Here is a 540,955-nt window from a genome sequence, read left to right as displayed (position 1 = left end):
CAGTTTTGAGCGAGTGAAATAGAAAAGCTGGCACTGAGGAACTCCGAAGCATTTTGAGACAAAACAGACGACAGCGTTATTGAGATCTTCAACAACTCATAACAAGGAAGTCATTCCACAGAGATTTAAAGCACTCGGTGAATGAAGTGAGTTCAGCCACAAAACGGTAAGTTTAATCTCTTGTTTTGCTACAGTACTTAGCAAAGGCTACTTAGCTAATGTTAGCTTGTTAGTTATCTTGCTTGGTTAGAAAAGCTATTTTTCAGTTACTTAAAGAAGCTTTACTCTATTAACTGTAATTTTCCTTACTCCACAGAAGGAAATGATTGTTTAACTGGTTCTTTTTAATTTATGTTGATGTGATTTGTATGCATACATAAAAAGGCACCATCCAAAACTGTATCATGTGTAGGGATGGGAATCGAAAACCGGTTCCTGTTCAGAACCGGTTCCGTATTTTTCGATTCCATGGCATCGTTTGGCAGCTCGCTGAATTATTCTTTTTTCGATTCCCGCAGCACCAGAGCCGAGAGCGCCGGCTCTGGGGAGCACGACTTACGTTACGTTTTTTACGTAAGTTACGCAACTTACGCAAGTTACGCAAGTTACGCAAGTTGGAAGAACTATTCGAGGAGGAAGACAACGTGCTGCGGTCACTTTGTGAATCAAAGCCCCGTCTTTCCTTAGCCCAGAGGGTAGATCAGGAAATCCAGCTCTATAAAAGCTTGCCCTCCATCCCCTGCAGGGATAGCGCCACACTGTGGTGGTGGAACAAGCAAGATACGCTGCCCTTGCTATCTGGACTGGCTGAAAACTACCTCTGTGTGCAGGCTTCCTCCACCCCATCTGAGAGGGTGTTCTCCACGGCTGGAGACACCATAAGCGCTGAAAGATCCCGTATCCTTCCAGAAAAAGCAGATATGCTCATCTTTCTGCAAAAGAACTGTTAATTTTCCCTACTACTGTTTTATAATTAGTATTTTTTGTTATTTAAAATAGGTTATTATCCCATCATTTGTTATTAGACATTGTTGGTTATTAAGTTTGTTCTTGTATTCATTTTTCATTTAAACACAGATGTTACTCCAGTTTCACATTTCCTGTGGACATCTTGATCTTTTTGAGTTTGTAAGATTGTGCAATAGTTAAGTAAACAAAGTTGATTCTGATAATCAAACTGTTTGTTCTCCTTTTCCCCCCAAATTGGAATCGAAAAAAGAATCGATTAAGAATCGAATCGTTTCATAGAATCGAAAAGGGAATCGGAATCGTGAAAATCTTTTCAATTCCCAACCCTAATCATGTGCCTCTTATCATTTTTTAACTCCTTTTGCACTAATTTCTGAACTAGGCAGGGGGTGAACTCTATACAGGGCTGCATAACAGTAAAGGCTGTTGACTGCAAGATGTTAACAAAGTCATGTACTGTTATTTCTTTCAGGACAATGATGAAGAAAGTTTGCACAACAATGTTCCTGTGGGGGTCCTCCGCAATGAACAAGAAAATATAACTCCACACAAGCAGTCCATTCACCATAATGTATCCTCAGTGGGAATTATCCTGGAGGGAAATGTAGTGATGGAAGTTGAGAGCCTTCCGCAGGCCATGTACACGGTCTTTGGACTTACCTATGCACTCCATCTCAGCTACCCAAAGTACATGAAGAACACCTTTGATTTTTTTCAGCAGGTACTTCTTAACTTGGGTAAGACAGATCTGAGGCCTAAACTTCAAACACTTAAAAATCAGCTTGCCATGTAAGATCCAAGATCTGCTCATTTAAAATCTTTTGGGCTTTGAATTTTCTTTTGTTGATACAAATAAAATGTTCAATGAAAACAATAAAAAGTTGAAGTGAAATGTATTTTGTACAGCTCTATTAATTTAACACGTTTTGAGTTTTGTGAACTAAAAAATATAAGTTTGGTCAATTTGAATACACAATTGAATTGAACTAAAATGCAGTAATGCCTACTTAACAAGCTAAGTTTAATTGACAGGTGTTAAGCTGTTGCTCCAACTACATATCGTCAGTTACTACAACTTGATTACCAGTAAATACAACTTAAATATTCTATTCCAATCCATTAGGTGCTCAAGTACATTTAACATAGTTTACTGCACTCATACAACTAATACCACATTACTTAAATTTTTTAAGGCAACGAGTTACCTTGATTTTTTTAAGTACATTCTACTTATCCGGGTTTACAGTGTACGTTTGAAAGAAAGATCATCTAGCAGAGTCTCGGAGCCCTTTGACTGAGGACTGGATGTACTCAGTGCCCTTCCACTGAGGTATCCTTCAACCTGTCACTGTCCCCTTTTCTTCTGCCATACTTTTCTTCCTCGTGGACCATTCTTCTCTGTGTTTAGATAGAGAGCAGAGCGGGAAAGACAAAGAAAACGACAAAAAGGAACAGCTCCCAAATGAACATATATAGATTCCTTGTTGCTGCTGATGGGACCCATGAGGACAGTCACTAATTGCACTGCTTTTCCATTATTGTGTTAATGTGGGAGAAGCTCTCACTTCTGGGACAGAAGCCCAACCAAACCATCGGAAACACCCCCTGCTGATATGATCATTTTAAATCTTGTTGGAGTAAAATGATTATTACACTCATTAGTAAGCAGGTTTGTCTGAATTGCTCTTAGCACAGAGCAGATAGAGCTAATGAAAGCATCTCTGTGTATAAAACAAAGGGAAAAAGTGGGAACTATAAACTTCCATTGATATCAGTAGATTATCAGGGGATGTCATGTTTCTAACCACTCAGAAATTTGAAATAATAGTGTTGTGGCATTTATAAATAACTCCACAGAGTTTAGAGGATGAAAAATTTGTCCAGTCTGCTTTGGAAAATAGGTTTAGTTAATTCAGAATGAACCGGGAACATGAATTCATGCCTTTCCACAGATTCCTAATTAAATTTGACAATGCCATTCTAACAAAGGAATATACTTTGATCTGAACCCGGCTACTATTTCCCAGCTGTTTAAGGTTTTTGACCTGATGGAAGGTGAACTTTTGTTCTAGTGTCGATTTTTTATTTTTTTTTTTGCTCTAAAGGTTTCTCCCAGGATAGCCCTGTACTACTATAGCTCCAGCCACCATTTTCTACCCCCACATTAGGTGGTGGGAATGTTGCATTTTTGGAAATATGCATCATTACCTTCCTATTACACTAAAAGCATATTGCATGTGAAAAAAAACAAACAAAAAAAAACAGCCTTGATCTCATCTTACTAGTGCCGCATTTCGTCCATAATTTTAATTACATTTAGTTTATTTATATAAAGTGAATTCACAACACATTTCATCTGAAGTCGCTTTACAGAGTGAATGCAGTGGGTTCATATAGATGGATTGGTTTAAAGTTTTTTTATCTAGAAAAAAAAGCTACATTAGGTTATTAACTTTGCAGGATTTGCTCCTCCTGAATACATACAGTAGTCATTTGATTGAATTTAATATTTCACAACTGCAAACAAGACTGCAAACAACCCCTTTACGATTTTTGCTGTAAGGTTAACTGGCTTTAAATTCTCCTTAGGTGTGAGGATGTGCGTGAATGGTTGTTTGTCTCTGTGTTGCCCTGTGATAGACTGGTGACCTGTCCAGGGTGGAACCAGCCTCTCGCCTGCAGACAGCTGGAGATAGGCACCTGCACCCCACACGACCCCAGCAGGGATAAGCATGACAGAAAATGATGGATGGATGCAAACAATACTTTTTTTCAACTCCTTTAAGATTTTTACTGTGCAGGACTAATAGCTGGTTAGACATCGTGTTTTCCCCACCTAACCTGAGAATCTCTGCAGCTCCTTCAGAGCAACCATTGGCTTTCTGGGTCCATTTAGTAAAAAAAAAAAAACTTCCTCCAACTCCTGGTAATTTAGATTTGTTTTTGCAGGTCTGTAGGATTTAATGCGGAGATGTTAAAAGTTTAAAAGTGTTTTTATAACATTACCAGGCTCTTAACTTATCTAGAACTTTGTACTTTACATGTTTGCTGTATTCCTTCGTCTTTATGTTTTTTCACTTATGCTCCCTTAGCTTTGGAGGTCGCTGATATTTTAAGAGCAGATAGATTAATCCAGAGATTAAATTACACACAGGTAGACTCTGTTAAGCCAAGGCACCAATAGTAACAATCCGTGTTCAAACTAACCAAAAACAGAAAACATTTATTTTAATTCGCAAATCTACATATTTGTTTTTTTAATGTTAATGATGAATGACAGTTATGTGTATTTATCACCATACTTCATCAAATTCAAGAAACATCCCTTTACTTTTCCCCCAACGTGACACTAACACTGGACAATTAAAACGACAAACGTAAGTGAGTTATACCCTGAGCAAAAACATGAACCTCAAAACAGTGTTGATGGGGGATGGGATGGATTACAGCGAGAAGGAAGCAGGAGTCAACTCAAGGCTCTAATTCGAAACATGCACACCACATAACAAGAGAATGAACTAGAAAATGAGAAAGGAAAGTTTTTGTTTAGAGAAGTGGAAACAGGCTTCCTCACCTTTTTTTGTAAATGTTACAGAAATTCACAGATCCCAAATTCCAACATTTGTAGTCTGATCTGCCCTTTTTAGAGACGATTTAAAAAATGAAATCTCTAGGATGCAGATATATTGAAATAATTGAAGGTAGGGAGAAAGGACATAAGGAAATATGAAAGGAATTAATAATACAAGGAGGATAAAAGAAAGGAAGGGTACAGGAAAGGAGGAAAAGAAAATAGGAAGAACTTTCAAAAGAATAAAAAAATGAATTAATGAAAGACTAAAAAAGAGAAGCACACAAAAGTGATAAAAAGGACAGAAGGAGAGAAGAAAAGGCAAGAACAGGTGGAGAAAGACAGATAGAGACAGAGGAAATACAACAGGGAAGGCACAATGTGGAGGAAAAAGACAGATGGCTAGAAGAAAGAAGGGAAAACTAAATATAAGGAACAAAGGAATAGAAGTGAGATGATCAAGAAATCAAGAAAGATGATTTGGGATGAAAAAGGAAAAAAAAAGAAAGACAGAAAGTTTGGAAGGAATGGCACAAGGAAGGAAGGTTTCGAGGAATGGAAGGAGGGCGGAAGAACTCGAGGAAGGAACAAAGCATAGAACTAAAAAAAGGAAAGACACAACCTTTGGACGAAGGATGAGAGAAGGAATTATGGTAACAAAATCAGTTTTCCATGTTCAATTTTTGTTTTTAAACTCCTCCAGACCTGGGAAAGTCTAAAATAAAATGTCATGCTTTTTCAAACTTTTCCAGGTCGTGTAGTAATATTGGTGATAGAAATAATCAGAAGAAATACTCTGAAAAATTAACAACAACTTGAGTTTAGCTCTTAATTCTGCACTCTCCCACCTCTGCTTTTACCTCCAGGGACAACATCTCTTTAGCATGGCTATCCTGCTGCCACTACTGACAAACTGTAATAACCTCATCTGCACGCCTAGGCCTCAGCTGTCTTCTCCTCCCCCCCAGCAGGTAACAGAGGGCAGAGATAGAGGGGGAGTGGAGGCTCAATCATCCAGATTCCTCTCATGTTTCCACATCGGTGCTCTGGAGTGTTTGAAATAGCTGGGATGCCTGCAGATTGAGCTGCAGAGAAGCTCAGCTGAAAGGCGGACATCAGGATAACTGGGGTGGGGTAGCATGAAATTGTGTCTAGTTGTCTCAACTTCTTAAAGCTGCGAAATGAACAAAATAAAAAGCTGCACATGAGGCAGAAACTTGCTTTCCTTTTGCTCCCTCCCACCTGAATGGCACCCATTAACCCCAATAAAACTTTGTCTACTTTTTTCCACAGAAAACCTCAGAAAAATTCTGACTGAAACTGAAAACTTTATTCCTCCTCATAAAGTGAAAAATGAGCACTGATTATTTTTCCTGGCTTTTCAACACTGATAAGAACTTTCTACCTCCTTTTCCCCTTTGTCCCCAAATCTCTCTTTTATTTCCTCCTTCCTCTCTCCCATTTATCCGAGGCTCAGCAGTCTGACAGCACACGAACGTCCGCATTATGTGCACACACACATAAATACAAACACATTTCACAGCTCATTTGGTTCAAAGAACAGGTCACTTTAGTCATTCCACTGGTGACGCATCACTTTCTAAGCAAGGACTTCAGACTGTGCAGAGTGCATGGAAGTTTAGTTTGTTTTTCACCCCAAAATGACAGTACTTTAAAAAGTTTAACTACAGCTGCTGTTAAATAAAGTCGTTTCTTTTTTTTTTTTGCTGTGCCTCAAAACTTCCAAAGTATTTTTTTTCTGTCTTTCAACAAGGCAAAGGGAAGACAAAAGGCCACATGCAATTTAACCTATTAAAAATAAAGAGATGCATTTATGAAATATCCTAAAACGGATTCAAAAATTGCTCATTAATCTCCAAAACCAGCTAAGTCAAAAGCAGCACACCTGTTTATCAAATTCCTAGGTTAATATTGACTGATGCAACCTTTGGTTTAACCAGTGCCGTCACTAAGGGAGAGGCAGGGTCCATTCCTACAACTTTGCCGGCCCCTGCGCCCCACCCTGCTCAAACATATATGCATGTGTTTTGTTTTCTTTCATAAATCTGAGCTTAAGACGGGAGAGAAAAGGCTTCTAGTGCAACATTTATTTTCATTTTAATGATTAACTTATACTTTGTATGCACTTTATCTGGGTTATGATCTGCCTATCCCTTTTAAAGGTTTCTGGATGTGCTCCTGCGGTTTCATCCTCTTCAATTTCTTGAAAAATAATGCCTTATGTTGAGTAAACCAAAGAACACCTTCTAAAGATAGGCAATAAACTTTTGTCCTTTTTAATAGAAAAATTAATAAAAAAAAAACAGATCTTTCTGAAGCTACACATCATATTTTATCATCATCTTATAACAAACCCTGGCTGTTAACAGCATTTACTCAACTGTTATGTTAAGTCCAGTGTGAGACACTCTGGAAACTCATTCAAGCACTCGCTTATTAATTTATTTAGCTTCTTCAGTTGGAGCAGATAACTGTGGTGCCTTTGTAGCAGAATGAGGTCCATCAGAAGGAGTAACTACAGAAGGTGGGAGGTTGCTTATATTTTATTAATTTTTAATTTAAAATAGAGCACAATAAAAGGGCACCAGTCAGGGATGTATATTATTGCTCCTACTTATGTTATACTGTTTACACTGTTGTAGTGCTTTCCTTATCAATTGCCACCCTAGGCAGCAGTCTATGTGTGTTTATGTGTTTGATTTGGTAAGATCCCCAATAGGTAATGTTAAAACTGTTGCATTTCCTTTTGTATTCGTGACTTTATTAAAACATATTGCATCAATGCTCAGCAACACAAGAAAACAGGATGTACTTACATAATTTGTATTGACACAATGCAAAACATGCTTTCAGCAATAAAACCCAAAAAGTTTAATAGACAAAAACAGGTGTTATCTTCCAAACTGAATTAATAAGGTTTAGAGGTGTGGATTGATAGATTTGGATTCCTTTAGGCAAGCAAGCTGTTAAGCCAGGTTTCCAGTATTTAATGCTTAAAAAAACAAGAGAGAAAGAAATCGCAGGCCGTGACTTAAATATGGAGTGGTTGTTTGTCCTGTTTGTCTCCATGTTGCCCTGCGATGGACTGGCGACCTGTCCAGGGTGTACCCCGCCTCTTGCCCATTGACAGCTGGAGATAGGCACCAGCAACCCTTGCGACCGCGCTTGGGATTAAGCGTGTTAGAAGATGTAAGTATATATATATATATATGTGTGTGTGTGTGTATACTATATATGAAAAAAATGCTTTCACTCACGCACACACTCACACCTAAGGAGAATTTAGAGGAGCCAATTAACCTAACAGTCATGTTTTTTGGACTGTGGGAGGAAGCCGGAGTACCCGGAGAGAACCCATGCATGCTCAGGGAGAATATGCAAACTCCTGGGAGCTTGAGGGTTCCTTGCTGTATCTTTGCTGGAACCACTTCTCCAGTTTGGGGGTCACTGCCCCGAGGGCCCCAATGATTAAAAAATAACTTATTCAAGAGACCAAAATCTGCACAATCTAAAGAGACCAGGTCAATTTATATGTGCTTTTTTACTGAGTTTATCGACTGTCTAATTCTATTAATACAGTATGAGGGTTGAATAAGCAGATTACCTCCATATTTAAGTCACAGCCTACAATTTTTTTCTCACTTGTTTTTTTAAGCATTAAATACTGGAAACCTGGCTTAACAGCTTGCCGGCCTAAAGGAATCCAAATCTATCAATCCACACCTCTAAACCTTACTAATATTTTTTTTTGACAGAGCTTTGAAGGCTCACAGAGCTTTAAGTTTAAAAAATATTCCGCTGATGTTGGCAATTATTCCTTTCAAGCATCAATGTGCTAGTTGGCATATTTTCCTGCAGCCTTATTGTTGAATTTAATGGATAAGGCTGCAGTGATCCTTACAGTTCCTCCGACCAGCACAGCAGGAAGTCAGGTTAAACATTACACCGAGCACTGAACCAAGAGCAGCTCTGACGGACGACTCACAGGATGTGTGCTTTGTAGTTCCCACAAGCTGCTGCTCTTTTCAAGCAACTCTATCCGCAGCGGTGAAGAGAACTGATTCTATCTTTAATGGTGTCTTCAAGAACTCCCTTTAGAGGGAAAGCAGCATCTGAAAGACTTTCACTGCAGGTGTTTTCTATTGTGAATCTTTTCATGTTACGCAGGTGAACCCAGCCTCTATGAGTGACTTTCAGTAAAAGCCCTTTTTTGCCCCAGATGGTGGTAAGCTAAATGCTAAAGTGGGCCAAAGAAAGAGTAAGAAAACAACTCATATAGGACTTTCTTTGGATTGCCCACTTTGGAAAGAGCCATGCATTGTCAGCATAGACATAGCTTTCATTGTGTTTATAGATCGAAGGAGGCCCAAGGAATAAATCACAGGGTCACTGAATGGGCTGTCTGACCTTTGACCTTCAGGCTGAGAAAAGACTCTGCTCTATGTCCTGATGTCATCAGCAAGTCATTACCGTCAAGGCTCTCAACACCTACCATTCTACCCCACTGCACTCCTCTAACGTGCGTTTTGAATATCCCCCTGGCTGTGGCACTTAAATCAATCATTTGGTGGCAGTTATAAACTTGACCTTGGCTTGATGCTGCTTTCTGTATCTTGCTCTTCTGACATCCAGCAATGTTTATTGTTTCTCCTGGCCCTTTTTTTTTTTGCCCAATAGAGCAGCGGGGTTGCAAAATGCTCACAGAATTGGGAGCAATACACCAATCCAGACAAACATGCTTTATGTGGTCCAGGTGTTTACTAACTGTGATTTTTTTTTTCTGCTCCTGGTTATTCTCACAATACACCCACTGACATTTCCAGCTCAGATTTGTGTGCTAATGTGGGCGTTTGAAAGCAGCAGCTCATCCAGAAGATGTTTAGACATGTGTCAGTGGTCCCTCCAAAAGAAGAATGTTTTCGCTCTTGTGTGGGTGACAGAGTTTGTTAGAACGAGACAGAGGCACTGAGGCCAAGCTTGCGTTTTCTTAAGAAACAGCGAGTTGAACTGAGGTTAAACATTTTGACCGTGAACGCCAATCGAAGACCTAATTTGAGCTGAGAGGTCTCCTGAGGAGTAACCTTCCTTACCAGGACCCTGACCTTCAAACCCCCCAGGCAGCTTCTGCACTACATCCAGATAAACAGATGCAAGACAGGAGAAAGTTCCAGAAATACCTGTCTTATTAAACATTTTAAACCACAAACAGCAAGTTCAGTTCAATTCAGTTTATTTATATATTGCCAATTTCCAGCACATGTCATGTCAAGGCACTTTACAGAGAAAATTCAACCAGATCATACAGTCAGATTGGTTTGCACTTGGTTATTTAAATGGTTACGATTATTTAAATATAAAACGTTAACCGGGATAAAGACATAATGCAGTTTTTCAATAGTAACTTTATCCAGATTCCTGCTGAACTGCTGAAATTTCCTTTAGATTGCTGGACAATATTATTAGTTTTTAAGATGTTTGATCTACTTCATGCTGTTTAGAAGGTTCTCTTTAAGGCTTTTTTTTTTTCTACAGGTCTAGCAACAAATACATTTAGGATATGGGTAATGAAAGAGAACAAAAAGACATTTAACTGTGATTAATTTATGATTTAGAAAGAGAATAAGTGATCTTTCCATAATTGAGGCATGGTGGTATGGACAGCTTTTCTTAATTATTGAAAAACACTGCATGAAAAAAAGTTTATTTTCCTTATTTTTTGATGATCTGAAAAGTGTGTGTCTGAAAAAAGTTAAAGTGGCTAAATATGTTTTAGCGACCAAGTACCTATAAAACTAGAATTGCTCCAACCTTTCTGCTTTTTCTTTACTTCGCAAAGTTTCCATGCTGTTTACATAGTTTCCTATGCCTGGTAACAGAGAAGCAGGAATGAGTCAAGGCTTCATGTTGCTGCATGCCCACCTCCGGAGCTCAGACTGACAGATTTATAGCACCGTCTACCACGTCGTTCTGCACTTGCAACTTTTAATCATGCTGTTGAGCAATGGCATTCCCTGAAAATCCCATCTCTCAGCATCTACAAGTTTCATTTTTGCCCGCCCTCTTGCCCACAGCAATTGCAGAAAGCTTGAGGTGTGCAGAGCAAAGCAGGTTAAAATCTCCTGGTGGGCTCATAAAATAACCAACTATTCATGAGGGCACCTGGATTGACTCCCCTTCAGAAGTGAAAGCACCTCAGCACAAAAGAGCTTTTGACTGATCTATAAACATTGGAGGTTATGTATACATCTACCAGGAGAGGCTGGCCAAGAGAGCCCACTACAATTATAGCTTCATTTGAACTGTGGTGTGTGTGTGCCCGTCGGCTGATGCGCTAATTCAGTCGCATTCCTTCAAAGCTTAAATCAGGCCCCCAGTTGGTGCATATAGTTAATTCCATTTTCATAACCAAATCCCAGCGGATAAAAAAATGAAATAAGGCCAAGGCAGAAATATATATTCCAACAAATACTGTTGTGTTTTATTTTTGCCAAAATCTATGCAAACCTTATTCTAAAAGAAACACTGACAACAGAAATGCAAACTCAATATTTGATTAGACTTTTGTTTTCAGTTCAGTTTAGTTTTGAGGTTCACTTCAATTAGTTTTTTCACTTATTTGTTTAGCTTTGTTTTTCTCTAAACTCCCTTTCAATTTATTCAATGTTTTCTTTATTTTACTGTATTATTTTGTTATATTTTATTACTTTTTTGGTTAACATTTATTTTTTGTTTAGTTCAGTTCAGCTTAACTAAAGAGTTTAATTTACAGGTTTGTACATACATATATATTTTTGTTTTATTTATTTTTCATCTGTTTGTTCCCCCTTTGCTTGAATTGTTTGCATAGATGTAAAGAGAGCAATAGCAGAAGGGAATACTGGGGTGTGGACCAAGACAGCTGTCCAACGCCGTACTAAACAAACTCTAGAGCTGTTGTTTATGGTGTGAATATGATCAGACATTAAACCAACCCGGAAACAAACTAATGGAAAAAGATCCAGTGGGTTTTTTTTCCTTCTTTTTTTCATCAAACCATAAAACCAGATGTAACCAATAACATCAAATTATCTTTTTAAAATCCATTTGGTACACATCATCTGCTCTCAGACACCACCTAATATACAGACTGAACATTATTACTTGGTTTGTAGGGAGAGGCTCTGTTTGGTTCTTTGTGAATAAAAAAAAATATATAAATTATCAAGCTGTCGGAAAAAGTTCATGTTAGCACAATAATCAACTGATGCAACCAAAGTAAACAAACTTTGTGTGAAATCACCCTTAGTTCAGTTTTTTCATTTTAATTCCAGTTTAGCTGGTCATAGTTTAACAAAAATGGACTTTATATTGTTTTTGTTGAATACTCTACAGTTTGTGGTGAATCAAAGCCCAAGTATTTTTTAGAGTCACAACAAAAGGAGCACAACCGCGCCTAAAAAACACAGATAACGTTATGAAAAATGCATAATAAAGAGACACAAATTCTGTTTATTCATATAGAGCCAAGTCACAACAACTCATCTTAAGTCCCCTTAGTGAGTTTAATCAAATCTTAATATCGGTTAGAAAGATTTCTATTTAATGAAACCCAGCAGACTGCGGTTCTTGACATTGCAGAATTAACTCCTTCTAAATGAGCATGTAGAGACAGTGAACAATCGCTTGCATTGTGTTGACGACTGGAGCGATAACTCAAACCTATTGGCGAAATTTCCTGCCAAAATTCACAAGCAGACATTTCCAGTTAAGAACTGGATTTCCTGATTCAAATTCAAATATACCAAATCTTGCTTTTAATTTTCTCTTTCTGTTAATTTCCTCGCTATGCAAACTCGCTCTTTGCACACATCAAAACTGGCTTGCAATCTTATCTTCTGTGCTTGTTGTTTTTGTTCGGGTCACAAAAATGGGCTTGTATGATCGACTAGAAACCATTACAGCCTGTAGGAAGATAGTCTGCAGCTATGAGGCTGTACTCTCTGTTGTTCGACATCTCAGCAGATGTAGCTCCTTTAGTGGCTTTATCTAGGAGAGAAGCACAGCTAAACAGATCATTAAAGTCTCCATTTAGCCTCAACCACACAATATGCTCTGAATTGTGGGATTAAGTAAAGTGTCTCACAGAAATTGATAAAGAAGTGCTTGTTCCACTTAGAAACACGAAAGCCTTGTAATGATATAGGAACCATCCTGCTGTGAGGAAAACATGCTAAACTCATCGCCAGCATGCCACTTTGGTCCACCTGGCTAATTTTAATGCAATACTGCAAATCAAAGGTAAAAGTGATAAATGTGCTGACATCTACAACTTGTTTAGGGGATGATCTTTGCAATAATGCAAGCACCATTTTATCTTTCTTTAGTACCACACCTACTGAGGGGAAGGCGGATAAAATTAGAACACAAATATATGCTATAAATACAGACAAAACTATCATAACGTTGTGAACCTGCTGTGACTCGTCAGGCTGGTAAGCCACAAATAATTAATCCCTCTCTGGAGTGTTTGGTGTAATTAAAAGTACAGAAGCTGCAGAGCAACAATGTGGGAAAACTGTGGACGGTAATTACTGTAAAAGCGAAAGTCAAGAAGACGCACCTTTGTAAGATGACTCCTGAGAACTCAGATGCTCACACTGGAGGCTCCTCCCCTCTTCGTCTGGCACCATGGTTAGGTTTTGGATTTTTTTTTTTTTTAAAACACCCCCCAGCAAACAAAAACACAGAGACAAAATGAGATCCTCACAAAACCCATTTCTGCTCCAGTGGGGCCTTGTTCCAGTGCTGCCCAGCATGAGCTCTTACCCTTTCAAGATGACACCATAATGAGCACCCTACATCTTCCTTAAGTACTGGGATCCCTTGTTGTGATGGCTTGTAATTAAATAAAACATTAACTTTTTTTGTCTTTAACTAAATACACACCTTCATTTCATATGTTAACATATGTTCTTCTGTAAACTGGTGCACTGCAAAAAAATAAAGTAATTCTGATTCTCATTAAAAGGAGAATTGAGGCAAACTCTCTCTAGATAAAGGAATAAAACACAGAGGGGTAGTTTTAATTAAATGCTGCTAAACTGTGGTTGAATTTTCAATTCAATTTCGCAGATCTTTGACATATGAGTGATAAAGAGATTAAATAAAATGAAACAGATGACTTCCGGTTTGCCATGCGGACAGGGTAGACGTAGCAACGAACTGCTCCAGAACAATTCAACCTTTTAACTAAATTCGCCCCACGGAAAGTTAATTTTGCGTCTCCCAGCGATACCAAAACATCTTGAACTGTGCTTTTGTTCAATTATTCACTAGTAATGGCCAGCAAAAGCGCGAAAGGAGGGAGGAAAGAGGATGCTAGCTTAACGCTGGAGGCTATCACCGCACTGCTTCAGCAGCATAGGGAGGATCTGAAATCCGAGTTCAAATCTTCTGCCAACATGCTTAGCTCCAAGCTAGACCAGATGCGGCAGACCCTGGAGGAACAAGCAGAGCGAATCTCCTCCTTAGAACTCGCTACAGAGGATCTGAGCCAGCGAGTGGCTAACCTCGAAGACTCGTGTGCTGCTCTCCGTGAAGACAACGCCAAGTTAAAAGACAAAGTCACTGACCTGGAGAGCCGCAGTAGACGACAGAACATCCGCATCCTCGGTCTCCCTGAAGACACTGAAAGTGGGCGCCCTACTCTTTTCTTTTCCAACCTTCTCTGCGAACTGCTCGGGAAAGAGGCGCTCCCGACCCCACCGGAGCTCGATAGGGCGCACCGTTCCCTGGCAGCTAAGCGACCCGCGGGACGTCCACCTCGGCCGGTTATCCTTCGCCTGCACCGATACCAGACCAAGGACCTCATTATCCGGGAAGCCAGGAGGAGAGGAACGCTGGACTACAAAGGTGCATCTGTTCGTATTGTGGAAGACTACAGCCCAGACGTCCTGGCCCGACGCGCGGAATATAAGGACGCAATGGCGGAACTCTACAGGCGGGGGTTGAAGCCGGCTCTTCTCTTCCCGGCCCGTCTTCGTATTACGCAATACGGCGGTGCCAAAAAGTTTCTGGGCTCGGTGGAGGAGGCGCAGCAGTTCATCAAGAGGCTCCCGAAACCACCAGAAGACCAATAAAGGAGCAACGCTGTACTGAGAGTTCACTACATAAAAACAGGCGGGCTGGTTTTCTTCAGGGCGCAGTAGGTACTGTAAATACAGCCTGTTAACTTAACATATTATTATTTTTTTTTTTTTTTACAAATTGACCTATTCTGGCCATCCCTTTTGTTGGTATTGGACTTTATGAATGAAGGAGCAGCTCTAATAACACCGGTTTGTTCTGTCCCAATAGTGTCGGGAGCCTCCTTTTATCTGGTGTGGTAGCTTAATTTTTTTTTATTATATTTTTGCCACATTACTATTTTCCCTTGGTGTGCTCGGTGGCCAGTAAAGTACAAGATAAATATTTACGTTGGGGTGGGGGGGTTTTCTATTTCATGCCCACTAGGAGCAGTTGTTGGTTTTATATTGACAGCTGTTTTTTCTTTTTTCTGCTAATCTGAGGTTGTTGATTACTGGAAGATTCGATTTTTGAGAATGTTAATTTTGAAGAGCTTGCTGCCATGTTGTTGTTTGTTTGTTTTTTGTTCGGCAGCTGTTTACGTTTGGAGGGGGGGCTTAGGGGGGAGGCTAAGGTCACAGCCGGGGGTTTCGCATAGTGCTGTAACTGTTCTTTACATCTTTTATTTTTTTTTTTTCTCAATCTCTGCCTGCCATACTGTTATTATACCTATCAAAGTAAAATAGCACCTAAACTTTGAGACCATGAGTCGGTATTTAAATTTTCTAAGTTGGAATGTTAAAGGTTTAAACCACCCAGTGAAGAGAAGGAAGGTTTTCTCTCATATTAAACGATTTAATATAGATGTGGCATTTCTTCAAGAAACTCACATCAGGAGCTCGGACGGAGGTCGTCTTCTGACATGCTGGAGGGGACAATGTTTTCATTCCCATTTTCAGGTTAAGTCACGAGGGGTCTCCATACTTATCAGCCAGAATACTCCGTTTGAGGCCGATAATGTGGTGGCTGATAAACACGGCCGATTTATAATGGTGAGTGGGAAGCTGCACGACACTCTGGTTGCTTTGGTCAATGTTTATGCTCCCAACATCGATGATGAGAACTTTTTTAAGCAACTATTCTCTTCATTACCAGACCTCAATAAATACTCACTGGTCCTCGGGGGTGATTTCAATTGTTGGCTGGACCCAGCTTTGGATCGCTCATCCCTTAAAAGCAATGCCATAAGCAAGTCTGCATCAGTTATACAATCCTTTCTATCTGAGTATGGGCTATGTGATGTGTGGCGAACTCTAAATCCCAATAAGAGGGACTACTCATTCTTTTCACATGTACACAAAACATATTCAAGAATTGACTACTTTATCATGGATGCAAAATGGCTACAGCAGATACGTTCCTGTGACTACCAAAGCATAATTATTTCAGACCACGCCCCACTCACTATGTCCCTGTCCCTTCCCCATCTTCCCCTAAGAACTGGACAATGGCGTTTTAATTCAACTCTGCTGTCAGATGAAAACTTTGTAAAGTTTATTCAAGGCGAGATACGTTTCTTTTTTGCTACCAACTCCTCCCACGAAACCTCCAGCCTCGTGGTATGGGATGCCTTTAAGGCCTACATCAGAGGCCAGATTATTGCTTATTCAGCAAAAATTAAAAAACAAGCCACCTATGAACAGAAAAACCTAACGCAGCAAATCAAAGAGATTGACATAAAATATGCTTTGAATCAATGTCCAGAACTGTTTAAAAGACGGGTTGAACTTAAAACAAGGCTCGACCTATTGACAGCACACTCAGCCGAATGCCTGCTTTTACATAACAAATCTAAATTTTATGTGCATGGTGACAAACCTGATAAACTGTTAGCAAACATGCTCAAGGGTTCTAGGGCAAGGCAAACTATCTCCAGAATTTGAAAACAAGACGGTAATGTAGTCACAGACCATTGTCAAATTAATGATGCATTCAGGGACTTTTATGAGGAGCTTTACAGCTCACAATTACAAACCAATTCTAACATGACTGATGATTTTTTAGCTAAGCTTCACATTCCTGTAATCTTACCAGAATTTAAAAATAGGCTGGATGAACCTATTTCTCTTGAAGAAGTATCCCTAGCAATAGCCTCAATGCAACCTGGCAAATGCCCAGGACCGGATGGTTTCCCTGCAGAATTTTTCAAAAAATTTTCAGATTTACTCTCTGTGCAGCTCAGCTCTACTTTTAGTGACTGTTTTAAACATGGATCCCTTCCCCAATCCTTCTACGAAGCTTGTATCACACTTATAAAAAAAAAGGCAAAGATCCAGTGGAATGCACCTCTTACAGACCTATCTCCCTCTTAAATACCGATGTGAAAATTCTGGCCAAAATTCTTTCCCGTAGACTTGAAGCGGTTTTACCCTCAATTATTTCCAATGACCAAACAGGCTTCATTAAAGGTCGGCACTCATATTTTAATATTAGAAGACTGCTCAATATCGTTTATTCTAGTGCCACGGATTCGGCTGAGTGTGTGGTCTCTCTGGATGCCGAAAAAGCCTTTGACCGGGTTGAGTTCGACTATCTATTTGCGGTCCTTAACAGATTTGGCTTCGGAGGAAACTTCATTTCATGGATTAAATTATTATACCAGCAACCGTCTGCCACAGTTCGTACCAACCTTCAGATCTCAAAACCATTTAAATTACAAAGAGGCACCCGTCAGGGATGCCCTCTTAGTCCCCTGCTTTTCGATCTGGCCATAGAGCCCCTTGCCATTGCACTTAAAACCAGTAAACAGATATCCGGCATTTGGAGGAATGACATGGAACACAAAGTGTCGCTTTATGCAGATGACCTTCTACTTTTTATTTCCAAACCATCAACTTCATTGCCTTCTGCTCTCAATATATTTAGCCAATTCAGTCAGATTTCAGGGTATAAGTTGAACCTTACCAAAAGTGAGCTTTTCCCCATAGGTAATGAAGTTAGCATGTCAGACTTTGCTAACCTGCCATTTAGAATTGAAAGACAAAAATTTACATACCTTGGTATCACAGTGACAAAAAAGCATAAAAATTTGTTTAACGAGAATTTGATTAAGCTGTTGAACCAAGTGAAGGAATCCCTCACAAAGTGGACACCCCTCTCCATGTCCCTTGTGGGACGTATCAACTCAATTAAAATGAATATACTGCCCAAATTTTTATACCTTTTTCAGGCATTACCCATTTGTATTCCTAACACTCTTTTTCATGAGCTAGACTCAATTTTTTCATCTTTCATCTGGCAGGGTAAACGCCCAAGGCTTAATAAATTACAACTCCAAAAACCAAAGCCACAAGGGGGGTTTACCTTCCCCAATTTTCAGTTCTATTACTGGGCTGCTAATCGTAGATGCCTAGTGTTTTGGTATTTCTATCATAATCGAGGGGGCTGTCCTGACTGGGTGGCTATGGAGCTACGCAGTGGTAACAATTTGTCCATCCCGGCCGTTCTGTGTTCCCCACTCTCACTCTCCACATCTAACCCTACTTTAAACCCAGTAGTGAAACACTCGCTGAAAATATGGGGCCAGTTCAGGAAATACTTTAAACTCCACGATTTCTCCTTCTTAAGTCCAATTGCACTTAACCATTTTTTTAAACCATCTGTTCAGAATGGGGTGTTTCTACAGTGGCAGCAGAGGGGACTTACTTACTTTAAGGACTGTTTCATTGGGAAAAAATTGGCATCCTTTGAGGAACTTAGCAAAAAATGTGGTTTACCTAAATCCCATTTCTTTAGATATTTACAAACCAGAAACTTTATTCAGTCTCACTTCTCAGGCTCAATCTCTCTGCCAGAACATACACTGTTGGAAACCATCCTATCACTGAACTCAACTTCTAAAGGGCTGGTTTCATGGCTTTATAACAAAATGTTCACAATGAAAGAGACCTCCACACTTAAACTTAAAGCCTCATGGGAAGAGGACTTGAATATGACCATAGCAGATCAGACATGGGACTCTATACGAAAACTGGTGAATACCTCATCTCTATGTGCGCGCCATTGCCTCATTCAGTTTAAAGTAGCACATAGAGCCCACCTCTCCAAATATAAACTATCCCGTTTCTATCCAGGAGTCACCCCTTACTGCGATAAATGCAAAACTGCTGTGGCCACACTGGTCCATATGTACTGGTCCTGCCCCGCTCTTGGTCATTTCTGGACAGATGTTTTTCATACAATGTCCGGGTTGGCGGGAGTGGTGATAACACCTGGCCCTCTTCTGGGTCTGTTTGGTTTTAGTGGTGAGCGGTCACCTTTACCGGCCTCTAAGCGGCAGGCACTGGCATTCTGCTCACTGTTAGCGAGGCGCACAGTTCTAACCAGGTGGAAGGGTGCGGCTCCTCCAACTCACAAACAGTGGTTATGTGACCTCATGTCATGTCTGAAACTGGAAAGAATTAAATGTTCTATCCAACATTCCACTGGTAAATTTGAGGAGATATGGGGGCCCTTTCTCGACTCATTCCAAAACGCAAAATAATGCCCCGGGTTATTTATAAAAAAATAAATAAATAAATAAAAAATTCAATAAAATGTGTTCTGTCTCAGTAAGGGATAAGAAAGTGCAGGAGTGCGCTGACCTCTTGGTAGTGACCTGGGTGGGCTGATTGGGATTTTTTTTTTTTTTTGTAGGGATTGTTTTTGCTGTATTTGTTTCTATATCTTGTTGGATAACTATATATGTATTTTTTGTATTTACAAACTGTATGTATAAAAGGAATACTCAATAAAAAGACAGTGATTAAAATAAAATGAAACAGAAAATGGGAAATACTGTTGCAGAAAGGAAAGGACAGAGAACCATAGCATGACCCAAAGTTCAACCAAAGCAAAGGCGTAAATCAAAGATGGCGTGAAAGACAGCCCTGCTTTACATTTTGGTCTCCAGCTGATGGGGGCAAATTGTTCTCTTGCAGAAAGCAGTTGCCTCTTTGGATTGATGTGCTAATAACACCGATCAATTGTTGTTTATTTAGCTATACTCAGAAGAGCCGAAATCAGTTCTGGTGTAAACATTAACCAGAGCGCTGAAAGTCGCTGGGTGGAAAAGAGCTTTCAGGGAAAATTAAGAAATTTGTTCTCACATGGAAAGACAAACAAGGGAGAGTTCTCTGCAGAACTAACCGATGCTGCAAACAGTCAGTTTAGAAAAACACTATTAATCTTTATATTTGTGCCAAGATCAAACATTTAGATTTCCTGTTTAATATCAGAAATACAACAGTACTTTTTACCATTGCATGTGTGTAAATAGGTAGGAGAGTAAATACTGAATTTTTGCCTTTTTCGTGATGATAGAATTAGAAACCCTTTTCTTTTTTTCTTTTTTTTTTACATTGAAACCCATTTTTTCCTAATAGAGATCACCTAAAACAGAGGCCTCATGTGGGGAATCTACTTTTAGTATAAGTGCAAGTGCAACTCTTCAGTGAAGGCCTTAGAGTCTTTGTGGGAGATGCATGACAGAAAGGTAAGCAATGACAATGTGGGAGGCTTTAAAGCAGAGCAGGGTTACAAAAAATCTTACAGTTAAATATTTTTGTGTTCATCCCAGCACCTAGAAATTGAAATAAAAAAAGCACAGCTTAAACCTTCAAAGACGTCTTTGATAGAAAGATAACTTTCTGACCAATTGGGTCAAAAAGGTTATCAGAAAGTGGCCAAAGTAGAAGAAAGAACTGTGTGGAAGAAGGTGCTCTGGTCTGAGCCAACCACTGATCTCTATTTATTCACTGAATTGCTGATTGCATGAAAAAAGTGAAGCGACCAGCCGGCGTACTTATATAGGCATTTGACTGCAAAAACAAGCAGTTTGTTGGTTGTGTGAAGACATATCAAAGATAAATTAGGCTACGTTCACACTGCAGGCCTTAATGCTCAATTCCGATTTTTTTGTGAAATCGGATTTTTTTGCATGTCCGTTCACACTTCCAAGTATATGCGACTTGTATGTTATCTACTGTGTGAACTGAAAGCGTTCAACCGAAGTGTCCCGCATGCGCACTCGAGGACGCGATGACGTCACATGTAGCAAGCGTCCTCAGTGTTTGCGGAAGTAAACATGACTCGTAATACCGCAGCGTATATTGCGTTCTTTAAGTTCTTCTCCAACAGGAGCAGGCACATTACGAACGAAATCTTTTTAAGAAGATCAAAAAGAAAGAGAGCCAGGTTCCGGTAAGACCCTTCGAGTTTGATCTGAATCGAGCTATCTTTCCAAATATGAATTAAGTCAGCAACCTCACTTTCTCTCCATTGACTGCTCTCTGTGTTATCTTCCGCAATGGTTGTTAGTTTTTCCCGCCTCCGCTTAGTAGGACGCAGATTAGTAACGTTTAGTAACATTTGTCAAGTATCAATGACGTGTAGGTCGGATGAATGCGACCTGGCCGTACAGACACAGGTCGCATTTGAAAAGATCAGATCCGTATCGGATTCAGGACCACATATCCAAGTGGCCTGGGTCGCATTTGAAAAAATCCGATCTGTCTCGTTCAGACTGTCATAAAAAGATCTGATACAGGTCACATATGGGCAAAAAAATCGGAATTGGGTCACTTCAGGCTGCAGTGTGAACGTAGCCTTAGAGTCAGGGGATTTACTAACCAAGAAAATCTATATATACGCCGATGTATCCTATATTATAGTATGTAACGTAACAATAGTCTGGCTATCTCAGACCGGCTCGAAACATTGACTGAGTTAATCATTGAGATTGTGTCCAAAAATCTCCTGAAGGAGAGGACGCTGGCGTTGAATGTTCGCCGCTTCTCCACCGCTTCGCCGCTTCTCCACGAAAAAAGTTGTCGTTACCTACCGTCGTCATTTCTCGCTGGATTTTCTCCTGTGCTGGTCTGCAAGTTATGCTGTGGATTACATCGCTCTGTTTCCTGAATGTCTGTTTTGGAGCCGTGGGTCTGCTGTTAGCGGTTAGCTCCATGCTAGCTTCTCCGGGCTTGGCTGGCTCGTCGATGTTGACCAATTCCGCCTCCCAGCTGATTGGACTTAACAACTACTCCATCCCACCCTGTGTTTCCATCTTAAAACGACTGGGTCTCCTGCGTAGACCCCGCTATGTCCATAGAGGCTCTCGGAGGAGAACTGTTTCTCATCAGCAGGCTGGATCTGGCCCTATGGCTTCCTTCTGGTCTACCAGACGTGTCGCGCAACGCTTTCGTCATCAGAATGCAGCGTCTGTGCTCCCTGATATGGCTGGAAGAACACAATGCATGAAGGGGCAAGGAAAACGTGGAGTGGATTTCAGTCTGCTAAAACCTCTCCATAAGGCTTCTACTTCAACCAGTATTAAAATAGAACTTTTTAATGTTAAATCACTGACCAACAAATCCTGCCTTATTCATGACCATATTCTGGAGGAAAATGTGGACCTTATGTGCCTTACTGAAACATGGCACCCACCGGATGTGTACAGTTCGCTGAATGAAGCTTGTCCCCCTGGATACAGCTATCTGCAGAGAGCTCGCCGCAAGGGGCGAGGTGGTGGTCTGGCAGTAATTTACCGCAGTGATTTAAAATTGTCCAATCTGGCTCTTCAGGACTTTTCTTCTTTTGAATGCTTGGCCTTCAATCTCAAAGCCCCACTCCAGATGAATATAGCATTGCTTTATCGGCCTCCAAAACAACATGTTTCATTTAATTCAGAGATACATGACCTCCTAACTTCTTTCGGTGCCCGTTCTGTGAAAAATATTTTTCTTGGAGATTTCAATATACATTTTGATAATTTTTCCTCCCCTCTGGCAGCAGATTTTAAGTCTCTTCTGGACTCACTTAATCTAACTCAGTTTGTTGACGCCCCTACACACAATAGGGGGCATACTCTGGACCTGGTGATTACAGACACTGTAACTATCAATAGCTTATCTGTATATGACCTGGGCGTCTCGGACCACAGTATCATTTCTCTAGAAGTGCCTTCAACTTTGTCTGCTCCAAAATCTAAACGTCTTATTCAGTTCCGCGATTTGAAAAATATCTCCCCTGGGGCTTTGTCTTCTGCTTTTCATTCCTTGACTGCTGTCAATCATTCTTCTGTAACTGACTCTGTGGATTACTACAACCAATCTCTCCAGGAGCTTCTGGAGCTCCATGCTCCACTGAAGTCGAGGCTGGTGTCATTCTGCCGCTCAGCTCCTTGGTACAACGATGAGCTGCGGAACATGAAAGCCGTTGGACGTGCTATCGAGAGACGTGTAAAAAAATCAGGTCTCTCTTTACACAAGCAGGCATATAAGGAACATCAGAAAGCTTATGCCTTTTCTCTTAAAGCTACAGTGTGTAATTTTCAGCGACATCTAGCGGTCAGACTACAGACCGCAGCAACATGAACATCTCCCCCCCACCGCTTCTCCCCCTCAACAGTACGGCGAGCGTTACGGGACAAAATTTCTTCTACGACGTCCACATCACCTACCCTCTCAAGTGATGAGGTTTGTTTACATAGATAATTTTACAGATAGTATTTCATTAGTCTGTGTAGGGTATAGATTTCATGTAGACTTAAGATAATAAATATACCCGTTATTTTTTCTACATCGTTGTGACGTCTTGGTGAGCTGCTTTGCATGGTGATATAAACAGACGAAGTAATTGTAGTCATTAGTTTAACAGCGAGATTGTGTTCGCTGGAAGAATATATATCCCCCGTTTACAGAGTCCAAGTCATTTTGGTGGCACGGGGGTTACAACGCGAGGGAGAGGACGAGGGCGAGGGCAGGGAGGCCGTGCAGCTAGGGCCAGGCGAGAGAGGGGAGCCAGCGGGGTGAGAGCAGAGGAGGAAAGGCTTGAAGATCTCCAAAGGAGCCGGAGAGAAGTAACCGAGGTATATATCCAGAAAATTATTTTACAGAAAATTACTGAATCATTACCTGTGAAACGTCAGGGACGTTGCTGAATAAGTATACTGGAGAGTAACAGCATCATCACGCAGCATGTTATTGTTTTAGACAGGTCTGAGCATCCTGTACTCCAAAAACTGCAGTGATATTAGACAATTGTGTGTGTAGGATTAATTACCTGTCCAAGAGAAAACTGGCAACTTGAGCGTCACTTTGAAAACCTTTTTCCTCCATCAGTGACTTCCATCGTGTAAATGCCGTGCCAATGTTGATCCGTGTTTTTTGCCGTTTCTTGTCACGCTTGCGTTTATTCTCGTCGTGTTTCCGCTTCTTAGATGACGGGGGTTCGGTGTCCGCCGCTTTTCGTTGTGATACAGAGTAGGCATGATCCTCCATTCGTCTGATGTTTGGCCACACAGTGCCAAACAGTTTGCAAAGTCACTCACGCCTGCCGCCTTGTTCACCTTTCTTGTTACTGAGGCGCAGTATACCTGCTTCTTCTTCTTCTTTGGTTTCAGGCAGACTAAACGCTTCTCAGGCATAATACTGCCATCTACTGTTCAGTACCGTCTCAGTTAATCTCTCTCAACTTGCCGTAGTTATTTTTGAGCGTCATGGGAGATCTCGCAATCGCTAGTTTGTTGCCTCTGCGCTTGCCGTAGCGCAAAGATGTCAGCCTCCATGGCTGCGAGACCCGCTCCTATGTAATTATAAATAACGAATTCTAAGGCAACGCAAATATTATGGTTAAAAGGCTGAGCTCATAGGTGATGATAAATAACATAGTTATGTATAATATATTAAATTTCTGACTTTATATGCCTGTAATTATTACACACTGTAGCTTTAAGGAAGCACGGTCTAAGTATTATTCCAACATTATCAACAGCTGTCCGGAAAATTACAAACAGCTTTTCTCGACAATAAAACATCTCCTTCATCCCAATCAACAAACTGAGGATGAGGATTCGACTGAAAAATGCAATCTGTTTCTCTCATTCTTCAAAAACAAAGTTAATTCTATTAGATCTCAGCTCCACAGCCTTCCTGATCTTCGGCTGCCATCTACCCTTGTACACCATGGGTCCATGAGCTGCTTTAATGAAGTTGCAAAGAGTGAAGTGGAGAACATCCTCAAGAAAATGAAGCCTTCATCTTGTGCCCTGGATCCCTGCCCCTCATCACTCATAAAATCTAATCATGCCGCAATAAGTCCGTTAATCACACAAATAATAAACAAATCACTGAAATCTGGTCATGTTCCATTGCCTCTTAAAACAGCCATCATTAAACCTCTTCTAAAGAAATCTACCCTGGATCCAGATATTCTTTCCAATTACCGCCCAATTTCACTTCTTCCTTTTCTGTCAAAAGTGCTGGAAAAAGCTGTTGCCGCTCAGCTGCAGCTTCATCTAGAACAAAACTCCCTGTACGAGAAATTTCAGTCTGGGTTTCGTTCTGCTCACAGCACTGAGACCGCTTTGCTGAGAGTTACTAATGACATCTACATGGCAGCTGATGCTGGGTCTACATCTCTCCTTGTTCTCCTTGATCTAACTGCAGCCTTTGACACTGTGGACCATAACATCCTACTACACCGTCTTCATGTGGAGGTCGGTCTCTGTGACACCGTTCTGGACTGGTTTAAATCTTTTCTCTCCAATCGCCTGGAATGTGTTAGCCTCGGGAAGGCCAAGTCCCAGGCTGTCTCTGTCTCCTGTGGTGTCCCACAGGGGTCAGTATTAGGGCCCCTGCTGTTTTCCCTTTACATGCTGCCTTTGGGTCAAATCATAAATCGATATAACATCTCCCTTCACTGCTACGCCGACGATATACAACTTTATATTAGAACTGGAGCATCATCACCATCTTCACTTAATGCTTTCACTACCTGCCTGGAGGAGATAAGGAAGTGGATGACTCAGAATTTCCTTCAGTTAAACTGCTCCAAAACTGAGGCCATGCTGATCGGAACACCTCACCAGGTTCAATCTTCAACTATGACGACTGTTTTCTTTTCTGGACAAGACATCCCCTTTTCCACCATAGTTACAAATCTTGGAGTTAGAATGGATTCTCAACTTACTTTTGAAAATCACATTAAGCATCCGTCTAAAATCTGTTTCCTTCATCTTCGTAATATCTCCAAAATTCGTCCGTTTCTTTCTTTTTCTGATGCTGAGACTCTCGTTCATGCATTTGTCTCCTCCAGGTTAGACTACTGCAACTCTCTGTTTGTTGGAATCCATAAAAAACATCTTCAGAAGCTCCAATACATTCAAAACAGCGCAGCCAGGATTCTCTTGAGGGCCCGCAAATCTGCCCATATTACACCTATTCTGCATGACCTTCACTGGCTTCCCATCACCTGCAGAATTCAATACAAAATCGCGCTCATCACCCATCAGTGTTTAAACGGATCCTCACCGGATTATCTGAAGGACCTTCTCACTCCACATTCCTCCACCAGATCTCTTCGATCACAAGACTGCAACTTCCTTCACCTTCCTCGCTCCAGATTAGGGTCCATGGGAGATCGGGCCTTCGCTGTCGCTGCCCCCCGTCTCTGGAACTCTCTCCCAGATCATCTGAGAGCTCCACAACCACTGAATGATTTTAAAAGAGGCTTGAAGACTTTTTTATTTTAGCAAGCCTATTCTGCCTCCACATGATTGTTATGATGTTGATTTTTATCTTTGATCTTATTTGCACTGTGTAGCACTTTGCGATTTTTATTAATGAAAAGTGCGGTACAAATTGGATTTATTATTATTATTATTATTATTAGAAAACAGAAAGTAAATAGAAAGTAATTCGCTGTGAAATGTCAATGTAGTCATTCATTATTAACTAGATGAAGCTTTCGTTTGTTGTATTTCTCATTTGAAAATGTCAATTGCATGTTATATTGACGGGAAAAAACGTAAACATTTTTAAAGGCTAATGCATAGACAGAGCATAAAAGTATCATTCATGCACAATTTGCAAATAGGAAAATACTATAGCATTAGAGGACATGTACTTGTAATTCAGTCTTGATGTAAAATTTTGAAATTATATGTAATATGTTATAACAACAGTAATGTCATCAATACATGTATATCACATGTACATCATCAATTTGGCTCTTTTGGCACTTCAGTATTATTATGCTAAATTAACACATTCATTTTGCTGTGATGGATTTGTATAATATGTTATATTACATGATTACAAGACAGCGCAAGTAATGTATAAAGTAAAAAACAAACTAGTGGCTAAAAATATAAATGAATTGTTTCAAGAACGAGATGAAAAATTGTCATGATGGGTTCACTAAAAGCGACCCAAGAATGCAGAACACCACTGACGGACACAGGGATGAAAGTTTAACAGTTTATTGAAGCACAAGCACACAGAATATACTGGTTCAGGTTCGGGGCCTGGATACTGGTTCACCGGAGTCTGCGTGAGAGACAGTTCAGTTAGCGTTGCCAACAGAGGTTTGATTTCCTGAAGTTTACTGATTGTACCTTGAGGGTTCTTGAGGTTAGCTTTGGGAGAGTCTCTGTTGGATCTGGAGAAGAGTTCATCAGCAGAGTCCGTTTGCTGCTTCAGCATCTCACGTCTAACATGAACAGACTTTGGTTTAGGGTTTCCCAGCTCTAGTCCAGAGCTGCTTGGAGGTTCTCTGTGATTCTTTGGGTTTGGCTCTGAGGGTCGGCTCGGCAGGTTAGCTCTTCCTGAGCTTTCACAGAGGAGGCACAGGTTTCCTGGAAAACAGAGACAAGGATTAGAATCCAAGCTGGATTCAAAAGTCATCGAGTTACTCAGAGGATCTAGGCTTAAGCGCTGACCAACTGGAACAACACTGCGGTGTTGAGGCAAGGTCTGAAGACAGCTTAAGTAGTGGATCCTCTGATGATCTTGACGAGCTGCAGCTGTGCAGGAGGCTCCCTCAGAGGATCCACGGCGGACTCTGCTGGAGAAAGGTGGAATTTCTCCAGCTCCCAACAGTACCCCCCCCTCAACGACCGCCCCTTGGCGGTCCGCAAGAGGTTGATGGGCAGGAACGCTCGTACTCCTCGATAAGGGCAGGATCGAGGATGTACGAGCCTGGAACCCACTGGCGATCCTCCGGTCCGTAGCCCTCCCAGTCGACGAGGTACTGCCATCCGTGACCTCGTCGACGGGAGTCCACGATGCGTCGAACTGTGAATGCTGGATGACCATCGACCTCCAGGGCGGGTGGTGGGGAGTCGGACGGTGGGCACAGAGGGCTCGAGGAGACAGGCTTGATCTGGGACACGTGGAAGGTAGGGTGGATCCAGAGTGACTGAGGTAATTGGAGACGGACGGCTGAGGGGTTGATGACTCGAGTGATCTTGTAGGGTCCGATGAACCTAGGTGAGAGCTTTCGAGACATCCCCTTGAGGGGAATGTCTCGAGTGGACAGCCATACCTCCTGGCCCTCAGTGTACTCGGGGGCGGGATGTCTCCTGGCGTCGGCGAAGCATTTAATGGACTCAGATGACTGATTGAGGGTGGCGAGGGTTTCCCTCCAGATTCTTTGACAACGGCGGATGTGTTGATTTACGGACTGGACCGAAATCTCTCTCTCGTCTGCGGGGAAAAGAGGTGGTTGATAGCCGAGACTAACCTGAAACGGGGATTGTCCAGTGGATGCAGATCTGAGGGAGTTATGTGCGTATTCTATCCACGGGAGAAATTGGCTCCAGTCCACGGGGTTGTTTGAAGTGAGGCAGCGAAGGGTTGATTCCAACAGTTGATTCATTCTCTCAGTCTGACCATTCGATTGAGGGTGGTAACCAGAGGTGAGAGAGGGTTTGCAGCCGAGAGCAGAACAGAAAGCCTTCCAGACCTGGCAAATGAACTGAGGACCTCTGTCCGAGAGGATCTCTTGGGGAATGCCGTGTAACCGGAAAACATGCTTGATGAGAAGCTGGGCTGTCTGGAAGGCCGTGGGAAGTTTTCTGAGGGGAATAAGATGGCAGGACTTCGAGAAACGGTCAACAATGGTGAATATGGTGGACATACCTCGAGAGACGGGGAGACCGGTGACGAAATCAATGGCGATATGGGACCAAGGACGCGAGGGAACAGGGAGCGGCTGAAGCAGGCCAGAAGGAGGTTGGTGTGAGGCTTTGTTACGGGCACATGTGGGGCAAGCCAACACATACTCCTTAACGTCCCTGTGGAGAGTGGGCCACCAGAAGCGTCTAGAGATGAGAGCTACAGTTCTACTGACTCCTGGATGAGCTGAGAATTTGGTGGAGTGCATCCATTGGATGAGACGGGACCTGACGGAAGATGGAACATAGGTTCGGTTAGTGGGACCGTTACCTGGATCGGGTTCAGTGGCCAGGGCTGAGTTGATGAGGTCAGTTATCTCCCAGTTGACCACTCCCACTGTGCAGGAAGCCGGAAGAACAGGTTCAGGTGTCTCGGGATGATCGACGGAGTAGAGACGAGAGAGAGAGTCGGGTTTGACATTCTTGGATCCGGGTCTGTAGGAGATGATGAGATTGAACCGAGAGAAGAAAATTGACCACCTGGATTGGCGGGGATTAGCTTGCTTGGTTGACTGGATGTAAGCCAGGTTCTTGTGGTCAGTCCATACAAGAACCGGATGCTCAGCTCCCTCCAGCCAATGTCTCCATTCCTCCAACGCCAGTTTAATGGCCAGAAGCTCTCGGTCACCCACATCGTAATTTTGCTCAGCAGAAGAAAGTCTACGGGAGAAGAAAGCACAAGGGTGTATTTTTTGATCTGAATCCAGTCTCTGGGATAGGACTGCTCCAACACCAGAATCTGAAGCATCCACCTCTAGAATAAACTGCTTGGCTGGTTCAGGTTGCATAAGAACAGGTGCTCTGGAAAATAAAGACTTTAATTTATCAAACGCTGCTTGAGCCTCAGGAGTCCACTGAAAAATGCGTTTGACAGAGTTCAGAGAAGTTAATGGAAGGGCGGTCTGGCTGTAGTTTCTGATAAACCGACGATAGAAGTTAGCAAAACCTAAAAACCTTTGTAGCTGTTTGCGGTTCTCTGGAACTGGCCAGTCCAAAACTGCCTTAATCTTGTCCTCAGATGGTTTTACCTGGCCGCCCTCGAGCACAAACCCCAAAAAGGTGACAGAAGGTTGATGAAATTCGCACTTCTCGGCTTTCACGAACAGCTTGTTCTCCAGCAGTCTCTGTAAAACAAGGCGGACATGTTTCTTGTGTTCATCGAGGTTCTTGGAGTAGATGAGTATGTCGTCAATGTACACGAAAACAAATACATTGAGAAAGTCTCTGAGAACATCATTGACAAGGGCCTGGAAGCAAGCTGGAGCGTTAGTTAGACCAAAGGGCATTACTAGATATTCGAATTGGCCCAAGGGAGTTTTGAAGGCAGTCTTCCATTCGTCGCCTTCACGGATCCTAAGGAGATGATAAGCGTTTCTTAAATCCAGTTTCGAAAACACAGTAGCTCCCTGTACGGGTTCAAAAGCAGAGGCAAGGAGAGGCAGTGGGTATTTGTTCTTAATAGTAATCTGGTTCAAACCTCGATAGTCAATACAAGGTCTCAGGGAACCATCCTTCTTCCCCACGAAGAAGAACCCGGCGCCCAATGGAGAGGATGATGGGCGGATTATTCAAGCAGCTAATGATTCGTTGATGTATTTTTCCATGGTTTCTCTCTCAGGCTTGGAAATATTATACAATCTGCTGCTAGGTAGAGGAGCACCAGGTAAAAGTTCAATGGCGCAATCGTATGGTCTGTGTGGAGGTAGGGACGTCGCACTGACCTTACTGAAAACCGGGGCTAGGTCATGGTACTCAGAAGGAACTGAAGAAAGGTCAGAAGAGTCCATCTCCCCCCCACCTCTAGGAGACCCCACCAAGGGGGCAGCAGAACGAAGGCATGTTTCATGGCATGAGATGGACCATGATTCCAGGTGACGTTCAGTCCAGTTTATGTGAGGATTATGCTTCTCCAACCATTCGAAACCAAGCACCAATGGGGAACATGCAGAGGGAAAAACAAAAAATGATATAGTTTCTCGGTGGTTACCTGACAGAAGTAGCTCGAGGGGCTGAGTTTGATGGGTAACTTGATGGAGTCTTTTTCCGTCAATAGCGGATACACTGAGAGGCTGAGTCAGAGGAATGGTTTCAATTTGGAGTTGCTGGACGAGGTTAGAATCGATAAGGTTACGTTCACAGCCTGAGTCGATGAATGCAGAAAAAGAGAGGTTTTGATTAGCACAGAACAACGTGGCAGGAAGTAACAGTCGAGGAGATTTCTTTGTGTTTATCTGGCCCGCCAGACTCCTCAGATCCTCAGGCGGGCCCAGGCTTTTGATTTAGCCGGGCAGGAAGCGATGAAGTGTCCACTCTCAGCACAGTAGATACATACACTGCATGAAAAGTGAGATTTTCGTCCCCGTAAACCCCCGTAAACTCCTGCAGATCTGCCTGATTTTCGTCAGTTTCCGACAATTTGCAACCCGTGCTTGTCCGCGTTTGTCGTGCCACAAATTGTCGGAAACGTACCGTGACGTATGTGGAGAGCGATCAGCTGTACTAATGGCCCTAATTAGCATACGAATACAGCAAACCCGCGCGGCTGGCCAAGTCTGGCTTGAATAACCTTCTCAGTATTGGCTGAAACCACTATTCTCAAACAAGTAAAATCGCTCGTGATTGGCAGCAAAACCACACGTGGCCACGCCAGGCTTTAATTTTCTTACTGAGTATTGGACGGAACCACTTCTTTTTAAACAAGTAAAGTCGCTCGTGATTGGTTGGCATATATATATATTTACATATCAATTTACATATATATATATTTATTCATATATATATATATATATTTATTCATTCATATATTTATTCATTCATATATTTATTCATTCATATATTTATTCATTCATATGGTGTGTATTTATGTTATCCTACACTACTACACAATTATTATGCTACCATCAAGGACATGAATGAATTTATACAGGAAATGAAGATTTGCCAGGAAGCTGTTTATGCAAAGAAAGAGCTTTATTGAAACACAACTATATACAACGCGTATCCAAACACATGCGTTTCTAAAAATTTAAACTCCGTGAACGGTCCGTTTGCTTCCTCGGGGTTGGAGGTAACTGGCAGCATTCCCTCCGAGGCAGGTCCGATGTGCAGACGCCTAGTGTGCGTGGCCCTGTACTTCGGCATCGCTTCTAACCGGGACTGCAGCTTAACACAGAGTTCAGTGAGATCCGGCCTACGAAATGGCGGCGACCGTACAATCCATCCAGAGACACCGCCGAGGAAGGCGGACTTCCAGAGTTCCACTTCCTCATCTGCTAGCACACTCTGCCTCGCTTTCAGCAGCTGAAAAAAAAAACAATGAATCAGCGCACTGCGTATGGACACAACACATCTATTAATGCACCTGAAAAATAGTCACCAAATAAAGTCTTACCCTCTTTCTTCTGGCGAGCAGATAGCAGATAGCCTCCGCACGCAGCGTGTGGCTGGCTGCGTATATCTGAAGCTCCTGCGTATCGTCTGAAAATACGTCTTACAGGCAGCTGGAAAACAATTAAATGAGAGTGGTATAAATAAAAAATCAAACGCAAGTCACAGTAACAAGGAAGGAGAAAACATTAAAACAAGTCACTTACACACAATGTCGTCTTTATCAACATCGTGCAAATCTGGACTTGCCGAGATGGGAGGTCTGTGAAAACAAAATGTAAAAGCTATGATCGGTATCCATCCGTATCCATTGCCTTTTACCGCAGAATGAAAGCATATTCTTTAAATCTTACCCTTGCCCCGGTTCATAGCGCCTGCAATTAGTCTCCGAGTTGTGAAGACGGCGTACTGCTTCCTGTAAATCACAAAAAATACACTTTAATAAAGCTTGTTCTAGCAAGGCTACTATTAGCCGCTATTAGCCGGTAGCTTAGGCTAGGCTGCTTTTAGCTTAGCAGGCAGTAATCGAACATATATTTACCGCTAGCATCTCTTCTTTGAGTTCGTCTTGTTCGATGCAGAGTCGCCATCGCGTTCAAGAGGAGTTTTACCCCGAAATCCAGAAGCTCCAGACCGCTGCACAAAGCAAAGCATACATCCTCCACTGTGGCTGCACACCGCCGTTCTGAGTTTCTTGGAGATCGTAGGGAGCATGCGCGAGATGAACCAGGGTGTCCGCGGATCAATAAAAATAATTAAAAAATCATTCTTTTTTTTTTTTTAATCAAGGCCTTAATTGGCACTAAAATTGTTTAAATATGTTTATCGAAGTATTTATAATTCTTTAATAAAAAATGCTTATAAAAACAATTTCGTCAGATATATTATATCGCTCCAGGCGGAGAAAAAGCTAGAGGATATATATATACGTATATATGTGTGTGTGTGTGTTTACATACATACAGGAGTCATGGAACTCTGCTTGCAGCTCCTTCATATTTCATGTACACTAATAACTTGTGTACATGGTTCTTGATGATGGCATTAAAATCATTTCAAATAGCATTAAAATAGCATTAAATTAGAGTCACTCATTCCTGTATGAACCCTGTGAGCGCTTAATTTAATATGACATATTAAAAAAATCCCACCATCATCCAGCATATGTTCAGTTTCTGCCCAAATATATATGTAGATTTTTGTAACGGGGATAAGGATAATTCAAAACTGCTTTTTTTTTAATGAACTTGTTCACTACTTCCAAACTCAGCATCTCTTTTCATTCCTGTAATAAGAAGTTTCTTTTGAATGGATTTGATTAAAGTTTAAGTCCCTCGGTATAAAATAAATATTTTGATGGAGATGAGAAATCTGCTTCCTCGTTGGTGAATAAGCAATAGTTTGGATCCAATCATTTAAATAAACGGTGTTAGTTTATATATATATATATATATATATATATATATATATATATATATATATATATATATATAAGAATTGTGCTATAATTTCTAGTCACCGATCTGTTGCTGCTATATTTTAATTTGACGAACCGGAATTTGTCGATGTTCTTTTTCCTGTTTGGTGCGATTGCAATTGCGGATCTTGACCTGGCCGGACCTTATGACCACAGTGTACCAATCTTCTCATGGCTACTTCCAACAGGATAATGCGCCATGTTATAAAGTAAATCATCTCAGACTCATTTCTTGAAACTTTTCCACTTAAGTAATTGTGAATTGAGCATATTGACAGACAACATTTTATTTTTTATCTTAAATGCAATTTTTTTTTTTATAATTACTGCTCTAAATGTATTGCTCTGTCAGCTAAAGATCTGTTTTGGTCTCTATACTTTAATTAAATAAATCAATTCAAGCTAAAATGTAAGAGGCTATACTAAGCCTGATCTCTTTGTATCAGAGAATTTCTTACCCAGAAAGATGTCCCTTGGGGTAAAACCCCCCCTGCAACCCTGGTTTGCATTTGTATAGCTCACAGCATGTTCATTTACATGTTAAAGCCTCCCCTAGAATTCCATGGGGGGGAGGCATGGGGGGAACACTGCCTAAGAGAGTCCACGTCAATTTCTGACAATTTACGGGAGTTTTCGGCGAAGCCTGCAAATTGTCGTAAACTGCCGCTAACCTGAAGTTCCACGACAATCTACAGTGCAGCATATTGACGAAAATCCCACTTTTCATGCAGTGATAGTTTGCTTAGAAAACGCCTTTGCCTCTCCTCTGGAGTGAGCCTAGTGTGTCCCACCTGCATGGGTTCGACATCCCGTTCGCCCGAATGAGAGGCCTGAATAGGCAACGGTAGAGACTGGGACTTAGGCCTCTGAATGGGCAGCTGCTCTGTAGAGGAAGAACAAACAGTCACGTTATGTGATGCAGAAGAAAGTGTACCCTGCTTCTTAGAACTGTTTCTGGCACGAATTCTATTATCCAATCTAATGGAGAGGCGAAATAAATCTTCGAGGGTAGCAGGTTCGTCGAGGGTTGCGAGCTCATCTTTAATGTGCTCATTTAATGCCATGAAAAAGGCTCCCTTAAGAGCGCTTTGGTTCCATCCGGAAGCTGCTGCTTTAACCCGGAAGTTAATGGAAAATTCAGCCACCGAAGAGTTTCCCTGTTTTAGGTTGAAAAGAGCTCTGGAATCAATTGTTTGGTCAGTTTCTTGGTTGAATACCTGGGTAAATTCAGAGATGAAATCAGAGTAGTAGCAGTTTAAGCTATCGTCAGCGGCAAATCTTGCCTGAGCCCATTCCAAGGCTCTTCCTGTTAACTGTGAGAGAATGAAAGTTATCTTCTTGTAATCCGTGGAAAAGCTGCCAGGGGAGTTCTGAAAAATCAATCGACATTGAAATAAAAATCCATTGCAATCTTTCATGTTACCAGAAAATCTTTCTGGGAGACTAGGACGGTACTCTAATGACGTCACTGCTGGTGACCTCGGAGGAGGGACTGGACCCGGAAATGGTTGTTGTGCAGCATTAGCACTGCTCAGATAATTAGCATAGCTCTGTAGCATGTGGTTATGAGTGTCAACCAGGCGGTATAACTCACGGAGCGTTTGGGTTTGTCCTTGAATTTGGGCATTCTGCTCCTCTAGTCGACGGGTGAGGTGATCTGCTGGGCCTTGAGTTTGGCCGCAGTGTTCTGTCATGATGGGTTCACTAAAAGCGACCCAAGAATGCAGAACACCACTGACGGACACAGGGATGAAAGTTTAACAGTTTATTGAAGCACAAGCACACAGAATATACTGGTTCAGGTTCGGGTCCTGGATACTGGTTCACCGGAGTCTGCGTGAGAGACAGTTCAGTTAGCGTTGCCAACAGAGGTTTGATTTCCTGAAGTTTACTGATTGTACCTTGAGGGTTCTTGAGGTTAGCTTTGGGAGAGTCTCTGTTGGATCTGGAGAAGAGTTCATCAGCAGAGTCCGTTTGCTGCTTCAGCATCTCACATCTAACATGAACAGACTTTGGTTTAGGGTTTCCCAGCTCTAGTCCAGAGCTGCTTGGAGGTTCTCTGTGATTCTTTGGGTTTGGCTCTGAGGGTCGGCTCGGCAGGTTAGCTCTTCCTGAGCTTTCACAGAGGAGGCACAGGTTTCCTGGAAAACAGAGACAAGGATTAGAATCCAAGCTGGATTCAAAAGTCATCGAGTTACTCAGAGGATCTAGGCTTAAGCGCTGACCAACTGGAACAACACTGCGGCGTTGAGGCAAGGTCTGAAGACAGCTTAAGTAGTGGATCCTCTGATGATCTTGATGAGCTGCAGCTGTGCAGGAGGCTCCCTCAGAGGATCCACGGCGGACTCTGCTGGAGAAAGGTGGAATTTCTCCAGCTCCCAACAAAAATATAATTTTAGAGGAGATGCAGTATTCAGAACGAAGACGGTACGAACAGCGATGAAAAGAATGACTATATCAAGTAGTGGAGTGAAGTTATGGAATAGTCTACAGCCGTGTTTAAAGCAGAGTGTGAACATAAATTTGTTTAAGAGAAGGTACAAAAAATTACTTTTGGATAAATATGTAGAAGAGGAAAGATAAAAAACAGGTAGATTAATATGGAAGAGTGAATGTAACTAGTTAAATGAGCAACTTAGGTCTCTTGAATCATTAGGGATGGGAAACTTAAAAGTTTTTTACTTCGTCCCATTCCTTTTCGAACAATTTACTATGGTTTATGTATTCATTGTGTTGTGTTGTATTTACACATCTTATATTGTTTTGTTGTTCGAATAAACTGAACTGAACTGAACTGAATTTATAGTTTTCATTTACTTCATATTGACTATGCAACGTGATGTGTCTATTTTTTATTATAAGCTAAAGTAATCTACTTATGCTATGAAACAGCAAGTCTGTGTCAAAGTTCAATGCTGTAGTGCACATATGGTTTACATTGTGACCGGTCAAACAGGGGAGTACCAATATGGCAGCCGGTGGCTTAACTTCAGCCCTGTGCTACCAAATGGCTATCAGCAATCCAGTGAACAAGTAGAGATCAGTGGATCTAACCAGTACTGAAAGCTGAAAAGGTGTCAGAAAGATAACAATGTACCTAATCTTTAAAATAGCATCCCCACAGCATGGTGTTGGTAAAACCTAGCTTTGGTAATACATGTCAGGGATTTAATCGCATGGCATCATTGGGGAAATCAATGTTGTTAAATAAATGGAGATTCTTGAAGAAAATCTGTTAGAGGCTGAAACCTGAGTGGAGGATCAATGGACAACGATCCTAAAACAAAAAACAAGGATAAAACACAATTATAGATATAAAATACTCACTACGCATTTAATTGCTTTAGACAAATTTCAAACCTAAATTCAATCAAATCTTTAGGAGAAAACATTAAAGACTGAGCCTCATAGACTGGTCTTCAGTTGAATTTATTTTGTCAAGAAAACTGCACAAAAACATGAGAATTTCTGAAATTAAAGTGTTTTGCTTCTTCATCACAGTCATCAATATTTGCACCGTTGTATCCCTTCAAATTCATAAAACTTTGTCTGTCTGTCCTGCAACCTTAGGATTACTGGCACCACCCCCATTCCATCTATCTAGCTCTGTTTTTGTTTTCTTGGACAAGACGCTTTGGCTGCATTGCCTACTGATGGTGTTTAAATGGGCCCATGTGTACGGCCGCTTTGCCTCTATCAGTTAGCGAAGGACTGAGTGATTCAGAGTCCTCTGACTTGAGAAGGTGCTGTATAAGTACAGGCCATCTATCATTTAGAACAGTTTCATGTGGCACAGTAACATTTTCATGGAGACGTTTGTTCACTCAATTTCATTTGGTTCAACACCTCTGTAGACTATGTTTTGCTGTGATGCATCTTTAAATGTATCCTGAATCTATCATAAAGTTCACATCCAGTTCGAAAACTGTTTTTGCTATATCTATTCAGTTTAAAAACCGTTATTGAAAAGTCGTGGGTTCATGAGCTGCAGCTCTTTGGCCTTAGGGAGTTGTTTTTCAGTGTGTTATGTAAATGAATTGGATTTGGACATCCTGACTGCCTTTGCAGCGATCAGGGTGGGGATGGGTGTAGGGTCTGTGTACCCCTGTTTGGGTGCAGGGGGTCCTGCTTGGACTTGTAGGCTGTGACCATTATGCCTGTTACTTTGACCCAGAGTGCCGCCCTTCACCCTAAACAAGACTTGCGCATCCAAACATGCAAACACACAATAGCCAGGTCAACAGCCACTTCCTCAGGCCAGTTATACTCTATTGGCTTTATAAGAGGTTCCAAAAGGATACGATGCAGAAAGGAATCAATGGTGATGGTTGAAAATGACCTGGTGTCGCTTGAGAAAGATAATTATGTTTTGATTGGAGAAACTTTGACATTTGAATCATTAGAGCTGAGTTGAATGTGAAACTAATATGAAAGGAAAGGCCAACTTAAGGCCCATAGATACCGTTAATTTTTAGAGTTGAGAGATATAAAAAATTTTAAGTAGTCAGCATCTATGTAGGTATTTTTGTAACTGTGCTTTCAGAGTCAGAAGAGGCGTGCCCTATCTACCCCCAGCTCAGGGGCCTCTGTGTTTGGCCCATGGCCCTGTTGTCTGAATGGGCCTTTGGCTTAGCTAAGAAATCTGTGTGCAAAAGGCCTCCATGGCTAATCTGCTAATGTAATGCAGAGGTCAGGAGGGTTTCGCACCAAATCAATGGAAGGATTTACACAGCTTTCCCTCAGAATGTGTTCAATCCGCACAGTGCTTGGGGGATGAAAAACACAGGGATGGATGGATGGATGGATGGATGGATGGATGGATGGATGGATGGATGGATGGACGAACAGATGGATGGATGGATGGATGGATGGATGGATGGATGGATGGATGGATGGATGGGATGGACCGACGAACAGACGGACGGACGGACAGATGGATGGATGGATGGATTGATGGATGGACTGACCAATGGATGGATGGATGGATGGATGGATGAATGGTTGGATTGATGGATGGATGGATGGATGGATGAACTGACCAATGGATGGATGGATGGATGGATGGATGGATGGATGAATGGATGAATGAATGGATGGATAGATGGATGGATGGAGTGACCAATGGATGGATGGATGGACTGACCAATGGATGAATGGATTTCCTTGTGCTCAGAGAGAAGGAAAGAAAGAAGAGCAATAAGGATCTCCAAGTGGGTCTCAGGTTTTAACCTCAGTTTCCTGCAGTTCCAGACATTGGAATGATTTCTCATGTTGAAAAATAAAAATTACTTCATTAAACAACTAGACCTCACACCATCTCCTCCACCCCTCTATTTCCACTGGACTCTTAAATGTGCATTTAGAATAAAAGTTAATCTTCCTCTCCAGCCCAACCACACTCTAATCCTCATATGAGATCACCTGAGATATTTCAGTCTTCTTATTTGTGGAGTCTGAGTTGTTTTGTTCCAGTGTGTGTCAATGAGATCTAGGGCTGAGCAGGAATGCAGCCGGCGCTCCATCTCTACTCTAGTTACTGCCTCAGCCTGCTGGACCAGGCCAGGCTCAGGTCATAAATATAAGCTGGCCTGGGCAGAGGAGGACACCCGATCCCAGACAAGCAGACGCAATGCACGAGGGGCCCTGGCTTTAAAATCCCAGACAGCCATGCTTGGACCAAATCAACCACAGACAGCTCCGTCGCATCAGCACAGGGGTCACATGTTAGCTTGGTATAAGCTATTCAGCTCCTTGGGCTTTGATGTTTGGATCAGGAGAGTCTGGTGGTGCTCTTTCACCTACATTTTTGAAATGACATTGAAGTAGCACCAGCTTGGAGGGTTGATAGAAAGGGTGACTCAAGGAGAGAATGGATTCACAGGAGGTTTGCTACAGGATTTACATTCTGGGTTTGCAATTACCATTTAAGGAGCTTGATTTATCGTCCCTTTCTGTGTTCATTTAACCACATGTTTTTGGATATTTTTCTTAATGAAAGACCAAATAATGACCCAGTTTCTTTTTATGGTAAAGACCCCCATATTCTTATTTAAAAGTTCATAGTATTTCAAAGCGTTTGTGACGCTGTGCTCAATTTCCCCACAACCTTTAGAGGAGAAACAGACCTGCATCCTGACAGACCCTTCTCCAAACCAAACGTCACAGTGGGTTTAAAATATGTTTCCAAGAATCTTCATTTCAATCCAAACAAAAAAAAAAAAAAAAACATTAGTCAACATGCTAATCAAATCAGTTTGTAAATAAGATATTGTAACAGCTTTTTATATATCAAGGAAGACAAAATGCTTCATATAAATTAGGAAGTAATTAAAGGCAAATAGCAACACATAACATCAACTAGAGGAAGGAAATCTAATGAGCTGAAGAAGACTCAGCATTATGGGAAAAAAAAAATAAAAAAAGAAATTACCAGAAACGTCAGAATGGTTGATGACGGTCCAAAAGCTCTGGGAGTTAATTTGTATCGATGATGGGATGGAAAAAACACCAGAAGAGAAGTTTTATTATAAGAAGCAGCTAAAGAAGTCTAAATTCAGAAAGCATACAAACATTTTAGTTTCAGTGTAACAATATAAATAACACTTTCAAAAAAGACAGAAAACTAAACATACCGGTAAAATAGAGAGAAAAGAGAAAAACTCCAGTGCTTTTTAAGAAAGTGAATTTGAAATATTTAGTTCTGTCTTTTCAGTGTTTCCGAATACTGAAAAGTCCAGCTAAAAAATGAAATAAAATAATATAAAACTGGAAAAAACTTTAATCACATCTGTGAAAGCAAAGAAAGCTATCTGACTAAAACAACAAAACTATGAATCAAATACAGATTAAATGTAAATCCCTATTAAATGTGCAGCTAAGCTGAATACATAACAATTTTAACACTTAGTTAGAAAAAAACTATATTTAATTCTTTAATGAAATCACTTTCCTAAAGACACATTATAAGCTTAGTTTTCAAACTCTTTAGAGTCTCTAAAAGATTTCAAAAGTCATTAACAGTAACTTCATTTGAGAAGTTTACAAATATAGACCTTAAAATCCTCTTTCATGTGACCTTTCCATCTGGTTCTCCTCTGCCGTCCTGCAGCTGAGGTTTGTAATAGATCTGGACATTTTTTCAGTTTCGCGCTAATCTGCTCTGAAAGTTATGAAAACAGGTTAAAGAGTCTATGTTGGAAAGAGAGAAAAAAGTTTGAGCTTCGCCAGTGTTCCTTTGGTGATATGTCTTTTTTTGTAACATTACTGATGCTAGGATTAGAAGTTTTGTTTCTGATTAAAATATAACATCTATATTTTAGGAATAATTTCTTTAGTTCAGATTTTCTCTCTTTTTAAGGTCATCACCACCTAATAAAATTTCAGTTTTTGTCCCAAATGAGCTGACTGGCTGCCATATACGACTTAATATCTAAAAACACAACTAAAAACACACCAATAATCTTTTGTTAACAAGAGAAAAAAAAAATTTAGTCTGTGTGACATCATCATAGCTGAGAAAATGTATTGCATGTTTTTTGTTGCAGAAAACTCCATCTGGGTCCCACCTGTCCCATCTTAATCTATTATTTGACATAATATCTCATAATTTTTTCCCCTTTTCTATCTGAAACGTTTAATATATTAAACAGCATCCAGATAAACATAATGCTAGTTTCTAAAATATCTTTCACTACTACTTCATAAAAGAAATCCTTGTATTTATTAGTGTTCTGCCCTGCTGTCATCAGCCTGATCTGACTGTGAGCCCCTCGCTGCTGCAATGCTACATGATCTGTTTACCAATGGTGAGCTTTGCTGCTGAGAGAAGACCGAACCGATAGCAGACTGTCTTATTAAAAGCATTAGATCACTCAGCCAAAAGCTCAGTGCGCAACAGCTCTACAGAAAAAGTCTGGTAGAGATTCTGATACAGGACACATCGTGTTGCATACAATAAAATAAAACAGCAGCGGCCTCTACAAAATAGAAAATCTTAGAACGTCCATCCCAAACGCCAAGTTCACCCACTGCCTCCATTGAGTCCCCCACCCCCTTCCTCTGGTCCTATTCCTCACAGCGGCATGATCTCTCCATTCATGTGCCCAATCGTTTCCTGTGCGTCGTGGGAAGCGATGAGGGGTCAGCTGTTTGATAAACCCACAAAAGGCCCCCAACCTTTCAGTCCAAGCAGGCTCAGAGTGGCCTCTGCCCTCCGTTCCCATAGCCTGCATGTCTGTCACTGCTTTTGAGTGACAAGCTCCGTCACCACCACCCTAACACGGCCACACCCACTCAAATACACACTGAATATTTATTCTCTCAGCTTTTTACCAAAGCTTTATCCTCCATTCAAAATCCATACTCCTTATTGGTCCACTAATGCTTGAAGAAGTCATCTTCCTAAGTCATACAAAAGGTTGAGAGATAAATCATGAACCAGTCCACAGCATTTGAAATCAGGGATGAATGTGAAGGCAGAAAAACTTCCTTTTCCTCCAGACATAATTTTCATGTTATTATTGCCTAAATATTGGACAGGTTAGATATTTAGCTTCTATCTATAATAAATCTTAATTATTCTATTTAGGAAAGAAGATCATATATAGTAAAACACACAATCAAAGAAAGAAAAAAGTTACATTTTCATTACACCTGATTGGTTTGATCACCTAAACCATGGCATATTAGTTAGTTGCAAATAAGGTTGGCGTTGTCACTTAAACCTTAATTTCAACTCCTACCAATCAAAGCTTAGAAATAAGAATAAGGAGCGTTCTTAAAAAATATAATAAGTCTAACAAGGTTAGAGTTTGGAAATCAGAAAATCAGAAAAAAAAGATTGAATAGATTTTAAAAAATGTCATCTAAAGAGCTCCTTGGCTGCATGTTGCAGACATAAATTTCTCATTTGGACTCATTCCTAATATTCCCTCCATCTTCTCGTCTTACATCCGACACATTACCCCCCTGTAATGAGCCGTAGAGGCGGTTAGGTCTACAAATGAAGGTCGGTCCTGAATTAAGACACTTTGATGGAAAGTCACCTTTGGAGGCCAGAAATAAATCTCATTGTGTCTCAACGCCAAAGGCTTCAAAGAACGTATAAAGAATTAAGAAGAAACCTGTGGAAGGGAGTGAGGAGGATATCTGTCATGGCAAGAAAAATGGATTCTGGAGAACACCACATGGGGCGTTATCTTGAAAGCATGATGAATGCTTTTAAGATAATGGGGAAATGGGGGAGAGTTTCAGTGTCTGGTTTAGGGTGGTGATTTCCATAGTAAAAACAAACTGGTTCCAGTGTGGTAAGCATGGATAAAGCAGCTCACACAAAAATGTCCCTGTCTCATGCATGTCTCTCTTATGTCTGTCTGTCTTATTATAATCCATCTGTCTGCCAGAGGTACTTAGTTAAAAAAACTACAGACTTGAAAAAAAGTATTCAAAGCTCTGGAACCTTTTCACGCTTTGCTGGAATAAAATAATAAACTTTCATATGAATTATATCTTATGAGAACACATTGCAGAGATAATGAAGTGAAAATTGTAAAAATCTGAATTGTTTTTATATTCAGCTCCTGTGAGTCAGTGCTTGCAGAAGCACATTTGGATGCAGCTGCAGCTATTTTAATGAGCAACACAATATGCAAACTTTTATCTTTCCTTCTGTTTAAAACAGATTTAGCTGCATAGAGTCTAAGATTCTCTTTTAGATTTTGGCCATTCCAAAGCATTGGTTAGGTTTGTCTAGCATTATTGTCCTTCTTTAGGGCAAACCTCTACCTATAGCTCTAAGTTTGGTAGATCTCATAGGTTTAGTTCTAGGATTGGCTTGTGTTTACATCCACTCATCCTCCAATCATCTCTGCCCAGCTTACCTGTTTATGTTAAGAACAATATCCTCACAGAATGATGCTGCCACTACCATGTTCATTGATAGGGATGGTCAATTCAGAATGATCAGCACGCCCAATACTCCTGTTAACAGCTAGTTCCTACCTAAGCTGTTGATCTTTGCAGCTCCTCCAGTGTTACCCTTGGCCAGTTGGTTGTTTCTCCGATTAATGCTCTTCTAGTTCTGAGTGTAGAATACAGCAAACATCCATTTCTTGTGGGTGTTTTATAAGATCTCCAGGATCGGGTGTTGGATCGAAGTTAAAAGTTTCAAATATTTTATATTTAAAGCCTGCGTTCCCTGGTTTTCTTGCTGCTGTTTGTTCACAAATATTCTCTTACTAAATCCATTGCCTCAAAGTGAAGCTGGCACCCTGCTTTAGGAACCTTTCTGCTTAGATATTTTATTTTTTTTAACACTGTATTCCCTACATGTGTGGCGTCAACCATCATTTCCCCTGTTCTGTTTACTGAAGAGTAAAAATCCAGCAGCCACAGACCGATGTGGTTTCCCTCCGAGGCTCCTCATTCTAGCCACAAGCGACAGAGTTTCATGAGAAATGATGCTAATACTGAGAGCAAACCGATGGACGAAACGCTTCCTTCCCACTGCTGGCTTGGTTTTGTCAGATTGCTTCTTATGTTACCAAACCAGCCGCCTACCCTAAATGTTCTGGTGCCGTAAAAGTGGTGCTGGTGAACTTGATCCGTACTCCAATATGCAAAGTAATTTATCTAAACCCCAGGCAGGCTGAAAATGACCATGCTGGGTGCTACAGAGGTTTATGAGACCTCAAATACCAAGGATAGAGTACGGGGATTAAAGGGCATAAAAAGGACAGAAAGCGATACAGGAGGTGAGAGAAAATTGGGGGAAATAATGAGAGAGTTGAGAACAAATAAGACGTAGAGTCCAGCTTTTCTGTTTTCCCGACTCTGGATTCCTGGGTAATGACCGGCCTACAGTGGTGCTGAGCATCGACTCGCCAAATGAAACAAGAGACTCAGCCAGCCTGATGTTTTTCATTTCTCCCCACTTCTAATATACTTTTTACTTCATTTGTGACACAGAATCAGCATTTAATAAAAAAAAAAATCCTTGGTTTTCCTTCTGTTTGCTGATCTTCTTCTTCTGTTTTATGTCCATTCAGCAGAATCCTATTGCCAAAGGAGGGTTTTGTGGGTTTCTAACCACTGGAGGGGATATTTTCTGAGAAATCCCCTCAGCCAATAATTCTCTTTGCCGCAAAATCATATGCTGACCTCAGTGAATGTCTTTTAAATCCCTGTCAAAAGAGGTTTTGGGTGATGCACCTTTATTTATCAGTGACCTGCCCCTTAAATAAGATGATTAAATGAATCAGTATATCAATCTAATTTTCTTGGATGAGTGCAGGTATGGAGGAACTCTGTGTTTTCTCCCACCCATTATTTAGGGGCAAAGCCAGGAATAAAAACCACAGCAAAGACCTTAGGATTTTGCTCTCACGCACATCTTGAAAATCCTGCAGTGGAGAAGTTGGCATTGTTTGGTTCTGTTTGCACCCGATGGTTCCTGATCTAGCAGACATGATGGCGTGATAAAACAAGGCCTAGGATTCAAGCCACTAGAGATTTCTGGGATTAGTTAACTGCTGCTTCTGTCTCAGCATTGATCAGACTTTCCACCTTTCAAACAAAGCAAAGTTCCTGCTGATGGATCTGTATTTTGCCCTAAATTAACTGTATCTGTGATGTGTGACTACAGCAAAGGTCTGCTTGAGGTCATTGACCTAGAAAGAGCAGTAAAGTGACTGAAACTTCTAGTTATTACAAACACGCTCTGCAGTGCATCAGCACAACTGGTGGTGAAACATCCCCACAGCATATTGCTGCAACCGCTGTGCTTGACAGTTGGTGGCACTTTAAGAAGTTTCTTCACTATTTCGTCCATCCCATCCCTTACAGCTAAAGTGATGATAAAGGTTTAAAGGAGGATTTTTGTCAATTTTTGAAAAGATCCACCCTCTCCGCTTTAAAAAACAATGCACATGCGCAACCCTGTGCCCATTCTGTTTAAAAGTTGCATCGCTCATACAAGCTTACTTTCAAAAAGAAGATTTGCTATTTTTCCACTATTTCAGACTAACCACTGTTAAGTGAAAATGGGGATGTTTTGTCATTGTCCCCTTTCTATCTCCACTTTCTTTCATCTTTTCTCTTTTTTTTCCTTTTTCTTCTTCTGTTTTTCTGCTGCATTTACATTGCAGTGTCCATATAAACTGTAAAACTCCCTGCATAATTATAATAAAGCAACTTATATGCATGAAACAAGTGGAGCAATATGGCAATTGCCATACTGCTACAAGTAAAATCTGTTGGGCTCTTTTTGGCATCAAGACAATTATTCTTATTGCCACATTGACAGACAGGACCCTGTTAAAAAAAAAAGAAGAAAATGGGGATGAGCATGTAAACATATCACCAGAATGACTGACAATTAGAAGGACCACTTATTTTGATGATCCATCTGGAAAAAGAACATCCTTTCCATTACCTATAAGTTTAAAAACAGCGTTTTTTTCCCTCTATTTTTCCATCCTCAGTGGTTGTAAAAAAATTAAAATAAAACATCAACATGCTTTGTTGATATAGATTTCTAAGCCTTTCCCAGATTCAATAATAATAAGAATAAGTGAACTTTATTGATCTCACACTGGAGAACATTACCTCTGCATTCAACCCATCCCCTTCGGGAGCAGTGGGCTGCCATTGTGCGGCGCCTGGGGAGTAATCGGGGGTTAAGGGTCTTGCTCGGAGACCCAAAGTGTCAGTCTGTGGGGATCGAACTGGCTATATGCAACCTTCTCAGAGCAAAAGCTCACTGCTCTAAATGAGATTCCTTCAAACATCTTTGAAAACTCTAGGATGTTTTTCAAATCATATTTTGAAAGCTGCTTTATATTTATGCATGCTATCATTGTCTAATATTAAGTCATATATCAATGTAAAGTACGGTTCATATGCATTTGACCTGCACTTTAAATACAAATACCATATAATAGATGTCTTTTCAAATAATTCTTAAATACTCCATAAAAACCTTTTTAGATTCCATAAGGGAAAAAAGTTTGTCCTTGGTCTCCTTTACTTCATCCATTACCAGATGGAAGCACCACCTGCAGCCGCACCCTCGTCAAAGCATGTCCAGACACTTGGACGAACTGTGCTTTGCCCACTTATTACTAGAAGAAAAAACATTTGCTCAGTTAAGTGTTTCTGCAAACGTTGGTTTTCTGGGCTGGCATTGGCACAAAGTCCAAGTAGTCTGGTCCAGAGTGATCGGCTGATTCCTGCTCCAAAAAACACATCACCTGTTCTTCGCGGTGGCAGAGGGAGCCAGAGGGTTCAAACTGGAGCCCTACAGAAAGGTCCCATGAAGCGGAGCGCATAGGTTTGGCTGCACCGTTCTGAGCAAAGACGAGCCCCCGTGAAACTTCACTGACATTTCCAGAATGTGTGGCTAATTGGGAATGTCTGCTCGTGAGGAGAAGGTTGTACAGCTGTATAACACTGTGGGTTTACAGCCCTGTAAATAACAAACCAATGATTAATACCATACATGGCAAATCTGTAGGCGGTACTTATCATTATACGTTATCTGAAAAAAAACCCAGCAGTTTAAAATACAGTAATGCACTGAGAGCTCAAAGCCTAATGTTATCAATTAGTTCCAAATATACTGCAAAAAAGCTTCTATAAGTAAAGTTAAAGGTATTTATTGCAACCTTAATAATAAAAGAACCTATTGTTACAATTCCATGAATGCTTATTAAACTGTTATAGATGATTGCAGAGGAGAACATTCCTGTTTTTATTGGTTCTAAAATGCCTTGCAATAATTCAGACGCCTGTAAACTCTTAAACATTTCATTTGTAAGGTCAGGGTTGTTATTCGTTTAGATATTTCATCTCAAACTAAGTCCCCCCCTTTTTTTTCCAGGACTTATCTATATTTAGATCTGTCCATCTATGTACCACCAACTCTGACCTGGAGGGATTAAAAAGGGCTGTGAGGATTTTCAAAGACTTGGATATATATACTTTTATGACTTAATCTTGTTTTAAACATCTCTTAATGGCATTCCTCGCGGTCTGTAGTTTTGGTCTATATAATGCTGTTTGTTCTTTAACTTTCACTAACAAACCTCTTAGTTTGTATTTATCTAGAAATTTAACACATGGATACACTCTATGTTATATATATATATATATATATATATATATATATATATATATATATATATATATATATATATATATATATATATATATATTAATTAGTTTTTTTCTAAAGGTATTTTGTTACATTCAATTGTATTTAATGGCCAATTAATATGAATTCTTGCTGCACAAATGCTTACATCAGTAGTTCACTCTGGTTGCATACAAAGGCTACTACATTATGGTAGCCTGTTGGATTATTATATTTAATTTCACCATTTTTGTTCCATTTCTTCTTAAACTTCAGCATTTTGAGTATTTACCATTACAAGACCACGTAACTGGAGTTAGGATGTTATAGCATAGCCAATCAGATTTGCTTATGTTAATACATAGCTTGTTATTCTGGACAGGTCTAGAATCTCCAGGCCTAAACTTGCCAGATCAATCTGTGAGTTTAAGATGCGTCCCTCTCAGTACCAGAATCACATTTTTGCTTTCTGTAACCATAACAGACAAGGGCTTTTCTTTTTTTTAAATGATTGTTTTTGCATATTTAAAAGAGAGTTTCTAACGTTTTTCCACTGACCCTATTAGTCCCGGCCTGGTCCCGCTTTTTGAAATCGGTCTCTGCTGCTTTCCACACTGATATGCTGGAGTTAGTCTGGCTTGTGATAATCACTATGTGCCCAATAAGTAAAAAAAAGTTATGTAGCTAAGTAATGACAACAGGAGGTGTGAAAAGAAAAAGGAAAATGACAAGACCCAGTGAGAAAAGGGAAAAAAAAATATTAGATGCCATGGAGGACAAGACACAAGTACATCTTGGAATAAAACATGAATACTGGAATTCATAGAAGGTGGAGCTAAATCATCAGAAGCTGTTAAGTTGATGGAAGCTTGTATAAAGTACTTCCAGCAGATGGCAACATAAACAATGTTTATGTCTGCTGAAAGTGTCTGTACAAAAAAATAGTTTTAGGCACAAAAGGACTAAGTAAACACTATTGGGAGGTAGGCTTAGTGCACATCGCTATATTCTAACATGAACGCAAGTTTTTTGGAGGAAAAGTAAACGATTCTCCTAAAAGATGCCAGAAAGTGGCTGTGAAAATGCCAAGCAGTCCCGTCCACAAAAACAGTGCTGTTCATCAGGCAATGATTTAAAGCCCTGCAAATATTGGCTCGCTGGATTTCACAGAGAAAAGCAAGCAGAAGCATTCTAAAAGAGAAGGATGTGTTAAATGGGGGCCCCACTTTCACCTCTATAGACCTGTTGGAAATACATTTTATGCATCTTCACAGAGAGAAACAACATCGGAGCTGAGAGGTCTCTGCTGCAGTATGGGAAACCAACGGAAAAAAAAAAAAAAAAAGCAGCAAGCAGAATGAGACTGCAAGCGAAGATTTAGATTTCCCAAAAGAGACAGCTCACATATTGAGAGGTGGGCCGATTCCCAGCAGCGCCTGACAGCGCCCCGTTCTATTCAAGCTGACACACTGGTATTGTAATGCCAGCAGGAGTATATATGGCTGCCTTAGTGGGGCTGTGGCAGAAGAAGATGAGGAGAAACAATGGAAAGAAGAGAGGAAGAGTTTCAACAGAAAGCGGAGACCAATACCAGGGGAAAAAAAGAGGAGGCTTTATATATGACAACATTCACCTCCCTATAGTTATTATCAGCATTTCCACTTCAGGACTCCCTGCTTCACCTCATTTAGTCACATAATGATAAAATAATGATATATCAGTATGCTATTATCTTTTAAGCTGCTTTATAAATTGTATTTCTTGGTACAAATATAGAAATAAATCACCAAACTGGCAAATATACAGCAGGATAGTGATTTTTATTAGTCTGTTGGTGTTTTTGGTTTCATTAAGTCCAGGAAAGTTAGAGAAAACAGAGCTGTCCGTTTCAAAGTCAACAGTTTCCAAAAGAAATGTGTAAAGAATTTTGTAAATGGTGCTCCTCTCGGAGGTTAGTCTATTGCCTATGTTTACATCTACAGATGTACAGATGGATGGAGGTTTCTGACAATTACGATTCAATTTAATTCATGTTTGGTTATTGAGGAATGAACATTTACTAAAATTAGCTCTTTTTAGATTAACTGGAGGAAAAGATTGATTACTAAAAAAACCAATAGCTACAGCTTTAAGTTAAACCCCTCTGTGTCCATTCTGCATTTGACGAGCTTTACCAATAATCAAAATCCTGCTCAGATTATTCTTAATTATATTCCAGTGTCGTCCCCAGAATGCCTGAACATACTTTTTGCACACCAATGTATCTCCACCATGTCAGGCTTCGAGTTGGATCAGGTTGAAGCCCCGTGTCAAACTGAATTTTCTATGGTCCTTTAATAACACAAGCTAATCACTTTAGCTCTGTCTCTTGGGGCACAATGTCTGCTCTCATGCCCTGCATCCTGGTAAGGGGGCCAGGGGCCGCAGCGGTGACAGTGTGTTGAATTTGGGTGACAGGGCCCCAGTGGGAGCTAGAGGAGGCACCCCCTCCCACCACTGCGTTTGGATAATCCCCAAAAGAAAAGGCCTGCATTTAGTGTGTGATACGCTTAATCCAGGGGGTGGGGGGGGCCCTAGTGCACAAATGGAGCCCAGCATTTCCTCTAGCCGGGGAGCTTCCGCTTGCGTGGGTGCCAGTACAAACAGCCTATATTACACATCTGCATTACCAACGAACAATCAGCGGATGTAATGTATGAACACAACCAGGGGCAGAGGAGTGGGCATGATGGAAAATCCAAGGAAACAAACAAAACACACAAATTTGCACTGTAGTTGCAGGATGCCAGTCCAAACAAGTAGCATGATAGAGTAAATACTCCACACACATAGAAACATACAGCTGTAGTACTAGCTGTAGGCTGAGGGAGTGTTTATATTCTGCCCTCTGGTATAAAAAAGAAAGGCTTGCGTGCAGCGCGTGCAGATTTGCTTGTTGAGGTCCAGAAAAAGAAAGAAAAAAAAAGATAGGATAGGGATCAAAGAACTTGCTGCCTACATAAAGTTTCACATTTTACAAACAGGAAGATGGCGTCACATGATGGCCCCTTCAGATGGAGCCCAGGTTTACACATACCTGTGACTGATGTGATCTGAGTGCATGCTGGTGGATAACAGCTACCCTGAAAGTTAACAGCATCAATGCTCCTATCATATGCAAACTGATTAAAATAAGAAAATCTGATGGAGCACAGAGGCGAACCGAACAAACGCTCTGTGTTCTGATTGATATGCAGCAAAGACGCCTTTCGATGTTGCTGTTAGATTTATCTAAACAGTGGAGAGATTCTTTTTAGACTTACTTCATTATTTCCACTGGCGAGTTTGGAATAATGGGGGAAAACCTCAAACTTGGAGGCTTCTCGTCTTTCATTCCAGGCTTGTTTTTTTTTTTTTTTTTTTCAAGCTGTCAAAACTTCTGTCCTGAATCTATTATGCAACATTTTTAAAAGCCACAAAACATCAGTTAGAGTAAGCAGAAGGAGAAGCAAGAAAGTTCACTACTTCATATCTCCCTCACTATTTTTCCGCTTCTACGTCTTTCAGTTCTTATTTGGATTCCTGAGGTTGTGAGTTCGAAACCCACTCCCACAGAGTGCCACTCTGGCTTTCTGAGCAAGACCAATAAACCCCGATTGCTGTTGAAGGGAATGGGTTAAATGCAGAGTTGATTTCTCCATTGCAAGATCAATGAAGTTCAATTTATTTAGATAAGCGTAACCATAACTAAAACCTCAGGCATAAATCAGATTGCATGTTTGACCACTCTACTTGGCACAAAGAAACATGACTAAACCAATTTATTTTGAAGCAAATGCCTAACTTTTTTCTTGTGTCCTGTTTTGCCAATATACACTGTTCAAAAAAATAAATATGCAAACAACTCAATATAACAGCAATCAAATCAAACTTCTGTGATCTCAAATTGTCCACTTAGGAAGCAACACTGACAAGTGATCAATTTATATGCTGATGTGCAAATGGAATAGACAACAGGTGGAAATTATTGGCAATTAGCAAGACACACTGAATAAAGGAGTGATTCTACAAGTAGATTTATTGTTCAATTTCAAATTTTTTTTTGTGTGCTTTAACACTCATGGTAGCATGAGACAGACTGTAAAACCCACACAACTGGCTCAGGTTGTGCAGCTCATCCAGGATGGAACATCAATGTGAGCTGTGGCAAGAAGGTTTGCTGTGTCTCTCAGCATGGTGGTGATTACACAAAATTATTCAGGGATGTTTATATCTGTAGCTGCAGCTTCCTATTTAGTATTAGTGTGTACCAAACTCCTGTGGTATGTATGCATGAGCATGCATGTATATGGCGTAACAAGGCTTCCTCAGAAGGAAAATATGTTCAATAGGTGTGGGCGTCCCTAGGATCGCACTAGAGGTCCCAGGATTGATAATGGGTGACAAGAGCTCGAGATATCCAAAGGTACCCCAGATGACCTGGACAAAAGAAGGGGATAAAATAAAGATGGCCGCACCAAACAAATAAAGGGCAGAAAATGGGGCCCGAAATTGGAGGGGCCAAATTCCAAAAGGCCAGGATCCCAGAGGAAAATTGAACTGATGTCTCACAGGGCCACTGAAGCGAACTCCAGAGCTCCGCCGGCGGCAAGTCACAACAAAGTTGGACTCGGATAAGAGCCCAGTGGTTCAAGGCCCGGGCACACACTGCAGGGGCAGGAGGCCCAGCAGCCGCCAGGAATGAGACAGTTCCAACCAAAGTACCCAATCCTGCACCAAGCGCACCACCAGCAGACACAGGAACCACTCACTGCACTGCAAAAACCATCTAAAAATGACAAAAAAATTCTTAAATTAAGTGTATTTACCATTAATTTGAGTAGGTAAATACGATGATTTGCCAATGGAATGAGTAATTTTCGTCTAAAAATAAGATAATTAAATAATATGCACTTGAAATAAGACAATGTAATTGTGTTTTCTTATTTTAAATGTAAATTGTCTAGTTTCATTGGCAAAGTTTCTCAATTACCTCCTCAATTCAAGAAAAAGGCACTTATTGCAATAAAATTGCAATAAGTGCAGTTTGGCTGGGAGCATTAGAAGGGAGAGGAGACAGGCCCCGCTCATAGGATATTCACACAATCCTAGCCGTACCGACACTTACAAGCGTTTAACGGAGACACATACAGGAGCAGAGACTAAACATATTCTTACCCTCTTCATACATTCACCATCCTCGCAGGTCTAGGGGCCACTCCCCCTGGGGGAGAATAGGAAACAGACAGTATAAAAATTTGTTAAAGGTTTCAAGGTGAGGCTTTCAACCCCGACACGCTGTAAAGCAAGTTGGTGGCAACACCATGTTGAGGGTCTCCTTCACTGGCAGTTAGATGTTGCAACAGAACATATACATTAAATAAAGTAAGTAGTTTTCTGAAGGAGACCTGACCTCAACCTGACTAAAGTCAATCGACTATGCCTGAAAAACTAGGTGCACACCACCAACTAAACGATTTGAATTCATCTTAGAGCTTAGTCATTGCTACGATGTATTTTAGGTGCAACTTTCTAAGCAAATACTACAGTAGTGGAGGTGTCCATAGGTATTAGAGTATGTATTTTTTTCCCCCCAAGCTTCTCAAAGTACATTCATTTTTGGACAATTAACCTTTTGTCATGTTTCTAAACGTGAAACGTAAATGTAGATATAGCTTTTTATATAAACTGTTTCAACAGGAGATTGTCCTCAATCTTCATAGGAATTATAAACTGTGACACAAGTATATTTCTTGAGGCATTAAGGCCTCATTATAAAATCCATGCCTGGTCTGAACCACTTGTTTTCACAGAGAGAGCCCCACCACAGCACTGGATCCTGCCCTCCACCAGAATTTAAAGTGCTCTTGACGGTGCCAGGAGTGTGTATGCGTGCGTGTGTGTGCGTACATTACGTCTGAGTGGAAGCATGCCTAATGTGAGAGAGAGAGAGTGCATCCAACACGGCTTCCAGCCAGCGTCAGCATTGCCGTCCTGGAGAATTAGCCTGTCAATCCGCAGTAATTCCTCTGGACATGGGCTGCTCTCAAACTCAGGCCGCCTTCAAACTGGAAGGACTGACTCGACGCACTGTTTTCATGAACTCAGGTGAAGACAGGCGGGTCAGGCTTCACCACGGTGCTGAGCTGCTGCACGGGGTCAAGCTGACACGAGGGTGCTTACATGGCTAAACTCGAGAGGATTTTAATCAAAGTTTAACATTTTTACATTTTCTCACCTTACAGACACAAGCTTAATGTGTCTTAGATTTTTTTTTAATGTAATAAATCAACACGAAAAACCAATACAGTGACTCCAGACTATTTCATCTCATGTGGTTTAGTTAGTCTACCTCAATAAGTTTTGGTTTTAGAGATCAAGAAATGTGCTTCTATGTGAAGGAATCCCAACATTTGATAAAAAGGACAGCTAGACAGCATATTTTTATTATTTGAAACCAAAAAGATCTTCACTGGAGTAGAGGTGGTCAGTAATACCAAATTCCTGGGGAAGCACATCGGACAACCTCACCTTGACTGTAAACACCAACTCACAAGTCCAAAGTGCACATAAACGCTTGTACTTCCAGCAGAGGATGAAAAGAGCATACCTGCCCCCACCCATCCTCACCACCTTCTACAGAAGTACATTAGAGAGTGTTCTGAGCAGCTGTCTCACTGTGTGGTGTGGAGGCTGCAACGCCTCAGACTGGAAAAGAGTGAGAAGAGTAGTAAAAACAGCAGAGAGGATCATCAGGGCTGCTCTTCCCTCCAGAAATGACATTTCATCCGAGCGCAGCGTGTCTTGAGCCCGTAACATCATCAATGACCTCTCACACTCCCACCATGGACTGTTCTTCCTGCTGGCGTCTGGGAAGATGCTTTGCAGCATTCAATGCAGGTCCAGCAGATTCTGCAACAGTTTTTTCCCCAATTCCATCAGAACGTGGAACTTTTGAAAAAACTCTAAATCATGTCACACTGATAACACCAAAATACTGCATATTTGCACCTTTTTTGCACCATGTTTTTTTTTTTTTTCTTCTTCATTCTCCACACTGTTTACATTTGATCACTGCTGCACTTCATGGAAAGGAAACGTTCATTCACTTTCTGGAAAGCTTTACTAAACGAAATTTCGTTTTGTATACACTCTGTGTATACACAACGATAATAAAAGTTGTCCAAGTCTCTAAGTCAACGATCACTGAAATCAACACAGAGCTGTATTGGCGTCTTTGCAAACTGTTTATTTGGTTCAAACAAAAAATGAAAAGACTACATTAAGGGCAGATTAAAACAATGATATGGTTTACTTTTAAATGTGCATTTAAATCATAACATTACTGTGTTTTTTATATGAGAAGCACTGAATTTGTTTATCCTTTGAAGTGAGCAAATTAAATCCAACATAGAAAACAAACAGTTCACATCCAAACAGACATGCCAAAAAGGAAACAATGAGATCAAAAAGTGATATCAGGTTAAACTACAGTCACAGTTGTGACCTGATGCTGGTTTGCGACATAAAAACGTAATAAATTCAAATATATATATATAAAAAACAAAAAGCTGATGGGTTATCATCTGAAAATAACATTCAGTTGAATGGTGCCCTGCAGCAAGTCAACAAGGATGTTTGAAAAATAAACATGGTGCATTTCAGTTAACTACTATACCCCTGAAAAGGACATTTACTTCAGTTATTTCATTAATTTGAATGATTATGGCTTATAGCAAATAGAAACCCAAAATATAATCCTTTATAAGATTACAGCCAAACGTAAGAACAATACTGTAAAAAAAACAAAAAAGAAATTTGATTTCTGACTCTATGGAACAAAAAGTGGTTACTAAACGAGTTGAACGAAAAAAGTACGGTAGAAAAAAAGTGCACAAGCAACAGTTATAGATTAGGAGGTATTGCTGATGGAAAAACAACCTGAGCTTTGTCACACTTTAGCTGACCAATCACTTTCACGCAAAGCTGCACTGGTGCCGTAATTCATTGAAAAGGAGCCCCAATAAAGTGATGAGGGCATCTATAGTAAAATACATGGACAAAAATAAATTTTAGTAGAATAGTATGTTTGTATTCAGCATTCCTTAACCTTTAAATTCTAAATTAAATGCAAGTTTTAGTATTCTGGAAAGTTATGAATAAAAAGTCTAAACCGTGTTAATGTTTGTGCAGCAGTCAGAGAGAATTATCTCTATACTTTATAAATCCTGACCCAAGCAAAGTGAAAGGGATGTTCCAATGTTTATTTTCTCAGGTAAAGAAGTTAAGATTAGTATCAAAATCTTTGCTTCTCCTCCTAAAACTGTTCAGGATGGTTTAGTAAATTCTTTGTTTTGGTGATGGACCCCTATTAGATCACGCTCAATTCAAGAACAGCAGGTCACCTGAGTAAAACACCTCCTATTATTTATTGTTTTGTATAAGCCAGTATTAATCTGTGGGTCTCAGGGCTACGATTTCTTAGCCTATTTTAATTTAAAGTTTTCCATCGATTATGGTAACAAATATATGAATAAAGAAAATAATAAAAAACCACTGATCATATCTGGAAACGGAAACATTTTTCAAACTTACTAACACATATCTGAAAAATCCCACTCATACATTTAAACTTTTACACAAACCCTCTGTAATAAAGCCTGTTTTATCTAATAGTAATGTTCTAATTAAATTAATTTATATTTTAGTCATCTGTAGGCCATAATCATCAAAATTAGTTGAAATAAACCTCTGAAATAATCACTTTTGGAGAAAATCATCACTGTAAAGTTACTGAAAGGAATTAGCTTTTCAAAGTTTTGTTTAATTGAGATGCAACTCAATGCATATTTGGGTACCAGTACACCTACTATGCAGGTACATAGATGGTGCATGTTTGTTGCATGAATTAAAGTCCGCATAGTGAGGCTGCCGCACAGAGCACTTTTAGAGACAAAGAGGGGATATTTTTGGGCGATGAGTTTGTATGCAGGTTAATAGGAGGCAGTTGTACGAAGCTTCGTGTTCAGGAGCGATAGAGTAAAATCCTTTCTGCGCAGTCCTGACCGACCAGGCTGGCGTATTGCTGCACCTCTGCCTGGTCGCTGGGCCCCTTACGTTTACGGCTGTAGATGGCGTAAGGCATGACGGTCCGCCTGTTCAGCACCAGAGCTCTGCCCACATCCTTCACCGCTCGTGCGTCTCCTAGACAGAAAACAAGCACGTATTAAAAAAAATAATCAGGACCACTGTGGACCCATCCAACCCTATAAACTTCGGTCCTTATTTTTCTTTGCTCATTTGAATTAACCTTAGAGTGCCTTGGCAAGGATGCCTCATTATTCCGAGAAGCTGTTGGAGGGGATCTAACTCCCTTGTGCCTTAAAGTTTGAGTCATGTCAGTGCGTGAGCAGGATAGTTAGTTGGTGTTACTCACAGCGCCTGTGCCAAACAATACCAGCTACCTTGTCTGTGTGTGTTCAGAAGCTACGAGCGGCTCTCTGGAGAGTCGGGTGGAAAAAAAAAAAAGGTGAAAAACGTTGACCCAGTCAAACCCTTAAACCGCTGCCTCCAGGAGAGAGAGCCCGAGCCAAGCTGCTAACAGCTGGCGCCAAGATGAGGAGGAGGGCACAGCAGGGAGCGCCCGGTGAGCCAACCAAACACAAATATACTCTGCAACAGGTAAGAACGCATGCCAGCATCAAACTGAAAACAAAGAAACCTTTTTTTACTCAGGGGTTTTATTTCTAAACACACAACTTCTAACATTTCCTATTCATCATTTCGACATCTACTCACCAAATTTTGGGGATCTGGGCCCCAACAAAACAAAAAAGAAAGAAAAAAGCTGCAGGACTGTGATTACTAGAGTTTGACACATTGGAAGGAGGATGTTAGAGATGGAGCTGCTGGGAAGGAGAAAAAGAGGAGGAATCATGGTGATAATGGAGGAGGACAAGGAGATAAGTGGTGCCACAGTTAAAGAGATGGAACAGGAGAAGATGCGCTGAACAGAGCACTCGATATCGTCACATAAGCTGTGACCAGCTTCAAACCAGCATTATGCTGCTAACACCATGATTCAATCTAGAGCAGGGGTTCCTAAATATTTCAGTCTATAATCTCCAAAATAGAGAGTGGATTTCCACTCCTGTCTCGTCCCACTCCCACAGAAAAAAAATGTGTCCCGATCCCGGGCCAGAGTAGAAATCTAAATCCTGTCCCGTCCCACTCCTGGTGAAATTACTCCCACTCCCATCCCGCTCCCATTCAGAATGACTCCTGCTCTTGCACCACTCCCATTCTTGTTGTCATCAATAAGATTTCATTTTTTCAAACTTTTTGAAATCGAGTTCGCCACTAACTGTTGGTCCTTCCATTGTTGTTTTTGAGCGTGGGTGAAAAACTCAGAGCGGAAGCACTGTTGGTTTTTGGGTCGTGCAGTTTTTTGGACTCGCATTATAGTGTAGGCTTCAAGGAAAAAAAACTACAAAATGGCGGCCCCAGTACTGGATTTTTTTTCTATTTTATTTTATTTTTTGGCATCGATCCTAGTTTTTTTAGTTACTATTGGTTTGCTGCCGCTCCCGTTAATGTTTAATCCTGTACCGTCCCAATCGCGTGATCGTTACTAACACTGACTCCCATCCCACGGGAATCCCACGGGAATCCAACGGGAATCCCGTGACCCGTGGGATTCCCGAAAAAATGTCAGTCTCTACTCCAAAATAACATCTTTAGAGACATACCAGACCTCAAAAATACATGCAACTGTTTCACTTTAATACATATTCATCAAAAACCTTCGTCTGAGAATGTATTTTGAGATGCATGCATCTAAGGGTATCTAACGGAAGCTGGGTGGGGAAGCAGAGTTTAATCCATGCCGCGTAAGTTAGAGTGTTTTTCTTTTTACCAAAATGCATTGATCTATCATAAAGATATGATAGATATTCAGATTGAATATGCTGAAGTATGTATTTGGGATGGGGTTTGAACACTTTCACAATTCCCCACAAGCGAGCCTAAGGAAAGGGCAACCCAGAGGACAAGGAGCTCTAAACTACAGTCTCCACAAGCATGTTTTTTATCCTTCAGGTAGAGTTTTTAGAGCTTTACTGTAAACTCATATTTTATTTATCAGCAGCGGTTCCCCTGAGAGGGAGAATGCAGCTAATACTCCATTTCTTGAAAAACTGCCGAGTCAGAAACCTGAAGAATAGTGGAGCAATCAGAAGAAGAAAATCAGCGCTATGTTAAGTTTCCTCATGTGGGATTTCAAAAGACGTTATGCAACTCCCCCATGGCCATGCTGGTCCATAAAGAATTAATTTATGCTGAGGGGATGAGCGTCTAAGTGTTTAAAAGTCTGATACTTCCTAAGTTAAAACTACCTCAGGCCAGTGACTTCTTCTCTTACATGTTTCTCATCACAGTGACAGGCCATTTTAAGCAGAGTTACACTCATTCGGTGGAGATATTAAGAGGTGAACATCTTACAGAACACAGCGGGTAGCTGCGTGCAGTTTTAAGATGGTCTATTAACTGCAGCACTTACACTGAACAGAGGGTCTGTCTCTCCCTCCTACTCCAGAAAACCCAAACATCCGCGCCTCACATAAACAACTTTCCTTTTCTTCTTTGCTAGCTTTAGTCTCTGCTGATGCCTCTTTGCACATTGAGTGGTTCCAGATCCTGTTCCTGTCAGGCCAGCCGGACGTTCAGTGACACGCCGCTCTGAGGTCACAGTGCCATGGGTTTGGAGTTCAAGGGTCGGGGGAAGAGGAGTACTCGGAGGGAGTAAGAGGGTCAGGGCGTGAGTTCGGTGCCCTGACACCTCGCCACGCTTCTCCTTCTCATCCTTTCCATCTCTAAAGTTCTTTAAGGCGGATGCAGGTCAAAGATAGGCCATCGGGTTATAACCACTTCCTGTGACCTAATGTCGGAGATCCAAAATGGGGCTCACTCTCAAAAAAGGAAGAGGCCAAACTGGTTGTGTTGTGTATGAGAGGTTCATTATTTGACAGGAAGAAGTGTGAACCCTGTAGGCAGCTGAAATAGGGACGCTTAATCTCTGTTTTCCAACAAGAATGTTGACCTCCAGGGAAGAGACTCATTTTAATTGTAAAGGATGCTTTCATTATTATTGTTATGAAAAGCAAGGGAGAAATCTTTCAGTGGAGAAGAATAGTTGGGGCAAAAAAAAAGTAAGACCCCTTTTCAAAAGTAAAGATTAAAAAAACAAATCTGAAAAGGGTGGCAAACATTCATATTTATCTACTTTATATCGAACATAAAAAAACTTGCAGAAAAAGAAAAAAAAAAAATGTAAGCAATGTCAACATGTGTGTGATTAAAGCTGTCGAAGCCCAATTTAAAATCCTTGTTGGACTGCCAGGATCAGGAGACTAGAATTTTTTATTTTTAAAATAAATCCCAAACCATAAGTGAGCCGGGTTAATCATTGCATGAGATATTTCCATATAACGGCCTCATATTTATCCTAGAAGTAAAGTCCAGCTGCTGTCAGCAGGTGCTTTCATCTGGAGAAGTCTGTCTGATATTATGAACTCAAATACAGGCCGGGTCTGTAAACTTTAATCAATCTTATGGACATTTTTCCTATCAGGCTGTCTGACAACAGATGGTTAGAAAAGCACAAAACACTCCTTCTTATGCTGGAACTTTATGTAAAAATGCAAAAATCATGGGCATGTGGAAGACAAATAATGCACATGAAACCGAACCAGGAATCACACCTTCAGCTGCATTTCATTTTTTAAGTTGCTAAGCAACCCAAAGCGATACATGGTGGAAGCAGCAGCAGATAGATACATGGAGCTAAATACAGGACCATCCTTATGTAAGCTAACATAAAAAAAATGCTACAATTAAGCTTAAACAAAAGACATAAAAAGTTATAAAAGAAGGTTTTAGATCATATTCTTGTACTAAAAAGATTTTGATTTAGGTCTGGACTAAAATGCAAAGTTGGTTGAGAAATACCCCTACAGACCTGCAGCTGTTGTGATGAAAGTTTGTTTTTGTTTTTTTCTAGAAATATATAGAAGAAATGAAAGCTATTTCAGAACATCCTTTTCAGATTTTTTTTGTCCATTTCTGAAGATTCATCACATGAAATTTAAATAACGTACATTAAAGCTTGGGAAAAATATTCAAGGGGAATCAAACATCAGCTCCCACTCAACCTGGGAGCATCAGCACTCATCGGGCTAAGGAGCTGAAAGCATTGTGAGGTACAGGAAAAAGTGTCTGACTGATAGACAAGATATGAAATGCATAAGAAGGCAGATTTATTTTGGAGAAGTGAGGCGGCCTAGGAGTGATAAAAGGTTAAATCAGGTTGACATTAATGCCCATTCACTGTATGTACCTGATTTGTTTTTACAGCCACAAATGTTAACGGCACCAACAGAATGAAAATGCAACATTTTGGCGCATGTAAATGCACAAATCACCGCTCAGCGTCTGTGTATCCCGACTGGCGCCGCCTGAATGCATTGGAAGCCAAACAAGAGACAACACGGGTCACAGATTTCCGCTAGTGTTTATGTTGCTGGGCGGCCAATGGCCCAGCTAGCCTCCCTGTCAAACACTGATTGTGAGTGTGTGAGAGATACTGCATATTAGCTGTAAACATGGTTTCTATTTCAGTGTACAGGGTTCAAGACGTTCACCACAGTCCGCAGGTAGACACTGTGGGACCCTTGATGTGTTGGCAGCAGCCGTTCTATAAATGTGAGAGGAAAGTTATGTAAACGTAAACCATCTTTAAACACCTCATTAAGACAGCAGGCATACAGCTCTAGATTTATACAAACGTTATTCATGCGACACTGAGCAAATGGTGATATTCCTGAAAAGAATTTTTTACAACAAAGACGTTTTTTTCTTACTTTCAAATACATTTGATTTGCTCATAAGGCCGTCTAAGGAAACAAAAACTCCAATAGCTGGTTTCTACCAGTGGAAGATCACTTAGTAATTTAGTAAAATCTGGAATCACTATTCCATTTCTATTTATTAAAAAAAAAAAAAAAGAGTTTGAACTTAAAATTTCACATTTTATGACAAAAAAAATTAAATATACTTCTGATTAAAGCAAATTATTATCAAAACCTTAGGAATTTTAAGAGGCAACACTATAGCCTGATCTAAAGAAACACAACAAGAGAAACAAAGTTACTAACATCTATCGGTTTGGAAATGGTTACACTGCAAATGGATGAAACAATTAACAATGGGCAGGGGTTGATGTTAAGGATTTTTACCACTTGCCCGACTTTCACATTTCATTTGCCCAGAAACAATTTTTACTTGCCCAGTATAATGTTTGATAAATATAGTTCCTAATATTCATTTTTGTATATATATCAATAAACATGTTTGTTTTTTAAATGCTTTTTTGTAATTCAGTATTTTATTAAGTTTACAGGTTCCTGGTGTGTATATGCATGCGTCAGACAATGAACTCAAGCCTAAATTACTGTGTTAACATGCTTTTCAATCCTTCCTGCACATCTTTTCAAACTAAACTTTGCTTTACACTGTTGTGTGCTTGGAAAAAATATAAATTGTAATGTTAAAAATCTAAAAAAAACTTGACAGGTTAAAAACTTAAGCTACTGTAAATCACAAGACAGAAGTCAATGTCACAAATGAATAACTTCTATTGTAGAGTCACGGTATGTTTATACAAGATGATACTATTAATATATTGTGACATTTCTAGAGAATCATTATACATAGTTATTTTATACAGGGTTTCCACAGTCATACATAATTTCAGAATTCCCTGACTTTTAACTGACTCAGGATTAGTTTTCCCTGACAAAATAAATGCAGCAACAAGACAATAATAACATAACAGGTCACCAATTTAACATGTTTAGCTCTATAACTAAGATTTTTTAATGTATGACCTGCATCACTGTACAAAAGACTGCCATATGATAGCCATATTTACACTGTGGGCATGGCCAATTTTCCTAATCCCTGACAAATAATTTTTAATCTAGGGTTATCTGGGTGGTAGGTGAAATGGGTGGAGGGTAAAATAGGTGGTGGGTGTGCTACTCTACTTACATTTTTTTGCCTTGTTGTTTTTTTAGCCTGCCAAGTCCAAAAAAATTTGTCTGATTCTTGCCAATTCCCGGAGAAAAATCACGCCATCTGGCGGAATATATCACGGCTTTTTCAAATCACGCGAGAATGTGTACAAAACAACAAAAATGACGCCGCCAACGCTTGTGGGTCCTTTTTTAAGCGAATGTCGGTGATTTAAAAGTAATTTTGAGTGATCATTTTTTTTTGCGAAATTTGTACTCTCCCGACAATAAAAACTACTTGCCTCGGGCGATCGGGCAATGATTAACATCGAGCCCTGATGGGGAGCCTTTCAAAAAGTGGGTCCAATGGTCCAAAGGCTGGTTTAGTGTGATATAAATGTAGGCTGGAATTAATTCAATTACGGTAAGATGTTTCAGTATGACCTTAAAACTAGACTTTCTTCTCCTACAACCCTTCTGAATTAAACCAATTCTGCAAAGAAGAGTAAAGCAAATATTCATCCACATGTATTAAAAGATTCACTGCTGATCACAAATCATTGATGGTCGTAGTGTTTGACTTGGTTGGTTCAACTGGTTCTGAGCTTTAGAAGGCACAAGCTGTTTTAGTGAGCTTTTACTGTTATTAAAATGAAATCAGAATTTGAAAAATGAGCATGATCCATAAAAAGCAAGGACAGAAAAAAAAATCAGAAGAGGTTAAAAATGTCTTAAAGCACTCCACATTTCAGAGGCTTCTGTCTGAAATGTTTGCAGCCTTTAATTTTTTTCTTCTCAATCTCAATGGGAACAAATTGTGTTTTGGGGCCAGTAAACAAACACCAGCCGCATTATGCTGTCACTTTTCTTCACTACAAATATAACTCTGTTTATATTCTCTTTTAGGGATTTTAATAACTCTGTGAATCCATCCCAATAGCCTCTTGTCTCCTCCAATTTCCTATCACTGCCAATTGGTGGCTCTTTCCCATCACACATGCTTTGTGATTTGGATTAAAAAGGATGAGGAAACAGGCCTTATTCTACACATTTAGTATTCATAGCAACAATCTTCTGCCTTTTCCCATAACAATCTCTTAAATGCACAATGGTTGCACCAATTAACAGATTTATTTTTAACAAAATTAGGGATGAATGACATAAGAAGAGGGAAGATGTGTCTCAAGCTTGGTAAAATCAGCCAATAAAAGGAGTTATGTAGGATAAAGTTTATTCCTTTATTTAAGGGAGGAAAAACCTTTAACAAAGTCTTCCGTAGCTGTACCTGCATTTGGATCCTGATTTAACCGAGCATAGCGGGAGCTATCCAGCAGAGGTGTGCATCGCTCTATTGACACCCAAATGTAGGTTTCTGGGCAGAGGAGGTCAGCAGGTCGGTACTGTCCCTGGGAGACAAAAACAAGACATAGAGACATTGTTAACATGCTACTGTTTGATGAATTTGGGCCATTAAGAGGTCTAAATAAAATGTGGAAAATGAACAAAGAATAATGAGAGGCAAGGACAAAGAGATAAACGGACATATAGATAATAGGGTGCTGCGATTAACGCAAAGTCTACAAATACAGATCATTGTTCATACTCTATTGCTTTTTTCATACACGTTTACACCCGGAGAAAATAATAGAATTTAAAAAGGGCCTGTTACAGTAAACAAAGAATCAATCAATCTCATGAACAATTTAAATGACCTCAATCATTTATGTTTGAATCTTCTCTCCCTCGTTTCAGTATGCAAGAGTTTGCAAGACACACCCCTTTCCTTAGTGTTTCCTTAGCATAGCGAATGTAGATGAGCGCCTCATGATTGAGGATTAGTAATCCAGAGGAAAGCTCGTTTAGATTTGAAAAATTTAAAAAAAGCTGGAATCTGTTTCAAAGTTAAATGTTACAGCTGCAGTGAAGGAGCCCATTGGATCCAAACTGCATGACAATATTTTCATTTACCGCAATCATTTCTGGTACAATGTGTCATCCCGAAAAATCTTTTAGTGACAAGCCTAGCTCAAAACTTTATACTTTTACAGACTATAAAATTGCATTTGAATGAATACATTTTTTTACATATGTCCCACCTAAAAGAGAGCCAATAAGCTCTGTTTAAAAACAATTACACAAATGGCATTAAAAAGAAATTTGACCGCTAAGCATCATTAGCTAAGAGACACTTTGTCAAAATTAGATGAACCTTTGTTACAAAACTGATAAGACCATTCCCACAAACCACACTGATGACCTTTCACCCTAGATGCTTGACTAGTTGTAAACTGACCCAAGGGTCGAGGTGAAGACAGAGCTGTGGATCAAACTCACTTCTCTTAAAGTTCTTTGTTATCTTTGCCCTCCTTTCCGACTGGGGTGTTGTGCGCGTGGAGTTCAGCGAGAAATGTAAACACACCAATGTGTTCTTATGTGTGCTTGCAAAATGGGAACAAGTCTGTATTTGACCTAACATTTTGGATGGAAAGTAAATCAAGCAGAACAAAAACAGCTGTAAGGCGTAAGAAGAGGGGGACATTTGAGGGGTTGAACGAACAGAAACGAGGTGCAGGAGGAGGGGAAATTGACTCCATTATCAGAGACCTGCGTTCTATCACGCTGCTCTAAACAAATAAAAAACTGCAGAAAGAGCTGTGTAAACAAACAGGCGCCTGCAAAAGGCCTGCTGTGCTCCCTCAACACACACGAGACTTAAAGTTTATAAGACAGCAAACTCTAGGACAAAGACTTGAGAGATCCTGGAGTACATGTTTCATACACAGCTGAGGTCAGAAAGTGCTGAATAAGTAAACACAAAGTACAGTTGTCAAAATGAACTGTAAATAATGTAGGCAAAGGAAATACTATCAAGGGAAATAACATATACAAACCCTTCTGAGTATGATCAATCTGTCAGAGGGCCTAAATGAGGGAAGACGCTGCCTGTTTCACATGCAGGAAACGATGCTAGGTGAACAAACTAAACCTCTAATAGGATGAATAGGTTAACGGAAAAGTAAACAGTTTTGGGAAACATAGTTTACTGCAAGTCTGTATCCTCAAGAGTCCACAGCTTTAAGAACCCTACCCATGCAGCTCCTCTCTAGCTTTGCAGGATTTTTTGCGCAGGGTTTGCAAATAATCTTATAGATATTACTCTACTAATCTGACAGATATAAACATTGGGTCTTAAGAGGAGGATCTAAACAAACTTTTGTAGTACGCCTTGGTGCCTCTGTGGCGAATCACTAATATAAACTGAAATTTGCAATCTGATTCAGACATGTATGACCATAGCAGTTTCAGTGGTTTCCTGCATGCGTCTCCCGCAAACAGCCCACAGCTGTCTATGCAGAAATTACATTATGTCAGAAGAGAGCGGCAGAAGAAGATATTCAAATTTTTCAAGGCAAAAAAAATGGTTTTCTTGTATGTTTTGTCCACTGCTGACAAACTGAGAACTCACTCATCTATGTTTTATTGTTGGAATTACAAACAAGTCATATCAAATCCATAAAAAATTATAGTTTTTTAAAAAAGTATATTATCAAATTCTTCCACAAGATTAAAAGAGGCACAAAGTCAGTTTATTATCGTGATTCAAACAACATTTGTACCCAAAAAAGGAGATTTCCGAGGGAAATGGTACAAATGAGCTTCTAATGTAGAGTTCTGGGACATTTCCCCGACCTTAGAGTAAAGCCTTGGCTCCAAAGCATTGAAAGCAACAGGTTAAGGTGGTTCAGGCTTCTGAGTAGTTGGATGTTTTCTGGCTATATCCCATAATACTTTACATTAAATGTAACCCATGTATTTAGTTACCTTCTGGTCCATTTATAACCTCCAGCTCATCAGAGATCATGTCCCACAGGGAAACCAAGAACTCCAATACTCCCTGACACCCTGTAGCCCATCTTTGTAGATCCTAATGCATTCCAAGGTTTAAAAAAAAAAGATATACAGAACCACCAAGTTTTAGATTGTTCCTCCTAGATCATGTTGGGAACACCTCCAGGAAGTAGCCTAATGAGATGTCCAATCCACATCAATTGAATCCTCATGAAACGGAGCAGCAGGAGGTCTATTCTGAGCCACTATCAAGGCAGAGTCTGGAATATTTTTTAGGGTGACAAATATGTTTATATTGGAAAAGAAAAGGGATAGAAAAGGAAAGGTTCGGTTAAAGTCCCAAAGTGGGGGAATATAATACACCATCATTTCAATAGCAGTGTGCTGCCACACTCATTAAGGTACAGGGAGCAATCTGAGGCTGAGGGTCTTTCTTGGGACCCCCGAATGCCAGTCTCTGTTTCAAATGGGCCATCCCAAAAGACTCTCCAGGATGCAAAAGGCCTGCTTTGTATACATTAGACCAGAACTTCAACATTTATAAAAACATAGCAGTACCTCAGGATTTTGAGGCGTTTCTATGCAGAAAACTTCCGAATTTAATTATTTTCATGCTAATCTTCTCTGTACCATATTAGATTTTGCATATACTGCTATGAAATTAAATTATGAGTTAAAATTATTATTCTTTTCTTATTCAAGTTAAAAAATAAAAGGTAAGCATATCATGTAGCATTGCACCATTTTGATGTTTCTCAAAAACAGTCCATCATCGAGTATCTACCCAATTTTCCTCAAGTAAAAAAAAAAAGTTAAATACAGACCAAAAAAGTGAACATTCTGCCACTAACTCAAACCAAACAAAAGGAAAACAAAAACCCAACAACAGAAATCACACGTTTAAGTGCCCCTGGTAACAGACGGATGGATGCAGACACTGTAGCCCCAACAACTTGCAGGCTTCACTGACTTTCTGACTCCTCAACTCCTTCAACAGATTGATATTTACCTCTATATGAAGAACGCACACCTGGCTACATGTAGAAACACAATGAGGCACAGGCTTCCTATTACAAATGTCTGCAACCCTGCAAAAGCACAATACAACCAGGAAGGGTTGGAAGCCAAACTGTAAACCTGGAGATGTGGACAGAGATAGGCTTGACAGAAAAATAACGGAGAAAGTAAAGGAATCAGACAAGCTCATAACATCCTGTAAATGTGTTACCGTTATCGTTTCTGTTCTTTAACCAAGTCTTATGTCAATGTATTTCTCTAATGCCAAAAAAATGCCTCCTTGCTTTCTCTAAGCCTATACTTTGTTTGTCTGATGTTTTGAGAAAGAAGTTGGACCAAACCAAAATTACACAGAGGTTTTGAGTTCATGACACACGCATAATTACTCACTTCTCCCTTTAAAGGACTCCACGTTTAGTGGTCCTAAAAGATGACTTCAACAAAAACCAACAACAAAAATGAGCTTTTATCTGTAAATGTGAGATGCATCACTTTATTAGACTTTTTAGATTCTTCTTCCAAAACTTGGTATGAAGAGCTTATTACACCAGTCTATTAAAACCCTCCTAAGTTAGTATAAAAGTGCTTTTATCAAAACACAGATCTAGAAAAGATGTCACACCCAAGCAGTTTCCATGACTACCATTAAGCATAGGAGCCAAGAAAAAACTTTTTCTTATTTACAAGCACTAAGAGAGTAAGTTTGCATGCATACAGGGGCTAAACTTTCAGGTCATATTGGATACTGAACTTGAATAGATTGGAGTCCACTTATTTTCAAAGTAAAAAAACATCACCAAACTTTTTTTTATCTGATTTTCAAGGTTGAAAACTTGAAATTCAAACTTTACTTTTTAAATTGAATACACTCTAATAACCAATATTCAAAGGAACGATCATTAGAAAACAACATAACCCAGAGCCTGTAGAACTTAACATTCTGGTAGTTAAAGGATTTACTTTTATTAGTAAGCAGAAAACCTGGTAACAGTGTTAAAAAAAACAAACCTATAGGGCCGTTTCTGCACAGAATAACATTTGATGGGTCCTTTTTGCTTTTCTGCTTAAATTCTCCCAAACAGACCAATCTGTTGCCAACTTTCCATTCTACGCTCCCTTCATTGCAAACATGTCCAGGCGATATGAAGGTGATAGAAATCACTGACAATGTCTTAAAGGCTAACTTGTTTAGAGAGAGAAAAGCAAGATAAGGAAAAACAAAGAGCAGAGGAAATTTCTACAGGCATTCATGGGAGGTGTGAAAAATGCAGAAAGGAGCAAAGAGAAAATTAAATGCAGATCTTTGTCCAAATTGTACGACAACTAAAAGAATTATGAAGGAATTGTTTAGATCAGAAAGATAATAAATGAAAACGAATGGTTACTACTAAATTGGTTCAGCAGATTTCTAAAAAAATTTGCCTTTATGGAGAGAGAGGAAAAAGAAAGCCATGCAAAAAATGTTTTCTGAAAGTAGGGAGCTATGTAGGGAACAGAGCAAACGTGGAACATTGTGCTTTGATAATAAAGTTGAACTTTCTTGGAAAATCAACTTGAACACACCATCTTCAATAAGAAACACGGTGGTGGGAGTATCATTCTGTGGGAATTCTAGTAAAACAAAATAAAAAAGAGGGACAATGAAAGTTTTACATGGTTTAAACATTTTTAAACCATGATTAATTAAAATTGTGAGCCTAAAATTGTGTGAGAACCTACAGTAAAAACTGAAAATTGATTATCTAGGATGCTCTTAATACAATCTGATGGAGCTGGAAACATTTTGCAAGATGTAAGGGCAGAAATGTTATATTTACATTTAGCTTGGGATGTTTTGTTGTGTGGTTGTCAGTGAATAAGCTTGGGGGGGTTGGGGGGGGGGGGGGGGGGTTTACAGGAAAGCAATCTACTACGGGACAGGTTTATAAGTGAACCAAACTTTTTTACATGAGAGTGAAAATGACTCAACTTCATTTGAAAAAGAAGCTGCCTTACTGTAAACAATTACACAGCCTCAATCATCTGAGCTAAATAAACACGTTCAGAGCCTGATAAACAGTTCCACAATGCTGTCCAGATGTATGATTGCTCCGCTAATTCTTTTCAGACCACACATAATGTGTGCATATGCCCTGAGGTTAGAACTAAATTTATTATCGAATCAAAACCTCTACTGTCCGGTGTGCGCTTCACTTTTCTGCTGTTTTTTTTTTTTCTTTCAGCTACTCATTCCTATTTTCCACACCTTGATAAAAGGGGGGAGCTATGCCCTATGCTCATACCTCTAAATTATTAGAAAATAATTAATCAGAGGTATAAATGATTGAAATATTGCAGCAAAGGAATACTTGTGAGAATGTACACTTGCTTTGGAGTTCTGCTCCCACTCCACCACTTCATTTAGGAGGCTGCTGCAGTGGCTGGTCAACATTAGGGATGGGTATTGGCAAAGAAGTCATGATTCGATTCGAATCATGATTCACATGCCACGATGCGATTCTATTACGATGCATCACAATACTTGAAATATTGCGATGCATTGCGATATTTTCACTGAACACTGTAAGAAAAAGATACAGCCCTTACCAGTGGCTGACTGGCTGTGTATGATCTGGATAGTGTCTTCAATTGATACATAACTGAAAGCAACTGAATTCATACATAGCTTTATTTATTGAAATGACTTTTGGAGGTGTTGCCATGAAAACAAATACTGGACACAAATATTACTATTACTATTACAAAAAGATATTAGGATTCATCAAATTTAAATCAACAAAATAAGGATAATCAGTCCCGTTTACATGGCCTCAGTAGTCCTTTTGCAAATTACCTGCATCATATCAATTAATTTTTTACCTTCTTTGTTTTCAAAGCCAGAATGCATCCAAGCATCTGAGTTGAAATGTGATGGAGCCGGGGGGCGAATTTTCTCAGTCTCCTCCATATTTTGTTTACGAATGACTCGTCTCAGTTAACCTGACAACAGCCAGATGCATGTCTCGCTCCGCCGAGCTCCACTCACATACATCTGGGAACCCGCCATAGGAATTGCCTTTACTGAAGGCCTTATCAAAACTCCTTGCATATGATTGGATAAGCCACTTGTCATCTTTATTGACGTGCTATTTCAACCACTCACACCGGAGCTAACCCGTGACGCAGTGAGAGGAGGAGCCATTTGGTAGATCAAGCTCTTGCCAAATCCGGTCGGGAGAAGGGCGAAAACATCGTTTCCACCAACAAAAGCCTTCAAAGCCGTTCTCTGATGTTCTTTTAATGAAACAATATCAGATAGATTGGACAACACAGAAGAAATAGCAGCATCAATGCTAACGCTTGCTTCCTCAATGCGAGCCGCCATTGTTGTTGGAATCTCACGGTCGCTTCTCCACTCCAGGACACACCCGCCCTGCGTTCTGATTGGACAGACCATAAATTCGGTTGGGGAAATCACTTTCAATGAGCGGGTTCCCAGATGTATGTGAGTGGAGCTAGGCGGAGCGAGACATGCATCTGGCTGTTGTCAGGTTACGTCTCAGTATCCCGCGGCCGGAAATGCTTGTGACACAACGCAGCGGGCATCAACACATCCGCAGCGACATCGGCTGGACTGGCAGTTGTATTCCACTTGGTTTTGCTGATTTTTTTTTTTTTTTATATAATCGATTCTTGCCTTCAAGAATCGATGCAGTAGATCACAAAAATTATAATCGTGATGCATTGTCATGACGATTATTTTGCACACCCTTAGTCCACATAATGGCAAACTTTGTCAAACCTTAGCTGGAAATTTTTTTCCGAACTTCAGGGTTGTTATTGAAAAGTTTTTATGTACTAAATAACATCTCAGATTGATCTGCAGAAGGGTATGTTATTAAGTGTTTTTTGGACATTCCCTCCTAATATCATTTGATATTTATGCAGTTCTGGTCATCTAGTGAATGCAAAGGAGCTTCCTGCCATTGAATGTTGTAGATAGACAGCATGAATGTGTACCTATTTTTGATACATGTGTCGACAATTCATGATTTCACCTTGATTTCCAACTTAGTTTCTAAGAAAAGGCGCAATGGTCTAAATCGGACCCCAGAAATGAAGTCAAAAGTAGCTATACTTGAAATGAAGGAACTCCCAGCTAAATGCTCTCTGACAAGAAAATCTTAGGTTTTATATCTCTACTTCCTTTTCAGTATGGCTGTGTTTCTTCCTTATACTGCAGATGTATTCATCTTAAAAATACTACCTCTTCCATTGTTAAATGATTAAATGCTACTAGGGTAAGGACAGGGTAAGAATATTCAGACACTTAAAAAAAAGTATTGTTTTATTTTTAAAATATAAGGGCAAACAAAGTCCAGAGGCCCCCTAGTTAAGCACTTAGGATAACGGACAGAATATAAACAAGCCAATATCAGTGGGGGCTTGCAGTCTCTATGACCGGAGAAGAAAATAGATGAAGTAGTTCTTTCTAAACTGAAAGAACAACTTCAAACGTACAAATCAACTTCTTAGGAGTGTATTGCAAAACCAAGAGTCTAACTTTTGCTCTGTTTGTCTTTGGCAAAAACAGCATAAAAGAAGGCTTTTTTTTTGTAAAATACAGCAAATGAAGCATGAAGGAAATAATGAAAGCAGTATCATGACAGAATAAATTATTAAACAGAGTATTTGTCATTTGACCCAAGCTGAAATTAAACTCAGTGTGTCACATTTGTGATCTTACTGCGGTATTTTATTCAGCTGGCCGTTAGACCAAAACTCAGAGGGAACACAAAGAGGCCTAGTGTGGCTGAAAGCCAGGCAGATCTAACCTGTTCTGGCCCAGACCGACCAGCACACTGACCCTGGGTCAAACTGGGCCGGTTTCTGTCAAAAACCAATAAACAGACCTCAATCCCTAACATTCACTCTGTCTCCTAAACCTACAGCTCCACCAATGCACAAGCTTTATGTGCCGTAACATGTCGACATGCTTACATTCTGCCAAAACCAGGGTGGGGGGAACTGGCTGCTGACGGACACACGTAAACAGTGAAGCACGCAGATGCACCAAGGCAAACAGAACAGAGGACCGAGCAGATGAGTGAGCAGCAACACTGAGAGACGCGTCCAAACAAACTGACTTTTAGTTCAGGGACTCGGATTGGTTAAAATATGCAAAACTATCAACCGGAAGCTCTCCACATGTTATATTACATCCACGAACTGGGTTGTATTTTATCAGGATTTCATGTCTAGAAATGTAAAGAAATGCATAGTGGAAGAAAAAAAAATCTGCAGTCAATATATTTTACAAATAAATATTTAAAAAGAAAACGTGTACATTTGTATTATAACCTATGCTTCTCAGTTGGATTTAGGTCCCATCCCTTTGACTGAGTCATTCGTAAACATGAATATGCTTGGACTTTGGCCCCTCTGGTCTATTTCATAAATTCCCAGCAGAATGCACAAAAGTTTCTGGATGGCATGTAACAACATGAAAAACTCCTAAGGACCTAGCGCTTGCAATATGAATGTGTGTGAGTAAGAGGATGCTCATAATGTCTTGAGTCCCCATTTGGCAGGATTTATGCAAACTGCTGCTGTTTAAACACTTGGGGCCCACTGAGGCCTTTTCACCCGACTCAACACATCACCACAGCACGACCTTCAAATAAAGCACACAGGCTGGTAAGTTTCCCCCCTTGGGCCTCTAGACAACCGCCACAATTCCTTCCATCCAGCCCCCTCTGTCCAGCACTCCCGCGCCTGGCTATGTGTCACGGCTCCATGCATGACAGGTTAATGAGGAGAAAATATTTTTACAGGATCGCATTTCGAGTGGGCCCTGAGAACCAATGGCAGAGCTTTTTATGGGCACCAGCTTTAAGACCAGGTACCTTTTATCTCTTTATCTCCCCTCTTTTATTTTTTACAGTGAAGGGCAGCAGTTATACCTCTCTGACGCAGACCACAGCTCTCTGACTTGCTGCCAGAGCTGCAGCTCTAATCTTAGTCTTAAAAACACACCACAGACATCTTATTGCAAAAGCTAAATTAAAACCGCAGCCCACAGTAGGTGTAACCTGTCTAACAGTGTTTAAGAGAGTAGTTCATTGTCTCCACTGCTGCTTATCAATGATCTAAATGCATTCAGCTTTGCCAAAAAGGCATTTCAGACAAAGTGGCGCAGCTGCAGTGGGTTTGAAAATAAATAGAGGTGAAGTTAATGGCAATGCAAACACCTCAAGCTGGCAGCTAGAGGGCTCTGGATCTGCTCAGCAAGACACACTCTCTAAACTTTCATTTTTTGCCCTCATGACCCCCAAACCTCCCCCTCACTCATCTCTGTCCCACCACTAGCATTTAGAAGAAACGGTGTGACCCGACCTGCTGAACTCTGCTGCCTCAGACCCCAACCCTGTTAGCGCTCCTCATAGGAGGTGCCAACCAGCGGCTGCTATCCCACTACGCTGTAACCTGTTAATGATTTGTTAAAAACACAATCGTGGTGAGACAGAAAGAGGTGACGGAGGAGGTGGTGTGGGGAGGGGTTATAAGAGAGGAGACGTTTCTTAAAGTTTAAACAAATGTTTCTGCTGAGTAGCGCACTGTTGGTGGTCTCCTGTCGAGCTAAAGTCAAACAACACGCTTTCTGTCAGAAAGGCTCAATTTTAAAACTGGGGGAGGGAAGAAAACCTGGATATTTTGCGGTTAAAAATGGTCCGGGCTGGGGGCTTAATCTCAGTGTGACGGCATGAGGCTTCATCAGAACTGCTTTAAGGGACTCCACGAAAAAAAAAAAAAAATTTAAAAAGCCAAGATAATTACAATTTCGACCTGAATAACTTAAAAATGTCGAGAGAAATAAACTAATACGAGTAAAGCATTGCTCCATGTGAAACAGAACTGACTACAATAAATCAATAAATTAACACCTAAGCCCTAAACCGCTGAGTTACTGCATCAGATCAGCATAAACACGATCAAAGGTAGTGGGATTACCAACAACCCGAATGCATAAATCCCTCCAGTCTTTCAGACGTACAACGACATAAGACTAAATGAAGAAAGATGTTTTAGCCTGTTTTTATCTTTAAATGGGATCATCTGGAAGTTTCTTCAGACACCATCAATCTGTTACCCCTACCAGCATATGGGCAACTGTTTTTGGACAGTTGCTGAAAGAAGTATAGAAACAGGAACAGGCAAAATAAGGGATGTGGTTGTCTTTTGTTTGGACCAACACAGTTTTATACGAACACTTTTCTTTCACATAAATCACATAAGTGTCATTCTATGTACAGTGATTTGCAAAAACATACTCAAAGTCTCTTGTACCTCATCAACTTTGAATGTAATTTATTGAGATTTTATGCATTACAAACACAAAGTGGCATCTCTGAAGATCCTTAGCTTATGAGATTTTATCAACATGGTAACTTTTAGCGTTGTACTCGTCAAATCTGGCCTTTATGAAAAAGTGTCCGAAGGTAAACCTGTAAAACCGGGAAGGGGCACTTTAAGATTTTTATTTTTTAAACAAAAATTAAAAGCAACTACAGTACGATCACGGAAAAACTATTAGATCCCCTATGTTTTCTTTCAGTTTATTGTACTCTTCAGATAATATCTTTTTTAGAATAAGATATAGGAAGAAAACAAGCCTGTTTTTAATGTGTATTTCAATGTCTGCTTAAATTCCCTTCCACTGTGCAGTTTTAGACTATTTGTGTTGGTCTATCATGACATGTAACAATAAAATTAATACTGTAAAGTGCCTTGAGATGACATGTGTTGTGAATTTGGCGCTATATAAATAAACTGAATTGAATTGAATTGAAAATACAGAAAATTTTGACTGTAATGTGATGACTGTGATATTCCAGAATAATTTCAAGAACCCTGCTCAAACAAAAATAAATTAAGAGAAATGTCTGCCCTTATAAAAAAGAAAATGGTCAGTGAAGTGTTACATGGTACACAGAGATGAGGGTGTCTACATGCCTCGGATGCATCATGTCACTCCCAATCTACCCAGATGTTCAACAAGTGACAAAGTGAATATGAGGTCACACACGTACGCACAACGCTCTATGTTTATGGCTCATTGAGTAAAAAAGGCAAGCATGCAGAATCATGAGAGATTTGCCTTGGAGCTTTTTAGCATGTTGTAACCTGCCACTCTGAACTTGAGCACAGAGAAAGGCTGTCTGGGAAAAGAAAAAAAAAAAAAAAAACACTCTTATGGATAGATAGTTCTTCCTACCAGAAAAATGTACCTTTAATGAGCAAGTATTGAAATGGCTGGTGCTGTTTTTAGCAACATAGAATACCAAATGCTGCCCTCTGTTTTGGCAACCCTGGGAACTCTCCTACGATTGGCCACGGAAAAAGAAAATAAGCACCGTAACACTATGTACCTCTGGATTTGAAAGGAGAACATGGCTGAAACCTTGTAGAAGTTGAAAATGATTTTGGATAACTTAACAATAAATGTATTGCTTATTTCGCCCTTAGAAATGGCATTAAACATCTGTGTACAAGTTTATATACACATTTCCTAAAAAAAGTTTTAGTACACTATATAATCAGGAGGCCCTATATGTCAGTTCTAATTTATGTTACAAGCACAAAGTTTGCGCAGAAGGTGACAGAAAAGCCTGCCGGCATTCCCCGATTAAGACAAACTTTAGTGTTGCAGCGGTGGTTTTAAACCACTATCAGATTTGTTAATTTGTAACCTGATGCCCTCTTCCATACACCCACTGACACCTGGATGGATTTATCTCGAATTCTCTTTATTCACGAGCTTTGGGCATGTGGAAAAGTGCTGGCTGGGACTGTAAAACTGACCAGCTCTCTGACAGGGTTTGTTATTAGTGGATGAGGAGGAGCTGGGCTGAAAGGGACCAGAGGTGCAGCTGTAACGACAAGAGGTTCTTTAAAAGACTCTTAAGTATCGCCGAAGAACAAATGCTCCATTTTCTTGTCCTGGTGTCCGCTGTGGACCTTTTCATGGTTTCCTTACCTCATAGGAACACAACCTTTCACAGAAAAATCATAACAAGAGCGAGACCAACTTGATGTTACTGTTACCGTTACTCAGCACCATGAGGTTAGAACTGCAACTCCAAGTCTATGAGAGAGGCGTGCTGGAATGTCTCACTTGACTAGTGCCCAAAACAGTAAGACTGAAAGTAGATTTTAAATGGACTAAAGTGGATTAAATACTTAATTTGTTTTCTTTAAATTTCACCTTTCCATTAAAACGCAAAGCTGTAAGAAAATCGTTTCCAGTAAGAAGTTTACACTCATTATGGAAAGAAATTACACATCACTATGAGGTGGGAGGAAGTTGACCAAAAATGGAAATATGCAGCTCAAAGCTTATCTGAAACCTGCAGCAGCAAACATAACAAAAAAATAAATAAATAAAAAAAACATTCTGAGCAGAAATCGTTTTGTCAGAGAAGATGTTGATCTCCCATCTCCATCAGTTCAGAGCCTGCGTACAATCACGTACCACTGGAGAAGTGTACAAAGCTGTTTATGTAGCTAATGGAACCATAGAGGCTGGATTCGAAATGCAGTAAAAACAGGGTTTTAAAATAAAACCAGCATGGTAGCATTAGGTTTGTGTACAGAATATACACCTGGAAAGAAATATAGAAATATATAAAAATAACATTAAATATCTAATAAAAAAATTCTAAAAAAAAATGTATAAATGAAGTATAAAAAAAATCCAGAATGCATCCAGAATGTTACCTTTTAATTTCCTTATTTCCTTAATTAACTTTTGATTTCCTTATTTTAAAAGTAAATAGACTATTGGAATTTTCTTCTATGTGTTCCTGTTATTCATGTAAGATAAATCAATAAGTGAACAGTCTGCAGAATGTGACACATTTTGTCCAATTGAATAATGAGGATTAACAATGGAATAATCTCTAACTACAATATTAATTTATCGCTGCCCTATATGCATTAACCTATTTAAATTGATAAACAAGGCAAACATTGAGCTTATGAAAGGCCTTGAATATCTTAACATCTTTTATAAATTACTCTTAAAACCAAGCAATTTAAATGGGCTTTAACAAATCTGTCAATAACATTGGGTAAAGAAATACATATATTTAAGCATGTTTTAATACTTTTTTTGAGCCTGAGAGGAAATTCAACATTAGTATTAAACTACTACAACCAGTAGTCATTTTAAATATCACTTAAGAGGTGTGATGAAAAAAAAAATTTAAACTTAAACCGAATATCAAATCTGTGAACATAATGAGAGCATATATTAAAAGATGAAAAGGAAATAAAATAATTTTACACAATAACCTTAACAGGTATTTGTTTGAATTATTTAATATAATAAATATGTGTGCCAATCAAAGCCCTTATGAGTTAAGATTTATACAAACATTTTAAAAAGCTAAGCTCTGCAACTTTAAACATCATAAAACTTGACTATGCATACATGCAGAAGGATTTTTTTGTTAAAGTCTAATAAAAGAGGTATGCATGCATGTGTGGTATATTTTGCAGTTGAGGAACACTTTCAGAGAGTGCTTGCATTTGACCATGATCTCTCTAAATTATGTTTGTGCTCACATATTCTATACAATCAATATTCTTTATTAAATTGAGGATAGAGATGGCCAGCCCAGGCTCAATGTTAGCCTTAAAACAGACTTTAAAGCTATCTCTTTGCCTTTTAAGTATCTGTGCAAATCAACAAACAGCTCAGCGTTTCAAACGACTGTGAGCTTAAACATATAAGAGGCTTCAGGAGAAAGAAAAGTGACAGAAGGGCCAAGACCTCTGCACTCATTTAGACTCCAACAGCTCAACCTTCTGCTCCTGACAGAAAGCTCAACATCAGAAGGCCAGGGAGGGCAAATGGACCAGGGACAGAAGCCAAGGGCACAATGTCACGTTGAACTCTGAGCCGCCAGCCAAACCAGGAAGACTCTGTGGGACGTTCAGTCCCAGCTTTAAGAACAAAGGAGTGGGTCTGACACCAGCCAGGCATCCTCCCGGGTTCTGGCTGTACTTCAAGTCTTCTGAGGACCCTTTAAGGCTCCTCTATGGGACCACGTCCTGCCGTTGGCAGTGCTCACAAGCTCATCTCATATGGGGCCGTCTTCCTGGACACAGTGCTGGGACCCAGCAGGAAGGATTCTTTTCCAAATTAACAGCTCAAGAATAACAATGAGAGTTCAGACTTTTAACTTTAAATGGGCAGTAAAATCATACAGCCAAAAGGTATGCCAAAAGAGGGCAAAAGAGTGAAAGATACAACAGATGCACTGCGGTATGTGACCAATATGAGGGTCATAAAATTAGTAATTTAGCTAGAAATACCCAACTTTAGGAACTCACTCTAAATGCATATGAGTAGCTGGACGTTTTAAAATTAAATCTTTTTTTTTCTACTTATCTGAAGCTGGACAACACAAGATGAAATTCAACAAATTCATTTGCAGCAAAGGAAACATGTAGCATTGAAAATCTAATTAGATTTTAGTACTTTTCATTTTTAACCCCAGTAGAAACCTTATGCTGAGTAGAAGCCCAACATCAGCAAAAAATACCCAATATTATTTAATACAAGATGTATTTAATATACAAAAGGATCTTAAGGATAAAGATATCGAAACATTTTGAAGGTTTTCTGCGTACTATTGGACTTGTTATTCAAGTACACCAGTTAAATCCAAACTTTATTCTAAAACATTCTTTAAAAAAGGAGAAAGAATTGTGTTTAATAATGGTGCTCACAAGTGCTTATATCTTGGCCCCTTAAGAGACTGGAACCAAGCGTGAGATCCCAAAACCAGTTAAACTTCAGCACAAAAACAAAGCAGGCTTAAAGAGCCAGACAATGCCTCAGTATGTCTGTGCATTAATGAACTAAAAATATGCAAATCAGACAGAGGAGCAAAACACTGTGCATGTCGCTGGGAGCATGTTTGAGCATCGGTGCTTTTCTGTGAGACTGCGCGAGTCTAAAGGTGGGAAATGGGCAACCTTCTCACCCTTGTTCTGTGATCCCTCCCAATGGGTAAAATAGGAAGAAGCGGGGAGTTGGTGTGCTAGACGCTGCAATGACAAACAGACAAGGAAACATACGAGGGTGGGGTAGTAAATGCCACCATTGGAGGGTAAGGTACTGTGGTAACAGCGCAAGTTCTTAGAGAAACATTGTGAGCAAGATTCAAAACACAGATGCAAACACAACACACTCATGTGCATTCCTTGCACACACTGTCAAACTGAGAAATTAGGCAAAGCGCTGTGCAAGACGCCAGATAAAAAGATATGGCAGTTTGCCATAATCTTCAACAGTACATCAGGCTCTCATGGACAGGAACAATCTCTGGGAAAACCAAACAAACTGAGGATGGTGTGAAAGTATAAAAGAGAAAGGAATAACTAGTAAACCTAAAAAAAACCAGTGGATTTTGGAAAAAAAACTTTTCTTTCACTACTATCCAACACTCAAAGATTTTTCAGCACCCTTGGTCTCAAGATTAACATCCTTATAAACTGAAGATGTACAGGGTGTGACAAAACAATCAGACCAGCAATTCAAAGATGCAAGCATCTCAAGATGGGGAACCCAACTTTTTTACTGCAGAATTATATACAGCTCTTTCTTTTTCCTTAACTTAATCTCCAAGGTTTAACTGAATACTGCATAAAACTGATGTAACTTGAACAAAAAAGAAATGGATTATGAACTTCAAACTTTAAAACGGAGTCTCAATATTTTCCTAAAGACATTGACAAAAGAAAGTTTATGCTACAGGCTGATATTGTTCTAATTCTTTGGGAACTGTTAGGATAATTATCATTGATAATGTGTGAGTTTATTAAACCTTAATATTAGCTGCCTGTTGCGTGTCAGAATTGATGTTTTCTCCAGTAGTTTATCTACTTAGGCCAGTTCCTCGGTCCGGCTATATACATTATAATCTTGGTTCTGTACGTGGCAAATATTTGGGAATGGAATGAGAGCGGTGTTCTTCAGTTAAGAAAAAAGTGTAATATTTTGAAAAGGCTGGAGCCATGGATGTCTCCTCGTCCGCAGACGTGTATGATGTAACGTTGTGATGATGCAGCATACTGAAGTATAAAATACTTCTCTACCTGTTTGTCAGGGCCACTTCCCGAGAGGCGAGCTCTAAGCAACTTCACTGATCTCAGTAAGATTAAAATTTCTATAAAAATCTGTTGGCATGTCTCATGGTTATTTAATACATATACGTTAATAAGTGTTATTTAAAGAATTAGTCCTGAGTGATCTTTTTTTCAGGAAAAAGAACTAGAGAGAGACAATTCAAGGTGTAGACAGAGCCTACCTTTAACAGAACTTAATCCTAACATAAGCTCTGCAGCCACATTATCTATAATGACTTTAGAGAAGAAAATCGATTGTAAATTAACCCCAACCCAGTTATGTGATTTAGTTTTTTCAAGTTTAGCTCCTATTAAGACTCTTATACCCTTCAAACTTAAGCCATCTATGTAAGCCAAATAGCATATTAAGGTGTGATCACCCAGATAAAATCCACATTAAGGAACACCTACAGGCCAACTGTGCTCTCAGGCAGCTCGGGTTTATTTCAACTCTGACATGCCCCCCATCCTTACATGAGTCAAACACTTCCATCTTTTAAAGTGTGTGGTCAAACAGGGGCATATAAAAAAGTATATGAATTATATGTAAACAAAATTTTAAATTTTCTTGTGTATCATATGTGAATATAGACTAAGTCTACGTCAGAACGTCTGCCCTAACCACCCTACATGGGTTACGCCATTGATATGAGTGTCTGAATGTCTAGTGGACGAAAAAGTAGTGGGCTCAAAATTTCCCACCATGCACCTGGAAAAGTAGTGATCATCCAAGGTCACTAGACGAGCAAGACAGACCAGTAGTGTTTCTTTCTTTTCAATGAGAAATTGTTGCAAAGGGTAAAAACATTGAAATGCACATTTTGCCCATAAATAAAGTTTGTCATTTTGAGAAAGATTGTTAAAGCAGTAACTGGACACACTGTTTACATTAAATCCTGAGCAGAGACATAACTCCCCTTTATCTTTTATCTTAAAAGATAAAGGGGAGTTATGTTTAAAAGTAAACGTAGAACAAAATGAAACCAACTGTGCAGGATAATAATTCACTTTATGTTCAGAGGTGAGCAGCTTTATATTTCAGATGAAAAGATTGTGTACAGTGGTGCAAGTTACCTTATAACGCATCTTGGGGCAGGAGTGAATGTAAAAGCCTAGGTAGTAGTAGCACAGCTTGGACGACTGTTTCTGCAACTGCCTGGTAAAAGCAATCTCCCTGTAGGGTGGACACGTGAATAGAGTTTAAAATTTTTTTTTTAAAAGTTAATTCTGATTAGATTTAAACTTTTAATTTTGTTTATTTAATAATGTGACAGTGGACATTTATCAACACAAGTACATTAAACTATCATCTAAATACACCACATTTAACCACAAGATTTCATTTTAATCTGTAGTCCCATAGAAGGGAAAACAAAGACAATAAAACAAATAAATACACATATACAGCAAGCATAACATTTACCAAAGATATGTTAGTAAATATTAAAACATCAGCAAATATAAAAGCATTCTTAATGCACTAAAACAAACCGCATGGAGAAAGAATAAGTCAAATTTAAGTCAATCTATGATGTGTGCTCATTTACATCATGATTTCATTTCGATTATTGAAAGGCTACTGTTTATGGGAAAATGTGTAGTGATGAAATGTTTTTCAGTTGTATGAATACCATGTTCTATGAATATGAAGTATGAAAAAGACGACTGACCAAAGGAGCTTTTCCTGGTTTTGTTGCAGACGGTGAAGCAAAGTATAATATCTGAATATATAAACATATTAACCCAAACCAGAAGCTTTTATTTACTTAATATTTTACAAAAATCATTCAAATTGGATTTTTTTTTTGTCCTCAGTTTCTTTTGAAAGCTGTTCTTTTTTTGCCATCTAAAAAAAAAACTGCAGCAAATATTTTCTGTTTCCTGAAAATGTATATAGATTATATTAAGACAGCAGAAAAACCTCCGTAGTCTCCACATTTCTTTCTACCAGGGATCCGCATGTGGAAAGCCTTACCATTATTGTTAATAGTTAGATCGAATCAGGTTCTAATAAAAGAAATAGCAATGAATTCATGAATGATCATCTATCTTAATTTAATCGTGTTGAATTTTAATCCTATCTTGCTTTGTATTATTGGGTTTCCATGTTGTTTTTGCAACCAAAATGCCCACCGAGGGACACCACAGCATATCAATGTTTACCTTTGTAGTCTTTCCCAACTTAACACTTGCCCCCGTCCAAAATAACTAATATAAATGTTTTACAAGCAAGGAAAAAACGTAAAATTGTTCAAAATCTTGATGTAACCCAAATGGAATAAAATGCACTGTTCATAAATGTCCATCTATGAAGGTCTTATATACTGAGAGAATTAATAAAAACAAAGTTTTTCTAGCAACACTGCTAGCACCAAAGCTCAGGAAGTAAACACCCACAGTAAAACAGGATTGCTTTTCTTGGACTCATGCAAAAACAACCGCCTTTCCTCTACCAGCATTAACCCCTTAGATGGAGAAAAAGGAACTGAAGGGAGCGTGTAAAATAAAGATTAAAGACTTGCAAGATTTATGCACCACTTCTAAATACAGTACGTCTTTATTTTTCCTCAATAGTTTCCTTCTTAATTGCATCCTTTTACTCAAAGCCTATTTTTCCCCTTTCCATTAGCCATTTCCTTTGCTCTTCCATAGCTAAATTCTAGTTCCCTTTTTTGCTCCCTTTTTGTATCACTCTTCCTTCTAGTGCTCTGTGCTTCACCCGCTAAAAGGAAGGGGGAGACCTCCCTTTCTTACAAAGCTTAGGAGGCCTTAAAATAAAATAGATGCACTGAAAAATAAGATGTGGGACAAAGGAAGCAAGGGGAGAAAGGGGGGAGACACAGGGAGTGAGAGAGCAGGAGGAGAATATAAAAGATGAGGGTCAAGAAAGAGAAAGAGATGGAGAAGAGAGGCAGGGAGAGCGAGGTGCTAGAAGGTCACCCGCTTTCTGCCAGGTTCCTGGGTTCCCATCCCCTCACTACAAAAGGACCCGGCAGGGCTGAATTGGATGAGGGGGGTCAAGAGAGGGGAGGTGCCCATTCACAAAAAGCCATGTTTCCCCCTTTACTTGAGGCCTTCACACCCCCGCCTCCAGCCCAATGGCAGCAGCTTGAGTCTGCCATTATCCCCTCTTCAGCCATCTGACACTCCACCACAAGCCAATTATCAAGGCCTCTGCTCCTGAACTGCTTCCCTCATACTGATGTGCATATGCACACAAAGGAAATAAAACTCTGCATACCATGAGGAGCGGGATGCAGCCCTGAATTGTATGTGAAAGAATCTCATTCTAAAAACTAAAAGACATCATTTCAATTTTACTGAACTGAAATTATGAAGTGAGAATCGTGATGTGGGGGCTAAATAAAAAAGCAGGACAAACTTTTCAAATTTAAAACATTAGTATGAAAGCTTGAGTAAGACACTGCCTATTATGCCCACCAGGGTGAAACAATTTAGCAAAAAAAAATCTACATTTTACAAACCAATGTTGCAATTACATTTTATTTTATTACTTTTAAAGCCTCTATTGTTGAAGGACTTTACTGTTACTGATATGTGGAAAAGCGTATCCCTCTAGTTTGCATGTATTGGCGCGCCAGCTACAACGCTCTCTTCCCTTCTGTGTGGCAGCAAACCCACTCTAAGCGCATTACCACCACCTACAGGACTGGAGTGAGAAGGTGTTTTACCCCTGTTAACTGTAAATTATCAAAAATGTTGTTCCTCTGTGATCTAAAAAATATGTTTTGTCAATTAGAGATCTTATTGCCACTAGTCTGGAAATCTGACCTGAAAATGGAGAGAGCAGAAGATCGCACATAAAGGGTAGTGACTAAGTTTTTTTATCCATCTATTGTATCATTATTCTTAAACTTATGAAGTAAAGATTACAGATCAAGAATGCAGAAAACATCTCTGCTCAGTTTTCTAATAAACTACTAACCTGCATTAATCAGTAGTGACTTCAAGTAGTGAGAAACAGTATGGAGGACAGACGGCTGGAAAATGAAATGGATCACAGGACCTGCAGTATGTCTGCATGTGATGCTCTCTAAACTAGTTGAGTGCCCTTTAATGTCAATCTCAATTTCTGTTTAATAAGTAAAAAGTGCATTAAAGAGCATCTGAACTCTGAGCAGCAAGATGAAGACAGAGGGGGAACAGAGAGCGCCCAGAGCAGATCAAAGGCGCAGACTCTGGTGTCTATAAACAAGTGGGAGGATTTCAGTGCTGCTGGCTCCCTCCTCCACACAGAGTAATCTGTGTTACTCTTTGACTCAGGCCCTTAAAAAATAAGTGATGGGGGACTATGAGCTCAGGATGACTAGGGAGTTCCCTCTATACAGGCAGCTGCAAATATTTTGACCTCTGCTTTGCTGATTTAGAGCAAGATTACATCTGCACATTTGCCTGGACACCCGAAACCCATAGTACGACACCTAAACACGCTGAAAATATCTTTAAAAGCCTTTCTCACATTATTGAATTACATCTTATAGGAAATGCAGGATGTGTGTGCCCACAGTGTGTGAGTGTGCTCTTATATTCAGGCTTGGAGGAGAGAACTGTCATCGGCTGAAGCACAAACAGAGCACTGCCGCAACCAATCAACTGTGAAGAAAGGTGTTTTTTTTTATCTAAAGCCTTACAGAACATATAATCTGATGCTGAGGTCAACAGAAAAAGAAGAAACAGAAGGAATGCAGCTGAGAGATGGGAAAAGAGGAGGGAATAAGAAAGGAAATCAAATTAAGTTAATCGCCATAATGATTGGTTGTTTCTTTTTTCATCCTAAGCTTAGTAGCCGGAGATATCTTGTGTACAGAAGGATAAAAATCTTAAGCTACTGACCTGAGAGCAGAGTATGACCCTAGAGAAAGCGATGCAAAGTCTGGATGGTAGTACAGATAGACTGAAGACACACAGGTAGGCAAGATATCAATCACTCCCACTGCCACAAGGCGTCCATCCAGCCAGTACTGCTGGTGGAAGGAACCGTATCCCATCTCTGGTCCATCGGGAGACTGTTCTGCCTAGAGAAACAAAACAAAAAACAAAGACATCAATTTAATTCAAGAAATAATTAAACTTGAATGTCAAATCTAGAAATCGACGGGGATTGTTTATGCTGTTTTTTATTGCAACTTCTACAACCAACCAATAGCTATTCATAATTGTGAATTGAAAGTAAAACAACAAACTCATGCATTTGCTCACTTACTGAAGTATTGGAATAGTATGAACCTGTGAGTAGGAGTGGTGATAATTGTTGATATTAAGGGCTGTATGAAGGAGAAGCAGTCAGAATAAGCTTCACTTCTTCATACCTCTTTTCAGGCATAAAGACTAAACTATGCATATAAATAATGTTTGTGTGTATTAGTAATGTTGTTGTGTATGTTAGTACTTTAGTAATTCTGTTTGATTGTCTGAAAAAAGGTTTTAATTTAATGATTCAGACCATTCTAAACCATTCTGACAAATATTCACTTGAAGTGTTACAGTTGGATATACACTATATTGCCAAAAGTATTTGCTCACCTGCCTTGACTCACATATGAGCTTAAGTGACATCCCGTTCCTAATCCATAGGGTTCAATATGACGTCGGTCCACCCTTTGCAGCTAGAACAGCTTCAACTCTTCTGGGAAGGCTGTCCACAAGGTTTAGGAGTGTGTTTATGGGAATTTTTGACCATTCTTCCAGAAGCGCATTTGTGAGGTCGCACACTGATGTTGGACGAGAAGGCCTGGCTCTCAGTCTCCGCTCTAATTCATCCCAAAGGTGTTCTATCGGGTTGAGGTCAGGACTCTGTGCAGGCCAGTCAAGTTCATCCACACCAGACTCTGTCATCCATGTCTTTATGGACCTTGCTTTGTGCACTGGTGCACAGTCATGTTGGAAGAGGAAGGGGCCAGCTCCAAACTGTTCCCACAAAGTTGGGAGCATGGAATTGTCCAAAATGTCTTGGTATGCTGAAGCATTCAGAGTTCCTTTCCTTGGAACTAAGGGGCCAAGCCCAGCTCCTGAAAAACAACCCCACACCATAATCCCCCCTTCACCAAACTTTACACTTGGCACAATGCAGTCAGACAAGTACCGTTCTCCTGGCAACCGCCAAACCCAGACCCGTCCATCAGATTGCCAGATGGAGAAGCGCGATTCGTCACTCCAGAGAACGCGTCTCCACTGCTCTAGAGTCCAGTGGCGGCGTGCTTTACACCACCGCATCCGACGCTTTGCATTGCACTTGGTGATGTATGGCTTGGATGCAGCTGCTCGACCATGGAAACCCATTCCATGAAGCTCTCTGCGCACTGTTCTTGAGCTAATCTGAAGGCCACATGAAGTTTGGAGGTCTGTAGTGATTGACTCTGCAGAAAGTTGGCGACCTCTTCGCACTATGCGCTTCAGCATCCGCTGACCCCGCTCCGTCAGTTTACGTGGCCTACCACTTCGTGGCTGAGTTGCTGTCGTTCCCAAACACTTCCATTTTCTTATAATACAGCTGACAGTTGACTGTGGAATATTTAGGAGCGAGGAAATTTCACGACTGGATTTGTTGCACAGGTGGCATCCTATCACAGTTCCACGCTGGAATTCACTGAGCTCCTGAGAGCGACCCATTCTTTCACAAATGTTTGTAAAAACAGTCTGCATGCCTAGGTGCTTGAATTTATACACCTGTGGCCATGGAAGTGATTGGAACACCTGATTCCAATAATTTGGATGGGTGAGCAAATACTTTTGGCAATATAGTGTACCTTTAAGGGTATGTCTCTACAACCCTTAAACATATCTGTCTTCCTTACCTAAGTTTTTATTTTTGGAGGTGAACCTCACATGGATTTTGTCTAAGCTCTGACCAGAACAGCGGTTCTTAAACTTTTCTTACAAGTTTAAGTTTATTAAAAATTTTCATACTCCCCAAAATCGCACCCCAACCTCCTGACTGACCTTTTCAGTCATTTGTGACCAATTTCATAATGCTATAAAAGTAACTACAACCTCTTTTAAATCACAAAACTACTGCCTTAAAGGAATAGTACACCCAAAACATGATTAGCCTTTATTTTCTACTCACCCCCATGCTGAACAACACTCTGGAGTACTTTTTGATATCTCAAATGCATCTGGAGATCTGGGAGGCTTCTTGCTGTCTGCTGACATTCAAATAATTGAGGTCTATGGTGCCCGAGACAGAAAGGTCCATAAAAGTCCACAAAAAACGTGTCAATATTCCTCCATACCACTCGTCCAATGTATTTCAAGTGCCCTGAGTGGGTAGCGTCCATAATTTACTCGAAACGAAGGTATTTAGAATGTTTTTAGAGCATAAACAGTAGTGTATAGGATTTCCTAAAAGCGCGTTCACTAGTCTACGGAAACCGCGGCAGACCAAACCAGACGAAAGTGCGCATTCAGCTCGGCAAAGAACTCATGCTCTTCCTCAACACTGAAGTCCTCAGACATTTTTCTGTCGTTGTTTCTTTCTTTGCACAGGTAAACGGCACATTTCTTATTCTACGCTTGCATTATCGGCAGAGCAGACGCTGAATGTGCACTTTCGTCTGGTTTGGTCTGCCGCGGTTTCCGTAGACTCGTGAACGCGCTTTTAGGAAATCCTATACACTACTGTTTATGCTCTAAAAACATTCTAAATGACTTCGTTTCGAGTAAATTATGGACGCTACCCACTCAGGACACTTGGAATACATTGGACGAGCAGTATGGAGGAATATTGACACGTTTTTTGTGGACTTTTATGGACCTTTCTGCCTCGGGCGCTGGGCACCTCCATTATTTGAATGTCAGCAGACAGCTAGAAGCCTCCCAGATCTCCAGATGCATTTGAGATATCAAAAAAGTACTCCAGAGTGTTGTTCAGCATGGGGGTGAGTAGAAAATGAAGGCTAATCATGTTTTGGGTGTACTATTCCTTTAAATGTCCTTACTTAAAGTGTAATTTTTTTAATTTCACCCAGTAACAGAAAACATTTCAATCGAAAATGTTTTGTTAAAAAAGCCCTAAAAATGGGTAATTTACTCAGATCACGTTTTGCGTCTGTATGAAATAAAGTTCCAACATAAAACCTTAAACTCATAGAGGGTCCATACAACACACTTACTGTATAATGGTGTATTATTACTGCTGTATTTCTCAGCCAAGCCTTGTGTATTATGAGAGGGTGTGTACAGTAGCCTCCCGTTTAGCTTGCTAATGGTTCCCAAATGTGGAGTGAAAGCTAGAGCAAGGAGGGGTTACCGCTGGGCGATGTGAGGGACCGACCACAGAAACTCTCCAGGAGAGAGCTTTTTAATAAAAGAACCTGCGTGAGCAAAGCCCATTCCACAATGCGGTTGTGGCGTGCTGCCAGGCTTTCTACTATATATCTGCTTTCGCTCATTCCATGTGGCACAAAAGAATGTGGGTGTAGGTGTGCACCCCTGAGCTTGACTCTATCCCATTAACTAAACACTTGAGGTTTTAACAGACACACCGTTTCTCATAAGAATCGGCATGCTGGGTTTTTCACTCAAACTACTTTATCGCTTTTATAGCCGTCGGTTTAAGACTAGAGGCTTGGGGTTAGGGTTAAAAGTCACGTCAAGCTGGAGCAGAGGTTTAACGTTTGTGTGTGTGTGTCTTTCTTCGGCGCGCTAGTAACAGGATCCGGCTCCTTAGCCGACATTCATCTGGACACAGTTAAGCGGCAGACACTGCCAGTTATCACAACACAGAGAGCTGACTGAGTAATCTGGGGATCCACCGGGGCTGCATTCTGACCAAATTAAAACTTGCCAAAAAGAAATGAGGCACAGTCTGAGAGACACCTTCCCTGCAGCTCTTTGACCCCAGAAGGCTGATGGTTTTCTTAAATATAACTGGTTACTACAAATAAGACCAATGGACTCACAGCTATGAAAACCGTAGAACACCATTTATGCCAATCAGACCAAACATTATATAACAGCTTGTTTTTATCAGACACCAGTTACTCCAGAAACATTGGACTCTTTGTCAGAGACCCTACTCTGTCATTTAACAGCTTTAGGTAACTGAAAACAACACAAGAGCATTCATTTAACCCACCTGGAGTAAACATGGAAGAGGAAAATATACAACTGTGAATATTGCTGAAATAATGTAAAAGCTTTATTGTGTTAGCCGTAATGTTAGTAAGATTGCTGAGCTTACTTTGGACCTCCTCTGACCCATCTACTGACTCAGACGACAGCTTAATGGTTGTGTCCTTGCCACTGTGACAACAATCTCAACATTACCCATAACACTTCAAACCACCTCAGCTTCCCCAGTAGCCCCAAATCACTCTCATATGGCCCAAACACAAGATCACATCAACAAAACATGGTGAAGAGGTGGGGGACATTTTTCAACCTTTAAATCTCTTCTGAAATAATATTAGCTGAACAAAAATGATTAAACTTTAAATTAGAGAATATACATTCACTTCAGATCCTGGTGATTATAATGTTTTTAATTCTAAAATGTGAATTTAAAGTATTGAAAAAATACCAATATAAAAAGGTCTTCTCTACCAGTTAACTTCATCACAGGATGTTGAATGGTAAAGCATCAGCTCACATCTCCAAATGTTTACATGGGTCTGCATCTTTTCTAATGCAAATAGAATAGAATTAGAGTTTATTGTGAATACACTCATAAGTACAAAGCAATGAAATTAACGCTCTGCATTTAACCTATCCCTTTGGGGAGCAGGGGGCTGCCATTGTACGGCACCCAGGGAGCAGTGTGGGGTGAAGGGTCTTGCTCAGGGACCCAGAGTGGCAGTCTGTGGGAGTGGGGCTTTAACTCGAAACCTCAGGATTCAAAGCTCTGTGCCCTAATCACTAGGCGGCCACTCCCCAAAGAGCCATTTTATTCAGAGCCTGGCTAAGAGACACATATATAACATGAATTTCAAATAAAATACACTTTTTTACGTTTTTAAATATCTGCGATAGGAAATCTGTTGCCATTTTAAACAATGGTTAATTTCATTTTTATTTTTTGATATTAGGACAAAACCTGAGTTTCATAAAGAGTAAACATTGATCATTGATTTAGTTGTATATGATATTTTATTTTAAAAATAAACATATAGTTTCCAAGCTAATGGCAAGAAATAAAGACCTAGAAACATATTCCTGTTTGTTTAATGTCATGCTGTAGCGAAAATTACACCTTGCAAAAATGCTATTTATAAATATACTTTAACCAAAACTATTATTTGACTCTATATCATTTTGAGCCATTGTAGAGAGACCAAAGAGCCCCAGTGCTGCAGGTTGCAGACCCCTACCCTAGCAGGTCCCTAAGGCCATCTGATCAAGGCCTAATGCTTGTTTCAGATAAAAAAAATATAAATAAATAAGTTTAACAAGGCATCAGCTATTGCTAAAGGCCTGTGTGCTCTGTTCAGCTTCATAGGATATCTTGAAAGGTCCAACAGAAGTAATATTTTACCTACTTTATTTACCCAAATTTACCAAAGTAACTATTGTAAATAAACTCTGCGTGTTTATTCTTTACACTTTAGTTTAGGAAAGGTAGTACCTGTTCACCCAAATGGGGTCACCCTGCATTTAAACTGATAATTGCACATTAAAGAATGAGAAGAGGCATTCATTTGTGAGAAAAGCTTAAAACAAAGTTGTTTTTTATTTAATGCAAGATTTCACCAGAATAAGTTGTGTGTACATACGCGGAAAAACAACAGTCTGATTATGTAAATTAGCAGATTTTAAGGCTGGCTGACTCTGACTGGATACCAGTCAGCTGGAAACTCAAAATTGTAAACTATTTCCAGTGAGTGGTACCCTATCTAAGTGGTACCAGGTCACGCTGATAACGGCTCACTTTACTGCATGACAGCTTAAAATTAGGCCTTTTCAGACTCACGTGTAATAAAAATGAAGGCAGAGAAGCTACCAAAAAACATGCAAGAAATTATTCAATAATCAAACAATTTTTTTTTTCTAAAGAGGCATTCCCGCTGTTCATTTAAGCTTAAACAACAGATAGCCCATTTCTACAAATTCATCATTCTTCTGCAGCTCTAATGTTATTTTTAAATCAGAGGATTTTAATTTGGCTCTGCCTTTGAGGGTATTTTACTGAACTGGTGAAAAACTCATGTATTTTACTTCAGAAGATACCAGAAAGGCTTTACAAACACAGCTAAGTTGTTTGGATTGGTTTTATTGAGTTTTTATCTTTAGGCAATCCTGGTAGGGAGGAAAGAAATAAACAGACTCAGAATCATAATCTAAACACTTCAAATATCCTGAAAACAAATTGGGGACTAGTATAATCGGCATCAGCAGGAGCGTCCAAATTCAGTCCTTGAGATCTACTGCCCTGCACCATCTCTGAGGGACATTCAGGGCTTTTTTGATCATCAGCCACTGGGCTAGTTCCAAAATTACAAGTCACTCAGCATTTTTACTAGCCACAATGTTTTAGTTTGTTAATCATTTTTAATATGATTAAAGTTGACTGTGGCGGGTTAAAGCTTACTAGAAATAGATCCAAATTCTTTTTTAAATATAGACGACCCTTACACACATTCATCTTATGACTATATAAAATGGTTAGACCTATGGGTCATTATCGAGGTACATCCCAAGGTAAATTATCTAGATACATCCCTATTATTTATTCATTTTGCCATCAAGTTTGGCATAGGACTGGTAATCAACCATTTCAAATACAGAATGTCAGAGTATGAAAGACAAAATTTCAAAATAAAACAATAAATGGCTTATTTGAAAATGTTGTTTTTGGAATGCATGTCCAGAAATTTCGAATAGTTTCCAAATTTAGCCCTATTTTGTCCATGCTTAATCAATCAGGAAAGACTGAATACTTTTTAAAAATATGTAGGAATCCTTAAGGTGAACTGCAGGTACAATTACAGATGATTTCTCACTAAAAATACTTGAGGGATTTTTTTTTTTTTTTGTTTTTTTACTGAGGTTTTAGACCAGGTTCCAAAAAAGTACAAAGGATATTACTAAAACAATGTTTTGCAATTTATCATCTACAAACCCAATTATCCAGCAATCATCACCCAGACAGACACATTAAAAAAAAGCTAAAGAAATAAACAAGCACAATATAAAGAAAGGGTTGAGCCCAGTCCAACTTATAACATTGAAGCCACTTCTAACATGCTAAACATAGCACTGTTGCCTTTTATTGCATTTTGTAGAAAGTGAAGTTTCCACTGTTGGTATCATTGCACCAGTGTGTTCTCTAAAGGTGCTGCAAAAACAGAAAAAAACTCCAAGTGATGTTAACTACCTGGATTTTCAGAGTGAATCTTCTGCTATTCGGATGACATTAAACGCTGCCAGAAGTCAGAAAGTTATAGCTGCATTTGTAACTGCAGTTTGCAAAATGCTTTTATAAATGCAGCCTTACATGTGAGCTGAACCACACCGTTTGGAGGTCCATGTGGTGAGCGTCTGTATGTACTCTAATAGCTCTCAGATTAGACACAGCTGGAGAACAACACGCAGAGTGGTGAAGATTTTTATGCATGATAATTCAACACTTGGATAGAGAAAGTAATAAAACCAAGTTGTGCAAGTGGAGGCTAAATGAAAAGGATATGGCCGTTTGGAGAAGAAGAGACAGTCAAGGCAGAAAAATGTGTTAGGCAGTGTGCCACAGTGTGAACACGTATGTGTATGGGTGCTGAACTGTGTAATTCTGAGTGCCTGGTCGCCAGCTTTGACGAGGTGATAAAAGCTTGTTTCCTATAAACACTAATGATGTTCATTAGTGAAGACCTGAGGGGGCACTCAGGACAAAGCGGAGTGACTGTGTTTGTGTGCGAATGTGCTTCTGGACCTCAGACCTAGTAAAATGACTGCAATAAGTGCCCATCTTGGGGTCTAATTGTTGATGTAATTGTTCTGACCCACCAGGTCCACTGGTGTTTTTGATGGACTGTGCTCACCTGGTCTGCTGTTAAATCCTTGGTCTTATATTCCACATGAAAAACCAAAAACTCTGCAATTTAAGTCAACTTTAGCTGTTTTACCTAAATCTAAATAACCTAAAGAGCTACTATTTAAAGTGAATGAAACTTTAATCATTTATAACACTAAGCAGACAATGGATTCGGTGTTGCAAATTGATTGATCTACGCAGTCACAATGACAAAAAGTGTGTTTAGATGAGTTGAGATTAAATTGTTAAAAGTAAGAAAACTCTCCAATTATAGAACATAGTGGTAGTTGAATCATTCTGAGGGAGCATTTTCTTGACAGTGTTAACAGGGCACTGGATGAAGTTGACAGAATAACGAAGAGGGAAGAACCATCTTCAAATTCTTCAAGATCCTGTTTTTCTAACACAAGTATAAGCTTAAAACTTGACATTAGGGATGCACGACATTGGGATTTTGGCCGATATCCGATATGCCGATATTTTAAAACTCATGTAGCCGATAACCGATATCGATACCGATGTTAAAGCTGGACAAAAATAAGTAGTCATTGAAAATAGCAGTTTTGTTATTCATTTCTGACACTTTGAAAAATAATATACTCAAATATATTTTCATATGCTGATATCAAATAGATTTTTAAAAACGCGGTATCGATCTATTTTACTTTCAAAATCTCGTGAAATTTCATCGTTCTGTTACAAACTCTCGTGATATTTTGCAAATTCTTGTGAGATTTTGTTAGTAAAATAGACCGATACCGCGTCAATATATCAACATATAAAAATATGGCAAAATTTCGTGAATTTTCGGGGGATTTCGTAGCATAACGATGACATATAGCAATATTTCATTAGTAAAAGAGATTGATATGGTGTTTTTAAATGGCAATATATCAGCATATGAAGATATTGTGATATTTTAATGTATCAATATTTTTTCCCTCGTCTTGAGAAGTTTTTAAGTCTGTAAAAAAGAAGTTTGAGGAAGAAGAAGTAGTAGTATTTTTTTTTTTTTTTTTAGACTTTAGAAACTCAGAAGCTGATCAAATATCGGGTTAAATATCGGTGGGGTGGCCGATGTCCGATATTCAGTTTTAAGGCCGATACAGGCGGATACCGATAGGGGGCCGATTATATCGTGCATCCCTACTTGACATGCAAACTTCCAACAGGACATTTAACCCAAACCAATGGTAAATTTTCTATGGAAAGGGTAGAGCATGCTGTGATCAAGATTCAGAAATAACCTTAAAAACCCTGACTTTAAAGCTGTTGGAAACCCAAAAATTTCAATGAACTCTTCCAATCTGGTGAAATATCTAACAAGAATGATGCTAGGATCTTGTTCCTGACTACGACATAGGTTTCTCTGCAAATTGCTTATTTAAAATAATATCAGCATTTGTTTGTTTCGATGTGTATAATTTTGATTATGTTAGGGTTCTAAAGAATTCTTCATCAATTTCAACTTGTGCATCCATTTCAGTTTTTGTAAATGATTAAAGTTTGTGTAATAATTCTTCTCTGTAAGAACAACAATTCAAATGCCTCTTTTTTTACAACTTTAAATCAACATTGCATTCTTGCCCATCATGAATGCATATATTTGCGCTGGAATGTTAGTCCCTAAACTGATGCACACAAAAAAAATCGATGCATTGGAGCGCATATGTTCTCTGCTGTACAGGTCAAAAGGTTCCTGAGGTCCTTCAGCTAAAATAATGCAGTCTGCAGACCACATTTCTCTGTGTTTCTTCCCCCTTTAGGTGAGACTAAATTAAACCCCCACATATGAAACAGAATCCCCTCCTTGAATACGTTAACCCCAGTCGATCCTGCTGTGGGCTCATCAGGAGAGCGAGCAAAGGGAACATATGTGGCAGGCCAGGAAAAGTGTACAGTTGTTTTCATTGGAATTTTCCTGTTTTCTAATCCATATTTCCGTGAGAATAAAAAGTCTTACATCTTAAAGCTAAACCATCAAAGTAGGTTTAGCTAGCTGTAACACATATTGAAGAATACAGACATTTCTGTTAAAATGCCAGCAGGTAAAAGGAAATACATACCTCTAGTGGTGAATCACAAAGAAATCTCCGGAACTGAGGAAGGAATCAAAAGGAGGGAAGGAAAGAGGGGGGAAAAAAACAGTTAGCTCTTTGGGTCATCAACTCTTCTCAATAGGCACAAATGAAAACCATACACATCTCCTTTGTGGTCCTATATTGTTTATCCATTACCATTTTCTCCTGGCTTTTGCATCACATTGCCTTCCATTTACTGCAGGCATAAAAGAAGCCTTTATTTACACAAATGAAAACATTTACCCCGTCAGCCGAGGCTTGTTATCTAGAGAAGGACACAATGACAGCTAAAATAAGCAGCAATGCCAGCGTCAGAAGTCTGTCTCTCAACACACGTTAAACTGCACAGCAGATATCAATTAAAGTGGAGCTCTGTGTTTGTGGAAATATACATCTTTGGTCTATTATCTATACTATTTCCAGTGGTTCCATTTAGTTGAGGAGTTAAGAGTGCCGTGTTTACAGTTGTGTGGAGCATAAGGCAAGACAACAAACTCTGCATCCTTCAATCTTTGTCGTTTAAAAATGTTAAGTATTGAAATGTTGGACTTTTATAAAGATCTTTTTTTATAATTACGTAAGATTTCTAGCTCAGAGATAAACAGCAAGATATGGTACACAAAAGGTGGAGATAAAAATTTTCAAAAAGCTATAATTCATTGAGTGATGTGGTTTCATGTTGTCCAAAGCTGTTTCACACTGAAAGGTAACATAATGACCAAGTTTATTAGCTGCTAAAGGTGATAAGTTATCCAAAAGAGAGCAGACTGAGCAGCAGTGACATTAATAAAACCATCTATTACTTTTGAAGCACTTATGCCCTTGTCAAACGCTTTCCTCAAAATACATTTGTCTGAACACAAAGAAATTAGGCATATTTAAACATTTTCTGAACGTCTGGAATGTGGAAATCCTAGAGTCTTATTCTATAGATCAGCTATGATCTCTGCTCATGTGCAGAAGAGCGACTCAGGCTGCAGGTGAAGTGTAATCTTCCACTCCTGCTTCTGCTGGTCATAATACCAATTGTAAGGCTTTCTGTTTGCAGTATAGCTAAAAGGAACAAATAAAACTTAATAAAATAAAGGTTTATTTACCAAGAGAATAAAATATAATCTGATTTACCAAGGGGACAACAGCTGCAGTTATTAGATTACATCATTTATTGGGGCTTTGCAAGAATTACTGTCTGCGGTATGTATGCAAGTGAGACTGAAGTTCATAAGTTAAAGTTACGGTTTAATTGTCATGTAAAGTTTAGTAAACCAGTCCTAGCTGTTAAATATAAGGAACCTTTCATGTATACATGGAATTCAGCCTCAGTTCATCTCCTTTTTTACCACATGGATGTGCAAGATATTTGGTTAACCCAAATATGGAAATGCACAGGTCTCAGCCTCTGAACGACAACCAACCCACAACAACTTTTACTTCCATTTTCATAAAAACATCAAAGTCCATCAAAAAAAAAGTTGCTGGAACATCCTGGTGTCCATCCACACATGGATCCCATCTCTTCCTCTCCAACTCTCCCTTTCTTACAGTAAACACCCATCTGTGTACAATTAAGGCTTCCAAGCAGCCATTGCAAGCACACATTTGTGTTCTTTTACAAATACGGTGCATTTATACAAACACATCTGTTTAAGCCTAATTGCTATTTCAGCCTCTCAGTGTTATCTCGCACAATCAAACTGCTGCTCTTATTGAGTGACAAAAAACCTTTACTAGCTACGCAAAGCTCAACAAAGTTGCAGAAACTTGGAATGCCATGAGTGGGTAAAAAAAATCTCTATTACAGCAAAAGACTGGTGGCTCAGTTCAGATGAATGTCTTTATTGTGCATGAATAAGCTGTAAATAACAGCTCTTTTCAAATCCTTCCCAGACATTATTTCAGGGGTTTTTGTTTACATCGAACGCAGATGTAAGATGATTTATTTTTTCTGAAAATTATTGCCACATGTGCAGGTACTGAGTGATGCCTCAGTGAAACAGCAAAGACCAATAAGCAACTGACTCTTTGGACTTGTGTATGCATGCGTGTCTATGCAAATAATTACTGGTGTTCCCTTAAACTCTGTCAGGAACCTAATATTAGATTAAGAGGGAAATATTTATGGTCATTTTCCAGTTATGCTTTGCCAGGAAATGTATACATACTTACACAAACATAATGCTTCCTTCTGTTAGGATGTCGTGTCTAAAAACTTCCCCAGTTTTGATAGGATTAATTTCATTTGGCATGCTGCAGCAACTCTTGGTTTAAAACCAGACTAATTGTTACCAAGAACATCTAACAAAAATCGACTAGCAACAGAAAATACCTTTAAAAGGACTTCTTATGTGGAGAGTTATGTCAAATTTCTATTTTCTTTTTTTTTTTTTTTTTTTAAGACTTAACTAAATTTCAGTTTCCCTTTAAAAACATTTTTTAGGTATTCAGATAAAAACAATTCAACAGTTGATATTTTTTGTTTTTCCTTATTTACTTGATCTGAGGGGGGAAAAAACATGAAATTTTCACCATTTTGCATCTTTTTTTTCTAGACTGCGTATGCATTATAATTTGTTGTCAAACTTGGTCCAAAAATGTTTCTTAAAAAAACAAACATATGAAACCGCTTCGACCAAGTGGCATCAATAAGGGCTGAAGTGATTCAATTTTACTAGTGGTCCGAAATGGAAAACAGGTCTGCATGCAAACTGGAAGTTGTTTTCTCTGAGTGGGTTTTGCTAAATCTGTAACAGTTTTGCAACAGGAAGACGTGCTGTTGTTTGCCAACACTTTTCTTTTCTACATGACCACTGATCTAAGGATATGGTTTATCATCTAAATCAGAATCCAAAATTAGATTTAAAAAAAAATAAATAAATAACTGTAAAATTGTACCAGTACAGCAGGTACGTATCTGTGGTCGATTCCTTCAGGTTACATTAAAAAAGCTGAGTCAAGTCATCTGACGTGTGAAGTTTTAACTGTATTGGATCTTAAATTAGTTGTGCAAATTTAAATGTTTTGTTAAATTAACCCCATGTTGCAAAATATGCAGCCAAGATGCATAGGTAACTGCAACAAACGTAAGTACATTTCACTGATGCAATCAATTACATGAATTTTCAAGCAACCTGATTACGGTAATACAAATACTTGGAAACAATTTCTTTTAATGCATGATTTGTTATAAAAGTCAGCCTTGCAATACTTCATAATTTCGATGACCTTCTCTGCATAGAAGGCGATTAGCTGAAATAATCCTTCCCTCCAGAACTGCACATCACCACAACCAACAGGTTCTAGTGATGTACAACCAAAAACCAGAGCTGCAATGGTCTTCTCTACTCTAATAACATTTATACAGACCTTTGTCTGTTTATTCCAAATTATATTTTATGCTATTTATGTCAACTGCATGTTTGCTTGTCTTTGTGTTGCAACTTCTCACTGAAAAAAATTCCTTGTACACTGAAAACATTTTGCCAATAAAGCTTTTTCGATTAAATTATTACCCCAGGATTTCCAAAATATAACAAATAATGAATGAACAGAATGAAATAAGTTGAATTAAGCTTAATGTCAGCTGAATTTTACACTTTACAGCAGTTTTACTCAAACAGTATTAAGATTTCTCTGAGAGCTATGATTTGTATTGGTACAAATATGTCATAAAACAAGGTGGCATTACACGTCGCTAAAAAAACAAATCTTAGAGGCATTGTCTTTATTTTTAAATGTGTAATGGTCAAAAACAGACCAAGTAAAATACACCTAACAGTATAAGCTTCAAAGATTCCAAAGAAGTGCTTGTGCAAAAGAACTTTAAACACAATAAATCAAAGTTTTGCACCACAAAAATTGCTTATGCAAATCGTATTAAAACTTTGCATGAGGTAAGAGTTTACATTTGATCATAAGAATCGATAGACATATTGATGAAGGCGCACATGCAAAAAAATTTGCATGTTTTGTTTGCTAAATTGCAGCCCAAATTCCTTTGCACTTTCTTTAAATAGATTTTCCCTACATACAAGTTTTCACACCTTTTAATAAATGAATCCAAGAATTAAAACTATCTTTCAGAGAAGCAACACAAAAGTTATTCATTAGTTCATGTGCGACCCATGTAGAGAGGCCTTAGTCCTCGATTCGGACTTCAGGTCTTCAAATCCTGGACCTTTGCTGGAAAAACTACAAAAAAAACTCCCTCTAATGGAGATTATTTTTTTGACATAACTTTCTACTTTGCTAAACTTGTTCCTCTGATCTAGAGATCGACCCTGGTTCTTGGAAAAACTTTCCCGCAATGGAAAGACAGATTAAAACACACGTATTACCAATTAAAGTGGGAACATGTTATGACACAGAATGAATGGTCTCATACAAAGCTTGTGCTTTTTTTCTATTTTAACTAATGTTACAATTCAGGCTGGTATCCATCTTTAAAATGAATAGGTGTGCTTATAAAAGTGATTAAAGCCCAGTCCAACCTACGCTTTTATAAACCTCTTTATTCAGAACATATCCAGCATGGAATACCAATTAAATAAATGTTAAAAAAAACTTTCTGTGTGGAAAACCTCCAGGGAGCAGAGTCACTGATGCAGCTCCACACCTTTATGTTATATATATTTGGAGTTTAGGCTACTAAAACAAGCTACCTTTTATTAGAGGTAGTGTTATGGCACCAGAAAGGAATCTGACACAGTCTGCCCAAACTGACAGCCTCCATTATTAATTACCTTACTTTTACAAGCAGGAGAATTTAGTATATTTACTGCAGCATGTTGGCAGAAGGGTGGATGAAGGTGGTTTTCCACCCAAGAGGGACAGAGGCCCCACTTAGGCTGGATGGGTTTTCTCCACACTGGATAAACCTTCTAGACTTTTAACATGAGACTTAAACACATACATACCACAAAATTACAAAATGATTCTCCTTTTTTCATTATGTGGTAATCTAATTAAGTTAACAAGCCCCATTTATTGTCCCTAATAGAGATCTTTAAAAGCCTCAACATAAACTGATCTCTTGCTGCGGCAGCATCATCTCAAACTGAACACATCTCAAACTGAACACAAAAAATATGTCCAAATAAAGAGTATGTTATTCAGTGGAGGAAGAATGCCATGTTTTCAACTAAATAAAACGTGGCAAAGGTCAGATTTACAACAAAATATGAATTTCTAGAAAAGTATGATGCTTTTATAAGACAGAGTTTCTCCCTCATATCAGGTCGTCCTTGGGTCTCTCATCCAGACAATGATCCAAAACCTGTTGCATCTTCTTCCATGCTCTTCTCTAAACTAAACCATATGTTTTTTGTTTTTTACCTCCCAGTTTTCCTAGTCTTTGATGATACTGTATTAAGAGATTAATCCATTTCGTTTGTGTTTTTTAAACATTTCTACCAAAGATGCAAATAAACAGGCAAGGATTTTCCAGCTTTGCATGAAAAGACAAACTAGGCTAATTTTTACAATGAACAGTGATGATAATTTCAGCAGAGTGCTTACAGGGAAGTCCATCACCTTCTTATTACCTTCCTGTCGGCACAGACAACATTTATGATGCCTTATACAATAATGATCGTAGTTGGGTCTAATTAAAATGTCTGATTTTAATAACAATCTACAAGGTAAATTAAAAACGGTAGGATACTGCTGCAAAGATTCAGTGACTTCCTATTAACTGTGCGAGATAATAATCATGCAGTACCTCAGTCTCACTACATTCGCTTGGGTCATCACCGTGGATGGCCATCTGGTAGCGGGCGTACAGTGCCACTGACTGTTGATAGGACGCAGCGAATTGGGGGTCCTCAAAGTTCACCGGCACTAGCCTCACCTTCAAGCACAAGGTGTGGAGAGGACAAGGAGGAGGGGTTTGGGGTTTATGAAGATTTACATTGAATTCCAAGGTGGTGAACAGTAGAAAACAAACCAATAAAGAATGAACGCATGTACAGTTAGCAAACAAGGGCTTTAATGTCTTCAGACAGAAGGAGAACAGTCTCTTAGTCCTTCAAGCAGGCTTTCAAGCAGTTCCACTTCTTTGAATGACCAAGTTTGGCACAAAGCACATCTATGGAAGCTTGAAATTAGATTCTAAGAGACTGATGAGAAACTTGAGGGTGAGGCTAGTGCACTACCCGGTATTTGACTCAAATCGCTCAGAGATGACCGGAAACATGATGTAATTGGTGTCGGGGTCCAGGACAGCAGATATTCTTGACGCATCACTTCTGACGGACCTAAACATCATCTTATACGATTCCAGAGACCAAAAACAAACAAAAAAATCCTTAAAAAATGAATCATGGTGACTACACTTGCCAGGGATTTTAAATTCTGCTCACCTTTCTCCTTTCTTAAAGCTCAGTCGACACTCCAGTTGGATAAGAAAGATTATTTAGCAAAGCTTGACGATTTTAAACTGAAACTGCATCTATGCACTGAAAGGGCTTTAGACATCCACATCTCTCAACAATGACTTTTTTTTTCTCTGTCACACCTAAATATTTAGCATCATCATACAAATTTAGAAAAAAAAAGGTTATTTGTTTAAGTAAGAAGTTTTTAATTTATGATAACATTTATCAAGAGATAAAAAGTTATCCAAACCAACCTTGCCCTATGTGAACAAGGGATTCCCCTTACAAGTCGGTGCTAGTGAAACCCTTGGTGGCAACAACTACTATGATGTTTGGAACAGTTGGCAATCAATCCGTTTATATAATGCTGTGGACAGGGGCGGATTTAGGACGTTTGGGGCCCTAGGCAAAGACAGGCAGGGGGCCCTCTGAATGGAGAAGACAACACATAAAACAGCCCCATTCTACAGATAGAGAAATGTTAATAGAATAGACATCCATTATCTGTTCTAGGTTTTGTCCCTCTCTTCTTGTCCCTTTTCTTCTTGTTTTCCTCTCTATGTTTTGTACTCAGCTGACTTTTCATGCTGTCTCTTAAGGAATGAAAGATTTTTTCCAAGCACTAAGCTCACTTAGCTGATTGCTCCTTCCTGTGTTTCCAAAAAGGCCAAAGTAAATAACCCAGTCCTTCTTTTCACTGTAGACAAGCCATGATCTGCTTATCTGTTCTCCATTTTCACTTGGATGAAATAATAGCTGCATGAATCATGACAGCAGACAAGATAGAGCAGAGCAGGAGGCGGGGTTACCAATCTACTTGCTCTGGAGAGCAGAGTTCGCTGCTTTTAGATGTTGTCTCCAAAGTCTCCAGTAGCAGAAAAAAGTCTCTAGATTTGGCGCTAGGAGCTTTTTAGAAATCAAAGTGCTAGAGGGGTCTGAAAAGTAGGGTTGGGAATTGAAAAGATTTTCACGATTCCGATTCCCTTTTCGATTCTATGAAATGATTCGATTCTTTATCAATTCTTTTTTCGATTCCAATTTGGGGAAAAAAGGAGAACAAACAGTTTGATTATCAGCATCAACTTTGTTTACTTAACTATTGCACAATCTTACAAAATCAACAAGATCAAGATGTCCACAGGAAATGTGAAACTGGAGTAACATCTGTGTTTAAATGAAAAATAAATATACAAGAACAAACTTAATAACCAACAATGTCTAATAACAAATGATGGGATAATAACAAATTTTAAATAACAAAAAATACTAATTATAAAACAGTAGTAGGGAAAATTAACAGTTCTTTTGCAGAAAGATGAGCATATCTGCTTTTTCTGGAAGGATACGGGATCTTTCAGCGCTTAAGGTGTTTCCAGCCGTGGAGAACACCCTCTCAGATGGGGTGGAGGAAGCCTGCACACAGAGGTAGTTTTCAGCCAGTCCAGATAGCAAGGGCAGCGTATCTTGCTTGTTCCACCACCACAGTGTGGCGCTATCCCTGCAGGGGATGGAGGGCAAGCTTTTATAGAGCTGGATTTCCTGATCTACCCTCTGGGCTAAGGAAAGACGGGGCTTTGATTCACAAAGTGACCGCAGCTCGTTGTCTTCCTCCTCGAATAGTTCTTCCAACTTGCGTAACTTGCGTAAAAAAAGTGACGTAAGTCGTGCTCCCCAGAGCTGGCGCTCTAGGCTCTGGTGCTGCGGGAATCGAAAATGCGTAACTTGCGTAAAAAACGTGACGTAAGTCGTGCTGCCCAGAGCCGGCGCTTTAGGCTCTGGTGCTGCGGGAATCGAAAAAAGAATCGTTCAGCGAGCTGCCAAACGATGCCATGGAATCGGAAAATATGGAACCGGTTCTGAACAGGAACCGGTTTTCGATTCCCATCCCTACTGAAAAGTGGCTAAATATAGCGACTAAAGCGCTAAGTTGGCAACACTGCTCTTTGGATGGTTTGTTTTCAAATGGTTTGCTGCTGTCTGTTTGGACCTTTCTGAACATGTGCAGCAAATGGACTGATCCAATATGGTGGACACTGAAGGGGGGGGCTTAGACACACTTAATATTATCAGTGTTCTGATGACATTTTAGAGAAAGGATTTTTATCAAAAACATAATTAATGTGCACAAATAAGGAATAGTTGCATTAACCATACATGTAAACAGAGGTTTATGGGGCCTCCAGGAACTTGGGGCCCTAGGCAGCTGCCTACTATTGCCTAATGGTAAATTCCCCTCTGGCTGTGGAGCACCTTTAGGCCCCGTCCACACGAAGCCGAACCCTGGCTTAAACGCACAAATTTTTCACCAAACCAGCCACTCATCCACACGAAGCCGGCGTTTCGGGGTCTGTAAACGATCTTTTTTTTATTCAGCCTTCAGAGTGGGAAGATTTTGAAACGCCGTTTTCGCGTTTCCATCTTTAAGCTCTATCCGCATTTTTTTTTTTTTTTTTTTTTTTTTACACGCATGCGTCATAGCGTCGCCTCTAAACACGCATGCGCGACACAGTATCAAAACAACAATGGCGCCGTACTGTGTTGAATGGTTGCTGCTAATGCTACTCACCCTGCTGTCGGGCTTACAACAGAATCTTCTTCTTCTGGAATATCTCCAGGAAGAACAGAGCAATATCGACGACATAGTTCAGCACCTGAATTTGACTTAACCACGAAAATGGACCCGCAGGGCAACCATGTATAAATATTAGTGCGCATGCCCAGCATTTCGTCGCTTATTTTTGCTTTGGCACCACAGCGCCACTTACAGGCCTGGCATACATTTTGCAGCGTTTTCATGCATTCGTGTGGACGATCACATTTATTTTACGTCTCCGTCTTTACGACAAACGTTTTGGAAAATATCAGCGTTTCGTGTTCGTTTTGACTTCGTGTGGACGGGGCCTTAGTTGATTCTTCTTAGCAGATTCATTTGAATTCAGCCACAGCGACGGGTTTGTGGTTCAGTCAATTACCTGAAATCATGAATGTTTGAATGTCCATATGATGTTTATTAGCCTTGCGTCACAAGTAGCAGGAACTTACCAATCGATCCAAATACATTTCTTACATACCAGATGTGCCTTTGTGTTATTTTTGGTCAGCTGGATGACCTTTTGCCCTTTCTCCCGCTCATATTGTTGAATCATTAACTCTAGCTAGAACTGAGATAAATCAGGCCTGCAGAGTTTATTTGTTGTTCCAACTTATTTTCTAAACTCTTGGATAAGATGCTGATGTGAGCTTCGACTAACTTGGAAACTCACTACTTTTTCCTAATCACACCGTGTTTCTATGGTTTAGATTCTTAAAAACTGATGTATAACCCTTCCCAGAATAACGAATGTGTTTCTTATCTGTTCTTGGATTTGCCTCATTTAGGGGATGGTGTTTACGTAAGACTTTAAAGCCTACGCTATGTGGTCAGACAGCTTCTATTTAAGGGATTTCTTGATTTCTCAGGGCAGGCTGTAATCAGGCCTGTCTGTGACAAATGAATCTGAGCTCAGCTTTTGTGGGAATCTCTGTTCATTCATGATTCTGTGAGGTAATTTGTTATATTTTTACATAGAACATGGTTGGTTCAGATAAGCTTTTTTTCTATTAATGACGACAACTACATTAAAGAAAATATTTTCTTATAGAAACTGTTGCGGTCGTTTTGTCCTCACATTGCATCTTATAACCTAATGTATCTTATAAAATTTAAAATGTTCTAATGTAGTTGAATTGCATTTTTTGCAGTTTTTTATTTTGATAATTTGACATCAGATTTGTTTATATGTTAAAGGATCAAAGGAAAATAAGATAAAACAGTATAGATCTACCACCCCTCTGTCTTCCCCCCTAAGGTAGATGAGGGTTGACCTATGGCCGCCACTCTCTGACCTGGCTCTCGGAGGGTTTTTCAGGAGGATCCTTGTGAATGACGATCTGGTAGAGTTTGTACACCTGGTAGGAGGCGTCGAAAGAGGCTTTGAACTGCGGGCTAGGGGGATTGGAGCGCACTAGCCTCACCTTCAGAAAGAATATTGTCAAACACAGGTTAATATCCAAACAGAAGAAACATGCTGAAAATAACATAAAGGGTTATTGAAAGGATTTAAAGAAATAAAAACATGAATAAAAGAGGAGGTAAGGTGTGAAGCAACAGTTGCAGAAGGTAGAGCTAGTATTTTACTACGAAGCAGACTTTGTCTTATACAGTCATTGTTAAAAGAAAACACCCCCTCCCTCTAAAATCTTGAGTTTTACATATTATATCTTAGGTTTTCACAACATAAATTCAATTCCATTAGTTTTCTATATGAAATCATTGTCTCTTTGAACATGAATCTGATTTAAATCTTTTTGGATGGGCATTGTATCGTATATAAAAAAAAAAAAATGTGATTAAGATAAATTCCAATCAGTGTTTTTTTTCTAAACTCAAATATGAAATCTATTGCTTTGAATAACTCATTTTAACTTTCATTGTTACAGCAACGATAAATGCACAAAATATCATGGTGTAACTCTGAGTCTGTGTGGCCCACATTTATTTGACACAGTAACTCACATCTTGCTCCAGCTAAAAAAACATTCCTTGCAGAGCAGTTTCCTCATATCAACACACTCTTTTAATAAAACTCCCTGGTTATTAAGCTTGTCATATATTTCTATGCATTTCCTAATTTTTAAGTCGCTTTGGATTTTTCCTATAAACTGTGTGCAGATAGAACATACTTAAAATATAAGGTATTGCACTGTTTAAATAGCAACTGAAAGACTGAAAAACAAGTTTATTAAACTGGTTTTTGTTTTGTTTTTAAACTGACAGCTGGCTGAGAACAACGAAAAGATCGGGTAATATGAAACAGGCAGACTGGGGGCTGCAGCAGCCAACATAGTCGCTACGTACAGTCGTTCAGTAGACTGACCCAGTTGGCACGACCTGCTACAATGTAAATAAACATGCTGTAAAGAAAAATAGGAACCAACTGAAGGAAGAAAATTCTGGACCTAGAATCAATTTCAGAACACCATAAACAGATATCAGTATTTTTTCCTTTTTTTTTTTTTTTAGTTAAGTTAGCTATTTGGGTACGGTCAGGCCAGAAAATACCCAATGAATCTACAGCCTAGTCATTTCTATATTAAAAACCCTGTTAATGATAAGCGAGGACATTCTTTTAACATGACTGTACACGACAGCAGACCAAAATCAGAGAAAAAGCATAAGCTCAACTCAGTGACTTCACCATGTTCATCGAGTTTTTAGGTTCTAGTTGAAACCAAAAGTTGTCTGTAGGAAACCAGTGAGTGGGTGCAACTAATTACTGACCAACAAAGTTAACAAACAAGTAAAAGTGATGCTTAATCCACTTCTTAAAAATGAAACCAGAATGAAAAAGGCCTTAACAATAAGCACTTGTTTTGTTGGTGATGCACTGAACTACATTAATACATATATATAAAAAAAAAAAACTCAAAGGAACTACAAAACAATTTTTAAAGGGATGCCTTTCAAGATTATGTTAAAATTAATCTTCAGATTGAAGCTATTAAGACCATGACACCAAACATCAACCAACTTAAGCCCGTAACATAATAATATATTGTTTTTTGGTCATATCACACTAAACGATAAACAAGGATGGCAGTCTCAAAAGTAAAGCCAATCAGGCAGTTTTAAAACTAAATTTCCTAAAATGACTACTTAATGAATAATTAATCTGGTAAGTTAGTATTAAATCATTTGATTACATCATATACTAGTTATATATATAAAAATATAAAATAGACAGTATAGATGGACAGAACAGCTTTTATTGTCATTACACTGTCACAAGTACAGAGCAATGAAATGAACTCTCAGTATTTAACCCCTATTTAATCCTGTTGGGGAGCAGTGGGATGCCATCGTGGAGCACCTGGGGAGCAGTGTGGAGGGTTAAGGGTCTTGCTCAGGGACCCAGAGCGGCAGTGTGTGGGAGTGGGGTCAAATTCAGAACCTCAGGATTCCAAGCTCTACGCCCAATCCACTAGGCCAACACTCCCCTCTTATAATATCCTGTTCTACAGACTCAGTAGAGTAAGATCCTAATGCCGGATCACTATAAAGATGTTGCCAACTAATGGCCTCTGCTTTTTTAAACAGTCTATTCCATTATGTTCAAACACACACAGACTAATTTTTAACCGTAATCATCAATGCAGTTCTAGGAATTAGACTAAACAAAAAGAAACGATCAGAATAAGGTTAGGGAGAGAAAAGTCTCTCATCCTACGGTTCCCCTTTAATTAAGACCTGCTTCGTTTGGAAGCTTTTGTTGGCCACAGAGATGCTGCCACATGAATATCTGAGAAGAACAGGATGCTAAGCTGAACTCAAGGTTTGTTTGACTTGGATAACAGACACAGACTCTCATATAAAAAACTTGCCATCTTTGTCCTACAGCCAAAGCAAAACACTGATCCTCCTGGATACAGACGCCATATAAATAATTAAGCCCTGTCCTCACATAATCCTTAATATTTATCATCTGTCAAAACATGTTTTCCCAACAGAAAGGGTTTTTCATTTTTTTTAAATTTGACGGTAGTATATATGCTACTGTTAAAGTGTATCCTCAAGACTTTTTTGTTTATACATATGATTTAAAATACTAGGGAAAAAGCCGAGACATTGCTAAGTTACGACAAATGATCAAATCAAAAAGCATATGACAAAACTACAAAAACAGTGGAGGACTCTCAGGATAAGGCTGTGGAATGTTCCAGTTTCCATGCAGAGCCTAAGATCTTTGATGTTGTCAGAGTGAACCCTGGTGGTGGAAGATAGAACTACACCTGCGTTTAAGCCTAAAACTAAACTTTATTTCCTGTTAATGTTCTTATAGATTTTTATGTAAAAAAAACAAAAAACTATAAAGTTTTTTTTTTCTTTTTTTCAAAGAAAGGACCTGGTTAATCAAATTCCTATCTATTCTAAAAACATTTCATAAGTTTGACACGATGGCCTCCAGATTCATTACACCTTAAATCAATTTGCATTATTTTACAGTAACACTACCCAGAAAGCTTTGCTTCATTTCTCTAGCAAAGAGCTGATTGGAGGTTTAATTATTTCTGTTATCATCCTTACTGCATGATGGCACAATAAACTTAGTTCCTTATACTTAGGTCCTTTTTATTGAGTCCAATTTATTTAGGTGTTATTGCTGTAACTGTACATAGGAGCAGGCTGAGGTAACAGGTTAAGATGACCTATATATCTATTGTTAATAACTTCTTTACTTTTTGCAAGACATGCCAATAAATCCATACCGATAATAATAATCGGTAAAAAAGATAAAATTTAAATGAAAAATGTGTTAACCGAGTCAAAGATTCCGAAATCTAAGGTTAAATAGATTATATGTATTGGAGTATTTGTTTTTAAGGGAACAAATATAAAATAACTTCCCTCCCAAAAGTCATAAATTGGCCTTCCTTTGAGATGCCCAGTATCTATTTAGGGAAATTCAATTACTAATGCGGGCTAAAACAATGAATTTTAGAAGTATTGATTGGGATATGCTTGTAAAAGACTTGAGATGGGAAATAGATCCAGTCTGCATGGCTACAACATCTGGCTCTAAATCTGCCTCAGACCAAATCTGGCATTATGCTACTAACTTTGGTCTGAGGCCTTCGCCAGGAATCAGTCTACATCAAAATGCTTCCTCCTGAAAGCTTACTTCAATGTCTTTTCTTGTTGGCTTAGTTCAATTTAGTGGTTTTAATATCATCTAAAAATTCATAAGTCTGTGTGGTTCGTCTGTCATTTTGTTGAATTGAAACTAGAAACATCTGCTTTTTCCACTCAGCTATTCCCTCCACAGATATAAACACATTGTGAAGTCACTGTGGTTGAGGAAGAGGCTTTTACTAAAAATGTTATTTCTTAAAAATATTTAAAAAAAAGGAGAGAAAAGAAGTTGGACCATCATTCCAAGCCACAAATTATGCTTAAAAGAAGTGCGAGCTTCAAAGCTTCTGCTCACCTCGAGGCGGTGAGAGGAGCTCTCCCCTAAAGACTCGCTCATGAAATCCTCCAGTGTTTTGGGTTGGTTGGCATTGGCTGCATTAGTAGATGAGACTCCATCGCCTTGTTGTCTGATCTGGTCTTTCTGAAGACGCCGCTCCTTTCTTAAATCTTTGGCCTTTCTGCAGGGCGGCCGGCTAGGATCAGCTCCCATCCCTGCGCCAGAAGGAGGAGACCAAAGAGGCGGATTAGAATAACTGGATCATAACAATATTCAACAATATTATTTGTTTTGCTTCCCCACATGGAAGAACTGTCATCCGCCCACTGAGCTGATTTTCTAAAATTAAAAAATCTGATCTTTCTCCAGTTATTAAAAGCACCTTACAAAATGTCAGCAGGTCACATGAACTTCTTCTTGAGTAAAAGCTTGTGTTTAGTCTTTTGTTTTTTCATTTTTATTTAACAACAAAAAAACTTGCAAAAACCCAAAGCAGATTCTTAAAAACAGGATTTCAGTCGTTTTGGGAAAAAAGCTATTCAAACATTTGTAACCAAATGTAAAAATATGAATGCCTTCCTTATTTAGTCATGAGTAATCTATAATCATAAACCCAGTATTAAATCTAGTTCTAAGACCTGTAGAATCTAAAAAAAAAAAAATAGGCTAAAAACAGGATCTTTCTTTAACAATCAGTTTGCTAAAGGATGCATTTACATTTATTACTTGGCTAAGCAATAAAATGACAATTTCCTAAGAATTGGAAGGTATTCAATTGACTGGTTTTGACTGGTAGCCAAAAAGAGGCACAAATAAAAAAAAAACATCAAAATTTATCCCTAAATTTTTTAATCCCACTTCTCTCTAGAACTTGCTATCAAGTGAACAAGACTCAAAGTTATCTATATTCTCTATTATTAATTTATTAAAAATGCAATCAAGGGAAACATGAAAGGTATGAGCAGCCATAAAGAAAGCAGTTTTTGTTTTTTTCTATGAAGGGATGTTTCTTGGCTTCTACCATCGGGAAACCTCCCATGGAATCATCAGGGAACAACTGGGGACCCCGCCATGGAATCATCAGGGAACCACCAATGGAACCACCGGTAACCACTGGGAAACCCCCATAGAATCGTTGGGGAACCACACATAGAACCACTGTGGAACCACCAAAGGAATGATCGGGAGACCCCCCATGGAACCACTGGGGAACCCCCCATGGAATCATCGGGGAACCCCTCATAGAATCATCGGGGAACCCCCATGGAACCACTGGGGAACCCCCCATGGAATCATCAGGGAACCCCCATGGAACCACTGGGGAACCCCTTGTGGAACCACTTGGGAACCCCCAATGGAACCACTGGGGACCCCCCATAGAATCATTGGGGAACCACACATAGAACCACTGTGGAACCACCAAAGGAATGATCGGAGAACCCCCCATGGAACCACTGGGGAACCCCCCATGGAATCATCGGGGAACCCCTCATAGAATCATCGGGGAACCCCCATGGAACCACTGGGGAACCCCCCATGGAATCATCAGGGAACCCCAATGGAACCACTGGGGAACCCCTTGTGGAACCACTGGGGAACCCCCAATGGAACCACTGGGGACCCCCCATAGAATCATTGGGGAACCACACATAGAACCACTGTGGAACCACCAAAGGAATGATCGGAGAACCCCCCATGGAACCACTGGGGAATCCCCCATGGAACCACTGGGGAACCCCCCATGGATTCATCGGGGAACCCCTCATGGAACCGCTGGGGACCCCCCCATGGAACCACTGGGGAACCACCCATGGAACTAGGGGTGTAAATCACACCCATCATGGCGATTCGATTCAGTATCGATTTCCTGACCCAACGATTTCGATTATTTTCGATACTCCCAAATCTCATTGTATCCGTTGCAGAATATGATGACAATAAAGGCTTTTTGACTTTGACTTACTCAAGAATACACCACGATGCGTTTCGATTTGATTAACTGGTTCTTTTTTTTTTTACCTTACAGGCTAGACTATGTTTCAAATTTGAAATAAATCAATAAAAGCTGTAATATCATTATGCATTTTATTTGAGAAACTACCGCAAATAACAGAAGTAGAAAAGTTGCACTCCACCTATTCCTGTTAAAACCTCAGTCACTGAAAAGTCATAATATCCCTGCGTTATAGATTCTGAAAGGCTTTGCATAAAAAATACTGTACAAAATCAGTGCAATGAGTGCAATGCAATACCTCGGGTCCAGACGTCCCCGCCCCCTCCACAGATGCTCAGCTGCACCTCTCCCAAATTGTAGCTGACCGCAAACAGTGCTGCAGACAGAAGGCCTGCTTGTTTTGTTTTTATGACCGAAATTGCGGAAAACAACTCATGAAGTTTGAGCGCTAGAAGAGCGAGGTGCGCGAGAATGCTGGGACCCTTTTTCCACCTGGATCTCCGCTCTTTTTGGCACTTATGTCCCTCCGTCATCGGACTTAACTCGCCCCCACTTCCTCAGCGCCTCGGCCATATTGAGACCCACAGTGTGTAGCGCAGACCACGCTTCAATATTGAGCATAAATCAAAAATGTCTGTGTCGAGCTCACTGCAACAAACTGCTGTAAGAGTACAACCAGGAAGCGAGGTAGGAGGGCAAAATAGGTTTAGCGCCACCGCAGCATGGGAGGGAGAATTACGTCCAGGGGCAAATGGATAAAAATAGATCAGAGGGAAAAAAAATACATAAATCGATACTCTTGCGGACGTGTCGATGCTTCGGATCGTCGGCTGTTGGATCGATGCATCGATACAAAACGATTATTATTTACACCTCTAATCAGCAGGTGATCTGCTTAAACGTTTAGATCTTTCAACCTCTGTTCTTTAAGGGACGTCTTGGATTCGGTTATGTTGGCAACCTTTAGCAATCACTGCTGTTTGTAGCTACCAATGCTACCCACAAGCACAAAATTTTAGAAAATAGTTTAAATGTCCCAACACTGCGTATTTAGCATGTTTCAGAATAATAGTCTATGCCTTTCTTTTCAGCAACTACTATCACACAATAACTTTGACATTGATATTGATCCCCAATATAAAACATTATAGTCTTTATTTTAGTTTTTAAAGGGGAATTGGACTCAACTAAAAGTTGTATCTGCAGATAAAAGATGAAAAAAACAAAGAACTAAACAATAATTCATAAATTACTGATCTAAAACACAGGACTGAGTTTCTAAAGCTGGGCTACTTCATTTGATTTGGACATTATTGCAGCTCAGTAACTGCTAGAGAGCAATACAGGATGGGTAAATGAGGCCCAGATGGTTAGCAGGTAGCTACCGCGGATTTGACCAGAAGCTGAGGTCATAATAAATAAAACCTGTTTTTCCTTCACAGGAAAAAGCGCATGGAAACAGTTTCTGGGCTTGAAGAGCATGCTCTGTTTGCTCTCTGTGTCCCCCCCACCCCCTTTTTCTTCTCCACCACTACAACTTCTTGGGCTCCTGCCAAGCCCTCTAGGACTCTGGGCATCCCATGTCAACAGTTTACACCCCCACATCCTGTTTGGAGCAATAAGGAAGTGATAGTCGTTTCCTGCTTGCACTATTGCCAGCTGCCAACATCAGCCCACTGACTAGCTTTCCCCTCCGATGACGTCACAAGGAAGAATAGGAGGCCCCAACTTGACATGCTGAGGAGGATCTGGTGGTACTGGCCCAAATTTAACTTTCCCAAAGGCCTTTTAGTTTCTACTTTATAGCAGAATCTGTCCTCTGAAGAAGCAAAAGCAGCGCTGCAATGACTGCCTGCTTGGTGGCTCACTAAACCTTGAGCTTTAAATACCTTTACTTTTTTTTTTTTCGGCCTCACCTCTTCATCAATAACAGATGCTTTCCCTCTTAAAAACATATATTGCTGAGGATAAAGCATGGAGTTGCAGTAAAGATAAACTCTGACAGATTACTTCCTGTTGAAGACAGATGTTTCCACTCTGGCAGTTAACACTTAATAAAAATCTGGTACACTGTCCCGAGATTTTTCGAAGGGAGATTTTATTCATGCAAAGTGTAAATGCATTTCAAAATCAGCCTTTTTTTAATGTAAATACAAAATAAGTTTGAAGTTCTCTCCTGTAAAGGTAGGACGGAGTTACTGAAACTAACACTGGGCATCAGAAGAGGGGTTTCTCTGTAGTGTCATTAATTTTCTGTCTACTGAAGCAACTTTACATTGCTATTAAAACTTCCAAATTCTATCAACTTGTTCTTTTGAGACCCGTCTGCATTTAAAGTATGGTCACGTTTTCTCAACCTGGAACTGGATCCTCCCTAAAGGTAAAAGGCTGAGGAAATATATGACCAGGTGTTTTCTGTTGGAGGTAAATGGAGGGGTGGGGGGCGGGCAGTAAATCCTCCTGGTTCCGCTTGCCGGCTTTCTGACACTCAGAAAAAAGAGGCTCTGACACATGCATAGTGGAACAACGGTACTGCTGCAATTTTTCATAGAAAGTTTATGTCTACAAAAAGGATCTTTTAATTAACCGGTATGGGAGGTGGTGTCGTTAATTTTCTGGAAAGGAAAAGGACAAGCTTCCTGTGTCTAAGGGGAGTGTATCGTTGCCTTACATAAGTTATAGATTTATAAGTTTGAGCTGGCAATGAGGATATCCTGTGCTGGACCAGTGAGGAGAAAACTACGGTAGAGAAATGATAAAGATTTTATTTTTATTTTTTTGAATGAAGCAAGAGCTTATTCTTCCTTAGAACCCTGCAGAGTGCGGCAGATTGGTGAACAGCGACACCTTGTGGTGTCTGCAGACCTGTAGAAAAGTAGTGGTCTACAATAAGAAAAATATGTTTATAACATTTTTATATTGTGCTGATTTACATTTTCAATCCTCAATATATTTTTGTCAGAAACAAAAAAGGTTGATAAATAACGTCGATAAATAAAGAAGTTGAACGGAAAACGTGAAAGATTTTCAAACTATTGAGTAGTAAAGCATAGATTCCCTTGTTACTCTAACTACCTTTAAAAGCAGTAATTAGAATCCAACTTAATCCAGCTGTCCTGTCAAGGCAATATAGGTTTAAAAAACATTAGTAAAGAAAAAGCCTCAGTAAGACCAAGGAACATAGCAGACAGGTCAGAATTGGGGTTGAGGAGAAGTGTGAAGTATGAAGCAGGGTTAGGTCATTATCCCCAGCTTTGGAAACCTCAAAAATACATGACCAGATCAGTAGAACAAAAGGACAAACACCAGAGAGGCCAAAGGCAGCTCTGCAGGAGCTGCAGAAATCTACAGCTCAGGTAAAATAATCTGTTCACAGGAATATTAGAAGTTGCTCAACAAATCTGGTCTTTGTGTGACAATGGTGAAAAGAATGCTACCGTTGAAAAGCAGAAGTAAAGTCTTATCTAAGGTTTGTCTCAACCTATGGAGGGGAACCTGCAAATATCTGGATGAAGCTGCTCTGGTTAAAACTCCATTCTAAGGGTGACAACGTATAGATGAAAACTAGCATTGCGTAAACCTAAACATGCTCTCCCCACTGTCACTACTCGATCCATCCCGCGAATGCGCATCCAGATATACAACCGGGTGTCCATAATTACTGTAATTATACTAAAACTACTTATTTCTATCCTTATCTCACCTAAGAATGCTAATACACATCTTTAATAACTGCTTCTCTGACGTCATCATCGGACATGCTCAGGGCAGTCCGGCAAAATATGATTAAACCATGTTTATTGTCATTACAGTTGTTTCTTTCTTTAAATTACGCACTATATAACATAAGGTTAAAACGAAACGAAAACATGAAACTCAAAAAGACTAGATTTACGTTTAAATCCAATGACGAGTGATAAAAAATAAAGGATTTTAAGGCATTTATTTTCTTAGGAAATACATTATTAACCTTTAATACATTATATTTTAGTGCGATTACTATTTTTGGGGAGGGAATACGTCATTTAGGTATTTTTAACAAAATCAAGGACAACCCAGATGTATATCTGGATGCGCATGCGCAAATGAGCTGATGGCGCATGCGCAGAACAAGTCATGCTTCCGGGACGTATCGGGTAGTGACACCCACTGTGAAATGTGTACTTTTCTTCATCCATGAAAGAGAAGCCAATCCGGGTTGATGGGAAGGTGGATGGCAGCATGATTAGACCGATTACTAAAATTAAATCCTTTTAGACCTGTGCCTTTCAACGATTTGAAATGTCCCTAGTCCAACATACCTAATTAAAGGCTGGCATACCTAGAGTCCTACTAATGGTACAGCTAATTATAGGGGGGTAAATAATAATAATTTTATATCGATGCATTGATCCAACAGCCAATAATCCGATGCATCGACACGTCAGCAAGAGTATCGATTCATGTTTTTTTTTTTCCTCCAGTCTATTTTTATTATCCATTTGCTCCTGGATGTAATTCTGACTCCTATGCTTCGGTGGCACTAAACCTATTTTGCCCTCCTACCTCGCTTCCTTCAGCCACCACCCTCTTTCCACTTGCACACACACATGCGTATATTATTTTTAAGTGAATGTGGTTTTCATAGGTCTAGGTAGAGTACAACTTTGCTACTTCTGTTATTTGCTGTTGTTTCTCATATAAAATATAAAGACATTACATCTTTCATGGATTTATTTCAAATTTGAAACATTGTCTAGCCTATAAGATCAGAAAAAAGAAAATTAACGAATGAATTGAATCGTATCGTGGTGTGTTCTTAAATATGGAAAATAATCGAATCGTTGGGTCAGGAAATTAATACTGAATTGAATCGCCATGATGGGTGTGATTTACACCCTTAGTTAATTATGTCTAAAGCAGGGACATATGTGAAAGCTGCAGCACGCCTGCCCTTAATGACTAGAGATTGATATCTGTGCTTTAGCTTAAATATATTCAGGAATTAGATGGTCTAGTCAAAGTACAGATTTGATACCAAATAATAATCTGTAGCAAGATTTAAAAACTAATGTTTACAGATATTGGAAAAATTATCAGACTGAGCCAAACCATGAGCTACCTGAATTACTGCCAAAGGTGGTGCATGCTCCACTTCCATTTGTAGACAAGTTTAAAACCGATATATTTTTCATCTCACAATAAAACACGACTTTGCATTTTATGCTATGGAAAAACTCAAAGGTTCCCACTTGTATCGTAACTTTATCATAATTTCTAAAGTACTGTATGTAATGTTATAGCTAAAAATAAGATGCAAGGGCTGCATTCAATATTTACCAGCTATATAAATACTTTCATTTATGCTTGAGGCACTATGATTATTCCAATACCTCTGTGGATAAAAAGGTTGCACAAAGGTTGACATTAGAACAAAATCTGGACCCTGCAGTACATAAAAGTGGGAAATTACCACAAACCTACACATCACTTTCAGAGGCCCTGACCTGGCTATCCAACATGCAAATTACAATCTTTACCATTCACTATCAATTTAATCAACAAAACAAGATGGAACATAAATGATGACAGAGGGAGCACTATATCCATTTAACATGCTGGAAAATGACCCAAAACTAAAGTAACTGAAATAATATAAGATTATTGTTATCCTTTACCTGGTTTAGGAGCTTTGGCAGCGGTATCACAACCTGAGACAGAAGCCGAGTCGTTCTGTGAATTTTCTGAGCTTGCAGCTGAAGAATCCACCAAGTTTTTCTTAACTTCTGTAACAATGGGAGATTTTGGTACATTCTTTTCACTATCCGTGGCAGCAATATGTTTCAAGTCTGATTGACAGACTTTAGTGGGTTCAGGTGGACCAGCCTCCCCGGAAGCAGAGTCCATCGGCTCTCCTGCGTACCAAAAAAAAACAAAACATTTTTATTCCATCAGTAGTTACACAGCATCAGCTCTGATACAAGATATCTGACAGTTACTGTTATTTGCAACATTAGACAAATGCTTTCCATGTAGGAAAAACTGTCTCACCCTCGTCCGGAGCAGCTGGCAACTCCCCATTGGAAATAAATTTGCTCATTTTCTTCAGGATTTTCTTGTGAGATTTAGAAGGCTGGAATTTCAGTGCATGACATCTTAAGAGAGAAAATAGTAAAATAATGTAAAAAAGGGTCATTTTGGGTGTACACGTCCACTCAAAGGCTTATATGCACTCATTACTGGCTGGGTAATAATTTCCTCGCTTTTGAGAGTAGGTTCAACATAATACTTTTTTTCTGCATAATTCATGTGTTTGACACTATCATCCTGCAGGAACCAAGAATTATGACTAATTTTTATCCACCTATACAAATTGTCAACCTCGGTGAAAAAATTACAACTGGTTCAAGTGCAGCAAAGAACGACCAAGTTCAGACCTGTTATCGATGATACAAACTAATCAAAATCTAGGCTTTCTCAGATTTACCCGGATGTTGTGGATGAATGTGACAAATGCAAAGGTTCCCCCTGCGATCTGGGCCACATGTTCTTTCTCCCGGATTGTTCTCATGTCCCGAATGATATACTTTTTGGTCTAACTACTTCTCAATTATGTCTTCTGTCTTGAACTTAAATTTGGAACCTTCTCAATTAATTGCTGTATTTGGTATCCACAACCCTACTTTGTTTTTTCAATTTGTCCATTTTCTTTCTTATAAGGAATAAAAAATAAATACAAAAAAAAGTGGGGCTGCTCATTTGGACTGTAATTTTTTACTTTGGTGCAATGCTTTGTCAGTATCACTGACTGTACAGATCTGTGTGTGATCACTGCAAGAGTCATTGATGCTTATATATATATATATATATATATATATATATATATATATATATATCTTTTTTTATTTCCTCTTTTGGCTCCAATAAAAAAAAAGAAAAAGAAAAAAAAAACTACAAAGGGCCTAAATACAAAAATAAATAAATAAAAAAACTGATCTAACTTCCTAAAGGGAGGCCAATTTGCTATCCCCCTGGAAAAAGAACAAGGCTCTAAACAGTGAAGCTTGGATGATATTTGAGTTAATGTCAATTAAAAAAAAATTCCTATGGGGGGGAAACCATATATCAAAACTTTGGGTGTGATGAAGTAGGCAAACATTAAGCTTCTAGAACATTTACACAAATCAGCAAAATCAACTCTAATAGGTTTTGTTGAACATAATTATGATTGTATATTGTGCTATGAAGCAAATCAATTTCATTATTATTATTTTTTTGTACATATTTAATTTCAATCAAAATAAAAAAAAAGTTTATAGTAATTGTAAAATATATTAATAAATGCATGTCCATGACGAAACCTTGTAAACGTTTCACTGGATCTGAGTAGAACACCAGAATATATAATAACAGATGATCCAAAATTTTAATAGTTAACCAAAACAGTTACCTGATAGTATACTGTGGACAGCATGTCTTCTTCATTATGGGCTTATAAACATATTTCCCACTTCTGAAAAAGAAAACAATGGCAATCTTCATTATTAAAGCAGCAATGTGTTAACTTGAGCCACTGAGGGTGTTAGAGCTACAACTATCATGTTTAAAACTCCTAAAGGCCTCTGGTAGCACTGCACAGTCGAAAAAATTAAACAGACTCCATGTTTGGAAATCTGATAAAAACAGCAGATCAGGACAATTCCCAAACAAGTTTACATGCATAACAATCAGATTGCCAATCTGCATTAACCTAATCTCGTTCAGATTACAACTTCATTCCAAACCTACAAAGTCAGATATTTCGACTGGCATGTTTATTGACATATTTGGAAGTCTGGTCACTTTTGTCCATGTAAAAAATGTTAAATTGGAGTTAAGTCAGCTGTTTGGGAGTATTTTTAAGTAAAAGATGTTAACAGAAGTAACAGAACCAACTTTCTTATAGAGGAACCTGGAACTGTCAAAAACACCCGACTGCAAGTTTACGTTTAGCAAAGTTGCCAAAAGGAGATAAAAAAAGGGAATTTCAACTGCATAGATCCAAGGGAAGAGTTCCCCTTTGTTTGCAAAAGTTATCAGAGAATATCTTCAAAACTTTTCATTACACACAACCTTTTTCTTAGTAATCCAATAAGCACTCGCTAAGGGAAAATACTAAAATATTAGTATTTCATGCTTGGGTTGGAAAAATCTGGTATCAGTGCATTTTTTAAAGATACAACAATAGGGGATAATAAAAATCCAAACAACACCAGCATAATTGGAAAGCAGACACCAACAAAGACACAAAAAAAAGCAAAAATATCGATGCACACCTTTCTTTTTTTGTCAAAATGTCTACAATTTGTAAAATTGAGTAAAACCTTTATTAGTTTAATTTAAACCACAACTAAAACAAAAGAAAAACATACCTTCTCCATCCCCGATCAATTAAATCTTGATAGTCTTGTACAGTCATATTATGAGACCACATTCCTGGGGAAAAAAAAAAACAGCTTTAAATGCCTCCAAATAAATATTTTGTAAAAAAGTTACAGCAAAACTTGATTTTGAAAGGATTCTACATTTTTATATTAAAACATGATAAAACAAGTGTATTGCATTTTACATTGATACCTATTATAAACAAAGATAGAAATACTTGTATGCAGTTTTATTTGGAAAAATTAGGGTAGAAAAACTAATTCATAAACCAAATTTTAAATGGTGTCAAATTCATTTCAAATTAGTCTGGCTGTTTAACAAAAGACAAAGCCCCCTATTAAAGAACTTCTTCAGTAAGTAGAATTGGGTGGAAAAAAATTGTAGCGTCTTAAATCAGATTTTCCTTAAGGATCCAGTCCCCATTTCCCACAGTGCTGAAAAGCCCCAGTGGAAACATACAAATCTGTTATTTGTAGCCACAGCAGATCTGCCAAAATCAGGGTCCTGACCTTATTTGCACACACAGCCACATGCACACTGTGCACAAACACAAACACTGATCTATGTGTCTGTACAGTCGGCTATCAGTTTACATCTGGAACAGCTAAGAGAACTGGCTGGATCATGGTTCACAACACACCCACATATCTGTAGTAAGTATAATGTTCCGTGTCCCGAGAGAATAGGGTTTAATTGGACTCCACAGAGAGGGGGAGAATAGAGCTTGATTCAACAGAGGAAAACTACCAAACACAACCAGCAAACATGAGATAAATTGCAAACGGATATGAAACCATGATTGCTGCAACCAAGCAGTGCTGCTTAACTGGATTGACTGGATAAATCATTTAAATACTGGAGGACAAGTTACTTTCGAAACATCCATCTCAAACATTGTTGCCAGGTCTCAAGAGAGACAAGAGCAGCCAGGTCTACAATAGAAACCTAAAACAAGACTTAAAGGTATAATGGGGGATTTTTTGCGAATTTTTGAATTTGCCCATTTCGCCCATTTCTCCTCGTGCACACTCTGTTTAAAAGTTTCTGTTCGCATCGCTCATTCAAGCTCACTTTCCAAAAGAACATTTGTAGTTTTTCCACTATGTCAGACTCTCAACCGGTAAGTGAAAATGAGCACGTAGGACGGCCTTAAATAAACATATCACCAGAATGATTGACCATTAGGAGGACCACTTATTTTGATGATCATCCGGAAAAAGAACATCCTCCACTATAGCTTTAATAACCAGCAGCTGCATTAGGAACAACTCATTTGATTTTTTTTTTTTTGGAATAATCTTTTAACCCTAAATTAATAAAAAAAAAAATTCTAAATTAGGAGATCAGATGATCCCCAGGTAAATCTGACAGCACTATAACAGATGGGTTATCAGATTTATTTTTATGGTAATTGTAGGGCTGCAACTAACAATTATTTTGCAAATTGATTAATCTGGCGATTATTTTTTCGATTAATCAATTAATAATTGGATAGCAAAAGGTTCCTTAAAGAAGATTTTTACTAAATTAAACCAAATGAAACTAAAATGTTTCCACTTGGGGAGTTCTTGATTGCACATTTTGATATAATTACTGCTTTAGTGGGTCATTCTTTCGGCCACAGGCATGTTTTACGGTCTCTACTCCATTTAACGATTAATCGATTACTAGAATAATTGACGATTAATTCAATAATCGATTAATCCAATTGTTTTAGCCCCATTTAATTGTTGAAAAAGGAACAGTTGTTGATCGGTGGCAGGAGCTTTGTGGTAGAAGGGTTGGCAATTCTGAATGTAACATAAGATATTATTGGCTCATTTGCACACATGAAGGCATATATTCATCCAGGTCACCATAGATAATATAATTATGGTACTGAAAGTACGAATTTCTATCCTTAACCACCAAAGAATGCTAAACTACATCATACAAAAAATTCTAACCACTTTTCTGAGAGAATCTAATGCATTTTTCATTCTCCACATTAAGTTGATGTCTGACATCATCAGACATGCTCAAAGAAGTTGGGCAAAGTATGATTACACTGTGCTTATCTGCATTTAGTCTTTCTTTAGATGGTGCACTGCATACCATATTGGCAAGGTTAGTTGTTTATGTAGGGCACAGTACAGTACAAGGACAATTCAAAGAGCTTTACATGAATTAGACAATAAAATAGAGGAACAATAAAAGAATAAAAGCAAATGAAGATCAACAGCATCAAACGCTGCACTGAGCTTCAATAATATGAGTACTGGGGTTCTTCCACAGTCTTAATTTATACAAATGATATTGAACACCTTAATCAGGGTAGTTTCAGTACTGTGGTTGGCACGGAAACCTGACTGAAAGTCCTCAAAGCAGCTGCTCATTGTTAAGAATGCATTTAACTATTGAAATACACCTTCTTCATTAATCTTCCTGCTGAAGGGGAGGTCTGAGATGGGCCTGTAGCTCTACAGGATTAATTCATCCAAGCTTCTCTTTTTTAACAACAGTTTGATAATTGCTGGTTTTTTTAAGCATGGTGGAAAACACCCGACATGAGGGATGTGTTTACGATTCGAATCAAATCAGTGTAAAACAGGTAAAGCCGTATTAACCTTTTAAACTGTGTAGTTAAGTAAACTTGTTCTTTTTAACAAGAAAAAATAGTCCGATGCAAAGTACAATCGAGGGCAACCCAGATGCATTACTGGTTACTGCACAGACCTGTGGATAGATATTATTACTGACCTAGATTTTCATATTATTTACAGTGTTTCTATTTTGAAAAAAAAACTATTTTATAGATTATACTGAAATGAGAGAGATGTCATTCAATTTCTTTTTTATTTATGTATGATTTTTTTCCGCCTTTTCCTTTCAATGGCTTCATCATATCTAGCATATGAAATCCAAAGTAAAGACTTAGTTTTTCTTTTGAATACCTTGTAATACTGTACATGAAACAGCCAGCATACCAAGTGACTCAAGCAGTTAAAGTAAAATTTTCAGATTTACAACTTTTGAAAAGTTTCGTAAACTTGTTGTACATCGCTATAACAGTAATTACAGTGCTTGTGTCCATCACATGAACAAAATCAATCCTCCCACATGTTTTTGAGTGAAAGGCTGCTTTCAGACCAGTAGAAAAACCCTCACCTGATTCATTATTTGGTCTTCGCTGTAGCATAACGAACACAAAAGCAGCAGATGTTGGAGTCTGCATTGCAGGGTGAGATGTGCTTTGTGTACAAAAGAACCCTTGATAACACCTCACCAATCACAGCAAGGGAAACAAAATCAACAGTGCACTGAGTAGAAAGATTGCTTGTACACAGCTATCTAATATTTACCACAGATTATTCCTGTGCTGATTAAGACTGATTGTATGCTCCCATCAGATATAAAAGCTTTATATGCAACATAACACACAGAACTTCAAAAAGTTTAAGAAATAAATGATGCAACCTGAAGACAAACTGACCTTGTGTCTTTACCTTTGGATATAAAGAAAATGTGCGTTTTATAAAAAGAATTACAAGTGTTTTAATGGATTCTGACTTCCTGGGGCTTTGCCATGCCTCCATGACGTAACCTACCCAGATTACAGCTCTTGGATTAGATTACAACCATCGTCTGCAGACTCTGTACCCAGTTAATCATTGACTGTGCTTCCTGAACCATAATTATAGAAAACCTAAGACATCCCACTGCCCCTTTACATCACCGTCATATATGTTTTACAATATCTTGAAAATAAAGCTCAATTTCAAACAGAGCTAATATGGTAGACTTTTTTTAACAATAGGGTCCAGGCTGAGAAATAGAAAAGAAAATACAAGAGTAGAGTTCAAGCGTAATAAACCAATTATACTCACATACCCACAAGTGTAAGAAATATTACAATCACAAAGAAGTGCTCGGCTGTGATATTTGACTGAATACTATATATTGCAATATTATCCAGATGTGCTTCCCAATAATATACTGATCAAATTAAATATACTTTCACTGATATTGATGCCTACATGATAAGTATGTATTTTTGAGACCATGTTCAAACTCAACATCCCAGAAACAATCATCACAACCAATATTATTGCAATACAATGCAATTAAAACAATGCAATTAATAACATACAATGAAATTGCATTGCATGGCCATAATGCTGTGCAGCCAAAATAGTTTTAAATTTTAAAGGGGTTGTGTCGATAATAATAATAATAATAATAATAATAATAATAATAATAATACAAATTTCAATACTAAGAAATAAAAAAATAGTATGACCTAAACATTTTTCAGATACATATCAGATCTTAAAACAGCAACAAAATTAAAACATTGGATAATGCACATACAGCAGACCGAAACTCAAAGCTGCAGTGTTACATTATGCTGCAGTCTGACATCAATACACTTGCCTACATTTGAGGACTGGACACCCCTGAGCTAGGCAATGCTAATATAAGGAACACAGCTCTTTAAATATATACTCTTCTGCGCGCCCCGCTAATATACAATATATATATATTTTTTTTTTTTCACTTCAATAAAAAAAAAATCCCAGCCAGCCGTAAAGTACCGGTCTATCTGGAAAATTTGTTTCACTTTACTTTACACCGAAACACTATCAACTGCCTTACCCACTCCAAGGCAAGGCACCCAAATGTTACCAATAAGACCGTTTAACCGTTTAAACTAAAAAAAAAAGGATCTTTAGCTAACATAAAAGCAATACCATATATCATGCAAATGTTTCTTTCACAGTAAGTTAGCTAGGCTACAGGATGCTAGCTGCTAAAAACTGAGCTAAGCTAACGCTCAAAAATGTATTCACTTTAGGGCTATTCAACAAATTTAAAATCTGTTGACATTTTAATATGTTAAACAGTATTAGTGCAACTATACCTAACCTTTCATCCTTTTCTAGCCTTTCATTTCAAGCGAGTATATGGTGCTGCTTGGTTAGCAAAAGCTACTTCAGGCTACATTGCCCAGCTCAGTTTCAACACATGTAACCAAACCTACCATGAGAAAAGTTTCCCTTTTCGTTTTTACAGTATCCGCAGCGGTAGCCATCATCTCCACCAAAATATTCAACTAAAGAATAAGAGCCGCTTAGTGCCATCCTTGCTATGTGGTGCACGGATGACAGCTGATCAGTCTAGTCAGAACATCCGGGTAACGAAGGCTCCGCCCACTGCGAGCTGTGCTGCGTTTAAAGACCTACAGTCTGGGTTGGTCAAAGGACATCCATTGCAGGAAATATAAGTTTTATATAGAAATTACTTCCATAATCTTTTTCAAAAGCAGATGTTTGATATGAGAACATTATTAACATGCAAATGTGATTTTTTTTTTTCATAATACAGCTTTGCATTTCAATACAAGACAAACTGAAATAAATTTTTGCAACGTAGGAAACTAAAAAGAATGTTGATTTGTACTCATCCCCTTAGATTAAGTGGATGAAATCCATTTACTAATAGGGTAACCTCTTTAAATGTAATTTAAACATATTTTATTTCAAGGGTTAAATACATTATTTGTCTGTGGCTTGTATTTCTTATATATATTCCATTTCCTTTTTATTTTAGTTTCGCAGAACTTTGTTCCGCTTTATCACGCAAAATTGTTATGTTTATAAAGTACATTTGGTCATAACATACATTGCGACTATATGGCTTTTGTTTCTGGTTGAAAACAAAGCACAAACTCATGATTTAAGAACTGTACACAATATTTATTAAATTATCTGTGCAAAGAAAACAGCAAAAAAAAAAAATCTAAACCAGGATTTTGCACAAACAACACTTGCAGTGATTTACAAAACAAAGGGAAAGTTCTAATGTAGAAAAATAAATTAGAAAATTACAGATGGGCCAATTGTTTTTTTCTTAAATTCCTTAATAAAAATGAGCTTGTACAGGGTAAACAAAGCTTTAGTTCATGTCTACATAGTGCATTTCTTTTTCACTTAAGCACTATGTATTTCTTTATGAATCATTTTTATATGCTAAAGCATCCAATTTAAATTCAAAGTTTTCAAAACTGGTTCATAAATGTAGGCGAATGTAAATCGAAGGTAATCACCTTACTTGTGTTTCCAAGTTTTCTGCACTGATAAATTCAATTCAAACAAGCGATGAAGGAGCAGCTAGAAAGTTGACTTTATGCCTTATGACACAAACCTCAAACTTTTTTTTTTTTTAGACATTTGTTGAGAGATTTTCTAATTCAGATTTCCCTGCGGGACAGGGATGTTCTCGTGGAGATATTTCATGCTGCCTTGTTCGGAGAAGTTTGCCACCGTGTGTCCCTCCCCTCGAAGGACCCATTTTGTTGTGAGAAGCCCCTCCAAACCCACTGGTCCCCTGGCATGGATCCTTGCGGTGCTGATGCCGACCTCAGCTCCTGCAGAATTTAAAATGAAAATAAAACATTTGGAAAATCAATTATTTTGCAACTTTAAGCTTGCCTTATACGTTGCTTACCCAGACCAAAGCGGTATCCATCAGCAAAGCGAGAGCTGGCATTCCAGAACACACAGGCGCTGTCCACCTGCTGCAGGAACTGCTCAGCTGTTTCCTCATTTTCTGTGACAATGACATCAGTGTGGGAGCTGCCATATTTATGAATGTGGTCCACTGCCTCCTGCATGCTGTCTACCACCTCAATACAGCACTCTAAGTCCCCGTACTCTGTGCGAAGAGACTTCACCTCGGATGGGCTAAAAGTTAAATAAGATGCAAACCGAGGACCTGCATGGATCTTTACCTGAAAGACAAAGATAACCAATATAACAGCACTCCAACCTGTCAAACATGAAGTTCTACAGGCTTTTCAACTTCCTATTTAAAGCCAATATCACTGTGAGAATAGATTTCTTACTTGTTCTGTTCTCAGCATATCGATGATCTGATCGAATAAAGGAGTACGCAGTAGATCTCTGTGAATAAGGAGGGTCTCCATGGCATTGCAGGCTGCAGGGTAGTCACATTTGGAGTCCTTAACTAGAACAACAGATGGTGTGTATGATTATTTAGAATTTCTTAACTGCACAGAGAGATTTATTACCACTAGTAAGTGTACTAAGTTATAAAAAAGATAAAGTTAAACTAATGGTTTCGTGAAGGTATTCACATTTTTACTTTTGATGACAACCATGAACTAACATGTATTTTATTGAAATTCTATGTAACAATCAACACAGAATGGTGTAGAATTTTATACTGCATAATTTTTAAAAGAAATATATCAAGTGTGATGTGCATCAATATCCACTCACCTAGTTAATACTCCTAACTAAGCAAATGTTTTCAGATCTATTGTTTAAACAGAGTCCATCTATGTGCATTAATTTTCAGCATAAACACAGCTGATTTGTAAACCTAAAAGGATTGTTAGACACCATTAGAGGGGGAAAAAAAAACAAAGCGAAGACCAAGAAATAATGCAGACAGGTCAGACAAAAGGTGTGGGGAAGTGTACAGCAGGCTTAGATTATAAAACTATGCCCCATACTTTAAACAACAAAGTATCAATCCATGAACTGAAAGTGGAAAAGAATTACTAGAAATCTACTAAGAGAATACCATCCCCCTTTAATGATTGGCCAAAATTAGGATTAACCAGACAAGCATCCAACAGGCCTGCTAACCCTGGAGGAGCTTCAGAAATCCTCAGCACAGGTGGACTAATCTGTAAAGAGGAAACCATCACTTTAGTGGCCTTTGTAGATGAATAGCAAAAGGAAAACCATTGTTAAAAAAAAAATCCTAAAGGCCATCTAGGAGGGCAGCAAATACAGATATCCCGAATATGCACTTCTTCACGTTGAGCAGTAAAGTCCCAATAAAAATACATGTTACCTTCCTGTAGACAGAATTTGCAACAGTCCAAGGAAAAACCTGTCCATAACACCTGGTTTATACAACAGCTTGTGCAAAATCACAGAGAGAATTATCAGTTCTATGTAGGTCATACATACCAACATCAATAGCTTTGTCTATGCTGGCTTCACTGTCAATGTAGACATGACAGATACCCTCACTGTGGCCCAACACAGGAATGCCCTTAGCTGCCCTTTGAATCTCTCGGACCAGCTCGGAGGAACCCCTCGGAATGATCAGGTCAATCATTTTGTCCAACTTGCAGAGATCCTCTACCTCTTCGCGTGTGCTCACCTTCAATTATAAAATGATATATTTTAGTGCAAGTAAAACATTTATTAGGGGACCAAATCTCCAATGAGTCTTACCAGCTGAATGGCATCAGCTACGCCATGAACTGAGAGCGCTTCCTGAGTGAGTTGGTGTAGGATTTTGTTGGTATTTGATGCTTCTTTGCCACCTTTAAGAAGCAAAGCGTTTCCACTGGCAATGGCCAGGGCTGCCACCTACAATGATTTTTTTAACATATGATTGCTTAGATTTATTTATCAACCGGAAGTATAAAGAAAATCAAAAGGCTTCAAGTGGTTATAGGACTGTTCTACCTGCGGAAGGCAATCAGGACGTGACTCAAAGATGACCAGCAGGACCCCGATGGGAACTGTGATCTGTTCCAGCTCTAGGTTGTTAGCCACCCTGGTCCTCCTCAGCACTCGGCCCACGCTATTCCCGGATGACACGGCAAGCTGACGGAGGCCGATAGCAAGGCTGTTCAGCTTAGCATTCGACAGACTGAGGCGATTGATCAGAGGCTGTGACAAACGACCTGTATGCAGACAGAGAAAAAAAAAAATTAAGCTGAAAATGCAAATTCAACATGCTCCAATTATTAAAATTAAATCCACATTCATTTTAGGTTCTTTTTAAATGCATCAAAACTAACTCCCTCCATTTTGTTGTACTGTATGAACACAACAAGGTAAACTTTAATGCCAAATTTTAGAATAACATCAAATTCAGACAAAGATTATGAAAAAACTTAAATTTTCCCAAGCTTTAAAACTATTTAGTATACCAGTCTGTGTTTGAGCTTTCTAAGGAAAAAGAAATTGGCTATGGCAGGTCAAACATAAAAAAGGCTGAGGTTTTGGGCTAGGAAATGATAGATCAGTGCATCTCTGATCAAAACATATAATTTTTCTTCCAAAACCAGCAGCAATAACCTCTACCTGATGCTGTTGCTATCTCCATGTCTCTTCTGTTGGCACTTAGAATCTCTTCCTTCTTTTCTGTAAGCAGATCAGCAAGGTAGCAGATGATTTCTCCTCTCTGCAAAAACATAAATAAAAAAGGCAAAAATATTATGATTTAACAAAAGCAAACTATAACCAACATAGTAAACTACAATATCTCCTCATTTCAGGTCATACTTTTTAAACCCACACACCTGTTCAGTAAGTAGAGAGGCCAGTGTCCGCCCAGCATGCCGGGCCATCTCCGTCTGCTGCTCCACAGTTGGTCCTGACAAGATAAGTAAATTCATACAAGTTAAATACGAGTGGACATTTAAAAACAATAATGGAATATGCAATACCATGTGTTCTCAACAAGTACCTGCAGGTTTGACCTCGGAAAAAAAGGTGCCAATTTTTTTCCCCTCTACGATGTCTGTGATGACGTGTCCGGTGACTTTAGGGTCTGTGCCGTTGGCGATGACCACAGAGGTCCCTCCTTGAAGAGCCCAAAGAGCTGCTTTCACCTGAAAGCATCATATCATTATCATGTTCAAAGCTTAGATCCTCCTGTATAAAAAGTAGAGATAACATTGTCTGCAGCACTAACCTTGGCCTCCATGCCACCGATGCCAACTCTGGATTTTGTCCCGTAGGTGATTGACTGCTGGTCCCCGGGGTAGAAAATATCGATGAGCTTAGCATCGTCTGTTCCTGGAGGACTGTCATATAAACCTGCCGGGTACAAACAACAGCTTATACAGAAAGCACTGACTCACACACGGCTGTGCAATAAATGAATATCTATCAGCATTGATATCTGATTAATATCAATACAAAATATGTCTGATAAAATGTTCAATAAATCCGCTGATCTCCGATCTAGAACCACAGGGAGATTTAGCTTCTCAACCTCTGAGAGCCAAACCAAGCTAAAGTAGTAAAGCCTATTTTCAAAGGTTATGTTTTAAAAGGGTTACAGTTTAAATTTGGGCATTTTCCAAATAGGTAAAAAAAAAATACTATCAGTAAATATCGATCTTAGCCGATAAGAAAGGTTTATAACGTGGTAAATTTTTCAGCCATATTACATTTTACATTAACGTCACATTTTCTTCTTCACTCTACCTTGAACATCAGACAGAGCGATGAGAAGATCAGCTTTCATCTCAACAGCCAGCCGAGCAGACAAGCTGTCATTATCTTTTATGCTAATGACCTAAAAGACAAAAACAAACGTATTCATCTGACACATAAGACTTAAAAATTAAACATCTGTTCAGCATCAACAAATTCAGCCACATTATGAAAACAGAACATTCAACTAATGCTGATGAATATTTCAATACGACTCAAAAGATTAATATTAATGGTCATTTTGAGGTTGACAAGCATGCAGACAATGTTTACGTTAGTGGTCCGACTTCACAATGATCCACCAATCCCAGCATGCCCAACACACAGTACCCACATTTACCCCCTGCAGGTCACTGTTGGGAACAGGGGGCGGCACAACGGCGTCGTTGGTGTTGATGATAGGCACGATGTTCATCCGGAGTAGTTCGTGTAGCGTGCTGTTCAGGTTACGGCGTTTCTGCTCATCGTGAAAATCCAGGTTGGTGACCAAAATCTTTAGAAGTAGACCAAAAAAAAAAAATCTATTTTATGAAACTCTTGTTTTTTTTTATTTGAGTTTGGTTTTACTCTGAAACAAAAGCCAAAAACATACTTGTGCGGTGCAGATGCTGTACTGGGTGAACATCGCTTCATACAGAGCCATCAAACCACTTTGTCCAGCGGCTGCACATGCTCGGGCCTCCAACACTGGAACTGACTGAATCAAAAAAAATTATTAAAGAATAAAAATCTAATGTTTAGAGAAAATACGAAATATCTAAATAGGTGAAATGTATCTTCTGGTCATAAAGCACATTATTTACCATGTCTTTGAGTTGGTTCTGTCCAGAGTGCAACGCTTGTCTGACACTCTGCGACAACAGAATCTCATGTCTCAGCCGCTGCTTCCCAAACGCCACAGCGCCACTAGTAACAATCATCATCTCTCTGCCTTGATTCTGTAACACTGCCACCTTGTGGTAGACACAAACCACCACATTAAAGTTTAGATTTCAAAGAGATTCTCCACTAAAAAGGTTTGTAACATGTCAGCAGTTTCACCTGCTCTACTATTGAGGCCAGCCGCCCCAGCGCCAGGCCACATTCATCCCCTCGCGTGACTACAGCACTCCCCAGCTTCACCACAATGCGCTTGGCCTGCTTCAACTCACTGCGGTGAGCAAACGATTTCCCATGGGGACGTGGGAGCAAAACTGCAGGGAGTGATAGACACATTTCAACACTTAAAAGATAAGCAGTATAAGGGAACATTTTAATGGGTTTAAATTCTAGCATGAAAAGTAAAGCAATGTGGGGAGATTCATGGCTGATGCTGATATCTAGGAATCAGAACAAACAATTAGATGACTGAAATGAAGAGAATTTCTTAACAGCTCCGTATCTTGATTTTTATCCTGGACCAAATTTTAATAAATTTTCCTAGCAGACTGCTACACAAGACGTTTAGTCTGTGCTATCATTACATAGGGACAGAAATCTATCTAGCTTATAAAACTGTAGCTACCTTTTCTGAGAGCAAGTCCCAGTCAGATCTCACTGCTTTACTAATGCATCAATATTTATGTTTACATGAATTACTTTGCTTCAAGGCTTCAGTTAAACACCCCTCAATCCCACCCTACATCATTATCACTCTCACATCCCCAACACACCCAGAAAACAACAAGATGGAAATAAACATCAGATTTTAATATTAGTCTGTGTTTAATTCTAGGACTAAAAAACAAAACTGTTGCTAATTCCTATATATCCCTATATTACTCCCTGTATTTCTACAGCTGATTTTTTAGATCTTTAACCAAGAATCGCAAAACAACTAGCTGACTTTAATATAAGACATGCCTGCAGTTCTTTAATGAACAAAACAGTGTAGTTTCAGTGATCCACATTTTACATATTCGACTGACCTAGCTACTCTGTGCTGCTATGATGGTTACAGACTCCATTTTCAAGATGCACATTTCAAGAAAAAAGACATGTCAATCAGATATGAAGTTATTTAGATTTTCTTTTGCGTTCGTCGGTAGAGTAAGAATGAGATGCTGGATACATCCATCCATCCATCCATCCATCCACCCATCCATCCATCCATCTTCTTCTGCTTATCCGGGTCGCGTCACTGGGGTAGCAACTTCAGTAGGGAGGCCCAGACGTCCCTCTCCCCAGCCACTTGGACCAGCTCGTCCAGGGGAATCCCAAGGCGCTCCCAGGCCAGACGAGAAACATAGTCCCTCAAGCGTGTCCTGGGACGTGCCTGGAACACCTCACGTCCAGGAGGCATCCTAATCAGATGCCCGAGCCACCTCAACTGGCTCCTCTCGATGTGGAGGAGCAGCGGCTTTACTCTGAGTCCTCCCCGGATGACTGAGCTCCTCACCCCATCTCTAAGGAGATTCTGCATACAAGCGGCTGAAATGAGTTTTCTCCGTAGTGTGTCTGGGCTCTCCCTTAGAGGTAGGGTGAGGAGCAGCCGGGGATGACTCAGAGTAGAGCCGCTGCTGAGGTGGCTCGGGCATCTGATTAGGATGCCTCCTGGACGTCTCCCTGGTGAGGTGCACGTCCCACCGAGAGGAGGCCCAGGGGGAGACCCTGGACACGCTGGAGGGACTATGTTTCTTGGCTGGCCTGGGAGCGCCTTGGGATTCCCCCGGAGGAGCTGGCCCAAGTGGCTGGGGAGAGGGACATCTGGGACTCCCTATTGAAGTTACTACCCCAGCGACCTGACACCGGATAAGTGGAAGAAGATGGATGGATGGAGGGATGGATGGACGGTAGAGCAATCAGACAATATTTCAAAATATCAGAATTATGCATGTGTACATAAGAATATATGGCATATATGTATGTATGTATGTATGTATAGGTAAGGCTGTAAAGGTGAAACCTTCAGAAATAACAGATGCAGGAATGAATAGAAGGTTAACAACAATAAAGTGACCTTAATATTGCAGTTGAATTTCATAATATATCAGACTGCACAGAACTCTGGGTTGAAGATGTCTGTCTCTGGCACCTGTACATCAACTTACATTTAGCCTGGGAGTACTTTCTGACAGAGACTGGACAGAGGTTGGACTGCCGGATCCTGGATGGCAGGCGAGAGCACAGAGCCAGCCTGGCAAACATGTCGCCAACTCCTGAAGATCTGCAAGCATGATCACACAAATCAATAATGTGGGGTTACAGTGACAGGGGAACAACCTCCACACTGGAAAACATGCAAATCTAGATAAGTATTTTATTTCTTTTAAAAAAAGTGCATTTGTTCTTGGACTGAGGAGGTAAAAGAGACACTTTGCCAATGGAACAAGACAATTTACACTTAAAATAAGAAAACACAATTGCATTGTCTCATTTGAAGTGCATATTGTCTAATTTTATGAGTAAAAATGCTCATTCCATTGGCAAACTATCTCATTTACCTACTCTTAATTTAAGACATTTTTCCAGTGCAATGAGATGAGCTGCATTTTTATCCGGATATTGGCTGCAGAAAAGTCGATCTATGCACCAATAAACAAAAAATGTTAAAAACAAGTCTAACACTAGTAGAAAACAAACAATAAGCTTCATTAAGTTCTGCTTCCTCTGAAGTTTGCCTTCCTCTCCATGATGTTAACGTTGTTATCAGAAGTTGACACACTGACCCAGAGAAGGTGCTGTAAACACTGAGCTATCAAACAGAAATACCCAGCACTACAGTGGATGTTTCCACAAATAAACCTTCAACTATATTATTCATTCATACTCTGATAAATATGACTGAACTGCCGTTTAAAAATACAGCTAATGTCAATGCGAACTTGAAGCTAGCTAATATTAGCTAGCTTTAGCCACAGTTAGCAGCCGTTTGGAGACATTTTACAACAGAAGAACATTATTTTTTTAAGCATAAAGAGCTTTTACCTGACAGAGCAAAGGGTTAGTAAACAAACCGACACTACAGTGGTCTGCAAAGAGGGGACACGTAGTCAGTCAGGCAGGCAGGCAGGCTGTTTTCTGCCACATCCACAGCCCACGTTGTTTGGGAAGAGGAGTGGAAAGTAAGCTATTCACCAAAGCTGTCTACGTCAGAAATCCTGCTACGTTCACATAGAGAGTCAGAAAAGTACGTTTTTACTACGCTGAAATTAAAGTTATAGGATGGCGTCTGTTAATACGAGCCATTACAATCAGAGGAGCTAAATATAAAAAAGTGAATTAAAGTAATATATAATATTACCAATTAATATCACCAGCTATAAAAAAAAAAAGCTCGAAGCTTACGTTTCAAATTACCCTTAATTAAGAAAAAGGTCACAAAGAAAGTCATTGAAAAGAAACAGTTTTATAAAATTTTAGCAATAATTTTAATTTAGTCAGATTAAATAAAAAATGTAATTTAACTAGAATTATTAACCCATTATAGGGCACTCATTGAAAAACCTTGACATAAAAATTTATTTTTCTTCTTCTGTTATTTGAGGACAAAACAAGGCCTTATTACTTTTTTAACATTATAAAAAAAAGAAGTTTATGGCCAAAATCAAGGTGTCAATATAGTTAACAAAAATAGTCACTTAATGGTAAAAAAATAAATAAAAATCAGAAGAGTGCTTCTATAGGAAATTATTAACAAACACTAACAAAACGAAACACATTTTTTCTTTTTTCTTTTTCAACATAACTCTCAAAACATCAATACTGATACAGGAGCTTAGATATTTTACTTTTAAACTTAACCAACAAACTTTTTAAATTACCCCTTTAACCTTTTTACTTAGCCTTTTGAGTATTTAACTTAAGTTGATAAGTATTTTCTTACTTAATTTACAGCAGGTACCATATTGCACATAGCAGGCAATTTTATTGCAATATTATTCATAATATTCTATATAGCCGTTTTACTCAGCTTTAAGACAAAGGTGGAGCTTGCAGACCCTTCGAACCAAATTTGACCTCACGATTTTGCCTTGTTTGCTACAAAGTGGTGTTTATATCCAAGTTAGCAAAAATTATAACTTTTCCAATAAAAGGTTAAGCTCTCCTGGCAGCTCAAGCAAAGCATGAGACAGATCTGGTTGCATCACTATATAGTGGTAGTTGTTTTTTGTTTTTTCAAAAAAACAGATGGAATATCTTTTAACTTGTGCAATATAGAATGTGCAATTACTATTTCATACCTGTGTAATAACCTGTTTCTCTATATTTGACACCCAGTGCAATAACCATATATATAAATATAAATATCCATCTATATAAACACCCATGTAAACACCCTGTGCAATAACACTGTATAATAATCCTGTAAAAAAAAAAAAAAAAAAGCTGTCACATGTGGATGCACTATATATACTGCATATATCCCATTAAACTTTTTCTTCCTTTGGCACATTCTTCTCCTTTCACTATAAGCTGATGTAATGATTACATTTCTCCACTGTTAGATCAATAAAGTCAATCAATCAATATCCTGCAATCAAATGTTTTAAACTTGAGGTATATCCTGAATTAAAAAGTCTAAAATCTGAGAATGTTATGATAAAAGGAAGAAGGGGCGGGGCCAACACAAGCACAGCAGAAACAGGAACAGCAACAGAGCCAAACAATACTAAAGTTGTGATTGCTCTGAAAAATGTCACCCATTCTCTTTTCATCCAAGTGTAACAGAAACTTGGGCACACCCAGCTTTTGAATAATTGGACTTGAATGTCATTGAGTTTGCCTCCAGGATTTTCTGACGCCACAGACTTTTTCTTTTGTAGCTAAAGCACTTGGAATGTTTTTATCAAAGCCTGAACCCTCTTCAAACTTGTGCAGTTTTTAAATATCCAGATTGAATTGCAGCACAATTGAATTGCAACACGATTGCAGTTGATAGTGTTGTCAAATTGTGTTTTTAAAATTAATTGACATTTATTCTTTGGAAAACCAATCTAGCCTGAAAAAGAAAACATAAGAAAAAGAAATCATAAAATGACCTGGATTATTATGATCTTCATGAAAAGGATTGGAAACCTATTTATTAGCTTAAGTTTCATTTTTATTATCATGAGATTTCCAAGCAAACTAATAGCACAGCCATTGGAAGCAAAGATCTTCCTCTACAATAAAAGACTACAGCAATAAAATATATTACAAACAACATTAAACTTAATTAGTCCCATAGTATTTAATTTCTGCGTTTTGAAATGCAGATGTATATCTCCCGGGAGTAGATCGGTTACTGATATCACCCCATCTTTAGTTACCTGACACCGCGGGGCTCTTTAGTGGTTTGTACACTCATGAAACATTGATGATCTGCAGGTTCAGGAGCTCTGAGCTCAGCAGTTTGCCATGAGAGGCAAAAGCAGCACCATGGGGACAGTTAGCGAACCTTTGAAATGTCCGGTCTGCCAAGATTTCTTCACAGAACCTGTGACGCTTCAGTGTGGACACGATTTCTGCCTCACCTGCATCCAAGCCGTCTGGGAAACAGATGAGTCAACCAACGGTCCTTTCTTTTGTCCAGAATGTCAGATATTCCTCCCTTCTGACCTCACTCTGGAGATAAACGCAGGACTGCAGCAAAAAGTGAAGGACTATACTGAAAATCAACAAAGAGCAGGAGCTGAGGCAGAACCTTCCTCACCTATCCAGTGTGATCATTGCATAGAGAAGCCGTCTGTGGCCATAAGGACCTGTTTGACCTGTGACGCTTCACTGTGCGAGGCCCATGCCCAGCTGCACCAACAGAGATCTGCTTTCAGGGAGCACACACTGGTGGATGTTACCAAGGATGTGCTGTCGCTGAAGTGCAGGGAGCACCGGGATGAGCTCAAGCTCTTTTGTATGGAGGAGAGGATCCCTGTGTGTTGTTTATGTGTTCTGGTTGGGGCCCACAAGGACCATAAGGCAGCACAACTTCATGAATCCAGTGTCGACTTAAGGGTGACATTTAACATTTATTGCTTCTGCTATCGTAACATATTTATTGTCTTTATAACAAGAAATGATTTCAAGAATGATTTAATACACAGTGATCACTATACAGTAGATGCATGTGAGGATGTTGTTAGAATGTTTGCATGTGAGGCATCGACTGCTACTGAAATCCTCCAACTGTATCTCCTCTTACTTTACCTGCTGGGGTCAACACAACAATACCGTGTATAGGAAAGGAAGGCCAGACAGCTGTGCCAGACATCATTACCCTAATGGATGTTGCAAGGCAAATATACAAATATAGCAATTGACAGTTCTCCATCACACTTCACTTCACTTTCACTTTATTTTTTTAGCAAATCCAACATTAAACAACAATATCAAAACAAAACAAAACCAACAATTTACCAAAAAAAAGGAATAGGCTGAAGCAAAGCTTATTATTGCCTACTCTGTTTGATACTTACAACCTTTACAACCTACCAGGTTCTTTACTGCGTATATAAATATACTAATCTACATTAGACATAAGATTTGATCATTTTACATTTTAAAGCCTTTTTAAAATTCACCAAGAAAGGACATAACTTTAAATCATCATTCAATTCATTCCACAGGGTTAGGGTTAACATATTAAAGAGGGAACATTTGCATGTGTCATGATCATTACAGGGGAAGAATTTGTGTATTTTTGTTCATTTCTGTGAGGGAGTCTATATTTCCACATCATTCCAGCAAAGGATTGTGGGATTCCTTATTGCTCCTTGTCAGGGAGCAGAGCACAATCAAAAAACCTCCAATCGTCAAGCATACACTGTAAGCCTTGGTGGGAGTGCACCCGCAGTCTCCATAATAAGTGCTATCCAGATAGTGATGGCAGTAGGGAAAAAGCTAAGGACCTCCAAACATCTCTGACCATCGTTAAGAGCTATATGGTTGCTCATAGTCCTTCGTGTGACCGGAAGTACAGGCACTGCCCACCTCACAGAGTTCAATGCAATATTTTGTGACATGCACTATGTGTGATAGAAGCAAATGTTCAAACCTTTGTATGTTTTGGAAGTTATAATAGAGGATTTTACAAAGACTTTTGTTTATTGTTATTATTTTCTGAAAGATTAAGCACAGCAGTCTGAACAGCAGTTTTCTAACTGGATAGTTTTCTTACTGTTGACCCAGTGAAATCATAGGAGTTGGAAAAGGAGCTAGGGGCAACAATTTGTATTTGGATTGAGCCTATATAGGAAGCATACAGGCTCATTTTTCTTTCCTCTTCCTTACTGCCTGTACTATTCGAACTTATCATGGTGGTCCAGAGGTGGCTAACCCAGGTCCAGAAAGTAAAAACCCTTACTTTTTTCCCCCATCCTTTCACTTAACCAGGTGATAAGACCCTCAGGTGATTAGTCTGCATTTTGGGGCTAGAAATTGCAAAAGGGTTGGAACTAATCTCATAACAGACATTTTACTTTCTGGACCTGGATTATCAACCTCAAATCCAGTTTGGAAAAATAATCCCTACACAATTTGATAATTTCAGACACTGCCATTATAGCCGCTGCTCCTCCACGTCGAGAGGAGCCAGTTGAGGTGGCTTGGGCATCTGTTTAGGATGCCTCCTGGACGCCTCCCTGGTGAGGTGTTCCGGGCACGTCCCACCGGGGGGTGGCCCCGGGGAAGACCCAGGACACGCTGGAGAGACTATGTTTCTCAGCTGGCCTGGGAACGCCTTGGGGTTCCTCCTGAAGAGCTGGAAGAAGTGGCTGGGGAGAGGGAAGTCTGGGCCTCCCTTCTTAAGCTGCTGCCCCCGCGACCCGACCCCGGATAAGCGGAGGAAGATGGATGGATGGATGGATGGATGGACTGCCATTATATTGGCCCGTTACTCCATATTATCCACCTGCTGGCCGGCTAGTTTAAGTTCACAAATCTCTAAAACAACATGTCAAATAAGTAATAGCATCAATTAAAAAGCAACCAATTATAAAATGTTTGAGAACTACTTAGTAAAGTGAGACTACTGCCAGTATACTTGTCTAGGATCTTTTCCATGGAGTTTGCATTAAAAAAAAAACAAACACCAGATTCGATGTTGCCACTTTAGTATAATATATGGAACGATATATTTGAAAACTATATACTGTAAGCATTTTTCACATGAGTGCACATGGGAAAATATCTTTTAAAGTACATGACAGCATTATTTTTAAAGCCCCACAAGTAAAACAATTGTTTTATTCTGTCTTCAGAGTGTGTTAGTGAATAATATGACCCAATTACTGAAGAGGAGAGAGGAAGCAGAGCACACCATTCAGGACTTGGAGTCGCTATATACACAAACTGTGGTACCGTCATTGTGAACTTATGATACACGTGTCTTTTCTCATGCACAAATCCTTGAGTTTATAAGATTTTAATTATTTTCCAGAAAGCCGCTGCAGATTTCCGAGAGAAAATCACAGACAAGTACAGCAGAATCCGTGTGGTTTTGGATGCTGATGAACGTCTGATGATGCAGATTATAGACGCAGAGGAGACGTACATGACGGACTGGCTCGAGGCCCAGAGGGGCATCACGGAAACTCAGATTAAAGAGATAGACAGATTAAGAGCCTCTCATAAAGCGCTTCTGCAGGAAACAAATGACCTGCAGTTCCTTCAGGTAAGTACATAAACCCACATGGTATATTATAGTAATCTTAAAATATGTCTCTCACCTGAAGTCTTCCCTTTTAGCCTAGTTTATCTTTTTTAAATAAGTTTTGTTTGAACACCCAGTGGACAAGCCAAGTGCCTTGTCTGGAAAAGTTTTAAAAATGAGCAATTGTTCCCTTTAACTGGCAAGCATAGTGGGATCTATATTGTTCATGGGGCTGTTTTAAAGGAGCACTGATATCAAAATCTTTAACATCACCTCATTTTAAAATAGCTGATATTGGCAGACATGGTTGTTTTAAACTGAAAACAGTCCCAAAGTGACATTAAGAGAAGATAAAGTTGCGTGATAATAAAATGATTCTTCAAAGGAGCAATCTTGCCAGAAATCTCCCCCGTTTGTCAGAGTATTTTTGTTCTCTTAAAGGAGAGTCGTCAAAATAATGACAATAATGGCCCTGACAATGGATCTAAATTTCTGACAGAAAATGTGTTTAATCTAAGCAGAGATACTGTGATAAGCAACATACATAATGGACGTTTTTATTTGCACATTCCTTTATTTTATTTTATTTTTTTGTGAACTTCCTCGTCTTTATTTCTGCTTTATTTTGTGAAAGGCCCTAAAAGTAAGATTTATAAAAACCCATGTTGTATTAATTTTTTTAACAGCAAGCAAGTTCACAGAATCTTTGGTGAGTATGTCGTTATACATTCCATGAAATCTGTACTTTTTGGTGCATTTAGGGTTTAATGTTTATCTTTATTAATTTGATTATCTTTTGATATATATTTTTCCCCAGTGATCCTTTGGATTTTTCTCCTGTAAAGCCAGTAAACAGGGATCTTTGTGACCATGAAAAGCTAAAAACAGTTGAGAGGCTCGTTGATGACCTCTCACTAGCTCTTTCACAACACCTTCCTCGAATGTGGTCATGTCAGTGTTTAATTTAAATTTTTTCTGAACAAATCATCAAATAAACAAATGATCTACTATTTGATGGAGTGTTTACTGTAGTTCTTTTTTCTTTTACTGCAGATCTAAGTTCACCTGCTTTAGATCCAAAAACAGCCCATCCGAAGCTGGAAATATCTCCAGATAAAAAACAAGTTTTCTGGAGATGCCATCCTGTTGGTGATGGACTGACCCCTGAGCCGTATGACTCCCAGTACAGTGTTTTAGCTCAGGAGAGCTTTACTGATGGCCAGCATTACTGGGAGGTGATTGTCCAGGAGAAACCTTTCTGGATGATTGGTGTCACCACAGGTTTGGTCACTGAAACAAAACCTCCTCCTCAGAATTCCTCCAGTCTGAAGGTGAACAACGCATCCTGGTGCATCTACCATGGAGATGGACAGTACCTGGCTTGTCATGACACACGAGAGAAGCAGCTTTCAGTAGCAAAGAGAGTCAGGAAGCTGGGAATACTGGCTAATATCCAGACGGGGGAGCTGTCATTCTACGATGCTGATGCATTGACTCTGCTTCACACTTTCCGTATGCAGTGCACAGAGCCTCTTTACCCCATGTTTAACCCGTGCATTGATATGAATGGGATCAACAGGCAGCCACTCACTTTGTTTAGCATTAAGGATCCCTGGAATTAGGAGGAAAATGAAAAATGAATACCAGACAGCTCTGAAACCGGGAATATCTACAAAATAAAAAAATATGTTATGTGTTTATCATTCAGTTTAGCAATTGCCTGTAAAGCTGCATAGAAATAAATATTTGCATGGATAAAATTGATCTATCTATCTCAGTGTTTGTTAGAAGGTAGAGTATAGGCTATTTTACCTTACCATAATTATGTATAACTCTTATATTATTACAATCCTTTTATTGAGTAGTTATAGGACGTTTGATAGAAGGTGAACATGCTTGGAGTATACTGTGCAAGTCCAACCTTTCTTGTCACTGTCCTATTTAATGGTGCCTTGAGAAAGTATCCATACCCACTGCGGTTTTCTATATGTTATCGTATCCTAATTGCAAATTGGAAAAAAGATATTGATGGTATTCAGAAAATCTGAGAACTTTGCACTTGTGTTGAAATTCCCCAAGTCAAAACGATATTAAATAAATTTTTACAAAAGTTAAAGCTGCAGAGTTTTATTTTTGGATCTAAGTTATCCCATTATATCTCTAACTGCACGGTGAATCATCATGCTGCATGGTGAACTTTTGTCCCACTTTGAAGTCTTTTGCAACCTTCATGGATTTGATGAAACGACTCTATTTGTTCTATAGAAATATTGACCAGAACCTAGTACTGTATGTCAACTCCATCTGTGTATCTTAATCTGTCTTATTTTATGTATTTTTTTTTTATCTTGAGCCGGACCCCCTCATGTCTCCTGTTTTACTTTGAATTGTGAAGTCTTCAGCGCTTTGAACTGATTGAATGTGATTGGCTTTGGACATGTCTTTGCACAGTGTACTTTAGTATGTATGTGTGCTCAACCCCTGCAAAACAAATTCACCCATGGGTATAAATAAAGTAACATTAAACCTTGAACTCAAACAGGTGTTCTTCCAGCATCTCTAATACAGCTGCATTAGCTCCGTCAATCATTCCATCAACTTTGACCAGCTTCCTTGTCCCTGAAGAAGAAAAGTATCACAGTATGATGTTTTTGACATTGACAAGAGATGATCCCACTTGAGTGGTGGATCTCTGCAGCTCCCCCGGAGTTTTCCTGAGTCCCCACAGCTTAATCATTGACCTGTATGTGTTCCTTGGTCATGATGTATTTTTAACTTATAATTTTGTTTTGTTTTTACAAGCACTTATGACCTAATAGAACTGATGCAATGACTGAGAATAAATCGCACACATTAATTACTCTGGTCTTATTAGGGGCATCAGTTGGCTTTCAATATAAATGCATACCACACTTCTCAGATGCTTCAATAAACTATTATTAATAACTTGTTTATCTATTCAACTGAACCCCTCAAAATATAAAATATAAGTGTTAAGGGCTAACACTCAGTGTTATTAGTAGGAATGCCCTACTTCAGGGCCCTGTGGTAAACTCTTTTCCACGGTTAAAGCTCTCCAGCCCTTATTTGTTCACCTTGTTGTGGTGCATTGCAGAGACCAGATGGATCATGAATAAACTACTCACCTATAAACTAGTTCATTGTGTAACTGTGTTCCCAGTTCATCAGTCCACAGAGGAAAAGCATGCCTTCAGTCTCAGATGTCAGTGGCCTTACAGCAAGAGGCTCACCAGGCAAAATCGAATTACATCAACAGTTAACTGTGTTGAAATTCCATTAGACCTATTTAATTTTAGCCATTATTCTCACAATTTCAAAAATTTGGATAAATGAGGACTAAGATTACCCAGGATTTTAACAAGTTCATGGTCAGAAAAAAACATTTTATGACTAAAGGAAACCCATGCTGAGTGTTCCTGACTGTAGGTATGGGCATGTTTAGAAAACCTGGTCATTTCCTAAACTGTAAAGACTGACTTAAATCTGCATGATTTTAATTGTAGGCTTTCTTGTCTTTTACATTTTTAAGAGCGGCACCTGTATCATGTCATATTTCTACCTTATGGAATTGTAAAGCCAGTTTTTAAGTAACTGAGTATTGATATCTGTGGATCTGTTTATCTAGCAGGGATCATTGGGTTGCCAAATTAAATAATGTAATAAAATTGTAATTTCTTTCTGTTTGTTTAGTTTATGCAATTATAAAAAGAAGAAATGAATTTCTGCTGTTTCAGAGATAAAAACTCACACTGTACATGGTGGAGGTGTTCATGGTGTTTCTCCTTTTGGAGTGGCTGTAAGAAATGAGTGTCTGTGACAGATCTAAACACACAGAAAGTCCTAGATAACTACCGGTAAATAAAATGTCCCAGAAAATCCAAGCAGCTTAAACGAGATACATAATCTTATTCTGCTTTTATTTTTGAAATTCTAAATCAAAGTCAAATGTTCTAATTCAATAGATTAAAACAAAAAATTTCAGGAAAGAGATTTTCCTTCACTGATACTAATTTTTATTTTTCCCCAAAAAAATCTCTCCAAGAACTACAGTATATAATATAGAAAAAAATATGCACGGTATTTTCTTTAATAGCTTTCATTGTTTAAACATATCATAGAATCAAAGTAAATAAAAGATAATTCCCATGTCAGGTTAAAGCTTATTCTAATAAGTAATACAGTTTCTGTAGACTTAATAAATGTGCATGTCAGTTAGTACTTTGTGTATAAACTGAAAATGGAGTTTTTTTGTTTGTTTTTTTTAGCTTAGATGCATAAAAAAAGAAAACAACAAAATTGACATGTTTTAGTGCTTGGTCTGTAGATCAAATAAACAACCAATCAGAGGAAAACAGTCCACAACAAATCTCTGGTCAATTATTTGAATTTATTTTACCTAACATGTTCAAAAGTGAAAGGATAGGAAACAGAAGCAGGAGCCTGGCACTTTATCCACGAGGGAACACTGGGGTGTAACTTTACATTATCGAGAGGAAATATAAGAGAAAAATGTTTGGAGGAGATTAGGTCTTTCTTTTAGCTACCGGTATGTTAAATCATGGCAGGTAAGAAATAACAGAAACACACAGGCAGGTTCATCACAACTATCCTAAGGTTATCTAAGGAAATGCTTGAGTCTTTGACTTGATCCAATCAAGGAAATGAGTGACTCTTGCATAAACTCCTGGTTTGTTTTTCTTTCCGCACTGGTCTCCCCAGCTCACCACACCATAAACAACACTGGTGTTATTCTCCTTGCAAGTCAGTGGACCTCCAGAATCTCCCTGAAACAAGAGATTTATAGAAATTAGAATAAAAGAGAACACAATAATTCTTAATAAAATAAAACAAGATTGAAAACAAACCAAAAAAAAAAAAAGCTGTTTTTGACTAAAGTCATAAGATGACTCACCTGGCAGGAATCAACTCCCCCTTGTAGATGTCCAGCACAGAACATGCTATTATCCAGGACCTTACCATAAATTTCGGGCTCAGAGCACTTTGCCTGATTAATAAGTAGAACATTGGCCTCCAACAGGTGATTGGTGCCATACTCTGCTGCAGATTTAATTGATCAAACATCAGCACAAATTAAATGTTGTAGTAAACAGTGGACCACGTTATGTAATAAGCTTGCATACATACAGTCCTCAGTGGCTCCCCATCCAGAAATGGTGCACTCCATCCCATCGGGGAGTTGGCCACTTGGTAGACAAGCGGTTTTTACATACTGGGTCTCATTTGCGCAAAATCCATCTGTCCCCTTTAGCCTTAACAAAGCTAAAAAATAAAAAAAATCCAATTAATGTTTAAAAATTTAAACTGAAAGTTAAGTTAGATTTGTGCAGTATACAAGTTATTACTTAAATTTTAAATTTAACTATTTATATCATATTAGAAATGTTCCCAAACAGTTTAATAATTGTAAGTTAGGGTTAAGCAAGGAGTCAAAAACTCAACTACAAAGAGGATCATGGCCATTAAAATTTATCATGCGAAAAAATGCACTCTTTCAGCTGTCTATAAAACTAAAACACGTGCCAAACTCACTAGTCAGTACTTGCTGTCTTCAAACCTTTGTCGGCACGTTTACCAAAGTTAATGAGCAGAAAAAATAAATGCTTTTTCTCTGTTTATGAGCTAAATGTGGGAAAGAAAAGCTGACTGCTGTTTTATTATATGTTGCACGAAAACTGATTGCAGACTGACTAATAAAGTCTGAGGCAGTGTCCTCATTTTGAGAATACACACTACCACACCAAAATACATAGTATAAATTAGAAATTCAGATTCTCTGGCTTATAGTGGGATACTTCAGTGACACAGTGCAGGAAAGTGAGCCTGTAAGCGGGATGAATTATCGGGAAATTTGTTATTTCACAAACTCATGAAAAAACAAAAAGATGCATTAGCCCTGGTATAGAAATCTTTTCAAACAGTGAAATGCAGTGACATGCATCGACGAGTCGACCAGAAGCAAGAAGATGAAGTCTCAGGTCTTTAAATAAGTGCCCTTACCTCTCTTCACAGAGTGCCTTTTTATTAGGTTTTCAAATTGTTACTTTTGAATCTTGGTTTTATTAGATTGAAATCTAGTCTTTAATATTATGGCTCATGTCTGTTTTGGACTTGTGTTCATCTTAAGCTCAACAGAGCTTAAATGGGACATTATTGCTGTTTAGAAAATGATGCGTATCATGGAAGAAACACAGCTCCTAGTTTTACCTATGTCATTAAAAACAGCAGCAGAAGTCTCCCTGTAGTTTTCATGCACAATTGCATTTTCAACTTTAATGACTTGTGCAGATGGATCAGTCATATCCAGTGACAGGGTACCCATCACCACCTGCATATCTTTGTTTTGTTCTCTGTGGAAAAACAACATGAAAGGAAAGAAAAGAATGACAGTTATCTAAATTCCTCTGATTTGAGCCTAGTCCACACAAAGAGGAACACAGTATAGTTTGATACAGTAGTTTTATAGTTTTAAACTGTTTCCACTCATGATCCTGATTTAAAAAAATATTTTATGATCTCCAAAAACACTGCATTTGTGTAAATAAATGGCTTAAATCACTAAATTGTCACTTACATGCAGTGGGCAGCGGTCAGAACCCAGCAGCTCTCAATCAGAACTCCTCCACAGACGTGACTGTATTGAACATTGGAGTTCTTCGGTTTCTGCTGCAAAGAAACTTGCCAGGGAATTGCCCCAGGACTGACTTTCAGACCCCCAAAGATTCGGGTTAGGGCCCTTTTCGGTTGAGGTATGCCACAAGTTTCGAACTGTTTTGGAGTGGGAGACGGAGTTAAGACAATAGCGGGGTTTGTAGGGACAACTGAAGTCTCTTCGGACGGCTGTGGGGCCTTGGTGGTCGGCTGTGGAGCTTTAGTAGTAGATGGTGGTGGCTCAACAGTAGCAGGTTCACCTGAAAATTCAAACAGATGGTTTTATAACAGATTTTTAACCTTAAAGTCAGAGTTATGAAGTTCCCAAGAGCTTTAGTCACTGACCTGTCGGTTGATCACATTGACTCACATCACAATAGTCCCACAACAGTTTTCGTCCTCTTCTGAAAAAACACCAGGGCTTTGGTTCCCCATCTGGGTTTCTGTGAGATGAAAATATAATCTAAGTAACCATTGGTCTGTCATGATTTCCGTAACTGGAACACACTTCTGTCATTTTTCTCTGACCGACAGAGGTTGTGAGGCCCCAGCCCATCTTTGTTGTCAAATGAGTTGAAGGGATCAGCTCCATTTTCCAGGATAAAGTGGGAATTCCAGTAGAGGCAATCATGGCCATCCTCTGTTTCGCTCACATTCCCCCGGTAGGTCTCTCCATCACCCACATAACAGTCGTTCGGACCTAAGAGATACCCAGTGTCTTAAAGAAGTACATATCTCAAATATTGTGACTATATTCCGATTTTATGTTTTTGCCAACTTCCTTAAACAAAGCCAGAATGCTACTAGAGGGTCTGTGAATTTCCAGATTTACAGTTTGATTCAAGTTGTGACTTTGTCTCTGATATTATCACTCATGAATATGGTTTGAACTAAACCATCAAATCGTAGTTTTGACCTTGTACTTTTTTTATTTTTTGAGTTTTGGTGCTGGAATAACCTAATTCACTCTGCTGATTGTGTGAACAGCTTTGCCTGCAGCTGCCCAAAAAAACGACAAGTTGTTTCACTGCTCAAACTGCCTATCAATACCTGCCCCTCAGTCAGTCTCTGCCAGACTGTCTCACCGCCCCCTTAAGTCTATTCCCAGTATTGGGGAACATTGCCAAAAACCAAATGCAATGAGTCACACACCGATCTTCACACACTTGATCTGCCTTGTTGAATTTGCATCAAAGCACCCGTCCCCCCTTTATCTAACTAGGTTAGTTGAATTACTGAGGTGCTACAATGCGGCATTGTTAATGCATTTGTAAAGTAATCGTCACAAGCTCAATTAAGTTACATTGTTTTTACGGTATTTATCATTGTATTTGTATCTCCAGCTATTTTTCGAACGGACATTAATTAATGTATTGACCTTGGTTCTCCCTTAAAAAACCCTTTATAAGGACTCTTAGAACCTTTTTTTTTCTCTTTCCTTCAAAACTAGTCATTTAGTCTATCTTGTGTTTATTTTCTAATAGCGAATAGTGTTTTGCATAGATGTTAGATTTCTGTAATCCTGAATTATTAGAATAAAGACATTGTGGTTTTAACCTGCAGTCGCTGTGATTTGTACAGCGAATGGTTGATCACTCAGGACAGAATCACCCTCCTTTTGGTGACAGTTGAATAAACAGAGATAAATAGTTCTTTGAATGATAATTATTAGCTCTGCTGATAGTCTAACCTAAGTCACTCAGTGGGAATAACTGGATTTAACAGCCGATTTTATCAGGTGCCACCCAGATGTGAAAGGCCCAAAATCCTGGTAAGTCAGCATAGTTATAGTTTACCTCAAATTTTGAATAAGTTAATTAATTAACTACAACTCCAGTTCTAGTTAATCATTTATTTGTAATATACAGGATATATTATTGCATAACACCAGTGATTTAGTGCACCGGCTGCTTCCCTTGTGCTTCCCTGTGCTTGACCTTCTCATCAGCTACTGTGGCAGTTCTTTTCTTCTACCAACTTAAGTCAGTCCTCTTCAAATCATTTTGTAAACCAATTTTAGCAAAACACAATGTCTGATTGAATTAACACCTGTCTCTCAGTCAGTGCCTGCCAGATTGTCTTGTTGCCTGCATGAGTCTATTCCAAGACACTGGGAATAGACTCATGTCTGGGATACCAGAAGAGGGGAGTTTCTGTTTATTTTTAAGTACTAATTTCTAAACTTGGACTTAGTTACTATTCATATAAAGACAGTGATATAGAAGTGCAGTATTCACCAACATGACAGAATCGTCCTCGGAACCCTTCTGAGCACTGACAGTCAAAGTCATTGCCATCCTGGATGCACTGGCCACCATTTCGGCATGGATTTGGCTCACACACAGAATCTGCACAGAAACAAAAAATAAATAAAATAAAAAATAAACAAAATATTATTTTATTTATATTATTTTGAAGATGTGGTTTGTTTGTCCCTTACATCGCTTGCAGTCTGGAGGCTGGAATGGGTATTTGCATTTGCACTCATAGTAAGGAGGGGTTGAAGTCAGCACACACTCGCCCCTTCCACAAACACCTCTCCTGCACACTCTAGGGCCTAGAACAATGAACACAAACATTAGTACATTTGATAGCTTGTGTGTGACAATGACAGGAGAGATTTAATAGGAAGAAGATGGCAAATTCCTCCAACCTTTCTCACAATTCCTCCCCCTAAATGGCTTGGGGCATTCACATTTGTACCCTCTTCTGCGTTTTTCTTTGCACACACCATTGTTGAGGCAGGGATTGGGTGTACACTCGCCTGACAAATAAGATGAAAGGAGGTGTAATGGTACTATAATAGACTATCTACCATGGCACAACTTAATAAACAAAAATCAGTTGGAAAACATCCTCATACCATCCAAATCCTGAAGTTCAAAAAGCCAGTCTGAATTCAACGTCTCATCATCCTCATCATCTTCACTTCCATCGCCGAAGAAGATGTCTAAAAAATGTTTATTCAGATTTGAAAAAAAATATTTGTTATGGGTTTTTTTTTTTAATAGTCTGAATCTTACAATAAAAATAAACTCTGACCTTCAATTATGTCTTCAAACTTATACTTTTTTTTTTCGCGCCCACGGTGTCTTGGAGGTCCACGTCTGTCTCCATGTTTGTCTTTGTGTTTGGGTTTTGACTGATTAATAACAAAATTACAGAAATTTGTTAAAACATTTGATAAATAATTTAACTTACCTGATTAAATGGTTTTAAAATGAACAAACTTAATAGACTAAAACTAACTGAATTTCTGAAAAGTACGACAGAATTACCTCATAAGTATTGCTTAGTTGTAAATAAGAGAAAAGCATTTACATACTGGCCTATTTCAGGATAATATATGCAGGGAATACTCACTTCTGTGGGTATAAGGAACACAGCCAAGAAGAGGCAAAGGAGAAGCAGCTTCAGTTTCATGATGGCACAGCACCAGCCAATGTCCAGGAAGACAAAATGAGACTGTGCTGAGGTGCAGAGAAAGCTCACTTTTTGTAAAATCTCATACAAGGACACTAACCTTTGGAACTTCAGCTTTGTCTGGCACAAATCCATATTGTTCAGTCATTTTTTACATCAAACAGACAATAGTGTGCCTTCAAGGTTACCCACAATGATATAAGGATATGGCTGAAAATTGTTCTGAAAATTGCCATTTTAGTTTAATTTATCTAATTATTGAAGATGTTTTACATTAGAAATGATTAAATGATAAGACTAAAACCCACTCATCATTGCATCACAGAGGTTCAGAGAACATGTTTGCTAAAAGCTCAGTGTTTGCTTGCATGTAGACTTTGGATCAAATTCACTTGTTACATAGAAATGTTGAACATATGTATTTCTACAGCGGTATATAAATAAATCAGAATAAAAATGAAAAGTAGATTTCTTTTATAAATTTATTTGAACACATCTAAAGATTTAATTGAAGTAATATATACCACAGATTTTTAGAGTTCAAGTGTTTATTTCTAATTGTGACTTAAATTTACTGAAGACCCAAAATATTCAGCCACAAAATATCAGAATATGAATGCAAAAACAGAATGTGGCATATATATGAGAGGATTTTTAATACAACTTTAAAAAGAGACAACTATAAATTCTGTTTTTTCAGCTAAAATAAAAAAAAAAAATTTAAATTCTAAAATGAAGTTACCAAAATGAATTTACATTTCCTTGTATTAAATTGGCATATATGGCACAATAGAAGATTTTCATTTGCACAGCAACTGTAGGCCTTTCAATGCACCCTCTGATTTAGATTAATTACTAATGTATTAACAGGTCCTCAGATTCATGGAAGTAATAAAAAATGACATCAACAATCAGAAAATCTGAAAGAAAATAGATAAAAGATTAACTGAGTGAGTAAACATGTAAATGGTATTGCATGAATCAAGGGTAAAAAAAAAAAGCAAACAGCATAGTCCTATATGTAAAAACTAGCACAAAGTAAAGAAAAAGTGAAAGAGCATCATCTATTTTGATTAACCACATTTTCAGTTTAATTCATTAGCATGGTGACTGTTTAATATGAAGAATCAATATATCACCTACACAGAAGCTAGATGACCCAAGTAGAATAGACCAAAGATCTTAAAAAGTAAAACCATGAACTAAACTAAAAATGCTTTGATCTAAAAAAAAAAAAAAAAAAAAAAAATTTTAAAACATAGTAATTGACCCCCCCCCCCCCCCCCCCCCCCCCCCCCCCCCAGAGTTTTATTGTCATTCCACTGCCACCCTCTGCATTTAACCCATCCCCATAATGACACTTAACTTTCTGCTTCTGAATGCAGACAAAACAGAAGTTATAGTCTTTGGACCAGAGTCTTTGAAAAAGAAGCTGATTAGTTTGTCACTTCATTTGAATGGGATTAAATCGATCTCAAATAATAAAGTAAAACACCTCGGTGTATTTTTTGATCAGGACATGCAAAGAGGTGTCTAGAATTTACTTTATTCATCTCTGAAATATTGCAAATGTTAAAAAATATCCTGTCCAGGGGTGATGCTGAGAAACTAGTCCATGCATTTGTTGGACTATTGTAATTCTTTACTATCAGGAAGTCCTCATACTGTAGTTAAAAGCCTTCAGCTGATCCAAAATGCTGCAGTCAGAGTTCTGATGAAAATAAAAAATAGATCATATTTCTCCTATCTTAGCTCCTATTCATTGGCTTCTTTTTTAGGTTCAGAATATAATCACCTTTCTCACAAATAAACCATAAATAACAAAGCTCAGTGTGAGGGTTTGCTGTTGAGTCAACAACAAAATGCAAAGAAATATATCTACTGCTGCAACATGCCCCTCCTGGAAGACTGTGTCCTGAAATGTGTTGTTGCAATCAGCTGATTTCCTTAGATAGAAAACTTATAGAAAACCATTATGTCTGTATGTTTATATTAAATTGTCTCTGTACAGTGTATTGCTGCTATTTTAACAACCTAAAATGAACTGAATCTAATAAGCTTCTGTTAGTTTCTTCTTTGTCTTACTCTCTGGCTCAATCTAAATGCCTTATATTGTAGCTCCTAACTCTTGTCCCCAGCCCCTGCTACTTTACATTTCATGGTAACAGTCAGAACATTGTCTGGGGTAAACAAGGAACTCTGGATTTCTTTAGTGAATACAGCCTTCAGTCTTCCAGATGTCATTATGTGACAAACATGCAGGTGAATGATTCTTGTCAATTTAGGACTACACCCTTCAGGAAAAGAACTACAAAAAAAAACAAAAAAAGGCTTAATCCTTTCTGTCATAAACCTAAAAAGATATAAATATGATCATATTTGCATGTTTCAAACAGACTACATGTCAAGAAATAATTCATTTAATTAAACACTCTGGCATACAGTTTTCTGTGCTTATACGCCCGTCACGCAAAGGATTGTGGTCACCGTATTACTCCTAGTGGCGGCTGGGAACATCCAGAGGTCCGTATGCTAAATTAACTGCCAACAGGAAGCATGCTAGCCTCGTGAGACCATCCTGATCTCGCAAGCTTTCAAGGTTTCACTCGCAAATCAGTCTGGAGACTCTCCGTTAAAGAAAATTTAGGGCAGTTCACCAAACGAACGTCCAATCAGCGTTGGCTTTGAGGCGGGTTGAGGTGTGACGCAACGAGAAGCGTGACAGTTCAGTCTAAAGAACATGCCAGCTTCAGCCGATGAAACTAGCGTTAGCGTGGCTATCGAGCAAGTTTTATCGGAATTACAGAGTATTTCTTCACTGAAAGAAGAGCAAAACACTGCTCTGGAGGCTTTTCTCAGAGGAAAAGATGTTTTTGATCAAATTCTTGCTGAAACCAGTCGGTTTCGGCAAGAGTTGGCTTGTGCCTGGCTTGTGGTTGTGTTTTCGTCGTTGCTCTTAGTACGTCATATACTTCGTTGATCTGATTGGTTTATTCGGCCCGTCTATCACTAACATAGGCCAATCAGCTAACCAGTATTTTCGCCCCTTCCCAAAATTACTTCAACGGAAGGTTTCCAGATGGATATGCGGAGCAAATCCATCTGGCGGAGTCAGGTTAGAAGCATGCTGCTTTCTTGTCTTAGTTATTTCCTTACTATTAGGTAAACAATTATTATAGTGACCGCAGTGTATATTGCAAAATTAAAAAAACAGGAATGGCAGGGGTCTCTGAAAGATGGACAGGAAAGTTAGATGCGTTGAACTGAATTGAGAGAAATCTGAATTGTGAAGAGAGCTTACTTGAGGTTCTGGTTTATCCGTTAGGGGGGAGGGTGAGCAGGGTCTGGAAACTCTGTGAGTCTTGGTACTGACAGATTTTGTCGTGGAAGCGAAGGGATCCATGTGAGCATAGAGGAGAGCGAATCAGATTAAACGGAACAGTGACTTTAAAGATGCTCTGTGCTGCTATCTGGGAAAAGCACCAAAGTCCTTACCTTGATTTTGTATATTTATGAAGAACTCAGAAGGTTTCTCAGGAGCTTGAACCGCTGGACCATTAGTCTACAAAGACTGACACACAGGCACTGGAGAGCTGGCAGCAGGATCCTTAAATAGTCCACTGCTAGATGGGGAACAGGTGAAGTCAACCTGCCACTCAGGGGGAAAGTGCTTGAGGAGGACCTCTAGAGAGACTGATAACTGGTTAAATGAAGGATCAACGCTGTTCGAATCTCCACCGGCAGGCACTGCCTCTAGATCCCTACCAATGACAAACCGGTCTTCCAAATTGTTCTGAACCTCCCCTGGAGTGACTAGTTAACATCAACTCTGGTAAGTCATCCCTCCACTAAACTTTCCTGTCATCAAACCATTATTCATTGTTTCCCTGCTTCTACAGTATTTCTGTGGCCCCATATTTATTTGTTTCCCTCCCAGTTTCTCCAGAACGAATGACTGTTACATTTACCTTGTGATTGTTCAATAAACCTTTTAAAATTAATCTATTTCTCAAGAGTATGTCTGTACTGTACAAACACTGCTCAAAAAAATAAAGGGAACACATAAGAAACACGTAAACATTTACAAATGGAATGGACAACAGGTGAAAATTATTAAAGATTAGCAAGACACACTCAATAAAGGAGTTTGTCTGTATGTGAGGACCACAGACCACTTCTCAGTACCTATGCTTTCTAGCTGATGTTTTGGTAAATTTTGAATGTTGGTCGTGCTTTCATACCCATGGTAGCATTAGGCAGACTCTACAACTCCCATTGTAGTGGCATTTCCAAAGAAATGCCACTACCTCCACAGCCCTCCATTTACCTGCAAGAGGTAGCTTGACAGCCATTAGGTAGTGTGAGGAGATCCTAAGACCCCTTGAGACAATATGCTGGTGCGTTTGGCCCTGGGCCCCTCCTAATGCAGGACAATGCTAGACCTCATATGGCTGGAATTTGTAAGCAGTTGCTGTAGGATGAAGGAATTGAAGCTATGGACAGGCCCACCTGTTACCCAGACCTGAATCCAAGTGAGCATATGTGGTTGAACCTAATTCTTAATCAAACCACCAACATCACTTTGCACCACAGACTGTCCAGGAGTTGGCGGATGCTTTAGTCTAGGTCTGGGGGATTCCTCAGAAGACCATCCACCACCTCATCAGGAGCATGCCCAGTTGTTGTAGGGAGGTCATACAGTCAAGTGGAGGCCACAAACAATACTGTGCCTCATTTTAACCCTGTTTTAAGGACATTACACCAAAGTTGGATCAGCCTGTGGTGTTTTTCTAATTTAATTTTGTGCGTGACTCCAAATCCATTTTTTTTTGTATGTTTGTTGCTGTTTTTGCAGCAGATGCACATATTGCAGCTTGCTGGCTCAAGTGCTATATTGGAAGATGAGATCCATGCCCCATTCAGCTCAGTGACCCTGAACAATGTTGTTCAGACCTGCAGTTTTAAAAGTCAGATCCATATCAGGCATCATATAAATCTAGTTACAAAATTGCTCAGTGAAAATCATCATGAAATATGTGGTAAGCATATTTATTGTGTTGTTTTAAAGTATTTTTGTTCATGTTATTTCAGCATTATTACTAATGTTATCCAGCTACAGGTCACTAGTAGGGGATGTTTCATTACAGATTACAATAGGACTTGAATTAGTGCCATTATGGTCATGACCAGGACACAGGGCTAGGTGGAGGCAATCCAAAAAGGTTCCAGCACAGAATGAAAATAGGGGCATCATTTTTTCTGCCTCAAGAAATGTCACCAGCCCTGCAGGAAAGCTGCAGAAAACACCAATCTGACAAAAACGTTTAGAGAAGGGCAGCTGATGGGGTAACCCTCCATGCCAGGCTGTGTATTCCCCATCAAAGAACTCCACACACCAGGACTCTGCTCCTCGGCCCAGCCAGCAGTCCTCAGAGGTTCCTTTGCGGGGAATGGAGGGGTAGGTAACACCAAGCTCCCAGTAAGTCTTTCCGGTAACATCTATCTCCCAGTAATGGTGACCAAAGCGGAACCCCTGGAGACTGATGACGTTGAGGGTGGTGTCGAACCGTCCTGGTAGATCAGGGAGTTTCTGCCATGTGTCTGTGTAGGAGACGCTGTCACTTTTAGGGGAGATAATTAACTTTGGGTGGGCCGTCTGTGGATCCAGGTGCACCTCACTGGAATCTGGACATAAGTGTAAATATATTAATATTAAAGGTATCCTAAAGAGGGATACACTGATTTACTGATGTGTAAATAAAATGGGAACTAACAGCTTTTCAGGAGTTTCTTCATTAAAGGAGTCTGTGAGCAGACAAGGAGCAGCATGTTGTCGGTGAGCGTGAGGATCTGGCTAGCTTTAGCTTCATCGAGGCTCACGCTGCTAGGATCTGATTGGTTGAGAACATCCGACACTCTGAGGAAGGAACGGCATGAAGTATTACTTATAGGCATTGTGGCTTAAAAATACCGCCATAAACTTTTGCATTTTATTACCCCACAACCACAAACTTAAAATGTATTTTTTAGGGGAGTTTTATGTGCCTCGGTCAAATAGGATTGGATTTTGTGTTATTGATTCACTTTTCTTTATTTTTAGATTTGTGCAGATTTATGTATTCCATATGTGTAAATCAGTCGACATTTTAGTATCTCCCTAATAGCAGCAGTGTATTTAGTTAATTACTCTCAAATGTTACATGTTTATGCTGCTCACGTTGTTATGTTTCTCCCCTAATTGGACTTTGAGTTCCATCTATGTAATTCGGTTTTGTTGATCTTTGCTGTATTTTCCATTTTTGTGTTATATTTAAGCAGTTTTTAGTTAATCTCTGTTGCCCTGCTGTGACTGTCTCCCCTTGGCTCCCTTCTAGTCACTTCTATTCACACCTGCTCCATATCAGCTGATTACCCCAGTCTTTGTTCCATCTCCCATGTATACTCTCCCCATGCAGTTCCTCAATGCCAATTCCTTGTCGTTACTTGGCTCACCATGTGTGATTTCTCCTGACCACTCCTGGTTTTTTCGATTGAGTCTTGTTTTTGTTTTTGTTTCTGTTGCCCTTTGACTACATTAAACCTACAAGAACTCATCTCTGCCACACATCTCTGCATTTGGGTACTCAACAAACCCCCACCCTCAAGTTGACACACGTAGCTTATCAGAAAACTTCTCTATGATCTCATGTGTCATTTTGGATGTTCTAGCAACATCATAGGTTTAAACATATTTGTTGAAATGTCTCCTTGCTTCATTCAGCCGGTCTGCGGCATGCCCCTCGCTGCTTTGGGTTCCTTATAAAATACTTCATGACTTACCTTTGAATTGGTAGGAAACTTACTGTATACGTGATAGAACGCGTTTTTTTCCTTTTGTGTCCACCTCCCTTTATCCTAGTACCCCTATAGATATCAAGCACAACCAGTTCTCTTATAGAATCAGACTAAAGACCCAGAAATATGGCTTACAGATCAGGGATAAGGAGCATTTTACCTCATACCACCAACTAAAAGTCATACACCTTACAATTCTAGCTTTTGTGGAAAAGTGGCAAAAAAAAAATCCATTGCAGTTTCCCTGCTCATATCAAAATCAAAAATGAAACTTTTTTTGCAAGTTTCATAAGACACAAAACAAACCAGAAAAAACTTCCACTGATCATAACCCTGCAAACAATCACCACTGTAAAACAGGGATGGTAGCTCTTCCTCTAACCTGAGTTTGACCTTATTAGGCATAACCCATCTGTATATATGCTATTGTACATAACTATAAAAACCCTTTTTATAGTAATATCCACCTATATATTATATTCGGTACATATCCAGCTGTAAATTTTGTTTATAACGCTAGTTAACTATATATAGTTAATTATAGATACCCATGTCCTGTATTTATAGAACCATTATTTATTCTGCACTTGCTGCTATTGCACTTTTAGTTAGACCTAAACTGCATTTCATACCTTGTACCTGTACCTGTGCAATGACAATAAAGTTGAATCTACTCTAATCTAATCTAAAAAGAAAAAAAGTCTGTAGATGTGCTAAGTACATATAAATATTTCCCCAAATAGTTTGAATTGTAACCAAAACAGGTTCATGTGTTAGACTCAGAAAGATAAATTTAAACGCACACCAAATTTCAAAGATTTCTTTTTTTTTTTACTTTTCACATAAAATCCCATAAAAATACATAAAAAATTGAGGGTGGAGGAATACCTAGCAAAGGTGGAGGAATACCTAGCAAAGCATATGCAACTCTAAAAGTCATTAATATTATCCGTACCTTTCTGCTATCTCTGTGTTGTCCAGCTCAGGATATGAAAAGAATGACTGAGGAACAGCAGAAAATCTAAGTTAGCTATGAGCTGCTTCTCTTAACATTTAAACTCTGGATTTATTTATTTTTTTTACCATTGAATCAGGTTCTGTGTTGTTTTGCTCCAGAGCAAAAGATATTCTGGCCAATTCTTGCTCTATTTCCTGTATTTGAGTGCAGTTTCTCTCCATGAACGCATCCAAAGCAGAGACAGCAGCCCTCTCCTCCATCTCCAGGTGAGACAAGGTAATCCGCATGTCCTCCTCCAGGACGGCATGGATCTCCTGATATTTTCTCAATACACTGTCTTTTATTGCTGTAGATTTTTTCTAAATGGATACATATTGAAATATCAAATTCTATTACCACATCACCCAAAAAAAAAAGATTTCCACATTAGCAGATAAATTGATGAAATCTAAATTTCTTTTCCGCAGAAAGGGCCTTTTTTAAGTAAACTCACAGTGATTTCTGACTGACGGGCCGCCAGTTCTTTCAGCCTGTGTTTTACAGCAACTCTTTGCTTCTTCAAAGATGTGTGGTGCCTTTCTAACGCATCCTGTGGGAAAAGGTTGTACATGTATTTGATGTACTAACTAAACAGCTGTGAGTAGGAGCCCCAAGAGCAGAAAAAGCTTAAAGTAGACCTTTGTGTTAAAGTTCAGTACTTTCTGGGTATGAGCTGACATGTATTCCTCACATCTCAGCTCTGTAGTCAAACACGTAAAAAGTTCTAATTAAAGCCCGGATAAAATTGGAAAAAATGTGGACCAGAAGAGTCCTTTTACATGGAAGTTAAAGTTGGACATTTTTGTATCTTTCTCTAGGTTTTTCTGCAGGATTCCTAACTCCACGAACAGCAAAACAATGCATTAGGTTTTATTAAACTTTGTTAATGAAAGGATGAAATCTGGGTTACTTTTTTCTCACCCTGTAAGAGGTTTCTATTTCTCCTTTTACTTTTTTTATTTAACAATTGTTCCAGCTGATGTAAAAATGCTAATTATTAAAATGTAATATGATATGCATTATTAGGTCTTGAAGATCTTATACAGCACCACCAGAAAATTTTAAGATCCTTATTTGTTTTACTCTATTTTTAAATATAATTCCAAGTCTTTTTTATTCTTAAAGATGTCCTTATAATACTGCAAAAAGAAAATGTAAAAGTAGCTTTTCAGCTGATATATATTATGTGCTTGACATGTTTAAACCAATGGTTTATTATATATTAAAGCATCTTTGGCATTGATCAGAGCTTCAAGTCTTCCTCATCTATCTTTACAAGATTAACATTCATAATTTTGGGTTTTTCTTAAACTCATGTTAAAATCAGATACAATCTGGCATATCTCTAAGTAGATCAGCAATTTATATTTTTCTAGCATGCTAAATTGGATTTAGGAATAGTTTAAGCTAAAACGTCCCTCTGAACATGAGCTTTCTTTCCTGTCTGTTAAATTTGGTCAGGCAAGCGTATGTGTTTGTATACTGTATATTCCAAGTATTTTGCTGAGACACGGTCTGGTCTAGAAGGTGTAGAGATCATTGTTTTTATTTCATCCTTTGATTTAATTTCCTAGTTTCTGATCTGATATGTGCCATCAACTGTAAGACCATGTAAAAATAAATGTGTTCATTTCCAAATCATGTTCAATTAGATGACCTTACCACACCAGGACTCGAGCTAAATGACAGACGCATCGGAAAGATGGAAATAAAATGCACCTAAAATCATTTTTAGGTAACTTAGTATACCTTTTCTAGTTTTTTACTCCATTTAAAAAAAAACTGTTAAACTGAAAATTATGCTTAACGCTATGCTAAAAAAAAAATCTAACAAAATTTGGGGAAAATTAAGGGGTGCATTCAGATAGTATTTGGGATAGATTACCTTAAACTGTAGATTTGAATGCTATTTTTAATGGACTGAGTTTAGATAGCACCTTTCTATATATACCAACCATCCAAAGCACTTTCCACTGTCACTACATCCACCCTGTCACATTTAGAAACAATGAGATCAGGAGGGTGCTTGGGTTTAAGTGGTCATTGTGGTCAGTGTAATTCAGCAGTGAGAAGCTGGAATTAAACCCACAACTTTCTGATTACAAGAGACTATCTACTGAGCCACATTTTTCCCTCCAAGCTGCACATTTGTTTATAATTGGATTATGCTACTTTAATTAATGAAATATTTTCTTCATGTTCTAATATTTCTATATTCCTCTTTTAGTGGAAAACTCCACTGTTCCATATTGTTGAGGGACCTTTCTCCATATTCTGACTTAAACAGCAGTGAAAATGTTAATTTTGCAAAAGATTTCTGAGCAGCTTTCACAAGTGTGACATCAAGAGTTGAACACTGCAGAGGAAAGTTGACATTTAAACCCAAACTCTTAGTTGAGGAACTAATAAATCACAATTTAGGATTTTCACACATGTCTTGATTTTGGGCGGTGATGTTATGTTTTGAGCTTTGTTCATTTCTTTTTTTTTCAACCCCCCAATTCCACATATATATAAAGGGCAAGGGGAATAAATTTGTGAATATTGATTTTGAATTACCTTGTTTTTTTTCAAACTAACCTGCTGTTTAAAACTGGGTTCTCTGTTGAATTAAAAGGTCACTGAGCACAAACACCCTGAGAGGAAGCGGCCAGGCAAAGTCCACATTTTCCCAACAAAACACACAAAATGATCCAATAGGTCACAAAACACAAGAAAAAAACAGGACTGACCTAGAGAATTACAGAATAGGAAATCTGTGGTTTAGAAAAGCTAAAGGATTAAATATGGAGTGGAAATTTAGGTAAACGTATAGAATTAGAGTTTTTTTTGTCTTCACAGCAGAAAAGAACAAATAATGCACAAAAAAAGAACATTAAAACATATCAACACCTCATAAGTTCACAAAAGCGTTGCAAAATAAGCTTTTTCTTTTTTTTTTTTTTTCCTGGGCAAAAAACCACAATTGCCTGATTGCCTTACATCATGTAACACAACAAAGTTAAATGAAGACTTCTAACATAAAAAAAAATTTGAATTTAGTCCTAAGATCACTTTCCACCCAATCATCCCCATCAAGTGGGATCAGAAAATGCTGAGCAGGTAAGAGGCTGATAGTGACTGTCAGTGTAGATTGGTTCACGGCAATTTAAAGCTTTATTGGCTTTGATTTCAATACAACAAATGGCAGTGTTTTTATTTTCTAATTATAAAACAATACTTTCAAATACAGTTGCTTCTTGAAATAGGGGGTTGTATCTATTTGAATGTTTTTTTTTTCTATCTCGGAAACAGCCTTAAAATATAGTATTTGTATTTCCAATATCAGTAAAGGGAAAAAAAGTCTAACTTTGTTTACGACAGCCTGAGAAAAGAGACATATTTGTCTATGCAGATAAACATTTTCTGTGCATAACAGCCAGGGGAGGGAAGAAGACTGGTGATATGTTTCTTGGAGTATTCATTTCAGTGTAGATCCAGTCGAACAGTTGCTACCAACGGTTTTCACACAGGTTTCTCTCATCTTAGTGTATTTTCAAAAGACTCACTGAGCCGATTCTTGAAAACTTTGGACTAAAACTGCTTCAGCCCAAGCATAAGAAAAAAGCTGACACATTCGAGCTACAGTCAAGGAGATTTTTGTGATGGTGCATTGATGGTGTACTGTGATTACATAGTTCCACAGGAATCAACAGCAAAATATAAGGAAAAACGAGCAGTAACGTTAAGGAAGGATTTTCACTTGAAGCAAAGCAGGAGGTAAAATAAGTGCAATTGAAGCAAAACAAAATGGACCCTTTTCATCATTCTTTGTCATTTTTGAACATGGAAAAACTTTCCATTCAGGGTTAAAAGTCCATCATCTCGACATCAGTTCATTTTGTGGCGCCAAGCAGTATGAAGAAAAGAAAAAGAAAATAACCAAGAACCCTATATCTAAATTACAACTGTGGGCTATCTGGTTGTATGTACAGAGTAATGCATGCTAATAAATTAGGAAAGAAAAAAATAAAGCAGCTAAAAGAGCTTGGCCTTCTTTTTCATGTCGTTACGTTTCCACAGTGGAAGCCTGTCAAACTCCTGGATCTCCATTCCAAAGATCTCAAAGAACGTTTCGGGTGCTAAGTGGCGCTAGAATTGAGAACAAAGGTGGAGAAAAACAAAGGAAGAGGGAAGGGTGAGGGGGTTCTCAGTTAGCATCAAAGCTGTAAAAAAATGTTTGCAGCAAAATGATGAGAAGCAACTGGTACGGCATGTTCTCAGCTACAGATGTAAGTTTGTGTAACAAGGGTGTTGACACAAAATTCAAAATGCAGCGTTAACTGAGGAGCATCGGGAGGAAATCGGATACCTCCAGTCTGGTTCTGTCCACATCCCTTGGCAGTTTAGCTCTCCCTCTACTGGTTATCATGAGCAATTCATAGGGATACACCTTCAGAGGGAGACATGCATCATTAAACAGAAAAAAAAAAAGATTGAGCTAAGTCCAAAAACAAAAACAAACAAACCTTACAAGTTTGTACTTTTGGGATAAATCTGACTGTAAAAAAGGGCAGGAGAGCAGGTATGTGACAGGAGGCTGACTGGGTTTGCTTGGTTGAGGATATAAGGGAAATGCAGGTGCTTTGATGTGTACTATTTTCTTAGTGGTTAAACGTGCAAACGCTCAGATAAAGAGGGAGAAAAATGACTTCAAACTCATGTAACAGACCATATTTTTAGATGTATTCATATTTAATGTTTTTTATCTAGGCCGAATAAATCCACATTGGAATGATTGTCTTGAAAAACTCCGGTGCTTGTAATTAAATTAAAAAATGACTAATCCTAACCCCACTTGAGATGGTCCAAAATAAGCAACTGAAAGCTTTCTGAAGCCCCTGACCAACTCATATCCACACGGTAATGTCCTGTAACACTGCATAAACAGTATAAAGTGATATGAGTTGTTTGGATGACAGACCGGATTTTTACACTGTATGTTGCATACAGTATCCAGTCACTTTGAGTCAAAGCCATGTGCAGATGAGCATGAAGAAGCCAGCATGCTGTAAGCGCTTGATTGACTCAGCAGCTCCTTAAGCGGCATGCTAAATCAGGAGCCCTGCTAAAGTGAGTCTTTCTTTTTTGACTGAACAAATATTTTTCTCTCAAATATTCACACCTCAACTGTCTCCACCCTGACTGATGTCATTTTATGCACACTTACTGTCTCTTAAATACAATCGCTTGCAAAAGTATCCCTACCATTTGGACTTTTTCACATTCTAAAACATTGCAACAACAAGCTTTAATGTATTTTTGAGGAATTATATTGTTACATAAAATTTGCAGTGTACGGCAGCCTCGCTTCTGTCAGTGGGCCCCAGGGCAGCTGCGGCTATAATGTAGCTTGCCACCATCAGCGTGTGAGTGTGTGAATGGGTGAATGACAGGGGTGTTCAATAAGTAATGCCCCTGACGCACTTCCATTTCTTTGATCAAGTTGAAATTTTGCATGTGCAATTACTTATATCTCTATACGTTAAGTGGCAAATTATAGCTCTGAACATATTGCGGTTTCTTATTTAGAGGTGTTTGAACAGAGCCTGTTGAATGTCTAGCAGTGATCTGTTTTTCATATTTGAAAGGATGCACAGCAAGGAGACTTCTGAAGAAATCAAAGTAACTTGTGATGCCTCATCATATGGCGTTACAAGGACATACAAAACCCGGATCACTGCTCGACACTCAACAGGCTCCATTTCCGTCTTGTCTCAGTTCGAAAACCTGTTAATCAGAAACCCCCAGTAGTTCACAGAAGAAATGTTCCACTTAATCTATAGAGATAAAAAATGGTTACACCTGCAACTGGAAGTGGGTCAAGGGCATTACTTATTGAACGCCCCTTGTAGTGTAAAGCACTTTGGTCAGGTCTCCCGAATTAAAAAAGAGCTACATAACTACAGGCCATTTACCATTTAAACTTAGTTTATTTAGGGCTACGAGACAAAAATCTGTATAACCTCCCCTCCAATTTACAATTATGTACAACTTTGTGTTGCACTGCAGAATAAAATCCTAACAAAATACACAGTTTGTTGCTGTAATGGCACAAAATGTGAAAAAAAGTACAAGTACCTGTGATAGGTACATTATTTTCTAAATTTGTCATAAACATTCATATTCAACTATCGATCAGACATTCTATAATTTTTTTAATAACTCATTTGTAATTGGTACAAAAAGGAAAATATACTTGCTTTCGGTTCCAACATATTAGGCATAGATACTCCCCTGTCCATCCTTGCAAGTGCTGCACGGCCCTCCTTAATGTGCTAAAGAACAGAACATATACACATGTAATATAGTGGAAGGGGACTGCAAGGATCATGGCATGAATATATATCCACCCATGAAAGTGGGTGCAGTTTTTAGTGGATGGAGCGAGTAGCTTGAAAACAATTGCATATTAATTCCTATTATACATGGGCAGTCATTTACAGATTGCTTTTTTTTCTCCGTAGTTCATTTCAATAAATACTTTTAACATGTAGCTTGAGTCATCACATTGAAAAACAACACAGAACAAGACGTGAGGCAATGGTTGTACATTGCGTTTACGGTACAGTTGTTCAGCTACTGGGCATATGTGTGTTTGCTTCTCATATTTATTCAAAACCACAGCAGCATATGCCCTGTAGATGAAAAAAATTCAGAGTGTGATGCAAGCAAGGAGCAGGAGTGGGCGGTGTGCATTCAGGGCAACCCAATGACAAAAGCATAGCATATGATGCATAGATGAGGAGGCATGCCATGTGAAGAAAAGCAGATGAGGGACATACCTGAAACTCTGCAGGACAAAATGGGACAGAGAATGAGACTCACAGTTAATGGTTTGCTGTAGAGTCCCCTGAAAGGCTACTTTTAGCTATAGCACTGCTGTCCTTCATGAAAATCAATTATTTCATAGAGCATGTCTGTGTATATGTACATATTCCAAGCCGATTTTAACATTAAAGAGTTGTGGTGAAACATTTCTATTTGTGGCGTTACTCTGTTTGAGCTGCTCACCTCTTCCACTACCACACATGTCTCCATAGCTGTTGTACTGTGTGAAATCTGTAGACTGAGGCTGAAATAAACAGAGATAAACATCTTGTGAACTTCCAAAAAAGATTTCAGTCCATGTTTCACATTGCAAAGGTTTCCATGCACCTTTTCTTATATTAAAGAAAATCCCAAATAAATCTGAATATATTGATTTGTATCCATATCCCAACCCATCTTAGTCTATATTTTGTAGACTTTAGGTTGCATACTTTATAGACTCACCCACTTGAATAACAGAAAACAGAGCTTTGATGCAATGTTTTAGGTCTGAGCTTCGTCTTGTATTACAATAAACATGAAACGTTCCAGTAGCAACTTAGGCAGAAGATTTGACCTTAATGCCCAGTGGGGAAAATTTTGTGTCAGTTTGTAATCATTGCAGTCAGTCTGTACAACGAACTATTACCATAAAATGGAAACCAACCCGTCTTTAGTCCCAGTCAAGCAAAAATGTTCCAGTTAGGCAGCAAGAAGTCATCGCTGACCCAACTGCAAAAAGTTGGGTCAGCGATGACTCAATTTGAATCTATACAGTCTAATGAACATTAATGTACAGAAGCTCTGATGCATAAAAAAAATCACTAAACTAAAGACTTTCAAACTGTGAAAAAAAACAGGGGAAGCTGCATATACTTGAAAAATATATGATACATGTGACAGAAAACAGTAAATGATCAAAATAAATTTGCACATATTGCACATAAAGGAAATAAGGTTAAAAATATATATTTCTGGGTGAATATTTTCTACAAAAAATGAACCTAATGTCTTAAATCCTTAATGATCCAGTTCAGAATAGGTAAATATTTGTAGAAGCTGGTGGTGAGTTATTTCAAAAGACCTCTGGCTGTCATTGCAACCAAAACCAATTTGGTTTGATTTTAACAAAAAAAAAAAAAAGAATTGAAAATATGAATCATTTTCCATCTACTTTCCAATAAGCACTTGAATTGTGTTGGTCTGCTGCATAATAAATAATTAAATACATAAAAATAGGTTGTCATAGAAAAAATGGGAAAAGTTTTGCATTGCATCTCCTGATGCAGCTCAATAATCCAGTTAGAAGATTTTTAAAAGTGGAGTAAATCATCTAGGTGGGTTCTTGTATGAAAGACTTAGCAGCAATCTTATCTTACCCGATGCAAACCATTCCGTCCATAACCAGGCAGAGAGTTGGTCTTGGTTGGAGATGTTGGATCTGAAACATATTAAATAACAGTGCATTTAAAATAAATTTGAAACACTGATTTAAAATGTTTATAAACCAGCGTTCTACTCTAAAACACACTCATACATTTGCCTTTAAAATTTTGTGTTAAGGTACATTGCTGAAAAATCAAGAGTAAAGCAGCTTAGAGAGCTGTTCCCAGCTACCTGCATCACAGTTGTTCATTTTGGGTTCGTATCGTTGAGCAGAGAGGCTGCGTGCATGCCGCTCCCTGATCTGCTCCTTCTCCATCTCCTCTTTCAGAATGAGCTTACCCAAACCAGACTGAATCTGCACAAATACAGCAGGTAAAACGTCAAAGACCTAACATCGATTTTCCCTGGATAAGTTAACAGCTACACAGTATTTAAACTAACAGGACGTGAATGCTATCTCACCAACCTTACTAAGATGTTCTTCTTGAATTTGCTTTCTTTTCAAAGCTTCTTCCTCCTCCTCTCCTCTAGATTTCCTCCTGCCTTCTGAACCTGCAGGCACCAAGAAAAGTTATTTTAAAAAAAGCACACAATAATTGTGACCTTAAAGGAACCCATGCATTACAGACATTTCCAAAGAAAAGTTCACATCAACTCATCAAGGCACATTCATTTTGGGTTTTTTCCAGGGTAGAACCATCCCAACCAAACAAAAGTAGTCACTTATTTTATTGCCAAAGCCATTCAAGAAGCTTAACGTTAGCCTGCCGTTAACTTTTATTGTGTGTATGGGATCCTTGTCCAGTTAAAACATCCAGTTATTTCCAAGTTTTAGCATTTTAGCTTTTAAATTAAACATTTATTGAGGTAGCCTTTCTCTATCTAACCTCTTACACCCTAAGGGGGTATAAATAAATTTCTGCCTGACAAAAACACACAAAAGTAAATAACTTATAGCCTCAAAGCTATTAGATTTAAGAAGACACTTTTGGTACGTCTGTAAAGGTAAGATGTCATAGAATGGTTTTCTGGTGTCAGCACCATTGTAGCTTTGACCCTGGCTGAAATATTAGGGACAAAATACTAAATATTTTGCATTTTTTGAACCTCGCCAAAATTTTCTTTGAAATAAACATTGCAAAACACTACCAAAATATTATTTATAGCACAAAAAAGTAGTACAGACTTTCAAATCTAAATGTTGTGTAAAAATATACCAAATTTGGACTCAATCAGATGAATCATATTTATTTTAGAATGGTATTAGTGAGAAATTTCTTAGGCGGAGAGGCCATTTTGGCACATTTATCCATAAATGTCACCAAACTGTGCCAAATATGTTTTTTACATCAATACTGGGGGTTTGGTAAAATTACGAGGTCACGTAGCAGCTGGACCCGCCGGTGGGTCCGTAGGGTTCAAGGGGCTAATATGCTTTTGCAAATCAGCCCCAGAGCTGGATGCTGCCACTACCATGCATGACAGATAGGACAGTATTTTCAGTATTTTCTCTCATGTCGTCTGACCATTAGATGTTTTCCTTAAGGGCTTTTTTGCTGTCCATGTGGACAGCTGGATACTTTACCTTGCATGAATATCTCTTGAGGAGTTTGGTGCAGTAAGGTTATGTTTTGGTGGAGTCTGACCTAAATATGGTTAAGGAAAATGGTCTTTCAGTTTGATTTAAAGAGGAAAAGTTTCATACTGACAAGGAACATAATAAAGTTTAAAGAACTGCACAGCAGCATGCCAGGAAACCAGAAGGATTGTTGTACAGATGTTATCCATCGATTTTTGTAAATTTACTATTGCAGATTTGCTAAAAGGGATACTGGGGACAATAAAAGAACGGAATGCAAACCAGACTGGGCAATATAGAGAAACACGCCCAGAACAATTCACATACTTAGAATAATTCAAGACTCTGGATTTAAAACTGATTTACCAGATACAAAACAAACTTAGACAATTAAACTGTAAAACACAAAACTGGAAACCTCAGAAGAGAGCCATTTCAACGTGAATAAGAAAGCCGAAACAAAGAAGCGGCAATTCGACAGGATTCAGCACCTGCCCCTTGGTTAGCACAGCGACATGTTCCAGAGGGTTCCTGTTAATGGCAGGGCTGAGTATTGATGATTCCCGTGTAGTTCAAGAACATTACACCAATTCCCTTTTCATCTGAGCATGGCTCTTTGGATCAGATTGTTTGATACCTTGAAACTGCAGGTAGTTTCCAGCAGGACAAGGGTCCCAAGCATGCTCCAAAAAATTGATTATTGCATGGATAAAGCAGGTTCTTACCTCAACCTTATTTTAAATAAGTAAACTATGCCTAATAGCTGGCACCATCATGGTGAAATAAACTCTACCAGTCCTGTCAAAAACAGCAGTCAGATATTCACCCAGAGACATCCCAGAAGAGTGTTAATGGCCACTGAAGATGGCACAAAATAAACAAAATAAATAAACACCTACATCCTGCTTTTAAGCATCATTAAGGTTGTTCTGTAAATGATCCAGCATGAATTTATTTAGAAATATTTAAAATGCTGGAATTGTTATGAAACCCATGATGAGAGGATGTGAACTTCTCACCAGAACTGTTTGTAGGATTGGGAGCGAAGAAAAAATAAAAACAATATGGCTGACTGTGAAGCAGAAATAAATACAAATTAAATGATTAACAGGTGGATGGTGTAAACAAGTCTGAGACAGAGCTGACGAGACGGACAAACACAGAGACTCCTTGGAATATTTGGATGCACAGACATGACAGTTGTTTATAAGTTTTAGGTTCAATACACAAAATGTAAGACAGACAGACAAAAGTTTGAAGTCAGTCTCAGTTATCTCTGTCCAGGTCATCTGTAATGCTTTTGTGCAAGGCTAAAGCATGAAGGAAGATTTCCTGAAGCAGAAAATAAAATGACAGCAACAGAAACCACCCACACCTTAGTTCAGCGCAAGCAAAATGTAAGTGCAAAGTTTGATGTATAGATAGCAGTTAATAATTGGGAGAAAGCAGCGAAAGCAGGTAAGCTGGGGGCAGAAAATAAGCAGAGCTGGGTCTGGGTGAGCGGCGTGTTTAACTACCAGGAGGGGTCTACTGTACCTAAAACAGCGAGAGAGTGGGGCCAACAGTCGCCCTCACTCAGGGAGCTGTCATCCAGGGAGGGAGCATGGGCAGCAGGGAAGGTGGCCGATCTGATGATGTCCTCACCAGACTTGCTTTGATGAGCTACAGCAGCCAAATCTAGGTTGGTAACCATGGGAACTCAACTATCAGTGTCTAGGTCATAGTCTTAGCCACAAGGAAATACCTTAGCACCAAAATCATCCAGAACAGACTGGGACAACTTTAAATTTATTTAGCTTTAAACCATCAAATGAATTAATTTAAATAAGTTTGTTCTTGTTGAGCCTGCAGCAGGGAGGAAAACTTCTAGCTTCTCTCTGACCATCAAACACGCAAGTCAACCAAATATATGTTCAGACCTCATCTCTAAATCATAGAAGATATTGTTAAAATATTGTTGCTCCAAATACATATTAAAGTTTTTAACTTATGACATTTAAAAAAGGAAACTAAATCAGAAGCAGAAAATGCATATATGAAAGGCTGCATTATAAGATAACCTTACAGATAGGAACAGCTTGAGATTATGCATGAAAATTTGTTACTATATCTTTAGCCGAAGAACTAAGAGAATAAATTCATTCAGCTTTAACCTGCATGAACTGAATCTGTAAATCTACTTTTTGCTGAGGGTGAAGGAAAGCGCTCTAGAAGAAGCTTTAATTATCGCCTTAAGTTGTAACAAAGCAAGTTTTTTGCACATTGTCTCATCAGGCGCTCAATCACACCAGTAGCAGGACTTGTTGCGATGGACGAAGTGTAGTTTAGAAGCAAACTACTGACAGAAAAGAGTTAGAGACAGACTTCAAACATAACACTGACACTGAAGGTGACGATGAACACACTGAGAAAACTGGGTTTAGTTATTTTTCTTTTCTCAGAACACCCAACAAAATTGTTTATTCTATTCAAAATATTTCATATTTTAAACTTTTTTGCATTTAAACTGAATACTATATACTAGGATGGGGATTTCTCATTTATAAATGTTCTTGTTTCAATAATCCCTCATTATAGGAGTGCCTTGATTTTTCCATTTCTTATTTATTTTTCAAAGTGACCCTGAAGTAAAAGAAACGTTACCGTGAAGTTTGTAGATGGGTGGTTTTCTGTAGATGTTGCTCCCCTGATCTGAAAGCAATAACATAAACGTAGGAAGAGCATTTAGAGAGAAATCAGCAATCTGTTTAAAATCACATTAAAAACAAAATGAAGAGACAAAGTCATGTTAAAAACATTACAGAGTCATTGTTTCTGTTTTTATATCTTTCTGAAATGTTTGAGACGTTTCTCAGTATTGGACTAAGATAACCTGAGTAAATCAAAAATGGGTTTTCAACTGGTAAGATAAAACCTACTTTCCACACAGACATATCTACAATAATGAATACTCTAATGTAGCCAGCCTTAGCAGCAGTGTCTGCCATCTGCTGTTCATGATAACTGGTAATAGATGATTACAGCTGCTACACTATGACCAGGCTGTCGATACTTACAGAATATCTGCTGTGGCTTAATTAAAATCAGTCAATCAAGTTTAAATGCAGACTTTAACTAGACCATTCCTGAGTAAGGGAATCTTTTTTCTTTTATAAGTATAATTTATGCTGCTCTGCCAAAAAGCAAACTGTTTGGATATACGGCTTGAACAACAAAGTGTGTTTGTGGTTTTGGCTAATCTGTTGAGCTGGATCATCTGGATTGTTTTATCAATAGCTTTTTGATCGATTTTTGGGCTTTATTGTTTTTAAAGTACTTTAATTATATTAGCTTTATTATGGATATGGTAAACGTATCAAATAACTTTGGCCCTGTGCAATTAGAACATGAAGTTATTAAAACGTTATTTCAGAATTCTCCGATTTTGGCCAAATTTTAAACGTTTCAGCCGGAGCGAGTTTAACAGAGACATGGGGGCAGTGGTCCAAGCTCCCATTTTCACTGTAGCTGCAGGGATTTTTCCAACGCTGCTAGCAGCTTTAATAATTTAGAATTTTATTGATTTAATTGTTTTTCATTTCTTGTATCATAGACCTACACATCACTTGAGTGTATTCACAACATACACTCAAGTTTGACTGATCGTAACAAATGGATTCATTGATTTTTCCTCCTAATCAAGGAAATAATTATTTTGAATACATTCTTTTTGTATTCACTTAGGTTATCTTTGATATCAAAATTATTAAATGATTTGATACCTTTAACTATGACAATAAAAGAAAAACTAAACAAATATGTTTGGGGAAAACACAGCACTATATAGCAAGTTAATATGGCTGTTAAAGCCAAAGGTTAAAATGATCCTTTCAGGTTTATAGAGATACAGAAAGAAACAAGCCGACCAATTAAAATAACAACCAAATATTAACATGAAGAGAGAGAACCAACAGGATGAGCAGTGACAGGATGCGCTCCAGCTCCTACCTGGGACGTGGAAATGTTTAGGGGTCTGAGAGAGAGGCGGGGTGACTGGCCGGCCGTCAGGCCTGAGCGGCAGAGGGGAACTCCGGCCACTCGGTGGGTCAGGGCCTCCAGTAAGAAGAACCAAGAACAGAACATGAGCAGGTTCACTAATGTCTGAAATGGGCGACACACAGGGGCGGATCAGACTGGGTCCGTGGGATGTTGAATGAATAGGACACAGTCTGGAAAGTCCAGCCAGTGGGGCTGAACAGATGCAGACCAGGCTTAGAAAGGTAAAAATTCTCAGGGGATGATGAATGATGTGGGTTAATAACAGGAGTAATCATTCAGGAAGCCCATTCCTCACAACAGAATTTTCTTTTACATTTTCTTTGTTGCAGAAAAGTTCAAACTTAGTCAGAATTGATGAATAGGCTTTGTGAAAATACACTTTCTCGCTCTTTGTGCTTTACGTTCACATTTAGTGGATCCAAAATAGTTTAAAAAGTTTAAAAAACAAACCACTGGACTTTGTTTTCCAAGTTTAAAGACGTTTCGGTTCCCATCCAGGAAACTTTCTCAATAGGGCTTCAAACTTGGAAAACAAAGTCCTGTGGTTTGTTTTTTTACTTTTTTATTAACTTCTTTGGAATGACTATGACCCGGATGACTGAGAATCTTGTGCTATCCAATTATAAATTGAGACATTGTAGATGGGTTTTGTTTGCAGAGATCTACATAATGTATGCAAGGCGACTAAACATGAACCCAAAGAGCCTGGCAACTACTTTATTCAGCAGAACTGATGCATGCTGATGAAAATGTAAGGGCTTGGCTGCAAGACTTCCCCTAAACAAACAATAGGAGTGGTTCTAGCAGGATATGGTGATGGATCCGGAATGACAGATGGCATATTGATGTGGGATGTCCATCTGATGGTCAATGGCAATGATGGGTTGTTTCAAAGCTGGGCTTCATATACCATGTGGCTCATATACCCTTACCTTGGCTATGGGGGAGGAAGTGGTGTCTGAAAGGGGAGGTGGGGCGAGAATCACTATTTCTGGAGCCCACACTGTTACTGCACAGGGAGGAGCAGAGCTTCTGCATGCCTGTCAGAGCTTCTGCAAGGAGGGAGGAGGGTAAGATGTGGGACAGGAGTCCCAGAACCATGCAGGAGAAGTGGACAATGTGAGGAGGAGGTAAAATGGTGAGGTGGTGAGTGGGCCAAAGGAAAGGGAGGAAATACAAATGAAGGAAAAATTAAAGACACCCAGAATGTAAGGTAAGACTTTACAGAAAAGAACAAGCATAAATATTTAAAGGCACTTGGTCATTTTGCCCCCTTTGCAGCTTGTTTCATCACTTCAAAGCAAATTGTCTCAAATTTCACCAACATTCCATACTGTGACTCGTAATTTCACTATTACTCATTGTTTTTCCTCTGGCTACTTTGGTATTTTGGTAACAATGCAGATAAATTATTAGTTTTTTTTTCAAAAGTCTCTTTCTAAAGATAGATTATCATTAAACTGACCATCATTTGTACATCCAAAATGTTTCTAAGGCACATTTAAATCAGGACAAATTTTTGGTCTTTTTGGTACGTTGAGAACAAACAAAACTTTAAAAATGCATTTAATTGCTTTCACAAATTCTTTTCAAAATATTCTTAATGGTTTCTCAGCCATAGAAACTCTTTTTAGACACTAACTTCTCCTGATCAATCTTTGGTATTCTGATGCTACTTGGTCTCAGCATTCAGGGTGAAGGAGCAAATTTCATTAAGACTCCTAAGAGGTTTATAAAAGTTAGACTTTACTAGAATAAAGATATATTTATGAATATGTAGAATGTAGTAGGAGCTGTAGAAAAGGTGATACATTAGTTTATTTACTTTACGTTTTTTTTTTTTTTCTTAAGTTAATAGTAATTTATTAAAGGGGAATGCTCATATACAATGACTATATAAATGATTAAAAGAAAAAAAAACTTTTGTTAAAGTTAAAATAAAGAAATTTACACCAAGCCTTAATCCTGATAGATTTTACTCAGTTCTTTTTGAGCCTAAAAGCCTAAGCATAGGCCAATAAGAAGACATAAACTCTGTGTACGCCGTCGCCATCTGTTGGCAGTGCTTACGCAACTTAAGCTCCCACTTCAATGAAAAAGCTAGTGTTGTATTCCAAGCGCTACTAGTTTTCTTGGCATCAAACATAATTGGTACTTTTTTACACTTAATTTACATTTTTTCCTATTTCTTTCCACTCCTCCTCTGGGGAATTTATTTCCTTGTTTATTTATCACATGCATGTGCAGTTTTGTACATCCAATCACTTGTTCTTGATATGGCAAATACCTTAAACTAACAAATTAACCAAAAATTAAGTGCTTTTATTTAACCTTTGTATGCAACCAGAGTGAACTATTAGCATAGAAATTATATTAAGTCATAGAACATGACAGGGCCCCTTTAAAGAGTGGATATTAGCTTGATTAAAACAGAAATAAACCTTCATTGATGCTAAATTATTTAATGCATGAGATATCCTTTCAACTTCAAATTTATAATAGAGATTCTTAAGTGGAGAGGAAATATTTAAACATTCAGGCTGTTTGGAAAGGTAAGTACTCAGATTGTGAGACAAAATCATCTTGATAAAGTTTATCATTTGTTATTTATTCCTGTGTACCTAAAGAGGCGAGATGAGCAACAAACTTTAAATTTTAAAAACCAACAAAAGTAAAAAACTAAAAAACTGATTCTAACATGTTTAGTCCACAAGAAATAAGGGGAATTAAGCATAACCCAAAGTAATTCTACGTAATGCTATTTAAAGACTGAGCTAAGAAAATAATTCTATAGTAGTTGTTTCTTTAAGAAAGCTCAGAAATAGATCTAAAACAGTCAAAACTCAGCAAATCTACCAGCTATCCAATGGAGATGTAATGATATTCTGAAGTGAAACATGTTTGACCAACATTTCTGAAGTCCCTCATTAACAGATTACAATCAGAACGGGAACCATCATTCCTGTTGTAGAAAGATAACATTAAAATAAGCTTGAAATAACTCATTTTAAAAGCACCTAAGAACAAAAATTGACATGGTAGTCTCCTCCAGTACCCACCAGGTCTGTGAAAATGCTGCGGTGACCGTGATAGGGTGGGAGTGTAACCATGGCGATTATAAACCGGGGACCCTATGGAGCCCTGACTGGTGGATCTTTGGAGAATGCGGTCCCTCCTGTCGTAAAAACCCTGTCACACAGGCACAGATCGGTCAATGTTTCAGCGACAACCTGTTTTATTTTCTGCGCCCAGCAAATGGAAAACATTGGCTCACCTCAGCTGACGGGGTCGGCGACATGTTTCGTGAGGGCTAGAAAAATAAAACAATCAATGTGTTTAATCACATTTCTTTGTCTTTTTTGGTTTCGTTGTGTTTGTTGTTTTATTTTATTTTTTTACCAATTATTAAACACTGAAATATGATTTAGACAGTTTAATTCGGTTCGATGGGATGCATCCTACCTTATCATCAGGCATCGGGGAACGCTCCCTTCTGGCGGAGTGGAGCTAGAAAAAACAGAACAGTTATTTTTAGAAGAAAAATATGATAACTTAAAAGCTGTTTCTGATAATGCTCAGTTTGGTTAAAGACTACAATTATCGGCATCCTGAGTAAAGATGTGTAAAACGCCTTAAAGTAACCTCCAGTAGTCCTTATTGCCTCCCTGGTGCTCACATTTCGTACCACCTTTCACCATTACCTGTGTTGATTTCTGAGCCTAGACGATACATTAAGCTTTATCTTTTGCTTGTCCAGAAGCAGAACCTCTTCAGTCTTAAGACTAACGGTTCGATCTGTAGCACTGCTCTCATGCAGCAAGAAGCACCTATGTTTGAAACCCAGAACCGTGTCTGTCTGCATGGGGTTGGCATGTCCTAATAAATGCAAAGGTTTCTTTGGACACTCAGGCTTCCCCCTGCCTACCATTCAAAAACATTCATAGTATATATTTAAGTATCAATGCTTTCATGCACTGTTGCCTGTCTTTTTAAAATTGGATGGACATAGATAAATGCTATCTCTCTGCAGTAAGGTTCCAGACCCCCTGCTGCCCTGCAAAGACTAAATGATTACTATAACAGTAATGGAACAAGCTGTAGTCTGTGTCAGGTAAGCTATTTTCCATATCTTTTAGGTCAGTATCTTGCGGACTAATAAGGACTTGTTGAATTACTCAATGTCGTCTCATTTATGTCACTAATAACATCCAGGCATTGTCATCAAATGTCATTATGATAAGTCCTCTAAATAGGTTCTCATTATCTTTTGTAGCAAAAAAAGGTTGAAGCGTCACAGATTTCTCCACTTTACCTAAAATTGACCAGATTTGCATTTCCTTATGTTCATCTTTTGGTTCTCAGCCCACCTGGACACTTCCAGTTAAACTTCCTGCAGAGTTTAGCAAACGTCAGATATTTATGTTTGCGATGGTAGGACAAAAAATGTTTGTATACAAGCATATCTGTCCTACCTACCTAACTAATTCAGTATCACAACAAGAAGATAATGCAGAATTAGTGACCATAAGAAGGGCTTTAAGCTGCAGCTGTATAACATTGTAGTGGCAAGGTGAACTTTTGCCCTTTTCCAGCCTGGTTGGTCAAAGTTCCAGTTATTTCGAAGGCTTAAATTATTTTTTCTGATTGTTGACACAGGAAAATTTCCATCTCAACATCTTTAGGTAATGGTCCTGCTGAAAGCGAGGCTAAATAGGCATCTTCTTGTAACCATAAGTGATTAATAAAGATCAACAGAAATTTGCCCTATCTCTATGAGATGTTTTTGTTTTAAGTTTCACCCCCTTTTTAAAAGCAACTGAAAAAAGGGGGTCAAGGAACTGATATATCTAAGCCATTTTAATCGGATTTAATGTTACTAGAAAATTCCCTATTAGAAAATAAATCTCAAGGCTGTTTACTCATCTTTACCAGGCATGCTGTTAACTTTGGTGTTCATTCATCAAAAGAGAAGAATGGCCCCTATATATTTACCTCTCCTATACACTCTCTCCTCTCCTCTTTTTCATCCAGGGAGGTTGTGTACATCGGTTCATATGTAATAAGATCGGGACGTTCAATGTCATAAATGGCTTTGACTTTTGGAATGGCAGCTAGATCTCTGTAGTCAAGAATCTCATTGTCTACTTTTGCCTGGAGAGAGAAATACAGAAAAGACATTCAAACACACAATTATCAGTTTTAAAACTATAAAAACATTATATTTAGACAGATTAGCAGGAGTTTCTTACATAGATGGTGTGACCCGGGGAGCCAGGTATGCTTGAACCTGGTCTGGAACAAATGCTTTCAGATGATGATCTCGTAGGCTATGAAATACAAAGACACGAGTAGCCATTAAATTACAAATCGAAAGTCTTTATGTCAATTTAATCAACCTGTAACAGAAATCTGGCTACCTTGGTGGCTACCTTTCAATAAGTTAAAATATTTTGAATATATATTTGAGTAAATCAAGAAAAAAGTCAAACTCATAGATGTCCAACAAACTTCAAGCACTTATTTCTGTTAAATATGGTGGTTATGGCTTACCGCTTATGAAAACTCAAAGGATGAATATTACTTTAGACCAATGAAACCAACAACAGGGAAATGTTTAGTCATGTTCATGCTATGGTCGACACAATTGTGAAGAAAATTGCTGACCAAGCTGACTGGTCACACAAAGCTGAGCCCAGAAATGTGCGTCGGAAAATTTGGCCAAAGGAAAAAAATGTGGAAAGCAATATCTGCAGCTTGCTGTTTATGTAGTAAAAATAAAGGCTATGCTGTGGTTCTGCTGAGGTTGCTTGGACTGTTGATTTGGTGTCTCTCATCTGTCTCTTAACACGAGCTCATGCATTTTCTGCAGACTTACAGTCATGCCAATCTTCTGGTAGTACTATGGTTATTAAAGCAGGTGTTGGTACTTTCAGAAGTGGTGTGAGGTACCAAGATGTAATGGAAAATTAAATTAGCATGTTGATAAAGCCTGTCAGTAGAGGGAAGGATGACATGCTTTCATTTTCCCCATACAGTCGACAGCAGAGCTGATTTTAGACTTGATCAACAACATGTCATTGCTCCCCTGATGGTCACTGATTATAGGAACTTCCCACCAGAGGTAAAGACTTGGATTCTGTGTCTCTTTTCACCCTTGATACTCAGGGTGCTTCATTTCCTAATTGAATGCAAAATTATTCTAATTTAAAAGAGGATTTTGGAGCATTGACTAAGAGCCCAGCTCTTTTTCTCCAGGTAATTGCTTCGGTCTCTGTCCCTGATTCATAAGTGCCTTCGTAAATCTCCACCCTAATCTTAAAGTGCCTAAACTTTACAACTCACAAGGGTGCAGTTATTTCTGTTGCTTGAGTACCTTTTTCAAACCAGACTTTTCCCATCTAATTCACTTTCCAAACTATACCTGTATACAGCAGTCTGTTCACCCAACACCTCTTTGAAAATGACCTTTTGTAACTTACCTACAATATGCAGGGTATTGGTGACTGCTTCCTTACTCTTAAGTCAGTAAACGTCCTTATGACTTGATCAGCATGATATGACTATAACAATTAATTTCAATGCTACTGATTCCATCAATTTAATGTAATCTTACCTTTCTGATTATATTTTTATATGTTTATTTGAAGATATTTGTGCATATTTCCCTGAAATACTCATTGGTATTTTACTAATCTCCTTACACTTTAAAGTAACCTACACTGCATCATACATACATGTCATGATTCAGTCATTCATTTGCAGATTTGCAAAGTGAATGAATGATTCAGCTTTGCAGCTTCACAATATTTAGAGCCTCATGCTGAGAGATCAGCAAGCCGAATGACAGCAGCAGTTTTTTGGGGGGTAAATGTTTATTTTTGCACAAAGCTACTCAAGAGTTGGACGTTTTCTTCTTCAGTAAATGTTTGCCTCTTTGTCTCATCATGCAGCATACTGAGCAAAGTGTGTAAAGGTTGATACAAGGAGAGGACACTGCAGGCTGTCTCCAGCAGGCGGCAGCATGTAGTGATTTAGGTCCTTGATGTATATGGTGGATTTACTGAGTGATGCCATCTGATAGCCAATACTGATTACAGTACCTGCCTTTCTGTTTGTTGGAGGAATAAGAGGGACGGAGGCAACAGCTGTGGAGAAAGGAGGAGGGGGTGCACAGGACATCACACTGGGGTTTTTGCCTCTTCTGTCCGACACATAGCTCACACACATCATCACATGTAAATATGAACAAACAACCACGCAGCAGCCTCAGCAGCGCCTAAGCAGGCAAATTTTTTTAACTAAAGGGTTGAAGTCCAGTCCAAGGACGATAAGAGACATTATACTTGTTACATATTCATAATCTCTATCTTTTCCTGTCAAATGAGATCAGGATGTCTAAAGAAAAAAGGTGCTTAGGTGATAGGGGATTACATGAATAATTCTCATACTCCTACCCGCTCCCTGTGTCTCTCCTCTGTTCTGGTGGTGTTCTTGCAGCCAGGATGCCACACGGTTGAGCCTGAGAAGCAACACGGAAAGCAAATATTTGAGCCCTGCTCATATTTTAGCTCCATATGTAGTCCTAGTTATGTAATTTGGTTAAAGTATTTCACTTCACGGATATACTGACTTAAAAAGTGGGAATTAGCTTGGATTAAAAACACTCTCAGATACACTATATTGCCAAAAGTATTTGCTCACCCATCCAAATTATTGGAATCAGGTGTTCCAATCACTTCCATGGCCACAGGTGTATAAATTCAAGCACCTAGGCATGCAGACTGTTTTTACAAACATTTGTGAAAGAATGGGTCGCTCTCAGGAGCTCAGTGAATTCCAGCGTGGAACTGTGATAGGATGCCACCTGTGCAACAAATCCAGTCGTGAAATTTCCTCGCTCCTAAATATTCCACAGTCAACTGTCAGCTGTATTATAAGAAAATGGAAGTGTTTGGGAACGACAGCAACTCAGCCACGAAGTGGTAGGCCACGTAAACTGACGGAGCGGGGTCAGCGGATGCTGACGCGCATAGTGCGAAGAGGTCGCCAACTTTCTGCAGAGTCAATCACTACAGACCTCCAAACTTCATGTGGCCTTCAGATTAGCTCAAGAACAGTGCGCAGAGAGCTTCATGGAATGGGTTTCCATGGTCGAGCAGCTGCATCCAAGCCATACATCACCAAGTGCAATGCAAAGCGTCGGATGCGGTGGTGTAAAGCACGCCGCCACTGGACTCTAGAGCAGTGGAGACGCGTTCTCTGGAGTGATGAATCGCGCTTCTCCATCTGGCAATCTGATGGACGGGTCTGGGTTTGGCGGTTGCCAGGAGAACGGTACTTGTCTGACTGCATTGTGCCAAGTGTAAAGTTTGGTGGAGGGGGGATTATGGTGTGGGGTTGTTTTTCAGGAGCTGGGCTTGGCCCCTTAGTTCCAGTGAAAGGAACTCTGAATGCTTCAGCATACCAAGACATTTTGGACAATTCCATGCTCCCAACTTTGTGGGAACAGTTTGGAGCTGGCCCCTTCCTCTTCCAACATGACTGTGCACCAGTGCACAAAGCAAGGTCCATAAAGACATGGATGACAGAGTCTGGTGTGGATGAACTTGACTGGCCTGCACAGAGTCCTGACCTCAACCCGATAGAACACCTTTGGGATGAATTAGAGCGGAGACTGAGAGCCAGGCCTTCTCGTCCAACATCAGTGTGCGACCTCACAAATGCGCTTCTGGAAGAATGGTCAAAAATTCCCATAAACACACTCCTAAACCTTGTGGACAGCCTTCCCAGAAGAGTTTAAGCTGTTCTAGCTGCAAAGGGTGGACCGACGTCATATTGAACCCTATGGATTAGGAACGGGATGTCACTTAAGCTCATATGTGAGTCAAGGCAGGTGAGCAAATACTTTTGGCAATATAGTGTATCTAGCTTTTTTTTTTTTTTTTTTTTTACTTTTTTTACAAAAGTAAAACCATGTTGTGCTGGGTTGGATGAAAAATGGAAATCAAGGAAAAAAATACCGTAAACCTGCTTAAATTTGTCTGTGAGGCTTTTAAACCTGGGAACTCTGCACCAGCTGCTACGCAAGGGTAGTGGCAGTATCATGCTGTGGGGTTTTTAAAGTGCAAGTGTTGCACAAAGTCGATTGGGATATGAAGAGGAACTATTAATTAACAGCTAGACTAATAGAATATGGAGACAGCTTGTTCCGACAAGACAATGATCAACACAAATCAAATAATCCCAAAAGATTGTTTCCGTAATCTTTTACATAAGCTACATAAAAAGTGTTTTTTTTTTTGTTTTTTTTTTTTTTTCATTGTACAGTAAAGGGGGAGAACAAAATCAGAATTGTGGATACATGTCTATGGATACAAGTGGCTTGTTGTAAAATTATTCCATCTTGGAGATAGACAAACGCAGATAAATCAGTGAAACTAATAAATTAATAGGACAATCATAACCATGGCAAATGCATTGCAACTTCTTACCAGAAATCCAGATGTGTCAGGTGTACATTCAGGCTTTCAGTACCATCTTCTATTTCATTCCTAATATTAGTGTGCTCCTACAATTTACCCAAGGGACCTCCAAAGTAAATCTAGGTCCACTCACCTTGCAGATACATCTCTTCTCCCTCTGTGAACATCTGGTTGCACCTGCTGCATCTCGCACAGCTGGGGTGGTAATGTTTATCTCCTGCCTGAAAAACCACAGCAAAAAAAAGGAGGTGAAAAAGACCTGACATCACATGCAAAGGAAGATCAATGACCTGCAACAAGCTGGAACTTCCAGCCATTAAACCAGCTCCTTCCTGTTTGATTTCTTCTTGCTTCTTAGATAAAATTTTCCCTTAACTGCCCTTACTTCCTTTGAAGAGTTACTGAAGTTGAAATTGTATATTTTATTCCATTTTGCACTCAAAGCATGATAATGCACCAGAATTGTTACATTTATTCAGAATGTGTGACCATCAAAACATCCGCCTACTAAATGGTCAACCTGTATTTCAAAAACGCAATGAAAAGATATGAAAGCTGGAGAGTCTAAATTTCCCTCCACTCAGATGTGCCACTTTGCATGCAGAGTGCTCCATTATAGAAGCTTGAGCAGGTTTGACCGCAGATGATAAATAGCCAAATGAAATGGAGCCTGCACGATAACAACCCTGTGCAACATTTTAACCTGCAAGTGGCCACTTAGAGATACGCATACCATTTACATTTTACTGCATGAATAAGTTCAAACAATTGTGTGCCTATATTCCAGTACATGTAGTAGGCCAAAATTCCCTTCAAAGCATAAAATAAACAATTTATGGTGTTTACAGGAGTTTTTGCATTTTAGTGTCTGATGGCTTCATGATTCCACCGAATATTGCTGAATTAACTGCAAATGCAACAGACTGCATTTGTGATTAACGTCACACAGACTCCTGTATCATTGCCGCCACTGGTTTGCATTTGCTGCGCAGACAGATCATCAGTGCCTAAATTCCTGTTAACATTTTACACAAACACAGCTCACACCATATAAAGATTAAGCCCAGAGAAGAGTCACACAACATACAGAATTATTAAATAATCACATCCCAAAGGTCAAATGACATTAGTTATATAATAATTATGCAATTTGTGGCTATGAAATGGCTTATAGTGCATGCCATAGGAGCTAGAAAATCTGTAAAGAATTAATATTTTACAGCCATAAAGTCATGTTGAGAGTCTGTTTGGCTTGGTGCTGAAGAGATTACACACCAGGGATTACAAACTACATTTCACAATTCTGCTCTGTGCATCATTTTATGTTTCTGCTGAAAGCAGGACAGCTTAATAAGGGCAAATTCACCATCTGTTTCCATGCAAATAAACATAATCTAAACACCATTATATACTTTTAAGATTAATTGTATTTTGAATGTGTTTTTAAGAAGTTATCTTCCTGATAATTTAATCCAGTTTAAATTAGTTCCTTTTTTTTTTTACTTACCTTAGGCAGGATTTATAAAGGACTTAGGTGTGGTCAATAATTAGTTCCTGGAGAAGTAACAGAAGGCTTCACAGAGGGTGCAAACGAACTCATCTTCCTTATGTGTGAAGTGTAACAGCTGCATGCAAGTGCAGGATGTGCTTTGTGTGCTGATTCTTACCTCTAACACCTTCCCTGTAATGAACTGATGACACGCCTCACACTGAACTCCAAAATGGATCTGGTAGTCCTTCTCACAGTAGGGGGCGCCATCCCTTTAAAAAGAAGAAAGTAAATCTATATCCAGGGCCCAGACATACTCCCATAATGCACGGCTGGATCCGACCAGGAGTGGTGTTGATAGAGCAGCTGCTTACTTGCTGATGTACTCCCCGGTCAGCACTTTTCCACAAGCCTTACACTTAAAGCAGCCCAGATGCCACTGTCTGTCCAGCGCCAGCAGTGCCTGTCCATTCTTGATGTCCCGGCCACATCCTGAGCAACCTATGAGAGCGGAGAGAGTAAAGGTGTACTTTAATAATAAAGAATGTCATTAAAAAGGGTTATTATTTGTAAAAATCAAATTTTAAATGTGAAACCAGAATATGACATTCATTGATCGCACATCATGTGTCATTTGTTTTATGTTAATGGCCTACACCCAATGAAGTCTCATAATTCAGTTTATAAGAATCTGGGATATTACGCAAAAAAATACTTTTCATACATAAATACGATTTTAGGCACAATCACAAAGTAGATTGCTAACTAACAGATGTGCTGCAAAGTGTGGTTAGCTATAACAGGTCACTAAAGCAGGCATCCCCAAACTAGGCCCTCAAGGGCCGCTGTCCTGCAGGTTTTAGAAGTTTCCCTGCTTTAGCACAGCAGATTATAATGATTGCAGTAGACCAAAAGCCTGTTAATCAGCTTTCAATTAAAATCAGCTGTGCTGGAGCAAGGAAACCTCTAAAACCTGCAGGACTGTGGGCCTCGAGGACCGAGTTTGGGGATGCCTGCACTAAAGCCAAGGACAGACTGGCCAGTGGAAGAGGCAGGAAAGTTCCCCGTGGCCCACCTACCTGCTGGTTTGCTTAGTGGTTACATATCTGATGTGTTTTTATGGTTTACACTTAATTTCACAGACTGAGCAATTAGAAATAAGCAGACACACCCCTTGTCCTCTACTCCTGGTCATTGAGGCATAGGACAGGTTCAGTTTTTTTAAATGAATAGCTCAGAGCAGGAGAGACAGAAAGAAGAAAGAACTGGCTTTAAATCGCTGTGTTAATGTTGGGTAGCAGGTAGGAAACAAACACTAGTGGTAAAAACAAATGCTTAGCATGTCTAGCAAAACTAGCTTAACAAGGAGGTTAGATCCACTTTGAGAAACCTAAAGAGACCTAAAGTGACCCAATATGTTTAAAAAAAAAAAACAGATATTTTACAATGCAGTTAAAGAAGATGGTATGAAGAAAAAAACATATGTATTTAATTTTACAATCTCCAGGAATTCAAATGTTGTGTACACTTCATTAAATTCCTAAAATGTTCTATGATTATTAAGATTCTTGTAGTGTATAATCTTGTTTGACCTTTATTCAACCAGGTAACATCCAGCTAAGATTAAAGACATTTTTGTTTTTATATGAACTTTGACTCAGATACTGTATATAAATGGTGGACTGGTGACTATGGCATCTCTGTGCTTGCCAAAATAATTAATATAATTGAACTTTACTAATCTCACATTGGAGAAATTTACCTCTGGATTTAACCCATCCCCTTGGGGAGCAGTGGGCTGCTCAGGGAACCAGAGTGGTAGCTCTATGCCCTAACCACTAGGCCACCACTTCCCTTCAAAGAGATGATCTAAACCCTCCACACAATCTATGAAGTACTGTCAGAGGAAGATAAAGAAAATAACTCCAACCAATAATGCAGACTAGGCTAAGGTTGATTTAAAAGCAAACCTGGCTTCCTTAACACCTCAGTAGATCCACAGGGTGATCACCTCTTGTCATGATGGGTTCTCTAAAGCGACCCAAGTATGCAGAACACCACTAGACAGAAACAGTAGTAAAAGTTTACCAGAGTTTATTTTGCAAGCACAATAATACTGGTTCTGGTTCTGGTCCTGGAACACGGGTTCACCGGAGTCTGCATAGGAAGACAGTTCAGTTAGCAGGGCACTTAGAGATTTGTCTTTAGATTGTTTCTGACTTGTACCTTGAGGGTCCTTGATTAAAGCTTGGAGAGGAAGGTTGTTGGAACTGGAGAGAGTTTGGTTCGCAGAGTCCGCAAGCTGCTTCAGCGTCTTACTTCTTAGGATTTGAACAGAGTGTAGCTTGGGGTTTCCAGCTCTTGATCCAAGGCTGCAAGAAAGCTCAAAGGCAGGCTTCAGGTTTGGCTCAGAGGGTAGGCTAGGCAGGTTAAGCTCTTCCAGAGCTTCACAGGAGACAAACTGGTTTCCTGGAAAACAGAGACAGAAGTTAGAATCCAGCTTGGATTCAAAAAGTCAACAAAGGTTCTCAGAAGGATCTAGGCTTAGTGCTAACCAACTGGATTAACACTGCGGCGTTGAGGCAAGGTCTGAAGACAGCTTAAGTAGTGGATCCTCTGATGATGGTAATGAGCAGCAGCTGTGCAGGAGGCTCTGCTCAGGAGGATCCACGGCGGACTCTGCTGGAGAAAGGTGGTACTTCTCCAGCTTCCAACAGTACCCCCCCTCAACGACCGCCCCTTGGCGGTCCGGAAGAGGTTGATGGACAGGAACGCTCGTACTCCTCGATCAGGGAAGGATCGAGGTTGTAAGAGCCAGGAACCCACTGGCGATCTTCTGGTCCGTAGCCCTCCCAGTCGACGAGGTACTGCCAGCCGCGACCTCGCCGACGGGAGTCCACGATGCGACAAACGGTGAAGGCGGGATGGCCATCAACTTCCAGGGCGGGTGGTGGGGAGTCGGACGGAGGGCACAGAGGGCTTGATCTGAGAGACGTGGAAAGTGGGGTGGATGCGTAGAGTCGGAGGTAGCTGGAGACGGACTGCAGATGGGTTGATGACCTGGGAAACCTTAAACGGACCAATGAACCTCGGGGAGAGTTTGTGACTCATCCCCTTGAGGGGGATGTCACGAGTAGACAGCCATACCTCCTGGCCTACGGAGTACTCGGGAGCGGGACGTTTCTTGGAGTCAGCAAATCGTTTGGAGGTCTCGGAGGATTTGTTGAGCGTGGCGATGGTTTCCTTCCAAATTCTCTGGCAGCGACGGATGTGTTGATTGATGGTTTTAACTGCAATTTCTTTCTCATCTGGAAAAGTGGAGGTTGATAACCGTGACTGACCTGGAAGGGTGATTGGCCGGTGGAAGCAGATCTCAGCGAATTGTGGGCGTATTCGATCCAGGGTAAATATTGGCTCCAGTCGGTTGGGTTGTTAGACGTGAGGCAACGGAGGGTAGATTCCAGTTGCTGGTTCATCCGTTCTGTTTGACCATTGGATTGCGGATGATAACCAGATGTCAGAGATGTCTTACAGCCCAGAGCTGCGCAGAATGCCTTCCAAACTTGTGATATGAATTGAGGGCCACGATCAGAGAGGATCTCCTGGGGAATGCCGTGTAACCGGAAAACGTGTTTCACTAGAAGTTGAGCCGTTTGGAAGGCCGAGGGAAGCTTCCTGAGAGGGATGAGATGACACGATTTTGAAAAACGATCAACGATGGTGAAGATGGTCGACATACCTCGAGAGACAGGGAGGCCGGTGACGAAGTCGATGGCAATATGGGACCATGGACGAGAAGGAATCGGAAGAGGCTGTAGCAGACCCGAGGGGGGCTGGTGTGAGGCCTTGTTTCTGGCACGAGTGGGGCAGGCCAACACATATTCCTTTATGTCTCTGTGAAGCGTAGGCCACCAGAAGCGTCTTGAAATCAGAGCAATAGTTCTACTGACTCCCGGATGGGCAGAAAATTTGGCAGCATGCATCCATTGTATTAATCGGGACCTGACGGAAGATGGAACATAGGTTCTGTTAGCTGGACCGTTACCTGGGTCGGGTTCTGTGGCCAAGGCGGAGTTAATGAGATCGGAAATCTCCCAATTAACAACTCTGACTGTGCATGATGCTGGAAGGACAGGCTCTGGTGGATTGATCGACGGAGTAAAGACGAGAAAGGGAGTCAGGCTTCACATTCTTGGATCCAGGTCTGTAGGAGATAATGAGATTAAACCTTGAGAAGAATATGGACCACCTGGATTGACGAGGGTTGGCCTGTTTGGCTGACTGGATGTAAGCAAGGTTCTTGTGATCTGTCCAAACTAGAACCGGGTGCTCAGCTCCCTCCAGCCAATGTCTCCATTCCTCCAGCGCCAACTTGATGGTCAACAGCTCACGATCTCCAACGTCGTAGTTCTGCTCTGCTGAAGAAAGTCTACGAGAGAAAAAGGCGCATGGATGGATCTTTTGGTCGGAATCGAGTCTTTGAGACAAGACTGCTCCAACGCCAGAATCTGAAGCGTCTACTTCAAGGATGAACTGCTTGGAAGGGTCTGGCTGAATTAACACAGGTGCTCTGGAAAACAAAGATTTCAGTTTCTCAAATGCAGTCTGAGCTTCAGGGGTCCAATGAAAAGTTCGTTTAACTGAAGTCAGTGAGGTTAAAGGGAGGGCTGTTTGGCTATAGTTCCTTATGAAGCGGCGGTAAAAATTGGCGAACCCCAAAAATCTCTGTAGCTTCTTGCGATTTTCAGGAACTGGCCATTCCAAAACAGCCTTAATCTTGTCTTCAGAAGGCTTAACCTGCCCACCCTCGAGCACAAACCCCAAAAAGGTAACTGAGGGTTGATGAAACTCAAATTTTTCAGCTTTGACGAACAACTTGTTTTCCAATAACCCTTGTAGCACCAGGCGGACATGTTTCTTATGATCAGACAGGTTCCTTGAATAAATGAGTATGTCGTCAATATAGACAAACACAAACACATTTAAAAAGTCTCTGAGGACGTCGTTCACGAGGGCTTGGAAACAGGCAGGGGCGTTAGTTAAACCAAAAGGCATAACCAAATACTCGAACTGACCTAATGGGGTTTTGAAAGCAGTCTTCCACTCATCTCCTTCTCTGATCCTAAGAAGATGATATGCGTTCCTTAAATCCAATTTAGTGAAGACTGTTGCCCCTTGAACAGGTTCAAACGCTGAGGCGAGAAGAGGTAGAGGGTACTTGTTCTTAATTGTAATTTGGTTCAAACCTCTGTAGTCGATACATGGCCTAAGAGAACCGTCCTTTTTGCTCACAAAAAAGAATCCTGCACCCAGAGGAGAGGAGGACGGGCGAATAATCCCAGCAGCTAAAGACTCGTTAATGTATTTCTCCATAGTTTCTCGTTCGGGCTTGGAGATGTTGTATAAACGACTGCTGGGTAATGGCGCTCCAGGTAGCAACTCAATAGCGCAGTCATATGGTCTGTGTGGAGGAAGGGACGTAGCACTGAAATTACTGAAGACGGGGGCCAAGTCATGGTACTCTGAGGGAACTGAAGAAAGGTCAGGAGAGTCCATCTCCCCCCCTCCCCTAGGAGGCCCCACCAAGGGGGCTGCCGAACGAAGGCATGTCTCATGGCATGACGTAGACCATGACTCCACGTGACGATCAGTCCAGTTGATACGTGGATTATGTTTCTCCAACCATTCAAATCCAAGCACGAGAGGGGAGCATGCGGAGGGAAAAACAAAAAATGTAATTGTCTCACGGTGGTTACCTGAAAGTAGCAGCTCGAGGGGTTCAGTTTTATGGGTAACTTGGTGAAGTTTCTTCCCATCTATGGCTGAGACACGGAGAGGTTGAGTCAGGGGAATGGTTTCAATTTTCAGTTGTTGGACGAGATTTGAATCAATCAGGTTCCGTTCACAGCCTGAATCGATGAATGCAGAGAAAGAGAGGTTTTGGTTAGCGAAAAACAGAGTGGCTGGAAGCATCAGTCGAGGAGATTTCTTAGAATTAGTTTGGCCCGTCAGACTCCTCAGATCCTCTGACGGGCCCAGGCTTTTGACTTAGCCGGGCAGGAGGCGATGAAGTGTCCACTCTCGCCACAATAAATGCAGAGTTTACTCAAAAAGCGTCTTTGTCTTTCTTCTGGAGTTAGCCTAGTGTGTCCAACCTGCATGGGTTCGACCTCCATTTCACCAGAATGAGACGCCTGAACAGGCAGAGGGAGAGACTGGGTCTTAGATCTCAACTTAGGCAACTGTTCTGTGGGAGGAGAAAAAAACAGTCACGTTATTAGAAGCAGGAGCAACGGAAAGAGATCCTAGGTTTCTTGGCTTGGAACTATTTCTGGCTCGGATTCGGTTGTCCAATCTTATTGTTAACTTGATTAATTCATCGAGGGTAGCAGGTTCATCGAGGGTTGCAAGTTCGTCCTTAATATTCTCATTTAAGGCCATACAATAAGCCCCTTTCAGAGCACTTTGGTTCCATCCGGATGCTGCTGCTTTAACCCGGAAGTTGATGGAGAAATCAGCCACAGAAGAATTTCCTTGCTTGATACTGAAAAGAGCACGAGAGTCAATAGTTTGATCAGATTCCTGGTTAAAAACCTGGGAGAATTCGGAAATAAAGTCAGAATATCGACAGTTGAGGCTTTCATCGGTGGAAAATCTGGCCTGAGCCCACTCCAAGGCTCTTCCTGTTAATTGAGAAAGAATAAACGTTATTCGTTTATAATCCGTGGGAAAACTGTTGGGAGCATTTTGAAAAATTAGCCGGCATTGAAATAAGAATCCTTTGCAATCCTTCATATTACCGGAGAATCTTTCAATAAGGTTAGGGCGGAACACTGATGACGTCACTGCTGGTGACCTCGGAGAAGGAACTGGACCCGGAAATGGTTGTGCTGCTGGCGTGGCATTAGCATTGCTCACATAATTAGCGTAGCTCTGAAGCATATGATTGTGAGTGTCTACAAGGCGATATAACTCACGGAGTGTCTGGGTTTGTCCTTGGATTTGGGCTTCCTGCTCCTCCAAGCGACGGCGGAGGTGATCTGCTGGGCCTTGTGTTTGGCCGCAGTGTTCTGTCATGATGGGTTCTCTAAAGCGACCCAAGTATGCAGAACACCACTAGACGGAAACAGTAGTAAAAGTTTAACAGAGTTTATTTTGCAAGCACAATAATACTGGTTCTGGTTCTGGTCCTGGAACACGGGTTCACCGGAGTCTGCATAGGAAGACAGTTCAGTTAGCAGGGCACTTAGAGCTTTGTCTTTAGATTGTTTCTGACTTGTACCTTGAGGGTCCTTGATTAAAGCTTGGAGAGGAAGGTTGTTGGAACTGGAGAGAGTTTGGTTCGCAGAGTCCGCAAGCTGCTTCAGCGTCTTACTTCTTAGGATTTGAACAGAGTGAAGCTTGGGGTTTCCAGCTCTTGATCCAAGGCTGCATGAAAGCTCAAAGGCAGGCTTCAGGTTGGCTCAGAGGGTAGGCTAGGCAGGTTAAGCTCTTCCAGAGCTTCACAGGAGACAAACTGGTTTCCTGGAAAACAGAGACAGAAGTTAGAATCCAGCTTGGATTCAAAAAGTCAACAAAGGTTCTCAGAAGGATCTAGGCTTAGTGCTAACCAACTGGATCAACACTGCGGCGTTGAGGCAAGGTCTGAAGACGGCTTAAGTAGTGGATCCTCTGATGATGGTAATGAGCAGCAGCTGTGCAGGAGGCTCTGCTCAGGAGGATCCACGGCGGACTCTGCTGGAGAAAGGTGGTACTTCTCCAGCTTCCAACACCTCTATGCCGCACTGCACTAAGGCAACAACAATCTACCTAAGAATAACTAATGTATAGCACATACACCTGCTTCTGGTTAGGATGTTGTTTAACCTTTTCATCCACTGAAATTTTATTTTTTATGCTTGGTTGCTGATCTGTGAAAAGTCTTTACTAACTTCTATGTGATATTCTAATTTCTATGATGCAGAAGGTGGTTTTGCTGGATAAAAGCCAAAATTATTTGTATGTATGTATGTATGTATGTATATATATATATATATATATATATATATATATATATATATATATATATATATATATATATCGAGAGAGAGAGAGTCCCTAAATAATATATTTGTGATCCTCCAAATACCTGAGATTTTTCTGTATCAGAGGGCTATTTGTTCAATTTCACCTGAAAAGTTTGCATTGAAGTGCAAACAGCCCTCCATGATCTAAATAAAATTCAATAAATCATATCGATTCTGGCCCCATAACGGTACATGGTGATAGAGTGCAAAGCTTCCTCTCAGATTGAGTCTGACAGCTTCTCCTTCAAATAATCACTAAGAACTAAAAAGCTCATCCATATCCAAACAGGATCCTGAGACAGTGCCAGAGCAAAAAGTTGGTTTCATCTCTTCTTTAATAAAATAGAATCCGAGAGCAACCGAGAGCCAACTGCAATCACAGAGGAGAGAAACTTTGCAAAGCATAACAAGGCTATGATGATGATGACGCGAGTAGAATCAGCATGCCTTATTTATAGGTGACCTTGTCTAAAAGCTCTTCAAACGCAAGCAGAGACCAGCAGGGGTAGGAGAGCAAAGCAGGAGGGAAAGGATGAGAATCTGGAAAAGGAAGGGTATTTCAGGGCAACACTCTCCCTGTTCCAGAGGGAAGGAAATGCATGGCTATGAATTATTTAGCACGGCCTGTCTTCGTGTTATACACAAAGAGGAGCTCTGCTTATGAATCAGAGGAGAAACAGTCTCAGGATCTCCCTCAAAAGGTGGACCTTGGTCATTCCTTTCATTCTTTCAGCTTAACTGGGCTACAAGAGACTTACTGGAAACTTATGTAGATTGGAAAATATGCCTTTACATCTGTTTACATTTAAATTAGTGAATTTGTTCTTGTCTGAATAAATGCCTATAATTGTTTTTTGTGGATAGAATGAGGCCATTTTCAATTAGTTTTAGGATTTGTGCATAATCTATGTTTAACTCAATTATACATGTTCAGGGGGTGTTTCCATAAATTGTGCAACAACTTTGGCTGTTCTTTTTAAGACATACTTAACAATAGCTCTTAGCTCTCTCAGATCCACTTCCTGAAACTGTCCAATTTAATCAAACGGTGGCGTGCATGTAGCAGCAACAGGAAACGCCTGGAATACATCTGCAGTATCTCAGACAGTTAGGGAACAGTGGCTCTCTCAGGAAGGAATGAGAGGCATTTGCTTTGCATTTAAAGGTTAGTCCTCCTCTAGTTTGGGAAAAATAACTTAGGCCCCGTCCACACGAAGACGAACCCTGGCCTAAACGCACAAATTTTTTACCAAACCAGCCTCTCATCCACACGAAGCCGGCGTTTCGGGGGTCTGTAAACGATCTTTTTTTTATTCAGCCTTCAGAGTGGGAAGATTTCGAAACGCCGTTTTCGCGTTTCCATCTTTACGCTCTAACCGCATATTTTTTTTTACACGCATGCGTCATAGCGTCGCCTCTACACACGCATGCGCGACCAGTATCACAACAACAATGGCGCCGTTGCTGCTAATGCTACTCACCCTGCTGTCGGGCTTACAACAGAATCTTCTTCTTCTGGAATATCTCCAGGAAGAACAGAGCAATATCGACGACATAGTTCAGCACCTGAATTTGACTTAACCACGAAAATGGACCCGCAGGGCAACCATGTATAAATATTAGTGCGCATGCCCAACATTTCGTCGCTTATTTTTGCTTTGGCACCACAGCGCCACTTACAGGCCTGGCATACATTTTGCAGCGTTTTCATGCATTCGTGTGGACGCTCACATTTATTTTACGTCTCCGTCTTTACGGCAAACGTTTTGGAAAAAAATCAGCGTTTCGTGTTCGTTTTGACTTCGTGTGGACGGGGCCTTAATTTTCCCGTCTAAATTAAAACAGTCAGGTTCCCCAACCAACCCTACTTTTTGTTGAATTTGACTACTGTGCAAATCATGAAAGGTGCAGGAACATTTGTGTTTGCATTTGAACATTTTAATGCATAAAATAAACGAAAATAGTTTTTATTCAAGTCTGGAGTAAGTATTTAAAAGCAGTGAATCTCATCAGATGGGTCCTAATTATTCTAAAACCATCTTGACGTCCAATTGGAGATTATGAGTAATTTAATGAAATTCTCGTGGACATTTTCCTTTTTCACAAATCTTTTTTAATATATGAATGTAGGGCTGGGCGATTTTGCCCAAAAAAAAAATCTTCGATTTCTAAAGAAAAATTCGAGTTTCGATTCGATTTTCGATTTTTTTTTTCAATGCACTTAAAAATGACTGAAGACATCAGATATAGTGTCAAAAGTGCAACTTTATTGCTATGATTCTACTCAAGAGTCAAGATGCGTAGAATCCCAAAACAAGAAGTAAATAAGGCTCTGTCATTCAACAATTTCAAGCTTTAACCCAGGTTTAAGAAAAAGTGCAACTTCAAGTAACTGTACAATAGCTTAAATTTTCTGTTCAAGAAATCAGATAATTACAAATTTTGTAACATACAACATTACAATTGAAAAAAATAAACTCTTCTCAGTATAGTGTGAATATAAAAAAATTAAACATGCCTGTGGCAGACATAAAGCCTGCTCAAAGAGTGAACAAATGTAAACTTTTATCTATAACAACAAAACACATGCTTGTTAGATCTCTGAAACATTGTGCATGCTCATTCTAAACATTTTTTGCAAGAAAGATGAGCCTGTCCACAACCTTTGGCTTAAGGCAGGCCCGGTTGCAGGTAACTATTCCCCCACCCACACTAAATAGCCTCTCTGAGGGGGCACTAGTGGCTGGAATAGAAAGATATTTTTTAGCCAGTAAGCTTAGCCTTGGAAAGTTTGGCTGATGCAGCTTCCACCATTCAAGAGGATCTGTGTCTGGCTCTATGTCTGGAATAAGGAAATATGTTGCAAGCTCAGTCTCAATTTTTGTTTTCTCAGATTGTGGGTGTGGCGTGGTGGATGGTGCACTGTTTTTAAAGAAGGCACCCAGAGTCATTTTCTTTTTTGCCGGGGTGTTCTCTTGAACAGTTGAGGGACCAGCTTCCTCTGTGGTAGAGTTGCAGAGAGCAGCGATCTCAGACACTGCTCTTTTTTTGACAACTTCCAGTTTGCTAGCATCAATGTATTTTGTACGGAACCTCGGGTCTAAAAGTGTGGCCATGTCCAAAAGTTCCTCTTTCTCCAAATCACAGTATTTACTTTCGAGGTAACGCATGATGTTAGCTTTGATTGTTTTTGTTAGCTCCAAATCTTCCTCCTCTGGCAGGAGGAGACTTGTTTTAAACAAATGCAGCACTGGTTTGATGCATGACACACTGACATATGATTCCCCTGACAGTGCATCAGTGAAGTCCTGGAGAGGTTTCACTGCTTTGTTGGTGGCTTCTAATACTTCCAAATCTTGCCACGTGGGAACAAGATGACGCGTTTTCTTGTCTGCACCCAGGACACGAGTTATTGCCTTCTCTTGCTCAAGAAAGCGCTCAATCATCTTTTGACGAGACCCCCAACGTGTTGGGGATTCTGAGATCAAAAGATGCTGGGGAAGTCCAAGCTCAGCCTGCACCTCTGTCATGTCTCGCCTTTTTTTCCAGCTGTAGGAGAAGGCTGATACAGCTTTTTTGCAGACCCCTATGGCCCGATCGATCCTTGGATTCTTCACACCATTCTCTGTAATAAATGTGAAAAGATATTTAGAATACTTTGTCACTCCAAACTATATATTTGATTACGTGAGTTTTCAAAATTGCTTTGTACTTTTATCACAATTTTAATAGCTATAACACAGTTTAATACATAATGTATAATGAATGCATTGAAGATTATGGAAAAGTCAGGTTTATTTATGTAAATAAACTAAGATAAACTGTAAATATGAATTTATGTCTGTGTGTAAACCTGTTGAAATATATAACATATTCTGGCTATTAAATTATGAAATATATTATATTATATATTATATAAATATATATATTATTGAAATATACTTTACAATGTGCAAGTATGTGCACCTATTTATTCTTACACCAACTCTTACCTATAGCATTGTGGAGTCTGTGGCCAAAACACTGCAAGCTGGGCCAGTTGTTGTCCTTAAGGGCTTTTATGATATTGGTGCCACTATCAGTTGTCATGCAGACGAGTCGTTCCTCCAAAAGTCCCCAGGAGCTGAGAGCGTCTTTTAAGCCATGGGCAATTATCTCACCAGTGTGGTTGTCAGGGAAATACGCTGTCTGAAGGCAGATGCTGCGCAGAGTCCAACTATTGTTGATGTAGTGAACCGTCAGACTCAGATATGGCTGCATCGTCCGGCTGGACCACAGGTCCGTTGTGGCTGAGTAAAACTGCATCTCCTCCAGCTCACTGCGGATCTTTTCCCGAGTTGTATTGTACAGGTGAGGCAGCGCTACATCGGCGAAATACTTGCGACTGGGGACATCGTACCTCGCATCTAATACTTTCAACATGTGTTTAAAGCCTCGCTTTTCGACAGAATAAATTGGCAGCATGTCTGTGGCAATATAAAACGTGATCGCCTCTGTAATCGCCTTCCATCGCGCTCCCTTCTTATCATAAGGCACACAGTTTGTAAAGCTCTCAGGAAGTGTAGTTTGCTTTTTAGCCGGTGTGCTAGAGGAGGCATTTTCGCTACGGAGCCGGCTGCACTTCTCCCATTCTTCGCGATGTTTATTCCTCAGGTGCTGGAAAAGATTTGTTGTACTGCTGCTTCCAGTAGCAACAGCCTTGAAACAAATTTTGCAGCAAGGCTTCGTCTGTGTTTGGTCTGCTGCATCAAAACCAAACCAGTTCCAAATTACGGAATTACCTGTGCCTTTCTTTGACGTTAGTTCTCTGCTACACGCTGCCATGTTGTTTTGACTGTGTTTACGCAGGGCGGGGGCTGGCTCATAATATCGCGCTACGGTAACCCACAAGGAAGAAACGCGGAAAAGTCCGAAAAAACTATTTTGACAAAAAACTCGAGTTTGCAAAATAAAAATCTTTTTAAACTACAAAATTGATAAATCGATTAAATCGATTTTTTGCCCAGCCCTATATGAATGAATGCCAGCTAATCCCTTTTAACCGCATGAAGTACTGCTGTTAATCCTGATTAGATATTTTAATCATTTTACTGCCCCGTATACATACATTGCCCCAAAAATACAATTTCCCTTGATACTGTTCCAAAAATCTCTCCCGCTTTAGGTACAAAGTCTGGCCTGTTTTTTGCAGAGGTTCCTTAAACAGATCAAAATAAAGTAATGTATACATAAGAACAAAAGTTATGGCATATGCAGGTTCTGATCCAGTCTGACCAAGCTTAAGGTATTTTTGAGAATAATGGGCAAAGAAACCAAGCTCTATGGGGTTTGACTTTGCATTCAGCCTCCTTAACTTTGATACCCCAAGATATAATCTAGTGCAACCTTCTCCTCTCAGAGAAATCACCAAATCAGTAAAGGTGTTTAATTGAGCACATAGTTAGGTTAGACATATATATTCTCCACAAGTGTGACTTTCACTTTTAAAAGAAAATCACAGCAACCATGTGGAAGAAGATGCTCTAATAAGAAAAGCCCACATTGAAACCTTTTGCCCTGCATGAAAAACACAAGAAAAACACAAGGGAAAACTGAAACTGAACGCAAGTGTAATGCACTAACCACTAGGCCACCACTCCCCTAAACAACAAATATTATCCCCACTGGGAAACTTGGAAGTGGCTGCATCATTCTTTGGTGTATTTCTTGTTAAGTAAGGACACAGAAGGTTGGTAGCATATCTAATCCAACTGAGAGTCTGTAGCAACATTTAAAAACCTCCAATCACAAACACTCACTGTCCAGTCTGATTAAAGTTGAGAAGAATGCCTTATCCTGCAACTGTGAATGTAGTGCAAGGAAGCCCTATGATCCAGACTCAGGGGGATCTTATAAAATGCAAAACAAATTTTTTTTATATATATATATTTGTTCACATTTGGGAAGCCCCAGATCCCCTTTTCCTACTTTACAATGATGCACTACTATTACAATAAAATACAAGGGTAGTTTGTAGAAAACACTTGGGAAAAAACAGAACCCGAAAAGGATTATCACAGTTAAAATGATGGTCAAGAGTTAGATTGAATGGATCATCACAATAATTACTGCATACATTCTATTGTTGAATAACCCGAGTCTTAAGCTTTTGCAAAGATAAATTCCTTCTGGTATTCTTTTTACAAAACAATAGGTACTTACTGCTGGAGCCCAGGATGTCCTTCGGCCCTGGGGACATGGGTTCAGCACAGTACTGACAGAGGCAGTCCTTCCCGTTGAAGGTCACCCTGTCTCCAGCCGGGAACGGTCGTCTGTTAGACATGAAGTCAATGAAACATCATGATGTTGTTGCCCAGTGGCAAGCGTAACAGTTTATTAGTAATGGTTTGCAGGGCTGAGGATGACAGGCTTCCCTGATGAAGATGTGTGTCAACATGTGTGTGCCTGAGGAGGACAGTCGGTCAGACAGCGTAGAGTGACACATGGCATGCTACTGTACGTTGTCAACTGGAATTCCCACAAGCCTTGTCATCACTACACATCTCTTCTTGCATAATGTGTTTCCCCCTGAACTAAAAGTTATCTGAAATATTTCAGAAATTCTTATGAAATGAGCATAGATATATGTGGCATGACTTCAGTAGACCTTACTTGCAGATTGTGCAGACGAAGCAGGCAGGATGGTAGGTCTTTCCCAGGGCAGTGACAACTTCTCCCTCAACGAAGTCCCCGCACCCATTGCAGCGGGTGCCGTGCATGCGCTGGTAGTCAAGCATGCACAAATAATCCCCATTCTTCATGAAGAAGCCCCCTTGGGCGAGGTCACAACCACACACTGCACATGAAACATACATTTGTTCTCATTTAGACCTTTGCCAATAATTCACATAAAGCCACCCAACTCGTCAACGCTAGCTGGCTTTGTTGAGAAGCTCACCCAGCGAATTAAATAGTTGCTGACTAAAAGGTCACAGGAAATTTAACAGCTTTCTGTATTGTAATGGATGGAAAAACAAAAAAATTAAATAATCTTTGGAAAAAAAGCACACTACTTAATTAAATATCAAGTTTCCTTCAATTCAAAGACAACCCTATAGTCTGCAGAAACGTGAAAGACTGAGAAAGCCTGAATAACCATTTAATGATGACAAGTTTGAGAAAAGTGATGTGAAGTTAGATTTATAAAGTATTGAGCTGAGAGGGCTTACTGTTTGTAAAAATATTTGATCCATTCTTATGTCTGTGATAATTTTATTTGCATGTAAATCCAACATGCACAAAACTGAACACATGCTTGTATATTTTTGTTTTGAATCATAATTGATAAGCACTTGTCCTGTGCTATTAACCTATAGGCCTATAATTAGAATAACTTTATGGAGTAGATGTTAAAAGTCATTCTTATGTAATGGGCCAACACTAAATCCTGAGGATGAATAGAGACAGTGAGGGAAAGAATTATATTTAACTGCATTAGCCCAGAGATGATGAGATTAGCCCATGAGAGAGCCAAAAGAAAACAGCACTAGAAATGTGGTGGCCTCCCTTACCATTTATCACTCTGATACCATTGGAGAAAAAGTGAATTCAATAAGATGGGTAATTGAAATTCAACTTTCTCTGCGCAAAATTAAATTTCTGCATTTAAAGAATCCAAAGATGTTTGGCTTGTGTGTGAAAAGGCGCAGCATCAGCTTTATCCTGTAGAGTTGTTGGGCAACAGAGGATAAAGTTCAAACAAGGACCGAGTCATTACCATTAAAGCTGTTCTTGGTCCTCTTTTAGAATCACTAACCATTTTGAAAATACTAACTTAGAGCTAATCTCAGCATTGCACAGCATTACATTATTTTGAGCCTTTGGTGAGCTAAGCTAAATCTATATCAGTGTTTAAGTCACAGATTAACAACAAAGGTTCATGGGAAAATTGAGGTCTAGAAAGGCTGCTACTGTAGACTGTCAGTTGGAGGCTGCTTGGTACATGTGCCAGCGTGCCAAAGACGTGCAGTAACAGGGCCTAACCCATATGTTTAATAATGATTAAAGGTTGGAGAAATTTCTGGATGGAATTTTAATTAGATTTTAAAAGTGAGGAGAACTAATTTAACCTCACTGTTTGAGTTAAGATTTGCAGGGCTTTGCACAGATATTCATACTACTTGATATTTTTTCCCAATTTTCTGATGTATCAGCTTCAAACGTGTATTAAATAACCTTTAGTATCTCTAGATAAATGCTTGTGCAATTAAGTGCAGGACTGCAACTAATGATTATTTAGCAAATTGATTAATCTGTTGATTATTTTATCGATTAACTGATTAATTATCGGACAGCAAAAGGTTCCTTAAAGAAAACTTTTTGCGAAATTAAAGCAATTCAAAATAAAAGCTTTTCACTTTATGGAGTTCTGGATAGAGTATATTGACAGATTACTTTTTTTTTTTAATCTTAATTGCAAAATATTTATATATATATATATATATATATACTCTGTACACTCCAGCTAACGATTAATCGCTTACTAAATTAGTTGACGATTATTTTAATAATCGATTAATCACAATTAATCTAATTAATTGTTTCATCCCTAATTAAATGCCTTCAAAGATCACCTAATTCTAAAATTAAGTCCCTTTGTCTGTTATTTAGTTATTGTATAAATAACTAAATAACAACTGCAAAATCAAGCCCTCTGAGTTTTGTTAGATACATTTAAGGTTAAAGCAATATTATAACAGCAAGAAACAAAACAGAAAGTCTGGAAATAAGATTCTTGAGAAACGTTAGGCTCTAAAACACTATGAGGGTTTAATCCATCATCTGAAAATAACACGAGTTTTGAAAAAACTGCAAGTCTATATAGACATCAGAAGCAAAGATATACCTAAAAGCTGCAAGACACCTGACCTGAAGGACCTAGGGGGACTCTAATAAGCTGTAGTGGAAGAGAACAGCAGGATGTAACTTTTTAAGCTACAAGCAAAGTCAGAAAATGAACATTGAGCCCCTTAACCCTATTGTAAAACATGGTGGTGGAAGCATTATGGGAATGTTGTTTTCCATCAAGGAAAGGAAAGCTTGTCAGTCTCAAATGGACAATGGATAGAGCGAAAAACTGAAATCCTGGAAGAAAATCTCTTAGAGGCCTACAGATAACTTAAGACTGACTTGATTCAGCTAGAGACTAGAACACGTGTTTACTAACAGTGTTATCAGTGTTGCTCTGTCTGATCAAATACCAAAACTTACATCAAAGTAGACAATAAAGGAATAAAGGAATGCTATATGGAGAAAATCCTTTGATACATGAATTACACGACTGCTGTATAAAACTAGCACTGCATGAAAAGAAGCCTAGGTCTACTTATACCAATTTTGTAGAATTAAATTAGCAAGTAAGCAAAAATGTTCACAGAACTTCTGCCTTTCATCACTTAAATATTAGAAGCGACACATCCATCAGTTATTAGGGTTTATAGGTTTTAAAGAATGATCAAGACAATCTTAGAGTTACATAAAATGATGGATTATCAGTTGATGACCATGTGATCATTTCTTGTTCCAAAATAGTCTGTACCTTTGCAGGTGAAACACTTGAGGTGAAAGTGCTTGTTCTGCACCCGGAGGACCTCGCCCTTACATGGCTGCCCGCACTTGTAGCATTGAATGAGGGGCTTCTCTGTGGAGTGGTGGTGTGTGTCCTGGGTATGAGCCACTGCATGAGATAGAAAGATAAACATCACTACTGAGCTCTGTTTTTATGACACTGCTATGTTATTTGTCATCCAGGTTGGATCTGAATATGAACTAGATTTGAAAAACCATCTGCTCAAAATCTGTCAGGGTATATATAAAAAAAAAAAAAAAAAAAAGAGTGCGACATAACTCAGACTTTTTGGCCAGACAGACTCTCTAGAGGCAACCTAAATATAGTGTGCCTTGATCAGCAAAGGACAAATAGGAGAGCAAGGTTTCGAAAAGAAGCAGTAAAAGAGTTTTGATAAAGACATTTCCAGTGTACAACTTAAAATACTTTAAATCTCAAATTAAAGCATAATTTACATTTATGATCCTTATCATCAGCTTTAATCAGTTTAGAATAATCATCCTATAAAATTTAGAAAAGATGTGCAATTCTTGCAGAGAGAATTTTGCTGAGACCGAATAGGGTTTTAATGGAAGTTGTTACAGAACCATAGGCTGCATCAAGAAGTCAATATATCCTCAAATTTCCCACTAAACCAATCAAGTTCAAACATTAGAAAACAATAAAGAGCAGGAAGCAGAGGAGACTCTGTGAATAAAAGCTGAGGTTGGCTTCAATTTAGGTCCAAAGTGGGAGATGGAATATTGAATATTGTTCCATCCGAGGTTGTGAGCATTCTGGTTTCAAGTCAGATTTTTTTTTATAACTGTTTTGGTGCTAAACACTACACAATTCAAACTAGCAACATATGTATATCTGCTTCATGCATTCAAACTGAAAATGAATAAGTTTGCAAACAAGTATACACTGCCACTGGTTTATGTAAACACAAACAGTCAGAAGTTTATATAAACTGTCTAGTCCTTCAACATTTTTAACACTACATTTCATTGTCAGTGTTATTTTTATTTATATAGCAGACTTAAAACCATCAATGTTGACCAAAGTGCTTTTAAGGAGGGCAAGTGGCAGCCATATTGATTTTCAACCTGTGGCTTCTCAGAGCCCTCAAACTTTTCAAGCCAAAATTTCAACCTCAGTTGATTTTTATTTATTTTTATTTTTTTTACAACTTCTATACCAATGTAATATAATATAAGAGTGGTCATAATAACCATAGTACCATGTTTTCTTTCAGCATTAGAACATTAGTTTTACACAGCTCCACCCTCACATCCCTTTCAAAACAAGGAACAAGGACTGTCAGCTGCTCCCATTGCTATGATGGTATAACAGAGAGTAAAGATATCTGGATGCGCTCTTGACCAAAAGTTTACAGCTGCGGGTCTCATCTACATCAACAATATGCTGGTGAAGATTCTCAGTCATCCAGGTCACAGCCATACTAAAGAATAAAAAAAAAATCCACTGGAATTTGTTTCTAAGTTTAAAGATGTTTTGCTTCCATCCAGGAAGCTTTTTCAAATACATCACCAAGCATATCGGAATCTTCAAAAAACCAAGAGACAAGGACATAACACTTCTAAGATATTATCCAAACCAGTTCTAGATTTTTCACCCACATTGGAATAGTGTACTATGCAGGTGATACAGAAGCAGTGGTTTCAAAAGTACACACATTTGTTATTTAAGTAGAAGTATAGATACTGCAGTTTAAAAACACTCTGGTAAAAGTTGAAGTATCAACTTGACCTCTTTACTCAAGTAAAAGTGAAAAAGTATGTGCTCCAAAAACTACTTAAAGTATAAAAGTATTAAAAAAAAACAGCCAGATGCCACTATATGAATTGCAATCTCAATTTTCCGACTATTTCGAAAAATTCTTTGAGATAGGGCCAAGGATGAGGGAGGTCTTGTTGATATCCGTCTCCCGATACGCTCTCGCCTGTGTTTGACCTTTCAGACTTTTCAACATCTTTTTCTGAATCCAACATTGTAGCATGGCATAGCCAATTCACGTTTGCAGTTTTAAGAACACCTGTTTGCTTCTGATAATTTCCTTCCAATTACACTAGTTTTCACTAGATGTGGATGGCGCCAATGATCTGCATTGGATGGCGCACATGACGTGAAATAAATATTTATAAACATTAAACCGAAGCCAAGAGTGATGAGTAACATTTGTTTTAAAAATTTAAGGAATAGAAAGTACAGATACTTGTGTGAAATGTAATGACTAGAAGTCAGAAGTAGGAAGAAAAATAAGTAATAGAGTAGTATAGATACCGGTACCTAAAAAGTGTACTTAAGTACAGTAACGAAGTATTTGTACTCTGTTACTTGACACCTCTGTACAGAACTATATATAAAAACCTAATCCATCCTCCATCTTTTATCATAGCATCCACCTCACTATGATCATAACTATTTGTATTTACCATCTGCTTGGAGGAAATGGCTACATGGATGAGCCCAAATTTCCTTTAACCTAATAGCTAAAAAACAGAACCTATCCTGGCTGTCACTTCCAATAAGCTTCTGTCTTCCTCTATAAAGTCCATAACATTTATGGTCAGGATGTTACAGTCTTCTCTTCTGTCATTAGTCTCTGTGTACATCCTCATAAAACAACAGATTTTCCCAAAACCAGAAGGCTTAGGGTTAAAACATCATTGCAATCTTGCAACCCTTCACCCATCCCTGACCCAGTCAGATGCTGCAAAATGTATCCATGCCCTCATCTCTTCTGGACTGGACTACTGCAGTTTCCTGCTGTTTGGCATTTCTAATTAAAAAAAATGATAAAATCACACTCTATCTAATACAGTGCAGATAGATCATTAATTATCAAATCTTTCTACCAGCCTCCAATCTTGGCCTAAATTAAATAGAAATCTGTCTCCTTTCTCACCACTGCATTCATTGGGGTGTGCTCACAAGGTGCTCTATTTGTGCACTGACTCTTTTCATCTTCACACTTCTAAAACAAAGCTGACCTCAATTGGAAACACAAGATTTCCCTGCTTGCCCCTTTTTTTATGTTTTATGGCTGTTTTGTTGCACTTTGAGAATTTAAGTTCAATATTTTTTTTTTCTTGTATCTACCGATATGTGCATTGGTTCTCTGATTAAAAAGTGCGTTCAGCAGCCATGCCTCGATGTCACATTAAGCTTAAGCATTTATGCTCCCTCGATTTGCTGTCCATGTTAACGTTTGCTTTGATCTGTTAATAAATGTTTCTGTTCAAACTGAGACTTGTGTAACATTTGATATTGTTTAATTTTGAATAATTTAGATACAGACACAGAAAGCAATATCAGTCTAAAGAATGAGCATCAAATATCAGTTAAACTCATATCAAAAAATCGTTATTGGCACCAGCCTTTAAAATACTGTATTGGCCTATCTCTACTTTGAAATATTATTATGTAATGTGCATTTTTAAAAGTATGGTTACTGTGTTTGTTGGTCTGTGGCGTTTATTTCAGTGTTATTATTATCCTTAAAGGATGAGATATGCACAGTCGCTGCTGCAAATTAAAAAAAAAAGAATTTAAGTTGACTTTGTATTGGGCAAAATTTTGGGTTGATTGGGCTCCCCTAGAATTTCAGCTAAGTAGACACAAAGAAAGAACAAAACAACAAAGTGTAATGAAAACTTAAACTTAAGAAGTGAGGTAAGTCTATTTAAAAATAGAATGTAGTGGAAAAGCAATTTTTGAAATCTTCAATTTGCTATCAAATAAAGCATGTTAAGCATATCTTTTTAGTGTTAGTATAATAAAATGACATTTAATGGAACTTTAACAATATTTAAAGTTTGCACCAACCATCACTTTCATCTAATAAAATCTCCTGTTGGAGCTTGTTAGTGTGTGGTCCCACTCCATAAAAGGTTTGGTGGTCCATGACACAGACAGGCACTAATCCCCTCTTCAGTATGTGACTCCTGCTGCAGTGCCGCACTGTTCAAAGCTTATCAGTGGTCTTAAACCAGCTGATTATTTCATTTTCTAACAAATATAACTGGGCTGCTTCTTTTTCTCATCCACTCATTTTCTCTCTGCTGTATGTTTCAAAGCTGACAATATGAAGACAGGGGCCTGCAACATGAAAACACTGAGGATTTTGCTCTTTCTGCTCTGCAATGAATCATTAGTCTGCAAAGCTATAATAAGACATCAGCTAAAGGACAGAAATAGCATCATGAACAATCGATGGTCTAACCAAAGGGAGACATTACGCTGGATTATTGATAGCCATGCCTGCATCCCACCTTTCCAGCTGCAGCGGCTCCCTGGTTTGATTGCAGTACAACTGTATGGTAAACAAATCTATCCGTTTGGGTACATTTTATAAGACACAGGAATAAAAGATGGGAGTTAAATTTTCCAACAGATTATATAAGCAAATGGTATCTTCACAACTGGGAATGAGAGCAGTTGTGAGTTCATAAAACGCTGAGATAGAAAAAAACCTAATCTCTGGAGGAAGACGAGAATAAAGGCGGGTTATGGTGGGAGGACCTGTCTCTTTGGTGTCTCTGATGTGATTACACTCAGTGGGACAATGAGTCATCTTTGGGTGAAGCAAACTGCTGTGACACTGAATGAAGTGTCTGCAGCTCTGCGTGTCACATTGCACCTTCATGAACCAAACACACACCATCTGGGGGACTGCACTGTGGAAAAACAGCTAATCTAACAATTTATAGGCCTAATCTACAAGCTTTTCTTTATAATCAAATTGGGTTTATTTGCTCTTTACTTTTTTACCATTCTTTTGAAATCAGGTACAATGAAAAAAGAATTCCTTTCTTTTTGGAACATAGTAGGATTCAATCAAATTCAAAAAGGGATTTATTAATAGCTTTGATTAATACGATATTAGCATTAGTATTTTATGTATAAAATAACAAACTTTAAAAGTCAACAGTTATGAATCAAACTGAAATATTTCTTTGCTCAAAATGAATTTTACAAACAGAGAATATTATGAAAACACTGCATGAACAGCACTAATTGGCATATAACTTAATCAACAGTTAAAATCCTCTTCTGTTTAAGTTTACTTTCTCTAATATCAGACATAAGACAATCTTACCCAACGTTTGTTCACTGAAAGAGAAACTGAAGAATAAAGCACCTTCAAGTCTCCACTTACTCTGTAAATCACAGTAAAATAACCGAGTACTTAATCCTTTATGGGATTTGCAAGTCATTTTGCTCTTTTGCCGTTCAGTGCTTGTTTGCTTCTGTGTTCCACCAGAAAGAGTATTGTACCCCAAGACATAGTCGTAGCCTTTTGCCAATTAATCCTAACCTTGTGCTACGAGCTGGATTGTCGCGAGATCTGAGTTTGCAGTCTCACAACAAATCCATCTTGAAAGACTCCCACTAATATGTCCGTCCCCAGACCACCAGCGGGTCAGACCAATGACATGCCAGCAGTGTTTTTGGGGCGGGACATGTAGGAATGAAAGATTGTCAGAAGGGCCTTGCCGTTGCATTACAAACAGGGCCACGCTGGAGGACAGTGCCCGATACAGCAAATGACTCAGTTTTAGCTAAGATAGCGACAATTTCTCATTTAAAACAGAAGCAAAGAGAAGCACTTTGTGCATTTTGCAGATGCAAATGACTGTGCTTTTTTCCCGACAGGATTTGGAAAAGGTTTGATTTACCGGCTTAATCCGCTAGGTGTGAAAACACTCAAGAATCTGCAGATGAATCATGCTGCTACGATTGGCTGAAAGCGTATTATGGAAGGCCCCCAATCAGCTCAAAGTATTGTCCTCAATGTCCCTCCTTTTCAGGGACAGACTGAATGACAGCCATCCAAGATCGATAACGTAGAACTCAACTCAGTTCTACACATATCAATCTGGCTACTGTCAGGTTTTATATATATATATATTATACCTCCATTTCGTCTACACACTGAATATTTTTGCTTAAACCACTTCTCAGTCATATAATTAATTAAACTAATGTTCAACACATTACTCTGTAGCATAATGTACAATACAAGTCAAATGTAACCGATACGTCTTGCACACACTTTAGCTGATATTTTGGATGTCTCCTCAGTGCAGATCAACTCTAAAGCAATGATTTTTTTAAAACAAAAAAAACAGTTTTAACCCCCTCCATAGATTCCTCTGACGTTGAGGTCTGGAGACTGGCCAGGCCACCTTAGGACTTCCAGGAATCCCTGCTCCACAGGCCCTTCCGAAACTGCGTGTTTAAAATTATTATCATGCCGGAAGACACGACCATGTTGCATATTAATAATTTCACTGTTCATTTTCCGTTATCATGGATCAGTCATCATGTCCCCTTTTCTGAAAAATAGCCCCAAAGCAGGATATTTCCACCACCATGCTTCACAGTAGATATTTTCTTGGGATGCAACTGAGTATTCTATGTCCTCCAAACACAACACATTGAGTTGGTGCCAAAAAGTTCCCCTTCGGTTTCATCGCACCACATGATGTTCTCAGAAATTTTCTTCTGGATTATCAATCTGCTCTTTGGCAAAATCCAGACAGAACAAGACATGTACTGGCTTGAACACGTCTGGTACTGCAAGACTTGAGTGTTACTGATGGCAGCCTTTGTCACTTTGGTCCCAGCTCTCATTCAGGTCCCTCTGTGTAGTTCTTCGATTTTTCTGCCCACTGTTCTGATGATAATTTTTGACTTCACAGGATGGTCTTGCGTGGGGTACTAGATGGGGGGAGATTATCAGTGGGCTTGTATGGCTTCTGTTTTCTTAAAGTTGCTCCCACAGTTGATTTCTTCAGTCTAACCTGCCTGCGTATTGTAGATTCACTCTTTTAAGCCAGGTGCAGGTCTACAGTTTTCTTCCTGGTGTTCTCCGAAAGGTCTTTGATTGAGTTTAGAGCAATGGCGTCAAATTGGTTCCAGAAAAGGCCATGCGGCTGATGGTTTTCTTTCCAATAATCTGGTTTAGAGTCTGTTTGAAGCTGTGCACAGGTGTATTTTTATAGATAACAGGTTCAAAAAGGTGGCATTGATACAGGAAAGGAGTAAAGGACAGAAACCTTTCTCAAAGAAGTTAGGGGGTCTGTAAGAGCTGGACATTTTCTCTGAGGATCACCATGTTCTTATATTTCAACAAAATTGACATAGAAAATTATTTCAAAATCTCACATTTGATTTCCTTATTTGTTTTTCTTATTTAGTGTCTTTTAATGAAAGTGCACCTATGATTAAAAACTACAGACCCTGTTTTCTTTCTCAGAACTTACACAATCATCAGGTGACTTTTTTTCCCCCAATCTACTAAATATTAAAGAAGGGAAAATGGATGTCGGGGATCATCTTAGAAAAATCATAACATTTGTATTGTGCTGTTAGAGGTGAAACACTTTGAATGGTACGTTGGGCACAAGCGAAAGCATTTGCCAAGAATATTTTAAATGAATCAACAACAAAAGTCTGAGGTTTGTAGTGTTCAAATTACTCCTAAATGAGATGCAGATCTGTTCCTTTGAAATATGGTTTAGCTGTTTTCCCTGCTATGTCACTGAATGCCATTTAGGGTTGTCACAGTAAAGAGCCTTTATTTGTACGACTAACTTAACATTGGAGTTAAGTCTTTCACAAAGGGCTATAATTTACCCGATCAAAATTGAGAGCTGCGTTAAATATTGTTTTTCTGTTTCTCTCTATTTTAAGCATTTTTAACATACATGGAAAAAAACACTAACATTACAACAGATTGAGGAAAATCCAAGACAGATGTTTGTCTCACATTGGCTTTGGATCATTAAAGAAAATCAAGATACAGAGAAAAAGTATATATGCATTTTGAAGGGATTATTTTTTATATATTTAAGAGTTAAAAGTATCTATAACATGCTTTGTTTAGCTTCCTGAGAAAACTGTGATTCTAACTGACTACTCTGAGATTGTTATGCACTTATGAATCTGGATTTAAAAGAAATTTTTATATCTCTGGTATTTTTGTGACGTGACAAAGAGGTGCTCCATTTGCCCAAATGTATATTATATAACGGTATGAATAACTTAGCAGGACGGATGTTCGGCAACATCGGCATAAAGTGACTTACTGGAATAAGGAATTGTATGATTTCTTTCCGACCTCGGCTCAAATTCCTGTTTCTGGGTTACATGTGTTGGGTTTGCTGACAGAGTTATCTGTCCTGCCTCATTGCCACCGGATGAAGTGACAAATATGAGGCTGAACTCACAATGGATACTCAGAAAACCATGCTGCTGAGGGAACAATAGCTAACACGACGTCCCAAAGCCAGGCCTAGTGAAAGGGGGCAATCCTCTCCAACACCCAGCCCCCCACCACATTTAACCGTACCCTAGCTGTGTTGGCAGTAATAAATGCTTCAGATGATGTTAGCAGGAAAGTGCTGAAACCCCTTAGGACAGTGTTTTTGTTTTTATAAATGAGTACCCTTAACCCAATCCTGAACACAATTGTGTGTTCATTGTCACAGAGCGCAGGACTTGCTAAGGAGGCTTCAGAATTTGTTGCCTTCATTTCCTGCCATGAATCCAGAGGTAAACCATGTCTGGGACAAAATGCACCAGTCAAGGGGGGATTCCATATACCAAAAAAAACCCATAAAAAATAAGAAGACTTCATAAAATATTCAGTTAATCTTCTCCTTCGTTAATTTTAAAGTTGCAGACATAAAAGTTTCCAGATGTATATAAGCATGTCCTTGGAGTGTGTGAGAAAAAACAAATACACAATGAGAGGGATAAAAACAGTCATCTCCAGTCCTTTTCCTTCAGCCAATAATTTTGGCACTAGCTGTATCCACTTCATAGACAACAAAGCAGACACAAACAGACTTTTTACTCCTATAATCATCCAATCCAAACACTTGGATGGAATATTCCAGAGGGAGTCTGGGCTGTGAAGAGTATCAGAGGGGCACAACAAATAAGACACCCCATGATATCCAATTAATTATTCCTCAAACATTGGTACAAGCATGTGTTTTTGGGGGTAAGAGGTGGCAGAGCCTTTTATCACCCAGATATGAGAAAGAGGGCGTAACCCCTCCCACAACATGAATATGTATGGCTCTACTTCTTACTGCCCCACCACCAATATCCCAGACAAAGCACTTCAAACACGGAGCAGGCACTCTGGGAGGAGGAATGGTTGGGGGGTGGGGGGGCTATCAGCCCCTAGCAGGTCCCCTACTAACCCTTAATAAGTAATCCTCTGGGACCTTAGCTTTGAATAATGACCTGCTCTCTATTCTAGGATGCATTCTCTGCAACACAGTGCAAAATTTTAGTCACTGTTCGACAGAGAATAGAGCTGTTTACCAGAGAGGAGACAATGCTGGCTTCATGAACTGCAGAAGTCATTGTGTTTGAAGAGCAGCTGATAAAAGCCCAGGCTCTTTAACAGCCTGTACAGGCCCCATAGTCCAGTTGTATTTCCTATGACAATATCACCAAGGGAAAAGATATTTGTGGACCTACATAATGCGGGCTTCTGGCCATTTCACCCCTTTGTCATTTTGTATTTCTATAATGTTGGCTATATTATTAACCAACTCGACCCATCTGCAGACATTGTGTACTTTGTACTTTGTGTCTACTGTAGGCTAATTAAGCTATATGGATCTAAGAAATAATATTATAACATAGAAATCTGGATGATTCCCTACTATTTTTTTATAGGTTTGCGATGCTGATGTTATTGTGTTGTGATATGTTTTATAAAGACCATGTGTAACTTTGGTAGCTTGCAAAACTTGGTAATTTCGTATATTCTGCTGCAAGTTAAATAAACAACAAAGAATATTTATTGGACGGATGTCAATAAATATCGGCAGTATTATATATATTGACAAGATATTTTACTTGTCAAGAAAATTAAGATGGATATCCAATGGTTTAAATGGCTCTGGTTGAAATGGCCTCGTCTCTAATTTATAATCACACATCTTTTTTCTCTTCCAAGTATTTAATAATTGTAAACTGAAGATTCTGGATCCATGTACTTAAATAGTGGTAAATCTTTTTCTTTCCAGATAAATGGTCATGGAGTGTAGGCAATAATTTAGCTTAAGGACTTTTACCTTCAATCGCGTCCCTGTGCCTCTGATCCAGCTACTTCACCTCATTCAAAACTCTGCATACAAACTTGTAAAGGCTGAGGATTTTCTTGCTTTTCATCCAAAATGCAACCCCTAATTCCTCCTTATGACCCCCTTATTCTCCAGCATTCACACCACCGCTGTCCGACACCAGGGGGAAAGAAGCCTTTAAGCTAAATCATCCTGCTCATTCACTTTAATCAACACCAACATCTTCTGCCAGAGTCAGAGCACCAAAGACTTATTTTTTTTCATGTCAATAAAACTTTCTAATTAATGCTTTTTCCTCCAGGTGAGCCTCTCTAGGTTGGATATTACCTGAATGTTTAATATTATATTCAATTCTCTATCTCATTGCAGTTAGACAGGTGACCTGTTTAAGAAATAGTCTTCCAGTCCCTAAAAGACCACTATAGATGGGAACCAGTTCCTAAGCAACTCTGACAGACAAGCCGGTATAGAAAATGAATGAATTGATTGATCCCAGATTGAAAAAGATAGTTAGTTAAAAAAGGAAGCAGATCCTTTAGGGAAAAAAAGCAAAACACTCTGAGCAACTCCAGGCTTGTATTCACCAGAATCATATCACAACCTTAAAGCAAATCTCCCCTCTTAGGTACAAATTGATTTATAGTAATTATGTGACGTATGACTGTAGACAGCACAATTTTGTGTGTAAAAAAAGTCAGGGCCTAGAGGACGACTACTAAAAAGACTAAATGTTTGAAAGGTCAAATTATCAGCAGGAAGTTTAAACTAATAGATATGAAATGTTTTGCTTATTAATGTCCAACAGAGGTAAAAATTGAATGAATGGCAAAGCATGGTAATGATATGGGGGTACAAACTGAATGGTATTTAAGGATGGCCCGCCATCTGCATTACTTTCACCTGACCCCTATGTCACCCCTGTTTGTTTTAGCCTGCTGGATTCAGGCTTTCCATGACGGGCCACTCATCTGTATGTTCCGGTGCTCTATGCCAGCTGTACAAACACTGCTGCACTGCTGCCGGTAGAAAGGGGTTTAGCTCCTTTTTCAGGGAGTAGACACCAGCAAGCTTCAAAGATGAGGCACACTGCAGTTGTCTGCAGCGCTCTGCAGAAATAAAACTCATATGAGACATCTAAACTCATATTAAAACGATAAAGATGTGGCCTATAGGTCAAGAAAATTGGGTTTTATTGTTCTAGATAGTGTTAAAATAAAGATATATAGATACAGTATTATGTAAGAGCCAAAAGAGCACTTGAGTTATTGAGTTTAAAAAGAGGTTGGTGGTAGGGGTGTAATAGGATCTTGTAATTATTTTAATAACAGCACCTTTCTTTTCATAAAATCATTTCTGCTACCCTGAAATATAGCATTGATACTGCTTTGACTTTGGTTCATCTTCCCTGATCTATTTCCTGTCATTGAATAAAAAACTGATAATTATTTGTTTGTAATCAAATTTGATCCGATTATTATTCAAACATTATCATAAATTATTCACAACAGAGTTCTAGGCTTGTGAATCTTTTAAATACTTTGGTCAAAATAAAAGAATAAGACTAAATCCATGAGCTTTACAGATTTACTCCCTTCTTCTTAAGAACCTGCTACCATGTGTCTGTTTTGTTTTATGAGCTGGGTATGTTTTGTTCAGTTTAACTTCTCATTTCAACAGCAAAAAAAAAACAGACTGCAGAATGAAACTGATGACGGATCAAAAATTAAAAGTATCAGTATAGCTTTCTGCTTTAATGAAAGGACAGGAAGAAGCTCTCTAAATGTAGGCTTCTTTATGACAACTAATCCCAACAATGTCCAGATGAAGTAGCTGCTTAAAACTTGGGAAAACTTCCCGAGGGAGTCTGGAATAAGGAACATGTGGGAGCCCGAGGTTACAGGAGTTCTGCCAGCACAAAAACTGGATCACAAGGGCCGTTTGGTTATGGCCAGTCGGACCCACATCAAGGGAACAGATTCAGGGCTGGACGCCGCCTCCAGCAATCAGTGTGTGGTCAGATACATAAACAGACCTCCTCACTGGGATCTGTCAAAAATATCTATAACCCCATTTTATGTTGATGGGTTTTCTTCAGAGGGTTGCATATATACATTCTTTGAGGGCTTACTTTTAACTTTTAAAGGCACTTGTGGGGGTTTAGAGCAGTGTTTACCTACACAGTTTAGGACTGAAACTAAAAGCATAAAAATACGGAAAGCAAACTTTAGACACATTTGGATTGCAGACTCAAAAGTGCATGGTTGCTTTTTAAAGCGACATGGATGGATGGATGTTTTAGACATTTAAACAGGAAAATACTTTACTAAATTCCTTCTTTTCTAGACTGGATGGAAAGCCTTAACGTATAATCTCTTCTGATTGAGAATTCTTCCGTCAATTTCCATTCCTGTGAGAAACTAACAATCTCCACTTCTTCAGTTTAGAAACATTTTAAAGTTCCTCGCAGCAAAAGTATTTCTTCCACATTGCTGGCAGCTCGTGAGTCTTTTTAACAAACAATAGTCCACCTCTGAACCACAAACTACGGCCAATGTTAACAACTCTAAACAATGACCCCTCCTGACTTCACCTAATTCATCCCTCACAGCTGGGTGACCTCGGTTTATAGGCAGAAACAATCCTCTCCCTTATGTTTTTTACAGGGCAACGTGAATGGGGCCACAGATGACAACAATGGTGTGTACCTTTTAGAGGGTTACCATGACAACGGCTGCAGACAGAGTGATAAAGAGAGGGAGAGAGAGGATGGCAGAGAGTGCAGGTTCCCAGCTCTGCGCAGTGTGTCTCCCAACACTGCTGCTCTACTTTTCATCTCCTAACCTTTCAGAACATATAAAGATGAACTGACTAAACGAAGAACGACCACCTCTTGGTTATAAGGGTCTCATCCGTTTACATGAAGCTCCTCGGATGCTTTGTTCCACCATGCATTAACATAAAACCTGACGCTGCCAAATGAAGCGCACTCCAAGCCAAACAGCAGCTAAAAGGGCGTAGCAATGTTCAAGTCGGCTACTTTTCTGGAACATCTCAGTGGGTTTAAGCTTTACATTTAACACTATATGAATACTTACTGATGATGCAGCCACATCCCTCCCGCTAAGAATCCCATATTCATGCTGCCAAACATGCTCAGCATAACATTTTTTATCAGATGTTAGGAAATCGATCGAGTTCAATATCAGTTGAGTCAGATTCAGTGCTGCCAATCAGTGTGAAGACAGACATTACCAATACTAAGCATGACAAGCAATACAAAGGCTATAAAACACCCATATGTGCAGAGGTACCTTTTTCTTTGACCATGACCATTTGAATCCAGCTACAGCTGCAGCAGAAAACACTCTATCAGCTGGAGGTAAGACAGGAGCTGCAGGAACCTTTAATATTCAAGATCGAAGATCCAAAAAAGAAACAGGAGAGAGAATAGAAGAGACTCCAGATAGACAGAGAGCTGTAGGTGCTTCTAAGCTTTCCTCCCGAAAACACAGCTACAGCGTGGGGTTTGCCTCCTGACTGCCTGCTTTTCTCCCACCCCTCCTCATCATCGTCCTCCTCCTCCTCCTCCCACTCTTCCCTACTCCTCCCCTCCTGCTCTCTCCCAGCCCCTCTGTTCTGTCAGTCTCATCCTCATTGCTGCAAAAAAGTGGCTGCTGCTGTGTGACCCCCACCGCCCCTTACCAAAAAAGGGCTTCATCTATTGCAGCATTATGTGGTTTTTTTGTGATCAGATAAACAGGAATAATAATCTTTTTTATATAATCATGATTTCTGAATTGGCTAAAATTCTGCATAAAAGTTTGGTTTCTGAATGTTTCGTTAAAACATGAAAAAGTGTGATAAACATTTCACAGATTATTACTAAAATGAGTTATTAAATAATAAAAAATAAAATAATATTAAAGACATAATAATAATAATGAAGAGACAAATAAAAAAATCATTGATTTGAGTAATTTCATTGTCTCATATATATATATAAATATGTAACCAGTTTTTCCTATTATTTAGCTTTAATTTTGCACTTATTATTATTGAAAAATGCTTTAAATAAAATGCATCTACTAGGGTAAATAAATATGTAAAATTGGATTCATTTACTTAATACTCAATATATCTATAATGAAGTTATGGTGAGACCATAAATGAAATTCTAAAAAACAAGGAATAATTAAATAAATTTGAGCCACTGTGAATTCGAATATTCTGCATTCAAATTATACTTGTATTTATGACCAGTAGAAAAGACATTTAAAATGGAAGCTCCATGAAAGTTGGAATTATGAGTCAACAAAACCATACCTGATGTCTGTATTCAAGATGGCTGCTGCTCACATTAACAGTAACTAAACTTAAAAAAAATGCACAGATAATAGACAGTTACAAATAAAAGTGAACGTTTTAGTCAGTCATACATTTTCCACTTTTTAGTATTCATAAGATTAGTTGTTTTAACGGCTTATATTCAAAAACCAAAATGTATTTTTTTTCTCATTATTATTGTAATACTATCTGTAGTTACCATAGACAAACAATGAGTATCCACAAGTGTTTAGTTGAAACGCCATCACCTTGGAGATTAAGAAGCTCTGACTTCCCAATTCTGAGATGAATCGAATGCAGCTTAATATACCATGAAATTACATTCATCTTCTATCGATCTGGGTGATGGGGGGCTGATGACTTCATCGCATAGTCTTTGAGCAAAACGCTGGGTTCACCCTGGACAGGCAAACAGTTTGTTGTAGGGCAACAAACAACCATTCACACTCTCACACATAAAGGCCATTTAAAGTTAAATTCAATTCAGTTTATTTCTATAGCGCCAATTCACAGCACAAGTCATCTCAAGGCACTTTACAGTTCAACATATCTAAGGAAAACCAGTTGACTGCATCGACTCATTGACTCTACAGCAATCCCTCACACTAAGCATGCTTGTAGCGACAGTGGAGAGGAAAACTCCCATTTAACAGGAAGAAACCTCCAGCAGAACCAGTCTCAGTGTGAGCGGCCATCTGCCGAGGCTGAATGGAGTTCAAAGAGACAGAAGCAGAGATACAAAAAGCAACTGCAAAAGGCGGCCCAGTCCAGGAAACACACAGCCAGGCAGAGGAGCTCCGAGCCAACTCCCATGTCAGAGGATGAAGAAATGAAGATTAAAGTGGACAACAGATGTGCGTTCATTTCACACATAAGAAAGATAATTTTCACTTTACGCCAATTTTTTGTATTCAGAACTTAGTTGAACAACTATTTAAACTGACAAAAATTACATAAAAAAATCATTAAAAAAATAAAAATCTGTAACCATACTAATAAAACCGGTAACAGCATAAGATATTTTTAAGTTATTAAGAATATGAATGGAAACTTAATTGTGTTAGTTTCAGCATAAAATGTTTAAATCAACTGCTCCTTAACTTTCTAGCTAAATAGAGTATATAAAACACTATTTAGATATATATAAAGAAACACTTTATGAACAAGTTGCTCTATCAGCAAGCACCACCACCAGTTGGAAAAGCATTAAAAGAATGATGAAAAGTATTTTTAAAAAAAAGGGTTTCAAATACAATTCATTAAAGTGAGGCCTGTTAAGCTGTTAAGTTCAGTAGAAAATGTAATTTTTTTGTAAGATGCAAGATAATTGTAAAAGATTAGACTAAAATGTCTTAGTGCAAAAGGTTTACATTTTTTTGTCCCTCATTTCAGAGAGTTACACCCAAATATTAAATAGACTCCTTACACATAGAGTTAAAGATTTAAAACTGTTATTTAGGGCTTTCAGCCATAAGTTATTGTCATTAAAGTAACATATTGGTTTAAAATATCTCACTCTCCTTATAATGTATCGATCTTATATACAATTTTCACTTTTTTAAATGAGAGAAAATGTTACACTTTAAATATATTCTAATGCTTTGAGGTGTACCTGTAGATCCATTTTATCAGTGGAACACCTTGGGATCACAAAGACTGGCCTAGTGAGTGTGGGTGGGGAGAGGGTTGGCCTGTCTTAGATTCTGGACGTCAGGCTGTGATTGGCTGCAAACAATGGGTTGTCAGATGGACGGACACATGCATCAACTTTGTCACTGAGGCTGCTAATTAGAAGTGAGGAAATTTTACAAATGAATAATCAACTGGTCATGCTGAAAATCGTCAGGGTTAAATATTGCTGAATATCCAACATTAACTATTTAAATGTGGATCAGCATGCACTAAAAGTAGCTTCTCCTCCCATGACAATCCCTGACTGTCTGCTTTCCAACCCCTTGAGAGCAGAAGTGTCCATCTTTGCAGGTCAGATTTATTATGACCCCTGACATGGGCTTTGTGTTGACATCTTGGATCATGGAAATCAAATTATAGAGAAGGAACAGAGTCCAATTAACACACCAGCGTCGTTATATAAATTAATCAAAATATAAGAGATTAAATACCCTTAAAAATTGATCTGTTCTAAATATATTTAGTCCAGTACATTCAAACTATGGTGTTTTAAAGCTTTCTGTTTAGTTCTCTAGAGAAAAACCTGTTTGTTCAATCCACAATCTTCCCGTTGTAAATAAAAGCCTCAAACTGAAGCAATTATAGGTCACACTGTTACTGATTCATCTGTACTTCTACTTGGCTGAAGAAGAGAAAGAGTTGGTCAGCAGTTAGCTCCTCTGTATCTGCTGATCCAGCATCTCATCATGCATGCAGAGATCCTTCATTCACTGTAGGGAAAAACTGTGCCACCTCCTGGATGCCCGTCAGCATGAATTTGTTTCCACAAGATGTTGAACGAGAGACTTGCCAATGAGGTTAATGGTAAAAATACAGCTCTTGGTGGAAAATTCTCTGTGCACTCCACCCTTTTTTATTACAAAGTGTTTTAGGAGTGTTTAAAACCTTGAGAAGCTCAGTAAAACGTGAAAGGATTCTAGTGCGGCCCCTAACAGCTACTCAAAGATATCTTGTTACTATTTCCACTATAAGAGGCCCATTATCATCCTGCCTCTTTTAATAATCTTCATCCGAACTGAAGGACTTTCATGCTACAAGGAGCTCGCCAAGAAAAGCAATTATCCTTGGGTGAAGCGTATATGCTGCATTTTACATGTCAATGATTCACCTCTGACTGTCCATTAATAACCTCTCCAGTGATAACTTGATCATTTCAGTAAAATAGAAACCAGACAATTTTAGTTGTGGATTTTCAACTGCTCTGTAGTGAGTATAAGCGAAGATGGCATTATGATGCATGAGGTCACATTTAGAGAAACAACAGCGCTTTGTGCCGATAGGCTCCACAGTTATTCCCTGACTTGACTATTTAAGGATCTTGGAATGCATGGGAGAAGTGTACTCAGGCACTCATAGGAGCCGATAAGAAACTGAAAAGAGGAATGGAGGAACTTGTTGACTCTTGGAAAGAGCTAAGAAAAACCTCTTGGAGAACAACTGGTTCACCGGCTCATGGCTATTTTAAAACCTGTTACAAAACAGCATCACTGTGGTGAGTGCAACCACGTGCAGCCACTCTACGTTATTTTGCCCAAGCTGCATCATCACTTCTGTTCTGTTTTTCTCACAGATTAGTGGCAGAGTTTGATACAGACGAGGATGGACACAAGCACCGGATAAAAGTGTATATTTACCTGTCATTTGCACTTTTTACACATTTTCTATTGTTTTATGCAGCAATTAGAATTGAGGATTCCTGTTTGCTTCTGGGAATATAGATAGACTTTTTTTACATCCTTTGTGCAGGACTGAAGAGCACCCTGGAGTAATTACAAATAATTTCCTGTATTTTAATTTGTTAGGGGGAGGTAGACTGACTCATACTGCCTTTCATTTCAGTGCCACTGCTAAAAATGGCATTCTATGTTTAAGTATTGTGTTTTATCTGATAGAGGACCTTTTTTGGCAGCAGCATTATACCATTCTGAAAGCGGGATTAGTTGTTGCAACTTTGAAAAGCAATTAGAGCCGGATCAGGAGTTTATATCCACTCATAATGGGCTTAAAGTCTAAAATCTTCATTTGGAACTTTTAATCCTGCATATCAAGGAGATGTTTTGCTGTTTGTGAATCAATCGTTATTATATAATAATAATACAAGCTAATGTTAGGTTATATGTCCCTTACCAAGTTTTACCTTGAACCCTTTCTTTTCAGCAGCCATAAACAAGCTTGAATTCTGACAAATCTCCAAAGGGTTTCAGGCTTATGATTGAGACCATTTCAGAAATTCAACAACAGCCTAATTTACCAATTCCACAACCTGATTTTGATAAATTTTTTGGATACTTTTCCTTGTAGGAATAGCAAGTAATGTTAATTGTCAGTTATCTGACACCAACAGCCACTTCACAAAGTGATTTGGGATGTTCAAAAACAACCCAGAAAATGGGAAAGATAAAGCCTGCTGTGAGTTTGAGGACGCTGTAACACCAGAGTCACTGCTCATGGTGAAGTGAAGCCAAAGCTGTTGATGGCAGATAAAGTGCTTACAGAGAAAGATGCCTTAAAATCAACTATCTTGAACTGAAATAAAGAAATATTAGATGTAAACACAGAGAAGCAAAACACTTTCTGAAAAAAAAACAATAAAAAAAGAAAAAGAATCAAATGCTTGGCAAAAAGATGATAGGAAAATTATTCGAAGGACTCCATATGAATCCTCAGATCTAGAAAATCTTTGTTCTCTCAAGCATGGTGGTGTCACTGATGAACTCCACAAATTGGTTGGAATAATATAAGAGGAAAAAATACCAAGTAAACAAACTAACTTTACCTGAAAATGTGACTGGTGAAACCTGGACATGATGCTGGATAAGCAGATTAACATCCCTGTTCTGGAAGGGACCTCAATCCTATTAAAAATGGAAAGACTATGCTTGAAAGCCAGGTACATGTGGGGAAACAAACTAATTTAAATCTAGTCTACTAATTCTGGAAAGAAAAGCAGTGAAATATTTTACCAGAATCGGGCCTAAATATTGGTGATGTCTACAATAATGTGCAGATTCTCTAAAACTAGCTGAGGGGCCTTTAAACAAAGATTACAGTCATCTGAGTGTGTATATATATATATATATATATATATATATATATAAATTAATATTTAAAGCCTTTTTTCAGTAGATCTAAACTGGTGATTGCATCAATGGCCTGTGGTAGAAGGTACGTTCAGAATGCAAAGCGGTTGGAAAGTTGATGTGTCTGAGTAAAACAAATTTAAATTCCCCCAAAAAAATGAATATTTTACAGCTGTTTCTGGCTTACAGTCAGAGAATGACTAAAATCTGCAAATCTTGATTTGTCCTCTTGCCCAGCGCTGTAATCCTGATGTAAGCCACCCTGTCTCCTACGTCTGCTGGGCAACATCCAGCAGACCTGTCCTCTCACATGGGTTTGCTTTACATAATGACAGAAAGAACAGAAATTTCTGTCTTCTACGGGAAATCTTTATTTTTTGGATTGGGGAAGTTATGGTTACACAACTGATGCGATAAGCAATCATTTTCTGAATAATCACTTATTACTAGTGTTGAATCTTCCATTGACGTCTCTCTCTCTCTGTGAAGCCCATCTACTTACTGAACCACATCCAAAACTGAGCTTTCTGATATTAATCTTAGATTTGAAAATAAATTAAAAATATTTATTTTCTTCAAGCTCATGGCTGTGTATCAAAAATGCTTTTTTTGTAACGGTCTGATGCAATTTTCTTAAGTTAAAATTACATTTTTTTAATTGGCTGCAAATGGAAAATCATCGTAGTTCACAGTAATAAAGTCTGAATTTGGAAGTAATGTTTTTATTAAGTTTACTGAACACAGTTACTGAAAGAAACACATTTTAAAATAGTGATATTTGTTGAATATGTAGTTATAAACATGCATAAAAAGCTGTAGATATGAGAGCATAAAAAATGAATAAATAAAGGATTTCCTTTTCCTGATAATAAAGGTTTGGACTTTTACTTGATATGAGTCAAATCACAGATCTGAGGAAATTAAACTTGACTTTGGACTTGCTGGTATTAACTTGTTATCCAAATAAGGCTTTGACTTGGTTTGATTTAAGACTTTATTATGACTCGGTAAGTAATGAAGTGTTCACTTAATTATTGTAAAACATTGTATTAAGAATCTCTGTTCGAGAACAACCAAGTTCAGATTTTGATTTTGAATTTAATTATCAAGTAGTCCAAATTCCCTCAAAACCAATGAAATATCAATTATTATATATTATCATTATGACAATTGATATGAAAATACTCTTAGCACACAACTTGATCAATGTACAATTGTATTGTTTTTCCTCTCACTGGCTTCCCCCTATTCCATGCTGCCCTGGGCAGTGAGCCATGTTGCCCATATCAAAAAGCGTTTCTCTCATCTAGTGCTACGATGCTTGAATGCTGATAAGTAACTCCTGTTTTAAAGAGCAAATACACCAAAAACAAGCTAACTAAGGACAGATCAGAAGAGAAGACGCTTAATGTAGCTTTTCATCATACCTGCGGTGACATCATTCAGCCTCTCACTCAGGTAATAGTCATCTGGGTTTAGGAATGGGAACTGCTCCATGTACTGTTTAGGAATGAGGTAAAGGACTTCGGCCACATGTCCATCTTCGATTATGGACATCCGTTTGACCGAGCTCTTTCGTTTTACTCGAACCCGGTTGACCCGATGCACGCTCTGGCTACGGCTGGTGCTGCACAGCTTTCCCAGGCTGTTGAGGTTGGGCAGAGTGGGCATGGTGGCCTATTCTCCTTCAACTGTCCCACAACACTGCAGAGAGAAATCAACCTCCGTCTGGACTCAACGCCGCTCAGAAGTCCATCCCTTCTCATAAAAGCTCATGGTCAAATCAATAGGTCCACTTCACATGTGCTGCAGGTACAAGAAGCAGAGTGCTGACGTCTGCTTTGAGTGGAATAAAGCAAAGAGCAAGTAGCAGGTAAAAGAACGCATCCTGTTGCATGGAGAGCAAACTGAGAGTAACAGGCTTAAACTGCGAGTGTCTTCACCACAACCAGCCTGGTGCCTTAAGCAGCTTAGGGCAGACGTTCAGTGTGATTACGTTCTGGGTGGAGTTAGGTTCGTCCATGCCAGGTTGGTTCACCCACTGTTGGGTGTGAGAACTCAATACATGATTCATTTACAGCCCAAACATGTGTTCAAAGAATCCCAATCTGGCCCAAACCGTCTAAACGCATGCAACAAGCTTAGAGCAGAGAACAGTGTCACAAGTGTTGGTATTAATGCTTTGAAGGATAAAAGGTGTAGGTTCAAATCAAGCCAGGGCATTTCTGCATTGAGCGCTGCGAAAACCGTTTTCCTCAGTATTTACAGTGGATGGTAACAGTTACAGTATATCTAAATGTTTTAACCATGGAGGCAGCAGCATTGCCCTGCATGGTTTAAAATGGTATGAAAGAGCATGGATGAAATACATCAAATGGATTAGCTAACATCATTAAAGGAAGAATAGAAATCAACAGAGCAGGCAGCAGAAAAAAGACTATTTGATTAATTACTTCTATTTAAAGTAAAATGATGTGCAAAATAATCCCACCCCTTAACTTTTTTACATTTAGTCCTGTTACAAGTACAGGATTTAAATTATGCTATCAGGATTTATTTTAATAAAGCATTGTTTCTTCTCAGCAAAATAACAAAAGGTTTCCCTTTTATGGTTCATGTTTAGGATCACTTGTCTTGCAGGAAGGTGAACCTCCCCTCCTGTCAGCCTTTTCTTTCTATCATGCTTTCATTAGGGATTTCCCTTAGCCTAGTAAACTAGCCCCACCCGCCAGCGGCCAAAATCATTTTTGCCTGCGATTACACATTTAGTTTCACATTTAGTCTGGTTTATCAGGCTAGATTTCCTTGTATTAATTGGACCCATCTTTTTTATCAACATTGAACAGCATCCCAGCCCTTACAGGATAAAGCACTCCCACCACCCTGTCACTCACCCTAATTATTGTATACTTATGTTGAGGTGCAATGTTGTTCCTCTGCTGTGTTCTTTGTTCTCCATGATGCTGTTTGTTCTCTATAAACCTTTAAATACTGAAATAAAATATTATACAGGCTAAATATATTTATTAATAACGTAACCTCCAAATAGAAGTTAGTTAAACTTGATATCATTTAGGGGCATTTAAGTGAAGGGGTGCAAAATCCTATTTCTTCCAGTTCATGGTTACGCCCTGCTTTGTGTTGGTCTGTCTCATAAGAGCTGTAAAAATATAAGCGGTCCATGCAAAAAGGTGTCTTGTCACATTTTGAATATAAGATGACCAAATATAGAACTTAAAGGGATTTTTTTTTCTTTGAAAGATATTAATGCAGCAGGAGACAACCCAAAAAAAGACTTTAGCTATTTAAGTCTTTGAAGCATCTAAAACAGGGGTAAAAACCTCTTTGTGTGAATACTTAGACTCTCTTCCATGACCCATATATAGCAGAAGGTTTCCTGGAAATGTGAATTTTGCATGTGGTTAATCTTGCATTGCGATATGAAATGACAGAGGATGCAACGAATCATTAAAAATTGCCAAAGATACTTAGATTACTTTACAAAGCTTCAAAAAGATAACAATAATTAAGATTTGGGGGGGATAATAAGATGTGTCACCATATAGGCAGTGCTGGCTTTTATTATTTAAAAAATCTTTATTATCTAAAATAAGTTAACCGTCTATGATGTTGTCCACTTATCAGACAGATGAGACAGATCCTGCTTTTGTTTCAATCTCAACAAAACAAACATCAGCAGACATTATAAAACTCAGTGAACAAAGCCCAGACCTTTTAGTCTCAGGATTCAGAAATCCTTTTTGTCTAAGAAGGAACACAGACAGGGTAGCTGGAGTTCAGCTAGCTGAGCTTGATAAATAAAGAGCCTGCTTCGCTTATCAACAGTCGCAGAGTTTTAGTCTGGAAAAACAGCAAGAGAGGTAAACCAAGGAGAGCTTTACTCCCCCACACTCACGGACACAAGCACCTGAGTAGATGGAGAAATGCCACTTTGCTGCATAAGACGTTACCATGTAGTTGTGATCCCCTCTGCTATAGCTCCATCATAACTCCTGTCTCAGAAATTCACACAAACATCCAGGGATATATATGAGCCACCCCTGCACGCTGAAAATAAGCATTTTTATAAAGCTTTTGCCCTTTTAACATCGCAAATCAAATCAAAACATCACCCCCATTACCGTGGCTTTCATCCCCCCCACACTCTGTCTTACCACTCAGTCCGAAGCAGGAGGTGATTTTCTGGGCGTAGTTGCAGAGCCCATCGTAGCCAGGCTCCTGCTGCTTCAGTGTATCCCTCTCCCCCATCTCTGCACAATCCCACACACTCTGTCCCGTCCGGCAGTGTTTTCACTCCCTCCTATGTTCTTCAATTATTCAGGCTTTGGCCAGGACACATGCATGCGCACGACTCTCTCCAATTCGCGCATAAACAAACACACACACACACACAGAGTGAGACTGGGAGAGAAAAGTGCTGAGGCAGAGGGTCGTTTTGTCTTGCAGCCTGAGCAAGCCCTCTCCTCTGGTTGGAAAAGGAGGAGGCATCAGATTGAGTTACTGCAGAGTGCCTCCCTTTTTTCTATCCACCACTGATCATTTAGATTTGCACTGCAGGTTATCAGGTACGCTGCACAGGATGTGCCACCTCAGCTCTGAGATAGGGCAGGGCAGATCAGGAAGTCAGAATTTAGAGAGCTAATCCAGTGATGTGCTGGGTAGGAGGGCAGTGGTGTGGGGGTTGGGTCCTTAGCTGGACAGACCTTCAATGATTGCTGTTATATCTAATTAACAAACCAGTATAGTCTGTTAAAGGAAGGAATTAATTAAATTACATCAATTGACTTCTGTTAAGCGCTCCCCTTAACAGTTTTCTTCTGCTTTTACATCTTTGTTAAGAGTCTAATGCTCAAACTGTTTCAACATATGCTTAAATTAAATTAGAATATCATTAAAAAGTTGCTTTTTTGACAAACTCAATTCACTAAGAATAGATAATTTACACAGACTGGTGTTTTCATGCCTTTATTTCCACTAAGCATTATAAACTCTTCTTATAATAAACCAGCATTTAAGATGAGAACATTGCATCTGTCAGTTATGCAGTGGGGCCGCTTCATTTACAGCTGAGGAAGGAGTTGATATAATAAAAAAAAATAGTAATTACTAATTCATTAGACATCACCTCAAACCAACAGCTTGGCAAAAACAAACTGGCTCATCTAACAGGACGAGGATCTAAGATACACAACAACACTGGTTTAGGAATAGATGGATTAAAGCCAACATTAAGTCTCTGTTAGCTTTCCAACTAAATTAAAAAAGTTAAATAACACTCTTGTAGACTTTGTTTTCCAAGTTTGAAGAGGTTTCGCTTCCCATTCAGGAAGCTTTCTCAATTCAAAATGTCTGGAGTAGGGTTTGAATTCCAGGCTTATAGAGTGGCATAAACAAAAGCCTTGTTATGGCTTAGAACAGGCATCCCCAACCTCGGTCCTCGAGGCCCGCTGTCCTGCAGGTTTTACAGGTTTCCCTGCTTTAGCACAGCTGATTATAATGATTGCAGTAGACCAAAAGCCTGTTAATTAGCTTTCAATTAAAATCAGCTGTGCTGGAGCAAGGAAACCTCTAAAACCTGCAGGACAGCGGGGCTCGAGGACCGAGGTTGGGGATGCCTGGCTTAGAAAACATGCAATTTGAACAGAAAAAACTGGTCGGCCCCTTAGTAATGGGGAGGCGTTGAGGTTGTTGTTGGCCTAAGGGGCCCGATAATGCCCAAATAAAAGGGAGTCATTAGGGTCATTGTTAGCCTGGCTGGGCAGGCGAGATGTTTTGGTCCCCTGCATGGCGAAAAGGTCTGAGATGATAGCAGGAAGGAATCAACTCTATCGCTGCGTTGTAGGTTTTTTTTTTTTTTTTTTCCTGCTTTTATTGTCATTACACTGTGAACAAAATGAACTCTCTGCATTTAACCCATCCCCTTGGGGTGCAGTGGGCTACCATTGTGTGGCGCCCCAGGAGCAGTGTGGCGTCTGTGGGATTGGGGCTCGAACTCAGAACCTCAGGATTCCAAGCTCTATTCCCCGACCACTAGGCCTTCACTCCCTACACCTGAAACCACCCCTTCTGTCTAAGGTCGGTTTTTCTCTCTTAACATAAATGGCTTCCCTCACACCCCTTTCAAACCACCTGTCCTCTTTGTCCTAAATGTGAACCTGTGAATAACTAGGACCTGGATGACTGACAATCTTCACCAGCATCTCTGCTAGCTTGTTAAAATAACTCATGACAACCATGAATTTAAATGCATCCTCTCAATTTCTCTTATCAAAGAGATGCTTTAAGAGTTTTGCCAGGAGCCTGTTTTTGATCAATAAACACATCTGTCCTATATGCATACTGCTAAGGAACTAAGGGTGGGCAAAATGGACTTCAAATTTATTATAATAATCTGTGCCATTTATCATAAACTACCTTTTTAAGTCTTATAGGCAAATGTATGGCTGTGACTACATGTCAGCACACATAGTCTGATAAAAACAAATACTAAAAAACACCAGCTACATAAAGAGGGGAGTTGTTATGGCTGTAATTAATCACATTTTTTAATCTAATGATATTCAATAATGCTCTTATGGGACCTACAGTGGAAACAATCATATAAATAATAACTATTATAATACAATCAGTTTTTAAAAAACAAATTTTTACAAAAAAAATAATCTATATGATAATGCTTATCTCTGTACGGGACATTGAACCAACTATAGGAAACGCCATATTAGAAGGTAAGTGGATCCTGAGAAAATCCTCAACACATTGTGATGCCATAGCTCTAGCATGTTTAAAGCATGCAATCATACATCTATAGTCCAAAATGGGCCCTTTAACCGGACATTAGGATAAAACTTAAAAAAAGCAGGAGTTTTAAAAACCCTCTGCTTTACAAATGGTAAAAGCTGAGCTATCAGGTTTAACTTCTGTCAATTACGATGGGATTTTCCAGAGCACAGTGATGAAAATGGAAAAATGAAATCATTACTACAAAGGTGACCTTTAACAATCCACTTAGCTCCAGCTGTCCCGGCTGAACTCCATCATAGTCATTAATAGCAGACTCATCCCAGGTAGCGCTGATTACGATAATGGATTCATGAAATAAACAAGATAAATAAATAAAGATTATGGTCAAAGGTCTGGGACTGAAGAAGAAAACCGGAAAGCCCAGACAGAGACGTATGCCCGTAAGCATGTATTACAAGGTGATGTGACTAATGGAGAGGCATAGGTACCAAGGTAAAAGCTGATGGCCCTGAGCTGATAACAGGAGAGTGAATAGTGGAGGTGGGGGCTGGGGAAGCACATTAGAACTGAAAGCCCTGGGATGGTGTTCTTACTCATTTATGCTGGATAAACGTCAACAGGAACTGGTAGTTTTGATTTTATAGGTTTAAAAGCACAAATAAGACTTGTATTCACTTAGCTCTGTCACAGTAAACAGAGTCTGTAATCTAATAGTAGCTTTATGTAGCATAAAACTGCCAAAAACATTAAGCTGTTGTTTAAAGCTTTGTTGGATTTGAATGCAACATTTTTCTGGTTTAAACATCATAAGAACAATGAGCAATACATTTTCTGAAAAGACCCATTTACAGGGAAGCCAGAAGAAAACCCCTTGGCACTCTAATCACTAAAGACCAATAGTAGACTTTTTTGGTCTATATGCAAATGCAGAATGCAGTAGAACCCTAAATCTCTGTATTGTCCCCAATAATGTCAACTGTAAAATATGGTGGTGGCGCCATTATGCTGTGGGGACCCTTTTCTTTTTCAGTGACAGGGAAGACGGAGAAGTTTCAAGACTAGAGTGGAGGTTCATCTTTTCGAGGGAGAACAACCCCTAAACATACAACCAGAGCAACAGTGCAAAGGTTAAGTTATATCCATAAATTAGAACGGCTCAGGGAAAGTCCACAGCTGAATCCAGAGTGATGTAAGGCTGGCCAAGAATTGAATGTTTTTATATTGCACTTAATGAAAACAGAAGAGAATTTGGACTTGCTTTGGACTTTCACAACAATGACCTGTGACTTAATATTGTGTGTTAAATCCCCACAGAATGTGTGTTACATTGGAGGCACTCCTCCCACACAGTTTGCCAGTATTTCCCCATCTTGTTGCTACAACAAGCATGCCATACCTATTGAGAAGTCCCCCTACTCCCCTCTGCATCTCGCCATGCCAGTAAAGACTTGTGAAGGACTTTTAGCTATTTATTTAAGCTTTTCAGAGTTTTAGCTTTTTAGCAAATACATTTTATTCTATAGGCATTCAAAGCCAGTAGAAACACAATTACCGGTACTTGAAGCTCCTATTGTAACGAAAGGTGTTTGTATATATTGTTTACTCAGGGGAGCTTAAGAAAATTATGTAACATTTTAGACAAAGATTTATTCATTTTATTAATCATTTCTCTCCATTTTCGAATGATACACCCCAGTGTGTCGGTCTGTCACTTAAAATCCCTATGAAAGACATAAAATCAATTTCAACACTTTCCAAATACATAGTAACCCCTTTAATCTTTGAAAGCGACATAATAAAGAGTAGATAGAAGCATGATGGTGCATTTCTATTACTCATGGAGCCTCTAAACATTAGGAACATAAAATTATATTATTAATAGAGGTCAAAAAGATCACAAAACAGAGGTGTTTGTTTCCACCTCTTAAAAATTCAAGTTAAACTTTGGTCCAATTGTGTCTTGAGCCAACAGTGCAACTGTATAACAAGAGAAGCTGCAACTGCAAAACTAGTGCCTCTGCATTTTGAGCCTTTTTCTATCAAACTAAATGTGTTACAAATCATTTTAATGGTCCATACTCTGCATTTTTCCGCTTGTGCCAGAAGACTCTCATAAGATACTTTCCACATCTTAAAAATGCTCCGTCCAAACAATTTATGTGCCATGTCAAAAACCTTAAAACTTGAAATAAATCAAGATCTACAGCCAGTACCTAAACTTCAACGCAGTCTCTTAAAGTTCAAATGGAAGAGTGAAATTGTATTTTCATTTATCTGCTCTTATAGTTTGGAAGATGTTTGAATTCCCTAACTTCTGTATGTACGGCTTTTTAAGTGCTTTTTATGTGTTTTTTGAACAGCTTTGTTTTTATCTCTGAACTGCTGTGACAATTATAATCTGACATTTTAATCAAAGGTTTCAAGGTCTTAAAATACAAGATTAAATCCCAGAGCTAAAAGCCTGATACAAAAATCAATTAAAGACCATAATCACTTTCTTTCTTACAGTCCTACCCATCTGCTTTAACTGACTGGCACCACTGTAGATTCCCTTAACAAGAGCTGGTTAGGATGCTCCAGTTTGAATTTTAAAACTGTTTTTGGTGCATATTTTGAAACAGAGCAAATCTAACTAAGTATAGCACTTTTTAATCGATGGAATATGACTTTATTGCATAGCAACAACTTTTGCATTCTTTCAGGAGTTGTTAGACCTAAGGAAAAAAGAACCAAACTAATATGCAAGAATCTTAAAAAGTAAAATTTCCAGCGCATTTTAACGAAAAATCTAGATATCAGACTTTAGGAAAGCATGGCATTCAGAAATCGAAAAATATGCAGTACCATCAATAGAACTGAAAATTCGGTTCAGACTTTTGCAGGTTCAGAACTTTACATACATCAATATCATGATGGCATCAATATCTATATTACGTTGGTTGCTGGTTGCTTTTTATTAGCTATCTAAATGATGAATGCATTATACAACACACAACCTTGTTCTACAATTTAAATGTAGATTTTCTGCAGCATGAGAAAATAGCTCAATCAGAATTGCTGATAGCTACATGAGTCTGTTAGCAGGTTGCACAGAAGTCATTTTTATTTGTGCAGCAATCAACAAGCTTCTGGTAAATTTGAGTAAGTTGGGTTATCTGTAGTTGTTTTTTTAAGAAGGCCATGATCCCTGTTTTGACCTGTGGTAACCATGTGTGTTTCCGTCACATAATGATGTCCGTAAGGCTATATGCATTCTGGATTCAGCACAGCAGTCCTGAGTTTCTTTAATACCCACGATAGTGTTCTAACCATTGACCCCATGAAAGGTAAATGTATATGGTTCTCATTTGGACAATCAACAAATATCCGAACAAAAAAAAGTTAAAGAAAAAATGACAACTTTTATGTCTTGTTTCCCATTGACATAAAATTAATGAAAAATCCTTATTCTATGCTAAGATGGGAGACAAACTCTTTTTTTTTGGTGCAATTTAAGGAGTTCCAATGTTCTCTTAACAATTAATATTTTTTTCACCAAAAGCTTTTAGGTCATGTGACTGACAGCTACATAGTGATGCAGACAAACATTTATAATAAAGAAATCATGATTTATTTTCCTTTAAACGTGATAAAAAATTATTCAAATTAATTGTTGGTTTCTAAGTGAACCCTTAGAAACCAACACAGAAGCAGGATTCCAACAAATGTGCAATGAAATGTCAAATAAGAAATCTATTTGTACAGTTAAATAGCAAACAGAGTTGATTTAGGGCTGAGAGGTCCTTGGATGGAATTGGAGGATTTTTTAAAGTTGATTGTTTTGAGTTTGGAAGAAGGCAATTGGACTATTTTTTTTCTTGAAAATGTTTCAGCTCTACAACCATGAATGCTTGTTTAATTATTTTAGATCAGAGGTAAGATTTGAAGAAGCATGAGATGTCCAGATCCTTTTTTTATTATTATTATTTAAGCACTGAGTTACATTTTCAATAGGCTTAGCCTTTGGAGTAGATCTATCTTCTTTATGTTTTGCAAACATTTTTTTTTTTTTTTATTTTATGATCGTGTTGTTGGAATTCAATATATGTTCAAATTTCAACCATGTAGCTTTTAAATGAATGGGGAAGTTCAAGGGATGGATTATTGATGCACCAATGTCACAATCGGCAAATGCTGATACATAAATCTTTGACATAAAAGCTTTTCACCAGAAGGGAACCTTCTATGTGGGCAGTAGAAAATTTGTTTGGGCCTTGTAGATGCTGAATAAGGACAAATGGGCTTCTTTCTGGGCCTTCCTTCTCCTCTGTGCAGAGTAATGCTGGAGTTCCTGCCTCTTAAAGTTCATGATAAGTTTGTCGCTTCTTTATGAATATAATAACCAACATCTTTTTACTTGAGGGTAATAAATTAAGTTAAATGTCCAACAACACAATGGTCTATTTTATAATGAAAAACTGCTTATAAGATGGATGAGGCAGGCTAGCATTAAGCTTTTATACGACTACAAAAAACTCCAATCTAAAACCTACTAAATAAAAGTCTATGAGGCTTCATGTCCACTGGTCTATCAAGCAATTTTTTTGTCTCGCTGTATTTTTTTGAGAATAATTCTGAGCATGGGTGGATCAGAGAAAACCCACAATAAATGAAAACTTTTTAATCTTATTCATGTTTTTTTTAAAACCAGTTCAGCTGTATGTTGTCTAATTAGTCCACAATAATGCGGCACTTACTTAAAATGACTGATGAGGGACTGCTTGCAAGGGCTTAACCACGCTTATGAGATCAGCAGTGTGTACCACAGAGCTGTGAAGTGGCTCCATCGATCTCCACCGGTAACCACAGAAGACAGATACAACAGGCCACATCGTTAATGGAAGGAGTTCAAAGGCATCCGAATGTCCGGACTCAACCATAAAGAGCCTGAGGGACTGATATTCTGTGCACTGTTGCATCCTTTATGCAAGTCTAACAGAGTTCCCTGAATTAAATCTAGTAACTGTATTACTTTATATAATAAGAATGAGTTACATCATGCTTTTAATTTGTTTTTTATCATTTTCTGCAACTCTTGGTGAGTCAGTTATGCACAGCTTGGTCACACCCCACAGCTGGAGCTGGAGTCATCGAATCAGCAATACGAGATAATTCACCAGCAACAGCTGCATACAGGATTTTGCAAAAGGTATCCGTAGCACTACAACTTCTTTATTCTTTGTTAAGAATTGATTGGGATGTCTTGTTATAAAGAAAGAGAAATTACTAATCATGGTGTGGGAAAAGAAGGGGGCATGTTATTTCAATATCTGGGAAATATGATATATGCCACAATTTGGTCCGAGACCCCGAAATAAAATCTATTTCAATTTATAAGAAGACTAACTAATGGTATAATAAATATATACAAATCTAGGTGTTATACAGTGCTTCAGAAGTTTACTTTCTTTGAATCTGCTCCCTCTGGGGTCGGTTTTCTGGAAATATAGTGTCTCAGTTTTTAAGCAGATGACATCAGCTTGATATATCATTAAAACCCAGCAGTTCCCATTAAGATAACATTCATGTGACAGTGGAGTGGCAACCAAGTGGTTAGTGAATAGAGCTTGGAATCTCGAGGTTCTGAGTTTGAGCCCCAATCCCACAGACTGTCACTCTGGGTCCTTAAGCAACCAACCCCACACTGCTCCCAGGGCGCCGCACAATGGCAGGCCACTGCTCCCCAAAGGGATGGGTTAAATGCAGAGGGTTTGTTTTATACTTGTGACAGTGTAATGACAATAAAATGCTGGGAGTGTGTGCTTATGTGAGAGTATAAAAGGAGCTGAACTTGTTTTTAACAGACAGCTGCCTGTTTATTTAGTAAATCTGACGGGGTGCACTCTTCTGGCTGTGTGTCATGTTTTGTACTTTTGATTTCACTCAAGGTCAAAACTCCCTTTATGCTGGACAACTCCCTATGTGGCATGGTAGTGGAAAGTGTGAAATCCTGGCTAGCTAAGTAGAAAACTACACCAGACATTTTCCATTGTTGTCTTTAAAGAGACATGAAAACTATGAAACCAGTAAACAAGCTCAGACTTTTACCATCATGATACTAAACCTTACAACAAAGATATCTTTGGTTTGCCTCTTTTTACCAATAAGGAAAGTTTACCTTGTTGTAGTTAGGTTAATTTTATTTAGAAGTGTGCAGGTAAAATGGGATGACAACATGCAAACTAAGCAAGTTTTTTTAGTTTAATTCTGTCCCAGTGGAAGTGGAGGTTTGACAGGACCCAAATGCAGACGTGGTTACTTGAATGTTTAATAATAAAAAGGGTAACAGAAGCAAAAATCCAAAAACATGAATCCACAAAATTCTATAAATGCTGAAAACCAAGAATACTTACAACAAGAAGAGCACAAAGTAATGACGACAAACCAGCAAAGAGTAACTGAGCAGGAGAGTTATATGGGAGAGTGAAACAAAGAGCAGGCTAATTAGCAGATTGGGAGCAGGTGTGAACAGAGGCAAGAAGGGAGCTACGGAAAAATGAGACTGACACAAGAGGGCCAACAGGAAATATCGAAGAACTCAAATACAATCAAAATACCTTGAACACAAGATTGAAAAATAAGACCAATGAAAACTCAGATATAAAACTTGAACAGAACCAAAACCATGACAAATTCCTAAACATACATTTTTTTGCACTTTGCAGCCCTTCACTACTTTGAACTGGCTTATCTGATAAATCAAAAAGAAACCCACTCAACTTAGTGTTAATGGTGTTAATTGATTGATTGTCTTTATTGATCACACAATGGAGAAATGTACTCACTACATCAGCTCAAATAGTCAAGAAGAAGAATGGGCCAAAGGAAGAAAAAGGTAAATGGAATAAATACAGTGTATTCAGTTCATCCACATATGAGAGCTTTTTTTAAATAAGATCATTATACAGTGTTATTGCACAGGGTTATTTATATAGATGGATATTTATAGTTATATATATAGTTATTGCATTGGGTTTCAGATATAGAGAAACAGGTTATTCCACAGGGCATTGAATAGTTAATTATGGGAAACTCTACATAATCAGAGGCGTAGCCAGAACATTTTTATAATGGTGGCCAGGCAATAACCAGTGTACACTGAGGGGTGGCCCAAAGTAGATAGTCACCAGAACCTCACGGTCAATTTACACTGTTCCAACAGGAAAATTAACTAGAAAAACATCCATATTTTCTAAATAAAGACAAACTATACTTTCCCACAGCCTTTGCTAACAAATAGACAAATATATTTAAACATCTGTGCTTTCTAGATAAAAGGTAAAGTGGATAAAATTCTTTCAGGTTTGAGTTTTGAGCGAACATCTTTTCTATTGTCATACCTTACCTACTTGTATCAATAATCATTCTGCATAAAATTGGCATTAACAAGTACTAATATCTACATAAAATGATTATTTAATGTTTTATTAAAATAGTTGTTTATCTATGATTTCATTGAAGACTCTTAGATGACTTGCAGAGACGCATCATTTTCTCTTTACCTCATAAAACACAAAATCTATTTCTAAAAAGAGCATCAATTCTGCACGTATCATCTTTAATGTTAGTATATTGATGTGCAAAATTAACCACAGTGTTTTTGTTGTCAAGTGTATGTTCATATATAATATTAATATTAAGGGCTGGTTATACTCCTACAGCAGTGTGTCGCTTGACGCGACTTTCTTTATTTATGCTCAATATTCAAGCATGGTCTGCGCTATACGCTGTGGGTCTAGATACGGCCAAGGACCTGAGGAAGTGGGGGTGAGTTTGTCAGACAACGGAGAAACATGATGGTGAAAAAGAGCCGGGATCCAGGTGGAAAAACGGTCCCAGCGTTCTTGCACACCTCGCTCTTCTAGCTGGTCCACCTTCACGAGTTGTTTTCCGCAATTGCGGTCAGAAAAACAAAACAAGTCGGTCTCATGTCTGTGGCACTGTCTGCGGTCAGTTACAGTGTGGGAGAGGTGCAGCAGAGTGTCTGCAGATGACCTAGTTTGGAAGTATAAATAAGCCTTTAGAGGGAAATTGATTGGGTAAGGGTGGGCATGGCCACCCCTGGCCACCCATCTAGCTCCGCCCCTGTAGATAATAGGTTGCAGCTTTTTTTCTTCTTTTTTTTTTTACCATTAGTTAAATGCATGGAAGTCATATCTTCTATTTATATGTTGAGGTTAGAGTGAATATGAAATAAAATCAAACTAAAGCTGCAGCAGAGGAAGATGTAGTTTCAGTATGCAGCAGTCTAACCTACTTACAATCCCCCCTGTCATTATCAGAGTCCAGCGCTTCGGGCCGACTGAGCTTTTACCAGCAAATACTCTTGAACCAGGAGCAGCATCTCTAAAAAAGAAACAAATCTGTCGGACTTTGTGGTTTGATATACTCACCTTTAGCAGACATGCCCGGTAGGTAGAGCCTCTTTTCTTTTGCTGAGACCGAATAGTCGAAGAAGCAGAGCCGCTGCAGCAGCTTAGAGGAAACTGGCAGTAGATGATCTTTGCTTTAACTTATTAAATGGCATTAAATGGCAGGGAAACATTCAGCGGGTTGGACTGGAGAGGAAAACGCGATGGAGAGAGCAGTTTCCAGCTGCAGGGCGTGTCCTGGAAAAGACAGCATCATTTCTTTTTTTTATCTCCCAAATAGTTTCTGTCCATATTTGAACATGATATCAGGTAATTATTCAGTAATTAATAAGGTTATTGATTAAATGCATTCTCCTGCAGCTGGATTCAGGTCTAATGAATGTTACAGCGGCTCCCTGTCTGAGACCACTGCGCTTATATGTTGCAAAGCTGACAGAAAATCCTGCAGGTAAATGGGCAGATTTGCAGTTAAATGTTGGAGAAACGAGCTGTACCTGCAGATTGGGGTTACATAAAAAACATGGGTTCGTTTGGGAAAAATTATTGCACTTAAAGGAAATTTATTTGCAGTTTGTTTATTAATGAGTTCATGCAGAACAGCCACTACAGCTGACAGTTATTCAAAGGTCGTTTTCTTTCATGCGTTTGTGTGTGTTTTTAGTATGTAAACCACATCTGTGGCCTCTTTTGTGTGCACTGCCCCCTACTGGGTGATTGTAGTCAGTTCAAATATTCAAACTTTCATTCTGTCGAGGACCAAAAAGGGCCACAATCCTAAAAATGTAATTTAAATAAAATGTTGGTTTATTAAAGGCACAAACAGTAATATAGACATATATATATAGACATATATACACACATATATAATATACATATTAATAAACTGTGTTTGTTAAAATTAGATTTCAAAATAATAAATTAGATATTGAAAATATAATTAATTTGAATCATACACTATCATTCCATAGTTCCTTCACTAATAATATAATTTATATTCATATAATATATGAATTTTATTGATCTCACATTGGAGAAATTTACCTCTGCATTTCACCCATCTCCTTGGGGAGCAGTAGGCTGCCATTGTGGGTCACTGGGGAGCAGTGTGGGGTTGAGGGTCTTCTTCAGAGACCCAGAGTGGCAGTCTATGGCAGTGGCGCTTAAACTCAGAACCTCAGGATTTAAAGCTCTATGCCTTGACCACCAGGCTGCCACTCTCCCTCCACCACCTCCAACTAAAACCAGACAGACCATGACATTTGATTGGTTATGATGCACTCTTGTCAATAAGTTGGCAAGTCAGATGGAACACGTGTAGAACTCCGGTGTAGAGCTCCACACTATTAAAATGGGACTGTCCCCATTGGATCTGTTCAGACAGACGAGGAATATTCCGAAGAAGCTTTTGAGCTGGACGAAGCAACACCTAGTTGGGTTTAAGCCAATCGTGGTAACAAATGGAAAAGCAGCAGACACCATAAGAAACCACAGATAGCAACAGTTAGGTGGGCACCTTTCCATGCTGCCATGTTTATTGCGGTTTGGGCTCAGCAGCTCTCACTTTCATCACAGCTATATGTCCTGATTTAAAGCATAATACTGCAACATGATTGGCTGACCCGTTTTGGCTAGGTCCTGAATAATTTAAGGCAAAGTGGTACAAGATGGATTTCTGTGCATTTGTGAATGCATAAATACTTAAGAATTCATATTATAGGCCAGGTTGAATTGTCAGTGGTTTTCACACTGACTACAATACCATGGATGAGATGGTCAAATTCATGAGGTTCTTTAATACAGAGATAGTACATTTATTTTTATACACTTAGATGTATAATTACATGTTTTTATGTATTATTATTTAACTTTTTCATATTGACATTTCTTACAAGTATTTGTGCAATAACAATATCTATGTATTGTGTTACAGCACTTCAGGCTCTTGATATAAACGTGCTGCAAAAATTCTTATATTGGATTAATCAAAAAACTAAGGCATTAAATAATTTGAAGATCTTTTAATAATGTTTAGTAATTGATTAAATGCACAGGTGACTATTAAAGGTGTAAGTCATTAATCAAAAATAATTCATATTTCACATACATATATAAAACCTTGTTTTGTGCAACACCCTTTTATGACACAATTTGAGCTTCAACTATGATTTCTCAAATAGAGAAAAATATTTGAGTGGTTAACCTACAAAGCTGTATTTACCTTGACTGCAGGACAGTAGACCTTATCTATCACTTGATGAGTATTGTTTGGAGATAAAATAAATATTAAATTTAATTGTCAGAATCTTACGAGCATTTTTTCCACATTAAATAATTGCACAATGTTTTAAGACATAGCTTTAATAAAACGTATGTGGTTGTTTTTTCTATAAAGAAATTTTAAACATATAGTCACTAATTAAGCCCAGATCAGACAGCAGAATTATCTCCAACTAATATAATGCCATAAAGCTATCTAAACATGGGAATACAGAATCCATAAAGAGGAAATGGGCAAAAGAAATTAAGGTTATAATCTCACAAGAAAGCTTGGAGGGAATATGTCAGTAGCAGTGGGTCTCAACCGGATCAAACACATGGCTGGAGTTCTGCTGGAAAAACATCATACGATTTTTTGTTACACCCATTCAGAGACGATATCAAAACAACGGGCTGCTGGAGACTCTGCAGGTCTAAAGGAGCCAACCACTTCCATGTTTTTTGAGACTGTCAGGTAATAAAACCATATTGGGAAGATCTTCACAAACATATTGAAATATATTCAATAAGCATTCCATTCAAATGTGAAACGTATCTGGGCAACTTAAAATTGGACACATGGACTAATAAAGGCAAATAACTTCTACTGGCAGCCAGTAAGAAGGCCAAACCAGATAAATGGATTGAAATTGTTTACCTGATTTATGTTATGGAAATGATCTATTTTTCCCTCCAAGTCAAAAAAGAAAAATTTGATAAGATCTGGTGCAAATGGACTGAGTATGTAAAACTAATTAGATCTGACTTCATCTGATACATTTAGCAAAATCCTATATGCATCAATTGTTGTTGAATTTTCTCTTATTACTGCTTCAGTGACTCCAGCTGTGGGTTTGACTCACCAAGAGTTGCAGAAAATGATAAAAAACAAATAAAAAGCATGTTGTAACTCATTCCTATTATATAAAGAAATACAAATACTAGATTAAATACAATGAACTCTGTTAAACTTGCATAAAAGATGCAATAGTGCATGTATTTGTGGTTTTCATTGTACGACGTGGTGCAATCCCCATAGTTGTTCAATTCTGTTCACTTTTGTTATTAATTACAAATAAGTTAGAGTTAGTGATATTCTGTAAAAATACAGGTAATGCAGCATGGACAAAATCATTGGACTTTCTGTTTATATCCGCAGATACAATCTTAAATGGGTAAAGCTTTAATTACTGAATTTGATGGAAGCCTGTCTTTCTAAATAAAATAAAAATATATATATAAAAAAATAAATTTCAAACATATAAGAAAAGTTAAACCATACTTAATATTTAAGAAAATAATATTTTGAAAAGATTTATTAAATTATTAGATTGTGTCCTTTTTGGTTCTCGGTGTTTTTAGCCTCACCCTTACAAACTGGAAACATTGATTTTATGTCTGACTGTTGTCCTGTGCGAGTACGCCCCCTGGTGGCGGGTATCAAGCGTCTGGCGAGGGAAGTGCCACCGTGTCCAAAGTGAACCTGTCTGTCCCAGAGTCTGGAGACGTCTCGTTTAAAGTAGTCGTAACGGGCCGGTAAAGTCCCGAGGGACACGACCTGCCGCAGGTTTATTGCTTACATTGAATTCTTTCGTTACAAGGGTCAGTGTATGAAACCTCCAATCTGGAGCGAGGCGGCAACAACAGGAAGAAGAAGATAGAGGAATTCTCTAGGTCTTCTCGGGAGAAACTGGTTCAGTCGAAGAACAAGATGTTCTCCAAATTTACGTCCATTCTGCAGCATGCTGTTGAAGCGGTGAGTATTTGTATTTTAAATTGTCTCGGGCTTCTATTTATGATATTAAGTTTGGTCAAAACGGCATATTGTCTCACAAAGTCGTTAGCATTGGGCTGCTAACTAGCAAGCTAACAGTTAGCATGACAAATCGGCTGTGTCACCTTGTTTCTTGTCTTTCACTGCTCTTAGCTTTGGTTTATTTTTGTTTTTTAATGGCTCTAAATGTTGAAAGTTGTATGTATTATTACTAATTACCTAAGATAAACCTTTTAGATCTTGATTCGCCAGCTGAGCTAAATGCTAAGCTAATGTCGTAGTTAGCTATCCTATTTCAAACAGTGATGACGAGGGGTTGAAATTTTTGGACAGTGTTTTTTGATGTTGCGCAAATATACCAGAGCGAATTTGTGGCCAGTCTGCCTCAGTAATTAGTGAAAAGTAAACATTAGACGTTTTAAAGCTGCCAAACAATAAGCACTAGCTTACACCTGTTTCCAAAACTGTTCTGCTCCCATTGTTTGCATCTGTAAACATTTGACTGGTTTCCTGAAACACATGTGCTAACATGTTTTAATTTAAAAAGAAAAAAATATATATATAAAAGGCTATTATTAATGGGATTTGGAAAGGTATTTTTGTTTATCCAGAATTCCTTACTCTTAGTTGTTTAAATACATTTGCCATTAAAACAGTAAATCATCTTCTACCTGCAAAATTAAAGGTATTAATTAGTTTTATTATGGACGGATATCAGGTACGGTTCTAGACAGGGGCACTGCCCCCCCTGTACTGGAAACTGCTAAAACTGAAATATAAGCAAGTATTTTATTTTTTATTTTTTTTTCTTATTGAATAAATTGTATTTTCCCTTGTTTTGAGCAGGTCAGTAAGAAAATGTGCCAGGGGAATAAGATGATTTACAAAGGAGAAAATAATCAATCCTATTGCAGATCGTCTTATTTACCTGCTGGAATTAGGCCGAAATGCACTTTTTTTTTTTTTTAAGAAATGTTTACTTATTCTTAATGTTGATACATTTTTTTATGATATGTGCTAACTGAAGACACCATAACTTTTTCATTCCTTGGGCCAATTCAGTCCAATTTTGTGTAAGGGTGCATTCACTCAGCTTTAATGAGTTATTATTTCGTAGAGCAGGAGTCTACACTCTCTGCTTTTTGTCTCACTTAACACCATGCACTCTTGTCCTGTTTTCTTTTTTCTTTTTTTTTTTTAATTTCTTCTTATTATTTCGTTCTGTGTTGCCATAAAAAAAAAAAAAAACAGGCCTCCCTGGTAAATTTTGTCTAGAACCACCACTAGTTCAAGTAACAAATGTTTATTTTTTGTTATACAGATGCATGAAAGATGTTGCAAGAAATATTTGATTGATTTGGGGAAGAAAAAAAATCACTTATCTTCTTGAAAAATAAATGCAGCACCCTGTGAATGCACCCTTATACAAAATAGCAATGGTTAGGTTGCTTAGAGGGGGGGAAAAAAGAAATGAAAGATGATTTTATTTAAGATATGTTTAGCTTGGTATTATTGGAGATTCCAAAAACTGCAGCACCGGAAAACAAATAAAAGGCTGTTTTTTGAATCGCCATCGCAGCCATTTAGACGGTTAAACAACAACTTAATTTATATTTATTTGTATAACACTATTCATACTTAAGTTAATTCTTAGTGATTCACATTAAAGTTTATATTACAGCTACATTTTAAAGAACTGAAAACAGACATTTGAACATAATACATCACAAAGACATGATGATATTTTACCATTATAAATGCTTATTTTCACATTGGTTTGTTTTTCAGCTTGCCCCATCGCTGCCCTTGCAAGAGGATTTTGTCTACCACTGGAAGGGAATTACGCATTATTACATTGAGACTTCTGGTAAGAAATGTCTAAGATGTGGTCTTAATAGCTGTGATAAAGAGACTGATTGTTTCATAGGTTTATTTCTGTGTTGTTTACTGGTTGGTCCATTAGCAGCGTTGCTCCTTTTTTTTAAATTAGCTGAGAGCAAAATGGCATTTTCAAAAAAGGGATAGCTTTGGTTGAGCAGAAGTGCTGTTTTTTAAAACTATTTTTTACCAGACTCTGGGAGGATTATCCTAAAACATATTTTATTTTGATATCATTACTGTGTTTTATGGACTCTACCCTCATTTGTGTTGTCTGTAAACTTAGATGGATTACTTTTAAGATGGATAAAGATCAGTGGAAAAAAGCAATAATTATGTATTTGGAAGGCAAACTGTGTATTATAGAGTAGCTTTTTCTGAGAAAGCACACAATAGAAAATAACTTAAAGATTCAAAGAATGCTGTTTGGTTGCCTTTCATCATACTGGGTTTCCTTCTGTGTGTTAAAGTAGTTTTAGCTGATAATACCACACAAATGTCTGATGGTTAAAAAGCAAACTCTTCAAAGTAATACTTCTCATCAGAGCTACACAATTTATTGAATGTACTTCTCATTACAATGGAAGTCTTAGCTAATAAATGCCTTGATGTAATTTATTGGTTTTATATTTTAAGGGAAATGCACCAATACTAATGACATTGTGGTCTGCCTCGGACTTTCTGAACTAGACAGCTGAATGCAATAATGAACTTGTTCAATCTAATGCATCTCTGTCAGTGGCACTAAAATATTCCAATATTTCCTTAACAGATAAAGGGAGATTTTGTGAGGAGCTACTGTTTACCCAATTTTTTTTTTTTTTTTTTTTTGTTAGATCTCACAAAGGATTTTGGTGAAATCTTATATTTTCTCCATTAACTCAGTCTGACCTTCCTGATAATGATCCTTTTCAGTGTAGCCACATTTAGTACATAGATTGAGCCTTCTGCTTTGATAAAGTGACTCTAAGCTTTACGAACATGTATGTATATGACATTATAATTAGGGATGAACCGAAGTGAAAATTCTTGGCGGAAAGCAAAAAAATTTGGAAATCAAGGCAGAAAACTGAAACATCAGAAGAAGTTATTTTAAATATTAAAATCAAAGCATTTCCAGCTACAGTGTATACTAACTATCAAAAAACTCATATTAGCTTGTTAAACCCAAGGTATTTCAATAAATTATAAACTATTCAATAACAAATGTTCCAAAAATATTTATTTACCAGTGACATTATTATAGTATTTACATTTGCAGAATCTCTAGGAAACTTTTCTTGCCTTTTCAAGCACATAATTCTCAGACTTATGCTGCGTTCACACCGGACGCAGCTGGCGCGGCAGAAGCAGCGAGTTTACATGCAAAGTCAATGGTTGACGCGCGTCAAGGCGCGTTTTGAGCAGCAGGCGCGTTTTGAGCAGCAGGCGCAGCGCGTCTGAGCAGCTGAAGCAGCGCGTCGGGCGCGTTTAAGCATCTGACGCGCCGCAAACGCGTTGCTGCTCGAGATGGAAAAATTGAATTTTTGCTGCTCGACGCGCCACGTCAACCAATCAGAGAAGCTGATCTGGGAGCTGGCTGGGAGAGAGACACAGCGCTGATGACACAGACCGCTCTGATCACTCCTCTTAAACAGTTTATTAACGCATAATTAACTTAAAATGCATACATCTGCTGGCAGAATATGTTCGCTTTTATTATTCTGGTGCCTGCAGATCGGATAATTTAGATGAAAAACACCTACCAGCCGCCGCGGTGAACCGCGAGGAGGCGACCCAGCCAGAGGCTGCTGTTGAAGGGATTCCTCCTGTCGGCGCACCGCTGGTATGTGGAGGCCTGAGCGGCTCCGACAGAAATAACATTGGGAGGCAGGATTGTAATCTGGATGAACTGACTGCACTGATGAAGTTTTCAGGTGTATTTTCTCACTTAAAAACATATTAAAACTACTTTATTCCCACTGATCACAGCAAATATAGCTGCAAGGCAGAGAAAGGATAGAGAAGCTCCGCCCAACGCGCGTCAGACACACTTTTGCACCGCCGACCAGAGCAGCAAAGCTGCTTCAGCCGCGCGTCAAAACTAACTGGTACAAGCATCAAAAATGAAGCAGCAAACGCGATTTTGCTGCTTTTGCTGCATCCGGTCTGAACGTAGCATTAGTGGCATGTTTGGTGTCAGTTTCCTTTTCCATGTCGCATTCTTCTTATATTTAGAATGGCGATAGGGACGTTTTGACATCTATGGCATTTTGTTCCACTGACCTGAGCGCACAATGAGACCGATGAGCAGCGATTAAACTCGCACCCCCTCACTCGCACGCTAAATTTTCTGTCTCTCTACCTGTGCTCCTTTTCTTCGCGTGCTTTCCTTGCGATCCTTTTGCACCCGCACTGGGAGCGCTGTGTGTCACATCATCACAAGTTTCGGCTGCTTTGTATCGGTTTTAAATGTCCAACCGCAGAAAACCAAAAATTAACTTTCTAGTTAAAGTTGGACGAAAGTTTTCAGTGGCTGAATATCTGGTGCATCCCTAGCTATAATATTTAATCGATTGGGACCCATGTTTTATGGTTATTTTTACACAGCTTACTTAACTTACAAGAAAGAAAAGTAAACAAACAGGCATGTCTATTTTGTTGTTTTATCTTTTACAGGTGTATGTTTTACCCTTTTTTTTATTTAATTGATATTTTGTCCTATTTTTAATCCACTAATCCATCAGAGCACCAAACTTCATACAACAGATCAGGATCCAGGGTTTAAATGATCAGTTTCATTTTTGTTTTGTTTTTATCTGATGTAGAAATGTGAAAAGGTGTTTTTATTTTATTTTGGGTATTTATTTTACTTTCTTTGGACATTTTTATTATATGAAGATGGTTTGTGTTTCTGTTAGATGACAAAGCCCCAGTCACAGACACCAACATCCCGTCCCACCTGGAGCAAATGCTGGACATTCTGACCCAGGAGGAGGCTGAAAGGGAGTCTGGTGAGACTGGACCATGCATGGAGTACCTCCTGCACCATAAGATCCTGGAGACCCTCTATACATTAGGCAAAGCTGATGTAAGGAGGCGTTAAATGTATATATTTCTAGTTAATGTTTTTTTTATATATATATATATATATATATATATATATATATATATATATTTTGGTAAAACTTTCATCTGTAATTGTTGTGCAGAGCTGATTTCTGAACATTATGTTTCAGTGTCCTCCTGGCATGAAGCAACAAGTCCTCACCTTTTACACCAAGCTGCTGGCTCACATCCGTCAGCCTCTTCTGCCACACATCAACGTCCACCGACCTGTACAGGTAGAAATATTGACTGGTTGTTTCTGCTCTTGGTTTATAATTAAACATGGCGGGACATGTCATTTATTAGGGGCTTTTCCGTCTCATTAATGTGTCAGAAATTGATCCGGCTGTGTGGAGAGGTTCTGGCTGCACCTACAGAAAACGAGGAGATCCAGTTTCTTTGCATCGTCTGTGCCAAACTGAAGCAGGACCCATACCTCGTCAACTTCTTCCTTGAGGTGGGTTCTTGTCAGTCTTGGAAGAAATAGGAGATTCAAGGTTTTTATTAATTATAAAAATGTAAGAATGTTTTTTTTTTTTTTTTTTTTTTTTTTTTTTATGTTTGCAGAACAAATCAAAGAGATCTGACATTAAGAGTCCTGCTGCAACAGAAGCAGCCAACGCTGGTGTCCTGGCTCCAGACACTGGTCAGTCTCAGGCAGACCCCCCTGGAGAACCACAAGCTGCTGCAGCTGCTGCCTCCACCTCCAGCCCAACTACTAACAATAATAACACCAACAACTACAACTTGGTCACCTCACTCCTGAACCTCACAAAGAGTCCCGTAAGTGGCTCCTTCATGGAGAGCTGCTGTTTGTTTTTAAATATTGATTGTATGGTGATTGTCGTTAGTGCTGAAAACTACTCCAAAATAAAGTTAGCAGGGCATTTAAAAATGAAGTCAGATAATGCAGAGAGATGCAAAAATCTATTGAACGAAAAAAGACCTTCAGCTGATAGCAGGATGGTTAAATAATTGTAGAGCTTTCAGCCTCTGTCTTCCCTAAAAATTACTGAAATCAGTTTTTTAGGATACACACTTAAACTTAGGCTGGGGCAATGCTATCCATGCTAAGTATGCTCTAACATAAGATGGTAAAGATTAGGGCTGAATCACTAATCAGATAATTGTAATTCATTGATTATTGTAATAATCATCAACTAATTTAGTAATTGATTAACCGTTAACTGGAGTGTAGAGATTCTAAAACATGCCTAAGCTGACAGAGACCCACTTACAGCAGTGATTAAACCAAAATACAAAATATATATATATATATGTCAATATACTCTATCCAGCACTGCTTAAGTGGAAAAGTTTTACTTTCACTTGGTTCAATTTCGTTAAAAATCTTTTTAAGGAAACTTTGGCTGTCCGATTATTAATAAAAAAAAATCACAACAGATTAATCGATTTGCAAAACAATTGTTAGTTGCAGCCCAGTATAGATAGTAAACCAGTAAATAGCAGCGTTAAAACATTGGTATCGGCAAATCAATGCTTCAGTTAAAACTGAAGATTAGAAATAAGCAGAAAGAATCTGATCGCTTCTGATTTGAAAGTTTCACCTTCTTATTTTTGTTTTCTCTTTAAGGATGGCAGGATAGTGGTGAAAGCATGTGAGGGCTTAATGCTCCTCGTCAGTTTGCCAGAGCCGGCTGCTGCGAGGTGTTTAACGGAAAACACTGAACTCTGTGAGCTGCTCACCGAAAGGCTGGTCTCCTTTTATAAAGCCCTGCCTCCGTCCATCGATCCCATGGACATCGAGACGGTGGAGTCAGTCAACTGGGGGTGATTTGGATTTTTATCGTCTTTGAAGCACATTTTGTGTGTAACTTTTAAAATGGCCTAACGAGTTATTTTTCTCCTTTTTGTCTATTTTAGTCTAGATGTATACAACCTAAAGGAGGACGCTGCCATCTTCACAGGGAAGAGAGCTTTGATATCATTCCTGTCGTGGCTGGATTACTGCGATCAGCTCATCAAGGAGGCTCAGAAGGTTTTTTTTTTTTAACAGCTCTGACTAGCTGTGCTTTGATGTGTCATACTGTCATCTGGATTGACAGAACTATTGATGTTCTCTCTCTAAGAGAGTTATTTATTTAACGGCACAGAAGGCTGATCTGCATGTTTTGTTTTTCTGTCTTCCAGTCAGCAGCTGCAGTGATGGCAAAAGCAGTGAGAGAAAGGTTCTTTGTGTCCGTGATGGAACCACAGCTTATGCAGACGTAAGTGCTGCACTGATTCATCCGTCAATCATCCGGAGTTGACATTTGTAGTCATGTCGGCGTGCTGTGTGAGTCGTGACGGTTCTGAAACATGTGTCCCTGCAGGTCTGAGGTGGGCATCCTGACCTCCACAGCCCTGTTGAACAGGATCATAAGGCAGGTGACCTCGGACGCTTTGCTGCAGGAGATTGTTTACTTTCTGCTGGGAGAGGACAAGGAAGCAGAAACTCTGGCAGCGATGGCTCAGAATCCACTCAGGCACAGACTCATCGAGCACTGTGACCATCTGTCAGATGAGGTTCTCATCACATTGGATCTATTATAACAAAAATGTTCTGCTGCAATACAATAGCAAGTTTTAAAGTGTTTTTTATAACAGAGCAACACAAAGTAGTTCATGGTTGTTAAGTGGATTAATAAATTAGGGAATTTATTTTATAGATAATCATTTAAAGTGTGTGCTGCATTCATGTGGAGTAAAGATTAGAACCACCTTTTAGATCCAATCACAGCTTTAAGTCTCTGCTGCACATAGAGATATCTGCCCATTCCTCTCTACTAAATAGGTCAAACTCATTTAATTTGTCTTGAAATTTTACATTTTTAGTCTAACCACTGATTCTTGGTTATACTTTTATCTTGACTTTGAATGGACCATTTCACCACAGGATGTAAACCACTGCATCAGAGCTCAGGCTGCTTATTTGGGGTATTTTCATGATGGCTATAGGGATAGGCAAACGATTTATCATTAATTCTTTATATTCGATAAGACATTTATTGTGCGTCGATAACATTTCCACAAGGTGAATTGGTATAGTTGGTTTATATTTTTTTCACAGCTGTTTGTTTCCTAAGAGCAGCAATAAAATAATTATTTTTTTTAGAAATATATTTTTCTTAAAGAATGCAACTTAATTTAGTTTACAGTGGGTTTATTAATACAGATCCACCACTTAATGTGTCCTAAAATATTCCTTTTAATAATCAGCAAGTTGTTCCTCGTTGATAATTTCTTGTTTATTTGTGAAAGCATATTTTTCCTTGTGTGGCTTTAAATGGGATTAAATCAGCAATTTAATGGTCATCTCAATCCATTCCAATGAATCAATATGGGGAGTGGTGGCCTACTTTTTACAGCATTGTGCTTGGTTCTAAGTTTAAGCCCCAACACTCCCATAGACCGCCATTCTCGGTCCCTGAGCAAAACCCTTAACCCCATACTACTCCCGCTGCACCGCACAATGGCAGCCCACTGCTCCCCAAGGGAGTCCACATTGTGGGACAATAAAGGGATTTACATTTTAAACACCATCTCTGCGCTTAAAAAGGGAAAACTCCTGCATCCTCTCAGTGTTTTGCTGCCTACTGCAGTTAATTTAACATTATCGTTCCACATTTAGCTCCATCCATCCTCCTGTCAACTCATTCATGGTAAAGAGAAGCTTTTCCGCAGCATGACCCGGCCACCATCATGTTTAAATGCTGATGATACAGTTAGCTTTCTAGTTGGCGTGAATCTCTCAGCTGCTGCTCCTCGCCAAGTCTGTCGGTTTCGGACGGCAGCCATGTTTCCGAAGGTTTTATTTATGGTTTTTGGAGAAGGTTCAGGATAAAGAGTCAGATTTAGATTTTTATTGTATTTAGAAAACATGGTGTCATTTTCTGTCCACTTAACAGTTGTGTGCTCCTTTGTGTTTATCTCATGAAATTAAACAAAGAATACTATGAATGATATGGTTTTAATTTTCAATGATATTTTCCTTTTATAAGAATTTTCATTGGAAATATTTTTTGTATTGTACAGTTGTGCTTGTTTAGGTAAATAACTAGCTACTGAAATGAGAAACATGAAAGCTAAAAATCCGTAATTAGAGCATGAATGGTTTTTCATACACATCTATCACACAAAACAAAGATGAATCATTTTTGTATTGTTAAAGCAAAGGCAGCCTACCGTTTGTCCGTGAACAAACTCTCGGCTCGTCGTTCTGGCACATCACTTCTTCCCCCTTTTGTCTGCAGATCAGCATCATGACGCTGCGGTTGTTTGAGCAGCTGATCCAGAAGCCCAACCAGCACATCCTTCACAGCTTGGTGCTGCGCAACCTGGAGGAGAGGAACTACCTGGAGAACAAACCGCAGGAGGAGCGGGAGCCCCTGGAGAACGGCCAGCCCCACGATGCTGTGTAAGGACCGGCTGCCACGACCTGCAGACTTAAACCAGCTTTTCTGGAGAGCTTCTGCTCAAACATAAAACAGTGGAAATAAACAAGATGCATCAGATCTGTTTTGTTAATATGTTGCCACTTGTTCAGCTTGTTTATTTTCCTTTTCTCTGGTGCTGTGATTAAATAATGATGCTTCTAATGCAGCTCAGCTGCCTCTTAGCATAATTCAAAGTTGTGGGAGAATGAAATCCAGCGAGCATTAATTAGCCTCCTTCCTTGTCGTTGGTTAATGAGATCTAATGAAACAATTTGAACAAATCCTCTCCAGATTTCTTGTTTTCTGTTTCTCCACCAGCAGCTGCTTGATAAGCTGCAGATGTTTTGCACCTGTTTGGTGAACGTTCAAAATTAAGATCCAGACATTTTCAGATTAGGGTTCTGAGCCAATGGTATTAAAATATAATTTGATAAAAGAAATAAAATAGGTTAGACTTGCATGCATTTCATAAAAATATGATATTCTCAAACAGTTCCCTGATGATTAATAAGAACAAATCTGCACCCTCTCTGCAGAGATCTTGAAGAGGATCCGCTGTTCGGAGATGATCTCTCCCCAGACAGCAGGCTGTCTGGCTCCGACTGGTTTGGCTCCACCCCCCAACACAGTCCAGATCACGCAAAGTCTGACGGGAAGACGGAGGTTCACAAGATAGTCAACAGGTGCTGAATCTGTCCCTGATGGGCTTTTCTATTGAGCCTGAAATTCTGACTCTAGCCCGTCTTTCCTGCAGCTTCCTGTGTTTGGTGCCTGATGAGGCCAAGTCATCGTATCATGTTGAAGGCACCGGCTATGACACCTACCTCAGAGATGCACATAGACAGGTAGGCTTCCCTCCTCCCTGGACGCCGACGCACAGGTAGCCTTTTTTTCTTTGTTCAAGCGTTTTGTTGTTCTCCTCAGTTCAGGGACTTTTGTGGCATCTGCCAGCGGTGGGACTGGAGAGGAAACCCAAAGCCTCTGGAAAAGTGTAACTTGGACATGCCGTTCTTCGAGGGTCACTTCCTTAAGGTTCTCTTTGACAGGATGGGTCGCATCCTTGATCAAGTGAGTTTGATATGATCTAAATTCTTGTTGGGATCAATGTCAAGATAAAAGTCGTTTTTCAGTCTGTAAATGGAAGAAGGAGGAAACTGTTGAACTGTCTCTCTTAAAATACCGAAAATCAAGTTCTCTGTAAATTATTGCGTAAATGCTTGTGTGTCGCCTGCTGTCTGTAGGGTAGCACCTGAACATGAATGAAATATCCAGGAAGTTAAATAAAAAAGTGTTAAAAGTATTTTAGAAACCATCATATAAAAGTGGCTTTAACTGTCGGGTAACAAAAAAAAACACAATCTGGGGTGTGCAGGTTGCGCACGACCCATGTATGAAGGCCTTAGTGCACGGCCAACCAGGGTTCGAATCCAACCTGTGGTCCTTTGCTGCATCTCTCTCCCCCGCTCTCATACCCTCTTTCCTGTCAGACTACTGTCAAAAAAAGCAAACCACTAGTGCTGCAAAAAACGTAAAAAAAAAAAAAAGACAATCTGTTTGTGAAAAGGTTCTCTGTTGATAAAAAAAATATCTAATGCTGTATTTAGACCATCTATTCTGATGTCCCTAGATACAAAATTGTGTAAATGATTCTACCTGGTTTCTACTTAGTTTTTACCATTGGTTGGAGAATGTCTGTCTCTACAAGCATTTATGGTGAATTTATCTAACATGACTTTGATGAATCCATTCTTGGTCATACATATAAAACAGAGGTGTCAATCCTTCAGAGGTGCTCTATCCTGCAGCTTTTAGCTGCCTACTCTCTCCACCCCACCTGTCTCTACAGAACAGAATGGTTTAGAGTTACTCTTCACTGATTTAAACTATTCCTTTAAGGGCAGATTATACTCCTGCAACCGCACACATCAAATGTCGCTTGGATCTTGTCGCGAACCAGTTTTGCTGGTATGCTTCTGCACCATCTGTCTGAAATTTCTAGGGACGCACAGCAGTTTCACGCAATGGGGAGCCTATTAGAGCAGTGTTTTTCAACCCTGGTCCTCAAGGCACACTGCTCTGCAAGTTTTGGATGTTTCTGAGCTTCAGCACACCTGATTCAGATGATTGCAGTTCAGCAAAGCCTGATAATCTGCTATCAATTGATAACAGGTGTGTGAAAGCTGGGAAACATCTAAAACATCCAGGGCAGGGTGCCTTGAGGACAAGGGTTGAAAAACACTGTATTAGAGAACTCGCAAGAAACAGCCAGAAAGTACCAAGGACCAATCGCAGCTGTTTTTTTGTCTGCGCGACGACGGTTGCAGAAACTCTGCATTGACCTTTATAACTGTTTAGTGATGTGGTCCAGCTGGCTGGTAAACCTCAGATCTTTGGACCCTCCATCAGTTTTCTTTTTCTAGGATGCCCTATTAATTAACCCCACAGCATAATACAGCCACCTACATGCTTTTCTTGTTTACTGCACTGGATTTTATTGATATGAGTTTGTTTCCTGGTGGATGTAGCAGTAGAATTGATTTTTTCCCTCAGGGGACCGTAGTGTGAAAAATACTCCCCATCCAGTGATGCTGAAAGGAAATGATTGTTGGGAATGGGTTTCTGTGTTTTTCTACTAGATGCATGGTCATGAAATTGATGCATAATAATTTGTAGAATCTAATGTTATTTTTACAGCGATGTTGTTTTTGGTCATTAGGGGAAAATCAGTGCTGTCTGTGTCTGATGCAGCTATCATTAGCATTGTTAAATCAAACTGTTTTCTTCTTTTGTTCTGCAGCCTTACGATGTAAACCTGCAGGTGACTGCTGTGCTCTCCAAGTTGTCTTTGTTGCCACACCCACACCTGCATGAATACTTGCTGGACCCTTACATCAGTCTGGCCCCCGGCTGCAGGTCCTTATTCTCCGTCATAGTCCGGGTAAGACGTTCATTGATCGGTGCACCTCTAATCTCAGTCATTAAAAGAGAATATCAGTCTTCCTAAAACAAAAGGTGTTTTCATATTTGGTTTTAAACTTTAATAAAGAATAGATTAACTTAATCATTGTTTTCCTTGTATTTTGGGGCAGCTACCTTGAAATCTTCAGAAGCCTCATTTGTTTGTTAACTGTGAGAAAATTGCTGCTGCTTTAGTTCTGTTCCTAGAACTAAAGTTACTACCTGGAGAACTTTTTCTGGGAATTACTCCGCTTATATATTTACAGGCTTGTTGAAGCAGCTACTTTATTTCACAAACTTTACCCCCCGCTCTACTTTCCATTCATTTCATTTGTATTTTATCCATCAGATTAACACAAGAAAGATTTTTCAAATCTTTTAAAAAAGACAAATCTGAAATTTATTGCATTCAAATAATCTTTAATGATATAGTGGAACAGTCCCCCTCACAGATCACCTAAAACCAAGAACACATAATACTGAATCATTATAGTATAGTAAAACACTGTGGTGGCAGCATTCTCTTTTTTTAGCAGTAACAGAGAAGCTTGTCAGAGGGATTGAGCTGAAAAGAGGAAAAATGCTAGAAAATTAAACCTGTCAAATGTTTTTTTAAAGAATATCAATTAACTTTCAAAAAAGTTAAAAAAAAACACCTTTTTTCCAAGTTTGAAGATGTTTCTCTTCCCATCCAGGAAGCTTTTTCAATTCAAAATGTCAGGAATAGCATTGAGTACCGGTCTACCCCTTGGTAGGGGGTTGGAATGAGTCCCATACCTGTCTATGTCTTTGAAAGGGGCATTGTAGGCTAACAAAAGAAGCCAAACGACCCCATTCCAAGTGGTAGACTCGTTTGTCCGTTTCAATTTGCATGTTTTTTAAAACAAAAACAAGGCTTTGTGGGCTACTGTACGTAGCCTCGAACCCAACGCCGTTCCTGACATTTTGAAAAAGCTTCCTAGATGGGAAGTGAAACGTCTCTAAACTTGGAAACAAAGTCTAGTGGATTGTTTTCTTCACTTTTTTGGAATGACTATGACCTGGATGACTGTGAATCTTCACCAGCAACATCAATGAACAAACAGCAGAGCACCAGGTTTAGGTAGATATGTGCAAAGAAGTTTAACTCTGAAGTGCAATATTGCCATGATGAAACATGGTGGTAGTCGCATCATGCTGGGGGATTCTTCTGCCAGAATACAGACTAACCATGTGTTATTTTCCTTCTCTTTCGCGTGCAGAATTCTAGTGTGACTGAAACCTGTGGGTGTTTTTGTGAACTCTTGTTAGGTGGTTGGCGATCTAATGCTGAGGATTCACCGCATCCCAGATTTCACACCCAAACTGCTGCTGGTGAGGAAGAGATTATTAGGCTTGGAGCCAGAGGGAGTCACGTACGTACCTCCACGCTGCATGAGGTGCCTGTGCTTTAAAGTGACTTTATAAACACACTCACCTCTGTCTGTTCTCACAGGGTGGACCACAGTACGCTGCTGGAAGGGGTCATCGTGTTGGAGGAGTTCTGCAAAGAGCTGGCAGCCATCGCCTTTGTCAAATACCACGCAGCAGCCTCGTCCACGCTGTGATCCTCCCCCTGTTCCACCATCTGCCGCAGTCAGGCGGATGGGCCAGGACCAACCGGGGCCTTCCAGGGTGCCGGGGACATTGCGTTGGCAGAACTTTACCACTAACTGGTTTCACCTGCAAGACTGTTAGGATCCCACATGGACGGGTCCCATCATTCCCCTTCCTCTGACCACTGAGAAGGTGGGAGCGCAGACGGCGCCCCGCTAGCAGAGGAGACAGAAGACAGGGATGGTGATCGAGGTGCAGAAGGCAGCGGACTCTTTTCCACCTCTGTGCAGTTTCTCACTGCCCTCCACCCCCCCACCTGTCTTCTACCTTGGAGTGAGCGTGGAATTTTAATATGGAGGAGTAAATGTGCGTGTTCGTTTCGTCACATTGCCGCCTTGTTTGTAAAAGTCATTGCCTTAATGTGGAGTCAGACCTTTCAGTTACAGCAAAGTGTTGCTCTTTCAAACATCTCATGTTGTCATTTTGAAGACAGCAAAGGTTCCTACGCAGTCTGGAATCCAGTCAGAAACATTTGTATTTCCAGATTCCCTCCTAGTTTCTTCTTTCTGTCCTTTAGTTCCTCATGGACTGAAAATCCTGGAAGATCGATTCCCCCTCCTCATAAACATATCTGTAGTTACATCCACAGTGATGTACTCTACCCATTTTAAAAGCCAAGTCATCGTATTTATTCTTTATTTGCTTGCAGGTTGCCTTTTTTTTAATCGAACGTTTTGATGACGAGTCGGTTTAACGACTGACTGCAGAGACACTGTTGACTTTAATTTGTTTTGATGTCTTTCCTCGGTTTGGCTTTAATGCTCGTTCCTTTTACCGCCACCCAAAGATGTGACCCTCCATCGCAATTTGCACACGGACCTCACTTCGCTGCACTGGTTACAACGTAAAGATAAGGACAAGGCTCTCATTAAGACCAAGTGTTCATCGTTTTACTCATCAGTGTTTATAGTGAGGTTCCCAGTGTGGGGTTACATAGAACATGTACTCAGAAATGACTGTTATCAGTTTAAATTAGGTTTATTTATTGTAATTTTGACTTTAATTCACAGGCTAATATAAAGAAACAGAATGTTCAGCTGTTAAAAGTGGTTTTAGTTTTCTAGTCGTGAAGTTTATACATTTTTTTTGTCTTTTTACTATAAAAACACAATTTCTACCAGATTTTGCAAAGTAAAGTTTGGAGAAACTTATTTCTCCCGACTTTATTGGCCTAATAACTCAGATCCCCCAAATTTGGTCCGAGCTGCTAACACTTTGTAAAGATTGCAGCCGCCTTGTTCATCAACGTCAGCTGTTTCTCTGTTAACCAGGTCAAGTTTGGAGTTCAGCTGCACGTAAGAACCTGTAGATGTTTGATGTAGCGACAGATGGAGGCGTGGGTGAGCGCAGGAATTTTTAGACTTTGTAAACTGATTGGGAAAAAAGAAGCAGAGGGTCGCTCATACTTATCTTATATGCAGATTTAGTTTTTTTAATGGTAGCTGAAATGGACGTGTAAATTTAAAGCCAATTTTATTTGATCCGTTTTTTATATATCTATATATAAAACAGCGCTAAAAAAACGATTATAGAAATCTGGAAATAATGAGAAAATAAATTCGAGTTTGGAATGAAAAAAATAGGAATACTCAACTTAGACTGAGTGTTTAACAAGGAGTTTGTTAAAAGGTTAGTGCAAAAAAAAATAATAATTTGCATTACCTCAATATAAGCACTAGAGGGCGCTCCTTTAGTTTCTAAAAAGATTTCTAAACAACGAAATTGATCTTTCCATTCATTTAAAGTGGAGCCATCTCATCTCAACCAGCTGACCAGCAGTGCACAGTAGATTTAGAGAGCCTTTGCTCCCAGTAATGGTTGCCTCACCAAAAATGCAGATGGTTCAAACAACTAAAAGGACTTCAAAGTAGATTAACTTGATTTGAAAAGTGTAATAACCTATTTCAGCAGGCTGAAAGGCAGTGTGCAGCAGTAAAAGATGGCGCTCTATAGCTGGTAATGTTGACTGTAAATAACAGCAGGCGAGGTCAAAGTATAGAAGCCTGTCTTTTAGCCAGCTGACTGACATTGCACAGAAGAAGGTGAGGAAATGTTTTGGGAGAATAAAAAAAAAAGGCCTGCTCTGATATCGTAACAAAAAAACTTGGAATTGTGGAGAAAAAAATGTAAACAACTTCAGTAAAAACAATTTAAACCTCTGTGGGTCATCATGACTTCCTGTGAGGTGCTGCAGTATTACTTGTTCATCCTTAGCGGTGCTGTCATTTGTTGGAATGGGTTGTTTGTGTGGCCTTTATGTTTGTAATTTATAATCCCGTTTAAAGAAATGCTCCTTAATCTGCTTTTTGTTTTAATTTGATCCCAGATGGGAGGAAATTTGTTTGTTATTGTGATGCTGAGGAGAATGAACAGTATTATTCACCGAAGCCATGAGTATCTCCTCTGTAGTCTTTATTTTTGCTTCTTTCTCTAAAATCATCACTCTTGCACCTAAGCTACATTATGCAAACTGCTTGCATGAATTCAGATTTTGCACATTGCCGTAATTCTAGTTTTTTTTTTTTACATGAACCAAAACAGATGGGTAGGGGAAAAAAGCTGGTGTGTCCCTGGTGTAACATTTCTATTTAAATGTTGAACCTTTTCTTTTTAATTGTTAATCATGCACATTTTTTATCAACTGTTTTCCTATTTCTGGTGTACATTTGTATATTGTATGTGTACAATAGCGTTAGATATACTACCTGGTGAAAATGCATGCTTGAAGCAATTATTTTTCAGCGTATGGAGAGAGAAAAGGGACAGTCCAGCCAAGTTTGCTCTGAGCCGTCAGCACTTTGGTTTGGGAGGAAGCTGGTAGGAAAAGAAGATGCCTTATTAAACACTGTGGATTATTGTGACTCTGCTACAAGCGCATCTTTATAAATAAAATATCTTAAAGTTGTAATTGAGTTCAAAAATTAACTCACTTTCAGACGGTGACTTGGATCCTAAACGATTGATTGTAGCCAATCACCTGTCGGTACCGAACACAAATGCATTCCTAAGCTCCAAAAAAACTCGAATGGGCTTTAGCCTGACTGTCCTCCAAGGCTGCAGTTACCTTTTAGTTTTTTACCGCACGTAATCCTACTAACCTTAAGATTGAATACAACCAGCTTCCAATAGCCTGTTTTTATCAGGGTACCCACTACTGCTGGATACCGTCAGGTCAGCCTTCTTTCCATAGCTGCACATAATGCTACACTCCTTTATAAAATCCTTTAGTGTCAAAAGTATTTTTACTTTAATATAATTTAAATGTCATGAATATTGCCACTGACACACCTTTAAACGCATCTGTGCCACTTTTTCCTTCCACTAAATTTTTCATCAATTTACATACGGTAATTATCTTATGTATATTTAAATTTTCTAAAAGAATGTTTTAAATTCTATTCACAATGAAGAAATAACTTTCCCCTTTTGAACAGAGTTATTTAAATGCATCAATTTTCCAAATTGACCAAGATGCTCCTGTAGGCTTTACGGATGTATGAAGATGAATAGGATTCATTATAATCAGATCTGCTATTGATCACTGCATCGTCATATCTTTAACTCATGGCTAGTTATTTTGGACATTAAGGTATTTTCTCCTACTGTATCACTTCATTTAAGCATCAGCTGCTGTTATACCTTTTTCGGGGTTGGTAAAAAAGAACAGAATGGTTTTAGTTATACTCTGTTTCCCACAATAAAATAAAATGTCCAACTCTCAGCAGATGTGATCGGTTGCGTTTCATCTTTTTTTTATTACAAAATGTCTGTACAATACCACAAAAATACACAATTTCTTTCAACAAGGTGTAAAACACAAGCTCTGTTCAATCTTTGAAAAATAAACATTTCCTAATGAGTACCAGAGTAAAGACGTGAAAGTAACTTGTAGCGTTCCTCTGCTAACGGACAGCAGGACGGGATGATTATTTCCTCTTTCAAGTCTCGTCCTCCCACCAGTTCTGGAGAAATGGCTAATCTCATGTTCAGATGAAGTTTACAGGGCCACAGGTCCAAAGCCACATCAGAGAAATATCCTACGCTTCTATAGCCTTGCATTGCTTTCAAAATCTGCCTTCTGATTTTAGGCACTACGGTGCAGAAAGAAAACCATAGTCTGGTTTTTCAACTCAGATCGACTCAGTTAAGGTTTTACAATTCTTTAACATTTTAAAGCCCCTCATGACATAATCCCTAATAATCTGATCATTGTCCTCACATAGAAAACCATCTTTTTAACCAACTTGATACTTAAACACCTGGATATGGATGAGGGAAACTGGAGTAGCATTTGGAAATAAATCAGCACGCTCTGAACGAGTTGCATTTATATAACCATGGTAATGATCAGCAGAAAGCCTTAAACTGTTTTAATTGCAGCATGAAAAGTATAGAAAATTTCCAAAGGGAGTTATGCCTTTAGGACTAAATGACTTCAGGGAAGCATTTATCAATGATCTGATCAATAAGAACAGCAAATCAAATGGAACCGATTCAAATGAGGAAGGATGAGGATCTGTGTTCAGCTCAGCCACAGAGTCAGAGAAAGGATAAAAAATAAACTCCACTTTGGGTTCAGTGTTGCAGCAAAGAGTCTAATTTTAGTGTCACCATTTCCTCCAATTAATCCCAGGAAACAGCTGAGGGGGGGGTTTCATAAAACTCACTCAGAAAAGCCAGACATGGAAACCAAACTCTGACTCAGCGAAGGTAAAATGTGTCACGTCATGATTACTTGGTTTCGGGAAAAGGACGCCTCGTTTGCTTAATGTCACTGATATGAGACAGGTTTAACTTATCAGTGTTGCAGCACACATAAGCAGACCGAGCTGATCACGGAGTTCAATGAGAAATCACGGCGATACGTTACACTGAATCAGGAGTTCAGACATTTAAATTGAAAAATAAAAAATTAGGGAAAGGCGATGGCAGGCAATCGCTTATATATTAAATACGTAAATTGTCACTTATTCTACACATTATTTCAAGACACATCCAAATTAAATCTGGTATGTAAACATTTCACTTAAGTGTAAGCCTATAGTTTTTTTTTTCCTTTTTTTTCCCTTTCCCTATAGTGTTTTTTTAATCAAATACTTCGTTTTCAGTCCCATGAACTGCAGCCAGTAAAGACTCATTTCAGTCTGTGAAATTAACATTTTCTACATGTAACTCTTTCAGTAAAACTAGTGGCGACATACGCACCTGGAAACAGGTGAGAAAGTACAAAAAACTCAACTCTGATCGTTATTTTGACAAGGCAACAAAAAGATTTAGGCACTAGAAATCTGGGCTATTTATTCACATTGTAGCCAACAACAAAAAAAAGTGAGACTTTGGGAGGACCACCATCAATGTATTTTACCCTACCACAAAGGAAAGGCAGGCCTATGCAGAGAAAATAAGGGCTTGATTTAAGCTCTGTACCAGTTAAGGTGGTAAATTAAAAATGAATAATGTAGAAACAGGGTGCTGCCCCCTCCTTTACGACCTCCTCCACAGTCTCTGACGCATCCTGGGTGAGGATGCCTTTTCTGGGTTAGGCAAACATCTTTAAACAAGGTGGGGAAAAAAAAAATTCAGATATTGCCTTTATACCTTCTATATTTGTGTATACATTTACTTACATTTACAAAAGCTCATAACTTGTAGCCATTTTTGATGACATCATGCATTAAGGCCAAATGATAATACTCAAATAGTGCTGGATTCAGAGTTTAAATTTAGTCAGCTCTGAACCTGTTCAAGCTGAGTTTACTGGGTCAGTTGCCGTAGTAACCAAGTCAACAAGTTAGTCAGCTTTATGAAACACAAACAACAAGCCAGAATAAGCCTGACTTAGTAACTCAGCCAGTTTTATGAAACACCCCTTCAGGTTTTCAAATCAAAAATATCGAAGAGCAGTTTGATGAATTTTATTGGACATTAAAGAAACCGTGTGCTTTGCTCTGAGAAAAAACAAAACAAAAAAACACAGCATGCCTGCTGTTAAGTACAGTGGAGGATTGGTCATGCTATGGGCCCAGTGGCCCATGGGGGACATTAAAACATTTGTCCAAATCTATCATTTTAAGGCAGGATTTTTCAAAAATTTCATGCTGCAGCAATAAAATACTTTAAGGCTTTTTACAGATTTTTAACAAATGATGTACGTCTTTTTACAAACCAAACAAAAATTTAGGTGGCAAAGGATTGTATCCGATTGTCAAAGTCGAACATTTCCAGACAAGGGCACAGTACTGAAATCTTCTCTACCAAAGTAAAAAATATATTAGCAGTCAAATATAAGTGTTATACCTTCACTGACAAAGTTACATGATTTGAAAAACTTCAACTCAAAATGTGAAAAAAAAAAATAATAATGCACAGAAAATCATAGATACCAGCGCTCTGTCTCCATCTTATAGTGACGGATGATGCATTAAATTATTTTACATGTCCATGTAAATAATTCAGTTTCTCTATGCAAGTCTTTTCATGTACATATAAAACATACCACGTAAAAAAAGAAGAAAAATAAAACATGCTGTAGCACAAACTGAACCGAGCTAAAAATACAACTTTGTTATTTTGTTTTTAAAAACTATTTACATTTCCAAATGTTTTTTTATTTTTTATTATTTTGTTTAGTTTTAAGGCAGGAAGAGACTTCCTGTCCCGTTTACAAAACCCCAGATGTGTGTACACACAGGCACATGCTTGTGCACGGATGGCTCACACAGGAACATTCAGACAAACAAATGTCTCTTTGGCTGGTGTGAAGCTGGTGGCACGTCGCAGTCTCTGTGTGTAAATACATTTTGTCAAACTGAAACAAAACTCACACAAAAAAAAAACACACCATCTAACAGCGTAGAAAATAGGCTCCAATTATAATATAGTGATTTATCTCATATGTATTTGCAAATATATATATATTTATATACCAAAAAAACAAAACTTACTTCATATTAAGGGCCTGCCACACATATGCCCTTCATCGTGTTTATATACTGATAAATCACATTCAGAAGAGTGATGGTAATTTAATAGGAAGGCATCAATAAATAGAGATGTGTGTGTGTGTGTGTGTGTGTGTGTGTGTGTCCCTGGGTCTGCCATATTAAACAGCTCCAGCCGTCTGTCAGTCTCCCTTCGAGCTTTGTGCTGTATCCAAATTAACCACCTGGAGCTCCGTCAGGTTACTGCTGCTGCCGCTCGACTGCTGTCCAATCACCATCTGCAGGGGACAAAAAAAAAAAAAAAAATGGAAATGTCAGGAGGGAGAGCAGATTGGAGAGCCAATCACAGGTCACGGCGTCACACGCCAGCCAGCGCAGATGGAGATCCTGCAGCTAATCCACAGACTGCTGCAAAGCAACGGATGCTGAAGCTTTTAACCCCACAGTAACGTTTCTCTGTGTTCACAAGATTTACCAATGAATTATCAATTCATTGGTAAATCTAATAATAAGCTTTATACTTAGCAATTAGGTCAAACTACTTTAGACATGCACTGCTATGAGGTGTCACAGGCGCATGCCCATAAATTAGAATAATATCAAAAAGTTCATCTACTAAAAAAGTTCTTATTCATACATTAAACTGATTTTTATGCTCTGCCTTACAGTCCGTCCAAACTCTCCTGATAAAATCTGTACATCGATATTTAAAAAGACGACTTCCTACAGAAATGTCCGTTTTCCTTCCACTAAACTTTCCAATACTTTTTTTTTTTTTTTGCCAAAAACACCATAAGAGATGTCATACAATTTTTTTGGGCTTGAAAGATTTAAATATAAAGGGAAAGAATATTCCACACTATTATAACAATTTCCCATATTTCCTGAATCAGAAAAATGTGTTTTATCTATATGTATTTTTCAATGTATCTATTAAGTAATTGGATGAATGTAGGCAAGCCAAAGCTTTAATCCATTTTTTTTTTATTCCTCCTGTGTGTGGCTTTTTTCTGTAAAGACAGATAAAATATGCTTAATTAAAATAGTAACACACTTATTTGGTTGAACCAAAGGCTTACATGTCTGAGGTGTATATTTATATTAATATGACAGGCAATTTTTTGTTCATATTAAATAAGATTTAAAATAAAAAAGATATACAATACAGAAATGTTGTTGAAATAGTTTTAGTCCACTATAAGTCTTCCTTCCACTAAATGTTCTGTTAATGTGCTCAAATTTTAAAATGTACATTATAGAGCTGGGCGATATGGCGATATATATCGTGAGGACGAGAGAAACATGTCTATCGTGACCTTTCTCCTCTATTTTTTCTATCGTGATAAACTTTTTTATTATTATTATTACTGCTAATATACATTTTAATATAATTTGTTAATATAACATTTTGCGTTTTTGCTATGCAAACTCTAAGTGTATATAACGAAAAAAAAAGAGAATAAAAAGATAATGTGTAGAGAACGTGGTTTTGCGACACTACACCGCTTTACGTCACGCGGCTTTGCACCATACGTTTGCGACATTACTGACGGAGAGAGACCGCGAAATTTCTTTCTGGCGTGAAGAAAAATGAATGATGGACACCCAAGAAGATGTTACCACAGCAGCGGTTACAGAGTCCGAAACGGTTGCCAGGTCACAGACACAACAAACACCACTTTTGCCCAAAAGGGGAGGCAGCTCGGTTGTTTGGTTATATTTCGGATTTCAGCCATCTGATAAAGAACAAACGCAGCCGATATGTAAACTGTGCAGCAAAGCCGTTCCAGCGGCTGATGCAAATACTTCCGGCCTCTTTTACCACCTGAAGAAAAATCATGAACAAGAACACGGGAAACTACAACCACTCCGATCAAAACAAACAAGGGATGAAAATACAGGAAGCAATGGAAAGAAATTCTCACAGCCGAAGCTTAAGGAAGCATTCGCCCAAGGATCACAATATGAGAAGACGTCTCAGCGACACAAGCAGATCACAGGTGCTATTTCACGCTATATCTGTAAAGGCATGGCCCCCGTTTACATAGTCGAGAAAGACAGCTTTCGGGACCTCGTCCGTACACTCGATCCCAGATAGAAAACAAGGTAAGTGAAAGACAAGAGAAAAACCTGGCCTTGGAATTTTATAAAATGTCAATAACAAACAAATATGAAATGATTAATTACTGCAGCGCAATAGCCAAGATTCTATACTGTTCACTGTCATGGCCGCAAATTGCATAACTGGTGTTCTTGGTTTGGGGTTGGGATTCTCATATTAGGAAACAAGATGATGGGTAAAAAATAGGCGATGAAAGATTTTTTTCAACCCTGTCCATCTGACGGACTATGAAAACATAAAATGCAACATCAGTAGTGGTATATCGTGATATATATCGTTATCGTGATATAAAATAATCCATATCGTGATATAGTTTTTTTTCCATATCGCCCAGCCCTAGTACATTATACTTTAATTGTAGGTTCTTGAAATTGAAGAGCATTAAATATATCTTTTGAGGCTGTCTTGTTTGGAGGGAAACTAAAACAGCAGTCTAATGAAAGATGGGGCTTTGTTAGCTCTTTATTTCAGCTCTGCAGGAGTTGAGCCCAGTCTCTTTATTAGTTTCACAGCTTTAATGCGGCAAATAAATATCAAAATGTATGAATTTGGGACATTTGTTCCCCATCGTGCCTGCTGATGAAAATTAGCGCTTTCTTCTTTGATTTCCAACTTTGACCCCGCCCGCCGATGGTTGAAGAGAAATCCACAGAAACACTGCACCATAACATAAAGCAGCATGGTTCAAAGTGTGGTAAAAAAGTAGCAACTCATAGTCTGAAAAATACAGTAATTATTTCCTGAAACATTTATCTGGTTTAAAGGTAAATTAATCTCTTTTAATTTTGTCAAGTTGGATTAAATTTAGAAAACTGTATTTGATGCACTTTTCTTGTTTTATTAGGCGTTTCCAGCATCAACTAAAAAAATACGAAAGCGGTCATGTCCTTTAGATATTTTTTCACTGGTTTTCTCGCAAAAACAAGTTCTTTTTCTCATTATCTAAAGATAACGAAAGCCGTTTTCTCGAGATAACGAGATGATGGTGTGTGTTAAAACTGATTACATCCTTCAATACCAGAACAGCAGGAGAGGATTTATAAGTCATAGCAGTTTATGTGTAATTCTTTAAATAATCCTGTGTTTAACTTTCAGGTAATGAGACAACGTTGTTGGTTTGATGATTTGCTTCCACTTCATAAGCATTTAGACCTATGCCTCCAGCGCCGTAGAGCCAGGTGTTTTCTGAAGAGCCCCGGTGTTACGCCTGTAACAGGTATAAAGATGCATTAAGCCCCAAAATAAGTCCAGATGAAAGATTTTCATAAAAAAAAAAAGTCAGATTTGTTTCTACTGTATTCCATGCAATCAAATCATCCACCGCGACCTGACAATGAATGAAAAGAAATAGGAAACTAAAAAACTGATTTGTGCACACGCAGTACCGCGACTGAACAACTACAGGCACCACAGGCATGGATGGACTGGGAATCCTGGGCTGTTGGCCGGCCTCAATCAGGTTAATCATCTCGTTATCTCAAGAAAACAATTAATTGTTTAACTGTGATAATTAGATAGTTTTGTCATTATTTTAAGAAGGTAAAGGGAAAAAAAAGTCAAGTATGATCGCTCTCGGCTTCCGTAACAAAGAAATAAAGTCCTGCTCTAATGTGGGTTCATTATTCAGTGGGGTCTAAGGGGGATGTTTTTAACGTACAAAAAGGCAGTCATTTTAATGCACTGAATAAAGCTTTTTATTTCTTATTCCTTTTTTTATTGCTGCTTTAGTTTGGGGTTGTAACATTACACACACAGGGATATATTTTAAGCTGTTTATCTTAATTCTGATTATTGTGGCTTAGTTTAAACCTAGAAACCTCTAATTTTCTTTAAAAAAAATGTAATTACATAACAGAAAAAGTGTTTGTTAAAAAATTAAGAAATGTTACATTCTACTAATTGTCTTTTCCCACCTTTCCTCCTTCCACTAAACTTTCAGATAAATTGCTTGGACTTCGAAAAATGACCAGGGAAGTTATATAGCTATTTTCACAGATACATGGAAATATTTTTATTTTTAAATCGACTGAATCTCTGGGTTTTTTTTCTATGATACAATCATATGAATCAAAACGATTAATACTTGAAATACATCAAGATTATTTAAACAATTCAACCTGTTGATAGTATTCTATTTTACCAGGATGCACCTGCATATTAGGGCTAATGCGTGAAAAAAATCAACAAGATGCCAGCTGACCACTCCACATTCATAGAAATAAAAAAGGACCAACAGGGGGTGACCCTGCCGCCTGTGTGCCAGTGCTGTTAAGATGCATCAGTGACGTCAAGGTGGCATGCTGGTTGCATAGGGAATATGAGAGTTTCACTTGTGAAATGCAGATCTTGCCGTACTGGGTGTAGCTGCACTGCTGAGACAGGGATCTGCACCGTGCCCGGAGGTGCTGTGAGGAACACCTGAGGGACAGCACCTGGGAGGAGAAAAGAAACAGGGTTTTCTCATCTCCAAGTCCCGGTAAGTCAGTTAAAACGACGTGGATCGTTTCTCACCTGAGTCTTGGCTGTGCGCGTGGGACACCTGCATGGCCGAGGTTCCCTGGGAGAAGGCGTTGAGCACGGCCAGCCCTCCGTCGGCCAGCGTCGGCGTGGAAGCGTACATCACTGTGTGAGGGCTGGGGTACATCATGTGACCCGGTACAGACGTTGGCACGGACGAAGTGACAATGGTTGCCGGGAGACTCACCGTTGCTGTGGGAGATACAGAGACTCTAAAGGCATGAGGGGTGTGCACATGTAGGCCAGCAGATGGCGCATGGATCTTAAATTCAACTTCCTAGTCAGTACTGTTCCCATTTCCACTTCTTAAGATTTGCCAGTACCTTTTTAAAGTATTCATACCCCCTTAGCATCCACATTTTTTCACATCACAAGCTAAAAAGTGTTATAATTGTGACAGACCAACAAAGATCTGAAAATTGTACTTTTGCATTTAGTATTCCTTTCACTCCTAAATGAAATCCAGTGCAAATAGAGGCTACATGTTTGCCATTCAATCTCAGCATGATTCCACCTGTTCTGTAAAAGTTTGAAAGGTTAGTTAGAAAACATTATGAAGACTGAGAAATGGAGCAGAGTTAGATTAGAGAACAAGATTCCAAGCTTTAAACGTCTCAAGCAGCACCAAATATCTGAGTATGGAGTAGGGCAGAGACATGCCGAACAAGGAGAGCATGACTCAAAGAATCAGACATGGGGCTGATTGTAACTGGAGGAGCTGCAGAGCTCACAGCTCAGGTGGGATCATCTGTAAACAGGAAGCTTGACTGGAGATTTGAGACCCATCAGATCTTCTTAGTTTGGTGGGAACCTAACGCTGCACAGTGGGTGTGAGACATGGAGCTGGCAGCGACTCAGATCCCACCAGGATTGCATCACCCCACTATAGTAGTGAACTGTTCAAGTAGAACAATAAATCAGCGTATATGGATTTTAAACCAGTTTTACCAGAGTTTCCCAGACCTGCTCTTTATTTAACCACTAAAGTTTTTTTCTTCCATCATGAGTAAGTGAGTGAGTTCATTTACTTTGTTTATTTTTTTGCTGTTATTCTTTCAACTATATGGTCCTATTTATTAGGGCTGTTAATTACCAGTATGGACATTTTCTTATTACATAAAAGTCCAGGGAATAAGATCCACAGTCTGCACATTGTAGTCTTTTACTCATAAACCCAACCTGATCCACTTTGCCTTTCATCAACCGACTTCCTACCCAAATCATCTGCTCTGCTCCAGATCAACGTGGAATCCAAGCTGCAGAAATAGAACAGCCGCCTATTTTAGAGAGGCTGCCGGTGCTTCTGAGATGCTTCAGAAACAGACCGCGTCGCTTTCAGTGGAACCAAACTGACTCCAGTTGCTGCTGTGTCCAAAGATTATTTTGCAAATTGATTAATCTGTTGACTATTTTTCTGATTAAGCGATTAATAATCGGATAGCTAAAAAGCCTTTAAAGACTTTTTGCAAAATGAAACCAAATTAAACAGGTGAAACTAAAAGTTTTCCATTTGAGGAGTTCTGGATGGAGCATATTAACAGAAATTATTATATTTTATCTTAAATGCTAAAATGTTGATATATTTTTTACAATCTTGGTATAGTTACTGCTCTGTAACTGTACAGCTCTGTCAGCTAAAGGCATGTTTTACAGTCTCTATACTCCTATTACTAAATTAGTTAGTAATTTTTTCAATAAACAATCACAATTAATGCAACAAGGCTGAATATTTCAGCTCTTCATTCAGCCTGTCTGAGCTTTAATTATTTTGCATTAAAAAAATTTCAATAAAGCACCTAAAAAAAGCAATAAAATAACATGAGAAAATGTGAAAATGCTCAGGACGTATAAATACTTTTGCAAGACGTTGCATACATTTGGTTCCCTCCTAGTTGACATCAACGCTCCCAAAAGTCACTGAACGCGAGTAAGACCTACCGGTGGAGTTGGTGGAGGTGTGAGAGATCTCAGGGCTGCTGTCGCTGGTGGAGGTGGGCTGTGTGTTGGGATGGACCTGGATGGCCTGGAGCTGCTGAGGAACCCCTGCTCCTGTAGATACACACAAACGGCATGAAGCCACTGCAACATCTGGAATGGATCCGACCCAGGAGGGAACAGCAGCTAAGAACTAGTTCACATCAGTACCATTAGCAGCGTTAGAGAAAGTCCTCGTGCACGTGGATTGGGTAACTCTAGCATTAGATGACTGAACATTAGCAGATGAAGTAGGGATAGCAGTGTGCAAGCAGCAGCTTTATGAAGGAATGATAGTGATAAGCAGAGGCAGGCGCTGTGGCAGCATGCAGAGCAGATCACCTGTGAGGGAGACAGCAGCAGGGAAGCGGAGGACAGCCTGCTGTCCCTGCTGTGGCTTCGGGGTGGCGGCCAGGGTCTGACCATGCTGCCCCTGGAGGGCCAGAAAGTGCTGCTGTAGCTGGCTCAGAGGAATGGTGGGGGTGCTGGGGGGGAGAGGAGTGCCTGCTGCAGGGGCACGCACACAAATACACATGGGTTAAAAACTATAGTTCTTTAAAAACAAGAAATCCTGTTTCACTGTTCTGAAACACAAAAGTGCCTTAAAGTGCACAGAGATACTCTTAAAAATAAAGCAATATGACCCCCCCCACCAGCAGGCTGGGAAGTTAAAGCTGGAAAAGCACCTTAAACTCCAACTTATCTTTACCCCGTAACTAACCCTCTATTACTGTATCTGCCAAAGCAACAAATGGTTAACACCAGGCTGTTGGCTGCAAACCCAAATCATCCAGGACTGACAGGAAGTGAGGAGTAAATGGGATCATTTATTTGGATGAATGAATGGCAACCAACCTACAACAATAAGAGTATTCTTAAGAGCTGCTGCCAGTGTAGCTGTCATTTTATACAGGTTTCTCCCTAGTTTTATTTCTATTTTAATGGATGGAGTTGTTTTATAATGGGAGAATATATATTTTTTAATGATAATGTGGTTGGTTTATCTTTCCCTCATTCTATTTTGAAAGCAAAAATAAGTACTTATTAAGCCTAAAGATGGTAAAATAAATATTCAGTATGATGTTTCAAAGTTAAACGATTTGCTTCTCTAATGAAAATGGCTCCATCTTCCTTTAGAAAAGGTGACCTACTAAGATATTTATCAGATGAACTGCAGTTTTAATTAAAAATCACCAAACAGCTTTTTCAAAAAGGTTAAAAGATTTGTCCAACACCCAAGTTTAAGATCCTGAGCTGTAAAGGTTTACTTTGCTTGCAAAGAGCAACCAGTCACACCAACTGTGGATGAGAAGAACAGCCTGAAACTCCTCTGACTCAGGCTTGTTGTCCTTTTAAACAAATCTGTCCTCCCCCTCCGCTCCCTGCCTCTTAGTGGCCTTCAAAAGGTTTCTGGCAGAGGGAAAAGATTGAGAGAGAAAAATCCCAGAGATGCACAGAACAGGATAAAATAACAAATGACTAATCAAGATCTGAACAGCAATTCTTGTTTTTCAACAAATCAGATTCGTTTGAAACATTTCTGCAGCATTTTCTGAGAAGGTAAAGAGCACAGGATTCTGAAGTGGTTCTCTCCACATTTGGTTTTATGCTCCATATGCAGTTGCTGCAGCAGGGTGGGCAGGCCCTTTTCAAGCTGTCAACTGTGGTGCGCTGAGCATGTGTGTGTGTTGCTCCACCTGGCACTGCTGCCATGTGCCAGACAGGTGGTGAAGGAGAGAGAGGAAGCAGGCAGCAAGCAAGAGAGCAGAGGGACGAGGTTGCAAAGGGAGAGAAAGCCAGCAAATGAAAACTAAAAAAAAACAGGGACACAAATCTGAGCAGAGGGTGCAGAGACGAGTGCTTTGTGTCGTTCCCCCATCAGTCAGAATTATCCATTATAGAGCAACAGGTTTCTGTCCATGACAGGAACAGATAACCAGCATAACGAAAACCCTCCGGAGCATCGTACCATCACCACAGAAGAACCTTTTAAAATCATGAGAACATTCGTTTTTAAGTAAAAGTAGACATTCTGCACTTTACTCCGCTATATTTCATTCACGTTTCTCATCAGATTTCACTTGTTTCTTTGACATAGATTCTAATTTTTACAAAAGAAACTAGAATTAAACCACCAGCTTAAAGGAATAGTACACCCAAAACATGATTAGCCTTCATTTTCTACTCACCCCCATGCTGAACAACACTCTGGAGTACTTTTTTGATATCTCAAATGCATCTGGAGATCTGGGAGGCTTCTTGCTGTCTGCTGACATTCAAATAATGGAGGTCTATGGTGACCGAGACAGAAAGGTCCATAAAAGTCCACAAAAAACGTGTCAATATTCCTCCATACTGCTCGTCCAATGTATTCCAAGTGTCCTGAGTGGGTAGCATCCAGAATTTACTCGAAACGAAGTCATTTAGAATGTTTTTAGAGCATAAACAGTAGTGTATAGGATTTCCTGAAAGCGCGGACACGCGCGCTCACGACGCTACGGAAGCCGGCAGATCAAACCAGATGAAAGTGCGCATTCAGTGTCTGCTCTTCCAATAATGCAAGCGTAGAAGAAGAAATGTGCTGTTTACCTGTGCAAAGAAAGAAACAACGAAAGAAAAATATCTGAGGACTTCAGTGTTGAGGAAGAGCATGAGTTCTTTGCCGAGCTGAATGCGCTGGTTTGGTCTGCCGGCTTCCGTAGCGTCGTGAGCGCGCGTGTGTGCGCTTTCAGGAAATCCTATACACTACTGTTTATGCTCTAAAAACATTCTAAATGACTTCGTTTCGAGTAAATTCTGGATGCTACCCACTCAGGACACTTGGAATACATTGGACGAGCAGTATGGAGGAATATTGACACGTTTTTTGTGGACTTTTATGGACCTTTCTGTCTCGGTCACCATAGACCTCCATTATTTGAATGTCAGCAGACAGCAAGAAGCCTCCCAGATCTCCAGATGCATTTGAGATATCAAAAAAGTACTCCAGAGTGTTGTTCAGCATGGGGGTGAGTAGAAAATGAAGGCTAATCATGTTTTGGGTGTACTATTCCTTTAAACTAGATTTTATTTCATACTTGTGGCATAAAAGAACACCTCATAATAAATGATCCAAATATGCTTAAAATATACATTTTCTCCAAAATAGCACCGGGTTAAAACTTTTAGCGTATCTACACATCCACTTCAATTTGTTGTTGCACAATTAACTGTGTTGTTATTTAGAAATTCAATATCCTAAATTTTTTTATGTGAACTGAACTGTGGCTTAAAAAACAATAATAAATAAAATTCACTAGTATTTGTTTCTCTTCTTTGTAAATTAAAGATCCAACAATTTCAGATCAAAAGTCAGAGAATTTTAATCCCTGGAATTATTTTAATCCTTGGTTAAAGGAATCCCATGTATTTTGTGCGCTTCCTGTTCTACTACGCTAACAAACCCTGGTATCTATCCAACTATGGCTGCGATCACACTGCAGGACTTGATGCTAAATTACGATTTTTTTGCCGTTCACATCTCCAAATATATGCGACTTATATGTGATCTCCTGTGTGAAATGCATTCATACAAGGCAAGTGTCCCACATGCGCAGTAGAGGACACAATGACATCACAAGCCATCTGTGTTTATGGAAGTAAACATGGATGGTAGAGCTGGAGCGCATCTAGCAATCTTTCCCAAACATAAAACACAATCTTTTCAGGATGGTTAAACATAAATACAGCTCTCTGCATCATCGTTCGCCATGTTTTTAGTTTTTCTTGCTGCTTCTTCATAGAAAGACCCAGAATAGAGACCGTTGTTGGGTATTAATGGGTTCAGACCGGATGAATGTGACCTGGCTGTTCAGACACAGGTCGCATTTGAAAAGATCAGATTCGTATCGGATTCAGGACCACATGGCCAAGTGGCCTGGGTCGCATTGGAAAAAAATCGGACCTGTGTTGTGCAGACAGCTATGAAAAGATCAGATCCAGGTCGCATATGGGCCAAAAAATTGGATTTGGGTCACTTCAGGCTGCAGTGTGAATGTAGCCTATTGGATTCAGCCTGATGACATATGGGCAAGTAGTCAAAACGGCACTACACCCCCACTCCAACAGATGGCAGTAATTAAAAACAAAGATAACAAAAAAAGAGCCTGTATCCTGCAGTCCTTTCACAAAGCAAGACAGAGAACAAGGGATTGCCCTCTCCCTTTTGACTAATCCCCACCATAAAAAGTCAACTTTAGTATTATTTAAGATAAAGAAGAAACCTTCAGCCCCATGCAGGTCAGAAGACTGCAAGAAAGGGTTAACCAGTCAGCCAACCAACCCCAGAGGAATCTGAAACTCCTAGCCCCAGACTAATTTCATCTAGAAAAGTTTGAAAGCAGGGAATTTGCATAACTTTATCTAGTGAGTCTCTGTGACCTCCTGCTAGTCACTATATGTAAACTGGTCCTAAAAAGGAAGAGAAAAGAAAAAACATTGGAGTGACCATTTAGGATCTAGGGATTTCCAAACCAGAAAATGTCTCATAGACTTGATGAGGTACAGAGTTGGTGTCCCTGTAATAAAAAGGTCATATCTAGTTCAGGAACAGTAAAGATCTGACCCTGGCATGTCTTAATTATTATTTCAACACAGGCCACAGATACTCAACTGAATATTCATGGTTAATTATGTGCCTTGCTCATCAGCCCACTTTACCAGGTCTTTTGTGTCCCTCTCGCATATTTATTCATGTCCCCATCTGACTATCAAAGGTAGGGCCCATCGCCAAAAGACGACGCGTTTCCCTTGGATACAGCAGGCTTTGTAAAACCTGAGTGTCTGTGGCTCAGTATAAAGAGCCGCAGCGTGATGTGAACAGCTGAGAGGGAGGGAGGCGTGACCAGCTCAGGATGATGGCCATCACGCTGCAGTGCCGTTCAGATTCTAATCAGCTAATAAGCACCACTGCGCAATGACATTAACCAAACATGGAGGGAGAGGACGAGGGCAAGACATGAAAGGGTTTGAATGCTGACGACGTGACGCTTAAACCTACCGGGCATGAAGGTGAAGCCGCTGGGAAGCTGCATGACGCCCGCGGAGCCCCCAGCCGTCTTTAGGACCGTCCCATTGGCGCTGATGTTGCTGCTGCTCGAGACGGGGGCCAGGTAGTTGGTGATGGGAAATGAAGCCCCGGTGCTCACCTGCATGGTGGTGGAGGTGGTGGGTACGGTGGACTGGGCGCTGCTCGTAGCACCGGGTAGATTGGCAACAGTGAATGTTGGCTTCAGTGTGTCCTGCAAGGAGACAAATAAACAACTAAATATAAGAACAAGCTGATAGATTTCAGCTGAAACTGACATCAGTCCAGAAAGGTGAGGCGGTTATTTTATAACCTGACTCCGCCAGATGGATTTGCTCCACATATCCATCTGGAAACCTTCCGTTGAAGTAATTTTGGGAAGGGGCGAAAATACTGGTTAGCTGATTGGCCTATGTTAGTGATAGACGGGTCAAATAAACCAATCAGATCAAAAGAAGCATATGACTTAACAGAGCGACGACGAAGAGGAGCCAATTGATAAATCAAACTCTTGCCGAAATCAGTCGGGAGAAGAGCAAAAACATCTTTTCCTCTGAGAAAAGCCTCCAGAGCAGTGTTTTGCTCTTCTTTCAGTGAAGAAAAACTCTGTAATTCTGCTGTAATTCTGATAAAACTTGCTCGATAGCCACGCTAACGCTAGTTTCATCGGCTGAAGCCGCCATGTTCTTTAGACTGAACTGTCGCGCTTCTTGTTGTGTCACACCTCAACCCGCCTCAAAGCCAACGCTGATTGGACGTTCGTTTGGTGAACGGCTCCAAATTTTCTTCAAGGAGAGTCTCCAGACTGATTAGCGAGTGAAATCTTGAAAGCTCGCGAGATCAGGATGGTCTCATGAGGCTAGTTATTTGCATGTCCTACAAATTGGAAGTATAAACCAATGTGAAATAAACCAACACGCATCAGATAGGCACATGTTATAAAATGGTTATTTAAAGCTGCAAAAAGGATAAAATAGGACATGAAATGCAAAAGTCACATACAAAGAGTGTCAGTCGACACAACCTGGTTACCAACAACTGAACAAGAAGTGATCGTAGTTTGTCAGACAGGGAAACTCCTTAGCTCCTCCCACTTTTCTTCAGACAAAACCAGGATTTTAAATCATAATTCATTCCTGAACATTTTAGACGCAGAAAAAACTGACAAAATAATGTAAAAGTTGCCTTCATGAGCCAGATCTATGTGACCGAAGCTTCTTATGCAGGGAGGGAAATGCAAGCTAATCTTAAAATTTGTCATTATCCCGCTCAAGGGTTAAATTTTAATCTAGATTTATGCTGCAAGCGAGATTTAGTCCTTAATTAGTAAACAAAAAGATTTTGCACAGGTGTGTCATGTCACATTTATAGTCTTAATAAATAAACTATTTTAAAGGAAAATGTTCCTATTGATAAACATTCTAGAATTGGACAGAGCTATTGCTTTTTATTTCCACAATTAGTGAAAAGTTTTACGACGGCTTTTTCATACCACAGAAAAGGTCAATTTGAACTAATCACAAAATGGTAAGGAGGCTAAATGAGTCTCATATGCTGAAGAATTTAATGATTTGTTTTTTAAAAAGGTCACAGCTCTCCTTTGATGGCCATGAATCTCCATAACTCTAAGAACAAAAGGAACCTGAAGGGATCATCTAACAACCTCTTAAAAACAAACAAAGACATAAATCTTTAGTTCAATCCTCTCTGTATATTACTCCCACCACTTATACTTTATGATTTTACAGAAATGGCTCCTTATGCATCTTTAATTTCAAGTTTTGAGCCAATTACCATTAGATCAACCACAGAAACAGTTTCCAAAGTTTCATCAACCTTTAATTCATATAGTTTTGGTCTTTTGGGGCAAAAACTTTGTTTTATGCAAACACACAGCCACAAAGGATGGCATTCCTAACAACTAACAACTAAATTATGTGTCAGATATGAGGATTTATACAATTTTTTTAAAATATGAAAATAGGTGAGGTCAATGAAATGGTGTGAAATGTCATGTAGGCCAACGTTTAAAATGTACAACATGAAAGAGTGAAGATAACTCCCAAGTCAAGACTAGCAGGACTGGTTAAAGGGGCAAAATGAAAGTTTCTCATAAACTACACCAGTAATGAATCCAGATGTAAAGCAGAAAACCCCTGAGGGTGTTTTTTCTGCAGTTTTACATGGATCAATATGCTGCATGTTTCTCAGTGGTCAGATTTGGGGCCCCTGCAATCGTCTCCATGCACAAACACCGAACAGCTACAAAGAGGAATATGTGTTCCTATAAAATCAAACACCAAATTGAGTTAATTTAATGAGATGGAAGCTTAATGCTGATTGCAAGTCATTTAAAAGCGTTAATGACTCAGAGTTAAATGTCAAAACATTCACCCATTTATTATTCCTGACCACTTATCCTGTAATCAGATTATATCAGGTGATCAGAGGATTAATATATATATATATAATATACAGTGTTTGTGCTATTATTTAGTTGGGTTACTATGACAACAGACTGACCAGAGTTAAAAGGCAAAGAAGGGAGGCATATGAGATGATCAAAAGAATAGAGATCTAGCATCACAACGTACGCTAATGTGCGGATCCATTGAACCACCTAGTAGGATGTGTCGGTGAGTGGGCTGCATGATGAGAGCAGAGTGGGCGTCAGCCTGAGACTAAAAAGCCCGACTAAACCGTGGTGCCACAGTGCATGCACTCACACCGACACTTAGCGCATGATGCTAATGATGCATTTAATAGCAGGATGGGAAGAGGCCTGCATATTAGAAAGCATTTAGGATGTTAGATTTCTGTGTGGGTTCAGAGCTCTGAGGGTCTGACTCCAGGTGATTCAACTTTAATACAAAGATGGGTCTTAAAAAGGAGCTACAAAGCAGATATAAAGTTTATCTAACATTTCCCCTAAACTACCTGAAAGCTAGATATTTAAATATAGAACTGTGGGTTGGTAGTTCTAATGTTAAAGCTTGAAACTCCCGTCTCCAGAGATCCCAGTCATTAATGGACACTTTTATAACATCAATATAAAATGTTCAGGAAGATGTTTAGGCAGATATTTGAGCGCTTTTCCAGCTTTAAATGTAGAACCTGCAAAAAGTGAGACAAGAACAAAGTAAGCAACATGGATGGAAGGACAAGTTCAAAGCTCCAACCTTTATTCCAGACATAAAGTGTTTTTGTAAGAGCAGCTTTTTGGAGCTTGGGTGTGGTGCATTATGTGGATGTTGTTACTAAGGGAAGAAAGCTCCAACTTTCATCAGATGGTTGGACAGACAAACTAATGGATTGTAGGACTGAATGATTATTTTAAAGCTTATTATTATTATATAGATTATTATATGATCCTTGATCATCCATTAGGTTTAAATGAAGCAACAAACATCTGTGCATAAAGACATAAATGCATCACTTAAAAACTGATATTGGTGGCATATGATGAGTTAACTTGGAAGGAAAGAACTCTTTTGTTTGATTAGCATAAAGAGTGAAAAAAATATATATATATAGGAAAAAGGAAAGATTTTCATATCAGGAACAGGGAGATCAAGCAGAACAGGAGAAACCCACAATGTTCTGTGTTTCTTTACGCCAACTAACCCAGACATTAAAAATACCAGAAACGCCTTAAAACAACAACAAAAATAAATATTCAGGTTGCCTTCTGGTTTTACAACTACTTGTTTGTCGCCTGCATCGTACTTGGACTGAAAGCGCACTGTGGAGTTTGCCCCAGTTCTCCCAGTGTCATTTACAAACAGTCCGCAGTTTGAGTGCAACCGCCCCATGATAACCTTTAAATTATTTGATGCTCGAGAAAGAAAAAAAAACTTTTCATTTTTTAATATTTAGACCATATTTTATTTTTGCTTTCAGAGTCTCTGCCTCAGAACAAAGTCTATCAGAAATGTAAACTGCTCTACAGCAGTATGAAGGAAAAAATGAAAATAAAAAAAGTGATTATCCAGGTTTATCGTCCCGTTAGACACAGAGAGAGACAGTAAGCATGTAAAATATCTGACAATGATAAAGGACTCGTCTTGGCAAACTACTGTTGGTTTTTATATGTGACTGATTACATGGGTGAGAGGTGGCTGCTCCTGCATCGGCTCGTCTGATAAGACGATTCACCCATGCAAACATGGAGATGGAGCTGAGCAGCTACCTTACTGCAGCCCAGTCAAACCCAAAGCTCATGTTGAACTTAAACGCTCCGCAGTTTCTGGTCTGTATGAGGAGAAGATCAACAAATACATTGGTCTCCTTTAAAAAAAAAACTAAATACCAAGAACTTTGTCGTTTTGAGCAGCTGAAAGTTCTGCAGCTCAGTTCCAGGCGTAGGAAGTCCAAGGTCCTTCACCTGCTTGGTTAAACAGCAGCTCAAACGTCAGAGGGGGAGGGGCAACCCGAGCGCTCGCAGTTGTTCTACCCCTCAGAGCACAGCATGAAAAGCGAATGTATTCACGCGCCAGAGCAGGACTCAGTTCGGCTGTAAAACATCTTCCCTCTATTTGGACACCAGCTAATAAACTGTAAAAATAATAAGCTAATGGGAATAAGTTGCTCCTAAATAGGCAGAAGAGAAGGTGAGAGGAGAACAAAAGTGTGCGTGCGTCCTGGACTGGCAGGGGCAGATCTGGGTGAGATGCTTCAGAGTAGAAACAGCTGAGGGCACAGACAGCTGGAGAGAAACCTGAGCACCTCTGAGGGGCAAATTAACCCCCTCCAGGCCGGATGAGGCAGCATGGGTCCTCTTAAGAAAAAACCCCCCACAGTTCTTGCTTTTTAAGCAACCAGACCGAGACGCTGAATAACACAGATATTCAAGAAAATGGCTCACTGACATGACGAGGTCATCATGTTCCAGTTTGCCCATTTTCCTCTACTCAGGGGAGAGGGGATCATCTGCTCCCGCTCTGCAGTCGTGTTGTCACCGAGGTCCAATCAGTGGCTGGGAGGATAACTTCAGAAGGTGTGCCACGTCGGCTCCTCCTACCATCAACCAATGTCCAGTCTGACCGTCACTATCTGTCTGACCCAGATAGAGGGCTTCCACTGAGCTACTGCTTTGTTTGACCGGCTTCATAAGTCAACTAGCTTGCTTCATAGTAATGAAAGTGCATACATAGTAACTTAGGCCAACATGGCATGAAGTTAAAACAGTAAAGATGTTAGATTAATGACAAAATCGTCTCTTACATTTATAACTTCAAATAAAGCACACATGGATTAACATGCTGCAGATTTAACTGAATGAATTTGCAATATAATCACAATTTTCAAATTGCAGAGGTGCTCAATTCTCTCTCAAAAAAAGAGAAAGACCTTTACTTTCTCACTCCAGCCCTTTAGGTGGCAGTAACGGATTTAAAGTGGCTTTGCTAAAGGAAAGAGAGAGCTATAGCAGAAAGATCCACGCATGCGAGTAGAAATAAGTACTTTTCCAATTCAATTTCAATTCAGTTTATTATATCGGACCAATTCACAACACATGTCATCTCAAGGCACTTTACAGTTCACCAGATCATCCAGTCAAATTGATTCAAAGTTTTCTATCTAAGGAAAACCAGTTGATTGCATCGACTCAAATGCAATCCCTCACACTAAGCATGCTTGTAGCGACAGTGGAGAGGAAAACTTCCTTTTAACAGGAAGGAACCTCCAGCAGAGCCAGGCTCAGTGTGAGCGGCCGTCTGCGGTGAGGCCGACTGGGGTTCAAGGAGATAGAAGCAGAGATACAAAAAGCAGCTGTAAAACGCAGCCTGGTCCAGGGAACACAAAGCCAGGCAGACGAGACAGACAGGCTACGAAACGGTTACAGCTCTGGAATAAATAAACTTTTAAGGTCATAAAAACAATGAGATCCTGAAGTGAAACAGCTACCTGCTTTTAGTTTGGGAAAACAAATAAATAAAAATAACTGCAACTGCTTTTTGAAAAGAAACTGCAATTTTGCTTTTTGATCAAATCCTTTAAGCTAATTTTGATAGTTTTGACATTGATTTATATGACCAAACCTAAAGGGTAGGCTACTGGATTTAGGTCTAGACTTTGGTCCAGTCTATGATGAGTAAGCTTTGATCTACAAAAGCCTCTTGTAGGTCTTAAAGTGTACGATCAGGGTCATTGCCATTTCTAGAAGATAAACCTCTGCCCCAGTCCAAAGTCTGAAAACCTCCATCTTCCAGGATCGGTTTGTATTTAGACCCATTCATCTGCCAATCATCTCAGACAAGCTTCTCTATCCCTGCTCGGAAAAAATGCATTCCATTAAGGAAAACAATTAGGTTCAGCATTAGTTATTGGCCACATGTGTTTTATTTTTAATAAGTAAAGCAAAAAGTTTAATATATTTGCCATGTCAAGAGCTTCTACCGTGTTTGTTGTTTCTTAAAGCAGGACCTGCGTCTTTTTTCTGGTTAAAACTCCATTGATGTCATTTTTGCAAATAAATTGCCTGACTAAAGATTTTCCCACCTGAGCTGTGAATTCCTACAGAGTAACTTTGGTCCTCTTCAATTAGTTGATGAAAAACAGGGTTTTTCCCCCCCCCAATTTTCAGGGATTATTCTGTTAGATAATCTCACTTCAAAGTATTTGAGTGAGATTGTAAAACATATATTGATTACATTTAACTATTGCTCAATTTGTTGAGCTGAAAGTTCTGCAAAGTTTGAATAACCATTATTCATGTGATTATCCAGGATTTGAATAATTTTTCCCTCCACAGAACATGTTCTCACTGCTCTACCTTCCTGTGGCAGCATGTTTTACACCAACCCATCTTGACATTTTACATTTTTTCACACACCTGGTAACAGTCTTTAAAACCCCAGCAATTTTTGAGCTAATCTAAAGGCAGCAAAGTTTGGTGAACTGTATAATCTAACAAAAAACTTTAGCGATTATGTCATTTGTCTGCTCCCTCGTGCCTAAAAGTTTAACCACAGCAATAGATATTTTACATTTCTAATCTTATTCAAAGCAGTTTGCTCTTTTATGTCATTATTCAAATAGTTTTATAAACTGAGCTTTAGGGCTTCAGGGCAGAAGAACATGACTGTTCAGACTGAAGATAAAGAGTTTGGCTTTCCTGACTTGAAACAGATTATAGATTTTTGTATTTTTTATTTGAACTATAAACAAGAACTAAAAACTGCTGCAATTATGTTTGAAAAAGACAGAATACAACAAAAAATGGCGAATTATGTCCAATTTACACATCTAATCAAAACACTTGCCCAAACAATGTCTATAGTTTTAAATACAAAATAATTGCTTTTGGTCGATCAGTTTAAAGACTGTAGGAGTAGGGCTAAAACAATTAATCAGATTAATCTATTATCAAAATAAACACCAACTAATTTAGTAATCGATTAATCATTAACTGGAGTATAGAGACTTTAAAACATGCTTTTAGCTGACAGAGAAACCTATCTAAAGTAGTGATTATATCAAGATTGTAAAAAAATATATAAACATTTTGCATTTAAGATAAAAAAAAAAGTTTTCATCTGTCAAAATGCTCTATCCAGAACCCCTCAAGTGGAAAAGTTTTTGTTTCACCTGGTTTAATTTAGTAAAATATCTTCAAGGAACCTTTGCCTATCTGATTATTAGTCAAAAAAAATAATCAAAAGATTAATCAATTTGCAAAGTAATCTTAAGTTGGAGCCCTATGTAGGAGTTCAAATGTCTGATGCATTGGATTAACAGAAAAAGGGGGCCGGCACCTATCTGTGCAGATTAACTGACTCTTGATACGTTACGACAGCAAATTATGTCACGCGTTTACAATCGAGCAAGAAGAGCAGCAAGTCATCTGAAATAAGACCTGCCTCCTTAACCTGCAATCTAATCCATTTTACAACTGAAGGACGTAACAGCTGAAACAGAGATGAAGTCATTCACGTCATCCATCGGTTAAATATTGAAATATTTCAGTAAACAAACCAGCCGTCTTATTAAAGCACCCTGAGTGACCTCTGTCAGTTCACTGGTTTTTAAAATTATTTGTTTTTATTAAACTTTCTTTCCGTGTGAAAAAAAGGAAAAGCCTCCCCTGACCTCCTGATTTAAGAGATAAAGACACTGATTCGGGATAAAACGACACAAAAGATTTCCCTTTTTCATATGAGGCGCATTCACTACAAACTGAAGGTGACAACTGGCAGACTGGTCCAGTGTCGGAGCGAGAGGCCATTGTGCAGTTTACTGGTGACTGGCCCTCTTTTAATCTCCCATTTGCTGGCTCCCATCTCCCAGTTTGTCACCCTGCCAGCAACATGGAATTTGCAGCTCCATTTGGGACTGCTAAAAAAGGCAAGGCAGCCCAAGTGGAGGAGGTGCAGCCAATGGCGGCTGACCTGTCCAGTTGCTTGCTGTAAAATAAGGAGGTGGAAGTGGGGGGGCTGGGGGTGGTGTGTGACTTCATGTTGCTTTCCTCCCCTACTAACACATGCAATCACTGCATATCAGTTATAAATGTGCAATACATTAAATAGTGGTCTCATTAAAGTCCATTAGCGGGGCTATTAAAACGGCAAACTGCAGACAGAAGGGCAGCGGTTTGGGTCAGGACGCTGGTCTTAATCTCAGTTCTAGGTTAGTAGGACTATTGCAGCCTCACTAAACTCGATTTAAACTGCGATGATGCTGACAGCCTGAGCAGTAGGGAGGATGTGGGGGGGGGGGGGGTGGGGGGGGGGGGGGGGGGGGGAGTAAGAAAGGGGGAAGAACCAGAGCATACTGAGAATTTACTGCTTAGACTCTTCTTTTAAAGCATGCTTCAGTTAAAGGAGAAGTTCGGTTTTTTACACTTTAAGCCCATTTTCTGTAGTGTCCAGGATGAAATCGAATGAAGGACACCAAAATTTTGACAATTGCTCCTGTCTCTGCTTTTTGGCTCATTTAGAATCAACCCCTGGCTGCTTTAGAATGGCTAGCATAGAGCATGTCCGATAATGTCCTTAAAACAACTTTAAACGTTCTTTTTTTAAAATATGCTACTCACCGTGTCGTCAGCGCTGTTCAATGACGTTCCAAAAAAAGTTTCGTAAAGAAAAAACGTTCCTGTAGTGTTTTATTTAGCATTTTGTAAATCCCATTGAGTTCTGTAGGAATAGTCAATATTCCGCTGCCACCGGAAACGGAAATGGGGCCTGTTTACACAGTTGTAGTCTTTTCGCTTCACTCTGCGTACTCCGACGTCGAGGTGCTAACGTCTCTGTTAAACACTTTAAAAAACTCTGAAAATGGAATACGAAAGGTGGATTCTTGATTCTCGACGTCGGAGTACACAGAGTGAAGCGAAAAGACTACAACTGTGTAAACAGGCCCCATTTCCGTTTCCGGTGGCAGCGGAATATTGACTATTCCTACAGAACTCAATGGGATTTACAAAATGCTAAATAAAACACTACAGGAACGTTTTTTCTTCACGAAACTTTTTTTGGAACGTCATTGAACAGCGCTGACGACACGGTGAGTAGCATATTTTAAAAAAAGAACGTTTAAGGTTGTTTTAAGGACATTATCGGACATGCTCTATGCTAGCCATTCTAAAGCAGCCAGGGGTTGATTCTAAATGAGCCAAAAAGCAGAGACAGGACCAATTGTCAAAATTTTGGTGTCCTTCATTCGATTTCATCCTGGACACTACAGAAAATGGGCTTAAAGTGTAAAAAACCGAACTTCTCCTTTAAGATACCCCTGTCCAAGAAAAACCCACAGAGCACAGATCCCAGAAAAAAAGGAAAAAAAACTTTGCATTAGGCCATTTTTATCTTAAATTTTGTAGAAACATTCAAAAGGATGCAGTAAGAAAAAACACTAGGATATTTACTTTTAAGAGGGCTGGATATGATTGCCAAACAAATCTAGGACTGAATAAAATTAGGGATACTTATAAATACGATATCATATGTGGATATTGTAATATCTGCTAATTTTCCCTGAGCTTTAGCACCTCAACAACTAAGAGCAGGCACGAATCCAACAAAATACCCCAATGTTAGAAACATAATGGCTCAACAAAATCAATGTCATCTGTGATTCAGTATAAAACATTTTAATTTCTGGCAAAGATAACCTGAGTAAGTAGAATATGGTCTGATTACTACAGAAAAAAAAATTTAGTAGACCTGGACCTGTTTGACAACATGAAGTAGGTAAGGTCTGAGCAGACTCTTCCTGCTGAGGAGACTTAGGTCTTTTAGAGTGCAGGGGTGTTCCGAAAGACCTTCTTTGACTCTGTTATGGCATCAGCCATCTTCTATGGAGCTGTCTGATGGAGAAATGGCTTCTCTGTAGCTGAGAGAAAGCAGCTGAATAAGCTGATCAGGAAGGCCCCTAAGGCCCCAAAAGGACCCTAACTAAATTAACATCTCTGTGGGATAATGTCTGCCATCCTATGCATAAGGTTTTTGCAGAACAGGAGAATTCCTTCAGTGACTGCTGCACCCTAAATGCACCAGGGAGCGTAATCACAGATCCTTCCTCCCAGCCGCTGTAAGACTCTATAACCATCTCTGTTCCCAATAACCTGAATAAGTTGTTACATTCATGCTAATTTTGCACAGTTTCCACCTTAGTTAAATAACATGCTGATATCCATTACTGTAGAAATGTCCATACGTGTATACTGGTTATTTATTCTCCAGGTATATTGTTAAAACTCTTTACAGTACATTATTTCATTTGTTTATTTTTTCACTATAAGGTCCACATTTGTGTGACCTTTTTTATCATCTTCTTGCAGCTGTAAACACCAGAATTTCCCCATTGTGGGACAATGAAGGGATTCTCTATTCTATTCTAACTAAAAAGATCTGAAAAAGCATTAAAAAATGATCCAATCTAAAGAGACTCAATAAACTTTGCCAATAGCATCTATCAAACTGGAAAAGGTTTTAAAAGCGTTACTGATGCATTTGGAAACTGTTCCACATTTACCCAACAAATCACCTTAATGAGCTCCAGCAGAATGTGGAGCTGATCAGAAGGGAGGCAGACCATCATTCCAATGCATGGTTAGCCGATTCCTGCAACTGGATCCCATCTCAGGATCCCATCAGAACTCAAATGAATATGCAGACACATCCACATTTAATCCTAATGCTTCACAGCATTTCATAATTTTACCTACGAGATAAATTTTGCCATTTTTATATGCAAAGAAGCTAAATTTAGCTGGCCAGCAGCGCACAGCAACATGACAGACTTGTCCCCTTCTAAGCGGCTAAATTCTATTTCCACAAAGACAAAACTCCTTAGTCAACACAATAAAGCTTAAATCTAATAACTGGATCAGTCACTGTGTTAACAGAGAACAGCTGGGAAATAAAAACTCTTGTTTTCATGTTCATGGGAACAAAGGGAAAATGTCCTTAAAAAAAACCCTGTAAAGCTCATCTAATAACAGCTTGTTGAGCCGCTCTCCTTTGTTTCCAGGCTGAGATAAAAACCTGAAGCTGCTGCTGGAGCACCAGACACCGAGCAGGTAGAGAAGCATCAACCTATTCTGCTGGAAGCATTGGGCGAAATGAGAGGCCCACTGGACCATAACCTTCATCAGAACCACAATGTTTGCACAAAAACTAAAAACATGATCCTACTAGTTTTATGCCAAAAAATGAAAAAGCACATTTTGATACACAGACTTTAGTTTGAGTGCTTATTGCACTGAATATCCCACTTCGAGGTTCTTCTCTATACAGGGTAAAATGCTAAACAAGCTGATGTAAGCTGGGTAGTTAGTGAGCCAGCAACCTGATGCTTTCCAAGCACAACTTTAAGACAGCACAACGTCATGAGGCTGATAGGCGGCACTCTAGAAGTCAATACTGGTCTAAGGCTGGTATGAGATTCTAATGGCGTAATACGTTTTTTTTTATAGACATTGCAGTTTCTCAGCACCATGGTATGAACTAATTCAACTTCTAAACCATTTGAAACAACAACAAAAAAACAACATGATTGAACTGATTTTACTTAAAGGCAGAAAAACAACAATTATCTAAAATACAACAGCAACTATTATACTCCTAACAGTGTTGCTATAACATGGTTATTGCTATTTTGGTTTTTGTACAAAAAACAAAACTAAAAACTCTGGTATTTCTTATCAAGAGATACACTGGGAATCTATCGGTCACTAATCAAACTATCCTATATAGACACATCAACAGCTGGATTAGTGCTTAATATCAGTAGTAAGAGAGCTTTAGTCATCACCCTTCAGCCAGCTGGGCAGCAGGGTGCAGGAGCAGGCGAGCCTGGTAACTGCTTCACCTTCTCTGCAATCTACATAAATGGATAAGAGGATAGAAATAAAGAAAAAAAATTGGCAGCACATATCGGGATGACACTAATATCAAAATAATCGGTATCAGAATAAACTTTAAAGGTCGATCTCTAGATGTAAAGTTTCAGTGGGTTCACACCTGTAACTTTTTAAAACCTTTGGATGAAATGTAGACGGTTAAGATGTGTAACAGGCATGATACTGATATTAACCATACGTTTTTTTTCTAAATATCCACATTTCTTGTTTTTCAAAGCTAAGGAAATGGATAGCATGCCGTTATTCAGCCAACTGACAAGCAGTGTGCAATCGGGGGAGGGGGGGTCTGCTGCTCTACTTTACATGTTCTAAAAGAAACGTCTAAAATCTTCCAACCACAAGCAGCGGCATCTCAGCAGCACCGTTTCTATCATCTGAACATTTCAGGCTCACGGCTCTAAATCATGTCTACTTATCTCCTAAACCTCCTTTTTTCTCCCTCTTTCCAAAAAGTTCTCTACTTCCCCCTCCAGCCTCTGCAAACTGAATTGTTTAGACTAGCTTGGTCTGTATGCATGACACGCCACTCTCACCATGGACAGAGTCCAGACGCTCGCACAGCAGCAGCCATACGGCAGAGCCACTACACTGAAACCATCCCTCAAAAATCGTATCCACCTGCCGGGCCTCAGCCATAACAGTGCATGGATCCCACATAAATCTTCTGTATAAGGGTTAACAGCTTTTAAGCAGCGCTAAAAGCTGGGGCGGCACTGGGCCACCGGCACCCATGCCAGACGTCACTGGAAGCAAGACGACCAGTATTGAATAAATGTTTCCAGCCCACTTGCTTGTATCTGCATCCAAAGCTCCCCGCCGTATCGCTAAACCAGAGGGTTTAGGGGTGGGGGTTGGAGCGGAGGGTCGAAATCACAGGACTCCAAAGACAGCTGCAGCTTATAAGGAATGCGAGGGGCCTCAGCCAAGAGTGCAGGCAGGGAAACCATACCATATATGGCAACAGAGGCAGAATCTAATTTTTATCAATGAGCGGAGCGGGCATGAGAGTGGATTAAAAGGCAAAGGTTGAGCTCCCATCCTTGACGGGGAGTCTGGGACGCACTAGCTGGCGCCCTGTGAAAACAGCGAACAGGGGGCCTGCGAGCGTCCGTCTTCAAAAGGTGCACACTTAAGCTGTGCAAACAGCGGAGGGAATATCAGCCTCCAGCACACCATCGCACGAAGGTGCAAACGGCAGGAGAGACGCTGGGGATGCATTTCAGCTTTAGATTTATGTGCAAACAAACAATTACTCTCAAGTTCTTCTACATTTCATTATAAGTGACTCCCTTCAGTGCTATTTACTTTAATTTTTCTTTTTTGCCAGCATAAAATGGCACAAAATTGGTAAAAGTAAAAAAAAAGTGCTTTTTTTGTGCAATTTTATTCAGTTCCCTCAAACTCTTGTGCATCCAAGCATAAAAGCTGCTTTTTTTTTTTAGATTTGTATGATTCATATCCAAATGTTTAAGGAGTAATTTTGCAAAATGGTGCAAAGTTTTAATGTGTGGATTTGTTGAATTTGGGTTTTTAAGAAAAACGCTTAAAGATGTTATCTCAAGAACAAACACAGAGCCTTCCATGTCACTAACAGGCTCAGTTGAGCCGGGTACTCGTCTCTTATCCTAACACATCCCAGACCTGCTGGGATTTATCTTTAGGAGGAGTGTGTGTGTTTTTTTTTTCTCTGGCTGAAGAGAGGTCACAGAGGAAATGTGTTAGAGATCATTCCCTTCACTTAATTCCTCAAATCTCCATATCTGACTCCGTCTTTGGTCTAACACCTTACAAGGAACTACAGAGACATTTTCTCGGCTTTGTAAGATAGTTTGCTAGTAAAACCTTCAGTACCTTGTAAATGTATGGCTGGAACATGTGACATTACAACATTAATGTGTTGGGCTTGATTAGGAGTGAGTAATCTCAAATAGAACCATTAAAAGGATATATATATATATATATATATATATATATATATATATATATATATATAAAAGGGATGGGACGATTTATGAAAACCGTCCGAACCGTTCGGTTCGACTATCTCGGTTCGATTCGCGTGTGTTTCGTTCAGTTCATGCTCTGCTCCTTTTTCTCATGGGCGAAGCGTTTACACTCCAGAGCAGAAGGTGGCGGTACTGCGACCAAAGCCAACCACCAGTAGTAAACAAGGAGAAGAAGAAGAAGAAGTGAAGCAGCTTAGCCAGCGGGTGTAACAGGGAAAAAAATCAGTTGTTGTGGAGTTTTGTGTGGGTATGGCGAGTGGGAAAGAACAGGAGTTGGAAGACGCGCCAGCAGCACTTTATAGGTCTGTTGTATGGGAGCGCTTTGCATTTAGAGTGACTTACAATGACGGCGGAAAGAAAGTTGTGGATAAAAGTGCAACAGTGTGCAAGCATTGTGCAAAACGTTTTGGTTATGCTAACAGCAACATGACCAACATGTCATGCTAACCCCGAAATCCCTCATACTCCGTCAGCAACCCCCGCTCCGCCCCGCTGCCCTCCAGACCGGCTGTTCAAAGCAAAGCCTGCAGCCTCCACTGTGGCTTCCGTCCGCTCCCCTCTGAGTCCCTTGGAGAGCATGGTAGAGAGCATGCGCGAGATGATTAAGTTCAAAGCAGCAAAACATACGGAAATGATCCAGGGTTTCCGCAGATCATTTAAAATAATTACAATCCATTATTTTTTGGGGATTTTTCATTAATTTCATAATTTTTTATGGGATTTCGGTGTAACAATCAACATGTACCGAATCGAACCGAACTGAAAACCGTGACCACGAAACCGTGAATCGAACCGAACCGTAGATTTTGTGAACCGTTCCACCCCTAATATATATATTTTTTATTATTATTTAAAACATACTTTAGGAGAGTATTAGTCAGAGAAGCAGCTAAAGCACCCATGGAGACACAGGAGGAGCTGCTGGGATCCACACCTCAGACAGAAGGATCAACTGATTAATCGTACAAAACCAAATCTCGTTTTTAATGGAAGAATGTTAAAAATTAACCAAAATATCTAAAAACGAAAAAAAAAAAAAAGCATTTTACCTGCAAAATGCTATCTGGATCATCGAGGTCCATGTTTATCTCACATAGGGCCGTTAAGCCACCTGTCAAGCTGCGTAAACAGTGTTTTTGAGTACAAGTAGTTGTTAGTTGCAATAATTTAGAACTCAAGAATCCTGATTGTAAACACACAACCCCCTGAGTTAAATATGGTGAGGGCAGTATTATGCTGTGGGGACCTCCTGGATGATAAATCCTGTTAGAGGCTGCAGAAGACTAGAGACGGAAGCGAAGGTTTCCCTTCAACCAGCACAGCGGTTTTAAAATTAAGCCCCGGCTCCAATGTAAAGGTCCAATCAAAGCCCAGACAAAAGTTAAAAATAAGAATCTATGGTACAACTTGGAGAAAAGAAGAACATCAAAAAACACATAGATATTTTTGTGTAATGTAAAAAACACTGAAAGGACTGACAGCAGACCCAAACCAGAAAAACTGTCAAGACGTGGGCGAAAACTCATTTCTACACAGCTGCTCCTCAGCTTGATTGTTCTCCTCTTCGTGCGCGCTGGCCTTTTCTAGAGAAACTTCTTACAATAGTCATTAGTTACTCTCTGCTGCGCTTTATCTGTTGTTCTAAACTGTAATTCATTTCACCAACAGAAAGCAGACAGAGAGAGAAACAAAGGTACCGATTCAGAGGCTTTGTTTTCACCTTTGTGTCACCCATGCTCTCCGACTCCGACACCTGGTAGGTGAGATCCGTCTCCTCGAAGCCCGTGGCGCTCATGCGCTGGTCCATGGAAGGGTCGGAGCGAGGCGGCGAGTCTGGTGAGTTAAGGCACGTCTGGATCAGTGCTTTACCCGTTTCGCTGGTGATCATTGGCTGGAGTTTTCGGGTGGCGAAAGTGTAGACGTGACCCGTTTCGCTGGCCACCAGCAGCAGAACCTGGGTTCCCGTCAGGGTGGAGAGTTCATAAGCCTGGAGTGGGGGGGGATAAATGGAGAACAGTGAGCCATCTGACCAAGACATCAAAAACACAGTTCACCAAATATGGAGTTCCTTTTGGTCAATTATTTTCATCAGCCAAGGGAATATAGAAGATTCCCAACAGGAATCAGTGGAAAAACAGCAGAAAAAAAAAGCCCAGTACAATTTATAAATACTCCTCTAGCAAACCGTGACGTATTCCACGAATCTGAAGATAAGACTCCCAGAATAGAGAGTGTGATATAGATGTGCGACAGCAAAGGGCTTGTTTGCAAAGCAGGGGGGGGGGGGGGGGATATTAGCGCTCCAGATGACTAAGGAAGCATTCTTTAAACAGAAGCAGACTCTCCTGCCTTATCACTCATTATACAGCATGCTGATGCTCAGCCAGAGGCTTCAGAGGGAAGGACAGGAGCATCCAGATGTTAACTGTGTCCAACACATACGCTGCACTCAGAGTGAACTCCTCATTTTAATCTAAATGAGTCATCAGGTACACGGAGGATGCTGTGAAGAAGCAGCGTCATTACCAGCACCTAGGTGCTCATAGAGCAGACAGACCAGCCATTGTACGCTGGAGTGCAGTCCTCTGTAAGACGGAGGCAGGAGATGAATCGCATTCAAATGAAAAGGTTTTATTGAGCAGTAATAAAACCATACGTCTCATCTGTTTCACACTCCACCTCCAGAAACATTGTGTGCATCTGCTGTCCTGCCTTTCAAGAGGAGCACACCGCTCCGCTCAATCTTCAGAAGGTGGGATTTTGATCGACAACTTTCAGTTCAGAAAGACCATTTCCTCCCCAATAAAAACACATTCCCAGACTTTTTTTCCGTCAAAGAGTAAAACTGCAGGCTGGATGGACTGAAAACCGATTGTTAGACGGTTTAGAGAGACAGCAGGTATGAAAAACTAACTGATGGTTGGACAGACATGTGGTTAGAGGGATGTATGACATGACAGCAGTTTGACAGATGGACACAAATCCAAGGGATATTTGACAGAAACTGATGGGTAGTTTGGTTGGAAAGCCAACAGACTGACTGACAAAATCCCAAGTCAACAGACAACAGGGTTTATACAGGAATGAATAACTCAAATTTAATGCTTTTTAATGCTCTTAGAAATGATTTTAAAGCCACCAACAGGTACATGTCAACAGGCTGCAGCCATGTCCCGAAATTCCTCGTTTTCCAGCCACTTTTGTTGAAATCTGCATTTTAAAATAACTTTTTTTTGGTTTGAAGTCCTTATTTGGCCTTTTAACAAAATATGTAAAAAGAAAAAACAAACAAATTTTTTATATTAATAATTTATTACTATGCGATAAGTCAAGATTATTTTTTGTGTAGTCTTCTGCCCTCTGTTATCAGGTATATCTGATTGTGTACAATAGGATATTGAGCAAAGTTTTTACCATTAAATTAAGCAAAAGGTGTCAGACGGAAAACATTTCAGAAACTGTATGTATAAAATATAATACATTTGGCATTACAGGGTTAATTTAAAAAAATAATTGTTTTATGACTTTTAATTATTTTTAATGACCCGCAGAAACACTGGACAAAGAAGCTGATGTGCAGCTGGTTTCAAAAACAGATGGACAGACGTAAAACTTGACGAGGCGGGACAAATTGATGGGCTGTTGGGTTAAAAAAACAGACAGACAAACTGGTGGGAAAGACGATGGAGGGACGGTTGACTAAAGCGAAAGGCGGTTGAAGGACGGACAGTCGTGAGGCTGGACGAACTGATGGAGGAACGGACCGACTGACAAGCTGAGTAAAGTTCAGACTTTACTGACTGTCAGTTAAGTTCGATCACTTTACTTTTGAAAAATCTCTAACCTGTTGTCATGCCTTAACTGCGCAAAAACTTTAGGAATCCTGTTCTCATCTGTTGTCTATTTTTAGGTCATACCTAAAAACTTTTTCCGTTCATGTTTGGTAGAATCCTTCTAAATCTACAAACACTCTAACAGCTTATATGGCTGACTAGACCAGACTGGGACTATCAGATGAGAGGCTTCTTTGAAAGCAACAAGAATAAAAATAAAGCCTCTCAGAACTTGTTTGCAGCATTAATAAAGTAGAATAAAGCATGGGAATTTAGTCTGACAGCAAAACCATAGAAGTTGCATGATATATGTGCTGCTGCAATCAGATGGGTATTTTGGAGAGATCTTGGAGGTGGAATATAACCAAGTTACAAACAAGAACCAAAAGCATTAGCAAGAAACCTCTGCAGAGATTCGTGGGGAAAATTCTTTTAAATCCACCATGTTATGTCGCTGCACAAGACAGAGAGAGATGTGAAACAAAAACTGTTTCCCAAATGATTTTTTTGTCTCAACAGAAATTTTAATAAAGCACTAACTTCATGAAAAACAATTATCGTTTTGGCTTCTCCAACTGAGCTGACAGGACATGCTCATTATTTGCTTATTACACAGTTTTGTAAAAATCATGCTTCCAGGAACAGCGAGGTAATCAGCAACGAAAACATCCATTAGTGGCGGTAATTTGTCTTCATAACATCTTAAAACAAACAAGGCAATCCCAAAGACGATGCAGGGTTTCAAGCTGAACAAAATGAAAATGGAGAAAACCAATCATCCAACTGCTTAAAATGTTCTGGTATCTTTACACACCAAGAGTGTGTTTGGGTTATTTCTTTAGCTTTTATAATGCAAGTTTCTTGCATCACTTTTCCTTTTTTCAGTTATTTGGGGTAAATCACCGTTTCACAATGGGCCACCCCAAATAACTGTAAAAAAGGAAAAGTGATGCAAGAAACTTACTGAAGCATGAGCACTCTGCTGTGCACAGTGCTGTTAATCTGCTGCTGGGACAGAAACATTATCTACTCCTGTTTATTTATCCATATATGGCTCAGAAGAAGTATTCAAACACTGGAACTTAACACTTTCTTTCATGTATATACAGTGAAACAAATAAGTATCTAAACACCCAGCTATTTTGCAAGTTCTCCCACTAAGAAATCCTTGAGGGGTCTAAAATAGTCATCGTAGGTGCATGTCCACTGGAAGAGACATAATATAAAAAAATATATATAATCCAGAAATCACCATGTATCATTTTTAACCATTTGTATGATACAGCTGCAAATACATATTTGAACACCTTTGAAAATCAATGTTAATTTTTAGTACAGTAGTCTTTGTTTGCAATTAGAGAGGTCAAAAAATTCTTGTAGTTTTTCCACTAGGTTTGCACACTGCAGGAGGAATTTTGGCCCACTCCTCCACACAAATCCTTCTCTAGATCAGTCAAGTTTTTGGGCTGTCGCTGAGAAACATTAAGTTTTAGCTCCCTCCAAAGATTCTCTATAACGGAGGTCTTCAACAGGGGGTCCGCGACCCCTAGGGGGTCAACGGAGGTACTGAATGGGGGTCGCGAAATGTTGTAATTGAAATGTGTTTAAATACACACTAACATGAATTCAACAGAATGCAGTAAACAGATAAATGAAGGCAGAAGATGTCTTTCAGTCTAAATGCACACATTCAGAGACACACAGGAGCTCTTTCAATCTGGGCACCGTTTCATTCACAACACCTGTCCCATCAACGAGGAATATAATCAGAAATAATTCAATCATCCTCGGACGAAATGACTTTCGTTCCATGACTCCATCTGTAATGGAGCGACTATAGGACCAGTTTGATATAACGCAATTTCATACAATATATATATAATTAGTGGGATCCAAACACGGTTTGTGGAATTATGACCAAAAGTTGTATTTTGGTCTCGTCTGACCACATGATTTTCTCCCATGACTCCTCTGGATCATCCAAATGGTCATTGGCAAACTTAAGATGGGCCTTGACATGTGCTGGTTTAAGCAGAGGAACCTTCCATGCTATGCATGATTTCAAACCATGACGTCTTAGTGTATTACCAACAGTAGCCTTGGAAACGGTGGTTCCAGCTCTTTTCAGGTCATTGACCAGCTCTTCGTGTGTAGTTCTGGGGTGATTCTTCACCTTTCTTAGGATAACTAAGACCACAAGGTTAGATCTTGCATGGAGCCCCAGTCCAAGGGAGATTGACAGTCATGTTTAGCTTCTTCTGTTTTCTAATGATTGCTCCAACAGCGGACCTTTTTTAATCAAGCTGCCTGGCATATTCCCCATAGCCCCTCCCAGCCTTGTGGAGGTGCACTATTTAGTCTCTAGTGTCTTTGGGCAGCTCTTTAGTCTTGACCATGTTAGCAGTTGGATTCGTACTGATTGTATGGGGTGGACAGGTGTCTTTATGCAGCTAACGACCTCAAACAGGTGCATCTAATTTAGGATAATAAATTAGGGATGCACGATATAATCGGCCCCCTATCGGTATCGGCCTGTATCGGCCTTAAAACTGAATATCGGACATCGGCCACCACACTGATATTTAACCCGATATTTGATCAGCTTCTGAGTTTCTAAAGTCTAAAAAAAATTAATAAATACTACTTCTTCTTCCTCAAAAACTTCTAAAGGCGAGGGAAAAAATATTGATACATTAAAATATCACAATATCTTCATATGCTGATATATTGCCATCTAAAAACACCATATCAATCTCTTTTACTAATGAAATATTGCTATATGTCATCGTTATCCTACGAAATCCCCCGAAAATTCAAAACATTTTGCCATATTTTTATATGTTGATATATTGACGCGGTATCAAACTATTTTACTAACAAAATCTCACAAGAATTTGCAAAATATCACGAGAGTTTGTAACAACGATGAAATTTCACGAGATTTTGAAAGTAAAATAGATCGATACTGCGTTTTTAACAATCTATTTGATATCAGCATATGAAAATATATTTGAGTATATTATTTTTCAAAGTGTCAGAAATGGACAACAAAACTGCTATCTTCAACGACTACTTATTTTTGTCCAGCTTTAACATTGGTATCGATATCGGTTATCGGCTACATGAGTTTTAAAATATCGGCTTATCGGATATCGGCCAAAATCCCAATATCGTGCATCCCTATAATAAATGGAGTGGAGGTGGACAGTTTGAAGGCAGACTAACAGGTCTTTGATGGTCAGAATTCTAGCTGATAGACTGGTGTTCAAAAACTTATTTGCAGCTGTATTATATCAGGGATATATATATATATATATATATATATATATATATATATATATATATATATATATATATATATATATATATATACATATAAAACACAGCAAAAACCTCTACAGGCTGCAGCCATGTCCCAAAATCCCCGTTTTAAAGCCACTTTTGTTGAAATTTGCATTTTCCCGTTCTCTAGCTTTTTCTCCATGCGGCTTTACGATCAACCGGAAGCCATTCAGCGCATATATATTGTGATATAAGATATCTGATGAAATTGTTTTATAAGCTATTTGTTTTTTTAAAAAGCATTTTAAACGCCATGACAATCACATTAATGAATTTCAACGCCAATTAAGGCCTTAATTTAGACAGACAGACAGACAGATGCATTGTATTAGAAATACACATCAACTATTGCTCAATCATGGGGTGGAGGAGTTGCCTGCACTTAGCTTTTCAAGGGAAATGTCCCTTTAAAGGGTTTTTACCTACCTTTGTTGCAAATTGGCTCTACAGTTTTATTGGATCAAGTTTCTTAAAATTTTCATTAAGTATAGGCTTTGACTTTACTTCTAATAAGAATATGCCGATATCTCCACCATAATTCTGCAGCTCAATCAGTCTGATGGTACCTTCTTCACTTATTTATGAGATGTTTTCTCCATATAACCAGTAGCAAACTGAACAGGACTACTAAAAGATTCTGCTCATCTCTTTCCGCTACGGTCTAGAGTTCCATTGTGTACAACCAATAGTTGTGCTGTTGACCACCTGAGCTATAAATCTCTGCAGCTCCTCCAGAATTACCAACACCCTCCATGGCCAAAGACCCTACAAACCCTCCATAAATGGAGGTCACTTCTGAAGGCAGTGCCTTACACTTAAAATGACTGAGTGATATCAAAGTAAAGGGGGGTAGATGAATGCCACACTTTACTGCAACATTCTCTTAACACATACTGGACGCTATAACCAAAACCAAACTCTTGCTCTTTAGTAGAGCTACTAGCGGTACTATGAACGTGTTTTGATGCATAACAGCTAAATCATGTAAAGTACAGCAAAGGGAAGATGTGGGCCTTTCGCTGCATCCTTCCAAAGCGAAATAAGAGCTCCTCCTTGTTAGAGACCAAGCTACTATAAATCTGCCCACTCCACCCACCTGTCAATTTCTTTCAAGGCTGGAATGAGTGTGGGCAACTTTAAAAAAAAATAAATAAATAAATAAAATCCCTCCCCACATTGTGTCAAATGGTGTTCATGTTGCCAAGAGCCTACATAAAGACACCTCAGTTTCCACGACAACAGTCTGTGAAAACATTAATAAAGAAACAGAAAGAAATGCAAGCAGAGAGCGAGCCGTGCAGGCACTTAGAGGATTCAGGTTAAAGTGTTTAAATTTTAATAAAAGCCACTTGTCACTGCTGTACAGGGAAATAATGACAGACATTATACCACAGTAATGAACTTTAAATAAGTGGCAGCAGAGCCGGCTGGAGGCTCCTAAACACAACTTAATTTGTTGCTCTTCCATACGCCATCAGTCCCCTCACCACGGTTCTTAGAATTTAGGTTTAACTTTAAATGAACTGCAAGTCTAACTAAACCAGACATGGCAGTGGCAGCATTTATGGAGGACTCAGTCTTTGACGCCCCCCAACCATTGCCACATGACCCCCCATCCCTTAGCTCATTTCCTGTCAGCATACAGCTACTGCAGCAGTATAGGCTGAACCATGCACACTGCAGAAATACATCATGCAAAACCTGATCTATTTCTATTTGACTGGGGGGGAGGCGGGCTTGACAGCCTATAACATTTCCACGGGTCATTTTGATTACTTTTATTTGCACGACTGCAATGGATATTAACTCCAAGAAAAATGAAGGATTACTTTTGTAAATTAATTGCTGGTGCTCTTGAGGGGCCCCTGCTGGATGTGGGGAACTAAGCAGTTGCTGGGTTTACTTATGTATGGGGCTAAATTAGTAAAAGGCATATAAAATATATTGGAGCAACAACTTTTACTGAGATATTAACATAACATCTAAAAATCTAAATAGGAAAATTTTTCCAAGAACACCTCTAATTGGTAAAAATCTGTTAAAATACCGAAAACTCTTCTGCATTTATATACTGAATAAAACCCAAGAACTGAGGAGGTGTTGGTTTGTTAAAAAAAAAAAAATAATCAACTGACAGTGTTTACTTTGATGCCACTTTTGTTTAATAGTGACAAAAATACACTTTCAAAACTGTTTCATCTGTGATTCATTAATATTTTCCTGGACGTGTCTGAGAAACAAAGATGGGGAAAAAAAAAAAAAATTGCATTGGCTGATAAAATCCAAGATAATCAGTTAATTTCTAGAAGTATGTGGGCGCTTCTGAAAACTACTGCTCTGCAGGAACTAGGAGTTTACCGTGGAGAAAACTGCGTCACCCTCAGATCTTCAGGGTCACTTGTCGCTCTGAGCCAACAAAACCGAAAGCAAGAAAAGCAATCTCAGAGAGCAGAAGCCTGCAGGAGGATGTGGAACCATGCTGTATGCACAGTCTCCTGTATGAATGCTCTCTGACCAACCTCTGATCAGCTTCCCCTGAGGTGTAATCAGCTGTTGGCATATAAGGACTACAGCTGCCCGCCGCCACATGGCTTCTTCATCGCAGTGATGCAGGGAACAGTCTGTAAACTCGTGCAGCTGAATGAGGCTCCATTGCAGAAGACACAGGCCTACGAAGGTGTGTTGTGTAGGACCATGTGCATGAATGAGTGCATCAGGTTATTTGGAAACCTGAGAGGCAGACTGTGGTTTAGCTGGGAGGAGGGGGGGCATTGTCATAAATAGAACCGTCATTGGCTCAAATCTATTTACAGTCCACTGCTCTGACTTCCTCGCACACACTGAGTCACATTGTGGGACAACAGTTTCGTCACAAGAACTGGACTAATGAACACTTAGCTAAATGAAAGCCTGACAGTGCAGCAAGGACAACTGTTGGATAAAAACCACAAACTAAATGTAGTTTATTGTTTGTTTGTTTTTTCTGAAGGAAGTGAAATCTGTTTAGGGATTCCATTTTATTCTGATACCGCCCGAAAAAATTAAAACAAACAAACTAGTGCTTTAGAAATATCAGCATGTAGGATACAGGAGTGTTTAATCCATCATATGATAAATGGAATTTAAAAAAAAAAAAAACTGCCAACCTACTTAGACACGGTTGTCCACCTGAGCGGACAGCCTGGGCAAGCAGACCAATCAAGCAGCCAAGATACCCAGTCTGGATGAGCTGCAAAAAAAATATGCAAGTGCAGAAAAGGAGGAGGTGTGGGGGACATAAACAACTTTAAAGCCTTAAAAAGTACACAATTCTCTCTTCTTTACGCAGCTATAAGACACCAACACATTGTGCCCACTGTGACCAGGGGCGGAGCTAGATGGGGAGCCAGGGGTAGCAATGGCCACCCTCAGTCAATCAGTTATTTCCCTCTAATACAGATGGTGGCAACAGTAATACTCTCAAGTTAAGGATTCAAAATATTTCAATTTTTCCTTTATTAACATTTACTTGACAACAAAAATACTGTGATTATTATGCACATCAATATACTGACATTAAAGATGATAAATACAGAATTCATGCTCTTTTCAGAACAAGATTTCGTGTTATATGGGGTAAAGAGAATATCATTAGTCTCTGCAAGTCATATAGGAGTATTCAATGAAATCAGTCAACTATTTTAATAAAAATGTAATAAATATTACATTTATGTAGATATTAGTACTTGTAAATATAATTATTTTGCAGAATGATTATTGACAAAAGTAACTAATAAAGGAAAAGATGTTCACCCCAGAATTCAAACCTGAAAGAATTGTATCCACTATACCTTTATCTAGGAAAATGTTTAAATATATGCGTCTATTTGTTAGCAAAGGCTGTAGGAAAGGATCATTTGTCTTTATTTAGAAAAAATGTTTTCCTGTTAGAACAGTGTAGATTGACCCAGAGGTTCTGATCCACTTTCGGCCACCGCTCAGTGTTTATTGCCTGGCCACCCTTATAAAAAAAATTCTGGCTATGCCCCTGACTGTGACACCTTGTGTTGGTTGCATCAATCGTTTTCTCTCCCTGCAGAGGAAGGGGTTTTGGATAAACGGATCCACAGGACAATCAGTTTGAGGCTGAATCTTTATTACAATGTCATTGACATCAATTTGCCAAATAATAATAATGGCCAACAGGAATGGCCTAGTTAAAGTACAGATAGAACTTTTGGGGAGACCTGGAAAAGAATCACTGGGAACCCAGCCTGACGACATAACTTAAACCTCTGGGTGAGACTGACTTACCTTTTTCATAATACCAGTCTTCCTCTTGCTGAACGTGGTGTAGCGTCTCAACTTGTTATCGATAAATTCCATCTTTATTTTTACCCGCCCACGTGTCTTCTTTCCCGGCTTTGCCCCGGCAACTCCACCGGTCACCATGCCGTACCCTCCGGGGGGTACTCCCAGCTCCTGCCCCGCCGCCGCCCCTTCCATCTCCCCCCTCTCCCGCTTCACCCCTCTCCGGCTGTCCCCGAGTGACCCCACCGGGTCATCCTCGTCTGCGGAATCAGAATCATTGTCCGAGCCGCTGCAGAGAGGAGCGCCGTCTCGGTCCGGGTCGAAGCGGGCTCCGTGGGGCAGAACCACCCCGGTGTTTAACCCCACAATGCCGCCTTGGACGGCTGTCTGCAGGGGGTTCAGCCCAGTCCCGTTTCCTGGTCTCGCCCCTCTGGAGCCTCCTGGCCCGTTTGCCCCAAGCATCCCAGCAGCCTCCCTCTCCGCCTGCCGCCCTGCAGCTCCGCCGCTCTCACCGATACCCGCTAAGGCTTGCCCCGCTCGGACAAAAACGGGACGAATCCCCGGTCCGTGTCCTGTCGCAGTCCTGACCGATGCCGACCCGTTTCCAGATGGTGCCGACCCGACCTGACTGGGTAACATTATACTCACAGGAGCAAGTCTCTGAACGCCAGCCAAAGAAGCTGGAGCGTGTCGAACCGTAAATACACGTCAGGACTACTGAATGTAAACAAACCGGCTCAGACAACAGATTGCGGAGCCCAGGAAATAACCGGTGTAAACTTCACAAAGTGATGCTGCCCCCAACACCCGTAAAATCCCGGCTCAGTAAGGCTCACCCTCCTCCTCTATTTCCAAAACTCCGAGCACTTTCTCAAAAAGGAAAGCACGCACAACACCCCACATATCAATGCGCCACGTCAAATAATCCACGCTTCAAAAATGTAGAAAAAACTAATTTGCACCAACTAAGTAGAGCACATATAACACATTCTATATTTGTTTCATGTAAATTCCCATTTACTCATAGTCCAGAGGGGAACGTAACCACCTATCTTTAAAATACCGCAATTAGCAGCGGAGTGATATAAGAACCGGGGAACTACTTCCCTCCTTATAAAGAGATACGTTTCCTTATTTGGTGCTGTCTCTCCTTATTTGGTGAGTCACAGCTTTCCCCATTGATTGGTTGAGGATTATCTGAATAGCGCTGTGATTGGTCGATTTGGCATCCTCATTAGAATAAATACCAACATGGTTGCGCTAATGTCAACGTCACCGTAGAGAAGGGGACCAAAATAATCGCACTCATACAAAAAAATATACAATAATTAAATTTTATATTCCGTATTGGCTATACAAACTACCTTAATCAGGTCTAGAAAATATGTGCTAATTATGTTTTAATCCCAATTGGACTATTGACATTGATTCCTACTATAATAATAATAATATTTCTGAAGAAGCTTGCTGTTCACAGAGAACTGTCGGCTTTCCTATGTAATGGAAAGTTTAGTGAAAGGATGAAATTTTAAAATAATGCAAAGATTTTAGGTGGCATAACTAAATTGGGAAGTTTTATCTCATACAGCCACTGAGCCACTACCAGGGCTGGATTTTTATTTTTTTATATTTTTTTTTGGAGATCATGATCTACCTGGATTAGATTCAATTGGAGTATCCAACCAACATTAGTTATTTTTAGCCATGCCAGTTTAATATATACTATTCAGGATTAAGATATTATTCATTGGTCTTTGTATTTTTAATTATAAGGTTGGCATCCTCTATAGAAACATTGTTAACCATAAAAAATGACTTAACAAGCTGTAGATACTATGCCTGGTCTGAATGTGGCATAGTATTTTAATTCAATCTCTAAAATAAATTGAAAGCTGTTAGTACACCTGACATGCCAGTGGTCTAAGGTTAGGTTTAGAGGTATTGCTTTCCAATAGGTTCATATTTTTAAGCTACATAAATGATCCTTCCTCCATACTGCTGATTGTTTTCCTTGACAATCTGATCCATAGCTTTAATATTCAACTAGATCCAAAATAAATTCACATCTAAAACAGTCACAACTAAGACAAAATGACTTACCTTGTACCTAATGGCTACAGAGCTGTAAGTTCTGCTGTGATTTGAACATACTGGCAAAAAAAGAGATTGCATGTTCTCCATGTGAATAGGAAGGCCCTCTCTGAGTACTATAGCTTTCTCCCTCAATCAACAAACAACACTGTTAGATTAACCCACTGACCGCTGGGGACAGGAAAGAGTCCCTCCATGATTATATAATGATAATTTGTAGAAGACAACTGAAGGATGGAATTCAGTTACTCTCGAGTGCCCCCTGCTGGTGGTTGGAGGCCCTCAGGATATTAATGCTATACTAAACTCTAGAGCAGGGTTCACCAACTTTTGCATTCCTAAGAGACATTTTACCCTTTGTCTTACAAACAATGTTTTTCTAAAGATGTAATAGTACTATGTGATCCTATGTTAGTTTTATGTACTAACACCAAATCAAAAATACTGCATATTTGCACCGTATATATTAATACTCTGAACTTCTATATCAATGCGTTTTTTGCACCATTTTTTTTTCTCCCTTACTGTTTACATTTGAGCTCTGCTGCACTTTATATATGGAAATGTTCAACTTTCTGAACAGCTGTACTAAACGAAATTTTGTTTTGTATAACGGCATTGTATGACGATAAAGGTTGTCTAAGTCTACTGAGTAAACTAGGTTTTTTATAGTTGAATTAAAGCATTAAAACATATCTGATTTCTAGGGAAAAAGTCAAACTTTGAAAAAAATACAATTAAATACAATGAATGAAATGCACCATAATTATAGAAAATGAAAAAAATAACATGTAATTTACAGCCTAATTACAAAATAAAAATTAAACAGAAGGGCATTATAGGAAAGTTTTGCAAACATTATATGGAAACATGAGGGAAATAGTTGAACCAGCCTTTTTTCCCCATCAGAGCTTTAAAGAGCCGGTGCTGAAATCTTCAAGAGCCACATGTTGCTCTGGAGCTGCAGGTTACAGACCCTTAGTCTAGACTCTAGACTCTACAGCCACTCATTTCTATTCATCTTGATTCCAGGAAAACAGTCTGGTTTGTAAAGGTAGTTATAGCACCACTTATGCCATGGTTAGATTAAGAAGAGGTTACATTTAATTTCCCTTTTCATAAAGGCAGTGAATTAACACACTTAAGTAGCTTCTGAAACAGCTATTTAAAAAAAAGCCCAAAGTCCACTGAATAATGACAAATTTTTCTGGAAATGTGTTTTTTAATATTATATAAATATATATAAATATATATAGTCAGTTTGACATCAAATGATCCAAATTTCTCTTTTTTTCCAATGGAAATTTTACAGGAAGTATGTCAAAACATATAGATTTCTGGGTATGTTTATACATTGGGGAATCACAACAGAAAATCATTTTTAAGCGTTTTTAACTGTTGTCAGTCATAAGACAAATGTCAAAGAATTGAGGACAGCATTTGTGTTTGCAAAGTAGGTTATGTTGTTGAAGATCTGTGGATGGGCGATGCAAATCAACAAAAGCTCTAAATGTTGTGGTTAGTATTTGTTTAAACTTAACATAATGCAAATAAAAAAAAGTATAAACCTTATTTCTGTTCATCTACTATACTCCTTAAGTGATGAAGGCCCACAGCATGACAGATCTTCCACTTTACAAAGCAGTATTTGTGAAGTGTGTCTTGCCAGCTGAAAGCCATCCTGAGCTTTTGTTGATAAAATAATAGTTTTATTTGAAGTTTCTATGCTTCAGTTACCATAATAATTTGCCTGAGGTACCAAGAAATATTATACATCTAGTGCTGGAAGTAATGATTGTTCTGCAAATCAATTAATCTGTCGATTATTTTTTCACTTAATCAGATAGCCGATGGTTTCCAAAGATTTCTAACTAAATTAAACCAGGAGAAACTAAAACTTTTCCACTTTTGGAGTTCTGGGTAGAGCATATTGAAAGATGAAAACTTTTTTTTTAATCTTAAGAGCAAAACCTTATATATTTCCTTCCATTTTTAAAAATAATTACTGCTCTAAGTGGGTTGCTCTGTCAGCTAAATGCATGTTTTAGAGTCTCTACACTCAAGTTAATGATTAATCAATCATTACATTAGTTGACAATTATTTCGATAAATGATCAATCACAATTAATCCAATTAATTGTTTCAGCCCTAATAAAACTATAATTTCTTAACTTTTAAATTTTTAATTTATTTTTTAAAATAAATGTACTTAGACTGAGAGCTGGAGTCTGCAGTTTGTCTTTAGAGAGCTGCCATTATTTTACAGTTATTTTACACACCTTTATCACAGGTGTCAGTGTGACGCTCTCACGACACATTTCAACAACTATAACTTAAAAAGCTAAAGCTCCATCGGTCAGGTAGATCCAAAAGCACCTTTCTTTTTAAAAACAGGATATTAAAGTAATAATTACAATGTAATAGTAAAAAGAAAAAAACCTGCAAAGATAGTATAAAAGGATTTGTTCAAATCACAGACTTTAGTAATAGCAGGAAGTCCTGGGGGTGTTTATTATTTAAGTCCATTACCACAAAGTAAGAATGCTGCATTGAAGTGACAGCAACAGCAAACTGTTAAATGAATGCAAGTCATGGCTCTATGAACAAAACACCCTAACATGAGAAATGGTGGTTACACAAAATTTTGCTATGAGGCACTATAACGGTTAATGTATGGATTCCCCTCCCTCGTCCTTCTTCCAGCAGGCAGGTTAGAACAAGTGCTAATGATATTTTTTGAAACACTTTCTACTTTAGGACTTTCTAGGGGTATAAAGTGTAAGGAGGAAGCTTTCATTACCACATTAACTCAAATGCTTATATGTCCAAAGACAACAGGATGAAAGATTATTTTCTAGATATACAATATAAATATGGGAAATTACTTTTCAGTTATTAAAGTATCAAACAATTACTTAGATTAGATCAATGTTACCTTCCAAGCAAAATCTGTTAAAAGAGGGAAAATAAGTTTATTGTTTAGTTGTCATCCAGAAATGTAAAACAAGACTAACCCTCTACCTTTTTGTTTAGGCTAAATTTGGACAGGACATCTGGCCTTTCTTCAATGCGTTTTTCTAAGCACAGCGACACAGTGACCTAAAATAGCCTTAAGAACAGTATGTGCAGTCCATTGTTTAGAGGTTATGCTTTCACTTCTAAAAATAATAAAATATGTATAAAATAACCTCATAAATCAAGTCTTGCCCCTGATCTTTATAAATAGGATACACCACCCCCTAGTGGTCAATGGGGGTAATTTCCAGCAAGCTTTTACAGAAATTACACCTGAAATCAGTTAAACCAAAGATTTATAATATGACAAGGTTCACAATCATTAACTACTCTAAACATCCAGTAAGAAATTCAAAATAATGCTTTTATTCAGCTGAGGTATTAACACTTATTCAACCAAAATGGATGAAAGACCAAAAATGCAGCTCTTTGGAGTCACGTTTCATTTTCCACATATTTCTGTAGTAAATATAATATTAACCATAAAGACTACATTATAATAATAACCAGCCGAACGCCTTCTGCAAATTTCTAACAATACAGAGGTAGAGGGATTGTTTCATAGATTTTCCAAATTGTACACCTTGATAGAGGCAAACAAAAGCCACCTCAGAGCAAGAGAAATATACCCTCACTTCACACCAAACCAAAAAAGCAGGCGTCCTGCATATTCATTTTCCACAAAATGTATGCTTTTTTTTAAGACTCTTCTCTCTAGAATCCTATGTATTTTAAAATGTGCAAATTTAGTATGAATTTATGCAGATATTCATGCTTTACTTATTCAACTTGGTATTATTTTTTTGTGTTTGTTCTTAGACGTAGAGGTCTTTGATCTAGACTTTCTTATATTGCCTCAAAGCAAGTTGAGAAGCAAAGTCTTTCATTTCAGCGGCCTCCAGAGTCCCAAACACTCTTCTTTTGAATATAAAATCAGGGGACTCTGATCGATTTTAAGATCCAGATTTGAAGAACATATGTTTTAAATCTCCATCAATGCATCATCTAGTACTTGTTTGTCATTGTCATGACTACTGTGCCTTTCTGCAGCAGTATGAGAGAAAGGCAGGATACAACCTCACAGGTCTCCAATCACAGGGCACATTTTTAATCCCTCTTTATTAATCTCCATTTATTATCTGTATGGTAAATTATGTTAGCCGTTAGGATGCTGCATCAGTTTGTTTCAATGAACTTTGGTAAAAACCAACCCAATGTTGGTCACTTATTAAACAATTCAACCTTTGTCCAAACACTTATATCTACACCCTGAAAATGCTGCTCAGTATGGAGGCTGTAAGTGAAACTGTATTCTAAACTGGGCATTTTAAAACATTTATGAGATATAGAAGATGTTAAGTGAAATAAATGATCCATCACCTTTGTCTGCATGTGTCTATTCATGCAGGGGTTGCTGGACGAGACAGGGGACAGCCGGAGCGGGTCATCAGGTCATTGCAGGTCAACGAAGACACAGGACTAACAACCATGCACACACATGCAGAAAACACAATTTGATTCATTAAATAATCTAATGGTAACAAAATAAACTACAAACTTCCTCCTGCTCCTTTTAGGATATATAAACTAAATCGACAAAGTTGGGGAATTCTTTCGTATCTTGTGTTTTACCTTTCCACATAAAGTTACTCCCTCCACATCGTCTGAATTTGAAATCAAAAGACTGGTTTTAAAACCCAAACATGGAAATTGAAATAACTTTAAAAGAAAAAGAACACACTTATTAAAAACACTGTGAACCTTTATTGACAGCAGCATGTATAGTTCTGAATATATCTGATTAGGGTTAACATTTGCTCAAGCTGATAAAAAAAAGAAAAAAAAAGAAAGACGAATAAAAAAGGAGGTCTAGGTCTGAGTGCCTAGCATTTATAAAAACAAAAAAACAAATTACACCAAAAAGATAAAAAAAAAACAAGCTGATAAACGTCTTTGCCTTTGATTAGATAATGTAAAAAAGGGGTAATGTTAGGATAATCCTTCATTTACTAGGCACTTAGATGAGTCCAGGCGATCTGTAGCCACGTTTTTGACCTCCTTATACCGACTGTTAGGATATTCAGTTAGGATGCAGACTGAATACATACTGAGATGGAGCAGGTAACATAAAAAACAGCATAGTAAAGTTAAGTACCAATTACAAACAGTAAAAAACAAAACAAAAAACAGGACCTTCATCATAAATAAACAGGTACCTGTGCATCCTTCTATACAGAGAAAGGGGGTATTTTTAAGTGAAGTTAGTGCATGGCTTCTACATTATGTACACTTTGTCTGATGGTCGAAGATTTTAAAAATGTGATTGGACCTCTATTGATGTTCTGTTGCACAATTAACATGGAGATAGGTTTAATCCCTACAACTGTGACAAAATAAGCACCTTGAAGTTAACACAATATTCACTTATCCTTTCAATATAAATTCTTGGCTAGAAAAAAACTTTTTTTTACAATTTATTCCTGAAGTATAACCAGATTATGTTTTATATCAGAAGTGTAACAGATTGTGAACCTTCATGCAAAACCTTTTTAGGTCTCTTCTTTCAGCCGCATGTTTTTGAAAGAGTTTGGCATTAGTACAAGTCCACTCAAAGGTTGAAGGAGCAAATATTGAGGACAGGAATCCTACACGTGATTTCTGAAAAAAACTTTCCAAGACCGAGCCTTCCTAACTCCTTTGAGGTTATTTTAAAATATGAAAAACATTCATTTTGAACTTATGGCGGATATTTATAGAGTAGGGCAGGATTTAAACTGGACGGTAGGAAAGGAAGGTAAGAATGAAGCGAGGACAAAAAGACAGGAGGGAAGGATGAGGGAATAAGGAAGAACTGTGGGAGGAGATAAGGAGGCAAGGGATGAACACAGGTTTGAAGGAAAGAGCAAAGAGCGCCAGGGAAGAATGGAGGAAGGACAAAGATGATGGGACAGAAGGAAGAAATTAATGTAGAGGAAAGAAATTAGGATGAAACAAAGGAAGACATGGAAAGAGAGAAATACTGAAGGAGAAATAAACCTGGAAAATGAGGAAACAAGGAAAGATTAGACAGAAAATTTGAACTGAGGGCACAAGGAAGAACAATAGGACATGAAGTAAGGAAAGGAACAATTAAGAAAGAAAAAAAAAGATATAGGCAAATTAGGAAGGAAAGACACAGATAAGGGGGGACAGAAGGATGCATCCAGACAGCAGAAATGAAGTCTTGAAATATAAGTATTTCTCCAGCCTGTGTAGGAAACCTCTTAAGATGAATAATCTTAAATTGATAGAGCCAGATCTCATTCCACAGACCATCTTAGTTTCAGGAGACATCCGCACCGATCGGAGCAGAGCGCTGTTCCTACCACCCCCACAGGGTGGCAGCAGAGAGCTAAGGTGAGATTATAAAATGGTGTTGAGGCACTGAGGTCTGAGCAGCTGCAGTCTCAGACTTTAAGTCAAGTTCACACCATCAAGTGAAATTTAAAAAACGTGTTCTCTCTTCAACCCTCGTCCCTGAAATGAGTGAGACTAGTAATCCAGCATGTATACTTCAGAGGGAAGAATGGTTCAAAGTTCTTTTTCCCTCCTGTGGTGGCAGAAGATCCTCTCAGACTTTGCTGTCAGAGGGCTGATCTCCCAGGGCGTGGACGATGTCGGTGAAAGAGGGGCGCTCTTTGAGGCTCGGCATCCAGCAGCGGACCATGAGCTTGTAGATTTTAGAGGGGCATCCATCCGGAGCAGGAAGCTTCAGTTTTCCCATCTTCAGACCTGGAAGTAAAACATGACAAACATAACGACAAGATTCCTGGGAGAAGTCTGGCGGCTAAGAACTGGAAGAATTAGAAAAACCTAAGAAAAAGGATCAGCCTACCTTCCAGGACCTCGTCGTCACTCAGTTTGCTGTGCGGCATTTCACCCAGACTGAAAACCTCCCACATCAGCACTCCGAAGGCCCACACGTCCGACTTGGTGGAGTATTCATCCTCGAACACAGACTCTGTTGGCAGCCAGCGCAAAGGGATCCACGCCTGCCTGTAGTGGTAGTACTCACTATGTTCACAGGACAGAGGAGACAGAGGAACAGCAAACATGAGCGACACCTTTTGCTATTTGGCCGTTTCAGATCTATTACACAGGATTACAAATGCCTCTCAATAAATTATATAACGGAAATATCTTATTTTTTCCCTCTTCTTCAGTACAAACAATGATTTTTAGATCTTATAGGGGCGGCAGTGGCATCGGATGAAGTAGTTTTCCCTGCAACGAGAGGGTTGTCGGTTCAAGCCCCGGCTTTCAGTGTCATTGTGTCCTTGGACGAGACACTTCACCTGCATTTCCTACTGATTTTGGTCAGAGGGACTGGTGGCACCAGTGTACGGCAGCCTCCTACTGTCAGTGAGCACCAGGGCAGCTGTGGCTATAATGTAGCGTGCCCCCATCAGTGTGTGACTGAATGTAGTGTAAAGAGCTTTGGTAAAGTATACTTAAATAGCGATTTTTCTCACTTGAAAAAGGGCTATAAAAAGTATAAGCCATTTACAATTTTTAGAGTACAACCTAAAACTTAACATACACACACAGGGGTGCATTCAAAGCGTTTTCTCTATAAACTTCAATTATTCTACAAAAGCTTAAAAACAAAAGAGCTGTCTGAATCCACTCTGTTCCGTGAATGTCGACACATTCACAGGGCAGACTGCTGATTTAAAAGCTGCACCACAGAGAGGTGATCATTAACACACTTAAAGAGGATGAATTACAAAAAAAAAAACAAAAAAACATTCTAACAGAAGGAGGTTGTTCATCTAGTGTTGGTTCCACATGTGTTCATGGGAAATTTAGTGGGAGGAAAAACCGGGGTGGAAAATAATGCACAAGCAAGAGCGAACACGCAGCCTTGATGTGGATTTCATGCATTATACAAGGTAAAAAACTGACATTTTTCTTGAATTGAGCAATTAAGTTGGACACTTTGACAATGGAAAAAAAATTGCATTTAAAATAAGAAAAACTGCAGTCTCTTATTCTAAGAGCGTGATATCTTATTTTAAGGGTAATAAAAAATAGCAGATTATCTTACATACCTGCTATAATTAAGAGTAAATTCACTTATTTTAAGACATTCTTTTTTTGATTGCTTTTACAGTGTAGAGTTTGAAAGAGATTTATAAGGTGTGAGATTTATTTTCCCTCAAAGCTTAAAGGAGATGGGCTACAGGTAGTGCATTACTCGTTTGAGCCACAGGCGGACAAGAGATAATTATGCAGGAAAATTGAACAGGGACAGAATCTAGGCTCCTTCAGGTCTGGTTTGATGTTTCCATGTCTGCTGGTGTTGCTCTACTATGTTTTATCAAGTCCTAAATTCAGTCCAGTGATTTACCAGCAGACTTTATAGCTCTTCATGCTTCCTTCTGCTGACAGACGTTATGGCGGTAGATGAGATTGCTTCCCAGTGGACTGATTTTTCCGTATTTTTATTGTTTATAGTATTTTTTTTTTAAACTGGAAATAAATGAACTTTTCTAAGATATTTTTAACTTATTCAGCTGCAGCCGTATAGTTGTTACAGACCCTCTAAGTTAATAACAGACCTGTTGTAGACGTCCTTGCTCAGGCTGAGCGAAGACACTTTGACCCGCCTCTGACTGTTGATCAGACAGTTTCTGGCAGCCAGGTCCTTGTGAACAAAGCGGTGATTGGACAGATGCTCCATGCCGCGAGCCACCTGGGCACAGAGGGACACCTGGAGGAAGGAGAAGTGGCAAAGCAGAAGCGTATAAAGTAACGTTCATAAAACACTACATACATCAGGTTTTCTTTTTTTGATTATTAAACATTAATAACCTGATGGGGGGTACTGCCCTGAAATAATGACATCTTTTTAGTAAAACGGGTAACCGCAGCAAAAAGACATCCGTTTTAATGATGTTTAAAGAGCATATTTCATCATGTTCTATACCCTGGAAGCCTTTAAATCTCAGCAGAGTTAAAAAATAATTTAAATATCCTGTTTTACAGTTTTTGAAAACAGATCATTATTCTTAAATATCGCTTTCAGTCTTTGGCAGCATATTTGAAAAAAATGAAATATGCTAAGCTAAGATGTTATAAAAAAATCTTTCAAAAAACGACCCACTTTTGTAAGAAAAATACATGACTAGTTTGAAATCTCTTCTAAAGGGATTTATAGTTTACTTCTGGCTACTTAAGTAAAGATGAGGCTGGGTCTCTTACTTTTCCTCAGAGGTCACGCTATGCAGGATTTATTTTCTTGCAACAAGGTTATGGATAATGTTTAAAGCTGAATTAAAGGTTTAAAGGTTCAGGTTTTATTGCCCTTAGAGTTTAAGAAATTTGGAAATGGGCTGCTGATGCTGGTTTCAGGTTGATATTATCAGGGCAACTTTAGATTAGTCAAAAATAAAAATCTGAATTCTGAATTTTTAATGACAGAGGTTTTTAAATCAGTTTATAGTAATAGTAATGTCAAAATTCAGCTGACGAGTACCAGTGCTATGTTTGGGATCTTAGCCTAAACAATTGCTTTGAAATCTAACAGTTAAAAAGGTTTTAAAGCACAAAACAAAAGGAATGAACTGACTGTTATTAATGAGGTGTTTTTATCTGGAGGTAACTTGATAAACAAAATGACTTAGATTGATAATTTTAGCTATTATCTTTACATAGTTAAATAAAATATGCAGATTCAAAACTTTTCTACTATTATTGGTCCATTTCTTCCTGTTCTTCTCCATACTTTTCAGGAGCAGTGATGACTGTTTTTAAATCACTGTTTAGGGTGATAATATACTAGACTTCCAAGCAACTGACTCTCAGACAATTCATCTGAAAGTAAATAATATAATTTCCTGTATTTAATCCATCCGGAAAAAAACATCTGGCCCAGATTGAAATAAAAATGTCTTTAAATGCCAAAAATACCCTTTAAAAGCGGCTCTAGAGTAGAATCTGTCACTTATTAAACATGGAGGACCTACCTTGGTCTTGGTGCTGATTGTCTGAGGCTTCGCTTTATCGTCTTTGCTTTTTGATATTTTTAGGAACTGCTTTAGATCACCCTGTCAGCAAAAAAGAAAAAATGAATTAAAATTGACCCAAAAGGGAAATATGGCAAAAAAAGTGTAAAATGTTTGTTTCTTTGGCTCAGCTCCCGTGTGCGTACCAGGTCATAGTACTCCAGGATCATGTAGTGCGGCTCAGCCTCTCTGCAGACGCCCAGCAGGCGAACCACATTAGGGTGGTTCAGCTTGCCGAACATTTCAGCTTCACGTCTGAAGTCGCTCTGCAGCTGCTCGTCTCTGGACTGCAGACACTTCACCAGAACCACCGTCTCAGCGTCACTTTCTTCAATGCCTTTAGCTTTGGACAGCAGCACCTCGCCGAACTCGCCTTTACCTGATCAAACATCCACCAAACACACATCAGAACAGATGCACAGTAACATACTTTCTATTCTGCTATGATATCTACAACAGAAAAATCCTACCAAGCGTTGTGATGGTTTGGAGGTTTGCACGAGGGAAGTGGAGCTTATCGCTGGCGTGGCTGTGCCGCTTCTCGGTTGCGGTGACGGTACCCACACTGGTGAGCGCCACTTCCTCCTGGATCTCAGCCGTGGTGTGGCCATTCTGCTGAACAGCACCTCCTGATGAACACAACACAGTGGGTTAGAAATGTAAGGTGAAGATTAACACATACTGTCACCAAGCATGATACCAACTATACCCAAAACAAACACTAGGTGGCAGCAAATAACACATTTTTAACATGAAGAACAATTTTTTTTTTCTTCAAAACTACATCAATATAGTCTTGCATTAAACTTTTTAGAAAACTGCAGTGTTTAATCTTAACATATTTATGATGAAATAAAGTTGATGCTAAGGAACAAATGTTTCTGATAAAATCTTTTACTATCAGAATCATTTACTGTATTTTTCATTCAGTCAATGATCTTTAGTTTTCCTTGTAGGGCAGTGGTACCCAAACTATGGCCCACAGGCCGGATTCGGCCCGCTTCCACATTTGCCCCGGCCCCCTGAACAATACCAGAGATATTTTCATATAAGTGTTTTTTTTTTGTTTTTTTTTTATCTTTTTTGTATTTGATAATAAAGTTGGACATTTCCAATAAAATGTTCCTTAATTATGAAGTTTTTCATTATTAACTATTAGTAAATATTTGATACACACATATAACGTGACAATGTTCCACACTTTTGGGGTCTGTCCCCCTAACTGGTGACCCCCAACAAAAAATATTAAACCCGCCCCTCTCAAAGAGATATGGAAGAGGATTAGGGCCATTTAAAAAAATAAAAATAATAGTCTATTCAATTCTGACCTTTTTCTCAGAATTCTGATTTTAATGCCAGAATTCTGACTTTTTTCTCAGAAATCTATCAGCGCAATCAACACTTTTTGGCAGCACGTACTGTATATCTGCAAGCAAACCTTTTTACGGATGAAACTGCTGAAAACTTCAATAAATTCAAGATTGACAGATGAACATCTGCATCAGTGTTTGAGACTGGCAGTGACCAAAATGGAACCTGACATTCAACTTCTCACCAGCCAGATGCAGGCGCACAGTTCACACTGATGAACATATAAAAGTAAGATCACTTTTCTGATTTGAATGAGTCATTCTGAGTATAAAAATATAATCATAATAAAATCTACTGGGATAAAATCCATCTCCATAACCATACTGGTAGTGGTTGTGCTGTGTAGGTGCTGTATCACTTAGTTCAGCTTCTTAGTCTGCAGCTCTCTCTCTCATCAACTTCCCTGTGAAACCCACAAAACAAGCAAACAGTGATGTCCACAATCTATTTGAACCTACAAAAAGATTATAAGAAAGGAATACAAGAACTTTGAGAGCCTGCTCATATCAGACATTTAAGTAAGAGATTCTGACAACTAAGCTGAACTTGGACCTGTTAAGATTGTGCACAGCACAACAGAAAGTTTATGTTCAATGGACCCAGAGAGTGTTATTTGGTTATTATTTATTTAATAAATAGTGTTATTTATTTCCTGACTTTTGCTCTGTTCTTTGATTTGCTTTGTTCTTTGATTGTACTTTCTGGAAGACTAAATTTTTTACGTTAAGGCACTCTTGCAATCGTCTCAATTTTTCTGTTACAAACTGATCCCGGCCCCCCATCAGAGAGGGGAAAAGTTATGTGGCCTTCACAGGAAAAAGTTTGGGTACCCCTGTTGTAGGGTATCATATGGATGGGTGATTTGATCTATATAATAATAATAATACAAAAAAAGCTTTACGAATTAATAAACAATAAGTTTTAACAATACTACTCTGAATGTAAAGCTTAAACATCATAAAATCGGCAACTTTATTAGACCAGTTAAAAGATAGGTGTAATTGCATATTTAACCTCACACAATAAATGCTTTAAATCCTTTTAAATAAGTCGATTTAATCGATGCTCCAATGAACTAAACAGTTAAAAATTAAGGTTCAATCTGCAGAAGTAAAAATCCAACCATATCACTGAGAGTTTAACGTTGTCCCGGTGAATCGGACTTCTAAAAGTAATGCTTTTTATACTACAAATGGTACAATAACTGACTAAAGTGCTAATTTAGCTGCTGATCAAAATGGGAAAGACTCGAGGAAATGCGATTCAAGTAAGGCAGTGATGATCCTTATAAGTAAAACAATAGTAACTTGTCTAAACTTGTGCATCCCCACGGGGCAGAACTATTATTAAAAGAAAAGCCACCTTACAGTAAGAAGGATGGTAAGAGATGTGAGAAAAAAAAAGTGCAATACAATATACTGTTGGAGAACTGACATCTTGTGCTTCTGGTTTATTGTAGCTATGATTTGAAATAATCACTTCATTCTGTTTGGAACGGTAGAGGATCCATGATGCTTTGGGCTCATTTCTCCAACAGAAGCTTATTGATGTGCATTTCCAATCCAGACACTAACTTCCCGAGTGCAGGGACAGCTTCCTACCATTAAGACACTCCATCTCAGGCTCCTCTCCATCCTGGTTCTTCTGCAGTCTCTTGGCGTTGCGTCTCTTTTTGCAGTAGAACATGAGTCCCAGCACCACAATGATGTAGGCCACCGCCGCCCCCACGGACAACCCGATGGTTTGGATCATCTTATAAGCAGCCTTGTCATCGTCGTTGTCCTCGTGATGGAGGGGAAATAATTTGTCTGCAGGATGAAGAACAGTGAAGAAATATGTGAAACCCTTTTCCAGGTGGTTTAGGGATTTAAAAGCCTGATGGATGCTGCAAACATATGTTCTACAGGAAATATAAAGTCCTTCAGAGCTAAACAGATTAAAATGATCGTGTTACTGTTAGGTTCGTCACACAAACACAAACAAAAAAATCCAGTCTCTCTGTTCAGGTTAGCAGGCGGCACATGAGAGTTATAATATGTAATTTTAACGACGTCTGAGTCTGAAGCTTTATTAGATCCAGCATCTACCCTATCCCTTCACCCCTGTGACAGCCATGGTATCAGAGACGTGGAGCCGGTTATTAACCTGTCGCCATGGGTGATGGACAGACGGGTGGAGGTTTAATTAATGCCTTCTCTTTGCTCCTGCGATTGTGGCTCACCGCTCCACGTGTGCACCTTTGTCCCTGATAAAGAAGATCTTTGAAAGCACGCCTCTCTGTGCGTGTGGGGGGGGGGGGGATAGAGAGTTAAACCTACCCACTACGTAGAGCTGAGCCACACGGTCTTTGATGCTGCAGCTGTTCCCAGCCACACATGTGTAGCGACCCGTGTCCTCAGTGGTGATTTCTCTTATTATCAGCGAGCCGTTGGGCATCTTCTGGATTCTGGAGAACAAAAACAGAGTAAAATGCCGTTTTCAAGACCTACTTACTGAAACTTCTGTCTTCTCTCTCTTAAACTATACTTTTTAACTGGTAGTTGTACTTTAACTTCCAACCAATTGATCACTTTGATTAGCAGAGGTGTAAAACTCTATAAACCAGAAAATTTCAACACATAGTGGGACACAGGAAAAGGTCAATAAAGAGGAAACATGGATGGAGGATAGAGGAAGAAAAGGATGAATGAATAAATGTATGTTGTTCACATGGATTTAAAGAAGCAAGGACAGGAGGACACAAAGGAGGAAGGACACGAGAGGTGGATCACAAAAAAAATAAAGAAAGAAGGACTAAAATAAGGCGAGAAGAACATGAAGGGAACAAAGGGCGGAATTGATCCTTGAGACAAAAGGGAATAAAGGAAGGAGGACAGAGGAAAGAAATGAGAAGGGAAGGAAGCAAGAATAGAAATAAGGCAGGTTGATGGGACTCAACTAAGACTGACAGTAGGAAGGATGTTGCTGTTCTGGAAAATAAATTATTTATCTTGTTTTTCTTATTAAAGCTAAATTTTGGGCAGTCAAATCCTATAAAGAGGAAAAAAAATATTATATTTGTAGAATTCTTTGTTTAGAAAAAAAACTATTGTTGGTTTTTATAATAAATATCAGTTCAACTATCAATTTAACAAAAACAAAAAAAATCTAGTTCAACTTTAAAGTCGCTTCACTGTTTAAATTAAAAGCCAGCTGCAGTAATGATTCTGCACACTTTACATCCGTTTGGTCCCGTTTCTCATTTACCTGCCGTTCTTAGTGATATCCAGGGTCTTGTCTTTCACCATCCAGTGGATGTGAGGCTCGGGGTCCCCGCTGGCCTGGCAGTGCAAAACAGCAGTGTGTCCCTGGTAGACAGTGGTGTTCTCTGGCTCCACCTTGAAGCGAACATACACTTGGTGTGCAAAGAAACGCGTGCAAACACAGACAGACAGAAAAAAATGCAAAAAGTTTATTAATTTCAGAGCAAAACTAGAGACTAACCTGGACAACAGAAACCCATAGATCCTCAGCTATTGCTAAAAATATCCCCAAAAGGACAATAAATGCTGCTTTGTTTGGATCCTTTAAAGAAACATCAGTCAGGGTTGGTGTTTACCTGCCACAGTGAGGGTGACCAGGGCTCTGATCTCCCCCTGCAGGCTGTTGGAGGCAATGCAGGTGTAGTTGCCAGCGTCGCTACGAGTGACTTTGGCGAAGCGGAGCTGGCCGTTCCTCTGATCCAGGTGCGGGGGTAGCTCTCCTCCATCTGTAGGGGGAGACAGAGAGGCAGGGAGTGGCTTTAGGAGGAGACTGGAAATCCATCGTGGTTAATGAAGACAAACGAGATCTACACTCACCGGCCACTTTATTAGATACACCTGTCCAACTGCTCGTTAACACTTAATTTCTAAGCAGCCAATCACATGGCGGCAACTCGGTGCATTTAGGCATGTAGACATGGTCAAGACAATCTCCTGCAGTCCAAACCGAGCATCAGTATGGGGAAGAAAGGTGATTTGAATGACTTTGAACGTGGTATGATTGTTGGTGCCAAAAGGGCTGGTCTGAGTATTTCAGAAACTGCTGATCTACTGGGATTTTCACGCACAACCATCTCTAGGGTTTACAGAGAGTGGTCCGAAAAAGAAAAAACATCCAGTGAGCGGCAGTTCTGTGGGCGGAAATGCCTTGTTGATGCCAGAGGTCAGAGGAGAATGGCCAGACTGGTTCGAGCTGATAGAAGGGCAACAGTGACTCAAATAACCACCCGTTATAACCAAGGTGGGCAGAAGAGCATCTCTGAACGCACAGTACGTCGAACTTTGAGGCAGATGGGCTACAGCAGCAGAAGACCACACCGGGTGCCACTCCTTTCAGCTAAGAACAGGAAACTGAGGCTACACTTTGCACAAGCTCATCAAAATTGGACAATAGAAGATTGGAAAAACGTTGCCTGGTCTGATGAGTCTCGATTTCTGCTGCGACATTCGGATGGTAGGGTCAGAATTTGGCGTCTACAACATGAAAGCATGGATCCATCCTGCCTTGTATCAACGGTTCAGGCTGGTGGTGGTGGTGTCATGGTGTGGGGAATATTTTCTTGGCACTCTTTGGGCCCCTTGGTACCAATTGAGCATCGTTGCAAAGCCACAGCCTACCTGAGTATTGTTGCTGACCATGTCCATCCCTTTATGACCACAATGTACCCAACTTCTGATGGCTACTTTCAGCAGGATAATGCGCCATGTCATAAAGCTGGAATCATCTCAGACTGGTTTCTTGAACATGACAATGAGTTCACTGTACTCAAATGGCCTCCACAGTCACCTGATCTCAATCCAATAGAGCATCTTTGGGATGTGGTGGAACGGGAGATTCGCATCATGGATGTGCAGCCGACAAATCTGCGGCAACTGTGTGATGTCATCATGTCAATATGGACCAAACTCCCTGAGGAATGCTTCCAGCACCTTGTTGAATCTATGCCACGAAGAATTGAGGCAGTTCTGAAGGCAAAAGGGGTCCAACCCGTTACTAGCATGGGGTACCTAATAAAGTGGCCGGGGAGTGTAGAAGTCAATGATCACAAGTCTTTTTCACACCATCTTTTTTTGTATTGGAGGTAAGATATAGTTAAAATAGGTCTTTCTACATCAGATCTGCAGCAGCGGAGAGCAAATAAAAACAAAACAAGCCGGCCTCCTGTCTGCGGTCACCTACAATTTGGGAGAGGTGCAGCAGAGTGTCTGCGGAGGGGGCGGGGACATCTTTTTCTTCACTGCAACCCTTACGCAGACGACCTAGTTTCGAAGTATAAATCAGCCTTAAGCCAGCAACATGCATACCTGCTTTGGTCCAGCGGATTGTGGGGACCTCTTTGCCCTTGGCGGAGCACTGGATGATGATCTCCTTATCCAGCTCCAGGCACTGGGAAGGCTGGGGGGTGGGTGTGAACTTCAGCTTCTCTGAAAGTCCAAGAAACATTACATGTGGTTAACACCTTCAGTGAAAAGATGGGGAGGCGGGGAAGGTTAAATCCTTCTTTGTGCAACTCTCCCTGCAGATGAAAGGTCAGCGGGCTGACATCTGCTGTGCTTTGCAAACACATTCAGACCCCTTGAATATCTAGCGACAAGCTTTAATGTATCTCTTCGAGGTTTTATGTGAAAGACCAAGACAAAGTAACCCATAGCTGTGAATTAGAGGAATGACAACGTTTTTCTCCTGATGTGAGGTGTGTTTTAAGTTTTGCACATTGACATTGAAATATTGCTCACTGTTGTCTCAGATCTCAGGGGGTTCTTTACAATCCAAAGAGAAAATTTTTTCCCTCAGTCCGGCTAAATAAAGCTTTTTTAGAACTACAAATGTTGCAGCCTTACCCCAGACAATATTTATTTATTAAGGTTTTTACGGCATTATTGGTTTGTTTTTGCGACAGTGGGCTGACAGGTATGAGAGAGGCAGAGAGACATGCGTCAAAGGATCAAAGGTAAGATTCAAACCTACCTGGCCACATTGAGCACTAACCACAGCTTCACTGAAGCCACCCAATATTTACCATTGCTTGAGAATTATCAGGGGTCGGCCGTGGTCAGGAGCACAGATTAGGCAGCACAAGTGTTTTTAAGCAATTTATAAACTCACAGTTTAAACCCGGTTTAAAAATGTAATTGTTATTTTTCCTTCCAGGATTGCCATGCATTTAACTCCATCTGTGACAACTTCTCAGTCCCTACCGATAATGCTGCTGCCATCACCATGCTTTTCTGCTGAACAATTTGAAGCGCTGACTTTTTACCAAAGAATTAGCAAATGTTTTGGTTTAGGTCTCATCTGATATGAGCTCACTCCGCCTGCTCTCTAATATAACTAACTTTCAACAGATGATTTCCTTTAAGGAGATCTTCTGATATGAAAATTATCTCTGCAGCTTCTCCAGATTCAATATGAATACATTTCCTGTGGGTTAAAGGGAAACATCCATGTCTTAGAAGTTGTTTGAGTCATGCTCTTAAGTTTAGAGGCTTTAAATGTGTCCACATAGAACAGCTTTCCTAGAAAAACTGGATTTAAAATTAGATTAAATAACCACATAAGTAATCTTCTCACGTAAACAAGCAGCTGGTTGTATTTAAGTGTTTCTGGTTTAGTCCAGCTTCACAATTAGAGAATAATCTGTTCGAACGATGCTAAAAAAATCCCAATAAAATAAAGTTTTAGGATTGCAGCGTCATAAAACATTATTAGCTAGGATTGCCTCTGCAGCCTCAGAGGTTGAGATCATTCAAACAGGCTGACCGTGTCTCGGGGTTTAAACCTACAGGAGGAATCGGGAATGCATGATGGCGAAGTAGGTGTTAAAAGTCTGCATGAGTCATGAATCAAACCTCTGTGTTTGCCCTGCAGAACGCCCACGAGAACGATGCCAATTCCTGATTTAGCAGACCCAAACAGGCATGAAGAAGGTTTGTTTTGTTGCTGATGATATCAGTCATTGCACTCATTTAAAAAAGAAACCAAACAGAGAAGCAAATTGGATGAAATGACCAGCAGGACGATTTTCCCGCAGCTTACCAAGCACCGTGACTTTAGCTAAGCCACTCAGTCTGCCGCCTAGGTTCTTGGTTTCACAGCCGTACATGTGAGCGTCGTAGACCTCCACGTTGTTGATTCTCAGGGTGCCATTAGGAAACAATTTAAAACGAGTGTCCTGGGAAGGCAAAATAAAGAAAATACAGACTCTCAGAAGGAGTTCTATGTTTTATGATTTGAAGATTTCACAGCTGTGTTATGACAACAAACCTCTGGCGCAATGATTAAGCTGCTGCGGAACCAGGTGACCTCAGGTTCAGGGTTGGCCTGAGCATAACAGTGCAGGTAACCTGGTTTACCTTCTTCCAAACTGCTGTCCTGAGGTTTAGACACCCACACTGGGGCAGCTGTGGACGCACACCAAAGATAACATCATGTATTTTCATTATGTCCTCACAGCTCTGCAAGATGCACCTCAAAATGTCCAAATCAAACGATTGGTCACATTGTTCTCAACATTGTCCCCACGACACACAACCAATACGATTTTTGCAAAAAATTAAGATTTTTCTTTCATTACTTTGTTTTTTTTATTATCAAAATCGTCCAATAATAGTTTGACAGCTGGAGTGTAAAAATCTACTGAAACACAACAACATACGTCACCCCTAATCAGACAAAAGATACACTGCAAAGGATTGAAATCATTCATTTATTTTTATTCTGTTTAATTTATCAAATAATCTTTTTTTTCTTGTTTTTTGAAAGAATGTTTAATGTACTTAGATTTATTAAACATTTATTTTTGACAATGTCAACTATTTTTTGAAAGAATTAAATCTTAGTTTTTTTTGTTTGTTTTTACCATTAATCATTATTAAAGAAACAAATAATTTTAAAGGTCATAGCTACAACCTTTTATCTAAAACAAAGAAAAGGTAATTAATTTTTCTATCAACAACTTACTAGCTACGGTAAACGTGACGTTCTTGATCCTACGCCCGGCCTTGTTTTGGGCCACACAGGTATAGACGCCTGAATCTCCCTCTTCCGTCGGACTGAAGACCAAATCCTGGCCCTCCTGGTGCACCCGGCCCTCCTCAGGCACCTTCTGACCTTCCCTCTCCCACCAAACCTCGGGTTCAGGCTTCCCTCGTGGGGGGTGACAGTTTACTCGCTGAACGGTGTCGGCGACGAACACCTTCGACATCTTTGGCGACATGTCTCCGATTTCTGTGGAGGAGGGCGAAGAGATGGAAAAGACCCCGTGTGAAACAGAGATTTAAATAGCTACTAATGGTTTTAATTTAATCATCGATTTTCTTTCAGAGTTGCTGAAGCATTTGGAATGTGACCCCATTTGAGCACAGCTAATTCCAAAGTAAAGGATTTCTTGTCTTGTTTAAGTAAATCCTCTGATTTGAGAAGCAGGCTGCAGAAATTAGTGCAAAGTAGACAAACGGAGAACATATAGGTTGGACTTAAAGGGGATTAACTCCTGTTTGGAGGGTCAAAGCAAAAATCAGCAGCCTCTAAATACAGAGAGCAATGAGATCTGTGTTACAGCTCACAAGACCTTAGACTGCTGTTAGCTTTAATACCCAACCAGAAGACATTAATACTTTATGGGCCAGCAGAGCTCTAAAGGCTGAATGCAAGATGGAAGAGAGGTGGGATAGAATCAAGGAAGAGCTGAAGGACAGGAAGAAGGGAAGAGAGGACATTAGGAAAGATGGAAGGATATAAGGAGGAACAGATTAGAAAAAAGGAAAGAAGGTTAAGAAGGAGCAAAAAAAGGAAGCAAAATGACAAGGAATGAAAGAAGAGAAAAAATCAAAAGAAAAAATAAAGAAGGAAAGAAAATGTTAAGAGAGACAGGAAGGAAGGAGAAAGGAAGAGCAAAAAGACAATAAAGTGTTGAAGATCACGTACGTAAAGCCTAAATACTTGCAGGTCTGAAACAGAGCAGATTAATCTCAGCGCAGGACACCCATAATGCAACAGTTCTTTTCTCTAACCACAACAGTTTAGATTGTAGCTTGAACACAGCAACGTTTTATTGATGCCTTTCTTATGTCCTGAAAGAGCTGTTTATATCGATAAAATCTATTCTTATAAAAACGGTTTTATGTTACATGAGTGATCATCTTATTGGTTCTAAACTGAAACCAGAGTAAAATGCTGTGTTCATGGCATGAATTAGTCTGGATGACCTGGTTAGAAAAAACAGATAAAGGTCATAAATGGGGAAAAGAATAAGGTCTGAAAATACACCCATTTTTCCTCAAAAATTTTAATTTCCTCTACTTATCCAGATCTATGAAAAAAAAAACAGTGAAATAAATGTCCAGAGCTTTTCAGACTGTGGAGGAAAAAAACAAAGGAAAGAGGAAGAGTAACAAAGGTGTAGCACAGATGGGACAATTAAAACCTGTGACACAGTGCTCTAGCTGGGGTATCACCAGGCTATTTAAATGGAGCTGCAGTTCAATGGGTTTAAACTGCAGATACATTCGTACCTTGTTAATCCATGACCCTTGGGAAAACGAGGAAAGAAATCAGGTGATCAGGACTTTGAAACGCTGAGAAATTCCAGCGCTGAGCTCAGTTCCTAACTTGCATGCACATGCATCTTAACATGCAAGAGGAGAAGATCCTGCAGCTAGCTCTACAGGATTCTAACACTAACCCACTGCACCCAGTTAAAACTATTCCTTAGAGAGTTTTTCTTGCATTTTCTTATATAAAAGTCATACTTTTTATATTTTTGCTTAGGTAAAGAAAAAGAAAACCATGAACAAGTTTCTCCCTCTTTTGCTGCAATGCTTTCTGTTGGTTTTTTTACGTTACATTCCAGTTGATCAATTTGAGGTTTGTTGCTGTGAAAAACATTTAAGGTGCATGAGTAGTTTTGCATGGAGCCGAATGGTTCTTTTCCTTCTTTCAGCAGCACCATGATGTTATTCCGAACTGTTGATCTCTGCCTGGTGTCGCTTACTTTGGAGGAAGCTTGTTTGTCTAAACAAGTCTGGAAAACACCTGGGCTGTTTGAGGAAACAATTTGATCCACTGGAGACTTCAGCATGTATCGAGTACAAGCAAGGCCGGATGTCTGTACGGGAATATGATCATCAGGGAGATCTGGCTCTAAGTGAAAGGAATGAAGTGCAGCGCAGAGCCATAGAGAGGGAGATAATGTCCTCTCAGATTTCAGAATCAGGTTTTTGTCCGTCACTAATCCAACAGCTGCAGTTTAATGTGTGTGTGGGGGTGCGAGTGTCAGCGTACCGGCTATTAGGAGAGAAGCCGTCAGAGTGACCTTAGATCCTGTGATGCCACGGCCAACACACTTGTAGTCTCCTACGTTCCTGGGCTTGACTTGTGTGATCAGCAAACTCCCATTGGACAGCAGGAACACCCTGCAGGGAAGACAAAGATTGAACTAAAGCTAAAGCAACATTTTGGTAGTGCATGAATTAAATGGTACAGAACCAGAGCTCCTACAGATGGATAAATCAAACTTAACTTCCCAAAATTCTCAGGTCATGTTTTGGCCAACTCCAAAATTGCAAACACAGAAAGGACCAAGAGGATGGATGGATGGAGAAATACATTTATGAACAAAGGAGTAGATATAAATACAGACTGAACAGGAAAATAAAAAAGAGAGGGAATGGATAATATATAGGTGATGGGAGGATAAAGAACTAATCATGATGGGATGGATAAATAAACTTGCGGACAGATGAATCGACTTAGAGATTGATAACCAGGATTGATGGTAAACAATGGGATTGAGAATAAGATCTGGAACTACAAATATATTTTATGTTAATTCAGACCAGAAATATTAATAATAATCAAATTCCAGGCTTCATATACTGAATCAAAACCCAGAATAACAGCTCATACAATTAAATCCCCTCAACTAAGGCCTCATCTGCTGGGAATTCCCAGCTGAAACCCTTCAACCTTGACAAGTGAGTTTATCCCTCCTAAACTGGGCAAAAACACAATCAGCATCTTTAGTCAGCAGGAGGAAAAATGTCTTTAGCAATGAAAATAAAGCCTTCCCTCATTCTGCTATAACTTCAAAATAAGAACATCCTTCGGGGGTCCAGGCTGCCAGCTGGACCCCAGTTGCTGGAAGCATCAATGTAAGCGATGCAAGGTAATTAAAGGCTGACCTTAAGCCAGAGTGAGATGGAAATCTCTCATGTCATAATATCTCCAAAGTCAAACCAAGAACTCATCACTGAACTTATTGTGGATTTAGTTAAAAAAGCAAAAAAAGAAACTAAGATTAATTACATACTAATAAAGGAAGAAACAAGTAAAATTGTGAGTGAATGTTTTTATATTTTCTTGTGTAGAATGATCAATGAGCAGGACTCCTCCAGGACTCCGAGCTTCTGCTGTGGATTCCCTGAAGAGAAGTGATATTTCTGTCATCTTGTCTTCTTTGTTCAGGATCAGGGAGGGAAATGAGCTGCGGGACCTTGAGTACACCCCTCCCCATGACTGCAATGATGAACTAGTCTGCAAAACAATTTCAATCTGGATGGAAACCTCCAAAATAACCTCAGAAGAACAATATCCTCATCGCTCTGCTGGATCGCAGGCATAAACAATCGCTCAGCTTCACATTTTTACAACGGCCTTGAGCTTAAGCATGTCTATTTTCTTCTAATTTCAAACGAATGAAAACAATCCTCATCGGATAAGTCAAACAAAAAGTCTGCAGAGGGTTATCTAAACAGAGCAGAACAGAGGATTTTCCGCAGAGCTGCATTCCTCTGGCGTTACAATCAGCTCAGATCAATAAACAGGAATACACAAAACACAAATTCCTCAACCACAGCGAGGTCAGGTTTGAAAGAGAAATCTAAATCTTTTTTTGCAAGCCTGCCAACACTGCCTTGGTTTATTAAACAAGTGAGCAGCCGGGGATATTTAAGTCTTTCACCTTGAGTTAAACCCTAAAGATGAAATAACAAAGAGATTATCTCTGACATAGCGCCTCGCAAATGCATCCAATGGTTTTAATGATTTCTTTTTTTTTTTATTACAAACTTCGGTTTGTATTGTTGGGATGTGGAAGGAAGAGGGTACACTTTTTTTTTATTCTTTTGCAATAAAAATATAAGTGTAGTATGCATTTGCATTTTATTTTTTTTACTGAATCAGTCAATACAAACTTTTTTGCTCAATTACAGCTGTGAGGATTTAGGGGTAATTCTCTAAAAATTGCAAATCTGTAGACTATATTTTCTGTCCTCTTTGCAAAGTAGCTCATGCTGAGTCAAGCTGGAGAGGCATCTTTGCATTAAGGTCTGTACTTTAACTAGGCTGTTTTGACACATGATTATGGCTGCTTGTATGTTTTGCGTCTCTGCCCTGCTGGAAGGTTAACCTTCACACCATCAATTCTTCCTGTCTGTGCTGGAGAACAGCATGCCCACAGCATCACACACCTGTCTACAATAGTTCAGTGTGTTCATAATGTTTGCCCTTAAGTCCTAACAGAACATTAACCTTGGCGGATTATGACATACACCTTTGGTGGTAACAGTTCGGGCCTCTTTCTGCCTTCAGAAATGTCTCAATTCTTCTTCTCTCGGATTCAACAAAGAATCAGAAACGTTTCTCAGAGATTTCTCTTTATATCCCTAAGTCGCTGCAGGTTGGTTTGGCTCTGAATCACCTCTCCACCAAATGTCTAAGGTGTTCTACAGGATACAAACTGCAAATGACATGCTTTGTAGAAAAATGCATCCCAGTGAACCTGCAGCTCCTGTACAGTAGCAGCCATTCAAAATGTCCCTTCCCAGTCAAACGCCAGCTGAATGGCAGGCCACTCCCTGCAAACAGACGCCCCACCCCCCTTCATGAAGGGTCTGACCAGGAGATGATGCTTCTCTTTAGATCTTAATGTCCACAAATCATGACAGAAAGAATATTTTAGTACAAAGATTGATGTTTAAAAAGGAATTGTAGGGTACCAGCAAAGGACAGGCCAAGGGTCCATCAGCGAAAGTTAGGAAATTGCTGCTACTGTATGTGCAATTGGTTAGAGTCTACACACATTTGGGCTCTCTAGGCACTATGAATGCACAACTACACGCCGAGGCAGACATGTAGTCCAGATAATGGACTTTCACCTTGTCTCATTCATTACCTGAACAGGACTACAGGGCAAAGAGCCCATTATAGAGAAACTGTGGAGCCAAACAGATGGAAACCGGTTTGATCTGTGTGGGCTGAAGAGCAGCATAACCCAGATTGAACGAAAAAATGAAATCTGAATAATGACATCACAGCTGCAGCAATGTGATATTATGTAAACTATACAAGAATACAACTTTGTCAGAAATATAACAGATATGAATAACTGAAATAATACTAATAAGATATAGTATAAGGATTTATGACATGTCAAGTGTGATGCTTAATGGTATATTTTATACTTTTAAAAGATTTTCTTACGTTTTTTCAGGTTAATTTTGGCCTCTTGTTGAAAACTGTGATTAAATATCTAAACATTATAGCATAAGATAAGAAATACTTCATATCTATATTACTATTTGCAGTATTAAATTTAATAAAAAAAAAAGACAACCCTCCTTTTGCTCCCTATTTCTCTGTCCTGCTACTTTGCTTCAACACACCCTAATTAAGTTAAGGAGTAATTAATAGACTTCTGCAGTAATTGGTGACATTCTGGGGAGTCAAACTTTAAACATGAAGGCCGATGAGATCAGAGCCACTTTTTCCTAGCCTTGTGAGACCATCCTGATCTCGCAAGCTTTCAAGGTTTCACTCGCAGATCAGTCTGGCTACTTTCCGTTAAAGAAAATTTGGAGCCGTTCACCAAACGTGTGTGTGGCGCAACGAGAAGCGCGACAGTTCAGTCTAAAGAACATGGCGGCTTCAGCCGATGAAACTAGCGTTAGCGTGGCTATCGAGCAAGTGTTATCGGAATTACAGAGTATTTCTTCATTACAGAAGAGCTAAACACTGCTCTGGAGGCTTTTCTCAGAGGAAAAGATGTCTTTGCTCTTCTCCCGACTGGTTTCGGCAAGAGTAGCCTGGCTTGTGGTTGTGTTTTTGTTGTCGCTCTGTTAGTACGTCATATGCTTCATTGATCTGATTGGTTTATTTGGCCCGTCTATCACCAACATAGGCCAATCAGCAAACCAGTATTTTTGCCCCTTCCCAAAATTACTTCAACGGAAGGTTTCCAAATGGATATGCGGAGCAAATCCATCTGGCGGAGTCAGGTTAACTTTTTTTACAGTGTACCCTGACAGTATCAGCATCAGAGAGGAAATCAAGACTTGGTTCCTTGTTTTTAACTGGACGGCGGATAGGGGAGCGCAGCCTGCATGGTCTTCTGCTGCTGTAGTCCATCTTTACTGTCATCTAGGCTATGTATGGTTATTTACTGAGATTAATATACACCTTGTGGGACTTTACTAGTATCTAGGCAGCTTTTAAAAGCTTTGCTGGATTTTCTGAGACTAACAAAGTAAAGGGTCTCAAATACATAATAAATAAAAGCATGCCACACATTTGAGGGTTTTATTTGGAAAGAAAATGAAAAACCCATGGATAATTTCTTTTTACTTCACTTTTATGTATCACTTCATGTTGTTAACTTCATAAAACACCAGTTATATTGAAGTTTGCAAGAGCACTGAGTGTATATAAGGGCTTTACTGGTAGCCTGAGGGCGGTTTCTGCTCACTGTGAGAAAACTAGAGGACTGAGACTCCTTTGTGATGGAGGGAGAGAAGGGCTGTGTTTATGTGATGTATGATGGACGGCTGAAACATTTTATGGTCCAGTGTTACAGCTACAGCTTCCCTTAATGTTGAAACGGCCCAGAGAGCCAGGAGGACACTTCAAAGGTTCCTACAAAAGGAAGTGGAGAAACTTCCCAATGCAGCGGATTCTAAGGAGGATGGATCTTAGGTTTGAGTTGGGAGATGAGAAGAGCAGGTAAAGACAGATGATTGGTCGATAGAAGCATTAAAATAAAGCGGTGGAACAAATTAAAGATGGTACATACCGGGACTTGTTAATCAGCAGCTCGTTTCCATGGTACCACTCCAGCGTGGGTACGGGCTCGGCGGTAAACTGACAGTGGAACATGGCCTCCTCGTTCCTCAAAACCACCTGGTCCTCGGGGGTGACCACCGCCCTCGGGATGCTACTGTCTATGAAACAGGTATAAAAACATATGCATGTTTACATGCGCACCTGATTCCACCGGCAATAAGTGGTTTTCATGCTGCAGTTATGAACAGGCGCCTTTTGATTAGAAGCTGCAAGCAGCAGCTTCAGGTTGATCTGGGCTTCAATGCCTCAACATCCACACGGAAGAGTAAATAAAGTCAGTGAACCAACCCTTAAGCTTATCCTGGTCTTTATCTTTTGTTCCTCTTGGGTCATTGAACCAGAGATTATCCCCTATGTTTCTGTGATCATCTTAAGACAATCTATCCCCACAAATTAAGGTTAAATGAATAAAAAAACAAGAAAGACCTGATGAAAGATTTCATAAACAGTTCTAAGTCATATACCTGATCTTCTCTTTTTGACTTGTTTTTTAATCCATTGTCATTTAATAAATGAAAATAAAATCTTTTGTGCGCTTTTATAGATTATAAACATTTCAAAACCTGATGAAGCCCAAACTGATTTGTTATTTTATGAAAAAAGGCCTGCTGGGAAAAACTAGGGGGAGATTTGTTATACAATGCAAGCATGACGAGTATTCTACTCTGAATAAAAAGCTAAAAACTGCTGAACTCCATAAAGTAGGAGGGAGAATGAAAATCTCCCCAAATCCAGGCAGGTTTAGAGATTAGGGTCAAAACCTCAAAGCTGCGAAGCTATGAATACGAGGAACGGGGCCAGAGGCTCTGTTGGGATAAGACTCAGGGCTGGTTTAGGAAAAAACACAACAAAAAAAGGTGTGAAGTAAGACAACACCTGGCCCACCCAAGAAATCACTGGGAGGGCCTCCATGTACAGGAAAAACAGCTTTTTTTCTTACAGTGACGCCTAAAAGAAAGACAGAAGCTGTAACTGGAAACGTGTTGTTTTCATCCCCTACACACAGGTGTTAACGTCGTTTTTATGTGTTTTATGGGAGGGTAATAAGTTGGAGCTAGGGCTAAAACAATTAGGCATATTAATTGTGATTAATCGATTATTGAAATAAACGTCAACTCATTCAGTAATCGATTCATTGTTAACTGGAGAGTAGAGACTCTAAAACATGTCTTTATGTGACAGAACGACCCACATTGTAAAACATATATCAAAATTTTGCATTTAAGATAAAAAATATAGAGATTTTTTTGTTCATATGCTCTATCCAGAACTCCCCAATTGGAAAAGTTTTAGTTTCACCCGTTTGATTTTTTTCTAATTTAGTAAAAAGTCTTCTTTAAACAATCGTTAACTATTAGATTTTTTATCAATTAAATCAAGAAAATAACCAACATATTAATCAATTTGCTAAATAATCATTAGTTGCAGCCCTAGTTGGAGCACAGATGTAAACAACTAGATCTAAAGGGTTAAACAACATATCCTGATGGATCACAAGCAGCGTCTCTGAACAACAGCCAGTTCTTCCACTCGGATCATCATTGGGATCTCTCTGCTTCAGGATATTCAGTTACTGTTGGCTTACATGTTTTGATATTCATATTTCAGCCTGTGTGGGTGGTGAAAAAATAATGGTACGTGCACGCTCTTTTATAATCTCATTAGAGGCCGTTTCAGGGCTTCCTCTTGCTTTCTCTCATCACTAATGGTGTTTAAACGTACATCCTTTCCTTTCATTTGCAGTAGCAGCACACTTTGAAAAAAAGCAAAGAGGAAAATCAACATAAAATAGAATAAAGTGAATAATGGCTAGGATTTTACAAGTATCTCCATGTCGGGGCTTAACCTAGGGCGTTTGACTTAATCAGTTAAATTGGCCATCCATATTTACATGCACAAGGAATCCTATTAACAAAAAGGGGAGTTTTATATTTTCTCTTTTAACATAATTTCATATAATGTGCGATTATATTTGGTCTTACACGTTTGAACATGTGATTTTCTTGGATTTCTTTTAACCAAACCCCTTACCTATTAATGGATTTAAAATAAATTCATAATAAAAAGACATTGAAGCGTCCTTTTTAATTTTTTTCATTTTTACTCCATTAAACGTGAATAATTCTGATCAAAATAAACTTAATACCAGAAAATGATATCCTGTTTGAATACATAAAAAGCAGTTTTCAAACCACCATTCTATGAATTAATGGAGGTAAATAATCATTAAAACCAACCAGACAACATGGGAAATAAAAAATTTTTTTGTTTCATTAACCTACAAAAACCAGGCCTTTTTTTTTTAAGCAGCACCTTACTTCCAACATGAAGTAGGCTTAAAGACAAAACCTAAAAAATACTTCAGAAAAGGAAAATCCTGCTGCCAGCCAAACATGGTCATGGGCCCAAAAACTGATGAAGCCATGAATTCAGCATTTTACCTATAAAGTAGAACAGTCTGGCTTTCCATTTCTTTTTTTTTTGCATCTCTGAATGGCTCTAAAATAACATGGAGCTTTGGGGAGAGGTTCAAGTCAGGGTCCATTTTAGAGTCACTAATATGGAATGATTTAAAACAATTCTGGAAACAGTGGACTATCATTTCCTTCAGAACAATAAAGATAAAAACAAACCATGATTGACAGTTAAGCTTGGTTTATGCTTGACCCTTCTAAATAACATAATTTCTGGCTTCCTTGAAACGTAATATCTTTGAGATTAGTAGTTAATAGAGGTGAGTATTGGCATGAGTGTTGCGATTCGATACATGTCGCGATACTTGGGTCACGATACGATATTATCACGATATTGCAGTATCACTATATATTGCCATATTTTCCCCAGCTATCAAAATCAAATGATGAGATAAAACAGCAAGTGCTGTATATTTTCATCAGAAAATATTGATTAGGTATTATTATCCATGTTGTTTTGGGTTTTCTTCCACTGTGACTGCCTCAAATACAGATTTGGTGCTGCACGCACAGTTAAAGGGCTCCACAGCGCTTTCTGCCAGAGTGGTGGTGCAGAGGTAGCCCATTTTCCCATCAATGTTTTATGTAACCATTTTTTTTTTATCGATACTAAGAAGTGAAAGATTGATATTATATTGGGCAGCCGAATATCATGATATATCGCCAAAACGATTATTTCCCACACCCCTAGTAGTTAATGCTCTAATTTTGTTTTTTAGTGCAAAATGTCTAAAATATAATCTATATGAGAATTAACATATGCACCTATGATGGTGAGGGTGAAGTTGTGGTTGCTGCAGACGTGTCCAGCTGCGTTTTTGGCACAGCAGTAGTAAAGGCCGCTGTCGTCCAGACCGGCGCTCTGAATGGTCAGAGTTCTCTCTTTGTTGTTGATCTGATGGCTGCTTTCAGTCAGCTTCACTCCATCTTTGAACCACTGGCAGGTCGGCCTAAAGGGGGACGAGGGCAGAGGGTCCACAGGTGAGGTAAGGAGAAAAGGTGAGACATGTTCTTCACTTTAGATGCCTGCTGTGGAAGGGAAGGCTTACCGTGGGTGTCCATCGATGTGGCAGCGTAATGTGACCGTGGTAGAGCTCTCAATTTCCCCATCAGAAACCGGCTCCTTCAAAGTCACACCACCGCTTTCCAGCCCTGCAAAGAGAAACAAAGAGCTGAGTCCAGAAGGAGAAAAAAAAATTTATAAAGTGGTCAATCTATCATCTGTTAACACAGGAAACGCTTCGAAACAAATGGAAGCAACAGCAATGAGCAAAATGGGAAACATCACCAAGACAACCAGAGGCACGGCACCAAGCAACAACAGCTCTAGTTCTGTTTACATCAGCGTACCGCTGCTCTCCGCAGAGTGAGATGGGCTTTAACCGAGGCTGTTAAGGTGAACGCAAGCAACTAGACAATAAGAAATATATCATCTGAATGTGAATGAATACTTTGAAAAGATTTGAGACTCGGAAAATTAAATAAAATCATAAAAACTTCCTGATAAAGCAAGTCTGGACTTCTACAGAATGTTGGAGATAATGTTCCAGCAAATGCACAGAAGGAAAGGATGTAAACTTGATTAGCTGTGCTCAAGTGATGGAAAAAAGAGGGGAAAGGAAAGAAAAAAGGAGCTGAAGATGGTGAAGTCATTTGTTGCAAAGAATAAAATGTAGGCAAGGGGAATAAAAACGTTATAAATTAAATGCACAGTGGAAAAGATGACCCAGTCCACTGGCCTATTTATATCAAGCTTGCAAAACTCAAGGCAGCGATCTAGTCAAGTATCCTCTCCCATTCATGTCCAACGAGGACCGACTGTGATTCTCATCAGGCACCAGAGCTCTCATCTCCTTATCAAATAAAAAAAGTACTTTCCTCTGGTAAACCTAGAGTTGTAAAAAGAAACTAAAATAACACAAAGGTTATATCAATCTGAGTGAAAAACAGACCAATACGGTAATATTTGAAGCAAATTAAGGAAGCGCAATGAAAAAAAAAACAATTCAATTTATCGAGAAAAAAAATGAAACAAAAAAATAAACATAGACAGCTTATTATTTTTTGCTTAGTTGCATTTACTGCACCGTGGAAAACCCAACTAGAGAGAATACCTCACAAAAAAAACTTTTCTAAATATGTGTAAGCCACCAAATGAATCTGTTTTCACTTTAAAATCTAAGAAAAACATGCAATTAATTCATACTGTAGATGGGCAATTTATCAAATACATATAATTGCATTTAGAGTTTTCAAAATACTAAAATGTCTCACTTTTCGATAGCATGGGAATAAAATTTGCCAAATAATTAAAAGGCATGAAACCACTTATTAACATGAAAAGGTCACTTGTGCTTTTCAATCTAAACATGAAATGTACTCAGATAAAACACAATTAGCCAATATTTTTAAGTTATTTGAGTTATTTTATTTCTTTTAATGTGCAAATAATAAAGAAATTGAAAATTAACGATTGCAAAAATATGCAAACAGTATCAATAGCATACCAAATTACAGTGTTTGATTGCCTGACTGCATATCAATGTGCTATACCTCCTTTGCAAAGGACCGCTTAAATAAAATATATGCAAGACCATCACATTACAATTTTTAGTGCAAGCAAATAATCTATAAGTTTAAGCCTGAGGAAAGCAGACTGAACAACAAAGAAGTCTTCTCTTTTGGTCCCAAACAAAATACAATCCCACCTAGCTGGATTTCCCCCTCTGCGCTTCGCTTACTGTACAAATATTTACATCTTCCAGCAAGTGCAGACAGTAGCTAAATGTTATTTATGCCCTTAAGTAGAAGCATGAAAAATGGCAACTCTATATGCTGTGGTGTTGTATAATCACGACTCTGTTAGAGTTCCTGTGCATGCACACTGAGCATGTTTTTATGCATCACATTCCACTGGAGTTCAGATCCATTCCTACGGCCAGTGGCTTGATGGTACACTGGGATCATCTATGAAATATGCATGGTATGAGCCAACCTGAGACAGCAAAGGAGAGGAAGGAAAAGCTCCCCTCTGAGGTCAGATGGGGCGTTAGAGGAAGACCTATCAGAAAGAATTACAGTAACTTGGCAAAGCTCTGCACCCTGAGGTATCATAGCAAACCGGCTCTACGGTAACAAGGCCTCCATTCCTGTTGTTTACCTCTGTGACTGAGCCAGTCGCTGCTCATTAGAGCCTTCTCAAAGCAGATGCCCAGTAACAGTGTGAGCACGCTTGCTCTGCTCTCCAACATGTGTCGTTTAAGGTGTGAGAGACGAGCGGTTTGTGTACAGATGTGTTTGTGGGGAGTGATACACAGATAATGATGCTCTGCCCATAAACACGCCTGCAGATGTACTCAAATTATAACAATGCTTCAAGATAGCAATTGGTTGTGTTTCCTGTCCAAGGTCAACAGCTTTGACAACTTTCTGAGGGGGAGGAGGATAACTCTGCTACTAGGACTCGGGGCCAGACACTTAGACAGGCCTGTTATTGGTGCACTGAAAGCAAGAGGGATGAGAAAGGGAATCAGAGACAAGACAGCAGGAAGCAGAAATTATTTGAAGAAAAAAAGAGTGGATGAAAAAAAAAAAGATCTCTTGAGAATAACTATTGAGTTCCCTGCAGAAGTATTTCTAGCCCGTTTTGCCTTGCAAACTGCTCCATATTTACTAGGATGTTTTTGACAGGGTAAAGAAGCACATGGTATTTAACTGGAAGGAGTGAGTTGCCATTGAAAGGATGAATTAAATGAATTCTTGTGTATATTCTTATTACAGCAAGACGTTTTTTTACTATTAAAGCTGCAAGTGTCTTTTTAGCATCCCGCTATCAGCTTTGCCCTCTTTTCTAGTTTCTGATTAAATCTTCATCCAACAGCTTAAATTCTTTCCAACCAGTTGAAAAACTTTCTCTTCTCAACAAAAAAAAAGCACATTTAACACCTCTAAGATTTTCTGATTAACATTCAATTGGCATTTTACACTCTAGGTCTCGTTTTGTCTCAACAATTTTGGCACCAACGTTTTTCATTGCAGGTCACTTTATGTCACATATCCCTCCAACCCCCAGCAAAGCTCCATTCACAGCTCAAATTTCTTCAGCTGTCATCTGCAAACAGAAGGTACTCTTTCATAATCTTTTTTTTTTTTTTATCCTTGTAATCCTCTCAGAATGCTTGACTAACTGTTGGAGCGGGCCTGCCTGCTAACGCCATAATTAGGGGTGTATAATTATTATGTTGGAAGGCAGAACAGGAAGCGGCATCTACATGGGATATCTGTGAGGCCGATGCGTCACTCATTCATAGGTCAGCATTCAGTTGAATAAGGGCTACTTTTATTCAAAGAGGTGATTTGTTGCCATGGCAAAGGGTCTCTGCAACAGTAAAACACTGTGTGAACGTTGTTACCTTGAGAGGAAGTGGGAGGATTTGACTGACAGAGCCATATGTGTGTTCCTATACTGTAAACATTAACGCAGTCTGAGTAATCTTAACCAGCTGTTCAGAAGGATCTGATTTTATCAGCTGTGTGTGACAGACGTCCTCATGTAGAGCTGAGGGAATGCAGGGAGTAAAAACCATCATTAAGATCTATAAAGTCTGATAGGAGGCGGAAAGGTGGAGCTGCCATGGTGGCTTCTGCTTGTAAAATTAAGGTTAAGAACATTTGCTGTGTGTCCAAAGCAAAGAAGATGCCCTCATGTGTAAACAGGGATGCACTTTCAGATTTGAACCTAAAAAAGCATCTGATTGCTCACATTATTTCAGTTTTGGCCAGCATCTTGTCAGAGACGCACGCAAAGTTTTGCCTGGAGGAACAACTAATGTGGTTCTGACAGAAAGGAGCCGGTGACCGAACAGAACAAAAGGGTTGAGGACGGGGGCTAAAACCTCTATTAGAGAAAACAGAGGGGGGGATCATTTCTACCCCCAGGAATAGCCCACCCACCAATGAAGGGGAGATGAATTAACTCTCACTCCTCGGTGGGGGATGGGCAGCGCTTCAGGTCCAGATACAGTGCAGGCGGAGCACCCCCACCTCTCCTTACAACCTACATTCACTGCCATGCACGCAAACTTGCATACGCATCAGTGAATGCTCATGAAGGAGAAAAGCAAAGGGGGACAAACATTAAAGCTGTACAGGGTTTCATCGTCCAATTAATGCATGTTGTGTAAATATGGCACACTCTGTCAAAACATGGTTGGATCCTCCTACAGAGATGATGGCAACTTGTAGCATAAAGACATGACTCGCTTAAAAGGGATTCCTGTACTTCACTACAGTCTTTCAAATGCATATTTTCCTGGAAAACCCAGAATAATTTCTTTAAAAACAAATATTTTAATTTATTGGGAATTTTTCCAGTAATATTAGGGAAAAAATCTTCTTCCCTTGCATATATGTGTAAGAGCAAAAAGAAAAGGCCTGATAACTGTCATCAATAACAAGTTTTAATAAAGCTTGTTAAAGGATATTGCTGAAAAGAAACTGCAGAAAAAAAAATCTAGATATTTTTAACCGAATGCCACTGAATGCTTCTATAAACACCGACACCTACAAAAAAAAACTATTGGTGAACACAATTTTCTTTACAAACCAAAAAAAGCAGTACTTTTATAAATTCAGCACCGATTCTTCACATTAATTTTGCACACATCTAATCAAAGCATTTTTATAATAGGGCCCTGATTAAATTTTAACTTCTTATCCATGCTGTGAATAGTGATGGGATGTAAGCTGGGTTGAAAAGCCAATTTCTTCAAATCACTTCATCTTAATTTAACATGCCCTCATTTGAGAATGATGGTCAGGCTCTGCATATAATATTTGCTGATATAACAAATATAAATTTCCTCTTTTTTTTCACCTTTTAAAATTACATTGAGAGTTAAAGAGAAACTGGAACGGCCAATATAGCTTCCCGTCTGCGTGATCTCAACCTCTCTGCTCGCTGCATTCAAACAGCTGAAAATGTTGGTGATTAATTTCATCATTGTCATGTTTATGAAACAATAGAACGTATAATTTCTGTCAGTTTTGTCCATAAACAGAAAACCAATTAGAACAGCATGGAAATGATCAACAAGTCATATAAAAACAAAGTGCAAACCTGCTGAAGTTAGCATAACATTTCAGCTATTTCCTAAGCGTTGACATCACTGTGAGCTGGAGAAAGACCGCTCTTTACGTTGTGGAAACAGACGTATCTTAAAATTAAATATCTTAAGCTAAAGTATACTTTTCCTATTGTATTAAATGTAAGCATATTAAAGGTGTCCTGCAGAAAGTCCAGTTAAAACTAAAATCTCTTTTCAAAAAACTACATTTTGTCCCACTTAACTCACGTTTGGAAGTGTGTTAAGTGGGACAAAAATCAGGAAGTTGATGTAAAACATCTAAAAGTGATAAACTAGTGAGCTTTTACACATATAGAAAACATTTATTGTTACTCTAAAGTTGGATAAAACCATATGAAAAAAACCCTATAAACTATAAAGAAATACTTCTCGTCTTGAACGCCTCTGATTAGGGGACAAAATGACAATTAAAAGATATCTATTATTAAAACCCTGAAATCAGCAGGGTGTGCACTTAATTTTTTTTTTTTTTGTAATATATCAAATATCTTTTCATAATCTCATTAGAGATCAAACATCAACTCTATATCCCTGAGGGTGTTAAATTTTTGAGGTAAAAAGATCATCCTAATGATTCATTGTGGATAAATTGAATGGTGACATTTTGATACAGTGTTTTTTTTTCATGCTACAAAACATTTGGGCAAAGTTTCATCTCTAAGAAAGAAAAAAAAAGAAACAATTTATGTTATTTAAAGTTCAAGAGATTTTCTGCATTCGACAGGTCGCACATTTTTAAGAACTGGAGGCAAATGTGAAATGGTCATCACAATATTGCTGTTTAGAACATACCACTCACAAAGGACAAGGGGTGAGTATTGGCATGGGTGTTGCAAACGATACGCGTCACAATACTTGGGTCACAATGCGCTATTATCACTATATTGCAATATCACTATATTGCCATATTTTTTCCAGCTATCAAATTAAATGTATAAATAAAAAAAAACAAGTTCTGTATATATTCAGAAGATATTGATCATTTAGATATTTTAGTATCCATGTTGATTGGGGGTTGAATCAGTCCACATCTTCCACAGTGTTTGCCTAAACTACAGATATGGCATCGTGCCGCACAGCAAAAGGGCTCCACATCTGCCAGAGTGGTGGTGGAGATTTAACCCATTTTCCCTCATTGTTTTTAGGTAAAAATGTTTGTACTAGGAACTAAAAGATTGATATTATTTTGGGCAGCTGAAATTCCTGATGTATCCGCAAATTCTTTCCCATACCTCTACAAAGGGCAGCTTGGTTTGTAATATTTGGTTAAGTCCAATGCAAGCAAATGTTTATTTTTTTTATATAACTTTTATTTTTCCTGGTAAGAAATCCGTTGTGATTTTGAAATCTGTTTCAGAAGGATGTCCTGGCCTATGAAGGACCAACTCTGCCATATTTAAAAATAAATACAGAAATAAATAAATGCTCAATAAATGTATAAGCATACAATTAATTGCCAACAAAAAAGTGAGACATATATGTATATAACTCTTAATTAGCTTCTTTATTTATTTGCCTTTGTAATATTTACCTTATATATTTTTCTGTCCTTTATAATCTTCAACTTTATTTTTTAATTACTTATATTTTTAAGTATTAATTTATGTGCATGTTATAATATTTCTGTCTGTTTTATTCTTCCTTTGTATTTTTTTTACCTTAGTTATTTCTTCGCCGCTGTTTATTTCTCTATGCCCTTTTTACATTTCTCTATGCATTTATGCCTCATTATGCAAATGAGGAGGGGGTGTGTCCTAGAGAGTCAACTTCTGCTCATTGGTTGGCTTGGCGGTCCATCTTCTTAACTCACAGAGCTCAGAGTACTAAGTTAAATGTTCTCTTTTCTGTTGCTGTTGTTCAATTAAAGTATGTTTTAAGATCATTTGAGGCGAGAACCTTATACTTTTAAGCATCACCATATGGCCCATTCACAGATTTAATGCGTAATTTAAAAGAAAATGTGACGAACTTGAGAGGACCGTGGCAACCAGCGGAGCTCCGAAGCTGACGGCAGCCAGGTCTATAGCCAGGCTATGATGGCGATTTTTTGTTGTATTTGGCAAAGTTTGGCAAAGTCCCTACTCAAGTTCTAATGACTTCAGACTCGACATCAGACTCTCCTCCTGTAGATTCGACCGATGTAGTAAAATGCTAACCAACACGCTTCACACACGGCTATTCCGAGAGAGGGCCGCTGCAGATGGGCTGTGGTTAGACCTGGCTGCCGTCAGCTTCGGAGCTTTGCTGGTTGCCACGGTCCTCTCAAGTTCGTCACATTTTCTTTTAAATTACGCATTAAATCTGTGAATGGGCCATATGGTGATGCTTAACAGTATAAGGTTCTCGCCTCAAATGATCTTAAAACGTACTTTTATTGAACAACAGCAACAGAAAAGAGAAAATTTAACTTAGTACTCTGAGCTCTGTGAGTTAAGAAGATGGACCGCCAAGCCAACCAATGAGCAGAAGTTGACTCTCTAGGACACACCCCCTCCTCATTTGCATAATGAGACAGAAATACATAGAGAAATGTAAAAATGGCAGAGAGAAATGTAAAAAGGGCATAGATTAATGTAAAAAGGGCATAGAGAAATGTAAAAAGGGCAGAGAGAAATGTAAAAAGGGCAGAGAGAAATAAACAGCGGCGAAGAAATAACTAAGGTAAAAAAATACAAAGGAAGAATAAAACAGACAAAAATATTATAACATGCACATAAATAAATACTTAAAAATATAAGTAATTAAAAAATAAAGTTGAAGATTATAAAGGACAGAAAAATAAATAAGGTAAATATTACAAAGGCAAATAAATAAAGAAGCTAATTAAGAGTTATATACATTTATGTCTCACTTTTTTGTTGGCAATTAATTGTATGCTTATACATTTATTGAGCATTTATTTATTTCTGTATTTATTTTTAAATATGGCAGAGTTGGTCCTTCATACTGGCCAAGATGTTCAAGTTGCAAACAAGTCATTACATGTACAGGGATACAGCACTGTAAATCATTACTTTGGCTTCATGTGACTTAATCTTCATTAGACAGAATGCTAAAGCTTACTTAGAGGTGGAGACATAGTGATGATTAAAGAGGAAGAAAAGAGAGAAAGTGTCAGAATAAATATTCTTGTCATAATTTCCAGCAACAGCATTGCAGTTCTTTTTTTCTGCCATCCTACAGGCCTTCAGAGAAAGTATATTTAATAAAGTTGGGTTAAGAGTTTTCCTAGTGGTTTTTAACCGTTATGACACTTTGCTTCTTCTAAACTTTAACATGTAGCAAAATAAAGAGCTGATTTTATATAAACTAAATAAAAACCTTTTATTTAAAAAAAAAAACGTATTTTAAACGTGTTTGAATAATGTTAAACAACCTTGCAGACAAATGCAGTTTATTCTGGAGAAGAACTGGCACTTCCTGTCTAACTTGTTCCTTTATGGTTTTAATCACTGTCAGTGAGTCAGTTGACATTTATTGACACAATGGATGATCTGCAGGTCTGACATGGCTGCAGCCATCTTCAAATTCAAAACCTGACACTCCTCTCTGGTCTCTTTGAGTAAAACTAAGCATTTAAAGATGGTCTTCAAAAAGAACAAAAGAAAGGGAAAAAAAAATCTTTCACTTCGTCTCCTGTATGCGAAGAGAGGGAGGTCTGGACTCACATCTGTTTCTTTAATCAGTCTTTGAACAAGTATCATCACTGCAAAGGAAAACCTCCTGAAACCATCTGAATGTAACCAAAGAGGAGAACACGTTCCAGATGGAGACATTTTTCATCCTGTTTTCATTTTTTTATCCCCTTTTGCTGCCATCTCTACAAAGATTCAAACAAACAAAAGGCTTTTCAGCACCAACTGGTACCCGAAGGCTCTGTGTTATTTATCCCACAGAGAGCCTGGTTCAATTCCCCTGGCATCTTCTGAAACAAGGAGAGCCACTCATGTTCAGTTATGAGGTTAAACTAAATTAAGAGGCTGCTGTGTCTCCTGTCTAAAACGGGACAAAAAGTTTACAAAGCAGCAGAGTGAAAGAGCCTGAGCAGAAAGGGGCTGTAATGAACCAAATCTAAATAATTATATAGCCAGGAGGTAAGTTGCACTCGCCAGTGAGTTCTCGACAAAAGGCTTTTGAAAGTATATGGGAAAAGACAGTGTTACACAACAGGGAGGAAAACACAAGCAACGAGAAACACATGGTTGGTGGCGCATGTATCTAGTTTCCAGTAGAAAAAAGGAGCCAGAAAGAAAAAAAGCAACAAGGTGGAAACATTCCTCCAACTCATAAAATCCGTCATCTAATATGCTGGCTTTTGTTCATTTCTTTTTAAACCAGACACTAAAGGCTGACCTGGGTGTTATTACCAGTAAATATGTTACAGAAATGTCCATATCTTATGGTCTTTTTTATTTTAACATTTTGTTACATTAAAACTATGCATTTTGTATGAGATGCAGAGGAAATGGAAAATGTGTGGAAGTAAATGCTCAGATGAGATGAGATAAACATTTTGATTTCTGGCCATCATGGAGAAAGCCATTTGTGGTTAACAGAAAAAAACACCAAAAAAAAGCTAAAGCCCGGCGTACACTGTTCGATTTTCTCTCGATCGGGCCGACTTTCAGCCTGATCGTGCGTCGTGTAGTGTACAGGGTGTACAGCGGCGATCAGCCTCTCACGACCACTTCCCCATCAGGAATCATGAGGTCAGGAGAAAATCAAACATGTTATATTTTTTCCAAACATATAAATCAAAAAACATGAAAATCAAATGTTTAATTTTCTGCCGACCGTCTGGGTAAATCGCTCAGTGAGCATGCGCGAATACAAGGATTCTTCTGTAAACACAGAAGTGTAGCATTGATGCAATGAGTGAAATGTAGTTCTGTCTGTAAAATTGACAGACCGTAGTAGCCACGTTGGCTCAGCCAATTCATTTTTCCAAATACGTTGACGCTTTTTCTTTTTAGGGCTTTTAGCACAAATTTGCACAAATTGCCAAGGCAGCGCGTTTCACTCTAGTGAGCTTAATAGTCCCCTTATTTTTGTTTGGCTTTCGGATAGATGAGTCAAAAAAGCTCCATCTCACTGCGGAGCCGAGTCCAACGTGCTTTTTAGTCGTGCAGTGTAAGCAGATAGATCGCATGAGAGCTACGGGCCGAACATAAATCTGCTGCTCACAACGACTGAAAAAAACCTCACAGTGTATGCCCGGCTTAAGAGATCACATCATTCCCATGGTGAGACACAGTAGTGGTAGGATCATGCTGCGGGATGCTTTTCTCTAAACGGGAAGCTGGTTAGAAGATGGATTAAACTAAATACGGAGAAGGTTCCCTCACCAAAAGGACAACAAAACTAAATGTATTACCAGAGCTTTAATTGAAGAGTCTAAATTACTTTGCTGGAATGGTCCAGTCAAAGTAAATATCTTAATCCAATTAAAAACTGCTGACAAGGCTTTAGAATTGCTGCTTGCTTTCAAATATGACTGTGCTGGAGGTTTTCCAGCTAATAGAGACATGACAGAATGTAAATTAAAAAAAAATTTGAGATTTCCCTCATTTAAATGCATTCAATATTAAAAGAATAAAAACTCACATTTAATATTGAAGGAGGCCGTGGTGGACAACAGAAGTTCTCCAGTAGCAGAATTTGACGCCCGGCAGCTGAAGTTTCCTGCATCCAGCTGTCGATCCACCGAGATGAACTTAAGGTTGCTCCCCTCTTGAAAGCGCCTCTCTGTGTTTTTCAGACGGCTGTCGTCTTTATACCAAATGTACGTGATGTTGGCGGGATCGCTGACTTCACAGCGCAGCATGGCGCTGCGGCCGTGCAAAGCATCCTGGGACTTGGGCTCCTTGGTGAACTGGAATGAAATGGCCTGAATGGACAGAACTAAAAAAAAAGAAAGAAAATGGAGAGGGAGAAAGATAGAGGAAAGTAAATGACAAGAGGATTAGGACTGGGCAGCTGTTAACATTTTATAGCTTTTTTCCATTCATTAAGCGTATGCCACAGCAACCACTTAGCCTTGTGGAAGAATGTGATGTTGAGACAATAATGACTTGGCGTAAATTATTATGTTGTAAAACCATCAGACTCAACATGGAGGACGGTTTTTACTTTCCTAGTCATGATGCTTTGGTTTGAGCGGATAACATCACAGTCGTGGATGAAATTAGATCAGGAGATGCGAAAAACAACCCGTGTTCTCCTGCTCTCTTAAAACTTATTTTTACTTCATGATCCTATAAACAGGTTCTGTCTCGGCTTCATTTACTCCTTTTAGCCACATCTAAAATTTAGATAATAGGGGTTGTGTGCAGTTTAGAGTAAACAGTTTTTGATTTGTACAATATTAAAAATAGCTGATCTCGAGATACATTGAGCAAAATGTATTATTAGTAGCATAATCCCATACAGAGAATTTCTATAATTAATAAAAGCTATTTTTATACGTTTAATGTGCTTACAAATTACTCAGAATACATGGGAACCTTTAATGCCGTCAATTTCTTAAGTATTCCTTAAAAAAGTAAGAAGAGGATAAAGTGCCAGTGGTTTTCATCAGACAGGAAATAGCCAAAAGAAAAGAGCTAACATCCTAAACTGCTAATATATGTAGTCAGAGCAACACTTTTTAGATGTCAAACAAGCAGAACTCTAATAAACAACGTTACATTAATGCATAAGGAGAATCAAGGAAAGAGGAGCAAAAAAAAAAAAAAAGTTAAAAAGTTGACCATATCATAACAATAAGGATACCAGAAAAAACTGCCTTTTCTCTCCTACCATCACAAACATAAACCAGGAGAGCTTGCTAGGCCCAAATATGATTTTTACTGCAACAAAGCTTTGGTCAGACTATGAAAACATCACTAAAAGATGCATGAGGTCCACGCAAACAGATTAAAGAGTCCTGCATACTAACAAAGTCCAACATTTTTTTCAGTCTTCATATTCAAGCATACCCATCCCTACATTTCTCACGAAAAATACGTTCATTTTCCACACTTTCATTGTAATTTGGCACCTTTCACCATCTTTTCCCTCACAGAGCACCCGTTAGTGAGACCAACAGAGCAGCTGAGATGTTGTGGGTCTTTGCGACTAGTTGCTCTAAGCAGTGTGAAGCTGTCAGCTTTTGCCTAGCGAGTTTCATCGGCTCGGTTTCACAAATAAAACAGTTCAGTATGAATAATCGCTCTTGTTAGAGACATCACACATGTGGTTGTAAAACCTTTTTTTCTGTGCACCTTTCACACAGACATCCGAGGACATGTCTGCACAAGTAAAGAGGACTTTTAGTATAAAGATAAAAGCTCCTGAAGCCAATAAAGCTGTTATATGTGTTGTTATACTTAACAGGTTAGGGCTGGCAGTTAAATAGCTATATATCGCGATAATCATATCAACATAAAGTATGTCTGATAAAAACTTCAATCCTGGTATTGAGGGTGATGCTGTTAGAAGAAGGGATTCTAGCCTTTCCTCTCACTGCCAAACTAAGCAAAATTGGTGGTAAAGCTGACCTATTTTTAAAGGTTAAGGGTTTAAATCGGGTTAAGGTTACAATATAAACCTGGACCTCCATTGTCCTTATTTAAATAGGTAAAAACTAAATTCTAATCAGTAATCCTCATTATGAGCAAATATGAAAGGCTTATATGGTGAAACGTTTTTCAGCCAAATGACAGGTCATTGGGTAATACACTAGTGCTGTCCCATAAAGAAGGTAGAAAAAGAAATCAAGTTCACAGAAGAGAAAAAAAGGCATTTGCCTGATATAAAAACAACGAAGCACCAAGGAGTAGATGTAAACATTAAATTATGTAGCTTTTAAAACACTGATTCTCAAAAAAGAACAGTGAAATTGTCAATATTTTTGTCGCTGTAAGTGTTTTATTATGGGTGAGCCTACAGCTGAGCCATTTAAAAACAGAAGTTTAATCTGATGTCAAACAAAAAATGTAGGCTTGAAAAAAGGCTCTTGCATGGTGGAGTAACTGTGATGCTATGGGCTCATTTTAGCTGTGAACAAAGAGCATTTTAAGCTCTGGTGAACAGAGAGAATAACGCCCGAGTGGGTCGGCAGGATGGCAACAACAAAGCAATGGGTTAACAGAGAGGACTCACATTTAGAAGCCTTTATTTGCCAAATCCAAACATTCCTTAATAAATACTGGGTAAATTGAAAGAAAGATACTACTAAAAAGTACTTTTGCCCTTGGTTGCGTTTGGTAGAAGATGCTGTGCGCCTGTACCAGGACGTTACAATGCAAGCCATAATAGACTATTTGTTAAACCATGAGTTTCTAAGTACAAATCTGGTATCAACATTTTCTCCCCTTCAGACTTTGAAAGTGCAACGTTTGAAAAATGGGTTAAAAGAGGATCTGAAAGTGATACAGCCATCAGAACTTCAAAGAGAAGGTCTACTCTGCCTCAGAGCAGTGAAACGGCACAGATCCATCAGCTACATACCAAATTACTTACTGCAAAGCTTTTTACTTGGATGCTGACAAAGGCTGCAGTTTTGGCAAAATGAACACAAAGCAATTCCTTTTATCAAGTTCCTTTTATCAGATGAAAAGAATAAAATGGCACCACAAATATTTTATAATAAACTTTTCTTGTCGCTCCGACTACAATGCCTCTTGATGTTTGAGCAACCGCCAGAGGGAACTGCTCATTACTATAGTTTACACTGGAGGGATAAGCATAAACATCTAGTAGGAAGTGAAATGTTCTGATTAAACTGCACAAGAATAATGTCAAGGTTTGATTGATTATTCTAATAAAAGGAAGCAAACATTTTAACTGCAGAAAAGCAACTTGTTATGTAAAGAACATGAAAAGAATAATATAGATGCATATTTTCCTTTGTTTGCAAGCAATAAACAGCAAGGAAACTTGAATATGACTTAAAATAAAAGGATAAAAGGGGGCGCTCCTTAAGAACTTCTGTGACTCTGTTTTGGGATCAGCCATCTTTTTTGGAGCTGTCTGTTGGAGCACTAACTCATCTGTAGCTGGATAAGCGGATCAGGAAGGCCAGCTATGTGATTGGATGCCCCCTGGACTCAGTGCCGGAGCTGGGAAACACTAGGATCCTAACTAAATTAACAGCTCTGTTGGATAATGTCACCCACCCCATGCATGAAGCTGTTGCAGAAGTGGAGAGCTCCTTCAGTGACAGACTACTGCACCCTAAATTAAGGGTGTGCAAAATATTCGTCATGATGATGCATCGCGATTCTAATTTTTGTGATCTACTGCATCGATTCTTGAAGGCAAGAATCGATTATAAAAAAAAAAAAAAAAATGAACAAATAAAATACATGGATGGTTGGCGCACATCAGCCAAATCAAGTGGAATACAACTTCCAGTCCTGCAGATGTCGCTGCGGATGTGTTGACGCCCGCTGCCTTGTGTCACAAGCTTTTCCGGCCGCGGGATACTGAGACGAGTCATATGAAATAAAACATGGAGGACACTATGAAAATACGCCCCGCGGCTCCATCACATTTTAAGTCAGATGCTTGGATGCATTTTGGCTTTAAAAACAAAGAAGGTAAAAATGAAATTGATATGATGCACGTCATTTCCAAAAGGGGAAATGTCATACATTTGAATATTTTCGTTTCATTGGTTTAAAGGAGCACTGAGGCCATGTAAACGGCACTGATTATCCTTATTTTGTTATTTTAAGTTTGATGAATCCTAAGATCTTTTTGTCAGTAATAGTAATATTCTGTCCAGTATTTGTTTTCATGGCAACACCTCAAAAAGTTGTTTCAATAAATACAGCTATGTATGAATTCAGTTGCTTTCAGTTATGTATCGATTGAAGACACGATCCAGATCATACCCAGCCAGTCAGCCACTGGTAATGGCTGTATCTTTTTCTTACAGTGTTCAGTGAAAATATCGCAATGCATCGCAATATTTCAAGTATCATGATGCATCGTGATAGAATCGCATCGTGGCATGTGAATCATGATTTGAATCGATTGACTTCTTTGCCAATACCCACCCCTACCCTAAATGCACCAGGGAGCGTTATCACAAATCCTTCCTCCCAGCTGCTGTAAGACCCTATAACCACCACTGTTTCCAATAACCTTAATAAGTTTTTACATTTATGCTGATTTTGCACAGTTTCTATCTTAGTCAGTTAAATAACATGCTGCTGTCATTTTGCACATCTCTGATGTTGCCATTTTCAAATTTCATTACTGTAAAAATGTCCATAGCTGTATATTGGTTATCTATTCTCTAGGTGCAAAGTTGTTATATTGTTAAAACACTTTACAGTGCAATATTTTATTTATCTTTTAACTCTTCCCTATTATGTTATTCTTCTATTCTATTCCATTCTATTCCATTAGAGTAAACAATACAAACCACAAGAGTCAATAACGCTTGAGTGTATCCAATATAAAAATAACATTAAAGCCACAACATTTTTTTAGTAAAGATTTTTGGTATTTTATGTGATAAACCAACACAAGGGCTACAATAGGTTTAAATTTAAAGAAAAACGATACATATTTTTTTCATAATTCTAATAAAGGCTGTTGTACAATTCAGTCTCAAGTCAATAACCTATGGAAGCAGCTTATGCAGCTACTGCTGCTGGTCTTATCAGGTCCGTCTCTACCAGCTTTTCATATCAGATTGATGTCTTAATTTTATTGAGAAAAGTCTGAGCTCAGTAAAACTGAATTTAAAACAAACAAATGTCAATTTTCCACTCTTACCTTTTAAATTGGGTAAATTATTTTAAGTGAAGTCAGGAAAGACTAAGGTCTTATAAACCTTTCCACTGCTTAGACTGCTGCCTCCGCGACCCAGCCCCGGATAAAACAGAAGAATTGAATGAATGGATGCTTTGTTGTAGCTGCTTTTTTTCCCTTTAAAGGCGTAGTTTATTTATTTATTTATTGCAAATATATCTATATATTCTTTTACAATTCTATTGAAAAAGCATCATGCACAGGTTGGCCTTGATAATGCCTTCATAATGCTTTGAATTGTGATTGACAGTCGGCTCGGAGACAATAACTGCAGCTCTGCTTCTTTAGATCATATCTCCTCTTTTTCTACCCAATTATGTCACTCTTATGACACACACTGTGATTCTGTTGGCCTTTTTTCACAGCTGGGGATATTGTTTTATTACCAAACCTTGCTTTAAATGCATTCAGAGCTTTCTCCCTCACCTTCCTGCTCTGTTCCTTGGTCTTTATGATGTGCTCTAATAAAGCTCTGAAACCCTCACAGAACAGCTGTTTTCTAGCAATAGAAATAACAGGTGGGTTACTTACTGATAAGGTGACTTCTGAGGGCAATTGGTCACACCGGCTTTTATTTATGGGCATCAGAGTAAAGGGTGTATTACATGAGAAACACCTGTCACGGTTTTCATATTTCAAATGGTAAAAAGCAACATTGAAACCCCTAAAAATCCCAGAAAAACACACAAAAGTTTTAGACATAAGGTGAAAAAATGTGGAAGAGTACAAGGGGTGTGAATACTTTTGGATAGCATAGGATGAGTGAGATTTGACGCCTTTTGTAGTATCAACAAATGTTGGGGATTTATGGCCAAATGCATACAGCAAAGAGCAATAAATCATCAGTACAACATCTGCTAGTGTTGTATAGAGGTGTTGCATGATTTATTGCACCACGGATTGTAACAACTTCTTACTTTATAAGCAAGCGGCTTTCTAAATATCTTCCCCACGAGGCAACAGATTTTTTTTCCATCTGTGTAAAACTGGGATGAAAAGCAGCAGATGGGCCAAAGAAACCAGTCCAACGATCCAACATCAAGCTAAAGAAGCCATCCAGAAACGCGCAGAGCTGTGGCGACAGCTGTATCCTGAGAGAGAGAAACACCAGCAGCCTCGTCTCTATGGAGTTAAGGTGGAGGAGATGCAGCAGCTCACAGGCATGCAGCTGATAATTTGAGATGATTGTTGACATACAGCGAACGCTCAGGGAGCGTACATTGGAGGACAGGAGGAATGACTTCCGGGAAAAGTCTCAGCACAGACAGATAAGGTGTCAGATATCACATGATGACAGACATGAAAGTGAGTTTGGGTGGAAGGAGGGGGTGTTTGGCTCCCGCATTTGAAGAAGTCTGCCAAGTTTAGTCTGTGTTCAAACAGAGATGGCAGCGTGACCCATATTCCTGACTAACATGCATGAACAAAGCCTGAGTGGTAGGAGTATTATCATATAAACAAAGAACAAAACCGCAGCGGCCATCCCAGACCACCTCCTTTACTGGAACTCATTGGGACATATAAACTTCACTGAAGCTCTGTCGCACTGAATCAATGGCTAAATTAGGTCTGGCTCTTTTTTTATAGCCTTCAGAGAGTTCAAGGGAAGAAAATGCCTGGATCTGCAGACAGTGGCGCTTCAGGGAGATAAGCAGTGATAACGCTTCAGAGGCAGACCGGTTGAAAGGAAGAGTTTAAGATAAAGGACAAACTAACAAAGATAGCAAGCAGAGCAGGACGGGGAGGTTCCTGGAAGAAACCTGCTATGCAGAGGTTGCACCTTCTACTAACACACTCCTCTCCGTCTCTATTCTCCAGATTCTGGTTACTCAAAAGATGCACCTATTTAGACAGTTTTACTTATTGATTTCATTCTTGCTAAAAAAGTTTGTGATGTTTATTTGGATTAAGTGTTACATAAATTAAATTACCCAGTAAAATTCGGCCAGGATGTTAAATAATTTCCCCACAATAAATTAATAGTGTTTAACTAAACCCTTTATAGGGCACTTAGAAAACCAATATTACCTTTGTAACTTTCAAAAAATATGGATATTTTGATGGCAAAAATGTATGTCAATGTAATAAAAAGAAACGCCAATTTGCCTGAATATGTTAAGAAAAATAACAAAAGTGCTTCTATAAGAAGAAGAGTAAAAGAAAGAAAATTTTGTTTTGGTCCAACTTAACCTTAGAGGCATTACTGCTGATACTGGTACTTATATTTTTTAGTTTATAAAGCTAAATATAAGTTTTGACTAGGCTTATTAACTTTTTACCTTTTTTTTTCCTTGTCTGAACTTTTTTTTTTTTTTTTTACTCAATTTACAGTTGGTAACATATCATTCAAGGGCTCATCTAATTGGACAAACGGCAAAATAAGATGTACAGCCATGTAGCAGTATCTTTGCTGAATGGCTGGATATAGATCTTGTGCTTCTAGACCTATGCAAGTGATCAAAAATAGTAACTTGCCCTATAAAGGGTTAAAAAATAGCAACCGAGTTCAGATTTTCCTAAATTAAAGTCGATCAGTTTATTTACAGAGAAATATATTTATGTTTTCGGAAATATTTTGTATCAAATCTGAAGAGTAATTATAATAAAAATGATTTTTAGGAATTTCTTTTTCAGAAACACACTGGGAGACTAAAAGAGGTGAACAAGTTATCCTGAAGTTTGTTGAATAACTAAGAAAAAAAAAAAAGTCAAGCCACTGAATTGGATGGGTAGTAAGTAAAGATGATAATGACTCCTTCACAGATGTGCATAAAGATAGTTAAGCTTAAAATAATAGTATTGATGAGAGCAGCTTCACCGATTACAGAAAAATAGTATTTTTTTTTATAGATTCAAGCCAAAACAGTAAATCCGGTTGCTTAGAATAGAATAGAAAATCCCTTTATTGTCCCGCAATGGGGAAATTGTGGTGTTACAGCCTAGGGTTGTCAAAAGTATCGATACTCAAAAAAGTATCGATACTGAAATGTTGTATCCGGATACAATACTCATTTTCAAAAGTATCGAGTACCAGTTGCACCTAAACAGTCATTCATCTAAAGTGCAGAATAGAGGAAAATGCACTTTCTGAACACTGTGCGATTGAATAATTCTATGCACTTTTCAGTTTCAGACTTTTTTGTAACAGTTGCAGCTGCTGAGAATTATTTTTGTTTCTTAACCGGTTTGGCTAGTGTCATTGTTATGTGTGCAAAGCATAGCCAAGTAAGGAAAACTTAATTTTAATTTTGTAAGTTTTTTTATCAAGCTTGCTTAATATTGTGCACAGCAAACAACCTCAAAATGTTGTTCTTATTGTTTATTGTATTTATTTATTTATTGTATTTTAATTATTAATCAAAATATTTCTGTTGAAATTTTATCCTTGTGGTATCGAAAATGGTATCGAGTATCGAATATTTTACTTAGTATCGGTATCGAGTTGAAAAGTTTAGTATCGTGACAACCCTATTACAGCCGCAAAAGGTTTTAGTAGAAGCGGTCACACAATATGGACCTATAAAAATAACATAAGAAAATAAAACTAATAAAATACTGTACTCTGCAGTGTTTTTACAATATAAATACCGTATATCTGGAGAGTAAAAAAAAAAATCCTTAACAACTGTGGACATTTTTACAGTAATTGATATGTGAAAATAGCAGCAATACCAGAAATGTGCTAAAACAGAAGCATGTTATTTAAGTGACTAAGGTAGAAACTGTGCAAAAATCAGCATGAATGTAAAAACTTATTGAGGTTGTTGGGAACAGTGATGGTCATAAAGTCTTATAGCTGCTGGGAGGAAGGATCTGTTATAACGCTCCTGGTGCATTTAGGGTGCTGAAATCTAGTTCATCAAGTTGTCAAAATTTACACTCAAGGAATGATATTTGAATTAACTAAATAAATATTATTAAGTTTAGTGTATGATCTGGTTTCTTCTGTCTACATATTTTTGCCACTATAGAATAGAGAATCCCTCCATTGTCCCACAGTGGGGAAATTCTGGTGTTTACAGCAGCAAAAAATGATAGAATAAATGGTCACACAAATGTGGACCTTAGAAATAAGAATAACATCACACCCGTATTTACTATAAAGCTTTTTCAAATGTTTCTGTTATTTTTTCCCCTTTCAGGCTGGTCAGTAGTTGATCAAGAATTAGAAAAATAAAACACAATTTCCACCCATTACAGGGTGACTAAAATAAGAGGAACTGGATGCTGTTCAGGTTGGTCATTTGGGACGTTTCCAAAAGCCAAAAAAATGAAAATTAGCCGCATAACTCTGATCAGTGCATTTCTATTAAAAACCCCAACATTTTTTTAAAAGTTTAAATGTCCAGTTAATCAATGATGATTTAGGATCAACAAAAAAAGAAATGACCAACACCATAATCTTTTCAAATGAATCACAACATGTTTAAAGATAGATAAACTATCTTTATTCGTTGAAATAAATTACTTGACTTCAGACTTAAGTTGGATTGGTTGAGTTTGGGTTTAAAACAATGTAGGAGGAAAAAAACTGCAGTGTTTAAGACTGGAGAATCTGCAAGTCAGCAACATATTTAGTGCATTTATTAAACACAGACTTTCTCTGCAACCTCCATTGTTTAACAAATGAAAACAGGAACCAAATTTTGTCCTTGGCTGTGACTATGCGCATTGTGCAATTGTCAAGAAATTAGAAAAGCTCCAGCTGTCAACAGTTTGAGAAATCAGAAACAATAATTAGATTTTGATCAGCGTTTCTGGGAAGACGTTGAATGAGAGAAAACCAGGGTTAAACACGGAGACGGGAATATCTGCACACGGGGATTCTCCTCTCCGGCTTACTGCATTGTCAACTCCATTAACCATGGTGCCGGTGTCAGGCTGTCAGATATAAGATAAGTTAAAGTCAGACTGACAGCCAGAACTCATCATAATGAGCTCATCAGCAACCCACGACTCGCCTCTCCCTTTCTTCTTCTGCAAACATGCTCAGATTGTGGAGGTGAATCTTTCCGTTCCAACAATCACAACAGAGCAGAATGTGGGCATTCAATAACAAGACAATCTTTGTCTAAATAAAATAAACCAGTTTGTTAAGAAGATATCAAAAGTACTGTTTAAGCATGCAAGATGAAAGAGAATAAACTCCTTTCTTTTCATACACAATTAAAAGGAGATGTTATCAGTAGAAGTCTTGTCATCAGGTGTGTAGGTCTCCAGCAGCCCATCACACATGGCATTGTTATCTCTAAACTCTCCCTGACATGCCTCTGTCTGCTGACGATGAACAGGGGTGACACAGAGGCCTCCTGTAGGTCAAAGGGGGAAGGCGTTCGTTCATGCACAGACACAAACAGCAACACTTGGCTCCAGGAACACCCACTGTGGGAGCTCAAATAACCCCAACTGTGTGGTTTAGGAACTCCTGCATGAACCCCGTCAACTGTTACAGCTGCTTTAGAAATGCTTTAAAGTGACGGGCTGGCAGAGCGAGGAGCCTCAGAGTCGCTAAAAGTAAGAAGCGCTGACGATGCATGAGACAGTGATTGGTGGCGTTCCACTAGGCTGTTATTTTTACCTTAACGCCTCAGTGATAAATATTCCAGAATCTCATGCAAAAACAAAATTCCCTCCCCCTGAAAAAAAAAAAAAGTGTTAATTCAGCTTCAAGTTTTATCTCCCTCTTGTCAGCCACTGCTAATGGAGACATGACAGTCGTCCCCAGCTGCTCCATTTTTATAACCCACTTCTCCGACTAAGTGTACCAGTTAAAGATAGGAGCTGATATACGTCAAGCAGCATAAAAAATTACAACTTCAGTTTGTGATAGCATTCAGTTCAGATCATCTGGGAACAATTAGAGCTTCTAATCAGGTCCATCATAAAAACTCAGTGTTCATTAAGGTCTAGATCATCTGCAGGACTTTGAAGAAAAACAAGCCTTCTTACTTTTCTTTTATCAAGGAGGTCAAACAAGGGCCAACATAGTTCCTACTTGAATAATACAACAACCAGAATCAAAATGAATTGTTTATAGACGTACGTTTAATGCATAGCAGTGGAGCTATGATAGAAATGAAAGTTTAAGCTTTTGAATAAAGCTCACCCAAAAGCCCAAGTCCTTTTCTTTGTCATGGACTTTTCAAAATATGTGAATGTGATGAGAAATAACACATAAAACAAAACAGTTGTATTGTATCAACATACAATTTAATGCTCAAAATGATTTCTTACCTTTATTGTTGCAAAATTTGTTAAAATTCTGGTGATAATTAAATGGAATGAGAATTTTCTTTTATTTATACCAGTGTCTTATAAAAGTACTAGAAACTGGAATGGAAAATTTGTAAGTATTGCAGAAAAACTAAAATTTATCTTTATTACTTTTTGTTTTCTTACAAGTAGATTAATTGTATTAATATTTGCAAACTTTATTCTATAATATAGTGTTGAACAGGGGTGCTCAAGTCCAGTCCTCAAGAGTTATTATTCTGCAACTTTTTGACGCATCCCATTTTTAAACACACCTGAATCAAATGAGTGGTTCGTTATCATGCCTCTGCAGGTTCTTTCAATTCAGCGGCGTTAGAGAAGAGATGCATCTAAAAGTTACAGGAAGGTAGCTCTTGAGGACTGGACTTGAGCACCCCGGTGTAGAATATTTCTACACCAGTGTTTTAGTGTTGGGGGCATTTACATGCAAAGTGGTGGACGTACGTCAGAAGGTCCAACGATGCGTATTGACCAACTGGCGATTTGCATTTTGAAGCATTCCAAGCATCAGGAGCGCCATTTTTTAAGCTTTCAATCAATGCAAGTCAAGTGTGTCCCAAGCAGCAAACAACCGAGCAAAGAAATCCAAACTTTAGCTGCATGATGCATACAGGGAAAAATTATGGTGCTCTTATTATTATTATTCTTCCACAAAAATATTTGTTTACTGAACTATGGCGAAGCTTATAATACCTGCATTTACTTAAAATGTTCGATGCAGTTTTACCACATACCTATAAAAATTTATTTATATTCACTTTCAGCTGCAGTGAACTGCCGTTTGCGGCTGCTGAGAGTGAATATAACATTTTTTTATAGGTATGTGGATATTCTTTTCTGATATTTTGAGGTGCGTCTTCTCTTTCGACTGCATCTGCTATTACACACAAGAGACCAGCAAAGGAAAAGGGCAGGGTAGCACAGTAAAAACTCATCTCAACATGCATCAGTCTTCAGTGTCCAAGTGGAGTTGCACGTCTTTGTGACATTTTTAGCATAAATGCACAACAACTTGTTCCTATACTGGTGTATATATCCTTGTCTAATTCTATGGTGGTGATGCCCCAATTTTTTAATCCACAAGAAGATAGTTAATTAATCCCAAACTGTGTTTAAAGCATCTATTTAAAGTATAGAGTTATGTAGTTCAGTACTCAGTGTTTTTAAAGTGGTTTTAGGTTAATATTAGTCATTTATCTAGTTAAAAAAAATCTAAATAATGAATCGTTTTCTTAAAATAAGTGCATTTGTTCTTGATTTGAGGAGGTAAGTGAGACACTTTGCCAATTGGACAAGACAATTTACATTTAAAATAAAAAAACAATCGCATTGTCTTATTTCAAGTGCATATTATCTAATTATCTTATTTTTAGAGCAAAAATACAGAATTAGCCATTTCTTATTTACCTACTTAAATTGGGGGAAAATACATTTAATTAAAGAAAAGTTGACTTATTTCTAGATTGTTTTGCAGTGTAAAGATTTCCTTTTCCTCTTTAAATATTGTTACTTTATGTAAATCTGATACAGATGCTAAATTTAACATTGTCAGTAATCAGCAGTAAGTGCAATTATTCCAGAGTAAAATCCTATGTAAAAACCCTTTAATAGTCTTAACCTCCTTTTGTACCATCAGATATGTTGTAACAATCATTATAAAGTTTGTGAGCTTTGCATTCTTTATTAAAAAATGTCAACACAACAGGTTAACACCTAAATAAAGACTTATTTTTAATTTAAAATAGGAGAATTTAATCACAGATGCAAGATGTGAAGCTTTACACAGATTATGCATCATCACATTCTAGGGTCATGGTGTAGCCTAAACTAAAATCAGAAGACAAAACAACATTGTAGAGTAAGATTTGGACTTAACAGATGATTCTCTTAATCCGTAATTATCAATCTTGTAAAATATTAAATTCCTGGAGATATGGCCCAAAAAAAGAAGTAGAGTTGCGAACCATTACTGGTTGTTTAGGTTTTTGTGTTGTTTTTATTTGGATTTCAGGATGTGATCAACCCTAAATAGATCGGACCTTCTTGTGTAGACATATGATGTGAAATCAGACTGATACACCTCTGTCTCATTTTACTTCAAGCTTTCAATATCTCACTTCACATTCACTATTTTCCTAGGGTTCTTAGCAGGCTCATGGCAAACCTTTGCAAATCTAATAATTTCTTAACGATGAAAGGTGATTACTTGAGTGACTGGCGTATTAACTTCTGCTGACAACCATATGTCAAAGTGCAATTCCTCCTTTTTAAGAAGAGGAGGTAAAACCTCAGAGTAAAAGCTGATAACTTCAGCCTCAGCTGTGCAGAATGAGATGTCAGAGATAAATTGGAAGAATAGAGGCAGAAGGCATAGTCGTAGGAAGCTGCAAGGCCCAGAGCTTTCATGGCCTGTCAGCAGTGTTTTGGTTTCCTTATGACTTAGCTGCCATCTTTAAAACTGCATGGAAGATCTTTTCAGCAGCTTTTATGGTCTAATGAACGCGGGAAGAAAAACTATCAGAGCATGAAACAGGTGAGGCAGAATGATAAACTAAGGTACCATGGAGAATACCTCAAGACAACAAAAAAATTTGTAATATGATAGAGGAAGGGTTGCAAAAGAAAAGTGTTTGTGATTGCATAAATAATGCGCTGTTTAACAACTCGTCTTTGGCTTGATCAGCATTTCTGACGTGTTGGTGAAAGAGCTGCATTTCTAATGTAAATAGGATGGCAGAGCAGCAGTGCATGAAGCACAAATGTTGCCAAAAAAACAAAGAGGTCATGCTGCCTTTTATTTAATATAACAAAAAGGACTCTTACATAAGAGATATTTCGCTCCTTTTTCACTTTTTTCACAATTAAAACGGAATCTTTCCATTTTGCCATTTGCCTATTGAGACAAAACCCTTTTAAAAGTCTATTTTTTTTCCCATACTAATGTAGAAGAATTTCATATTAAGAGTTTTATTATTCTCCAGGTCCTTGAGAAATTACAGCACAGCCTGGGGGCGTGTAAAAACCAATTAAACATCTCACAGCTTTATTTTTTTAAATGTTCAGCCTTCGAAATTCTCATGAGACAGTTAGTCATGCTGAATCAGACCAAAGTTTAAAAACACATGAACACATTTTTATACGATATTGTATATAGCTACAGATTCTGAATATATATCGAATTTATCTGCATCATCAACACCAAGTCAAATTCTTGTAAGTGTAAAACTACTTGCCAATAAGTCTGATTCTGATTTTAACTTCTAAATTCCAGAATTTTCCAGACTCAGATTGTGAGTGAGTGGAGAGAATGGACCCTTGCAATCAGTATGTGTCATTTTCACCATATTTCTCCTTAGTTTCTACATTTTTAAAAACATTCTTCTCTTCTATAGACTCCTCCAAAGTGCTTAGGTAAAAATCTGCTGATATTTTTTACTGGACAAGAAATTGACCTTGGGTAAAACTAATTCCTTTTGTGAGGAACATGTTGGCACTGAATATCTGTGTTCATTCCGCTGCTTCTAATTGAAAACCAAGTTCAAAGGAGGGGAGTCTGGCTGCCTTTTACTGGTTACACCGGTATCCATACATGCAGCCTAAATTCAATCACTGTTCTCATTGTAGCAGGTAATTGGTGTGTGGAGGGATCTCACTATGCAAAGAAATACAGGCCTCATTATAACAAACCCCACAGAGATTACCATCAGGTCTTGCTTTTTTCACTCCATCTTAACTCCCACTGCGGCACAAAGGAGACAAAGGCCTGCTCACCAGCTTATTACCAAGCAACACCGACATGGCAACCGGGACACAAGCTCACCTGGCGAACCAAGACTCACAATCTCATGAGGCAGCAGTCATCCCGACACCAACAGAGTTTCAGACATCAGCTTGAATAAGAAACCTCTTGATGACACATTTTTATCATCTCATTTATCTTTGCTCAATCATTTTGGATGACAGACGTTAATTATCCTAAGAAAGCTGACAGGAGAATGTCACATATGCTTCGCCGTTATAGAAACGCCTATCTGACGAGCTGCTGCTTGCCAGCAATCCTCTATCTTGGAAACAAACTGCTCCATATGTTCCCATGACAGGACAAAAAAATGCAAACAGTCATGTGGCACAGCAGGTAGTGTGCGTGGGTTGGTGGATTGAGTGAATCAGCCATAAATCTGAGCACATATTGGGATGTGGTCCACGACATCAAAAGACTGGCTGTGTCCCGCCCAAACGCTGTTCAAAGGATCCCATAATGGGCTACACATCCTTAGTCATTTCCACTTCATTATTTCTTGTGCTCGGATATCTGCCAAAAACCCAACAGTGTTTTCAGTAAAAAATATCCACAGTCCTTTATTTACACAAAAAAACACCAATAAAAGTAAACAAAACACATTTAGCTTGAACTGACAATAGTTTTTCTTTCTATTAACTTATTGGTCTGTTGCATGAAGGCTAATGGTAATAAATACCCTCACCTGACAAAAGATTAAAGTAATCGAGACAATGTGTTTGACCACAACTGATACTACTGTCACCAATTAGAAAAAATGGTGTTGCAAATTGTTCATGCACATTAATCCTGCCTGCAGCCTGCCCTTCAGTGTCTGGCACAACAAGATGGCAACATTTTTGCACTGGTTGTAAAACAAAAAATGTGTATGTGCAAAGTATTTAATTTTAATCATATGATGAAAGCTGCTCTGTTATAACTCGGTCCTCCATTTAACATAGGACATAAAGTGTACATCCACACTTAACTGAAAACTGTTATCTGCTTTGAATGTAAAGATGAAACCAGATGGAGCAGTTCACAGAAATACTGTCGAGGAGAACTAAAGATTTGACAACTTTCCAAACCACACCTATCAGGTCAGCCATTGCTGTTGTTTTTTGTTTGCACATGAGTGTTAGGGGATATGCAGGTCCTACGTTTGCTAGCATTCAGGGAAATCTCCCAGCTTGTAACCGCTAAAAGTGTTTGGACGTCCAGATTTCTGTTAGAAAGGCTTGCAACATCTCTGCACGTGCAGAAAATTAATACTATTAAAAGGGGCCAAATATGAATCTTCTTCTCACAGTGAAACCTCTCACACACTAAAACACTTAGCAAGTGGAATCAAGGGTTCACACTGGAAAAATTATCTAGAAATAAGTTAAAAATTCTTAAATTAAGTATATTTAGCCTTAAATTGAATAGGTAAATAAGATGATCTGCCAATAAGATTATCTTAAAATAGGATATTTAGATAAAATGCACTCTAAATAAGACAATGCAATTGAGCTGATGAAGGTTCTCAGTCATCCAGGTCATAGTCATTCCGTAAAAATTAAAAAAATATCCACTGGACTTGGCTTCCAAGATTTGAAGACGTTTCGCCACCTCTCCAGGAAGCTTTCTCAATTCATTTGAGATTGATTCATTTGAATGAGAAAGCTTCCTGGAGAGGTGGCGAAACGTCTTCAAATCTTGGGAACCAAGTCCAGTGGATATTTTTTGAATTTCTACGGAACAATGCAATTGAGTTTTCTTATTTTAAATGTAAATTGTCTTGTTCCATTGGCAAAATGTCTCTTTTACCATCTCAATTCAAAACAAATGCACTTATTTTAAGAAATAATTACTTATATATATTTTGAATTTTCCAAATTTAACATGTTAATTTATTCTTAAAAGAAAAAACGTGACTTAAAGTAGAAAACATTCATATTTAATAGACTTACACCAGCCTATCGGCAATGCTCGAAAATTGGCCGATTTTCCCATGATCAAGAAGATGACCGATTTCAAGTGCCGGTCGTTGCATTTTTGATAAGTTTTTTTCGGAGTGGATATGCCTCATTCTCCTTTACTTAGTCCATTTTTGTTTTGGTCAGAGAGCCTAAAACAGGGGGATGAATCACCTAGACAATAGAGGTAAGGGGAGACAGCGTTCTGGAGCCATGACAGGAGTGGAGGAAAATCAAGACCAGCAGAGGGGGAGCCATAACAAGGCAGCCAGCCTAAGGTACCACAGCAGGAAATCGGTGGAGCTCAGGGATACACAGAGAATGATAGGCAGACAGACCAAAGCAGGGGAGAGTCAGTGGCTGGCCAGTGTCTTTGCTGGAAGTAAGACACACCTATTAAGAACATTCCCTACCTCATCCTTTGTCTACTTTTTCTTCATCTTCCATTTTGAATAAAAAAAGCTTGTCTCCACTGCTTCCTTAACTAAAATAGTTGTCAATTCATAAAATTTTCTCATCTGCTAATTTCTATACTTTTATACTAAAGTCAATGTACATAAGACATCAGTTTTGAAGCATTTATAGATCTGATGTGATCAGTGATTGGCAATATCAGGACTGCAGATATTGATTTTTGTGATTGACTCCCAAAATGCTAATCGCTGCATCTCTAATGTTTAAGTATTTTTGGAGCTGCAATTTTTTTAAATATTATTATAGCAACTTTCTGCTTTAAGTAAAAGCAATTTGAGAATTCCAAACATTTAGTTTTTCTCTCTATACTATAAAACTGCAGTACAGTTTTGAGGTTAAAATACCATGCCGATCTATTAATCTCTTTCTGACAAATAAAATGAAAAGCTACTTTAACATTTATTATAGCTTTATCATGTCATCCTGCACTTTGTGTCCCACACAAGGGATGAAAAAGAGTAACAGACGTCCGTAGCATAAAGGTTCCTTTAGAGCACCATCCATCTCTCCAATATGCGATGGAGTCTCTGGAGGGGAGATATGAACCACATCGCTCATCAGGCTCCACAGCCCGTCCCTCTTCACCAGCCTTCATAACTGTCATGTTGCATCTAAAACAGAGACATCTGAGCACAGCCAGCTTGCAGAGATTTTCAACACCCACTCATAAAGGGCGGACTGTTGAAACGCATGCTGTCTAATGCATCTCTCCGTGACCTGCGTGCTCCTGAGAACAGAAAATTAACCAACAGGGAGGGAGTAGAAAGAAGAGATGAAAGAGCGAGAAGTGCAGATAAGAGGTTAAACAATTTGTCCAGAACGCCCAAATGATAACTATGAAGAGGATCTTTTTTTTTTTTTTTTTTTCGCAGCATCCAAATATCTGATTTTGACCGTAAAGGGCATTTTTCTAAATGATTCACAGCAATTTGGAGCCGCGGCCGCTTCCCTGCAGCTGTTCTCCTTCAAGAAACTACGGGAGCAATTATTAGATTAAGAGGGATCAGCTTTTACTCTGATAAGGCAGGCTGGGTTGTTCCCATCTCTTTGGAGTAAAAAAAAAAAAAAAGTACTTTAATCCAATAATGAGGGGACTTTTAAAGAAAAAAAGAGGCAGTGAGGAACAGAAGCAACTCTTTCTGGTATGAATGATTAGATTTCTACAACAAAGACTTCACACACTGGTGACATGGAGGTCTGAAAGTAGCCATTTACACAATCAAGTGCTTTAACAACCCACCAGCCAGCATGAGGAAACAAAGAAAGAGGAAAATATGAAGGCCATAATCTTTGTACAATTATGCACCAATTATAAAAGAACATATGCTGATGAAGATTCTCAGTCATACAAGGTCATAGTCATTCCGTAAAAGTTCAAAAAATATCCACTGGACTTGGTTTCAAGATTTGAAGACATTTCGCCACCTGGAGAGGTGGTTTCAAATCTTGAAACCAAGTCCAGTGGATATTTTTTGAACTTTTACGGAATAAAAGAACATATCAAACATACAATCAAGCTGTACACCAAAACAAAACACACAGTTCAGACGTGTAGATTATAAGTCTTTTATGAAAGGGAAGTAATAAATAAAAACTTTGGGGTTATGCAATTTGTACAATCAAATAAGACAACGAAGCAGAGAGAGGACTTTGAACTTATAAGAAAAGGCAATTTTTTTAATTAAAGCAATGGAAAAGTACTTCCACTGCAGATTTGCAGCCCCAGCACAGAATGTCTCCACAGTGACAGTAACTAGTTTCCCATCAGCTCTAATAATTTTTGTTTCCCTCGCCAGCTCTGGCAGGAGATGGGCGCCGAATCCACGTCTGCCAATGCCACTCTCTTCTCTGCAGGCTGCTCTGGCTTATGCTTGTACTTCAGCTATGTCCAATAATTAGTGCCAGCCAGGAATGTGATGATACTCACTTCCTTAGTAACAAAACACCCAGACAATAAGGAAAGTGAGCCAAGAAGACTTTGAGGTTAAAAGGAAAAACATGGGATTAACTCTTGTCTCCATCGGTTTGATGAGTTTATCATCAAAGCAGAGTCTGTAGCAGTCATAACCCTTTGAGAAAACATTTCTAAAGAAAAAGCCCGGTGTGTCTGTGTTAAGCAGTGTTTTATTTTGATATCGTCAGAGACTGCACTATGGATGTTTGCTTTTCTGTAAGGTTACTACCTTCTGGCTCAGTGCTTCAGTGTTACTTTATTCCCTGAATAAATCTATGGACCGAGCCATTAATAGCATCAGGTTTGCGTTCCAATTTTTTCCCACATAAAAAGTACTGACTGCACTGAGCCTCTGTTTAGCCATGTCTCTTACTTGCCTAGGAGCAGAAATGGAGCTGCTACTATCATTAGGTTTGTGTAAACTGCTTATTTTGTCCCCAAAGGAGTGTATTGATGAGGTCAAATTAATGCCAGTGACATATGTGTAATCTCTTTATTTCCCCCCATTGACCATACTGCTGGATCAGCTCCTCGACGTTCAACAGTGTCTCTTTTCTAAACTTGATGCAATCGATCGATAGTCTATGAAAGAGGGATTAATGCAGCCAAATACTAAAAGCAATTAACTGGATTTAGATTTTACCAACTTGGATGGCAGCAGTGACTATTGACAATCTCAGCATCAGACTCAAAAAGTCCAGAGGTATTTTGCTGAAGACAAAAAGACAAATAAAGGGAACGTTGTTGGTTGGTTAGCAGGATCAATTGAAAACTTAGGAACTTATTTAATGGAAATACATTTAACCAGAAGTGTTCCTCATCCCAAGGAACAATTTATTTAACATTGGCAATGATCCAGATCATGTGCAAGATTTAGCTGTAGGTGGAAGTCACAACTCAGGGAGGTCTGTATTTAATACAATAGGGACAAGAAATAATGCAATATTGTTTTTTTAGGTTATGAATTTATCCTCTGGAGTCATGAAGATCTAAAAAATAAATTGAGGAAGCTGGGCTCTTATCAATTAATTTATCAACTTTAGATTGATTCAATATTTGACCGCTTGTATTAAGTGTTTGAACCCAATTAAAAAAGATTTGGATTTTATGCATTTAGCAAAAAATGGAATGTTTGCCTAGCAGGGTTGTCAAAAGTATTGATACTAAAAAGTTGTATCCAAAATACAATACTACATTAATTGACAAAGTGTCAGTATACATAATAATAATAATAATAATAATAATAATAATAATAATAATAATAATAATAATAATAATAATAATAATAATAATAATAATAATAATAATAATAATAAATTTTATTTGTAATGCACATTACTTTTTTTTAAAAATCTCAAAGTGCTACAGGTAAAAAAAAAAAAACTAAACATTACTTTACAACACTTATGAATAAAATCAATAGCATAATTGTAAAATGTTAAAAGTCATACGTCCTGCTAAAAAGAAATGTTTGTAATCCTTTAACATAAGCATAGAGTTAATACATTTACATAAATGTTGGTGACTGAAAAGTGTTATTTTCTCTCCTGAAGTCACAGAATTAAGTAGAGGGAAGTAGACCTGCATCCAAACACCATCAAACACAGCCCAGCCGACTACCATCTATGATGTCAAGCACCCAAAAGCTATGAAAATAAACAGAATAAAAAGGTATGAAAATAAACGCAAATTTAGGCCAGTGCTACCACCAGTGCCACCTAAACAGTCATTCATCTAGAGTGCAGAATAGAGGGAAATGCGCTTTCTGAACACTGAGTGATTAAATAATTCTGTGCACTTTTCAGTTTCAGATTTTTGCGCCTGCTGAGGATACAGCATTTATTTTTGTTTGTTCACCGGTTTGGCTAGAATCATTGTTATGCATGTAAAGCATAGCCAAGGAAGGAACACTTTAGTTAATTATGTCTTTTTCTTTAATCAAGCTTGCTTTATATTGTGCACGGCATACCACCTCAAAATATTGTTCTCATTGTTTATTGTATTTTGTATTTAATTTATTAGTAAAAATATTTCTGGTAAATTTTGGGGTCTTTGTTTTTATCCTTGTGGTATCGAAAACGGTATTGAGTATCGAATATTTTCCTGAGCATCTATATCGAGTGGAAAATGTTAGTATCGGGACAACACCATTGCCTAGTATGTACTAAATATGACATGTTATGTAAATGAGTGCAGTATAAATAAACTCAATTGAAATCTGAACTAACATGAGTTTAAAGTTCAAATTTGATACCTTATTTCAGATTAAAGTCCAAATGATAATACACCAACCACTGCATCAGGAGAAAACAAATTTCATCATCCAATGAGAAAAATAAAAATGGGCTAAAAAAAAGAACTTAATGGCTACGGAACAATGAGTAATCCCATTCTTAAAATGGAGATTCCTCCAGTCAATCTATGAGACTCACAGGGTCAATTATGGCTCCATTAAACTCAGTTTGCCTCTCATGCTGTCTCCATCCATCACATTAAATCTGTGCATCTGCAAATGGCCTGAGGAGAGCTGATTCTAAATGGATCCCTCCGGTAAAAGCAGTCTGGACTGTCCTCATCAAGGCAACAGTGAAAGTGCTTCTTATTCTGGTAAATGTACTTTAAGGTTATATCCATAAGCGTAAAAAAATAAATAAAAACTATACATCAACAACATCAAAGTTAGGAGGAGTTGAGGAAGTACATGTGTAGAACATGGGTGGCCCCCTGGCTGTTGTGGCCCTACCTCTGCTCGCCTTCCCTCCAACACACAAACACATGCAGATGTTTATATTGGCGGGAGGGAATCAAACAAACCTGGCAAATGGAGTTTTTTTCCAGGACATGTCAGCTCTGTGGGGTGGGTTTCCCAGCAGGGCTTGGCTGGCTCTGCAGGGCCAACTCAGCACAGTCACTGCAGTTTAATTGACCACAAGGACAGACATCGTCTGTAACTGCTGTCGCTGGAGGTCCTCTGGCTTAAAGAAAGACTTCTGTGACTGTGGACCATATGTGGGGAACTACAACTACTCTGTGACTTTACTGCAGCAGAGATTAAATATATTCAACAAGATCTCTTAAAAATAAACAAATCTCTAAGACATTCGTGATTTTTTAGTTAATCCTGGAAATCAACTTTTGACTTTTTATTGCAGCTGCAGGGATGACTCACTATAATTAGGTCATATCATCTTTTAATTAAGAAGGGTTGCTGTGTCATCATGTTTTCAAGCTGGCAGGTGGTCTGTTTGCGTCACCCTAAAGAACAATGGAAGGGGGGGAAAGGGAAGGAGGGAGAATAATAATGGCTTCACTGTGTTTTTTAGCCTTGAACACAGTTACTATTGTCTTTAATCAAGCCCAGCATGAATCAGGTCTGAGTTTACGGTTCTGGGTATTCAGAGTACCCCCCTTAAGGTATTTATTTGAAATTAAAACACACACTGACTTTCTTTTAAAAGTATTCATGCTCATTAACGACTACCAGATATTTTCATCCTGCAATAAAACCTTTAATGTTTTGATTCTTATTTTACAGATACAAATCTAAAAATGTGGAATCCCTTAAAATACAAGCCACTCCACAAACCGGCTTTACCTTAAATCCCTGAATTATTAAAGACCATAGCATCCTTTTCCACTGCCTCTCAAAAGCCCTTAAGTTAATCTTAATGAAGTGAAGCTTTAGGTCATTAAGATCATTATCCACGGTTAAAACATGCTTTTTTTTGTTGCCGTTTTTGAAGACTTCGTCGACAACATAAAACCACCAATCGCTCTGACTGTACCGTCTTCATTCAATTCAATTCAGTTTATTTATATAGCGCAAATTTTACAACATGTCATCTCAAGGCACTTTACAGTTCAACAGATCATACAGTCAAATTGATTCAAAGTTTTCTATCTAAGGAAAACAAATTGATTGCATCGACTCTTTGACTCAAATGCAATCCCTCAAACTAAGCAAGCTTGTACCGACAGTGGAGAGGAAAGACTCCCTTTCAACAGGAAGAAACCTCCAGCAGAACCAGGCTCAGTGTGAGCGGCCATCTGCCGAGGCCGACTGGGTTCAAGGAGATAGAAGCAGAGATGCAAAAAGCAACTACATTGAGTAGTGAGGGCTCCTGTGAGCCCGTTTGTCTTCCTCTGACAGGCAGCAGCAAACCATGCTGCTGCCTGTCAGTAGTAATGCTACGTTCACACCGGACGCAGCAAAAGCAGCAAAATCGCGTCTGCTGCTTAATTTTTACTGCTTGTACCAGTTAGTTCTGATGCGCGGCTGAAGCAGCTTTGCTGCTCTGGCTGCGCGATCCAAAAGTGGGTCTGACGCGCGTTGGGCGGAGCTTCTCTATCCTTTCTCTGCCTTGCAGCTATATTGGCTAGGAATAAAGTAGTTTTAATATGTCTTTAAGTGAGAAAATACACCTGAAAACTTAATCAGTGCAGTCAGTTCATCCAGATTACAATCCTGCTTTCCAATGTTATTTCTGCCGGAGCGAATCCCTTCAACAGCAGCCTCTGGCCGGGTCGCCTCCTCGCGGTTCACCGCGGCAGCTGGTAGGTGTTTTTCATCTAAATAATCCGATCTGCAGGCACCAGAATAATAAAAGCGAACATACTCTGCCAGCAGATTTTTGAATTTTAAGTAAATTTATGCGTCAGTAAACCGTATCAGATGAGTGATCATAGTGCTCTGTATCATCAGCTCTGTGTCTCTCTCCCTGCAGCTCCTAGGTCAGCTTCTCTGTTTGGTTGACACGGCGCGTCGAGCAGCAAAAATTAAATTTTTCCATCTCGAGCAGCGGCGCGTTTGCGGCGCGTCAGATGCTTAAACGCGCACGACGCGCTGCTTCAGCTGCTTAGTCGCGCTGCGCCTGCGGCTCAAAACGTGTCGCGGGACCTTTTGCTGCGCCTTGACGCGTGTCAACCATTGACTTTGCATGTAAACTTGCTGCTTGTCGCGCCAGCTGCGTCCGGTGTGAACGCAGCATTAGAAAAAAGAACAGCGACTCGCTTCTGTTTCCCCACTGATAATGAGTCACACATATGCAAAGCTTTCAATGACCTCCTGGATTAACAAGAAGGATGGAAATATAACATCTATTAGTTACAAGAGCTAGTTTTACAATCCTTTCTATTTAAAATACATCTTAATACATCTCATACTTCCTCTTTGTAATCAAGTCATTAAGACTTTACCCTTCTTTTAAGAAAGCTTTTTTTTCTTCTTTTAAACGCACAGGCACAACTCTCTACCTGCTCTCGAGAGGAAATGCCTATTAAACACGTGCGAGAGCATGCATGAGCCCATTTCGCTTTTTAAAACTTGCTGTTCACATGGCTGATACAAGCTTACTTTCCAAAAGAACATTTGCAATTTTCCCACTATGTCAGACTCACCCCCCCTAAGTGAAAATGGGGACGAACACGTAGGACAGCCTTACGTAAACATATCACCAGAATGATTGACAATTAGTAGGACCACTTATTTTGATGATCCACCCGGAAAAAGAAAATCCTCCACTATACCTTTAAACTGACAGCTCTGTGGAAGGAGAGGCAATGGTTTGGACCTGCCATCGTTAACTCCAGTGTCTCCAACTTCTATTGTATAAATGTTTGATCATAATAGGTATTGGTTTCCTGTACATTTGGACTCACTAAAAATGTTGACCAAAAATTGTAACTAGCTCAACATAATGTAAGGATTCAATCAACCATCTTACTCTAAAACTGGTCATCCAGTCTGATTATTCATTGAAAATACGTAGTGTATTACGGTAATTAAGGCATTGGGACTAAAGGGGAAAACCATTAGTGTGTTCTTATTATCGGCACCTGCTGGACTGAAACTTAAGTGCAGTTCTATCCGGGCTGAAATACAAAAATGCCTCGGGCCTTTACCAGTGATGGAAACAGCAGGCTGATGAATTCCCTGGGATTCCTATTACCAAGCCAACACAAATCCTGGGGCTTTAAATACCGGGACTCTCAGTGTGTGTGATTAAATGGCGGAATAAATGCAGCTGTTCTAGGAAGGTCATAGAGGTTTATTAGGGAACATTAATGAACCACATGGGGAAGAGAAGGGAACACACTGCAACAGTCCAGACAACACTTCAGACATGCAAAGGCTTGGTTTGGCATATAGATGTGCTAAATGGACCTGTCAAAGTGTAACCTTCCATTTCACAACTATACTATACTAGCATAAAAACAAATAAATATACATTAAAAATAGGAACATATCTGTGAAGATTCTCAGTCATCCAGGTCATGGTCAAGATTGAAAAAATTCAGTTTAGGCAACTGGACCTGAAGTTTCTACAAGAAGTTTCACCTCATCCAAGAGGCTTCTTCAGTTGTAACTAGTGGTGGGGAGCACTGAGATCAAAATACTGTAGGTGTGACAAGGAAATTAGGGGGAACAAAAGGTGGCTCACGTCCCTCCCTCTGGATTGGCCATAGAGTTCACCTGGAGGGTGTTAATGGTCGTTAGGAGGTTTTGATGGGTCACTAGATCCCTCGTAAGAGTGGTTTTGTTCACATGCCTCATTGAAGTGTAACTCAGGCCCCGTCCACACGAAGACGAACCCTGGCCTAAACGCACAAATTTTTCACCAAACCAGCCTCTCATCCACACGAAGCCGGCGTTTCGGGGGTCTGTAAACAATCTTTTTTTTATTCAGCCTTCAGAGTGGGAAGATTTCGAAACGCCGTTTTCGCGTTTTCATCTTTACGCTCTAACCGCATTTTTTTTTTTACAAGCATGCGTCATAGCGTCGCCTCTAAACATGCATGTGCGACCAGTATCACAACAACAATGGCGCCGTTGCTGCTAATACTACTCACCCTGCTGTCGGGCTTACAACAGAATCTTCGTCTTCTGGAATATCTCCAGGAAGAACAGAGCAATATCAACGACATAGTTCAGCACCTGAATTTGACTTAACCACGAAAATGGACCCGCAGGGCAACCATGTATAAATATTAGTGCGCATGCCCAACATTTCGTCGCTTATTTTTGCTTTGGCACCACAGCGCCACTTACAGGCCTGGCATACATGTTGCAGCGTTTTCATGCATTCGTGTGGACGCTCACATTTATTTTACGTCTCCGTCTTTACGGCAAACGTTTTGGAAAAAATCAGCGTTTCATGTTCGTTTTGACTTCGTGTGGACGGGGCCTCAGGTGAGGGTAGGTGAGAGTTGAATCTTCTGTGTATTGTTCCAAAAACTGCTTTGTAAGTAGGTGAAAGGTTATGTCTAAGACTACCTCCTCTGTTGAGAAACGGTTTTTCCAAGTTAACAAAGATAGCCCCCCTTAACCCCTGTCAAACCATCTGTCTTCCTTTGCAAGAATATGGACGTTGAGGTCCTCAAATGAGTGTCCTTTAGCCTTCAGGTGAAGTGAACAGCTGAGTCCTATCCTGAGGAGTTGGCCCTCCTGTGTTGAGCCAAGCGTCTGTGTAGCGGTTGCATGGTCTCTCCGATGTACAGGTCTGTGCACTCTTCATTACACTGAATGGCGTAAATTACGTTCTTGGTCTTGTTTCTGGGTCTCTTAGCTTTGGAGTTAAGCCTTTTTGTCTCAGGGTGTTGCACAGGGATCCATTACTGTTTCCAGCAACATATGGAATTAAGATGTTCCTTCTAATGTTTTCTTCCCTCTCAGGATTAAAAATTGTAGTTTCAGAAATTGAAAAAACTAAGTATGGCTATTTGAAACAAAAGGCCTAGATTGTTTCAAACACCCTTATTTAAACCTCTCTAGTATTTTACGCAATATTAGATATTTTTAATCAAATCCAAAGCTATCAAAGCAAAAATATAGGAAGGTATTTATCATACAGTGCAATATATCCAAAGGGTAGTGAAGAAAGTGTCACCTTTTCTAAAATGCTCAGGGGGGTTCATGACATTTGCACTCCCTACTATTATTTGAATAACAGAGGGAAGGAGTGGGGTGTGGCGAACCCCCTAGTGAGGCACATTTTGCTTTGAAAACCATCTGAGAGTTTTTATTAGCATAAAAATGGTGAAGCGAGGAAAATAAAGAGGAATTAGGAGATCTCCTCTCATGCATTTTAAACTAATCAGCTGCCAACTTCAGGGGAAAAAAACTGTCAAGGTCTTTATTGTACATTTAAATGCAACCCTACATGCAAGCTTTATTCAAATTATCCAAGCGAGTATCATTATGGGCAAAAACACGGATACTTTACAAGCTGTGTTACTTGGCAACAAGCCACTCGTCATATTTTCTCCCACTCAGGTTGATCTGAACACAATTCAGATAATTATGTTCTTTCCGAGAACAATCCAGCCCCACCAGCTCAACTTTCACACCTCTGCAGTTAGAAAAACGTGTAACCGGTCAGGCAGCGTGACACGAAATCTACCAAAAACCAATTACAAGTTGTTTACACATGTTATTCAGAGAATTAGAACTGGAACATGTCCAGCTGCTGTAGCTACTGACTGATCTAGACATCAATAAAGAGAAGAGTAAGACCTTCAACGCTGCATATACATAGTGAAGACATCAAAACTAGGAGAAAAAAGCATAAAGAATTATGTAGCACGGACACAAATGTGAAATTGCTCTTCTTGGCAGATGACAATATTGACGGATGCATCTCTGTTATCTTTGCCATGTGAACTTCTCTACAACTTAAACAATATTCATTCAGTTTTAGGAATAAAAAAAAAAAAAAAAACCCTGTTTATAAATTTTTTGATTTTGTAACGGCAGTAAAACACATTTGTAACAAAATCCTCAACTAGTCATATTAAAACGGATCAATCAAGCTGTGCATTACCAAGCTCTTTTGCAAACTACTATGCATGAAAATATCAGCATCCACAGCAATATGTGAGCCCATTGGAGACAAATGGAGACTTTAGTCATTTGTGTTTTGTCCAACACACAATTACAAACAAATCATTAATGTATGCATGTTTAAGGATATGTGAGCACTGCCACAGTATAAGTAACATGAGTGCGACATGTTTTTGTTTCATTTCTTTCTTTTTGTTCAAATTGAGACTTCTTAAGAGTTGTTGTCATTGTCATTTTTATCATATAACCATGTTATCATGAAAAAAATAACAACATTATCAGCTGCTAAAATTGGGCAAAAATATCAGCAGCACATATTGGGGATCGCTTCGACTAATGTCAAATGAACTGGTATTGGACTGTTGGTCGATCTTTAGTGTCAAAGATGGAGGCAGAATATAAAATGTCAATCAGAATCACGTCTTAGTCAAATTATTTTCCCTGCTCTACACTGTGAGACCAAAACTGATGTAAAACAGAGCCATAGCATCTCACTTCCCTCTGATGGGTCGACATCAAGAGTGACCCAAAGGTAAAAGTATTTGTTTACTTATAACTAGGCAGTTCTGGCAGTTTAATCTCCCCTCCTCCCCTCTAATATTGCCATGATAATATTACTGAAGAAGACTTTGAAAGTGAACTAGTTAGGTTGAAATAAGATCACTATATAAAAGGATTACATTGTAATTTCATTACCTTATACACTAAACTAAAACACTGATAAGACCGTAACAAAAATACTGCATATTTGCATCATATATATTAATGCTCCGAACTTCTATATCAATGCGTTTTTTTGGGGCCATTTTTTTTCCCCACACTGTTTACATTTGATCACTGCTGCACTTTATGGAATGGCAATGTTCATTTACTGTCTGAAAATCTGTACTAAACAAAACTGTACAAAACAATAAAAGTTGTCCAAGTCTAAAGTCTAATAACTTGGGAGTTTGGCCCCTTGACATTTGTATTGTTTTTCTTAAATGCCCGAGTAAATTTGAGTTATTCATATGTTAATATAGTTCCTGGCTTTGTAAATATGTCAAGTTCTTACTTGAATTTTAGCAACAGTTTTGAATAGAAACCTTCAAAATAAAATAAGTGTACCTATTATGGCTCAAAGCATTTAAAATTGTCAATTTTGTTATTGTGAGATTTACCATACAATGTATGTCCCCAAAGCGGTAATATGCATCAACAAATATACAATTAGACATTTGAATTGAGAAAGCTTCCTGGAGAGGTAGCGAAACGTCTTCAAATCTTGGAAACCAAGTCAAGTGGAATTTTTTGTTTTAAACGTTTATGGAATGACTATGACCTGGATGACTGGGAATCTTCATCAGCATATACATATAGTATTACCTAAAAAAAAAAAAAAATCTATAGTCTAAAGTATTTAGTAATAGACTTAACAGCTATAAAAAGACAACGAGAGAGAGTCCATACACTTGATTCAAGTCTAAAATTCCCTTTTGCGCTTTTAACATTTGCAAATATTTTCCCAATTCTTCACACAATGACAGTGTGATGAGTTATTCAGTCTTTGGTACACACAAAGATAACAGACGTGTCTCCTCTCGTCTTCAGTGTAAACAGCATTGAGAAGCAGTGAGGCCTGACCGGCACAATGACGTCCCCCACAGCGCCCTGCCACTCACACTCTGTGCAGAGACACCTCACCACGGGAGGTGGCGCGACCCCCTGAGACTTAACGAAATGACACCTTCACACAAACACACAATCACAGGACACACAATTATACACTTTAAGGCCCCTAATTGGCCTGCTAGGCTGTTTGTGAATGCTAACTGTGTGCAGAGGCGCAGCTGTTGCTGTAAGAACTTCTTTAAAGGTGAAGAGGGGAGGAAAAGAGGAAGAGGAAGGGACGGGGAGTTTGTGTTTCAGGGATAAAGAATCTGGTTACACGCTGTGGTGTCTCCCATGCCAACAGCCAATTACCTGCGTGTGAAGCCGGAGCCCTGCCCGTCTCTCTGTCAGAATCAGTCTCGTCTTTAAGCACGATTGGACAATGCCGTTTCCTGTCTGCAATCTCCTGCCAGTCTGGGAGACTGTGGGTAAGCTGCTATCCTAACATCATTTCCACATCAGTGCACTGCTGATTTTTTGTTCCTTTTTTTTTTATCCTTTTGCCACCTTTGACTTTCTTCAGGAAAAAAAAAAAAAAGCTTTTGTTGGTTCTATGCTTCACTGGGCGAACTGCCCAGAAAAGTTAATGGCCATCTAAGTATTTTCCTAACCTTCTTTAACACCTGTAGAGGTCATGGTTCTTGGACATTTTTCCATTACAACATTCTGCACTTTTACAGGCACTGATTGCTTGGCAGAAATTAGAAAACAAAGCCCTGACCCACTTTTAAGATGGAAATACAGGAATTCACACTGAATCTTTGGCAGATATTTCTTAAAAAGGGGAGGCTGACAGGAGCATAGATGTAGCAAAGATGGGTGAAAGAACAAGGATGGACTGATGAACAGACCATCCATAATCATGTGCCTCAGTCCAACCATTTATTGATTTGTTAATCATGCTTTCCATCAATCCATCAGAGAATTTATTCATTCATTTCATCAATCACTTATCTTTCCTCTAATTAACCTACTAATCCATTTCTTGATTGGACTGATGGAAGATGCAGCAGAAGTACTGACAGATGGATTGGATGTTTGGTGGATAAACGATGGATGGATGGATGGATGGATGGATGGATGGATGGATGGATGGATGGATGGATGGATGGATGGATGGATGGATGGATGGAGTATTCAAAACTGAAGGGGAGGATTTGAATAAAAATTGAGAAATTGCTAACTGGTTATACAGATAAACTGAGAGCATTTATGAAAAGTTTAGAGATAATGTGGGTCGTTATTAGCCTGGCTGCCATTCCGAACTTAGTCCCACCCACAACGTTTGAGGTCGGGAAGTTCAGTCTGGCATTGCTCAGTAGTAGCGCAAGTATGCTCGCACAATATCTGGCGGGCCAATCAAATTGTCAGGGCGGGCTTTATACGATGATGGACGGATGATCAACAGTAACGTAATCAATCACGTGACCAAAGCGCGCTTGGGTGACAACAACAATGGCTGCCGCCGGAGAGTTGAGGTGTGTAGATTCTGCTATTAGGTCTGTTCTAGAAGATATCGACAGCAAATTAATTTTAAAAGAGGAACAGAGAAACGCGACCAAGGCTCATCTTCTTAATCTAGGCGTGCAACTGCACGCTTTGATTTTTGTTGACAACAACTGTGCCTGGCTTAACATACGTCACGCACTCCGTTGCTCTTATTGGTTGTAGGTCTATCCAATTAAGTGCAAAGGCATTCTTTTTCCAGGTTCGTTCAAAACACGCCCCATAATCACAGCTCTATGGAGCAGTATCAGACTCATATTCTGACTAGAATTGAGTAGGACTACGTCAGGCTAGGTCGTTATTAAAGATTAACATAAAAATCTGTGATTGACGGAAGTCATTTTGAGAAATTCTACCAAGTAGACAACAAAAAAGGGACAGGGCTTGTCACACTAATGTAAAAAAATATATATATATTCAAATACCGGTATATATATATTTTTTCATCTTCTCCTAGATGTAAATATACAATATAAATATTAAGCGGGTATAAAGATGAATCATAAAAGTGTTACTTTTCATGTCCATTCAGGCAAAAATGGTATGGAAGGACTTAGCAAACATTTAGGGTGTGGTGGAATAAGAGCACTGGAGACATTTTTAGGCTTACCTTTGATGGAAATCAATGCATCAACCACATTGGAGCAAACATGCGGAGAGAAGGAAAGAAAACAGAAATGTTAGCCACAGGGTCAACGCTGACTCAATGAGACATACAGCAGAGGCTTTCTGTCTGCAGCATCCTCTGTTTTGTTTTTTTTCTTATGTCTCGCCGAGTTTAGCCTCAGGGTGGCATAACCCCTTCTATTGTTGTGAGGTATTTTCTTAAATGCACTCATTTCAAGTATTGCTCCTATAACTGTGTGATGCCTCCTGGCAAATGATCCCCTGTGAATCTGAAGTGAAAGCTGGATAGATAAATCAATCCAGTAGTAAACATGACTCCACCTATTCATCCTTCATATTTCCTCTCCCGAACTGTATGGCTTTAATGGATTTGGTTCATGAGTGCTGGCAGCAAAAACCCTCCCAGCAGCCCTGGTGGTCTCGTGGGCCAAGCTGGGGGGCTTCTGGGTAATGCTTTCATCTGGGAAAGAGTAGTTAAGGTCAACAAATCTTCCTCTTCTACGTTCTCACTGCCTCAAAGGAACAATCTTTGAAAAGATTTCCAAGAGCAGCGCAAGAAAAATCTATTTTCCTTTTAAATTCAGCCTCTTGATTCCAGTTTTTTTTATACATCCTGACCGATTTGAACAGAAGAAACATCCAAGAGTGTATATATACAAAAAACACATGATTTTAATTTTTCAAGAATTATGAGGGGTAAGATCCTTGCCACCAAGCGAGACCCTTTGCCCCCCTATTTATCCCCTAAGCCTTACTGACACGCCAAGCACACATTGCTTTATTGCCTGTAAAATACACACAGTGGCCTATTTATAAGAGGATTAGGTAAAGAAAGGCCAACGGCAGGAGGGTTTTTGGTGTCTGCCAGCATTCCCTGCTTAGGGAGGAGGGTCTATACCAGACAAAACTAAACAAAACTTTACGTGACCTGTTGGTCTAAGCAAGATTACGTTTTCTGGGTCTCCTTGTGTTTAGGTGGAACATCTTGTTTCTGTAATTAAAACTATCAATACGACCCTATAACTGACCATTTCACTCTGTGAAACTGCAATATTTGAAAATTTTTTAAAGGCATTATTGACGACAACTTGACAAAATGCAAAGAAAATGGAAAATTTAAGTAACTGATGCACTTAAAGAGTGACATTCATTATAAACTGAAAATAGACTTGGCCTAACCTTGCTAAATTGTAACAAAATTAGCCCTGAGGGATTACAGAGCAATATGCACATACAAAACACTAAGCTCAAACCAAAGGGACATGGCATGTATGATATATATTGTCCTGGATCATCCAGAATATTGTGCACCAACATTTACCCATATTACCAATGGTTGTAAATAACCCTTTAATCTCCAGGTGGGTCATCTTTAACCCTCCCATTCTCTGCCAATGCCTTCAGCAGAATACAGGCATGGAAAAAATTGGTTATGGCTGATTTAACGTATAGTGAGACCGGGATATTTCTTCAAAATGGCGTATCTATTAACGTGACAAAACATTGCATTTTATAAGTGTTACCTGTCATTGATAAAATGCACTGTGTTTAAAAACGAAACAGAATGAAAAATAAACTCTTAAATGTGAAGATTAAGAAGCATAAAATTAATAACACAATTACAACAAATAAATTATATTTCAACGATAATATATGACGAAAGTCAATATCCCTGAGTATAATTTATCTTTCAATTCAGTCTATATAAGACCTCAATGATGTTTAAACTGGCCGTCAGACCAAACCATTCAACTGGTTCAGTCTTATTCTTATCCTGAAGGGCACTATTCTAAATTGCTAACAGGTTGCATATAAAAAAAAAACAAAAAAAACACACTCTTTAATGTGGAGGTTATTATAAAAAGAGCAGGCTAGGTCTGCCATCACTAAATGCTCTTCCCCACTGAAATTAGCTGATGAACGCAGGTATTTCAAACACGTATTGACCTGCTAACATTGGCCATTTGGCCCCTTTTCCCATTGACAAAAAAGCCAGGTCTGACCCCCCCACTGGTACGCTGTGTGGCCCCTGTCCCCCCACTGCTACATGTCTGGTGACAGCATCACACAGGGATAGCGTTGATGTCACCAGTGCAACAGAAATCAGGAAAGTAAACAATGGAGAGCAACATTTAAAGAAACCAGAGCGTAGTAAGTGCGCTGTATTGTTCTGCTCTTTTAATCTGTCCCCATCACTCTTACAAGTCGTATGCTGACCAGAGCAGAGCCTTTTGAAACCGATTTCAACCTGGCTCGCTTGCAGAGTTGTTTGACCCAGGCCACACAGGTCAGTGAGCTATTCCCATTACCACTAAAAGCCCATTGCTTCTGGGTTTAAAATGTTTTTTTAGCCAGTGGGAATGATTTTTAAAAATGGAAAACTGCAAAAATCTGCAGGAAAATAAAGGAAGGAAAGCGTGCCCACTATCATTCAAAATCACTCCTTGAAAGTCTTTGTTTTTCCTCTGTTTTGGTCATTTTCTACCTACCTTTTATTGGTAGAAATGGGGGAAGTTTCCATGGAACATTAGTATAAACAAGCTTTTAGGGGAAATTTCCAGTTTTTGTGAAAATTAGATGATCTAATGAAAAAGCAAACTACTAACGTTTCAATAATATTTTTTGGTCATTTCTAAAGCCCAGGACATCTGATTTCTTATTCTTCAATCCAATTTTTTTCCAAGACACACTGACTCTGTATAAAGAGGCTTCAACTACGCAGGGCGAGCAGATCTGTGTAGCTTTGTTTTTACGTCCCCGTTGGAGAATATCATGTTGGGTGTGTTCAACCCCATTAACTCTCAATTAGCGCTAAATGCCACAACCTTGTCCAACACGATTTTCAGTCTGATCAGATGCAAAATCAGAGCTGAAGATGCTTACGCTACTCGCACCAAAATAAGGAACTGATCTGACCCTTCAATAAGCATTTCTACTAATAGACACAGGAAAAAAAATAAATACAGGTAAAATGTGTTTACATATTTATAAAAAAAAATAAAAAATTTTGCAATAAGGACAAAACAGATGCGTCTGGGGGGTTAACATGCAGATCAGACCAAACATGACAAGTCTATTAAAAAAAAAGGTCAACAATGTGATATATTAGTTTCCATGGATTCCCATTTTCATCCATCATGGGTATAGGGTTTAATATTCAGTTGTTACTGCCCTTCAACACAAAAACATTTCCCACTGCCCCAATTTCATCTTTAGGCAGCTTTAAAGAAAACATGTCCAATAAATCATTCTCCAAAAGGTCTACAAGGTAATCCTGACTATTAGGCTTCATCAGTAGCCGTCTCCCCCACCCATGTATCAGTAACACAAAGAGCTGCTCCGCTTCCCTTCACATCAGTGATGACCGCTCCCTCCAGACGTGGAGGTTTAATGATTTTTCGCTTGCTTTAGGAAGCTGCTGTAACCAATACTTTACTAGGACTTTCATCAGCTGCAACCTGAAAAGGTCTTTTCTAGTAGAAGGTAATTTAATTAATTATGCACTAATGGCAAACAACAATGCACTGAGTTAAACTGCTAATAAAGGAGGAATATATAAATACAACTGCTGCCCTCCACCCACCCATCTAAGGCGTTCATTAACAGCTTGATCAATCTTTCCATCTGCCTTTAACCCAGAAGTCAGGCTAGAGGGCTAACTACACCACTCTGGCCCAGTTCTCAGGTGTCAGACCTATTGAATTAAAGCCAAGAGGGATAGAGTAGAACAGCATACAGCACTCCTCTCCACTCAACATGCCTACAATGACAAGACGAAGGAAAGCGAGCACCACCCGGCTAGTGATCATTCATTTCTTTCAGGTGCGGAACGCAGAATCTGTTTGTTTCCTTTCTTCATTCAGTGAGTAGTATTGATCGGTAACTTATGAAGCTCGAAGGAGATGCAGACATTGCGTCAGACAGAAAAAAGTATACGAGCTACAATATAAATAGCAAGGAAAGGTCTATGCTTAACATCGGGATAAATGCATGGTATCAGATTCCCACATAATGGTGGAGTACTACAAAAATAAAAGATAATTTGATTGCCCCATCTCATCCTTTATACATTCTCTGCCTCACTGTATTTTTCTATGGCCGTTTCCAAAGCAACCAGTGGCTAGTGATCCTCCTGAGACTAAGAGCCTCTAAAGGGGTCAAGGATCAACTCAGGGTAATTTGTTTTCAGTGAAAGGCATAATCATAAGAGGGACCTTGCTCTATAAAGTAAAAATACTAAACATTTGAGCAATGTCAGCTTAAGCCAAGGGACTAATGGAAGAAACCAAAATATAAAAAATATAATAAATAATTTGAATAAAGGGTTTTATATTTTATTCTTCTATTGTGTCACGATTAGGTCAAAATCTTATAGTTCTACAGCACACATTTTGAACTCAGTTTATAAGAGTTTCCTTTCAGGATGTAGAAGATAAATATGAAGCAGATCACCTAAACATGACTGTGAGCATGTAGAGGCAACACATAAAACATGTATATGCCGTGATCACCATTTAGTCCACAAGATTATTGACAAAAGACGTATTTGAAATATGTGAGAAAGAACCTCTATGGCTACGTTCACACTGCAGGCCTTGATGCTCCATTCCGATTGTTGTGTGAAATGCTAAGTTTTTGCGTTGCCGTTCAAATTTACAAATATATGCATCTTGTATGTAATCTCCTGTGTGAACTGCAGTCATAGAACGCAAGAGTCCCGCATGCACAGTAGAGGACGCAATGACGACACAGGTCAGCATGCTCTGTGTTTACGGAAGTTAACATGGATGGTAGTACTGGAGAACATCTAGCGATCTTTCCCAACCTTCAAAACTCAATCTTTCCAAGTTGGTTAAACATAAATACTGCTCTCCGCTTTATCGTCCACCATTGTTGTTGTTTTTCTTGCCACTTCTGCGTAGCCAGATGCAGAATAGTGACCTTTGTTTGGTATTAAGGACATTCAGGTCGGATGGATGCGACCTGGCTGTTCAGACACAGGGTTAGAAAAGATCAGATTCGTATCGGATTCAGGACCTCACAGCCAAGCGGCCTGGGTCGCATTGGAACAAAATCGGATCTGTGTTGTTCACACTGTCATTAAAAGATTAGATCCATGTCGCATATGGGCAAAAAAAAAAAAAAAAAAAATGGATTTGGGTCACTTCAGGCTTCAGCGTGAACATAGCCTATGAGACTGCTGGTCAGGGGTGGAGCTAGATGGGGGCCAGAGGTGGTCATGGCCAACCACTGGCCACCGTTAGGCATCCTGACTAGGTTATTTGTTTTTTCCCACGTGAACTTGGCTCTCCATTTCTAAAAAAAGAAGCAGTTACCCTCTAACCCAGAAAGTGGCAGCAGCGATACTCTAGTGAAATGTTCTAAATTATCATTTATACTATATCTAGTTAATGCATTTGTTAACTTATGTATATGTTAATTTTACACAGAACCATAATTGTTTAACAGTGGTTTTTGGAAATTTAGATAAGAAAGGCCCTCTTATTCCAAAACCATCCTACCTTGTATTCCACCATCTAGTGAAAGAATCCCCCAAAATGACTGGTCTTGCATCTTACAATTAAGAAATTATCCAACTTGTAAAATTGGGAAACAAATGAATGCTTTTTTAAATTAATTTGTTTAAATGTGTGCATAAGCTAATCATGTTAGTCTATACCAAATAGGGACAAGCTTCCATTAAAAGGCAGAAAAGAAATCTGATATTTCTAAATTTAATCATTGTAAAATTAATCAATCCTATTAAATTAGGTTGAAAATTAAGGTAGAGCTGAAAAAATTAATTGTATTAATTGATTTTTGAAATAATCATCAACTAAGTAATAAATCATTAACTGGATTATAGAGGTTGTAAAACATGTCTGTAGCTGACAGAGCAACACACTTAGAGCAGTAATTAAACCATGATTGTTAAAAAATATTTAAAAATTTTGCGTTTAAGGTTAAATAAAAAAATCATCTGTCAATATGCTCTATTCAAAACTCCGCAAGTGTAGAAGTTTGTGTTTCAATTGTTATAATGTTTTCAAGTTTTCTTTAAAGAAAATCTTTGGCTATCCGATTATTAATAATTTAAGCGAAAAAATAATCCACAAATCAATCGATTTGCAAAATAATCGTTTGTTGTATCCCTACTTTAAACACACTGTTGGGAGGTCAGATCAATTAACAGATATCCAAACCGGGGAATTTCCTAAACCAGCAGTGGTCCATTCAGGTTTTAAATAGAGATAAATAAATAAAAAAGCTGCTATAAGAGAAGCCTTTGGGTCGGCATAAATTTTAAGGACAGTTCTAAAAAAACAAGCAGAAAGAAAACCATCTAAACCCTGCGGCGAAGCAGCCGATGACCAAATACCTGAGAGGGGGATCTAACCTTGTATCCTATAAAGTGCCATCACTCAAAATTACACCAACAGAAATCACAACAAGCACAAATATTTCTGTACGCTCCACACCACAATTCACCGACACCATAAGATACAGCTAATTCAGCCAAATGACATTTACTTTAGAGTTATTTAGATGCTATCGGTGACTAAGGGCTTTGTGTTTTGAGGATTAGCGCCACCGTGCCCGGCGCTGAAAGGCGTCTTTGTGGCTGTAGTCTTTAGCGGGATGGGAGAGAGGCTCAGATGCCTGCGTGGAGGGTGTCAGTTATCAGGGATCCTGCCATGCCTTGCTAATCTCTGGCCCGACAGAGTTCCTGAACCCCAGCCAGCATCTCCAACGCCAGGCTCTTAGGTTCCCTAAAACCTGGAGAGACAATGATAGGTATTCAGAGAGGAAGCCACTTGACCGTCAAGCACCTTTCCTTGAGTGAGCACCCTAACTGCAGGAGGAACGCTCTGGATGCTTCATGGGGGGAGTCTAAAAGAAAAACCACTGTCTTTGGCACCATGAGCATTCAATGGAGACATGCTTTGGACGTATTGGCACTGTGCAGCGCTCACACAGGCTCATTCCACCAAGTAAACAATAAAAAGCACAAAGAATGTTTCCTAAGAGGGTGTAGAGAAAAGAGCTGCCTTTTATAGATCAAGACTAACAGATCAGGGTAATCCCATTTTGACTGTTGTTCGAGGTAGTGAGACCTATGATGCATCTTAATTAACGTTTTCTCAATTTACTGGCATTTGAACCTAATATGCAGTTGGACTAAAATAGGAAAAAAACATGTCAAAGCACAGAGTGAAAAAGGTCTACATAATGAACTCTGGTATGACAAGACCTTGTTCTGAGATGCATAGATCAGGATCATACTGATGGATTTAGTTTATCATCTAAAAAAAGATCAACAACACAAGCAAAATACTACAGCTAAAAGATAGAATCCAATTAATCATAATGAATCAATTATGGACATAATCTTGAACTAATAATATTTGGATATGGTAATTATTAAGTGGATAATACAGGCCCTAAAATATGCCATTTGAAGGAAACACAACCCATCCAGAGCTGTAATTAAGCTAAAGTTCTACAAAACACCTTGAATTTAGGATAATAAAATATTCTGTAATCTTACTATGGTATTCCTGAGCATTTTTTCCTTATTTGATATACTTTTATTGTGTTCACTAATATTCGTTTAAGATTGAAACACTTTATTAAGGTATGTTAGTTGATTAAGATTTCAATTTATAGATTGACACATTATTCACAAGCAATCACTAGATTAATAATAATAAATCAACTACTACAAAAAGGAAATTAAATAATATCTACAGCCCTGCAAATTAACAAATAACTAAACTGTTTAAAATAATAAAAAAGTGAACTTTAGTCGTGTAAAGTGGAAACTAAAACATTATGGAACCAGAAAAATAAAAGGATCACCTAAAATTTTACCTACTAATCACCTTCTAGCATCAATTAAACAAGACACTGAACACTATTCCCCAAAAACAAAAAAAATCCTTCAAGTTGGATAACTGGCCCATTGAAGCGTTTGCCTTTTTTTTAATAGTAGAAAACTCCTCTTATAAACAAACAGTGTGATGTCTCCTCCACAATATGAATAATAAATTACTACAACATAAATGCTAAGAAGAATCTTTTCAATGAATAGTACTTTTACAGAAAACTATGATTTATCTTAAAATAATAAAAAGTTATAAAAATGGCTGTTCCAGGCAAAACTTTACAAAACAGAAATGGAAATCAGTCCCAAAATTCAGCTGAATCTTTGCAAATTAGCTTCGTTCAAAGCAGTGTTACAACGCTTCAACTAGAACATGAACGCCTCTATGCCTCTACTGGGGTTCAAAAGTGCGGATAAATGCAGAGTTCATTTCGATTCGAAAAGTATTTATAAAATCCTTTTCTAACACGTGGAACTAAAACATTCAGCCAGATAGAAAATTAAAAAAACTCTTTGTTAAAATAAATTTGGAGCCTAATCAGTTCTCTACCCAAAGCCTAACCAAAAAGTAATATGAAAATCCCCTAAGGATACACCAGTTAATGGAAAAGTAGGTCAGGAAAACGCAATGCTTTATTAGCCCTAAAGATCAGCTCTGTTCACACTCTCAAACAATTCTTTGTCGTCTCTGATGTTTCAATTAAATGTAAACAAGGAGCAAGAGGAAGGGAAGATATGCAACACAGCAAGAATTTTCTTCACATGCGTTCAAGAGTTTAAGGAGTTTGTATAGTTGGGAAGGGGGGAAATGATTGTGTGGGGGAAGGGACAGATGCAGAAACAAAGGAAAGAAAGAGCAGAGCCGTGGATTAGTGATAGCAAATGAAAAGATGATTCAATGAAATGTTGAATTAATTAGAAGCTGTCAGTTCGTCTTTCACAGTGTGATGCTCAGGCTGATCCGCATGGCTCTTTGGATCCCACCATTTCCTCTCCATGCCTCAGCGTGGCCTCCTTTCTACCCCAACAGCAAGCAGACGTTCTGAAAGTCTGCCTCAGAACTCCATAGAAAAGTGTTTCAGTACCCCTCTTAGTAAACACAATACAATTTTATGACATAAGAATATAATACTGATTGAAAACATGTTTTAAATATAATTTCAAACGACTTTTATTAACATACACCACCAGCAAAACTAATACCCCTTGGCCGAAAAACTTGTTTAAACCTGTGAACACTTGCTTTTAGTGGCAGATGGAACAGCTAACTGACAATGTCAAAAGACTCGGCAAGCGACCCGCATTAAAATCGCCGCGGCTTTGATCGGAATGCAGTGCAAACACCAAACTGGGGTTGACCCGCTAATTTACATGAAAACATTGAATGCAACTTATGGACATCAACACATCGCGGTAGTCGCGTCTGATCTAACAAGCCAAAAAAAAACTCTGCTTACATTCGATAAACACGGCGCAGCACTGGTGAGAGGGATTTGGAGGTACAAAAGAGCAAAACAATAAAGCACACATACAACACATTAGCCTCCTTACATGTTGCTCTCCATTGTTTACTTTCCTGATTTCTGTCACACTGGTGACATCATCCACGCTAACCAGGCGTGATTGTGTCACCTGACATGCAGCCGTGGGGGGAGAGAGGTCATGCAACTCGCCTGCCAAGGGTTAGACACAGTTTTCTTTGCCAGTGGGAAGGGAGCCAAACGTAGACCGTGAGCGGGACGTGTTAGACCCATGTTTAAAAAACACACGTTAATCTGGTACTTTCAGTGAGAAAGAGGTTTGTCTATGTAATAAATTATCTATCAGAAGTGAATTTCTGCAACATTTTAAATGATATAAACACGAATCTACCAGCATTTAGACAAAGACATCTGACGAGAGATGACTGACAAAAGATAGGCATAGTATGTGGGTGGCCACAGGTCCCAGAGTTTTCAAATGCAGGGGAATAAATTTGTGTTAGACACATGCTTAGAGTTCACCATTTATTTAACTTTAAGCGAAAGTGTCCTATATTATCTGATGGTCAAGCACGGTATGATTAAACATCATCTGCTTAACAGTGATTAGAAAGTACATCCATGAAGAGCTTGAAAGTGGAAACCACAGGGACCCAAAGAACCTTGAGGTACACCAGTGTGTTGGAGTTGACTACAACTTGTATTCAAAAACAAAAAGAAAAATGTATCTGCTCAGCAATTGTGATTTGAGTAATTTGAAAGACCAACAGAAATCCAATCCCAAAGCTGATAGTGGCAATACCAAAGGCTGAGGTCAGGGTCAGAATACTCAGAACAGTAACATTTTCTGACAGCAAAATGTTATTCAAAACCATATAGAGTTGTTTCAGTTGAATACAACTTTTTAGAAATTGACTGATATTTCTCAGAATTGTTTGCCTTTACCCAAATCAGCAATTGGTTGCTAAAAAGGTACTAAAGAAAGAGCCCTAGGGTTGATTAGGAGATCTACTTTCTCTCCAAGTCAGTTTTTTTAGGGCCATTATATAACAGATCAACAAGGTTCTCATAGTCCAAAGACCAACATTTTGAAAGAATGAAAAAGCTGTTTAGACTTGACTTTCAATAGTTGTAGCCATGAGCGACAAGCCTTAAGGCACAAATACAATCATTCCAGCCATTTTCTGGCTTCCAAAGGCACTGTAAAATAAAGTTTGGCAAATGATCTTTCAGCTCACTGCAAACAACTGGACTATAAAGAAACATCACACCTCAAGTTAACTGCTGTGAGGTGAAAGAGTGCAGAGCAGTACTGAGCTATTGAAGCCAGAAAGTGACAACACTGAACATCTGAAGGACAAGGAACCCAAAGCAAAGTGGTTTTGACAGCTATGAATAACTGAAAGTCTCTTATCTTAAAAAAACCTTACAGAGGCGACATGGTCTGGCAATCAGGGACACGGCATATGTGGCGTCCCAACAACAAACCGTAACCCCCACCACACATCTTCATTTTAGCACTTCTAACTATTAAGACCCTGCTCAGTGAGCTGCTAAGTGCAACGTCCTTTACAAAAGAGATGTTCAGATGAAAGAAGTAAAAACTTGATTGCTTTGACGACAATAGAATTGTCCCTGCAAAGGCTCCTCTACTTCCCCCACCACTTCAACCCAACTCAGATAAGACAGACGCGTTAAAAAAACAAAGTTTGGCCCAAAAGGAAATTCCATAAAGTTTCTAGCAAAATCCCAAGTAACACTGAGCAACCATTTAAACCAAACTTCATTATTTCTCCCAACAAGCCACAATAAGCAGTACTTATCAGGTGTGATGTTTGTTAACTAGCCATAGTGGTGATGTCACATCAGTGGAGGGTTTTTAATGATAAAAGCAGAATAATTAGCTCTGATTACTTCCTGCTTTACAAACCACCCCCTGCAGTCATGCACACACAAAGAACAATGTTTTACAATACCTAAGCTGAGGGCTAATGGACACAGTGGACTGACAGAGGAAAACAGGAAAGAGGGACCAGTTCAACATGTCTTTACTAGACACATAGTAGTTCATGCATAAACTGTGCACCAACAAACACCCAAATTAAACACACATGTCTGAGCAGTGGGCTTGTTTGTGAGATTAAACTATAAAGAAAGCAAGACGCAAAACCACCAATTATGTTCTTATTTGTATGTCTTTTGTGTTGGAGTAAGATGTGTTGAGGCACTCCTCCCGGTCCATGGTGTGAGAGCAGTAGTCTTAAAACTTGAGTAAGACGGCAGTACCATCTCCCTAACCTTCAGATTGTTTTTATTAAACTCTAATCACATCACATTAAGGAACGTCTACTAATCAGAAAAAATAGTTTTAACAATCAGGTTGGTTGAATTTCATTTGTTCATTTGCAGGTTGGTTAATTTAGGTCAGGGGTCTCCAGCAACGATTCTAAATACATACTGTCCTGCAGGTTTTAGATGCATCAACACTGCAAATTCAAATGACTGAATTACAACTCTGGCATGTCAGGAAATTTGGTACAGTAAATGCCTGGTAATGAGCCATTCATTTGATTCAGCTGTGTTAGAGAAGGGGTACATCTAAAACTTGCAGGACAGTAGATCTTGAGGAGCAGGGTTGGAGATCCCTGATTTAGACTTTCTTTGTCAGAACTGGTAAGTCTTTCCTTACAGTAAAAATCAGGGGCTCCATAATAAATCAACAGAACAGTGACGACAAACTAAACTCAGCAACAGCGGACATCACTTAACCAAATCAACAAACCGATTAGCAGCAAAAGTTTCTGGAAAGTCACACTTGAACTTAAAAATAAGACATGCTGGTAGATTAGCTTATGGTACACATAGTAAAGATAAAGTAATATAAATATCCCATCAAAAAGCCACAAACTGATACCTAATAAACACAGCTAGATGGCATTTATTTATCTTTTAGACTTAACACTTTTAATGAAATCATTGCACTTAAAAAAAAAGTATTTTCTTTAATGATGCTGCAAATTAGATTCCCCCATCTGAAGAGTCATGGTCCACTGCTGAGCACAGAGCTCAGAGACTTTCACTTGGTTTCATTGGCTGATCAAAGCAAATCACTGAATACTGATCTTTGGATTCAGTTAACCTCAATGCTTTCCATCCCAGGGAAACACAAATGGAAAAGGCTCACAGTTGCTAAATCTTTCTTCTCCAAAGACAGACCTATGTGGCAGGTCTTAAATACATGCAGTGTCATCCTTACACAAAACGTGAGCTCCTTCAGCTGCGTACATGCATGTATGAGCATGCATGGACCATTAAATGTATGAGAGCAGGCGCCAGGAACTAGAATAATAAGCAAACACAATTTCCATCAGCCCTAAGCATCAATCACAAACAGGTAGGAGGCAGATTAGATGGACCTCAGCTATTACCTGCAATAATACACAACTCTTGGAGGCTTTAAAGAACGAAGGATCGAGAAAGAAGAGCAATACACAGTCATTGGCTTATAAATACTCCCGCAGCGCTGTGTCACTTGTTGCAGGTATGACGCAGATATTTTTGATTTACGCCCAATATTGAAGCGTGGTCTGAGCTATGTAATTCCACGCCACAACGCAAAGGGACAATCAGGAACTAGGTGTGTCTAGATGCGGCCAAGGCGGTGAGGAATTGGGAACAACTTTGTGCGACAATGGAGGGACATGAGGGAGAAAAAGAGCGGGGATCCAGGTGGAAAAAGGGTCCTAGCATTTTTGCGCACCTCGCTCTTCCAGCTGGTCCATCTTCACGAGTGCTTTAATATTTTACCTCTAGATGTAAATGTTAACATAGCTCTTTTGACTGAGAGCTCGAAAATACCACTATGGGTGCATACAACAGGTCTTTCTACATAAGGAGAGTTTTCATTTCATTAATTAGGTTTTCTGGAATTTCCATTTTCTATGGCATGTAGGGACACTTCATGAGAAAAACGGGGGAGTGCTTCCAGCTCTTTCATCCGTGTCCTGCCCGATGAATAGACAAGCTTATTTAAAAAGGGGAATTCTGACAAAAAAGGCCAGAAAAATGAACTAAATTAGGTGTAGATTAAAGAGCAGCTGTAAATGTGTAGCTCAAAGGCAGTTCAAGATTAGAGCCAAATATGATTAGAATCCAGTCTGATAAAAATCCCTGAACTAAAGTAACACCAAAATGCACTAAAGTGTCTTTACAAGTTTTCACGCCAGCTGCTTTGCTACTTCTACTAACGAGACGTAATGGAAGTATTTACTCCGCTTTGACCATTTCACATTTCAATGTGACTTCAGGCAGGCAGGATACTAACAGAGTAGAACAACGCTGTGTCCTACCTGTAGCACTACGTTTTGGGGCTTTTAAAATATTTCAAAAGTTACAATTAGAGTCCTTTCTTCATAAAAATACCCTTAACAACAATGGCAGCTACAGCTGTTTTAGGAGTATGCCTCTACTCTTTAGACCATTTTTTAAATTAAATACCTAAGGTCTATCTTAATTACGGAGGATCCCAACGTCAGTTTACAAATGGATGTAGGCAAAGGACTTTAACTAGACCATTGTTACATGTCCATGGCTTCACTCTAAAACCAGTCCACTTTCTTTCTCAGTCTAACTCATTTTTAAACAGGACCTTCGTCTGTTTATATAACTTTCAGTAAAAGTCTTTAGGTCAGGATTTGATTCTGGGTGACTGTGTTGGTGACCAAGGCCTGATGCAGCCGGGTAAAAAGCCTTCCAGAAACCTCAGAGGAAATCACAGAACATCTAGATTTTACCTGATACCTAACTACAACACATCATTTAAATTATACATTTTATTTAGGGGTATTAAAGAAAGGGATGGCTAATTACAAATAAATGTCTTGTTGTTAGGGGTTTGCTCTGTATGACCTACCTACCTACCTACCTGCCTACCTACCTACCTACCTACCTACCTACCTACCTACCTACCTACCTACCTACCTACCTACCTACCTACCTACCTACCTACCTACCTACCTACATTTGTCATTTATATCAATATTGAAATTAGATTGTTTATATCGTAACAGGAGTTTGGGCCAGATCGTCCAGCCTTATGTCAACAATTTATGTTTTTGTTTTTAATTCAAAATGCACTCTACTTTGTGTTCATCCAGCACATCTACTTCTAATCAAACTGGAATTCACAGTCTTTGGTTGCAAGATGAAAATCTAAAAAACTAAAGCTTTATGAAACCTTGTTTTTTTTTGGCCCCTTAGGAAAGAAATGTCACAAATGCATCACGATAATTAAGGTTTTCGTTGCAGCACTTGAAGATGGCTCTCCCTTTCACAGAGAGAGAAAATATGATGGTTTATTGATACTTGACCATGTCTCTAATTAGATGCTAATCCCTTTTAACAGACAGCAACAGCTACTCAAACCTTTTTATCCCCGTTTCACCCTCAGGCATCTCTCGGTAACAAATCCTCTCCTCCTATCTCCCATTGAAAGTTGGATCTCCTGAGGAGCTGGCAGCTGCTGCAGAAAGGCAGCTTGTATTTCCAGAAAAAGCCTGATTCCTCTTTTTAGAAAGAAGATACTTTCCAACCCTGGACTGATAATTTATTATGAACAACCTGTTTTTCTTCTCTGTCACACACCTTGCTAAGTTGCATTTCAGCGAGAGCTTTAGTGCTCCTTAACAGCAGACTCAAAGCTCCACGGTCTGCCTTCTTTCGTCCTCACAAAGCATCACTGACAAACACACACAATGTTAAGGTATGCAAGGTGACACAGGTTTGTTGTTTGAGTTTCACATAGACAGAGATAGGTTTGAAAGTCGGTGACGACGACCACTGCGTCATTGTTTAGACAGGGAGTATCATGTGTTAAGACTTGTAGCTTCAACGCTGTAGCTGTGCAGCTTCTATCTAAACATACAGATTGCAGTCATCCAGGATCTGATTTTTGGTTAGATATACAACATGTTCACAGCAGATTAGTTCACCATTTCCTATTTGAATTTGTATGTTGGATATATCCAGATAATAACGCAGTAATTATAAAAATGCATATTTAAACAATTTAAACAAGGAGGGGGTCACGCCGTACAAAGGTCCGAAACCGAAAGCAAAAAACCAGGAAACAAAGGCCAAAAAAACAAACCGCAGGAAGATACTAGAACCATTGTATTTTTTGCTCCAATATGTACCCACCCTCTTAAAAAAATTTTTTTTAAACTTAAGGCATTTCAATAAATCAATTACAAAATGATCAAAATATTTATTTAAAATATTTATTCTATGCCCTTTACGTTGGCAGAATCACTGGGATTGTTCTTGCCTTTTCAAACACGTCTGCCACGGACAGAGTGGGCATGTTTGATGTCAGTTTCCATTTCCGTGTCGCATTCTCCTCATATTCAGAATAGTGATGGGGATGTTTGGATTTATATAGCATTTTGTGCCACTGACCTGAGAGCACAAAAAGACCAATGTGCAGCAATTAAATTCTCAGCCCCTCACTCAAAGCCCATCTTCCATGCGTTCAACTCTGACCAACAGAGCACAAATAGAGCAGTGTTTGTCAGACCTTTTCTTTGCACGCTCAACACTATTTCTGCATGCAGGCTAGGGATGGGAATCGAAAACCGGTTCCTGTTAAGAACCGGTTCCGTATTTTCCGATTCCATGGCATCGTTTGGCAGCTCGCTGAACGATTCTTTTTTCGATTCCCGCAGTACCAGAGCCTAGAGCGCCGGCTCTGGGGAGCACGACTTACGTCACGTTTTTTACGTAAGTTACGCAACTTACGCAAGTTACGCAAGTTGGAAGAACTATTCGAGGAGGAAGACAACGAGCTGCGGTCACTTTGTGAATCAAAACCCCGTCTTTCCTTAGCCCAGAGGGTAGATCAGGAAATCCAGCTCTATAAAAGCTTGCCCTCCATCCCCTGCAGGGATAGCGCCACACTGTGGTGGTGGAACAAGCAAGATACGCTGCCTTTGCTATCTGGACTGGCTGAAAACTACCTCTGTGTGCAGGCTTCCTCCACCCCATCTGAGAGGGTGTTCTCCACGGCTGGAGACACCCTAAGCCCTGAAAGATCCCGTATCCTTGCAGAAAAAGCAGATATGCTCATCTTTCTGCAAAAGAACTGTTAATTTTCCCTACTACTGTTTTATAATTAGTATTTTTTGTTATTTAAAATAGGTTATTATCCCATCATTTGTTATTAGACATTGTTGGTTATTAGGCCCGAGCAGCAAAGCGCTGCGAAGGCCTATTGTATTTAGAAAGTTTCTTATTATTATTGCGGTTCTTTTGGCATTTCGAACGCATTTTACGGGGACTTCGCATATTCAAAAACTCAGGAAAACGTGGCAGTAAATTGTCCCCCGCGTGAAATAGCCGGTCTGTAATGGAATCCAAAATGGCCGCCCCCAAATTACGCCACAGCGCCCCCTAACGTGAGTTGGGGGAAACTGTAAGTCCCAGAGATTTGAAAGTTGGCACACAGGTAGATCTCCTCAAATCATGAAAAAAAGTCTCTTGGAGGTATGCCCTAAAACCCACAGGAAGTCGGCCATTTTGGCTCAAAGTGCGATTTTTGGCCATTTTTCATTTTCGCTCATGTCGAACTTTAACGAACTCCTCCTAGGGATTATGAGCTATCGGCTTCAAACTCGGTCATTATGCAGTTAAGGCATTGGAGATTAAAAGTTATCAAAGGTTTTCGTTTTTGAGCATGTTTAAGGGGTCCCCAGGGGCCCCGAAGTTAGGGTACTTTTGAAGAATTTCAAAGTGGAATAACTTTTAGAAAAAAGGTTCAAATCAAACCACGTTTGGCAGTAAGGAGCCCCTTTGGGTGCTTGACCATACTGGATGGTCAAATGATGACATCATCTAAGCCCCGCCCCCTAAGGGAAGAAAGTCACTTTTTTCACTTGGGAGGGTCCCTTTGAGTCATTTTAAACACCAGCACCTTGAAAATTTGTCAGATGATAGAAAACATGTTGGTCTAACTTCGTTTAAAGCACAGAGATTTTGAGTTAAATGGTGTTGCCGTGGCGCCATGGCGAAGTGAGGCGTTTCGCCATGAAAATAAGATTGGCTCTCATTTCCTCATTATTAATCAGATCTGCACCAAAATCACAAGAGATGATCCTAGTCCAACTCCAAACAGGAATCCAGAGCAATATTTTGTGGGCGGGGCTTAATTTCACTACAGCGCCCCCTAGAAATAACAAACTTCAAACCACCAGCCCCAAGCCGTTTTTAGTCCTAGAATATTGAAACTTTAAACACATTTGCATCTCATCAGGCCCTAACTAAAAGCCTCTTGAGGCCATGGTCTAAACCCCACCGGAAGTCGGCCATTTTGAATTACAATTTACTCTCTTGTGAAAGCACTGACCTTTTTTCAAAAAATTGTATAAAATCAGCCTTTTATCCAAATGAGCTAAAACTTTCAAAATACGTTCTTTACAAAGCCTGCTGTAAGCTGGTTACAATAGCAAAGCGCTTCTTTAAAGTCCGTCACTCTGATTTTTCAAATGTTTGCATTCTCGCCTAATAGTTGGTCAAGTGGACAGATAATGCCAGGAAATAATTCAGCCCCTAGCCATGCTCGTTCCTAGGATAATGAAACTTGGCACACATCTGTATGAGCTCTCCACCTACAAAAAGTTTCATTGGAGCCATGGTCTAAACCTCTCATGAAGTCGGCCATTTTGAATCAAACGGCACCCTTATGAAAATAGAATCACTATGTTAAAATATTTCTAAAAAATCAGTCGTTTTCCCAAAAGCGCTAGGACTTTTGGAATATATTCCTCTAATCGGTACTTTTTTGATGGTGTACACAGCATAGCTCTTCTTAAAAGTCCGTCACTCTGATTTTTCAACAGTTTGTGTTAACAGGAAATTGTTGTATCTCAAAAAGTTTTATAGCAATCCTAGACAACTTTGGAACAGTTATTTATCCTTTGATTATAGAAAAGACTGCCAAGTTTGGCGTGAATCTATGCATGTTTGAGCATCTTATGGGGTTTTCAACTGCCGCAGTATAAGGCATTCACGTTTAAAGATTTTTCTTTCTTTTAATTATTTAGTAAATCATCTAAAAAAAATCTAGGACATGCAAAATGTGTTCCTTAACATTTGTGATTTTTTTCTGGATTTTATTGCAAACTATGGATTTTTTATGATTTTTTTTGTTTTGAGTAGAGTCTGCCATTTTGAATTACATTTTACCGTGTTGTGAAATCACGGACCTCTTTTCAAAAAATTATATAAAATCAGCCTTTTATCCAAATGAGCTAAAACTTTCAAAATATGTTCTTTACAAAGCCTGCTGTAAGCTGGTTACAATAGCAAAGCGCTTTTTTAAAGTCTGTCAGTCTGATTTTTCAAAGGTTTGTGTTAACAGAAAATTGTTGTATCTCAAAAAGTTTTATAGCAATCCTAGCCAAATGTGGAACAGTTATTTATCCTTTGATTATACAAAAGACTGCCAAGATTGGCGTGAATCTATGCATGTTTGAGCATCTTATGGGGTTTTCAACTGCCGCAGTATATGGCATTCAAGTTTAAAGATTTTTCTTTCTTTAAATTATTTAATAAATCATTTAAAAAAAATCTAGGACATGCAAGATGTGTTCCTTGACATTTGTGATTTTTTTCGGGATTTTATTGCAAACTATGGATTTTTAATTATTTTTTTTGTTTTGAGTAGGGTGTATTACCGCTAACCGTGGAGTTTGACAGTGCTGTTTCTCCATCTTTTGAACATATACTTTTGACCCACCACCTGAGATGGCCGCAGCATCTATCTCACAGATGAGATTCATCCCAGATATTATATTTTATCCCTAGTTTAACCCTTCCTGACCAAAGCTGTGGTTTTCTCCGGCTGGTCCAGAGGTGAAGCGTGACGCCTTTTCCGCTGGCTGAGAAGGAGCAAGGGTCGGCAAACTTCTAACTTGCTGAGCCTCGATTTAATACATAAGGGGTCAAAAGCAATCAAAAGAGTTTTTGCTGTGACAAACCATGTGGGCGTGGCCAAGCATCAAAATCAGACTTTGCGCCATTAGAGTATGACTAAACTGCCTCAGGCCCTGCTTTTATTAAGGATTATTACATTTGTATAGCCGAACACGATGCTCAAAAAAGTATATTGGAGCCATGGTCCACACCCAACAAGAAATGGGCCATTTTGGATCAAAGATACCATTTTTTTTTTTTAGGTCATGACATATCTGAGGGAAGGGCTCTTGGTTTTTTTTTAGTTTGAGACTTCAAATTTACTTTACATGGACTATAGTCATAGCAAATTAAAAGTTATCAAAATTATTATTCTACATGGGAGCATGTGGGCGTGGCTAAGCATCAAACTGTTAACTCCAGTCATACAAAGCCATGCTTTTAGGAGGAGGAGAAGGATGATGAGGATGAGAAACAAACAACAGTAGGAGATGCAGTGAGAGCAGCAGCAGGAAGAAGAATATGAAGAGAAGGAGCACAGGGGGAGGAGGATGATTAGGATGAGAAACAGCAGAAGAAGAATGGAGGAGGATTAAATGAAGCAGGATAAGGAGGATGAAGAGGATCAGGAGAAGCAGCAGTAGGCAGGGGATGAAGAGAAAGAGCATCAGCAGGATGAGGAGAAGGAGATGCAGCAAGAGCGACAGCAGGATGAGGAGAAGGAGATGCAGCAAGAGCGACAGCAGGAGGAGAAGGAGACACAGCAAGATAAGCAGAAGCAGGAGGATGATGAGGAGAAGCTGCAGGAGGAGGAGGATAAGAAACAGTGGCAGCAGCAGATCGAGAAGGAGGGGAGGATGAAGAGAAGCAGCAGCAGGCATAGGCTGAAGAGCAGGAGCATAGGCTGGGAAGGAGCGTGGAGGTCGCTTGGTTCCCGCGATCGCAACATACCAGGCGGTGCGAGCTGCGAGGGCCGCGCAATGCCACTTGTGGCTTTAATTAAGTTTGTTCTTGTATTCATTTTTCATTTAAACACAGATGTTACACCAGTTTCACATTTCCTGTGGACATCTTGATCTTGTTGAGTTTGTAAGGTTGTGCAATAGTTAAGTAAACAAAGTTGATTCTGATAATCAAACTGTTTGTTCTCCTTTTTCCCCCAAAACCGCAGGGTTTCACAGTGAGGTGACAGCTCACGATACATTTTCAGCACGACGCTCTGATGCGATCTACCTGCTCACACTGTACGTCTAAAAACTATGTCTCAGGTCCGAGAAGGTGTTACTCAAACTCGTCTATCCGTAAGCCAAACAAGTAGAAGAGGAATATGAAACTCGCTAGAGCGAAACGAGCTGCCTTGACAATTTGTGTGATTTGGTGTTCTGAAATAACCTGACTCCGCCAGATGGATTTGCTCCGCATATCCATCTGGAAACCTTCCGTTGAAGTAATTTTGGGAAGGGGCGAAAATACTGGTTAGCTGATTGGCCTATGTTGGTGATAGATGGGCCAAATAAACCAATCAGAACAACGAAGCATATGACGTACTAACAGAGCGACGACGAAAACACAACCACAAGCCAGGCTACTCTTGCTGAAGCCAGTCGGGAGAAGAGCAAAAACGCCTCCAGAGCAGTGTTTTGCTCTTCTTTCAGTGAAGAAATACTCTGTAATTCCGATAAAACTTGCTCGATAGCCACGCTAACGCTAGTTTCATCGGCTTAAGCCGCCATGTTCTTTAGACTGAACTGTTGCGCTTCTCGTTGCGTCACACCTCAACCCGCCTCAAAGCCAACGCTGATTGGACGTTCATTTGGTGAACGGCTCCAAATTTTCCTTAACGGAGAGTCTCCAGACTGATTTGCGAGTGAAACCTTGAAAGCTTGCGAGATCAGGATGGTCTCACGAGGCTAGTGCTGAGCCCTAAAAAGAAAATGCAATGACGTATTTGGACAAAGACATGACTGAGCAAACATGGTTACTACGGTCTGTCACTTTCACAGAAAGAACTCCATTTCACCCGCACCCCGCAAATATTTATAGCTAAAAAATATAGCCCTTTGCTGCATGCCCTATTGAAATAACAATGAAATAGGAAATTGTGGATTATTGAATATACTTCCAAAACTTTGCCATTTCACGAATCTTGAAACTCCTGTATGCTTTACTGCGTTTTGTAACTCAAGAAATTTACTCTGGGATTTTAACCAGATGGCAATAACTTTGAAACATTCTGCAAGTTTATTGCAATACACTCATTTTTTTAAAACTTCAGAATAATAAAGAATAAAAGTCTTTCTATTAATAGTGGGGAAAATGGAGCCTAAATAAACATTTGGCTTATTTGCATTGGACCATTTATTTAGGGTTGACTGGTTTGCTTTATTTAGGTTTCTTCCAAAATAAATTATATCCTTCATCAATATCTGACATTCGCTGACTATCTGACTGCCTGTTAAGCAAGTTAGAATATAACAGTTTCACAAACAATGAGCTTTTGTTCACTTCATCTGAGAGAGTCAGAACTGCCAAGCCCTAATTGTCTCTCGATGGAAGTTAATAAATGTGAAACAGCAATGACAGACGAGCAACACACCAACAATCACATGGAAATGATTAACGCAGAGGTCTGCCCCTAACTTGTTAAAAATACCAGAAGACATGACCGCATTTCAACACTTCAGCAGCAACGGAATTAACAGCGTCTGAAATTTAAAGAAGCCCTTTTATCAAAATGAAGAAAATAGGAAGCATATGGCCTTACATTGAATTATGGCTATTTTCTCTTGTTCGTTTTAAACAGCTGCTCCTTTTTCCCCATTTATGGAAATCATCCAGAGTTCAATCACCATAACACCAAACTCAAAGAAATTATTGTTTGCCTGCCTGATTTTTTCTCCAAATTAAACCTTTAACAGAACACAGATAGCTTTGATATACAATTTTTCCTGTTGCAACCTTAAATTTTAAAGCACGTTTCATCTGATATACCAAGAGTAGGAAAATACATGAGCTATATCAAAAGAAAAACACCCAATGCCATGGAGGCAAGATTAGGAAAATCGTCCACCCAAGAAGAATCGTTACAGCCTTTAATAATTAAGTCTGAACTCACATTCTCCTCCTCTTATCTGGTTTAATTAGCTGTTAATTTAGATAAGTAGTGAATGCATCCTACTGGGATCACAGGAGGTCAGACTCCATCTTATGACCCAAAAAACAACCAGATTAACATCACAAAATCAAGCTGGCAAAGACCAACGGGACACGTAGCTGCACATGCGATTCTTTACGAGGGTAATTAGGTTAGTAACTGTATTGTTCACTGTTTCTCAGCGCCGGCACAAACAGGCCCCTCTTGTGCAACTCAAACATAATCAGAATCTGATGATCTCACTCATATAGTACTGAGTCATGGTTTCTTGAATATTTTATGCAGGTCCATTCAGGAGCAAATTGACAAAAAAGATATTTAAAAATGAAATCTGCAAGATCATATACAACCAATTATTTTCCAAATATATAGAAACCTGAACCTGTCTATAATAGAAGAACATCACAACCTGATGTTCTTCAGATCCCAAATTTAAACATAATCCTATTTCAATCGAATCCATCCTCAAGGCCTTGTAGAAAACCCTGATTAATAGTTTTTCAGGACCAACTGATCAACATTAAGTTTATAAACGATAAATATCACCTCTTAGTGACCTTTTAGACGCAACTGCCACCTGTTGAAAGGATAAAAAGGAGAAGCTCATGTACATTTGCGACTGCTTCCTGAAAAAAACTGGAGAAACTGGGAAACCTGTCCTGGAAGGAGAAATGGAGGAAGTGTTTACTGGACAATGGAAGAGAAACCTGTTCTGGAGAGCAGAGGGGGAAACATTTAGTAGATGAAGAAGCAGGAAACCTGAGTCCAATTCATTGATCAGTATGTCAAACTTTAGTTGGGAAAGAAAAGAAGAAACGGAGATGTTAAAAAATCTAAGCAAAAATTATATATGTTCACACAAAGTTGAACTGTTGGTTCACTCACACCTTTTCAGACCAAGAGGGCAGCACATTTGTGACAGCTTTAAACGTTCCCAAAAAAGTCAAACAGAACTTCTGGACCAGTTTCATAGCTTTCATAACTCTACACACTCTGTTGAGACTTCAGAGATGTCGCGCTTTGGGGAGCACGCTCATGTTTAATGCCTTTTGAACCGCACAGATGCACACAGAGTTGCAGCGCAAGAAAACAACGAGATCAAACAAATGGAGGAGGAAAAGCTGCAGGACATCCAGCTCATTCTTGTTAAAGACGAGAAACATTTGGACATGAGTCTACAAACGGCGACGCTTCATTAATTCATGTCTAGCCCCAGTTTGCTGAAGAGTTCCCGCTTTTATAAGTGAAGCTGATGTAAGAATAACTGCAGCTTTCATGAGGATACAACACTTTTCTCATATAAACTCTTTAAAGTTATGTAATAAGCTAATTAAACCAAATTAGTTTAAGTGGAAAGTTGAGACTGTCAATAACACCGCCAGTGACTTCTTTCCAGCTCTGCCTGTTTTTAAAATTTAAGAGTGCTCCAAGGCAGACGTCACTCAGGACTGTGGAACTGCACCTGACATGTTTCTGAAGGCAGACCGCAGCATTTCTCAATAATTTTACTACAGGGAGCGAGGTGCTGTTTCAGAATCTCAAAGGTTTTCTTTTCCCTCCATTTTCAAAGCATCCATCTAAACGTTCAGAAGACGGAGAGGGCGGAGGTTCAACTCCGGGGCTCGTGTGTCATCTGACCTCATTTCAAGACGGACCTGGGAGGTTGCAGGGGGACAGGCAGAGGCATAGCTTTCACTGCAACCTTTTCTTTCCTTCGCATAAGATTACAGGACACAAAGGCAGAGAAAGAGTTGTGCCTGGAAACCATCCCAAGAGAGATGAAAGAGTACCGGTGAAGTCATGGTGCAAAAACGCACCAGGGCAGAAAAGCGGAGCTGGGTCTGAGTAAGATCCTGAAATGTTAATAACTCAAAGAAAATGGGGCTGGGGGGGTGGAGACATACTGCTGTGATGCAAGGTGGTGGGTTTTTTTCAGGACATTTACAGCAGCAGTAATGTGCATACAACACCTCTGAAGTCAAAAGTCATTGTTCATATATTACGCATCATTTCCAGACAGATATAGAGATATATAGATAGATATAGAGATAGATAGATACATAGATAGATATAGAGAGATATAGAGATAGATAGATGTAGGCAATATGACTATTACATGATAGGGTTTAGAATGGGGTAAATATTTAAAGTTTTGCAGAAAGTTAGTTTTGACTTGAAGTTATTAAAATACATTTTTGTTTGGCATTTCAATATGTATCAATATATAGGGGTGGATGAAGTCAGGATCAGATCCTGCAGAGATATAAGCTTTTGGAGATTCCCTAACGTACCTAGGGCATCACATCATGGACATTTTGATGGACTAAAAAGCCAGAAAGAAAAACAAGAAGCCCATTTTTTGCATTTGAACGGCTTGAGGTTTAAATTCTTGCTTCAATGCCAGACAAACAGATGGCCCTGTTGAAGGATGGAGCATCAGAGAGAGCATAAGACACAGATAGATGGATAATTATGCAGGTTTCATTTATTTATTTATTTTTTTATTTGTGCAAAGCCTTCACCAGATCGTTATCCAAAACGGAAGCATCATGGCTCCGATTTCAAAAATAAGCGTATGAATAAAGAGGAGAGAACAGCAATAAATGAAGCAGAGCGACATTAACAGACTTACTGTGGAGTCCATCAATAACCAACGACATATTTGCAAAAAGCCACATGTAGACCATAAAACGACACGGTTAGAGAAGCCTTTTGTTCAAGCAGGAGTCTGTTTTCACATCTTTAAAATATTTCAGCCACAGTAAAAGCCCCCGGTGTTCAGCAGCGTCTGCACCACAGGAAGTCAGCAACCAAACAGCTGCCTGTCCTCTCCTGCCACGGCTGTTGTTCAGGCCCGCAGGGAGTCCGCAGCCTTCACCCTCCTGACGACACGGGCGCACACAGAACCGACACCCCCGATCGGCTGAGCGCACAGTGACGAAAGATGGCCCCCGTCTGGGTCCTAACCTGGATGAGGATACAAAAGCAGCGGCGATCCATCGGGAGGGAGGATGCTTTGAGCTCCTCATCCGCTGTGCATTACTGAGGGAGGAAACGACAGCAACAACACATAGATTTCCTCTGCTGTTTGGCACATGGGGGCGAGCCGAGGGACCATTGTCGATTGTTAGACAACACAACACATTTCTGTCCGTCGTCACCTCGCCAGATAAGAACAGGAAACACTGCCTCGTGCAGCATAATCAACAAGGTTGTGTCAGCTGGCTGCACCTGCACAGAGCGGCCCATTGTGAAAGCCTGCATTACGTCCGTCCTCTGTGGGCATTTAAAAGCAACCATTGCTGAGGGGAACCACGCTGACTGAGGCCCATAATAACCCAAACAGAGAACAGTGTTTGGATTTGAATCTTTCTTTCCAATTACAAACTACTATCAATACGTCTAATTAAAACTAAACTAGAGAAGAGTAATCATTGTGCAGTTTAGAGTGATCTGGAAATTCCTCATCAATTAATGACGTGTTCATGTGGCTCCAACTCCATAGATCCGCCATTCCTCACATCAGAAAAGAGCTGCTTTTCACAAAAAAGTTAGTCCAACTAAACCCCGCCTTAGTACCTGAAAGCCTAATAGATAAACAGGACTATAAATCCTATAAAGCTTAACAAAATGCATTTTATATTTTTTTCCCTTTTTTTTTAACAGAATACAAATAATTTCTATGAACATGAAACTAAACAGGTCACCTTCCAGTTGGAAAAGAATAAGACTGATCCATTTGTGCCAAAGGAGAACTAAAACAATCACTGAACAAACCAGAGGGGAGCGTCCCCTGATATGCTCCTTAACAGTTATGAATTCTGGTGGCATGTAATGGGACCCAATTTGGACCCCTAAGACAAAGTGAGGGCTGCTGCAAATCAGGACCACTCTGGAGGAAACAGATCAAAACAGCTTTAACAAATCTGCTTTTCCTATCAGGGATGCAGCTTTTCAGAGGAAGATGTCTTCCAAAAGCTCCTACTCAATTATTCCTGCTGTGCAGCTTCATCCTGCTGCCTGGGTTAACACCGACTCCTCAGAGGAAGGTTCAGAAAGAGGACAATACCAGAGAGGATGGAGGGGCTGCAGCGGTTAGAGGGGGCGGGGGATTCGGTACTTGGCACGGTTTATGAAAGTGGAACAAGCAAAAAGGAAGGTGAAATGGAGTGCGGCTGTGGAAAATGGCAGAGAGGAACGTGTAGCTGCTGGTCTGGTTGTTTAACATGATTGGAACCAGAGAAAATAAAAAAATATGTTTGTCTTTTAATGAGCTTCTTCCCTCTAAAGCAATTACTGCCTGCCAACATAGAACAATGCGGCTCATAATGAGCCAGATCTGCTGGGTGCACAGTTCCCAAACACCAGTGAGCGTTCTGTGGTCAGCAGAGGTCACGTCTGGTGATTGCAGGGCCATTAAATTCATCCAGTTAGAGGCTGGCTCTCCTTTAAGGTCAAATCCGCCAAATCACACATTTATTCAGGTGAAATGAGAAAACATGTTCATATTCAGGATGCACTGCCCTCATCAATTATGGATCTTAAGAAAAATATTGCAGCTTCATTGCTTCACACACAAGGGTCATTTCAGCAGACTTCTTTGATCAGAAATATTTACTGGGGCTAAAATTATTTCTATAAAGTGACTGATAGATGAACGACTATCTCCTATCCTGAGGTACAAATATGCTGAAGTGGAAAACCTCTCAGCCAGTCCTCAAAGTGGGGATTAAAAAAAAGAAAACATATTTTATGGAATGTAGGCAGCTGGCCATCAAGAATAATAATAGAACAATGAGTATCTGATAAAGTATATTACATTCCATCTGGGGAATGGTGGCCTAGTGGTTAGAGCATTGTGCTTGGATCTTGGAGGTTCTTAGTTCAAGTCCTACACACTCCCACAGACTTCCACTCTGGGTCCCTGAGCAAGACCCTTACCTGGGCACTGCACAATGAAAGTCCACTGCTCCCTAAGGGAATGGTTCAAATGCAGAAAGTGAATTTCCCCAATCTGGGGCAATAAAAGGATTTACATTACATTCATCCATATTCTTAAGCATGGTGGAAGATACGTGATGCTGAGGGCCTGTTGTTCTGAAGTTGTTTAATCAAAAAGTTAAGGAATCCATAAGTTTTTGATAATAAGAGGATATAAATCCTCTTTCAAATACAAAAATCAGACCTGCAACAGATTATCTCCAGAAAGGAAAAACCTGAACTCATTTAAATCTGTGATGGTTCTTCAGCAATAAAGATTTTTATGCATCTTTGGACCAAATGAAAACAGAACCTCCTTAAAGTACACGCTATTATACAGTTCATGTGTCTAATCACTGTTTAACTGGTTTTTCATTGATTAACAGATGACAGAAATAATCACTTATCTTATAGGACAACAAAATCATTACCATTAAATAAATGAAGAGAATTAAACCCAACTTGAAAATTTAAACTTCCACCTAACAGAATAAAAAAAGATCACTAATAGTTTGTGTTGATCTGAATGAATGACTAATAAAGAAGAGCTGCAAGCTAAACAGCGTGTTTTAATGAGCTCCAAGGGCTTTTAGAGCTTTTTACTCAAAGATGAACAAATCAGCCAGAAATTATCAACTTCCTTAAAAAATGACTGATCTTTAAATCTTTTTTTTTTTTTTATCCAATCCTTTAAATGCATCAAAACTTAGAAACTGTTAAACAACTTAATTTTGTAACTATTTACTCAAAAAGGTACTTTTTTATTCAAGGAACCCCACTTTAATGCATTTTAAACCTTAGAAAAATGACTCAGGAATGTCATGGTCATTATATTGATCACAATGGCTGAAATGACCAGGAAACCCATCAGTCTAACCTGTCGTTCTTTTGTTTTACTTAGCGATAGTATCTATAATAACAAAGGCAAATGATGTGGTACATCTATCATATAATATCTTTTTTTTTTGGCATATATGATTTATCACTTCTGTCTAAGAAATGTCTTCCAAGTAAATTTGCTTATAGTTGATTTACTCGTTTTTTTGTCCAAATCGTTGATAACACTTTGCTCTGAAAGTGTGTTAGAACGGCGGCGCTCGGTTTGATCAGGAATTCAAAGGAACCTGAAAGATCTAAAACATTCACCTGCCTCCTGAGCCAAGAGCTGATAAAACCCTCCACTTCATGCTGGCTCATATCACCCTTAAAACAGCCAAGATACACAGGTTGATTCAGCAAAGAGCAGCCAGAGGTCAAAGCAGGTCACCAACTAAATGGACCCCAGACCTCAGCTGTAACCCCAACAAAAAGACGAAGAGCAACTCCAAACAGAAGACAAAGGAGAAAAATGAATCGCTCATGTTTTAGCAACGAACCAGTCGGGCCGACTGATCAGCCTGAGATGAAACAGCCGTTGATGATATCAGACACCAGAGGCCTCGGCAGCCTGCTTCCCTGCACTGCTGCGACAAAGAGGAGCTGAATAGAAACTGTCTGCCGTCTCTCTGCCTGTGGCCCGTTGCTCTGATGAATTCATTCAGCCTCAGGACACAAAGAGTTAATGGCTGCTGGGTTTATGCAAAGGCATGCCAGACGCCTTTCTCCCTCCTCACCCTCCTTTCTTCCCTCCTCTCCCTTCAGCCAAAGCTGCAGATCCAAATGAGGCATTCCTGCACGTTTCAATCGGATACATTTAAATGCAGAAACAGCGGCGTTTAGGCTTTGCTCCCAAAAACTGAAAACAAACCAGGGATTTGGTCATCTGTGAAGGTGAAAACCGCCAACCAACCCAGGGGGGAGAAATGGAGTATCTGAGGCGGGAGTGTTACGGTCCGGGAGTCTATTTGGAAAACTCTAGTTTATTTTTGTTTTTGTTTTTTCTACAGCAGCAAAAAAATATAAAGGCTACGCAAAACTTTATAATGTTTTTGGTAAACATCAATGCAAAGGAGAAAGAGAGCAGGCAACAGATTGCAGTGCAGCAGAAATCATTAATATAAGTGTAGATAATGAGGAATTAAAGTCGAAAGACAACAAAATTACTGCAGAAAACACTTTTTACTGGCAGCCCTGATGAAGGACTTAATGAGGCCAAAAGTCTACAGCTGCTTGTAAGAAACCTGCCCCCTTAACTCTAAAATAAAAAAATTAAAAAAGGCAATACTATATTTCCACATGTAAACAATTAAGCGGATTATACCAATAACCGCTTTGGGGTTTTGAACCACAAGACTTTGTAAAAACAATCGGTTCCAGTGTCTCCGGCTAAAATCAAGGGCTGATATCTGCTAACTGCTCTATTCATGAGTGATTTTACATCCAAGCTTGTCGTTAGATTTAAGGTAAAGGCTACATTTGGTGTAGAAGGTTTGCAGAACTGTACAATAGCTTGTGTGTACAGTTTTATATTAACTTAAAGGAGCCCTATCATGCAAAATAAGCAAATTTTTTAGCTTTTAACTGTGTTTTCATACCATTTCTTTCATCAAAATGATGCTCAAAGTAGTATTTCACATTAATCATGCAGCTCTGATTAATCCCCATTAGTTTTACTGTCTGAGCAGCAGCCCCTCCCTGAGGGGGGAGTGCTGAATGATTTAGCCAAAAATGAAAATTGCGGTTGTTTTAAACTAACATTGCAGTTGCAATTTTATTTCGATTCTCCTCTGAATGAACTAAAATCATGTTAATATTTAACTCCAGGGTTACAGTTTTTAAATTACCCGGAAAGCTTGCTTGTCAAGAGTCCTTTGTTGCACGACTTTACAGTAACCTTTTGTCAAGAAGTGATCAATTCCACTTGCATGCATGAATCTGCATGCTAGCTGCACCTCTCTATCCTGTCTGTTGCAAACCCACTTTAAGCATATTACCTCCAGATAATGGGTTGATAGATACATTTAGTTACACTTTTAACATGTAATGACCAAAATTGATTGCCTCTGCAATTTAAAATTGGGTTTTGTTCAATTGTAAATATATTGCAAATGTGATTAATTGCCATGCCCTTGGGCTGAGTTCTGTCAAACCAAGCAGCCGTCACCGTCCTTTATAGGAAATAGTTAACCCCCCTTCCTGTGATGGACTATTAAGTTACTATTTTAGCATAAAATATATCATGTTTATTTTGCATGCTAACCAAGAAATGCACAACAGCAGCATGTCATCAGAAAGACGGCAGAAAGAAAAACTTCTTCCAGTTCAGACAGGACAGAAAGCTCCAGTGAAACCAAGTCAATAAACAACAGAGATCCTTCATGACGAGACGAGCAACAGACCGTGCAGGAAAGAAATAGATCTACAACAAAAACCACAAAGCTGGCCAAGTCGCTAACACATGAGCCAACATGCATGCTTCTTATTAAACACGAACACCAGCTGAGGTACATGGTTGACTGTAAATGTTAGATGCTGCTGCTTTTTACTTTGTTTTACTGAAGTTTATAAAGACTGAGGGCCGAGCAAATAAACAGTGGGAAGGTTTTATCATTCAGGTACGATCCCACCCCTCCTGCCTCCACATGCATACCAAAGGTTTAGAGTATGAGTGTGGAAAATATTAGCTGACATGACATCTTATAAGCCATCATATCCATTTTTCTTCTTAATCTCTCCTTCAGGCAGCGGGATCAGTTGTTTTTGGCAACCAATGAGCCATGACTCTAAGATGGTTTCAATGAAACGTAAGAAAGGCTCTGGAGAGAGGAAAAGCTGCCTAATCCATAAATAGTTTTTCTTTCAAACTGCCGTTACACACATGGAGAAAAAGTTGAGGAGACACGGATTTAATAAATGAGCGTCTGTGACCAAGGAGCATGGATCTGGCAGCGACAAGGACGCTGTAATAAGAGATATGGCAGCCATGGATCGGAGCCCTGAAATTGTAAGAAGATCCGCCCCCGAGACTGAAACCTGGACTGAGAGTAAACTACACACTAACTGAAAAAAGAGAAGAGTTCAAAAGCGTTGCATAAAGCTGAATAAACATTACCTGATAAATGAGCAGCAACCAGACTCCCAGGACCTTGAGAAATCCTCCCACAGTCCCACAGCTACTAGTGAAAGTTTCTAAAGTCCACAAGGAAACATGGAAACGCATCCAGCCATCTACCCCTCAGTGGAAACCGATATTTTCCTTTTTCTTCTTGTTCCTCTCAACAACCATGTAGCACAAACTAACCAGAGACAAACTCTTCTTCTGCAAGAAGAAGCTGCACATTTTTCATAGAAATAATTCGAACCTCTCCAGAAAGTTACATTTATGATGCAAAATTTGATTTTAATTATTGGCAGGTAATTGCACTGCAGACTTTAGGTATAAAAGCCGGAAAAAAGCAGGAAAATGGAGAAAAGATCTGAGGTAGAACAAATCATACATTTCTTGAACCCCTTACCTCCCACCGCCAGGCCCCGGGAACGCTTTGACGTCACATTCTGTTCAGCATCTAACAGCACACTTATTTATCAGCTTATCCAAAAGAAAACAACCATAAACTCAATCATAAGCCACATTTTCTTCACAAACACAGAAAAACGATAATCTGTCATCAAATTTCAACTTATTTTCTCTACAATGTTTTCAACTTCAAGAATTACAAAATAAATTATAACCTGGCATAAATGGGCTGATTTTGTCCGTAACGCTCCACAGAAATGTAATATCCGACTGTATTTCCCCCAATATATAATCAGGGGTCCTTCACGTAGGAAACACAGTCTGCAGGCGCATGCGTCTGATATATTTTTTTAGCCAATAAGATAAGATTAGCAGTGAAGTATTGGAAGTGTAGGAGTGAGCTGAAAAGATAGTGTTTATTTATGTGTGTAAGGAGTGAAAGGAAAGGAGAAATAACTGGATATGCACAAAAAACCTATAGTGCAAGTTCTAAAAGTTGAAATTTTGAAGCATAAAAGAAAGTGCCTGAATGAAAATTTGTGTAAAGCTACATAAAAAAAACTTGTTTTTTAGGTCAAATTAGTCAAAAAATTCAAATAATCCAGTCTGTCACTTTTGAGCCTAATTTGGATAAATTGTGCAGAATGGACCTTTTGCATTAAAAAAGGGTCACAGTTTCACAATGCTTAGCACTACAGACCTGACATTTTACACTATTGTCATCTAAAACATGATAATCCGTTCTAGTGAGTTCCAAAGGTCAGCTACGAATTATACACAAAATATAGAATATTTTGCATTTACGGAAGAGGATTAGGGCCAGTGGGGAAAAAAAAAAAGTTAACTAATTTTTAAATTTTATTTCAGTTTAGTATGGGAAAAAGTCAGAATTCTGACTTTTTTCTCAGAATTCTGACTTTAATTCTGACAATAAAAAAAGTCAGAATTCTCAGATTAAAGTCAGAATTCTGAGAAAAAAGTCAGAATTCTTACTTTTTTCCCATGTTAAACTGAAATAAAATTTAAAAATCAGTTAACTTTTTTTTTTTCATTCGCCCTAATCCTTTTCCGTATGCATTGCCTTTTTTATGCAAGAGAGAAAAAAAAGATCATTATGAAAATGTTTGAAGCTACATAGCTAAAGTTATGTAAAACTTGGGGTTTGTATACATATCTAAGGAAACTGCAAGACTTAGCTTTCAAATGAGACACATCACAAACATGTGGGATAATTATTTTTCGATATGTAATTCGTTTGTGCACAGGCTTTAAAAAGGTGGGAGCCAAGGGGTTAATTTCCAATTAATAGAGATATAGCAGCTTTGACTATTGAACCGATACAGTTCAGCACAGATCATGCATACTTTTACTGCTCATGTTGGAAAAGGTTTAATGAATCGATATTACTTAAAGAACAATAGTCCACAACAGTTGATATGAAAACAACTGAGCCAATTCTTGTTAACCAGTGTGTCACATAAAACAGAAGCAAAGTGTTTCTATAAGCTTAAGGTTTTAGATGGAGGTAAATATATATTCAGATATTTGCTTTTTTGGGTGATGTCCGATCAATTGCCAACAATATCGCATAGAGACATCCCAAGTTAGACAGCGGAAGGCAAGGAATAAAAGGAAGAACACAAGGATGAAAGAAAGGTCATAAGGATAGGAGGAAAGAAAACATGGTGAAGGAAAAAAGGATAAAAGGAAGGAATCAAGTAGGAAGGATGATTAAACGGAAATTCAGTAGGAAGCAAGATAGGACACAAGGAAAGGATGAAGGACAATAGGAAGGAAGGAAAGAAGGAAGGAATATTTTCTCTACTTAGCCAGAGATATTGAATTTAAATTCCAGATTTTTTCAGTGATTGTTTCTTTTATCCCAGTAGTTAAAACTTTGATCTTTTTATAAACCGGACCCTGGAGTCTGGAAATTAGAAAGTTGGATAAAATTTCACTTTAATAAAAGTCAGAAGTTTTACCACATTCCCTCTTAATCTTCATGTTAATTCATCAACCAGACAATCTTCTCCTTCTGTAAATAAAATAAAGCGCACATTGTCTTTCTAAACAGCTGGTGAAGCACCTGATGGAGTGAGGAGATAAATTCATCCACACAGAACACATCTACTAGTTTATTCACTTCTAATCCTCTTATCCAGTCCTAATGTGAGCATTCAGAAACTGAAGGATGGGTGAGCAGCCAAACGGCCTAGAGGCACAGCAAAGCGTAAGGGTTCCTATTATTTTTTCTCAAATAAAGCTGCAGCAGGTGTGAATGCCAACAAAACTGAAAAGACGCATTCATCGCCATCTGTTCCAGTACAGTAGGAGCTGCTTTTCATCGATCGGAATAAATAAACCACAAGTCGATTGAGTAGTTTCAGAGATCGGCTGCAAGATGCAGACATCCTTAAAGAATAACATCCAGTCTTTCACTGAGAAACCAACTCAGTGATGATCTAATAAAAGCAAGCAGTGATGTGGAGGGATGCATCCAAAATATTGTTTTTATCTGCAACAGGCTGAGTCCTTTTTTTCATCCCCCACATTAAAATGTTGAATCTGAGCTGCTTAAAGTGGGAGAAAGCAATGCAGACAGACATTAGCTTTATAGAAACCTATAGTTCTCAGAGTAGAGTTGCTTCAAAGCAGCTACAAAAACACGCACATTTTTGTTTTAAAGAGCTGGGTGAAAATATTTGACCGCGACACCCAGATCCAGTTGAAAATAACCATTAAAAAGAAAATATTCGTCTGATCTCCCCAGTCAGAAAGAGCCCTTTAAAAGCAAGCCGTCGGGACAGAACCTAGAGTGGTTCTGTTCAGACGCTTTATAAAAACAAACCAGCAGCAGCCCCAGTCATCCTTGCCCCTGCCTGCACACAGAGGACACATTCATCCCCTAAAAACGGGCACCATGAGGTGGTGGCGGGGGCCTGATGGAGGGAGGGAGCAGCAGACACACTTCAACTTCCAAGACATTAATTCAGCCACTCTGACTACCATGGCAGCGCTGAAGGGCTGGGAAGAAAAAGAAAATTCATCTGCGTTAATCAGATAAAACTGACTCAGTTATGACAAGATGAGCACTGATTTAATGAGCTCCATCCCTGGCAGGAGAACAGCATTCCTTCCACAAAACTTAAAAGTCTTCACTGCTCTTCTTCCCACAGTTCAGCTGAGCTTCTTTAGCTGCGTGAGGCCTAATAAAATAACTAATGCAGCTCACAACTTAATTTTTTCATACATTTTGCAACTGAAAACTTTTGTGTATTTTTGCTTTTCATGTAAGCATCACAACATGGTGCAGAATTGTTAGGTTGAAGGAAAAGGAAGTGAATATGTTGTTCTCTTTGTGGAGGAAATCGTCTGAAAAATAAGTATTCATTCATTTATTCATGGGAGGCTTCATCTGACCCTGAACATAGAGCTACAATAAGATGGTTCAAATAAAATCCTGTGTATTAGGATGGCCTAGTCAAAGTTCCAACTGGACAAAAAAGCCTGCAAGACTTGAAGTCACTAGATGTGGAACAGTGGTAGAGATACTAACATGAACGGTTCTAGACAGGGGCCAACGAGGGCCAGTGCCCCTGTAGATCATGTCCTGGCCCCGGTACCGAAGATATAATACTAAAAGAAGTTCTAATGATGATATGCCCTGGAACAGACATGGTTCTTTTGATCTATTTCTTTTTTTCTTTATAAATTCTGTTTTACTAATTATTTAAAAGCAATAAGGTGATAGCTTCAGTGATGTTGAGAAAGGATCCCAGTTTCCATCTGCTAAATGTTGTTTTTTAAAACATGCTCTATTTTTGCAGCTAAATTAATCTGTTTTTCTTGAGTTCTAATTTCTGATTTTATAGAAAACTGTAACTTTAACTTAAATTTAAGTTAAAAAGTATGTAAAATTCCTAAATTCTGAATATATATTGACCTAATAAGACATAGAATTTTAATTAAACCTAATTGAATAGAAATTTCACTTTATGCAGCTATCTTAATATATTTGAATCCCTTGCCCTGCTTTTTATTTCATGCTTTTCTGTGCCTCCATGAAAAACATGCTGGCCCCCTCCTTGCCCCCCTGGTACATTTGGTCTAGAACCGCCACTGGATACCAACCATCAGATCTGCAAAATATCAGCAACAGAAAAGTGATTCAGAGAAGGATCAACAACAATTCAACCCCTTTCCCTATATTTCACAATTGCTTGCTACTTTTACTTTTTCCTGGACATAAAACCCTGTTTGATCTTCCAACACATGAAGGCTCTGCAGGACATGAAGGCTCTGCAGGACATGAAACACTGCAGGACATCTCCCCAGAGGAAGGAGCGCGTTGGATGCAGTCAATGTGCGGCACCTATGGATTCATTACGCACGCAGACTAGGTTTGCGCACTCATTTTCGGTGATTTCTCCCCTCCTTGCAGGGACCAATGGGGGAGGGGATCCACGGGGGGGAGGAGGGGGACCCCAAAAACAAACTTTAGCTCCAAGTCTTCAGATCTGCACTACATGATGCTCATCTGGTTGGATAGTTAGTCCAACAGCTGTCCCCCTGATGTCCATCCAGGCGGAAATCTCAATGAACTGATCATTTTAATTATTAATTAGTGAGAGTGTTTGACCAAGCAGAGCATGCTCGGTGGACACATTGGTACCGACCTTGGAAGCAGAGGATGAGTCCAGCAGCGCATAGAGGAGCTTTTCCTCTCCGGGTCACCCTGGAGGTCACCCCGCCGTCCCTCCGCAGGCTTCCAGCCCCTGTCTGTAGCTCCATGACCGTCCTAATGGATCCCAGTGCGGTTCCTCCGATTAAAGCAGAAGCGCGTAAAACTCAGTCGAGTCAAACAGAGAGTGGAGTCTCCGTATGCGCACAGGTAGCCCAGCCCCGCAGCTCCACGCAGCTCCCCGCAGCCCGGACGGCTTCAGCAGTTCACCTGGTTGGACCAGAACCAGGCAGGACCATGGAGGAACCAAACGGACCAGCTACACTGAGCTCAGAGCGAGCAGCCCCGACGAAAGTTTGAAGGCGGCCCTAAACTTCCAGGTGGCTGAGAGAGGGAGAGCTGCTGTCTGCTCCTCTCACTCATTCCAGCGCGCTGCGCGGTTCCGACTGAGCGCAGAACCAGAACCTCCTTCACCCCGCTGCCACAGCGAGATTCACACCGCTCAGATCCCAACTCTGCTTGCTCCCACTTCCCAGTCTCTGGTGGAGTGGGTTTTTTTCTCTCTCACTCTCTACGCATCTGGTAAAGTGGGCTGGAAACGCTTAAACCGATTCCAGTCCATACCTTTCACAATAAAAGCCACAAAGCATACCTGAACTACTGAAAGAAGTCATTGACATTTAAATCCGGACTTTGACTAGGCCACTCTAAATGGAAACCATGGGATATGCAAAAAATCAACAGATTTTTCTTTCACAAGTGGAGCAGTACGGCTATCGCTATAGTGTTCCGCTTGATTTATGCATATAAATACTTTTATTATAATTCATGCAGGGAGATTTACAGATTATATGGACACTGCAAAGTCAGTAGAACAGGAAAGGAAAAACAGAAAAAAGGAGAAAAGATGAAAGAAAGAAGAGATGAAAGGGAGACAATAATAAAATGATATGCAATCTTAATATTTATGTCCAAAAATGAAATCTAACCTAATATTTTTAAATTTAAAAAGAATTTAACAAATAGACCCAACTATGACTGTAGAGTTTTTTTTATGTGTTTTTGTCTATTTTTTCACATCTTATGGCACGACAGAATAAAACAACTAATAAAATGTTTTTTTTTATGTGTTTGTTTTTACATCCTTCTCTTTTGGATAAAATCTATTAATTTATGGCATTGTCTTTTTTAAAGTAAAATAAAAACTGAAAAAAGAACCTATCCTTTTTTTCATGAGATTTATTTTTATCTACAACATGAGTCTGTCACATGTTTTAGTACAAACATGACATATTCTAGGAATGTGCAGAAAGGATTTTATATAAACAAACTTTAATCGTAATGTCCTCTTTTAGAGCAAGTCCCCAACATGAATTAAATAACTTAGTTGACTGAAAATACTGTTTTATGTGGGGTTCTTTCAATTATTGCGTTTTTATCTCCCATCAAGGCCCAATAAATGTATTAGCTCTCTTAATGACAGATTCTTCCTGCTGAATCTCTCCAGCTCCTTCAGCATATCTGTTCAAACTCATTTCCAGGAACATCCATGTTTGCCTTCAGTCATTTCATAGATATCTCTAAGCCTTGGTAATGCTCATGTTTTATTAATAATTTTATTTATTGATGATGGAGTTCTTAACTTCCTTTACGCGTCGCCTATATTTCCGGACGCTTGATGCGCAACTTTTCCATCAGTGCAGCTTCCGGTGCCTCACTTTGGATCAGGAGTACAACAGTGCGACCCTCTGGTTTAAATGGATCCTTCATTTAAAAACACCTTTTTATATGATGCAAATAAAAAACAAACAAACAAAAAAAAAAAAAACTATTGTTTAACAAAAATATCAGATAATTAATTTGCCTTGGTGTATTTTGCAATTAGATTTTATTTAGCACCATTTATATAAAATACACAAAAATAGCATTCCTGAAAAAGAGAAAAAACAAGCACAAAATGAACACTAAACCTTTTAATATATGTATATTTATATATGTATTTATATATATATATATATATGCATTTATATATATATATATATATATATATATATATATATATATATATATATATATATATATATATGTATTTATATATATATATATATATATATATGTATTTATATATATATATGTATAAAAAACACTATAAAACTAATAAAAAAAATAACTGCATATATATATATATATATATATATATATATATATATATATATATATATATATATATATATATATATATATATACATAGCAAAGTTGCAGGTTTTATCCTGGTCTAAAGGAGCTGCTCAGGTCTATGAAAACATGAGGTCGCTGCATGTTTCAGAGATGACCCAATTTACCCACAAATCTGAGGTCTTTGAAGATCATTAGATTTAAGAAACACCCTAATTCCAAACTTGAAGCCAACTAGAGGCTAGTAGTCTAACAATCCATTTCCTGTTGTCATCAGGGAAATAAAAGCAGGATTTTGACGAGATGAAACTTCCCAGGTTCTTTAAGCAAAGTTTAAAATATTACACTAATCTAATCCACCAAATGAAATATTTGTCTTCATTTTATACAAAAAACTTCAATTATTGCTTCATTTAATTCAATGTACTATCACCTTATCAAAAATAAACAAGAGTGCTTCATGTTTAACTTCAACTGTGGAGTAAAAAATAAATAAAATGAGCACATAACTATATTGCAACAGAAGTTGCATAAACTAAACCACAGCTTTGAAGGACAAAGTTTGAATTATTTACTGATTTTGTAATAAGTGATGTGACTCTTTGAATCCACAAGTCAGGCTTGTTTCCAGAGTGAGTTATTTTGCAAAGCAGCTCCTTGAGGTGAAGGTGTAGTAAGCAGTCCTGGAGAACCTCAGGGTCTGATTTTGATTTCAGCAGAGGATGAGGATCTAGAAGTAATTTAATCATACAGGACGCAAAGCAGGGGTGTCAAACTGGTTCCAGAAAGGGCCGTGTGCCTGCAGGTTTTCTTTCCAACCAAACAATAGCACACCAGACTCCATTCATCTCATCAAGTCATCATGTTCAGATTGGACTCCCTTGATGACAGTTTGACACCTGTGAGGTAAAGGATCTTTGAGGAGTTAAAGATCAGTTTGAAGATCTGAGCATCTTTCCTACTCAGCAACAGCAAAGGTCTAAAAAGAAAAATATGACAAGAGATCTTTGAATCAAAAAAACCTTTTTTATTGAAGGATCCACATCAGAGAAATGCCATCAGGCTACTGATTAAACATGAGACTCTTCATTAATCTGGTCCAATCTAATGCACTTTACACTCTACATGCAAAACATTCAGTCTCTTTCCCACCAAAGGATCTTGATCAGCACTTAGATTTTGTCCTCTTATGATCTGATATTTTTATTCTCACAAAATATACATGGAAAAACTATTTTAAAGTAAGGGAGACTTATAAAAAAAAATAAAACTTAATTATGGCAATCCAGCTTTAAGGAGAAGCTTAAGTAAAAATTCCATGAGTGAGAAAAAACCCACCACCTGAGAGCTTTGCAAAAACATGCCGTCTCCATCCTGATCACTGGTAGCTGGTGCTTACTTACAAAGACGTTCCTGCACAGCAATACAAATATGTTAAAGCCATACAGCCCGAGATATAAAGCAGCCCTTGTTTATTATTATTATTTATATACACACACTCTAAAAAGGGTTTTCCAGATTTTTGAGTCGGAAGCAACTCCAGGAGTCTGCATTTTTCTGGAGGAGGAATCAAGTCTAGCAGCGGAGCAGAAACATTTATTTAACTACCGGTAATAAGCATATAGGCTAAAGCAGCAGGTACTTTCACACAACTTAAAATCAGGTGTTTGAGAAACCTTTCAACCTGTACCCCAAGGCTTCCAAATCATTGGAAATTAAATCTCAGAAGGCAAGAAAACGACTTAACAGTTTAGGAGGGGTCATTTCACATTAATCTTTATCAAACCACAAAGTCTACAGTTTCTTTATTTGCTTGAAAGGATAAAACCGTCAAATGGCACAAGGAGACAGGAAGTCACAAAAATCAGATGAGAGGAAAAAAATTCAAGCAGAATGAGTGACTTTATGGCAACAAACCAATTTAAAGTGCAGCCGATTCTGAATGATTGGCAGAGATGGGGTCCAACACGTGTTAATGAGGCACTGGAACAGGATGGGGGGGGTAAGGCTGTCTGTCAGCAGAAAACAAACACTTAAAAACCATAACATGTCAGGTATGCAGAGAACTTCAACTGTGGAGGTCTGGGATTTTTTATTTTTTTTTTGGGGGGGGGACAATTAGCAGCCAGCTGTGTGTTTAAGGAGCTGGTTCTGCATGGTAGTGTTGTCAGTCGTCGCTATGGCTCAGGAGCCGAGCCGGCGTAGAAACATATCTGTCATCCATCAAAACGTGTAGTGATGTCGAGGCTTGTCCTCTCATGCCACTCAGTTTCCAGTGTACAGGTCCACGGTGCTGGAGCTCAGGCCCCGGCTTTCCCTGAAGTTACCGCCTCCTCGATTCTGACAAGCAGACAGATACGTGGATGAAGCATCACAGAAGAAAGAGAAGTTAATTTAACATCTAGCTACATTCATACAGCTACTATCAAAAGAAGTGATTTTCTTTCAATATTTGCACATTTTTCTGTACAAAAACAAACTTTAATGTATCTAGTTAAGGTTTTATGTGCAGTAGATACTAAGTGGAAGAAAAGGAATCCACGATTAACAAAATTGGTGTTTTTCCACTAATTGTCCTGAATATAAATAATGGATCATAGGAAAGCATTCAGAGAAGCATTCAGCTTCTGAAGCAGCTGCAGAGATACAAGAATTTGTAGAAAGGACAACGGTTTGTCTCCTAATCTAACAAATGTAGCTATTATAGAAAAATGGTAAGATGGTGTTGCAATAACAAAAAAATAAAACAGACAAAAAACCCAATAAGAAGTCCTGTCTGCAGTTTATCTTAAACTATGTAGGAAAACCTGCAGTCATGTGGAAGAAGGGCTGCTGGTCTGATGTGACCAAAATGTAGCTAAATATTGGGCTCATGAATGCAATTAATTTTATTTCTGGGTATCAGAGAAGTTGGGTGTTGAACATGGTGTCTTACAGGGTTAACATTCGGGCTGCAACTAACGGTTATTTTGCAAATCGATTAATCTGTCAGTTATTTTTTTCGATTAAAAATAATTGGATAGCAAAATGTAAATTTAAAGATTTTTTTTTACAGAATTAAGCCGGGTGAAAGTCCTGGATAGAGCATACTGACAGAAGAAAAAGATTAGTACCGGTATCTTAAATGCAAAACGTTTACATTTTTTTTTTGTAACACAATTTTGGTATAATTGCTGCTCTAGGTGGGTCACTCTGTGAGCTAAAGGTATGTTTTTGAGTCTCTATATACTCCATTGTTTCCTAAACATTGCAGTATTTCGTTGGTCTGCAGCATCAAAGCTGTATCTGTAATGGGACAAAACCTCTGGAGGAAAGGACGTTAAACTGACTTCCTCACCTGGAATGAGTCGTCACTTGTTCTGTTCAGGAAATTAAGCGAAGCGGCTCTCTTCATGCTGGTAAAGTAACAACAGACATGTTTATACAGTATCCTGTATATCTGCTGAATTAAACAGCTGATTTCAGAAGATGCAGTGATAAGAGATGAAAAAACCAAAACACTATTTGATTTTGTAGTTTTACATTTACTTCAGACCAAATGTTTAGGGTAATTACTTGGTGCTGCGAGGTTCAGGTGGACCGTTGCCCTGAAGCTTCTTCACCAGCATCTCGCTGCTGCGACGCAAGACGTCTCGGAGCTTCCCCAGAGAACCGCTGCGCTGCAGAGCTCCACTGCCATCCTGAGGACACACAGACTCGTCAACCTTTTACTGACAGAGCCACCCATTCACACATTTAGAAGCACCTGTTTGTGCATCTATCATATTTATCTTCAAATCTCAACAGTGAATTTGTGAACATGCAAAGCAAGAGAATTTAGTGAATAAGTGCTGCAGGACAGGAAAGGACATGCAAGTTAGTTTCTGCTGTGAATTTTTTACCTTGATATAAAACCATTAGAGCTAAACTCAAAAGAAATAGCAGGTGGGGCAATTATTATGGTTACTGGGATTGGATGCCCTCTGGACTGCAAGAGGTCCAGAGGGCAGGAGGTGGGAAACAAAAAGATCCTAATTAATTAACTTCCCTATTGGATAATGTCTCCCACCCCATGCATAACGCTGTTACTGAACTGGAGAGCTCCTTCAATGACTGCTGCACCCTAAATGCACCAGGGAGCGTTAACACAGATCCTTCCTCCCAGCAGCTGTAAGACTTTATAACCACCACTGTTCACAGCCTCAATAAGTTGTTACATTAATGCTGAATTTGTACAGTTTCTGTCTTAGTCAGTTAAATAACAATCTATTATTCAAAAAAATATCCATAGGTGAATATGCAAATTACTTATATTATGAAAACACTTTACAGTAGAGTATTAAACTGTTCACTATTATGTTATTTCTTCTAAGGTTCACATTTGTGTGACCATTTTTTTCTATAATATTTATGCTGCTGTCAACACCAGAATTTCCCCATTGTGGGACAATAAAGGGATTTTCTATTGTATTTTATCCTGACTACCTTAATAAAAGTAGCAAATCCAGGTCTTTTGATTAAACCCTTTCAGTAAAACATAATACATCTGCCATCGTTTTCAGGTGAAGCAGCTTAAAGTTATTCCCTCCATACTTGGTGCAAAGCACATACCTAATGAGCTGTAGTCTCATAGCCATAAAATTACAATTTAGCTGAAGTTTATTTGTTGGAAGGTGGTTAATAAAGGTTCTGCTGTTAAAGTGTGATGCAACTCGACTCCAAATCCATGCAGTCGTTTTGATGTCTGAGTGTCGTCATCTGATTACTAATCTGTTCAGGGCTGAAACAAATCATTATTTTGAAAATTGATTAATCTGTTGATTTTTTTTTGTGAATAATCGATTAATAAACTGAAAGAAAAAGGTTCCTCAAAGAAGACTTGTATCCTCTTGATTAGTTTTGGATAGAGCATATTGACAGAAGAAAAAGTTTTTTTTTGTCTGAAATGCAAAATGTAAATTTTTTTAACAGTTGTGGAATAATTAAATAACTCAAGGTGGGTCGCTCTGTCAGCTTAAGGCGTGTTTTAAGGTCTCTACTGTCCATGTAATGATTAATCAATTACTAACTTAGCTGACAATTATTTCAATGTATTGACTCATTAATAAATTCATAACAGGGTTTATACAGGAACGAATAACTCTAACTTAATGCTTTTTAATGCTCTTAGAAATAATTTTAATGCCACCAACAGGTACCCATCGGCAGGCTGCAGGCATGTCTCAAATTCCCCGTTTTCCAGCCACTTTTATTGAAAGCTTTTTCTAAACATACGGCTTTGCGATCAACCGGACGCAGTTCCGGACAAACATATTGTGATATGTTTTGACAAAATTTTTTTAATAAATAAATTTTTTTTTTAAGAAAGCATTTAAAATGCCACAATAAACACATTTAATGAATTTTAATGCAAATTAAGGCCTTAATTAAGAAAAATTATAATTTAATGACATTTAATGATTTTTAATGAACTACGGAAAACCTGTATAAACAAATTCAGGGTTCCTACAGCATAACGCAAGTGAAATTTAAAACTTTTTAATGCCACTTGAAATAAAAATTTCAGACCAAATTTACACGAAACACAAGTAAAACCCGCTTGCGACAACTTAACCTAAAGGTTTATTTTAACATAAATCTTTGCACCAACGTTTCGAATTGCTCATATTTTCCAGAGAAAAAGTAAATGCTGCATCTTCCAAATGTCCCGGCCGCAACAACGCTTTTATTGGTTCCGCTATCGGGACGAAACCAATAATGGCGTGTCGTTTTTTTTTTTAATAAAATATAAAAATTGTCAATTTTAATGTTTTATTTAGACTACAAAAATAAATCGTAATAAAAATAATCCTTTTTATGATGTTTTAAAAATTAAGACCTAAGAAAGACTGATTTAAGACATTTTAATACCAATTAAGGCCTTAGATTTATTTTAAGACTTTTTAAGGACCCGCGGGAACCCTGAAATTATAAAGCTATATCTCTATTAGCGGCTTTATAGCAGATTTTTTTAAGCAACCCAGTATAGGAGCAGCTGATTAGGAGGTCATCCAGGAACTCAGATGAACACAATAATCTGTTACTTTAGTGCGTTGAATGTGGAATAAATTAAAAGGTAAATAATTAATTAATACACAGACCTTAATAACGTATCAGAATATTAGTCTGTATCAACAAATACCTGATTCTAAATAAATGATACAGAAGGAAAAATAAATTCTCAACTAGAAATTTATTCTTTCTAACCTTCTTTCCCATCCTATTCATGGTTGGTTGTGCTGAGGTAAAGTTCAGGGATTGTTCAACATTTTTTAATCCCACAAGTTTATTTCAAACTTTTACTTTATAGTTTTGACTGTAGAGACTTACGAGCATAGGCTGGCAGCTATAATCTAAAGTATCAACATAGACTTGCTAAAGAAGATTTTAGCATCACAACAAACAATAATTCACTCCAGTAAAATTGATTTACTTTACTATAAAATTGTTAAATTTCTTAAAACTTCAAAATATCAGTTTATTCCTTCTTTATTAGACAAATTAATAGGCTTTCTGGGGAAAAATAGACAGTCCAATTTTTTTCCTGTCCTTATCCCAAGACTGTGGGTCATATATCTCACAATACATTGAAAAATATATATACATCCTCTCACTTTTTCAATAATTTGATCACCAAAAAAACAACAACACTACAATAAAACCACAGAAGAAGAAATGTGGTTTGGGGATTTTACATAAAAAAAAAATAACAGCCCTTTATTAGAATGACATGTTATCTTTTATTTTGAAAAGCTGCTACCAGAAGTTTACTGGTTACATCATATTTATTATTATTTTTTTATATTAAACTTTATCTAGTAAGGGTACAGTTATCCTGAACTTCTTTCCCCCATTTTTTTCTGCTGAGTTTACACTTCCCCAAAAAGCCTTAACCTTTACAAAGTTGCTGTATAGTGATCAAATAGAACTTTTCCGTACTCCACAGCTATATGCAAGCTGCCATAGTCAGACGGCCTCTTTACACTAATGAAAAACGTGATGGTGTTTCATCCATCCATCCATCCATCCAGAGCTGGACCAGTCTTTGAAGAAGTAATGAAGGGCAAACAGTGGTGATGCCGCCATCACTATATTTTTACTAAAAGAGTTTCACCAGCAGGAGGTGCTGTGGGCACCTATGGATTTCTCCTTTTGCTCACATTGAGGTTTTCATCCACAGCAAAGAAAGAGACAAACGCTCACAAATGAAAAACTTTATTTGAGAATACCAACAAGTGTTGATGCATTAATCATCACAATGCAGAATGGTGAATATATAGATATAACGCAGTCCTACACACTAAGATAATGCTTCTAAAGCTCATGATTTTATGTTCTTTCACAAATAGAAACAAAAGTCACACTCTATAGGTTGAGAATAGACAGTTCAATAAATAAGCAAGCATTCCACTAACAGCAATATCATCATAACTGGGTGAACACTATTTATTTTTGTTCAAAGTTGCATTAGATGTATAGGTGTACTCAATGGAAAGGAATGAAGAATCAAGGCATGTAGTACACTAAAAAGCCAGAGAGTGAATGCAGCTGTCAAATCTATAAATACAGCCTAACAATTACACTTTCAAGATGTTAAGATCACTCACATTCGGTTAAGGTAAACAGTGAGGAGACACTCGCACTGAACCTCTGATGCCAAAAAAAGACAGGATTCACCAAAGCTACAATATTTATGCTGTGCAACAAGAAACAAAGGCAGCACAACCCATGAAGCTTTGCGTTCGAATGCGACTGTACCACTGCAATAGACGTATATTCACACCGACAAAGGGAAACCCTGTCGTCTGTTAAGTTACCGCATGAGGGTAAACCTTTAACGCCGTCGGATCAAATCAGCTCTGGGTATTTAGCATACGAAGGGTTAAAAGCCATCTTTTACATCTAGGGAATCTCTCAGGTGGCTGATATCTGTGCTGAATGCTCCAGTTGGTCTCTGCTTTTAACATGAAATATACTGGTGAGACGTTTACAAACACTTATTAGCATCACTGTCATAATATTCTGGGCTTCTAAAGTTTTTATTACTTCTGGATATTTTTATAAGCTGGAATGATTATAAAAAAATTTAACATTGATATTTTTAGGGGCACAAGTTTGAATTTATGGTATTTAAAAAACGATGAATAGAGGGTGGCGTCTGCTCAGTCTACGTTTGAACCTTGGATGATCAGGGAGAATGAAAAACTGACCTGCGCAACCAAAAAATAAGTGTTTGTAAACGTCGCGCCCTAACAGCATCATGGCAGAGCAGAGCCTTCCTAAACACCGTCAAACCAAACTCTAGCTGATTGGAGCGACCAGAACATATCACCATGGCAACAGCAGCTTCCTGACATCGAGTAAAAGTCTATTCTTCCCCCAACAGGCGAGAAACACCACCACTTTCATGCTGGGCCAAACTTATTAAAAACCTTTTATATTTTTCTAATGTAAACAATAGTGATACAAAAGTCTGGCAACATCTGACGTAAAAAAAAAGAAAGAAAAAAAAAGCTACTTTCCCTGCTGGCGCCTCCACAAAGAGGGATTAAACAGTACCATTAATAAGCCAGGCGTTAGGTAAAAAAAAATATATAAAAATAAAATAAAATAACAGGGAAAGATAATCATTTGAAAAAACATAAAGTGGCAAAAATCCAGGCACCAACATGGCAGCTAATGCTTAGCTAAACTTTCACTTTGAGGCTTCGAGTGTTTTGGCCAGACCGACAACTTCTGTGAGATAAACTGCAGAACGTGCTAACTCCAAGGTAACTCTCATCACTTCCTTTTCCACCTTAACAAAATAAATATGACCCATTAATAAAGTATAAATACATTCTAAAGAGGAGGAAAATAACGTACAAGTGACGTCCTCACAAGGATACATTGCACTCACTCACACACACACAAAACTTCCTCTAAAGTGAAGTGAGAGAAAAAGCTGAAAGAAAGACCGACATTGGTTAGTGACAGGAAAGGATAGCGAGAGCAACACCAGAGCAGAGATGAGAAGACCAAACGTCCCAACAGTTGCCAGTTGAGCAGGAAACAGAGATGACAACCAGGAGAGGGGAGTCTCTGCTGCAGGAGGGGGACCCGGGAGCGGTAGAGGAGCTGTTGGTTTGGAGGGACAAAGGAGCCCAGAGGGAACGACAACACACATCCCTTTATTACTGTGTTGGGGGGAGGAGAGAAGCATGAAGGAATAATCTTGATGGCTTAGGCCTGATAAACGAGAAAGAGACAAAAACAGGACAAAAAAAAGGGCAGATATTGTGAGATTAAAAGCTCTGCTCCGGGCTTCCTATGCTAGACCTCCCTGACTTCATCCTTTTACTGATCCACAGAGGTCCCACTGATATCACAGGACAAATACAAACGCTTCTAGTTTAATATTCCAGCTAATTTCTAATCTCTAATAAAAAGGGCACTAATACTGCCTTTAATTGAGGCAATATTAAAAAAAAACCTAAAGAAATACCATCACATTTTCTTGCTAACTGGTTTACTGGGTTCTTCGAGTTCAACTTTGTTCTCACCTGTCCCACCACCTGAATATACACCCATGATATTGATTCATTCTGTTTCTATAAGCTATAGCTCAGTATTTTTTAGACTGGTTACATCTTTAAAGAGACTTTTCCTCTATTCCCTCCTTTTCCTATTTCCTCCCTTATTCCAGAGCCATTTCCTCACTTCTTCCTTATATTATTTCATACCTGCAACTTCCAGTTGTAGCCAACTTTGTTTCCTATATTATAGAGGTGATAAAGTCAAGATCTCATAACTCAATTGTTAACTATTCTAAAAGCTTTGTATTGCAACATATTGCTGCTTATTTAAATCCAGTTAAGGATAAATCCAAAATTAAATCTAGTGACCTTCTGCTACTAGAGGTTATTTATAGCCATCATCTAACCAAATGTTATTACATCAGATCTGGAGTGGATTACAAAATTAAAATAAACTGAGTTTTAATGCAGGTACTGATGTATTCTATGACAGCATGAAACACCCTGCAGTAGATGTGACTATTTAGTTCCAATAAAATAACAGCTATTAAAACCAGTCAGTATGAAAATAAACTAACCGAGAGGGATACAATAATTTTGTTTGTCTTTACTGTCCCTCATCCTGCCTCCATCTAAACAGTGTTGGCCCTAATCCAGACAGTAACATTGGTGCAGAGATTGAACCTGGTTACCTTTTAATATCAGCATTTGAGCCATTGAAAACAAAATGCTTATCTGCACCCCATGTTTGGTAACCACAGGCTGTAGATTCTGACCTTTTTCTTGATCTTTTTCATTTAGAAATTCTCTGGACTGGCTTTGTCTCATCCAGTGAAACGCTTCCTGGTGAAACTTGTGTATTTCGTCCTTGAATTCTTTCTTTAGGTTTTACTGTAGTTTCTTTTTTTGCACAATCAAAAAATATTTATGTAGAATAAATTCTGTAAAAAGAGAAATTATATCATGTTTATTAAAAAAGTGCTTTCAGACTTTGTCAGCTTTCTAAATGGCTTATAATAAAGGGGAGTGTTTTACTTTCATAACCTGATTTGCTAGAGTGTGATTCTGACTGCAGTATGAATATTATACACCCCTGACTTTGCAGAAAAAAAATACAACAGAAATATAATAGGTTATATCAGGAAAATACTGAAAGCAAATATGCTATATTTTCCCTCATTTCCAGATGGCGTGGAAGCAAACATCTGATTTACATCCCTAAAACGATGCTAAATTTGTGTGACGTAAAACTGCCGCAGCATTGGGAGCTGCATTTCTCCATAAAAAAAATGAAGTCAACCTAGAACCTGCAGTCAGATCAGCGATGCAGTCTGTGTGACTCAGCTCTTTCTATTTTCTCCTTGGGTACAGGAAAGCCTGAACTGGGCAGAGAGTGCACAGTAACTGGGTGCACACTGCAGATGCACGACACCTGCAGAACACCTACTGCACCAAATATGCTGACGGCGAGTTGCTAAAACCTCATTTTAAGCAAACAAACTATCCAAATCCCTGTAAACCCTAATACTATTATTAAATGATGGTTCATCGTTATAACAGATGGCTAATAAAGCTCTTTTAATTATCGCTATGCATCATCCAACCCAGACCTGCATTCTTTACCAGGGAGAGTACAATCCACTGACTGCCAAGGGGAGAAGGACATTTGATTGGCAGGCTGATTGGTTGTCATGGCAAGAGAAATCAACGAGGAAACATGTTAGTGGTGAATGAGGGAGGAGAAAAGCAAAACAAGGAAAGGTTTAAAAAGCAGTGGTTTGAATGTGAGAAAACAAAGCTTCTGCAGGCACACATACAATATTCAGTCCGATCATGCCTTTAATGACACATTAAAAAATAAACAAAACTTGACATGAAACAGATGCATTCTCATCTGGATTAGCAACCTGTTTACCAAACTGCTTCAACACAGACTTGATGAGCTCCTGAAAGGGAAAGTCCAATAATGTTGCATTGTTTAAAAACAGACTGATCTGTAAATACCGTTTCATTTAAACCCAGGCTAGCTGAGTTATAATATAGGGTTTATAAATATATGGATGGATGGACGAATGGATGGACATAATTTCACACTTTAATGAAAGGGGTCCAACTTTCGAGATAGTGAGGAACATTTTCTTTCTATACATACATTTTCTCCTCCTCTGATAATGACCAGCCACTTTTGCATTAATATATAGGCTGTTAGATTTGCTGGGGTTAAGTTTGTAAGTAGTTTTGCATTTATAAGCACCCTATATAATGATGTGATCAAAGCCTTAAACCAACCCTTCATTGCTGCAGGGAACGGAAAAGATTTAAGAAAACCAAAACAAAACAAAAAAATTAATTTGAGAAGAGTGGAGGGAAAAATATCTTTACAAAACCTGTCGGTCACAACATGAGCAGACTGCTGCATTTCTCTCCCTCCTTACCTCCCCATCCTTGGCAATCATTGACATCTTGGGGGCGCAAACATCTAGAGTTTTTGTTTTTTTTTGTTTTTTTTTTACTTTACAGCAGGATTTGAGAAAAGTGCCTTGAACTAATTGTCAACTTTCCCAGAGCCTCTCTGATACTGTTCACCTGCCTCCTCTCAAAAGTCTTGGGAACCATTTTAGATACGTAGGAGGCCTTTGCCAGAAAACTAGAAATATGTTTACATCTTGTTTTTCCATCACGCTAATGATTCACAGCACAATGGCAAATAAAGGCAGCATAAAAAACCAGCCTTCTTTGATCTTCATCTTCTAACTAACCTAAAACCAACATAAAATCTGTGGAGTAAACTAAATAGAAGACAGTATCAGAAGAGTCAGGACTAAAGCAAGGGTTTGCAATTCCAGCCCTCAAGTGTTTCTCTCACCTCCAACACACTTTGCTTAAATCAATAAGTTAAAATCAGGCCTTTGCGAAACTTTGTCATGCCAAGCTTCCAAAAGTTGCAGAACCTCTGATCTAAATCAAAATCAGTCACACTCAGGACTAATTTTACAATATTACAATTTTGAGGTTGCTGCAGGGGTAGGTTGGGGAGTCAGTCATGGGGCTGAAATACTAACACCTGAAACTTGACAGAAAAAAAGGGTGGAAAATGGAAACTTTCTGGAAAGATGAGAAGCATCATATCTGATCGCCAAGGTAACAGACAGACCCATTATGTCTTAGTGTAAAGGAAACGTTGCTGTAACCAAACATTCTTTAATATATTTTAAGGAGGGTTTGCAACTTTGTCAAAGTCTTATCTGCAAAAACAAATATTTTTTTCTGTAAACTTTAAAATTACGAAAATTAAAGGAAATTAAAGGGGGGGGGGGGGGGGGGGGGGGAATCTAATAATTAAATTAAAGGGAAAAAAACTATAAAGGTAAAGTTAGTTGCTCAAACTTTATTCCAGTATAAATATGCCACATCTGCCTCAACTGATTAAAGAACTTAAATTACAGATTTTACTTTTTAAGGCTTTTCACACATCTTTACAAGGTGAGCTAACAAATGTGACCAACTTTGAATGCAAAATTATTTGCATCCAAACTTCAGGAAGTTAAAAAAACAACACTAGATATCAAGCTGAGAAAAAAAAAAGCAGTAGAGCTCAGTTCATGTGAAACCATTGGAACAGACATGGTCCATTAGTGCATGTTAGGGGGTGAGAGTGGCAGGCTGGAACATGCATGCTGAGGCTGTGGCTGCAGCCAAGTGAATGAAGAGGCACAAGCTCAGGCTGAGGCTTTATTTTTCTACCTGCCACACCCGTTCTGTCGTTGCTTTTTTTTTATAGACTCAAACCCCTTTAAAACCTCTCAGAAAAAGTCCTGATCTGCTTCAAACAATCAGCAGACATGTGATACTCATTATGTCGAAGGAGAATCAACCCTCTAGCCTACCGTGTGTGCAATGAACCTTTTAAACTGCATTAGACATTTCAATCTAGGATTCAGATTGCATGGATGCGGATATGTATTATGTTACCAGGGCCACGGAGACTGAGCGTGTGCCTTTTTCATAGTTTCACTTGCAAAGAAGCGCTGCCAGCAAAAGAACCACTCATTTAAAAACAACAAAAAACAAACAAACATGTGATGTAAAGCAAACGGTGAGGCTAAGAGCATGCCAAGACACTCAATCAGCTTTTGAGTTTTAGAACAGCTGAAACTAGGTTCAACTCCAGGACAAAAACATGGCCTAACTGCAGGGAGTCGAAGGGCTGGTACAGAAAGATCACTGCATGCTGGGCAGCCTTCTGTGTGGACATAGTTTGCATCACAAATTTGTAATCGCCAAATCAAGCCTGTTATGTCTACATTGATGTCAGTACAGCAGGTTATGTTGGGCTGACCGGAGTTTAAGTAGCTCTGAGATACTGCAATCCATGTATGAGGAGCAGAGGCAGAGGTTAGCATCCTGCTAAATGTAGCAGCCTATTCAGCCCCGAGAGAGACAAGTTAACGTCTGATCATCAAGGCAAGATTTCAATAAAGTGGCTTTTGAAGATGTGTTTGACCTTTTAATTTAAGGCCCTAGGTGTGAAGTTTTTTAGATTCTCTGTTTTCCACAGAGTTGGAATCACATACATACAGACTCAGACATATGGACACATCACTGTTAATATCTAGGCAAAAAAAGATGTATTTTTAACCAACAAAAAGGTTCTGAAATATTTCTGGCTGACATCAAAATACTCTCTTTGGTTTGTTTCATGGCAGGGACCCCAGCCGTCTACCAGCCTAAACATTTTTCATCGTGCTAAAGGATCTAAGCTGGTTAGTTTTATCCGTCCAAAACCTGCTCTGTTGTGTGTTTGCCTTACTGGAACACATCCTTCCATCTACTAATTAATTGCACTGATCCTGTGTGCCCAGGGAGCAGTAAAGCGTTCAAACCTAAGGAAACACTACCAACTGTCAAGCAAGGTGGTGGCACCAACATTCACTGAACACTTCTGGGAAAATAATCCTAACAATCTGAACTTTTTTTTCTTCCTGGAAGTTTGAGACTAATTATAACTTTACAAAGAAAAGCTTGTCACTTATTCTATAAGAACTGCTCTTAAAAAGTGTTAATTGCTGCCAAAAAAAAAATAAAAATGTCAGCCAAAGTGCAACTTCTTGAGGGAAATTTAAACAAATATTAAGGCATGTGTTTATATGAGCCTGTATGTATTATTCTGGTTCTATTGACATTGAATACAATCAAGTATTTTTAAAGATATTTTAATGTTACATATTTAAAAAGGTCCAAAATTGGAATGATTCCTCCTATGTTTTACACCGGTGTCATCTTTAAATGACATTAGGAAGAAGCAGTGAATTTCTGTACCAGCCCAGACTCTCTGTGGAATCACTGACACCGGCTGGTTTTTCCAGAGAGGCAGCGTGTTTATTCAATAGTGGATTTGTACTCACCCCGTTCCACTCCACGCCCATACTCACTTCCTCGCCGGTCTCAGAGCCGCTCTCGTACTTAACGCTGGTCAGACTATCTCTGCTCCTCCGCCTCTCGCCCTCTGGATCTTTCAGGATCTCCACCACACGTGTTTGGTGGATGGGATCGATGCCCTGCAGAGATACAGGCATAGTTAGAACAAGCTCCGATGCGGACATTGGCACGGGGAAAATGGGTGGGAGTAAAACGTTTTATGGGGGGAATTAAAGAGATTTCCCATTTCCTGCCCCTCCTGATGTAATTACATCACTTTTTTAGAGACCGATAAGTATTTTAAATGATTGTGAGATGAGAGTGATGTTAGGGGGGAGAGGTGGAAGCTCAATGGGAGCCAACAGAGATGAAGCACTTACTGTGTTGCTCTGGATCCATAGCAATGCAGGAAAAGGGAAAGAAATACCATGAGATTTACTCTCCTAACATGAAGGATATTCTTCAGAATTTATAATAAAAAGGAACGTATGCAAGCGGCATGCAGAAATGGGATTAGAGGGTGTGGCTGACCTGCTTGCGAGACCTCACAGCGCACTCCTCCAGTGTCTCAGCGGCCTCGAGTTTGCCCTGACGGCGGTAGAGGGCACCGAGGTTCCTCAGGGTAGTATTCACTGTAGGGCTGCATGAAAAAGGGAAAGAAATTTACTTAAAAAGGTCACAAGAGGATGAAAAAGACAAATGCAAACCTATCAGGTTTGGTAAAGGCTGCACTACATCTAGAGGCTGCATCAGGAGGCTTTACAACTAAGCTATAAAACATAGCTATTAGTGTCACCTGTTGACTTTGCAGGCCTTGTACCAGCCACCATACTCTCCATATGGGGTGTTGTCTCTGTGCTTGCCCTGGAAATAATCCAGAGAGGAAACAAAGAAAAACACGAGAGAGAAAGACGGATTAAAAACCTGATCGGCAGCGTTTTTCTGTGTCCACAACTAACATATCCTCTGCATCTGATACGCAATCCTTAAAAAAGGATGATACTTCAGACTCCCAGGAAGGCTTTTCCCTACCAAACATACAGCTTTGTTTAATTGAATGTGTTCTTACTCTGCTCATCTCCTCTCTTTCCTCTGCATGCATCCAGATGGGCTTGTTCTGAGCTGCAGATACAGGAGAGATGGTTTATATACAACTGGACTCCAACACTGACCAAAATACTTTATTCATCTACAAATTTACTTGCTCACATACTGCAGGGTCAAAAGCATTACATGAACACATGTATTTAATTAGGTAGTGCAGGGGTCACCAACCTAAACTGCTCAAAGAGCCATATTTGACCAAAAAAACGAGGTCAGGTGGAGGAATGAATTCTCAGGAGAGATAAATCCTTTTGATAAATGAATGAATTATTTAATCAATGATCAAGTTTTGCTATTTTCTCATTTTCTTGCAGGCTGGAAAGAAAATGATGCTAAACGCCACATTAAACAGCCTTCTTAGGAAAATAAGAGAGGCTTTAAAAAAAAAACAAAAAAACAAGACGTAGGCGGCAGGGACTAATGATTTCTGATTCCTTTTTAATGACCCAGGCAGGAAAAAACGAACATCATAACAGTTTATCCTTCATCCGAGTAAACTGTAGCAGCCTGCTCAGAATGAGATCATCTTTTTTTTACCATCTACATAATATTAGCTTGAATAAACCCAGTTTAGTTATAAAACACATTTAATCCAGGCAGAAAATGACAATCTCTAATCTATCATCCATTATGGTTCCTTACCATCAACCGATCCAAACTCTTTCTCATGAGCTCGGGTCAGAATCTCTTTGTACAGAATCTCAGCCTCTTTGTATTTCCCCTGTTTGAGGAAGCAGGAGGCCTGCAGAGAAACAGGAGAAAATACATGTAAATACGGATGCATTTTAGGGCACTAACTCTGCAAACCCTGAGGAGAAAAATCCATCTACATAGGCGTCATGCAGGAACAACACTGCAGCATACAGCCTCATTTTTACTGGGAAGATTTTACTGACTGTGAGATGATAAAAAAATAAAAATAAAAACTGGAGAACATAAAGTACTGAGCCAGGAGATCAAGGACATTAACTACCTCAAAAATATAATAAAGAATAAAGATCTAGCTAATTTCTCTGAGAGAAAATGACAGCCTTGAATGAGCTAGCTTAAAGAAATGCAGAAAATGAAATTTGAAATGTATTAACCCATTTAGGCCGGGAAAGCATTAATGCATTTCTACCATTCAAGCCGGGGGCGCTGTTGCGTAATTCTACCATTGACGCCGGGAGAGCATATAAGTCAAGCAAGGAGAAAGAAGTTTTTTCTCAAGCAAACATGGAGGAGTTTGACAGAGAAGAGTTGTCGGAAGGCAGTGTTTTTGAGGAGTGTGTCGGCTTTGATGACGGTATAGATGAAAATGATGACTTTGAACGCGCTGAACCAATCGAACTACCACCGCAATGCACGGAGTGTTTTCAACCGCACACCTGGAGTGAAAGTTGATTTGCCTGCAGACGCCACACCGCTGCAGGCATTTGAGTATATTTTTAATGAAGAACTTTGGATGCATCTTGTTACCGAGACGAATAGGTACAGTGACCAAACAAACCAAACTCCAACAAGAGCAAAGATGGCAAAGTGGTCACCCGTGACTGTGACGGAGATGAAGACATTTATTGGGCTGTGTATGGGCATGGGAATTCTTGTGTTGCCAGTACGAAGAGATTATTGGCGACAGAGTAAACCTCTCTTCAGGACGCAGTTCCCCCAAAATATGTCCCGGGACAGATTTGTGGCCATCTGGAGGTAAGTTGTATGCAATTTATAACACAGACATATGCATTATTATGCATAATAATACTGTTAATAAGTAATCATCAGATAGTTATTTATGTAATGTTTGTTCTTTATTTTAAAAACGTTTTATATTGCACATTCTCAATGAAGACATGATCACATATGGAAAAAATAAAAGGTTGAATTTTTTTTTTTTTTTTTTTGATTACTGCTTTTCACTTTTTTTTTTTGGAAGAATTTCAAAGATAAAATATATTTTGAGTTCTATCTGCTACAGAAGCTGAGATATCAATAATTTACTAGGCGTTGACACAGTTGCTGAATTTACAGAAAAACTTCAGGTTTTAGGGGTATTTTTTAAAATCGGCCATAGGTTTTTAAGGTGTTTTTTCCAGGCGTTTTAGGCCTAAATGGGTTAAAGTGAAACTTTGTGGAGAGAATTCAATCTGTAAAGCAAAGGCCTCTGCAGAGGTCATCTGAAAACAGCAAAACAAAATGTATGTTTCTGTAGAATATTAAGAGGCGTTTGTGTACAAATAAATGGCTTTGAGTGAACACTGAGCCAGGATGCCCCTTTCTCACCAGGTTGTTCTTGGTCTTCGCCACATTGGGATCATCTGGACCCAGCCTGCACTCGTAGATCTCCAGGGCGCGGCAGTAGTAGTACTCCACCTCCTCATATTTGCCCTGGTTCTGGCACAGTAGGGCCAGATTATTCAGCTGTTTGGCTACATCTGGGTGTTCTTTCCCCAGGACCTGACGGCAATACAGAGAGAAAAACTAATAATTCACTGTGTCTTTGTGCTAAAGGTGCAAAGAGAAAACAGTTGGTGATTAGAATGGTCCAAATTTCATTATTAACGATATCAGTAACTAAACTTCCATAGCCATAAAAATCTGAATACCTTGATTAGAAAACACACCACACCTCAGTGAGGTATGGTGAAAACAAAACAAGAGGTAGATAACAGGAAGGCTGAGAGCATTAAAGCTATTTCAGCCTCCTGGATTTAAAAGAGACATGCTGGAAGCATTTCGGAAATGACAGAGTAAAGGTAAGATTGTACATTTTTTAAGAAATGCACAAAGAGACACTAATAGAGCTAAATCATCAGTGTAAGACGCTGCAGACAGTTTTTAGAAAATCATTTCTGTAATCATCTGATCTTTGTTTTTTTTTCTGCTGCAAGAACACAGAATATATAAAAGACAGATGACTGATCGAGTGAGCTCAGAATAGGACCAACAGATAACATTTTACCCTTCAGAGTTCAACAGCTGGTCATGTCTCTAATCTATCTTCTGCTTCTCCTCCCTAGTGCTTTGTATCCATTTTCAGCTGTGCTCTCAATTAAAAGCCATAATTCCCACTCTGACCAGGGAACAGCCCCCAGAAGAACTTTACACTCAATTTAAGAAAATCATCTTCTCCTATCCAAAGATGATGTTACTGAGGAGACTTTTTCCTGCTCGGTGGACTGTGCTGCTGGTGCAGTCCAGGGACATGACCCACCTTTTCTCTGATCTCCAGAGCTCTCTTGCAAAGAGGCTCGGCTTCCTTGTACTTCCCCCTCTTTCCATACAACACAGCCAAGTTGTTGAGCGTTGCAGCAACCTGGACAGAATAAGAGACAGACACAATGATTAGACCCTCTGCTGTTTTTGTACTGATGCACTTCAGTGATTTTTCCCGCTGTAGTCCAGAGAACTAATAAAGTCTTCAAATACAAGAAGCTCCATCAAGCTGGGCTCTACGAAAACTCAAACCTCCAAGGTGTTAAACAAAAAGAGCTGCAACATTGCTCTATTAGCTTACTCTGGGGTGTGGGCGTGTTTCTAAAGAAATCTTAAAAACTATTTTTAGATTAATCTTTCAGATTGGTTATTTTACATATGCATCTGGATGAACTGAAATATCAAGAGAAACTTGATTCATTTAATCATTTTAGTGAAAATTTTAATGAAGATCCAAACTAAAGTTTCTATAAAGATTTAACATTACAAAAAAAAAAAAAATCTAATAAATGATTTGTATGACCTGGACAAATTATTGTAGCACTTTTTCCTCTCACATAATCTTCAGTTTATATGCAGCAAGAATTAGTAAACAGGCCTGCCATAACAGGAAAGTAACATAATATTTCTACGACTTTCTCCAACTTATTGTCAATAATATAGAGGATGGAGAACATTATAATAAGTGAAAGCCCTTTGGGAAACTCCTCCAACTCCCATTGTCATTGTGACACAGCACACCCAAGTGAACACTGCACACTGTGAAATTGCATTTATGCCTCACCCGTGCAAGGGGGCAGCCCTCAATGGCGCCCCAAGGGAGCAGTGTGGCGGGACGGTACCATGCTCAGGGTACCTCAGTCATGGAGGAGGATGGGGGAGAGCGCTGGTTAATTACTCCCCCCAACAACCTGGCGGGTCGGGAGTCGAACCGGTAACCTTTGGGATCCAAGTCTGACACCCTAACCGCTCACCCACGACTGCCCATTAAACAATCAACTTCTTTAAAAATAATTTTTTGTGTCTTTATCCTTCTTATGGAGGGTATCTGCCATTGTCCTATAAGAAGTGCAGATCAAAATAGATAAATATGCATTATTCTTTTAATTTTCTGTGTTAGCCACATATAAGCCCAAATTCTAAACATTATTTATAAATATAATAAATACATTTCCGTGCATTACATTAAGGATTGATTAAAAACGTCCAGGTTAGTCTCTGTAAACGGCTGCAGATGGGAAACCTCTCCTCTAAATAACAGAAGTTTCACTTTTTGAATCAAATGAAACTGAATTATTTCATTTTCGGTTCTAATTAAACCTGTAACCTGGGTGAGGATTTTACTGTAAGCCAGAGTAGGCCCAGACGGCTATTGACTGATTACTTCCTGCCTCCGGGCGTATGACCAGCAATCCATAAATTAGTAGAGGAATAACAAATGACTGAGCAGGACAGTAAACATAGAACTGAGCTGGTTTTCCTCCCTGTTCACCAGTTACATAAAACAAACATAAAGGGACAGATGGCTGTGAGCTACTGCCATGAAAACTGAACGCTTACAGCTGGGTGGTCTTTGCCCAGGGTTTTCTCACGGATGGATAGTGCATCATTGAGCAGATGGGCAGCCTCTTTGTATTTGTTTTGATCCCTACATGATTAAAGAAACAGGACTTGATCAGCTTAATGAAGCAAAATAATGAAGGAGGAAGCTGGTCAAGTGTATCTGTTGATCCTTACCTGTAGACCAAAGCCAGGATGTTGAGCATGGTGGCAACATCAGGGTGGTCATGTCCAGAGGTTTTCTCCAAGTCCTCTAAAGCTTGCTTGCAGAGCGGCACCGCCACCTCGTACCTGCCCTGAGAGGCGTACTGGATCACCAGGTTGTGCAGGGTTCTCAGGCGGGCTGGTATCTCATAGCCTCCCTGCTGGGCTGCAGCCACGGCAGCGCTGTTGTGTTGGTGCTGCACTGTGAGAGGAAAGACCAAAGAATTAAACATTTTTAAATTCTTTAGAAAAACAAAGAATCAGGTGGGAGTTCTCGGATATACATTACTCTGCCTCGACCTTAAAACCTCCCTTGTTTTTTTACATCACAGACCAAGAGCTGGAAACTGAATTCCTTTATTTACTTATTAGTAAATACACATTTAAGATCAAGTACTAAACATCCTTTCACTTACTTCCTTGACCTTGGTCCTCTTCATCATTAGGGAAAAGGTCGTCCAAGTTGTCTTTTGGTGTTTCTCTGTCTTTCTCCTCCTGCTGGTCAAAAGAAAAGAGAATCATTAGAACCTCCTTCAGACATTAAAATATATTTAAAAAATGTCAAGAAAAATAAAAGATTTCAAATCCTATTTAACTTGGTTGAGTTAACTTATCATCCATTAAAGAAGGTTACATATAACCATACAAATGATGCTAAATCACCATAAACACAACCACAAATATTAGACTCTATAGAACCTTAAAACCTTTAGGTGGAGGATAAAGTTCTCTCATCTATTAGTAATAAAAAGACCTGAAAACATAGCTGCTAATCTAGACATATAACAGAGGCCCTAAGGCTCCAGGCAGGAGAGTTTCTGCTGATTTAAGCAGAAAAGAAAAGCCAATAAGCCCCATTTTGGGATCAACATACGGGAAGGTAATATAGCAGCTCATTGTTGCCACCTCATCAATAAAAACCTAAAGTAGCCTCTTATTTGGAGAAAGGTATATTCTTACTCAGCAAACAGGAGAGGCGTATTTATCTCCTGCACATGCACATTTCTTTATGGCAACTAAGCTAAAATTAGAACTTTCTACTTATAAACAAATACAAAAAAGTATTGCAAACATCTTGGCAAATAATTTAACACAATTACTGATTTAGAGACATTTTTTTTACTGCAATTAAAACACAATGAGAGTAAAAAATGTATAACCCATTGACGCCTGTTGCAAATATGCAACAAACTGTATGACCCAAACAGCTAGAATACTGTGTGGATTCTCCCCATGCCAGTTATTACATATTCAATAAAGATCTATGAACCTTTGACACTGGACTCTGGTCATTGATGCTGCAAATTATTACTGACCATTATAGCTGTTGCACAAATTTGCAACACACTAATATTTCCTTAGCTTTTAGTACAATAGCTGATGTAACAACCTCAATTTGGCAACTGCTTAACACAATAAAACAACGAAGCATAAACAAACATTTCAGTGTCAAAAAGGTTTTTGGTTGATTTAATTACTTTTCTTTTTTGTACTCTGGGGCTTTTTCAGCCCTGGATACAAAATATACCAAAGCAACACTGTGCAACCTTTAGCCACCAGGAGGAGCTAGATCTGGAACTTCTAGGTTCAGCAACATTTCAACTCTTCTGTCACAAAAATAAACACTACACCTCTGTATTCAGGAAACGTATTGTTGACCACTTTGGACCAGCAGATTGAGAATTTATGGAGCTGCTTGTAAAGACGAGGAAAAAATTGAAACGCACCAGGTGATATATGCCAAGCTGAGAAATAATTCAATATCTCTCAAATTAGGCCAATATTTTGGTCATAAGTTAAGCCGTGATTCAACAACCAGAGGAACATACCGTAATTTTCGGGCTATAAGCCGCGACTTTTTCCCCATTTTTCGACCTTGCGGCTTATACAACAATGCAGCTTATATATGGACTTTTACAGCTAACGGCCACTAGGGTAATACCTAAATCTATGGATTTTACCATCCACCATGTTGACGTCACATTTTCTTCAACACACAAGTACGGTAGCCGCACGCGCGGGAATGCGGAGGTCCTCTGGAAGCAGACTTCTACCGCAAGTGGTACGTGACAGAACGACAGCGAGAAAGACGGACATTGCGAGCGCAAGACAGTTTGTATTAAACATAAAAAACCTGCGGCTTATATTCAGGTGCGGCTAATAGTCCGAAAAACACATCATACGGTATGCAGCAAATGAGAGCACCTGCTGACTGTAGCTTAGATGCAAAGATATGAGGGCTCTTCCAGATTTTTTTTGCTAGTGACTCAGTATGCATCAAATTGCATATTAAAGCAGCTGGTGAAACAGAAAACTATGTAAATTGGGAAGTGCGTATTGAAATTTTGTAGCCTATTATTGGTAATCATCTTACTAAAACTGACATTTTGGAACAACTAAATCTAGAGAGAATTAGGGATGCCTATATAAAAGCTTCTCATTCACAATAACCAATATTGCAGATTTAAGTTTTGACCAATACAAATATTGAATGGATACGAGAACAGCACAAATCATTCATACCTTTATGACTTATTTTTTAGAGTGGAATATTAGAAAATGTTTAATTGGTGTTACAGACATAAATGCCAACAGTCCACAACAACAGACCCCGTTCCTAAGGGGAAGATCCGTTCTTCTGGTTCAATTTTCAATTTAACCTGGATGACTGACAATCTTCAGCAGCAAATTACACAACAATAGTTATGAGAGGAACTGAGCCATGAAAAGGGTTACATCAATGGGTCCTAGGGCTGGGCGATAATTCAATAACGATATATATCGATCGATAGACGTGTGGCGCAATAGAAAAAAAGAGGGTCGATAAAAGTTCGATAAAAAAGAAACGCAGTTTTCCTTCCTTCTCATTGTAGCCTAGCATGTAGGTTTATGCTAGTCACTACTTCCTCCCAACCAATCACAATCGCGGACCCAGGCATGTCGTCACCAAGCGCCGCCCTCTCAAACCACAACACAGAGCACATGTAGTTTGTAGTTCGGCAGTCTGGCAGTATTTCGGTCATGGCAAGTCGGACCAAAAACAAACCACAGTCATCTGGAAAATGTGTCGGGAACCAGTGAAAACGAAGTCTGATAACACAACCAACTTTTTTTTATCATCTCAGCCGCTCACAGCCGCAGGAGTAAGAGCTGTGTAGGCCCCGGTGCGGCTCTCCTCCGAGGAATCTTCGGAAAATATATATATATTTTCAGTTCTGGGCAGTTTCCCACGTAGTTCTAACAATTGAGATAAAAATGCTGAGGGGCCAGAAACTTCAAAGTAATAACTCAGGTTAAAGCAGGAAACGGGGGCGGCGGCGGCGGTGGGGGGGCATTTATTTATTTGTTATATTTATTTTGGTCACTTTTCTGATCACTGTAGTTTATTCTTTGTCAGTATTTAATAACATATCTCAGGTCTCTTAAGTTATTTTTCTTTAAAACAATTCTGTTATGGTTAAAAAAGTTGGTTAAATAAAGATTTAATTCGAAGTCTGTGTTTGTGTTTTTTATTCAAATTAAATCATTTAGCAATATTATAAAAAGTCCAGGCAGAGCTGCACATAAAATATGGTTTCCAATCTTTTCAATAATTATCGATATCGATCAATATGCATTTTTTTTTTATCGATAAGCTTTTTTTCTATATCGCCCAGCCCTAATGGGTCCTTTTCTTTCCCTGCACCAGTCCCTGACACCCATTCTCACTGCAAGTCAAACTACAACAATAAACCCATTTTATGTTTGCTAAATTTGAGCATCCTTTCATGTTTTGATGATTATCTTTAGGGCTGAGCTCCAGGTCTTTAGTGTGGAAAGCCTCCTTTACTTTTTTTTTAAATAAATAACTCAACGCCATACTAATAGTTGAAAGATTTCCTCACAGGGCTGTTAAAGATTTACTTACAGTGGGCGAGACGTCTTCATCATACTTTTTGAGCTGGTTCATGAACTCCAGGTGCTTCTTCTCCTCCTCCAGCTGGGCCACGCTCTGCTCGCTCTTCTGCAGCTTCTGCTGGGTGTTGGCCAGCTCGTCCCGCAGCCACTGGTTCTCCTGGCAAAGCCTCCTCACCTGAGCGCGCAGCTTCTGCTTCTCAGACTCCACCGCATTCAGGTGATTGGACAGAGCCATCATCACCTGAGGTAGAGACAGCATTGAGGACATTTAACGGGACGGAAGAAACATAGCAAGGGACAAGAAAGACAACTACAAATGCAGTCAGATTCTGAGTGAATCATGATCACCATGTGAACTCAGTATAGAATGAGGAAGCTGTGAGGAGGAAACAAGCCGGACGACTATCCAATATAACCTGTATTATCATAGGCTTCTTTTCCTTATTTTTCCTTACCTGGGCTTCTCCCAGGCCTAGCTCGATCATCTCTACTGACTTGCGGAGCAAGTTGGACTTCTCATGGACCAGGTTGGCCTCTTCATCCTTCTTTAGGCACTTGATGGTCTCCAGCAGGCTGTGGAGGATTGAGTTGTGCTCGTTCTTCAGGGCCTCCAGACCTTGGATGACCAGCTTTGTGTTGGAGATGATCTCCTCCTGGGAGAGCTTCTCCAGCTTCTCCTCCAGTGGATACACCATAGTTGACATTTTTGCTGGAGCTCAAGGAAACCTGAACCAGAGGAAACAGAAAAAATCCCAAAGAACTGTTTAAATTGTGTTCTAGATTTTCCCTTGACAAGTTAAACAAAGGGGATTTAAAAGAAAAGTTTTAATGTTAATATTATTCTATTTTTCTAAGCTGCTTTAGCTGAGATGAGTGATTTACAAAACCAAGAACAGCAGATAATCTGGTTGATGTGTTTTAAAACGGTTTTTAGAACCGTTCATCTAAAACAAAATTAACTTGTATGTTACTTGAGCAAAATCCAGGGTTGTCCTCAAATGTATTAGGAGTGAATAGAATAGAATAGAAAATAAATGAATCAATTTGGCGATATATCGCTATCTTAGGCCGCCCAATATAATATTGAACTTTTTTGCTACTGATAAAATTAAAAACTATTTCCCCCTATGTAAAACAATAGGGGGAAATAGGCTACCTTTGCACCACCGCTCCAATAGATGGCGCTATGGATCCCTTTTGCTGTGCAACTGAAACACCAAACAACATAGGTACCAAAACAGAATGATCGATATCTTCTGATAGCGTATAAAGCTCTTGCTTTTATATCTCTATATTTCATTTTCATATTACCTTAGTAGAACATTGCAATACCACGATAATAATGTATTGTGATGCTTATTGTATCATAACAACCTTGGCAATACTCATCCCTGTACATGAGGATTTTTTTTTAGATTAACAACAATTACTTCTTAACCTGCTTTAATAACGTCGCTGACTATTTAAAGCCATAAATGTATGGTTGATCAATCTCAGTCAATATGAAAATATACCTTAATGTGAAATGACATAAAAATCTCTAAACTAATGCATAATTCATGAATGCAACCCGATAATGTGCTGAAGAATTAAATTAAAAATAGTTTTTTTTAACTAAATTAAATGACTTTGTTTTTGAAACGTTTTCTGTTTAAGAAGCTCCAAGAAGGGAGACATTTTATCTACAATGATGGACTGATTGTGTTCCTTTTTCTCCCTAAATTGTCAGAAAGTTGTAAAAGGTTTTAATCAAACAAATCAGAATCAGAATCAGAAATACTTTAATAATCCCAGAGGGAAATTACTTTTGTTACACGCTCTAGTTACAGTTTTACATGATATATACACACATCCAACTATACAATATAATAAGATAAAAAATAAGAATAAAAAGTGATAAAATACAAGCATCTTACAAAAAAATGTCAGGCTTAAGCAGTCAACAAGAACAAAAACCTTTTAGGAAGACTTGGAATCCCTTTTCTACAGACACAAATACATATTATAAAAAAGCTGCAGTGTTTGGACCTAAGCTTAATGACGAGCTAACTAATTGAGGCAAATCTTAAAAGGAGAAGCTAGAACAAAAAAAAGCTCCAAATAATGATTTTCAATGACTCAGCTGTGCAGGGGTGTCACACAAACTCTCTAAATAAGGAGCAAAAGTAAATCAGCTAATGTAAAATTGTGAGTCACATCAATTGATTCAGCTTTGTTTCTAAATATTTCTTTTAGCAAGCCGTGCTTCTTTTGTATGACATGAAATGGGATCTCAGTGTGTACAGGGATTTTTCCGTCAATGTTAACCTACACCGTCTCATCTCTGAGCTCCGGTAATAAGATCACCCTCCAGCAGTGAGAGATGTACCCAGAGGTTATCTAATCGCTCAATGTGAGACACACAGTGGGTCAGCATTTCTTCAGGAAGCTCATCTACATACAGGTGCTGGTCATAAAATTAGAATATCATGAAAAAGTAGATTGATTTCAGTAATTCCATTTAAAAAGTGAAACTTGTATATTATATTCATACATTACATACAAACTCATATATTTCAGATGTTTATTTTGTTTAATTTTGATGATTACAAATGACAACAAATGAAAATCTCAAATTCATCATATCAGAAAATTAGAATATTACTGAAGACCAATAAAAACAAAGGATTTATAGAAATGTTGGCCAACTGAAAAGTATGAACATGAAAAGTATGAGCATGTACAGCACTCAGTATTTAGTTGGGCCTCCTTTGGCCTGTATTACTGCAGCAATGCGGCGTGGCATGGAGTCGATCAGTCTGTGGCACTGCTCAGGTGTTATGATAGCCCAGGTTGCTCTAATAGTGGCTTTTAGCTCTTCTGAATTGTTGGGTCTGGTGTATTGCATCTTCTTCTTCACAATACCCCATAGATTTTCTATGGGGTTAAGGTCAGGAGAGTTTGCTGGCCAATTAAGAACAGGGATACCATGGTCCTTCAACCAGGTACTGGTAGCTTTGGCACTGTGTGCAGGTGCCAAGTCCTGTTGGAAAATGAAATCTGCATCTCCAAAAAGTTGGTCAGCTACAGGAAGCATGAAGTGCTCTAAAACTTCCTGGTATGTGGCTGCGTTGACCCTGGACCTCAGAAAACACAATGGACCAACACCAGCAGATGACATGGCACCCCAAACCATCACTGACTGTGGAAACTTTACACTGGACTTCAAGCAACGTGGATGAAGTGCCTCTCTTCTTTTCCTCCAGACTCTGGGACCTTGATTTCCAAAGGAAATGCAAAATTTACTTTCATCAGAGAACATGACTTTGGACCACTCACCAGCAGTCCAGTCCTGTTTCTCTTTAGCCCAGGCAAGACGCTTCTGACGCTGTCTGTGGTTCAAGAGTGGCTTGACACAAGGAATGCGACAGCAGAAACCCATGTCTTTCATACGTCTGTGTGTGGTGGTTCTTGAAGCACTCACTCCAGCTGCAGTCCACTCTTTGTCAATCTCCCCCACATTTTTGAATGGGTTTTGTTTCACAATCCTCTCCAGGGTGCGGTTATCTCTCTTGCTTGTACACTTTTTTCGACCACATCTTTTCCTTCCCTTCGCCTCTCTATTAATGTGCTTGGACACTGAGCTCTGTGAACAGCCAGCCTCTTTAGTGATGACCTTTTGTGTCTTGCCCTCCTTGTGCAAGGTGTCGATGGTCGTCTTTTGGACAACTGTCAAGTCAGCAGTCTTCCCCATGATTGTGTAGCCTATAGAACTAGACTGAAAGACCATTTAAAGGCTTTTGCAGGTGGTTTGAGTTAATTAGCTGATTAGAGTGTGGTACCAGGGGCAATCAATTTTGAACCTTTTCACAATATTCTAATTTTCTGATATGATGAATTTGAGATTTTCATTTGTTGTCATTTGTAATCATCAAAATTAAACAAAATAAACATCTGAAATATATGAGTTTGTATGTAATGTATGAATATAATATACAAGTTTCACTTTTTAAATGGAATTACTGAAATCAATCTACTTTTTCATGATATTCTAATTTTATGACCAGCACCTGTACACTGGTTATCTGTGTGCATTGAGCAAAAGGCCACACCCTGCACAACACAAAACCCACTCTGAAGGCAACAGAAGATATTCAGCTACAGGAAATCATTTGGGGATTTGGTGCCAATAATAAGCTGCAGTGCTCCAGGTTACCAGAGGAGATACTTTCAGATCCCAGCTTTAAAAAACACAGCCTGCTGTGAATGTTAGTGTAAAATGACAACAACAAAAAGTACCAGTAATAATAACCATCAAGCTGCCTGCAAAAAAAAAAAAAAAAAAAAAGGAGCTGGAAAGACTTAATACGGAAAAATGCCAGGCATGTATTGCGTACCTTGAACATGTGACATTTCCCCCAAAGAGTCCGAAGGTTAACTGTGACTCAAAGCCTCATTACTGTTGGCTACATGCACAAAGGAAAACATCCAGGCCCTAAACAACTGGGACTCAGTCAGAAATAAAACTTCAAACTTATGCTCATGCTTATATTCTAACAGAACCTCCATCAGGATCCTGTTTGAATATTTGATAACCCTAAAGCGATCCACATGCATAGGAGAACACAGCAGCAGCACACCCTTTCTAGGAGTAATAATGGATACCAGCATCTCTGTGTTATAAACTGTTGTTGAGCAATGGGATCCTACGTTACTATCATCACATCATAACATGAAGAATGTCTGTAGAGCTGTTACCTCTGCAGAGACGTCTGTGAGGATGCACCGCACCATCAGAGCCAGTTAGATCAAATATGGGGGTGTCACAATTCTGACTTCTTTGGGTGAAAATCTGTTGGTTTTCAGTTTGAAAGGCTGTAATATCCCATCCATCATTAACAGGTTGCTTTTAAAACAACTATCTTTGAACAGAATTTTTTTTCTTTATGTGGTTTGAAGGAAGCCAGATGCAACCAGAGCAGAAACTTCATTATTTAAGACTTGAAGTTTGCTCTTTATTCAGGCAGCTACCTCTAAACCGACAATAACCTCATTAGAAACCAGGAAGCTCAACATGATAATGAAAGGTTAACACAATATTGGTGCATAGAGCTAAAGCCAATTCAAAATGGCCACACCACTAATTTTGTCTGTTCTTATTGACCGTTTGGGCAGGAAGAAAAACATATTTTGAACGGGTTAATTGAAACAAATCAGAGCTGGCTGGTTGGTTGCAGCAGGTTCACTGCATTCACTCATTGGTTAAATGGTGTGTTTGTTTATCCATGGGATAAAAGAGGTAAAAAAAAAGGAATATCTGAATCATCTTCTGCTCAACCAATCCTGCACTTCTGCCTTGTTATTTATGTCAAATCATGTGAACAAAGTGAGCGTCTCTCAGAAGTTGTTCATCGTGTTGATTTGTGTCTGACGGATACTTGACAGGCGCTCAAACCAGAAACTGAACAGCTGGTGCTCCACTGAAAGTTATGCAGCTGTCGAGATCTCTGTTCAGAATGACACTGGTGTCCGTTTACCAACAGCTGGGAGCTCTGAACAAGCAGCAGAGGTTTTTAGGGAAGGCAACATCACAAACTAAAGAAATAACAGTTGGCAGGTAGAATTATCTCCAATGGTCATGTATTCTACCAATAGCACCCAGAAAATGAGGTCAGTAATGTTAATAAATGAAACATAACCCTTGAAACACTTAAGACGATACGGACATTCATCGGTCGCTTCATAAATACCTGCGTTCTAAACTACACAGGATTAAAATGATTAAAAGCATTGAATCATTTACTGAAGAGCAGAGGAGAGGCATGTTAAATCCTCTCTCAACTGCCATTAAGTCTTTCAAGCACTACTTATATAATCTTCACTATGATTTTACGTTACAAAAGAAGTGAACTGTAATTAAAAAAAAACCTCTCTGACCAAACAGGGTTAAAAAAAAAGAGAAAAATAGCAACCATTTCTGAAGGGAAACACATTAAATTAATACACTAATCTTTATTTTTTCATCATCTGTGGACCAAATACATTCCTCTCTCACATAAATATTGAAGTTTTTCACCATTATAAACTTAAAAAATCCCAGCAGGGTTTTTAAAGTTTATAATGAGCTATGACCAATTAAAATCAGGAATAGCCTATTAGTGAAAGAGAAAATGTTGACTTGGTGAATACATGGAAAGCAGAGTGAGCTGACAGCCTACTATATTTATGACCGAAGCAAATTATCAAAAGAACAGAATAACTCAAATTTGCATAGTAAAATAAGTAACAGAGCTTTTATTGTCTTCTGCTGCATTAGTCACAAGGGAAAAGATATTAACTTTTCCGTAAGTCTACGTTAAACCAGGGAAAAATGGAGCTGAGCATGTCTCTCTTATTGAGTTTGGCTTCAAAGCTCCAATCCTCTCTGAATGTTTTCCCTTTGAATGATCAAGAACATCCAGAGATCACACTGCTTGTTACCCTTCAGAGCAACTCTGGCTGTCAGGCACCTGTGTGGATAAAAGCACCGACTAACTGAGGACGCACATTAGCTCATAAAGACGTACGCTTTCATCTCTACCAGCTCTTTTTCCAGGATAAAACACTCCAAACACCTTCCATCTTTCAGAGAGGGGAAGTTAATGTTTGCCAAGTCTTTAAAGAACTGAGATGAAGTTTAAAACATCCAACGTTTGCACTTTATGAGGATGCCTTGCTATTAATCTGTAACTTTTAACATCACTAAAGACAAATATATCAAAAGAAATTTAGAAATTGAATTAACTGACTACAGCTGTAGCTGAACTATTCTATGAACAAAAAAGTAAATATGCATTATATGGCTTTTATTCTCTGTTTAATTCTTTCGAACAAGATCTCAACCGATCATTCATCTCTAGAAGCTGAGAAGAGATGCTGCTGGAAGACTGTACAAAGCTAACATGCATCAACATAAAAAACAGAGGTTAATCGATGCTAATGGCTCCCACATACATGCCTTTGATTTGTAATCTTATTGTGTTGTGATAAAATATGCACGGAAATAAATAAAAAAAAACCTACCAATGCTGCAGTGTAAATTAGTCACACTAACTGTTGGAAAACTGTCATCCATCTATCACCTGAAATAACTGAAAAAACAACCATTTTTTTCTGCTGGGGGCCTCATACATAGAAGAAAATGGTGATCTCACCTTCTTCTGCTACATTCCAGGAAAATACATGGCTCTAATCCAGAGATTTTCAAAGTAAGAAGGATAAAATCCGCATGAAACTGAACACAGATGGGATTAAAATGAGATGGTAATGAGAGGGAATGGATGATGATGCTGCAGAGGAAGAGAGGGAGGGGGGAGGAAAAGGAGCTGCCTGCAGGATGACTCTGACCTTCCCACTGCTTCGTCAGAACAAGCAGCATCAGCTAAGGGTGCACATTAGGAGACAGGCCCGCCCACAGCGAGAGGAAAAACAGGCGAGCGCAGAGGAGCAGGTTGGGTGGGGGAGGGAGCCATGCAGCTCTCCTCTCTCCTCTATACCCAGACATTACAGAATAACCTCAACGACAACGAAAAGGGACTCAGGGGAGAAATAAATTGAAGAAAAAAAAAATGTTTTCAGCCATTTGCATTTTCTCTAGCAAATGATCCTGCTGTGAGCAAAGCATGAACCTGCTTTTATAATCCAGCTATTCTTAATATGAAACACACACTGAAAACAGTGGCAATGCAACGCTTAACTTTACGGATAACTTTAATCATTCAAAGCTCAGGTAACACTGCAGCAAATCAGCCCACGCACACAAACAGCATTCTAAGATCTTCTATCATCTAGAAAGCTCTACAGCAGAGTTTGGGCATATATTCTTTTCACCATTGGTTAAAAATAATAAAGACTCAGCAATAATGTCAGAATTTTAAACTAATTGAAAATGACTAGAAAAGTTAGCGTTAGATCAATTTTCTACAGTTGGTGTTATTGATAAAAGCTTTAAAATATAGCTGACTTAAAGGATTGTGTAGAGATTTTGCAGTACATATATGCTCTTTAACCCTTTTTGATAAAGATGCAATGTTTAATTTTTCCCTGGCTAACACATATCCCTGGTTTTCTTTTAAATCTGATAAGTTGAGGTCTATATTTTTAAACAACCTGTTAGTAGAGAAAGAATAACCAAAGAAGATATTTTAAATAAAAAAAGAAAATGGCACAATAATATAATTATCCTCCTGTTTTCGACCAAAGAACAGATCCCTGTTTTTATTTAGGTTTTTTTTTAGATAGATTTCCAGCAAGAAAATGGTTTGTACTACATTTCAATTAATTTAATATTTAGGGGGAAAATGGTCTCAATTGATCACAGAAACAGAATGTCAAGCTGATTTATTGGTGAAATTGCTGATGTTGCTAAGTTTAAAATTGACCTTACAGGTGCAGCAATCCAAGGTTTTCTTTTTTATTTCTTAAAGCTCTAACTTGCTTTAATGAGTCTAGTAAATTTAAAAAAAAAGTGATTCGGGGCAAATGTTAAAATTGAGACGTTTTAATTCAGATTATCTTCAAAATACAGTAACAAAAAAAAATAAAAAATAGACTTTTGTAGTTTAAAGTTGTCCATTTAAAATAGAAGAGATCAGGCTGCAGTGAGTCCCTGCAGAGGCAAACAATGCAACGACCTGACCACAACGTTTCCCTCCATCTCTTACACAAACATTAATCCAACAGAATCGGTGCCAGACACAAAGGAGAGACGGGCACGCGGGAGGGTGTGGCAGAAGTGCCACAGTCACCCATCAATCCTCTGACTGTACCTTTAAACATGTCCGACAACAACCGGTCCTAAGATCATCCTCAACCTCAATAAAATGGATCAGCTAGACATTTTCTGCGCTCCATAATAGTTGTTTTATTTTACGGTAATTACACGTTAACGACACTGACGTGAAGAAAGGCACTACTGAAAAGATACAAAATGACCCTAACCAAGTAGAAGGTAGATAGAAATATAAACACTGTTCAGGAGTGTTTTCAAAAAAATGTAGCTTCGTGGATCGTAAACGTGGCAGAAGGTGGCTACGTTTAAAGAGTCTATTCAAATATATAAAACTGAATGATCTTGTAGTTTTCTTTTTTAGGTTAATATTGATGTTTTCATGTACCAAACCGTGTTGTTACAGCGAACTTCACAGACTGTCCACAGATGCGGTCTGCTGCTCCGCTGATTGGCTAACCGGTTAGCTTCACCACTCCCTGGCTATTAGCTGCGGCTTCCAGCTGTTTAATGTCTCATTTCGGTCATTTATAAACACTGGGGCCGCAAAGTAAACCAGCCGGATAATCGTTATAACATACATAACTAAATATTTAGGATTAACATCATTGTATAGTCTGTTTTTTACTTACCGAGAGCTAAGACTTATGGCTAGCTCAGCCCCCTTCCAGATCCAAAATGTCTTCTACGCAGCAAAATATTCCCACAAGGCATTGCGTCTAGTGCTGGTTAAAGTGACGTCATGTTTTGTGTTCTGCCCTGAAACTGGAAAATGTGAGCATTCTGACACATTGGACATTTTTAGCCTAAGCTAAACAGTGCTGCTTGGGAATTTAAGGATTAGGGCCACTGAAAAAAAATTTAAAAGTTAACTGATTTTTAAATTTTATTTCAGTATAATGTGAGAAAAAAGTCAGAATTCGGACTTTTCCCCCCATATTAAACTGAAATAATATATAAACATTTTGCATTTTAGATAAAAAATAAATAAAATAAATCATCTGTCAATATGTCCAGTCGAGAAGTGGAAAATTTTTATTTTCATCGATTTTAATTTTTAAAATTAAAAATGTTTTAAGGAACCTTTGGTTGTCCAATTATTAATCATAAAATTATTGACCGATTAATCAATTTGCAAAAATTATCGTTAGTTGCATTCCTAGTTAAAGGAACAGCTGTGTCTAAGGTTTACTGGGGGATAAGCCCTAAAATGGCTGTCAAATCCTTTCAAGTATCATCTCTGAAATATTTTTTGGAGCAAGACATAATGTGTTTAGATTAAAATTTTGACATGCCTCATGTTGACAGGTTCCATTGAAGCAGATTTTTCTTCATCTTTCACCATTTTCCTCATTCTATGTATGAGGCAAACTTTCTGATTCAACATATTGTAAGTTTAAGTGTGATAATATAATTTAAAGACAGCTTTAAAAAATATGTTTACTTACAGGTTGTTTTTTTTTAAGACTAGGATGGAATCACTTGTATAAGGTAGATTTGGATAATCATCTTATATCTTAGACATCTTATTTCATGTGATCAGGTTCTTTTGTCAGGCATTCAGAGTTTTTGAAGGGGATCTGAAACATCTACATACATCTAAGTGGAACAAGAAATGCCAAAGAAGGAGATATTTGTAAAGGGGGAAATAAGCAACATATACATAAATGAAAAAAAATACAAGTTTAAAAATAAGAGATAAACGAGTCCTCTTCCATGTTTATCAACGATTAAAAACCCATCAGGGAAACAAAATGTGCAAACAAAATGACAATAAAGATGTCTAAGTATAAACTGATTCATTTCATCAGCAAAGGTTCCTCAGTGGCAATTATTAAATTCAGATCAGAATAAGATATTCAGAGCATGAAATCTGTGTTCATTTAATTCATGAAAAAAAAAAGTTATTTCCGTCCAAACCCTTTAAGGAATGGTGCATTGATATATAATGATTAATGTGTATATATGTAATGAAGCAGACGCCTTCACGTTTCTGTTCTGTCAGCAGCAGTGCAATGGTGCCCCCTTGTGGCAAGTTTGAAAACTAACGCCGTTCAATAAGTGGGTTTGCAACATTATTTTATAGTAATGTAATAAATATTTGCTCTATTTTATTATTATGATTTATTTTTTACTTGATCACTTTAGGGTTTGAAAAAGATCTGTAGATCTGTAGATGTAGATCTGGTGTCGTTTGTATCTCTTTCCTTGTCTGTGGGGAGACTGATGTTGAAACCAGTGGCTGCTGGCCAATAGAGGGCCTCACACCCAATGACACTGATTAAGACATAAATAATATATATATACATATTTTATAATTTAATTTTGGGGTCCTTTGATTAGAACTCATTGCAGGTAGTTTCATTGTGGTTCTGAAGACCTGATTAAATCATGAAAAGGAGCGAAGGACACAACCTGGTCCAATGATTTCTGGTCGGTACCTGAACTTGGTATCAACCCATTTATTAGAAAAACGTCTGAAATAAGCTGAGATGAACATGATGGGTTTTATTCTGGAAATCAACTGTCCTTCATTCAGTTCATTTTGACTTAATTCCTGTTTTTATTACTGATGTTTTCTTCCCCTACTTCCTGGTTGTCACTCCTGCAGTTTATTAATAATAAACATATTATTATTCCTTGATGTTTGCCTCCATGTGACTCTAAACACACTCTGCAAACATATAGGAAATGGGCCGTATTTAGTGAAACTACACCAGTGGAGGAAGACTAGTATCAGAATTTTATTCTAACAGGTCTTGATCTAAGGGGATGTGAAATCCCCTTTTCTGATATTTATTTTCTAAAGTTCCTCCATCTAAATCAGGCCCATTTTACTTCATTCATGCTGAGTAATCTTCATCTGTCCAGCAGTGATGCGAGGCAGAGCGCCATCGTTTCTGCTCTTTCAGCAGCTAATCTGCTCAGAGACTGCAGCTGTTCTTTTTTGTTTTACATCTTTAATCTTATAGATGTCTTCAGCTTGATGGGGGGGTTCTGACTTTGTTCAGTCTCCTAATGAGGAGCCTTTTCATCATCTCCTGTTATTTTGTACTATATGTGTAATCTTGTATATAACTTTTTTGTGTAAAATGTTTAAAGAAAAGTTTGAATATAAAAACAAAAAACAAAACAAGAACTCTATATCTCCTAAATTAATCTAGTAAAAATGGTGAATATATACAATGATCCCTAAACTAGTCATTTACCAAACCTTCATAAATATAGGCTCTATAAAGACAAATAAAATGATTTTGAGAGCAAGTAACATTTTTCTTCATTTATTTAATCACAAAATCAAAAACAGTGAACAGTATTTGTCAGGGATCACTATGAGAGTAAATAATTAACTCTGGATTGCTTCTGATGAGGCTCCCCTGTGCCTGACATTAACATTTGATTTTAATAAAAAATTACAATGACAAAACATGAAAAATTCAAAGCAAGAAAAAAAGAACAGTCAAGTTAAAGATCTTGACGTTCTGCTAACCAAGTGAAGAAAAAAACGATTACAAAAACTTTTTTGGTCAGCTACAGCTCTCCGAAACATGCAAACCTGCCTGTTGCTGCCAACCTGAAAGACACACATTTATCCACCATGAATACAAGAAACAAAAATATTAATTAAATAAAGCAGACTTTCTGACCCCTAGTTCTTCCTGCAAGAAAATATGTTTTTGTCATGCTTTCATATAAATTCACACAGAAGGGACCATAAAGGTGTGAATCTATAATACCTTCACTTTGAGAGTCCAGATGCTCCCTCAGATCCTGTTCCTTGTCCTCCAGAGGCCTGAGTAAGACTCTGGGTGCGGTTCATCTGCTCAATGCGAAGCGACATAAAGATGAAAAAGTCTCAGACAACCCCTGCTTACACTTGGACATACAAGAATCTGAAAAAACTTTTATCCGAGGTCAGAATTCTGCCCAAAGGGTACGTGCATGATAAATACTCACGCAAACTGCTCTCCATGCATATTTTAAATGTTTTATGAATGCAGATTGAATACCATGAGGGCCCCAATATGTCACTAGCATGAGTGCATGGACCTTTTCTGTGGTGGAGGCCAGCTTTTTAAGCACCTGTATTTATTTAAAACAAATGTATTTTAAAGAAAAATGCTTGTATAAGTATTTGTCACTTGTGTGCCCTTTTGGGGAGAATTTAGACATCATACTTTTACCTTGCTCAATTTCTCTTCCAGCTCATGGCGTTCTTCCTTCAGACATCTCAGGCTCTCCTGAGGAATTCTAAGTGGACCCTATAAAACACATTGTGAAAAAATCCACTTCTAGCAGCAAAGAGTTGATCTAATAGATAAAATAAGTATAATGAGCATCAACGACATAACCTTTGTATGTGGTTAGAACTTTGTTATCTTTTTAAGCAGGTTAAAGGAATAGTACACCCAAAACATGATTAGTCTTCGTTTTCTACTCACCCCCATGCTGAACAACACTCTGGAGTACTTTTTTGATATCTCAAATGCATCTGGAGATCTGGGAGGCTTCTTGCTGTCTGCTGACATTCAAATAATGGAGGTCTACGGTGCCTGAGGCAGAAAGGTCCATAAAAGTCCATAAAAAACGTGTCAATATTCCTCCATACTGCTCGTCCAATGTATTCCAAGTGTCCTGAGTGGGTAGCGTCCATAATTTACTCGAAACGAAGTCATTTAGAATGTTTTTAGAGCATAAACAGTAGTGTATAGGATTTCCTAAAAGCGCGCGCCTGCGCGTTCACGACGCTACGGAAACCGCGGCAGACCAAACCAGACGAAAGTGCGCATTCAGCGTCTGCTCTGCCGATAGTGCAAGCGTAGAAGAAGAAATGTGCTGTTTACCTGTGCAAAGAAAGAAACAACGAAAGAAAAATGTCTGAGGACCTCAGTATTGAGGAAGAGCATGAGTTCTTTGCCGAGCTGAATGTGCACTTTCATCTGGTTTGGTCTGCTGCGGTTTCCGTAGGGTCGTGAATTCGCAGGGCGCGCTTTCAGGAAATCCTATACACTACTGTTTATGCTCTAAAAACATTCTAAATGACTTCGTTTCGAGTAAATTCTGGATGCTACCCACTCAGGAAACTTGGAATACATTGGACGAGCAGTATGGAGGAATATTGACACGTTTTTTGTGGACTTTTATGGACCTTTCTGTCTCGGGCGCCATAGACCTCCATTATTTGAATGTCAGCAGACAGCAAGAAGCCTCCCAGATCTCCAGATGCATTTGAAAAAAGAAACAAAAAACATGTTGAATAAAAACCAACATACAGATCAAGGGACATGTCAAGATTATAGTCTCAACAACTTAGAAATATTTCATAAGCAATTAAGATGAAACATCAGCTCACACATCATTGTCTCATCTTTCAAGTTGTTCTCAAATTCTTCCTGCCGCTGCTTTATCCCTGCCCACTGTTTGGCCTCATCGTCTAATTAAAAGGTGATCCGAAATCAAGGTCAATAACGTGCTGAAATTAGGAGCAGCCGAATAGGGCAGTTGCTCACCAGCCCAGAGCTTCTTAATTTTCTCTCTCATGGAGCGCACTTCTTCCGCTTGTTTCTGTTTGAGGAAATAAAAGCCGTTAAACACTTCAAAAAAATGGGAGGCGTTCTAAGTAAACCAGTGCATGCAGAAAGTGTAAATGAATGAAGCGTGCAGCAACACTGATGTGGTTGGAAGTCAGTCTGTGCGCTACAAACCAGCTGTATGTCGTCCACAACTTTGTGATGGTTGGAGGTCCACATGTCCAACAGGATACTTATCTGTTCCTGTTCGTCAGCAAAGAAAGCAAGATCTGCTCCTGGATCAGAGATTGGGTCTTTGTGCTTCATCTTCTGTTTAATGAACTGAAAGGACAAATAACTAATGGAACAATAGAAAACTGAAACTCTATCCATCTTTTAATGTTGGATTGAATAAAGGAAAGAATTCTCATACAGTTTAATTCTTTTCAGCACTTTGCTGACAGGAACTTTTTCTAGTTTGGGTTTCATCTAACATCAGAGTGAGCAAGTTCTGGAAGTGGAACTTTCATTTGATTTTAAAATGAAAAAAGTGCTATCTGTCAATGGGTGAAGAAAACATTGGGATTTGTCTTGTATTCTCAAAATCAGCTACATAAACACCTATATGGAAGATGTAAAAAAAAAAATCTTAATTCAACTTTTTTTAAAATCATTATTCAAATATAGAGGCAGCACATTAGGAAATAAAGGGATTTCATCTTTAATGGTTGGTATTTTCAAGTTTGGTTTACTGTACGATTGAAAGGGATAGTCTAGAATATGGAACTTACCTGGATTTCACTCAAAGAGCCTTCAATTTAGCTGATCCATCTTTATTTTTTCATGATGGTCACCATAGCGTTCCAGTCATATAGGTTAAAAACTGGCTGTCCTTAATAGTTTGTAAAATACTTGCACAGTTCTGACTTTACATGTGCTACCAGCTCTGTTTGCTTCTCATGCTTTGACACTTCTTCAAACACGAGTGACAGGTCAGACACACCAAAGGTACCGTACCTTCACTCTCTGATTGCTAGGGCATTGAGTCCACCTGGTTCTCATCACTAACCAGCAGAATCTGCAGACACTGGCTGTTCGGCAGAACAGGTAGGCTATTCCTGTTAAAAGGGACTTTTTCCTCTGCGCTGCAAGATTGCTTGGTGTGCAGACTCAACGATGCAATGCAAGCGAATGTCTGCTATCTCCACATGCTCATCCAGGAGGATGTCCTATCATTTGTTTGGTCAAAGCCTGATATTGGACCAGAAGATATGCCTCTTACGGAGCCCCTCTGATGACATGGTCAAAAAAATGTTTTTAATTGTGGCCACGAAGTAGTATTTCGTGCGCACGAAATACTACTTCGTGGCCACAATTAAACATTTTTTTTGACCATGTCATCAGAGGGGCTCCGTAGGATAACACTTACTGCCCAACAAAACACTGTCAAACCCACAGAACATTTAGTCATCATTTCATTTCCCTTTGGGCTTGAATACTCGATTCTGATTGGCTGCAGTGTTTCCTTTAAAACCTGTTGCAACAAATCGTGCTTTTTATTCAACTACTTACGTTCTTTTTTGTTTTTTGTTTTAATTATAGGCTAATGAAGATTTATGCTGAGTTTAAGAATATCGTTTAATTTCCCATTGGGACAGATCAAGTATTTTTGAATTGATAAAAGAAAAGGCATTCAGTGTGCTCTCAGCCAAGGTTATTTTTACAGTTAGCATCAAAGTTTGGTTTTAAATGTTAGTTTGATAGATTACTATAAAGTTGAGAAGTTAGGCTATATTTAATAACACTTAATATCACCTCCTTGATTAGCCTCCATGAAACATCAAATAATCAAATTATTTTACAAAAAGTATTCAGTGAACTCCAAACTGACCATAATTCATGGAGAGTTGACAACGATGACGGAAAAAAGCGCTTTCTGAAATTTTACTCGAGACAAATCAACAACAGTTTGAGGCGAACGAACGAAATTGGCGTTTCCATAGTAACCTCGCAGAAACGTAAGTTGTTTAACCCTGTAATGCCAAATGTATCATATTTGATACATACGGTTTCTGAAATGTTTTGCGTCTGACACCTTTTGCATAATTTAATGGTAAAAACTTTGCCCAAAATCCTGTTGTACACAATCTACCTGATAACAGAGGGCAGAAGACTACACAAAAAATAATCTTGACTTATCGCATAGTAATAAATTATTAATACCAAAATACCACCTTTTTACATATTTTGTTAAAATGCCAAATAAGGACTTCAAAAAAAAAAAAAAAAAAAAGTAATTTTATGTTTTGTTTTATTCTTGGATCGGGCTTTAAAGGGTTAAAAACAACAGAGGCCGCTGGGGCCACTAGAAGGCGCTGGTGCGCCGCCCCACGCCCAATGACACTGATTTAAGACATAAAAAGTCAACACTAATATATAAAACATACAAGAAGACAGAAATGCCAGGGGGTATGTTACAAATAATAAATACAATCAGGAGGAAAGACAAACAGATGTGCTGGGGAGTCTCATATGTGCATATTTATGCATACATATATACATTCTACAAATAAACATTTCTTTTACAACATTAAGTTGTCCAGAATTTTTAGTTGGGAACAGATTGCTATGGTTTTTTTGTGAATAGCATGAAAATATTGCTTGACTTTAATTAGATAAACATTAAAGTCTGGCTTTTTTTTTTTTTTTGAAATTTAAATTTATGGAAGTGAAATTTGGCCAAGATAATTAAAAGACTAGTAAGGCGTCATTCCATTTTTCATTGGATTGATGACGTATTTCCGCCCTAGGGCGCAGAAATATATATATATTTAAATTTTTTTTATTTATGTTTTTTATCAAGCCATTGACATTAACGTGAAGAAATTCTGTCAGAGGATAACAAATGTGTACATGAACAGATGAAAATGAAGTACAATTAAAAAATACAAAGTAAAACAAATAGCAGGGGATTTATATCAAAAAAACGTTTAAATCAAACATAGAAAGAGCCAAACCTGACGTCTTGTGCATGCGCATTGATTATGGGTGTGCTGGTCTGATGGGGTATCCTGATCTGACAGAACACTGGCTGTAGCTAGATCAGTGCAACCAATTATTTGCAAGGTGAATCTATTTCTCAAACTTCTATGTTGTTCAGTTCTGAGCAACACTCACATAGCTCAGCAATTTTCCCTTGTAATGATACATTTGAAAGTGATTATATATTTGCGATTCGTCATCATAAGCTAATACATTCAGTTGATATTGTAAGCTAATGCATTGATTTTCCCACAGTGGTAACAAAAATATATTTTCAACACAAAATACATTTTATTACAAATTCAGTACACTTTATAAGCAGCCTCATAATCTACATTTTACATTCATTGTTTTGAGGAAATGTAGAAGGTGTAGCTAAAGAGCACCATTAGATCACAGGGCTTTTAGCGACAGAAACCTGTTAAGTTTAAAATCAAAATCCACGGGATGTTCACTGGGGGGTTTGTAGCCCCCTCTCATGACCAAACTCAGGTAGGGAATGAGCTCACTGTTCTCCTCAAATGATGCAAGCTTCTTCTTGTTCTTCTGTCGAGTAGAATTTGTGCTATTTGGGTTGAAAGCTTGTAAAATACAACAACACTTTGATCCTTATTCCTTGTCAATCTTGTCGATTTATCTAATGACATTCTGCTCACCTTTTATATAGAATGCAACATAAAGAACCTTTGGTTTGAGAGACCCGACAGCTGTCATGGTTTTAATCACAGCGACTGCTACCCCCTAGAGACAAAACAAAAAAGTTCAATTTAAAGATAATTCTGAGCAGCAGATACACCATAAAATCCCTTACATTGAAAATCTTAATTTAATAAGACATCTAACCTTTTACAGATAGCCCAGTGTTGGAAGAGAGGTGAGGGAAACAGGCTCACAGAGAGGAGGAACCATACTAGCTTTTGGTACCAGTAGGTTTCAGAATCCTTAACATGTTAACATATTACAAGAAACAAAATGGCTATTGTTTTGCAAGACAGAAATATAGTGATCTAAAAGCACACTGTCCCATTGCAGATTTCATTCTGTTTTTGCCCCTTTGTCTTTCATAAATGTTACAGACCATGTAATACATTTTTAGAACAAAGATGACCTGAGTACACACAATCAACAAGTTTCAAATTATTATTTATTTTCACAAAAAGGCAAAAATAAAAAGGTATAAATCGACCTGAAAACAAAATTACTACCCCTAAACCTAATAATCTTAATCCTGAAATAATTATTTATCATCCAATATAGTGCTTAACTCTAACAACCATATAAACCTGTTTTTAGATTTAATTTATTCATCTTTTTTTGTCAATCTTCCTCTAAGTCGACTTTAGGACTTATTTAAATTTCACCTCATTGGAGGTTTATCAAGCATAGACACCCTGTTTAAGGTAATTTCACAGCTTCTCAATCTGATTTACCAAATCCAGACTTTGACTACACAACTTCACATCCTTTTTTAGGGGGTTGCTGGAGTACTTTAGATTAATGTGTATATAGTTTGCTTAAGTTAAAGGTCACACATTTGCAAGAACTGGAGAATTTTAATATTTTTTGTATTCCAGTTTTATTTTTTATGTTAGAAGCAATTGAGTGCATTTCTCCATAAACAAGATTTTGTGTTTTTTTTTTTTTTTATAAACAACAACAAGAACAAAAAATGCTCCAAATGTGGAATCTTTTCACAGTGGTTGCTTTTTTCAGGCAGCAGTTTTTTTGGTCTTCCACATTCTCTTCCTTATCCTACTCCAATAAACTAGGGCTGCAACTAACGACTATTTAGCTAATCGATTCTTAAGTGGCTGAAAAAAGGTTCCTTGAAGACGTTTTTGACAGAATTTAAACCAAGGGAAGTTAATACTGTGACTTTTGACAACTTCTGGCTAAAGCATATGAACGGATTAAGGTTTTTGATCTCAGTGTAACAAATAATTTTTTTTTTACAATTTGGCTTTTGGGCTGCTCAGTGGCGCAGTGGTTAGCACTGCTGCCTTGCAGCAAGAAGGTTCTGGGTTCAATTCCTGGCCCAGGGTCTTTCTGCATGGAGTTTGCATGTTCTCCCTGGGCATGCGTGGGTTCTCTCCGGGTACTCCGGCTTCCTCCCACGGTCCAAAAAACATGACTGTTAGGTTAATTGGCTTCTCTAAATTGTCCTTAGGTGTGAGTGTGTGTGTGAATGGTTGTTTGTCCTGTGTGTCTCTGTGTTGCCCTGCGATGGACTGGCAACCTGTCCAGGGTGTACCCCGCCTCTCGCCCATTGACTGCTGGAGATAGGCACCAGCACCCCTCGCGACCCCAATTGGGACAAGCGTGTAAGATAATGGATGGATGGATGGACAATTTGGCTATAATAACTGAAGTGAGTGGGTAGCTCTTTAAACTAAAGGCATGTTTTAGTCTCAAAATTGAAGTTAGAAATTAATTTATTTCTAAATTAGTTGACAATTATGTCAATAATCGCTTAATCCAGTTAGTTGTTTCAGCCCAAAAATAAAGAATTTGTTTTGCACCATTTGTTTTAGATCAACAGAAGCAAAACTGAATGGAAGACATTTTTCATGTGCAACTCACAGAACACAGTTTATTTACTTGTACTCAAGAATTTTAAGAGGTGTAACTTTTTTTGTAATTGTGTCAGATTCAAAAAATCTACAGTTACAAAACACCAAAGTTACAATGCACAAATAATTTTGCAACAATAATTCTGAGTCATTTGTAGCAAAACTGAGAATGCAAGAGGTCTTTGAAGTACAACTTGTAGAACAGAATTTGTGTACTTGTACTTAAAATTTGAACAGGTGTCAAAAAAAATTTGTACTTGTATTTGTACTTCTACACATACAAAATTTAGAATGTAACTCTCTCTCATTTACAATGCACAAATAGTTTTGAAACAAAATAACCTTCATATGTGTGTATTTCCCTCCCTTGCTGTAAACTTTTAAATGGTATTTTATTATCATTTAATATAAATTATCATCATTTTTAAGCCCGAGCAGCTAAGGCTGCAAGAGCCTATTGTATCTGTACTGTTTCTTATTATTATTGTTATTATTATTCTTTTAGCACTTTGAACGCATTTTACGGGGACTTCGCATATTCAAAAACTCAGGAAAACGTGGCAGTAAATTGTCCCCCGCGTGAAATAGCCGGTCTATAATGGAATCCAAAATGGCCGCCCCCAAATTACGCCACAGCGCCCCCTAACGTGAGTTGGGGGAAACAGTAAGTCACAGAGATTTGAACTTTGGCACACAGGTAGATCTCCTCAAATCATGAAAAAAAGTCTCTTGGAGGTATGCCCTAAAACCCATAGGAAGTCGGCCATTTTGGGGTCAAAGTGCGATTTTTGGCCATTTTTCATTAGTATTATTATCATATGTACCGGTAAGCTTTCTTCTGTGTCCTTATTATTTCCACCGAGTGACTATACTGGTGTTTTTTTTTTCTTACATTAAAAAAAGAGAAGACAAGATATATTATAAACGTAAATATTGCAAGGCAACAGAGATAAATTAATAAATAAACAGACAGTAGTATTACAATGGAAACATACAAAACTTAAGAAAAAAGAAAATTTAAAAGAGACAGCCTGATTCTACAACAAGATCATCCCTTAAATCACATTAACATGCATTCAGCATTTTGCTGAATCAAAAACCAGAAATTTTGACATGTTTCTTTTGTATTCTTTAACAGACATTTAACTTTTTTTTAACTCCGCCCATTCCACCTTGCCGTCAACTCTGTCCGGGTCATCCTCCGGCTAACTGGTAAGGAACGCACCCCGTTTATCCAAACCACAGCATGACAAAAACAAATGTATTATTTATTTATTTATTTATATTATGATATAATGATCAGTAAAATGTGCGATAGTGTATAAAAAATAAACAAATTATAATAATGATTAAAAACACCTGAACGCCATTACCTACGTAATCAAAGCGCGACGTCGCGTGCAGCGCTTTGAAGGGCGCCGAGCAGAACTACGGGATAAATAACTTAAAAACTAAACCTAAGTCTGGTTGTTTAGATTAATTTGGATTGCGTGAGGTCAAACTAAACATAAAAAAACGTTAGAGGGATTTAGCGCTGTGCTCTCATCGGTGTCGGTAAGACAGAATTTCTTTGATGTTCATCTTAATCAATTTATAGAAAAATCCAACGTTCATAGCACATAGTGAAAAACAAAAATAGTTAATTTTGCGTGTGTTGAGTGCTGTCATAGTTTTATCAGGTTTAAATATCGAGTTTTGGCAGTAGAAGGAGAATAATACTCTGTGTTTACTAAATGTGACGCCTACTTTAAGAAACACATGAACTAGCTTTACATTAATGATCTGCCTCCCTGTTCTGCTGTACATCATTTAGCCCCTTTCTGCTTTAGATATAGGTTGTTAATTGAAACATTTTCTCAATCCTTAAAAGAAAAGCTTTTGTAAAGTTGGAGGAAACGGCCCTGATTACACTTTTTGCTTAATTGCATCCATTTTCTGAAGGAACCCAGTGATTGGGATGTCCATACTATCTCCACATTCCCTACATGTTACATTGTCTAAAGTGAATTTGACTTCAGATGCATTAGAGGTTGCTTTAACTGGATTTAAGGGGTAGTTAAACTATAATCCCTGAATGACAACCCCACACCACAATTCTACCTCCACCAAGGTTTAGATTAGGAGAGTTATAATAGCTTTGCAAACAAATATCACATCCAATGCGGCCTGCTTTGGGGAAACTCCCCCTCCATTACTCGACACACACCTTGAAGCCACGGCTCATAACATCACTACCTATCCGATAAAGCTTGCAACACACTGGTCTTGAGCTAATTTGAAGGCCAGGTGAAGTTAGGAGGTCTGCAGCTATTATATGCATCTACATCCATTGTTCTATGTGGCACACTGCTCCTATTGTTTCCAACCGAACTATTGGTTCCTTGAGGACTATTTAATTCTCTCTTCTTTTTTTCCCCTCCAGCTGTAATGGCTTTGAAATGTTTAACCCGAACTCTACGCTCCCTGACTCTCTCCCAGCCTGCTCTGCTCTCCTCACAGGTAAACACTTTGTCTGCAACAACCAGCAACCTGTAACATTACAGCCACTGAGTGAGTTTTTTTTTTTCTCTTTGTGTGTTTTTAGACGGCTACTCAACCGAAGCTTGGAGCTCAGGTACCCAGCACCATCAGCCTGTACAGAGGCTTCCTGACCACAGTCTCTCTAGAGCAGAATAGGACACTCTGGAAGAAGATGGACAAGTACACCATAAAGCCGATGGGGATGAAAAAGACCGGAGGCAGAGATCATACAGGTAAGACTGAAGGATAATGATCACCTTATTTCCTTGTTGTTGTTTAACTTCTTTTTCCTTTTGTTTTATTTATCTTTTGAACCGTCAGAGAAACAGTAAATAAGGATGTCTACATAATAACAAAAAATCCTTTATATAACTTCTCATGGTTTTGTACAGGGCTGTGATTGAGGCTATTCCAGAAGCTCAACGTTGGATTTCTTTATTATCCTAAAGCTAGTTTTAATTTGAATGGACTGTGTCCACCAAGTAATAGTACATTTAAAGTGAAGTTTAAGAATTTGGAGCTGCTACTTATTAACACAAGCCAGCCCGTAGCATGTTACTGTCCCTATTGTGTTAAATAAAGGGTTTGAAAGGCTTACCTTCACTCCTCCAATCATAGTTCATCTGTGTTTATATTTTCATCTTAAGACTGTTAAACCTTTTTTCAAGAAGCCATTATGATCGCCCGTGTAGGCAGCCACAAATTTCAGCCAGGTTTAAAGATGTAGTTGTCTTCTGCTGCTAGTGGCTTTTATTTTGAAAGTAGACTAACTGATAAAAGGATGGAGAAAGTTTTAAGTGGATGGTCCGCTCTACCCCTGTCCCCTTAACTATTCCTTTAAAAGCTCCAATACACGTTTTTTTTTTAAAGCCTTTCAAAGACGACTATAAATGTATATAAACAAATCTTACTGCTATTACTAGGAAAGATACGCACACGGGGCATTGGTGGAGGCCATAAACAGAAGTACCGGTGGGTAGACTTCCAGCGGTTACGCTACGAACCCAGTAAAGAAGGTCGTCCATTTGAAGAGAAGGTGGTGGAGGTGCGATACGACCCATGCAGGTAAGATTTTGTCACAATTATTTTTTACTTAACTGAAGAGAAAATAAGCTATACATCTATTTTTTATTTATTTTTTTTATTGGGTAAAGGTCGGCTGATATTGCTCTGGTGGCAGGAGGCAACCGGAAAAGATGGATCATTGCAACAGAGAACATGCAGGCTGGAGACATCATTAAAACCTCTGCTGTCATCGGACGCATGGCAGGTATAAAAACCAGCCTCTCAGGTTCTTATTGAGGATATTTGAGGTCATTCTGACATTTTGTAAACTGTTTTCAGTATCAGCAAATGAGGGGGATGCCTACCCACTTGGGGCCCTTCCTGTGGGGACATTAGTGAACAACCTGGAGATACAGCCGGGAAAAGGATCGGAGTACATACGTGCTGCAGGTACCTTAGTTTGTGCTCCCATAATGTAGCCCGGACATCCCTGGAAAACATGAGTTACTTTTTAGAGACATTTCCAGTCAAGTTTTGCGGAACTTGCATAACATATCAATTAGTGATGGGTTTCAACACATTACCAATCTGCATTGATGCTGCGTTGATACTGTCTTACAGAAGACTGACACCTGCTGGACATTTAAAGACACTGCAGGCAGCTTATTTGACAGACTAAACATGAAATTATTTGATGACCTATTACAGGGGTTGGCAACTCAAAGAGCCGTATTTGACCAAAAAACCAAAAAAATAAATCTGTCTGGGGCCCTCATATAAAAGTCTTATATCGGCCTTGTATGGCAACACGGGCTCTAAGTGTATTAGCCCACTATAGAAAAGGATTATGTGTGCTTAAATATATAATAAGCATTCATGATTAAATGTTTATCCTGGAGCAAATGTCACATAGCAGCATGAGGAGAGGGACGAGGAGTGAACGTTCTCACTGCATGCAGCTTCACCTCACGGTTTAGGTTCTGTTGCATTGATGAAATTATAGAAACACGATAAAGGAATCTTTCTATGGTGGACGTGTTTCTGTTGGGAGGAGTTGATTGAGTCATGAGGAACCGAGCAGGAACTGACATCCATCAGAGCAGAGCTCTCTAACCCTAAAATCCCACATCCTCCGTCACCAGCGTTCCTTGGTGTGACTTATATTTTTAGGATTTGGGGGAAAAAATTGAAGAAAGTTACCATCACTGCATCAGAGCGCTACCTGTTTGATCTGTGGATGGGTTTTCTTCCTTGCAACAAAACTAGCAGCGTAAGGAGAGTTTGGAGATGCAATCCACGTCTTAAAACTATCTTTGCGCAAAAATTCTGGCACTCCTTCTGCATTAATAATAAAAGCAAATGATTCTGTCCATTCTATGAATCCTTTTTTCTCATCAGCCATCTTCCTTTTTTTCCCCTTTAGGATCCATGGTCCGAGACACATGTTCAGCTTTGTTTGCCTTGCACTGCGCCACGCTGGTTGCAAGTTATGACCACTGACCTTCTATAGCTATGACTCAAATTATTTAAATGTATTTATTATACAAATATTTAGTACAGGCTCCCCAAACCTGTCCTGCAGGTTTTAGATGTTTCTCTGCTCCAGCACAGCTGGTTTAATTGAAGGCTGATTAAAAGACTTTTGCTCAACTGCAATCATCAGAATCAGCTGTGCTAAAGCAGGGAAACCTCTAAAGCCTGCAGGACAGGTTTGGGGATGCCTGGTTTAGAGCATTGGAAAATATAATAAATTTTGGTTTGTTTTAAAAAGTTCCAGGGAGCCGGGGGTTGCCGACCCCTGACCTAGTGCAATGATATAATTTAAGTTATTGTAGGTTATATTGTATTATTTCATATCTATATTTAAATTGAGAATATTTTTAAATGCAGCCAATAATTAATGTGAATGAGGATGCTTGTGGACTAGGATTTTAAATCATATTTTTAAAACCGTTAAGTACAGTAAAAACATTAAATAAACTTAGACTCAATTTAAAATTAACTTTAATTCGGGTAAGTTTTTTAGGCTGCTCCAAAATTCTTGATAATTTTAATGATTAACCACAAAAGTTGACTTTTTTTTTTAGTAGATGCATCATGTTGACAGATACATTTTTAAACACAGTTTAGTGAGTCAGTCAGTTAGAAACAACTCCTGTATCGGTCACATGACTTTTTGGAAACAACACGCACACCTATAGTGTTTGGTCTATGGGCTCGATGCATGTACCGACGCATCAGGGGTGCTGGAATCACTAGTATCAATCAAGATCCATGAAAATTCTTGGAAAGTAAGCATTGGTTTTAGAAAAATCAGTTAAATTCACCTTTAAGTTCTTAAAAGGTAACAATGAGGTCTTATGAAATACACAGAGAGTGACAGTTTGGTTCCAGTGAAGTTCTAGAAATTAATCAAGTCCTATGAAGGTTCAAGGAAGGGGTAAACATCAGGATTAATGTTTTGAGAATGTAACAATCACCTTCCATAAAAGTTCAAGGAATTAATTACATTCCAGGATATATATTCATAACTCTCTAGAACCATAAAGTCTGATGAAAGTCTAGGGAAGGTAACCATCTGGTTCTAAGAAATTTCTCAAAACTTCAAAGTGACCACCGGTTAAATAGGGAAGTATTATGTTCTAGAAAGTAACTAACAGGTTAGGGTCAGTAAGGGTCTGACAGTGCTACCTAGAATATTAACATTGATGCAAACTTATCAGTTTCATTTAAACTTTTCCACCTGGGTTTCAGGAACAAGTGGCGTTTTGCTGCGTAAAGTAAATGGGACTGCAATCGTTCAGCTTCCTTCAAAGCAGCAGGTTCAGGTGAGTCAGAATATTTCTCCTTGTGAAAATCTCTGGATGCCATTTCTCTGCTGTGGACTGACCGTTGCCCTTTGTGTCACACAGGTGTTGGAGACCTGCATAGTAACGGTCGGTCGCGTGTCAAACATAGACCATAACAAACGCATCATCGGCAAAGCCGGCCGCAATCGTTGGCTCGGTATCCGTCCATCCAGCGGTTTGTGGAAGAGGAAAGGAGGCTGGGCGGGACGGAAGATCAAACCGCTGCCTCCGATGAAGAGCTACATCAACCTGCCCTCCATCTCTGCTAACTAACATTGGCTCCATTTATGTTTGGACTGAAGAACAAATAAAGACAAGCTGCTGTACGGAAGATTAAAAATTTTATTAAACACAACTGCCTGTGAGAGCATGAAAAGAAAAAAAATATATATAAAAATCCAAAACATATTTACATCTCTAATAAAACATGCAAAGTAACCCATATTTTTAGTGGCAAATTTAAAAATACTGTCATGTCATCTATAGTAGGGTCTGTGCAAAGACACTGGGTGGCAGTTCAAGTAACAGGAGCAATGAGATGGCATGGCTGAATAAGATTCTGACCTGTATTTTTTTTTTAGCATAATACTGATGGTTTAAGTTTCTTTTGCCAAGTTATGGTAACAAAGTGAACATGCCTGCTCATTGATCCAGCCTTGTAAAACACCCAAATGCTACCTCTAGAATTAGGGGAGAAAAAAATGAGGTTAAATACACTGAAATAAGATAATTTGCTTATAAGTATAAGGGGCTTCAGCCTGCGAGGAAGTAGCTGGTTTCCTGACCAAGAGACAATACTGACTCATTTAAAAAGCAGGTTACAGGGAGAGACACACAGACGCCGTGTTGAAATTAAGTGGCAAAACATCAGGGAACTAAAGCCCATCAACATATAATCCCTATATAAAAAAAAAAAAAACTTCTATTGACTATACATATAGGTAGTGGTTTCCTTTTCAAATATAACATCTGAAACACTTCAGACTTAAGCTAAAGTGTGTCCCAATTAGAGTTACTATGCGTATAAAACCACTTGAAAGTGCATCACAAAGTGAGGGAAATGTATGCGAAATAACGCTGCATTCCGTGTTTACTCAGAATTTCTGACCACCTCATAGGACATTTCAATTCGTCTTATGGGTTCAAAATGGCTGCTACTCTCATTTATAGGAGTTTATATTTTCCTTATTCTTTATTTGCACTAAGAACAGCATAGAACACCATTTTTGTCGTAGTGGTGACATAAAACGAGTACGAGAGCTCACAAAGCGGGGAAACTTGAACGCCATCACCTCAAAGAAAAGTCCAGTTTCCCATTACTGAGTGGACGGAACGCAGCGTAACACCTAACAGTGTTTGCATTGTCGACTTCATAGTTAGGAGCTCTGGAAATATATTTGGCATTCATGTCAAGAAAAAAAAAAAATCACAATTTGTGCTTTAACTTTAGTGGAAGGTTAGGGGGTGGTTTGTAGCTCACAATAGTATATCTTGTAAATATTTATATACAGTAATAAAAAAAAAAGAAAGCCAGTCTATCAAAGCTTTAGTCTTTATAAAAAGCAAACTCAAACAGAAGGCCCTTTGTCCAAAAAAAAAAGGTTTTCCTATTGCAAAAGTTTCACGTAACACTATTTAGGGAGTACCATCGGACGTAGTAGCACACCAATGCAGACACACAGGCAGCGGACTCATAACTGGCACAACTCCATTCTGTAAAGAGAAATCTTAAAAAGCAACTGATCTCCTGCGCAGCGCTCCAACCTACAGTCAGCTCACTCTAATTAACAGTGCTTTACAGCTTTTTCACATTTTGCCACGTTACAGCTACAAACCACAAAGTAATTTATTTCATATTTTAAACATTTGTTAAACTCTGTTATAAAGGATTAAAAAAATAACCCTTCCTTAACAATTATTGGAGGAGCTAAAATCTGCTCCAGAAATGTCCTCTTTAACCTGCCGCAGGGGGAAAATTAATCATGTATAAGGAGGCTCAAAATAAACTTAATGGCCTGGATAGAATGCCCTATGTGTGGCTAAAAACTAAACGCACCGTACCAACTGTTGCACACGGTGGTGGCTGCATTGTACTCTGAGATGCTTTTCTTTATCAAAGACGAGGCAGGTTTAAAAGATTTGATGGAAGCATTTTCCTGAATGGCCAGCTAAATAACTCAAGATAGTAATCAGCATCTAAAAAAATTCTTAAAACTGGACAGACTAGGTGGTGGCAGCATTATGCTCTGGGATCCACATCTTTAAAGAAGTGATGAGAGGATAAATGGAGGGCTAAACGCAGAGCAATCCTGGACAACTTCCAGTAAAATACGGTGAAGTTTAAAACTGTAACGTAATGAAATGTGAAAAAGTTCAAGGAGCGTGAAACATTGGCACTGTGTAAATCTCTCTCACTGCACACCAAACCCTCGATCCTCGCAGCATTTCCCCAATCAGCCGCAGCTGAGCTCTACCCCCCCAAAACTATTAACTGCATGGTGAGGACATGCATCCATCTATGTTGACATTTGACCAAATATGGACTGTTAACACTTATGTTAGTCTAAATTAGAAACTCAGTAATATTAATACTGATCTCCACAGGGACCACAGACGCATTGAATGCACAGTATCAGCTTTGAATATCACACCATCTGGTTTGGCTGAAGAAAAAAGCTCTGGAGAACAGTCTGTAAAACCAGCTTTGGCACATCACGGCACGGTCCAGCGTTGGCTAAATAACTGCAGGTTAAATCGGTGCATCTAGTCAAACGCAGGGTGATTATTATTACATGGAATCTATTACATCCTGAAATGAGTCGATCGGATCCAACTAAATTTGGCGTTTAGCTAAGAGAAGAGTTAAAAAGCCTCCTTCTAAGTGGTTTTTACTGTAATGTCTAAAAGTACGCCGGCGCAGAAACATCACTTCTCAGTACGATGAGCTGACGCCGGCATGTTAGAAATATAATAGCTACATTCATCATAGCTACCTTCCAATGTCTCTTTTTTTTCCCTCTTGATTTGCTTTAGTGTGCTTCAAAGCAACAAGGCAACAAGAACTTTGCGCTCCTTCCTACTAAAAGTTTTCCATAAAAGTAAAGGGACGAGTAAGAAGAGAAGAATTCCATCGAGATTCACAGCAAAATTCCAACTTTCAACAACAAACACAAAACACGGCCTGTAACAGTCTCACGCACGCCACTGCACATCACCACCACACTCCTCCTTTGCCTAAAGAGTAACAATAAATGTCGGATTTCACAGAAATAATAGAATGTTAAACAAAAATCAAAGTGCAAACACAGCTGCCGTTACTGAAATGTGGCAATTTGTCGAAAAAACCTCAAAATATCCACAAAATCTTACAAAATTGTTCTTTTTGTAGTGTTTTAAAAAAAGAAGAAAATAAAAACAGCAACACCCAACAACATCAAAAACATCAAACGGATGACAAGATTTTTTTTTTAATATACTGAACATGTGGTTGTAAGTCAGTAAGATTTCCACAGGAAAGCCTTTACTTTTCCTTCCAACGGGCCTGTTGGCTCTGTGTGTAATTCTCTGTGGCCTCTAGGTAAGACAAGTGCAGCTGAGAGTCTGGTGTTTGACCGGACGGTGGCCTGGCGGGGTCACACTGGCTTTGTGTAACCAAAGATTCCCACCGGGAAGTGCTTGACATGCGTTGGCCACTGGGCGGCGAGCTGGAAAAACTTCACGTCGTTCCACTCCACCCCATCGATGTTGACTAAAACGACCAAAGAGTTGTGAGGCTAATGCAAAAGACTTTGTTGCTTAAAATGACCAGCAGATGGCAGTGCAGCCTCATTCCTACCTCTCAGCATGGTGTGTTGGTGTTTCGCTGTGCAGATCAACCTGCTGATACCGTCAATCAGTTGGCTCTTAGAGTCCAGCTCTTTCTCCTTGGGCTTCTTGCTGAGAAAAATCACTGAGAAGATAAGAAGTGTGACGTCAGAACATGTTTTCCTATAGCTCTCAGAAAAAGACTGCAGCAGGAAAGTTAGTGGACATCAGAAGAGGGAGTATTGGCCTAGTGATTAGAGCAGGCTGCAAGTATCTGGTACGATCCCCACAGCCTGCATTCTGGGTCTCTGAGCAAGACCCTTAATCCCACACTGCTCCCTGGGCGCCATACAATGGCAGCCCACTGCTCCCCGAGGGGATGGGTTAAATGCAGAGGTGAATTTCTCGAGTGTGAGATCAATAAAGTTCAATTATTATTATAAATTATAAATGTTGCATCGCAGAAAGGATGTAAAACTGAGTAGAAAATGTCTTAAATTTACTGTTTTCACCCTTAATTTGATTTGGTAATAAGGTGATCTGCCTATGCAAATAAGATAATTAGATATTACACACTTAAAATAAGAGACATGGGGTGTTTTCTTCTTATTTTAAATTGTCTTTTTTTCATTGGCAAAGCCTCTCACCTGCTCAATTCAAGAAAAAATGCACTTAATTTAATAAAAATTTAATTTAGATATTTATTTGCAATGTAAAAAAGAGATTTGGGACTTCCGGTTATGGCGGCCATTTGAAAGGACGTGCCTTTACCGCTCTGCTGTTCCAGTCAAAGAATTTATCTAAAACTCCTCCTTTCAGAACGAACTAACTGACAAATGAACGCGCGAGTTCGGAATAATGCCTAAAGCAGCAAAAACATCCCAAGACGTAAGTGAAAAGGCGAAACAACATAAGCTAACAGAATACCATCTTCGAGGTGAAATGCAGAAAGCTAATGCTGGCTCCTGCTCGGCTCTGATGGCTGCCGCAGACAGAGAAGAGAACCCGAAGTCTCAAAGCAGCAAGGTGGACGAAATACTTTCTGTTGTTATTTCGATTCAGAAAGATTTCTCCTCTAGATTCGACGAAGTTCTGGGCTCCATCGACAGCGTAAGAAAAGAGATAAACGACTGTACACAACGAATCACAGAAACCGAAACACGTATTTCTGATGCGGAAAGTGAGATAGAAACGCTACGAACTAAGGTGGATGCGTTAGAGTCTAAGAAGAAGGACTTGGAAGATAAAGTTACGGATCTGGAGGCTAGATCGAGACAAAACAACCTAAGGCTTATCGGACTGCCGGAGGGAGCAGAAGGGCAGAATCCATGTGAGTTCCTAGAGAAGTGGTTGCCGGAGACCCTCGGTGTTGGAGCTGTGGCCGTGGAAAGAGCGCATCGACTTGGAGCCCGGAGAGACAACACCGCAACGCCTCGCACTTTAATAATAAGATTTCTCAGCTACAAGGATAAGCAGCTTATTGCTCTAGCATCAAGAGCTAATACTGAAATTCGCTACCAGAATCATCAAATCCGGTTCTACCCAGATACAGCGACGGGTCTTTTCCAGCTTCGGAAGCAGCTTGACCCGATACGCACGGAGCTACGCAAACTGGGACTACGCCACGGGGTGGCTCACCCAGCCAAGCTGCTGGTGACTTATCAGGACCGAACTCATGCTTTCAAAACAGCAGCGGCTGCACGTGAGTTTTTACAGAAAATCCAGAAGAAAACCAACGAGGAGGTGACTATGGGTTAAAAATGCCATATATGGTTTCTTAAGTTAACAATTTGTGGCTTCCTATAACCTTTTTGATGCCATTATCGTTCAGTTGTATTGGTGATGGAACAGGAGGGTTTTATTAAGAATACATTTACTTCTGCTTAGATATGGCAAAGGGAAAAGTGCACATACCGGTTGATGTCCATACTAATAAGTTCGATCTCGTGAGCAAATATATGGAAGAGTAAGTTACTGTTATACATAGTGAACAGCATCGGTAATAAAACTTTTATTTTGGTTATTGAGTGGTTAGACTGCTCCTCACTGCGTGTGGGTCGGTCACACGTGATAGCGGGAGGTGTACGGAGGGGGGAGGGAGTCCCTCGGTTGGACTTGGGATGGGAATCTGGGTTTAGGGGTTATGTTGTGAGTTCTGTTCTGTTGTTTAAGCTTCTCAAATGTTCATGTTTGTATGGGGTAAACTTTGCTTTGTATTTCTTCTCCATTTCTGGTAATTTGGTGGATCTTGCATGTCGCAAGCCTTAAATCTTAAGATAGTTACATGGAACTGCAGGGGCCTACAAGGTTTAAAAAAGGTCAAACAAGTCATTAATAAACTGCAAGATCTGAATTCCAGAATAGTATTTCTACAGGAGACGCACCTTGTGGAAAAAGATGAGGGGCGGGTCAGGAGGAGGTGGCGAGGCAATGTATTCACTTCAGCATTTTCTTCTCCAGCCACAGGAGTTATGACTCTTATCCATGAATCTGTCCCATTTCTTGTAAACAATGTTATCAAGGATAAGCAGGGTAGATACTTGATAGTTCAGGGCTCTTTACTATTGGAAAAACTTAACTTAGTTAATGTTTATGGCCCTAACACAAACGATCCTGGGTTTTTTCAAAACTTGTTCCTCTTACTTTCATCATTGCAGGGGCGTTTTGTGATTGCAGGGGATTTTAATTGTACTCTTATGCCAGAAATAGATAGATCCACAGGGGCAGATCTGACACATAACACCTGTAGAACAACTATACAGTTGTTTATGAAAACTCTTAGACTGGTAGACATCTTTAGGGAACTTCAGCAACAAACCAGAGCCTACTCATGTTATTCGGCAACATTTCAGTCTTACTCGTGAACAGATTATTTTTTAATTTCATCAGAACTAATATCAAAAATTCAAAACTGTACGTATGGAAACATAGTGATTTCAGATCATGCTCCATGTTGTCTGAGCTACTGTGATAAGAATCTTACCAGGGATCCCCCTAAATGGCGCTTTCAGCATAAATGGTTGCAGGATGAGGATTTTGTTAAATATATAGGACAACAAATTGATGAGTTCTTTCAGTTTAACACAAATCAAACAACAGCATGCATCAGATGGGAAGCCTTTAAAGCGTTTATTAGAGGCCATATTATTAGCTTTACAGGCAATAAGTCCAAGGAAGCCAAAACTAAAAGGCAGCACCTAGAAAATAAAATAAAAAACATTCAGGAGAGGGTTTTTCAAACAAATGATACTGAATTGAAAAAACAGCTGTTGATTCTCAGAGCAGAATATGACAAAATGTCCTGTCTTAGAGCTGCATCCAGTCTCTTAAGATTGAAGCAAAATTTTTACGAACAGGGGGACAAGGCTGGAAAACTTCTAGCTTGGCAGATTAAACAGTTTGAAACAACAACCTCGATTACATCAATTGAAACACAGGATGAAACTCTAATAGATCCGAGGGATATTAATAATGCTTTTAAAGATTATTATCAGAAATTATATGACTCTAAAGGACAGTTAGACCAAGTGGAATTAGACAAGTTTTTGGGTAGACTATATATTCCAGTCATTGCAGAAGATTGTAGAGTAAACTTAAATATGGAAATAAATAAAGAGGAATTAGCACAGGCCATTAATGGGATGAAATCTGGCAAGCAACCAGGACCTGATGGTATCCCCATTGACTTTTACAAAAAATTTAGGGACAAATTGCTCTGTCCCCTTCTAGACATGTTCATGGAGTCATTTGAAAAGGGCACCTTGCCTCCCTCTTTAAATCGGGCTCTAATTATTCTTCTGCCAAAACCTGGTAAACCTCCCAATAAATGTGAAAACCTGAGACCCATCAGCCTACTTAACTCTGATCTCAAAATCATTTGTAAACTATTGGCATTTCGACTGCAAAAAATCTTACCAGATATTATTAATAAAGATCAAAATGGATTTGTGGTTGGGAGGCAAGGATACCACAATATTAGAAGGGTCCTGAATATTATTTGGTTAAAAAAGAACGCTAAAGACACAGCTCTTCTTTCAGTGGACGCAGAGAAGGCTTTTGATAGGGTTGAATGGCCCTATCTTTTTAACATATTGGAAAGATTGAATTGTGGTAGTAACTTTATTAAATGGGTCAAAATAGTATATAATAAACCAACTGCGGAAATAGTATCAAATAAAATATTTTCAAGAGCGATTCAAATCAGGAAGGGTTGTCGTCAGGGATGCCCTCTCTCTCCCTTATTGTTCACACTAGCAATCGAGCCTTTGGCATCAGCTATCCGTCTCCATCCACAAATCTCTGGGATCACCGTGGGTCCCACAGAGCACAAAATATCTCTATTCGCTGATGATGTTATTTTATTCCTAACAGATCTAAAAAACTCAATTCCAGCGGTGTTGGAAGTGATCCAGGAATTTGGGAAGGTCTCTGGCTACAGAGTAAATAATACAAAATCCTCTTTTCTGGCATTAAATCTAGGTGAAAGGATTAACCCCATCAGTGAGATTAAGCAATTTAAAGTAGTGGAACATTTCACATATCTGGGTGTTCAGATTTTTCCAGAACTACAACAGGTGGTCAAATCCAATTACGAACTCTTAATGAAAACAATAGCTGCCTCAATTGACAACTGGACATCTATGCCTATATCCATATTGGGAAGAATTAATGTCCTGAAAATGAATATACTTCCAAAGCTATTATACCTCTTTCAAAGCATTCCACTGCCGCCTCCTCCTGAACTATTCAATTGGCTAAAAAAAAACATTTTGGCTTTTGTGTGGAATAATGGAAAGCCTAGGCTACGCCTCTCGTTGCTTTATTTACCATTTGAAAGAGGGGGGTTAAAGTGTCCCAACTTTAAAATTTATTACTGGGCCACTCAGTTAAGGACTATTATGTTCTATTTTACAGATAAAAATAATCCTCACTGGGTAGAAATGGAGTCCCAAAATTTAAGTTTAGCTCTTCCATTGTTCATATACTCTGACACATCAACGAAGTTAAAGAAACGCACTACAAATCCCATTCTGAAAAACATGTAAAAAATTTGGCAGGACGTTAGAAATTACCTTGCGGAGCCAAACAACATATCCCAATTTAGCCCAATATGGGGTAATCAGCTGTTTGCTCCAGGTAGAGCGGATGGAACCTTTAGGCTTTGGGCGCTGCAAGGTTTAAAAACTGTTGGTGACCTTTACCCATCAAATTCTGATATATTTTTGTCATTTGCAGAGCTACAAACCAAATTCAATCTGGATAAAAAACATTACTTCAAATTTCTTCAGATAAGAAGCTTTGTTAAAGCAAATTACAACAACCTTAACAAGCCCCCTCTTACGTTACTTGAAAAATTAATGACTCGGAATAAATCAAGGATGGGCATCATTTCAGATTTTTATAATGTGCTGGTTTCTAACTCATTAGAGGACTCAAACAATAAGCTTATAAACTGGAATTTGGACCTATCATCAAATATCAGTGAACAGGATTGGGAAAAGGCTTGCATTAAAATTCACACAATGTCCATAAGCAGTCGTCTTAGAATCCTACAATTTAAATGGCTAATGCTTATCTACGTTACACCTGTGCATTTAAATAAATACAATAACATCCCAGATCTGTGTGTAAAATGTAATTCTAAAGGGACTCTGATACACTGCATGTGGGAATGCAGACAAATCAAAGCATTTTGGACAGAGGTGAAAGATATAATTGAAAAAATTATCTTAAAGCAAGTTCCACTGGATTCTAAATTGTTCCTGCTAGCTTTATTCCCTGGGAAACATAACTTTAGTAAATCAGAATGCACTTTCATAGATATAAGCTCATTGGCTGCAAAAAAATGTATTGCTTTGACTTGGAAAAATATCAATAGACCTAGTGTCACGCAGTGGTTAAAACAGATGGCGTCTAATTTGCCGCTAGAAAGAATAACATATATTAGGAAATCCAAAGGGTATCTTTTTGAGAGGATTTGGGGGCCTTTCATTAATTTTATTAAGGAATTAGACTTGACAGAGGGTTTGTTTGAGTTCTGATTTGCCAGAACCTGTGGTGTGCCATGTTGTATAGATGTGTATAATTATATCTGACCAATTTGTAATCTGTGTGAATACCCCAGTTTTTGAGAAGCTGTGTTCTTTGTTTTGTTTTTTTGTTGTTGTTGTATTTATTTTTCTGGATTGAGTAAAATAATTATTGTCATGTAATGACTACAAAGAGAACCTGTTCAAATAACTACATGCTTGTATTTCCGAAGTGTAAAAACTCAATAAAAATATGTTGGTAAAAAAAATAAAGAGATTTCAAATGCTTATAGTCTTCTCCTGGTCACATATATAGATAGGTCTTAGTCCCTCAGAGGACTTAAAGCAGATATCTCTAAGGAGTCGGGCTTTTAATTCAAACATGCAAAAATGCAGAAGAAATGGATCTAGTGTTTAAAACAGAGGGATGATAGACTGATGGATGGATATCCACAGGCTGTTTTATCAGGATAAACTTTTCCTCTCAGCTCAAATCTTTTTTAGTAAGATGCATCTAAGATAAACTCAACCCTCTCTATGACTGTAACTTTCCCTTTAACACCATAGTTTGCAGGAATAGTTATATAAAAGTTTAATTTTGTGTGAAGTTTGGAATAAAGTTTATTTTAAAAAGTTAAATTTTGTGGTGCTGGTGGAGCGTACCTTTCTTGTTCTTCTCCTTGGTGACCACGGTCATGGCCATACTGGGCGGGGGAGTGAGTTCCCCTCCGCAGGGCAGCCGGCTGACTTGGAGCGACCGGAAGTTACACTTCAGGGTGTTCTTCAACCCCACGTCCCTCTTCTCGCCCTCTTTCTTCTTCTCTGAGCCTTGCCACGTCCAGTAATCCACCTGGAGCCCCATCACCTCGCTGCCCGAACACGGAGAGCTGCAGCGGAGGATGGACAGAGATCAAAAAGGATTTTTTTTTTTTTTTATCTCCAGGGAGTAAAAATACCACAGGCATGATGTGATGTTTAGTACCCAGCTCCTGACAGGGCGGTGGACACAGAGGGAGACTGCGGGGGGGTGCTTCCAATCTCCTTCCCATACGTTCCAGCCGATGGGGGTGGAGGGGAGGCCAGGATGCTCGTGTTGCCTCCCATTGCATCATCAGAATCCACTGAAACAAAGAAACGAATTTCCACACTTCATATTCTGATCAGTGAAGTGAATCAGTATTAATGAAGCTGAAATCCTCCACACTTTGTCACAATACAAAAACAATCTCTATAGGTTTGATGGACGTCTAAATGCTAATCACAGAGTGGTGGGTGATTCATTTCCTATATTTTTTAGAACCACTGTTAACTAAGGTTTAAACCTCAGTTTGTAAAGTTATTAATCTAAACCCTTTCAGTTGCTTTTGTGTTTTTATTGACATTTTTCAGCTAAAAGCTGAACCTCCAACAGAGTCTCAGGTCTTTTTTAGTCGCATACTTGCTGCACTTATAGCTCAATTCATCTTCCCATGAGATCCAATTCAATTTTCTGCACTTATTAAAGAAAAGCCACCCCACATCATGATGCTGTCACCTCTTATAGAAAAAAAAGTGTTTCTGAGGCAGTGGGAAGAATGAAAAGCCACATCATGATGTGGGGAGGCTTTTCTCCCTGCTGCCCTCTGGGAAGTGGTTTTACAGCAATCTCTGCAGGTCCAGCAGGTTCTGCAACAGCTTTTTCCCTGCTGCCATCAGACTGTTGAAGTGCTGAAACTCTAATCTAGACTCTGCATCACACTTGAAAATGGTTTGATTGTTTTTTTTTTTTATAATCTCTTTAAAGGAAAAGTGAAAATGCCTTTTGCACTATGACTTTAAATTGGTTTCCTTTTCTCCTACACTGTCTACAATCTTTATCATTGCTGTACTTTATAAATGGCAACATTCATTTCACTATTGTAAGCTGGATGCATCGAAATTTTGATGCATTGATGACAATAAAAATCTGTCCAAGTCTAATAAACTGATGGCTCTTAGTGGCTGGAATGTTCTAATTGTGAATAAGAAAGATAAAATCTTGGAGCATTTCTAACCTAATCCTTCTGTGCAACTTGGCCTGTTTGTTCACTAATGTTTGCTAACAAACCTGAGCAGCTGAATGGACGCTGAGATGGAAATAAACATCAATTAATTGTTTCAGAATCAGGCTTCTACTGTCAGTTTATTTTAGGGCATCATAGTAAAGGGAGTTGGATAAAAACTCATGACACAATTTTAAATATCTGTTTGTAAAACAGTTGGAAAACCAACTATTATTTCCTTCCATCGTAAAATTATAAACTCTTTTATGTTGGTTCATCAAAAATTAAATAAATAAATAAATAAAACACACTTAGGTTTGCTGCTATAAGGTAAAAAAAAAAAAATAGTGAGCAGGAATTAGCAGCTTTGCAAGGCACTGTAGCATACAAAATTATTGAATGCATCAAATAAAAAAATATGATACGAGATAAAAAAAAGTTTCCTACTTGAGGTGGAAAGACTTTGCTCCACTATTCCAACTTTCACAACCTGCGAAAGCAGAGATTCAGTGTGAATCACAGCAGAAACGTCTCAAACATAACACTTCAGGAATAGAACCGTGAATCCTTACCCCAATAAATGGCACGAACTTCTGACAGGAATCTTCATCTGGGCTGTGAGAAGGGAAAGAGTAAAAAACTCAGTCAGGATGGGGGGGAAAATTGTCTCAACATTGCAGCAGTTGAGAAGTGCAGATGAACACTCAACGTTCCTGCAGGAGAGATGGCTTAGGAATGGCTTTCACCATGTCCCTTCGCGGCAGAAATGACTCAGGTGGAATATGGGATATTGTTGGGAGGGGGTGTCACCTTACGATGAAATGAATGTGAGGACTGCTCCTTACAACCAGAACTAGAGAGAGCATTTCATGCTGGATCGAAACCTTTTCAAGAATCTTTGTGCATTCTTAAGCAATGCGTTAAAGCAAAAATATCTAAAGACACATGCCTCTGCAGAGATAGAAAGACATGAAGTATCTTGTTAAGAAAACAGGAACTTAGGTAACAAAGAAATACTCAGAGGTAAGAGTACAACTCCTAAACTAGCTGGTTTCTCCAAAGGAAAACCTTTGCAAAGGAGCTTCATGGCTTCAAAAGACACATTAAAAGAACCAAATATGCTTCATTAGAGGGTTTAAGCACAGTGATGCAGTATATTATTTTATGGGCAACAAAAAACCTAATGGACCCTTTGCAAATAAGGACCCAAAAAACCAAAGGCAGACAGTGATGGGAATCTTCTCATGTTTTGCAGTCCGACTCTGCTGCAAATCTGATTATTGACTTTCCCAGACAGAACAAGTTTTTCAAAAACTTTTTTATGTATTGTTCTGACTGAAAATATGAGCATTTTTTGGTAATCTTCCAAAACCTGACATATGAAGATCAACATCTTAAAGGGAAAGAGTGGATTAACTCTGTCTTTGATCAACTTGAGAATAGGGGTGGGTATTGCCAAAGAAGTCACGATTCGATTTGAATCACGATTCACAGGCCACGATGCGATTCTATCACGATGCATCACGATACTTGAATTATTGGGATGCATTGCAATATTTTCTCCTCTATGTTTTGTTTTTGAATGACTTGGCGCAGTATCTCACGGCCGGAAATGCTTGTGACACAAGGCAGCGTGCGTCAACACATCCGCAGCGACATCTACTGGACTGGAAGTTGTATTACACTTGTTTTTGGCTGATGTTCACCAACCATTCATGCAATTTTATTTATTCATTTTTTTTAAATTAATAATCGATACTTGGCGTCAAGAATCGATGCAGTAGATCACGAAAATTAGAATCACGATGCATCATCGTGACGATTATTTTGCACACCCCTACTTGAGAATGCACGGTATAAATAAGACAGAAGCCAACATGTGGGACATCAACCATTTTGAAAAAAAAAAAAATCTCTCTTAAGCTTAATTTTTCTAAGATGTTCAGTGTCAGATTATGTCTTCGTAATAACAGTTAAATTCAGTTTCCCCACATTTTTACCGCAGATATCAGTAATTATGGATGTCCTATATAGATGGTCAAACTTCACTCTGGAAACACACCAATGAACTCCACTGGACCTCTAAAGGAGATATTAATGTTAGACCCTTTGATTGTGCAAGTGGAGACTTGGGGTCTATTGTGAGTTCTTCTGTCTGCACACAGTTGCTTAACTTGACTGTATGGGCGACTTTGGAGTCCAACTAAACACCTCTCCTTTACTCCACTCCTACTCATCAGGACTTTTCACCATCCTATCAGAACCAGCAATTTGACTTAAAACAGCTCATCTACCGTCTTGAATCACATGAGCATGACTTAGCCTGACTTAGGGTTCACCGTTATTCCTTATTTGGACATCTATTCAAAGAAACCCACCTCTGAAAGATAAACTGCATAGAAGCAGCAGTTTTAGTGTTTTGCATTCATTGAAAAACATTAACATAACTTATTCAACCATGTTTTCTGCATTTTCACTTCCATCTAAAAGTCTATTTTATGGACAAAATATTTGATTTATTCAATTATATCCATCAAAAAAGATGTTAATTCAAGTTTGATACTTTTGTTTTTATATCTTGAACATATTTTTTAGGTGTTGATCTGTTTTTCTACCTATAAGTTTTTTTTTATTTTTTTTAACCGAGGCACATTTCTGTGATGAAGATCTTTTGAAATTGCTGTGATGTAATATTCTAATCTAAATGTGATGTTTTCATTAGCTGTAAGTGTAAAATCATTGTAATTAACGAAATAACAGCTCTATATTATCACCTACATGATGTGGAGATTGAATAGTTTCTATGACAACCAAAGAAAAAAGAAATAATTTATCTCATCTCAACACAGACCCAAGCTTGCGTCTGATTGGACGTTCAGCTCTGATCTAATATCTCCAACCCAGAAGTGAAATCATCCTAAAATAGTTTTTACTTTGAGAAACTTAAGCTGTTTCAATACAAACAAAGAAGAAATATTTTTTTTTTTTTTACTACAATATGATTAATGAATAAAATTATTTAATTGATAGACTTGACTCTTCTACCTATAAATGGTTTCCACTCTGATTCTTGGTGAACAAAGGATAATCTCAGAAGTTACAAACAGAACTGTGTCAATAAATCCTTATAATTCTTATACTTTTCACGGGTTGTTGCACTTTAGGACACTAACTTTATTCGTAAAAGGTCGTTTTCCAGGTTGTTAGGCAAAACTTCACAGCAACAACACAAAAGGCGGAGTAGGAATCAAAGTCACAGCAAAACAGAGACACGGTTCAGGACAAAGTGAAGTTAGACAGATCACCAAACGTGAAAAGGGAAATGTGAAGACACACGGCGAGGAGCTCTGGCCAGATGGAGGAAAAGGTCAAACAAAAAGAGCTGAGTTAGATACCTGATATAAAAATCAAAATACAGACTTCGTTTCCTTGAAAGCAAATCAAAGAGGGGGGGAGGAGGAGGAGAAGGAATGCAACAGTTAAAAACTGATGTTTTTAGTACCTTCTGACTAATAGGAGGCTGGGCTCACTAAGAGGGGAAGGGTTGGGTCAAATCTGCACGCAGATTCCACTAAATCTGTTATCACATTAGACTACGTTAAGTATTAAAATAAAATGTAAATATTCTTCTAGAGTGAATTAAAAAGAAAAAAACAAAAGCACAGTTTTTGGTTTATTAGGTTGTTGATTTCAGAAACCAGATGTTAGGCTGACCCCATCATTATAATCACAAAAAACAATAACGTGTGTTTAATGTATGAATGCTAAGATATTCATGCAATTAAGTGGATAAATATACTTGAACAGCTTAAATTAGAAATGAATATTTATAGCTTGCAGAAAAAACACAGATATAAACACAGATATTTCCACATGCATAGAGGTGCCGTATGATTAACGCTAGAAATAACACAGCTGATGCAAGTTTACCTCTTCTGTTTGTAGGTGAGCATGGCTTCTGAGATGGGGAACTGGTGGGACACGTTGGCCCCGGCCAGATACTGTATGATCCGTCCTGCTACATCTATGTTATCTGCAGGAAAAAAGATGGATGAAGAAAAGCAATCGATTCATAGGATGATTTTTATGTATACCTGATTACAACGAAACCGTTAGTTTATCGATTAATCCAATTACCATCGCTTTAGACAGAAATTAGACCACGCATACATGTGGCAGAATGCATAACAAACAAAAGACTCGTGGGTTTTAGGATTAAGGCAGCTTCTATGAAGGATGGAAGAAAAAAAGGACCAAAGCCTTTTATTAATTCTTGTTAGGAAAGCTTAACGATGACTCAACATGCGTGAGAGAAGGCGACTGAAGAGGAAATTAGGTAAGATAAGAAGAGGATATTGGTAGCTGGGCTCGTTGGTAATTCAAATGTGATCATAGAGACAGTGGATGGAAACAGTAGCCTACAAATAAATGAGTGCAGCAATATAGACACAGAATAATGACAAATAGGACATTTCTAATTCAATTCAGGAGGTAAGAGCTGTTAAAGATGTCTAATATAAAAAAATAAACACCTAACTAGGTGGATGATGCTATTTGAGGACTGATGCGGGTTTTCAGAAGAACAATGTGAGAAAAAACCTGATTTAAAACTTTCTGCTGCAATAGTATGAAATCCTTTTTCAATGTAGCAGCCTGTGACCTGAGCTCTGACCCAGTTTCTTGGATCAGAGCCACGAGTCCTACCTGATGTGGGCCGTTCCGTCCTGCAGAACAGCTCCCTCCAAGCTGTGTCCATGAAGATGTTGTTGAAGCGGCTATCAAAGGAGGCCACATACTTTGCCAGGGGATGAGAACCTGCGAAAATCCACTTAGTTAGAAAACAGTCGACATCCTCAGATGGATTTTGTCTGAATTCCAGTTGAGGTACCGATGGGGATAACGAGGAAGCGTATATAGCTGAGCCAGTCGGGGGTCTTATTGGCAAGCTGCTCCACGAAGAACCTCAGGATGGTGCTGAGGTAACTCTGGTCGCCCGCAACGGCCACTTTTATCGTTGGAGGCGTCTGTGCATTACAGTTACAGCTAGAAGGGGTAAATATAAGGGAGGCAGTGAGTAATACAAGGAATGCCTTTAAGAAATGTGGGTCAGAGATGTGTGAAAAATTAAAGACTGTCTGGAAGAAAGATTTGCATCTCATTAGGATTCTTCCTTCAAAACAGGTCGACTTTTTTTCCCCATGAGCCACGTTGTATAATATAAATTTTACACCAGAGAGGACATAAATCTATCCTTGAGATTTGTTTCAACTTTATTTAGCCAAGATCAAAAGAGATGCCCAAATAAACATAAAATACCTTCCATTTTCTTTTTTTAAAGACATAAGATAAGTATATAAAAAAAATCAAACAATGTTTTTTTTTGTCTTTTCAGAAAAGCTTTGGAAAATGTTTTAAATCAACTTCTAAGTCCTTGCGGTTTTGAACACCACTATAAAACTACTTTTAATTGTTGATTTTTAATGATTCAACTTCAGAAAGTGATGAAGTCTTTCAACCCTCCTGTCAGGATGTCAACATGATGCTGCAGAGTTTTAGCGCGGCCTAGATAATATTTTAAACAGATAATTTTCCCACTATATTCTGTTGTGTAATTCAGCGCTCAGTTATAGAATAAAACAGAACAGAAAATCTCTTTATTGTCCCACAATGAGGACAATATATGTGGCGTTACAGCAGCAGAAGGTTATAGCAGAAGTGGTCACACAACGTGCAACTTAGAAAACTGTATAAAATAACTGATAGGAAAATAAAACAGACTATTTTACATTACAGTGTTTTTACAATATAAATACTCTGTATCTGGTGAATAAAAAAAAATCTATAACAGCTGTGGACATTTTTACAGTAATAGATATGTGAAAAATAGCAGCAACACCAGTGATTAGGGATGGGGATCGTTAATATTTATTGATATCGATACCTTTATCGATACTCCTTATCGATCCGAGTCTTTATCGATACTTTTCTGTTATTTGGTGGAAAGACGATGCAACAAAATTTTTTTAACAGAACTGGTATTGCTTTTATTGCTTAACAAGTGAGCATAACAAAAACTTTTCTAGCCTTCAATAAACATGGCTAATGTAATAGGCCACTTCGAAATGACATACAACTAACTAGAATATATTTTCACAATTGTTGGTTAATGTATTGTCTACTGTCACTTTTCATCATGTTTTTAGTGATTAGGAAAATATTTAACAAATAAATAATTGTATTTTAAATTAAATGTAACTTTTAATAAATGTTGGCATCAGTAGTTTAATTATATATAGAGCAATATACAACTGTATTACTCATGTTTCTCGCCAAAAACAAAATTTCCCGTTTTCTTTACGTTACACTTGAACGCATCATGATAACCTAATTGTTGTTTTACTGAGCCAATCTGAACACATCATCACGCAGCACGTCTGAAACTTTATTTACTTTTCAAGCTAACTAGCTTGTATGCTGCCGGTTACAACACGGATTTCACAATTACTATTTTTAACTGACCGGACAAGCTACAAAGTCTGTGTGCGCGCTTACCAGTGGTACTCTGAGTGGGTGATGGAGACGGGCCCGACTGTGGTGCGGCGGGGAGGAGGAGTCTTTTCTGTTCAGCCATTCTCGAGTCGCGAGCAAAGTTAAGTGCCAGACTTCACTTGTTTTACTTTTAATATCTGTTTGCTTACAATTTCATTCCAAAACATTGGTGGACATGCTGCAGTGATTGGACTGATTAGACTTAAATGCTGTGACGCGACTCGAAGGACACACAATTATGTTACAGGACCTCCGGGAGAAAAAAAAACAAAAAACGACCAGACTCGATAGTGGTATCGATAAGCCCAAACGTTATTGATTTTCGGGTTTTGAAAAAAGTGGAACCGGGTCCTTGATGGAACCGGGTTTCGATCCCCATCCCTACCAGTGATGTGCAAAAAAAGGAGAGCAGCAGTTATTTGACTGATAAAGACAGAAACTGTGCAAAAATCAACATGAATGTAACAACTTATTGAGGTTATTGGGAACAGTGGTGGTTATAAAGTCTTCCAGCTGCTGGGAGGAAGGATCTATGATAACGCTCCCTGGTGCATTTAGGTTGCAGCAGTCTGTCACTGAAGGAGGCTAACTCTGTTTTCATTATTATCAGTGGCTTAAAAAAAGTTCTGGTCTTCTAAACCATTTGTTCTGCTTTTACTTTTCTATCAGAATCAAATGATTAAATCAAAATAATGTTCATATCAGACTGAACTAACCAGAGTGGATACAAAATGCAGTTTTAATATTATTTAATTTATCAATGAAAACAAAAAAAAAGAATAATCTAACTATCCTTATATTTTGTCAGAAATTATTAATCCCCCTTCATTTCAAAATCATTCAGCTTGTGAGCACATGTTGCCGTTTGAGATCTTTTACCCTTTATGTTGTTTATATATCTGTTTATTTATTTTTATTTAATGATGTATTTATTTATGTCCTCTGTCTAGTGTCTAATTATTTGGTATTTTACTTATTAACTTGCCAGGGACTATAGATGTAAAGTAGCCTTTGAGCTAATTCTGGCATATTTACCTTAAAAGTCTTCCGTCTGTCTATGTTAAATAAAAAAATAAAATAAAATAATATAGGCTCTATATAAGTGACATATTGATTCCACAGGTCATGCAGCATTCAGGCTAGGCAGTGACCAGGGAGCCAAACTTAAACAAAGAACATTGGATATGACCTTAAATAAGCCTTTCATGCTGGAAAAAACCTTCCGATGTAGCAAAATTAAACTGATCCTTCAGAGAAATGGGGTGAAATTCAACCACATGTCAACCAGTTATAAGAGGTTATGAAATACTTTTTCATGCTACTGTATATAGAATGAAATGTCAAAAGCACAATATGCCCATCGTCATGGTGATGACATTAAATTTCATTCTCCTGTTAATTTGGACGTTGTATTTATTCTTTATTTTGCAGACTTGACACCCATTTTGCCATATGAATCAGTTAGCAAACATTATTTAATTTCCTGTCCAATACATACATCTAATCAAAAAAATAACATCCCGTTTTACATACTCCTTTAATCTGAGTTCAGCCTGAGTCCAAATATAACTATAATGTTGTGGCTTTGCCTTATTTTAGCTAAATTTTCCTTACATTAATATATTTGTTTAGACATTTTTATTGGATGAATTTTTATTTTTCCAGTTTGTTTTTAAACTAAACTTGTTTTAAAATAAAATTGAAACTTATATAGTAGCACAAGGATTGGGGTTGAGTAACAGGGACGTGCATCAAAAAGTCACATTTGAGGTTGTTTTATGCAGGAGGAACCTTGAAATCCTGAAGAGATGATTAGCAAAGATGCTATATTTAGAAAGGGGAGGAAGTTGAAAACTGAAACTGTCTGAGAAAAGCAAACTGATTTGATTAGACAAACGTAGAGAACCTCAGCAAGTTTTGTCAAAGTAACCTAGAATCCTCTGAGGAGAAGCCCCAATAAACACACCTTGGTTGGTGAAGAACTGATCCAAACTAAGGAGGAGGCTAACACTCCTTCATTAAACGTGTCATGCAAACAAAGCATGTGTATGTGTGAACATGACTCACAATCTCTGAATGCGTGTAACGATGGTGTTGAAGGCAGCCTGAACATCAGCAGCAGAGCAAGTGGAGACAATGGGCTGGCCCTGTTCATGGAGCAAGTCGGCTACATACTGCACAGAAACACACATCAGAGGGACACAATGGGTTAATGGATATAGGAGACTGTGTCTGAAAGGCAGCAGAAGCTAGACAAACTGAGGCACCTTCTGCACACTAAAAACATAAAAGAAACTGTTGCACTTCTTTGTATTTTTAACAATGTGAGGCAAGATGTAACGCATTAAGGGCGTCCAGTGGGTGGCTTTGCTTCTGTATTAGCTGTGGGTTTCAGAGCATCTGCAGATTTCTTGTGCTTAAATTTCAGATTTTTATCAGATAATATTTTACAGATAACACAGTCAATGCTTGGACCATTTTTTTTCTTTTATAAATACAAATGTTAATTATAAGGGTTTCTGCATTGGCTAAGATTTAAATGAAATACACATGAATAATGCATGAATAAATGGATGAATGCAATAATAAAGGCACAGATGGACAGAGAGATTGATGCATGAGTGACTAGAGGGGTGCGTGCATAGATGCATAGAGAGATGGATGCATGTAGAGCTGCTTGAATGGATGGATAGAGGGAAGTATGCAGGGGTTGATAGAGGGATATATATGGATGGATAGACATGGATGGATAAATAAATGGAAGGAGGGATGGCTGCACTAATAGATTCATAATGAATACACTCCTGAATGAATAGATGGATGCATAGCAACAAAAAAATACAAGTTTGTGTATAAAACCCTGAATTATATTCATGAACAGATGGCTTTTCAGAGAAGCCACAAAAAGGTTATTCAAAGAAAACATACCTGTCCTTGCCACTCTGTAGTGTTGATGAGAATGATGCTCTCTGGTAGGCGTTCGTCTGAGATGAGGATCTGGTTTAGTTGGTCATACACAGATTTCCTGGGAACCTTGGAGAAAAACGAGGAGCAGAGACTCTGAAACTGATACAAGCAAGTGCATCTGTCATGAAGCGAAACTGGGACGGGTAACGTTTTACGTCGGATAGATGTTTACCTGTGCTATCAGTCGGGAGTCTGGGGAACACTCGCTCTCCATGCTGCTGGTTCTGTCACTCTGAGCCTTTGAGTTTTGTCTGTCTTTCATGGAGGTACTGCGAGGTCGCCTCTGCAGCTTGTTCTCCACTTTACTGAGAACAGGAAATGCAACCAGTTAAACATATGTGACAGCAGACAGAGAGAGAGAGAGCAAGGGAACTGATAATCTGGATTACTTGCATGTATTAACATAGATATTGGCTTGTTTAGGAATACATTGATTTTCAGTTCTAGTGATGAGCTGCTCACCTTGGTGACATGTGGTTTTGTGACTCTGTTTTACAGAGCTTGCCAACGGTGCTGGGGATGCGTTCAGTGCTGACATCCCAGCTGTTCGCATCTCCCGCTCCTGATCCACTGTTTTCTGTCTCTGGCTCCTGGACCTAAAATAAAGAGGAGGAATAACTAGGATTCCAAACATGCTTCATGTCCAAATTCTATACTGCTCCAGAGTTAAAATATGAAAGTAAAAATACAAACGTTTATTAAAGATTTTATGAATCTTCTCATGCTAGAGCAGCTCTTTATATGTAAAAGAAAATAATATCAATAAATAGAGGAGAATAAGAATAATCCTGGATTTCTTCTTAACACAGGTGTCAAACTTTGTAGATCGATTTATTCCCGCTGCTTGATTTTTTTTTTTTTTTTTTTTTATCTATAAAGACTTGATTTTTGGAAAATCTGGATTTTTTTTTTTTTTTTCCAATCCAGATCTTGGGCTTCTGTAGCTCAGAGTGACATCAGTTCATCTTTTTTTTTTCCTTCGATGTCTACTAATAACTCATAAAATAGCACACTGTGTGAGCTAGCTGCAAACATTTATTCTGTTATATTTTTATTGTTTGTTGAGAAACATCACAGCTTGTATTTTGTTGCCCTTTAAATAAATGTCACCTCCCAGAAGGGATAATGAGCAAATAAAGCTAGTTTTTCCAAAGCAGTACGTGTCATTTAAATCTTTTATTAATTGGATTTGATAGAAAAAACAAAACCAAGGTTAAATTTTTAGGCCACACCCCTCTGATTTCTGCCTTGATTCTAATAGAGGGCTGTTTTTGGCCTGTTTTTCAGTGCTTAGTCCTGTTTCTCTCCTAGACATAGCTATGGGCTCAGCTTTTAGGGCGACTAACTCTAGGGTATGTCTTTCAACCCTTTGACATGAAAACCGGGTCAGAGCTTGTCTGCTTCACCGTTTCTTTTCTAGACTGAGAAACCAGAGAAGCTAGCTTACCGTTACATTTTCAAACACTGAAAGTATTTATAAGTTAGTCTATGTTTCTATTATATGTCGGCTTCTTTCTCCTTGAACACCAGTCAGCCTCAGCAGAAGGGCGCTCACACTAAGCCTGATTCTGCTGGAGATTTATTCCTGTTAAAAGGAGACTGGCCAATAAGAACACACGCCTGCCCATTACACATTTTTCACATCGAGGGGAAATTCCTGACTCAAGACGAAAGATTTAGGTTTTTAGAAAGAGAAGAAAAAAGTTCAGAAAGACATCTATTTTTGAGAGTTTTCACTCCGATTGCAAAAAGAAAAAAACAAAACAATATTTGAGAGTAAAAATGTATTTTTGAGAAAGCTTTTTTCCCTTGGAAATCATTTTCCAAAAGTCAATTTATATTTCATTTATTCTCTGACAAAATATTTTCTCCCTGAATGTTTTTGTTCAGTTCAGGATAAAATCAGTTTTTGCCATCAGTGTGAAAAATTGTTTTTTCTCTTATATATTTATTTTAATTTCGAAATGATTGTCCCCTTTCAGATCACTTATTTCCTTGAATTTAATACAAACACAAAAATAACTCCAAATCTCACAGTCCTAAACCAAGATATCCTTTGTTACCAAAACAAATCTTTCAAACCCTAAATATATTACTGCACTATCAGAACATTTTGCGTTTGTACAGTGAATTTAAAATTTTTTAAATAAAATTACAAATTAGTCAGTTCTTTGTCAAATTCTAAGGACCCAGATTTGAACAAAAAGAAATAAATGAAGTGAAATATCGACAATATTCTACAAATTTGAAAAACAACCTTGCCAGCTTAGTGAACAGTTTTCCAGCTAATTAAAACCCACATTTCTCTCTCTGTATACATGGGGTATGTGTAGTATAAAGTAAGATGCTGCTGATGCTTTAAGATACAAGCCCACAGTAACAGGAGAGATAGAGCAATGGTCTGTTAGCAGGTGGCTCAGGAAACAGCCTAAATATTCCCTTTAAATTGGTTTAGTGAAGTAGAGCGCTGAGATGGCTGACCCATGCTCAAGGGGAGCAGGGGCTGAATGAAAAAGGTAAGATGAACCCAGCAGCGAGAAAACAGCAGGAAACTCAGAGACCCCTCTCTCAACCCTCATCATTCAGGTATTTTGTCTGCCCTTATATTCTCCTTTGCTTGTTTCTTTTTCTCAAAAGACCCAAAGGAGAAGGAGGCATTCGGGTAAAGAGAGTACGGTTAAGGAGAAAATATAAGAAAAAGATGCTCCGGGAGTTTTGCTTCAAGCGATGAGCCATTCTTCCAAAAACATACCCCGACAGCAGTTTCAGTGATGCTGTCATCCTGATATCGGCTCCCTTGCACTTTACATCTGTCCACAGTCAGAAACTCGCCACTCTGCAGGGAAGAAAAAACAACACCACGTGAAAACATTTGATTATTTCCTTGATGGATGTTACTTTTTCGTTTTTAGGCAGTTCTGAGATATTTTTCATTTCAAATTTCGAAATTCATTTAGGCTAAAACTCCGCCAGATTGCTCCGCATATCCATCTGGAAACCTTCAGTTAAAGAAATTTTGGGAAGGGGCGAAAATACTGGTTAGCTGATTGGCCTATGTTGGTGATAGACGGGCCAAATAAACCAATCAGATCAACGAAACATATGATGTACTAACAGCCAGGCTACTCTTGCCGAAACCAGTCGGGAGAAGAGCAAAAACATCTTTTCCTCTGAGAAAAGCCTCCAGAGCAGTGTTTTGCTCTTCTTTCAGTGAAGAAATACTCTGTAATTCCGATAAAACTTGCTCGATAGCCAGGCTAACGCTAGTTTCATTGGCTGAAGCCGCCATGTTCTTTAGATTGAACTGTCGCGCTTCTCGTTGCGTCACACCTCAACCCGCCTCAAAGCCAACGCTGATTGGACGTTCGTTTGGTGAACGGCTCCAAATTTTCTTTAACGGAGAGTCTCCAGACTGATCTGCGAGTGGAACCTTGAAAGCTCGCGAGATCAGGATGGTCTCACAACGCTAAAAACTTCCAAAGTTCTATAGTAAAAAAAAAAAAAAAAAAAAGCTAATTTGGTGTTGATGCCGGTGTGGCTTTCAGGCTTTATAAGCAGAATATGCAAAAAAACAAAAACACTAGAAGAGAATGGATGGAGAGAAGGACAGACCTGGATGAAGGGATGCATGGATGAAAAATGTCCACAACTGAACATAAAGTCAGGAAATACAAAAACAAAACGACACAAATACAAAAAACCAGGAAAATTTCAATTATTTTTCTAGATTTTTTTAACAAACTTTTTAAGACTGAGGTATTTTGAGTAACCTAAATGTTTGATAGTTGTGCATATTCACTGATTTCATAAACCTGATTAAGCCCCTTTGCGTGCTCATATTTAAGCCTTTAAAACTACCTCTGTGGATCCTTTAAAATCTGGGTTAGGTCATTTCACTCTAAGATCAAACACTTTTAATTTCTTGCTACGAGACATGCTTATGAATTTCCATCGCAACACAACTAAATAGAGGGCTACAGCCGCTTAAATTGCTTTGGGCTATTTTATTACAAGCTCAAATAAATCCCCAGATATTTATAACCCCCCTCGTCAGATTCAACATGCCTTTCTTTCCCTGCCTGTGTTGTTCTAACGGGCCATAAATCTGTGTAGGAGTTCAGGGCCGTTCCATCCAATCTTCTCTCCGGAGTGTGGCAGCATAGTTGTGTCTCCGCCTGTGTATTGATGGTGCTGGAAAGGTCATCTGGTGACACTCCCTACAAATACTAAGAGCCTGCAGGGGCGGACGGGGCCAGGGCTCACGTCTTCATCCTGTCCTCAAGTGGCTGCATTGCACTCATGCTCAAACTTTTATAAACTCGAGGAGCTGAATGCTCACAAACAATGGAGTTTTTCTGACATAGGAACCTATAAAACATGTAAACAATGAGCCTAGAAGACAGTTTGTTCATGTAGTGAATAATCATTAACTTACGGGACAGGACAGCTCTCTCTGCTGACTTTTTTGGCTATGCAGGCTTCCGATCTCTGTCTGAGAGCTGGAGTGAGACATTCCTTCGAAGAAAGGCCTAAAAAAGACAGTGTTTTAAATATTAATAGTTTAAAAATTGAGACATAAACAAAGAGAACAGAGCTTTAAACTTTAAAATCATAATCTGTAACATTGTGTTTTGAGAGTACTGACAAAAATCATATATATTTTGGATTGTTTAAAATATTGAGGCTAGTGTGTAAACATTGCTAAAATAGATTTACAGACAGCATCAATCTTTTAAAAAATTGGAGTTGGAGCCACTTTATGATCACAAGTAAAATACAGTTAGATGTATGGGGGTAAAAAAATAGATATTAGCCTTTAATTCAAACAACAGGATCAGTTTTTTAACTTGGATAAACTCCCTGCAAGTTGCTGCTATAACACAATGCCAATATATCAGCAACATCTCCACCATTTACTGGAAAATGAAAACAAATGCTTGACCTCAACTAATTTTAAAATAGTTTCACAAAGCATTAGTATTATTATTACCAATATATATATAAAAAATACCTGATATCCAAGGCCATTTTGGCAAGTTGTTCAAATTCTTTTTATTTTTCCAAGTTATGTCAGTTTCTGTTGATTCTAGTTTCCCCAAGGTTATGTAGTGGGGTCCCTGTTTTTTAATACCCATCTTTTCAAATATTGTGAAGTTTTTTTAAAAGGCTGGAAAACATACTTGAGCTTGGGTTTTGGCGTGCTCAGTACACTCTCATTGTCCCCCATCTCTGGCCCACTGTCACTCTGGTTGTACACCTCCAGGCTGTCGTAGAGCAAGTCCAGATCCTCTTCAACCTCCTGGGTCTGGTCCACCGGGTCAGAGTCTAGCACCTAACAAATATGCACAATAGGTATAGACTCTCAGATTTCTTTTAAACAGAGATCTGCTTGTTTTAATGTCACCATCATTACTGTTGATTTTGTAAGAGATTATCATAAAACTCCTCTCTACAAGCAAGTATGAAAAGAGAAATTTTATATTATTTTAAGGTCAAAAAGGAAGTCATAAAAGTAGTAAATCGCATAACAGGACAAACTGCCTCCTGAAAACATATATACAAATGTTTGGGTTCAAACTGACTTAACTTAAATCTATTATAGAAATAAACTGCATACATGTGCCTCTATGGATTATGGGTTTTCGATGATACCCAATCTTGAATTTTCTTCAATAGTGGTATCCACGCAGATATTAATATTGGATTGTGCATCACTAATAAAAAAAACAATGGAAGGCTAAACACTACTATGTTAGATTTTTTTGAGCATGATAGTTAAAAGGTAGAAGAGTGTTTCACAAGAGCTAAAATGACGCAAAGTGGGGATTATATCATAGGAGTGCAAGCAGCCAGGCTTGTGGACTAATCAGGTGATTAATGTCACTCCATAAGAGCAGAAGATGGCAGAAAGCAGATAAACAGTCTGTCCCTCCGCCTCTTCTGCCTGGGTATTTATAGAGCTGAAGCCTTGCACATTATCCAGGCACAAGGAAAAGATTAGTGACAGTGAACGTGATAAAAGATCACTCGGCTGCCTGAGGCTTTAAGAACAATCAAGACTAATACAGTACTGGAGTTACTGTAAGCGAAGTTATTTAGAAAACAACAATGCAAAAGTCATAATGGCCCTCCACATATACTCAAGTTAAAACTGTAAATGTGGCTCTAAGGAAGAAGGAAAAGGGTCAAATATATCTAATTACTTTATAAATAGATATCTAAAAAGTGTGTGGAATATTTGTTCTGAGCTCCCTTGAGTAAAGACTTGTAGAACCTTTGTGGAGCTTTAATATTTAGACAAGGAAAGTTTGGTCTGATGGTTCTAGTCCGACTTTGATTGGTTTTTAAGCTTTAACAGGTAAAATGTGAGAAGGTTCTAGGAGTACGATAATCCTAAGAAACTGACAGTCATACAGAAAGAGAAACAATAACAGGTTATACTCTGTTTTCATAGAATACATTGTAAAACTAAAAATGCCCAATAGTCTAATGTGGTTTAAGTAGTAATAAACATCTGAATCTTAAAACACAAAACGACTGGTTTACAAGCACCTAATTTAAAAACCTGTCAAATGTATTAATTTTAACAATACAATTTTTACAAAAAGACTGTAAATAGATTCTTATGTGAATGACACAGGGATTTCTTTCTCTCTGACCCCCCTGCAGTAAAAGCCTGCTCACACAGTCAATACTGGGATTATTTTCTGCAGCCTCAATGGAAATCTAATAACTGTAAACATGACAGCCGACTAAGCGGAGACTATATAACAGTGTGGCTGAGAAATTCCTGAAGAAGACCCAGAAAACAACACAGTAAGAGTTTTCTTTTGTGCTGGAATAATATCTGTCAACCCAAACAAAGCGGTCATAACTTACCTCGTCAGTAACCTTGAACCTCTTCAGCAGAGCAACAAATTTCTGCTTAAAATTAGGTTGCTGTAAAAAGAGAGCGAAAAAATGTACAATGAGAGGAAGAAACTCTTGAAATAAATGTAGCATTTAATAGGCGTGCCAGCTGGCCTTAGGTTTATAAATGCCCCTTATTACTAACGACTGGATTACCTATTTCATGTAAAGACCATTATAGTCAGTTCAGCGAGCCCACATTGGTCATTGAAATGCTCATCCACATCCTACTAATGGCTCGGACAAATGGAACACGCTGTTCTCCTTCTCTTAAAAGCTTGTGCAGCAGTACGCTACAAGTTTTATGTTATTCTCATGGTCAATGATTGGCAACAGAAGAGGGAGCAACTCACCCTGGTCATGGAGGTGGTTCGGATCATTTTCCTACGGGGTTTCTTAGGCTTCCGGACTTCGTCATCTTCATCATAAATATCCTGACATAAAAAAGAAACAGAACGGATTATTCTGGGAGACTATTATGACACGAGACTCTCATCCTATGTAATGATTAGCAGAAAGAACATTCAGCTCTGAGCAGATTATGTTTCCCAGCTGGGGAAAATCATCTCCCAATACAACTATTATTTAACAATAATGCCGTCCTTGCACAATCTTTCAGTTTAGTGGATAAGCATGCGTTGGTAGATTTGCAAATGTGCCACTCTATTGCAGTTCTCAATGTTCCTCGATGGCTAATGGTTCTTTTTTCTTTTTCTTTTTAAAAAGTTCTTCAAATATCTCCATACAATCTTCACAGAACAGCTTTAATAAAAAGGTGATTTCATTACTTGGTTAAAAAGCAACCTCGGAACCGAACATTACATTTTATTGAGGGTTTCTGGAGTAAAGGTGCCTGACATTAACTCAGGTTATCACATAAAATTGAAATAAATAGGAAAAGATATTTTTGAAGCTACTTTAGTGTGTTCGAAAAGGCAAGAAATACATATAACACCAGATTTCAATGACATTTGTGGCACTGTCACAACATGAGCATTTTCTGGCACCAACCTGGGCATTAACTGCGTCATCACTGGCCTCCTGCTCAGACGAATAGCTGTCGTCATCGTCCTCTGAATAATTGTCCATATCAGGGGAGCGGTCTAAGGTTTGAGAGCCACAAGGATAAATATAAAGATGTCAAAATAAAGATATGGATGCAGAGGAGATTGTGAAATGTAGAAAAAAAACAATAATTTCTCACTAACTCTTAAAATCTTTTTGAGTTGTTCTCAAAATGAGAAGAGCAAATGCTTATTAAAAATGCTGCCAAGTTTATAGTGATAATCTTCACTTCTATTTACTTCTAACTAGCTTTTTTGTAAGCACTTAATAGCAATGCAAATATCATTACATGCTACTTTAACTGCAGCTCTTTTAGAGTCTCAGCAAGGCTTTTGCCATTTTCATAAAAAAGACAAATATTTCTAGTTTAAAAAGCTGTTTTTTTTCCTCTGGAACAGCTTCTTTGGACTTTCCTGTCGCCTATAAAACATCCTGTTGCACACTTCTAGGTAGGATGGATGCTATTAGGGATCAATGCATGGAGACAGATAAACATCTTTTCTTCCCTCTCTTCCCTCAGACTGACAGTGGTTTCATGCTTGGTGCATGAGCTCATGTGTTATGTTTGAGCAGCTTCCTCACTAACATCCCAAACAGTGTCTGATCAGCACAGTGGTATAATGCCACAGAGTCTGGACCGGACTGCGATTTCACCCCACCATCGCTATCCAGAAATAGAGTGGTGAAAGGTAATAGTCCCTCCATCTGTTCTGGTCTCATATCAACATTACAGCCATGGCTGAAGAGAATAACACATCTCTGGCTGCGGGACAGCCTTGGATTAATGGAGTTTATTCTGTTCTCGGTACGGAAACTTGAGCCAGGTGGAAGAAGGGAAGAGAGGCCACAGCAGGGAGGACTGGCTCTGGGGTTGGAGGCTGAAACACAGACCTTTCTAACAGACCCGAATAGGGAGGCAGGAGAGGGCACTGCCCACCTGAGGTTTTGGTCTTTCGGCAAGCCTGTCCACTGCCGTCCTCGTGGTCGATGGGCTGGCTGGAAAGAGAGTAAACGCTGATCTCTGCCACGCGCACCGGGGCCTCCTTCACGTTGCTATGGAGACCGAGGATCTGTCCCCCGTCTGTTGGGTGTTGCATCACCTAAACAGCGCAAGATTGAGACCAGGAATCAAATATGCAATCCAGGCTTCTAAATTTAATTTCTTTTGTATAAAATGAGTGTTTTTGTTTTATTGTCTCTGCAGACTACAATGTCTGAGATAAAAATGATATATTTAAACATCCATAACTAATCAGAGGTCTGGCAGCCGACTTCAAGGTGACAGCTAGCCTTTCATAAATAAACCTTTATCAGAAAACTGCTTAGTCTAAGGGACCCTCTCATTCACCTCATTATCTAGACTAGCAGTGCAACACGTGTTTTAAGATACAAATTATATGAGAAGGGATGAGCTTTCAGTCTGAGCTCTATCCGGGGGGTTCGAGTGAAGATTCCAGCTGATGGATCATTGAACAGGGAGCAGGCTCCTTTTTGCTTAACCACCAGCAGGGGTCTACTTCAAGCAAAGCCAAGTAAGGCACTTCCTCCCACATGATGCTTGCAGAGTTTCAGAAAAGCAGATGACAACACTATTACCCTACAGGGTCCAATAATGGCCAATTTGGTTTTATTCATAAAAGGTGTGCGGGTTATTTCCCAGCAGCAAACACAGGGAGAGCAGAGCAGAGCAGAGCAAAGCAGAGCACGCCGTGATGCATTAGATGACAATCAATTCCTGCTCCAAGGCCGCAGCGGGGCAACACCTCTGGCTGAGATCGACAGCGATTAGAAAATGAGCGATAACATCCGGGCTGCTCCAAGTACATATAATGGTTCATATAATGCAAGATTAATTGCAAAAGTATGCATACTTCTCAACCAAGCTTACTTGCTTTTTTTCTAAAAATTATTTTTAGGGTCTAGTGACCTTTGTTTTGTAATTTTAGAAAGTATGTAGACAGGAAAGTGGGTTACAAGAGGGGAGAGACATTCAAAGGTCAGCAGGACTGTGACTCGAACCTGCAGCAGTCGGATTGCCTCCAAACCATAGCAGCACCCAACCTCTAATGTTAGATCTAGGGCCGCAACGAACAATTATTTTGCTTTTTGATTCATTTGTAGATTATTTTTCGATAATTGATTAATAATCGGATAGCAACAGGTTCCTTTTTTAGATTTAAACCAGGTGAAACTAAATAATCTCTACTGGAGGAGTACTGGATAGAGCATATTGTCAGACGAAAATTTTTATATTAAATGTAAAATATGTATATTTTTTTTACATTTCCATATAATTACTAGGGATGCACGATATAATCGGCCCCCTATCGGTATCGGTCTGTATCGGCCTTAAAACTGAATATCGGACATCGGCCACCCCACCGATATTTAACCCGATATTTGATCAGCTTCTGAGTTTCTAAAGCCTAAAAAAAAAAAAAAATACTACTTCTTCTTCTTCCTCAAAAACTTCTTTTTTACAGACTTAAAAACTTCTAAAGACGAGGGAAAAAATATTGATACCGTACATTAAAATATCGCAATATCTTCATATGCTGATATATTGCCACTTAAAAACACCACATCAATCTCTTTTACTAATGAAATATTGCTATATGTCATCGTTATGCTACGAAATCCCCCGAAAATTCACAAAATTTTGCCATATTTTAATATGTTGATATATTGACGCGGTATCGATCTATTTTACTAAAAAAATCTCACAAGAATTTGCAAAATATCACAAGTTTGTAACAGAACGATGAAATTTCACGAGATTTTGAAAGTAAAATAGATCGATACCGCGTTTTTAAAAATCAATTTGATATCGGCATATGAAAATATATTTGAGTATATTATTTTTCAAAGTGTCAGAAATGGATAACAAAACTGCTATTTTCAATGACTACTTATTTTTGTCCAGCTTTAACATCGGTATCGATATCGGTTATCGGCTACATGAGTTTTAAAATATCGGCTTATCGGATATCGGCCAAAATTCCAATATCGTGCATCCCTAATAATTACTGCTTTAAGTGGGTTGCACTGTGAGCTAAAGGGATGGATTCCAGTCTCTGTACTCCAGTTAACGATTATTCAGTTACTAAATTAGTTGATGATTATTTCAATAATCGACTAATAATGATTTATCTGATTGTTTTAGGCCTAGTTACATCACAAATTGTATGCAGCAGACTAACAATAAGTAAAGCAGCGATTAACTGGGAGATGATTAGCTTCCAAGCTTCAGCTAAAGAAAAAAGCTTCCCCACAGCATAATACTGCCGCTGCAATGCCTTCAGGGTGACAAATAGGTGGAAACTATTTATTATTGGTGCAACTTATGAAGACGGTGGGTAAGAAATTATTCTTTTAGGGATGTCAGAGTAAAGGGGATAGAACGGCATTGAAAATCCTGCAATACTTTGTTTTAGTTCATCACTTCAAACCCCAATAAAGTAAACTGCAGCATGGGATTGTAGGCAGACTAATTTAAAAAAAGACTGAAGGGGTATTAAGTGTTTGCAAGAAGCTGACTATCCATTTTCATTTCTGCATCTGTTCTATGAGGGCAGAAACCAAGCTATCAATCCTTTAAACATGCAGGGATGATGATTCTGCTGTCTAAAAGGCAATTATTTAAAGAAGGCATGATATCAAATTGCCAAATGTGCTTGTTTAACAGATTTTTTTTTGGCTGTATTTCCAGCTGAGGTTTGGATCAACCATATAAATCATCCTTTTCTTCTTCAAACAAGCAACACACTCAGGCTCGCTTCAGCAGCCTAGAATTGCTGAACGCACTGGGTTCTTTTTTTAGAAAAAGCATATATGAAGCAGCCGCCACATGGTCGATCATTTCACACAGCACAGTCTGATGAGAATGAATCACAGGAGCTTATTTTCTCTGGCAAGCAAAACAAAGTAGAATGCTTTCACTAGTCTGGGGCAGAACAAGAGGATCCTTAAGTAAAACGACTGAGGATGACACATGAAATGAAGTGAAGCCGAAGCATCAGCTCAGGCGTTCCACTAGCTGGTACCTCGGCCATATTGATGACTCCCACGGCCAATGTTTTGTAGCCCAGTATGGTTCGATTCTTGTAGCGCTTTCGTCTCTGCAGCATGATTTGCAGCCTGTTGGCGTCCCTCTTTAGGAAGTGGGGGTACTGAAAGGACAAAGAGGAGAAACAGGCATTTTGATTTTTTTTATCAGCTTATGTAGTTCTATAGAAAAAAGAATCCTCAGATATTCAATCATCTTAATATTAAATATGAATCCTCTGCTTAGAGGTTTGTTCAAACCAGGATTTCTTGTGTTTTGCTGCAGTCTTCGGTCAAATTAGCAAGACCGACTGAACTATTATAAAGCAATCCTTCCACAAGAACAACACAGACAACGGAAACAGAACGTAGTCAATTTCTTTTTATAGTTGTAAACCCATAATTTAAATATTTAAATATTAAAACCCATAACTTAATCAGCACATAAACTTCCTCTCCTTTTGTTTTCACAAAGTTCTCATTATAATAAGACCTTTTATGTTCTGTTTTTACAAGCCAGTTCAAATCGAACGCTTCAACTTTTTCAGAGGAAGTTTTACTGTGGCTATTTTAAACATTGGGCATTGCAAAGAAAACAATAAAAAATATTAATAATGAACATTTTCTTTCTTAAAATCTATCTTTTTAAAACCTTTCATTTAATGACTCCTGGGTTACAATCCTGAGAAATAAAGAAACACAATACATGATCATACAAAGAGGAGAGTAGCTTGCAGAAGAGGAATGTAGACTGTTTATGATGAGTTTACAGAAATTATGCAGCTAAATTAAAAAACTGAATTTAGACAACTTGTTCTGCATTTTGCCCTCAACCAATTTTTGAGGAAACTTTTTGGCCAAAACTTGGCCTAATGTTTGATGCTCCCATTCAATATCTGTTTTATTTCATCCTATTTTAAGGATGTCAAAAAAGTCACGTTTAAATGATGGACTGAAAAACCAACAAAGAAAACCTAAAACGTTCTTTAAAATCAACCATTTGCATGTTAAATTGATTGTTTCTCTTAAACATTCCTTTAAAGCCTTAAATTAAGTTCACCTTCAGTTTATTTATCCAGGTATATCTAAGTGCACAACATGATGAATATTGAAGTGTTTCACTGTTTTGGAACAAACAATGAGGAACAAACGGAATATGATTATACGGGAGACAGTATTAAGAAATTTCTGCCTGAAAATACCTAAAATAAATCCAGAATAACTTCACAGTTACCAAGACTAAATGCAACCTTTTGGTAAGATTTTAAAGGTAGGAGAAATTATATTTATTCAATAGAAACACTGTCACAGCTGTTCCTATGGGACACCTCGGATTGTATCCGTCAGCATTTTATCTGCATTAAGTTGGGACTGAAACAGCTGCAGTATATCCGCTCCACCATGGGAGAATATCCAAACTGTGTGCTTTTACTCTCTTAAAGACAATCTGTTCATATGAAAGTGCTGATCTCTAAATGTGTTGGAGGCAATGGGGCATGGCTGATGCCAACCACGCACATGTTTTTAGGAACTGCATTGAGATAAAAACTTTCTGGTCTTCTATCCACCTTACCCTCAGAACCTAAAAGCCATAATTTCAGGGTTTGAACCTTCTATTGTGGTAAATCATAAAGACTTCAGTAAAAACACACTCATATCTTGGTGTATTGTGTGATTTTTAATGTTACGTTGCTGGCTGTGCATAATGGGATGAAATGTTAAACAGATGCAACTACAAATTACGCTGGTGAGTGGGTTGGCCTGGGAATTGCACAGGGTGGCTGTGGCCACCCCCTAGTTGCGCCACTGCTCACTGCAAAGTACTGTAGTATTCTATACCATTTACTTTTACCACAATGTAACTGGGCCTTATGTCTAATGGGAAAAAAGATGATCAATATTTGGTTAAGATATTATTATTGTCAGCAGGGTGGAAAGCAAAAACAAGAGGATGGCAAAGACCTGAACCACCCAACCATACTCAGTGGATGGACATTGTGTGAGGGATGAAAGAATGACCTTCATTTTAAGTTTTAAAAAGGCTCAATTTAAAGAAAAATGGGAAAGGTGGATAACATATAAATTGGCCTCAGAAACTGACTTTTGTATCGTGACAACGGTTTCTGTCTTAGGTTTAAGTGTTCTTTTTGTTTTGGTTGTGTATTTTGCTGATGTTCAGAGGGCTGAGATCAGCATATTCTTTCTTCTTCTTTTTTTAGAAAACAATAAAGATTAAAGTGAAAAAAAGAAATTGCTTATTTCCATTGTAGGACTGCTGCTGCCTAGGACAGAGCCTTTGGTCATCACACGTACGGCGCATGTCATCACTGATGCTGAGAGCTGTTCCTAAAGTTAACTGTGTAAAGCATGGAGGTCACAGAGGCACGGAGGTCCTGCCTTTATAATCATGCTACACTCATCATTTGTGACACCTGACCAATAGGCCTGTCACAATCGGAACCTTTTCTGAATGATAATTATTTTGATTAACCATAATATTGTTGTCTAGAGGCCATTTTTAACTTTTACAATGATAATGGCAGACTGATGCAAGAACACCCTGTCAAAGATCAATAAACTAATTTCCAGAGAACACTGGAACTGGAAAACACACTGAATATCAAAAATAAATAGAAATACAACCAAAAACAATAAATAGTTTGGACTCTCTGTATATATATATAAAAAAAAATAAATAAATAATATATATATATATATATATATATATATATATATATATATATATATATATATATATATATATATATATATATATATATATATATATATACCCGTACTTGGATAAAATGAGAAGAAACCTAAAATCAGTTAAATGAAAATAAAGACAAAACATAACCCAAACAATCTACAAGTTATTTCTTTTTGCTGCACATAAAGATGTCCAAACAAAACAGCATGCAAAACAACAATTATGGAGCTAAATCAACTTATCGTGTAGATATTGTTTTATTCTTTATCACAACAGGCCTACTGACATTGTCTGGAAAAAAGATACAATAGGTTGTTGGAAAGGTGGGACTCTCTAGTTTCCAAGGATGCCAGCCATGCGGAGCAGATATACATCATATTTTTTGTCCAGAAACATTTTTCTGGAAGAGTCCACCATGTTTAATAAAGCCTTACATTGCATTCTCTGTGTTTAAATGCTCTAAAATCAAATGTTTTGTGAACTGAACAACATTAGTGACTTGTTTTAGAAACATTAAAGGATTTACAAAAATATAAAATAATTGGACCATATTTGACCAACTTTAACAGAAGGCTAAAAGTGGGTGTGGCCCTCTATGTCCTGGAAAGGGTCCGGAGGGTTTCATTAAATAGACCCAGGTAGGAACTGGGCTTACTGTGTGTTGAACCGTGTGAAAGAACATTCTTCCACAGAATGTAGCCTTTAAAGTCACAGTGATATATATATATATATATATATATATATATATATATATATATATATATATATATATATATATATATATATATATATATATATATATATATATATATATATATATATATATATATGTGAGAATTTGCGGGGGACTGTCAATGGACTTGCCTGTAGTGAGAAGGTGAGCTCAAGGTCTGTCTCCATGAGTCCGCTGGGAGGGAGGATGTACTCGTTTGATCTCAGAAGTCGCTTTGAACCCTGTGAGAGACAAAAAAAATTAAAACTTCACGTTTAACACATAACTGTTTAATTTAAACTCAGAGTTCTTTTAACAGATGGTAGTTCTTTCATAAGGTCATTTATTTGGACTCAGTGGAGGAAGTGGCTGAGAAGTGCTGTCCAAGCTTACATCCATCATGGACGACACCTTTCACCCTCTGCACCAGACACCCTGTTTGTAAAAAGGAGAGCTACCGCAGGTCATTCATCCCTGCTGCAACCAGACTACAAAGCAACACTACAACGGCAATAACTTGTGCAATTTACTGTTTAATAACCTGTACAATAACCCTTTTCTTTATATTTGACACCCAGTGCAATAACTTTCTATATATATATATATATATATATATATATATATATATATAAAAATATAAAAATATACATCCATATAAAATACCTATGTAAACACCATGTGCAATAAGCCTGTATAATAATCCTGCAATAAAAAAAAATAAAAAAAATATTTGGACTGTAAATACTGTCTATATCCCATGCAACTTTTTCTTCCTTTGGTACCTTCTTCTTCTCTTTTTTAATATTTGAGCTAATGTAACAAGTACATTTCTCCACTGTGAGATCAATAAAAATCAATCAAGCAATCGATTTAAAGTTGAGAAAATATTAAGTGGGATCTGGTTAATTAAAAGTAAGAATCTAAAATTTGCTGTCTGCTCTGAAAGAAATGCATCTAATCTAAACAGGATGAGCTGAAAATAGAAAGATTATATCATAACAAACACATCCGTTCAGACAACAGTGACAGTCTTTTTTTTTTTTTTCTAGAACTGGCTTGCTCCACATTCACACATACATGTGGATTCACACCTTAGCGTACCCTAGAACAAACAGTCCTCAACCCCATCACTTTTCTCATGACAGCTTTTTTTTTTATGGAATAAAAATTAAAAAATGCAGCAGCCACATGTTTAACCTGCTATGATGATGCTGCCAATGTTCTCTGTGGGAGTAGCACAGCCACTATTTCAAGCTGCTACTTGAAACCACATTAAGCTTTCTTATCTAATGCTTGCCATGTTGCTTAAGACAGACTCATCACCTGAGCTAATTCTGGAAGATGGCCGCTTTAAGGATTTAAATGCAACCGGTTGTAGCAGTCTATTCCTGACTGAAGTCAGCATAACAACACAAAGCGTGGCCCCAGAAAACCTCCATCAGGCTTCGACAAGCTCCTCTTGCATGCCATGGATTTAATCCATGATGTCACATCTGAGTTACAGATTTCAGATTATTTTAACAATCAATCTTGCTGTTCTGTTGGTTGTAATCCTAAAAACAGGCCAACCAAAATATGATGCCATGAAGGGCTTGTCAGGTTATGGTAACTAAGTTATGGCGAGCTGGTTGTAAGCAGACTTTGTTGTGCAACACTTCTGGCAATGATTCAGTGAAAGTATAGGAATTTCACAAATCTTTCAAGCTTAGTCAAGGGTGTATCTGGTACATATCCCAATTAACAAAGAACCTCCTCAGGGATAAATACCTGAATAATGATGATGTAATGTTGAACTAGGTTAGGCATTAAGTACAAGGCTGACAAAGTTTTCAAATGTTAATGCAGTACAAATCACTCATTAATTTCAAATGCTGCAGTTAGGGCTGGGTATAAAAATCGATTTAATCGATTTTGAATCGATTCCTTTACATTTTTGAAAAATCGATGTCTAGGGAATGAGATCGATTCATTTTATAGTGACCTGCGTGAAAATCACATTCAAATAAGCAGGAAAGATGCACTCAAGATGACTTCAAGCCAGAAAGCTGCAAATATAGCCAATAGGTTGACTGAAGACATTAAAGGAATAGTACACCCAAAACATGATTAGCCTTCATTTTCTACTCACCCCCATGCTAAACAACACTCTGGAGTACTTTTTTGATATCTCAAATGCATCTGGAGATCTGGGAGGCTTCTTGCTGTCTGCTGACATTCAAATAATGGAGGTCTATGGTGACCGAGACAGAAAGGTCCATAAAAGTCCACAAAAAACTTGTCAATATTCCTCCATACTGCTCTTCCAATGTATTCCAAGTGTCCTGAGTGGGTAGCATCCAGAATTTACTCGAAACGAAGTCATTTAGAATGTTTTTAGAGCATAAACAGTAGTGTATAGGATTTCCTGAAAGCGCGCACATGCGCGCTCACGACACTACGGAAGCCGGCAGACCAAGCCAGATGAAAGTGCGCATTCAGCGTCTGCTCTGCCAATAATGCAAGCGTAGAAGAAGAAATGTGCTGTTTACCTGTGCAAAGAAAGAAACAACGAAAGAAAAATGTCTGAGGACTTCAGTGTTGAGGAAGAGCATGAGTTCTTTGCCGAGCTGAATGCGCTGGTTTGGTCTGCCGGCTTCCGTAGCGTCGTGAGCGCGCATGTGCGCGCTTTCAGGAAATCCTATACACTACTGTTATGCTCGACAAACATTCTAAATAACTTCGTTTCGAGTAAATTCTGGATGCTACCCACTCAGGACACTTGGAATACATTGGACGAGCAGTATGGAGGAATATTGACACGTTTTTTGTGGACTTTTATGGACCTTTCTGCCTCGGGCGCCATAGACCTCCATTATTTGAATGTCAGCAGACAGCAAGAAGCCTCCCAGATCTCCAGATGCATTTGAGATATCAAAAAAGTACTCCAGAGTGTTGTTCAGCATGGGGGTGAGTAGAAAATGAAGGCTAATCATGTTTTGGGTGTACTATTCCTTTAACAAATGGAGGCTGACCAGAAAACAACCCTGTAGTTGTTACAGACAACGCTGCAAATATGGTTTGTGCATTGAAGATAATGCAGCTCATGCATGTTTGCTGTGTCACGTCTGCTTGCTCGAGTGAGGCTTCACTTTTTCACAAAATTTTTTGCACTTTTGAGACAGTTTTGTTCACGTCTCATGTTTAAACTGTCTGATTTACAGGTTTGCATTTTGTGTTTAATGTGACAGAAAAAAACAAAATACATGAGTATTTTGAAACACAGTTGAACCGCTTTCATTATTGTAAAAACAGATCAAATCGAAATTAATCAATTTAGAACTGTATGAATCAAAATCGAATTGATTCAGGACTTTGGTGAAAATACCCAACCCTAGCTGCAGTATTTGTTTTCTTGACTGCAGAAATTATTCTGTGCCAACTGGACCTTCTTCAGGTCAGTTCCTTTTACTTTTAAGATACATCAGACTGAAACCAAAACGAAAGATCACATTCTTAAAAGACTGTTTGGATGCAATATGTGCAAGGATATCATATTTTAAAAAGCAATGTAGGAAAACTAGGCAATGTTTCAGGTTTTCTGACCTTTAAAAGCCTCATTCACCAAACTTTTGTATATTTGTAGCAGCTGAGATGCTCACAAGGAAAGGTGTAACCCTGCACGGTACATATCATTATCACAATATCAGTGCAGACATCCTGTGGTTGCAGATGTCACACGAGCGAAGCTCGCCAATTCTAGTTGCAAAACATAATAACCTATACAAGGTAAAGATGCAACAGATGTTCTTTTTTTTTGATTTCTTAGTTTTCCATGACCGGATTTTAAAACGGTGAAATCTGTCTTTTTTGTTAACAAGGCAAACATGCAGTTGTTGTCCTTTAGGCCATTACTAGAGGGGCACGGCCTCCAAACAGAAAATTAAAGGGACAGTGGTACTTTTTTTGGGATTCCATCAAATGACTTTAAACTACGCATAAACTATTTTGTCAAAAGGAAGAAAAAAAATTAGACAATAGACAAGAATTAGAAGATTCTCAGTCATTCAGGTCACAGTCATTCCAAAAAGGTTACAAAACAATCCACTGAAGATTGTTCAATTTCCACCCAGGAAGCTTTTTCAATTAAAAATGTCAGAAATAGCTTTGAGTTCAAGGCTTTGTTTTTGGTCCACTCTAACAGAGTAGGAATGGGAATCAAAGCTTCTTCAAACTTGTAACTTGTTTTTTGGAATGATTTAATTTTTAAATTCTCCTTTTCACTAAACACAAGCATGCAGATATTTCACATCACAACCTTAGCATCTAGAGTTAGCTAGCATTTAGAGTCCATTATCACAGCGTTTAACTGTTGCTGTTGTGGGAAAAGAGCTTATTTCTACTGGATATGTGAGGTAGCTGCAAATTTCTCCTCTTTTTTTGTGTGGCTATACACCCACTTTAAGCATAATGCCGTCGCCTAAAGTTCTAGAGTGAAAAAGTCAATGTCTCTTTTAAAATGTAATCTGACTAAAATTAAGTTGCTCTGCGAATTGAATATGGTGTTTATGGTGTTTTGTTAGTATCTGCAATATGACTGCAAATGCAAATAATTTCCCAGCCTTATTTTAAACCACATAAAAAATTTTAATGGAAAAAAATGTAAGCATTTTTAAAACCTTAACGTATTAAAGCTTACCACACCTGAATACTGGTATCTAAACGATTTCTGTATTCAAACTGAGCAGCAGGGACAAAACAAATGTTCCCAGCAGAATAGTGCAGGGTTGCCTCCAAAGTCTTACCTTTGTTTATTTGGACCAACAAGCAGCCTTAGTTTCCAACATCCTTGAGCTTTTCCTGATATAAAATCAGCTAAATACGCTTTAGGGCAGGACATGTAAAGAATAATAGGTTCTTGACAGTAGCTGTAGTCCTTGTGTTATGCATAACATAAAAAATGTTAAATCATTGAGTATAACCTTGTCACTAACTGCAGCGAAACAAAGAGGGCTTATATCCAGTCCTTTCTCATGCTCACTGACCGGTACAATGAATCAAGGCACAAAAAAACAAACTAAGCACTTTGAAACTGTGCAACATGCAGTAACAATGCACAGCCTTGGCAAGAACAGCTTGCACTCAATGTCCTCGGGCCCCATTTTACCCTCTGCAACAGCGTCTGCATCATCTCTCCGGGGCCCAATGGGGATGGAGGGGTGTCGGGCTTAGTTAGCACAGCCTTCACCAAGCAACGTCCAGCTCATTAAAAAATGAGTTCAATGTCACATTTCATCCTTGGTTATCTGTTTAAATGCATTAAGACCTGGAAACTGAATCTCTTGTTTGCAGCAATGACAGGAAGTGTGTTCCAGGTCATTTCAAGTGCTGGATGGGGAATTGTATTTCAGAGGTTTTAGAGGAGTTGTGTGGCTTCCGCTTTCACCGAACAAACACTCATAAAGACATGCACACAAATATAATTGGATCATATTTCAGCGTGCTGCAAATCTAAGCACTTTTGACAGCAACTTGCAATGAAATCAGAACAGTATGCCATTTGTACCAGAATCCATATCGTGAAATAAGTTCAGTAAAAATGCATCAAGCTACAATATGTCATTCTAAGAAGATACAGAGAAAACGATAAAAGAAAGGAAGACAACAACCTCACTACAACTATTAGGGCGTAGAGACGCCGTTATGAGGGCTGAGTCTGCATGCCATTTAACTTGCTGAGTCTCGGGTATATAAAGCAGACCCTCAGTGTTGAACAGACAAGCTACAATGTTAAAGAATTTTTGTTATTTACTGTAAAAACAAAAACACAAAGAGATTCCAGGCATATTCCCAACTTGTTCCTTTAACCCCTCTTCGTCTGTTTTCCCCTCCTCAGCAAACCTGCTGGAAAATGCATTTAATGCTCCAATTCCGGAGCTGCAGCGAGCAGAGCTTTACTCAGCTGTCCTCCGGGCAGCTCAGCAGAAATGGGAAGATTTCACGCTCCAGAGACGGCGTAGCTCATGGATACAGCCACACTTGGTTGGTAGCTTTTACCACCGGGAGGACTGCAGCAGAAGGATGGTGTGTGCAGCTTTGCATGGAGTCAACAATTATTTTTTTTATAATAAAGCTGACAACATTCCTTAAGGTAGAAAAGCTTCCATGCTGCTGTCCGTTAAACCAAAACATTGTAAATCACTAAGGAAAGACTCGAAATTCCATTATACACATTTCAATTTGATCCTAGATCTAAAACAATGCAGCCTTCCGAAGTGAGTCTCTATAGATCTTCACATTTAACATTGTAAATATAAAAAATTGTCCAATTCGCTTGTTAGAATTTGATGCATTGGTGGGCTTTGTTTCACAGAAAGGTGACTTTAAAGGGGGCAAAAAAATGGCCTGGGAGGGTAGTCAAGGACAGCTGTGTAGAGGACCATACTTTACCAATATTACCCTGTTGGCTGAGCCACAGGGTGCCACACATATTCTTAATTATAAAATGGCTCAAGCTGATTCTCAGTGGACGGAGATTCTTCATGAACTTTAATCTTTAAATTTTACCACTGATTCTAATTTGGATTTACTGACTGTAAAATCTGTTTTTATCGTAAGCATTCCATTGTAGTTTTAGCCGTATGTTTGGGTTCAATGCCCTATTAAAAGGTGAATTTCCACCCTAGTCTAAAGTCTAGTAGCAAATACAGGGTTCATGCACATCTCTTAACATTAAATTCACTATGATGTTTCAAGGACTTTCAGATACCAATTTCCTAGAATTTAAGCAGCATGTGCGACAGCATTTACCTCCTGCTATCACTTAAAGCACATCTGGGGTTATTTTTACATGGCGATAAAAATTCAGAAAAAGGGCAACATGTTACTTTGAATATTCTGATTGGATTTTGAAGAATGAGAATTAAATTGTAATCCGACAGAGATGGGTAGATGTGCCAGTTGACAATCCTTTCGGTGTGAATGTAAACATGATTGGGGATCGTTATTCTGAATAAGGCAACCTGACATGAGTGTGCATGTGTAGAGATAATGTGACAAGGGCTGAAACAATTAATCAGGTTAATCGATGATTGAAATAATCGTCACATAGGTTAGTTATGGATTAATCGTTAAATGGAGTATAGAGACTGTAAAACATGCCTTTAGCTGACAGAGAAACCCATTTAGAGCAGTTATCATATCAAAATTGTTAAAAAAATTTTTTAAACATTTTGCAATTGAAATAAAAAAAAATTTGTTGTGTGTCGATATGTTCAATTCAGAACTCCTCAAGTGGAAACATTTTATTTTTACCTGGTTTAATTTAGTAAAAAATCTTCTTTATGAAACCTTTGGTTGTCTGATTATTAATCGATTAATTAAAAAAAATAGACGACAGATTAATCAATTTGCAAAATAATCCTTAGTTGTAGCCCTAAATGAGACATATTTCCACTTTAAGACAGGCATCTTAAAATAACACATTTCAAGCCCAAATGGCCATTTATTTACATTACTTATGTCCATGTTAATGCTACAATCTAAATGTGTGATCATAATACACGGGGAAAATAAAAAATAATCAATGTAGTTAAGGTATAGTGTATGTGCAGTGTAGCCTTTATCTAGCCCAATTATGCAGAACTTCAGAAACACAGTAACATTTAGGTTCTGCTAAAAATATCGGGATCAAATATGATTTGTTACGTAACCTCATTAGGTAGCAGATATTTACAAAGGTAGATCGGATGCTTTAATTTGATGTGTCGCTTTAAATTTGAAGTGGACATCGTTGACGTACAAACTTGTGCAGTTTGCAGAAAAACATGCATTTTTCTGTCTGACTCTTCTTTTGTTAGTTCATAAAACTCTGTTAAACACTCTGCAAAACTGGCATCAGAAATACAGATGAGTCTGAATCATGGAGACTAGTACTAGCAGTAGACTTGGTGGTCTGTCATGTAGTTTGCCCCAATAAAAGCTGTAAAACCTGACGTTATCCGATGAAAAGTCTCTCTACTGAACACGAACGTGAGCTGTGTGTGTCACCCACTATTCTCAGAGTGAACGTCGCTCTCGCTGATGTTCATTACTTTAAAACTGGTCTGTTCAGTTCCCTGTTTACTAAAAATATGAACATATTCAGTAATGCGTTCATGCACACCACTGGGCATAACTAATAAGTGATAAGCTAACACTTAAAGTGATTTAAACATGACATTCGTGTTAACAATATATGGATGTGTTTAGTGATGGCATGAATATTCTTTGATGAGTCCTTTGAGCTCTTTAGCAAATCTGTTGCAAGCATCAAAATGGCCTCAAATCAGTTATTTGTTGACTGTTACTACATTTGGATCCTTTCATAGCTACTCTTAGCATGCCATGCTATCTGAAATTAGCACTTTTCGGGCATGGTATTAAGTGCCAACTTAATGACCAATTCAAAGTGATGTATGTCCTTTTATGCACACTTTAGCTAGTATTTCAGACACTTCCCTGTGTTTAGCTCCATCATCTTGCATTAACCTTCACCAGTGTCTCTGTATCGGTTGTAGAAAAGCATTCCTAAACCTGAGTTTTTCCACCACCGTTTCACACCATGGAGACTGTGTAAAGACTTCCTGTAAACATGGAGACTTCCATGGAGACTTCCTGTAAACATCTAGTTTACAGGAAGTAGAAAATGTGAAATTTTGATCTCATTTGTCATCTGGCTAGAGTATATTCTTAACATGTCCCCTGTCCTGTCAACAGATCGTCTATTCAGAGCTGTGGATTCCTCCAGCTTCTCCAAAGAGTTTCTTGGCAGCTTCTATGAATAATTATGTCAGTAATATGTCAATAATTACTGTCAGCTTAGGCGAACAGCCAGGTCTTGATAGGTGTGCAGTTCTGCCAGGTTTATATTTCTCCAAAACTCTAGCTCTGAACTGTCTGTATTTCTAAGTCTTTGTGATGTATTCTCTTTATACATATTCTCCAAATACACTGAGCCCTTCACAGAGCCACCCACTGTTTTAATATCGAGATTAAATGACAGGCTGGTAGACTCTCTTTACTTATGTCCACAGAATTTTTTTTCAAGTTCGAGGATGAGGACAATAAAGGCAAAAGGCAGTTTAGCCTAGCCTTGTTGAAGCATTGGCAGTGAGCATAGGGATGCTGAGAGTCATAGCATACAGGTGCTGGTCATAAAATTAGAATATCATGAAAAAGTAGATTGATTTCAGTAATTCCATTTAAAAAGTGAAACTTGTATATTAAATTCATACATTACATACAAACTCATATATTTCAGATGTTTATTTTGTTTAATTTTGATGATTACAAATGACAACAAATGAAAATCTCAAATTCATCATATCAGAAAATTAGAATATTACTGAAGACCAATAAAAACAAAGGATTTATAGAAATGTTGGCCAACTGAAAAGTATGAACATGAAAAGTATGAGCATGTACAGCACTCAGTATTTAGTTGGGCCTCCTTTGGCCTGTATTACTGCAGCAATGCGGCGTGGCATGGAGTCGATCAGTCTGTGGCACTGCTCAGGTGTTATGATAGCCCAGGTTGCTCTAATAGTGGCTTTTAGCTCTTCTGAATTGTTGGGTCTGGTGTATTGCATCTTCTTCTTCACAATACCCCATAGATTTTCTATGGGGTTAAGGTCAGGAGAGTTTGCTGGCCAATTAAGAACAGGGATACCATGGTCCTTCAACCAGGTACTGGTAGCTTTGGCACTGTGTGCAGGTGCCAAGTCCTGTTGGAAAATGAAATCTGCATCTCCAAAAAGTTGGTCAGCTGCAGGAAGCATGAAGTGCTCTAAAACTTCCTGGTATGTGGCTGCGTTGACCCTGGACCTCAGAAAACACAATGGACCAACACCAGCAGATGACATGGCACCCCAAACCATCACTGACTGTGGAAACTTTACACTGGACTTCAAGCAACGTGGCTGAAGTGCCTCTCTTCTTTTCCTCCAGACTCTGGGACCTTGATTTCCAAAGGAAATGCAAAATTTACTTTCATCAGAGAACATGACTTTGGACCACTCACCAGCAGTCCAGTCCTGTTTCTCTTTAGCCCAGGCAAGACGCTTCTGACGCTGTCTGTGGTTCAAGAGTGGCTTGACACAAGGAATGCGACAGCAGAAACCCATGTCTTTCATACGTCTGTGTGTGGTGGTTCTTGAAGCACTCACTCCAGCTGCAGTCCACTCTTTGTGAATCTCCCCCACATTTTTGAAGGGGTTTTGTTTCACAATCCTCTCCAGGGTGCGGTTATCTCTCTTGCTTGTACACTTTTTTCGACCACATCTTTTCCTTCCCTTCGCCTCTCTATTAATGTGCTTGGACACTGAGCTCTGTGAACAGCCAGCCTCTTTAGCGATGACCTTTTGTGTCTTGCCCTCCTTGTGCAAGGTGTCGATGGTCGTCTTTTGGACAACTGTCAAGTCAGCAGTCTTCCCCATGATTGTGTAGCCTATAGAACTAGACTGAAAGACCATTTAAAGGCTTTTGCAGGTGGTTTGAGTTAATTAGCTGATTAGAGTGTGGCACCAGGGGCCATCAATTTTGAACCTTTTCACAATATTCTAATTTTCTGATATGATGAATTTGAGATTTTCATTTGTTGTCATTTGTAATCATCAAAATTAAACAAAATAAACATCTGAAATATATGAGTTTGTATGTAATGTATGAATATAATATACAAGTTTCACTTTTTAAATGGAATTACTGAAATCAATCTACTTTTTCATGATATTCTAATTTTATGACCAGCACCTGTAGATTCTTTGAGGTGGAGGCCTTTTCACCTGTATCCACACCGGAGGCTTTGTGGAGCCTCATCAGTTATGTATATTAAAAGAATCGGAATCGCGAAAATCTTATGAATTCCCAACCCTATCCGAGATCCAAGTCTTAAGGCAGAGGCACGTCACGCTGATACGGGTGCACATGCAAAATTAGGTCAGTTTGCCTCATTCAGAATAATTTCATCTTTTCAAGTGTTTACATGCATGCAGATAGGATTGTCTACTTCAGTTACTGGGATCACAATTTTATTCCAATCATTACCAGATCCAATCATAATATTCCAAATGGCACACATGACATATTTTTAGTCCATTTGTCTGATCATTTCAGTGAAGTTGGACAGTGGATGCACTGAAAGGCTTACAGAGATGCATTGGAGAACTTATGAATGCACACATTAAGGTTAGCATTTAGAAGAGGATGTATTTTACAAAAAAAGGATAAAAAAAAAAACGTTTCTCTTGTTCATTAGACAGCGCTCTGTGTCCTTATGACGGCCTGAGCTGCTGCATAGCAGACATCAGGCTTCTGTTTGTCAAAAGCAATTCATGTCAACAACCCTACAGTACATTTTCTGTCTCCAAACAGAACTCAATGTTTTCTCAGTGAGTGTGACATCATTTGTCATTAAAAAGGTTACAAAGAATTAAACATTTCCACTAAAACAAGCATGTTATAAACAACATCAGTTGGAGTCACGGTAAAATGTAAAGCTGGAGCAATTGTGGTTTATCTTGTGTGCAGTTATTGGTGCTGCAAACTCTGGCTCATAATTTAGAGCGATCAGTATCTTAAGTTTTTTAGGATAAATGTTGCAAACATCGAGACTCTGCAACATGTAAGCACAAGTAATCAATGCAAGATGCACAATCCGTCTTAAAGGTGCTAATGCTCCTGCTTAGTGGGGTAAGCCGGTCTGCCACCTGAGTGGATGTAAGGCACTGGGGCTTTCGGCGCTGCTAAGGAGGGTTTTATTGAGGAGCGGGATTAGATGAATGCCTTATCGGCTGCAAGGCAAACAATATACAGTAGAGAAGAGACGCACAGAGTTTAGGCTGAAATCCAAGAAACTGAACCCAAATGTATGAGGTTAAGTTACCTGTATTTTGACAGCTATAGAAAGTGAGTTCAGTTCTTTATCCAGTTCTTTGAGGACAACCAGCTTCTTCAAGGTGAGGCTGCACAGCCTATGGAAAAAAAACAACCAACAAGACAACGATTTATTAAAGATTATAACTTTATTACGGAAAGAAATCAGAAGAGTCAAAAGCACTGTGCAGGGCCGCTTATCGGATGCTAAACAGCTATATAAAAAACAGATGAAAAGTATAATTTAACAAGATAAACTTAAGTTGCAGCAACAAAGCGCCTTAAGCGACTTATTGCCATCTGGTCTTTATTAAAAAATAAATAAACAGACTAAAAAGGTGTTACAAATGATTCATTTTTGTTAGATTTTAATTGAACAAAATACATTTTTTATTTTTTTTTTTGCCTTAAAACCCCAAGTTAGAGATTCTGCAATATGGCGTTTAGTGCAACTTTAATGGAGATGAGTGGAGGCTGACTGGGTGATATCTACTGGGTTGTGTAAAAACTTTACTAGTAATGCAGCAGAGAGATATAAGACTTTCATTACTTACATTTCTTTGGTGAAAACAACCAAAGTTGAAAAGGTATGAAAACTGTCATGTAAATGAATGTAAATGGATCTAATTTGTCAATTTTATTCATTTGCAGCAGCCACTTCCAGTCCATTCTCTGCATCATGGATATCGTGTTCCCATCTCCTTATTATCAGTAATCAATAGACATTGTGAAGCTTGTTGCATCTCTTTTGGAATAGCTTGTTAAAACTTTGGCATGCCATTTATTTCTTTGATGTGTAAAATATTATGATGTAAAATGAAAGAAATATGTATACTGCTTCATAATGGAGTAAGTAACTTATTCAGCATGGCATTACATCTTGAGCAGAAAGTTTAATGGTTTAATTATCATCCATGAGGCTTCCCAGGTTAGGTGATACAGCTTTATAATATTTAGGGTACTACTGGTATTGGTAAAAATGAAACATTTTATTTATAACCAAGATAACAGTGTCAAATGTATTTTTATCTATAAATATTTATAGCAAGACAGTGTAATTTGTAGCAGCTAGGGGCAGTAGACCTGTGACCTCCAGGTTTAGGCCCCTAAAAGCTACTGGCAAAACTCACTGTCACAAAATTTTGAAATCTGATAGCGAACCACTTTAGACCATTAATACTCACTAAGTGCTCTATATCGACTTGAAATATCCAATATATCTCAAACTAAATTAATAATTGGGTCAAAAGTTACACAAAGTTTCTTAAAAAATAAAACCCACTATGTATGTCACAGTTTCAGATGCATAAAAAGGCAATACTTGATTATTTACTAAAGCTGCGTATTGTTCTATACAATAAAAATACAAAACAGTGATTGAAAGGGTGAAAAATATGTAACAATTTAGGTTTTTCAAGCTTGAATATTCTAATCCTAAATAAATCAGGTGAATCGTGGATTTTTGGTCACCAGCTCATAGAAGCTGATCATTGTTCTCTTTAATTTTTAATCTCATTGCTGAGTTTTTATTTCATCTCCAAGGACCCAAATTCACACATAATAAAAAAAATCAGCTACTGCTGATGGGGTCAGATCACTTGCCAGGAATCCCTTTATTACTAGACAGAAGAGTGACCTCCACCCCTGTCTGCTACTGTGTTTTGTTGTATATGAAACTCATTGCCATCTGTTCTGGCCCACTGCCTGGATGTCCCTTTGCTCATATTCTGTGCCAATTTGCGTTGACACCCAAACAGTAATTCCCAGACAGAGCAGGTGCTGTTAAGAACCAACAAATATTCAGTTATACGAGCTGCAGAAATGCACATGGTTAGGGATAATAGTTTAGCAAAGAGTGCTTAGTACTGACTGGTTTCCCTACCTCGACATGACAGAAATAATACCAAGCGTCAAGTGGTTTTGTGCCAAAACAAAAATGATGTCATTCGTTAAAGGGCCGCGCTAGATGGGTGGGTAGAATCTAGTCTCAAGATATCTAAAAACACACTGTGCAATGACAAGATAAGTAATATACGCTCTGTCTGAGTCCTAGCTGATAAGCCACTTTAAAGGTAAGGCAACTCTGCCACGTTTTAGTTTTTCCAGTGACGATATATATAATTTGATGTGTTGACTCTCATTGATTTTCAGTCATATCAACCCTTTCTATGCCCTTCATTATCAACCCTTTCTATATCCTTCATTATCAACCCTTTCTATGCCCTAACCCAGTGTTTTTCAACCATGGTCCTCAAGGCACACTGCCCAGCATGTTTTAGATGTTTCCCAGCTTTCACACACCTGTTATCAATTGATAGATTATCAGGCTTTGCTGAACTGCAATCATCTGAATCAGGTGTGCTGAAGCTCAGAAACATCCAAAACATGCAGAGCAGTGTGCCTTGAGGACCAGGTTTGAAAAAAACTGCCCTAACCATCATAAAACTAACCCTAGAGTGGTAGCCATTCAGAATTTCCCCACTTTCCTTGACTGTTCCTTGATTGGTCCTTGGCAGATAGTTTTTGGCAAATTTTTCCTTTTTTCTCTCCCTTGTATCGGCTGATACAAGTAGGTGATTGATGATTCATTAGTCAATTCAGTATCCCTTCACATGAAGTGCATGCATTCCATTGTCTATACCTATATCATATAGCGTGTTTTCATATCGAGAGTTTAATTACTTGGTCATACTCAAAGCATACACCTTTTAGCAGTGCCGAATAGAGCTCATATCACATTCACACAATAAACAAACTGCTCTAGAGCTTGAACCTCCTCTGGTCTCGGTAAGGTTGACTTGGTCTGCAATTGCAGACATCTAATCTACACAAATGAACCCCACTAAGGTTAGAAACAAAACACTGTTTATTTCTAACTAATTAAAATATGACGGACAATTAATTTAATCTCTTTCACTTAATGGAGCAAGTACAGCACTACTAGTGACTCAACATTGCATGATATAAAAGTGGCAAGAAATTTTACTAGACCTATCCTTCTATGACTGACAACCATTTCTAGGGACTGGCTGCGCTGTGGAGTCCTCTTGAAATAACCTGTTTGATACTGGTGCCCAGTAGGAGTCTGAACACCAGACAGCCAGAAAGGTTTAGTCTATATGCCATCACTAACAGCAACAGAGCAGCTCAGCTCAATCTAAGCCCATTACTCGCCCAATGCCACTCACTAGATATTGACATTTTTTAGCCTTTAAAATAAAGGCCATCTGATTCTAAAACCAGACATAGCTCAAGCACACAGCTTCCAATTACAGACAAATATAGGAGAGTTCATAAAAATGCTTCTGACTAAAGTAGTTTAGCAAATATATGACATATAAATGGACATTAGGAGCCATTGATTAGTCATCACATTAGTTAAAAAAGGCTGCAAGTGCAACTGAATGCAATGCATTAAAGGAGCAAATAACTTATGCTATGATGTGCTCTTGGTTAAATCATAAAGCAATCATGATTATTGTTCCTCAAAGTGAAGCAGACAGCTACTGTTGAGTGTAATGTGTAATTTGAGATAGCTTATCTGTGGCTGCAAACGCAATATGTGCTGAGCAAACAAAACTACTTATCAGGCAGGGTGCTCCCTCTGCTGTGGTTAAATATTTGATTTTAGATAGGACTCCAGTTATTGTGGATAAAATGATGATTGTAGTAACTCGTGCGTATATTATAGTTATATGGTATACATACATATCTTTTCATAAAGTGGCGAAATATTAACAGTCTGATCACCACAAAGTTTGAAGCTCTTTGCATTATACAAACCAATAACATGTAAATGCAACACAAAGCAGTTAATAAACTGTGCCTATGATTAACTTGATGTTTATGGTCCTCTTTACCCAAACAAAGTGTGCATAACAAAAAAAAACTGTCTTTGAGAAATCTAGGCTACAGAGCTATCCTCGTCTCGCTTAATGGTACACATCATATCGACCACGCAGGAACTTTCACTGTATTGGCTACACAGCCTAATGCTGGGTATTATCAATGACAATGAAGCAATAATTAGATAACATGTCATGCAGTAATATACACGTAAATATTTTTAGCTACAGGTAACCGTAGTTCCCTTCTACAAATGTGAATATGTTGCATACTAACTACAGTGTAAAAGTAACTGTCATATAAACCTTGGCAATAAATGTTTAATTCAGTAGGTATACCAGCTAAACCAGTTCTTTTGAATGGCTGGTTTGGCTGCCTTGCTTTACTGGGAACCATCAAACTTTATGGCTGCCAGTTACCAATGGTCTCTCTGTTCATTTAGCGTAGAGTATTTACTCCAACAATTATATCTTTAACCAAGTTTCTTCCAGACAAAGCCATTAAAGAGGCCATTGCCAAAAGTACATAAGTGCATACGTTTATGGTTTTCCATCATATGGATTTTTTTCAAGCGTTTTATCGTCATTACACTGTCACAAGTACAGAGCAACTAAATTAACTCTCTGCATTTAATCCGTCCCCTTGGGGAGCAATGGGCTGCCACTGTGCGGCTCCCGGGGAGCAGTACGGGTTAAGGGTCTTGCTCAGGGACCCAGAGAGGCAGTCCAAAAGCAGGCTTACTTTTTGACCTACCAGTTAAACTAGCCAGCTGCTAAAGATCATTAAAACTCAACAAAGAAAAAAATAAATAAAATAAAGTTATAAGCCCAAGAAGATCAACTAACAGTAAATATTGGATCAGCTGGATGTCTTTCCAACATAGCCACTCAAAAAAAAAGCTAATGTCACTGTGAACTTTTGTACTGTCTTCTCAACCCCACAGCCCAGGATTTTGCTGATGACAAAACTTGAAACTGATTTGCAGCTTTTGTAAAAGTCTGCCAACTGTAAACTTATGTGGCAGCACACTTAATATGGCACTGACACTAAAAAGTTTCTAAACATTAACTACATAATAATAGCAGATTGACAGGTGGTACACATCTGTGGGAAACAGGCAAACCTAGAATTGAAAACTTAAATGAATGACATTTGCCATTAATCAATTTAGGAGTAAGATTTTCCCATCTCAACAGAGGCATGGCCATAACTATATCAGTAATGAGAAACTATGGAAGTGATTAGGCTCATGATCTAGATAAATGTCTTTTAAACTCATCAGCAAAAAACATGCAGATCTTGTGACTGTGTCACTGCACTACTTCTGGAAATTTTCTGTGGTAGTAGCATTTCTAACAAAAGATATTCTCCATTTTATAAACCCCCCAAAAAAGGAAGGAATGGGAGAATGTCAAATTAAAGATGCATTAAAATGCATTAGCTTTTCTCTTTTTCTCTAAATATTTTTCAGGTAGTTTCAAATCTGACACAGCGATTGCAATTTAGGACCATTTTTACTTCCTGTAAATATATATATTTCTTTTTGCTCGAGGTATGTGCTTAAAAAAATTGAAGTAAATAGGATTTTTAAAAAAAATACACCCAGTTTTTACTCTTTTATTTCCAGAGTTACTATTCCTTTTTATTAATTTTGTCAAAGATCAGATCTCCTATAATGTTTCAGCATATATTTCTCCAATGATCAGAGCTTCCATATACAAGAGACTGGATTAAAGTGTAAGCAGAGAACAGACAAATGGACAAATGAATGGATCAATATATTAACTATCATATATGAAAGTATGGACAGATTATATGCATGGTGGGATGGATAGATACATTTTTTTAACAGAATTTTAGAAAAATTCTGGAAAAGGAAAATATTTTTCAAGACCTCATTGCTTTTTTTTTTTTTATATATATGGGAAAATACTTGATCTAAGACTTTGCACAGAGACCCTGATTTTAAATTAAAATATATTTTCTTGCTTTATATAGAAGCATTTGTTTTAGATTAATTGATGGACCAACATTGGTGATAGTCCTTAGTTATGATGCATTCACTGAATAGGAAAGATATCTAATTTTTCTGTATTTGGCCTGTAGTGAACAGGAGAAATTGTTAGCAATATTTGGAAAAACAATTTTTTGCATCTGAAAAAAAAAAAAGATGCCATTAAGTATGGAGGTTAGAAAAGGGACTGTGCAGCATTTTATTTTATAAAATCAGCAGCAGTTATGTTTCCAGCTGCCCCATGATCTGACACAAACATACGGCACAGAAACCCTCTGACTTTTACAATAAACTGGCAGAACCAAAGGGGCACTTTTGCTATTCTTTTCCCTGGTCAGCAATCTAGCTGATGTTTTGCCAGTTCCATGCCTTCGGATCACTGCACAGCATTTGTCAGGTGCACAAAGCAGGGGGAAGTGGTGAATGAAGGATGAGTGATGTAACAGTGAGCTAGATGAAAAGAATTTTTTTGTCCGGTATGTGCTTATGGGTATTCTAGGTTTTAAATAAAAAAAATCTTGGTTTCACAACGATCATACTATTTCTCAAATTCTTTATAACATGAAAACGGTCAGATCTAAATTATAAAGCATCCTGTAACATAAGGCTCTGTATGAAATTAAGTAAACTGACGATACAGGCTTATAAGAGATGTATAAAAACACTCATGGAGAAAAGGCACTTTTTTTTTTAAAGCAAAAGTGCTTTGTTACATAAAGACGACACAGTTTATTCATGTCTCAATGTATAATTCAGTCCAATAACAGGAACACTGTTCTAAAAGGCTCTTTTAAATTTTTTATTTTACTTACAGCAAACAAGTTCCGCTCAATCCAAAATGGGAGCTTACACAAGAACAACTTAAATCTCCTAATGCTGCAAAACACTTTTACTTTCTGCCTCTTTGATCAAATTTTTAGATTTCTCCATCAGTCTTCAAAAAAATAAAAAAACTGTAATTAAAACTATATGTTCTAAATACTATAAATCATTAACTTTGTCATAACCTTATCGTTAACCAACCTAAAAATCAACATCAAGTGGAAAGCAAAACAGCTCTTGTGCAAACCAATCAAAATCAACAAGACTAATGTTTAGTAGGAATACATTTTGGGGCCAATAAAAGTTGAAATAAACCAGAGGAGACTAAAGCGGTGCAGAGAATTACTAAGTAGACGGTGCCATAAGGGCTTAGCTTGCACTTGGGCCTCAGTCAAGAGCTCTTTTAGACCCCAGATATCTGGTCGCGTGTGCCAGATGGCCATATGCTGGTTGAGCTTTAAATCCCTGAATGAAATCTTCTCATGGTCAGTGTGGAGAAAAACATCAAGAGAACAAACAAAGTCTCAGACAAACTACTAAAACAGGTGGTTATTTTCCCTTAATGCTCGGCAACATGACTTTTGGCCACCCTAAAAAGCAGATCCAGCAAAAAGGGATAATACATCGAAGTTAACATCAAATATTAAAACAGTTCAACACAATAAAAGCAAACTGGTTGATTCAACTTAAGTGAGTTTAACATTACTTGCTATAGAGGATCAACACGGTTTTCTGCTCTTTCTACAGGTGCTCTCAAAGAAATGGTCAAATACAATATGTAAGATTTGTAGTACCAATCCTGACTGAAAAGGATTATTTTTCATTATTAAATCAACATGTATTATGTGTAAAATAACTGTTTCTAAGGGTTATAATTTTCAGCAGGGTGTGGGAGGAAAGGCGTCATCACTTAGGTGCGAAACCATCAGAACAAACATGTTATAAAAGCGAGCGATGGATTGAGATGAAAGGGTTATTCCTGTTAGGCTGGAGGATGTAAAAGCTGTGCTGATAACTGTTGTAATACTCTATAATATGGTATTAGTGAGGCCAGGAGCCGAGAAATGATACAATCCGACTGTTGTTGGGATTAATGCCATATTTTATGTAACTTTACATGGCACTCCATTTTACAGCTTAGTGCCAGATTATATTCCCATTTGATTCAGACTTCTAATAAACACTCATTTCAAAAAGGATTACTAATAGAGGAGTCAGAAACACAGGTTCTGTTTGAAGCATGCTAAATCCAGGATGGTATAAATCAAAGAGGACACCATTTTTTCGATCATCGCAGGTCAGGCCCTGGACAATGCAAGCATGTTGCGCATTCACAACCCAGGGGGAATTTGACAGCAATTTTCAGGAACTCAGTAGAATGAATGTCACCTTTTGTTGTCATTACTGCTGCGATTAACATCTCTTTTGTCTCCTTCCTAGCCTTAAACCCATGAAGTCAGCAGGTCTCTGTTGTTGACACAGAGTACCAGATCAACAGCAGGATACCACACCACAGTCAGAAAAATAAAGGGTATATATCCTGAAAATGCAGAAAATATCTTAGAGACAATGTCAAGGCTTCATCATGGCAAAATAAAACACAATTCCTCCTCAACAACTTCTTAGTTATAGAAACATGCACAGGGTCTGCAGTGATCAGCCTCAAGGTAAATCCTGAAACTTTTATGTAGAAAAATTCCTCTTACTTTAAAACGTGTATTATTTAAGTTTGCAGAGTTAATTAAATAAAAAACTTGGACAATACTTATTGGTTATTTTGACATGAAGGTTGGTGGAAAACATATAAAGATCAAAGAGGATGTGAAGGACACATATTTAAAAAACACAAAAGTTTAAAAAGTAAAAAAAAAAAGATGGCTTCCACTTCATTCGTCAAATTTACTGAATTTTTATGTCTACAAAAATCATCGACTATTCTATTCAGGATGGTTTTTTTCTTAAAGGAGCAAAATCTGACTATGTATGGTACAGAAAACGAGGACCACAGCAACACACTGGCCAGTTATTTAATAAGATATAATCTAGAAAGTTTATAGTGCTTTAAAAAAAAAAAGACAGAAGTTACATTAAAACAAAAGATTTAACAAAAGCTTGACCATGCAGGCACAATATTAAATAATCAAACATGAGTCCAAATTGTAGTCTTTTGAGTTTCTGCAAATACTCATGCAAAAAAGAAATCTAGCAGAACGACCACATACTAATGGTTTCAGCTAATCCAATTCTAAGGTGCTGCAATTCTGCATTTATACCGTAGCCCATGTTTATCATCATCAAACCAAAAAACTTTACGTTCACCCTTTAAAAAAAATTCCATCACAGCATAGAGTATCCAGATATCCAGCCACAGCAGGTCAGAGGAGACACCTTCTGCTCCTGCTCAATCCAATCCAATTCGGATCACTAATGAGGGTCAAGGAACACCACAGGGATTGAGAAAGGGTCAAGAAAAGCCTGCAAGTACATGAGCAGACTTAAACATCCCTTTCCTTTCAGTATCATCACATCCACCTACAGAGCAGCAGCAGAAAATATTTTGAAAAAACTGCATTTCAATGTGTTAGCCCAGACAAGAAAGCAGAGGAAGCAAAAAGGGTATTTTCATTTAATTCAAAACAAAATGACAAAAATCCTTCCATCTGATTTTAAACTGTGTCAGATACAACTACAAACCTTTTTTTCTAAACCTAAATGAAGAGAAAAGAAGCAAACATCGGTGCTGGTCTTTGACATTCAGACTGAAAGATCACTGGGGTTCACTATTCATATTTCATGCTGACATATGGTGCCTCAGCAGAACTTCAAACAGGATTAATTCTGGCCTTTAACTCCCTCAACCACATGCCTGTTTGTTTACCTGTATTGCAACTAGAATTTAGCTAATTACAATCCAGACAACAATATAAAATCTAGAAAAGCACTTGAAGCAAAGCAGCAAAATTTTGCCCCATATTGTGTCTCATACCTTTTACTAAATCTTGCACATGATCTGGATCATTACCAAATTGCCCCTGGGTATGGGCACACCATTGGTAGCAATTTTCTTAAAATCCTTTGATAAGTTTCTAAATTAGGCACAGCGTGTGTCTGCAGCCTCTGGTGTCTGTTCTGCTCTCACCTTCTTCATTCACTCTGCTTTCTTGTTTGATCAGCAGATCAAGATTTCGAGCGAGGCATGGCTCACCTTTTCTGTGTTTTTGTCTTCAGCATAAAACTTCTGGACTTCATTGAGTCTGATGCTGAAGCTGTCAATAGTCAGTGCTGCCCCCTCTGGTTTGGAGAGGGGGACGGCTTGTCCCACCAAATAATGTTAAAGAATCCTTTAAATCATTCCTTTTCCTTCAATTTTAATGGATTATTGCTTGGACTGAGGTGCATCTTTGGTAAAAATCTCATGAAATTCCGTTCAGAACTTTTCAAGTTATCATGTACAAAGACGGACAGACACACACTCAAACAAACCTGACTAAAAACATAAGCTCCTTGGTGGAGGTAATACATCTTTAGAAATGGCTTTTCATGTGGCAAAAGCTGAATTTACTCGACTGGCTGTTTTTGTTAACCTCCTTCAACAATTACCAGTAATATAGAGAAGCCCGTTCTTTAAGGAAAATTGTCTGTGAGACCTGGGCCCAGAATCTCTGATAGACTACCCTCATTTTAAAGCCTTATTACCTTTATGAGTCTTATGCCTTCAGCAGAAAATGTTCCCCTGAAATGAATCACTTTAGAATGCCGTTCATAAACAGTGATAAAACAGTTGCTGCATATAATCCAACTGTATCATCAGTACCATTAGGAATGAACAATGGCAGCCTGAATTATCCTGCTGACTATGCGTTCCACTTCACCTCCCCAGGCCTGATATTTCCAAATGACTAATGGAATGGTTGTATTTACTCTCCAAGCTCTCCAGAGATACTTGCTTTTCTCTCAATCCATGCAGAAAAAAAAAGTTCAACCTCAGTGAACCAGCCAATAATATCTTTAACAGTGTCAGCTAAATCCGGTGGAATTCATTATTGTTTTGACTCCGTCTTAAATTTTAATCTATGAAGTAAAAATCGCAGCGCTTCATTATCTCGAACACAGGAGCGGGGGTGGTTCAATACAGCAAGTGAGGACAAACTGAAGAGAGATGAGTGGTGGAAACAGGACTCCAGACAGTTCAGAGGACTTAATCTGTGATTAGACAAAGTATGGAGGGCATCAAGCCCAAAGCTATTTAAAAAAACGACCCTCTAAAGGCTGTTAGGTCCCAAACTTAGAACAATACCATTAATCGTGTTTCAGTTTTTATCCTTGCACTCCAGAAAGTACAATTCTTTTTAAGCATGGGTGAAGCCATATCTGCAGGGACCACGGATGGTTAAATAAAGAAGAAAATATTGGAGAAGACAATCAGATCTTTGTACAAGATATCTATCGATGTGAGAATGTAGCAAAAACTAGAAAAACACATTTCTCAGAATGTTTAATCACAGGATATTGTCTTTGCCTCCTTCGCTTGTTCAGAAATTCAGATCTCTTCCCTAACTGGAACCCCAGAATCCGCCCACATAGAAAATCTGGCCTTTTCCCTTTATTCAGAGGTCCAAATCGGGGGAGAGGAAAAGTGGACAAACTTATCCCCCCTTGTGTGGAATTCAACATGCGCATTACGCCTGAGAAAAGGCTATGGGCCAGTTCAGCAAACATTTTCAACACTTCTGGCAACCCTTTCCTGAGAGTTTGTTCTTGGTCGACAACAGTGAGGAGACAAAACCTGAAGTGGTTCACTCTACGGCTGCACAGCCGGATCTCCGCTTCTCAGGAATGCAAAAATGTTTCCCAAGGAAATTCCTGCTTCTTCAGGAAAGCAGGGAAGGAAACCGATGGATTTTGACACATTTTAGGGAGTGGGAGTAGGCAAGAAGAACGGGGTTTAAGTGTTGATTGGTCGACTGCTAACAGTGTGTGTGAACAGCATGTTGGAACGGAGAAAAAAATAGGAAGGACTAAAATCACCATAACCAAAAATGTTAATATATCAGAAGAAAGAACCTTACTTTTATAAGCACATCTTTATAATTTTCATGAATAAATCCTAAAAGATGATAAAACCACATTTCTAATCCTGGGACAGATTGAATAATTTGATCCTTATATTTTGACGATATTTGAATCCACATGAATTTTTATTTATTATCATGATCAGGATACTTCTAAATAAGTAATGCAAAATGCTGCTACTGCATGTCTGAAAATATGACTGTGATTAACAGTTTCCGGATTTCCTTTAGGGAAGTGCTTTTTGTTTTAAATATTTTTAGTTCAGCTGAATAAGGAACAGTCACCTGTTGCAAAAACCCAGCTTCATTTGATCAGCTCCATGGGTTTCTGAAGTCATCAGTCCTTTTTAGCTATAGGGTGTAAAAATTGTTGAACCCACTAAAGATTTCTGCCTGAACATTCTTCCACCTTGAAGAGAGTTTAATGAGATAAAAGAAAAAAGAGGTAGAATGAACGGTTTCTGACACTGACCACCTGCTGCTGTACACCACCAGTCAGCTGGCTGAAAGAAGATTATTGGATGTCTTCCTCACTTTGCCCTTTTAGAAAAATTTCCAATTAGTGTAGGCATGGATATACATGATGAGAAAAAGCCAAAGTAAACCATTCATCACTCTTTACTAGTATAATGCGGTCGTAATTTGGCAAACTATGAGTAACGTGTCTACCTGAGCAGAAAGCCAATTAATTTGCTAATACAAATGTAACTTTTATATTTGTTGGTCAATTAATACACAATGAATTATAGTTTTCTGCTCAATTAACAATTTAAAACTAAAAGCAATTCTAAGAAGGATTTTTTATAACTTTGCAATCAACAAATATTTGCTTTTCTGTTTCATTTTTTTTAGACTTTTCTTCAAAAAGCATGAAAAAGTTTCTTTTTTTTTGCTCAAGATTATCATTAGGGAAGAATCTAATAATACAAGCACAAACTAAGAACCTATGGTAGAAATATCAAAGCAACCAAGTGGAACCTTTAGTTGGGAAACCAGACTGATCATTCAATTCATGTCAGAAAACTGCAACGTGTTTTTGCATTTTTGAAAATACTAAAGAATTATTTTTTATTCTCTAAATTCACTTTGCAATATAGAAGTTATACTTTCTTCATAAAATGGTGAAATACAAAAATATAGTATATTTATAAATCAGGGGTGGAACGGTTCACAAAATCCACGGTTCAGTTCGGTTCATGGTTTCGTGGTCACAGTTTCAGGTTCGGTATATGTTGGTTGTTACCCCGAAATTCCATAAAAAGTAATGAAATTAATGAAAAAAATAAATAAATAAATCATGAATTGTAATTATTTTTAATGATCCGCAGAAACCCTGGATCATTTCCGCATGTTTTGCTGCTTTGAATTTAATCATCTCGCGCATGCCCTCTACGATCTCCAAGGAACTCAGAGCGGAGCGGACGGGAGCCACAGCGGAGCCTGTAGGCTTTGCTTTGTGCAGGCGGTCTGGAGCGCGCCGGAGCGCTGACGGAGTATGTGGGATTTCAGGGTTAGCCTGACATGTTGGTCATGTTGCTGTTAGCATAAACAAAACGTGTTGCACAATACTCGCACACTGTTGCACTTTTATCCACAACTTTCTTTCCGCCGTCATCGTAGGTCACTCTAAATGCAAAGTGGTCCCATACAGCAGACCTATAAAGTGCTGCTGGCGCGTCTTCCAACTCCTGTTATTTCCCACTCACCATTCCGACACAAATCTCCACAACAACTGATTTTTGTTTCTGCTGCACCTGGCTACGCTGCTTCGCTTCTTCTTCTTCTTGTTTACTACTGGTGGTTGGCTTTGGTCGCACCTTCTGCTCTAGATTGTACACGCTTCATCTATGGGAAAACCGAACCGAGACAGTCGAACCAAACGATTCGGACGGTTTTCATAAACCATTCCATCCCTATTATAAATGCATTATTAAATTAAAAAAAAATAGGTTCAATAATTAAAGTTGAATTTTTGATTGTTTTCCTTGTGTCTTTTTCTACAAAAGAGTCTGGATGACAAAAAATGGTTCAGTCTAGTGTAATGGTCTCCACTCACTCAGCCCTCCCCGTATTGTTTCCATAGCATAGCAAGTGTAGCATTAGAGCCTCATGATTGACGACCAGCAAGCCGGACTAATGTTATCTGAGATTTGGAAAAACAAAGATGGAATTGGCTTCAAAGCTGAATGTGACAGCTGGAATGTAGAAACACTTTGTATCCAAACTGAATGACATTATTTTTCATTGCAATCATTTCTTTGACAAATCATCCTACAGTAAATTTCTTACTTTGACAGGCCTAAATACATTACGTAAAATAAATTATGGAAACACTGAGCTGGTTTTGACTCCTGCTAATTGCTTTTAATAAGTTAGTTCCGTAGCAACAAAAGCCTGCAAACATGATTCAGACTGAGGGAGAGCTGTGTCGCTGTCCTGAAGAGCAGTGGAGGCGGCTGATGAGGACTTCTTTATGATTCCTAAAGGAAATAGAGGATTAAGGCAGACAGTGTCTGTGTGTCCAGCATCAGATTACTAGCTTCTCTTTTCCTGTTGTGAAATGAGGTTAGAGCAGCTCCCCTGCTAAGACAAACCATTTCCATGCCTTGGGATGAATTTAATACTGAGGAGGTGATGGGGTAAATATACAAGCAGGTCTTATTTTATGTTATCATACATTAGCATTTCAGCTTAGCTTCATTATTAAACTGAATGGAATATAAACAAAGGGGACAAAGGAACAGCTGAAGTGGCCTACCGACAGTTATATATGTAGTGGCCAAGCATATGAAACCATACCTAACCAATGGATGCATGCAGGTGACCTATAACAAACTATGTTGCTTCAGTCCAGGCCTGACTTTTTCTTGTCATTTGTCCACTTTGCTCACTTAAAACTACAAACATCAGCAAGAAGAAAGCTAAATAAACTCTCCTGAGTCTAACATGCAAATAAGAATAAGATTTAAACCAGTTTGTGTCTTTAAATAATCTATACTCTCTAAATCCATTTAATGGATTGAAAACTAAACTATTAATCTAACATCACTTAAACAGTAATAAAATTAACCAGGAGAATTTTTAACAAGATTTGGGAAAACATCTCATACGGGTTTGCGACAAGGGTACCGGTATATTAAAAAAAGAAAATGTACCTTCTAACTCGGTAAACTGTCTTTTTCTTCCAGAATACAGTTGCTGCAATAAAACTAATAAGTATCGTACCGGCCTCTGAAATTGTGCTGTTGGCTAATTTATTACCAAACACCTGCCTTACCGCAGATACAAGCAGGCCAGCTTGATTACAGAGCAGATAACAGAGCCTCTAGTTTATATTGCAAAGCTAAAAACTCAGCTCTTTTCTATCAGGATTTTCCTGGCAGATATCAATTTCCACTTTTCACACATATAACTTGCTAAAACAGATTTTCTTCCCAAGAAAAGCACAAAAGAGGAGCAGCAAAACTGCTCCTGGTTCCTCTAATGTAGCTAATAGTTGAAAATCCAACAGAAATGAAAGGAAATACAAGAATATCTTATTTCATGTATCAAACAGTGCTTCATATGTTCAACATCAAAGTGTATGATGCATTTCATTAATATTGAGAACTTCTTACTTGCTCTCTACTGTAAGATTGCACTAAAACACTCTACAGAAATGTAATGCACAAAGTAATGTCTTGTTTATTTTTCACTTTGAGCTTCAACTTTAGAGCCAAATTCTTTCTTTTGTTCGGTTTTTCACTTAGGGAACCATTTCAATGAGGTCACCTCTGAATACATTAAAGCACAAATAGGGCTTAATCTTTAATGTGAAAAGACAGTATTGTTATAAACCTCATCCCACATCTCTCTTGTTCTCTTTAACTAGACAGCAGCATGACTACAGCGCTAATCAGCAGCAACCCAAGGGGGGATATATGGGTATGCATGTTGGTTTTTAATGTTTCTTTTTTTCTCTGCACACTCTCTAAAGGTTTTGTGTTAAAATCAGCAGACAAAGAAAAAAATGTATCCATCCAAAGAGAAACAAGCAACAAAACCAACAACACATGGCATTGGTAAGATTGGAGGTGGCAGTCTGGCAGGCATGGGTGCTGGAATCAAAACAAGTCAAGTCCAACTGTTTCACCAGGCAGCCTGTTCAGGACAAGGCTTTCACAACTAATCTAGTCGACAGAAGTCTCTCAAATAGAAGTTAAATAAAAACAGGGATGCACCAAATTAGACGTTTGGGTTGCTTGTAATATTCAGATAGGTTAGGGTTTGCTTTTGAAAAATATTTTAGATTGATTAGCTGTTGGCAGAGATTTTTCAGTTAGGTAAAATGTGACTAAAATGGATTATGAAATACTACCAAACTTCTGTGTTGCATTCTACAACAGGATTATGTAACTAATCAACTTCCTATTTAATTGGTGGCTCCAGAAACAGTTGTAAAACAGCACAAATTACCAAAAAAATGTAATCTCTCAGGCTATATCTGCTTTTCTTTTGGACTTTTGCAAGGCAAAGAAAAAAAATGCAGCCCCTGAGGTAAAAAAAAACAACAACTCAAATTTGTAATATAATGAAAATTGCTCTTTTGCTTTGATCTCACAAATGCTGTATTTTCTAAAACAAATAAGTCCTAAAATCAAACTTGGACAAAGAGTCTGAATTGGTTGCTGCAGTTTACTTTATTTCCGTGTGATTTGACACCTCGGTTTAAAGTACTGGTTCCTTTACCACCTGGGCAATAGCAACCCGAAGCGGAATCATTTATCCTCAAATAACCTGAAATCCAAGTAAAATTGATCAAATTTCTGCAGCAGGGAACAGCCCACATAATCCTGTAGAGGAACATGTTACAGCTAGAACTCGCCTGCTACTTCAGCAAACTGCTAATGCAAAAACCTTCCGTTAAGTCCCGGTGGGTGTTGACAGAAGATTTAACAGTCATATTTGCAGATTAAGGCTACATCCAAACGGAGCCAAATACTGGATCCCTGCATAAAACTGGAGGTGGTCCACAAAAGCGCCACAGAGCAGCAAAATGTGTTGGTGTAAAATCCTGGTCGGTGTTTCAATAAATAACCTCCATTATTTCAATCGGATTTATTTTCCAAGTCTGTTTCGTTTGTGTATACAAAACGACAATATGACAAAATGACAATAAAAGTTGTCTCATTCTTGACGTATGCCAAAACACAGTAGGTGACATCCACTCGTTGCAGCAAACACAAGGCTCCCACCGAATAACTGCTACTGGGAGTAGTTATGCAGCTGTTTTCATGGACTTTGTTTTTATGCTTTCTGATTTTAAAGGCATGTTTAACGCTACCATAGCGACCAGAAAGTACTACAGCTTGAAAATGTCTGAAAGCCTTTTAATGCCTTTATGGATGTTCAGATTGTGGAACTGCAGGAGCAAAACAACAGTCTGATTCATAGGAGAACATCTTAGAACTGTCAAAGTGTATGATGCACTTTACTGATTTATTATCAGTAATATGGACCAGGCCAACTGATATACTAAAGTGGAAATGAACGCTAACTCTTAAGGATTATTATTTTTTTTATATACACATTTCTAATCTCAGGTGAGGCATAGGTTTAAGCTAGTATATCGTACAAAAATATAGATTTCTAAATAATAAGCAGGTAATTTGGAGGGTATATTAAAAAGGTAGATACACTCTTTACATGAAAAAAAATGGCTGACTTTTAAATTATGACATTTACTTCAAAATAATAAAGTATGATTTTTATGCAAGCATTTGACAACTTATTTTCCATCTGAGTGTTTGCAATCATAGTATGGTTCGGCAGCTCCACCGCTGCCGACAGGGAGAGGCTGCAGAGGGTGATAAAGGCGGCGCAGAGGATTATCGGTCGCCCTCTCCCCTCCCTGGCAGACATTTACTCCACCCGGTGCCTCAGCAGAGCCAGGGCCATCTCCAAGGACAGCTCCCACCCTGGCTCCACCCTGTTTGACCTGTTGCCCTCTGGAAGGCGCTACAGGCAAATGAGGATCAGGACAAACAGACTCAAGAACAGTTTCTTCCCCCGAGCCATTGCCGCCCTCAACTCCGTCCTGCACTGACGGACACTTTTCACCTGGTTTGCATTATTCCCCAAGCCATTGCCCCCCCTCAACTCCGACCTGCACTGTCGGTCACTTTACACCTGTTTTGCACTTTTTGACTTTTTTTGACTTTTTGACTTAATATGGATGTTGATATTTGGGCAGCCATTTTACAAAATGTAGACAGAAACTAGTCTTGACAGTTAACAGACGATGACTTTATTAACAGATGCAACTCGTAGTCTAGCTTTAGTCACACATTCGTCATACTGCCTTTTCAATGACATGATAAAGCCTTTTTATGATCGACATGAACCACATGAGTGTGTGCTTTTGACTCCTACAGAGTTGGATATTAATCAACCAGTGCATTAAAAAAATTAAAGAATTTACATGTAAACTGGTGGTTCTAGAAAATGCAGCAGGCGTCTGATTTAAGTGCAGGAATTGAGAACTGGAGGAAACTCACGCCTAGGTTTAGTTTCTCTAAAAGTTAAGAGCTCCACAAAGAGATCCCACCTATACAAGGTGTCACACAGTGGCCCAGTGCCAAGGGTGGGGTCAGCAGAATTACTGTCAGGAATCCCCAACAGACAGAGTCCATAAAAGCAGAGCAGTGATTTTAATATTGCCAAGTTTGAGATAATAAAACCAGCTGGTACTTACTAATGATCCACAGCTGTGGCTGATGTCAGGCGTATAACACTCCTTGTAAAAACAAATAAATACATATAAACAACCAAACCAATAGCAGCTCTTAAGTCTTCGTTTGAAACAACTCAATAGGCTGGACGTCCACATTTACTGGAGCAAAGGAGCAAACAGCTGCACAGAAAAATAGCCCAACCCTTGAAAGAATGCGAAGGCTAAATCCCCCAAAACAGGCCGTGGGTTGGGCTCTTTGCAGAAGTGTTCATACATATAGACCATCTCTAAGAGCATTGAATCCACATACAACAGAAGTCACTTTAAAAAATAATTAAGTGCTCCATTTTTAAAGCCACCAGGTCTAAAATCAATTCCAATAAATATTTTAAAACCACATGAACAGTCTCATAAACCCTCAAGCTCATTAACTATTACTCTATTACCATTACTCCTGTGCAACCTGAGAAATGCAACTACTTTCAGTCTTTCTCTATGAAACGAGTGGTTTGCTTTTACTGTACATCAATAAAAATCTATCACCTCTTTCAAACACATTTCTCTCTAATAGAGCTTGTTCTAAACTATCCGCAAAAGAAAAAGTCATGCAGGAGTGGACATGAGAAATCAATGCACCATGTATGACTGGCTCTATTAATGCACCATCATGTAGCATTAATAGAGAAATGTGAATATCCTTTATCCTTGATGCATTGTGGCAAACCAACACTACCCAAAGAGAAACAAGGCGAAGCATTAGATTTCCATAACAAATAATAACTGTTTAAGTTGTATTTACTGCAAGAGATGTGCAAATAACTCTGTTCCAGCACACAGAAGCTAAAAGGGAGAACATAATTATAATCCTACCTTGAAATAAAGGAATGCATAATAAGAGATTTTTAGGATACTAATTGCCGATGTTGAGATTTGATTTATCACAACCAAGCAGCTGCAAAGCTTAAAAAATTGAGTCTGGAGGGAGTGGATAAATTTCCAGAGAAACCAAAAATTCAGACAAGGAATGGAACTGGGCTGCACAATATTAGAAAATGGTGTAATGACGTTTATATTGTTAAATACTGCAGTGATGCTTTTATGCAAAATATCTATTTTTTTCCTGATTTAACAGAAAATCAGAGGTTATGTCTCTTCATTTTTTTAAGTTAAGCAAACAGCTGTTCTTGAAAGGAAAATATAGAAATACCTACTGAAATATGAAGCTTAAATTAGGATCACATTAAATGGTTTGTTTTCTCTTTACCTGATGCTTTTCAGTTTAAGTTCATTCTTTGCTCACAAGTTAAATAGTTATTGTTATAAAAAAAATTCCACATTTTGCCACTTTGTTTCAGTTAAATCCTCTAAAAGCCTCCAAACTATAACTGCACCTGTACTCATCTAACCCTGTCAGGGTTTCCTGTGCAAACTATTTCAAAATCTCACCCCAAGATTTGGTGAAAAGTTGGCAGCCCTGAAAATATTATTTACCAATCATACAATGTCATGCTTTTTGATGTGAGATAAAAGTGGGTGTATCATTCATCTGCTACAGCTCCACTCAAACCTGCATACCCATGCAAACACCAAAACAACATCATGCAAACAGACAAAAACACGCGAAAACCCCTCCCCTTTTGGAAGCCCACTTCCATCCGAAGCAGATCTAGGTCAAAGCTGATTAATGCACCCACAGCCCCCCAGAGGGTTCCCGATCAGGTGGCAGCAATGCATGTTCACTGAGGATCCATGCAAACGCAAAGGTATCGAATGTTACTGCATTCAGCACCATTAAAACAAAACAGATGGACCATGACATTTGCATTCACAGTAAGTGACAAAGCGATGCAAAGATGACCTAAAAGAGCGGATCTGCAGTAAAACTAAGAGCGGAATGTGTTGACTTTGAAGTGCCAGCCAGCTCCATAGATCATAGAGATCTGCATTAAAAGATGAAAAGGATATCTGCTCGGATTCCATGTCAATGTATTAATAGACAGTTATGCTATTAAGTGACATGCATTCTGATGATCTGATGAAAAAAGCCTAAAGTGAACATACAGCATGAGAAAAAAAAAAAAAAAAACTAAATTCTGAGAAATAAATTCTGAGAACTTTAGTTAGCTTGTTATAACGACCAAAATATAAATATATTTACAAATTGAATTGGGGGTGTGATATGTTTGGGGGTATATTCTGTGTTATTTTGAAAGTTGCGAGTCATTAAGTAATACATGTTTCTAATAAAAATAGAAATAAAGTAATGGCAAAACAGTAAGAAGCATCAACGGTGCTAGCCGTGTAGCTTAGCATTAGCTTCGTGCTAGCTAGCCTGTGTTATGGGAATGTGAAGCTCCTCTCCCCCGTTTCACAATACGGCGAATGAGGGCGTTGTTAATTAAACAATTTATATTTTATTAAGTTTTCTTTTATTTATTTTAAACATTTTGGCTTGTGTAGTATTTACTCCAACACAGTAGTTGTAATTATTACCTCGGAACGCAGCTCGGAGAGGATCGGTCTATTTCCCAGGTTGCAAAGAGGTTCATGGGGACGGGCATACTGCTGGATCCTGAGCCCAGGACCACAGCCCCGGCTAGCGCTCCGGTCGGGGGCATTGTCAGCGCGGGTCCGCCGCTGCCGCTGCCAGGGTTCAGGAAAGCAGCCCGAACGCCTCCTCGCTCCACAGCCGCCGCCATCATCACCACCTCCACCACCACTGCCTGGAAGCAGCTATAGCTGAGTGTCGGTCGGACGAACGCGGGAGCGGCTGATCCCCTGGCGACGCCCGCTCCTGTTCCTCCGGGTCTCCCAGCTTCCCTTCGCTGACAGGGGTACTTGATCGCCGGGGCGGGGCTTGTCTCTGCCGATAGGGGGCAGTATTGATGGAACCGCTATTTACCAAGAATTTTAAACATCCACTGCCCTGCATTCGCTGCATCCTTTTAACATTTTGTTAAAACACAACCATACCAACGTTGTCTATTTTATTCGGATTTTATATAGCAAACAACTTTAAATTAACTATAACACAATTATATAGATGCAGGGGCGGAGCTAGATGAGGGCCAGGGGTGGCCATGGCCACCCTTAGTCAATCATCAGCCACCACTACCATTTATTTCCCTCTAATACAACAGTAATAATCTCAAGTGGAATATTTGAATTTAAAAACATTTACATTTTTCATATATTAATTACTTGACAATAAAAACTCTGTGGTTTATTATGCAACATTACTACTAACATTAAAAATGATAAGTACAGAATTCAAGCAGAAATTGATTTTGTGTTTTATGGGGTAAAGAGAAAATGATGTGTCTCTGCAAGTCATCTAGGAGTCTTCAGTGAAATCATAGATAAACAACTATTATAATAAAAACTTATTAAATAATCAATTTATGTAGATATTAGTACTTGTAAATATCAATTTTATGCAGAATGATTATTGATAAAAGTAGGTAAGTAATGACAATGGAGAAGATGTTCCCCCAAAACTCAAACCTGAAAGAATTTTATCCACTATACCTTTTATTTAGGAAGCACGGATATTTGAATATATTTTTCTGTTTGTTAGCAAAAGCTGTGGGAAAGTATAGTTTGTCTTTATTTAGAAAATATGAATGTTTCGCTTGTTAATTTTCGTGTTGGAACAGTGCAGAATGACCGTGAGGTTTTAGTGCCTATCTACTTTCGGCTACCCCCCTGAGTGTACATTAGTTATTGCCTGGCCACCCTTGTAAAAATGTTCTGGCTACGCCCCTGGATATGTAGTTAATAAAAAGGGTTTTCAAATAACAGTTTAAAAACTTTGGTGTGCATTTGTGGTCTGGTCTCCGAATAAAGAAAACAATGCATAAACAGTTTTTGTATCTTTTGTGACATGACTCCGTGATGTGTCACAATGCTGTTTAATACTGCTAGCACCCAGTCACATCCTTTCCAGGTTTACCCCATCAAATACCACCATCCTACCTCTGAATTCCTTGTACCAGCTGCATGAATGTCCAGCCGGTGATGCAACCAACAGTGTTTTACCTGGGAAATAATGCATTAACTGTGTTGTCCTCTGTTAGTCTTTCTCTACCCATGATGCATGTAGGACAAAAATTTAAATTCAAACATATTTGCTTCCAAAATAAAATAAAATCTTGTTTTAATTCAGTTGTTTTTTTCCAGCTAATTGTAGATGTCATTTGCTGTCGGCAGGAAGGATCTCCTGCCGCAGTCATTCTTGCAGCAGATCTAGAGAAGACGTTTTACCTCAGACATGCAACTGTTTTTCAGTCTTCTGAAGAGAATTTTTAGGGTTGTTCATAATATTCCTGATTTTATAAAAGATCATTTTTGCTAAATAATCTCCAGACCCCCAGAGGAGGTCCGAGAGCAGCAGAGAAGTTCATCAGCGCTCCTCTTTCCAGCATAAACTACATTTCATCCCAGAACTGTCTGTACCGAGACCGTAACATTACCAATTACCCCTCACACCCCCACCAGGGACTGTTCTCCCTGATGCCCTCTGGGAAGAGGCTCTGCAGCATTCGATGCAGGTCAAGCAGATTCCGAAACAGCTTCTTCCCCACCGCCATCAGACAGCTGTACTGTTGAGAAAACTACAAATCATGTCACAGAATTGCACCATATATATTTTAATGCTCTGAACTTCCATATCAATGTGGTTTTTTGCACCATGTTTTTTTTTCTCCCACACTGTTTAAATTTTTATCACTGCTGCCCTTTAAGAAATGGAAATGTCATGAGAGCTGTACAAAACAAAATTTCAGAGTGTATACAAAATGACAATGAAAGTTGTCTAAGTCTAAGTCAAAACAGAGCCAATGTTCTTTATTGTATTAAAATGTATTAAAATTACACCAGAGATTGGTGAATTCTCCACCAGAATCCATTTTTATTGCTGGTATTAAAGCATGATGGAACCTGTTAAAAACTTTAAATTTTCTGTCTTTTTGGAACAAAGGTTATACTGTACATCTTTTTATTTTCACCCACACTGATGTAAATTATCAACTACTTTATGTTGCTGTAAATCTCTGTTTTTGAAGTTTTGCACTTTCAACTGACTCTATTCATGAGGATGGATTGATGTAACAATACTGTATATACCTTTGGGAATACATTTGTTGTGACATGGTGCTATGTAAAATAAGCAAATGTTATATCAAATAATCTTGAATGGAACCTGTTTTTTAATTCAGAACTTTATTTTCTGAAGATATTGAGGTGATAGAGATAAATCAATACAACAAACAGGACTGGAGACGCAAATAAAAGAAAAACTACAGGGAGAAAAAGAGCAGATTTTACTTTTCAAAGAAGCTTTAGTCCTTCAGTATTTGCAGCAAGATGCTGATTATATTTTATATCCATCATTTGTTGGTGACTTTAAGAAGCTCAAATGACAAATGAAGAACGGCTTTGCTCTGGGAACTCCTCTTGAACCTCTGGGAATAATTTTATATAAAGGAATTCCTCATAGGATAAAGAAGATTATGGACAACCATGAAAGTCCTCTTTATCTGTCATAGAACAACAGAGTGTCCACATTCAGAGGCTTCTACTGATCTGCTGTGAGACAGGCCACTACATGAGCCCAGAGCAGTCAACATCTATAACAAAGCAATGAACCAATCCCTTCTTTATTGAATTTAAAACTCAAATAAATATTTTTCTGAAATTATATTCCTGTGCAAACTTTTTTGTAAATATTTTAATACCATGATAAATTTGTCTTTACATTATGCCTCCATCTAGCACATGGTTTATTTGGATGGGGCTCATGATCTTGGCTGCATCCATAGTTTGTAGCTCTTCTACATCTGCTCTGGTTCATTCAATGGACCTGTTTGGCAGAACATGTGTTTAACTCTCATGTTACCATTTTGTCTTTACCCCTTGAACTCTGTGCCTTTTCAATGCCCCACCCTAACTGCTCTGAGTTGCCCACCCAAACTGCTAACTGCCTGCCGCAGACCTTCCTTTACCAAGTTGACTTTCAGGCTTCATTATTAGAAGTTTTATTGATGTTAACCTGAGCCTTGGATCTTCTGCTGCAGTGCAACATATTTTGTCATATTTCTTGAATAAAACAATATTTAATCTTTTTTTTAATTAAGATAACAAAAAAATGAAGTATCTACAAAGGTGTAACAGTGATCTTATCCAAAATATTATTAACTTCACATCTCCACCCCTTTTTAAATGTCTTTATATGTTTCCTGGATGATACAACTCCTGAACCATTGTGCTCAGTGAGGATTGCGTTATTATTCACATGGGGAAAGTGTTGGGAAAGCCATTGACAGTAACTGTGACTAAAGCTTCCAGTCGTCCTGACTTGACTTGACATGCTCAAGTGGGTTGGGTAACAGCAGGACAGTCTGCTTAGAGTTGACTTAAGAGGAGATTTTCCCCTAAGTCTATGTAAAGTGGAAAATCCCTGAAAATATTAATCATTTTGGGGGAATATATAATATATAATAAACCTCTTCCTCTCTCTTGTGTGTTAAAAATCTGTTTTCAAACATGAAACAACTCTTTATATCTGACCATTGGGACACTGATGCCAGCGCCAACAGGCTAAACAGCTTTAGTACATTGTTTTACAGATTAATGACAGCAGAAACCCTGCTCCACCGGATATGATGTAGTGAGGAAGAACATGGCTTTCAACAGAGCACTTTAAGAAATTCCTAAATGTTTTATCAATCATTTAACAGAGGAAAGAAAAAGGTATCCTGCTAAAATTTAACTAAATGTAAATTATTTTGAGTCTACAGATCTGAACCATCATCATTCCTAAAGCCATGCCTATGTATTTATTCTCCTTGGTTTTTTCCCCACACCTTTGTATCCTTAGAGTCACAAAATGTCATTAGTTTATGAGGGTTTTCTGGAACATATTGTCAAAAAGCTGTGTTGTAAACTTAAAAAGTGGGAGGAAATTCCTGCAAGGAGTAAAATGTTTTTAGTTTCTTAAATGTGAAAACTTTGGTGTGTGTTCATATAGCTCATCTTAGTCAATACTTTAGTAAAACTTTTTTCATAGCTTTACACAACTAGAAGTAGAATATTTAATATGTTTGTCAAAGCATGTCTTGCCAATTGGCTTTAGGTTTGCACTTTGACTTGGCAACTTATTTTACCATATATTTATGCTTTGAGAAAAAAAAATTGACCTTCGAAATTCTTTTCTAGTTAGATTTAACTGTCAAAGTGATTTACAATAGAGCCACCTTCACTGAGTCACACTCTCATTCATACAGCAATATGTAGATAAGGAGGCTGCAATAAAACTCCCGACATTATAAAGGCAAGACAATTCCTCTACCCACTCAGTCACTCTTACCAAAGTATCTGAATGAGATTTGAACCAGGCAGGTTCAACATGCATCCTGTGGGCTACTTGCAGCTCTTAAAATGAGTGTTGTTAGCTTTGGCAGCAAAAACAAGAAGTTAGAAACTAAACCTGCCAGCTTTGACAATTGATGAAGATGTACACTTTTTAAAAGATTATTAAGGGAGATTTTTTACAGATAAATTAACATCTTCTTTGAATATTAAATTTTGTATACTAAATTTTTCCATATTTTTATTCATTTTTTCCTTAATTTTTTACATTTTAATTTGTAATTCGGTCTGATAACACCAATTACAGGACTTTAACCCAGAAACTGAGATAGATGCTTGGTTAGAGAAAGAAACCACTTTCGGTTCTGTTTTTATGTGAAAATCTGACAACTGTGTTAGTGCATTTAAAATATTTAAATGCACTAATGTTTACTTATTTGTTGGGCAGAATAATAAAACTAAAATAAAAATCATTGTTTTACTGACACAATTAATTTCAAAAGGTTTTCTTCCAGGATTGCCAGGCATTTAATTTCATCCATCTTTAACTGTGACCGGAAACTCTGTCACTGCCGAAAAAAGAAGTTTCATATCATGATGCCACTACCAACACCTTTAATGGTGACGAACAATGTTATTTTTCAGGTATTATATTTAGAATTGATTTTCTGCCACACACTATTTTGCATTTATGTCCAACAATAACATTTATAGTTTCTTCTTCCATATGTTTTCTGTCTTTTACATGGCCTGTTTCAAACCTTAAAATAGCTTTATTTCAACAATGACAATTTCATGCCATTTTTCTATTAAGGTTAAAGGTAAGGGGTGCACTTCTAATAGTTTCATGTCAGAAGATCCCACCCATGAGCTTTGGATTAATGTAGCTCCTCCAGAGTAACCATGGGCCTCTTTACACTTTGTGTTTTTTTAAACAAACATTGGTCTTCAAGATGTCCCAAACATAGGACATTCTTTTATAACTTTTTTTTTAAACTTCCCCGTTTGTCTCCAGCTTGCCTTAGTTTTTATAATGGGTTTTTGTTTGTTGATTTGTGTTTTCAGCAAACTTCAGGGAATTTTACTCTACCTATAATTTAGGCAGAGTGGTTGCACAGGGTTTTTCTTTAAGAGTTTTAGAATAAAGGTGGCTGAAAAGATATACACATTTTTAGACTCTTTTTTTTATAACACTTTCACAATATATTTCTCTGATTTACACTTAGACAGATTTATTTTTGTCATTATGTATACACAAGTGTAAACAAAAATAAATTTCATTAAGAAAAGCTCTCTAGACAATTTCATTTATTTTTAAAGTGCAGCCTTCAAAACAGAAAAAATACATACAAAACAGTAATTTAAACATATGACTGTATATTTATATTTCTAACATTTCAGTTTTGTTTTTAAATAATAAAATAGGCTTAGGCTTAGGAAAGGCTTCCTCTTCTAAAAGCCTTTTGGAAACAGCTAAAATATGGTTGTATTGCCATCCAGTGTTTGAGTAAAAGCACTACAAAAATAAAAGTGGAGCATTTGCCACCTCTGCTGCAATATGCAGCTTTTTCAGTAGATGGCACACCGTCTCTATGTTTCTGTGTGTCTGACTTTAAAGAAAATAAAAAATAAAATTCTTACTTGCTCTCTCCTTTTTCCCTCTAGTCGCTTCTTACTGAACTTTTTCCTCCCACAGTTGTGGGAGGCTGGTGCACATATCATGACACTGACAAAATTGATATTTTTTTCTACAAAAACAGGCTGACACTATAAGCAAACTTCTCACCTCAGCCACGAGATTGTCATGTTCTCCCAGCTCTGTGGCATTCATCCTCCTGTTCTAATATCAAGAGAACAAAAATCTGGAGCAGATACAGGGTTGCAAAATTGTAATGTCTCAGAGAGACCGCAGGGCAATTCCTGGCATCAGAGCTGCTGAACAGTGTTTGACAAAAGCAGACGAGTGATGCAGGAATGCATCTCTCCCTGCACATCCTTTGTCTCTTAGGTAACATCTTATTCTTTCACTGAAACCCTTTCATGATTCCAGAGCAAGACAATGCAAACAGATCTTTCAAGCTTAGGTCTATTTTTATGGGTAAGCTATTGTTTTTGGTGTGCGGTTATTGTTTGCATGCCACCCCCACAACGTCAGATGCTGGTATATTCTTTTAATAAAATATTTTAAGACAAACTCCTTTTCAATCACAAAGCAGACTGAACTCATTCGCCCTGGTATTCTGAAACTACAAGTGGCCTCATGCCTTTGAGAAAACTCGGTAGAGAGAATATTAGCAGAAATAAAATGAGACAAATCTCCCACACTTCTCGTTTGGTGTTTTTCACTCCCAAAAAGAAACAATAGGTATTAAAAAAATGTTCATGAGTTACTGCAACATTTAATTTCCCTTTAGGATTAATACAGTTTTTCCACAGAATTATCTGTGATTATGGAATAAGTACCATAAATAAACAAAATGAATTAAGAATTTTGCTCATTTTCAACAGGCAGGACAAACAACTTACTGACTCTCACACCTAAGTACTGCTAGGTCAACTGGCAAAAGCAGTTGACCTAGCAGTCATCTTTTTGGAAGTCAGGGTGCACACAAATGCATCAGGGGAAATACAGTATCAAACTCAGTTCTGAAAGTACCAAGAGCAGGAATCCAACCCATTCCCCATGGTGAACTGCTAAGTCTTTGACTCTAATGCAGGAGAGCAGGGTTTGAATCCTAGTTGTGAAGGAAGGGCATCCAGTGTAAAACCTTTTCTAAGTCTGTGAGCAAAGTGCAAAGACTTTACATATGAATAGGGGAGCAGATGAAAGGGTAAACACGCCAGGGGTGGTAATAAATATGGAGAGGTATGAATTATATCACATGTACCATATTCTCTGCACTATAAAAGGCACTTTAAAGCGATTAATAAAAAAAACAAAAAAAAATGAGAGAGCCGCCTATAATCAATAGCAAATTAAACCTGTATTAATTCTGGTTGTGCTTACTGAAGATTTTTTTTAAGTACAAGGCGCTCTTTAGAAAAGTTTCAGTAAAAATTTGTTAAACTACAACCCCCAAACACTTAATTTAGATGGTTTTAAGGCTAAATCTGGTTGGTCCTTCATAGATTTGTCCAAAAATCATTGTTAAAAATTGGGCTTTGTTTGGTCTGTCTGACCAAATCTTTGGACATAAATCCTGTCTTTTTTTCAATGTCTTTTCCACCAATTTTTTCTCGGTGTGGAAGACACAACAGTGCATGGCTACCGTAGTCAGGAGCATGGAGGAGTAATATTATGCATACTATGCTTCACCATGATATTACAATGTATGTATAAGGACTAGAGATGGGTGATTGCGGGAAGTTTGGTATCGAATCTGCTGCAGTCAGTGCGGGAGAGGGAATGTATTGATCTTTTTGAACAAGTGTTGTCCAATATCAATACCAACGTTGGTATCAATATTGTTGATACAAGGATCAATCCACCCAACTCTAATGAGAACCTTAAAATGGCACCTGTCAAGATACGCTTACGATGCAGACTTCAAATTCAAGGCTATCAGTCACACTGTGGAACATGGGAATAGCAGCTGCAAGAGAATTCGACATCAATGAATCAAAGGTACAGAGTAAAGGAAGCATGAAAATGACCTGTGCCTTATACTCTGATGTGCCTTATTTATGAAAATTGTTTGAAAACAGACAATTTTTTGACAAAGGGTCTTATAATCCATTGTGCCCTATAGTGCAGAGAA

General features: G+C 38.7%; 13 protein-coding genes and 1 long non-coding RNA gene across 49 annotated transcripts; 4 read left to right on the top strand and 10 right to left on the bottom strand.

The window, feature by feature from the left end:
* Positions 1 to 54,842: 54,842 nt before the first annotated feature.
* LOC119789671 (arginyl-tRNA--protein transferase 1) lies at positions 54,843 to 125,705 on the bottom strand. 3 transcript variants are annotated; one of them, XM_038294672.1, is made up of 13 exons: positions 125,539 to 125,705; positions 120,506 to 120,569; positions 119,545 to 119,607; positions 118,146 to 118,249; positions 117,773 to 118,009; positions 110,180 to 110,376; positions 106,041 to 106,169; positions 101,501 to 101,629; positions 95,770 to 95,802; positions 85,573 to 85,754; positions 81,793 to 81,892; positions 63,962 to 64,082; positions 54,843 to 56,812 (listed from the first exon to the last, which is right to left on the bottom strand). In XM_038294672.1, exons 1-13 carry the CDS (start codon positions 125,636 to 125,638, stop codon positions 56,634 to 56,636), a joined length of 1,638 nt encoding a protein of 545 aa, XP_038150600.1. In that variant the 5' UTR covers positions 125,639 to 125,705; the 3' UTR covers positions 54,843 to 56,633. The 3 variants fall into 3 exon arrangements, with proteins under 3 accessions (XP_038150600.1, XP_038150598.1, XP_038150599.1); XM_038294670.1 differs by lacking the exon at positions 101,501 to 101,629; XM_038294671.1 differs by lacking the exon at positions 106,041 to 106,169.
* Positions 125,706 to 126,652: 947 nt separating this feature from the next.
* On the bottom strand, positions 126,653 to 134,810 carry LOC119789670 (delta-1-pyrroline-5-carboxylate synthase-like). Of its 2 annotated transcripts, none has more exons than XM_038294668.1 (17): positions 134,678 to 134,810; positions 133,801 to 133,916; positions 131,813 to 131,964; positions 131,575 to 131,724; positions 131,364 to 131,468; positions 131,106 to 131,264; positions 130,763 to 130,853; positions 130,245 to 130,369; positions 130,017 to 130,161; positions 129,850 to 129,923; positions 129,632 to 129,731; positions 129,008 to 129,228; positions 128,771 to 128,908; positions 128,501 to 128,696; positions 127,402 to 127,523; positions 127,005 to 127,287; positions 126,653 to 126,924 (listed from the first exon to the last, which is right to left on the bottom strand). In XM_038294668.1, the coding sequence occupies exons 2-17, from the start codon at positions 133,895 to 133,897 to the stop codon at positions 126,743 to 126,745; spliced, it is 2,340 nt and encodes a 779-aa protein (XP_038150596.1). In that variant the 5' UTR covers positions 133,898 to 133,916; positions 134,678 to 134,810; the 3' UTR covers positions 126,653 to 126,742. The 2 variants fall into 2 exon arrangements, with proteins under 2 accessions (XP_038150596.1, XP_038150597.1); XM_038294669.1 differs by having other exon boundaries at positions 131,112 to 131,264.
* A 2,291-nt stretch (positions 134,811 to 137,101) lies between these two features.
* On the top strand, positions 137,102 to 141,031 carry LOC119789686 (E3 ubiquitin/ISG15 ligase TRIM25-like). The gene is made up of 4 exons (XM_038294721.1): positions 137,102 to 137,683; positions 139,927 to 140,022; positions 140,106 to 140,339; positions 141,005 to 141,031. The coding sequence occupies exons 1-4, from the start codon at positions 137,111 to 137,113 to the stop codon at positions 141,029 to 141,031; spliced, it is 930 nt and encodes a 309-aa protein (XP_038150649.1). The 5' UTR covers positions 137,102 to 137,110.
* On the top strand, positions 140,959 to 141,998 carry LOC119789673 (tripartite motif-containing protein 14-like). Its single transcript, XM_038294673.1, has 2 exons — positions 140,959 to 141,269; positions 141,372 to 141,998. The coding sequence occupies exons 1-2, from the start codon at positions 141,260 to 141,262 to the stop codon at positions 141,938 to 141,940; spliced, it is 579 nt and encodes a 192-aa protein (XP_038150601.1). The 5' UTR covers positions 140,959 to 141,259; the 3' UTR covers positions 141,941 to 141,998.
* A 2,709-nt stretch (positions 141,999 to 144,707) lies between these two features.
* habp2 (hyaluronan binding protein 2) lies at positions 144,708 to 150,525 on the bottom strand. Its single transcript, XM_038294746.1, has 13 exons — positions 150,372 to 150,525; positions 150,051 to 150,150; positions 149,872 to 149,958; positions 149,662 to 149,772; positions 149,449 to 149,565; positions 149,246 to 149,356; positions 147,537 to 147,708; positions 147,354 to 147,451; positions 146,932 to 147,268; positions 146,565 to 146,707; positions 145,485 to 145,619; positions 145,252 to 145,397; positions 144,708 to 145,123 (listed from the first exon to the last, which is right to left on the bottom strand). Exons 1-13 carry the CDS (start codon positions 150,429 to 150,431, stop codon positions 144,959 to 144,961), a joined length of 1,782 nt encoding a protein of 593 aa, XP_038150674.1. The 5' UTR covers positions 150,432 to 150,525; the 3' UTR covers positions 144,708 to 144,958.
* Positions 150,526 to 155,511: 4,986 nt separating this feature from the next.
* Positions 155,512 to 161,252, bottom strand: LOC119789680 (probable E3 ubiquitin-protein ligase TRIML1). Its single transcript, XM_038294711.1, has 5 exons — positions 158,717 to 161,252; positions 158,349 to 158,582; positions 158,221 to 158,267; positions 156,206 to 156,348; positions 155,512 to 156,116 (listed from the first exon to the last, which is right to left on the bottom strand). The coding sequence occupies exons 1-5, from the start codon at positions 158,831 to 158,833 to the stop codon at positions 155,545 to 155,547; spliced, it is 1,113 nt and encodes a 370-aa protein (XP_038150639.1). The 5' UTR covers positions 158,834 to 161,252; the 3' UTR covers positions 155,512 to 155,544.
* A 151-nt stretch (positions 161,253 to 161,403) lies between these two features.
* ablim1a (actin binding LIM protein 1a) lies at positions 161,404 to 235,399 on the bottom strand. 19 transcript variants are annotated; one of them, XM_038294702.1, is made up of 26 exons: positions 235,190 to 235,399; positions 200,729 to 200,866; positions 197,803 to 197,986; positions 197,353 to 197,462; positions 183,460 to 183,586; positions 183,264 to 183,357; positions 181,730 to 181,817; positions 179,569 to 179,633; positions 179,215 to 179,259; positions 177,364 to 177,441; positions 177,107 to 177,265; positions 175,577 to 175,621; positions 175,389 to 175,424; positions 175,174 to 175,303; positions 173,047 to 173,166; positions 172,064 to 172,168; positions 170,720 to 170,767; positions 169,613 to 169,753; positions 166,964 to 167,049; positions 166,729 to 166,852; positions 166,491 to 166,552; positions 165,316 to 165,376; positions 165,087 to 165,094; positions 164,505 to 164,579; positions 162,614 to 162,694; positions 161,404 to 162,393 (listed from the first exon to the last, which is right to left on the bottom strand). In XM_038294702.1, the coding sequence occupies exons 1-26, from the start codon at positions 235,200 to 235,202 to the stop codon at positions 162,280 to 162,282; spliced, it is 2,337 nt and encodes a 778-aa protein (XP_038150630.1). In that variant the 5' UTR covers positions 235,203 to 235,399; the 3' UTR covers positions 161,404 to 162,279. The 19 variants fall into 19 exon arrangements, with proteins under 19 accessions (XP_038150630.1, XP_038150624.1, XP_038150618.1 ...); XM_038294696.1 differs by lacking the exon at positions 235,190 to 235,399 and adding an exon at positions 224,168 to 224,434; XM_038294690.1 differs by lacking the exon at positions 235,190 to 235,399 and adding an exon at positions 221,420 to 221,892 and having other exon boundaries at positions 173,047 to 173,163.
* On the top strand, positions 235,052 to 256,100 carry fam160b1 (family with sequence similarity 160 member B1). Its single transcript, XM_038294710.1, has 18 exons — positions 235,052 to 235,207; positions 239,026 to 239,180; positions 240,987 to 241,065; positions 243,977 to 244,146; positions 244,295 to 244,399; positions 244,498 to 244,620; positions 244,731 to 244,946; positions 245,758 to 245,954; positions 246,048 to 246,162; positions 246,315 to 246,391; positions 246,497 to 246,689; positions 248,417 to 248,580; positions 249,136 to 249,282; positions 249,354 to 249,444; positions 249,524 to 249,667; positions 251,397 to 251,537; positions 252,848 to 252,951; positions 253,032 to 256,100. Exons 1-18 carry the CDS (start codon positions 235,201 to 235,203, stop codon positions 253,141 to 253,143), a joined length of 2,340 nt encoding a protein of 779 aa, XP_038150638.1. The 5' UTR covers positions 235,052 to 235,200; the 3' UTR covers positions 253,144 to 256,100.
* Positions 256,101 to 259,757: 3,657 nt separating this feature from the next.
* Positions 259,758 to 298,547, bottom strand: srfb (serum response factor b). 3 transcript variants are annotated; one of them, XM_038294742.1, is made up of 8 exons: positions 297,653 to 298,547; positions 287,905 to 288,171; positions 271,785 to 272,025; positions 267,089 to 267,253; positions 266,711 to 266,821; positions 264,767 to 264,964; positions 264,586 to 264,687; positions 259,758 to 260,411 (listed from the first exon to the last, which is right to left on the bottom strand). In XM_038294742.1, exons 1-8 carry the CDS (start codon positions 298,286 to 298,288, stop codon positions 260,374 to 260,376), a joined length of 1,758 nt encoding a protein of 585 aa, XP_038150670.1. In that variant the 5' UTR covers positions 298,289 to 298,547; the 3' UTR covers positions 259,758 to 260,373. The 3 variants fall into 3 exon arrangements, with proteins under 3 accessions (XP_038150670.1, XP_038150669.1, XP_038150671.1); XM_038294741.1 differs by having other exon boundaries at positions 264,611 to 264,687; positions 297,653 to 298,288; XM_038294743.1 differs by lacking the exon at positions 267,089 to 267,253 and having other exon boundaries at positions 260,316 to 260,411; positions 264,611 to 264,687.
* Positions 298,548 to 304,496: 5,949 nt separating this feature from the next.
* Positions 304,497 to 409,895, bottom strand: ptk7b (protein tyrosine kinase 7b). The gene is made up of 20 exons (XM_038294667.1): positions 409,334 to 409,895; positions 340,535 to 340,831; positions 329,834 to 329,936; positions 329,550 to 329,734; positions 326,261 to 326,408; positions 321,478 to 321,608; positions 319,156 to 319,422; positions 318,460 to 318,596; positions 318,232 to 318,367; positions 316,500 to 316,619; positions 314,771 to 314,920; positions 314,419 to 314,566; positions 313,491 to 313,618; positions 312,774 to 312,980; positions 310,272 to 310,430; positions 309,948 to 310,180; positions 309,763 to 309,843; positions 308,356 to 308,507; positions 306,630 to 306,808; positions 304,497 to 306,526 (listed from the first exon to the last, which is right to left on the bottom strand). Exons 1-20 carry the CDS (start codon positions 409,446 to 409,448, stop codon positions 306,366 to 306,368), a joined length of 3,237 nt encoding a protein of 1,078 aa, XP_038150595.1. The 5' UTR covers positions 409,449 to 409,895; the 3' UTR covers positions 304,497 to 306,365.
* Positions 409,896 to 412,528: 2,633 nt separating this feature from the next.
* On the bottom strand, positions 412,529 to 445,926 carry klc1b (kinesin light chain 1b). Of its 10 annotated transcripts, none has more exons than XM_038294731.1 (17): positions 445,801 to 445,926; positions 436,878 to 437,148; positions 436,433 to 436,663; positions 432,942 to 433,023; positions 432,499 to 432,727; positions 432,322 to 432,409; positions 430,760 to 430,861; positions 429,829 to 430,002; positions 428,212 to 428,311; positions 427,535 to 427,587; positions 427,262 to 427,329; positions 426,997 to 427,105; positions 426,846 to 426,854; positions 426,453 to 426,605; positions 415,070 to 415,194; positions 414,852 to 414,909; positions 412,529 to 413,854 (listed from the first exon to the last, which is right to left on the bottom strand). In XM_038294731.1, exons 2-17 carry the CDS (start codon positions 437,124 to 437,126, stop codon positions 413,780 to 413,782), a joined length of 1,905 nt encoding a protein of 634 aa, XP_038150659.1. In that variant the 5' UTR covers positions 437,127 to 437,148; positions 445,801 to 445,926; the 3' UTR covers positions 412,529 to 413,779. The 10 variants fall into 10 exon arrangements, with proteins under 10 accessions (XP_038150659.1, XP_038150664.1, XP_038150661.1 ...); XM_038294736.1 differs by having other exon boundaries at positions 426,480 to 426,605; XM_038294733.1 differs by having other exon boundaries at positions 432,942 to 433,020.
* A 2,772-nt stretch (positions 445,927 to 448,698) lies between these two features.
* LOC119789682 lies at positions 448,699 to 449,519 on the bottom strand. The gene is made up of 3 exons (XR_005281614.1): positions 449,353 to 449,519; positions 448,906 to 448,988; positions 448,699 to 448,742 (listed from the first exon to the last, which is right to left on the bottom strand). It is a non-coding gene; the product is annotated as an uncharacterized LOC119789682 (long non-coding RNA).
* Positions 449,520 to 458,717: 9,198 nt separating this feature from the next.
* mrpl2 (mitochondrial ribosomal protein L2) lies at positions 458,718 to 463,019 on the top strand. The gene is made up of 7 exons (XM_038294654.1): positions 458,718 to 458,789; positions 458,875 to 459,043; positions 459,734 to 459,875; positions 459,965 to 460,080; positions 460,155 to 460,265; positions 462,570 to 462,643; positions 462,728 to 463,019. Exons 1-7 carry the CDS (start codon positions 458,718 to 458,720, stop codon positions 462,935 to 462,937), a joined length of 894 nt encoding a protein of 297 aa, XP_038150582.1. The 3' UTR covers positions 462,938 to 463,019.
* Positions 463,020 to 465,687: 2,668 nt separating this feature from the next.
* zmp:0000000755 (phosphofurin acidic cluster sorting protein 2) lies at positions 465,688 to 532,671 on the bottom strand. 4 transcript variants are annotated; one of them, XM_038294650.1, is made up of 25 exons: positions 532,323 to 532,671; positions 511,374 to 511,461; positions 499,627 to 499,716; positions 496,052 to 496,177; positions 492,946 to 493,108; positions 491,955 to 492,046; positions 491,297 to 491,377; positions 490,914 to 490,973; positions 489,215 to 489,366; positions 488,470 to 488,563; positions 486,787 to 486,870; positions 484,497 to 484,630; positions 484,207 to 484,339; positions 483,996 to 484,133; positions 483,135 to 483,241; positions 479,407 to 479,561; positions 479,223 to 479,333; positions 478,449 to 478,551; positions 477,914 to 477,946; positions 475,091 to 475,133; positions 474,966 to 475,008; positions 473,480 to 473,618; positions 473,161 to 473,384; positions 466,500 to 466,613; positions 465,688 to 466,412 (listed from the first exon to the last, which is right to left on the bottom strand). In XM_038294650.1, exons 1-25 carry the CDS (start codon positions 532,529 to 532,531, stop codon positions 466,297 to 466,299), a joined length of 2,832 nt encoding a protein of 943 aa, XP_038150578.1. In that variant the 5' UTR covers positions 532,532 to 532,671; the 3' UTR covers positions 465,688 to 466,296. The 4 variants fall into 4 exon arrangements, with proteins under 4 accessions (XP_038150578.1, XP_038150580.1, XP_038150579.1 ...); XM_038294652.1 differs by having other exon boundaries at positions 483,996 to 484,100; XM_038294651.1 differs by lacking the exon at positions 477,914 to 477,946.
* Between the last annotated feature and the right edge of the window lie 8,284 nt (positions 532,672 to 540,955).

This window comes from Cyprinodon tularosa, unplaced genomic scaffold (genome assembly GCF_016077235.1).
Source record: "Cyprinodon tularosa strain WSP-4 unplaced genomic scaffold, ASM1607723v1 ctg343, whole genome shotgun sequence".
In the NCBI taxonomy this organism is placed as follows: Eukaryota; Metazoa; Chordata; class Actinopteri; order Cyprinodontiformes; family Cyprinodontidae; genus Cyprinodon; species Cyprinodon tularosa.
The sequence above is the reverse complement of the archived record's forward strand: the minus strand, read 5'-3'. Positions and strand labels throughout refer to the sequence as shown.

What these genes read in the sequence shown, in the direction of transcription:
- LOC119789670 (XM_038294668.1), bottom strand. Translation starts at nt 133,897, where the DNA reads ATGTTTGCCAGGCTGGCTCTGTGCTCTCGCCTGCCATCCAGGATCCGG. An exon ending in ACAGCATCTGCACCGCACAA is followed by an intron (nt 131,265 to 131,363) that starts GTATGTTTTTGG and finishes CTACTTCTAAAG; the next exon opens with ATTTTGGTCACCAACCTGGA. An exon ending in CCTCTCTACTTACTGAACAG is followed by an intron (nt 129,732 to 129,849) that starts GTGTGTGGGTTT and finishes ATGTTTTTGCAG; the next exon opens with AGAGGAGAAATCATCTGCTA.
- ablim1a (XM_038294689.1), bottom strand. Translation starts at nt 221,663, where the DNA reads ATGCCCACTCTGCCCAACCTCAACAGCCTGGGAAAGCTGTGCAGCACC. An exon ending in CAAGTGTTTCACCTGCAAAG is followed by an intron (nt 197,987 to 200,728) that starts GTACAGACTATT and finishes TTTCATGTGCAG; the next exon opens with TGTGTGGTTGTGACCTCGCC. An exon ending in CCACTCTCTCGCTGTTTTAG is followed by an intron (nt 167,050 to 169,612) that starts GTACAGTAGACC and finishes TGGTGCCTGCAG; the next exon opens with GTTCAGAAGGCAGGAGGAAA.
- fam160b1 (XM_038294710.1), top strand. An exon ending in TGGGTCGCATCCTTGATCAA is followed by an intron (nt 249,668 to 251,396) that starts GTGAGTTTGATA and finishes TTTGTTCTGCAG; the next exon opens with CCTTACGATGTAAACCTGCA. An exon ending in TATTCTCCGTCATAGTCCGG is followed by an intron (nt 251,538 to 252,847) that starts GTAAGACGTTCA and finishes AACTCTTGTTAG; the next exon opens with GTGGTTGGCGATCTAATGCT.
- LOC119789680 (XM_038294711.1), bottom strand. Translation starts at nt 158,833, where the DNA reads ATGTACAACCTTTTCCCACAGGATGCGTTAGAAAGGCACCACACATCT. An exon ending in CCCGTCAGTCAGAAATCACT is followed by an intron (nt 158,583 to 158,716) that starts GTGAGTTTACTT and finishes GTATCCATTTAG; the next exon opens with AAAAAATCTACAGCAATAAA. An exon ending in GAAGAAACTCCTGAAAAGCT is followed by an intron (nt 156,117 to 156,205) that starts GTTAGTTCCCAT and finishes ACTTATGTCCAG; the next exon opens with ATTCCAGTGAGGTGCACCTG.
- srfb (XM_038294741.1), bottom strand. Translation starts at nt 298,288, where the DNA reads ATGTTACCCAGTCAGGTCGGGTCGGCACCATCTGGAAACGGGTCGGCA. An exon ending in AGACTGGTATTATGAAAAAG is followed by an intron (nt 288,172 to 297,652) that starts GTAAGTCAGTCT and finishes CCCCCACTCCAG; the next exon opens with GCTTATGAACTCTCCACCCT. An exon ending in TGCTGCTGTCTCCCTCACAG is followed by an intron (nt 266,822 to 267,088) that starts GTGATCTGCTCT and finishes GTGTATCTACAG; the next exon opens with GAGCAGGGGTTCCTCAGCAG.
- zmp:0000000755 (XM_038294650.1), bottom strand. Translation starts at nt 532,531, where the DNA reads ATGATGGCGGCGGCTGTGGAGCGAGGAGGCGTTCGGGCTGCTTTCCTG. An exon ending in CTATAGCTGTCAAAATACAG is followed by an intron (nt 499,717 to 511,373) that starts GTAACTTAACCT and finishes TGTCTCTCACAG; the next exon opens with GGTTCAAAGCGACTTCTGAG. An exon ending in CAAAACCACATGTCACCAAG is followed by an intron (nt 484,340 to 484,496) that starts GTGAGCAGCTCA and finishes TCCTGTTCTCAG; the next exon opens with TAAAGTGGAGAACAAGCTGC.
- LOC119789686 (XM_038294721.1), top strand. Translation starts at nt 137,111, where the DNA reads ATGGGGACAGTTAGCGAACCTTTGAAATGTCCGGTCTGCCAAGATTTC. An exon ending in CGCTATATACACAAACTGTG is followed by an intron (nt 140,023 to 140,105) that starts GTACCGTCATTG and finishes ATTATTTTCCAG; the next exon opens with AAAGCCGCTGCAGATTTCCG. An exon ending in ATGACCTGCAGTTCCTTCAG is followed by an intron (nt 140,340 to 141,004) that starts GTAAGTACATAA and finishes TTTTTTTAACAG; the next exon opens with CAAGCAAGTTCACAGAATCT.
- mrpl2 (XM_038294654.1), top strand. Translation starts at nt 458,718, where the DNA reads ATGGCTTTGAAATGTTTAACCCGAACTCTACGCTCCCTGACTCTCTCC. An exon ending in CGGAGGCAGAGATCATACAG is followed by an intron (nt 459,044 to 459,733) that starts GTAAGACTGAAG and finishes TGCTATTACTAG; the next exon opens with GAAAGATACGCACACGGGGC. An exon ending in GTGCGATACGACCCATGCAG is followed by an intron (nt 459,876 to 459,964) that starts GTAAGATTTTGT and finishes TATTGGGTAAAG; the next exon opens with GTCGGCTGATATTGCTCTGG.
- klc1b (XM_038294731.1), bottom strand. Translation starts at nt 437,126, where the DNA reads ATGTCAACTATGGTGTATCCACTGGAGGAGAAGCTGGAGAAGCTCTCC. An exon ending in AGAGGACCAAGGTCAAGGAA is followed by an intron (nt 432,728 to 432,941) that starts GTAAGTGAAAGG and finishes TTCCTCTCACAG; the next exon opens with TGCAGCACCAACACAACAGC. An exon ending in CGAAGACCAAGAACAACCTG is followed by an intron (nt 428,312 to 429,828) that starts GTGAGAAAGGGG and finishes GTTTCTCTGCAG; the next exon opens with GCCTCCTGCTTCCTCAAACA.
- habp2 (XM_038294746.1), bottom strand. Translation starts at nt 150,431, where the DNA reads ATGAAACTGAAGCTGCTTCTCCTTTGCCTCTTCTTGGCTGTGTTCCTT. An exon ending in TCAATGTGATCAACCGACAG is followed by an intron (nt 147,269 to 147,353) that starts GTCAGTGACTAA and finishes TTGAATTTTCAG; the next exon opens with GTGAACCTGCTACTGTTGAG. An exon ending in CTGACCGCTGCCCACTGCAT is followed by an intron (nt 146,708 to 146,931) that starts GTAAGTGACAAT and finishes GTTTTTCCACAG; the next exon opens with AGAACAAAACAAAGATATGC.
- LOC119789671 (XM_038294672.1), bottom strand. Translation starts at nt 125,638, where the DNA reads ATGGCACTAAGCGGCTCTTATTCTTTAGTTGAATATTTTGGTGGAGAT. An exon ending in ATTGATCGGGGATGGAGAAG is followed by an intron (nt 119,608 to 120,505) that starts GTATGTTTTTCT and finishes TTTCTTTTTCAG; the next exon opens with AAGTGGGAAATATGTTTATA. An exon ending in AAAAACCCTCCGAGAGCCAG is followed by an intron (nt 101,630 to 106,040) that starts GTCAGAGAGTGG and finishes TTGTGCTTGAAG; the next exon opens with GTGAGGCTAGTGCCGGTGAA.
- ptk7b (XM_038294667.1), bottom strand. Translation starts at nt 409,448, where the DNA reads ATGGAGCTACAGACAGGGGCTGGAAGCCTGCGGAGGGACGGCGGGGTG. An exon ending in CCAAACCATCACAACGCTTG is followed by an intron (nt 310,181 to 310,271) that starts GTAGGATTTTTC and finishes ATGTTTGATCAG; the next exon opens with GTAAAGGCGAGTTCGGCGAG. An exon ending in TGACGACGAGGTCCTGGAAG is followed by an intron (nt 306,527 to 306,629) that starts GTAGGCTGATCC and finishes TTTTACTTCCAG; the next exon opens with GTCTGAAGATGGGAAAACTG.